General features: G+C 40.8%; 11 protein-coding genes and 2 long non-coding RNA genes across 32 annotated transcripts; 6 read left to right on the top strand and 7 right to left on the bottom strand.

Moving 5' to 3' along the window:
- Positions 1-7,937: 7,937 nt before the first annotated feature.
- syn2b (synapsin IIb) lies at positions 7,938-73,777 on the top strand. 2 transcript variants are annotated; one of them, XM_061784858.1, is made up of 13 exons: positions 7,938-9,029; positions 41,367-41,424; positions 42,165-42,256; positions 44,394-44,550; positions 45,836-45,925; positions 58,942-59,004; positions 59,229-59,371; positions 59,811-59,885; positions 60,000-60,102; positions 63,959-64,141; positions 64,235-64,301; positions 67,068-67,839; positions 69,796-73,777. In XM_061784858.1, the coding sequence occupies exons 1-13, from the start codon at positions 8,575-8,577 to the stop codon at positions 69,911-69,913; spliced, it is 2,376 nt and encodes a 791-aa protein (XP_061640842.1). In that variant the 5' UTR covers positions 7,938-8,574; the 3' UTR covers positions 69,914-73,777. The 2 variants fall into 2 exon arrangements, with proteins under 2 accessions (XP_061640842.1, XP_061640840.1); XM_061784856.1 differs by having other exon boundaries at positions 7,943-9,029; positions 69,757-73,777.
- On the bottom strand, positions 46,137-57,475 carry LOC133483516 (metalloproteinase inhibitor 4-like). The gene is made up of 6 exons (XM_061784859.1): positions 57,339-57,475; positions 56,909-57,176; positions 50,910-51,007; positions 50,192-50,306; positions 49,974-50,098; positions 46,137-49,140 (listed from the first exon to the last, which is right to left on the bottom strand). Exons 2-6 carry the CDS (start codon positions 57,039-57,041, stop codon positions 48,943-48,945), a joined length of 669 nt encoding a protein of 222 aa, XP_061640843.1. The 5' UTR covers positions 57,042-57,176; positions 57,339-57,475; the 3' UTR covers positions 46,137-48,942.
- Positions 73,778-76,400: 2,623 nt separating the features above from the next.
- On the top strand, positions 76,401-121,417 carry pparg (peroxisome proliferator-activated receptor gamma). Its single transcript, XM_061784461.1, is given in 11 exon segments — positions 76,401-76,541; positions 106,116-106,406; positions 106,761-106,927; positions 109,905-110,043; positions 112,533-112,732; positions 114,830-114,947; positions 115,389-115,573; positions 116,417-116,660; positions 117,901-118,029; positions 118,032-118,224; positions 120,582-121,417. Coding segments are annotated over 11 exon segments (1,818 nt in total). The 5' UTR covers positions 76,401-76,489; the 3' UTR covers positions 120,682-121,417.
- Positions 121,418-128,180: 6,763 nt separating this feature from the next.
- On the top strand, positions 128,181-144,190 carry terf2ip (telomeric repeat binding factor 2, interacting protein). Of its 4 annotated transcripts, none has more exons than XM_061783959.1 (11): positions 128,237-128,306; positions 128,747-128,837; positions 129,435-129,557; positions 133,613-133,842; positions 135,760-135,905; positions 136,050-136,267; positions 136,845-136,961; positions 138,953-139,691; positions 140,457-140,605; positions 141,095-141,385; positions 143,057-144,190. In XM_061783959.1, exons 4-11 carry the CDS (start codon positions 133,613-133,615, stop codon positions 143,276-143,278), a joined length of 2,112 nt encoding a protein of 703 aa, XP_061639943.1. In that variant the 5' UTR covers positions 128,237-128,306; positions 128,747-128,837; positions 129,435-129,557; the 3' UTR covers positions 143,279-144,190. The 4 variants fall into 4 exon arrangements, with proteins under 4 accessions (XP_061639942.1, XP_061639941.1, XP_061639943.1 ...); XM_061783960.1 differs by lacking the exon at positions 128,237-128,306 and adding an exon at positions 128,352-128,513; XM_061783958.1 differs by lacking the exon at positions 128,747-128,837 and having other exon boundaries at positions 128,181-128,306.
- Positions 144,056-173,969, bottom strand: iffo2b (intermediate filament family orphan 2b). 4 transcript variants are annotated; one of them, XM_061783961.1, is made up of 8 exons: positions 173,170-173,969; positions 154,869-154,929; positions 152,652-152,747; positions 150,383-150,553; positions 149,290-149,432; positions 148,154-148,370; positions 147,976-148,074; positions 144,056-147,420 (listed from the first exon to the last, which is right to left on the bottom strand). In XM_061783961.1, exons 1-8 carry the CDS (start codon positions 173,622-173,624, stop codon positions 147,187-147,189), a joined length of 1,476 nt encoding a protein of 491 aa, XP_061639945.1. In that variant the 5' UTR covers positions 173,625-173,969; the 3' UTR covers positions 144,056-147,186. The 4 variants fall into 4 exon arrangements, with proteins under 4 accessions (XP_061639945.1, XP_061639946.1, XP_061639948.1 ...); XM_061783962.1 differs by having other exon boundaries at positions 149,290-149,429; positions 173,170-173,965; XM_061783964.1 differs by having other exon boundaries at positions 148,154-148,340; positions 173,170-173,963.
- A 1,118-nt stretch (positions 173,970-175,087) lies between these two features.
- On the top strand, positions 175,088-179,092 carry mrto4 (MRT4 homolog, ribosome maturation factor). The gene is made up of 8 exons (XM_061784025.1): positions 175,088-175,236; positions 175,422-175,480; positions 175,559-175,662; positions 177,047-177,128; positions 177,222-177,289; positions 177,685-177,836; positions 177,918-177,994; positions 178,703-179,092. Exons 1-8 carry the CDS (start codon positions 175,209-175,211, stop codon positions 178,838-178,840), a joined length of 708 nt encoding a protein of 235 aa, XP_061640009.1. The 5' UTR covers positions 175,088-175,208; the 3' UTR covers positions 178,841-179,092.
- On the bottom strand, positions 177,873-178,708 carry LOC133483197 (uncharacterized). The gene is made up of 2 exons (XR_009790051.1): positions 178,164-178,708; positions 177,873-177,991 (listed from the first exon to the last, which is right to left on the bottom strand). It is a non-coding gene; the product is annotated as an uncharacterized LOC133483197 (long non-coding RNA).
- On the bottom strand, positions 178,863-182,591 carry akr7a3 (aldo-keto reductase family 7, member A3 (aflatoxin aldehyde reductase)). The gene is made up of 7 exons (XM_061784024.1): positions 182,110-182,591; positions 180,955-181,142; positions 180,762-180,866; positions 180,543-180,639; positions 180,260-180,359; positions 179,872-180,001; positions 178,863-179,803 (listed from the first exon to the last, which is right to left on the bottom strand). Exons 1-7 carry the CDS (start codon positions 182,378-182,380, stop codon positions 179,642-179,644), a joined length of 1,053 nt encoding a protein of 350 aa, XP_061640008.1. The 5' UTR covers positions 182,381-182,591; the 3' UTR covers positions 178,863-179,641.
- Positions 182,592-187,019: 4,428 nt separating this feature from the next.
- Positions 187,020-254,855, top strand: megf6b (multiple EGF-like-domains 6b). 3 transcript variants are annotated; one of them, XM_061784012.1, is made up of 38 exons: positions 187,020-187,359; positions 189,037-189,171; positions 191,237-191,346; positions 200,935-201,039; positions 223,258-223,380; positions 231,054-231,176; positions 233,425-233,550; positions 233,949-234,071; positions 234,563-234,685; positions 234,759-234,896; positions 235,561-235,683; positions 236,296-236,418; positions 236,504-236,683; positions 237,980-238,111; positions 238,264-238,392; positions 238,462-238,590; positions 239,812-239,946; positions 240,024-240,158; positions 240,891-241,016; positions 241,094-241,225; positions 242,076-242,204; positions 242,289-242,420; positions 242,848-242,976; positions 243,060-243,188; positions 243,876-244,004; positions 245,055-245,183; positions 247,098-247,226; positions 247,297-247,425; positions 248,585-248,713; positions 248,781-248,912; positions 249,665-249,793; positions 249,873-250,001; positions 251,081-251,209; positions 251,278-251,406; positions 252,187-252,315; positions 252,396-252,524; positions 253,920-254,048; positions 254,126-254,855. In XM_061784012.1, the coding sequence occupies exons 1-38, from the start codon at positions 187,265-187,267 to the stop codon at positions 254,176-254,178; spliced, it is 4,797 nt and encodes a 1,598-aa protein (XP_061639996.1). In that variant the 5' UTR covers positions 187,020-187,264; the 3' UTR covers positions 254,179-254,855. The 3 variants fall into 3 exon arrangements, with proteins under 3 accessions (XP_061639996.1, XP_061639998.1, XP_061639999.1); XM_061784014.1 differs by lacking the exon at positions 245,055-245,183; XM_061784015.1 differs by lacking the exons at positions 187,020-187,359; positions 189,037-189,171; positions 191,237-191,346; positions 200,935-201,039; positions 223,258-223,380 and adding an exon at positions 227,392-227,693 and having other exon boundaries at positions 254,126-254,853.
- A 626-nt stretch (positions 254,856-255,481) lies between these two features.
- kcnab2a (potassium voltage-gated channel subfamily A regulatory beta subunit 2a) lies at positions 255,482-352,253 on the bottom strand. 7 transcript variants are annotated; one of them, XM_061784021.1, is made up of 17 exons: positions 352,123-352,236; positions 325,943-326,148; positions 322,785-322,955; positions 320,648-320,689; positions 276,051-276,094; positions 274,196-274,233; positions 273,964-274,043; positions 270,386-270,430; positions 269,886-269,930; positions 269,720-269,763; positions 266,837-266,923; positions 265,767-265,852; positions 265,519-265,639; positions 265,333-265,427; positions 262,862-262,982; positions 260,262-260,350; positions 257,186-258,820 (listed from the first exon to the last, which is right to left on the bottom strand). In XM_061784021.1, exons 3-17 carry the CDS (start codon positions 322,859-322,861, stop codon positions 258,731-258,733), a joined length of 1,104 nt encoding a protein of 367 aa, XP_061640005.1. In that variant the 5' UTR covers positions 322,862-322,955; positions 325,943-326,148; positions 352,123-352,236; the 3' UTR covers positions 257,186-258,730. The 7 variants fall into 7 exon arrangements, with proteins under 7 accessions (XP_061640001.1, XP_061640005.1, XP_061640003.1 ...); XM_061784019.1 differs by lacking the exon at positions 325,943-326,148 and having other exon boundaries at positions 352,123-352,253; XM_061784020.1 differs by lacking the exons at positions 325,943-326,148; positions 352,123-352,236 and adding an exon at positions 342,945-343,205.
- A 1,328-nt stretch (positions 352,254-353,581) lies between these two features.
- park7 (parkinson protein 7) lies at positions 353,582-361,529 on the bottom strand. Of its 3 annotated transcripts, XR_009790220.1 has the most exons (8): positions 361,327-361,529; positions 360,763-360,864; positions 360,624-360,683; positions 359,979-360,048; positions 356,928-357,014; positions 354,951-355,151; positions 354,725-354,855; positions 353,582-353,795 (listed from the first exon to the last, which is right to left on the bottom strand). XR_009790220.1 is itself a non-coding variant. In XM_061785681.1 (7 exons), the coding sequence occupies exons 1-6, from the start codon at positions 361,414-361,416 to the stop codon at positions 354,991-354,993; spliced, it is 570 nt and encodes a 189-aa protein (XP_061641665.1). In that variant the 5' UTR covers positions 361,417-361,529; the 3' UTR covers positions 353,582-354,855; positions 354,951-354,990. The 3 variants fall into 3 exon arrangements, 2 of the variants coding, with proteins under 2 accessions (XP_061641665.1, XP_061641667.1); XM_061785681.1 differs by having other exon boundaries at positions 353,582-354,855; XM_061785683.1 differs by lacking the exon at positions 354,725-354,855.
- A 24,099-nt stretch (positions 361,530-385,628) lies between these two features.
- LOC133484020 (uncharacterized) lies at positions 385,629-396,341 on the top strand. Its single transcript, XR_009790271.1, has 3 exons — positions 385,629-385,720; positions 394,389-394,519; positions 394,649-396,341. It is a non-coding gene; the product is annotated as an uncharacterized LOC133484020 (long non-coding RNA).
- Positions 396,342-399,868: 3,527 nt separating this feature from the next.
- On the bottom strand, positions 399,869-476,034 carry pax7a (paired box 7a). Of its 3 annotated transcripts, none has more exons than XM_061785881.1 (9): positions 475,641-476,034; positions 473,945-474,180; positions 472,285-472,429; positions 471,915-472,043; positions 441,906-442,105; positions 428,381-428,546; positions 426,723-426,913; positions 406,754-407,003; positions 399,869-402,747 (listed from the first exon to the last, which is right to left on the bottom strand). In XM_061785881.1, exons 1-9 carry the CDS (start codon positions 475,723-475,725, stop codon positions 402,632-402,634), a joined length of 1,518 nt encoding a protein of 505 aa, XP_061641865.1. In that variant the 5' UTR covers positions 475,726-476,034; the 3' UTR covers positions 399,869-402,631. The 3 variants fall into 3 exon arrangements, with proteins under 3 accessions (XP_061641865.1, XP_061641866.1, XP_061641867.1); XM_061785882.1 differs by having other exon boundaries at positions 472,300-472,429; XM_061785883.1 differs by lacking the exon at positions 471,915-472,043.
- Between the last annotated feature and the right edge of the window lie 1,347 nt (positions 476,035-477,381).

The following is a 477,381-nucleotide window of genomic DNA, read 5'->3' as shown; positions in this document are numbered from 1 at the left end:
CCCATAAACACCTGTAGTCTCTTAAGTGGTGCCACTACCACATTAACTACGACCAGAAGAGAAAAGTAGTTACTTTAACGAGTTACACAATGAAACCTTGAAAAATAAGTTAAACAAACGCCTTGGTTTAGCAGAATGTCGCTGTCTAGGTTTGACCATGTTAACCGTTTACAATGTTTTTTTCCGGGTGAGGTTTGCGCTTTTGAACCTTTGTAGCCATTGTGAAAAACTGTATACTGTAGTCTCTAAAATTGTGACCAGTAATGAACAGATGTTAAAGCTGGTAATGTAAAAGCAGTTCTTACATGTTACATTTATTATACCAATGAAAAAGAAGAGGCAGCTCAGTGGTGAGCAAATGGTTAGCACAGTTTCTGAGGTTGAGGGCATGAATCCAGGTACCAGCCTTCTTATGTGACATTTGCATGGTCTCCCTGTGCTTAGTTGGAGGGGGGGTCTCCAGGTATACTCCGATTTCCTCACACATTACAAGAAAAAAAAAAAAAAAAAACCTACAGGCTTGGTTCATTCATCTAAGTAGCAATGTGTCAAGAGTTCCCAAGAATGACAGTGTGTCAAAATGTTAAGTCTGGTTGAAATTGCCACTTCAACCTAAGTAGATTGTGCGAATTTTGAAAATTGGAGAATGGATTCTGGAGAAATTGAGCTTTATATGTCAGAAGAAAAAAAACCATTTGGGAATGGCCATGTGTTTTGTCTTCTTTAGAAAATCTGCTAAAAAAATAAAAAATGCCACAGAGTAAGAGTAAATCAGCACGACTCGATTATTTCACAACATAGATCCTGAACCCTTTTGGGATATGATTTCCTAGGAATATTGTCATGATAGAATTATAGATTATTTGCAGTACTTTGCTGCCTACAAGTCCTCTAAAGCTAAACCATGTGTCTAATTTACCCACAACACTTAATGGATATGTGTTTATGATATGGAGAGAAAGAAATGATTTCTCCCTCTCTGACAGCACCCATGAGCACACTGTGCAATGTGTATGTAAAAAAACGGGAATTTTGCATGTTTTTGTAGAACGGATTAGTGAAGTAGTTGTTGTTCGAAAACTAATATTATCAAACAGTACATGTGCCCACTGCGCTGATGCCAACTCTGAAGTTGGGCCAGGATGGGCTCTGCCGAGGCCACAAACAAACAAAGCTGCCCACCTTCCACGCTTGTCCCAATTTTTTCATCTGAGAGTAAAAGATTGTAATTGTATCAGTTGAACTGAGCAGTGTAAATCCAGGCTTATATGAAAGCAATGCAGATAAAAATAACAAGGCATTTATAAATAGACCATATTAACTGGTTAAAAACATCCTACTAAGTTGTCAAATCTGTGAAGCACTCATTAATGTTCCATTGAATGTTCATATCGAATTAATGATTATTCAATGCTAACAATCATGACAGTTCAGGATGTGTCTGTTGTCCACCATTACAACAGCCAAGGATGAGACCATGAAATCTCCCAAAAGGCCAATCTTCACCGGCGAATAAATATTGATAAGGTCACTGAGCACTAATGACTAATGAGCTCCCTCACTGTAGACACGTGCTTTGGTAATCAGTGATGTACCAGTGCTGCAACAAAACGCATTTCCACCCGGCATGGTGTCACAGAAGTGTCCAATTAGTGACTTCTATATGACTCTAATGAGGACAAGCACTTTGGAATATGGATTCAGCGTCGGTGCCATGTATACAGAATGTGTAGTGTGTACTCTTTCTAAAATTAGTTTTACTCTCTTACTGTCTTCACTAACCAGCAGTTGCATGGAGAGTTTCTCTCTGAATGTTCTGAACTCCCTTTTTCCGTTCCATTGTTGCATGAAGCAGAAAAATGCTGCCTGGATGAGTCAACCCATAGCAATGATCTGCATGGACATAGCCCTGAGCTGAGGTCATGCTTGAGCTTCTTTAGACAGCAAAATAGTTGACAGTGAATCATCAGCGCCTCTGCTGGTGGTCGGCGAGATCTGCATATTTTGCATCAATTGCTTCAAGACGCGTTGAACCAACAATCAATTAATTGACTAATCAGTTATTATACCCATCCCAAAAGGAGCAATTATTATGAAACATTCTGTGAAGCAATTTTCCTGATATTAGACACCCGCCTACACGCTCATCGAATGGAATCATGCACACAATAACTACAAGAATCCTTCCAGCTATTGTGCAGCCGTTCCCATGGAGATTACCATTGCTGACTGTGCCATCATGATGGAACATCAAAAGCACCGCCATCATTAACCACACACGTAGAGAAACACACACACATACACAGACTTGTGTGGATGCACAGATGCTGTGCAACCCTTTGGGAAGATGGAAACTTCCAATTTAATCTTCACATCTAACTACTGAAGGGTTTTTGATCTCCCATATGTCTGACGGTACATTTGCAGATCACCCTCATGTCCATGTACCTCTATGTATACAAACATTACAGCAACATTAGCGTAATTCTAAAAACACATAAAACCTCAGAACTGGTAAAAATGCTCCATATATATTCACATTACATAAATGTGATATTACAGATGACATGAATTTAGTATGGTTCTATAACGACTTTATAAAAACTAAAAGGCCCCCGCTCCTCAAAGAGGCAATAATTGAGCAATGTCTTAATTATTGAAGTGTTTTGTCCCTCAAGTCAAGATAAATTATTTCCCAATCATTTTAATCTATACACCCACTTCAACATCACTGACGAAATTGGCGCACCCCCTCTCCCCCACCCCTAAAAAAAGGCATCATGTTTAATCATACAAACATGATCAAGAAGAGTTCAAAATGACATTTTTGTAGTGGAACTTTTTCTATTTAATTCAACCTTTCGATGTAGTGAAAAAAAATGCATACCCCAGTTTGGGTAATAAGGTCAGCAAAATATCAAAACTGAGCATTAATGTCTTTGTAGTCCACTAGTCTTTTTTTGTTTGTTTGTTTGTTGTTGTTTTTGTACAAATTCCAGTTGTGATGGAAATTTAGCAGAAAAGCGTGTAATATGTAATGAGATGTTTTATTTTTATTTTATTTAACCATTATTTATTCAAGTAAGGCATACACTATGTTGCCAAAAGTAATTGCTCACCTGCCTTGACTCATATATGATCTGAAGTGACATCCCTTTCTTAATCAGTAGGGTTTAATATGACATTGGTCAACCTTTTACAACTATAACAGCTTTAACTCTTCTGAAAAGGCTTTCTACAAGTTTCAGGAGTGTGTGCAGGGAATTTTTGACCATTCTTCCAGAAGTGCATTTGTGAGGTCACGTGTTGGACGAGAAAGCCTGCTCTGCACTCTAATTCATCCCAATGGTGTTCTATCAGGTTGCTGTCAGGACTCTGTGCAGGCCAGTCAGGTTCATCCACACCAAACTCTCTCGTCCATGTCAAAAACAGTCACTGAGCAGTAAAGGGTTGCTAGTTATCTGGTAATGCCAGTACATTATTTTTATTTTTTTTACGACAATTGTGCAAAAAGATGCAGAGTCCTCTAGCACTTAGAGCAGTTCGAATGACTAATATTGCAATAGTCCGGTGCAATGATCATTGTGCAAAGGGCGCCGAGACTTCAAGGAGTGTATGCGGTTTAAAGTGACGAGTAGTGCGATAATCTGGGACAATGTTGGTTGTGCAAATGTTACAGATACTCCTCAATCAGTGTGCAAATGGAGCAGATGCTACTCTGGCATGAGTGGCCAGTATATGCAAATAGTGCAGCATGGCGAGACAACTACAGTGAGTGCACGAGTAATACATAATTGGCCCCACAGAAATGTGACAACGAACTCGTCAAAAAATTGCCAGCATGTTGTAATGGAATTGTAGGTTGATTGCAAGAGGGAAGAAGCTGTTGGATTGTCTACTAGTTCTAGTTTGCATTGATCGGTAGCGCCTACCTGAGGGAAGGAGCTGGAAGAGCTGGTGACCGGGGTGCGGAGGGTCCGAGAGGTTTTTGCATGTACATTATCCCTCACTAACTTTTTAAAGGTCCTGTAATTTGGCTGTTTGACCTCCATAGAGTGACTCTGTAAAATGGGCTTAGTATAAAATTGTCAATTTCATTTAAAAAAAAAACCCACCTTGGTTTTGTCATATGTGTCTAGAAAAGGCACCTCTGACAGCTACTCCTGTTTGACACAGTTTTGTATTCGCTTTGTCCATATTTGGCCCCCTTTCCTCTGATTGGTTGCCTTCATATAGAAGACCCACTCTGGCTCAGCAATAGACAGGAAGGCGGAGATCTTTGCTGGTGATGTACATAAGCTCTAAAAATTCGAATGACCTGATTTCAGGCCTCTTGGCAGAAAAAAGTCTGGGACTCAGGAATGCGTGGATGATTTTAATTCATATTTCACATGTTTACTGAGGCACCATGGAGACAATATTACATCCCAAATACTAGAAAAAGTTGGTTTGACAAAATATGATCTTGGGATGCATAGGGTGAATTGTATTATTTGTTGCAGAGTGTTCCCGTCGTTTTGGGCAAAAATTGTAAAGATTGACCAAAAGAAGTGCAGACTTTTGGAACAAAGAGGTTAGTAAAACTTTGCGGGTGGTGGTATGCATGGTGAGCAGGGAGTGTCGGTAGGGTGGTGTTTTGGCAATGAGTGTTTTAAAAATAATAACACAGTTGTCTTTAGACTTGATGAAGCAGCATGTGGCTTATTATCCAAGGTTATTTCTCTGTTCCAAGTAACTGTAAATAATTGTATGTTTTTGGTCAGGAGGCGGCTCAATATTTTGTGTAAGTGGGACAGTGTTAGTCAGAAAACCTTGTACACCACATTCAATAAGACAATTCTTGGTGTTTCCCATTGTATTTTACAGCAGCACAGAAAATATTCATCACAACAACTAAGCAATAGCTCCAGCTTTTAGTCCCCACAGTCTGAATATAGGGCACGTTTGGCTTTGGCGGCCAACTGTCTTCTTGTTTACATTATTATATAACCCTTGTGTGGAAATGTGCTGTGTGTGCCATGAAACATGTAGGCCAGGAGGAGCTTATAAGATGTCGTTTCAGTTCACACGGCAAGCTCAGTGACTCACCGCAGCTCCCTCAAGCGTCACCGAACAGCAACAGGGGGAGCGCTCTCCCAGGCTCGGCTTGAATGTGCAAACCTGTGCATGCGTGTTTTACTGAGGAGTGCATTTGAAATTCAACTGTAAGAATAACAATACTGTCATGTATCTTGTAGATTTTTTTACATTCTCCCCATTTTGTCAGCTGACACTTTCTCTCTCCACGGTGATTTACTATTGTAAAAGCTGTCAACCCAAGTGAACTAACTGGGGCACCAGACATCATTAGCAAGGCCTGTCAAAAGCCTTGAGAAGCTGTTGTTGATCTTCTTCGGGGTGGAAGTTAAGTTTAAAACAAAAAAGCCCTGGTGTCGTCTAAAAGGTTGTGTTCTATTTGTCTTGAATTTTAAATGGGGTAATCTGTGTCTACTGACAGATCAGGTAAAGCTCGAAATAAAAGAAATTCTTTGAGGAGCAGTTTTACTCATAATTTCTCAATTTGAGGGACAACTTTCTAATTTTGAGGAGCAAGTATTTGCATGTTACTGGTAATCGAATAGGGACACGCAGCAAGGTTTTTATTCAAGAATACAAATATGACAATATAACAGGGGAGTTGAATCTAGGGCTGCAGCTATTGAATATGTCAGTACTCAAGTATCTTACTGAAAATTCTATCAAACAATGGCGTATTTGGGTAAAATATTGGCTCGGTTTAAGACAAACGAGAAAATAAGACCTTTCACTTAATAACGTACGACTAATTGGTTTCCTTTTTTATATATATAATCAACATTTTTTTTTTCTTAAATTCACGTTGTGCATAAAAGGCATTACTGGTAATAAAAAAAAAAAAAAAGTATTAACAGGCTTTGTGCATCTTCGCTTAAGCAGCTAGCATTTTAGCATTTTGTGATATTAATACATTAGGTTCATGGCTCATGGCATCTCAGTTTTGGAAGCGTTCGATTTGTTCAAACTAAAGTGAAGAAACCTCGAGAGAAAACAAATATTTCCTCCATCTGACTTTACAAAAACCCTCCTGTGTTTGGGTACATAATCAGTTTTACTCTTATTTCTGTCTGGCTACATTTGCCATGTTTTTTTTTAACTAGGCCGGTAATGATAACAAAAAAATCAAGACGATATATTTTCATAAAAAATATCTCAAACGATAATATGTTGTTGTTTTTCAATGCCTCTGAAATCATGAAATATAAAGCCTGCCCTCGAGCTGCAAGACTGCGAGCTTGGTCCACTGAAGACATGCCCTCCGGCTGTCAATCAAATATATGTTCGCTAACTTCGCTGTAGTCAACTACTGGCTGAATAACCTGTGCCTCTGAAGTTATGCTTAATAAACAGTTAACTTTCCCGTTTTTGTGTTAATTGGGGACTAACACACACAACAACTCGGAGCGAGGTGCCACTGCTGACGTCGTAAACAACGTCGCCGGGGTGGAGCAAGCTGTTTAGCTTCTAAGCTCGATAGCCCGTTAGCTCATGGGCTAGTGAACATAATAAACAGTTAACTTCCCCGTGTGTGTGTTAATTGGGGAGTACACACATAACAACTCAGAGCAAGGTGCTGACGTTTCGTACCACATCGCTGCGGTGGAGCGAGCTATTCAGCTGTAACCATGTTAGCTCACGGGCTAACTCATTAGCTTGCGGGCTAGCAAACATAATAAACAGTTAACTTTCCATTAAGTGTGTTTGTTGTGTGCTACGCGCTGCACATGGAGCAAAGCTGTGGAGTATTGGACAGAGCCAACACCGGTCCGGCGACATTCCACGAGCCCACTAGCAGCTAATGGCACAGCCATCCTACTCACCTTTGGCTCACTGTGTGAGCCGCCATTTCACCACATCAGTCTCCGCAGTAAAACTGTGATTCGCAGTTCTGCTTTTCAATGTATTTTTTTAGGCGCAAAATGCGAATTTTAACTCGCAATCTACGATGTGAGACTGCTTAATTTGAGCTTTGTGAGGTGAGGTGAGGTTTCCCACCCTTTCGGTGAGTACCACTGTGGAAGACAAAGAAGAATAATCAAATCACCAAAAGAGTGCATGCTTGGTAATGCATCGCATCGGTCCATATCAAATACTAACCAGTGCGGTTTTGATGTGAAACTCTTCAGATCTCGGTCTGCTACAACGTGCATACGGGTGTCTTCATTTTCACCATAAACATCTCTGTTGCCAGCTGTCGTTGCATTCTGTGTGTTGTGCAGTACAGCAACACCATTAGCAATAGCATCGGCGGCTAACGGGATAACTCAAGGTGTTATTGATACTGTATTCTCTCACAGTAAAATCATCACATTGAAGTAATTACTTGTAGCTTTTAAACACTTCAGACTGGCCTTAACGTACACGTCTTTAGCATTTTAGCTGTTAGCGCCCTCATACATGCTCAATACTTGCTTCCTTGTTTTGTTTACACGTGATAGCAATGATAGCCGACAGATGGGATAACATTCATAGTGCTTTGTACAGATCATCTGAAGGGTTCTTCCTTTGAAATCTCTGACCTAACCCAAATTATCTTCACCTTTTTTCATATTTCTAAGCCAAAGAGCGTGCAGCTAGATCTTTTGCCTGCAGAATTTAGTAGTTGTGTGCCTCTAGTGTTCTAACGCTAATAAAATCAGGCACACAGAGAGAGTGAGAGAGCAAGACAGAGGGAGAGATAGAGGTGTTTGTTTTCGAATGAAAAGAGAAGCCACGACAAATAGCTGCTGCGAGGCAAATATTTGGCATCCTTTTGATCGTTCATGTGCTGTGGGTGCTGCAGTGATGATGCAGGGATGATACAAAACACATCCTATAATTTTAAAAAAAACAGCAAGCTTTACTGCCATTGGTGTGTGTACGCCGCTCCTGTTTGTGCTGCAAATATGAAACAATCTGATATGTTACAGGAGGGATGGAAGATCTCTCAAAAGGTGGGTGGGGAAGGGGTTAGATTTTTTAGAGATGGATGGCACGCGAAGGAGGAAACCCCTTCCACTGGTTGCACACGGCACACAGCACTACCAGACTGCAGCACGACACACGCACACATAGACAGTTTTGGTGTATGATGCAGGAGGAGGAGGAGGGGCAAGCGATGGAGTGCGTGCGAGGGGAGGGGGCGCGGTAAGCCGAGCGAGCAGCATCCTTTCATTCGGCTCGCAGGAAGTCAGGAGGCGGCAGCCATAGTTTGTAGGCGGAAGAGCAGCAGCATCTCACCCACAGGGGGCGACGCCACACCTCTCTCACACACACGCATCACGCACATGCATTCGTGAGAAGCCCAGCAGGAGGAATAACAGTGTGGAGAGCAGTCTCCTGAAGACTGGAGCAGGACTGCATCCATCGCCTCCATACATTGCTCCATATGCTCTCTGTCATTTTTCACTTGACCTCGGATTGTCACCTCACCACTTCGCCGTGACCCTCTCTGCCCACCCTCGCGTGTTCTCGTTCGACCACTAACCCAAAGAAGGAGCAGGAATTCCCATCGCCGCCATGAACTTCCTCCGACGCCGCCTCTCCGACAGCAGCTTCATGTCCAACCTGCCCAATGGCTACATGTCGGACCTCCAGAGGCCAGAACCGCCTGCGCCCCCTCCCCCGACCGCCTCGTCCCCGTCCCAGCAAGGTCCCGCCGCTTCCCAGGCGCCTGCCCAGTCTCCCACTCAAGCCCCGGCGCCGTCCCAGGCAACCGTCAGCTCCCCGGCTCCTCAGGAGCGCCGCCCGTCCCAACAGGCTCAACAGCAGCCTCAACAGGCCCAGTCATCTGCCTCAGCCACTTCCTCCTCTGGCGGTTCCTCCGGGTTCTTCAGCTCCTTCAGCTCCATCACTAATGCGGTCAAGCAGACGGCAGCATCTGCTGCTGGCTTTGTGGAGCAGTCAGCGCCCTCTCCCTCCCTTTCCAAGAAGTTTAAGATCCTCCTGGTCATTGATGAGCTGCAACATGAGTGGTAAGTTACCTTAGGGATGGTAGGTAGGTGTTTAAGGTGTGCTCTTCAAATCTGATGCAGTATTATGCAAACTGACTATTTGTAAAGCCAACTGCAGTCTTTAAGATGAGCACCACATGCATATTTCTGTAATTATTGTTGCTGGTGCATTTTGCACTTGCCAGATCATCTGCCAAAATAAAAAAAAGCCTTATAGACAAGCTTTTCTCAAGGGGTTACATGTATAGTGCTTTCACCAGCCTGTGTATGTGTGCATGTGACACACCAGCCTGTGTATGTGTGCATGTGACAGAGGTGTGAGTTAGTGTTTCATCCCTGGACAGCACACATTGGCTAACAGGTTATTATCCTTATGCTAACAGCCCATACATCACCCACTGTCATGGAAGGGGCAAGTAAGCACTGAATAAAACATCATTCCTGACAGATGTATTGTGTTTCTAACGCCCTGGTTTCTCTCTGGCACGTCAAATCACATGTGAAGTATGTGGATTGTAAAGTACACCTTGTTGGATATTGATTGTGTGATGTTGTGTATGAGATTGTGTTATTGTTGAAAGTCTTAGGGCAAATGATATGGTGGATGTTGAGTCCTGACACGGGTATCTTGTGTTGCTCATTATCGGTTGTATGATTCGATCAATTTTCGATACCACCCACCCCGTTCAGGGTCAAGGAGTCTACCGCAGCTTGTTCAGATCGAAAGGCAGACTAAACCTATGACTGTTCATCAATCAATTGCAGAGAGAATGAAGAGATGGGGCACTGAGTTGGAATGGCTCCAATCCAAGTCATATTACCACTACTCTCGCTTTAAGGATGCTCCATGCATTCTTCTTGGTTCTATTCTCATGAAAGATGCAATGTCAAACAGGAGCACTTAGTAGAGCACAGACCACTGCCTTGACAGAACAATAAGGCCAGATTGTGATAGATTCCTCCCTCAAAGCTGAGTGGCTAGTGTTATCATGGCTCTTTTACTCAGAGATGCAGCAAAATAGTCTGGTAATAAGCTGCCTTTGGTTTGTACACAGTGAAGTGTGCTGGTGAAGGTGAGATATTGCTGCAACAGTTTGTGTTTTTTATCCTTAAATCAGACAATTAAATCTGTGACACCATCAGCCTCAACATCCGATTTAAGGTACAGAATACTTTGCGAACTGCAACAGATGGTTTCAAAACAACAGGGCAGGAGAATTGAGTGTTGAGTGTGAAACACCCTCCTCTCCCACCATTTCAACATTCACAATTTACACAGGTGTCATCGCGTCTCTGTTACGGCTATGGCACTACAGCCAAGGGTGGAGAGACTCGTTCTTTGCTTTTTTTTTTTTTTTTTTTTTGGTCCTGTTCGGCTGTTAGGTCAAGCAGAATGGAAATTCTGTATCCCTTTTATGCCGAAACAGTTTTACTGTGTCACAGTGGAGTTTTTAAGCTTCCGCTGTGGTATTATAATTGAGGTTTATTGAGAGTCAGACTTGATCAGTCAAACAGAACAAAGTTTCTAGATGGGAGAAAGAAACAAAGACAGAAGACAAAGCACTAATTGTAAACAGGATGAGAGAAGTAAATCATTACATTATCTATAACAATGAAACGTTAAATATGAGTGTTGCATGGGGCTGTAGTGTTACCCCCTGTGAGGGAAGGACAGGACAAGATAGAACAGGACAAGGACAGGAGAAGAAGCATGCAGGACCAGGGTCGTGAACCCGGCTGTACAACTGAAGTGTGGTGGCATTAATTATGTAAATTATAAAAGTGTACAGGACGAGAGTATAAGTGAGGGGATACACAAGCGATTTGCATCTTGAGTTATTTGTTGCAGTAAGTGCGTGACCCCACACCCAGTGAAAGAGTCCTAGGGGTGTGTGCCAGCAGATGCATGCAAGTGAATTGATACCGTTTTACATGCACAAAGACTGAGAGAAGTGTCCTGTAATTCCTGTGGACGCACTGCTGCGGCTGAAGACCCCACAAAATCAATCGAGGGGCGGGATCAGGCCCAGGGGTCCACCCGTGAGCAGCCCGGCGGACAGGACACGTCCTACACCGAGGGACCCAGGGCAGCCCGCCGGCCCCACCGAGGCGCCACGACAACCGGCCACTCAGCGGGGGCCGCAGGGACCCAATGTCACCCTCCCAGCCAACCACCCCACACCACCCACCGCCCCACACGCCCGCCACCACCGTTCCTTCCATTCCGCTTCAGTGCTGTTTATACATAACACTGACCGAGGTAAAAGCGGATGCGTCCTGATTTGAACACACAGGGCTCTCTAGTTTGGTGGCTGGCATAAGTCCAGTACGATGGACGGTGCAACTGTGCACCAGGGACAGGTTAGACTGGTGTTGGTAATTTCGTAGATCATCGGACCGTGGGGGATCTGCGGGTACATCACTGTGGGTGTGTCTACAGCCAATTATTTGCTGTCAATCAATGCGGCTCCTCTCATTCCTTTTTAATGTGGCACACTGACAGTCTCGCATGGATGCGAAAGAGGAGAATAAGTAATACCAGCGATCCGTGCATACTCACTGCTGTTGGCTGGTGTGGCAACACACAATCTCAGTGGCTACCAATATTAAATACCATTTAACCTGGTGATAATTGCTGGCAACTTGAATATGTCCATGGACATCCTGTATCTTTCCCCAGGCTGAAAGACACACAGCAAGAAACAGTCTACTTAAAAAAAAATCAAGTTCAATGAGTTTTGGTTGCTGCATTACAGCCGTAGCAGAAGCTCCGGCAATAAGCCACCTTTAATTTTTACCAAGAACCCAGCAAAAGGTGGGATATAGCCACAAGGGTATCCGGTTTGACAGAGTGACACGACATCCTACAATCCGTTTAGATGACACTAGTACCAGCTAATGGTGTGACACAAAATACTTGTCGGACAGAGTTTTTTGCTTTTACAAGGCGGGAAAATGTAATGTTAGATGTTAAACTTTACACCCGGTACCGGCATAAAAATATGCTTAAATGTGATGTCCCCCTGGCGGCACGGAGGACAACTGGTTAGCACATCTACCTCACAGTTCTGAGGATCTGGGTTCAAATCCATCCTCGGCTGTGTGGGTTTTCTCCGGATACTCCGGTTTCCACCCACATCCCCAAAACATGCATGGTAGGGTGATTGAAGACTGTAAATTGACTGTAGGTGTCTATGTGAGTGTGAATGTTTGTGTATGTGTGCCCTGCGATTAGCTGACGACCAGTTCAGGGTGTACCTGCCTCTCGTCAACTGATACAGGCGCCAGAACACCCAGGAGAAAGGCAGACTACACCCTGGACTGGTGGCCAGTTAGTCGCAGGGAATGTAGAGAAAGACAACCATTCACACTCAGACTTTCACTCAGTGGAAACTGAACCCACGCTGCCTGCACCGAAGTCAGTAAAATGTACCACTACACCATCAGTGACAAATTTTCACAATTTAAAAGGTACTTTGTTTTCATTCATGTACAGACTGTTTTCTCTCTGCAGTACAATTCAATTTAATTGTTTTCATGCTGGTAACTGTTTTTTTTTTTTTTTCTTCTCTCTCCCCCCACTGTCATGAAGTCAGCTATGTGGGTCTGCCACTGCAAACTGAAACGGTCACTGACAAGATGCAAAAATGTGGTTTCAAACTGTATTACAGTAATCTAGTCAGTTTTAGGAAGACACAATTGAGCTTGAAGAGGAATATTCTTTTACTGTTAATTCCTTTAAAAATTACTTCCTTTACAATCTGTAGAGTATTTTAGATGCCCGTGTGACTGCGTGTTTTATTCAAGGAGGTTAAATACACAGTGCTGGCCTGAATGTGAATGTGAATGTAAGCTCTGCAGTATGTTAATCCTGCGTCTCTTGCTGCGAGTGTTTTGGTGGCATATGATTGGATGGCGGCCACCCATGATGTGGTGACAACTGAACGTGAGAAGACGCCGCAGCCTGCAGCCATAAAAGCATCACATTTGAATGCATGGGAAAGCAGAATGCATTTCTCCTTTGATGCAATCTTAGGGGGCATATATTTGATTAGAAAAATACACAAGTACTGATTTAGATAAAGGCCACTACAGTCATGCGCGGATGTGTTTTAAATCATTTGTGCTTGATGAATGCAGTGACTGGTTGCAAATCTGTGATCATAAGGGACTGGAGGGTGATTTTAATTGGAAACATAGAATCTATTAAAATAGATACAGTAATGTCAGAAAATTACAGTTCAGATTTAGAAGGCTCCACATGATTATAAATGGGATCTCTTTCCTAACATTCCTTCTGGCATATGAGCCAGAGAGACATTCTACTAAATGTTATTGATTTTCCACTCTGCAAAGAACAACACATTAGGCTTTCATACTCTTAACTTCCAAAACAACAAACTGTGGTAGAAACCCCTCCGCTAGGCTCTTTTTTAGCATTATTAGACCATAACATTTCCTCAAATAGTGGCGCAAATTGATGCTGTATCAAAATGGATCACCAGTTTTGTCATCCATTTGTACCTCACATTGATATATCCTTTTCTGTAAAGAAAAAATAATTACACTGTTTGGGACGGTCCTGTATTTTTATTCTGACTTGATAGCACAATGTGTCGCAGTAGACATCATTAAAACCACCTGTGGTGTAAAAATAAATATGCTGCGAAATGCAGTGTGGAGCATTCCAGAAAAAAAGCAAATGCTGTCCATAAAAATAACAAGAAATCGAGCCACAGAGATCTTCAACAAAAGCTGAATGCTGTCGCTTTGTTTTAATTAGAGTCAAGTCACGAATGGTAGTTCAGTCATTCTCAAACCTGTTACACCTAGTACCACTTAAAAAAATACTGAGGGCTCCAAGTACCACCATCATGACCAACATTAGAATACAGTAGCGTAGTAGGTCAAAATGTTCATTAAAATAATGTTATTGCAAGTCATTGTAAAATAATTCACAGTTTGAACATTAAACTATGGCTAAATATAGGAAAACTGTACTAAAAAGATACAAGATAGAAAATACAATTGAACTGCAGTTGGGCAGTGATTCTTTTGCGTACCACGAGAGTGAACCTGAGTACCACTAGTGGTACTAGTGCCCCATTTTGAGAATCACTGGTGTAGTTCATTCACCTTCTATATAGGCAGCGTGCATTCCATTTCCACTCAGTGACGGTCTGAATGGTTGTCTGTTTCTATGTGCCCTGTGGTTGACTGCCGACCAGTCCAGGGTTTTGCCTCCCTTTTACCCAAACCTGGCTAACCTGGCTACATAGATACATACATGTATCTATGTATGTATACATACATACATAACCTAGGCCACAAGATGCAGGTAATCCATTCTACATGGAATACTGCATCCCACCTTATTTCCCCTTGTGTCACTCAAACCTAGTGCCATCCTTAGTTGACACCTCCCATCTATAGCGCTCGTTGATTATGCACTCACAAAAGGCATGTTTACAGGGAAATCGGGGCTTAAGTACACAGTGGGAATATATTTGAAAATGCCAGCAGAGTTTGCCAAACCCTGCTGTACTGTGCACTCATACTTACGTTAACCATTTTGTGCACGAGTGAAAGAGAAACATTTGCAACTTCCCGGAAGGTGTTTTCTCAAGTTAGAAGTGGGCTAAAATTGTTTAGTTTGGGCAGTCACAATTTGAGACTAGGCCACATGACAAAACAGTTTTTCAGTGTCTGTAAAGTAAACACTTACATGGCTGTTGTTTTTTTGAAGAGTTTCTGTGCGGTCATGTGACTGCCTTGTGCCGTCTGATTGGTAAACTGGAGTCAAATGATACTTGTGATCACATTGGATTGGCTCAACCTTGCCCTTAGCAGAAGTCTAGATGAAGTCTAAAAATATATCCCTCACGCAATAATGGATAAATAAAAGTAGCAAGCAGCATATGGATCATTGTAACGGAATAAAAGTATTGATTGTTCTTCACCTAAATACGCAAGTAAATGTAAAAAGTATGGTTCATTCAAACGACTCTCACATGTGCAATTTATCCAAAATGTTAGTTGAGTAAATGTAATGGAGTAAATGTAGTGTGTTACTTGCCACCTCTGGTAATAAATGACCTTCTATTTAATCTCTCCTACTCTTCTTTTGGGTGTTATATTTAAAATTATATGGTGTTTTATTCACCTGGCAGACACCTTTTCTTGCCCAAAGTGACTTACATTTAATCCCCTTGAAGTTTGAAAAGGTTAGTCTGGAGATTTAACAACCAGCAGCAGTTTGGGTTGGAACGACACTCTGACATTCTTGGGGGCGTTTATTTCACCACTGACAGAAAAAAAAGCTCTTAGCCGAACTGAGCAAAGTACTTTGGGCAATCTGTCAAAGCGCTTAATGACCTCAGCATAGATGTTAACATCTTATCCCTATTCGACAGATAATGACATTCAATCTGTGTTGCAAGGGGAACTTGAGACCGCAGTCAACAGACATTAAATTAGACCGATATTTTTCCCTAAATATCATCAATTAGCTATGACTCACTCTCTCTCGCAAAAATATCGACTGTGCCGTTATGGTGGCATTCAGTAAACGTGCTGCAAAAAGAGAGGAGCATGCAGGAACGAGCGTGATTGGTAGCATTGACGTAGCGGACTCACAGTTACGTGTGACACAGTGTGAGCCCCTTGGGTTGACGGGTGATGGAAAAGACAGCATCCAGGGACGTTCAAGGTGATACTGCCGTAGAGAGGGCTCGGATGATTAACAAAATAGGGTGGTAGTCTGTCACACCCACCTTTTCCCCGTCCTTTCCCTCACTGTCTCTGGTTGCCTTTCATCATGACAGTTGCTCTGTGTGCATCTCCAGAAAAAGAGACTGCTGCTACTGCTGCAGGTTCAGGAAGTGATGAAGTAATGCGTTAAGACGTGGTGATTCAGCAGTTTTCGCCCACAGGCCACATCTGTTCTCTTCCCTTTGCGCTCCCAAATAAGGACTGCACATCCCCTTTCTACCCGTCTTTGTCTGCTGGATTTATGCTGTTTCTGCATCAGCTCCAGTGATTCCGTTTGCCGCCCGCTGTGCACATTGGTTTCTTGATTTAATTGGAAGGTTTCATGGCCGTTATGACTGTGAAACCGTATAAATGTTTAATTGCCTCATTGTATTATTACCGATACACAATACATTGATGGATAACTAGTTTTGAAAGCAGAAGTCAAAGATAATAGTTTATATTATAGTTTGATCATCTATAATCTATCTATAATAGTTTATATAATAGATAATAGATATTGTTCAAGTTACTGTAAAAGGGATTGCTAACAAAAATGCTTTTGCAATATCTCAACATTTATTACATATGACAATTAGAAATGTTGGTACGGATTTTAGCTAGAATCACGGAAGTTGACGCAATTGATTTATTTTCGTGGACCGCATAAAATGATGAGGTGGGCTCGGCCTGGGCCTTGAGTTGGACACCATGTCATTTTTTTTTGTTTTCCAAAGTCGGTTAAATTTATTTCCTCTTCATCTTTTCCACGAAGCATAACGGGCAATTTATCTGCAAAGTTGCCTGTGATTTGTCTTTGAGGCTCTGTAGGTTAGACAGCAGTGATTTGAAAAGATCAGCATCACTGTGGTGCTCAGACGTGGGTTGAAATGACCTCACATTAGCCCGCAGCAATATCATGTGACCTTGTGAGATGCTCCTGGTTTTAACCTCCCAATATTTTTTATGTCCAAGCTGCTGTCAAACAAGACACAAGGCATTTTGAATGGTCACATACTGTAAGACCCTTATGCTCAACGATCCTGACAAATTCTCTCATCAGAGTTGTTTGTCATTTTGAACAGAACGCAGCAAAGGCGGCATATTGCCTCAACTTGGTGCCCTTTTCGCATGATGAAACGGCATCCTTCAATCAAATAATCAGATGTGTGATGACTTATTTAACAGCCTTTATCAGGTAGTGTAAAATTGGCTACAGAAGCAACAGTCAACCTCACATTATTACTTCATCCAGTATTTGTCCTTCAATATACAACAGTCAGTTGATAAATTAAGAGAAATAAAACCGTAATTGCAGTCATCTCTAACCTTAACATGGTGGGTTTTGAAACCAAACCACAATCAAGAACTGGCGTATTTGCATCATATTTCACCACAAGTTGAATTGGCCTTTTAAGTATGGACTTTGACAGCGTTAACAAGAGCCTCACCACATACTTACGCACTTTGTGTCACACCACACTCAACCTCTGCTAATTACCCAGACACATAATTTACAGGGTGACGTTTGAATACAGTGATGTAGCATCCTGATAAAAATGTGTATTTAATACGTGGCTGCTAAACAATAGATTCAACCATACTGCACTGCTAATTGCACGGCTTATGGATGTTTTTCTTGTGTCGCTATTTATTCTGTGCAGGGCTCTGTGCTCACTCCCATGGGCCCGGGCCATTAATGAATCCAATGGCAGTGGTTAAGTCAATACTTATTAACTAATCAGCATCAATGGAAGCTTCTGTCCTCACGGTCTGGTGCGGCTGGATTGCCCATTATTTTTTTTACTATTAGCCTTTTAACTAATTTTGAACGTGATGTGAAGTAGCTATTTTCCATTTTCACGACTTTGCTTTTTTTTTTTTTAAATACACCTTCAGTGACTTAAAACAGTGTGTGCCAACCTTTATTGGGCCAAGGAACAACATATTTTACATTTAAAAACTCTCACAGACCACCAAACACAAATGTCACAAAAAGTAATTATACAGGACGGAAATAATGACGATTTAGTCACAATTCACTCACAAATGTACTTAATCAGTGTGAAATGTGGACCTGTTAAACACAAAGCTATTATTCTGTTGTATAAATGGCAATAGGTGCATACACTGCTTAATTGTACCTTCTGCCATTTTTGGTGGTAGAGCATATCATTGTTCTGCCTGTTGCTATACGTCACTGATGAACAAAGACTATTATTTGTGGTAAAGAAATTAACATTTTTTGCTATGATCTCTCACGGTACACTAGGTGCCACAACACAGTGGTTGGTAATTACTTACTTAAAAAATAGCACACATACAATAAATAAAGTTTTGAGCACAAGTTAGCAGCCAGCCAGTCGGTGCATGGCCATGAAGTCTACATCTTCACTCAGTGATATTTCTGATGATATTTCTACTGGTGATCTTCTCCAACTATCATAACACCGAAACACTCGATCAAGTCGCACTTCCAGCAGTTAATCCGTTGACCCTGGCTGAAGTCAGGTCAAGTGCGTGACTTGTGATTGTTCAGTTTTCAGAATGTACGACAGTCAAGGTATATTTTTCTCCAAACGTTTCGTGGAAGTCATAATGTAACAAGCATTTTGTCATTGGACTTCAGAGGTCACTTTAGGCGTTCGACTTTGGAGGTTACTTCATGCAATGCTAAGACACCGTTAAGTACTGCACTTGGTAATCATTGCAAAATGAGTTGATCCAACAATGAGTAGGACCATTAGGGCAGATCAGTGGAAGCAGACATGCCAGATATTGCAGTTTTTTTGTTTTTTATCTAATATATGAGCAGCCTGGCCTTTTGCTGATTGTTGGATATTGGATGAACAGACCCCTTCATTTCCCCTCTATTGTATAGCTTCTCAAGGAGAGAGAGAGACAGAGAGGGCGGCCCTGAATAGATGGATTTGTTTGCTGCACCAAAGCTATAACTTTTTTTATTTTCAGGCCAATTGAAATGACTCGGGTGGATCTCAGGTCTTTTGTCAAGTAAGAGTAGCGATAACGACATATTGAGTTATCTACGCTGTGAATCACTGTAAAGGAGTGTTTGATCAACAGGTTGACCTTTTGTCCCATCCCCTCACAGTTTAAAAGGTGTGGGAAAGGGGAGCCTTTGGCGTGACAATATAAAGAAAGAGGTGTCATTAGGCTTTCTGTGTGGGGACTCTGTAGATAAAACAGTTACCATGCGTGAGGCGTACAGATACCGAAAAAGGCCATAAAGTATACTGATCGGCTGGTGTTACCATGGCAACAAGTGAAACAAGTAATAATTTTTTTCTTAATTTGAAACTTCTATATAGTGTTGTCAGAAGACCGAGATGTGATGAGATGTATATATATCTATGTATATATATATATATATATAATTTCAATGAATTAAAATACTGTGGAACATTTTATTTCAGGGGTTCAATTGAAAAGTGAAACTCCTACATAGATTCAATACGCACAGTGAAATATTTCATGATTTAATTTTTTCTACTTTTGATTATACTGTCTTACACTTATCAAACTCCAAATGTAAAAGAAATAAGAAGATTCCATAAAAAACAATACAAATGAACTTTCCTTAAAAAAAAGTAATTTCATTTGTATTGTATTGCATGTTTATGTATGTTTGTATATACCTGTATATATACAGGTGTGTGTATATATCTAAATATACAACCCCAATTCCAATGAAGTTGGGACGTTGTGTTAAACATACATAAAAACAGAATACGATGATTTGCAAATCATGTTCGACCTATATTTAATTGAATACACAACAAAGACATATTTAATGTTCAAACTGATAAACTTTATTGTTTTTAGCAAATAATCATTAACTTGGACTTTTATGGCTGCAACACGTTCCAAAAAAGCTGGGACAGGGTCATGTTTACCACTGTGTTACATCACCTTTTCTTTTAACAACATTCAATAAACGTTTGGGAACTGAGGACACTAATTGTTGAAGCTTCGTAGGTGGAATTCTTTCCCATTCTTGCTTGATGTACAGCTTCAGCTGTTCAACAGTCCGTGGTCTCCGTTGTCGTATTTTACGCTTCATAATGCACCACACATTTTCAATGGGAGACAGGTCTGGACTGCAGGCAGGCCAGTCTAGTACCAGGACTCTTTTACTACGAAGCCACGCTGTTGTAACACGTGCAGAATGTAGTTTGGCATTGTCTTGCTGAAATACGCAGGGGCGTCCATGAAAAAGACATTGCTTGTATGGCAGCATGGATGGCAGCATATGCTTCTCCAAAACCTGTATGTACTTTTCAGCATTAATGGTGCCTTCAGAGATGTGTAAGTTACCCATGCCATTGGCACTAACACAACCCCATACCATCACAGATGCTGGCTTTTGAACTTTGCTTCCACAACAGTCCGGATGGTTCATTTCCTCTTTGGCCCGGAGGACACGACGTCCACAATTTCCAAAAACAATTTGAAATTTGGACTCGTTGGACCATAGAACACTTTTCCACTTTGCATCAGTCCATCTTAGATGACCTCGGGCCCAGAGAAGCCGGTGGCGTTTCTGGGTGTTGTTGATAAATGGCTTTTGCTTTGCATAGTAGAGTTTCAAGTTGCACTTACGGATGTAGCGCCAAACTGTATTTACTGACATTGGTTTTCTGAAGTGTTCCTGAGCCCATGTGGTGATATCCTTTACACATTGTCGGATTTTGATGCAGTGCCGCCAGAGGGATCGAAGGTCACGGGCATTCAATGTTGGTTTTCGGCTTTGCTGCTTACATTCAGTGATTTCTCCAGATTCTCTGAACCTTTTGATGATATTATGGACCGTAGATGATGAACTCCCTAAATTCCTTGCAATTGTGCGTTGAGGAACACTGTCCTTAAAGTGTTTGACTATTTTCTCACATACTTGTTCACAAAGAGGTGAACCTCGCCCCATCTTTGCTTGTGAATGACTGAGCAATTCAGGGAAGCTCCTTTTATACCCAATCATGGCACCCACCTGTTCCCAATTAACCTGTTTACCTGTGGGATGTTCCAAACAGGTGTTTGATGAGCATTCCTCAACTTTCTCAGTCTTTTTTGCCACCTGTCGCAGCTTTTTTGGAACGTATTGTAGCCATAAAATTCTAAGTTAATAATGATTTGCTAAAAACAATAAAGTTTATCAGTTTGAACATTAAATAGTCTTTGTAGTGTATTCAAATATAGGTTGAACATGATTTTCAAATCATATTCTGTTTTTATTTATGTTTAACACAACGCCCCAACTTCATTGGAATTCGGGTTGTATATATATGTGTGTGTGTGTGTATATATATATATATATATATATATATATATATATAGTAGTTACTATGGAGTCCCACTAACAAATTTTGATAGAGTAGTTTTACGTAACCCCACTAACAAATGAACAAACAAACAAATCAAAGAAAGTGTCACAATTGGGGTGGTCGAAGGAGAGGAAGGCAAGGCAAAAGACGTGGCGGACCCAAGTGCAGGGAAGCAAGGCAGAAGTCTCAAAAATGATATTTAATTCCAAATAAAAGGCAAACAAGGATCATTGAAAAAGCAGACTAAGCAAAGTACCAAAACTGATAATCAAAGTAACAAAGAAACACTTGAATACACCTAAAACTGGAAACAAGACATGACTCCTGAAACTACAGGCGACTATGGCATGACACAGACAGTGAAAATGACAATGAACTGACAAGAACTGAAAGAAACCAGGGAACTAAATACAAACAGATTGACGAGACAACGAGGAACACCTGGATAAAACACGAGTGGCTGGAGAGAGCCGATTGGTCGACACAAGGTAGAAAGTTGACGAGAACAGGTGGACACAACAACCAAATGAGCATACGACAAACATGCAACACAGGAAAACATGGAACAAAACTAAACACAACCCAAACCAAAACACAGACCATGACAGAAAGAGAGAAAGAAAGAAAGAAAGAAAGAAAGTGAGAGAGAGAGAGAGCAAACTAATGAATGAATTTACTAAAAGACTGACAATGTAGAACAGGGTTTGAGTATATTTTCTGCATCAATTTAAAATGTGACTAGTATCGTCTTTCAAACTCTTTATGGAAATGTATCACAACTCTAACAACATCACACACGGACACCCTCTGCGGTCCTAGTTGCTATGGAGACATACTCATAAGAAATTTCAGAAGCTGGTGCTCAAGCATGTGCTGCACTGTTTAACCATTGTCTTTAGAATTCTCATTTCTGTTATGTTCTTATAGTATCTCCATTTAGTGTCCACCTGGTAAAGCCATAAAGTTATTCTCCAGCTACACTTAACTTCAGGTAATTTGATCTGCTCTGTAGTGGTGCAATGCAATTAGTAGACTGGGGCAAAAGAGACGCTCTCATGTGCAGGCACACTATATCTAATTAAACTTTATAATCTCAGTTGGTTCAGTCTCCGGGGCAACCCAATTCTAATACCAGGGATCATCCAAACTGCAAAACAATCCATTTCATGGTGCTGGTTTACTTCCAAGTCGTAACATTTTTTTTGAACACTTTTTAACACAATTAATCAACCATCCATCCATTTTCAATAGTGACGTAATTAGGGTCGGGGGATGAGCTCACATTCACACCTATGAACGATTTAAAGTCTCCAAATGAACCTAACATGCATGTTTTTAGAATGTGGTACAAGGAAACTCTGCTGCCCTCAAAATGACAAAATGACATTGTTTAACACCCTTAACTGTCATACAAGTATAAGGGGAACCACGATATCATACAGCTAAATAAAAAAATAAAAACAGTATAGCTACTCCCTCAGCAGAGTAAATCCTATGATGCTTGCTGAACTGAGGTCTTTTGAGGTTCTCGTGTGACATTGTGCATAAAGTTAGTTTGAACACCAATGTTTTGTGTGACTCGAGAGGCGTAATTTGACCCTCAGCGGCATTTGAGTTACGAGGCTCTACTGTAGCGTGATAACCATGACAACCAAATCGCCAAATTTTCCCCAATGCAAAATGTCTAAACTAGTAAGGAAATCATAGCAGATGATCGCATCACCTCCTTCCGTTGTTAAAAAAGTATCTTTGTTTTCTAAGAGTTTACTTTCATAATTGTTCTCCCTGTATTGTGTGCACCCACCTAATAGCAAACAGGTTTGCTGCCTGAGGTCCGCCTAAATGAATTCTGAGGTTCTGGCTTTGGTCCCAGGGCATAAATAAGATGAAAATTGAGCGTGTGTGTGAGCTGGGAGAAACTTCCATGCATCTTCCCTCCTGTGCTTATTTGTGTAGTGTTAAGGTACAGTCGATGCGAATCAGCACTGTTTGTTTTATTGGTTGTTAGTGCGGGAATAAGAAAAGAGTAAGTAAGGAGAGAATGAAAATGAGAAGAGTGACAAGAGGAGTCAGATGGGAAAGCTGTGATAATAGCAGAAAAGTCGTTAGAAGAGAAAGAACACAGTGAGGACAGAGAATGTTCAAATCTATCTTAACAATCTCATTTCTCGCCATCAAAAACATTATTTTCTCCCATGGTCTCTCTTCAATACAGCGAACGAGAGGCTCTTATACATCAGCGAATCAGAAAGATACATAAAGCCAGTCTGAGTTGCTCACTATTCACTATTGGTTGGGCCCACTCATCTGCCCCATGGGGCCTTGTTTTGCAACACACAGTGGGAATCAGTACAATTGCTGGATTTTAAACCTCCTTTTGGTGTTTCACACGTTACATGGACAAAATGGAAAGGCTACATTGCCTTTGTTACAATAGTCAACACAAAACTGTTAATACTGGACACAATACGGTATGTTTTTCAATTCCATGCCAAACAAGTAGACAGTTTTTTTTTTTTTAATTGTTTTATATTTATGTTTTTCCATACCTTTTTTTTTTTTTTTTTTGGGAGTAATTATGACTTTACTATTAGAGCGTCCGCCTCACAGTTCTGAGGACCGGGGTTCAATCCCCAGCCCCGCCTGTGTGGAGTTTGCATGTTCTCCCCGTGCCTGCGTGGGTTTTCTCCGGGCACTCCGGTTTCCTCTCACATCCCAAAAACATGCATTAATTGGGGACTCTAAATTGCCCGTAGGTGTGTATGTGAGTGCGAATGGTTGTTTGTTTATATGTGCCCTGCGATTAGCTGGCAACCAGCTCAGGGTGTACCCCGCCTCCTGCCCGATGATAGCTGGGATAGGCTCCAGCATGCCCGCGACCCTAGTGAGGAGAAGCGGCTCAGAAAATGGATGGATGGATGAATTTTCAAAATTTATGAGGGGCATGGCTAGAATGGCACCCAGTGAAGTACTTGGGCAACCAGCATGAGTCGCCCCTGCCACTACTTAAGAACATGAGCCCTTTCGTCTGCATCAGTGATTAGCCGGTGCAATTTCAAGTTTCAACAGAACTTTAAACCTTATGTGTCATGTCAGTTGCACACGTTCAAACAAATCAAGAAAAATAAGGCATTTCCACATACTTTGGACAGGAAGCAGCCCACAAACTGCACACCTTACACTTTAATCAGTTCCTAAAAGGTACAGTATTTCATTCAACTGAGCCCCAGTTGGAACCAGGTATCCTAGACTGATGGCAAACTGTATACTGTACAACTGTACAACTATATCTACTATCATAACTCCACTGTAAATTATCATTCATACTGCCCCCCCCCCCCCCCCCCCCCCCCCCCCCCAAAAAAAAATACATTTATAGGGCACAAAGGAATCCTGAACACAACTGTAGGGTTTCCATACTTGACCATTACAAATTAACCCTGAAATCTTCAAAGAATGACGGCCTGCCACCTGTGTTTGGCGTCCTTGGATCCATTGTAAGGTGCAATATTACTATTATTATACTGCTGTGATTCATATGGTTAGAGCATGTAGCTAATTCACCCATAGACTATCTGTCACACTCGCAAAATAAAAGCAGTATAAATCAGGGACTCAGTTACGCAGGAATCGGTCATCAATGATCTGTCATTACTATGATAACTCAGAAAATCTGTTGTTCTCATAATGTCTTTTATTAAAGTCTGGCAGTCGGAATCTGTTTAAAATAATGATCTGCTGTTCTTCACCTACACTCCTGCTCACACGCTGTCTTTTTCCGCCGTTTTTCAATTTGACATCCATTGTGTACCGCACTCATATTCATGCCGCAGGCCACATAAATCAAGGGTTAAGTAATTGAAGTCCTGCCGTGATAACTGTCCTTACACCGGATAACTTTCAATGCATAATTTCCATCACACTAAAGAGATTAAGAGGAGAGGAGGGAACAAGTCAGGGTTGCTGTTTTTCTGGCTGTATGTTTCCGTATGTGCTGCAGGAGCATGATGCCAGCGTGGGCGGCTTGGCGCTGCCTGACTGCATTGCATGCGTGTCGTCATGATGTCCGTGTTTGCATTTCACCCACCCCGGGGGGGGGGGCAGGGTGTCACGTGACGCTTCTCTCGGTAAGCCCTTTTCACGTTAAAGGCCCAGAAGACTACCGTGAGCCTACTCTTATCTTAACGTGTCCACAGTCTACAAGTCGTGACTAGAGAAAATCTCCCTCTTGAGCTTCTCCCAAACACCCCCATCTGTAATAATTTATAGCTTGCTGAGGCGCTGCAGTCTGCACAATATAAATGCTTACTGTAATTTAAAAAATTACAATAAATATGGTGGAGTATTGGGGGGAAAAAACACTGAAATGGCAAACGAGGGGGTAGCAAAGGAAAGAATAAGCAGAGTGCTGAAGTCAAGCAGTGACAACTGTTCCATCTCCACTCTGTGATGTCACAACGCATTTGCAGAACTGACAACAAGGATGATAAGAAGTGAACGGGGGAGGGAGAAAAACTGCAAGGCCGTGCTGTTGGTTGCCCTATTGAGATGTAAGGAGGAGAGGATGTCTGAGATAGCAACTGTGAGCAAGACGAAATGTGGAGTGTGGAATGCAAGGGTTTGTGGGTGACAAAAGTCAAGGGTTTTACTGTATAGTAATAGCAAAGATTAGCGACACGTGTCTCAGTGGTCCGACTGAGCGCAATAGCACATGATTGCCCCGGGGAGGCTGCTGCACTCAGCCATGTTACGGCTCAACACACACACACACACACACACGAATGACAGCGTATGAGATGATGAGTGAAGGAAAAGGGAAACTGGGGAGAGAGGAGGCCAGCATGACTGTTTTACCTTAACACCAAGGTATATATCACACAGACGCCAGCAAATGCATCAGTGAGGAGTTAGACAGATCATAGACTGCATTTGCCATTGAAAATAATGCAAAAAGGATTCAGCCCATCGTATAACCTTTATTAAAGACCCTGTAAAGTGAATTCAGAGAGCTGATTTTTTTTTTTTCTAAATATGTTATATGTATAATACATGTATGAAGATGATTGGGGGAAACGTGCAGAGACTTGTGACTATGGACTAATCAATTGTAAAAATATACTGTAGCATTAAACTGTCTTGAGTTTTCCAGATTTTTTGGGGGGGAGCGTGGGTAAAACGGTACTGCATGACGCACTTTGGAATCAGGCATGAGTCTCCCCTCCCCCACAATATAGAAGCTGGAGCCTCTGTTTGCATCAGCAGATATCCGGCACGATTGCAACGTGCAGTTAGCTACAGTAGATGGATATGACTACACCTTGAAAATTAATCTTCCCATTGGATGGCTCGCTAGTGTTGCTGCTTTCGAGCGTTGCCGTTACTGCGTGTTTGTAATGCACAGAAAGGCAGAAAAGTGAGGAGAATGGCCCAAAAAAAGTCCAACTTGACAGCCAACGTGTGGACCAGTGCTTTGAGCTGGTGTGGCCGCTTTAGATGGCCTCGTTGTCAGACGCGAGTGCACACACGTTATGGAGAGAAGGCGAAAGAGCAAGGTGGGGGGGGGGGGGGGGGGGGGGGGGAAAGTCAGACGTGACAGCCGGCGTGTGGACAGGGGCTTTGCGGGCTTCTGTGTTAAAAATTACAAATTGTCACCACAGTCGCAACACCAATAGGAAGTCAGTTAGAAACGTTGTCTGTGATATGCCTGCTTCAGAAACAAATAAAACAAAATTTGATGGTGCAACAATATAGCACAGTCAAACACAAAAACAGCATATTGTGGACGTCTGTTGTTCCGTTTGCACGACTGTCTCATCTTTGTCTTCCTCTCACACGCTCCCTGTTGGACACTTTGGAAATTAGAGTGAGCCAGTCAGGGGAAGCAGTGTCATCTGTTTGGCTAATTAGCAACTTGGAGAACATGCTATAAAACACAGAATGGCCCGGTGGTGAAAGTACCCTGTTGTGTCGTTTTAAAAAAAGAATGCTTTTCCTTAGATGAAAGCAGTTCATCAGCTGTGCATTATTTATATAGAATAAATAAGAAGGTCAATTTTTCTTCATGTAGGTATTCTTGTGTTATGAATCAGCGCAAGTCTGAGATTCTGGGGATCAGTAATTGCTCGACGGTTATACAAAGAGTGTTATTTTGTTTCATTCTAGACAGGATGATATCACCATCATGTCGTTGATCTGTAATCCATCAGTACCTTCTGTCCAAGGACATAAAGGACGCTTTGCAACTTATCCAAATTAAAATTGCGGCGTGATAGTTTGGTGATTTCCAAATCAGAGGCATGTCTATGGTACCGGTATCTGTGCACAGCAGCAATTACGACGCATAACACCAAAGCATGGCACTAACTATATAGTCAGGGGTGTATTTGTGGTCCTTATTTAAACTAAACAGTTGTCTGGGTTTCAACCTCAATACTTTGAGTGGCCGATAAACATAAGACAAATAAATGTACTGCATTGAATAAAGATACATTCACATCTTTCTTTAATTAAACTGTGGAAGACAAAAAAAAAATACATGGAGTATTTATGCCCAATTTAATCATTGAAATGTTGCCAAAACCACTCGAGCTCTATATAGACTACAGCAGCACATTTGGAATTTTAACTTTTTAATGATTATATCCTGCATATCCTTAATAACACCCCTTAATTTTTCCTTCTTCTATGGGAGAATGTGTCACCAGTGTTTTATCCAAGCACTTTATGACCCTGGAAAATTGTCACTGAGGGATAGAGTACAAAAAGCTGGCCTGATGCTAATAACCAGGCCTTGGGGGAGGATTGATAGCATTGTGTGCAATGGCGCTTGAAGAGTGACAAAAGCTTTTTGCTCTTTATTGTCTTTTTACGTTTTTGCAGTGAAGCTCACTGGGTTAATTGTAATATGTTTAATACAGTTCAAAAGCATACATTGATTTTTATTGTGAAAAGCATACATTGATTTTTATTGTGAAAAAGCACCCCACAACGACATGCTTATTCTCATCGGGCTTCCATGCCAAAGAGCCTGATTCTTTAATGGTAAGAATGCGGTTGTTGTTTTTTAAACCCATTTGACAAGGTTTCAAATCCACGTGGAGGGTAGCCTAGTACTCTTCAGACATGCCCACTTTTGGTGACAGAAGTGGGATGGGTGAACATAAGGCCATCTGTGATAAGCCCTGGAGGATCCTAGGGACAAATTACCCACATGCAACAAACTCCACCTAGATAACATACTTGACTGATTAAAATTGGGAACATTGGTGGGAAGCTCCAGATTTTTCAACCATAGTTTGAAAAATTGTGTCAGGAGTGGGATTCGGATGGGGATATGTGACATGCACATTGGTCCAACGACTCCTGATATATGTGGCCACTGTCAAGTACACCCAGCAGATGGAATAGGCACTAAGCTGTTTGCAATGGAACGCCTGCGTGACAGGGCTTGACTCCAATGCCAAAGAGTCTGGCTCTTTGGTTTCATGGTGAGTGTACAGGGTTGTTGTTTTTTAACTCTATAAACAAATTACATCAGAAGTGGGATTGGTATGGCTATTGTAGATTCTATTGAACCTAGATATGGGGACACTTGACTGATTGGAATGGGGCACCATCCCTGGAAAGGCAGGTGGTGTGAGGGAGCAGACGCCATTGACATTTGGTGTCAGAGTCATGGAGGCTGTCTGTGGCATGCCTAGTTTGGAGTGTACTGTGTCTTGGACAGTGTACAGGATTTTGGAACCCCAAAGATATGGTTTAAAATCCAGGTTGAGGGACTACCCTCCAGCTTTCCTTGACATTTGGTGTCAGAAGTGAGATGAGTAGCCATCAGGATGTCTGTGACATGCCCAGAAGCTACCGTGCTAAAGATGCTCTGCTCTTTGTTGTTGCAGTCAGTGCACAGGTTGTTCAAGCTAATAGACTTCAGTCATATAGACCCTGCAGATGTGATAGGCACTGGGCTGATTCGAATGAGGCACCAACTCTGGAAGGGACTAGTCGTGTGATGGAGCAGACTCCCTTGACATTTGGTGTCAGAAGTGGAACAAGTATCCGTAAGAGTTGTCTGTGACATACCCAGTTGGAATGACCCCTGGGACAGGTAGCCCCTGTGTGATACATCCCACAGATGGTAGTTGGGATTGGTTGAAAGTTTGGCCTGCTGCAAACTGAGCGACATGGCTGAAAGCGACTGAAGTGCACCATCGCAAAGAAACTACAGTCGGCGACTCTTCGGCACACCCCAACAATTGAGCACCGCACATCGATTAATGTGCTGCAACAAAAAATTGTTTTACTTCACTTCAATGGACATTGTGCTGCTCTTTCTGTTGTACGAGCCTTGGCCACCTGAGGGCACTGTAATACATCCATCCGTTCTCGGTACCGCTTATCCTCACTAGGGTCACGAGTGTGCTGGAGCCTATCCCAGCTGACTTTGGGCGATAGGCGGGGTACATTCCCCAGCCAATTGCTGGGCACATTAAAAAAGAACCACTCACACCTAAGGACAATTTTAAGTCTTTAAACAACCTACCATGCATGTTTTTGGAATTTGGGAGGAAACCGGAGTACCCAGAGAAACTCGACACTGGCGAGGCCAGAGCCCGGATTTGAACCCACAACCTCAGAACTGTGAGGCATATATGTGAAACAGTCGGCTATATACAGTATCGATAGACGTACGGATATACGAGGATGAATAATATATGCCTGTGAGTTTTGTTATATTCTCTTTGTTGCTTCACTGTTTGTGTTCAAATATTCATTGCTTAAAGGGTTATTACACCGTGACACCAATGCTACTCATTAGCCCATCTACTGCTCTAAGGCAAAGTTATGTGTTTGCTTTAAATACACAATGTGTATTTGTCTTTGTTTAATTTGACAGTAAATTTCTACTGGGAGTGGCAGTAAACAGTTAGAAGCTTCTCTTTTGAAGAATTGTTCACCATCTGCCGAACTGCTGCATGTTGTAAAGTGAGTTGAGCAGCGTTTACTGCTGCCATATAGCACTCATATCCCAAGTCTGGGCTCTGCAAGTCAAAGCAAAAATTCAGTCGAACGATGGCTCATAGCTCAAAAAACTCGCAAATTGGGTCACTCGTATCTCAAAGCAGCACTGTATTGGACAATGCAACACATGGACAATGTATGGTACACATGTATAGACTTGGTTGCTCGTGTAATGTTAATTCCAGCTATCTATACATTTGATCATTTATTGGAAACGTGTATTATTTTAAAGGAAACATTATGTACTATTTTATTTCGAGGCAAGGCATTTACTCATTCAAGGGGACCACATAACTTAGTATGTCTATTAGACTGCAGGCCACTACTAAATATAGTGCATTAATTGGCTTGATTTCATTAACGAAAGCATGTTTACAGAAGAGGTGCCACGGTGGACGACTGGTTAGAGCATCAGCCTCGCAGTTCTGAAGACCCGGGTTCAATCCCGCCTGTGTGGAGTTTCCATGTTCTCCCCGTGCCTGCGTGGGTTTTCTCCGGGCACTCCGGTTTCCTCCCACATCCCCAAAACATGCATTAATTGGAGACTCTCAATTGCCCGTAGGTGTGACTGTGAGTGCGAATGGTTGTTTGTTTGTATGTGCCCTGCGATTGGCTGGCAACCAGTTCGGGGTGTACCCCGCCTCCTGCCCGATGACAGCTAGGATAGGCTCCAGCACGCCCGCGACCCTAATGAGGAGAAGCAGCTCAGAAAATGGATGGATGGATGTTTACAGAAGAGTAGGGGAAACCTTTTATAATTCCAACTAATCCGAACTGATTCTAGTGAAAGCCAAGTGAGACCAATAAGAAAACATATTATTTTAAATCCTTCTACACACCTCAGTCCACATCCATTTATTGTGGAAAGTGCTTGCTGTAAATGCTTGAAAAGGGCAGATGGGTTACCTCACTAACATACTGTAAATCTCCTACTCTGGCGTTGTAAAAAGCCGGCCAGGTTCCCACAGAAATATTAATTTACGACTCATTTCTATCAGCCGCTGTCGAATCTCAGCTCTGGCCCTCCTGGGTGGAGTTTTAATATTCTTCCCGTGCTTATGTCATTTTTCTCCAGGTACTCCTGCTTCCTCCCTCATTCCAAAATACAGGTAGTTTTGCTAAGCGTTTGGAAGCTCAGAAAAACAAAACTAGAGTGGTCCTCAGTTTATGACGGGATTCCATTTCTAATACGTGACCTGTATTTGGGCGGCACGGTGGACGACTGGTTAGATTGGCTGGCAACCAGTTCGGGGTGTACCCCGCCTCCTGCCCGATGATAGCTGAGATAGGCTCCAGCACGCCCGCGACCCTAGTGAGGAGAAGCGGCTCAGAAAATGGATGGATGGATGGACCTGTATTTGTGTGTAGGTCAGAACGTGCCGTATCTGACTAACCTATGCTAACTTGGTATTTAAGTCATAATTACAGTAAATATTTGGATGAAAAACCTCTAGAGCATAAATACAACACAATTGAATGAACAAGTGAAAGTAGGCCATGGTGGTAATTGAGCCTGCCTTCTTTTTCCGCATGACAACATATTTTTACGCCGCCACGCGAACTAGTTGATTGCACGGCTTGCGGAGCCTTGTAAACCGAGGACCCCCTGTAATGTTTCTATTTGTAGACTACTCTTCTATCTCTGGCTATAGAATGAATTTCTGTTTGCCACAGCGAGTCACACGCTCACCTTAGACTCACCTTGTTGAAAGATGAATCTCTGCGCTCTTACTACCGTGATCAGAGAGAACAAGACTGCACTTTAGAGACATGTGCTCCCGGCCACTCATGAATTGTGCCTCTCATTTCCACCGTGACATATTGTCCACCTGCTACAATGCTTGTACAAATGTAATAATCATGGGAAAGCGAGAAAATAAGGCGCAAAGTGTACCCCAATGAACCGTAGAGTTGGCAGGTCGATAAACTGTCTTTTGAGACAATGGGCTTTATTATCGTAGACGGTGTATCTGCGGCGGTCCGCAATTTCTGTCGTATCTTGATTTTAATGCAAGTGCAAGATTCGCTAAGCATGTTTGCCAATTTAGCAGACCGGTCTGCGACAAGCTGGGCGTTTCGACTCAGCGAGAGTTAGTCCTTTTACATGCACCCAGCGAAGTGACAATTTAGACAGTGATACAACACCCCAACTGAAGTGTAGTCATCTGGAGACACTAGATATAACTGTGTGTCATCTGCATAGCTATGATAGTCAAAATTAAAAGTTTTGAAGAATTTGACCCAAGGGTAGCATATACAGGTTGAACAGGAGGGGTCCAAGAACTGACCCTTGAGGGACCCCATAGGTCATTGCCATTGAAAGAGATTGAACACTACCAATGGTTACAAAATAACTCCTTTCCTCCAGGTAAGACCTGAAACATTTAAGGACTGTTCCATTTAGTCCTACCCACGTTTCCAACCTCTTCAGCAGTATATTATGATCTACCGTATCAAAAGCCGCACTGAGGTCCAACAAGACCAGAATTGACACCTTTCCCGAGTCAGTATTCAACCTTATATCATTTAGCACTTTGATAAGAGCAGATTCTGCTTGGTGGCAGAAAGTTGGTCTAAACTTACCCCTGCTAGGACCACCATTAAGTCTGGTGCAATACAGTAGGTAGACCACTAGCTAAAGTGATTTTTGTGAATTTGATCAGTGCACAGGCAGGCAGATTCTGAGGTCCGTGGACATGTGTGGTGGATGCCAGATGTATTCCATTCATAAGTATGGGAACAACGGGTATCAAACCCTCTAAATCATTGTAGAAATCAATTCATTGAACTCATCATTATTATTATTATCACTATTATATTTTTTACGTAAATCATCCCACTGGCTGGCCTGACGCTATTGGGGGGGACATGAGGTATGCGGAGATCAGTCACCAGCAGTTATCACCAGCTCATTCTGTATTTAGTAAGGGTACCCGCTCATGTTGTCTCTTGCCACATCGGCCAAGGGCAGTGACAACGCTCCAGTCAAACGCTCCAGCTACGTCTTCTTCTGCAGATAGATGTATCCATGCGAGACTGTCATTGCGCTGCATTTAAAGGGAATGAGAGGAGCCGCTTTGATAGGCGGTGAATGAAGCAGGCTGCGTTCCCTCTCACAGCAGCGCAGATCGCCCTTATAAGAATTCCACTTGGAAGAGGCTATCTCAGTATGTGTTGGCAAAATATAATGCTCTGTGGAGTGAAACCAGCATGTCAACCATAGCACATGAATGCAAATTGCAGTTCTTCCGACCCACTCACACCCGTTTGAGCTCACTGTTCCTCACTGTAGAAATCAGCGACAACATGTAGATAGACAATGTAACAGTACTCACAGTCAAACACTTTATCCTCTGTGCGAAATTACTAATATTAGTGTCGTACTGATGAGCTATGAGCAAGCTGAGATGTCTCAATGAAGCGTTATGATGAATCCCACTTGAGTTCTAAACAAGACACTCCCCTCTGCAATATGATTGGCTGCTGCATCCAGGCTGCCTAGAACGCAAGTGGTTATACTATTCTGCCCCAGGTGGCCAAGGCGGGCACACCAGAAGGAGCAGCATTCATCTGCTTGCGTGTGTTGATGTGCCTCCCCCCACTCGTCTCAATAAACAATGAAAAGAGCATGATGGATAAGGTGTTAAGTGGCAGGTGCGGGAAAGGCTATGGGGGTGCAAAACAAGATGATAAGGTAGACGAGAGTTGGAAAAAATGTGACGGTGGAAACAAAGCTGTCAAATTACAAGGACAAGATAAAAAGATGAAGCGTCTCTACTAATTGCTCTCCTTGGACAACAACAACAACACACAGCAAATCTCTCATTATCCGCTTGTGGGAAGAACAATCAAGACCACTGACGGCTTCGAGATGTTCCCTCGGCATGCTTTTATTTCTTCACTAAGGCACCGTAAATGGAAGTGCTAGCACATGCACGTGTACATTAAGCGTGTGCACCGGAGGGAATTTCCTGTCCTGTCTGCAATCTTTTATTTAAATGTAGGTCCTGGACAACGCTATGCGGTTGTCGGCCTAGTGAGTTGACCCTGTCAAAAGTCAAAAGGCACACCTTTTTCTGCTCCAATCTCAGCAATGTACAAAGGTGAGTTTTATTGGTTCTATGGCCACGCTTGTGACTCAAAACCTTTGTATCTCAAATCATCTTTCCCCATTTAAATGAATGGAAATACCATTATTCCGTCCCAGCCCCCCAAATACACAATTTGTGTAATGTGTTTTTAATATGAAAAATAGCACTCTGATGTACTGTTGTTTATAAAACATAAAGTAATTACAGAATTAAATAGAATGTCAAGAAATTAAACAATTTTTGCCATATTTTTTTTCTCTTCTATTCAATGGATATTATGCTGCTCCTGCTATTTTAGCCACCTGGGGGAAGTATGATGCAGCTATAATGATATGGAGACGTTTGTCACAATTCAGTAAGCTGCAGTAATGTATAAAATTTTTCGCAAAGGATTAATATACGCCTGTGAGCATTGTTATATTGTCTGTCTACATGTGGTGCGCCACTGTTTGTGTTCAAATATCAAATGTCTTCTAAATTTGACACACCACAGAGAAGTGTTTTAACAAGCCTGACAAATTTGAATGAATAAAAAAATTGGCAAGTATATAAAATAAGGCTCCAAAATCCTCAAAAATAGAGACCGCCCTCGAGCTAGGGGACAGTGTGGGCGTCTGCTGAAGGTGCAGGAAACGAGCCTTTCACCTGTCAGACAGATATGTTCATTCGTATGCTATTTGTAGTCAGCTGCAAGCTGTAAAACGTGCGCTGCTGTGTTCAATAAACAGTTAATTTTGCCTCATGTGTCTCTGTCATGTGGGGACCCACACACAACTATACCAAGCGAGGTGCTGACGTATTGGCCAAACCAACTGCGGTTGAGCGAGCTCGTTAGCTAGCTGTGGAGCATTGGACAGCCCCAACGCGGTTTGATATTTGACAAGTGTATTTCAGTGGCTTGGTGATGAAGTGCTGCCTCCACGAGAGAAAATACAATCCATGCTTTTACTGTCTTTATGGTAACTACAGTGGCATTCAGCACTGGCCACCAGGCAGCGTGAGCAGTGGCTCATTCGGATGACAAAGCACAAGCCTCTCAAAACAGGCTGGTTATAGCGAGGCTAAAAAGAGGGTGTAAATTGTACTGTAATTCTTGATTGCTGGAATATTTCGAGAAAAGCGTGCCACAGACACCTGGAACCTAAAATAAAAGACTCCTTTAATATAATTTCCCACCACTAATAGTTGGTTATTGTCACATCTAATTAAAAAGTGCCCTCACATTGCTAAAGCATCTAACTACACAGCTGCTGTTCATTCTCAGTCGTGACACACCTCGTCTTTGAAATACTAGCATGGCTGCCGAAAATACACACAGAGGTGTTTCGAGCCTTACGGTGTTGCCGCTTGAATAATTCAAGCGATGTACTCACTCCAGGGGAGCTTGCTAAAGCCAACATGGTTGATTTGAGGTTTCCAGAGCCCCATATCTTTTCACTCACTCGTCGACAAAGGATACACGTTGCAATCCACAGTGACCCTGGGATGCTATGGTGCGATACTCATATACATATACAGGCCACATAGTGTACATGTATATGACCCCAGGGAATCATTCTGACATGCACGTGACGCTTTATAGACCAGCTTGAGCCTTATATACTGTGTGTGTATATACTGTATATATAAAAAGATAGAGCAATTATGTGACTGTGATAATCAAACAAAAATCAGTATAACTATTGTAAAAAAAAAAAAAAATTCAGTAAACAAAACTTATAGGCATATTTTCTTTATCCTCGTATATGTCTTGCTATAAATAGCCGACTGTTTAGCGCATCTGCTTCACAGTCCTGAGGTTGTTGGTTCAAATCCGGGCTCTGGCGGGAGTTTGCGTATTCTCCTCTTGCCTGCACGGGATTACTCTGGGTATTCAGGTTTCCTCCCACATTCCAAAAACAAGCCTGGTTGCTTACTTGAAGAGTCTAAATCAGGGGTGTCCAAACTTTTTGCAAAGAGGGCCAGCTTTGGTCAGATGAAAATGTATGGGGGCCGGCCATTTGGCCTGACAGTCCTCGAACCATTACCATTGTAAATTAACATGTAAATATGTAACTATATCACTTTGCTGTCTGCAGCTAGGTCGATATTGCAAATGAGAATCTGTTGTCAATTGCATTACCAGGATAGTTAAAGGTTAAAATAATAATAAATGAAATACAAATGAACTATTTTATGAAAGTTGACTGAAATTTTTCAGAAACGTATTTATTGATTTTGTTTTAACAAATCACATCCCAGTGCATTTTGACAAAGAATAGAATAGTAAATATACTATTCAGACTATAGTATAATATGACAGAAATTTGACAAAACTGTGGTTTGATCATCACAATAAATCAATTCACTGAATTCCTCAGAATAAAAAAAAAATAAAAAATACCTGCATTAATGTGAAGGGTGATACTGGTGTTTCGACTGCATTAAACAGGCCAGGTCTGGCTGAAAAGCAGTGGTTTTGATGCGCAAGATGTCACGCAGGTGAGAGTCACTTAGTCTTGTCCTCACGCGGTTCTTGTTAATGTTCATAACCGAGAACGTCTTCTCGCACAAGTAAGTCGAGTCAAACAAGGTCAGCATTTTCTTAGCAAATGTTCAAATTTCTTGGAACCTGTCTTTGTCCAGCTGGTGGTAAAGTTGACGAGAGGACGTTGTTGGTGGCGATTTTGACACTCCTCGTCACACTGCAGCTGTTGTCAACTTTTCTCTTTTTAGTTTCAGTTGCCATTTTGGAAATGGGCTATAAATATACCACAGGGGTAAAAGTTCACACAGGGGTCACGCGATGAAAGTGCGGCCACAGGTCTACTGCTACTCTGGTGAAAAATAAAATAGGTTTTTTGTACGTGTGCATTGTTTATTGTGGGAAACTGTGCTGGCGGGCCACATATTGATTTTATGACAGGATGCTGTGGGCCGGAGGAAATTTGGATACGGGCCGGATTTGGCCCAGGGGCCGGACTTTGAGCATGGCTGCTTTAAATTGTCCATAGGTGTGAATGTGAGTGTCAATGGTAGTTTGTCTCGATGTGCCCTGGTATTGGTTGGCGACCAGTTCAGGGTGTATCCGTCTCTTGCCCAAAGACAGCTGAGATACGCTCACGCACAACCGAGACCCTAGTGAGGCTAAGCGGTACAGAAAATGGATGGATTGATGTATTCTATCGCCTCCAGATGGTTGTTTGTTTGTATGTGCCCTGCGATTGGCTGGCAACCAGTTCAGGGTGTACCCCGCCTCCTGCCCGATGACAGCTGGGATAGGCTCCAGCACGCCCGCAACCCTAGTGAGGAGAAGCGGCTCAGAAAATGGATGGATGGATGGATATATTGGTGGCACGGTGGACAACTGGTTAGAGCGTGCCTGCTTGGGTTTTCTCCGGGTACTCCGGTTTCCTCCCACATCCCAAAAACATGCATGAATTGGAGACTCTAAATTTCCCGTAGGTGTGAATGTGAGTGCGAATGGTTGTTTGTTTCTATGTGTCCTGCAATTGGCTGGCAACCAGTTCAGGGTGTACCCCGCCTCCTGCCCGATGATAGCTGGAATAGGCTGCAGCATGTCCGCGACCCTAGTGAGGAGAAGCGGCTCAGAAAATGGATGGATGGATGGATGGATGGATTTAATTATATACTTAAGGTATGCTTTTACAAAGTAGAATATTAGATTACTATTTTTCATATTATAAAAACACACAACAAAGAATTTGGGGGTTGGGGGTGTGGGGTTGGGGGGGGGGGTGCAACGGGTTAGTGATCATTCCCATTAATATCAATTGGGAAAGATGGTTTGATGGTCATGGAATGAATTAAACTCGTATCTCAAGGCTGTACTACCACTGTAATACGATCATACCATGACACAGCATTTTGCAAAAATCTGGAATCGTACATTAACTCCCAATATAATATTATTGCGATATTTCATCAGCAATAATATCATGATACAGCAAATGTGTTTTTAAAAAAGATATATGCAATACATTATAATAGTCCAAAATAAATGAGTTATTTGATTTATTTTGCATTAGAAATGTTGCTCTATATTTAAAATCTTTATGCTGTACATTTTAATACTGTAAAATGTTTATGCAGACTTGTGCTTTAGAATGTGCACATACTGTATTTGAGCTGTGAGGTATTTTAAGAACAAATCTATCCAAACCTTTTTGGACATGGTCATCAACACTTGGCTATTAAAACGAAGTAATACTGATCCACATTGCTTTAAGTACATTGGACGTAAGAAATTGACAGTATTTAGTATCGGAAATTGATGCAAAACATTTTGTCCAACTAATGCCTCAAGTGTACAATCTCATATGCTGCATTTCCTTTTTCATCCGTTCTGTCTAAGATTCAAATACTGCTTCTTTAATCTAATGATATATTCTCCTCATTGATGCACATTTAAGTCAATATGTGGTTCCCATGGAGCGGCATGCTAAATTTTGGCATAGGGCACGCTCAAGTCTCTCAAAAGCTGTTACTTCTTCAATTACATCCATACACCGTTGTCATGTGTTTTTGTTCAGTTCTTCCCTTCATTACCCTACATTGATCCGTCTGGCTTAGACCACACACACTTCCATGGCTGTCTCAGACTCCTGGACTCCACCAATCAATATTGAAAGTGGGGCTGCATCAAATGATCCTGAAAATTGAGTCAACAGAGCTCATCCCATCAATTTCACCAAGCATTGAGCTATAGACTAAATTAGCATTTGCCTATTAATATAAATGCTGCTCAATAGCACACTGGCATTGAAGCGGGAACTCTGAAGACATTTAGAACATTCAGTTGGCCAATCGAAGTTCACATTAAGGGTACACCCCGGTCAAATGTAGACAAACAAGCATTCGCATTCACATCTATGGCAAATTCAGTCTTCAATTAATCTGTGCATGTTTTTGGAATGTGGGAGGTAGTGGGTGTACCCAGAGAAAAGCTCGGGAGAACATGCAAACTCCACACAGGAAGCCTGAAGCCAAGATTCAAACCCTAAATCTGAGAGTGGTGATGCAAACCTGTTAACCAATTGCCCACTGCAATTTGCAATTTCTCTTGACTGTACTGGGTAAAAGCCTAATAATGAATTGAACAGGCCCTAATGAGCACGTCAATAATGTTGCACTTGAATTCAATTGATCGCATGATTAGTTTCATGTCATGAAGTCATCTTTAATTTATGGGTGTTGTCAAGCAACTGGCCATTTTTTCTCGAAAAAGGAAAATGTATATGCCTGGAGAAAATTCTGAATGTTGTTGCATTATCTGTCTGTTTGTGATTTCAAAGAATACTGCAAAAAAGAGCTGGAAATTTTTTTGGGGTGCCATCACAATGCATCTGTTATATGTCACCTCTCCCACATTTCTTTCAAAAACAGGGGACCCGGTATACAGCCCTGTGAGACACCACATGCAATAAGCACTCTATCAATTATCACAAATATAGAAGTACTTTGGGGAAGTGTACTCCTCCAATTACAATATCAAACACTGTTTATTGATTTTTTTTGCAATCTCAGTCGTCCTTGTGTTGTTTTTCAATCACAGATGGTGTCATCCTAATGAACCAAGCATCTTGCTAACAAGCAAGATGCCTCTGGGCTAGTTCCTATGGGCTATTATCGAGATTAATGTTATGTACATTTTTAATTTAGGCAGGTGGCCATGATTGCACATTAACTTGTGTGTGTATATATATATCCATCCATCCATTGTCTGTACCGCTTTATGCTCACAAGGGTCGCAGGCGTGCTGGAGCCTATGTCAGCTATCTTCCGGCAAGAGGCGGGGTACACCCTGAACTGGTCGCCAGCCAATTGCAGGGCACATATAAACAAACAACCATTCGCGCACACATTCACACCTAGGGGAAATTTAGAGTCTTCAATCAACCTACTATGCATGTTTTTGGGATGTGGGAGGAAACTGGAGTGCCCGGAGAAAACCCACACAGGGGGGGGCCGGGATTTGAATGTCGGTCCTCAGAACTGTGAGGCAGATGTGCTAACCAGTCGCCTACCGTGTCGCTCTTTGCTAAAATCATTGAAGTTATTTTTTTAGTTCTAGAAAGTCAACCATCACTGCAGCCCTCCACCAGTCGGGACTTTATGGCAGAGTGGCCCGACGGAAGCCTCTCCTCAGTGCAAGACACATGAAAGCACATGAGTTTGCTAAAAAAACACCTGAAGGACTCCAAGATGGTGAAAAATGTTTCTCTGGTCTGAAGAGACCAAGACTTAATTCTAAGTGGTATGTGTGGAGAAAACCAGGCACTGCTCATCACCTGTCCAATACAGTCCCAAGAGTGAAGCATGGTGGTGGCAGCATCATGCTGTGGGGGTGTTTTTCAGCTGCAGGGACAGGACGACTGGTTGCAATGGAAGGAAAGATGAATGCAGCAAAGTACATGGATATCCTGGAGGAAAACCTTCTCCAGAGTGCTCAGGACCTCAGACTGGGCTGAAGGTTCACCTTCCAACAATATAATTATTTTCTTCTAGTGCAGAAGTGCACAGTGCAGTGAGTTCTTATTTATTATTATTATTATTGCAGAGAAAAGAGGTAGTAATTTGGCATCATGAATCAGCGCTGCATCAGGTGCATGGATAACAAAGAGGAAGGGGTAGAAAAAAAAACCTTTCCACAAACTTGTTGGTGGTTGCTTTATTTAGCCCCAGTTTGTTGCCTCCTGATGCACGTAATGAAAGCCAGCCGCGATCCATTTCATGGCGCTGCGTAAAACAATAAAAACGTCCTGCGTAGCTTGGCCCGCAGCCTCATCATCCTCATCAATCTGGCTGCGTCCTCACTTAAAATCTGTTCCTACATCCGTCTTCAGCAAGGTGGCAGCCAAGATACAGAAAGGCAGCATCCAAGGAGGCCATTTGACTTGACACATTCATCATTCAAGCTCTTTTGTAGCATTAAGTAATGTCAATAAAATTGTGGTGATCGCCCTGTTTGTCTGAAAAATAATTTTCCAATAAATATAATATTTGCTCATGACTGGGAAAATGTGCCCATTTAAAGCTGCAAAAGCAGGCCTCCATTTTGTCTCTGATTATTTCAATAGGAGTGTGTGATGACCACTAGAGGGGAGTGTGGACAACTGACAGTTTGCTAATGAAAACGTGTCCCCTCTTTTGTCTTTCAGGGCCAAAGTGTTTCGGGGAAAGAAGGTTTTCGGAGAGTATGATATCAAAGTGGAGCAGGTACTATGGGTCAACGTTTTTCAGGTTTTGCAAAAAAATGTAATGCCACAATGATGATATTTTACCAGTTACTTCAATAATAATCGTCACATCGTGGCTATTTTATCGAATTTTTTTTCATTTTTTATTTTAAAAGAAATGGTTTCGGGATGTATTGAACAGAATTGGTCAGAAATGTACCATATTTTATTCTAATAATTATCAATAAATAGATATACTGTAATATGAATAGTAAATGCATACATATAAATAGAATTATTTATGTGATATACAATTGTAAATTCATATAATATGTATAATCATACTCATAATTACATAGATACATCTAAAATAAACTTTTATTTTTGTAATATTTTGATAATGGAAAACTTTGGAAACAGTTTGTTGCTAAAGAAAATTAAAATAATTTTATTAATAATAATGAAGCAAGTGCAAAAAAAAAACAACAATATAAATTGTGTGTACAAAAAATACAGCCCAGTGTGCTAGTTATTATATTGAATACAGTATTACGATATAGCATATGCTATTTTGTGTCACATGGGTTCCATCACTCAGTGAGCTAACTATATTAGAACTATAACTGTGTTATTCTACTTCTACTACTTTTTTTTATTATAAACTACTTTAATTCATGCTGTATGATACATAAGGAGCAAAGTATAATGTTGCTCTGATGCCAGTCTTACCGTAATGTGTGTTAATCATTCAAGAGCACTGTGTCTGATGTCTCCTTCCAGGCCGATTTCTCGGACATCAACCTCATCTCACATTCGAATGGAACTTGCACTGTGGACATGCAAGTTGTCAGAGGCGGTGCTAAAGCGGCCAGGTGAATACCGCGCATGCATCAAATCACGATTGTCTCACATTTGCACGGATTAGATAGTTTCTCCCCCTTTTGAATATCGCTAGTGGTAAAGCATGTTTTAGGTGATCCTTCTTTAACCAACACTGGAAATGAGGACACCAGTACTCTAATCATGTTTTGTGGCTGCTTTGTATGCACACGCACACTCTGTTTATGGTGAGAAGAGCTCGAAAGGCGTCGAGGGATGGGGGCGAAGGAGCATTGATGATTGTTTACACATCAATGTCAGTCAAATCCAATGATTTTGCGAACGGATTTGAGTCTGTTGTTAAGATCCCACTTCTCTTGCCAACAAGGAATCTATCTATCTATCTATCTATCTATCTATCTATCTATCTATCTATCTATCTATCTATCTATCTATCTATCTATCTATCTATCTATCTATCTATCTATCTATCTATCTATCTATCTATCTATCTATCTATCTATCTATCTATCTATCTATCTATCTATCTATCTATCTGTCCGTCCGTCCGTCCGTCCGTCCGTCCATAACACTCTTGAACACAAGTAACAAGCTAAATAGTTCTTGATTTCTTTGGTTTAAATTTGCCGTTTTTCAGGGATTTTGGCCACTCCCAGCGGTTCTACCTGAATAGATTCTGCCTAGAGAATTCATATGATTGCCCCCAAATTTGAAATGGCTCAAATACTTGTTTTTTGACAAGCATATGGCAGCTAGCCAGTCAATAGCTAAATAGCTAGCAACTAGCGAGAGATGCTAATGTAGCAGTCTACATCTTTGCTCACCTGTTTAGCAGCACAAACTGCTGGCAGCAAATGCAGTCACACAAGATCCAAATCAAAGTTCTTTGTTCACAAACAGTTGCTCAATACGAGACAGATTGGACAGATAGCGAGAGACTAACACGAGATGCTAACGTAACAGTCTGCATCGTCATTTTCTTGTCAAACAGCACAAACGGATGCCCTAAATGCTTATCCCCAGTTACACAACATCCAAAGTACTTTGTTTGCAAAAAGTTGCTCAATACCTGCTCTAGCTCCAGGGCCAGTCGGTTGCTAAAGAGCTAGCAGCTGGAGATGCTAACATAACAATATAAATCTTTGCTCTCTTGTCAAACAGCAAAAAACAGATGGCTTCAAATTGAAGTCCTTTGTCCGCAAAAAGTGGTACAGTTAAAAAAAAGAAAGAAATATACCTAAACACACGCAGAATCAATATTTTTATGCATGCTGAATGAGGTCTAGTGAAGTCCAGTTACGTCACAACATTTAAGGTATTTTTTTTCCTCCAAAACATTCAGAATTCAACTTTTTAGGTCCCACTCTGACAACATGGTTGCCAAAACCTTTAACCACAAGCAGAAGGAAACTGGGATGACCTTGAGCTTGTTGGTCACATCTGATTAAAATGTACGTCTGCCCTTTCCTCCATGTGAGTAATGAAGAGATTAGGCTGCCCCGTTAATTGCTGTGTCCTCTCCAACGGAGCACTTGAGGTTCCTCAGAGTGTCTGATTAGTATTCTTGGTGCACAAACAGCCGGTGGTGGTCACACTGAGCGAGATGTTTGCTCTTCTTGTCTTTCTATTTTAGCCCACCACTCTTTTAAGCGCTACATTTTTAGTATTTTCTTTTCTTTTTTTTTCTTACATGACTTCATTTCGTGCACACACGTGGAGATAAATGAATAAAGAACAAGCGAGTCGTGCTCAGTCAACGTCGGCCTGCCGCTGAGCTTAGCTCCCATTATGATTGATTTAATTTGATTCTCCATGCAGAATGCAGACCACCATGTAGGAACATGATTGGACAAAGGCTTTAGAGGCTCATTGAGAAGAAAAAATTCAGAAATAGTTCTTCACGATGGGCATTTTAATACACTATTGGGCAACAACACAAAGGTAGTTTCTACATCTCACTCACTGTTTTGTGGTGGTGATGCTACTTGCAAACATTTTTAATTTTCCTTTATGGCGCATGGGCGAAGCAGGGTAGCAAAGTTTGAAGACTAACCATGAAACACAAACTCTTAATATTTTTTTTCTTTCTAATTTATCACATCTATTTCCTATTGATCTACAAAGTTTGATTTCTTCACTTGTTCATTTCCTCCTCTGTTGCCGCTCCAGGTCCTTTAGACCAGACTTCGTCTTGGTGCGCCAGCACGCATTTAGCATGGCCCAGAACGAAGACTTTCGAAACCTAATCATCGGTCTGCAGTATGCCGGCATTCCCTCCGTCAACTCGCTGGACTCCATCTACAACCTCTGCGACAAACCTTGGGCTGTAAGTCGTTTTAGCCTCAATATAGCAGAAAAAGACATCAACACACAGAAATTGGAGTTTAATGGCAAGAATAAAGAGGAAACAGAAGAATTGGGTCCTTATTTTTTTCTGTCATGTACAAGTGTTGAATGAGAGCAATCTAACTTCCATATTAATGAAAATGTGTTATTTTGCTGCATTGGCAACAACTAGCAGAGGCTCGAGACGAGTTTGCTGCCTAAACGGGCTGCTGCAGTGAATAACAGGAATTAAACAAGCAGAAATGCCATGTGATACCATTTTAAACTAAATGTTCCACTGCGCTATATTCCGATTTTTTAAACAAGGCAGTTGATGTTGGCAGTAGGGTAAGACTTTTAATTGACCGCAGATGTGGAATTACACTATAAACAAAAAGCAGAAAGACAACCATTTGAAAAGCATCCAAGGGAAATGTTCTCTTTTGAGTCTTTTTGGCTGTGATGAATGAACATAGGCAGAATTTTCCAGAGGATGTTCATTTAAAGACTCTGTGAAGTGAAATCTGAGATTTGTTGCCAAATACATACACATCCGGCGGCACGCCGGACGACTGGTTAGAGCGTCTGCCTCACAGTTCTGAGGACCGGGGTTCAATCCCCGGCCCCGCCCGTGTGGAGTTTGCATGTTCTCCCCGTGCCTGCGTGGGTTTTCTCCGGGCACTCCGGTTTCCTCCCACATCACAAAAACATGCATGCTAGGTTAATTGACGACTCTAAATTGCCCGTAGGAGTGAATGTGTGTGCGAATGGTTGTTTGTTTGTATGTGCCCTGCGATTGGCTGGCAACCAGTCCTGCCCGATGTTAGCTGGAATGGGCTCCACCCCGCCCGCGACCCTAGTGAGGAGAAGCAGCTCAGAAAATGGATGGATGGATGGATACAATCACATTCGCCTCACAGTTCAGAGGTTGTTGGTTCAAATCCGGGCTCCCGCCTCCCTGAGTGGAATTTTCATCTTCTCTCCGTGCCAGTGTGGGTTTTCTTTTAAGTCCAACTTGACAACCAGCACATGGACACATGCTTCATGCCAATGTGGCCACTTTAGAGCGAGCGCCTTGTTGTCGTGGCATGGAAAAGCCCCACTACTACCTATAGGGATATATTCCAGCCAATTGAGGCTTCAATTGTATGTAATTTCACGCCTCAAACATTAAATCACACACTTATTAAAAATACTTAACATGTATATAGTTCATCATATGTTGTTATTGAATTCTCCCTCCTTGACTTGTGCTTGTCTTCCTTTATTCTTTTCTTCATCTGTAGTTTTCCCAGCTGATCAACAATCAAAAGAGGCTGGGTGGTGACAAATTCCCTCTTATTGATCAGACATTCTACCCCAACTACAAGGACATGGTGAGCATTTCTACCTTTAAAAAAAAAATTTTTTTTGTCCCCTATTATTACACATGAAATATTATTTATGAGGTTTCTGAATGGGGGGGAAAAAAAACAGGTCTTGCAGTCAATTGCTGTATCTTGCATCTATTGAGACATTTTAGCTTTAGATAATTATTATGATTATTTTTTACCTTTTGGAAAAAATAAAAAAGTATGTTACACAAGATTCCATTCAAACATTTTATATACAATCTTTTTTGGTGCAAAGAAATACAAAAAACGAGAAAAAACAACAACAACAAAAAACAACCACACACCACTATTTTGACAAAAACAGACATAAATACAAATCCCCAACAATTTCTTCAGTATAAAACATGCATTGTTGCATAATACTTCACTAAAACCATAGAGAATCATTATGTGTTAATGATTAATACATACCAAACAAATCATGCAACAATAATATATAGTTGTAAAATGTACTGACTTACTGTAATATTTGATCGGTGGCTCAAGCATGGTGGTTATTGAGTGATTATGCATTTTTAAATTAAATGTAGTAACAAGATTAGGGAGTATATTAGCTTCTTGTGCGGAAAATAATGTTATCTTAGTCAGAATTTAAATAGCAAACAATGTGAAATTCAGCCAAGGAGCTTAAAATGGTACAATATATGCTGTAAAAGGAAATGTGGTTAGCTTCTACAATGTTAATGCTCGATGAAATTAAATATTTACAATCACAGGAATTGTTGTTATACTGTATATAATTCCCATGTTTTGATTTTCCATATTTATATAATGTCCATTTTCAGTTGCATGGTCCAGTTCCATTGTAACGGTAATATAATTCTGACTGTAATTGTGACCCACTTGTAATTTTCTCTGCATATCAGTGGAAAGCCCAATGTTTTTATATGTATCATAATTATGTTGCAAAACTGAATGTGTTAACCGTCAGCCTCATGCAAATGATGACAAAAGGTCTCACTCTGTGGTAAATTATTGGCAGGTGATTTTCAGCGGCTGTTTCCACCTAAAACTATCATAATTTTAGAGGGGGATTTTATTTTTTGTTTTAAAAGCTCCGGGAGTGTCGTAGTATTTAGTGCTAGTGTTTAAAATTCTATTCAAAATTTTCCGGGGAGTCAGCGCAATTAAGCTTGTAGAGAGCAAATGTTCACTTTTCATTCAGCACTAGAGCAGCAGCTTTCTGGACCAGCTGAAGAGTCTTCAGAGACTAAAGCAGCCTGCCAATAGAGTGTGAAAATAGCGCAGCCTAGAAGTCATAAAAGAATGCAACAGTTTTTCTGCAATGGGAATTTTCAATTTTGCGATGTTCATTAACTGTTTGGTAGTTGGCTTTTAGTAGCACTGTATTAGACTGAGCATTGCACTGTAGTTTTTTAATGTGTGAAGGCACCACAAGCACTGACCAGATTTTAGCATTTTAAATTACAGTATAAATTTGAGTTGTAAAGTTAGTACATAAGAAATTTGATCTTTATTCCTTGTTTCATTCAGTACTCGAGCAGCAGCGTTCTTAACCAGCTGATCTTCCGAGACTTGTTGAAATGGAGTGAAGTTTCAAACAGCCTAGAAGTCACAAAAGCATGCACTAGTTTTTCTGCAACGGGAAATAAAATTTTGCAATATGCAGTAGCTGTTCAGCAGCTGTTTTAGCAGAAATCATTAGCATCATTTTCAGAAAACAACTTTTAAAAGCACTAGGAGCATGTCACTTTAGTCGGTAATGGTCCGCAACTCTGACTAGCTTTTAGGTGACAAGAAGCACTTTAAATTACATTCCAAAATGATTTACTGTAGTAAGATAGAACAAGTGAAATAGGATCTCTTCTCCTTGTTCAGCACTCAAGCAGCAGCATTCGTAACCAGATGGTCTTGAGAGACTTGCAGCCAGCAAGCCATTCTCTATTGAGAATTTCTTTTTCTTTTTTTGAATTGGGGCAATTTTGCCATGTTCAGTGGCAGCATATCAGTTGTTTTAACAGGAAGCGTAGTAAAATATGCACACACACAAAAAAAATAAAAAATTAAAGGCTCTGGGAGTGTAGCGGTTTAGTAGGTTATAAGGTATCACTTTTCCTTGACCATTTAGAGCTATTAGGGAAGAAGAAACATTTTAGATTCTATTCTAAATTGGTGTCGTTAAGCTCGTACAGAAGGAATAGGATATCATCATCTTGTTCTAATTGGCACTCGAGCAGCAGCATTCTTAACCAGCTGCTCTTTCGAGATTTTGACAGACTATAGAGCATTATATAATGTAAGCCATCATATAGGCAAGGAGATTTCTGAGGCGATTTTGATTTTGCAGTGTTCAGTGGCAGCATAGAAGTTGTTTTATCAGTGAGCATTGTGTATTTTGCAGAAAATTACTTTTAAAGGCTCTGGGAGCATAGCACATTAGTACAGTATGTTCATAGAATATCACCAGCGTTGACCCTTTAGAGCTACTAGGGGAGAATAAGCATTTTAGATTCTATTCTAAATTAGTGTAGTTAAGATACGACAGGAGGAATGGGATATCTCTTTTTTTCTTTTTCGAATCAGCACTCAAGTAGCAGCATTCTTAACCAACTGGTCTTTAGAGACTGTTTTGAAGGAGTTTGACAATAGAGAATTAAAATAATCCAGCCTGCAGATAATAAAAGCATGGATTTGTTTTTCTGTGTCAGGAAATTTCAATTTTGCTAGATTAAGCAAGTGAAACAATGCTATTTTCGGAGTGAAAGTATACATCCTGGTCAAAGGTAACGCAAGGTTTCCCTAGTGCCTCTGCACTTTTTAAAAACTTTGTTTTCAAAGATATCCAATAAACGTTAATTAGCATTGCTGCAGCATCCATCTGATAGTAGTAGCTCTTTCAGATATATCAGCCCAATTGACATGAACTCTGTTGCTACGTTACGCATAAGCATCCACATTTGAGCTACACAAGCCAAAGCAGGATATCCCTTTGACTGGAGGTGTCGCAGGAGTCAGATGGAGATGGATTCTTGAGCCGGTCAAGGGTCAGTCATGTCCAGGAAGTCTTTCTCGGGGGCGTGGCCGCCCCTGTACCAGCCGCAGGTCGTGTCGGAGCGACGAATGCATGCGTACTGCCGCGCCTGCTCGCCGTTGAGGCTGTTATCCAGCAGCCAGTCCGTCCACAAGCATTCGTTTTCTCCCGTGGATGCGCACGGCACCGTGTAGCACACGTTAATCTGTCGAGAAATGGCGTTTTTAACTCAAACCCCTTCAGTATTATTATTTGACATTGTAAAAAGATTTGTCCCAGTATGCTTTCACTCATTGCTTTTTCAGTGTCTTAAAATGTATTTGTCATACAACCTATAAAGTGATCAAATAGTAATGTTTAATATTAGGGGGCAACTGGGTGAAATAGTGTTGTCAGGTGTGGTTAATTGAAGACTCTAAAATGTCCTAAGGTGTGAATGTGAGTTGTGAATGGTTATTTGTCTATACATTGTGCTCTGCAACTGGCTGGTGATCAGTTCAGGATCACCAAAAGTCAGCTGGAATAGGTTCCAGCTAATCCGCGACCCTAATGAGGATAAGCAGTATATGAAATGGATGGATGTTTATCGTCTGGTTTGTTGGGTCTTTGTTTATAAAACCAAGCAAACAATAGAAACCTCAGAGAAAATGTTATAAAAATCCAGTGCAGTGACGCTAGCCATATCTTCTTGTTCTAGTCAGCACTCAAGCAGCAGTTATCGAGATCAGATGTAGTGTATTTTGAAACTTTTTGAGACAGATCGAGAATAGAAAATCACAAAAGTATGTACTGCTGTTCTGTTTTTTGCAATGTTATCCTAGTGGTTTTAGTCCTCCAGCTTGCTTATTTATGAGACTGTGCTATTGTGCAGTACATTTAGCCTAGGACAGACACATTCTGTTGTTCAATATGGTGCTCGTAGGATTTTATGTGAAGAAAACGACTTTTCAGTTATAGTTTCTGTTTCCTGAGCCACAATTTCACGTTAAAGACAGATCTGAATAGTCATAAAAGGAAGAATGAAAAATCCTGACTCACTCTGCATTCGCAGCCCATCTGGTATCTGTAGTTGAGATTCTTCCTTTGTGAGAGCGATAAATTGTCCCAGGACTCCACTAGGTCGCACTGGCCAATTGAAAGCCTCCCGTTGCTCCACATACTTCCTGTTTAGTAGCGCAGCAAAACAGGGTCACCTGTATTTTCCTACACTGTTGCGATTGTTTCACATTAGGCACAATAATCAGCAGTGTTCATACCTGAGAGCAGATACCCCGCTTTGTTGTTAGAGTCTAACTTAACTCCACACAGCGAGGAGAATACCGGCGTGTACACATACTGGATATCCTTGGCTTTGTCGAACCCTTTGAACATCTGCACATTTGAAACAAGAAGAAGAAGAACAAGAAGAAGAACAAGAACAAGAAGAAGAACAAGAACAAAGCAGAGGCTCAGGGTGGTTGTGCAGGATTTCCATGGAATAAATATACATTTTATTTTCTAATTTAGTGTAGTTAAGCTATTACACGAGGAATGGGATGCCTTTCTTGTTCAAAGTCAGCACTAGAGCAATTAACATTTTTAACCAGCTGTTCAGAGACCAAATGGGTGGCAATAAGTTTGACGACTCGCCATAAAACACGACTCAGCTCCACATCATCTTGTGTGTGATGAGGTTCCATATTTTTGTCTAATGGGAAAACTATTGTCCATATACTCTACCAGTCAAACGTTTGCACACACCCTCATGCTACTGAATGAGAAACCATGTCCAAAATTTTGACTGGTAGTGTAGTGCACTTTCACTGCAGCACTCCATTGTGTTTTATATCCAGACATACTATATCATCTATTTTGATAGGGTACACCAAAATAGACCAATAAATCTACAAATCTGATGTGCTCTGTGTAGTTTTATGCACTCCTATAAAGCCACTCTTGTAACATAGACATTGAGTAGTTTGCGGCAGATCTCACCTTGATCATCTTTATTTCATACTGGATCATCTTCATGTAGGGGGAGGAGCTGTTGCTAGGCGACACAATCTTCTCCCCGGCGATCTTGGCCCTGATCACTGTCAGGAAGAAAGGTGAATTAAATAGGGTGTAAAATGAAATGTTATTTACATGTACAGAATATGCCCCCCACGGCTTCCCCTTGCTTTTGATTCTCCCTTGTCACATGACACTAATTTGTGGGCTACTTATACAAAGAACTTGGCGTGTACTGTGAAATTGCTTCATCCAACAGCAAAGAGATGGACTCGTGAAGAAGGTCAGATTGCACTCTAAAAAATATAGTGTACTGTACATATCCCTAGGCCAAGCAGATGGCCCATAATTACACAGTGTATGTCTATAGCGCTGCAATATAAATCTTTTACTGGCATTTAACTGAGACTGTAATAGAAAATAACTGAAGCAGCAAAGTGAAACAATTTCTATCGGCATCAGTTTTCTTTCAGTTCTTAACTAAAATCTGTGCGGTTTTAGTTGGCTGTTTGCTTACAATTTTATCAATTGTTAATCATTTAAATTCATATTCCTTCATATGGAATTAATTATGGAATTTTTGTTTTGATCCAAGTCCAGCTCATTTTTAACAAGAGCGTACGTACAAAAGCTAGCCATCATCAATCAAGTTATCAGTCATTGATCACTAAGAATTTAATTGATCATATGAAATTACATTTTTGGAAACTGAGAACACAAACATTTGAAATCCGATCTCAAAGTGGAAGTTTTAAATATGATATGGTTAGCGTTCTCTTCGAAACTCTAAAGTGATACTGACACCTACTGGCCTGGCATGCCTATCACAGCTTTTCCAATTGTTTTCTGTACATTAAGTTGAATTTGACCCCTTAGTGTGGGTCTTTCGGCCAGGTGCGAACAATGAAATAGTATTTGGTTGCAGATAAAATTAACTGCTCCAAGACCACCTAGAAGAGTTACAAAGTAACTCTGATGCGGTTTGGTTGCGGCGAGAAAATGATCGAACCGTAATCCAAACGAACAAGCGAGTGAATGATTGAGTAACATAATAGTTTATCCTTAAGTTAAATTACCGTAAACATTTGTCATCCACAAAATAATAAGGCAATGATTGAGGATCTTAACAACTAAAACAGAAATAGAAGCATCAGGACAGGATTGGTTAATAGGGAAGGTCTGTGTGTAAAGCACCTCAAAATATGCAATCAAGATCCAAACCGGATTGATTTTCTGACCGTACATACACATAGCAAATGTAATTCCTAAAATAGGACTTTTAAATATTCATCTTTTACATGTTTTGAAACCAACATCCCAAAATGCCCTGCACCCAAACCACCTGGTTACTTCCTGTTTTAATCTCTACCGCAGCCCGTTGAGGCAGCAAACTAGAAGAGTGTGACGTAACAATGCACTATACTGCATTCTGTCCCTTATGCTATCACAAAAATGGGATTCGCTGGTTGGTATCTGAACGGTCGGAAAAAATAATAATATGCAGCAATTATAATTTAATGGCACTTCTTCAACCACAGTATTATATCACTGAAAAATGACTATCACTCTGCTCTCTTATCAACTCTTCCAATAGACCCTTAAAATAGTCTTGGCAAATTAGCTGGCCCACTTAAATCTTCTCCTGTGAGCGTAATAATGGTTACATGCCACCTGTTAATGGTAAGTAACACACCCTGGTCTCGCATTGCTATGTGTATAGATCAAATGGTTGGCAGCCTGAGGTTTGTCTGCAGCCAAATGTGGAGAAGGTATAAATATTCTTCAAGCAATTAGCCAAAAAATACAAGAGTAAAGTGCTTTTCCATCAGTGAAAATGAGTGAATTCATTCCACAGAGGCCTCTCATACCTTTAACTTAAAAAGAATTGGATCTCTTTCAAGGAAGATTTGCATTTGGATATTTAATGGGCCTTTAACAAACAGTGAGGATACATTTCAGAATAAACAAATGTTTAAAAAGAAAACTTGTGCAACTATAAAAAGCATCCATCCATCCAGCAAACCATTTTTTTAACCTCTTATCCTCACTAGGGCGTCTATCCCAACTGACTTCGGGCTGGAGGCGCGGTACACCCTGAATTGGTCGCCAGCCAATCGCAGGGCACATATAAACAAACAACCATTCACACTCACATTCACACCTATGAAGGATAATGGAGTTCACTTCTTGTCAGCAACCAGCAGAGGGCACTATTAATTCAGGGTAGACTAGTTTGTTGCCTAAACAGGCTGCCCAACAGGGACTAAACAGGCAGAAGTTTGATGTGGGACAATTCTAAATTTTAAAAAGTTTGAGTTCAACATCACAATAGCATCAGACTTTTCTTTCAGGCCTGACTAATTTGCTGGCTAAACTGGCTACCACACAGATTAAAACAGCACGTAAACTGTTAGAAGTTCGGTATTGGACAAATTTAAGCAACGGAGGTTTGCACATTGGTGTTGGAATTTTTTCTGGCCTGACTAGTTTGCTGGGTTAACGTGCTAACTCACAGATAAAAACAGGATAAAAATGGACAGAAGTTTGGTTTGGGATCATTCCAAACTAAAAAAGTGAAATGCATTGTGTGAGATTTTCTTTCAGAATTGACTACTTTGCTGCTGTAATGGGCTGCCACACAGATTAAAACAAGTAAATGGGCAGAAGTTGGGTGTGGGACCATTTTAAAAGATTACATTTTGAGCGTTTGTGATGGAATTATTTTCAGGTCCGAGTAGTTTGCTGCCTAAACGGGCTGCTGCACAGCGTAAAAAGGAGCTAAATGGGTACAAATTTGGTGTGGGACCATTGTAAACAAAGTGTGAGCATTGACATCAGATTTTTTAGAATTGACTAATTTGCTGCCTAAATGGGCTGCCACAGAGATTAAACAAAGTAAACAGGCACAGGTTTTGTGTGGGACTGTTCTAAATGATTGTTTACTCACTGATGACATCATTTTTTGCGGGACTGTTTTGAACCAATAAAAAGTCCCTTATTCTTTTTTTTTTAGGGATGCATGAGCCTCACAAGAACAAAATATTGCAAACTTTAACCATGAGAACTGATGTAGTAAAAAACTACCCTCCTCCCAGATGAATCGGGACCCTTGTCATCCTCACAAAGCTGCACTGTCAGTGGTCTTTCACACTGATATTGTTAGTATGCAGACCATTGGGCCCAGCCTATAGACATGGAAATGAAGTGGAAGGAAGGGGAGAGCGTTGGAGTAAGCTGGCTTGGCCTCTGTCCAGCACACACACACACACTAACACACACATGGACATGGCTTGGGAATCTTTCAAGGTTTGTACAGATGGGATATTAGTCAGATGTTCGGCTTTATTCAAAAGTTGCACTGACTCTCACGACACTGTCAGGTCAACCGAAGGTCGCCACGAGCCAACGCTTACAAAACAACCAGCACCGTGGAACCACTAAATAAATGTGTGTCCCTAAATTGTTGTGCATCCTTCGACAAATGACTTCAGCAACTACAAAAGTTTGGAGACACATTTAAATGACATAGCTCAAATCCTGAAGACACTTGAATACAACCTGTATCCCTGTTTACAGCAAACATTTAGATTCAGAGCAGCAGATTAACTGCTGAGCGTTCATTCCAACGCAATGGAAGCATAAGGGCAATTAGACCACATGCATGTATTTTAATTGGGAACATACAGTATTAGCCTTAAGATGTGATTTGTCACGATTTTAATTGAAGAATTTTGAGATGAGTTACTTCAAATGTCATTAGAATCGATAAAAACTATTTCCTGTGAAATTTCCTAATTAACAACAAACAACTGTAAATATTTTTTTAGGTCGAGGCACTGATAAATTTGACTTAAAGTAAGATGTAGTTTGCTGCCTAAACGGGCTGCTACGCAGATTCAAACAGTAAGTAACCAGGCTGAATTTGGGACCATTTTAAACTAGTTAAGTTTTAGGTCTGGTGTTTGACATAACAGAATTCAAAGTTTAAATGAGGAGTATACCGCACATCCAGAAAATGGACATTGTCATTTGTCATTTTGTCGATCGCATGGACTAGTTTACTGGCAAAATGGGCATGGCCCAAAATGGAAGAATGAATCAGTTCAATTCTATCACATTATCATCATGTAATGGGACTGAATCACATGTGCTCTTAATATTAATATTGCGGCTCATGTGTTTACTGCTGAATACATTAGCAGCAGGGTTATTTAAATGTACAATACTGTTCATGGTGAAATTAATTACTATATGTCATGTGATCAAGCACTGCTTTAGTTCCACCAATACGCTTTGTTCTTCTTCCATCAATCAGGGAGGGCACATTTTGACCGTCCTAAAAATAAAATATAAAAACAACTCCTCATTCTGCTCTCATAACCTAGATCCAATTGAGTCTGTGTTCAAGTTTTTTAAAAGCAGCTCTCAACCTCAATTTTGCAACACTTTTTGACCCTTTGACAGATACTCCAGCTTTCTGGTGAAGCCAAGTACTCAGCAGTGTTGGTTTTGGCTTGTGCTGAGACAAAAAAAAAAAAAAAAAAAAAGAAGAACGTAAGAAGGGGATTATGAACACCAGGCAACTGCACAAGCACATAGAAAGTAGGCCAAACTATTATAGGATTTATTCTTATGTGACAAGACAACTATCCCCTCACGTGTTAGTATTTATTCCTGTTCACAAGAAACATTGTTGCCTTTTATAATCAGTCCATTATATGACATTGACATAAGCACATAATTTTCTATGTTGAATGGTGGAAAATGTATTCGGAAAGTGGCAAAAGACTGTAAGAAGTTGTTGTTTTTTTTTGGGGGGGGGGGGGGGGGGGGGGGGGTTCATTTAAGCCTCCTGTTGTTTTGGTTTCTTACCAACGTTTACCAGTTAATGTGACCCAATTTAATCATTAAAAAATACAATAACACGGTGAAAATTCTATTTAAAGAAAGAAAAAGGGCGTAAAACAAGGTAGTTGGAATAAATTTAATCCTAATTGAATATATATATATATATATACTGGTTAGAGCGTCAGGCTCACAGTTCTGAGGAGCGGGGTTCAATCCCCGGCCCCGCCTGTGTGGAGTTTGCATGTTCTCCCCGTGCCTGCGTGGGTTTTCTCCGGGCACTCCGGTTTCCTCCCACATCCCAAAAACATGCATGCATTGGAGACTCTAAATGGCCCGTAGGTGAGAATGGTTGTTTGTTTTTATGTGCCCTGCGATTGGCTGGCAAGCAGTTCAGGTTGTACCCCGCCTCCTGCCCGATGATAGCTGGGAAAGGCTACACCACGCCCGCGACCCTAGTGTGGAGAAGCGGCTCAGAAAATGGATGGATGGATATATATATAGTGATTATGGGCATAACAGGTAATGCTTATATTTAATCTTTATATTTTGTGAAAGTAGATCAAACTTTGGAGACAAAAAACTACGTAGATGTGTTGTTATTATACCAAATGACCATTAAAAGGGTCCTGAGGCCACCACAGATCCCACTGGGGGAGTCTGGGGGAGTGACAGTTTATTTTCGTGCAGCAGTTTGGCAATCCCTCATCTAGAGCACTCTAATCAGCTATAAATTTGGAATTGGGGATACAAATGTTGAAAAAGGATTTGAAAAATAGTTGAACATCTGAATATTTTATTACTATACCAGTCTTGGCACTTTCTTGTGTATTTCTAGCTAAAAGAAAAGCCATTAACCAATAATGCTGTTAATGCACTTAAACGCAACATCTGGCTTGGGTATTTTGGTTTTAACTTAAGTATACTTTAATCTGAGCAAGAAGTTGCCGCAACGTTGTTAAAATCCAAAGATTATTAACTCTCTCAGTAGCCTGACTGATGTGTGTTTTGCTTCCCTTTAATTGGTCTCAGAAGACAAATCATCAGTAAACAATCCTAAAGTGTGAGGAGTTTTTTTTTTCTTTTTTTTTTTGTATACAATTTTCTGCCTGAGCAGTAGCTAATGGTCTCCAACTCACCCGTCTCTGCGCTGCAGAAGAGCTGCTGTGGGTGAGCTGGATGGCAGCTGCATGCGTCCACAACCGTGCCTGCTGCCAGCAAGAGGAGCACCCAGACCCCCAGACGCACACTCCTCTCGTGGGACACGGCCATGATGAGACTCCCGCTGGCTCCCACGGCTTAAACAAACCCTGTGCAATCCCTTCAAGTTCCCGCAAAGGAAATTCAGACTTGTAGACAAGTGTAGGAGTAAAAAGATGAGCTCCAGTGGGCCCCGAATGGTAGTAGCTGTGGATAGAAATGATTTCAGAAGTTTAAATTGCACCTCTGAATTTTAGTTAGAGCAAAAATGGATTAGCGGAGGCTGCTTCTCATAGCCTGGCAGCCCCTCCCTCACTCTGTCTCTCTCTCGCTCGCTCTCTCGAGACCAAGACACACGGACAAACTTACAATAGTTGGATCGCCTGGCACTCTGGTCCTGAATGCTGAGAGGGTCGCGCACAGGGAGCCTCTTATGCACTCAGAAGTTAGGCACAGCCTCCTCGCACACACGCTGCAGAAAAAAAACAACCATCCTTTCCTCTCCCATTCTCCTTTTGATGTCCTCCCGCCTTGTTCCTTCTCCGTGGGCGTCCATAGGTGTTAATTGTTGCCGAAAACGGACTGAGTTGTTGCAGCTACAATGCGAATGCTGATAATTAGATAGACATGAAGAGGGAAACATGGGAGGAAAAGCAATAGCTTACAATCCAAAGCATACCACATCACATGTCAAACATGATGGAGGCAGTGTGATGACATGAGCGTGTATTAGACATAGGTGGATAAATAGATGGGACTAAGGTCAACTTCTTTCAGAATGATGACAAGAGAAGCTCTCCATGTTGCAAAGCATAACACAGAATATGTCAAACAAGAAGAAGTAAATTAATACTTTTTGAAGGCATACGAATGGAATATTCTGCAGTGGCCAAGTCAATGGTGTGATTGCAAGCCAATATAGCGTTTTTTTACGCACTGATGACAAAAGTGAACAAACAAGAAGAAATTGAAGACCTTTTGAAGGCAATCATATGAATGTTCTACACTGGGCAAGTTGGTCACCTGATCTCATTCCAATACAGATTGCCTATTCCTCACTGAAGACAGAAGTGAAGGCAGAAAAAACAGCAAACAAGAGCTGGGGACTTTTCAAAAGCAAAACATTAACTATTCTACATTGGCCAAGTTAGTCACCTGATCTCAACCCAATAGAGCATGTGTTTCACTTACATAAGACAACATTGAAGGCAGCAAGACCCGCAAACAGGCATGGGCACTATTTGAAGGCAAAACATTGAATATTTTCGAGCCGTTCATCGATGCCAAGTACGACATCAGGGTGCAGAATTATTAACACAATTAAACGTGCGTTCCACTTACATAAAACAAAAGTGAAGGCAGCAACACCCACATACAAGTAGCAGGTGAAGACTTTTTGAAGGCATACATTATTTTTAATGGAGTAAAAACGTGGCCTGATCCCAAGTCAAGTAATGTTTTCATTTAAGACAAAAGTCAACAAACAAGAAGGAAGTGAAGACGTTTTGAAGGAAAACACGGAATATTCTTCAATGACCAAGTTATTTACTGGATCTCACGCCAGTAGAGGATACTTTTCACTCACCGAAGATAGAAGAGAAGGCACTAAGACCCACAAACAAGCACTGGCGACTGAAGGCAAAGCATTAAACAATCATTGAGGGCCAAGTTAGTCACCTGATCTCAACCCAATAGAGAATGTGTTTCACTTACAGAAGACAAAAGTGGAAGTGGCAAAACCCAGATACAAGCAGCAACTTAAGGATCTCCAGGGTGGAAACACCTACTTTGGTGATGTTCATTGGCCTCATCCCTTCACAGTAACGACACTATATTGAAATATTTTGATCTCCTTAGCGTGAAGGAGGAAAGTGTGGAAAATGACTGCCCTATTTTTTTTAAACACACTTCAATCACATGTTGCTGTGCTGCTCTTATAGCTTATCTTTTGCACTGTTTTGTCATTTTTCAGATCACAACGCCAAGTTTCCCTGTCGTGGTGAAGATCGGACACGCCCACTCCGGAATGGGAAAGGCGAGTGATCCTTTAAAATGGACTGTGTTATTGTTTTGACATATGTCAACATAGTCCTGTCACATTTTGTGTATGTGTTTGTGTGTGTGTGTGTGTGTGTGTGTGTGTGGAGGGCGGTGCTAATGAAGTCACCATCAAGCTGGCGCGTCAACATTCATCCTCCTACTATCTGTCACAGTGTTAAAACGTTTCGAGCATACTGATAGACGTCACGTGTTTCTCAGGTCAAAGTGGACAACGTGAGCGACTTCCAGGATATCGCCAGCGTGGTGGCCATCACTCAGACCTACTGCACCACGGAGCCGTTCATCGATGCCAAGTACGACATCAGGGTGCAGAAGATCGGCGCCGACTATAAGACCTACATGTAAGTAGCAGCAAGCTAATCAGTTCCAATTCAGGCACTTTATGGAAGAATTCTGCCTTTATGGATCAAATAACGCTGTTTTTTTGTAGACACTGTCAGAGGTATTTATTCATTACCTCTGCTGATGGGTTTGATGCATTTGCATTTTTAGCTACCCAAAAAAAAAAAAACACTTAATAGCACCCCTGCATATTCCAACTCTGCAGTTGAGTAAATAAATGCCCATGGAGACAGACAGTTGTACAAGTACTTTCATGACATTTCATTATTATGACAGTGTCAGTCTAAATGAGTGCCATTGTCATAAAACTATTGTGTTGGATCTCATTAAAGGGCAGCAAGTGTACCTAATGTTGTGGCCTTTATGGTTATATCGATGCATGTGTGTTTGTGGTGACATCGTGCATAACAGTGTTCCAATGTCCTCCTCCTTTTCTAGGCGAACATCCATCTCTGGTAATTGGAAGAGCAACACGGGCTCGGCCATGTTGGAGCAAGTGGCCATGACTGACAAGTGAGCTCAGCGTTCGCGATGTCCCGCCGGCTGTCATGTGTGGCGTCTCGTTATGTCACACTGAGTCACACTATCGTCTCACGTTGTTCCGTCGCATGTTTGCGTCCACCGCAGGTATAAGCTGTGGGTCGATACCTGCTCCGAGATCTTTGGCGGCCTGGACATCTGCGCCGTCAAAGCCATATGCGGCAAGGACGGCAACGACTACATCACTGAGGTGAGGGAAAGGTCACTGGGAACATTTAATCGCGCCATAAACAAGTCACTTAAATGTATTTATGTATTCTGGCCGTATGAAAGTGTGCGCAGCATCAGAGGGACAAATACAGTTCTGGAGACTTAAATTTAGCACGCTTGGCCTAATTTACACCACTGGGACCAATAGATTGTCTGTCTGGGAATAAACTGATTGAATTCAACCTCAATACACAGTCTGAATTCAATATTAAGCACTAAAGGAGACATTACAAATCATTTTCACAATTAAAAACAGCTCCCATGTATCTTAATAACATTTCTGTGAAACACTTTATTAAAAACAAAATACCCCAAGGATGAACAATTATGGAACGCTTTACAAGCATTTTTGTCTTGCTGAAATAAACCTGGTTTTTGTTAGTTTTTTTCCCTCACGCAAGTGAGACGGCCCTCAAGTGCGGATTTCGTAAGAATGACGACGGAGCCTTGGCTTGGGAGAGAAGCTGGGTTGGCTCTCGTCCTCTCAGCGGCAAATGTGCGCTGCCGTTTCTATTTGCGAAAGCAGAGCCCAAAGTAGAAAAAAAAGAAGCGCCTATAAAAGACATGAAAACATTTTAACTCACGGAAGCAGCAGTTCATACACGACACTGTGTGTACGTGGCGCACGGAGACATCCATCTATCCATTTTCATAGTGCTTATCATTAGGGTCGCAGGCAGTGTGTTTAAAGGTCAGAGAGCAAAGATTTAAATATTTTTTTTATACCTCTAGAACCTATTTACAAACCATAACTGCCATTTTGAGGTGATTTTGTATGCATGTTTGAAACTAGCGTCTCCCGACTTCAGCTATCATGGGCTATTTACGGCTATTACGTAACAAATGGAACATACACACACACGTCGTTGCTTGGTTTATTGCTGCGTATTTTGCTATTTCACAATGTTTTATAGTGTGGCAGCTGGTTGTACTAATTATGCGGGCATTGATAAGAGCTTCTTTAGCTTTCCAAGCGATAAAATAGCAGTAAGCGACCAGTGGATCCTCGACATTCAATCGGTGGCGGGTGGGGTTGAAGCTGCACATCTTTGGCTGCAGGTACAGTAGGTGATTGGCACATGTACTGTACTGAGGTTCACAAGTGAAGGCACCACCGACAACAATTGCAGGCACTCACAGCATTGAGCTAAAAGTCATTAACTGGTAAACCGGCAGCAGCATTGAGGAAATCAGCAGGAAGGTAAAAGCAAATTCTCCAGATCCTGGAGGGGGTGCTTCACTGCCATCAGATGGGCGTGGTCCACCGAGACCTCAAGGTGAGAGGTCGCGGGTCAAAGGTCATGTGGATAAATGAGGTGTGGAAATTGTGGAGCTAAATTAAAAATAGCAGAAACCAGAAAAAGAAGAAGAAACTGAAATCACACTTACACGCAATGGCTTTGCATTTGCACTTTGCAGAGCACGAGTCACCTCCTCATCTCCAGCCATTACGTGGTTGCCATGGTGATATTTGAAAACAGTACATTCATCCTATATAAGTGTGTGGTATGTGTGTGGAGGGCGAGGGGGAGGGTTGACCTTTTCTTTTATTCTTTCCTCTCTCATCACCGTGTTTGTTTTTGTACCTATCGGGCATCTCCTTAAAGGGAGGGCAGTGATGGCCATGAGCCAAAAAGGTATTGGAACAATATAGATTTATTTTAAACATGTATTATTGATGATAATTGTATTACCAGAAAGTGTAAATATCCAATATATCCTTTAGACCGCTTATCCTGTTGAGGGTTGTGGGAGCAGGAGTCTATCCCAGCTGTCTTTGGGTGAAAAAGTGTTAATATAGCATTTCAAGATATGAGCATATCAATATATAGTTTAAAATTATCCTTGTTAGAATATAATAGAAAAACATCTAAAAACAAAAACTTTTATTTATTAAAAAAAAAATTAGCACAATAATGGTAAATGTTACGATTTATTAAAAAAAATAATAATACTGTCTAGCATGAGAAAAAAATATTTTTTATTTATTAAAAAGAAATGCTATCCATCAAATGCAAAGATATTTCAACTTATGGTGTCATTGTTTTTATTTGTTCTAAAAAAACAGAAAAGGGTCATTTCAACATATAATGGTAACGAAAATACATTTTTATTTAAAAAACATTTTATCTAGCAAAGCAAAGCAAAGCAAATTAATTTATATTCATACACTAGGTGCTTTACATGATTAAAAGCATTTAAAAACAAAGAAAAAAACAGCTTATAAAATTAAACTCATAACAGTTACAAAAATCCTTTTTATTCATTAAAACACTTTTAAAAAACATCTCTATGATACCTAGCTAATGCAAAAACCCTGATGTGACAATCCGAAAGTCACATTTAAAATTGTAACGGTAAGAAAAATGTATAAAAACTAAAAATAAATAAAACAGTATCTTGCAGATTTTTTTTCTCACTTAGAATTATAAAACCTTTTTTATCTATCCATCTATCCATCCATTTTCCGAGCCGCTTATCCTCACAAGGATCGCGGGAGTGCTGGAGCCTACCCCAGCTATCTTCGGGCAGGAGGTGGGGTACACCCTGAACTGGTTTCCAGCCAATCGAAGGGCACATTTAAACAAACAACCAGTTGCACTCACATTCACACCTACGGACAATTTAGAGTCTTCAATCAACCTCCCATGCATGTTTTTGGGATGTGGGAGGAAACCAGAGTGCCCGGAGAAAACCCACGCAGGCACAGGGAGAACATGCAAACTCCACACAGGCAGGGTCGGGATTCGAACCACGGTCCTCAGAACTGTGAGGCAGACGGTCTAACCAGTCTAACCGTGCCGCCATCTTTTTTATTACAAAAAAATAAAAATAAAAAAATAAAGGGAGTTGCAGATCCAAAAATCATAATTTTTTTCCTGGTCATGTCACATGTTTGCTTTGGCACCTGTTGCTGGGCAGAGTTTACAAGGCTGAAGTATTGCTGCGCTAAAATTAAATTAAAAAAACAGAGAGTCACACAATAAGGATTGTTACTCTACAATGCTAAGATTTTGAGATATTAATTTTACAATTGAATCACTACACTGTATTAAATGGAAAATACAGTGGTGCCTTGACTTAAGAGTTTAATTTGTCCCGTGACCATGCTCATAGTTTAAAACATTTGTATCTCAAATCCCCTTTAAAGTGAATGAAAATGCCAGTAATAAAAAAATCGTAACATTTTAATAAAAAACACTATACAATATAGTACTTTATGAAAAATATCAGAAATAACTAATTTTAAAAATAACGAGATTTACAAATAAGTGACTCAGTAAGCTGCAGTAATATTGGTCATTTTTCACAGAGGATAAAGAATATATGCCTGTGAGTACTGTTCTTTTGTCAGTCTGCATGTGTCGCTGCACTGTTTGTGTTCAAATATCCGTTGATTAAAGGGTTCTAACAACAGCAACATCAATGCTAGTTTTGTTAGCCCATGTGTGGCATTTTGCATCGTCTATTAGCATTAAGCTAGCTGACTTTTGTAAGTTATGATTTGGTTAAATACTGTACACGTGTTATTCTTGTTGTTTTAAGATTCAACTTCAACTGGGAAAGGCAGTTGTTCACTATGTGATGCTTGTTGTTAAGTTCACTAAGTTAGTGATGGTAACTCAAATATTAGACAAAAAATTAGCTGTTCGACAGCTCATATCTCGAAAAACTTGTATGATGGGTCTCTCGTTAAAGTTGAGGTTCCACTGCACATATAGAGGGAGTGCCATCTATTAGGTGGGGCACTACCGCACTTTACCCAAATGCAGCACATAACATCACGTGAACGCACACATTGATTTGTTTGGCGATCGATTCCATTGTGTTCTCAGGTGATGGGCTCGTCTATGCAGCTCGTCGGCGATCACCAGGCAGAGGATCGCCAGCTCATATCCGAGGTGGTGCTGGCTAAGATGACCCAGACCCTTGCTGCCAAGGTGTCAGCTGCTTCCCGTTCGCCCGCCCGGTCCCCTCAAGGCCAGCAGACGACCGCTGCTGCAGCAGCGCCCCCACAGGTAGATCATGTGGTACTGCAGATGATTCAGTCCAAGACTTTTTTTTTCCTTTCCCATTGGCTCTTACACTCCCTTCCCGTTTCTCTCTTCCAGGGTGGCGGCGTTAAAGACGGAGCACCAGATGCAAGCAGAACCACAGGCCAGCGTCCTCAACCTCAAGGTTCTGTGAACACTGCCCTGCGTGAATTAATTATTACTATTGATTTTTACATGTTTGTTTTTCATTTCGTTGCGGTGTTCATTTCAGATGGGACAAAATATCGATATTGTGTTGCTGGTTTTGTTTTCAACACGATACTGTTGATACAAATATCGATATTGAAGCCTTTCGAGTAGTTTTTACCAGGATTAAATAGCAATATTGTGGGTGTTTTAGTTTTTGTTCTTTTCATTTGACTACTCGTATATTGTCATGATATCTCTCGCAATACAGTATTCATACACACAAACATCTACTGTATATCATAGCTGTCCTATGTTCAAACAGTTAAAAAAAATTGTCAGATAACCCACAGTCCAAATACAAGTCATTAAAAAAAACAAAGCATAAACCGCTCAGCACAGTTCGGATTTTGTATTCCAGGTGACCTTGTATTTATTTTGTGTTAAAGCACTTTGTTCACTTTCTGCATCGTCATGCTATAATTGCTTTCTGTTCATCTTCATACATCATCCGAGTACAAATATCCTGCATTTCCCGGAAACAACATTTTATTTGCGGAGACATAAACATCCATGACTGGAAAAAATAAATCTAATCAAATGTCTTTTTTTTATGATGGCCACGGGTCTTCAAAATCAAAAGTGAAGCTGGTTACAGTCACTTTCTGATATGATGCTGTGCTGCCCTCTGTTGGTGTGTACTGTTTAAACGCTTTGGTTATCCATCCATCCATCCATTTTCTGAGCCGCTTCTCCTCACTAGGGTCGCGGGCGTGCTGGAGCCTATCCCAGCTGTCATCGGGCAGGAGGCGGGGTACACCCTGAACTGGTTGCCAGCCAATCGCAGGGCACATAGGAACAAACAACCATTCGCACTCACAGTCATGCCTACGGGCAATTTAGAGTCTCCAATTCATGCATGTTTTTTTTTGGGATGTGGGAGGAAACCGGAGTACCCGGAGAAAACCCACGCAGGCACGGGGAGAACATGCAAACTCCACACAGGCGGGGCCAGATTTGAACCCGGGTCCTCAGAACTGTGAGACAGACGTGCTAACCAGTCATAAACCGTGCCGGCCCACTATGATAAAAACTCCTAATTTTAGCATAAAAAATGGAATCAGATGAATAGCTGAGTTTTTTGGAGGGGTTTTTTTGGAAGTGGGAAAAAAAAGTAAAAAAAGTATTGTTAATTAATGCTGGTGTATCGATGCCGTATCTTTAGAGAAAATGATCCCATACCAGAGGATACTATTGGCATGCCGGACAAATTCTGACTGATCTGTTGGTCTATTATCGAATAAAGAGTGGTGGGTAAAGTAGACAATTATTGTACTCAAGTAATACTACTATTACTTTAGAATAATATGACTCAAGTAAAAGTAACCCTCCAAATAAATACTTAAGATTAAGTATTCAGTAAAAATAAAAAACTCCTTAGGTACTGAGTGACTATTGACTAACCTTGAATTCATCCTTTTTTAATCAGCACATGAATGTCAAAAAGGCAAAAAATATAAAATGGGAATTTGCAAAAACAGATATTGCCTAACAATGTCACTTTAATTAAAACAATAATAAATAAAATGTTAAAATAGTTATTTCCTTCATTGTTTCTGCCATGCCTCACATACAGGTAAACTCTGCGAGGTGCAGGCTACACCGTCCATCCATTCATCCATCCATTTTCTGAGCCGCTTCTCCTCACTAGGGTCGCGGGCGTGCTGGAGCCTATCCCAGCTGTCATCGGGCAGGAGGCGGGGTACACCCTCAACTGGTTGCCAGCCAATTGCAGGGCACATACAAACAAACAACCATTTGCACTCACACCTACAGGCAATTTAGAGTCTCCAATCAATGCATGTTTTTGGGATGTGGGAGGAAACCAGAGTGCCCGGAGAAAACCCACGCAGGCACGGGGAGAACATGCAAACATGCAAACTGAACCCGGGTCCTCAGAACTGTGAGGCTGACGCTCTAACCAGTCGGCCACCGTGCCGCCAAGGCTACACCGGATTTTAGTACATTTGTGGACCAGCGTACCGCCGACACATTTAAAAGTGGGATGTCTGCACTGGTGCGGACGTCACCTCAGCCGACTGCGATCCTGTCCAATCGAAGCGGCTTCTTTCATTGTCTTTAAAAGCGGCGCAATAGTCTCGCATGCAGGGGTTTCTTCACGCGGAAGAGGACGCAGCGATCCGTGTGTGACTGGAGCATTGTCGTAGCTCTTGGCCAATGTGGCTAGAGTCAACGTGATTAAATACAGTATGAGCTGGTGATTACGCCCGGCAACTTAAATATGTCCACAGACCTTATGTATCTATCCCCACCCATCATTCGCCAGCGAGCCTTAATCAAGATATACCACCATTTGCGCTCCGGCATATGTTGCGCAGCCTACAAAAATAGAACATTTTGTGTGTGGTCATATGACTGCCTGGCTCTGTTCGGTTGGTCAAATGGAGTCAAATGACGCTCATGTCTATGTTGAATTGTTGAAACAGAGTCATGTGACACAAGTCTCTCTGACAAACAAAATAGTTTGCACAAGCAATAATGGATCAAAAGTAAAGTAGTAAGTGGAATGTAGCTCAATATAATGGAGTAAAAGTAGCTTTACTTCCTAACAAAAATATTCAAAATAAAATGTATGTTGCATTAAAATTACTCTGACAAGTACAATTGGTCTAAAAAGTTACATGCATAAATGTAACATTTTACAACACACCTTGTCTAATAACTATTTCTGTCTAAATTTTAGGTGCATTAGTCAAAGCACAGAGTGTGGAGCCATCATCAGACACACTGAAGAGATCTTCCGAGCCTCCGTCAAAGCCTGGCCAGGCCCAGAAAACTTCTCTAGGTCAAGCCCAGAAACCAGCTCAGGCCCAGAAGCCAAGCCCGGTCCAGAAATCTGCTTCGGTCACAAAGCCTCCAGTGCAGAGGCCTCCCCCCATGACAAGAGCTCCGTCCGTCACAAAACCCACTCCGGATGCTGCTTCCTCCAGCGTTGCCCCGACCAAAGCTTCTCCATCTTCCCCCACTAAGTTGGCAGGTCCAGGCTCACCTGCAGCCTTGGGTGCTGCCTCTCCTCCAGTGTCAGCTCCCACCACAGAGCAGCCCAAGCCCCAGCCCCCGGGCTCCCCGGCCCAAGCTCCGGGAAAGCCAAAGGATCTGCCACCTAAACCCACCCCGCCGGCCAAGCCCATCCCTCCTGTCCGCAGGAACTCCAAGCCACAGCTGCAGCCAAAGCCCCAAACTCCGCCTCCTCCCAGAGCCTCACCCAAACCTCAGTCCGCCCCCCAAAACCCAGCGCCCACTGAGGCCTTAGATGCCGCACCCGGCACGGCGCAGGTCCAGTCGCCAGCCAAAGCCAGCCAGTCGCCGCCAAATGTGCAGTCTCCGGCCAAGGCTCAGCCTCAGGCCAAGCCCGCCTCTCCATCCCAGAACCCTGAGCCCGAAACTGCCGCTGACCCTGCTGAGCCTCAGGATGACCAGCAAGCGTCCCAGCCAAAAACACACCCTCTGCTCAAGTAAGAGCCTTGTAGACAGCACACTACTGACCGTGCTAAGACATCAATTTAATCTGACACATGAACAAAACCAGCATGGCACTCCATTGGGCGCAGACCTCCACCAAGACCATTGTTAAATCTACTAGGCAGTACTGTTCACTCCAGTAGTCTACAAAGGTGGAAGCAATGTGCATTCCAGTTGGGTGCCACACTGCCACACCCCGCAAGCTTTTGTCCACGATAGCTGCATATGCTGGATCTAGTGAATCACTGCTCCACATTTGTGCCCAATGCAAGGGGCCAACAAAATTGAATGGCTTCTTCATCAACTCTATTACGACAACCTTTTGCTTTTTAGCAAAAATTGTTTTTTAGTTTTATTACCTAATTCTCCTAATTAACCAACCAAACGACAAACAGTCATTAACATCTCACTTGTTGAGCTTGGTGGAGGTAACAAAAGCACTCAGATGACTTCCGCCTTAGACAGTCTTGTTTTATTTATTTATTTTAAATATAATCTTAAGTGAATAAAGTCATAATCTAACAAGAATCAAGTTGTAAATAAATACATGAAAAAAGGTAAAGTTTTACAAAAATAAAGATGTAGGGCTCTATTTTCCTAGACAGTGCATCTGTGGTGAGGTGCAAATGCTGGCAGATTCTGATTTTTGTGCAAGCGCAAGGCTCGCTGCACATGTTTGCCAATTTGGCAGACCGGTCTGTGCCAAACTGGGCGTTCTGGCGCAGTGAAGGTGTGTCCTTGGAGATTCCCCAGGTGGAGTGAAAATTTGGTGGCAGAAAGTTGGTCTAAATTTACGCCTGCTCAGACCACCTCTACATACTGGCACAATGTAGACTACTGGCCTAACGTGAGTTTGGGGAATTTAATTGGCGCACAGAGAGCCAGATACTGAGGCCCTGTGAACATATTTAAGTCACCATTGGTTATCACCAGCTCATTCTGTATTTAATAAGGATACCCGCTCACATTGTCTGTGGCCACACCGGCCAGGTGCAATGCCAATGCTTCACTCAGACACAGATCGCTGTGATCACGCAACGTCCTCTTCCATACAAAGATGTCTCCATCAAGACTGTCACTGCGTGACATTTAAAGGGAATGAAAGGAGCCGATTTGATTGGCGGTGAATGAAGTGTATAAACACTCCCACAGTGGCGCAGCAGGCCCACTCTCAAAAAAGGAACAGACCAGTGTTAAAATGCCTACGAAAGCAAATGGAAATCTCAAAGCGTTCCAATTTACACTTCAAAGTTATTATTCCTTTAGTCCCGCAATTTTACAACTTTTTTTATGCAATATTGTGACTTTATTCCCATAACCCAATGACTTTATTCTCTTTACATATTTTTCCTAATAGCATTAGACTTTATTCCTGTAACCTTACGACTTTTCCCACACAGGACTGTGACAGTCTGACTTTATTCACAAAATGTTAAAGCTTTTTTCTTGTAGTGTTACAACTTTATTCTTGTAGCATTACAATTATATTGTCATAACATTACATGTTATTTCTTGTAGCATTGCGTCTTTATTACTGTAACTGTGTGACTTTGTCAGACATGATTACAATTTTTGTCCATAGCATTTTGATTTTGTTCCCCGTAACTTCTCATTTAATTGTATTTTTTCCTCCATGAACTTTGCCATACCCCTCCTCAAATGCATTGGAAATTTCTTGTTACCAATCAAACAATCTAACTTGCCAATACACATAACTGATAAAGTCTTGGGCGAGGTTAATGATGTGTTCTATTGAGGTTCAATAAGTTACTATCGTCAAAGTGTCCCTGTTTAAAATGTTTCCCAATGTGTGTCATCCTTCCTCATCCCACTTTCCTATCTCCCGTCTCCCGTCCATGCATCCTATCCTCCCTGCCCTCCTCACCCTGTTCTCTCTCCTCACTTCCCAGTAAGTCCCAGTCACTGACCAATGCCTTCAACGCCTTCAGCGACTCAACCTTCTTCCGCGGTGTGTCCGGCTCCGGAGGAGGTGACGGCCAAGATGAGGCCAAGGCCGAGACCATTCGCAACATCCGGAAGTCCTTCGCCAGCCTTTTCTCTGACTAGACAACTTCTGCCAACCGCCCGCTCCCTACTCCCCTCTCCCACTCCTCATTGGCCAACGGTGACTTGATTGACATTTCAATGTGACGCAGTCTGAGACGTATATGTGTTTTCAATTTTAAGTGTACTGTACTCCCTCTGTTCGTCCATCCTGCGCGTCAACTTGTCTGTGTGAGTGAACAGTGACGCCCCCTGGCTCGGATGTTAAGTGCATGTTGCTGTGCCAGAATAGATGGAATGATGAGTTATGTCACTGATATACCCTAGAGTAGCATAGTACAGTATAGTATATGACAGAATAGAATATGTTTATTTTCCCAAAGCACATTAAAGAAACAGAACTATATGAAAGTATACTTATAAATACAGACAGAATGTACATAGAGTATGTATGCAGTACACATATATCATTCAGAGAGACACAACTATAAAGCCAGTATCTTTTATCGGTGACATAACTCGTTCATAGGTGGCTGGATTTATACGCGTTTTAACTAATAATTATATATTTGATGGTTTCCCTCGTGATTTTCGCAGTAAATCCATTTTTGGGCCCCCCCAAGTGAAACTCGTGTGTAATTTTAAAAAACTGAAGAAGAAAAAAAATACGTCAAGTATGTGCTCCTGTGTAAATCCAGCCTTGGTGTCGCATCTGCCGACTTCCTCTCGACGTGTAGAGTTAGCATTTTTTTCTGTGTGTGTGTGCGTGTGTGTCCGCGTGTGTGCGTGTGTTTGTGTGCATGTGTGTGTGTGTGGGTGTGTGTGTGTGTGTGTGTGTGTGTGTGTGTGTGTATGGCTCCTCCGAGAGGCTCCGCCATGACCTTTGGAGTTGCTCTCAGGAGCTCTATCAGTGTTGACTTTTGTCTTCCGTTGCCTACTGTCTCCCTCTTTCTCTAGATGTTGTAGCCTTATCGTGTTTTCAAGTCACAGCTTTGTTCGTTAGCTGTGCAGACCTGAGTCGACTTGAAATTCATTCATCGGTTAATCACATGAATGGGCTAGACCGGGGCTTCCAATTCACCTTTCGCCTTTAAGCCACACACTGCAACATGCAGACGGGCCAATCACAGAGTAGAACAGAATTCATAGATACTTTTTCCAAAACATTTTTACATTTTCAAATATATTTTTGCTCTTAACAGAGGTATTTGGTAAGGTTTTGTTCTGTTTTCCGAACTCCCCAAGAAAACAGATAAGTGCAGAATCTGGTTAAAGCTATGTGGCCCTTGACATACTCATCTGAATTATTCCTTCGTCTGCTTCAAGGCATACAATGTACTTGTATAATATGTTAAACGGAACACTGTGGTTAACCAAAATGCTACGTTAATAACGTAAGGTTTAATGACCATCTGTGGCACTAATGAGGCTATCTTTTCAAAAAACGCAAATTAATCCAGATTAATCTAGTTAAAGGAATGTGACCATCCTCATAGTCATTTACGGCATTCTAGGCGAAGGTGAATCGGAACTGGAAGCGTCGGCCACATCAAGTATTAACTGAATGCATTTCAAAGAGGAAAAAGACGCATGTCTGTTGCCGTGATTGGTGATTTCTTGTTTTCACCTCTTGTGTAGAGCTACCTACGGTATTGTAAATTGTTGATTATGCTTATAAGAAGACATTGAGACAGTAGTGCAATAACACCTTGACATGACTGTTGAATGGTGTCACCCTATTATCAATATGAATATGAATGTCCATGCGGCACTTGTGTATATGTTTGACATCTTCCTCTTTGACATTCCTTTAAATGGGGACCGACTCCAGTTTTGACAGTGAAAATGACAAAGAAGAAGAGGGGGGGCTTTCACATTCGCATCCTTTGGTCCCAGTTATTCTGGTTCCTTTTCCCCTATTGGTGCGGTTCATTCACACAGTCACGACCAATCAACTGGTCCGGGACAACATCTTGGTCTTCCATTCCAATGTCTCTGACTAAAGTTCTTAGTCTTTTTAGCGCTGGTCCGTATTTTTGACTTTCACATTTGAGCTGCTTAACCACACCAGAGTTTGTCAGAATCAGATTACTTTGCCAAGAATGAAATATTTCTCACCACAAGTAAACGGTGGCGAGTTAGGTTGTGGTCACACTCAGGTTTGGATAGGTTAAGACATACTGGAATATGGTTCAATTGTGTTATCGCTATCATCTGAACCATGGTGCCCACCAGATAAACCGACCAAGACCACTTCTGGCTGTCTCCACAGGTTTGGTTTTGGTTAAGATCAAATCTGGTCCGATTTCTCTTCCAGTGCAGTTTGTTTGCATGAACACTATCTTCGTAACTCTTGTGCTCACCGAACAATCTGATCAAAATGGCTTCGGAGGTGGTCTTGTTCGATAACCTTATCTTGGTTTGGTTCGGTTAAAGTGAATTCTGGTGCGATAGCTCTGTTACTGCTATTCATTTGGTCAAGTGTGAACATATATCAATGGAACCACATGAAAAGGTGGTCTTGGTCCCATTGCAAGTGAACTCTACTACGGTTCGGTTCACTTCATCTCAAGTGTAAACACGACAGTTCTCAGGAATGAATCAACGGTGGTTCGCCTGCTCTGCTAGTGTGGTGAACACCATCCTTGGAAACGCTTGCAGAGGTGGTTACGGCCTTATTGCAAAGGAACTCTAGTGCGGTTCAGGTCACTTTATCTGATGTGTGAACAAATTAACTGGTCCGATTGCTTCACTCTTGCATTTTGTTTAGTCAAGTGTGAACGCTATCATTGTAATTGCTTGAAGAGGTGGTCTTGATCCCATTGCAAGTCAACTCCGATGTCATTTGGGTCACTGAATCTCAAGGTTGAATACTAGTCACATTTAGTTTGGTTAAGATGAATTCTGATGCGACTGCTCTGTTGGCGCAATTCATTTGGTAAAGTGTGAAAAGCATCAATGGAACCGCTTGAAAAGGTAGTCTCGGTCCCATTGCAAGTGAACTCTAGTGCAGTTCAGTTCACTTTGTGTCACGTGTGAACACTTAAGTTCTCAGGAACAATTAAATCTGGTGCGATTGCTCTGCTGGTGTGGTTTGGTTGGTTAAGTGTGAACACACATTAGAACCACTTGAAGATCCATCCGGTCTCATTGCAAGTGAACTCTTGTGTGGTTCAATTCACTTTATCTCAGGTGTGAAAACCACACAGAAAAAGGAACCGACCAGCGTTAAAATGCCAACGAAAGCAAATGGAAATCTCCAAGTGTTGGTTTTGAACCGTACCTCGTTTTATCGCGGTAGAAAATGAACTTGAGTCCAATTAGAACCAACCAGACTAAAGGGTGCTAGCCCATTAAGAGCGGACTTGATTTTGAATTAAAAGGCAGCCCGGAAAGTATCCTCTTCTGTTTAGTGTGCACAGGCATGTCAATGTGTCATTTACTGTATATCCCTTGTCATATTGCCAACAAGTAACCTTATTGTATGTATGGATGGATGTACTATATGTACAGACGGGTGACACAAAAAGGAGAAAACTGCTTAAAAAGAGAGGAAAAACAGAGTCTTGTGTGTCCAGTATTTAATCATGGAAATAATAAGACATCTAAACCTAGCCGTAATGTAATTATTTGTTAATGGTTGCCTGTCAATTTATCGAGATGATTTCATGTTGGTTTTAACTTCCACTTGTCACCCATCTGTATGTGCCATCTCAGGAGTTTATTTATTTTGTAATAAATGGATTTATTTATTTATTTATTTTGTTGGAGGCCCCATATTTTTGGCAATCTAGAAACAAATTTTGTTTTTTTGTAGTGACTGTTTATATTTGTAACGCAAAATAGCGCTTTGCATGACCTGGTGACTGATGACGCTGTCATTTATGTACAGATGATTCACCTTAATAAAGATGTGGCTCCATCGTCCCTTGGATGAAATCAAATTTGATGCTGCTGTGGGCTTGTACCTGACCAATTGTGCACCAGATGGCGATCTACCCATGTGGAAATGTCTTCTGTGAGCTTTTGTCATTATTTTATCCACAGCAAATGACTATCAGCCAGTGGTTAATGGGACTCCAGATACCTATGTGATAGTGTAACACTAGTACCTTATATATATATATATATATACATATATATATATATATATATATATATATATATATACATATATATATATATATATATATATATATATATATATATATATGTATATATATATATATATATATATATATATATACATATATATATATATATATATATATATATACATATATATATATATATTATATATATGTATATATATATATATATGTATATATAAAAAAATCACTCTTAATACAGCCCACACCACAGGATGATCTTTTAGAAGCATCTGAGAATCAAGCCTCTGTTGACTTTGATCAGAAGGGATGCTCAGATTTGGCCCGAGTGACAGTATGTACAGTATGTACGCTGTCCTGTGCAAGCGGAAAATGATGGAACACTTACGCCCACGGGAAAGAAGAACTGATGGGATTTCTACGGAATTACAGATTAAACAGCAAAGGACTCTCAAGGGAAGACGTGTGCGTTCACAGCAAAAAATATCCAGTTGATGAAACTTTATGAACAGTCATACGTATCATCGGTACCAAGCATTAACATGAGGATTTTGTTGAATACTGTTGCAGATTATTCATACCCTATTGGTACAGTAAATAAACAGATTCCAACAAATACCTATGGTAGCCACATAGGTGGCATGAAGCCTGGCTAAAATGATTTAATTGAACCATGGCATCACAAACGTCTAATACCATGTGGCTGACTCAAGAAGAGGATGGGGGTATTTAATGGAATCTAACAAAGTTTTGGAGTCTCCAAATACTGTAGTACCTTTTTCCCAGGAAGTAGCTTGGAACAACTGGCTCGCCTGTGAAATTTTATGGTTGCCCAATGTACCTATATGTCCTATTAAGCACTAAATCACATAATATAGAATGAGTCTCTAAATTCCCCGTAGGTTGTTGTTTGTTTATGTGCCCTGCGATTGGCTGGCGACCAGTTCGGGGTGTACCCCGCCTCTCGCCGGAAGATAGCTGGGATAAACTCCAGCACGCCCGCGATTCTAGTGAGGAGAAGCAGTACAGAAAATGGAATGGAATGGAGTTCAATGGATAGCGTACTTATTTCGTTATTTTCAGACTTTTACAGCATCTTATATCAGTCTTCATGTATGCCAAGCCATTTGAGCATTTATTTTATATCCTTGGTATCAAACTTAAGGTCCATGTGTACAGTCACTTCCCCTGTCTGTCTGTCTTTATTTGACATGAATATTGCATAACACAGACATTAAAAAAAAAGAAAACAAGAACTTAAAAATGGCGACACATACATAGAACACAATGTTAGATATTTTCTGCTTAAATAACTGTAATTGTTCATAGTAACATTAATACATTACCACATGGATATTTTATCACTAACAGGGATAGTAGCATGTTTATAAACTGCATCTAACGTAACCCCAAAGTTAGGAAGAATACTGACTTACCATCATATCTGTGGATGTACAGTAAGAAGAGGCATACATCTTAAATACTTTCTCAAATGTGTTGCTCAGTCCTTTGGAGGAGACTTACAAAAACAATGCACTGTGATGGTTAATTTGGAGAAGTCCTGTAATTACAGCATGTAGAAATATTATTCTTTTCCCTATTTCATGGAGTGCAGTACACCAACTTTCGGCTGGTTTTTCTCAAAAATAAAAATAAAAATAAAAAAAACATTCAGGTAGTCGCCTAGGAAACTGGGACTACCGAATAAGAACCTTTCCACTCTATATGACACGAAGCACTTTTTTTTTTAACGCGCTTATTAAATGAACTATGTGGGGTACTTGGTAAGTGCTCATGTTGTTATTTTTAAACATTTGTCGCTTGTCTGCCTGCGTTTGTCTTTGCCAGTTTCGCTAATGCTAAGTTAGCTGCTAACTTGCTAGTTACGTAACATAAAAAGGTGGGGAAATAAACAGGTAGAGTATTTTTCCCGAAAGGGACTCTCATTAGTGGCTTTAAAGGCATTAACAAAGATACGTTTAATTGTGTTTTCGCTTTAAAAGCCAACCCGTTGCAAACAAGCCAAACTCGTTTAATTATATTCATATCGCCGGGAAAACAACGACTGCTTGTGCGAGTACATTTGGATTTGGCGCTTCAAAGGCGCCTCTGGGCTGGATGCGAGGAGGGGCAGCAGGAGCGGGGGCAGACGCTGACGGGAGGCCGGCAGTTGGAGCAGCGGAGGCGGCCAGCGTTTGGAGAAGCCAGCGCGGTAAAGAAGAACCGGAACGAAGAGGAAGCGAGTTTTAAAAAAGAACATCAGGTAAGCTATTTTCCACTTTGGTGTATTAAGTTTCGATTATTGTTTGTAAAAAATGCATATATTTTTTTTTTTAAGTTTATTTTTATTAGCGAACCGAGCGGTACTTTTAGGGTGGACTGACCCATTCGCCGCTTACTTGGCTAGACGAGGCGTCCACCGGGACACGGGGGTGGTGGGTGGTGGAGATGTCTGGGGGGTGCGGTTAAAGGACGCACTAGTGGCAGCCAGTCAGGTGCTCCTGATCCACACTTTGAAAGTGACTTTGACATGCAAACACCAGGCGGAGACTTTAACCATCAAGCTGGTCGTAGTTATTTAGGTAAGTTTGCTTTATTTATTTTTTTATATCTCGTTTTCTATTAGGGATGTGATTCAATGATCTGCCATGTACTATATGTGGAGATGTTGCTCAACCTTGTTTCTGACGGTGTTTTGTTGAAATATTGTAGGTAATGACTCATCACAATGTGGACATGCTTGCAATTTGCTGAGTCACTCCAGAGTGGTGAAATTGCTGATTTTGAACATATTTGTTCAAATCAGGGTCACCTGTAGAGTGATGGTGCTTCCATTTTAAGGGAACTCAAATGGTCTCCATCCTAGGATACCAGTTTTTGCATGGTATTTTATAGGAGTCCACCCAAGCAAAATAAAAAATAAAACAAATTAAAAAATCACAAAAGCCCTCTAAAAGACATTTGTAATTTTTTAAATGTGCAAAATGACATTTTAGATTACGTTATGATGGAACTGAGGAGGAAAGTCTCAATTATCAAAATTGCACACACACACACACAAAAAAAAAAAAAAAAAAATTAATCAAGAAAATATCATGGAGTTGTTAAAAAGTTGAGATGCACAAAATGTGATTGATGCGAATTGGATGGAGACTGGACCCAAGAGCAGGCGGAGGCTGAGTGGTTGTGATGAACAGTTTATTGAAAAGGGGAAGTGTAGATGCCACTTGAGGTGCGCTGGCGGGTAGTGGAGGCAGGGAATGAGTGGAGGGCAGGCGGCTGGCTTGACGGCGTGGCAGTAGGATTTCACTTGGCGGTTAACACGGAGAAAACACTGAGGACAAGGAGAGATACAGAGGTCAGAGAGGAGCCAAGGAATTGTGTAGCTTACGTGGAGACTAGGGAGCCGTTGTACCGCTGAGAAGCTATAATATTCTGGGATCTGGCAGGCTTTTATACAGGTGGTAACGAGGGCTGATTGGTGACAGGTGCACGGCCGAGGAAGGTGCTGGAAAGAGAGAGAGGGAAGAAGAGAGAGAGAGGGCAAGATGGCGCAAGGTGCCACCCAGGCTCCAACCTGCAGTACCCCCTGCGTACTGCTCATGACTAATAAATTCCTACACAGCAAATTGAGACTTAATCTGATGAGATTTGAGAGAGATGTAAACGTCTGGACATTTTGAAATCAGATTTATTTACTAAATTCCTAATCAGAACCATGTGACCCTTCAATAATATTTGAAACAGATACAGCAATGTAATTCTATAATTATTATTATTATTATTGTTGTTGTTTGAAATTCTCCTGATTTAATTGTTTTGCATCAGTCAAACCTGATATTTTAACAGGTATTGTTCACTTTCTATATCCTCTATTCTATATCTATATCTTTCTATATCCTCTATATCTATATCCACCGTATATACCGTTCATAATTAATCAACCATATACAGTGTGTATGTATGTATGTGTATATATATATATATATATATATATATATATATATATATATATATATATATATATATATATATATATATATATATATATATATATATATATATATATATATATATATATATATATATATATATATATATATGGCGGCACGGTGGCCGACTGGTTAGAGTGTCAGCCTCACAGTTCTGAGGACCCGGGTTCAATCCCCGGCCCCACCTGTGTGGAGTTTGCATGTTCTCCCCGTGCCTGCGTGGGTTTTCTCCGGGCACTCCGGTTTCCTCCCACATCCCAAAAACATGCATTAATTGGAGACTCTGAATTGCCCGTAGGTGTGACTGTGAGTGCGAATGGTTGTTTGTTTGTATGTGCCAACCAGTTCAGGGTGTGCCCCGCCTCCTGCCCGATGACAGCTGGAGATATATATATATATATATATATATACATACTACTCACAAATATCACCAGAACCAGTGATGGCAAAGAGGATGTGTGTGTGATGATAACCATTGAAGTGCGAGCGTAAATAGAGTATAGCATACTGACTCGCATGATAACGACCAGAGAAGTTTGCCAGCACATTTTTTTCTGTCATAAGTATGCCAGGTACATTCACAGGGTGGGTAGTTTTACACTATTTCAGTTTTATTAGTCCTGTAAGATAATTCTATTTTTAATAATAACATATTAATTTAAGTTCATTTGTCAAGATAATTTTATTTTTTAAATCTATTTTCTTTAGCGGATTTCAAGCGCATTGCTTACATTAACAACATGGCTGCAAACACAGGGGAGCTAGTCTACAAAAGGACAGTCGACGCTGTATTTGGTCACTATATTTAACCAATTTTCCGACCTATCTTGCGACTGTTAAAAAAAAAAAAAGACTTGCAAGTTGCAACTTTAATTCCTACTTAGAAACAGACAACATGAGTGGATTCATTTTCAAATTTTTTTGCATATAACAAGGAGCCTGGTGGAAGGCAATCACAGAGTCAATCACGGTGAACATTGCCAAAGATATGGTGTTCATTTATGCCTTGCAAAAACAGTGATTTATCGACATATTGGAACCTTTTGACCCGAGGTATGGGCGTCCAAGCTGCAAATATTTTGCAGAGTTCGCCCTGCTTCAACTGTACAAACAACTCTACATGAGAAAAGTGTGTGAGAGAGCTGGAGGTGGTGCAGTGTTACTTTATTCTTACGCTTTCGTATGGACGAGCCGAGCCACGCAGTTTCAGGGAACTTTTTTATTATGTTATTCTGTCAAACATTTAGTTGTGTTTACTTACGCATTTCAACTAAAGGGACAGAGGAAACACTTAAGTTCTCATTATTTGAATTTATTTATTTCCACCATTTCTGTAGAAGTTGATTGAAGTTAATGCTGGGAAAGAAAATTTGCTGGAGAAAAAAACAGCAACAAAGATTGTTTGGTATCAAGAGAAATAAAGCAAATCCCAGAAGGGAAAAAACAAAACTCCGTTTGAATAATGTAATTCCATCAAAATGTGTTAGATCCTATCCCAGCTGTCTTTGGGTGTGTGGCGGGATGTTTTATATATATACATATATATTCAAAAAAAGTGGCTCCAAGCTGTTGACTGCCACTCTCAGCTGAAGGTTACTGTCAAACGAAAGAAAATTAAGAGAATTACACATTGTGTATTTAAAGCAACCACATATCCTCCGCTACCTGAATGCTAACATACAATGGGCAAAGTCCATAGGCACACGGGATAACAATTAGGATCTATGTGAGTCCAAGTGGATCATGTTCTGTGCCTCCATTGCTGAGGAGGCCGACCGGAGCTGTGGCCGTAAGGTAGTTGGTGCCTGTTGTGGCGGCAATCCCCGAACCTGTTGGTGGACACCAGCTGTGAGGGATGCCCTCAAGCTGAAGAAGGGGTCCTATCGGGCCTTTTGGGCCTGTGGGACTCCTGAGGCAGCTGATGGGTACCAGCTGGCCAAGCGGATTGCAGCTTTGGTGGTTGCTGAGGCAAAAACCTGCATGTGGGAGGAGTTCGGTGAGGCCATGGAGAACGATTTCCGAACAGCTTCGAGGAAATTCAGGTCCACCATTCGGCGTCTCAGGAGGGGGAAGCAGTGCACCAGCAACACTGTGTATAGTGAGGATGGGGCACTGCTGACCTCGACTCGGGACGTTGTGAGTCAGTGGGGAGAATACTTCGAAGACCTCCTCAATTCCACCGACACACCTTCCCATGAGGAAGCAGAGTCTGGGGTCTCTGAGGCGGGCTCCTCTATCTTTGGGGTTGTGGTCACCGAGGTGGTTAAAAAGATCCTCGGTGGCAAGGCCCCATCCTCACTATACACAGTGTTGCTGGTACACTGCTTCCCCCTCCTGAGACACCGGATGGTGGACCTGAATTTCCTCGAAGCTGATCGGAAATCGTTCTCCATGGCCTCACCGAACTCCTCCCACATGCAGGTTTTTGCCTCAGCAACCACCAAAGCTGCAATCCGCTTGGCCAGCTGGTACCCATCAGCTGCCTCAGGAGTCCCACAGGCCCAAAAGGCCCGATAGGACCCCTTCTTCAGCTTGAGGGCATCCCTCACAGCTGGTGTCCACCAACAGGTTCGGGGTGGATGAGATTCGCCCGGAGTTCCAAAATGCTCTGGATGTTGTGGGGCTGTCCTGTTTGACACGCCTCTGCAACATCACGTGGACATCGGAGACAGTGCCTCTGGATTGGCAGATTGGGGGACCGGAGGGTGTGTTCCAACTACGGGGGGATCACACTCCTTAGCCTCCCTGGTAAGGTCTATTCAGGGGTGCTGGAGAGGAGGGTCCGTCGGAAAGTCAAATCTCAAATTCAGGAGGAGCAGTGTGGGTTTTGTCCTGGCCGTGGAACAGTGGACCAGCTCTATACCCTCGGCAGGGTCCTCGACGGTGCATGGGAGTTCAGTCTACCTGTGTTTTGTGGACTTGGAGAAGGCGTTCGACCGTGTCCCTCGAGGAGTTCTGTGGTGGGTGGTTCGGGAGTATGGGGTGCCGAACCCCCTGATACGGGCTGTTCGACCCCTGTACGACCAGTGTTAGAGTTTGCTCTGTATTGCGAGCAGTAAGTCGGACTCGTTTCCGGTGAGGGTTGGACTCCGCCAAGGCTGCCCTTTGTCACCGATTCTGTTCATAACTTTTATGGACAGAATTTGTAGGCGCAACCGGGGCGTAGAGGGGGTCCGGTTTGGTGGCCTCAGTATTGTATCGCTGCTTTTTGCCGATGATGTGGTTCTGTTGACTTCATCAAGCCGTGATCTCTAACTCTCACTGGAGTGGTTCGCAGCCGTGTGTGAAACAGCTGGGATGAGAATCAGCACCTCCAAATCTGAGACCATGTTCCTCAGTCACCAAAGGGGGGAGTGCCCTCTCCGAGTCGGGGATGAGATCCTGCCCCAAGTGGAGGAGTTCAAATATATCGGGGTCTTGTTCACGAGTGAGGGAAGAATGGAGTGTGAGATCGACAGGCAGATGGGTGCAGCGTCTGCAGTGATGTGGACTTTGTATCGGTCCATTGTGGCGAAGAAGGAGCTAAGCCGAAAGGCGAAGCTCTCGATTTACCGGTCGATCTACGTTCCTACCCTCACCCTCACCCACAGCTCGTGACCGAAAGAACAAGATCCCGGATACAAGCGCCCGAAATGAGTTTCCGACGCAGGGTGTCCGGGTTCTCCCTTAGAGATAGGGTGAGAAGCTCGGTCATCTGGAAGGATCTCAGAGTTTAGCCGCTGCTCCTCTGCATTGAGAGGAGCCAGATGAGGTGGCTCGGGCATCTGAGTAGGATGCCTCCCGGACGCCTCCCCGGTGAGGTGTTCCGGAGACCCCGGGGACAAACCAGGACACGCTAGAGAGAATATGTCTCTCGGCAGGCCTGGGAACACCTCGGGATCCACTCGGAAGAGCTGGAGGAAGTGGCTGGGGAGTGGGAAGTCTGGGCTTCCCTGCTGAGGCTGCTGCCCCGCGACTCGACTTCGGATAAGCGGAGGAAAATGGATGGATCTATGTGGCAGTGTTGTTACCCTTTATGTAACAGATATATCAACACAAACGGTGCTGTAACACATGTAGACATAAAATATAATGATACGCCGAGGCATATATTCTCTATCCTTTGCAAACACAAATAATATTAATGCCATACTGAGATGTCGAGAGAGGAGCTGAGCCTCCAGTCTTATACTGCCTCCAGGTGGCAAAGGCACGCACACCAGAATGAGCAGCACATTAAAGGAGAAGTGTGAGAAAAACTGTTTAATTATTTTTAATTCTATTTGATTATGTAATTACTGTACATTTAATACTATCAAGTGTGATTTTTGTCATAATAAAATAAATATTAAATATTTTTTTTTGGGAGGAGTCTGGCAAGGATTCATGGCATTTCCATTCATTTTAATGGAAAAAGATGTTTAGAGATACGTGTGCTACGGACGTGGTCAAGGAACTAATTAAACTCGTATCTCAAGGAACCACTGTATAGAGACCATTCACACTCACAGTCACACCAACAGTATGGACAATTTAGAGTTTTCAGTGAACCTATCATTAATTTATTGGGAATAGGGGATGAAGCCGAAGTACTCTGAGAAAACCTGCGCAGGCACAGGTAGTACATGCAAACTCCACACGGGAAGGCCAGAACCCGGATTCGAACCGCCGATCTCAGATTTGTATGTTGGATTTTCTAACCACTATTTCACCGTCACGTCCAATCATGTCCTTGTCATTTGTTTTTTTTTCTATAAGCAAAGAGGGAAAAACAGATTAAAAATCCCTGCCTGTACAGTTAATGGAATTTAAATAGACCAGTGTCATTTCGGCTTTTTTTTTCTTTGTGTTTTGCCAAACTCCCTTAAAGCAACATCTAAAACTGTCGGATGTAGCCCTGTTACACAATTGCTCAAATTGCCAGAATGTGTCGCAACGGCTTGCGGGTGCAGCCGGTATCATTAGAAAGGAGAAAGGAGCCGTTCAAACTTGCATACCGCACTGCCAGAAACAGACAACTGGTCCAAATGACGCAGTGGTTTCCATTGGTGATGACATCAGCAGCAACATCAAAGGAAGAAATATTAAATATTAAGTCAAACAATCATGAATCACTTTACACATTATTTTAGCTGGAAGATTAATTATTACTGTAATTTGAGTATACTGTAAAGGGAAAATCAACTAGTCACACTCCCCGGAAAGTTTAACTGGGTGTTGGTCAGAATAATTCAAAAAAATACAGAACTGAAAATTTCAGCACTGATGCAGGGCTATTTTAAATTACTGGAACTTAGAATTATACATACTGAAGAATAATCTTTATTTAGACGAGGTTATAAAAGGTCTTAGAAGGGTCATGCAGGCTCCTTGCAAAATATCGCTTTTTGTCCAAAAACATTTTGGGGGATAGAAGTGCTCCGTTACGAGCAGCATGTCTGTCAGATCTGTCGGTTCAGGCTTCACTTCTCTACTCTGACCTTTCTTTGTGGAGTTTGCATGTTCTCCACAATGCTTGCGGGGGTTTTCTCTGGGTACTTTGGGTTCCTCCCACATTCCAAAAATGTGCATCTTGCAGTAGGTTCATTAAAGACTCTAGATTGTCTATACTGTAGGTGTAAATGTGAGTGTGAATGGTTGTTTGTCTGTAGTTGCCCTTTGATTGGCTGGCAGTCTACAGTGTACACCACTTCTTTCACCAAAAGTCAGCTGGGATAGGCTCTAGCTCACCCGTGACCCGAAGGAGGATAAGGGTATATGGAACTGTATATTTTGAGTAACATTTTAAATATACTGTCATACATAAGTTCACCACTAAAATTAAAGCATTGAAGCAACACAGAGTCTAAATGAGGAATAATGATATACAGATGGACCTTTGTCCCGCCACACACCGAACGCCGCCGCCGAAAGCGACTGAAGTCGATTTTGTCTGCGTTGCTCGGTTTGCAGCTTTCTTTACGCACGCCCCCCCCCACACACAAAAAAAATAATAATAAATAAATAATTCAAAATTGGGGCAGCACGAAACAAGTGGTTCGCATGTCTACCTCACAGTTCTGAGATCCTGAATCTCAGCTCTGGCCTTCCTGTTTTCTGTGTACTCCTGCTTCCTTCCACATTCAAAAAGCATACATGTTAGGTTCATTTAAGACTCTAAATTGTCCATAGGTGTGAATGTGAGGGTGAACAGTTGTTTGTCGAGATGTGCCCTGCGATTGGCTGGCAACTAGCCCTGGGTTTACCCTGCTTCTCGTGCCAAAAGTCAGCTGGAATAGCTCCACTGAATGTCTGGTGGTTAATCTTCTTCTCACATTCATCTTCTCATGTTTAGGGTAGGTCTTTTCCTTAGGAATACTTTTCAAGCAAAATGCCAAAGAAAAAGCACTCACAGTTAGACTTTTATTTGCTCGCTGAACAGAGGTCTCGTGAGGTGTGTTGAAGTCGCATTTATGTGCTATTTTTAGAGGCAAAAAACTGTTATCCTTCAAAGTGTGAGTATTTTTGCATGATTTTATTTATTGACTCATTGAGTTGTATTATTATACATTATAGAGTAGTTTGAGCATTACTTGAAAGAAATTGCATCTACTGTTAATGATGTTTATGACGTGAGCTGACTGAGACTTTGCACTGTTGTCATAAATGAAAGGAGTGTCTCAGATAGCATACCATCGTATGTTTATGTTGCGTCCTCATATGGCTCGGCAGTGGCGTGCTTCAGTTGACATGTTTGCATTTACATTTTTTCACACTGCAGATAAGCAAGATTAATAGCATGGAAACAAACCCATACGCTTAATAGCCGACAATAAGATGTTGGCTGTGATTTAACTGTGTTATTGTGACAGTTTTTGCGGTAACCTAACCTTTGATTTAGCTTTATCAGGGAGCATTAAGATCTTGTTGATGTAGTGAAAGCTTAAGGTCATCGTTTTATTTATTTATGTATTTATTTTTTGAAATTAGATGTGATTATTAACCGCAAAGGCCAGTCATGTAGCCATTTCCTCTCTCCTTACAACATTTCACACTGAAAAGCTTTTTTTAAAATTTTATTTAAAGTGCCACAACAATAACTTAACAATTATGCCACAGCAAGATTTGGTGGTTAGCACGTCTACCTCAGAGAGCGGTTCTGCGTTGGAGTCTTGGTTCAGGCTGTCCTGTGTGGAATTTGTATATTATCATCATTCTTGTGTGGGTTTTCTCCGGGAACTGTAGCTTCCTCCCACATTCCAAAAACAGTGTTAGGTTAATTGAAGATTCAAAAAAATTTCCATGGGTTTGAACATGAGTGCGAATGGTTGTTTGTCTATATGTGCCCGACGATTGGCTGGCAACCAGTCCATGGTGTAGCCACAAATTCAGCTGGGATAGGCTCCAGCTCACCTGTGACCATAATGAGGACACTCGCAATAGGAAATGGCTATTATTCCACATCTGTTGCAGTATTTTTATTGTATAGTAAGTGTATTCACATTAGCATTTGTTTGATAACTGACGACTCTAAATTGCCCATAGGTGTGAATGTGACTGCGAATGGTTGTTTGTTTCGATGTGCCCTGCGATTGGCCTGTGACCAGTTCAGGGTGTACCCCGCCTCTCGCCCGAAGATAGCTGGGATAGGCTCCAGCACGCCCGTGACCCTAGTGAGGATAAGCGGTACAGAAAATGGATGGATGGATGGATGGATGGATGATAACATGAATTGGAGTGGATTTGACCTCTGAGGTTCCACTGTGTGCTCTTTGCTGGATGTATCTTTTGTCAATAAAAAGCAGTCCACAAAATACAAGGCTAAATCTGTTTAACAGCAATGGAGACACAGGATCAAGTATGTCTACATCTTTAGTGGTGGACAGTGGACTTGGAGTTCCCCCTCTGGGTGATCGCACACCCACCAGTCCCTTCCAAGTGGAATTCCCTACTGACTACCACTGGAAGGAGCCAGCAAGTAAAGTCAAGTCATTAGAAACAAGAGATTGAAGGAAGAGGAAACAGTTAGCTGTGGCTGACTCCCACAATGGAGAAAAGTAGATCGACCAGTGAGGTGAGAAGAATTTTGCCATAGGTAATAATCCTCCTTCTAAGATATAGTGCGAAAGTTGTATAAGTTAGAGTTGGAACTGTCATCATTTATGCATCATCTCCATTCAAAAAAGGAATCTTAGTAAACCTAATTTCAGCCAGCATCAAAGTGCGTCTTGCCTCTTTGGGTTTTTGCCACCCTTTACTGACAGAATGACGCAGTAGGAAAAGAAGAACAATATTGACCCGAATTAACCATGATGTAAGCAAACTCTCATCCAAAGCAGAAAAGACTCATAGTGCCCTGTGTTAAAGAGAGTCATCATTCTATTAGGTAATGTTTACCGCGGCTACCGGTTTTATTTTGTTTGATTGCTACTTCCTATTTTTGTGCCATTACCTTTGGCTTGACAGGACACCCAGCCAGTATTCACCAGTTATTCATGAACAAAGGATTTTTATTATGTGTGACTGATGTTGTGCATTTGAGTCCATGTGTTTGCGTTTGACGAAGAAGCAGCACAGAGTGAAGACGTACGCCGCTACGTTAGATTCTAGCTCGTGATAGCAGCTGCATGTCACCTGTGAACACAATTAGTGTTTTCTAGCGATCTGTCTCGAAAGGCTTGTTTCTACCAGGCAGTAAGGTTCAGTACGGCATGTATTGTGGGTTCCTGGATTAACGACGGTCCACACACCCCTGTTCTAATGCCAGGGTATGTGATATAGAAAATGAGATCAAGATGAATCACTTCAAAACTTTTTCTATCATTAATGTCACCTGTGCGATATGGACAAAATTTTATGTACTGATATAGGTAATTTAATATCTCAATAATGATATATATCCTGATATAGTATTTTCCCTTAAAATTGCATGAAATTAATGGCAAGTTTCTGTGATCTTTTCTTTGTTTATTTCTACACTATATATTTTAGACCATACAATTAAATGAAAAAAAGATGAATCAAAATAAAATAAAACACAAATATCCAATGGCCAACGAAATACCATTCAAAATCTCTGGTTGAACAACCACTTTTCAATGAATGCAGTCAATTGCAAAGGATTAAAATAAATACAACACAGTGCTTAAAGTAACATTCAAGTCACCCTACCATTTATCCGATTCCCTCAGTAGTGGCAAGGTACTGTATATCTAACAATACAAATGATAGGGGGCGGCACGGTAGCAACTGGTTAGAGCGTCTGCCTCACAGTTCTGAGGACCGGGGTTCAATCCCCGGCCCCGCCTGTGTGGAGTTTGCATGTTCTCCCCGTGCCTGCGTGGGTTTTCTCCGGGCACTCCGGTTTCCTCCTACATGCCAAAACAAGCAAGATAGGTTAATTGAAGTCTCTAAATTGCCCCTAGCTGTGAATGTGAGTGTGAATGGTTGTTTGTTTATGTGTGCCCTGCGATTGGCTGGCAACCAGTTCAGGGTGTACCGCGCCTCCTGCCCGATGATAGCTGGGATAGGCTCTAGCACTCCCGCGACCCTAGTGGGGATAAGCAGCTCAGAAAATGGATGGATGGATAGAAATAATAGGGGATTGTATCGTACGATAGACGTTTTATCTACAATATATATCATTTTATCGCACAGCTCTAATGTGACCTACACAGTACTGTACCTACTGTCTGCTACCGTTCAAATGCCAGGTTTTTGTGATGTAAAAAAAATATACCGAGATAAATCATACTGTTTGAGGGTTTTGTAGATGTCTGTCTTGAGCTTGGTTGGTTTCCACCAGGTGGTTCGAGTCGGTATTTGTTTTACTATGTTCCTTTTGTAAATTGTCCCACCCGAGTCGTCTTACTGGCTGTGGGGTCGCTGTGTTACTTTTTATACTAAAATTAACTTGTACCACTTGGTGGCAATGCTGTTCATGCGTTAGCCCTGTGATTGTTATCACGTGTGTCCTAAGTCCCATCCTAATTTAGCTGGGATAGGCTCTAGACACCCACTGACCAACCCTGAACGTGATAAGTGGTTTAATAATAATAATAATAATAAGACGAAAAATTATTCATTTTATTTATTGGCACCTTTCAAGGCACTCAAGGTCACCGTACAAACATAGTTTAAAGAAATCAAACAATACAATAAAAATAACAAAATATAAAACATCAATGAAAATGGTAAACGTAAATAGGCAGTCCAGAATTGGTGTGTCTTGATTTTGGATTTAAAGAGGGGTTAATGAGTCTGTTTTCAGAAAATTCATAATCAAAGTCAATGTAGCATGGCAGTCCTTTATTAATTTCAAATATTCAACAACCAACAGATTTGATTTTGGCTTCTGGGAAAGTAATCAGTTAAATGGTACAATACATGTTATAACAACATGAAAATATGTTGTAAAGTGAAGTATTTCTCTGCCAATGCACTTTAGCATATTTTCAACAGAGACCGTGATTTACAGTAGCCTTTGTTCCACTTTCCTCTTTGGAAACCTATCAGAGTACTGTAATTCACAACCACGCTTCAAGTCAAACCTCTTTTCTGGGATTTTGTGTGCCCATGGCTCATGGTACGTGTTGCTAAGGATGCATGAAATCCGTCCATTTTTTTAGCACTCATGGTTGAGCTGGAGCCTATAACATCTGACATTAGCCTAGGCATACAGGACAAGGTGCACAAATTTATCAATGAGTTGTCGGTTAAATTTGTGATAAAACATTCTGATGTGTTATATTTTGTTGCAGTTTGTCAACGGCCTCACATCAGGCAATATCTTTTTGAAAATGGGCTCATATTCCGGGCAGTAACATATTGAATTAAGATAAAGATTTCAGAATCATTGGCTGATGACAGTAGTCTATCACCCCTTCACACTGGCTTTCTGTCAAATTGGTGCACCAGACAAAATTATTCGCATATTTCCTTTCACTAAGCTCGTAACTCAGTTTACCCCATATTAAATCAGTCTTTCCCATTGAAATGAATTGAAATGCCATCAATTCATTCCAACCTCCTCCAAAAAGCACCACAATCTTTCTGTTTTGTGTTTTTAATAAAGAGAAATAGCACTGTATTGCCTAAAAACATAATTAAGGTCAAGGTATTGCTATCTTTTATATAGTATATGCCAGGGACTGGAGCTGATCATGAAATGATCTTATTTTGGGATGCTGTGTTGCTATGTTAAAGGAAACACCGTTGCAAAAATATCCCAGTGTTGCTAGGTTCTGTTTAAAAGGCAAAGGTGACCTACCTTCTGATGTGGCTATTTTGCAGGATCGTTGTGTGAACGAGGCTTATAAAATCAACACCTTGGTAATATACGGAATGTGAGCTGCTTGAGTGACGACTTGTGATGTGCTGTTGAGTCAAACAAGTTGGTATAGAATGGAGGTTTATGTCAATTCAGAACAAATTCCGCTTGGTGGACTGATTTGGAGAGATGTTTACCTTGAACTTTTGTGTGGTCCAGTTGACTGCGATTTTTTTTGTCAACGAGAATCACATCATCCGTCGTTGTGTTATTGTCTGAAGGAAGTGCCCTCACATCTTTTTTCTTAGCATTTTGAGGAATAAGGCACTACTTTTCCTGTATTCTACCTCAGGCCGTTGCCTCCTCTGCTTCCTCACATTTTTAGATATGCAGCATTTGAAGTGGAATGAGGTCTAAACTGACCTGAAGTCAACTTGTGTGGCCTCAACTCAACTATACATTTGTGTATACAGTGCCTAAGCGTGCTCATACACACTCCCAGGGCCATACCACTTACTGTGTGTGTAGCTGTGTGTGACCTTGACAATGTGCACCACTCCTTCCCCTTATCCACCGAAGGAAGCGTTTGAGACTCTAGGGACTCATCAACTATTAACTCATAACTATTTAAAGGAATTGGGGGAAAGTTCATGTCCTCAGATTATTGTGAAAATTGCCGCTTCTCTGCGAGCAGCTAATGGAGCTAACACACACGCGCGCACATGCATACACATACCTCAAGTCTGTAGCAGTGTCCAGGGGATTTTGTCAAATAATTTAGCTTTTTAACAAAAAAAAATGCATACTTTGTGATTATTTGTACACATTTTTGGCTTTTATTGCAGTAGAGTAGACATGGCACTTGTAAAGCTGAAGTTTAGCAACACAAATCATTTCAGAATTATAGCTGCTAAACATTTGACAATAAAAAAAGGTGGGAAAATGGTGGCTTTTACATGTAAAGGAGGCGTATGACTGATACCATGTGTTGTACTAGAACAGACATGGCATCTGTAAAGCTGAAGTTTACAGCAAAGTTTAAATGAGAAAGTGCTGCTCAGCAGGAAAAAGTTATGTTTTTTTTAAAGGCTGTGGGGTTATTTCTAGTCTATAATTAGTCCAAAAAATGACATGTATTGGCATATCCTGTCACTGTCAAAAATGTTTGTTTGGCCGCACCGCCACACTACATGCCCGTGCATGCAAGACTGTCCTTATACAGGTATGTCCTCATAGGTCTTTGTTTGCATTAAAGAGATTACCTCCAGTCACCCCCGCTGTCCTGAGGATATTCAGTCGTGTGTGTGAGTGTGTATTTGTGTGTGTGTCTCTGGGTGTGTGCATGGGCGTGTCTGTGTTTGAAGCTGGCAAGCTCAACATTTCTCATGACAATAGAGAGGTTTTTTTTGTTTTGTTCACGAGACAATAGATTGAAGTGATAAAAAATGACTTCAGGTTCTGTTACACACTGTAGTTCCCATGTTGTTCTGAGCTGTTAAACACCCACTTTCAACTTTGCACCTTCTGCGTCACAATAAAATAGTGTGAGTAAATGATTGACAGCGACAGAGCAGTGAGGCAGTCAGTCTGTCTTGTATCAGTCGATGCAGTTTCACGGGTCATTTTATGTAAAAAAATAATTTATTCAGAATTGTGTTTTTTCCAAGAGAAAGCTTTTATTTTCAAATTATCTGTCAAGAAAAAAAAATTATATACAGACCCTTTTAATATCATGGAAAAGTTTATTTATTTCCAGAATTCTATTCAAAAAGTTAAACTTTCATAGATTTAGGGTGCAGTTTAAACCATTTCAAGTACCGTAATTTCTCGTGTATAATGCGCACCCCCAAAGTTGACCCTTCTACCTATGTATAATGCATTTTTACAGTGCATGATTTTGCTTCTACCCATAAAAACATGAAGTATTATCTGTATTTTGTTAGTTTTTTCAAATAATTATTCTGAACACGGTGGCCGACTGGTTAGAGCGTCAGCCTCACAGTTCTGAGGTGCGGGGTTCAATCCCCGTCCCCGCCTGTGTGGAGTTTGCATGTTCTCCCCGTGCCTGCGTGGGTTTTCTCCGGGCACTCCGGTTTCCTCCCACATCCCAAAAACATGCATTAATTGGAGACTCTAAATTGCCCGTAGGCATGACTGTGAGTGCGAATGGTTGTTAGTTTCTATGTGCCCTGCGATTGGCTGGCAACCAGTTCAGGGTGTACCCCGCCTCCTGCCCGATGACAGCTGGGATAGGCTCCAGCACGCCCGCGACCCGAGTGAGGAGAAGGGGCTCAGAAAATGGATGGATGGATGGATATTCTGAACACACAATACTTTCTTTTTATGAACTTGCTCTTATTTTGAAATTCACAGCCCTACTTTTATTTAGTAAATGAGAAAACACACAGTTGTGCTCAAATGTTTGATTACCCAGGCAGGATTTGTAAGGTGTTTACAGTTCTTTTAAGAAAACATGAAGGACCAGGTGAAACACATTTAATTTTGTGTTAAAGGATTTCAAATTAAACTGTCAGGCATTTCAGAAAAGCATTATCATTAAGCAAAACATAACAATAAAGAAATTAATGATGGTGGTTGTTCAGTCATCAGTCGTATTTAAAAATAAATACATAAATAAATAAAATAAAAAAACTATTTTTTTTTAAATATTTCACAAATTCTCCCTGGTTATGTAAACTTATGAGGACAATTGTACATATATGCAGTCATATGTACCCCTGTCATATTGGAATGAAAGTGTAGTCTACACCTTTTTCATAACCTCTTGGTGGCATACTAGAATGAAAGTGTACAACTTTTTCATAACCTCTAGGGGGCGGTTACATAGTGGAATGAAAGTGTACAGCTTTTTCATAACCTCTAGATGGCGGCATAAATTGATAAAATGTGAAAGTCTTTTTCATTTTCTCCTATACCTATGTATAATGCGCACTATTGACTTTTGACAATTGTTTGAGGTAAAAAATGTGCATTATACACGAGAAATTACGTTATTTATTTGTTTATTTTTTACAGAATTCGGGCTTCCAGCTCATAAAACCAACAAAATCAGGAATTCAAAAAATTGGAATACTTTGACGATATCACCATTTACCGGTACTTCTCAATTTTTGTAGAAAAAAAAAAAGGAATTCGGGTGACGTTAAATCAATCACAATATGGTACTTTCAAAACGATATGTATGTGGAGGTTTTTGAAGCTGTGACACCCGCTTCATTCAACTCTTTCTGGAGCTCTGCTAGATTCTTGAATTGTCTCTGTTTGATCATCTCTTTTGCTGGTGCATCTTCTCCTGCCACATTTTGTCCTTCCATTAATATGCTTGGACACAGCACTCTGTGAACAGCCAGGCTTCTTAGCTATGAACTTTTGTGGCTTACCCATCCTATGGAGGGTATCAATGATGTTTCTTCTGGCCAGTTGTCAAGTTTGCAGTCTTCCCCATATTCAACCCAACTGAGACAATTGAACCAAACTGAAGCAATTTAATGACACCTGGGGAAACCTGTGCAGGTGCTTTGAGTTTAGTAGATGATTAGTGTGTGACACTCAGTTTAAAACATTTATAACCTGCAAAATTTGGGCTGATTTCGTCACAGTATTCTAATTTTTTTAATTCCTGAATGTGTGGGTTTTATGAGCTCGAAGCCCAAATTATGTAAAAACAAACAAATAAATGCTTGAAATTGCTTAAATTGTGGGCCCTGAATCTATAATCTAAGAAAGTTTAACTTTCTGAATGGAATTATGGAAATAAATAAACCTTTCCATGATATTAAAATTGTTTGGAATGTGTGTGTGTGTGTGTGTGTGTATGTATGTATATATATATATGGGGAAGTTCCAAAGCTTGTTTGGTTTAAGGAGAAATCGACCAATTGCTAGAAGTAAAAAGAATACTGAACTTATTTTGAATTATGTCATTGTCAAGTGAAAAATGAATCCGATTTTTTTTTTTAAGGCCATATGACCCAGCACTAATAGAAATATATTTTCAAGAACTAAATCGCTATTCAGTGTCATGATGTTTCATGTTGAGGTGTTGCCGCTCTTACACTGACACCGAGTGACTGCGTGCCGGGAGAGAAGTGCAACCAGAAAGGCACCATGAGGTCGCATGTCAGACCAAAGTGACAGGAAGTCATCGGCATCTCATGTCTGCCACCTCCCCAACACACACATATGCACACACTTTTAACATTTAAATTTTATGATATAAGGCCTCTTTTTTAAAAAATGTGTGAGTGTACACGCAAGTCCATATAGTGTAAGGCCATGCAGATAGCGCACACATTTTATATTATGGATTAGTAATCATACAGTCATGGCCCGAGCACATGATGCTGAGCTGTCTGAACTTCTGCTGAGTCCAGACTGTGTCAGAGAGAGAAAATGTGTGTGTGTGTGTGTGTGTGTGTAGTTCCCTTTCTATTGGTCATCACTTCCTGAGGAAAAGCATGACCGTGTGCACTGACAAACACACACACACATGCAAACCTCTTCACTGTCAGTTGTTGGCCACTGAGCTCATGGTTATGACTCTGTATTATTAAGGACAAAACAAGGTGAGTGGAACATCTTGTGTATAAGCATGTGTGTGTGTGTGCGTGTGTGTCATTTATGTCAAATTAGTGTTAAAACTACTGTTAATACCTACAGTTAATCCTTTTATCAGATGGTTTCGACTGCCTTGTTGTGATTTAATGTTTTAATTTTTCATCTTACTCTTTGGTGTGATATGCAGATTCCATGGCAAAGTTTTTCCATCTAATAAATATGCAAAATGATCGATAGTGTTTAGTTTATTGGACTACTTTTTATGTAGTTGGTAAATTTATCCATCTAGAATATTTTTTTTAATGAACAGAAATTCTTCTGTTCTTTTTTTTATTACATATCTTTTTAATTATATGGGTTTCTTGAGCGCTTACGAGTTTTTCGAGATAGAAGCCGTCATTTGGAAGTAATTTAGTTTTCACTTACGAGGTCAAAATTGAGACATTAACACTGTATGGTGGCAGTGGGCACAACTCAACTCACTATAAGAAGCACTTTGACAAATAATGAACAATTCTTAAAAAATTAGCCTTCAAGCTGTCTGATGTCACTCCCAGTTGATGTTTACTGTCAAACTAAACATGGAACTAGGAGCATTGCACAGTCTATTTAAAACAAGCACATAGCTTAGCTTTTAGTCTGCTAGCTTAATGCTAATGTTAAAATGTAATGGTAAACTCATATATAAGCCTTTAACCAACTGATATTTGAACAACAACTGTGCAGCAACAGATTGAGACATACAATATAACAGTACTCAGTCATATTCTTTATCCTCTGCAAGGAACTGAGATCTCTGTACTATACACACGTCCATGTACATTATATCTGTCCATTTGTGCTGTACTGCTCTCAGGTGGCCGAGGTGGAGAGCAGCACAATGGCCATTTAATTGATAAAAAGTCTGACAAAAACAGTTGAATTTTTTAAAATTCTATTAAATTGTCATGATTGTATGTTTTTATAAAGTACAATATAATAGAGCGCTGTTTTACCTCAGTAAAAAAACATTACATATTTTTTGTTTTTGTTTTTTCAAACGGTACGGATTAAAGGCATTTTGATTCATTTCAGTGGGGACAGATGATTTGAGATATGAGTGATTTGAGATATGAGTGCTTTGAGTTACGAGTGTGGTTACAGAACGCATTAAACTCGTGTCTCAAGATGATTGATGATTAAACATTCAGCAGGGCACATTGACCTGCAGAACTACAGGAGGGTTAAGTCAAAATGAATAATTACGCACAGTGAGTAGTGGTTAACAAGTTTGCCTCACAGTCGAGAGGTTATAGGTTTGAATCTCGGCTCCAGCCTTCCTGTGTCGAGTTTGCATGTTGTCCCTAAGCTTGTGTGGGTTTTCTCCGGGTACATCCTCCTACATTCCAAGAAACTTGCTTGTTTGTTTCGTTGAAACTGGTGGATGTTAGCGTGAATGTTTTTTTCTCTGTGCGCTGGGATCAACTGCTGACCAGCCCAGGGTGTATCCCAACCCTCACCCAGAGGTCAGCTGGGATAGCCTCCTCATCTGTGACACTAATGAGGACAAGCACTATAAAAATGGATCAATTAATTATTTTTATCGTAATGTGATAATTGTAGCAGAAAATATGAATAACAACACTCTCACTAAAATACACCAAGTTACTATTACCTTTTCATACTTTGACTCTTTTGTAAGTTAAAGAATAAAAAAAGACGTTGCAAATGTAGTTACTTCGGGTACAAGAAAAATAGCATAATAAATTATTTAAAATGATTACATGTATATATATAAATATATATATGTATATATATATATGTATATATATATATACGGAATTGTAAAAAAAATATTTTCTATATATTTTTAATGAGAAGGAAACATAACCTATTTTTTTATGTACTGGTATATCACATTATTTCAAAATAAATGTACAGTAATGATGATTTAAAACAAAAAACAACCCTGTCACTGACTAACACCATCAAAACACCCTTTCGTTCTATTTTCATATCTACCTTTATTTTTTTATGTGGGGGGAAAAAATAAACATACAAGCAACATTTTTATTCTTTCAAATATTTTATACAATATTTTTCAAGTTATGTAATGATGATAGAACCACTACAAATTCTGTATAGACAACTAAAGGGATAAGATAATAATATCAATATCAAATATCTCAAGTATGATAACGGATTAAAAAAGAGGAAACACCACTGAAATATGGTTAAAAAAAAATTAGCTCCAGATATTGTAATTACAATTCACATAATCATCAAAAACGGCGGCACGGTGGCCGACTGGTTAGAGCGTCAGCCTCACAGTTCTGAGGTGCGGGGTTCAATCCCCGTCCCCGCCTGTGTGGAGTTTGCATGTTCTCCCCGTGCCTGCGTGGGTTTTCTCCGGGCACTCCGGTTTCCTCCCACATCCCAAAAACATGCATTAATTGGAGACTCTAAATTGCCCGTAGGCATGACTGTGAGTGCGAATGGTTGTTTGTTTCGATGTGCCCTGCGATTGGCTGGCAACCAGTTCAGGGTGTACCCCGCCTCCTGCCCGATGACAGCTGGGATAGGCTCCAGCATGCCCGCGACCCTAGTGAGGAGAAGCGGCTCAGAAAATGAAAATGAAATAATCATCAAAAACAAAATCAATATTATTTTGATAGTAATGTAATGACAGGCGGCATGGTGGACGACTGGTTAACACATCTGCCTCACAGTTCTGAGGACCGGGGTTCAAATCCCGGCCCCGCCTGCATGGGTTTTCTCCAGGCACTCCGGTTTCCTCCCACATCCCAAAAACATGCATGGTAGGTTAATTGAAAATTCTAAATTCCCCATAGGTGTGAATGTGAGTGTGAATGGTTGTTTGTTTACATGTGCCCTGTGATTGGCTGGCAACCAGTTCAGGGTGTACCCCGCCTCTCGCCCGAATATAGCTGGGATAGGCTCCAGCACGCCTGCGACACTAGTGAGGATAAGCGGTGGAGAAAATGGATGGATGGATCGATGTAAAAACAATAAAGAATAACAACCCTCTTTGCATAGTGAAGTTTTTTTTGCTCTTAATGTAAAAGAATGGTTTAAAAACTGTATAATATATCTTTGATTCATAATTTTGTATTCTTTACAAGTATTTCATCCAGTATTACTTTTCTGTCATGTAATGATGCTAAAAATGAACAACTACCAACTTAAACAACTAACTGTATCATAGTCATTCATGACTGCAACTTCCAAATTAAGAACCCTGATGAATATTACAAATATCAATGTTATTAATGGTTCAATTAGGCCCTGTATTAGTCAGAGCTCTACTCTTACCACTTTGCATGTGGCTGTGGTCTGTGACAGTTCTCGAGTTGATACCATCTTTCTCTTTCATGTGATTACAATGTTACTGTCTCCTCTTTATCAAATTTTGTTCACATTTGCGCAGGAGTGTGTCTTTCCCCTCAGCCCGACCTCCAGTCGACCCTGTCGTGTTCCACTTTCCATGCTTTTCGGAACATGACGAAAATCAGAATCATATTGAAATCAGACAGTCGCGACACTGTTTCACTCAGAGGTTGTGGGTGGTTTCCAAACCACGTGTCATGCCAAGCTTTTGAGGCCTGTCGCAGTAAATTCTGTACCCACTGAGCAATTGAGTACAAGACAGGCCAGACCGCTCATTTTTTTTTTTTTTCTGTCACACTGATGTTTTATCATGCAGGAGTGGAAGGGGGGAAACCGTCTCAGGTAAAGCTGCCCCAAGTTGCCAACCGCCATTTTTAGGGCCCCCCTCAAATTGCTTCGTTGTTATTCTTAGGCCAAAGAAATCGCTTCCCCATATTAAAATTATTGTCTTATTACTATATATATATATATATATATAGAGAGAGAGAGAGAGAGAGAGAGAGAGAGAGAGAGAGAGAGAGAGAGAGAGAGAGAGAGAGAGAGAGAGAGAGAGAGAGAGAGAGAGAGAGAGAGAGAGAGAGAGAGAGAGAGAGAGAGAGATGAAATGAAATGCAATGCTGTGAAAAGGTGCCTCGATGCAGCCTTTAACCCACCTTACTCCTGACCAACCGTTACGAAAGAATGTCACCAATAATTTTTACAGGCACTATTTAAAACAATTGGCCACCAATAAAGTTTACCAAGTATACGCAAAGACGCTTGAGAGTAGAGGAGCAAAAGAAAAGAACGCACCTGTGGAGAAAAAGCAACGAATCGTGAGTAGGTTACCTTTATACTATAGAGCACAGGTGTCAAACTGGTGGCCCGGGGGCCAAATCCCTCAGAGGGCTGTTATGACTGTAAAACAATTAAGACGATTTGCAAATTTTGGATTTTAGTAAGAAACATGAAGTGGATGTACATGATAAAATGATGTGGCGGGCCGGATTTGGCTCCCGGGCCTTCAGTTTGGCACCTGTGACTTACGATGTTAAAACTAGACAACATCATGAGTTATTTCCGTAGCCCATAATATACGCAGTAAGAAAATAAAATGCCAACTTCACATTTAAGAAAGACTTTGGGCGGTGAATTTACACATCGGCAAACTGATAATTAGGTCTTTGAGGGTGTCAACGCCAGCGTCGGTTACAACTTTGAAACCACTTCATAAGTCAGAAAACTGCCAAGTTGACTTGGATTTAGCACTTGTATCTAGTGCAGGTGAACCTAACGAAGTGGATGGCGAGTGCACTTCCACATATCAGATTTTTTTTTTTCTTGTTTGAACATTGGACAGTTGTGTCATGTCGGACTGACCATGCAAAAATTAGAACGCTGAGTCGTTTCAAAGGCAATGACTGACACAGACAGTACAGGCAGAAGCGCCTTAGTCACTGTCATTGCAAACCGCGTGGTGTTAAATGACTTTTTTTTTTTGAGGAAGTGGCACATCTTGCTACACTTTCCCCTCACAAGCACACGCATTTTCATCGAGATGCAAGACCGTGAAAAAGTATTTGCCCCCTTCCTGATTTATCACACTTAAATGTTTCAGATCATCACACCAATTTTCATATTTAACAAACACAACCCAAGTAAATATAAAATGCTGTTTATAAATGATGTTTGTTTTATTATTATTATTTATTAAGGTAAAAAATCTAAATCTATCTGGAAAAAGTAATCAAATGTTTGCAATAATTGTTTTAACTCAGTATTGGAGGCTTTTCAAGCATAAACTGTTAAACCACAGTATGTCAATTGGATTTAATTCCGGACTTTGACTTGGCAACTCCAGAACTGTTTTTTTGGCCATGCAGAGGTGCACTTGCTGGTTTATTTCAGGTCTTTGTACTGGTGCATAACCCAAGAGTGCTTGAGCTTGAGGACATGAACTGACCAGACAATTGCCTGCAAGATTTGGTAGACAACAGAATTCATTGTTCCTGTTTCATTAATCACAGCAAGTCATCCGGGACTTGAAATAGCGAAGCAGCCCCAGAGTATCACGTTGCCAACAGAGCATCACGCTGCTACCACCATAATGTTCTTTTTTTATCAAATACTGTTATTTTTTTACTATTTCAGTGATCTCTTAATTGAACTCAGCTTTCCAAAAATTGTGGTTAATCAAAGTTAACTCATGATTTAACAAGGGTGGTACAATCATTTTTTCACATAGGGCCTGAAGTCATCATTTGGAAAATTTATTTTGTCTTTACTTGGGTTGTTTTAGGGAGATGTTGAAATTGTCCTAAAGCAGGGATGTCCAAACTTTTTGCTAAGAGGGCCAGATTTGGTCAGATGAAAATGTATGGGGGCCGACCATTCGGCCTGACATTCCTCGAACCATTACCATTTTAAATTAACATGTAAATATGTAACTATATCACTTTGCTGTCTGCAACTAGGTCGATATTGCAAAAGAGAATCTGCTTTCAATTGCATTATCAGGATAGTTAAAGGTTAAAATATTAATAAATTAAATACAAATGAACTATTTTATGAAAGTTGACTGAATTTTTTTAGAAACATGTATTTATTGATTTTGTTTTAACAAATCACATCCCAGTGCATTTTGACAAAGAATAGTATAGTGACTATTTGACAAAACTGTGGTTTGATCATCACAAAAAAATAAATTCACTGAGACTCGTAGCTCGCCTTTGTAGAATTTTCATTTGAGTCACAGGCTATTGTGAAAAAGCGCTGCTGTGCTATCAAAACAGCTTCCAGTGGCTTCAGTTTTTCGGCATGTTTGTTCGCCGTTAGCTTGTCGTAGTTAGCATGTTTCGTCTGGTAGTGCCTCTTAATATTAAATTCTTTGAAAACAGCCAGAGTCTCTTGGCGAATTAGGCAGACACAGTTGTTTCGTATGTCAGTGAAAAAATCCACTTGTCCTGGAGACGGCGGCCCGCGTTGTCAACTTTCCTCTTTTTAGTTTCAGTTGCCATTTTAGAAATGGGCTAAAAACATACCACAGGTCACGTGACAAGAGTGCAGCCACAGGTCTACTGCCACCCTCTGTTGAAATATAAAATGGCTTTTTTTTGGATGTGTGTATTGTTGACTGTGATAAACTGTGCTGGCGGCCACATATTATTGATTTTATGACATGATGCTTCGGGCCGGAGGAAATTTGGACACGGGCCGGATTTGGCCCGCGGGCTGGACTTTGGGCATGCCTGTCCTAAAGGTCCCATGTTTTGGCGAGTTAGACCTCCACCCTCTAACATGGACGTAGTATAGAAGTGTCAATTTCATAAAAAAAAAAACACCTTGGTTTTGTCATACGAGTGTCCAGAAATGCCCCTCTGACAGCTACTTCTGTTTGAGCCAGTTTTGTATCCGCTTTGTCCATATTTGGCTAAGACCACCCCCTTTCTTCTGATTGGTTGCCTCCATGTTGAAGACCCACCCAGAAGCACACATTTGTTATGTTGACAGCGCTGGCTTGGGATCGGAGCTGTAGATAAGCTCGAGAAATTCAAATGACCTGAGTTCAGGGCTCTCAGCAGAAAACATCAGAAACTCAGGAATACGTGGACAATTTTAATTCATATTTTACATGTTTAGTGAGGCACCATAGAGACAATATTACAGCCTATCCCAGCTGTCATCGGGCAGGAGGCGGGATACACCCTGAACTGGTTGCCAGCCAATCGCAGGGCACATACAAACAAACAACCATTCACACCTACGGGCAATTTAGAGTCTCCAATTAACGCATGTTTTTGGGATGTGGGAGGAAACCGGAGTGCCCGGGGAAAACCCACGCAGCCACGGGGAGAACATGCAAACTCCACACAGGCGGGGCCGGGGATTGAACCCGCGTCCTCAGAACTGTGAGGCTGACGCTCTAACCAGTCGCCCACCGTGCTGCCCCTTTAAAGATCAAAAAAATTTAAATGCTATAACTGTGCAAAAAAATCTGAAATCAGAAAGGGGGCAAATACTGTTTCACGCACTGTATAATCTAAGAAGTAGACCTCATTGGTTAAAGAGCTAAAATAATGGACAACGTTTACTGATAAATACTTTTGTGATGTACTGCGATTTAACACTTATAAGTAATAGGGTATAGGAAAGCAAATTGCGCAAAGGAATTCATTTGATTGTCTGTTGCGCCCTTCTCTTTCTAAGAGCCAAGCTTTTTCATTATTGAAGGTGAGGCGATAAGGGCAGCATTGAATGCTGCATGACCGGTTCGTCTTTTTTTTTTTCTCTCGCATATTACACATCTGGCTTTAACCCTCTCCCTTACATGTTTACATTGTCCCTTCGCCGTGCGTGAATGTATGTGTGGGAGGTGTTTACACCCTTTCTTAATGACTACATGTGTGTGTGTGTGTGCGTGTTTATATATATATATATATATATATATATATATATATTTATATATGTGTGTGTGTTTATATATATATATATATGTGTGTATATATATATTTATATATATATATATATATATACACACACACACATACTGATTCTTTCATATATTCAAATACAAACTATAAAGACTGCCATGTTTGCAGTTGTTGTAATAGAAATGTAGTTACTTGTAGAAAACATTACAATTGTAATTTGGACCATTTAGATAGCTAAATTGAATGTGTGTAATCCTGGCAAACGTGAAACATGACACCAGGTGTGGTCACTTTTGCACCTAGTGTCACGAGCTGTGGCTTAAAAAATTTGTTACGCTTTTAGGCTGGTAGTGACAGGTTTATTTTTTTTAAGTCGGGATTGATTTCGACCTAAAATGTGCACAAATCAGAGGAACAATAGCAGCTCGTTATGATTTCTCGATTGATTGACTGATCCACCTCTAAAAATGTAATGATCTCTTCTTTCCCACATCCTTCACAAAATTCCGTAGAAATCAGTTAATTAGTTTTTCCATCTGGATTAAAGGTAAATCATCTTAAATAACCAAGATGAGTTCAGTTGCCTCCATTCAGTTTTTGCAAATTTCGATGAACTGGATGGCTGTGATAGTAACGAGTTTATTTTTCTAAATCGGAATCGATTTGACTAAAAATGTACACAAATACAGATCCATAGCCAAAAGTATTGAGATCATCTTTGGCCTTCACAAAATTTTGTAGAAATTTAGTAGCTTTTACCTAATCCTGTCACCTACAGTAGGTACGGAAAGTATTCAGACTCCCTTAAGATTTTCACTTTTTTTTTTATATTGCAGCCATTTGCTAAAATCATTTAAGTAATTTTTTTTCCACATTACTGTACACACAATACCCCATCCATCCGTTTTCTTAACCGCTTATCCTCACTAGGGTCGCGGGCTGCCGGCGCCCATGCCAGCTATCTTCGGGCGAGAGACGGGGTACACCCTGAACTGGTCGCCAGCCAATCGCAGGGGACATTTAAACAAACAAACATTCAAACTCACATTCACACCTACGGGCAATTTAGAGTCTTCAATCAACCTACCCCGCATGTTTTTGGGATGTGGGAGGAAACTGGAATACCCGGAGAAGCCCACACAGGCACATTGGGAGAACATGGAAACTCCACACAGCGTTTTGAACCCCGGTCCTCAGAACTGTGAGGCAGATGTGCTAACCAGTCGACCACCGAGCCCCCTTAGTAGAAAAAAGTAAGAAAAAATTTGTTTTTTCAGGAGCTGGAACGGATTAATTGCTCTTCACTTCATTTCACTGGGAAAAAACGATTTGATATATGAGTAAAATGAGTTACAAACTCAGTCACAGAACGAATTAACATTGTAAGTCAAGGTATCCCTGAAGTTGTGGCAGTTGACTTGACTGTTGGCCTTTTTTGTGTATTGTAATGACTGAGACAAAGTCCTCCTACACACTGCCAGGTGCACTAGTTCTGACATGTGGCAAGCCAAGACGTGGCGCGACACACTCAAGCTCAGGAGTTACACGCGTGCGCCGACAAATACACATACACACACACACACACACAAAAACACGTTTCACCTTTTATACTTATTGACGCCGTGTTTGCTCATGCAGCTCGCAAACGCATGCACGTTTCATTCATCCGCCTCTCCGTGCTGTCACAGACACGTAAAAAAAAAGGTTGTTTTGATTGCGATGTGATTAATGACATTCTAAGGCTGCAATGCAACTCCTCTCACTTCTTCCTGAGCTCAGAGCTGTTTCTCTCCAAACATGCACCGTTTGCAAACTTCAGGCAGGTCTATTTTCAGTCCTGATCTGGCTGCCGGCCTACAAACGGAAAAATATCCAGGTTTCTCCAACTATAAATAGTCTGCATTTTGTCCTAGACGTAGCCTCCGAGGTGGTGGAAGCTACAAGTTGCACAGAAACACCAAGCTGCAACAATGTCAGAGTGATGTGAATTCTAAGTAATCCCAACCTTGTTGCTGCATTCCAAAGCGGTGAAAAGGAAACAATAAGGTAATTGCCAGAGGAGGATGTTTTTTTTTCCAGCCCACGATCCATTTTTATAGCACGACTGCCACCATCGTCTTATTTTAGTTGTTGCATAATTCAGCTCATTCATTGTTTATTGGGTCCATTCAGGCATTTGTGGCGATGTTTATCAGTTTATTTTCAGACACTCTAGGACAGGTAGTAAGCTGTTATTGATTATTTATAACCTGTCGCCACAGTTTTTCACATTCTTATAGTTGCTCAAAACACAAAAAAAATGTCATTGTGGACTATCAAATGTGTTATTCCTCGTCCACTACAATAAATTAAGTCGTGTACAGATTCTCGTCATCATTGATTTCGATGAAATGTTGAATTTTTACAATTTTCCTTTTTGTAAGAATTGTTGCTAAATTTTACACAAAATTAAAAGTGAGCAAAGTGGGCATAGTTGTCTGTAAATATCCCAATACCACACAGGATGTGCTACTAAGTCAATGCTAAATGGATTGAGGTTTTGCAAAGTTTCAAAAGTTTAGCGCATCGCAGAACCGTATGTACATTTGGAAGATGTTTTTGACATTTTTATGTTTTTCAAAATGAATCACTTGTCAGGATTTTATTTAGTTTCAGTTAAGCTTTGCATTTGAATGTGATGAACGCTGAGCCGTAGGCCGTAGCCATTCCACCGAATAAGGTGTTAGTCATTTAATTGTAATTATTAGATAAATATGTAACTGCTGTGTGAAAACACTTTCTTTCATTTTAATGCATAGATGTTTAGCTGTGTCTCAGGCTTAGCTGCCTATCTTTTCCATTTTCACGTTCCACCTAACAAAAATTGTTAAGCCTCAATTGCATGTGTATATAGAGTAAATATTGGAGAGCTACATAGTGATATATAAGATATATTGTATATACTGTCTACCCTAAATATAGTGTGGTAGAAAGTGAACGGAGTGAGGTTTCCAAAGCTGGCCAAGTTAGTGTTTCCCTACATTTGAAACACTCAACCATAAAGGTGTTAACATGTTTATAATTCTCAATGTGAATAATGTCACCTGGACTATTGTTACAGTTAGACATTTAATTGTAATTATAATTGTAATTATTAGATCAATCTTTAACTCCTGTGTGAAAACACTTTCTTTCATTTTAATGCATCGATGTTTAGCTCTGAGCCTCAGGCTAGGCTGTCTCTCTGTTTATTTGTTTACATTCCACCTGAAGATGTTTCACGTTTAATTGTAAATGTTTGGTAACTATTGGATAAATATTACACTCAGCACTTTCTTTCAATAAATTTGAATGGAGTGGGGTTTCCAAAGCTGGCCAAGTTAGCTTTTCATGACATTGGTATTTCTAAACTATAAGTACATTTGGGAGAGTTTTTGAAAAAACATTTCTCAACAGGTTCAGTTTCCTGGACTGAATTTATTTTGCTTTCATTACTGTTTGATTCTAAAGAGGGTTAGCTCTTCCATCCATCCATTTTCTGAGCCGCTTCTCCTCACTAGGGTCGCGGGCGTGCTGGAGCCTATCCCAGCTGTCATCGGGCAGGAGGCGGGGTACACCCTGAACTGGTTGCCAGCCAATCGCAGGGCACATAGAAACTAACAACCATTCGCACTCACAGTCATGCCTATGGGCAATTTAGAGTCTCCAATTAATGCATGTTTTTGGGATGTGGGAGGAAACCGGAGTGCCCGGAGAAAACCCACGCAGGCACGGGGAGAACATGCAAACTCCACACAGGCGGGGACGGGGATTGAACCCCGCACCTCAGAACTGTGAGGCTGACGCTCTAACCAGTCGGCCACCGTGCCGCTGGGTTAGCTCTTCCTCTCTGTTTAAATAGTATTCCACATTTCTTCTAAGGTAACCTCCATACCAGTATTAAAAAGTATTTTTTTTTTTTTTTAAATCGCACATTTTTCTTCTAATCCCCACTGGCTTTAAATTGAGCGCTGTTCTTTCCAGGCAGGCGTAATCACAGCGACAGATAGAAGAATAGACAGAATGAGTGACTTATTTCACAGGTCACGATCACAAACTAGACAGACACACATACATGCACGTGCTGCTGTTTGTGTGTTCTTTGCTTGGGCAATTGCTCAGTGAGCCACCCAAACATCAACAGGGTGAAGACGGACATGTCACGAGCAGAGTTCGTCTTGTTCCGAATGCGTCCTAATCTAACGCTCTATTGACCAGGAAGACCGCAGAGACGAACCCTAGGACAGAGGGGGGTTTGATCTTGTAATCAAACTGTAATTGTATATATTAGCATTCTTGTTTTCTGTGAAATAAAACATGCATCGTTAGCATGACATGCATGTGAGTGTGTCTGTATCTCCCAGTAGACGCTTCCTCCTTATTTTCTTATCTCGCCACAAGCTGCCACTTCTCCCCACATTCATTCTTTCTTCCGTGTTTTACATTCTTTTTTGCTGTTTTTCTCTGAAGCAAGGACACATGTGATAAACACGGAAATGTTGTATCAGCTAACACGTCAACAATCCCGTTTCTCTCTCTCTGCAGCAGACATGGTGGACACCCAGCAGCTCCTAGCCTGGCCCGTGGGCTTCAGTCTGAGCGCCGCTGATCTGCCCGAACTGGACGAGAGCTCCCACTCGCTGGACACGAAGCACCTGACCACATTGGACTACGCCTCCATCTCTTCCTCGTCCTCCTCCCTGTCACCCTCGCTCTTATCCTCCATGTCGTCCGTCGGCATGACCTATGACCTAAGTCCGCCGCAGGGCGAGGACCACCTCACCAACCTGGACTACACTAGTATGCACAGCTACAGGACTCACACAGACATACACAGTAAGTTATAACTGATTCCTGATTATGCTATTCCTGATTTGCGTAAACTAGGAGCGTCCAAAGTCCAGCCCGGGGCCATTTGTCTTCCGGTCCACCTTTTTTATTCTTGCAACGCATATTTTTCAAAATCAAATAATCTGTAAGCCATTTATTTTAAAGAAAAATGTTGTACGTACCCTGACGACCAGTCTAGGGGGTACCCCACTTCTCTTGACAAAGGTCTGGGGGACAGGCTCCATCTCACTTGTAACCTTGACCAGGCTAAGCAGAAGCTAAATGGATATCTAAACTATATTGAGTCGCCTGTTCGTTGAGACTAAGTTGCAGGGGAATATCAAACCCTTTCATTGATAGATTCCATCAAGCTGGAGCCAGAGTCGCCTCCGCAACACACTGACAGTGCGGTGTTCTCCAAGCTCCAGGACGACGCGTCAACAGCCGTGCTCAACATCGAGTGTCGCGTGTGTGGAGATAAAGCCTCTGGGTTTCACTATGGGGTCCACGCTTGTGAGGGATGTAAGGTAGGATGGTCTATCGGTCATCATCAAGGCAAGGCAAATTTTTATATATATAGTGCATTTCATACAGAAGGTAATTCAGTGTGCTTTACGATTAAAAGAAAAAAGTACATAAAAATACAAAACTGCTTAAAAAACATTTAAAAACAGACTAAAATTACTAAAAATGTCCAGTGCAAGAAATATCATTTAAAATGGAAATGCTCTAAAGTGCTCAGTCATAAGCAAAAGAAAAAAAGAATAGTTTTTAACCTTGACTTAAAAATATTGACACTTTGGGCTGCCTTCACTTCTGTTGGCAGCTTATTGCATTTGTTTGCAGCATAACAGCTAAATGCTGCTTTACCATGTTTCTCCATGTTACTTCAGCACAAAGGCACGCAAATGCACGACAGTCACCAAAGATTCAATGACAAATCAACTAGTTTTTTTCCCCTCTACAATTAAGGTTTTTGAATTTGAAGGTTCAATTGTTATCTCTATTTTGTCTTAGATTCATATTCGTTCAATAATTTTCAATCACAGATTAATTTTCTTTTAAATAAAATGATTTTTTTAAATTTTGGTTCTGCCCAAATAATATTGCTTTAATAACTATATATTAATAACGACTTATAATTCAGGCGGCACGGTGGACGACTGGTTAGAGCGTCAGCCTCACAGTTCTGAGGACCTGGGTTCAATCCCCGGCCCCGCCTGTGTGGAGTTTGCATGTTCTCCCTGTGCCTGCGTGGGTTTTCTCCGGGCACTCCGGTTTCCTCCCACATCCCAAAAACATGCATTAACTGAAGACTCTAAATTGCCCGTAGGTGTGACTGTGCGTGCGAATGGTTGTTTGTTTGTATGTGCCCTGCGATTGGCTGGCAACCAGTTCAGGGTGTACCCCGCCTCCTGCCCGATGATAGCTGGGATAGGCTCCAGCACGCCCGCGGCCCTAGTGAGGAGAAGCGCCTCAGAAAATGGATGGATGGATGGACTTATAATTCAAGTGATATACATTTACATATTAAAATAAATTAAAATACAACACTTTTTTTTTGTAACTGATGGAGTTTTAGTACATTCGCCTGATTTCGATGGAGGCAGCATGGGTTCAGGTCCCACTCAGTGCCGGTGTGAATGTGAGTGTAAATGGTTGTCTGTCTATATATGTGGCTTGTGAATGACTGGTGACCAATGCAGGGTGTAGTCTGCCTTTCACACGAAGTCAGCTGAGATAGGCTTCAGCTCCCTGCGACTCTCAACACGCTAAGTGCTAAAGAGGATGGATGGATATATTGTTATTGTATTTAGATTTGTTTTTTATATTATATAAAATATGCCTGCGTGGGGTTTCTCTGGGCACTCCGGTTTCCTCCCACATCCCAAAAACATGCATGGTAGGTTAATTGACAACTCTAAATTGCCCGTAGGTGTGAATGTGAGTCTGAGTGGTTGTTTATTTGTATGTGCCCTGCGATTGGCTGGCAACCAGTTCAGGGTGTACCCTGCCTCCTGCCCGATGATAGCTGGGATGGGCTCCAGCACGCCCGCGTCCCTAGTGAGGAGAAGCGGCTCAGAAAATGGATGGATGGATGGATACAATTTTAATATAAAATGATTGGATGCACGTATTGTTGGTAATTTTCTGAGTCAGAGTGTAAGGAAGAGTCATTGTTCTTAAGTCTCGGGGGAGGGAGGAAGGGACTCACCAGATGCAGAGGTCAGCCAAGGAGGCAAACACTTTAATTGTTTTAAAAGAGTAAACATTCTTTATTAAGGCGGAGTCTCGAACCCCTTTAACTTCCTCTTCCTTTAAATAATGCATTATTTTTTTTTTTAAAAAGGAAGACCTGCTGCCTGGAAGAATGAGGATGCTTAAATGCAGTGTTTCTCCAGAAAGTAATAGGATGGGTGTCTTAAACAGAAAACCATAACCGGTAATGTCATTCTTTAATGGAACTAATGTACTTCCTAAAGTAGTGGAAAGTAAAGGCCTCAGTCAAATAGACACCTCATTTTCCCATCAGGAAACAATTAGAAATTGTAATTTTCTCAGTTCATAGACATTATTGTTCACACGTGGATATTTAAGAGTCAACTACTCAGTTGCTAACCAAAACAGCAGCACCGACCGAAGTGCGTACACATTCTCTCTCAGGTGCCTGAACAAAGTCCATAAAAAACAAACGATTCTTTAAAGGGGAAGGAAACAGAAAAATCGTTTGGGCAAGAATATGATCTGCCCCCACTAGTCCAAACACGGCATTCTGATTAATATTGCGTTCATGGAATAAGAATTAAACAAATAAATCCATCAGTTTTAAGAGATCCCAGTAGGCGGCAATTTCGCCCTCTGCTGTCGACTGAAATTAACGTCACAAGCCCTCTCGCACTTGTATTGCGAACGTCACGTCACCAACCACGGAAATCAGGATACCGGGCTTCCCTGTGTATGCTGAACTACATGTTGATTACATGATGATTTGAGCAATATTCTAGAAAGTTAGGGTTCAGTATTTTAGGGTGCAGTATTTCCTCAGATCGATAGATACTTCATTCATCCCGTGAGGGACATTAGATTGTCACAGTAGCAATATGCACCACTACACAACAAAAAATAGGAGCAACCAACAAAGTAAAATGACATTACAAAAGCACCATTTAAGAAATGCCACATCTTTTCCAATCTCAAATAAACAGTTTCCAAGTGTAATTATCTCTGTTCATGGAAGCTTTTTACCTCACATACATTACAGCGTTAACTGCTTAGCCCATTTGAACTTGGTTGCTAACCAAAACAGCAGCACCTACCAAAGCACATATATTGTCTCTCAGATGACTAAACAAAGAACAGCAAATTCCCCCAATTCTTTAAAGTACAAATATGTCACGTCAATTTTGACAAATAAACGCCTCCCGCAAATAGACGTCTCTAATTTCCCGTCAGGTAAGAGACATTTTATTTCACGATCATTAAATGATTGTTTCTTTCTTGCAGGGTTTCTTTAGGCGCACCATCAGGTTAAAGCTGGTGTACGATCACTGCGACCTTCACTGTCGCATTCACAAGAAGTCCCGGAACAAATGTCAGTACTGTCGCTTTCAGAAGTGCCTGAACGTCGGCATGTCACACAATGGTAAGATGGCATAATCATGAGTTAGTAGAACATAATGATAAGCTCTCACTGTCAATGGTGTTAGTACATAAGGCATGCAATAACGACCGTGTGTATACAACTCCAGGTTGGTTCTATTCCAGTCCCCTAGGGCCTTACTTAAGGTAGATTTGATTTGAACAACTCCAGTGAGCTTCTCTTTCAGTTAGCTTTTATTCCTGACTTAGCTTTGATTTACCTCTACTAGAACACCAGTTAGTGTCCCATCACCTGGGACCTTACCAAGGGTAGATTTAAGATAAACATAACTTCAATTTGCTTTGATTCTGTTTGTTTTTTATTTTATTCCTTATTTAGATTTTAATTAGCTTTGATTTACCTCAACTATAACATCAGTTAGCTTCTATTCCAGTTAGCTAGGACCTTTGCTTTCATTTAACAACATTTTTAGTTTGCCTCTATTTCACCTAGCTACCCTTACTTAAAGTTGATTCAAGTTAAAGACAACTCCAGTTAGCTTCTCTTCATGTTAGTTAGGATCTGATTTACTGTAGATTAAAGTCGACTTTAACTCCCGTTATCTTTTATTCCAGTCAGTTAGGACCTTACATAACTTTGATTAAATTTAACTCCAACTATAGCATCTATTCCTGTGAGCTATGACCTTTACCCTAACTTTGATTAGTTATTGAGACTGTGCCAATTAGCTTATATTCACGTTAGCTAGAGGTACTTAGCATTGACTCAAGGTAAACACAACTCCCATTAGCTTCTCTTCCAGTTAGCCAGGCCCTCACCTAGATTTGGATTACAGTTAACTACAACTCTAGTTTCTACTCCCGTTAGCTAGTATTTTCTTACCTTTGATTCAAGTCCACTACAACCCCAGGTTCTACCTTAGCTTTGACTGCAGTTGACTGCAACTCCCTTTAGCTTCTATTCCAATTAGTTTCGATTCCTTGCTTGGCTTGGAATCTAGTCAACTCCAACCCCGGTGTCTATAGTGCTAGGGCCTTTCTTAGCATTGATTAAAGTTCACCACAACTCCAGTTAGCTTCTATTCCAGTTAGCTGGAACTGGGAGTCCGAATCCAAATAGCTTCAACATTGCCAGTTATCCATGAAGCTTTATTTATAGTCACAACTCCAGTTAGCCACATTTGCTCATGTTCTTGTATTTGAGTGATAAATTCTGCCATGCAACCATTACTTACTGTATAACATTGTATTTCATGTGGTACTCCGTATGCTCTGTGTGTGTTTTTTATTTATTTTTTTATTTTATGTGATCAATAATTTACACGCGGGGTGCATAACCCTCCCACTGTTTTGCTTTGTCACTGAAGTGGGCTCATTGCCCAGTTGTTTGGTACGTTAAAAAAAAAAAAAAAAAAAGTTTAATTTATTTGTTTAAGGTGAGCTTTCACCTCCCAGTAACACGCACTTACTACGACTTGAATTGAGGGATGATGAATGGCATTTCATTGTCATCCTAAATATCCATTACGAACAGATTTTTAACTTCCATCCATCCATTTTCTATTCTTCATTTGGATGTGCTGGAACATATCCGAGCTGACTTTTGGTGAGAGAAGCAGGGTACACCCTAGACTGGTTGTCAACCAATCGCAGCACACATTCACACCTGACACAATGAACCTAACATGTAACATCAACTTTAACTTCCATGTGGGAAAAGTATACCACATAAACAATCATAAAAACATGCTTCAGGCTCTTCATCAGAGCTGTACAGTATTTCCTGCAGGATGTGTGTACGCTATGTGTATGTATAAAATTAAAAACAAATAGACACTGAGATACATTTCATAACATGTAATTTATGTTTGCTGCCAAGCTGTTTTCCTCCATTCATTCAATGACAATTACAACAAGTTCTCCGGACACATTTCTGTTGCCCGCATGTGACAAATCCTATGATGGTATAAACATTGGCAACAGCAAAAGACAAAAAAGTTGGTTGTGTCATTCATTAGCCTAATTTGGGCCAGACGATGCATTATTAACCCCTTTTTGAAATCCCTTTGTTTATTTCCTTTTATGGTCAGATAAGTCGCCATTTTCAGGGATTTCCCATTCTCGAAATTTGTTGAAAATTCAGCCCCCAAAACCAGTTGCAATTAGCAACATGAAATTTGGAACGCGTGTATACCATGAGTAGACTCACAATTAAAAAAAAAAAAAAAACTCACGTACCCATGCAGTAAAACAGGCAGCAAGTCAGTCATTTTGGTTTGATGCAGCCATTTTAGAAAAGATTTGGCCATTTCCAGGTGGTCCTTTAAAAACAAACTACTAGATTTTCCATTTGCTAGCATATATGAACTTAAATTCTGAAGTTTGATGATCATTTCTAGGGCTCTTTCATCACTGTTTGCAGTTTTTCATTCAATTTATAATTCAAATTATTGTGACTTTTATCTGCCTGTCTGTCTTCTAACATGCTCCTGTGTTGTCTTTTTTTTTTTCTTTGCTTGTGTCATTTCCCAGCTATTCGTTTTGGCCGGATGCCCCAGGCGGAGAAGGAGAAACTGCTGGCGGAGTTCTCGTCCGACATGGAACACATTCACCCGGAGGCAGCCGATCTGAGGGCCTTGGCCAAACATTTGTATGAGGCCTATCTCAAGTACTTCCCCCTCACCAAGGCCAAGGCCAGGGCCATCCTCTCTGGCAAGACTGGAGACAATGCGGTAAGCAACGCGTTCAGCGTTTCATTGTTTGCTGCTTTGCTCTTACAGTGGACCCTCCAAAGTCCAAAACAATCTGAGCAGCTCTGCTATGATAGGATCTTAAAACAAAATTTTCCCACTGACATAGATTACATTTGTAATAAATTGTTCCAGAGCCCATAGAACCTTGGCCAGGCAATGTTTTGAGTAACATTTAAAAAAAAAAAACTGCTCACAAAATGTTTGGGAAATTAACCTAAGTTCTCTAAACTTTTTAATGCACATGCCCAACTGTTCAATGTTTTACAGTAGTACTTTTTGCAGAACTTGCTGTTCTCTAACAGCGAATTCGCAACAGGTGTTCGACCCATGAATGGACCAAAAAATGTCCTGGTTGATTTAGAATTGTATTTAAACAGTCCTCTTCATCGTACTGTTCATCATGAGACCAAGACGACGTCTTAAAATGAATCAACAGTACCTCGCCATTGCGAAATGTCAAACAGGATGTTCTCAAAGGAAAGTGGCCACTGAGCTTAGTGTCACATCATCATGCTGAGTGTCTTCAGCAGGTTGCAACAGTGATGCAGAGAGAGTGGAAGTGTTACAGAAAGGCATAGAAGTGAAACATTCTTGGATTTATACTGTATAAACAAACAAACAAAAACACCAGCTCCTTGGTGTTTGGTCTGTACTGGCTCTGGCTGAACACTGGCTCTGTGAACACAGTGTTTCTTCCTCTTCGGTTTTATGATGTCACGTGTGATCACGCAAGACTTCAAGATCGGCAAATCTTTGTGTGTGGTCTGCTGTTTTGAGATACGCGGAGCACACCACACACACAACGACCAAAACTGTCGAATGCCCAATTTTTTTATCTTTGTTTGGGGTCTGTAGCAGATAAAAAAAAATCTTTTAAAAGAAGAAAAATCTTTGTGTGTACCAGGCCTTAGAGAATGTAGCAGAGCATCAGTAGAGATCTCTGTGATTCTCTAACAGAAAACAAGTACTATCCCTGGTTTCCACGTCTTGGCGCTCACATTGTGGTGATCACACTGTGTAACAGGAAACATGGATCTTCAAAAGCTTCTTATTTCATCTAAATCCAAAGTTCAGAACAGATTTTTCAGCCATAACTTTTGATTTCATTGTCTATTTGGCCATGACACAATGGCATTTGAGTTTTGAGGACTGAGTTCTTGCATTATAACAAAGCAATAACTTCTTAGTACTGGTGTAGTAATGTAAGAATAACTAGGGACTGCTAATGTAATAATGTGATATAGTGTTTTGATGTATTAATGTAGTATGATTGACATCGATGGCTACCGAATACAAATTTTCTAGTTTTGTGATGGCATCTCAGAATTCATGCAATGACACAGTAAAGATGGTTGAATCTACTTGTAACCATGTTAATCCTCAAAAAGTAGCAATGTACTGAGGGGATACTGATATTCGTGTAGTAGCCCTGACTACTGTGAATTCATGTGTCGTCACTTTAGCAGTATTTATTGGGCTTGGTTGCAGAGGACCAAGAGCAGCAGTATTATCTGCATTTTGTCTCTGTCAAGGATGTAGGGTTCAAGGATCTTCAGTTAGCTTGTTATGACTGTTCATGACAGTGATAGCCGCTGAATGGCTCAGACTCATCTGTTAGGGGTTCTGGGTCTGTTGAGTCCAGGGAGTTGGGGATTTCTTCTCTCACTTCCTCTCTCTATTTCTGCAGCTTGCTGTTTTCCAACAGGTGAGTTCTTAAATCTTTGAATAAATGTGTTATGCTTCCGCAATGCATTAGTCCTTTTTACAGAGCGGCATTGTATCATTTTTGGCCTGAAAATAAGGCCACATGGTTCTCCCCTTCCTCGCTGCCATCCTTCGGGTCCGTCTTTCTGTGCTGCTTGTATGTGCGTACACTACTGGCTGGGCAATGCTGGCTGGGCATATTTGCTTGTGAACCAGGAGTCGCTGAGTCACATGACTGGCGGCACAACATCAAACAACAGAGGGGGAGGAAAGTGTGTCTGTCCGGCGTGCGAGTGCGTTGATGTCATTGGATCATCTGTAAAGCTGCTTCTCATTCATTCCTTTGTCTTGATTTTCTCATGTGTCTCTTAGCCTTTTGTCATCCATGACATGAAGTCTCTGATGGAGGGTGAACAGTTCATTAACTGCAGGCAGATGCCTGTTCAGGAGCACCAGCAGCAGATTTCCGCCCTTTCCGCCACAAATGGAAGTGAGTTGGCAACAAACCCTCCATCGCACCACCCACTTTTGAAGGTTGAATCTACCATTACAAAGTGACATAAGGAAATACAGCATAACAAATAAAGATAGAATCTAACGCATACAGATAGTTTTGAAGAACAACACTACTCCTGTAAAGCTGGCTAGTTCTCTACAATCTTAAAATCCTTCAAAAGCAAAACGCCTATACAAATTTAGCTAGGCTTGTTAGTTTAGTTGGCTAAGGTTAGCATTTTGGTGAACAAAAAACACCAGCTAAAATGTTAGGGCTTCAGAACACTGTTCGAGTTGAATAGTCTAACAACTTCCGAAAAGAAGCTGTTCCTCAGCCTGGTGGTTCTGCATCGGCTGCTCCTTAACCTCCTGCCCAAGGGAAGTAATTGGAAGAGAGGGTGTGCGGGATATATCCAAACCACATTTTCATTCGCAGGTGCTGTTCTGGGGTCGGAGTACAGCTTCGTGGGAATGACGAGCGTCACAGACCATGGAACGACAAATGCCGTTGAGCTGCGTTTCTTCCACAGCTGCCAGTCCCGCTCGGCCGAAGCTGTGAGGGAAGTGACCGAGTTTGCCAAGAGCATCCCAGGATTCGTCGACCTGGATCTCAATGATCAGGTGAGATGCAAACCTTCCTCTGGTATTTCTAGTGTGTTTAAATCTTTTTGAGCCCTTTAGCAGCAGGAATATCCAGCAGTATAGTATTTTTGCTATATAGAATTTTTGCTATATAGAATGCTGGTAACTATTCTTGCTACACAATACACTTCTGTACATTGTACATTGTTCCCGTACAGTTACCACAAACACGTCTCATTTTTGATGCTGTAAATATTTATACAGTGGATTCACCTATTTGCAGATTTTAAAAAAACTTTTTTTTTCCAAATTATTATTATTATTATTATTATTATTTCTCCTTATTTTAGGGGGAACCAACCCCGAAAACGCTTATTGGATTTTTGAGGTTTGACAAAAAAACAAAAAAACTAACAAAAATAAATAAATAAATAAACTAACAAAAATATATATATATATTTATATATATATATATATATATATACTTTTTTTCCCTTAATAAATTGAATCACCCTTTAAAAACAGCATTGTAGGTTGACTTGGGGTATATTTGTCTGATATGTACATTTGTTGATTGATCTTAAACATTAAAGTGGGGAAACTATGCAAAACTATAACAATTTGAGAGGGGAGCCAATACTTTTTCACAGCACTGTGTGTGCAATTATAATGGGCGTCAGTTATCCGTGGATTTTTGCTATTTGCGGCGGTCTGGCTTGGTCACTGTCCCCTCGCGAATAATGGGGGTCTACTATGTATTCAGTATACTTATAGTGTAGTTATTTTTCTTGTGTGCTGCTACTGTCCACTTTGCTTCTGGAATTTTTCCATTGCAGGACTAATACAGGTTTATTGGATTATACTTTATTCCATTAATCCCAGGTGACGTTGCTCAAGTACGGCGTGATCGAGGTCCTCATCATCATGATGGCGCCCCTGATGAACAAAGATGGCACCCTGATCTCGTACGGCCAGATCTTCATGACACGGGAGTTCCTCAAGAGTCTCCGGAAGCCGTTTTGCCACCTGCTGGAGCCCAAGTTCGAGTTCTCTGTCAAATTCAATACGCTGGAGCTGGACGACAGCGACATGGCATTGTTCCTGGCCGTCATTATCCTCAGCGGAGGTGAGTGTTCTCTGGCTGCGTTCGTCAAGAAAAGTCTTTATAAAGTCCTCTTCGGGCCACGTTGAATTCATGAAAAAATATGATGCAATGATCATCAGTTTAAGTTTCTTATCATATATTATGAGCATTTGTGGGTTAGATATTTTGGGGCTTTTTTCACAGGTCCTCTGAGTTTTTAGAATTGCACGGCCTGCCCGATCAAACGCTCTCATCTGTAGTCTATGGCGGTATGAAGTCTCCGTAGTCTCAAATATTTATAATAGGGAAGGGAAAGAAGAATTCTTGTAATCTGACATTGGAAATCTTTAGTCACATTTTTGATAAGTGTAAAATTTTGTTACAATAAAAGTGCGGTTAAGTGGTAAACCACTGCGTTACATTTATTATTTTAGGTGGTTTTAAAGTAATGCAATTAAGACAGCTGAGATTCAACTGACAACAAAAATCACAATTTTTGTTAATGGTTGTTTGGCTTTGACATTTGTAAGCCAAATCCAAATTATTTTGAGTAATGTCGCTGATTAGCTTTGCGTTAAAGGTCAGTCCTTGAACCCAATAAGAAGGCAAGTCCAACATTTAAGTCGCTTATTAACTTAAATGACCATGATTAGAGCTGGAGATGAAGATAAATGGATTATTTGAAGAATAATCAGATTTTTTTTTTTTTCACTTCACGCTTGGTCACGTGTATGTGTCTGACAAATGTATGTGTCTGACAATTACTACTATTTACTTTACTTACTTTACTTTCGCCAATTATTCATTATAACCACCACCTTGCATAATATAAATAATCAGTGACTCCAAATAATCCAGAGAGTCAAAAAGTCTATTGCTTGCTCAGTGACATGTACGTGGCTGACAATTAATGTGACCGCACCTAACGCCACTAACGTTTTTCCTCCTCCTCTTCTTATGTTGGATTAAGTGTCGTAAAAATCCAAAGAAAAAGAAAACACGTGGAAAGTTTATTCTGTAAATCTCTAAATGGAGGTCTCCCATGAACTACTAATTTAAGGTCAGGCCCCAAAATGATAGCATCGGGAGTAGTCATTGTTAATTTATGTAGTGTATATGTCTACGTTATGGCGATATGTGCTGATTTTATGCTTTTTTGGGGGTTCAGGGAAGGAACAACATTTCTAGCTGAGAACGTAGAAACTTAGCGGTGTTGCATTGTGTACTGATTTTTACCCCCATGTATAACGCACGCATGTACATCTGCTGTGCTGTCACCCAGACCGTCCGGGCCTCTTGAACGTCAAGCCCATCGAGCAGCTCCAGGAGACGGTGCTGCACTCCCTGGAGGTGCAGCTCAAAGTCAGCCACCCGGACTCCCTGCAGCTGTTCGCCAAGCTGCTCCAGAAAATGACCGACCTGCGGCAGATCGTCAGCGACCACGTGCACGTCATCCAGCTGCTCAAGAAGACCGAGGTGGACATGTTGCTGCACCCGCTGCTGCAGGAGATCATGAAGGACTTGTATTAGAAATGAGACCACGACGGACACATGAAGGTTGCGTCAAGGGTCCGGAATTGAGAAAGAGACCAGGAGAAACAGGAAGGTCAGGAGTGTTTTCGCCTCGTCTAGACTGTGTACAGTCATCCCTCTCATGGTTTCAGCTTGCAAAACCACAGCGTGCTGTTCTGATTCCGACCCAAGAGATTTCTGATTGGCAGGCTGAACTCGTGCCTGGAGGGCAAATGTAACTGTGAACGCCACACAACGTGTTTGTTTGTGTGCGGCTTATCATGCCTAACACACACAAAAAGCATGAGAACGTCTATGATGTGCAGTGATGTCGAGGGATTAATTACATAACTCCCCCCACCCCACCCCCACCCCCTAGGCAATCTGATGGTGCCATTTTGTCATGGTAATCTGACCAACGAGATAAACAATCAGATTGTTTCCTGTCGCATATTTTTAGTGTCAGCTGTCAAGGAACAATCAAGATCTCACTACTGGGCCTTTGAACTGTACAGTAAAATGTATTATGCATACAGTGGAACCTTCAATGTTGCTCTCATTTCACAACCACCATTTTTCCCCACTGGAAATACAGTAAAGGAATATTTCACGCCAGCCCGCCTAAAAATATTTATAATGACCTACATTAATAGTTCAAACTGTAATAAACTAAAAAAAAAACTATGATTCGAAAACACTTTTAATATAATTCCAATGTATCTTACCACATTACTGCTAAAAATTGCTAACAGATGATTTGATTTTGAAAAAATGCAGAGTAAAAAAACCTGGCACATAGATGCTCCATAATATCCTTTGAAATGAATTAATCCATTCCAGCAAATATTCTTATTGTACACTACATTATTGTAGTGTATAAAAGCATACAATAGTATGTTACAAAATCAAATAAAATGTAAAGAATTTAAGTTTTTGCATCACAATTTCATGCTTTAGTTCAGTGGACATTGTGCTGGTCCTTGTGGTATGTGTACCTTGGTTACAAGGGGGCAGTATAATACATAAAGTATACTTTTTTTTTTTGCTTTCACTTCCAAGCACAGACTTGAGATACAAGCGCTGTATGCTGGCAGTGAACTCAGCTCAACTCACTTAGCAATCAGCAGCACTTTATCAAATAGTGAAAAATGATATTTAAACAAAGAGGGTTCGAACTGTTTATTGTCCCAGCTGAATTTACTGTCAAACTAAACAGCAAACAAAAAAAATTACACATCGTATATTTAAAACAGCCGGCACGCTAGACGATTCGTTAGCACATCCACCTCACAGTTCTGGGGACCGGGGTTCAAATCCCGGCCCCACCTGTGTGGAGTTTGCATGTTCTCCCCGTGCCTGGGTGTTTTTTTTCCGGGCACTCCGGTTTCCGTCCACATCCCAAAAACATGCGTGGTAGGTTGATTGGAGACTCTAAATTGCCCGTAGGTGTGAATGGTTGTTTGTTTCGTGTGCCCTGCGATTGGCTGGCGACCGGTTCAGGGTGTACCCCGCCTCCCGCCCGAAGGTAGCTGGGATAGGCTCCAGCACGCCCGCGACCCTTGTGAGGAGAAGCGGCTCAGAAAAATGGATGGATGGATGGTGTCCAAATTTCCTCAAAGGGCCATATGAGGATAAGCGGTGAAGCAAATGGATGGATGGATGGATATTTAAAACAATCATACAGCTTAGCCTGTCTCGCTGCTAGCCTAATGCTAAATAGCATCTATGGTTCACTGCTATACACCAATGGTGCAGCAACATATGTAGACAGACAATATAAGACTATTCACAGTGATATATTCTTTCTCCTCTCCAAAGAACGACTAATATTAGCGCTGTACCGATGAGCTGAAGGACTTAGACAGCTCAATGAACTGTATATCCATCTGTCTGTCTTAATTGATGCAATATGACAAAAACTTTCAATCATTTGAATTCTGTCTAATTATGTCATTACTGTATGCGTTTATAAAGCACTAATGGTAGTAGTAATATTATGGAGTGCTATTTTTCCTCATTACAATACACATAGCACCATGTTTTTTTGGGGGGGGCGGGGGGTTTAGAATGGATTACTGGCATTTCCATTCATTTCGATGGGAAACGATGATTTGAGATGTTTTGAGTTACGAGCGTGGTCACGGAACAAATTAAACTAATATCTCACGACACCACTGTACGTAAGTAAAATGCAGTAATATTTATCGTTTTCAGCAGAGCATAAAGAATACATGCCTGTGAGTATTGTTATGTATATGCCATGTCTGGATAATGTTACTGCACCGTTCTTGTTCAGCTATCAGTTGTTTTAAGGTTTATAACTACCGCTCATGAATGCATGTTAGCCTATCTATGGTGTTTTGCATTGTGTAGCTTTTAGCTAGCTGACTTTCATAAAGTGAAGTTAATGGAGTTTTTATCATTCTCTTTGTTTTTTGTTTAATTTTACAGTAAACTTCAACTGGGAGTGGCAATAAACAACTTGAAGCAAGCAGAAGTGCTCGCTGTATGCCGAACTGCTGCCTGGTGTTGTGAATTTCGCTGCTCGTAAGACATTGCTCGTAACACAAGGCAAAAAATAATAATTAGCTGAGCAATGGCTCCTATCTTGAAAAATGTTGGTCACTTGTACGTCAAGAGAGAGCATGGTGAACTAGTGGTTAGCACATTTGCCTCAAAGTCTAGATGTTCTGGGTTCAGGTTCCTATGTTATGTTTGCGCATTCTCGCCATGCTTCCGGTTACTCCAGCTTCCTCCCACATTGCAAAAACATGCATGTTAGATTCATTGAAGTCTCTTAACTGTGAGAATGGTTGTTTGTCTATGTGTGGCCTACGATTGGCTGGCGACCAGTCCAGGGTGTACCCTGCCTCTCACCCAAAGACAGCTGGCATAGGCTCTTTGCCATCATTAGTGCAGTTCTGTGGTGACGTCACAAAAAAAGCCAAAGAAAAAGCAAACCACTTGTGGAGTTATGTTGAGCTTAAGTCTTGTGAAGTCTTTGCCCATGATGAAGTCTTAAATTTGTTTTACTTCTGAGTTGTCAACTTTGGAGGTTCCATTATACACATACAGTATGCATATCTAAAATGTATTGTTTGTACTCCCTATTTGTTATTATATTTTGCATGGATGCTGTTTTTTGTTAAAAATTATTTTGACTCACGTGTCAATGCAAAGTTCCAGCCGTGCCTTATCAATCAATCGAGATTTTTTTTCTTGAAGGAGGGAACACAGATGAACACTGATTAGTTGTTGTAATTAAATCAAGATATTTTCTAACTTTTGCACATTCGTCTCCTGTGGAACGTTGCACAAGCGTCTGAAAAACATGTCTAAAGTGCTTCTCTGAGAGCCTCAATTCTTGGAAGTGTGTTTTACGGCGGTGACATCAGCACCTCTTAGCAAACACATGTATACACGTACACACACTTTTGGTGTGATTGTAACACTCCTTTTTGTGACATTCAAAACTACATTTATATGTTCATGTAATCACCCTGTTCCGCTGGTTTTAACGTTTCTTCTGAAGAGGTGAGGCAGGAGAGTTCAGGGTGGATCACATGACAGCAGTCAAGGTCAATGTGAGGACGTTCACATTAGCTGTGAGGTCATTTCAACAAGACCACACACTCATGAGTTTACAAAGAGCCTTATCTTTTTTTTCCTTTTTTTTTTTGACCATGTTCCAATTAAATGACTACATTAAAATCCCTTCAACACACTTTGACAGTGTGTGAACAAAAGCGTTAATGATAATATGCCATTGCAGGGTCAGCAAAACTTTATGAACCATACAGATGATGTTTTAAGTCCCGTTTTAGCATTCTACAAGTGTAAAAACAAGTTAACCGCTGTTTAATAAGACACTATACAACTAAAATAAATTTAAATGATTCACCTTTATAGGACATGCGACAGACTTCTTTATGGAAAGTGATCTTTAACAGTTAGACTATAACAAGCTGTTTAGTTTTGTTTTACGTAGTCGTATTAAAGTAAAATTACTTACCATTTGATAATGTGTGAGGGACATGAATACTGTATAAGAAAGGGAAGAAGGCTTCGTGCATCCCACTTTTTAACATTGTTGTCATAGAAGTGTCACAAGAAGTTAACTGGTGTATGATGAGAGCAAATAAAACTAAAGTACAGTAAAATTAACCAGCTGCAATGGACATACAGTGCTTAAATGAGGTGAATCGATGTTGTGCATCCTGCTTTTAGACCTTCTTAACTCTCATACTGGATACAAAGAGAAGAGCCCATAAAATGTAACCCCGTGGAACCCTCTAAGACAAAGCTAAAATAAAACTACTCAAACTTCGATTACGTGTGATGGAAGAAAGGTGAGTTAACTCCGTGCATTCCACTTTTTAACGTTCTTACAACATTGTAGAAGTGTAAAAGATAATTGCCCAGTATTTAGAAAGACTATCCAGGGGACCGCCGCTATTTGCGGAGGAAAGGGACCGGTCCATACCGCTAATAGCGGAAAACTGGTGATAATTGACGCCCATTATAAAAGCATACAAAGAAGGTGACTTCATGCTACCTGCTTGTTAACCTTCTTGACTGTCATACAAGTAGAACAAGAAGTTGACCGCTGTTAATAAAAGAAAATTACTCACCGTTTGATGTCTGATGGCAGGCGAATCGACTTCTTGCATCCCATTTTTAAACATAATTGTAGTTTAATAAGACAAAAAGATTAAAATACAATAAAATAAAAAATTGTGTGATGGACATGTATATGAAGAAGTTTAGTCGGCTTCTTGCATCCTGTTTTTGAACATTATTCACAGTTATACAATTGTAAAAAGATGTTGACATTGTTAGATATTACTCATTAAAAGTAATTCAAAATAAATGTACTCACTTTGATGAAGTTAAGTCGACTTCTCATATTCCACTTTTGTGCATTCTTAACAGACATAAAAGTGTAAAAAAGATATTAACTATTGTTAAATAAGATGAATTAAAAGTAACAAAGTAAAATGACTCACTGTTTGATGGAGTGTAATGGGGGAAGGTGAGTTGACGGCTTCCTGGTGTTATGCAATACTTTCCTCTTCTGTAGTCATCATCAAACTTTCCCTCCTTTCGTTACTTTATCAAGCTGCAGTACATAAGATGGCCAAAATATACAGTAGAGGTCAAATACCTCTCTCAAGTGAACAGCATAACTGTCTTTGTAAAGGCAGAATGGTATTGGCTCTCATTGGATTGCATGTATGGGAATCAAGACTGAAGAATTCAGGCGTCCTCCTGTTTGACGCTCATGTTATTCCCAAGTGCTGAGGTTTGATGTGTGTCATTTTGTGGCAAACAGTAGTTTTTCTTAATTTTTTTCCAAGGAATTGCTTTCAAGACATCACATGGGAGAGAATATGACGGCGTGAGAAAGCAGCGCAGAGGAAAATAACCCTTTGGAATTGGCAGGAGACGGCAGGGGATTCACGCTTTGGGGGCCGGATGGTCCTCTTGGATGAAGGAGGATGATGGTGGTGGTGGTGGTCATGCTATAAATGCGTCGACTCAGCGTATCCTCACTTTGTTACAACCCGGTCTCTGCTGACCGAGCGCTGCCAAGATTCCTGAAGGGCGATGTGCCAAATCATCCCTGCGCCATCCATCTCCGTCCCACTCCAAAGATAGAGTGGGGAGATTTAGCACTGGAAGTTCCATAAGAAAGAAACAGCAGGGTTTTTTTTTCTTCTTCAATACAGCCTTTTGTTTTAGTGTCAGAGAGGAATTCCATTCCTTTGTTTCCATTCCTGAAATAATACACCTGCCACCGGGCCTCTGAACGCACTGTTTCGTTTGGCCTTTGATTGAAAAACCACAGGAATTCATCCAAGCCTCTTTATGGTTTAATAGGACCACCAAGATAACATGTTATACTTTCAAAAAACACCAGTCAAAGTGTCTCGACTTTACGTGTGAGTACTCTTGGGAAACTGGTCAAATCTTAACAGTCACAAAATAATAAACAAATAAACTAAATACTGGTGGTAAAAATACATAGTGGGAATTACATTCTGGAATCACCCGCGATAGGTGAAAATTAGTGACATAGAGAGACCATATAGAAATATATATATTATTTTCTCATTGGCCAACTTCATGTTTCTTACTTTTTAACATTTTTAACTGTCACGCAAGTATAACAAGTAGGTGATCGCTGTTTAATTAGACTAAATAAAACAAAGTTTTGATTCCCCTCAACGCAGAATCAAAACTGGTATGGTCCTATTGTCTGATTTACTCTCCATGAATTAGGAAGAAGCCTGCAAGCTATTAAACGTACGAGCAACCGAACATAAATATGGCACTCCATGATTTTGCCACTTTTGTTTGAGAAATGTACTCTCTCGTTTCGCTGATTTATTTGCCTCAGAATCAAACCTGGTATGGTCCTGTTGTCTTATTTACTCTTCATGAACCAGGAGATAGCCTGCTAGCTCAGAAACGTACAAGAAAACTAACACAAATATGGCGCTACACAAATTTTCACTTGTTTGAGCAAAGTAATTTTACATTTAGCTCTTTGAACATTTAGCTCACAGAACAAAAAATGGTACGGTGTGGCCTCTTGTCCTTCGTGAACCAGGAAGTAACCTGCTAGCTAAAGCTATTTTTCCATTTACTTTGTCGCAGAATCCTAAATGGTACGGTCCGTCATCTTACATCATCCTCTGTGAACCAGGAAGTAGCTGTTAGCTTGCTAACAAACCTATGAAGAAACACTAATGTTATTTTTAGTTTTGGGTCCATTGTACCTACTGTTAACATGTTTTAGCGGAGACAAACCTTCTCAAATGTCTAAAAATGGAAGCCTTCTGTGGAACTTGATGTTTGCTGAATAACCAGTCATTCTGGCGGCTAACCCGCTCTAAAGCCATTTATCTTATCTGATCTAATCTTTTTGGCTGCGGGACCACATACGTGACCTCCACCTCTCCAATGCACCCGTGACGCCTCTCGGAGGATTACGGCTCTCTGCGCTCCTCCCTATTTCTACTACAGTACTACAACATCGAGTGTTGTCCTCAAAATGTGGAGGTCTCCACAGTTTCCGATCTTCCATGGCTGCCTGGAGCTCTGATGCTTTGATTGCAGTGCCCTGCCCGAGTACTCTATGTCAATAAAGTTCGTGATGGGCCTACCAGTTCCACACCATCTATTAGATAAAGGATACATACAGTATTATGGAAAACTAACTTTTGAATATTTGATTACAAATAGTTGTGTCTTCAGAGGGTCTGGCTAGCCATCAACTTGGAAATGAAACAACTAAATAAATGTATCGTTAGCTGGCGAGTCCTGAAAATGTGCTTGCGAGTGAGTCAGCCATTCTCCACTTCCTCTTACGAAACAGTGGCCCTAAGGAGTATAACAACTACACCCACGCTGAGTTTCTCCACAAAAGGCTTGGCATCTAAGTTGGACGAAATTCCAAAGCGAAGCATCCAAAGCACCATCATGTCAAAGCCAAACGGTAAGCAGAGCTGCAGCCTTTGCACAGATTGACGTTAGTAGCATTAGCTTCTTATAATAATGCAGATAAAGTTGTCAATGTGGGACTCGGAGGGGAGGAGGGGGCGGGGGGTATTTGTGTTTGCCAATATCTTGAGCTGCACCGCTTCTATTAACTGTCAAGTGTACAATAATGTTCCCTTGCATATATGCGGCTCACTGTTCCTGAATATACCTATTTGTGTTCCCCCCCCCCCCATGTAACCTTTGAATAGCAACTCTCTGGGAAATGCACCTACAGTGGTGCCTTGAGATATGAGTGCCTTGACATACGAGTATTTAGAGGTACGAGCTTTTGTCTTAAGATACGGGCAAAAATTTAATATATGAGGCTGTCACCACTAAATGGCGGAAGCACACTTGACAACATGCGGCCACCATCAACTCACATTGGTTTCCATGAAGTGGAAGGACATTATGAGCTGATGGCAGTGATGCACCACTAAGATGGTTTGCCTAGTGCCAATTAAGGAGGACAATACATTAGATACAGTCGTGTTTTGTGTTTTCATACAATACGATACTGTTGAGTGCAACTTGAAAAGGAATGAAGCATGAACAATGAAAGAATGAAAAAGCATTACAAAAATATTTTGGTTATTTTTCTGTTGGTTTTTTTTGGGAGGGTGGAATGGATTAATTCCATTTCCATTTGTTTCAATGGGGAAAGACAATTTCAGATACAAGCCTGGTCCCGAAATGAATTAAACTTGTATCTCAAGGCACCACTGGATTTGTTGTTTCGTTTTTTGTTTTTTTTTGCTGTTATCAAAACGCCTTAATATGCCACAAGATAGTGCCAAAGCCCTGTCCAATAAGAAAATAGAACATCTGTGTCAAGGAAGTATGTTTAATTGATACAATTCGAATGAGAGACAAACATCTTTATACGTCAGGGAGGAGGTAGCAGAGGTGTTGAGCCGCAAAGTTGCGAGAGTCTTTGCCAACTTTTTTGAAACGCGTTTCAGGCATCAAATTCAAAATGAGTAAATATTTGCAAAAACAATAACGTTCATTAGATTGAACATTAAATATCCATCCATCCATTATCTGAGCCGCTTCTCCTCACTAGGGTCGCGGGCGTGCTGGAGCCTATCCCAGCTGTCATCGGGCAGGAGGCGGGGTACACCCTGAACTGGTTGCCAGCCAATCACAGGGAACATTGAAACAAACAACCATTCGCACTCACAGTCATGCCTACGGGCAATTTAGAGTCTCCAATTAATGCATGTTTTTGGGATGTGGGAGGAAACCGGAGTGCCCGGAGAAAACCCACGCAGGCACGGGGAGAACATGCAAACTCCACACAGGCGGGGACGGGGATTGAACCCCGCACCTCAGAACTGTGAGGCTGACGCTCTAACCAGTCGGCCACCGTGCCGCCGAACATTAAATATCTTGTCTTTAAAGTGTATTCAATTGAATTTAGGTTGATAATAATTTGCAAATCTTTGTATTCTGTTTTATACAATGTCCCAACTTCATTGGAATTGGGCTTTGTATGCTAAAGTGTTCGGGATCATAATATAGGCCTATATAAACAGTTTAGCGGGTGTCAATTACTGATGTTTTAGTCGCTATTTGTGGGAGGACTTGGTCCCTATATTTCCCGCAAATTGTTGGGGGATTACTGGAATTCGGTGACTTGGTGATGAATTGCTACATTATCTCATAATACAATTATATCCATATGGGTGTATGCTTTAAGTGCTAAGCAGGGGTAAGCAGAGCTGCAATGAGTCTTGTTGGATAACATTATAACAGCGTCAGCTTCTGATAAGCTGTATTTACATACTTGATCGTTCTGTGAAGACGTATGGGCAGGAGGCCGTTTGTGTTTGGAGACACAAACAAAACAAAAATGTCAGCGTTGGACAAAACTTTTATTGTCTTGGCGCAGGCTTGTTTTCCACACCCTGGAGTTTTTTTTTTTTTTTTTTTTAATATCTTTAAGGAGGTTTTCATGTTTGCTTTTCAGAAAATGGCGTCATATCTCCCTCTGCAGGAGTAGTTTGTTTTCTCTGCCCCAGAGCCAAACTAAACACTGATTGCAAATGGTGATGGACAGAAGAAAATAACAACATACTTTATATTTATAGTGTGGACGGAATGAAGCTGTTGTAAGTCAAGACATTCAAGACATTTCACATATCTTTTTTTTTTTTAAATAAATGATAGAAACATTCATCGATGGCGGTCGTATTGTTTCAGCTGAGGAGCAAGACAATAGAAGCCAATAACAATAATGCTGAAGGCAAGGCCATGGAGGGGAAATAGTAAACATGGTCCTTAGTCAAGGCCTTAAAAAGACCACAAAGGCTTTATTATTACCGCAGAATTCACTTACAAATGAACTTTTGTAAGACAGACATTGACCCCCCCCCAAAAAAAAAAAAATATTTTAAGTTTTAGAATGTTTTTGTTTATTTGACTATTTTGGGGAAATTATGGACTTGTGTTATGGTAAGAGCACAAGTTTTCCATTTTTTTTTAAATGTTGTTGCCGAAAAAAATACACCAGGGGGCAGAGATAACACATTTAACAGCATACAACGCGATCCCAGGAAGAAGTCACACCCGGAAGTAGGTTCTGCTATGGTCCTGTAAAGCGGGAAAAGCGGTTCGATAAACGGGATGGTAAGTTTTTTATTTATTTTTTATTACAACCTTATCAAGGTTTAAGATGTCATTTCTTCAACTCACTCCACAGGAGATATAGGAAATAACCAAGTGAAATCTGTTTCGTGGCGTGTCAACGAAATGTAGCTAATTTTAGGAACGTTTGCGTCGAAAACGTAATCTCAAATTGGCGTTATTACGTATTTTGGTGCTCGTCTTTCGTAGGTAAGTATGAAAACCATAAAGGAACATGAATTGGTTATAATATGGCGCTGTGATCTACTTATCATTATTACAAGGGCGTAAAAAAAATCTGAAAATGCATGAACGTCAGTGTTGTAAATACGGCATGACCATTTCATACCAAATAGTATCAACCTGACTAGATAAATAAATAGTGCTTAAACTTATAAATGAATGCTATTTTTCCTCTCCCTATTCCTATTGTGTTTGTGTAGAGCTGTGTTTGCAAACCATTATCGAGCCAAGTACTGTATTTTACATTGGAAACATCTCACTTCACACTACCAAACAAAAATGTCACAAAAAGTAAGTAATGATGATTTCGTCTCAAATTACTCACAAATGTACACAGTGCTAAATCTGATATGCAAAGCTGATATGCACACAGGAATTGAAGAAATAATAGTGATTAATAATATATATGAAAATTATCATTTTAGTACCCATTAAGTGAAATCGGATAATTTACCACTATGGCCTAGTGGTTGGGAATCACGGAAATTGAAGAAATAATAATGATTATATGGATGAAAATTATCATTTTAGGACCGATGAAGTGCAATTTAATTACCACTATGGCATAGTGGTTGGGAATCACTGGATTAGTTCACTTTCACTCATTGCACGATAAATAGATAGTGCTTAAATCTCTCTGTGAATGCTAAGTGTGTCTCCATTTACCACTGAATTTATTTTTTCCATGATGTCATGCATTTATGGACATGGCGGCGGCCACCATGCTGGATGAATGCGCATTGTTTTGTTCAGATGTTTATTGAATTTGACAAGATATATTTAATGGCCATGGTTAATAAAAAAAAAAAAAAAAAGTGAATTACTGTGCATTGTTTGGCTGCAACAATACAGACGTGAGGTACAAAATCTCATTTTACTGTTTACCAGCTCCAAGAAGACTGAACATCTGTCAAGGAAAAGACGTTGCTTGTGGCTTCCACGAATCAGAAGAGCTGATTTCACTCCGGCCGGATACCTAGTCCATACGTCCGTGTTTGTTCTTTGTTGAAGGTAAGCTTTAATTTACGCATAGCAACGCTGGGCATGGCAATATGACCTAAAATTCATATCATAGTATAAATTGAATCCCTTCACAATAACGGTATATATCGCGATATAAGCTTCAGTGTAAAAATTATCATGGAAGCAATTATGAATGAGTTGTCGTTTTCATTAATATAATCATTGGTGTCGTGTTGCGTTAGTGCGTTATCAGCTGTTCAAACAGATTTGATAAGATTGATCTGAAGAGCTTTTACCACAAACCAAACAAACGTAAAGCTCGTTTATATATGGTTAGAACAGTTTTGCTGAGTAATTAATTGTATGTACATGTAATACTGTTATGTAATTTAATTACAACATTTATGTAATTGCAATCCATTACATTACTGGGAGAAAATGAGTAAGTAAATGACAATACCTTTTGTAAATTTCCATGATTACAATTGTAGTTACATTTGAAAAATAACAGCAAAAGCAGATTTTTATTTTTTTCCCCCCCACATCACCTTCTAAAGCAGACGCTTGTGATTGGCTCCCTCTGGTCATTCTGCCGTACTCGCAAACGTGACACATTTCTGTGGTTTTAATCAACTTTTTCAAAGGAAAGAGCCAAGGATCCTGCAGATGCATTCGGTCAAAACTAAGAAAAGTAATCAAAATGTAACCAATTGTAATTAGTTATATTACTTTGAGAAAGTAATTGAAATAGTTACACTATTATTAGACTTTCAACAGGGGAACTTGTAATCGTAACCAACTACATTTCCAATCTTTCCAAAACTGGGTAAGATAAATAACTTCCTGATTTTGTTTTGCAGTGTATTATATATCATATTCAGTTTGATTTTTATATTAATAGTTCAGGGTGTACCCTGCCTCTCGCTCAAAGATAGCTGGGATAGGCTCCAGCACGCCCGTGACCCTAGTGAGGATAATCTGTATGGAAAATGGATGGATGGATGGACACCGAGAGGTTCAGGACTGTGTGTTAGCCACTAGCTATCTAGCTGCAGCTCGTACTTTGGTGGCTGGTACAGCACAAGCGAGCATTCCCATATTGCTTTCTGAGCAGCTGGAAAAGCAGGGAGTAATGTACATGGACACACTGTTCTTTTCACCAGCTCTGAGCTGGTTTAAAAACAAAAACGGTGCTGCCTGGAAGCTCCGTAACCAGATGTGCAATCATGCATGAGCCATTTTTATACTGAGACAGATATGATGACATAATCAAAAAGGTTTATTGCGATTGGTCGGTTAAGTTCAAATCTGTACCTTCGTCCAAATGTATACCTTCTACCGATTATACCGCGCACCCGTACGATGAACTGACAAGACAATGTAGTAGGCAGAAATTAATCCAAACACAAATTCACCTTTGTGGCTGACAGAGTAGGCGTCCTTCTGCACCGAAGCATTACGGCTATTGATTTTTAACAAAACAGGCCTACTCAAATACCATCTAACCTATTTACACTCGTTTTTGACAACAACAAAAACAACTAAGACTTTCAGTTTTGAAGCGACAGTGCCACAGGGCTACTGTTGAGTCAAGAGGAGGTGGACTTATGAAACTTCTCAAGCAGTGTCCAAGAGAGTTAATAGAGTTGCTTTCAAGGTCTTTTTAACACTTAAGATTGGTTATTAATTTGTAAAAATAACAGACTACGTGGGGACTGACCATTACTATCAATTTGTGAAAAAAAAACATGAAATTGACTATATTTGGACATGCAGGGTTTCTGCCAGACAGCGACAATATACTGTATAAATATGATAATTTTACGACCAAATAAGTTAAATTGGGTAATAATTGCAATCAGTGCAATAAGAGTTTGGAATCACTGGACTAGTTAACTTCTTATGAGATAAATATTGTTTAAACATAAAAAGTATCCAATATACACTGAAACTCAACTCAATTTACTCACAAGTGTACATACTCAGTGTAAAATCTGGGTCCTGTTCTGTTGAACACAAAGTTGATATACTCGCAGGAATTGATGAAATACACACACGGAGATTTTCTTCAGCAGCACAGAGTTTCTCTCCTTTTTTACTTTTGATGGCAGTCATGCTTGAAAAGCCCAACTCGCATAGATCGGTTGTGGAAAATGGGAGCAGGGCTGAAATTGCTCTGTTCGCCAAAATGGGGAACTGTTTGGCAGCAGTCAGCCAAAAAGTGTCCAAAGGTAGATCAGCAAAGTTCAGCTTTAAACCCCGATTTTGCCTCAGTTCAGTGATTTCCTCCTGCTCCTGCAAAGTCATGTCCTTTCTGACTACAGTCGCGCTATATGGATTTCTAACCCAGTCCAAGGTGTCGGTGTCTAGTGAGGGGCAATAAAATGCCAACTTCTGCTCAAGAGTTTGCAAATGTTTACCTATTGTCTCACACAGTGCGGCACTGTCGACAATTTGCCATTTCTGAGTGTGTGGAAACATGTCGAGGTTGCCACATTGCACATGCTGCCGCCAGAGCTGCACCTTTGCGCGAAATCCATTTATTTTATCTGTACTTGTGAGCAGATTTTCATTTCGTCCTTGCATCCGTGCGTTCAGGTCATTCAAATGTTGAAATATATCTGCCAGGTACGCCAGTTTGGCACACCATTTTTCGCTTGAAAGCAACTTGGCATCATTGTGCCTCTCATTTGTCAGAGAGGCTCTTAGTTCCTCTCTCAGGTCATACACATGAGCTAAAACTTTACCACGGGACAACCACCGGAGCTCTGTATGGAGCAACAAAACTTCATGATCCACTCCCATTTCCTCACACAATGATGCAAACATCCAACTTTTTACAGGTCTCGTCTTTGCAAAATTGATCATGCGCACAATGTCATCCAACACAGAAGCTAGGTCTGCTGGTAATGTCTTGGTGATTAGTGTCTCACGGTGCAGTAAAAAATGCGTCACAATGACTTCCGGCTGTCGCTCTTTCACTCTGTTTACAAATCCCTTGTTGCGCCCAAACGTAGAATCCGCTCCATCGGTGCTGACACTTATGCAGTTTTCCCACTTAAGTCTTCCTTGTTCAAGGTACTCCGACGCAGCTCGGAAAATGTCCTCACCTGTTCTTCTTAATGGCAAGTCCTTGCAAAATAGGAAGTTTTCTTTGATGCAGTCTCCGTCCACAAAGCGCACATTTGCAAAAAGCTGTGAACATCCACACACATCGGTAGCTTCGTCAAGTTGCAAGGCAAATTTCCCACTCATGCGCAGCTTTTCCAAAACTCTCCTTTCAATGTCCGCAGACATGTTATCGATCCGTCTGGCGATCGTACTGGCTGAGAGAGGAACTTGGGTGATTTGTTTAAGCGCTCCTGGGCCGAGTATCTCATTAACGATGATTTTACAGGCAGGTAGTATTATTGTCTCTGCTATGGTGTGTGGCTGTTTGGATTTGGCGATGAGTTCAGCAACTTGGTAGTTAGCTTTTAGAACTCGCTCATTCCCCACAGTGTTTTTTCTCAATAAAGCAGACAGCTTCCCAGTCTGTTCACGCAGTTGAGCAAAATATTCTCGGTCTTTGTTTTGAAGTGACGGGTGTTTCGTTTGGAGATGACGTTTAAGTTTGCTTGGAACCATAGCACTGTTAGACAGCTTTTCCCCACACACCAAGCATAATGGAGTCAGCTCGGTTGGGTCCCCGGTAAAGATGAAACCAAAGGAAAGATAACTTTCGTTGTATCGTCTTGAGCAAACTTTTTTTGCTTTCTTCGGACCACGACTTATACTAGGACCTTCACCTGGGTCCGAATTTGCACCAGGACCGAGTCCGGATTTCGTTCTTTTCAAATATGTATCCATCGCTATCACAGCTGTCTCACTAAAAGTGTGCTGTGACTTATTCTGCTTTTTGAATGTCAACAACTGGATACACGGGTTACTTATTACATACCTGCTGTATAGTGGACAAGCATGAATTTTTTCTGACTCACTGCGTCGCTGGCATAGAGATACAAATAATTTTTTGGAACAGCTAAGTAAACGTGGTTGGGAATCACTGGTCCATAGCATGATACCATCTGTGCTTCTTAATTTGGGTCTTTGTGTTTCCTAAGATGGCGTCCGAAGGGCAAGATGTCACCCAGTGCAGCATCTCGCCAGTTCTCTTCATGACTGTGGAAGGAGAGCCCCTTGCCTTTTATCTGCGTCCGGGCCCTATCAAGAGCAAGCTGCAGCCTCTCATCAAAGCCGGGGGAGGCATTATGTGCAATGTCCAGAAGCCTGGAGCAATTTTGCTGATCGACCCTGAAGAAAAAGGCACTGTTAGTGAGAACACAGCTCACCGGTAAGTGTACAGTGAATATAAAAAGTCTACACACCCCTATTCCAATGCCAGGTTTTTGTGATTAACAAAAATGAAACCAAGATAAATAATTAGAAAACCCTTTTTTCCAGTATTAATTTGAAACCAAAACTCATCTTTTTGAAAGGGAAGTCAAAATATTCTACTGAGATAATGTGGTTGCACAAGTGTCCACACCCTCTTATAACTAAGGATGTGACTGTGTTCATAATTAGCCAGTCACATTCAAACTCATGTTAAATGGGAGTCGACACACACCCGTTACCATTTAAAGTCCCTCTGACTTAACCTAAATAAAATTCAGATGTTCTAAGAGGCGTGTCCTAATATTTTTGACATCTTACAGCACAAGCCATGGTCCGCAAAAAGCTTCCACAGCATTGGAGGGATTTCATTGTTCAAAGGTATCAGTCAAGAGAAGGGTACAAAAGAATTTCCAAAGCATTAAATGTAGCATGGAACACAGTGAATATAGTCATCTTCAAGTGGAGAAAATATAGCACAACAGTGACATTACCAAGAACTGGGTGTCAAACCTAGTATTTGAACAGCGCTGTGTAATTTTTTTATATCACTGTATGTATTTCAAAAAAGACAGTATCACTGAGCCAAGAATAAAACAAAATGGCTAATATTAATGTTGTATTTGGTATTTTACTTGTTTCAAACTCCAGCAGACTCACGCTTCAGGTGCATTGATTAAAGAACAAATAATCTGTAAACTATTTATTTTTAAGGGTTATGTTGTAAAATGGCGGCACGGTGTGTGACTGGTTTGAGCGTCTGCCTCACAGTTCTGAGGACCAGGGTTCAATCCCCGGCCCCGCCTGTGTGGAGTTTGCATGTTCTCCCCGTGCCTGCGTGGGTTTTCTCTGGGCACTCCGGTTTCCTCGCACATCCCAGAAACATGCATGGTAAGTTAATTGACAACTCTAAATTGCCCGTAGGTGTAAATGTGAGTGCGAATGGTTGTTTGTTTGTATGTGCCCTGCGATTGGCTGGCAACCAGTTCAGGGTGTACCCCGCCTCCTGCCCGATGATAGCTGGGATGGGTTCCAGCACGCCCGCGACAATAGTGAGGAGAAGTGGCTCAGAAAATGGATGTTGGGGTGAATGTGAATGTGGCCCATGAACTAAAATGAATTTCACGCAAATCAGTTTATTTATTTATATAAAACACAACCCAGTGCTTCACACTGTACAGTACACTGTTTAAAGTAACAATTTAGCATCGCTGACTGTAATACAATAAGTTAACCATACTACAATGTGCAACATAAAGGGATCCTCAGTTTATGATGCAGTTCCGTTGCTATGGTGGCAACGTAACCCTAAATTGTAATGAAGAGCTGACAATGGCACAATATCAATGACAAAACTGAAGGTGCTGTTTTAGAAACTGCAACCACAATGTGTTGCAAAGGCCACCTGTTTGCAAGACTAGCAAGGGGCCCAGAGGGACAGCTGATATTGGTCCATATCAACGACACAACTGGAACCCTGCAGATCATGCAACATGTTGGGATTCTGGAATCACCCCATTGGAGCTCCCTCCCCTAAGTTTGTTATTATCAGCAGTCTTTGTTTATGTCGATTATTCAATAAATGATATCCGTGGTAATCTGTTGTCCTGGATTTGTTTTAGGGGGTGGGGGTCTAGAAAACGCCCCTGCCTGCAGTTGTCTACCACTAGTGACTAATGCAGTAGTAAAGTTCTAATTACAGTAAATATATGTATGGAAAAACAGTAAGTATGGCGCTGACATAGGATGCATTATTACTTAGTTGAGCAAACTAAGAGTCAGCCATTAGTCACGTCGAAACGTCGTATGTGGAGGGACTGGAAGTGAACTGGGGATATATTTCTGAGGTGCATGTATTTTTATTTTTTAAATTTAGGTACGTGTCTATCCAGTACATCCACGATTGTGTGGAGAAAGATGAACAGCTGAACCTAGAGGACTACAGAATGAAAGGTGGAACGGTCCCGATGCGTTCTCCAAAATCTGGTGATGGTGACGTGATGTCTCACGCTAATTCAGGAGGTATACTCCAAATGCTACCCACTTACTTGGAAGAGAGAAAAAAAGATAATTGAAACGCATGCTAACTAACACGCGCTAATTGTGCAAACGCCGATCGACACAACATGGCGCATCTCGCAATTGAATCCGTTTGCTTTCCATCAGGCAGGCAAGCGTACAGCCCTGACGAAGACGCCGCCATTCTGAATTACGTCAGCCGGCAAAAGTCCGAAATTAAGGGCAACCGTCTCTGGCAGCGGATGGAAAAGGAGCGCGTGACCACTCACAGTTGGCAGTCAATGAAAGCCCATTACAAAAGTCACCTGGCTCAGAAACAGTCAGAAGACGTCGAGGAGGCGGAAGCAGTCGGAGAAGACGCCAAGGTCATTGAAACACAGTCCTCTTTTCTATTAACAATAGAGGGCGACAAATGACTACATTCATCGACTTGTCTGTGTAACGCTTGACAATAGACATATACAGATATATACGGACGGTAGATATGACGCCCCTTTTGGGCTCCGTCCCGACGACGACGCTAAGCTAGGGAGGTCAAAGACGGCAGCGCGTTCCATGTGCGTGGACGGCAAGAATATCGAAAGAACAAGAATGCCTGCACATTGTGCTGCATTCGGTTGCGTCCAACGCCGTACAATTAGGACAAGGCAAATGGGAGTAACCTTTCACGTGTTTTAAAAAAAAATAAAAAAAATGGTATTTTTCAAATGCGTATTGATAGCATCTGCTTTAGTGTTGACAAAAAAGTAAACCTCATGAAAATCGGTTGCGAAATGACGAAAATACAACTTAATTGTAATCGCCATGCATTGCCTTCGATGTGAACGTCGACCTCTCCAACATGGCCACCACGTAGGCACGTCGGTTATCCGGGCTACTACAGCGCGCTTGCGTATCTAGTGTTCATATCTATGGGGATTTTTGTTATCCATCTGCTTGCAGAACAATGACAAAGCTGAAGTGTCCGACAGTCCATCCTGTGAAGATGCTTCTCTTCCTCAAGTAGACTGTGAGCCAGGAGACCCTCCGCAAACTAACTCTGCTGATGAGCTAACACAGGTATGAATGACCTCACATTCACAGCTGTAACAAGTGTTGCCACAGTTACCATGAAGAAGACGTGACTGATTATTTGAGTTTAAAGGTAACTTTATTAGCTACATTCAGCAGATGCCGACAACACTGCCTCAACATAAAAATAATAACTGGTTTTGCCAATAATGTATTGGAAGTGAATTTTTAACAGTAATGTTTAAAAATAAAGCTTTTATTAAAAATATAAAATAAAGACAATATTTTTTCTATTCCTCACTGGCATAAATGCATAAATAAACAAAGGTGATGTGCAGAGCTGTGGCAACTATAGAGGAATAAAGTTGATGAGCCACACAATGAAGTTATGGGAAAGAGTAGTGGAGGCTAGACTCAGGACAAAAGTGAGTATTTGCGAGCAACAGTTTGGTTTCATGCCTAGAAAGAGTACCACAGATGCATTTTTTGCCTTGAGGATGTTGATGGAAAAGTACAGAGAAGGTCAGAAGGAGCTACATTGTGTCTTTGTAGATCTAGAGAAAGCCTATGACAGAGTACCCAGAGAGGAACTGTGGTACTGCATGCGGAAGTCTGGAGTGGCAGAGAAGTATGTTAGAATAATACAGGACATGTACGAGGGCAGCAGAACAGCGGTTAGGTGTGCTGTCGGTGTGACAGAAGAATTTAAGGTGGACGTGGGACTGCATCAGGGATCAGCCCTGAGCCCCTTCCTTTTTGCAGTGGTGATGGATAGGCTGACAGATGAGGTTAGACTGGAATCCCCGTGGACCATGATGTTTGCAGATGACATTGTGATCTGCAGTGAAAGCAGGGAGCAGCTGGAGGAACAGTTAGAAAGATGGAGGCATGCACTGGAAAGAAGAGGAATGAAGATTAGCCGAAGTAAAACAGAATATATGTGCATGAATGAGAGGGGTGGTGGGGGAAGAATGAGGCTACAGGGAGAAGAGATGGCAAGGGTAGAGGACTTTAAATACTTGGGGTCAACCGTCCAGAGCAATGGTGAGTGTGGTCAGGAAGTGAAGAAACGGGTCCAAGCAGGTTGGAACGGGTGGAGGAAGGTGTCAGGTGTGTTATGTGACAGAAGAGTCTCTGCTAGGATGAAGGGCAAAGTTTATAAAACAGTGGTGAGGCCAGCCATGATGTATGGATTAGAGACAGTGGCACTGAAGAGAAAACAGGAAGCAGAGCTGGAGGTGGCGGAAATGAAGATGTTGAGGTTTGCTCTCGGAGTGACCAGGTTGGATAAAATTAGAAATGAGCTCATCAGAGGGACAGCCAAGGTTCGATGTTTTGGAGACAAATTTAGAGAGAGCAGACTTCAATGGTTTGGACACGTCCAGAGGAGAGAGAGTGAGTATATTGGTAGAAGGATGATGAGGATGGAGCTGCCAGGCAAGAGAGCTAGAGGAAGACCAAAGAGAAGGTTGATGGATGTCGTGAGGGAAGACATGATGGCAGTTGGTGTTCGAGAGGAGGATGCAGGAGATAGGCTTACATGGAAAAGGATGACGCGCTGTGGCGACCCCTAACGGGACAAGCCGAAAGGAAAAGAAGAAGAAGAAGTTGTTTATTTCTATTGTTCAAGGTGGCGATTATCACGAATAACTGGCGAGAGGAGCATTAATTGTATGATGGTAAATTGTGTGACCCTGTGAAATCAAGCGTGCTGTTATCTTTTTATTTTGGGAATTATTTCTAGCCATTCTGTTCATTTCTATTTCAAAAGGTGGCAGTTATCTCAACTAAAAAACATTGACAAGTTTACATTATGCAAGCGTTTCAGAAGAGGAGAGGTGTATAAGTCTTGAGCAGGCATTAAAACATTTGCTCTAGCCAAATTTGTCAGACTGTCAAGTAGACTTAAATACGGTTTAAATAGAGGAAAGCTTTAAAGGGATTCTTTATAGATAGCCTTGATGTATATTGATTTCCATACACTAGAAGTGACGAAGAGTCTTCATGAATACAGACTGTATTGTACTGTATGTCTACAGATTGACTTGCTCTTGGCATCTGAAAAAGGACCACTGGGTGATGTCCAAGCTCAAACATCTGTCCCTCCCCAGCCAGAGGAGAAGATCTTGAACCTGCCCGGGGACAAAATCCAACAAGCGACAACTGCTGAAGCAGAAATGTGCGTCTGCTCAAGGTCAGAGGAGAGCACCGAACCCGGACCAGACCAGCTGCAAGCAAAGACATCGCCTCAAAATGAACAAACACCGGAGAGCACAGATCCCACCTCGTCAGAGCCCCAAAGCGATGGTTCGACAAGTAACGATGTAGTGCAGCCCGTGCGTGTGCCTCGGCACTCATTGCGCAGCTCGGTGCATAGACGGTTCGAGGATTCTGAGGAAGAACCATACACCACAAAGCTCCGTTCATCATCATCGTCATCATCAGCAGCAGCTTCTGTCAGGCGACTGCCATCCTCCCCTCCCACCCCAAGGAGAACCAGGTCAGCCTTGTCCTTTCTTCAAGAAGAAACCAGAGAGGAGGAGCCGCCTTCTAAGAGAGCAAAAGGAGAGAGCTCATCCGCAACAGCAGATGAAGCACCAGAAGAAGCAACAGCAGCAATAGAAGAAGAAGCAGCAGTAGCAGGAGGAGAAAAAGAAGCAGCAGCAGAAGAAGAAGCAGCAGCAGCAGCAGCAGAAGAAGCAGCAGAGAGTCAACAAGAGGATGTCGAGCAGCCTCCTGCCACACCACAAGCAGGTCCATCTCATGTCAACCAGCCAAGTAAGACTTCCTAAACTACACTTCTTATTAAAAGTTAGAGATGAAATCAGGCGAAATTTCAGGATGAACCTAAAATGCACTTTAAGCTTTAAAGGTGGTTAATTTCACCTTCTTTTAACTTTTGAATGCACATGTCCAAGTGTTCAGTGTTTCAATACTTTTTGCACAACTTGCTGTTCTCTAACAAAGAGCTGAACAGCAACATTCTCAATAGGTGTTCAATCCACTAAAGGACCAAATACATTTCCTAGTTAAATTCGAATTTGGATTGAAACATCATGAGACCAAGACAACGCCGAACATTGATTGAATTGATCAACAGTTCCTTGGCATTGCTTGGCTACAAACAGGATATTTTCTGAGGAAAGTGGCCCCTGACCTCAAAATGTCAGCTGTTTGCAACAGAGATAGAGAGACTGGAAGAGTAAGAGAAATGCATAGAAGTGAAAATTTTTGAAAAATTATTGGTCCATTCATGGATAAAACCCCTGCTGTGAATTTTTCTGTTCAACTCCTTGTTAGAGAACACAAAGTTGTGCAAAAAGTTCCCAGATGTTGAACAGTTGGACATGTGCATTTAAAAGTTTGGGGAAGGTCCAATTAAGTGTATCTGCTGTAAAGGTTACAATGCATTTTAGGTTCATCCTGAAGTTACACATGAAAGCTGAATATCCCTAACTTTTTTATGAGTAGTGTACTACAAATCTTTAAACTAGATTAGATGAAAATTCCTTCCTTTTATTTTTTTCATCTTGCTGTTTTCAGGTGAGTCCAAACCAAGGCAGACACAAAGGAAGAAGAAGAGGAAGCTGGGAATTATTGAGAGAGCCACAAAAGAGTTTTTGAGCACCTCCAGTAGCAGCTCCAGTGACAGTAGCAGTGACAGTGACAGTGACAGTGACAGTGAAAGTGAGGTAGACAGATAGATGTACTTTATATACTTTTGGGGGACGTTAAACAGCACTTTCATAACGCTAACCGCCAAGTTTAGTGCAGTTGAGCCTAAGATTAACATTTTGTGTTTACATTAAACAAGAGGTTTTCAAATGTTGACTTGTTAGTTTGTCAAGTCCTTTTTAGTAGTCAGTAAATATGTCTGGTGCCATAAACATAAATCATTCACCATTTGGAGATATTAAATGGCACTTTATAATACAACCCCAACCAAGTTAAGTACAGTTTACCCCAAGATGCACTTGTCTTTGTTTACATTAGACAATTTGTTTACAAATGTTGACTTGTTAGGTTGTCAAGTCCGTGTTAATTTGCAGTAAATATGTCCAGTGCAATAAACATAGCTGTAAAAGGAACAATGTTTCGTCTTCAATGTGATCCGGGCTCAGCTGCACTGGGATGGTCCACTTGTGGCAAGAAGAATCACAAGTCCTTTCTCCGTCCCTCAGTCCCGTGTGGAAGTTTTCCGAACCCCGTCCGAAACAGCGGTGCCGGAATCACTGGCCTCCGCGGAAGTTTGTCCAGCTCAGCCCGACACGCCCTCCCCTGAAGGAGAACCCGTCGTATGGAAGACCCCGCCACAGCGCCGTCTTTCTCCGGAACCAAGCAGCACTGTGAGGGTGGCATCCAAAGCTCAAATGGACGATGAGTCTTCTAAAGAAGACTCTGTCCCACCAGAGCGAGTTCAGCTTGAGGAGGACAAGCAGCGCATCAGAGAGCTGATGAAGCAGACAAACCAGGTGCACTGTTTCAATTATTCATCACATGCTTGAAATTGTAGATTTATTTAATTGCACATAGCCAAGTGTAGACAGCTACACCAGTTTCCCAACCAGGGTGCGGTGGCACCTTCGTGTGCCATGAGATATCATCGGGGGTGCCATGGGAAATTATCCAGTTTCACCTAAAAACAATTATTTTATTTATTTTTACAAATATATCTTCATCTATCTTTGCCAGTGACATGTAGTGACTGGCAGAACGGTTATTGTAATTTCTCGTGTATAATGCGAATTTTTTCCCCTCCAAAAAAATTGTCAAACGTCAATAGTGCCCATTATACATAGGTATAAGGGAAAATTATAAAGACTTTCCCATTTTATAAATGTATGCCGCCATCTAGAGGTTATGAAAAAGCTGTACACGTTCATTACAATATGCCACCGCCCCCTAGAGGTTATGAAAAAGCTATACACTTTCATTCTAATATACCACCGCCACCTAGTGGTTATAAAACAGGTGTAGCCTACACTTTAATCCCAATATTACAGGGGTAGATATGACTTCATATATGTACAATTGTGCTCATTAAGTTTACATAGTCGGGCAGAATTTGTGAAATATTGGGTTTTTTTTGTTGTTGTTTTTTTTTTTTTTTTAAAATACGACTGATGACTAAACAACAACCATCATTAATTTATTTATGGTTATGTTTTGATTAATTTGTTTTCTGAAATGCTTGACAGTTTAATTTGAATTCCATTAAAATAAAATTAAATGTGTTTCTCCTGGTCCTTCATGTTTTCTTTAAAGAACTGTACACCTTACAAATTCTGCCTGGGTAATCAAACATCTGAGCACAACTGTGTGTCTAAAATGCTTCCTCCCACATTCCAGAAACATGCATGTTAGGTTTATTAAATACTCCCAATTATCCATAGGTTTGAATGTAAGCAGAATGCTTGTTTGTCTATATGTGCCCTGTGATTGGCTGTTCACCAGTGTACCCCCTGCCGCTCGCCCAAAGTTAACCTGAGGGAGGCTCCAACTCGCACAGGATAAGCTCTATAGAAGAAGAATAATCAAATGTTATTGTCATGAACATGCATGCATGCTCACGAAATTTGTTCTCTGCATTTGACCCATCGCAGTGAACACCTACACATGTTAGTGGGACACACTGGAGCAGGGGGCAGAAGTTATGAAAATGCATTTGAACGAATAAATGCCTTTGATTAAGAACCATCAAATGCCTCTTGGCCACTATTTGAGCAAATATCGGAGCTTACCGTTACTTCCATCCATCCATCCATCCATTTTCTGAGCCGCTTCTCCTCACTAGGGTCGCGGGCGTGCTGGAGCCTATCCCAGCTGTCATTGGACAGGAGGCGGGGTACACCCTGAACTGGTTGCTTACCGTTACTTGTTAATAACAAAGAAAATATACAGCCATAATCCATTTTGTCTTAAAAAAAAAAATCAAATCCTGTAGTTACTCCACTTCTGTTATAAAATTGAATTTGGGTTGTTTATATCTTAGCACAATCTAATGTATTAATACTAATTAATTAATGTAGTAATAGTGTAATACTTTTGTTTGTTTTTGTATGATGATCTTGAAAAACTGTTCGAAAAGTGTTTGATTTTTTTAGTTGCTGATTTATTTTTATTTTTTTAAATATACCTGCTAGGACTTGAAGTCTGTCACTAAAGCCTTGCTGAAGGCCAGCGGCGACGTCTCGGCTGCCTCGCGCCTGCTTTCGGATCCCGTGTCCTTCTGCGTACCACTTTGGAACCGCAGAGACGACAGCTTCCTATTGTCGGCCGACCCCGCTGCTTTCCGGCAGCTACAGGGGAAGTACGGTGAGGAGGGTGTTGCCAAGCGGATGGTGTTCCTCAATGTGGAGCGGTGAAAATGTGGAACATGCCCGCCTGTTTTTCTTTTATTTTTTTAAAAGGCATTCCTGATATGTAGTTAGGTGATTTTAGATCTGTTTAATACTCTATTCTATTTGGGTATTTTACCCTGAATTCACCTCTGACTGTTTTTAAAGTTGTTCGAATTAAGCCGCATAATAAATCATTAAATACCCTTTATCAAAAAATAACACTGGTTTACTCTCTCTTTCGTCTCGCTGAGGGCAGCATAGCGATTTAGTGGTTATCACCTGCCTCACAGGTGAGAGGTTCTGGGTTTGAACCTCAAAGCTAATCTCGTGAGACTCAGTGAGCATGAAGTTTTGTTTTGTTGTATGTACCTCTTCCCCACTTGCACCTAAAAAAAATTAAATAAAAAATAGGCCAGTTATTACCATGTTTTGTCATGCAAACCTGTTGAAACACCATACATAATGCATTATGGGTATTTTTAAAAAACGTTTGAAAAAAATATTTTACTCAAATCTGAGGTGTGCATACACCACAGGTTGTGAATACCTTAAAAGTGCTACGAGATGACTATCGCTGAGCAAACAGGTGAGTAGCTTTACTTATTTTACTTTTATTGTACAGCAGTTACTAGTACTATCATAGTTACTTCTCTTTACTTGTAATATATTTAGGGATATTAAAATGTTCATTAAAACAGCTGTACAGTTAAAGCATTTTAAGTAATTAATTTACTCAATATTTCCTGTGACGAAGCCATTTTGATGTCTTTCAGTATTCACACAATAAGACATGAGACAAAGAATTCTCCCCTCACTGTTTATTTCAGCTTAACACTAGATTGAGTACATTCATTATTTTTGTCCCACCCCCACATGAATATGTTATTACTTATTTTAAGAATTAAAAAACAAAATAAAAATGCAAAAAAAAAAAAAGGATGAAAACTAATTAAAGGAACACCATGATGCTCACTCTCATGGCCAAGGCACCTTTTACCACCTCCTGCATCACAGGTCATGAAAAGGAGATACTAATTAAAAACAAGCTGATGAGCACACAACATCCATTTTAAAAAAGTCTAGTATAAAACACATTTTTAGTATGAAATATTCACATACTTGCACATTGTTAAGCACACATCCCTGCTTTTGAACATTTAAACAGCAACACAGTTGCACAACTTTGTGAAACTCCATAAATCAATTGCCTTGTTACAAAGCAGGCTGGTTTTTAATTAAACATAAAAAAATTTAAATGCTCCAGATGTATTACTGTACTCTTATATGATGTACAGTAAACAGATGTACTGTGAGTGACGCTCACTCTCGTCTCAACATAATCCATGGTAGTTATCTCCATTAGTTTTACATTCTTGTCAAAGTATGACAAAAGTAAATGAATATAATTAAAAACATGTTGTAAATCTATGACTAGCATCAGTGCCATTTTGATGAAAACAGCACAAGTTTCTCAAAATATGCTTTAAAAAAAAAAAAAAAAAAAAAAACTCCTTTCTGCCCAATAAAAACATGCTGGAAAAAAAGTATGTCATTAACATTTTGCTTAATTGGAAGTTATTTCAGTTCATACATTAGAATACAAAAAGGCCATGGAAACGTCACATCTGCCCTACATGCGTCATATCATCTTTCACGCTAAACTTAGCGGCGTTAGCACTGATAAACAGATAGTGTTGTAATGTACAGCAGAAGCTTCAAAGTGGAACACCACAAAAGTTGTACAATTTGTAATTCAATTACACGCCTAAAGAGTCGAAACAAACGCTGAAAAGATTAGTAGTTTTGCTTTACTTCAGCTTTATTAAACAGTGGTTAACTTATTTTTATACTTGAATAACAGCTTGAGTTTTGAGATGAGAACAATGAGGAAGTCAACCAGTCAGGGAACACATTGTGTTCCACTTTGGAGAGTCCACTGTATTACTGGTAGCTAAAAGGCCTCTGGGGTATGCAATGTACCGAACGCACAAATCATGATGTTGCAATGCATTAAAACAAAAATATACACAAAACAACTTAAGAAGAAAGAATGTGAAGGAGATTTTGGGAGGGACCTCAAAGTATGTCCTTTGGTTTTTGCTTTAGAGGTTCAAGGGCTTCGTTTGGTTTTGATCGTATTCTGAATTTGTGACATGGAGGTTTCCATCCTTTTGGAATCATGTATCTGTGTGCTGCACAAGGCTAGAGAAGGGCTTTTTACATCAGGTTGCAAATAACGTGCTTCCTGTTTGCTTGTGGATATAAGGCAGATACTCTTGAATATGGAAAAAAATGTTAATGTTATTATTTTAATGTTTTAAATGCTACTGAAAGTCACGTGCGGAGAAAATCATATGCGCTGTAGAAAAAACACCTGCTTTGGTTAGAAGGCTAATTGTATTGGTTCTAGGAGAGAAAGAAGCAAGCTCGTCTATATGCAAGGCCAGCTCCATTGCATAGAACTTCAGTTTTGCACTGATGCTTTAAAAAAAAAAAAAAGGCTGTGCTCTTTTCCCTCTTCAACAAGAAAACATCCCTGGCAACAACCCCCTTCGACATCAAAATATACCCGCTTTCAAATCAAAAACCAGGATCGGACAATCTTAAACATGTCTGTCAGCAGTGGCATCTGCTCAATCTGTTTGGCCTCCGATGCAAGTGGACTGTAACGTCTATTATTAGTTATTAGTCTTATTTATTATCAAAGATATGTGTCTCAAGCCAAGTCCTGACTCTTTAACTCCCAAATCCAAGTGGAGTATCAAGTTTTTGTTATTGTTTGGTTAAGTCAGCAAAACATTGACTGGAGTTGATTTGAGTCTACAAATTTCAAAAATATTTTTCAGACAACAGTCCTGAAATAATGTTTCAAGGTTACAAACGGTGCCCAACTAGTTTAGCCGATTTCCGCCTTCTCGGGCAATCAGACTTGTTGCCAAAACACTTCCGTACTACAAATCTCACTCCCTGTTTTAAGATACAAAATGGTAGCGGTTGCTAAGTGCCGTTTTGACGGTAAAATCGCGGCATTAGCAATGGAAAAAACAGTTACCTAATACAAAGTCGAAGGTCCCAAAAGTCATACAATTTGGAGTGCGACATGAGGTGTCAACAAATCTAATGAGTTTAGCTCAGTGACCATCTAAAGGATTGAATCCACAAATGACGCATACTAATTCCAGTTTACCTACAAAAATGCCACTAGGTAACAGAAGACATCCTCCTGTTTCCTCTCAGTTTGTGTCAGTCTGGCCTTTTCAAAGAGTGAGTAGTTTTACTTTGACTTTTTTTTTGAATTTTTTTTTTTACTTTTGTTATCTATTCATCCATGCATGTTTCCTTATTGGGGTTGCAGATTGGGGTTGAGCTGTCGCCTATCCGAGCTGAGCTTTACGAACTCTTAACTCTACAGAGTCTACACAGGAGGTCCTGAACTGAGATTCAAACCAAGGACCTCAGGCAGACATGCTCACCACTGGTTCACCATGCTTCCCATCTAAAGGATTAACGCCACAAAAACATTACTTTCCTTTTCCCTCTCCCTTACGTCACCGTCAGGCCTCTTCAAAGGGTGCGTAGTTTTATTTCATTCTATTTATGTTTGCTTTTCTTATTCAATGCAAAACGATGCCAGTATGGTCGGTATGACATGAAATCGGTTTGGTATAATCCTGGTAAAATGACAAACTAACAAACAGTGACCTCCCAGTGGAGGTCATTTGAAAGCTATTCCATAGAGCGCAGACCTCCAAAACTATCTGTAGCCGAGTAAATATCCAGAATGGAAAAGAGCAGCCCTTTCTCTTAGTGACAAGCCTCACCATCGACTAAACAAAATAGTTATAAAAGCACCAACATTGTGATCCTCAGTGAGCATTTTTTTTCCTTTTTTAGGTTACTGTCACACACACACCAGCGTCTCCAGGCGGTCATCAACTAACAGGGACTTCGGCGTCCGCGTCCTTGTCCGAGATCTCGCCCTGGATCTCGTCGGTGTTCCCTGAGTCGCTGCTGGCAGCGGAGCTGAACGACGGCGAGCTCCTGCCGCCTTTAATCATGCGCCGGCACGTCTCCATCTGCACGTCCAGGCCTCGCTTCATGCTACACATCTCCATGTACTCGTGCAGGTGTCTGTTCATGTCGCTCTTGGCTGTGGCCAGCTCCATCTAAAACCAAGAAGGAAAGAAACATCAAGTTGATGAATATAATTTGTTGGTCTTTTTTTGTAAAAAAATTAATAGAAAAAAAGGAATGATAATACTTTATTTATCCAAACTTTCGCTAAAAGACTCACCACCAGCCCTGTCTCATTTAAAAGAGCCACCATCCGGCTTTGCCACCATCTTGTGGCATCTTGGTACAAAGGAACTATGTTGAAGTAAGCTGAGGACCTTCATGTAGCGTTTTTCAGCCATGTTGTAGCATCTATAGCTTTTTGTGGGGGCGTCGTCAATGACTTTCGGACACGACTGAAGTGGAGCATCACGGTGAAGACTGTCACTTCCACTAACCCTGGCTAAACTTAGCTCCTCCCAGACATACGAAGATGTTAGTCACTCAATCAAGATGTATCACTTCAACCTACTTCCTTGACACCGATGACTACTTTCCTAATAGCTAGGGCTTTAGAATCTTAGAGGGGTCAAGAAATGGTACAAAAACCATGAATACTGTAGCTGAATTCATGAATATCGACACGCAAATAGACAGGTTCACTGTACCTCGATCTGGCCGATGGTCTTCTGGTACTCCTTCTCTCTGTTCTTAAAGAGCGACTCTGTCTCGTCAATGAGGCTGCCGAGACTTCTGTCGTGGGAGTCCTTGGAATTAACAGCAGCGAGATTAGGCTGATCAATCATCCATGGTCGGTCTATTCACATGGTGGGTGGGGGAACTCACTGGTTCCGTGCCTTCGCCGCCCCCGTCGCCCGGGAGTGCGTTGGTGCAGGGCGGTACCGCCGCCGCGGTCGTCAAGATTCCGCACGGTACGTTGTAGTTGGCGAAGTCCTCCCACAGCAGCAGCGTCTCCTCGTTCTCTTCCCACGTCAGACTGTCGCAGTCATCGTCCAGGTCAAACGTCTCGCGCCTGGCAACAGAGGCGTTATCTGAACAGTGTCTATAGGTTGGAGAGAGAGAGAGGGAAAAAAGGAGGAAGGAGGGAGAGAAAACTAGTAACGCAATGTTAAGCAAAGATGACATGCATAGAAGAAATAGAAAAATGTTAGTGATTAGTAAAGACATTGTTAGAAAAGACAAGTCAGCACTGAGAGCTCTGGTCCATTTTTAGAATTGATTGGCCCATAACAGTCTTCAATCAAAAAAATAAAGTGGATCACATGACTAGTTGATAAAGATCGAAATGGCCCCCGCCAGGGATGCACTCACATTTTTTTACAGCTTTGGCTCATAAATTACAACGAATTCTGGTTGGGTCAAATGTTTCTAGGCAACACCTGAGTCCATCTCTGCTATTTATTCACTAATTAGGTACATTGACACAATCCTAATGACAGCTAATACATAACCATCCATCCATTTTCTATACTGCTTATCCTCATTAGGGTGAGCTGAAGCCTTTCCCAGCTGACTTTTGGTGAGAGAAGTAGGTTACACCCTGGACTTGTCGTGAGCCAAACGCGGTACACTTACATTTACAGTTAACCTTAACACGCTTATTTTAACTTGTTTTCTGGAGTACAGCCTGGGAGGAAAATAATTCTCATTTTATTTTCAATTTCCCCAAATTACTAACTAAAAATTTAACTTACCTCACCTGAATTCAAAACCCACTCAGTATGAGAGGTTGTTTGTCTATATATGTGCCCTGTAAGAACTGTGTTTTAATGTGGCTTTAATATTTAAGTCAGTTAATTTCCCCCTTAGGATCAACAATGCAATACTCCATTGGAACATCAGAGAGAGTTGAGTGACTATAATAAACAAAGCCAGCAGCTGAGTATCACAAAACCATTAGTCTTGGTGTAGACGCGATCACATAGCTGTAGTGGGTGTCGGGGTGTGAAAGTCACGCTTACAACTGGTTTAGCATGCGCTTCATCTCATCCGTGATGTTGAGCGTGTCCTCCTCCAGAGGGCTGGGCTCTGCGTCCATCTCAGAAACCTCCTCGTCGGACACCGCCTTGCGCTCTTTCCTTTTGCAGGCCGCAGAGGCACCCTGCTAAAAACACACACAAACGTGGATAAACATCCCTACATGCATCCAGTTGTGGTAACCTAAGGCTTGTCTTGCTAAAATGCTAACAGTTGGGATGCTAGCCTGAGTAGAGAACGTGCTAAGGTAGATTGATAAAGCTTTTACGTTCTTGCCTTGTGGTCAGGTATCATTTGTAATTGGTAAAATGCTAACATTCTAACTGTTGGTAAGCTAACGTGGCAAGATAGCAACCTGAATGCAAAAAAAAAAAAAAAAAAGCGCTGAGGCAGATCATTTTACATTTTGCCCTGTAGTCAGGGGCCATTTCTAATAAGAATCGATAAAATGTTAACATGTTAACAATCCGTATCTCAACAAAATGTAGCAACCTGAGTATAAAAGCGCTGAAGCAGATTGGTAAGGTTTTTTGTTTTATTTTGTTTTTTTACACATCATGGCTTACAGAAGTCAAGTGCTGTTTCTAATGAGAATTGATGAATTGCTATTTAACAGTCAGGTACAATTTTTTTACGTTTTTAAACTTTTTAAAATATAATGTGAACTTGCTCACGGTTGTATGCTAACATGTGGAGAGATAGCAATCCGACTACACAAAGCACCAAAACAGATCTATACGGATTTTATGTCACGTCGTTCAATCAGGCGCTATTCCTAATTATAATTGCTGAAATCCTAACACGCTGACGGTTGATATGCTAACATAGCGCAACCTCGTGTACAAGCGGTGTTCAGGTGGATTGATGAGGTTTTCACATCTTGTCCTGGAGCTATTTCTAATTCATAACATGGTGACAGTTAGTATGCTAACATGTTGCAAGTTGCAACCTGAGTACAATTCGGCTGTTCTTGTGTCCGGAAGACAGGTCAGTTTTGTTTAAATTATTTTGTGCGTTTGTATCACGACTTGAGATCTCGACACGGACCAAAAATGCTACTGTTTTCTGGATACCCACCCTATCTGGAAGTGACCTGGCCGTGCTGGCGTTGAACATCTTAGACATGTCCTCTGAGTTGCGCTGCTGCGCCACGTCACACAGCTTAGCCGTGATGTCGATGCGTCTACAGATGTCCATGTCCACCCGCCGGGCTTTCTCCTGAATCTTGGAGTCCAGGTCAGACATTTGCTACATGGAGAGGGAAAAAAAATGAGTGTGAACTCCATTCAGTGCGCGATGATTTAAAGGTTACTAATGTAATCACTGAAATACTGTAGCTTTGTCTGCTACGTATTTGATTGTTTCTAATACAATTTTGAGATCAAGTAGGTACATTTGCAAATGCAGATTGTGTGAGTGTTTCGGACTAGACACAAGCGTATGGTGAAAGTTGCGGTTCGCTATTCTGTGAAGCCTTTTGAGACACTTTTGTGATTAAGGGCTATACAAGTAAACTTGTCTTGAGTTGACTATTCCCATATTTGCGTCTTTTTCTGTGGAACCAAGTATGGAAAAACTGAACTGAAAAACTCACCTATTCATGGTGTTTGTACACTGTCACACTTTATGATACCACAAGATGGCTCCAAAGCCCTGTCTAATAGGAAATTAGGATTGTGTCAAGGAAGTATGTTGAACTGATACATCTTAACTGAGGAACAAAGATTTTTGTCCAGGAGGTATACTAGACAGATGTCTGATGATAAATTACGAAGATTTTTTTTGTCTATGCCATCTGACGTGGGCACAACATGGCATCAAAGTTTGACGATCATTTTGAGGATGGGTGTCCAAACGACAGCACGGGGGCCATTTATGGGCTGCTGTCAACTTTTTAGCGGCCCATAGCATATGCAAAAAACAACATACAATAAATACTGCTACTATTAATGATAATAAATTGGTTTTATATCAAGCTTATCTAGACATGCAAAGAAACTATTTACAACTAAAATAAAACATTTCTCTTCATCGCAATCAATAATAATAATAACAAAATGTTTCATTAAAAAACATGGTTTGCTCCTTGTCAAGGTCCGATTTGTGAACATAAATTAATTATCCTTAAATTAACTGGTTTAAGAATTTAAACTTATTACACTGAAAACTTGTTTTGGTTCTCAATGTGGACATGTGATTTAACTGCTGGTCAGTGTAGGGACGGCTCTATTTTAGTAGGATAATAAATTATTTGCCATATCACCTTTAACAAAAAGCTGTGCTGTAGCAGTTTTTGTATAACCAACAACAATATGTAATTGCTTGATGAATTGGTTTTACCGTGTTTAATATAGTAAAGTAAAGTAAATTAGCCCTTGCAACCTTCGATTTTTCTTCATATGGCCCTTTGAGGAAATTTGGACACCATCCATCCATCCATTTTTCTGAGCCGCTTCTCCTCACAAGGGTCGCGGGCGTGCTGGAGCCTATCCCAGCTATCATCGGGCAGGAGGCGGGGTACACCCTGAACTGGTTGCCAGCCAATCGCAGGGCACATACAAACAAACAACCATTGGCACTCACATTCACAACTACGGGCAATTTAGAGTTGTCAATTAACACACCTGATTTAAAGACTTCACCATGAAAACTGGGGTGGTGAGGACCCGATCATTGGCGCTTTCACCTTTAATTTATTTCATTCGATTTTTTTTCTTCCCCATTTTTCATTGGACATACAACACCAAACTTATTTAGTTTGAAAGAACGACATACGGTATGAGTATACTTCGTACAAAGTTAATTGGATTAGTTCTATGGACACAGTTCAAACATCTCGAACACGACCACCAATGATTGTGACCACGTCTAAGAATCAGTACATGCAAGACCTCTATACAACAATAGGACCCACTTCTTTAATACCACTTACCCTTCTCTGGATTTGGACGTGTGGGATGAGGTAAAGCACAGAAAATAAATATTTATTTATTTGTAAAATTTTTTTTTTAGAAGAATAGATGTCTCAAATTTCCAATATTCAAGATAAACAACAAAAGCTTTTAAGCGTATTTATTCCTGAGCAAGCACACACTGGGAGCGGCCCACTGCGGTACATCAACACTGTATATCACTGGGAAGCAGAGCAGGCAAGGAACAATACCAGCACTGCACAGAACAGGAAAAGCACTTAGAAGATCTACATCACGTCTTTCAATAGAACATTTCTTGGACTTCTGCCTCCACATTCTTCTGAGGACGAAAGGGTTTCTCAGTATAGCGCTATGTGGGAACAATAACTACAAAAGTACAGGTGTGACGCCTCAATCAGATGGCGGCTACTTACATCGCTCATGAGGCTCTTGAAAACCACAAGTTCCGCCTTTAGTCGCTCCACCTTGTCGTTCAGGTCATCTTGAATCTCTGATGATTCTTTGGCACGCTGAGTGGACATCAGGGAATCAAAACAAGATGAACAACTATTAGATAAACAACTAGATTATTCAATGAACTAGATTATTCAATGAACCTAACATGCATGTTTTTGGTATGGCTCGAACTGAGATTCAACCCCCAAACCTCACAAGTCAGGCAGACTTGCTAACCACAATGTCACCATGCTGCTTCCATTGATTTCCAGAGTCTATTAACTGGGCAGGGGGAAGATTTTGCCAAAACTTCATCATCTCATATTGAATTTGTAGGATGGCATGATTGATAAACGACATCAGGGAAAACCCGCGTATGGGATCTTGTGTTGGGCAGCACGGCGGAGTTGTGGTAAGCACGTCTCCCTCACAGTTTTGAGGTTCAGGGTTCAAATCTCAGATCCAGCATTGAGTGGAGGTTGCATGTCCCTCTCCTTGCATGGGTTTTCTCCAGGGACCCCAGCTTCTTCCCGCATTCCAAAATCATGCATGTTAGGTTCAGTGAAGACACTAAAATGTCCATAGGTGTGAATTTGTGTGCAAATGGTTGTTTTGTGCCCCACTTCTCTTGCCAAAGGTCAGCGGGGGTAGGCTCCATTTCAACCGCGACACATCTAGCGTATTATACCGGAGGTGGGTGACTTGGTGCCAAATTGGTATTTTTGCCATCATTTAAGTCATTGCACTGAATGTACTTTTCCAGCTCTCCTGTACAGCAATGCATCCTTCTGTGTGCTAAAGGTTAATGCTCCCGTGGGATGCCACTCCACCGCTTTTTTGCTGACCAACAATCCAAACATGCGCAATCGATGGGAGCAAACGCAGAAAGAGGTCACCATGCCGACTGTGTCATCAGGACCTGGCCTTTTGCCTCCAGGTGTGTTTAACGTGATTTTTCGATTCAAAACTTTGTGGAGGGTTGCACATGTACCATGAAAGAACATGTTAACTACTGTAAAAATGCAGATAAAGGAATTTATTGTCTATTTTTTCCACATTGAATGTTAGCATTGCATTTTTAGCCAGGAAGTAGCCTGCTAGCTCACGTAAGGACAGACTTTCTATAAATTTCAGCATTTTTATTCTAGGAATTTATTTTCAGTTTTTTGCTGCCCCAAATGTTTTTTTTAAGGGCTTTATTTTGTTAGCATTTGGTTAATGTAGTGTTATCCTCCCTGAACCAGAAAGTAGCCAGTTAGCTAACAAACAGCTCCATATTTTTTTCCACTTTAGATAAAGGAATTTATTTTCCCTTTTTGTCTCCCCCAAATGTTAGAGTTTGGTTCATCCTAGCATTGTTATGCACGGATGTTCATGGCAGACTGCGATGATGAATTTGATAAAGTTGTGCAAGATTTAGTCAACATATTGTGGCAGATGATTGATGAGAGCTAGCCAGCTACGGCTAACTACCAGCTAAGCTAACTAGCTGGCTCGTCGAAGCGGATGTTCCCAGCCAGCCAGCATGGATTTATGCATTTTATGGCACAGAGACCGGCACAAAACAGACCACGTCTACCACACGGCAAGGGATCCGAGATAAAGTAAGGAAATTTAAACTAAAAAGAAGTTCTGGCAAACGGTTTTTCCCTCCAGAAAAAGAGATTGCTAAAACGCTCCAGCCAAAATGCGTCTTTTCTGGTGGTGTGACAAAATCTGTGACCCCAAAAAACCTGCCACCAGGACATTACCAGGGGGCTATAGATAGTTTTCAAATAATCTAATTGGATTTTTAATTTGTCAGACAAGTCACTGATGGTGTAGTGGTACACTCGCCTGACTTTGGTGCAGGCAGCGTGGGTTCAGTTAACACTCAGTGACGGTGTGAATGTGAGTGCGAATGGTTGTCCGTGTCTATATGTGCCCTGCGACTGACTGACGACCAGTTCAGGGTGTAGTCCGCCTTTCGCCCGAAGTCAGCTGGGATAGGCTCCAGCGTCCCGCGACCCTAACCAGGATAAGCGGTGTTGAATGGATGGAATTTGTCAGACAATGACGTCTTTATGTCGGAAGAGCACAAGGAGTAACGATTCAATTGTGATTCGCTACTCATTCGTTACCGTCAATGCAAATAGCAAATTGGGATTTAGATGGTGAGTCTGTATGTTTGTGGAATACATTTTTTTTCCCCCAACCTGGTGCAGGGATTCCACCGCAGACTCCAGATGCTCGCGTTTGGACAGCTCCTCCTCCCATCTGTGAACACAACACAAAGGTGGGTCACTCACTACCGGGTTGGCCCCCCTGAGGGCGACGAGACAGAGGTAATGTCTGGTTAATACTTTCTCTGATTACACAATGCCACTGACACACCCCACAACCTCAGTGGAAAAGATTTAAGTCATTTCACAACAAATGTTCAAGCGTCTTTTGAATGTGTGTCTGCACGAGGATATTTGAGCTTTAAACACACCCAATTCCTTTTGTGCTAGCTCACCTACAAGAAACTGAATTAATGAATGTGTGCAAAGCTATTTAAAATGATCACATAATGGTTTCCAACAGTCAGGATCTGATAGTAAAATAACTACCATAAAAGCCGCTACACATGAAGTGTGGATTGCTAAACGAGCATGCTAATCCTAACAATGACTGAAGTGTTGACGTTTAGTCATAACACTTACTATTTAGTACAATCTTTTTGTCAATTTAATATCTTAGACCACAGAAATGCAAAACATGAGACCCCAAGTTGCAAATAATTGCCTTGCGTGTTTATTGACTCAAATGCAGATTTGGGAGGCGTCATTTAACAGTTTTGCAATTAAAAGAAAATATTGGTTTATTGCAATGTATGTCAAGTCAAAGTGTAGTTTCCTACGAAATGCAAAAGGTTGCATATCTCCCCAGTCCATCAACATGGACACACACAATATTGTGGAGTGACCACACCCTCTATCGGAACATTAATTGTTGTTAAAGATGCCCCTTCCACATGACATAAGATCACATTTAATTTTGGACAGTTTAATGTGTTGATGTGTTTTGCTTAGCAAAATAGTTCAAATGGGCTCTACAGTTAACTATTTCTTGTCCGTGTATGATTGCGTCTATGACCTGAGATAATTACAGTTATGTTTTTCTGCGAGGGACAGACATTTATTAGGCATGCCTTGCTAGGCTTTGCTGCTTTGATTAGGAACAAGCATTTATATACTGTTTCTTAAATTACACATCTATGAGAGGAAATACACTGTACGGTACTTGTAGATATACATTGAGCTCTTAGTTGAATATTATAGTGCCAAAAAAAGAAACTTGGTCTAGTTTTAAATTTTTTTTTCCTTTTTGTTCAAACTGGAGGTAAGTTTAACACAAGATGGCATTGCTACCACAAGCAGTGATGCTCTGAGGGCAGCAGGTTGCTTTCAAACTGCAGTCCATTCTTTATGATGCACTGAGACATTGACCGACAGTGAGACTGCACCTAAAAATAACGTTGCAAACCTCATGGTGGCTGCGTGCTAAAATTGGCAGCACTTGTCTCTTTTCCCTGCGTTGACACCTCCCATCACTCACCAACTGCATCACGGTGGCCATACCCTGCAGCATACTTGTGGCTTCAGGCAGTGGACTGCATCATATTACAACGCTTTGTGATGTGAGCTTGAAGGCTGAGTCACACATGGAGATGAGTAGGTTGAGAATGGACAAAGGCTTCATTGAGCAAGCAGTGTACAGTAGGTCACACGTGACCATGAGCTATAGTACACAGCTATGGGAACCCAGAAAGGGTAGTATGAATCCAATATGAATTTTATAATAATACAGATTAGTCATTGTGTATAAATACCTAACCTTGTTTTATTACCCTTCTAGTGTTGTTTTTGGAGTACTTTCCCGAGTGTACGTCTTTCTGACTTCCTGTCTATCCGTCAGTGGGGCAGGTATGAACTCTGCCCAGCATCAAGTTCCACTTCGACAATTTGTATTGTATTGCAGCTGTGTGGTTTCGAACATAACAGAAAACTGTAAACACATCTTTAAATGCTCCTTCGATAATTATCGAAGAAAGCATCGACTGTCTAGCTCCACCCTCCACAAATGTACCGAAGCGCACCACTGTGACCGACACTTTATTTACAATGGAAAGTAAGGATGAACTTAATAAAGATCCACGGATTCACTTCTGTTGATTGATTATGTGGAATTGATTCTTGATTAATCACAGCTTCAAAGAAACAGAGACAAAATGGAGTGTGTCCAGAACTTGGCTACCACCAACAGAGGTGCTGTTGATTTAGTTGTAACTAGTTTGCTGGCTAAAGAAGACCAATGAAGAGCTACATCCACACTGTGGATAAACTGCCCTAGGTAATGTTGTTTTCCTCGCATGGAAACAGGAGTTCAAAACATTCAGAAATATATTTTTTCCCATAGAAGATGAAGGAAATTTTGTGAAATGCATATCAGTAATGGAACCTCAATAAAAAAAATTATCAGAATCAAACAGTGATTGAGCTGGTGGAAATTGTAGTTTTCCCCTTTGGTTTTCCATTTAAAAACACCACTCTACGTTCTGAAGACCACCATTGAATTCTGGGACCAAGCCATTGCCTTTTCACCATGGAGAGATAACAACACGCCGGGAAGTCACTTTTGGCCACACAAGATGCGTCAGTGGGTATTCACTTTCTCAACAAACCTCCTCCTTGTTTCCATTTCAACATGCTCTGTCTCATCAAGGAGAAATCTTCCTTGGCAGCGTGTGAAACCTTCTAAAAAAATGCTGGCAGTGCTGCTTCACAAAGCACACAAAAATCCACCACCCACCCTCCCTCAAACAGTCTCAGGACTTTAGCTAAAGTCTCTGGAGTTCACAACAACATCACAGGACAACAAAGCCAACATCATCTTCTTTAATCTTATCTCTGATACCCAAGAAACGCAATTTAAATATGAACAATGGGCAGAAGAGAAGGCAACCTGTGCCAATAACACTTACCGGTAGGCTATTTAATATGTCATCTATCAATCATGGACTATGGAATCTCAGTCTGACTGCAGGAATTTCACCCCACAGTTCAGAATTTTGGAGGACTATTGCGAGATTAGACAATGGGAACTGCTTCTCAATTTGGTTCCTGGAATTCTTTTCTGGACGATTTATGTTCTACATTAGTCTTCCAGGGACCTGTGTGAACACAACACAACAGTGGCCACAGAAATATTTTACTTCCAGGAACTAATGTATCAAGAACTAAAAGTTCCCGGTAGTGTTGAGGCAAAGGGGCCTTAAATTTAATTCCACTGTAATTTATTGGGCACCTTCTTAGGGGCTAATATTCTTCAAAGTGCCTGGAACCTTGGGGCAGGATGTATTAGTACTGTAAATCATTATTCTTATACAACTGTTTTTGGTGTTATTTCCTTAGTGTCTGGATCTGTTCCTGTCAACACTAATTTGCCATTCAAAAGCCTGAGAGGCTTAACTGGTATAGGGGGAGTTATGACTGAACCAGAGGTCGGTAATAACACGCTACATTTACTTGAGTAACATTTTCCATAAACTGTACTTGTCAGAGTACTTCCAATGCACCATACTTTATACTTTTACTTGAGTAGTTATGTGAAGAAGGATCGATACTTTTACTCCGTTACAACGATCGACATGCCGTTCGCTACTTTTATTTATTCATTCTTGCGTGCGTCTATTTTTAGACTCCATCTTTGACTTCCGCATAGGGTTGCGCCAATCAAATGGGATCACCAATGTCATTTGACTCCAATTCACCAATGAGATGACACAAGGCAGTCACATGACCGCACACATAGCCTTCATGAGCCAATCAAAATAACTCATTTTGGGGGAGAAAACAGCCGCGCGACTGTTTATGTTACAGACTCCAAAAAACAGCAGCTTTATCATGCAGCTCTTAAATTGCGACTGCTCAAATATTTCAGCCCACTTCAAACTTGAGAAAACACCTTGTGGTAAGTTGCTGATGTTTCTATTGTTGTTTTGGCAGTGGATATGGCAAAATTAGCACTATCCCTATGGTGTCGCACACACAATCACTAAGTCTGGTCAGCAAACAGCTTCTTCATTATGTCATTTAAGCAAATAACGCAAATAATGTTTGTGTAGGGCCCAATGTATGTGTTGTTGGTTTTTGGGCAGCTAAAAATTTAAATGGTGGCAGGTGTTTGTCAACTCCCATATATTATTTTTTTATTTTATATTTGATGTTCATGTTCTGATTTTTTTTTTAAAATAATCAGAAGTTACTCACAAGTTACTCTTTACTTGAGGTGTGTTTTCATTGAGTACTTTCTTACTCTTACTTAAGTAAATATTTGGATGAGTACTTTTTACTTTTACTTGAGTCATATTATTCTAAAGTAATAGTACTCTCACCTGAGTACAATATTTGGCTCCTCTACCCACCTCTGGACTGAACCCAAAGTAGGAAGTATTCCCCGTGTATTTTGTTCATTTACGTTGCTGCGCCTCAAACACCATTGTGGACCATTGTGTGCTTGGGAACTATTGCCTACATTCAGTTCCAGTGTAATTTATCAGAGTTGAAAAAAGACCCTGCTTGGAAAGTTTCTAGGCCTACTCCCGAAAGGTTCATAACCCTAGACTGGTCTCGCCAATCGCAGGGCACCCCTAAGCAACTATGATCTACGTTGCTGCAGAGAAGAACCACAAAACATGTGATGATGAAAGAAAGGCTGTGTTTGCAACCTCTGGAACAGAGGGCCCAAGACCAGAAAGGACAGAGGAGCTTCGTAGAGGGGCAATGTTCTTCTGTGAACTTAAAGGCCTAAGTAAGTATGTTGCTGCACCTGCTTGATACTGTTGTGGACCATTGAGTGTCTGGACCATGGGATCTATTGTCTTAATTTCACCCATAGGAACCTTTTTTCCAGAACCAGAACTATTTTTTGTAATTTTTGATCACCAGATCTTTACTACTGAAGTAGGAGCTTCTGGAAGACCTTTGTATGTTTCAACTATGGGAGCTATTGTCTAAATTTTGACCTGAAGAACCTCATTACGGAACTAGAAACTTTTGGCGGATCACTGTGTATTTCAGTTGCGGAAACTATTCCTGACATTTAGTTCCATGGGCCAACAAAAGACCCAACTGGTGGAATACTACTCTTGAAAGGCCCTTAAACCTTTGGGTCACTCCCATTTTGCTCCAATATTTGTGGTGTAATGCTACAAAATGGATGGCAAGGAAGTCAATGCACAGGCTCCCATCACAATATCGCCCACTGGATTGGTGGGATAGTGCAGTCACTTGTGTTCCTTTCACCTGCATAATCCAATTTGCATAAATATTCCGTGGACCTGAGATTGCTATCCAAGACAACAAGGAGAACTACAAGTTCCTGGCCCTTTTTGTTGACTGAAAAGCAGCAACTTCCACTTTTTCCGTCAAAGTGACCTGCATCATCTAAACAAAGTATGTTGAGTTGTCACCATCTCAGCAGTGCTTCTGTGACTATGTGATGACTTGTCTATGTGGAGTCTCCTTACAAGGACAAAGATCAGCAGGATGCTCGGAGGCTGTATTACCGACCGCAGCTCACATTCTCTGCAACTTGCCCCCAGTAAATCAACATCTGTGTGCTACTGCTGTGCTTGGAGAAAATGAAAATATAACCACACATGCATTTGGCAGACTAATATAAACCACAAAGATGAAATACAGCTACAGGCGAGCTATGAAACTGCATCTTGAATTTTATATCCTCAAAAACAATGCCATTCATCATAATTTAATAAAAAATAATTTTAATAAAAGGCAAACTATGATTACCGTATTTTCACGACCATAAGGCGCACCGTATTAAAAGGCGCAGTCTCAGGTCTATTTCTGTATTTAACACATACATAAGGCACACCATATTATTGGGCGCAGGCATGGTAAAACATATGCTAGCTTAAAACATACGGTAGCATGCATGCACGCTAAAACAATGTTTTTTAAAAAGCAGCGGGAGCAAAACTGAGTTCGGTTGTACTTTATTGGAGTATTTAACAATGTACTCACGTTATTTTTTGATCAATCCTCATCCACAAATCCATCAAAGTCCTCATCTTCTGTATCCGAAATTAACAGCTGGGCAAGTTCTCAATCAAACACGCCAGATTCCCTCTCGTACTCGTCGGTCGTCAGTCTCGTTGCCGTGCGGCACCTCAGAAATGATGCCGGCTTTTACGAAAGCTCAAACAACAGTGCAATCAGACACGTTAGCCCAAGCATCCGCAATCCATTCACAAATTGTGGCGTAACTCGCCCGGCGCTGCCTCCTGGTCTTAGTAAAGCTGTGTTCGCTATTTGTCATCCATGGCTCCCACGCCGCTCACTTCACTTTGAACGCCCTGTTTACACGGGTGTCCAACGGTTCGTCAAGCCTCCCGGAATGATGGCAAGCTTCCTCACTTGCTACACATGGCAGAGTTATTGCACTCAGTCGAATGGTGACTTAAGACGCTTCTCCCGGCTGTTCTTTGCTCATTAATCCATTGCTCGAGTTGGTCTTCCAACTCGGGCCACCTCGCCTTGTTTCCGCGTTTTCTTTTTTTTCCTGCGGAAACTCAGCTTCGTCTTCCTGACTTTGCGAAGCTCGTTTTCCTGCTTCCTCCACTTGCGAACCATGGATTCGTTGAGCTTGAATTCTCTCGCGGCTGCTCGATTCCCATGTTCTTCTGCGTAACTGATAACTTGCAGTTTAAACTGTGCTTCGTAAGCGTGTCTCTTCTCGGTGCCATTTTCGGGGGTCCTTAGCCAAACCGATGTTGTTTTGCACAATGCACACCCCAGCGCTATATACCTACTGGAGGCGTGGCTTTAGCGTCCTCCTTCACGCACCCTTCCCCCTTTAGGTCCGCATGCTGTCCTCAGCCTCGTCCACTTTTCCTCTGTATAAGTAAGCAGCCTGTCGGCAGGAAATGCTCCCAGTCAGTCAAGTGGTCAAAAAAGTAAAAGTCAAGCGGAACGCTCATCACACAACAACATTTATAGATGTTGGAACTCGGTGCACACATAAGCCGCGCCGCATTGTAAGGCGCCCCGTCCATTTTGGAGAAAATTTAAGACTTTTAAGTGCGCCTTATGGTCGTGAAAATACAGTATATTTAATTACTTTATTTTAAAAATTTAGTCATTTTTCAAATTAATATGTACTTAAATACAAAAAAAACAATTTAAAGTGTATCTAAATGCAGTATAATAATATTTGTATTACGTTTTTACCATTTCATTCTATACTAATGCAGTGGTTTTTATATTGTTGCTAGTGGTTATTGTTGTACAATAAAAATTATTGTAACATGCATTTGTATTATTGATGTCATCCTTATGGCTTTTAGTCAAAAATAGTCAAAAAAATACTTTTTTTTTTTTTTTAATTATCCAAATAGCCTTTTAAATGTAGAGTAGCTCCATTTCTCTGAGTCACTGTGTATGAATATTGCACCATTAACCACATACAGCACAGAGTGCATCGTCAGGTTTAAAAAAAAAAAAAAAAAATGTTTCAAATGGAAAAAGCATTTTGTTCACAGACGTATTTGGCCAGCAGCAACATTCCAGCAGTGCAAAAACTCCCCCTGCCACGAGTCTTCGATGTTTGTGTGTGTGTGTGTGTCTGGGAGTAACATTTGCACCACATAGTTTTTCCCACCGGAGGATACGCACATCTTGGCAAAGCACGCACATTCAAACCTGATGTTCTTAGGCGTGCTGTTTTTTACTTGCTACTTGTCATAATGATCTGAACCCGAAAACGTCACTCATGTTTTGTCACATTCAAAATGATGAGGGTTTATGTACATACTTTACATGACATGTCATGATGTTTTCACTTGATGATATCTTTAGTGCGCCATTAGTGAACACTTATCTAACATCCTGATGTTCAAAAGACAATGGAAAACCTATTGTGAACACATGCACACACACACACATACACAGAGGTGTGGTTGTGAATCATTCTTTAAGACAACTCCGTTTAAACTAAAAATAAATGCACCAAGATAGTAGGAACTTAAAATCTACTCTATGTACATACATACTATCCATCCATCCATCCATTTTCTGAGCCGCTTCTCCTCACTAGGGTCGCGGGCGTGCTGGAGCCTATCCCAGCTGTCATCGGGCAGGAGGCGGGGTACACCCTGAACTGGTTGCCAGCCAATTGCAGGGCACATAGGAACAAACAACCATCCACACTCACAGTCATGCCTACGGGCAATTTAGAGTCTCCAATTCATGCATGTTTTTGGGATGTGGGAGGAAACCGGAGTGCCCGGAGAAAACCCACGCAGGCACGGGGAGAACATGCAAACTCCACACAGGCGGGGCCAGGGATTGAACCCGGGTCCTCAGAACTGTGAGGCTGACGCTCTAACCAGTCGGCCACCGTGCCGCCTACATACATACTATACCTTCTAATTCTATGGGAGGGTACGTTATATGTATATAATAAATGATAAAAAAAAAAATGGTAAGAACACAACAAAAATGCCTACAATAAGAAAATCCATCATCAGCGTTTTAGTCAACCCAATGACAAAAAAAACAATTTGAATGAAAAAGCTGGTGTAAAAGCTTAAATAAAAAAATATTACTTTTTTCTTAAAGATAATTAATAAAAATAGTACAAATTCTTAGCATGAGTTCTTCGCAGTCCAAACACTTTAATCAATAAACAAAACTTTAAAATACAATGAATAAAATATAAAAACAAGATTACCAGTGAAATAGCATACCATATTTTAGTCAAATAAATGAAGAGGAGAATACTTAACGTGTAAAACACTGTGGATACTATCAGGTGATTTTAATCTAATAAAAATGTATAATACAATTAAAAGGTAAAATAAATTAAAATGGGTATTGTTAAACTAGCATACAGTATTTTAGATGGAGAAATATTTTGTATGAAAAACGTAGTCCAGACACTATTAATTGATTGTAGTCAAATAAAAAAAAACTACAAATTTGAAAAGTGAACTACATTAAAATAAGAATAATAAAAATAAAATAGCATACAGTATTCAAATTAATGGATGAGAAGATTTTTGGCATGAGAAACATAGTCTGCATGCTAAAAACTGATTTTCATAATAAAAAAAAAGAATCAATAAAATACCATACAGCATTTGTCAAAAAATGAAGAGGAAAATGCTTAACATGAAAAATGTAGTCCGAACTCTATCATATATATATTTTTAAAATCAATACAAATAAAATAAATTTTCAATAAAAAGAAAACCAATAAATTAGTGCATGCAGCATCCACTCAAACAAATGGCATGAAAAACAGTCTGAACACTATCAAATTATTTTAATGGTGTCATTCCAATGTCATGATCCTCATGAGGGCATCAAGGAGCAGAGGAAGTGTTATTGATTACACACGTGGCTCAATACCACAATTTAGCTCGGCAGTATGAAGTCGGCCTTGATAAATCACACATGCGACGAGGAGTCTTGTCCTTTACAGCCTACCTGGTCCTCAGTGTGGAATGTTGCACTTCCATGACGCACCCGGGTAGCAATGCAAGGCTTTCCCTGACAAAAGTGGGTCATCGATTAAATGTCAAGACACTCCGTGATCTATAATTTCCTCGGAGAGACGTGCACTAATGGGATGGATGAGGGTGTCCAGGGACCCCTCGTCCGGCTGCTTGGGTTGGGGAGGGTCTCATTGCATTTGCTGCGCCGTCGTCAGCTTATGACATCTGGTGTCTGTGGAGACCGCTGGCCTTCATCCAATCTTTATGAAGGCCAACTCAATCACGTGCACAGGAAGCGCACATCTCGTTACTCAGCTTTGTGTCCCTTGACCAAGTCTAGACGGCACGTAGATGTGATTACACCAAGCAGAGTGCGGGGGGGGGGGGGGGGGGGGGGGGGGTTACTACAACCTCAGTTTGAACATCAAATATCTTGTCTTTGTAGTGTATTCAATTAAATATAGGTTGAACATGATTTGAAAATAATTGTATTCTGTTTTTATTTTTGTTTAACAGAACATATTCCGACTTCATTGGATTTGGGGTTGTATGTGTGTGTATATATATATATATATATATATATATATTTTTTTTTTTTTTTTTTTTTTAAATAATGCAATACTGAACTGTACTACATGATGGTGCACAGGAGCCCCAATACTTTTCTCTCTATGATGGTGTATTTTTGATACTCAGACCACTGGAACATTTCTAATTTCCGCGGGTCAATTAGGACCCATGTGATAATTGTATCGACTATAATTACTGGCAATTACGTGTCTCAACTGCACTTTGGTAAAATAGGTGTGCCATTAATTCCCCCATGCCATTTCCCAGGAATGTTGTTTGATTAAAAAAGTGAGCTCCTTGGAGGTGATGTCACACATTTAAACCACAAACTGAGCCTGGGAAAGAAGAAGTTGCCCAATGTTATAATGGTGAGGTAAAAAAAGTTCACTGTTCTTACATTCAGTGTCCATCCATCCATCCATCTTCTTTCACGCTTATCCTCACTAGGGTACATTCAGTGTCACTTAGCACAAATTGAAGCAAAAATAAATGGTCAGAGGCATTTATTCTTCCACGTCATGTCGTGGTTTGCACAAAGACCGTTCGCACGGTTGAATGCGCTGCTATTGGCCAATTTTTTTATTTTTTATTTATTTATGTATTTATTTTTAATTTAAGTGACATAATTAGTCATACCACCACTTGGAAAAAAATACAACCATTAGCTTGCCTATCAATATAGAACAACTTCGAATACTATATGAAAACAAGCCTCCTTCAATTTTTATAGTATTTTCTAATTATATTACTGTAACCACAAAGAGAAGTTAACCATTACACAATAAAACTAAAATAAAATAAAATAAAAAATTACATCATGGCGAGGGAAGGGGAAGACGTGTGCAGAACGATACTGTCACTTCGTGGCATTTTATAATTATAAGCGTACCAAAAAAAAAAAAAGTCCTACAATTGAATGCCAACCAATCCAAGATTTACACCAGCTCCATCTCCAAGCAGTATAGTAAATGAATGGATAAAAACATGGAAAAATAATAATTAATCATAGTCATTAAACATTGCATCTATCTGTAATTTGTTGTCAATGTTGCAACATTAGAAAAATCTCCCTCCTTCATTCGCACACGTTGTTGCTTAAATGTATGAGCTGGAATCCTCCAAATCAAGCAAACCCACCTCTACTCCCTTTTATTCCCATGAAAATATATATAATTTTTAGCCCTGAGGGGACGCTGTGAGTGTTAGCAAGTGAGCGGCTAAAACATGTCAAGTAAGGTGTGTGCGGGTAATTATCTCCAACACACCCATTTAAACTGTTATTGAATCATCATCGTTGTAGGGACATGAATATCACACAAACAACATGAAATATCAAGTTGTGGGGGGGACTTTCTTTTAACAGGAATTTATGCTGTTCTTATCAAAATTAAAACACAAACAGGAAAAGGCCTGTGTGGCCGGGCCGCATCCAGCTAGAGTGCGGGAAAAGAAGATCAAGATGTTCATGTCTGTCATAAATCTCATGGGTGTGTACGGGCAAATAATACAGTTACTACACAAACTTCTTTTGTGACTCTCTCACACACACAGACACACACACACACCTGAGGATGACTTAACATGGCAACAGCAGCTCCATTCAGGAGATGTTTGGTCCTCGTGACTGCAGCTATGTCAATCAATCACAAAGTACAGCATGTTCCTATGAGGAGGATATGGATGAGGGACTGGGGCGGGGGGTACCTTCAGTCTAAGACTGTTTCCCAACCTTTATTGAGGCAAGGCACATATTTTACTGCACATTAGAACAATCTCTCAGCACACCATCTAACTGAAATGTCATAAACATTGGGCATGTACAGTAGATTAAATATGTACCTTCTGCTATCTAGTGGAAACACATTCAATTGTTATGCCTGTCACTATACATTGCTGGCATAGACAGATGAGCAAATATATATAATATAATATTTGGAGTAATTAAATAATTATTTTCTGACCAATTGCTATATGTGAAATTGGTTCATTTCCATTGGCACATGGGAAAACCACTGCAAACTACAACCATAATTATCAGTGTCAATCAAAATGAGCAGCAGTATGATATTGAGTTTTTCAACTGGATTTCATTGGATTGTGCAGGCATACCAAGTTTTGTGGCCTTTGCAAAAAATACATTTGAGACATTAAAACTGCATTTAATTCATTGTTGTAGATTTGTAGGTTTCAGAGCAGTATGTTTTTTGTGTGTGTGATATTTTTCTATCCCTTGGTGAAATTATACGCAAAAGCCTTTGTAAATGTGCGGCACAGTGGGGCATACGGTTGAAATCTCAGCTCAGCCCTTCCTGTGTGGAATTTGAATGTTCTCCCCATACTGTGTGGGTTTTCTACAGGTAGTACTCCGGGTTCCTCCCACATTTCAAAAACACGCATGTTAGGCCCACCGAGCGACACAGCCGAACGAGAGTGAAATGGACCATTGGGAAAAAAATTTTTTTTTTACAGTTGGTGACTCTTCGCCACACACGAAGTGATTGAGCACCACAGATCTACCGACATCTCAATGGAAGTCAGCCTGCTATAAGGCTCCAGCTTACCCACGACCCTCATAAGGAAAAGCGCTATAAAAAAATGAATGGAGGGATAATTAGACCTTAACTATATCCCAAGTCCCATAACGTTACATTCAACTGTCACGCCATGACCTGCCGGTTATTTCATTTTAAAAGAGAGGAAAACTGTTTAAAATAATCATTATTTTAACACAGGAGGTGAATGCACTTGATGCTTCTATGCATGAAGCTTTGCAAACACTCCCTCAGAGAAGAACATCTGCTGTAGTTTGAGGCAAAACACAGTCAAGATTGCTTATAAAGCCTGGAGAGACTTTCTCTCTCTCTTTCACACACACACACAATCTTGGAATGACATTACACATCTGTCAAACAAAATCACGGCCGCGCCTTGTGCAGCAGCATCTCCCACAGAAAAACACCCTTTTATAATATAATAGTTCAGGAGACAGCATGAGGCGTCAGCACATGCAACTGTTTACGTGGGGATCAACAGCTTTTACACGCGAACACGTCTGAACACAACTTGTAAAATGAGAATTAAGTCTAACGATGCAGGACTTAGTAGCTGGATTTACCTGAATTCAACAACAAACTGAACTGCTGTGTATTTGCACCTCACAAAAATATTTTTCGCACCTCAGTAAAGTCTTTTCATAGAGCACAGATGACATTTTTTTTTTCCTTTTTCCACCACTATAATTCATCTCTGGATGTTTATACATGTCAAAGATTACGATTGGTACTGTATACAGAATATCTTAATGGTTAAAAATGTCCCAAAACACATCCGAATCCTGAAATACTTTTAACCTCAACAGTGAAAGCTGGTTGACTGATTCACTTGCAAGTTGTGCTCACTTCAAAAATAATTTTCCCCCATAAAATAATAATAAGACCTAATAAAGAGGGAGTCGATGTTGATGTTGACAATGTTGTCATGGTGTAATGTTTTATTGGTATTTACCTGCCTCCTCGGTGGTGCTGTTTTGGTTAGCAACAGACAGGAGAACTCAATGTCCTTGTGTGAACAATCGCATCTAGGAACAGAGGCAATTACAGTTTTTGAATACTGCGCAGGGAACTTGTTTGGACTCCATGCTTTATTTCATCCAAGAGACTGTTTTCGTGCCTTGGGGCGCTCCTGTTTTGTTTCTCCAAATTGGCTCAACAGCTAGCTCTATCGTGTCCAGCAACTGAGTTGATGATAGTTTTTTAGTACCGTGACGTATCAGTGACATATAATATAAAATTATATATATATATATATATATATAAAAAATATATACAGTATACACATACAGTATATATATATATATATATATATATATATAGTGCTTTTCAATAATACAGTACTGTCACTGAATGCAGTTTCTTTTTAACAAACAGAAGGTAGAAACAAAAGGAAGTCTTTCCAAGGCCAGAGCTCAGCTTTGTACCAGGCAGGAAGTGCTCCATGCCAGGATGGAGGTTGGAGCCTCCAATGCGAGGCGACGGCTTAAGAGAAAATCCCTTCCCGAGATAGAACGGCCTGGATTATTGGCAGGGCGGCAGCAACAAATCTGGAGCATTTTGCCGAGTAACCAGTTGGCTGTTTTTCCAAAGATGCTGAAGGTTGACCTCTCGAAAGAACGGGAAATTAGTTTCTTTGCTCAATTCTCCACCATTGATCTACACACATACACAGCTAAAATCAGCCATCTTCAATTATTCATACAGGCAGAAAACACCCAGCAGCCGAGCAGCAGCCAGACCCAATAGTTCACGACAATATTACTCCAACTAACACTTTTTTTTAATGCAGCTGGGCAGATGCTTTGTAAAAACTTGGCCATGTGACATTATCCACAGAAAACATGATTATTTACCCAATGATGATTGGGTATAAAGTCTGGTAATAGCTCAGAATAAATATCCATCACAATAGAGTGTGTAGCCAAAAAGCGTTACAATCAATGGCTAGCATTATAAAGGCTCTTTTTTACTGTACTATTTTTTTTGACTATTTCTGTGCATATTAGACTACAACCATGATAATAAACATACCATATTTCCTCATATAGTTGCCTGGAGTGTGTATTTACTCAACTGAAGAGGAGGGATGCTTTCAAATGGCTTAATGTCCATGTGTGAACGATAGTGTCTATGAAGTGACATGATTACAGTTATTACCCATTTTTTCCCCTTAAAAAGGAGGCCTCTATATGAGAGAGGCGTTTATTTGTTTTAAGTAGAAACGGTGTACATTTTATACATATAAATACGGTACTTCTAAGAATTAGGGAAAGATGATTTGGTTAGCAACAGAGTTCAAATAAATTCAGCAGTTAATGCTTTAATAAAAGAGAGATCTTTGAACTGTCATAATTAGTTTTTTTTAAGGGAGAAATGAGGCATCTATTTGAGGGAGGCGTTTATTCGTCTGAAGTGGATGTGGCATCTGAAGGGATGGCTACTATTTGAGGAAATAGTGTACCTCATTAAAAAATTGGTTGGTTTTGTGTTCTTTGTCCAGGCATCTCAGTCTGTTACATGCTTTGTTAGGTGCTGCTGTTTTGGTGAGCAAGAGAGTTCAAACAGGCAGTTAGCTCTTTAATGAAGGGTAACTCGAGGGAGGCGTTTATTTGTTTGCGCTTAGCCTCTAAATGGGGAAGAGTGTGGAGGAATAGCAACTATTTGCGAAAATAAAGTATTTCTAAATACCACTCTAAAAAGTCTGCATTACTAGGGCATCAGCATAAGATGGTGCAATATTTTAATGTGAAAATGCCCCAAAACGCACCAATTTTATCAAGTGTGTTAATCCAGGTCAAAATGTTCTTAATTTAGGGGTCCCAGACACGACTCCTAAAAACTCACACAGTAGTGGCCCGGTGGAAAGTTTGAAAAGTGAGCTCCCAACACCAGTTTCTGGTCGACACGAAATTGGGTGGACATGTCTATCACGACAATGCACAAAGATTTTCAGGTACCCAAGCCTGAAATTGAACAGGAAGTCATCCATTTTAGTTTGAAGCAGCCATTTTCGGCAAATTCCAGTGCTTTTACCTTGATAGACTACGACTAAGACCCGCAATCGGAAGCAGGTATCCTAGACAGAAGAGCGACGCTAAATTGGTAAGCTTTTTTTTTTTTGGCCTACGCCATCCAATGTGGATGATGAAAATCCTGCTTGCAACAGCAGACTCTTGATTATGCAGGCGTACCTTACGTTGTGTCCCGCGAGTGTGCGTCACGTTTTCAAGGCGACCGAAAGCGCCGAAAGTAAACAAGCTCATACGTCTAATCCAAGTCTGAAACTGTCCAGGCGGCCCATCCATCCATTGCCCGGTGTTCGTTGTACATAGAAAAGCTTTAATAAATCACCGGGGTGGGGATGAGGCAATGGGACCGAGGATGCCTTACAAAGCAGCCCGCATGACACGGATTTAGGGAAGGGGGTGGAGGTGTAGTGGAGGAGGAAGCAATGGATAAACACAAAGAGCTGGTAGCAGAGGGGCCATGGCGGGATGGGAGGAAGTTTGGGGGAGGGGGGGTGAAGGCTGAAACGTGACGGCAGTAAAGAAGATTTAGGCCACGGGACAAAAAAAACGACTAGTGAACTAACAAAAGCAGAGAAGACATATTGTTGGGCCCTGGAAAGGCACTCAGCTTTGCTACTCAGCTCTATAGAATGAGAAACATTTTAAACAATACTACTGGAATAAAAATTCAAATGGGTTCAGCAGTTTACTCTATCATGTTCACGAGTGATTGATAGTGTCTATGAACTTAGACCGTCACGTTAACGTGCTGTTTTTTTATGGCGACAATTTAGGAGTCTATTTGAGGTATTGGGAGGTATTTACTTTAACTACATGTGGTGTAGATTTGAAGGGCGCACACTTTTTGAGAAAATATGATACTTCCCTTCAAGAATTTGTTGGTTTTCTTTTCTGTCTTCAGGCAGCTGAGAGACTGTTTTACATGGTGCTACTATTTTGGTTAACAACAGCAGTTAAAATATCATGTCCATTTGTGAACAAAAGCAGCTGGGATATTTTTTTCCTGATGGTAAAAATGTAAGTGTCTATTTGAGGGAGGTGTTTATTTTTCTGAACTACATGCAGCATACAGTATATTAGCGAGACGGCCACTGTGTAAGGAAATATACTACTTCCATCAAAGAATTGTTTCGTTTGGTTTTCTGTTCTTCTTTTAGGCATCTGAGAGACTGTTTAGGTGCTTCGGTGTGTGCTGCTGTGTTGGTTAGCAACAGAGTTTAAATTGGCTCAGCAGTTAACTCTTTAATGTCCATGCGTGAACAATGGCATCTACAAACTGAAATGATTATGGTTACTTTTTTCCTGAAAGGAAGGTCATTTGAAGGAGGCGTTTAATTTCTTAACTAGATACTGTATATATGTACGTACGTAAATTGTACATGTGTATTAGGATAGACGGACGTTATTTGAGGAAATGTGTCACTTCCATTAAATATTTGGTTAGATTTCTGGACTTTGTTTGGTGAAAATGTAGGCAGCTACTTGACGGAGCCGTTTATTTGTCTGAAGTGGGTGACTGGCCCGGCGTCTATTAAAGGAATGACCACTGTTTAGCTCGAAACGTTTGCACCAACAGGCTCATATTTTGGACGTGACACAGTATTCAGCAGTAAGGAAATTGCGTGGAACTCAGGGAGTGGTCTGGACAGGATATTCAGTTTCCCATAAGGGGGAAAAGGAAGGAGGGGGGCTTATGCTTACATTCTGTGTCAATGAGTCAAAGCCTCACTAGGGATGTCAGCGTTGGTCATCACTGACCTCACAGGCTGTTCGAATGTCTCACTGTTTTAATCGCGGCGGCAAACATGCACAGCATGGACAGGCCACTTTGGCTCGCTTCCCGGCAGGCCTGTGCCAAATGGGCCACAGGTGACGCCGTAAGGTCAGCCCGGGACATGCCCACGGAAAGGAAATTGTTAATTAGGTGACGGGGAATTTGTCCACCTTTACGAGTCATGCTTTCTTTTGACTACCATGTATGAAGAAGACCCTCACACTTTACTGTCAATCACACCCTCATGAGCATGGACAAAAACAACCTGCTCACCTCGCTTAACATGGGACCGACAACACTAGCGAAGATAGATAGATAGATAGATAGATAGATAGATAGATAGAAATAAAATATAAACAAAGTTTGCATGTTCTCCCCGTGCCTGCGTGGGTTTTCTCCGGGCACTCCGGTTTCCTCCCACATCCCAAATACATGCATGGTAGGTTAATTGACGACTCTAAATTGCCCGTAGGTGTGAATGTGAGTGTGAATGATTGTTTGTTTGTATGTGCCCTGCGATTGGCTGGCAACCAGTTCAGGGTGTACCCCGCCTCCTGCCCGATGATAGCTGGGAGTGGCTCCAGCACGCCCCCGACCCTAGTGAGGAGAAGTGGCTCCGAAAATGGATGGATGGATGAGATAATGTGGTTGTGTAAGTGTGCACACCCTCTACAAACTGGGTTGAGAATGTGTTCAGAATTCACCGATCACATTCAAACTCATGTTAAATGGGAGTCAGCACACACCTGCCACCATTTGAGTGCCTCTGGCTAACTCTGAATATCAAGTTCCGATGTTCCAGTAGGCTTTTCGTGACATTTGGTCCTGGATGTAATCTATTTAAAGGAAGCACTTACTTTTCTTAAGTGGACAATGCACCCAGTGACTAATGTTTCCTCTCCATATAGACAGATAGCATATAACGTGGTATGTATTGGATGATGAGCTATTCCTTACCACAGATTATTAGCTAGCTCAGATAACATAATGTGATATGTTTCCGCTGTATTCATTTGGGGTCTCACTTACCTCCTCTTGTACTCGTCCCTCTCCCGCTTCACTTTGGCCAGCACGTTGTAGAGCGCCCTCAGCTCCGGCGTGATGGTGTCTATCTGCACGCCGACCCCGTCCGGGTGCGTCCACGACACGCCGGGCCCGCACAGCGTCTCCAGGCGCTCCCCTTGTCTGCGCACGTGGGTGAAGGACCAAATGGTTCCGGGCAACCTGGACTCGGCCCCCCCGCCGTCCGTCTGCACCGCCACATCGCGACCGTACGGCCCGCGGTAGTGCGGCCTCTGCACAGCTTGCTGCAGCTGGCTCTCCAGCAGCCGGTTCCGCCGCTCCAGTTCGTGGACCTTGGCCAGGAAGCAGCGGAAGCGCAGGTTGAGCGTCTTGAGGACGTGGATGTTGGAGCCCAGGTCGTTCCGCAGGGCGCTGGTGCCCGGCGGAGCGGGTGCAGCATCGGAGAAGAACAGCGAGTTCATGTCGGTTAACCAAAAAAAAAAGTCAAATAAGAGGCACCGATGGCATCATCATCATCATCATCATCATCATCAACACCATCCAGTGGAGGGTCGAGACATTTGACGCAGACAAGCTCGACTAGTCCCCGTCCTCGTCCTCCTGTTTGTACAAATCGTCGTCACACAACTGCCGGCCACATTCTCCTCCTCTAAGCCGTGTGCCGTGTGCTTAGAACCGCTCGCCACGGCGCCGCAGAGGCCGGCTTATCCTGTCCTCTGAGCGGCGTGCAAGGATCATGTTGCACCGCACGCCGCTAAAAAAATAAATAAAAATTGATCCACACACATCCAGGCCACACCCCCTCATTGCCCCCCACCCCCTCACAATATCGCTCACTTCCTGTCTGATGATCGCGAGCCTCAGTACGCATCAGCCTCATACTTTTGAATTGTTTTTATTTAATTTGAAATATAAGTCTGTCTCGTCTTTATCTCCTATTCTTTGTATTTTTTTAACTTAATAAAAAACTTCTTTATCTGTGTAAATTTTCATACACCCTGCAGATTATAGTATTATTTTAGTTTTTCACCTAAGGGAAATTTCATATTCCCTGTATATTATAGTAAAGATATTTTATGTATTTGTTTTTAAATTTCACTTCAAACATAAAATGTAAAAATAACAAATAAATAAAAACCTTTCAATGTTTATTTAGCAAGGGAGATTTTACAGTGAATATATGGACTACAGTACAGCTATTTTTATCACTACCCACTACACTATTCCTGGCAAATAGTTCTTTAATAACCTGGTTGTAACAACATCTGAGTTGTCTGAGATTATATGAGATTCATATACTATCCACACTGAAAAAAAGTACTGTACATGTACATCGGTTGCACATGATTAAAATGTGGTAAACTACCGTACTTCCCTCTCTTTTCCTCGAAAATAATGAACTATGTTAACACATTTTATTTATGTGCAACCAATGTACGTTCGACTTAAGTTAGTTCAAACGACTTTTTCTTCCTACTGCACCACTTTTTCGATGTGTAAGTTCTAATTAATATATATATAATTATAATCAGTTAAAGAAATTAAATTGTAAACATGTTTTGATAAATTAAAACGTACAGTCCACGCGTGTGTTGGTGCCCCTGGTGCTTAAGTGGGTTAGTGAATATATTTATTCTTTTCGCTCAGGCGGATGACGGCATCAACCTCATGTCGCGTTTACTTGACACGTCCATGCCAATCCACAAAATGCCTGTAAAGGCCAACAGAAGGCGGTCGGCAGCGATTACGTTATCCACACAAATAAGCGAAATAGCGTTGTTATCAACAACTTAAATCATTCCGACACGAGCTGAGTAATTTACATATTGACGTTGAATTCACGAGTCAATTGAAATGAGCTCGATCGCAACAGGCAAACAAAAACACCCAACATATAGATTAATGTATTGAACACTATACATAAATTAAAATGATTCTTGTTTTTCTTTTAATGTTTTTCGTCAGGCACCTTGTGGGCAAGCCTCATTTGAGAGAAACATTTGGGGTCCTTTTACTTCACGTGCGCGTGGTGGTGTGAAGCAAGCATGCCTAAGTCGAAGAGGGACAAGAAAAGTAAGAAAAAACAACATATTCGGCGTTTAATGTACAAAACTGCTGCACGATATTTGTTTGTAAGCGAAGCCATTGACGCCTCAATGTGATTACAAGGGAATGTAACATGCTAATGCTAGCTAGTGGTGTACATATTGTTACATTCTTCTGGTTCACTCAACAAAAGTCACTCATTTTCCCCACAGTTTCTTTAACCAAAACAGCCAAGAAGGGACTCGAGTCCAAACAGAAACTAATAGAGGAGGTAAATGTTTGCAAAATAATGTATACGTTTCTGTATGTTCGCTGCTATGTCTGAATTTGCTTTACGTTTCCCCTGTAGTTACGGAAATGTGTCGACACCTACAAATATTTGTTCATCTTCTCTGTGGCTAACATGAGGAATAACAAACTGAAAGACATCAGGACAGCCTGGAAACACAGCAGGTAACCCAATTAATATTTTAAATAACTATAAATAAAAGGTATACATGCACAAGCTGTGCATCCTCATCCAGAGTAATATTTAGAATTTAAACTGAACCCTTGGTATTTACGAAGGTGGGACCAAGACTGAAGCCTTTGAACAACCTGAAGTCCGTCAGTACAAGAAAACTTTATCATTCTCCGAAGCATCCCCATAATCGAGCTTTTATTGATGCTGAGTTCCAGTGCAACCCTCTGGATAGACTTTCCTTGTTTTTACGTGAATGCCTTCTCTAGGAGTAGCAATGTGACCAGATTTCCCAAAAATGACAGTCGGTCAAAATGTTGAATCCGGTTTGAATTGCCACTTCAATCTGTGTACAACACACCAAGAATTTTGAGAATTGGTTGACAGGTTCCAGAGAAATTAAGTTTTTTGTCTCGGAAAAAATTGCCTTTTTGAGAAACGTTTTTGTGTGTTATCACCGATAGAAAAATCTGGTCAAAAAAAGTCTTCAAAATTAGAGTAAAGCGGGAAAACTTGATCGCCTTCACCCTTTCATTTCAACTGCTACTTGGGGAACCCCTTCTCCGATTGGTTCACAAGGTTCAGTTAAAAATATCCACCAATAAGGTCGTATGGGGCGAAATTATGAGCCCTAAAACCCCGATTTAAATCGAGCAAATGGAACTATTCATGAGAAGAGCAGTGTTGGCAGTAGAATAGGTCATTTACTTTAGTAATACATTTTTAGTTGATTGTTTGATTTTGGAGGTGTTTGAAGTGCTCATTAGTTTTTTAAGAAAATTCCACAAAGCGGGGTTGGCACTAGAGGTTTGGTGTTTTCATTAGTGGTGGTAGTAGAAGGCCTTCTGATGTTTGGGATTACCACAAACTATAATCCCAAAACACTATCATTTCAGTTTTATAATTTGTATAAATTAATATCATATCTTTTAAAATGTATTGAAATAAAAAAAGAATGACCGTTTGTTTACCAGAGGGGACTTTAAAGTGAATGTATGGAATGGTACTTTACTTTTTTTTTTTAATGACAAATGCTCATCCATATTAAGGACGAACATTTGTAATGTTTTTTGTTGAATATTTTTTCAAATTAATTTTAAAGTTTCTTTGTTACTTTTCCTGTAGCTCCTTGATATTATTTTAAATTGTATATTTTTACTTTTTATCCCAGGGAATTTTGACTTAGTTATCTGTAAATTATAGTATATATTTTATTTATTTTACATTAGCAGTTAAGTAATAAAAACCAACCTTTCATATACACTTCATTTCTACTGTAATAAACACATAATCTTTGTGTTGTCATTTAAAAGCACAAGTATAATATTTTTTTCTTGATTATTGATATTGTACAGGTGACTTTTCGCTTCCCCGCAGATTCTTCTTTGGAAAAAACAAAGTAATGATGGTTGCCATCGGGAAAGGAGAAACAGACGAATACAGGGACAACTTATGTCAGGTAGGAATCGTCAGTGTAAAATAATAGTACTATTAACATTTTTGATTGACAGTTCACCATCATAATTGTGTCCTTGTATGGTCTTCTTTGCAGGTCAGCAAGCATCTTCGGGGCGAAGTGGGAGTGCTTTTTACCAATAAAACCAAGGAGGAGGTGCAAGAGTGAGTAAACACTCTGGTATTAATTCAACAATACCTCATTATCTGAAGTGTTACAGGGAATACAAAACATTGAGAAAAACCTTACCAGAAAGCAAAGTTTGGTTATTTTCTGCCATTTTGGGGCCGTTTGTGATACTACATTGAGCACGGGAACTAATGATGACAAAGGGGGGAAAAAATTGCGTGATAGCCGTAGAACAGGAACAGTAATGTTTCTAGTATATCGACAAGTAGAATTAAAAGTAATTTGTTTGTTTACTGCTAATATAATAAATAATGGGGACAAAGTATTTAAAGCGAATAAATAATACTAATACCAAAGTCTTATGGCTTGTAATACAGATGTAATTTGTGTTTTTTTTTTTTTTTTTTTTTTTTTTAAACCACCTCCACAGGTATTTCGGACATTACAGAGAGATGGATTATGCGCGGTCAGGAAATCCGGCTCAGATGGACGTGACTCTGGACGAGGGTCCTTTGGAGCAGTTCCCTCACTCCATGGAGCCTCAGCTAAGGCAGCTTGGCCTCCCCACTACGCTCAAGAAGGGTAGGAATGTGAGCATGGAACAAATAACACAGAGACTGAAGGATTACGGCATGATTTATATATATCTTTTCTTAAAAAAAGGTGTTGTGACGCTACTAAGGGACCACACGGTCTGCAAATGTGGCGATGTCCTCACCCCCGAACAGGCTCGAATTCTGGTGAGTTCATGAGAGAATAGTGGTTTTGTTAGAAACCTAAAAAAATACAAATTTATTACTAGATAACATATTTATATACTTATGTATATTGCTACTAGGTATGTATTGACTATTACTAGTAAATAAAATAATAATACGATGGTACCTCGACTTAAGTGACCCAACTTACGTGTTCTTCATAATACAAGCAGTCTCCTGGCTGATTTTAATCAAGTGGAGAGCAAACATTTTAGGTATGAGTGCTAGATGGTGGAAGCAAACTTCCCAACAAGAAGCAGATGGTGAACGATTCCTCAAAAAAAAAGGCCAAATGTTCGCTTCAAGCTGTTTGCTATTCCCTGTGGAAGTTTAAACATTAAAAAAAAGAAAACAATTACACATTTTTCACTCAAACCACACAACTGTCCAACAAAAGTCTGCTAGCACATAATAGGATTCGCCATGGACGGCCTAACAATACTAGCATTAATAGCACGGTAGGTATAAACTTCAACTTATATTTTAACACAAATGGTTGGAGCACATGCCAGGAGTGTATAACGATATTTACAGGCATTTATGCCTTTATCCAAACAAATGAATGCCTCACTAGATGTCGTCACAAATGGGTAAATTATGTTTCATTGTTTTATACATAGTTGCATTCTGCTGAGTTCATAACAGAATTTTGATTTGTTTTTCGACATAAAAAAGTGGTTTTGTTCACAGAAACTGTTGGGTGTCGAGATGGCAGAGTTCAAAGTGAAGATCAAATGCATGTGGAGCTCTGAAACGGGCGCATTTGAGATCTTGGAGGGGGAGGAAGAGCCCATGCAGGACGACAAAGAAGATGAGGAGGATGATTGACCGGAAATGATGATTGTGCAGGTTTTTTTGTTTTGTAATCTTGTTTTTATTCTTAAACGTCACATCACGATTGAGAAAACATATGCAACATCTTTTTTTTCATCATCCCAAAAACGTATTCTCCAACTTGACATTTTAGATACGGACTGAAATGTTGCTTACGAGTACTTGTTAATTTGGAGAACAGGTTAGAATTATTTTCATGTAAAATCTGATGAAATATGAAAATGAAGCGTCATCTATTTTACAAAATTGTGTGTGCTGTACAATTCATCTTCCGGTATAATTAGAGTTAAAGACGGAAGGGAGGCGAGCATGTACGTGCACATTCAAATTATGTTTGATCAAAAGAAGTTATATAGTCCTCTGAAGGCCATTTCACATTTATGAAAAAATACACTCTCATAAAGTTAGAGATATTGGGGCGAAATTTAAGGATGAAATTAAAATGCGCTGTAACCTTTACTGGAGAACTTGACTTAAACTTTTGAACGCACGTCCAACTTTTCGCATAACTTGCTGACTACCAAGGAGCTGAAGGAGACGGGAAGAGTAACAGGAAAGGCATTAGATGTGGAAGTTCATTGAAATTTTCATGAACCATTCAATAGGTGTATGTGCATTAAAAGGTTTACATAAAGTCAAATTTAGTTCACCTGTAAAGGTTATAGTGCATTTTAGGTTCATCCTGAAATTTCACCCGAAAGCCCAGTATCCCTAACTTTTTGTGATTACTCTATGATTAAGCGATCATCAACACATTTGTGCCGGACATCCCTGGAGGATCTCACTCTGCTCAGTCTATCGGAAATAGTTACGACACTCGTGAGCTCCCAGGTTCCAAGCGTCCCCAAAGGCCTTTACCACCCTCTCATCAAGAGGACCTTCCTCCGTGGCGGCTAGATTCTGTCTGAGCTGCTCCACACTGGACATCCCAATGACGACGCCGTCGCCGAGGTCACCCTTCAAACAAGCAAGAGGCGTTACAACGCAATCCTCCGTGATCACATTGATCTGTGTGTCTGTGGCACCTTGAGCTGGGAGTGGTGGTACATCCAGCGCATGGCGGCAGACAACAGGGTGGGTGGTGTCGGGCTGTACGCCACCTCCAAGGCCTTTTGGACCACTTCTATGGCTTGGAAGTGACTCTGCTTCCAGTACCTACACGCCAAATGGAGCACGATAGAAAGACAAACCATTTTTAATAAGAAACCCTGCATGTTTTTCCTCTTATTGGATTTTTTTTTGTACAAATGCAGTTTTATAATGAAAAATTACTTTTCAATGATAGGTTTAAAAAAATATATATATATCGCTGGTGTCAGGCGGAAATTTCGCATCACCAAAACGCAAGAAGAAAAAAAAACAGCATTTCTGTTGACGTTAATGAGAATTAAAATAAAATAGCTTGAAATTCACCTGTCCCTATACACTGCAGCCCAGTTGTCACCAAAGAATCGCCCTGCGGGCTGAGATGTGTCTTTGTCCTCATAGTGATACTTTCCAGTCAGAAGGCCACCTGGCAAAGAGAATCCAAACATTAGCTCCATTATGTCTTTTCAAGTCATTTGAGAGAAGATTGTGTTTAATGGGTGAAAAAGTGAGAGAACAAGACTAGCCATGAAGCTCTGTTAACTATGACTGGACCAATAAATGTGAATCAATAAGGTAACATCGCTCTCCTTTAAAACACGTAGTGTACCTGCGAGAGGGTTGTATGCGTTGAACTTCATCCCAAAGTACCTCAAACATGGCAGCAACTCTGTCTCAACCTGTCTCGTAATGGCGTTGTACATCCCCTGTGAGATGCAGTAAGCTCTTTAAAAAATGCAAATGGAGAAGTAACAAAGTATTTACCAAGTGGCGTTTTGTAGGTGTTGAAGTACTTGTGCCCATGTACAACAATTTTCACGCTCATTACCTGATACACAGTGGGTGCAATCCAGTTATTCTGTTTACACAGGCACACAATTTCAGCCACTTCCCATGATGCATAGTTGGAAAGTCCAAACTCCTTGAATTTCCCCTGAAGGAGAAATTTGAAAACTAAACATTATCATATGGCACACACAGATCTATTATGATTCTTTACCGGACAAAAGCTGTTTCTTTACCTCTTTGTGGAGCTCGTTGCAAGCCCGCAGGGTGTCCACGATTGGATTGAGGTGATCGGGGGCGTGCAGGTAGAAGAGGTCCACACAGTCAGTCTGCAGACGCTTAAGGGATGTCTCCAGTTGAGAGCGCACACTCTCCGGTTTCAACGTCTTGCCGTCCCACGGGTTTGCCTTGGTGGCAATGCGGACTGTATTAAGAAAAAGGAACAATAGAAGGCATTTATTTAATTACATTTCTCTTTGGAGTTGTGAAGCTTACCATAGTACCAAAAATGGAGCCTATTGCGGCCAAGATCTGGCTGCTCAGTCAGATCTGCAAATGCCACGTATGGTTTTTGTTACCATGACTACCGGGGGCGAGCTAGGGCATGTGACAAAGACAGCGGGTACTCAAGGGTTGGCAACTATTAAAAAAAAGTAGCTCATCAAATGAATAGTTTTGTTGCTAATTGACTACTATTTTGTTTTTACTGCATTTGTCAATCGAGAGCAGATTTTTTTCCCCAAAAGGTAGCAACAGTGTATTTTGGTTTCTACATGTCATTATAACATTACATTTGATAATAGCTAATAATGAAAACAGTATTTTTCAAAATTGCATCAGTATATTCAGTTTCAGCAAATGTATTTTTAAATGTTTCATGACGCTTTAAAAAAAAAAAATTGACAAGCAAATTTCAACCACATTAGATGTTTCCATTATAAATTTTTGCAACAGTTCATATAAAACAGCAGTGTATTCAATTTCCACCTTCTACAAATGTAAATACGTATACAAATATACATATTGCTATTAAGTGCGTTTACGACAGAAACCCAAAAGGAAATGTTGATAACAACATGAGCGTTGTCCCCATTTTGTTTGCCGTGTCAAATTTGCTAATGGCACACGATGGAAAAGTGAGCAATATGTTTCCAATGTTAGCGTCAGTGTACTCAGTTCCTGCAAATGTATACATTTTCAAATTACGTATGACACTTGCCAATTTACGCGGTGTGTTTACAACAAAAGCGAACAGAAACAATTATTTAATTTTTTTTTTTTGCTACATTTGGTCACGGCACACGAAGAAGAAGAAGAAGAACGTTGCACAACTGTATTTGAGATTACTACAATTTATAAAATAAATTGAAGCAGTTCGCCATCTACTCGACCTGTTTTGGGGAGGTTCATGTCCCCAATGATGGTCTCCGACTTCCCATCCGTGTACATGAAGGCAGTGTCCAGATCCTCGTGCCCTCGGTCCAGGAAGATCTTGGCCATCTCCAGACTCTGCTCGGCGTCCGCCCGGCCTCCGAAGGCCATGGCACCGAGCAAAGTAACCGGTCGCGTCGACATGTCTCGCCGAGACGCAAACTTCAGCGCTGTCGCTAGAAAATCCGAATTGCGTGGCGAGAGGAGTCGCGCTGATATTGCGTACTGCATGGTACTTGAAGTTCAAAGTTCGCAAGTGACAACTGCGCGGTTAGAATGACTCAGTGCTTCTCAATTGTTTTCTGTTATGACCCCCACCCAGGAAGAAGAAAATAATTTGCGACCACCCGCAGCCCCCGCGAGTACACCTCTATATTAAATTGTATAATCTAAAGGGTAATCTAATCTAATCCTTATAAACATTGAAGAAAGTACAAAAGAAAGAGATAGACTGCCATCTACTGCAGCGGATGTGCAATTATACTTTATTCTAGTACGGCAAATCATGTTCTTCAGGTTCTCACACGCCCCCCATTTGTCATTTCATTCAATGACTGGATATGGAACGCCGCCATTAGTGCAGGCAGATAGCTGTTATTACCTCAAAGTTACTCTAGATGTAGCCAAATATCTTTAAATTGAAGACGGGTTACCTGCCTTTTTCAGGATTAACGAACGAAAATACACTGTCGCATACTACCATGCTTACATTGGACCCAATAAGTTGCTTATTTTTGAAGAGAAAAACAGTTGTATTGTAGCAACAAATTCTGCATTTTTTAAGAAAAAAAGTTATGAATGGTTTTTTTTCAAGAAAAAATAATTTGTAATTTTTGCAAGAACAAAGACATTGGTGATGAAAAAATAGTCGTATTTTTTTGTGATAAAGTCGGTGTGTTATATGAAAGGCAAAGTTTAACTAGTGAAGAAACAAGTGAATTTAATTAAAAATGCAAGTTCCTTCTTGTAATCCATCCACCCATCCATTTTCTGAGCCGCTTCTCCTCACTAGGGTCGCGGGCGTGCTGGAGCCTATCCCAGCTATCATCGGGCAGGAGGCGGGGTACACCCTGAACTGGTTGCCAGCCAATCGCAGGGCACATACAAACCAACAACCATTCGCACTCACAGTCACACCTACGGGCAATTTAGAGTCACCAATTAATGCATGTTTTTGGGATGTGGGAGGAAACCGGAGTGCCCGGAGAAAACCCACGCAGGCACGGGGAGAACATGCAAACTCATAGCAGTGCTTTTAATTTGACAAAAAGCTAAGGTAGTGAGGAATAATTGGTTTAGTATGTTTGTATTTTTGGTTGCTGTTTCCCATACTTTATGTTGGCTTGCAATTTTTTTTAAATGATAAACTTAACTAATTGCAAATTACTTTTCTGACCACCAAGTTAAGGCTTGTGGATCCTAGTTTGAGAACCCATGATATGTAATGCATTGTTCTCAGTTTTCTCTTATTTGTGGCTTCACCATGCCTCAAAACTCACCATTTATTGCAAGCATGTGTATCCTGGGGAAAATTTTTTTTATTTTAGAGGTCTCAAACTTGCACCCCCCCCCCCCCCCAAAAAAAAATTCAGTTGCACCATTCAACACAGTATTTGGTGGATGTTTCGATCATGACAGGATGCAGGAAAAAGTCACAATGACCCGTGCCCGAAATCAAACAGGCAGATGGCCATTTTGGTTTGAAGCAGCCATATTGGGCACATTCCAGTTCTTTAATAAACTCTGAGAAGGTAATTTGCCCAAATCAACCCCAATCAGAAGCAAGTATCGTTGCAGTTGGGCTTATTGTTTCTTTGCATATTGTCATCTACTGGCCCAGCATGCAAGTTATAGTGTTTTTGTTCATTTCTCCAAGAGTTGTTTTCACAGTGGCGACACAGTGACGACTGGTTAGCACATCTGCCTCACATTTCTGGGTTCCCGGGTTCAAATATGGCCTCCCTGTGTAGCATTTGCATGTTCTCCTCGTGCCTGTGTGGGTTTTCTCCGGATGCTGTGGTTTCCTCCCACATTCTAAAAACATGCATAGTAAGTTAACTGAAGATGCTAAATTGTCCGTAGGTGTGAATGTGAGTGTGGTTGTTTGTTTATATAAACCGCCACATCCCACTTATAAGAGGGTGTGCGTGTGATTCACATTGTATGACTGAAGGCCGCATTTGACCAAAAAACAACAGAATGGTGACCAAAGCAAGCGGCAGCAACGTGAAGCCACTGCCTATTGTTTTGATATAAACAAAAGTAAGGTCTTTTGTCAATGTTCAGGTGTTTTATTGCTCAAAAATGTGAGGTGACAAACCACATTTGTTCACATGGGCATGAAAATCCTTAAAACTGTTAACAGTTAACTATTTCAATAGTTCCACTTCTTACTTCTGCTTATTATGAAAAAAAACAAACCTACATTTTAGCGCAGAAAGCCAAATTCAATACAGGTGGTCTTTAGTTTACAACAGAGTAAGTTTTCTACGGTGGCGACGTAAAGTGAATTTGTACTCAAGCCAGAAACTGCCGTAACCTGCCACTAATCTACGCTAATGTCGGAGCATAATAAATTCAATAAATACAGTGTTTGTATTTGCCTTCTTGTGCTGCATGACCACATAGGCCTACGGTATTTTTCAGTCATTACTTTGCAAGTCACAAAAGTAAGTTTCAAGTCTTTGCCCTCAAGTCCCGAGCCAAGTCGCAAGTCAAGACATGCAAGTTTCTAGTCAAGTCCCAAGTCGAGACAAGCAAGTCCCGAGTCAAGTCGCAAGTCCTATACTTCGAGTTTTGAGTAATTTTAACAACAATAATAATATATTTTAATATTTATATTTATATATACATATATTTACAATTTATATATATATATATATATATATATATATATATATATATATATATATGTATATATATATATATATATATATATATATATATATATAATTTACAATATATTGTATTAATATGAAAATGTATAAAATAAAATGTATATGTATAATTATATATTTAATATATTTTAAAACCATACTCATAAAAAAAAAAAAAAATCAAACAAGTCCATTGAACCTTAAAAAGAAAACTACAGGGCTGATCAAAATGTATGCACCTTCAAAGCCGTAGTTTTTGGCCCTTCAAAAATGATCAATAGTATGTTTTCAGTAGTTATTCTTTAAAAATGCTATGCTCCAATTTACTTTTTCTCACTTTATTTCTGAAGTTACATAAAGCAGACCTGTCACAAATGAGAATTTGCATCCGGTAGTGCTACAATTAACCAATCGAGTATCCTACTGACGATTTTATCGAATAAAGTAATCGGATAAAATATATTTTTGTTTGGATACACAAGAGAAAATGAGACATTCCACTTAATAATGAACGACCTATTGGTTTCCTGGGTTTAGGGAATCAACAGTATATTTCTTAAATTCACATCGTGCATGTAGCAGGAACCTGCATTTTCTTGTCTTCAAACATTTCTAGTGAGGCAATTTCAAACACAAACACAAGTACAAATAAATAAAACACAAATATGACTAGATTTCAGTTTGAACTTGTCATTTCTTGTGAGTACCAAAAACATAAGGCATTAATAAAAAAATAAAATAAAAAAAGAAGAAGAACACAAGTTTGTCATCTTGTTATAGAGGCACAATTTTACCCCACTGAGGTACCTAATGTAACTGCCACATTTATTGTTGATTTATGTTGGACTATTTATTTTCTAATAAAAACCTGACTTTAGGTAGTGTCTTAAAGTGACCTCCTGGTCCATTCTTCTCATTGTAACAGGCCGATCCCTGTTAAAAAAGAAAAGAAAAGAAAAAACCCCTCAAATTGATCTTTAGTATGATGGGACACTTCCACCTGAGTGATATCGATTGAGAATGGCATCTTTATGATTACATCATTCAGGAATTCCAATAATAAAATTAACAGCATGTTGAGCTATTGAGAGACAACTGCAGTGTTCGTTTCTCAATATTTTAGGAGGACAAGTGGCAAGTCTTTTCATCTCAATCGGCTCGAGTCAGAGTGAAGTCACAAGTCTTTGCATTTTGTCGAGTCTAAAGTCATCAAATTTCTGACTCGAGTCCAAGATGTGACTCGAGTCCACACGGCTGGCATTTTTACACTGCTGTGCAAACTACATGATTGGACAATCGTAACTGTCGTAAACAGATGAACCCCTCTAACACGGTCCCTGACAGGAAAACGTGGGAAACCTCCCTGTTTACATGGATGCACCTTTCAGTTTGTATAAATAGCCGAGCCCTTAGTTGTCTGTGTCCTAATTCGAACGTCATGTAGCCGACGCCGCGTCCTCCTGCGAGGGCCTTTCAGCAGTGACCCGCCACTCTTTGGGGGTCACGAGCACACATGTGAGCAATGAAAGCTTTGTTTACCAGAACAGCGGCGGCTGCCGACCCCTTGACCGCACGGTCAGCTGTTTGCTCACTCGCACACTGGCCATTAGAGGACTTCATGGGACCCTCGAACCCACTGCAACTGATAACATTACTTCAAGACTGTTATGAGAGGACATGTTCTTGTTCGTTGTTTTTTTTTATTTTTTTTTATTTTGTTATCATTAATACTTGTATTTGTGCCAGTATTTTATTTCTTAAAAGGTGTCCATAATAGTTTGTGTAGTGATATTAAACAAATCACGTTACAGCTCTTAACTCAAGTCAGTTTATTAAGTTGGAAGTGTTTGCTGGACATTTTGCGCACTGCAGGGTGCGCGTGTGTGCTTGCGCGGGGCTTTGAACAACACTCCTCCCTACCAACACGCACACACATTACCAAGTGAATGGAGCGAGCCTCCTCCAGGTCTTTTTTTCTTTCCCCCAGTGAAACATCTGCACGGATGAGCTTCTGTTTTCTGGTTGATTTTTGACAGTGTGTCACGCACACACACTCACACAGAACGAGAAAAAGCGATGGATGTGTCATCCTTGGAGTAATTGACTCATTTCCACGCGGAACATCACCTTACGTGCCTTTTGAGTATTTTTAAAATTATATATATATATATTTTTCCAAATCCCGTTAATAGGTGCTTTTTGAGCGAATCACGTCTTTGAAAGCAAGAAGAGGAGGGTTATGGAGAGCGTGTTTATATTGCTTTTTTTCTTCGTATTTGTTCGCGCAGCCCACGTTTACCGGTATGGCAACGCCAACAGCCTTCAGCCGTTTATGTGAGTAACCATTTGATGTCTTCTATGATTGTGTTTTGCACGCTATGCAACAGGTTCCTGTAAGAGTGCAGCGGTGAGTCCCTGGAAATGCGTCGTCTGTAATTGACACGATTGCACATTGCCTGCGTGCAGGCATTCTTTCACCTTAGAGTTTGAAGTCAAGCGTCAACAAAACCACTGAATGGTAAATGAAGAGGGGATGGAGATTTGACAAAGATGATGACGAGTCCTTGCGCTCCCATTCTGTGTTTTGTAGTGTTGATGTTTGTTGCTGCACTTCTAAAGTTAGTTTGTGGTCATATTTCTGCATGTTTTCATTCAGTCCAAATAGTTTTCCTCAAGCTTTATTAATGGAAGTCGACTTCCAAACACATGTCCCCCCCAAAAAAAACAATGGAAAAAAGTAAATTAGCTTATTCTTCTTAGCTTTCAGGGGGAATTTGCAATTTTGCCCCAAGAATCACTTTTAGTGACATTTGTTAAAACAGTCATTATGACTGACATAAATACATGATAAACATGATATGTGAAAAATATAAGCGGCCTCTGGCCCTATCTTGCGTTTCTCAATATGAAGAAACCACTGCACCTGAGGAAAACCAACCAATCAGAAAGAAGACGTGACTTATGAGGTGTCAATCGTTTCTCGCACACTCATTAACGGCACACCCCGTGCAAAAAAATAAAACTTAAAACTGATAACATTTCATTTTTGTGTAACACTCCATTATGAAGAAAGTGCTTTTCTCTGGAAACAAGGTCCCGGGTCAGGGCAAGGCTGTGGGGATATATATATATATATATATATAAGTACATTTTTTCATTCATTTTATTGTAATTTTATTGGTTATTAATTGTAATTACAATAAGTGGTCATTTTAGTTCTCGCGGCACAGTGAATGACTGGTTAGTGCGTCTACCTCACAGTTCTGAGGACCGGGGATCAATCCCCTGGCCCCGCCTGTGTGGAGTTTGCATGTTCTCCCCGTGCCTGCGTGGGTTTTCTCCGGGCACTCCGGTTTCCTCCCACATCCCCAAAACATGCATGGCAGGTTAATTGACAACTCTAAATTGCCCGTAGGTGTGAATGTGTGTGCGAATGGTTGTTTGTTTACATGTGCCCTGCGATTGGCTGGCGACCAGTTCAGCGTGTACCCCCCTCTCGCCCGAAAATAGCTGGGATAGGCTCCAGCACTCCTTTGTGAGGATAAGCGGCTCAGAAAATGGATGGATGTATTCTGTTTTTATTTAGGTTTAACACAACATCCCAACTTCATCGGAATTGGGGTTGTAGAAAGTCGTACTGTTCTCTTTTATCACTACGGCTCGTCATGTTTTGGCCTTTTGCATATGAAGTGGAGGATACCAGAATATAATGAATATGCCCCCCAACATTAGTTTTCTACAAATAATCGTACATGATGTTTTTGTTTGAAATGTTACTAAAAAGATAGACTTTTCGGATGACTTAAAATTTCTCAAGATGACTAATGTATGACCTACAAAGAAAACATCAACAGCCACAGCATAAACGCGACGACTTACTGAAGCTCGGCCGTCTCTCTTCGCTGTCGGGTTCCTCAAATCGACCCCACAGCTGTAAATCTTTTTCACCTCAACAAAACATTTTGACACCATACTTGACTGTCTTCCCCCCCCCCCCCCCTTTCCTGGAAGGCCCAATGTTTGCATGGAGCAGGAGGTGATGCTGGTCGCCCAGAGGCAGCCGTGCGTGCAGGCTTTCACACGCATGGTCAAAGTGTGGAAGCAAGGCTGCGTGGGACAGTCGTGGTGCATTGGATATGAGAGGAGGTGAGGAACTTCATGTCCACGTTCTCGTCGCATACTCCCTCACTTCATGTATTTGGACCAGGTGTGGACAAAGTATGGCCCGCAGGCCACATACAGCACACCCAGTTCTTTAATTTGCCCAACATTCTTTCCCCAAAATTTGGTTAAAATTGAAAAAAATTGCATTTATTTATTATCTATATACTTTTTGACTCTAGTCGTTAAATTATTTATTGTAAATAAAATAACTATGAGTAAAATAATGTTGGAGGTGGCACGGTGACGACTGGTTAGAACATTTGCCTCACAGTTCTGAGGACCCGGGTTCAAATCCGGCCTAGCCTGTGTGGAGTTTGCATGTACTCCCGTGCCTGGGTGGGTTTTCTCTGGGTAGTTTCTTCCCACATCCAAAAAACATGCATGTAAGGTTAATTGGAGACTCTAAATTGCCCATAGGTGTGAATGTGTGTGCGAATGGTTGTTTGTTTGTATGTGCCCTGCAATTGGCTGGCGACCAGTTCAGTAAGTACCCTGCTTCTCGCCCAGAGTCAGCTGGGATTGGCTCCCGCACGCCCGCGACCCCGGTGAGGATAAGCGGTACAGAAAATGGATGGATAAACAATGTTACATAATGAAATTTACATTTTTGTATTTAGTTTATTAAATAATTGGTTAAACAATTCTAGTTAATTAAAAACAATAATATTAAAAATTTATTATTTAAAAAAAGTATTATTTGTGTTTTTTGTAATTAATGTAACTCATTAAATAATTGGTTTACTGATTTATTTTAAATAATACAAAAAGTAGTCAAATAAAGTTTACATATGTACTGATTTATTGTATTAAATGATTGGTTAATTAATTGCAATTAATTGATGATACAAATAGATATTTTTAAATATTATTTTAATATTAAAATACATTAGTGTAGGTTAGTGATAGATTCAGGTGTTTTCTGACTTTTCCAGCCAAATTTGGGTTATGTCGTCGCTGTAGGAACAGAACTCCTTCTTAAACCGATAACCACCTGTAATGAGTTTGCAATTTTTCAGTTATCGAATCAACATGGCAAATGTAAAATGAACATAGCCTCCAGAATAAGTAGTAATAACAACAACCTCATAATTCTCAAGTCTGTGATTATTTAGACAGTACAGTGATCCAACTTGACTAATTAGATGGACTTTTAAAGTAATGTAATACTGTCATTTTAATGTATGTGCAGTATGAATTGAGGTTTGGTGAGGGGGCAAAAAGGTCTACAATTCTGGAACGCACCTAATTTTATAATTAAAATATTTTGTGTCAAACTCATTTGAACTTTTTGAAAAAAGAAATTGAGTTTTTTTTTGTTCGAAAATATAAATATATCTAATTAGATGAAATGTGATCTTTCTTTTTAATTGATAAATTGTCCATAAATTCAATAAAATAAAATAATTTATGTCATGGCATTGTATGGCCTTGCGTTAAAAAGCACAGTAGAGTATATATGAATCAATGTCTCCCATCAAAGAGGTGGTGGACAGGATGGATGATCTGGTTGACCAGAGTGTGGATAAACTTTCAACGGACGTCTTTGAATTGTCTCCACCAGTCACGTTTGGTTTTATCCTTCACTAACAGCAGGAAACCATCATTTCTACTCCCTTCATCTTCAACAAAACCCATATCTCCATTTTTCTCCTGGGCTTGTCTTCTAATGACAGCCGTCTTACAGTTAAGTGCAAGGTGTAGCCCCCCCCAACACCAACCCTACTCAACCCAACTAGCTATTAAACACACAAAGGTCTCCACAGTCAACATTCCACAGTCTTAATGGTAACGCAGAGTCATTCCACGTCAGAGGTTCTCACTCCCTCCTTTGAAGGCCGCCGAGGGCTACAATTACCCGTTGTAAACAAAGCACCTTGTCACGAGTCCTAATGTCCGTGGCGGTGCCGCAATGAAAGGGGTCACAAAAGTACAAGGGATCACCTACGCCGAATAAAACGGTTGAAAAACAAAACTTGATTATTTAATGCACCATTCTTCACTGTCATGTGTCTGATTGAGCGGTTGTCTGTGTTTGCCATGCTGACAGGACGGCGTACTACACAGCGTACAGACAAGTGTACCGGCAGGATTCTCACACTGTCTACAAGTGCTGCCATGGATGGTCTCAACTCAATGGAGAAGCAGGTTGCCTTTATCGTAAGTAAAGTGTTCCCCCACCTATCCATCTAGTGACCATTTTGGAGTTTTTATAATATGCTTACTTACCTTCACATGTGGGAAAGGAAAAGCCACAGTCACAATGCTTTTTAAGCTGTTTCTTGAACGCAGGGTGAACAGTAAAACCCATAGACACGTTCATCACATTCACGCAGGAGCTGCTGTTAGCCACAGCTCACACCCAGACACTCACACGCAGACTGGCCCCACTTCTTTAAGGCATATATCAAATATTACAATTCATACAGTATTTTCTTTTTGATGCTTACTTTTTTTTGGTGTTCAAATATATTTACATTGTGTTTTAAAAGCGTGTTTAATACATGTAAATGTGTTTCAAGCGTGCGGGAGGGGTACAACTATTGTGAAAAAACTGTACTGTATTTATGATACCCCGTCTTTTTTCTGTTTTCACTTTTCTGTATAAAAGACACCAACACGGAATGGGTCGGACAAAGTCTGCCCGTCGATTTTCTGCCATCTGACGTATTATCTGAGCCATGGCGGAGGCAATATTGTGCCCACGTGTATTGTGAATGCCAGAAAGAAGGGACAGAAGTGGGACTTCTCGTCATCGTCCTATTATGTGAATGCGAAAGTCCGTATCGATGTGTGAAAGTGGACCCTGTCGTTGCAATTGTGGAACTTTCTCAACTTCACTGGGTTGGCCTCCTACGGCTTCTTACAGCTCTGACGCTGGAATTCTAAGGGATCTCTGTGTTAAAAAATGGTCAGCTGAGCCTTTGTTGTGTGCAGAAGATGCACTAGACCTTTTTACACTGCCTGTTAAATCAAAATGGCGGGGACAAAGTTAAACCGGCAAATTTCACCCTTCTGAAAGAGACAAGATGACGCATGCTTGTAAGGGAATCCACACTGACAGGCTTGGCTGTCCAACAACTGTTGTATACGTCACACCAGACAAAGTCGCTGACGTCATCTAATTATCTAGCTGGAGACTGGCACATTGCTGTGTGAAAGTATGCATAACTATGGCAATATCCCGCTTTAGATTGGTTCTGAGTAAAAGCTGCTTTGGTCTTCTATTACGGCTCTCATGCGGCAATCTTAAGGAAGCTCTCTATTTATAAATGATCAGATTACCTTTTTTTGTGCACAAAGGAGGCACTAGCCTTTTACACTGCCTGCAAAAGCTGCCAGTTTCCTGCCTGTTTTCTGTAAATGTGTTCTGTATGAACACAAAAAAATCGAACAGGAAATTTCCTGCCTTCTGAGGTAGTGTCAGAGATTTAACAGCAGCTGGACTACTCCTGTGTGTGGGAACTCTGCATTGCAGTATGTGAAGTTTAACGCATGACACTCGCTTTCTCTCCCCGTTGTGTTGAAAGGAATCGTGTACTGTCCCAGAATTACAGGATTTTATACTTCACACCAGACATTGGCAATGGCATGTAGTGGCTCCATGATCATGCACGGTTGTGGCGCTAATAGTCCTTCTCCTCACCCTTGGCTCTGAATGAAAGTTCTTCAATCAGAGGGTCAAAATGGTCAAGAGGTGCTTTAACTTTGGACAGTGATCAGATATTGTCAGTCAGCACCATTGTGTTGTGAACCGACCCGACTCGGTCATGTACAGTAATGCACAGCCGTGTTGCCATGCTAGGTATCGGCTCTAAGACAGACCATCCCGTTCTTATGCCAGCAATTCATTGCCAAGGTGCTTAAAACCATGATTCATCAGCTGGAGTTGGGGACACCACCTGCTGGTATGCACAAATAGAACAAAGAACCCCAAATATGAAACAGCCAGGTCACAGGCCCATTTACGGAAAAAGTCCAACCGGTTCACACTGCCAGCAGCTCGCCTTTCTGGCGGATAAGCTTAGTTTCACACGTTTGACACCGAGAAACCTCCTTTGATGGGATTTTGTAGCCACTGATCCACATCGCTTAGCCTGCATACCATGTACAGTCCCTCGCTAAAGCTTTCCAGTAAACAGTTGGTCCCCGCTAACCTGACCTCCTGTTTTTCTATATAGAAATGTTTTGAGAAGCATTTCCATCTTCTCACCTCGAGACTGATTTTCCAGTCATGAAGGTGTGAGGCCTGGGTTAAAGTCCCGTTACCACCATCTAAGATTTGTTATGATAGAATAGGCTTACACAAGCAGCACGGTGAAATTGTGGTTAGCACGTCTGCTGCGCAGTTTTGAGGTTCTGGGTTCAAATCGCAGTTTAGGCCCTCCTGTATTTTTCTCCCAGTGCTTGTGTGGGTTTTCTCAGTGAAGCATACCACACTACTGCGCCCTGTTCTGAAAGTGCAACGGTACGGGTAGGATATTTCCCAAATACCTACATGTAGAAATTCCATCCATATCAATGGTGATAATCCTCATTAGGGTCATAGGATCATAGGTAAGATGGCGCCTACCCCAGCTGACACCTTACATTGGTCGCCAGTCAATCACAGGGCAAATATAGATAAAGTTTTCCCACTCATATTCACACCTAGGGACAATTGAGAGTTTTTAATTCATTGACTGCCATTGACGGGTATAGAAGTCAAATATTCATGTTAACTGGGAGGGCTGCAATGAATATTAATGAAGTTAATGAGTACCCGGTGAAAACCCATGCCAGCAAGGTGAGAATGCACAGGAAGGCCTGAGTTGGGATTTAAACCCACTGTGAGACAGACATACTAACCACTAGTTCATTGTGCTACTTGTGTGAAAATTACCACTTTAACAAACCTTATTTGGTGGAAAAGGGACTTAGGCGACTCAAAAAGTTAGGGATATTGGGCTATCGGGTGAATTTTCAGGATTAACCTAAAACCTAACCTAACACTTTTACAGGTGAACTTAATTTGACCTTCTAGAAACTTTAAAATGTGCATGTTCTACCGTACAGTGTTTCAGTACTTACTATGCAAGTACAGTCTTCTTCATCATGAGACCAAGACTACACCTAACAATTGGACTTACTTGGAAATGTACTTGTGAATTTTGCCCTTAAAGCTCCTTGCTACAGCAAATAGCGCAAAAGTACAGAAACATTGAGCAGTTGTACATGTTCATTCAAATGTTGATAGAAGGTAAAATTATGCTCACTTGTAAAGGTTGTAGTTCATTTTACAGTAGGTTCATCCTAAAATTTCACCAAGATTTCCCAAAACCTTTTGTCAGTAGCGTGGCCACAGCCCAGGCCTCAAATCTTCACGATAGGAAAATGAGTCTTGGGGAAAGTTCTCTGGAGCGTGCGCAGATGTCATCACAGTCGTATTGTAGCTTCTCCTGTCGTTGCTCTTCAAAGAGCTCTTTGTGTGTGCGGTACATCTTTTCCACATTGGTTACAAAATTGCATCTTGCTCCCTTCCCTTCAAGTGAGTCTGCTTTGTTTTAACACAGTCATCAAGAGATGATCTTAAAAAGACATTCCTTGGGAGTCGGGACTTCCCAGTGTCTCCCTTATTTCAGAAGACAGGAGGGGTTTAGCTCCTCTTTTCGCGGGACAATGGCTGCACCTCCTAACGGACTTTTATTTCCGTAACCAAATATGTTGCAGGACTTGAAGATGGGACGAACTAATTACCCTGAGCCAGGATAAACGCTCGCTTGCACTGCAATCCTCCGACTTTAGTGCACCTTGTGTTGAGAATAGATTTCTTCTTTCCGTGCGTGTGTGCGTGTTTGCCTCATAAACTGTCGGTGTGAGTTCATGAGGCAAATGACGTGCTGTTGTTGAGGTTCTAACCACATTGTAGGTCCAGCGCACATCAAGGCTGGGAAGTAGCTGAAGGTCACATAGTAACATCTATCATTAGCTAACCATTTTCCCTCTTATCTTTGACTCCATTGTAGTTGCCTAAATGTAGGTTTCCTGTCATCGGGTTCCACTTCACCCTTGTAGTGAAGTCATTTTGCATAATGACTCCTTTAAAACATTATTATTACTATTATTATTTTTACAATAATAGATATTTATGAGGTTTTTTTTCCCGGAGTAAATACTAATATGAAAACCTTGTTACGAAATTGTCTTTGTAAAATGATTTTTTGTCCTCATAATATTGCTGAGCTTATCCCATCCATACTTTTGGTGAGAAAAATTGTGGACTCGTTACCAGTCAATCAGAGGGCATATAGACAAACGAATGACTTAACAACGTTTTTTTTTCATCTAAAAAAAACTTATGATGTAGTTCTTCCAATATTACCACATTTTTCTAAAGAAGAATTGAACTGTAATCTTACAAGAAAACATTGAAATATTACTAATTTAGTCTTGGAACATTCAGACTTTTTTTTGTAACTCCAATTTCTAAGTAACTCTAATCTTACAACAAATAATCCTAATATTTCAAATGTATATTATTATATTAAATATTATTTTAGAATACTATTTATTCAGTATATATTTATATATTATTCTATTCTTGCAATATTGATATAAAAATACCTCTAAAAATACTTCAAAAACATTTAATGTTACACATCTTTTAAAAAGTGTAATACTATGACTTAAAAAAATACTTTATCTAAAAAGTGACTGTCTTGAAATATTGAAATATTCTTTCTAAAAAATGTACCGCTTCACTCTCCTTTTTTTCTAACGTTACGACTTAATTTCCCCTATGACTTTTCCGTTTTTTTTTTCCCTTTCAGTGTGGCCTAACACTTATTTATACCAACACAATTAATTATTGCTATAAAAAATAATTAAGACACCATATGTGATGCATTATTTTATATATCAGTCAGTACTAGCCTTAAGACATTAGAGACATGTTCCTTTCTTTTGGAACATTAGCCGCCCTTCGCTCTATACATCTCCAAGGTGACTCTTGTGTGCTTCCGAGACGACTCCAATTGTCTCGATGGCTCGACGTGCCCCTGACGAAGAGTTTAAGAGCACTTGACTTTGCGATGGCGACTTCCTCCATTTGAGGGTTTTAGAGCATCGTTCAAAGTCTATGAGTTGCCTCGGCACGGAGCCACAGACCCGGAAAGGGTGACGGGGTCAGTCAGGAGTGGAAGCAAGTGGTTACGTTGATTGATGGTAACAATATCGCTGTAGTGCTGGTTAGGGGGGTCTGAGGGTCAGGGACAATGTCCTCCTGGTTAACTGCCAAATGGGAACTGGCCTTCCTTTGTGGCGGGACGGAGCTGGCAGAGGTAGTACATGCAAAACAGGCCGAGTGGTCCGAACAAAGGAAATGGTCCGGTGTCTAGCATGGGTGGTCTTCATGCGGGTATCATAGCACAGTACGTTGGAGCTCATGGGGACCACATTGCGCAAAGCTGAACGCAAATAGGCGCCAACCCAGGTGCATCCAAATTTGAATGACTGGAATTCCTAAAAAAATAAAGAATAAACCAGACTGAAAAATACCTACATTAAACATGGCACAAATCTGATTACTGCGATTGGCTGATTACCAGTTCAGGGTGTATCCCGCCTCTTGCCCAGAGTCAGTTAGGATAGGCTCCTGCACGCCTGCGACCCTAGTGAGGATAAGCGCTACGGAAAATGAATGAACGATCAAATCTGATTAAATGAAGAAAAAAATGCACTGATTTTAATATTGAGAACATATCTTGTTCCTCTTCAAATCCACTTATACTCAATGCTGCTCGAGTTCCTCAGGTGTACTATAAATTATTTTTGTTTTTGGGGCCTTAACGTACCTATGTGTGTGTATCCTGGTGAAAACTTTTAGCGGTTCCAAAAAATATTTGCGGTTCTGAACATGAGCCCTGGAATGTTTTGGAAAAAAATTAGCCCTCGACAATTGTTTCACCGACCGATAGACAAAAAATTTGGTGGAAATGTCGATCATAACATAACTCACATAAAGTCTAAGGGACCCATGCCTGAAAATGAACAGGAAATTGGGCCATTTTGTTTATAAGCAACTCTTTTGGGGCAAATTCCAGGACTCATACGCAGGCGAAATCTTATTATGGAATTTGTCAAGAAAATCCCCAATCGGAAGCAGGTGTACTGAACAGATGGTTGAAGTGAAATTGCCAAGCATTTTTGCATATGTGAATGAAGCATGGTGTCAAAGTTTGTTGATCATTGTAAGGGTTTGCCATAAAAAAAAAAATTGCATATGAGGGCCCATTCATTGCTGCTAGCAACTTTTAATTTGGTCTGTATTTTCTCATTGCTGAGAAATTTATCAGTAGCAGGATGAAAATATAAACATATACAGTATTTGGGAGGTACTGCTTCTTTCCAGAAGCTATTTGTCACATGTAGCCCAAACAAAAAAACATTCTGCCTCTTTGCCCTGTGTGTCGGTTGGTGCATCACGGCTAACTCCCTGGTTCTCCGCGAATCACCGACCACTTCACTTTCTTAACCTAACAAGCACATAGTGCCTTGAGGGACACAGGTTTTGTAGCTTTAAAGTCCCAGAAACACTCCAAATTCGGCAGGTGTATCCTCGTGAAACCTTACACATTATAGGAATCTTAGACACAACCTCCCAAAACTCATTCAATAGCTCCCAATGGAGTGTTAAAATCAAATGGCTTCTGGTTTCACAAATCGGCACAAAATCCTGCAGAACAGCCAAAAAAGCCCAGGAGATCCATGTTGTAAAACAAACCGAAACTCGTTTGCAAATCTCATGCTTTGACTCCGGTCGTCATGGTAATGAAAGCTTGACCCACCATTGGCCCAATATAGAGTGAGATGAGGGCTGGCTTACTTGTATGAGACAACAAGATAAGTGTGTGCAATGATAAATTATTGACATCATTCTTGAAGTTTGGGTTATGAGTGGTGATGAGATATGTCACAGACATGTTATTAAGACACCTGGCTAATGCATACAATCTCCTTTAAAACATAAAATCCACCTGACCCAATGTAGGTCTCCATATCGACCACAAAGCGCTGAGCCTTACCAAGCAGGGTCTTGCCAACTTCCTAATTGTTACTGTGCTTATTTAGCCAAACTCACTATATATCCAGGTCTGTTTTGTAACAACACATGGTTAAAATCTTTGAAGAAGCCTGCCAGACTTCACCTGACATAACTGCTTTACAAAAACTCTTTGAAATGACACATTCCTGCACACAGCAAACACATGATTTGTTACCTCAAAGTGCAGTGTTGATCTCTGGGAACACCACTTACCTTTTTGTGTCTGTGAATTGGCCCCAAAAATGCTCCCCCCCACCCCCTGTATGGACCGCTCTCTGACTCTCTGAGGGTTAAACAGATTGACGGGGCCAAAACAAACACCGGGCTGCCTCTGTGACGATGTGGTCATCCTCTTGGCGAGCTAGAAGAGCGACACCTGCTTCAGGCTTTTCAGTTTGCTCAGCACGAGTCGTTGCCCCCGCTTTGTTTGCCTCCGCTCTCTGCGGACGCCGCTAATCCCTTCGGAGAAGGTGTCTTTGTAGTGAAGTGCAGACTTTCCCTGTGACGGATGAGAGTGAGTTTTATGCCACGCCGAATGCCACATTTAGGCTTTTAATTCAGGAGAGATTAATCAGCATGAGCTACTTAGGATGAGGGGACACCAAAAAAAAAAACAGCCACTGAGTAGTTGGAAGTGGGTTCTCCGTGGGCACTCTGGCTTTTCTCCTGTTTTATGTGACCTGGCCTTCCCTGTGACAAAATACAACCCAAGATGTTGTATATCAAGCACGGAGGTGAACGAATCTCCTCTGTGCGAACGTCGTCTGGAGGGTCCCGAGGGTTCTGTCGTTGTCTGACACACGATGAAAAGCGGATGTTTTGGCTGGAGTGCTGGCCTCTGTGGAGCCTCATGAAGTCTGCACTCAATTGTGCCTATTAGAGACCTCCACGTCGTGTCCTGTTCCTTTGTGTGGAGATGTCATTCCCCATGGCTGACATGATACCCCCGAAGCCCGGCTGCGAATATACCTCTTCCGATGTGTGTTTTTAATTCTCTAAAGCACAGTTTGCACTCGCTTTGCAGAGAAACAGATGTCTCTTTAAATCCCAGTAGAGTTATAGCGATGTCTGTGTGTAATTAACGCAGTACTAACACTTTATATTACATCGGAATTTCCTAATTTAGCTCGTGGTAGTCAGTGTTGGGAAAGTAAATTTTCTATGCGAACTAGTTCAAAGTTCAGTTCACCGTTCCAAAAATGAAGTAGTTCAGTTCATAGTTAATTATGAAAAATGTTGAAGTAAGTTGATAATTCCAAAAGTGAAACTGGTTCATTGTTCTTTTTTGTTTTTTCTCAATATGTTGCTGATGGGGTAGTCCCCTTAAAATGCTGGCATTTCATTTTCCCATTGTTTAGTCCACATTAGTAGCCAGCTGCAGCTTTCACCCTACAATCTCAAAAACTTGAGGTTAAACATGTTGCTTGGTATTTTTTTAAATGAGGAATTTAAAAAAAAACAGCACTTTTATCCTTAATGTGCTAACAAAAACACGCAACACAGTTTGACATGAACGATAGTGAAATAACATTGATAACTTTGCATTCCTTGCCGCTCTGGCTGACTATATTGAGAAAATATTTTATTTGAGCTATTCTTATGTTACAAAACAAAATAAATTCCATATCACAACCGTGTGAGTGTATGGATTTTTAGCTAAAGCGTTCTGATACAAATAATAATTTTCTTAGTAGGCGGAATAAATATTTACAATTATTTACTGTATTACAAAAGAACAACCAAAGAACCCATTCACTCCCATTTACGCAGTGTCCCTGAACGCACTTTGTGTTCTGACGCAGCTGCGACGTGTCTGCCATGAATGGCGGCTGTGGCCGCACTGAATCGGTTGCCAAATACAGCGTTTATCCGCCTACATATGAAGACTCGTCAACAGTGTATTCCGACTGGCTTTTTCGCACAAAATATGAACCAGTTCATTGAACTCGTTCAGGTACAACCCTGGTGGTGGTGATTATATCTAGGATACAGTATATCATCAATTACAAATGGCAGTTTTCAATATCTTAACCTTTTTATAAAACGTGAGAGACCCCACACATGACGAGGAGGGGGAAACAAGTGTTAAAAAGCTCTTATAGTGTGTGGTGTACTCAAGATAACCGTCAATGTGCACCACACACATAATTAGGGCTTGAACATACATTGCATAGTTCCTCTTGAAATTCCACTGATTCTTGGTTTTTATTATTCTTCAGCCAAATCAAGCCCTAATGAGGACAAACGTAATAGAAAATGGATGGATGGATCTTTCATGTAGGACTGCTTTATGAATGTACTAATGGCAAGGAACTGCTTGACATTCTGATTTGGAGGCTTAGCACACCTATAGTTCATATCCTAAAATGGTAATATTACCACTGGGTCAGTGACATTCATCTAAAAGTTCAGTTCATATCTAATCTCCTTGTGGGAAGCAGGACTCTTTCACTTGGAAGTAATCCAGTCTGTTGCTACCACACATTTTGGGTGTTGGAATGGAAACGTTCCAGTTGGAGTGTTAAGATTCCTGGAGGCGTCTAAAAGTTCTGCTTTAGTCAGGAGTCAACAGGCGAATGATAAGGCTTTGATAGCGGGAGATTTGCAGATGTTATGACATCAAGCAGGTGTTTCACTTACCTGTGTTTGGTTGTTTTGTCATGCAGCTGTGTGTAGCTACGGCGTGTGCTTCAACGGCGGCCAGTGTCGAGAGGGATCCACCCAGCTATGCGACTGTCCTGCAGGGTTCAACGGGCCCAGCTGCCAGTATGGTGAGTAATAAGCTTTTTTTTGTCTTTCTAGTCGACCTTTGTTTGGATTTATACACTAAGAGTCTTATTTTCCCGTTTTTGCGTAAGTCTGTTTTTTTTACGTACCTGACTTGCACACCTTCAACTTAAACCTGTTCTCCCGTAATGACTTCTGACATACTCACCTTGCGTCAGCGTCTCATTTGTGCCCAAAGACCCAAGAGACGTGATTCATTGAAATCTAAGGCTCACTGTAATTCCCGGTGCGTGGAGTTTTCCCCAGACGTGAATGCCATGAAAATCCATTAGGAAAATATGTCTCTCTTTAAATGGGAAATGAACTTCCGTAATGGATGTGTCGTCGCCAGTGAGACATGCAAACCACTCTGTCCAACGCTACACTTTGAAGCTGAAGAAGCGCATGTTTTTTTATTCTGTATGGAATAAAGCAAATCCAATAGAAGCAAATGTTTCAGAATGCTGATCTTATGACTGAACAGAGGTTTGGATGTCCATCAATAAACAAAAAAGAAAAGAAAAGGGGGTGTGCCTGCCGTTCTATAGATTAAGTGTTGCCCTGCAACCAATTGCGCCACTGAACGGATGAGTCACTTTAACGTACTTGATGACCAACATAGATACTCCGTGTTCTGGTCACACAGCACAAAAAGTTCCAACTATCGTGACACTGAAACATTCGGACAAAAGTAGGAGTAGGGACACCTCCATGGTACCTTACGGCTGAATTTTCTTCGTCTCTCCCCATGTTCTTCAAAACACATACAGCTAATCCTTTGATGCTGGCTGAAATGAAGTCTAGTGAGGAAGCGCTGATGCCAAAAATGTCCATCCACCACACCCATTTTCTATAGCACTGGTCCTCATTAGGGTTGATGGTGAGCTGGAGCCTATTCCAGCGGACTTCGGGTGAAAGAAGCGGGGTATACCGTGGACTGGTCGCAAGCCAATTGCAGTGCATATATAGAAAGACAGCTATTCACAATTACAGCTATGGATTAAATCTCACGCTTTAAGGCTTTCCAGAGTTGACATTCCACTGTACTGTACCACGTTGTCAAAAGCACCCAAAAGAAATTTAAACATCTACGATGTCTTCTTTTTTTTAACACAAGATGTGACCACAGATCCACCGAAGATGACAATATTCAATGTTTAGGCTTCGTTCGTGTTTACCGATATCATGTCATATCATATTTGTATAAATAAATTATATAGATGTATTTAACTTTTGTCTGAAGACACCAGCCATAAAGAAAACACAATTTTTGCAATTTTGACTCCAAACAATTATGTCACCAACCCGTTGTCATACTCGTTAGTGTCGCATATAAAACAAGTCTGCTAATCTCTTTTTCTGGTTAGGTCATGTGACATTGAGCGGATTATGTAAGCGGAAGCAGATCCCGTGAATGAAGTCGGAGGTGTTATAAGTCCATACTTTGAATTTTTTACTGTATTTCCTACCACTTACACTGGAAATTGTTAAAATGACAAAATCCCAAAGTTGCAGACCCAATGGAGGTTTACATTCTATGGCTAACTGTGCATCAAAAGTCACTCAAAACCACCATTGTGTATTATGTCACAAGAGTGTTTTAACACTGCAGTCCAGCAAAGAGGAAAATTGTAATGATAACTAACTTGTCCTTATACATATATGAAATATTTCTTAGAACCTTTAGTGTTAATTCAGGTTTTATAATAGTGACAGCCTGGAATTACTCATTTCTACATTCACTTCCGATTATGTCCAACCATCCATTTCCTATAGCGCTTGTCCTCATTAGAGTTGGGGGTGAACTGGAGCCTATTCCAGCTGACCTTTGGCGAGAGAAACGGGGTGCACCCTGGACTGGTCACTAGGAATAGGACATTCAGAATAGCTGAACCTAACCACTTATTTTTCGTAGTCTCCAACCCCCGCAAATGTATGACGGCTGTGCTGTCTTTTTGGTCAGACATTTCGCTACTCCACAGAGGGTTATAGTCCAGGGAATTATATTTTGCAAGGGACAGTAGCAAAAGGGCGAATTGAAAGTTCTCTGTCTCTGTAATTTGGCCGATTGGAAGACCAGGTGCCAAATACAAGTGATTGGTGATTAGTCGAATTCAATCTCTAAACAACAATATTGCGGGTAGTGAAATCAAAGTTGACTAGTCTGTTCAACGCCTAGTGCACATATAGACAAAGAGCTATTCACACTGACATTCACAACTACGGACAATTGAGAGTCTTCACTGAACCTAACATGCATGTTTTTGGATTAAATCTCACAAATCTCAAGATGTTCCGAAGTCAAGATTCGGCTGTATCACGTGTCTTTTCCATCCCACCAATGAGAATCTCACGGTCAAAGATCAACTCATAACTCATGTGTTGATTATGACACCTTGACAAAATGATGAAGTGATAACATTTTGTATCTAGAAGGTCATAGGTCCACAGTGGCAATATTGTCTTTTGGGAGGGGGGGAGGGGGGGGGATTACATGAGTGGGGGTATCCCGTGAATGCAGTCTGAGGTGTTAAAAGTGCATACTTAGTATTTATTACTCCATTTTCCACCAGTAACAGTGCATATGGTTGAAATGAAAGAGTCCAAAGTAGTAGTCGTAGGAGCTTCCCATTTTATGGCTTATAATTCACACAAAACCTGGAGTTCATACCATCATCATGTGTCACGTCACAAGAGTAAGCACCTTCCTCCAGCCACAGCCTGTGACGAATGACTTCACCTCACATTATTTCTTATGGGGGAACGACTGTTTTGAATTTAGACTTGCAAGTCAACCAAATCGTGTTCCACTTTGGAGGTTTAACTGTAAACTAAATAGCAATAAATCCAGATCCATACAATGGACATCATGAATATAGCATAATAGCATCCTGCTTTTCGATTGGCATGTTCTCCCTGGGTTTTTTTCCGGATACAATACTCCGGCTTCCTACCACGTTCCAAAGACAGGCATGTAGGAATTACCGCAAAGTTTGAATGTGAGTGTGAAAGAGATTGGCTGATCACCAGTCCAGGGTGTACCCCGACTCTCGTCCAAAGTCAGCTGGATTAGGCTCCAGATCACCCGTGACCCTAATGAGGACAAGCGCAATAGAAATTGAATGGGTGGCCTCTTTTTCCACATGAATGGGATTCTTGGCGCCTCAGCAATTTGGCTTCTTGACCAGCAGCGCAAACATTTTATCTGCAGAGACCCCATTGTTGAATTTGAGCTGTTGAAGTGAAACAGCGGAGGTCTCTGTTGTTTTTTTTCCTGATAGCGCACCACACGACAGGAAATTCCTGCAAGTGTCGAAACTGTCCGAGAATGACCTTCCCCCTAAACTCGGACGTGTGAGGATCACATTGAGGTGACAGACCCACCTTGCTCTATTTTCTGAGGAACTTTGCAGTGCAGCAAATGTGTCTTCATGACACCGTAGCGCAAACACTCACTCCCTCCATGCTTGTTAAGGTGCTCGTGATCAAGCCCCGGCAATCTGGCACTGACAGCACGTTTATGTGATCAGAGCTCGGCGCGGTTCATAAGCCGAGCTGAGTTGCTTCTGATTACGTCGTGCTTCATTATCCACGGGAACGCACGTCTGCGCAGACTTTTCCTTTTTAATGTGACACAGCGTGTGGTGGAGGGGGGGATATAGAATTTGGTTGCTGACTTTATTTCCAGTAAACACGCCTGCCGTCTAAGAACGCTGCGGTTGTAACTCATCTCCCTCTCTCATTTGAATGGCCCTGCAGCAGGGGGCCATACTTCCCTGACACTCGAAGGGATGGAACAAATGCTGCGCGACATTGTATGCTTTCACCTTTGGTAAAAACAGATTGCCTCGATAGTTTCATCCACCTGAGACAAATAAACGCCTCCCTTAAATAGACACCAGCCTTTCCCCTCAGGAAAAAAAATAGGTGCCGTTTTTTGGTATCCTACAACATACTCCCCTGCACTGTGTTAAAGTTGGGCTTTTACATAACGTGAAAGTAAAAGCGTTGCAGTGAGCTCTGACATGTGGTCGCTCTGCGATCTTGTGTGCTTCCTTGTTTATGTTTATACAACTTAGTGCATTTAAATAAATGTTGGTAAAGAAAACCCTACAATAATCTCCGAAACTGACAAAATATCTGTCTATCCATTTTCTATCGCGCTTGTCCTCAATGGGGTTGCCAGTGAGCTGCAGCCTACCCCAGCTGACTTTAGTGTACACCCTGGAATTGTCGCACTTTTAGTCCAACCTATGGACAATTTAAAGTCTTCAAACGACCTAATATGCATGTCTGAGGAAGTCAATGCACTGACTCTGCATTACCATCAATTGCCCAGGAGTCCAATCTTTAGGAGCACTCTGTATTATTCCCAAAAATGCATTAATTGAAGTTTCTCCCCTGGCCATCAGAAGCACTTACAAGAGACCCTCTTTCTCCTCCATTGTTGTTTGTTAGCATGTCTTGCTCTGACTGATGGTTTCAATGCTGTGTGGGTTTCATAGTTGGAGGTGGAAAACCTATCGAGGTGAGTACCGCACCGTCGGAATGTAAGCACTGAGCTGTCTTTTGCTCTCCTCAGTTCACAAGTTCCCAGCATTTGAGCGGCAGACATCAATTACCCCACTTTCAACCGCTATTGTTGTGCAGCGTGAATGACAGCCGCCTCCAACGGACACCAAGGGAGCATCCACGCCCCGTGAGCCTCCCTGTATTGGAGGCCATTAGTCTTTTGACGGTAATATTACTCTGTGACTGGCATCCTGGTGACTTTGCCAGAAAAGCGGCATCGGGAACAAACGCACGGCTCTCTTGTTTTTGACTTCAGTTGAACGGAAAGTCAGTGATTGCCATGGCACATTAGTGGGAAAATGATCCAATATCACTTATTCATTTCATTTTCTGATTTATTTACTGCAAATAATACATATTAATAACAATATATTTGTTCACCTATCTATCCCAGCGACACGTAGTGACAGCCAGAACAATTAAATGTTGTTCCACTTGATAGTAGAAGGTATAATTTACCTGTGTACCTTCCTGTCACCAATCATACAACAGAATGATTTTTTTTTTTGTTCACCATCCCAAGTAAGTAAATCAAGTACATTTATGAGTAAATTGAGACCAAGCCATGATTATTTCAGTACTCCCCAAAAGTTAGGAATATTGGGCTTTAGGGTAGAATTTCAGGATGAACCTAAAATGCACCATAACCTTTACAGGTGAACTTGCTTTGACTTTGTCCAACCGTTCAATGTTTCAGTACTTTTTGAAGAACTTGCTGTTCTCTAGGTGTTGGATCCATAAACTGACATTTTTGTTTGCGTGAGATATTTTTTTTCCACATGAAATATGTGCTTTGGCTCAGTAAAGGTTGTAAAACATCAGGGATGAGTGCAGATTTGTAGCCTTGTATTGAATGACTCTCGCTAGTTTGAGTGATGGCTATCTGCGTCCGAAACTGAGCGCACTCTCTGGTAGTCGGGCGTTGTACTCCGTCAGATTCTTGACTGAGTCATTTCTGTGGTTCCCCTCTAGCCAACTGAGGTTCCCCACGCTCCTCGCAGCTGTCATGTCACCGCCTGTCACGCAGCGGCTTGTTGACGATAAAAACGGCCGCAGTCAACACTCGGAAACCTCAAATCGTCATTCACTCGCCTTTGACAGCTTTTTTTGTTGCGGTTCTCCTTTGTTTGCATGTCATAATTTATGTCTGTGTTTATGCCATGTGTGCCCATGTGTTTTCAAAGGGGACGATTAGTCTGCTGCTCTCAATATTTGTCCGAGGCTGTCATTCTGTCAAAGTGATTTACAGTATAATGCCATAATTACCGCTTTGTGCCTAAGTCTGCGGTGAAGTTACGAGTTGATGGGCTTTGTAATACTTTTTCAAAGGCAACAAATCCTGCTTCTTTTAAAGGATTAACCGTCTCATCTTGAACCTTTCCAAATTTATGCTCTCATTCATCTGTACAGCAGATTGTCTTTCGATCATTTGACACAACAAGTTTTTCCCATCATTGGCAAGCATACATCATTACACATAGGCTACACCATTGTTTATCATGTCAGGTTAAAGTGTTTTAAAATGGTCACATCAGCATCTTTGAATTTCACTTAATGCTTCTGAGAGGTTGCGTTTTGTTTTTGTTGTTTTACAGCAGCTCTGCTAGCGACTTAGTTGAGCACCGCAACACCAACGCCACTCTCAGCAAATAGATGCATATGTTTCTGTAGTTCTGGAGTGTGACTTATCGCCGACTAAAATACATGTGTTGACACCAATAGTTTTAAGCAGTCATCTTTGAAAGTTCCTAAAACCGATTTTGCTGCCTTGCTAATTAGCTACGATGTTTTTAGCTAGTCAAGCCTAAGTGAGATATGTTGTGCTTTTTGGATTTGGATAATGAAGGTAAGAGATGTAGAAAATGGAGGGCTTAATAGATGGATGATGGATAGTAGACAAATTTAGATTATGATCATGCATTTTATAAGCGCCATCCATCTATTTTCTGCCACTTATCCTGCTCACGGTTACATATGAACTGGAGCCTGGACTGGTTGCCAGTCAATCACAGGGCACGTATAGATAAACAGCCATTCACACTCACACTTTTGGGCAACTAGAGTCTTCGGCAAACCTAAGAGGCACGTTTTGGGAGATGGTGGAACATGTAAAGATCAAACAGTCAGTTCAAAACAATCAGTTTTGGACTGGAAATCCATCCAGATCTTTATCAATTCATTCAGTCCAAAACGGACATTTGCAAACTTCTTGATTATTCCAAGTTTGTTTGACTACTAAACCCCATTCTCAAGCCAATGGTGCTTGAAGTCATTTTTTCCCCCTCAATTTAAAAGTAGTCCATTAAAAAAAACTCCTCCATAATTGTGAGTGTCATTACTAAACATCAACGTCATCATCAGTAAAGCTGTCATCACTCAACAAGTGCTATTTTTGGGGGGATCAACAGCTGCCAGCTTTCTTTTAGAGCTCCAACTCAAAGACTAAATAATGCTACCATCGCATTCCCATGGGAAAGCAAACTAAAAGTGCTTTAAAACGTGAAACAGATTTATCGTTTAGAATGTTATGGGACGTGAATATGAGGGAATGATACGAAGTTGATAGCAGACGTTTACAGTCATGACACAGACTACGTAACCTGATACTATTCTCATAGCTGCAGCTTGAACAGGTTTGTGTTTCTTGATGCAATTTATGTCTCTCTTCATCGTTATTTCGGCTAGTTAACGGGGTCACAGCAATGCCATAATACCACATTATCTTTAAAGCTTTAGTTAAAATGGGACTGAAATACCTCTTGACTATACTGTACTTTTTTTTAATGGCTCCAGATTTATATAATGCCTTTACATGGGCTACTGACTGACGTTTATTGCAGATGGGGGTATTTTTCGATTGAAACATTGCACTGCTGATGTTCAGAGAACATTCCTTTTATATCTCACAAAGGATTTATGTGTTTTTCCTGTTTGTCCTCAAATGTAATGTACTGTATCTCAGAAGGATTTCTGGTTCCATTGACTGCCTTTCACTTGGATATTGTGGGACTTAACTAGCAATGTGTGGTTGTAGACAAATACAAAGTATCCTCTAATTGTTTATGACAGTGTTGATGTGTACATAGTGTAACAGTGGCCTGTGTTCTGGACACAAACATTTGCTGCATTTTAAAAAAATGCTTACACGCATGAACAAAATTGTCGGTACCCTTCCGTTAAAGAACAAAAAAGCCACAGAGGTCACAGAAATAATAATTTGAAGTTGACAAAACTAATAATACATTTTTCAAAAAGGACTTTATATTAATTAATGAAAATCAGGCATTATCTTTCTTTAATTTGTTAGAACACTGCTTTGCTCCATTCAGCACAGGGTGTCTTGAAACTGTGCAGGGTACACTAAAATATCACAAGCATGGTATTCATGAGTAAAATGTGTATCAGTTTAATTTGTTTAAAAAAAAAACAATTCCATGGGACCACAAAAATAAAGCAAGGCCTATTTACCATCCCTCCATCCACTTTCTATACCGTTTGTCCTAATTAGGGTCACAGGTGTCTACTGGGCGGCACGGTAACCGACTGGTTAGCGCGTCAGCCTCACAGTTCTGAGGACGCGGGTTCAATCCCCGCCCCTGCCCGTGTGGAGTTTGCATGTTCTCCCCGTGCCTGCGTGGGTTTCCTCCGGGCACTCCGGTTTCCTCCCACATCCCAAAAAACATGCATTAATTGGAGACTCTAAATTGCCCGTAGGCATGACTGTGAGTGCGAATGGTTGTTTGTTTCTGTGTGCCCTGCGATTGGCTGGCAACCAGTTCAGGGTGTACCCCGCCTCCTGCCTGATGACAGCTGGGATAGGCTCCAGCATGCCCGCGACCCGAGTGAGGAGAAGCGGGTCAGAAAATGGATGGATGGATGGATGGAAGGTGTCTATTGTGAATTTTGTCCGTGTGTGCAGCTGGACGCTGCAGAAAACAAACAAACAAACAAAAAACACCTGCATAAGCATTATGCATTTTTAAGACAGAATGATTGTGTGCACATATAGCTGTCATCAGGGACTGATTTCAGATGTTTCCCTGTTCAACCTGTAATAGACATCCTAGTCTGCAATTACTTTAGGGTTCAGTAGTGGTCTCTCTTCAGTCAAATTGTTCTTCAACCTGTTGTAACCAGCCCTCCACGCCACAACACAGACGGACCGACTGGTCCTCCAATGCTTCACAACGTTCTTCCCTCAGTGAATCCTTGGTACGCTCAGGCATGTCTTTTTTTTTGGCCTCTGTGGCCGGAGGCATTGCGCTTTCATGTCGCCTAGCCGAGTCTCTTTAGGGCGGAAGCATCTCCTGAAACATCCAGTCGTACCTCGAGGATAAGCTGATTAGATTTTGAGCGGTCAAAGGTGGCGCGTCAAGGTCAACGTGACCTCACATCTGTTGCAGCCTCGTCGACAAGACAATTCAGTCGGGATCTCATCTTTTCGTGGTGTGTCGCGTCCTTTGGAGGAGATGAACCGGTTAACCGGGCAAAGGCTGATGTGATTTCAATAAACCTGTCAGGAATTCCAACGCTAATGATGACACATTTCAATTAGATGATCAATGATAAAGTGATGGCATCTTTAGATCATGACAGTTAATATGTGCCTGCAAAAAGGCACATACTGTATTTCCCGCTTCCCAAGTGCTACTTTGGATACATCCATCCATTTTGTCTGGCGCTTGTCATCATTAGAGGCACGGGTGAGCTGGAGCCTACATCACCTGACTTTGAGGTGAATGGTGGGGTTACACCGAGACTGCTCCCGAGTCTTTTGCAGGGCACATACAGTACTGTATAGACAAGCAACCATTCACATTTATACTGATGGACAATTTAGTCTTCAGTTAACGTAAGAAGCATGTTTTTGGAATGTGTGAGGAAGCTTGTGTACCCGGAGAAAAACTCACACAAGCATGGGGAGAACATGCAAACTCCGCACAGGAAGGCCTGAACGGGGTTCAAACTAGCAGGTCTCGAGTGTAAGCAAAATGTGCTAACTCCAAGAGAACTGTGCTGCCCCATTTTGGATAAGTAATAATAATTATTATTAGGATAATGATAATAAAATGGGATTTAGGAAACACCTTTCAAGGTACCCAGGGACACTTAAAATTCTTAATTTTTTACAATTTGAACAGTCTGAATTTTTATGCCAAAGAGGCTGAGCTGCATTGTGTTTGGTTACAGAGTAGCCGTGTGGCTAGGGTCAAGGGGGAGAGCACTGTAAGTGCAAAATGAAGTTTGAAGTGATGGAATTGGAAGTGTTAGTGGAAGACAAACAAGCATATTACGAAACGAAAAAATCTCCCTCGCAGATAATGTTGAGAAAGCAAGCAACCACATATCAGCCATGTTTTGTTTGATCTATCTCGCTGGGAGTGCGTGGGAGTTGGATGAATGTGCCCATCCTGCGTAACATAGCGATTGAAATTTGGGAATGGCCAGCACCAATTGTCATCGTGTTGAAATGACCCAGATGCAAGGAAACGCAGAAATCAAATGATCATGTACTCCTCCGAGAACACACAAAATGAACTGCGTGGCAATTTTGCGTGTTGAGCAATCCTGGGTGCGTCCAGTTAGTAGATCAACATCCACATCTGTTTGCGTGTACAATAAAGTTTGCGCCCATTTTTGCATGCGCAAACATTTAGTTAATCAGGTCTTTAGTGTTTATGCCCCCATTTAGGACCACTATGGAATGTAATGGGAGCCGTGTTTTCAGTATTCCTGCCTTCTGGACCTTCCCCATTGTAAAAATAAATCCCCAACCCCCCAAACCCCGCTTCGAATGGTCTTTACTTGGGATAAAAAAAATTAAAAAAACATTTGTAGGACCGCCATGCTGAGCTTAACTTGCACTTGACTGAGTATTTGGAGGAAAATTAAAGCCACATGTGCATCTTCTTCCAATTTCTGATTGTTGCCGGTTGTTTAGTGCTATCACTATGCTATTATGATGGATATCCAGTTCTTAAGTGCGTTGACCAATAGCAGCTTATTCATAGAGATGCTTCCTGTCTTACATCAAGTGTGGCTCAAGCGGGAAATACTGTAAAGTGTGTGCTTTCATTTTGCTCCCCAACCCAGGAGTCAATGAGCTTGAAAGTCTTGGTAAACTTGTGAAGATGTGCAGATTCACCACTTTGTCATATTTGATCGGCGAGTTCAGCTGCGGTTGAGAGGTGAGCAAATCAGAACAATAGGTTGTGTAATGATGGCTTTTATTTTTTTGAAGAATTTTTATGACAATCACAACAACGACAAGGGCGACAACGGGATAATCCAGAAGTATTGTGGATCATCGGAATGGTTTTACCAGGCTCCATCTGAGACATCTGCTTTTTTACTTAACTTAGCTTGAGTTACGACATTTGGGCTTTCTAATTATAAACACACAAACAGAGGGTGAGAACCGGAAAAGGTCAGGGTGAGAAATAATGTTGCTCTCTCAAAACTATTCAAGTTGGCGAGCACACTCACTTGTAAATGGCAGCGAGAATGGACCATTCAGTCACTGACCTGTTGTCTGTTTTGGCCATTAGGTCCGTTAATCTGCATATTGTTAGCGTTCAGTGCAGCGTGACTGGCTGGGCAGCTGAAACCAAGCAGGCCGCGCAGATGCACTGTAGGCGCTGAATCAGCTCCGAGGCGACGTTTTCTCACTGTCATTCTCCACCTGGTTGACCCCGCTTCTCACTCTTTACATCAAGGGGAGGGAACCTTTTTCCGATCAGGGGCCATATTAGATTTCTTTTAGGAAAAGGGAAGAAAAAATATGAGGCAACAATCATCCATCCATCCATCCATTCTCTACCGCTTATCCGGGTCGGGTCGCGGGGGCAGTAGCTTCAGCAGGGACGCCCAGACTTCCCTCTCCCCAGCCACTTCATCCAGCTCTTCCGGGGGGATCCCGAGGCGTTCCCAGGCCAGCCGAAGGATGTAGTCTCTCCAGCGTGTCCTGGGTCGTCCCCGGGGTCTCCTCCCGGTGGGACATGCCCGGAACACCTCACCAGGGAGGCGTCCGGGAGGCATCCGAATCAGATGCCCCAGCCACCTCATCTGGCTCCTCTCAATGCGGAGGCAACAATCAAACAAATGTTATTTTGTCACATGCTTTTAATCTTTCGTGCCCTCCACAGAGATGCAGTAATTTAGCCTCTGACAAATGACAAACTTTTGGCTTCAGGTTCCTCCACAGCCATTGCTACAATTGAATGGAATATTAACGAGGGTAATCCTCCCCAAACGATTGCTGTTGACAGGCAGAGGCCTCTCTTCGATGTATCTTAACAACTTCCGTTTTGTTTTGGGGAGTGCCTCTAATTTAGGGGATCAATAGTTGGGTTTCCACAACGACACTCCGGCTAGAACTGTCCTATCTAGCCTATGTGCATAAACTGATGAAGTCTGCTCCGATGAGAGGCAAAACGTCTTCTAAGAGAACCAGAACAGTTCAGTTGCAATTTATTCAATACCCTGAGAATAAAATGACCTGGATGAATGAGAATATTCACAGGCATGTTACGGTACAGTGTTCTAATTTTGTGTGCTTAGGTGAGGAGATGCGTGTGGGTTTAAAATTTTGGGTCAAAAGTTTAGTGTCCCCCAAACTGAAACCGTGTGACATGCTGTCCTGTGATGTGAGGCTCTAATGAAAGAGATCCAAATTGTGATCTGAGGGCGTGGTTTGCCTTTCGACCTCCTGCTACTTCCTGCGAGTAGACTAATCTGACTTAATTGTACGCTGGGCTCCCGCTCTGTCTCATTAGGCTCCGTCCGTGATGAAAGGCCGCTCCCGGTCATGCTGCAGGCGTTAAGGCCATCAAGTATGTGCAAATCAGATGTGACAGCAGTTTGCAAAATACCATTATATAAGTAATCATCCAGAACGTCTGTACCGTCGTCTGATGTATCGTCTTCTCCTTATTAGCTCCTCAAGCCAAACCCTTCACATTCAACGTTATCTGCTGTGTTATCTTCGCACGTTAAGGTCGCATCGGGGCAACGCTCGGCAGGCAACACCGGCGTCTTTCTGACACTTAGCTAGTTGTGAAAAACAGATGCTGACAGAAAGGTAATGAGACAGAATCACGTGTCATGGCTGCTTTTAAACACCAGTTTGACTCTCATTTCTGTCCATCTCCCATACCCATTCAAGACACATACAGTATATCAAGGAAATAGTAATGTAAGCCATAAGATGTTATAGTGATAGAAACCAGAAATCACCGGAGCTTGGACTCGCTGTCCAATCACTATTCACACTGGGCCATATTCTCCCATATGTTTAAACCAGAAAAGGCGTGCAGCGCCGCACTTTTCTGTTTGCGCCCATTCTGCCGTCCACTTCTTCGTTTTCTTGTAATACAGTACATAATTGTAAAAATTGATTAGGCCTGAGTCACTGATAGTGTCGTGGTACACTCGCCTGACTTTGGTGCGGGAAGCGTGGGTTCCGTTCCCACTCAGTGACGGTGTGAATGTGGGTGCAAATGGTTGTCTGTGTCTATATGTGCCCTGCGACTGACTGGCGACCAGTTCAGGGTGTTGTCCGCCTTTCGCCCGAAGTCTGCTGGGATAGGCTCCAGCGCCCCGTGACCCTAACCAGGATGAGCGGTGTTGAAAATGGATGGATGGATGGATGGATTAGGCCTACTAGGAAAATTATTATTTGTATCAGAATGCTTTATTTAAAACTCTGTACGATCACACAGTCATGATATGGAATCTTGATCTTGAAAACGTGCAAGCAAGGCACGTAAAATACTGACTTAGGCACCAACGGGAGAATATGGCCCATTGACAGTAATGAAAGACTAGCGGATCAGAATCGAATCGTTACTCCTTGTACTATTCTGAAATAAAGAAATCATTGTCCAACAAATGAAAAATCAAATGTGATTATTTGAAAAGTATTTATAGTCCCCTGGATAAGTCCTGGTCACAGGTTTTTTTGGGGCAGATTTTGTCACAACATGAGAAAGAATACGCTGACACATTTTGACTTACGTGTTTTAGCAGCCACTTTTCACTCCAGAAAAGAACTGTTGCCAAAACGCTTCTTTTCAGTTTTAAATGGCTTACTTTAACCAGGATCTCTCACCGCATCATGGCCGTGGCCTATTTTGCCCCGTCTTGGTGCCGAAAAATGTGTAAATCTATGGAGGCTGGCAACATCTGCTTCTACTAAGCTAGCTAGTTAGCTTAGCTGATATAGTTACCGTATTTTTGTGACCATAAGGCACACTTAAAACTCTTAAATTTTCTCCAAAATGGACAGGGCGCCTTATAATGCGCCGCGCCTTATGTGTACACCACATCTATAAATGTAGTTGTGTGATGAGCGCTGCGCGCGACTTTTGTATTATTTATTTATTCTTATTTATTTATTTTTTTTGCATTTCCTGCCGACACGCTGCTTACGCAGAGGAAAAGCGGACATGGCTGAGAATAGGGGAAGGACACTAAAGCCACGCCCTCAGTAGGGATATAGTGCCGTTCTTTTTTTTTTTTTTTTTTTTTACCGCTTTACTGACTGGGACCATTTCCGGGGTGTGCATTGCGCAAAACAACATCGGTTTGGCTAAGGACCCCCGAGCAGCCGCAAGAGAATTCAAGATCAACGAATCGATGGTTTGCAAGTGGAGGAAGCAGGAAAACGAGCTTCGCCAAGTCAAGAAGACGAAGCTGAGTTTTTGCGGAAAAAACAGAAAAACAAAACGCGGAAACAAGGCGAGGTGGCCCGAGTTGGAAGACCAACTCGAGCAATGGATTAATGGACTCCAAATGCTGGACATCGGTGTAAACAGGGCGTTCAAAGTGAAGTTGCGAACGGCATGGGAGCAATGGATGACAGATGGCGAACACAGCTTTACTAAGACTAGGAGGCAGCGCCAAGCGAGTTACGCCACAATTTGTGAATGAATTGTGGGTGTTGGGCTAACGTGTCTGCTTGCGAGACTGACTCGAACCCGGCGTGTTTGATTGAGACCTTGCCCAGCTGTTCATTTCGGATACAGAACATGAGGACTTTGTGGATGAGGATTGATAAAAAAATAACGTGTGTACATTGTTAAATACTTCAATAAAGTACAACCAAACTCAGTTTTGCTCCCGCTGCCTTTTTAAAAACATTGTTTTAGCGTGCATGCATGCTACCGTATGTTTTTAGCTAGCGTATGTTTTACCATGCATGCACCTTTTAATACGGTTCGCCTTATGGTCGTGATACGGTAGTTGCATAATTTTAAATATGGTTATGTTTTGTCTGATGATAATGCTTTTCTGAAATGGTTGACAGTTTAATTTGAATCCCATTAAAATAATACTGTTTCGCCTGGCCCTTCATGTTTTCTTTAGAGAATTGTACCCATCTTACAAATTCCACCCGGGTAATCAAACATATGAGCACAACGATGTGTTTTCTCATTTACTAAATACAAGTAGGGCTGTGAATTTCAAAAGAAGAGTAAGTAAATAAAGAAGTATTACGTGTTCAAATGAAGTGCTTAACTTCAGAATAATTCTTTGAAAAGAACTAACAAAATACAGATAATACTTCATGTTTTGATCATATGGGTAGAACCAAAATCATGCATTGTAAACGTGCATTATACATAGGTAGGAGGGTTTTCCCGAATTTTGAGGTCAACTTTGGGTGTGCGTATTATACATGGATGTGTATTATACACGAGAAATTACGGTAATTCTGATTACTGCTCTGTTTGCGTAGGTTCGTGATAGACTGTGACCTGTTCCGATTTAGGAACGCAACTCCGTTGTAAACCGAGAACCCCCTGTTCACAGGCCGTATGAACAACCCAGAAGCCAAGGCATTCCACGTCTTGACTCCGCTGACACAGTATAACCAGGAATCACCAAATGATAAGGCTGAGCTAATAATAAGACCATTAAAATATCACTTTGCGAGGCTGTAGTACGCCTCTAAAATAGGACGTTATTCGTTTCAGAGTGGAATAATTGTAAATTTGCGAAGAGGAACACGTGAACACATGAGGCGATCTCCTATCCTGTCACTTGCCGCCAAAATGGCCGTGGGCCGCTTTCCGTCTGCCAGTGTGCCCGCCGCATACCGCTGCACTATAGTGACCGGAGGACGGACGGAGACACGTTTACAGCAATTCATTTTGGGATTCCTTCTGGCTTCCACGTGTTATGTGTCCCAGGCACTCCAAAAACACCGACAGGGTCAGAATCAGGAGCCACGGGTCCCAACAGGTAGAGTGGAGAGATGCAGCACACGCAACAGGTCAAAGGGGAATTCCCCCGAGGTCCACAGGTATTTGTTGAACTGTGCACATAGTAAAATGTGATTCACACTGCCGCCCTACTTCTTCTAACTTTCACTGACCGTAAAAATGAGTGTGAGAACTCAGGAACCTTTTGAGAATCTGCTTCTTTTTTTTATTTTTTATTTTTTTTAAAGGCATACACTTGTTCTGGGATGTAGTGAAAACACACCGCATAGTTCTATCTTGTGCGTGATCAAGGATGTGATGTGAATTGGCCTGTGTGTGTGGAGGATTAAAGGCATCCAGCTGTAGCGGAATTAAAGGGGGAGACAAAACGATGACATGAGGTAATGACAGCCGCTTGTTAGGAACTGCATACCATTTTTGCATATGATATTCGTACACATGCTTGCGTGCATACAGCAGTAGTTTGATCCTGTAGGAAAATAGTATGAAAAGTTAAGAGCTACAGTATACAGTACAGTGGTGCCTTGAGATATGAGTGAATTTGTGCTTTGACTTTCAAGCGCATTCTTGAGATACGAGCCCCTTATTGTGGCAGCGAACCCAACACACTTTACAATAAACAGCAGTTTGCCAAATGGTGAAAGATTCATAAAAAAAGAGGTAAATGCCTATGGAAAGGCCCTACTAGCTTAATGCTAATTAGCACCTATCTTGCGGTGCTTTAACCCTTTACAAGCAACAGATTGAGCACAAATGGTTTCGCAACACGTAGACAGACAATACACTGTAACAGTACTCAAGTCATTTACTAGGTTAGGGTAGGGTTTAGATTAGAATTATGTTTAATTTAGGGTTATCAAAAAAAAAAAAAAAGCCAACTTGAACGCACCAGTTGAAACAAGGCAGAAACTACGATAGTGGATGAGAACGAGGATCGTTACTTGTACTGTATGTACTTCTTTGGCACAGTAAAATGGTAAATGGACTCCACTTATATAGTGCTTTATCTACAGCATCACAGTGCCCAAAGTGTATTACAAACCCTCACATTCACCCACTTACACACCAATGGGCAACTGCTGCCATGCAAAGAGGTGCCAGGCCCACTGGGAGCAAATTAGGGTTCAGTGTCTTGCCCAAGGACACTTCGACATGCAGACAATCGTACCCGGGATTCAAACCAGTGACTCTTCGGTCACTGCACGACCTGCTCTACCTACTGATCCAAAGCCGCAGTCGAAAGATGATTGTTATCCCAGAGGAGACTGAGGGCTAGGTCAGGGATAACTCGAACGAGTCAACTTAAAAAATAGGTCTATCCAAAATTTCTGCCTCATGTTTGAGCCCCCGGAATCCATGTTTCACACGAACATTTATTTATACGGACGCAGTGTTGGGCCAATGACAAGCTTTGCCAAAAACGACAAAAGAGCATCTGTAACTGATTTTTAAGACACTGTTAGATGTGTAATGTATATACAGTAAAACATGATAAGTATGAGTGAGCTGAACGGTAGTTAGCATTTTTTGACCTATAATGGTAATCACTAGCGCATCCCTACTGAGGGCATAAACAAAATGGCCTGGTGCAGCTAATTGGATACAACAGAGTATGCAGCACCCAGAGCTGAATACAAACCATGCAGCAAAATTCCTGTCCCACACCATTGAGTCACTTAGCAGCCTCTGAGTGCTTGTCACTGTAAAACAACACTACTCGTGTGTTGGGAACAAGTTGCACAAACACGACTGTTTGAATTCTCCGCTTATCCGGGTGACCTGATAGCTGAGTGCTTAGTTGGCAAACCTCGTGGGGCTCCAGTACAAATTTCCACATTTCCTATTCTCTTCACCCGCAAATCTCAAGGAAACAAAAGACGACTCACCATCTCCACTTTGCAAAACTTGAATCGTCTGTGTACAAAAACTCTTTTCATAAGGGGATTTTGAAGGAAGTACATTTAAATATTAAAAGGAATGTTTTGTCTTTATTAAAGGGAGGTTTGAACATTTCTCAAAGCCGATTAATAACAGCTCAGCCCACAATTACATGGCATCAGGAACTAAGTTGCACCCACAAGGCACTTACGGCAGAATCAGTGGGATCAGGGCTGACAATAATGCATGATAAATAGTTTGTTGTATTTAAGAACAGTGAGGGGGAAAAAGTCAGCAAGAGTTGACTTTGTCATTAGAGCTAAATACACAATGATGAAGCAACCCTCAACATGATCTTCTGGAATTTAGTAAACAGTTGTTAAAAAAAAAACTTGTCATCAAACTTCACATGGAATATATGCTGCCCTGGAGATGCTATATTTTACCATCATTTCAACAGAGTTGAATTTAAAAAAAAAAAGATTTTCCGTCCAAAAAGCTAGTAACATTTGATGAGAACAGCCTCTGCTGTGATTGTGTGTTTAAGTAGCAAGAGATTAACAGCAGGGGGCGATGTTTAATTAAAGTGTAGGTACTTCTTCCAACGGGGATGAAAGCATCAAGTTTCTTTTTAGCGTCCCCTCTGGCCACAGACAGATTGGATCCAACACCTTGAGAGCCTTCTCTGTTCTATGTCAGCATCATCTGCCTATGCGTACAGGAGTTTGACATCCATGTGCTCTTTTTGTGAACTCCATTCAATTATTATTTTTTTTGATTACTTCAGCACTTGTGGCAAAGCTGCCGGCTGGATGGAATGTAAGGAATCGTGTCCGTGGAAATAAACATTTCAAGGGTCGCTTGCACAGCAGGTCAGACGTGAAGATGTGCTTCCCGAGGGAGAGCAAATCCAATTCCCAGCTGTAGTTCATGGACGGTTTGCTTCTTAACGGGGACATATTTTGGAAAAGTGACGTTTTAATGGCTTGTATGCACATATTTGGGTCTCTGGAATGCCTACCCACCCATCAAGTGTGAAATTACACAATCAAGTACATTTTTGTAAGATGCTTATGTCGGAAGATGTGTCTTGAAGAAAGCCCTTTGGCTTTTTAGCTGGCCCTCAAACTGTGTTTCTACTCGGGTGACGAACCAACATTTTCTACGACATGGAACCACTGTAATGTCAAAGCCAAAAGATAAGATGAGCTGCAGTGTTGTTGGATGCACAGATCATCACACACCATTACACTGTCTATCGCAGCTACAGAGGACATGCACAAAGGTGTATTCATTTTTATTCGTGATGTAAACATCCATGGTAGCACAGTGTGTAGTGGTTAGCATGTCTGCCTCACACTCAGGAGATCTGGGTTTGAATTGCAGTCGGAACGTCTGCGTGTGAAGTTTGCTTTCTTGGCTTTTCTTTGGGTACTACGGTTTTCTTTCGCATCATTTATATTTTGAATGAAGATTTTGTCCATATGAATGTGAATGTGACTGACAACCAGACCAGGCTGTACTCCCCTCTGACTCAAAGTCAGCTGAGATCGGCCCCAGTTCTTAGTGGGTCTCGAAAATTGATGGATAGATCCAGTAGATGTTGTTGTCTGCTGTATATCAACCACTTCAAACATGCCACCCACTGCTGATGAATTTCCTTACATAACAGCATATGAAAAGAAGCACTAAGTGACGTGAAGTTCATAAGTAGCAATTCCTTAAATTAAATTCTTGATCCTTGACAAAAGACCGTCACAGAGATTTTATGTAGACAGCCAGGAAGTTTTAATTTATGGAAAATAGCACAATTTATCTCCTTTAAAAATCATCACCTCGTGGTCAAATTTGTACGCATTTTGCTAAACGGAAGCAGCTGCGATAACGCCAAGTAGAAATGGAACGTTCACAGCAAACCTTTAGATCAGACTGCTAAGAGGAAGCAGATTGGGGGTATCCATGGCGCCCCCCTCCACCTTTCCACACAACCTACTCCTCATCCCGCATGAATGCTGCAATTTTCCACCCCACGGCTCCAGATGATATCTGTTCCGCAGGTTTTAGAGAGCTCTTTCTTCGCCACTCGTAGTCAATCGGGACATTAGTGTGATCCTCCCGGGAAAAGTGCCGTTGGTCCTTATCGCAGGAAGTCGCACAATGCAGCGCTGGAATGTAAACCTTCTCAGCTTGCATCTGAAGGTGCAGGGAGGAAAAGTTCTGTGCAATCTTTTGCAGTCTTTTTACCCAGCTCATTTATTTTTCATTCTTTTCCAGAACACAGTGTACGATGTGGGGAAATGCACATTTTTGTAGCCGTTTCTCAGGCGTGTGTGTATTTTTGTGTTTCACTGAGAAGAAGTCACAACAGCAGTAAGCACTTAGTACTAATGATGTTTGAGATGTTATGCTAGTCACTAGAACAATGCACGGCACCTCCACGGATTTGCATGAAGTGAAATATCAAAAAAAGCCTTGAATATAAAAAATCTGCGACTAATTGACGCCCTCACAAAAAGGTTCATACTGTACCGTAATTGTCTATAACTGCATCAAGAAGGCGACAAAGCATTCATTTTGTCTAATTAGAACTCCTCAACTTACATTAACATACTTCTTTGTCACCAACATACCACTAATGGCGCCAAAATAATAACTTTATCGCTTTGGCATGAAAAAGTACTCCCACTGCAGTACTTTTGTATTACAAATAAAAACCTCTGATAAAACACAAAATAATAATAAAATAAAAAAACATCTGTGTGTTTGCAGAATTATGCTGACTACCAGGCCAAATCCTCACAAAACTCCACATGATAAAAGATGGTGTCTAATTTTGCCGCCTAACAATAACTAGTGAAATAGTTCAGAAATCCATTTTGAATTTTGTTCAGGTTTTCCAAGAGGAGACTGTGAAGGTAGACCACATGTTTAAACTGTCTTGCGCTGACCCTGAGACTTGAACTTTGCCCCCGCCCAAGGAGGCTGGAATGAGGCTGCGTTTTTTTTTTTTTTTTTAGACTTCCGATCTCCTTTGCACAGAGGTTCTCAGATATGCTCATGTGTGGCAAAGAAGTGATGGATCTGCAGGAATATCACTAAATGTACCTGACAGAAAGATGCCCCACTATTGGAGACAAGTGAACCCATTGTTGTGTGTGCTGTTGTGTTGATTACACCAATCCTCCACCATTTGCTGAAAAACTCACCAATTTGTGTTTTTAATGCTTTTTCTATAACACTCCAAGATGCCATAATTTTGTATCCCTGAGAAGCAATCGGATGTTCAAAAACTGGGACAAAATTTTGGCGATAAAAATAATTGAAAAACAAATCTGAAGAAAACTAAGGCATATAAAAACCAAAGTTCAGCTGTATTTAAGTTTGCATTTATGTATGCAATTGATATTAAATTAACTGTACACTTGTACATTACTGAACAACCAGAACCTTTGTTATGTCGCTGTAAGTTAAATTTCCTGAATCATGACATTTTCGTCTTTGTCCTTACGCTGTGGCATCTCAAAAACACAAAAATGGGCAAAAGCAAAACAAACTTGTGGAGTTCTAGATGTGTAACTGAGCTGCGTTTTACGATGACGTCAGCAAATCTCGAAGGACGACACTCTGGACCGGTCACTTGTCAATCACAGGGCAATTGTGAAGACTTGTCATGTGAGCCACAACACTACCACTGGTAGCAGTATAACGAGGTGGAATTGCTTGTCTCAATTACAAACTCTACCTTTAAATCAAGCTTCTGTATGGAATTCCCGTGATATATTTAGTTGGAATTATTGTTATTATTTTTTTAAACTTCCAGATGTTGTAAACTGAAGGAACAGCCCCACTAGCCAGTTGGCAGCGAATTTGGTCTTTTTTTTCCTTCTTTTTTTGTTTTTTTTGGGGTTTGGGAAAATGTACAAGCTAATTGGTGGCAAGTGTAAGTTGCCTCCTGATTGCCTCCATGCGCTCCAGGATTCAGTCCAAGATCCCCTTTTGATAACGCCGCCCATTGTCATCAAGTCGACTCATTCAAAAGACATTTAAAAAGAAAAAATTGCATTTTCATATCTGAATGTCTTTAGTTGTAATTTGCCATGTGCAATGGTGGCGCGTGCTTCACTCACTGTCAGCGCCTGAATCAATTATTACGGGCCGTCTGGAAGGCAAAGATATGATCTGGTGGGCTTGATGACAAGTCTGGCATGATATTTAGCTGTTGGAGAGCAAAATAGGACTTCTCGTGCTTTTTGGAAGGGCGCTTTTGCAATGAGCTTCACAGACGTGAAAGAAGCAACATTTACAAGCGTCTTATTTCCTTTCGTTGATATTAGTGTGAATATTGGAATCTGTACTCATGTTTTCCAGTAGCAGTTATAATCAAGTCTTGACATTGGAGCAGCCTTTTGAACCCTAACAATTTGGCACCTCTTCCTGTTTCTGTTTTTTTTTTTTAAAAAGAGAGAAAAAATCTAACCTCACTGTGGCTTTTCTGCTTGCAATTGAGCAACCGGGATATTAACTCTTTCTTTTCGTTCCTCCTGTCAGATGTGAACGAATGCGAGGAAACCAACGGCGGATGCGAAGCGCTTTGCTGCAACACCATTGGAAGCTTCTACTGCCGATGTCCTACAGGACTCAAACTGAGCCAAGATGGCAAAAGCTGTCAAGGTGAGAGTCCACTACGTTACCTTACGCACAACTGACAAGTAGTACACACTTGACGTTTGGTCCAGCTTTGACCTTGTGCAACTGAGTTTTTAGAGTATTGTGTTTTACGCCGAGTTGTCGCACTTGGCTGCCATTTGAACCCTACACATAAAAATGGAAAATCAAACTATTCAAAATTTACTGAAGTAGTGTATACAGTATGTGGCTCAAATTTAATAGCAATCGGACAAAATCCTCTAGGACAAGTTTGTTTTTGAAGAATGGCCAAGATGATCCTAAAAATGGCCTCTTCATACAAAAATGGCAGACTTCCTGTATCAGTTCAGACATGGGTTCTTGAGACGTTTTTGTTCGTCTACTCATCATAAATTTTACATTGATGAGTTAAACTAGCTGAATTTTGAACACCGTGAGCATGTAGAGAAGAATTATAAGAGCTTCATTGTTCATGGCAAATTATCAAACTTCGGCACCATGTTCTGTCCAAACAACATGAGGAATACTCAAAGCCTCAAAATGTAGTTTCACCCATTTCTCTTTTATACTTGATTCAAATTTGGAAGCAATTAAATGGCCAAAATGACTTTAAAATGACTGCTCCCAACCCAAATGGAAGACTTTCTGATTGTTTTACAGAATGGATTCTTGAAACTTGACTACCAAATTTCATGTTGCCATGTAAAATTGGTTTTGGGGCTGAATTTCCAAACAATTCAAAGGGCCGCTACCAGACCAATTTAGTGCCTCGAAAGACCTCTGAAACAAATAAAAAAAAAAACCTCAGCCCCAGAAGTCAGTTTGACAGAGTAACGCAAAATTTGGCTGGCATGTCCATCATACTTAGATCGAAAACAAAGTCTCAAGAACACATGCCTTAAAACCAACAGGAGTTCTGCCATGTTGGTTTGAAGCGGCCGTTTCAGGATGTTTTGGGCCAGTTCCAGTGGTTGTTCAAAAACGAACTTGTCCTTGAGATTTTTTTTTCAGATTGCTACTAATTTTGAACCATGATCACGAGATGAGAAAGATGAGTGATGTTAAATTGTGAAGAATTGTAGTTTTTGTTATTATGTGTGAGTTGAGCATGTCAGCAAATTGTGATGAGTCGCCATGACGTGTGATGTGATGAAAGCCACACCCTAAAGAGATTCTCGGCTGTAAGAAATGTATAAATTTAATTATTTCGCTCCTGATGCTGATTTCCTACAAACGATCCCTCGGCTGGCACACCTTTCAGCTTTAGTTTTTCCATCGCCGTCGGAGGACTTTATAAAAACTGAAATGGCCCAGATAGGAAAAAGGTTCATCACCCCTGTGCTTAAACAAAATATTCAAAACAATCCTGACAATGTCTTTTTGTGATGGCTTATAGACAAAATCACCACCAGGGAGTCTGAATGTCTCAGTAAGCTATGTTCTATCTCCAAATTTCTGCTCACGACAAACACAAAACGTCTTCCTGACATCATCCCTTTCATCCTCTGCCACAGTTTGATGTTTGTGACGAAGGCATGGCAGCGTGTGGTTGGTTTGATCAGACAAAATTATCAGTAATAGTCGGTTGGAAGACTATTGAGAGATCTTATCCACGCCATGGTAATTAGAATTAGGAGTGGATGGGAACAGTGTCACAGATGGAAATCATAGCCATCGGAAGAAAACAACCACAGGGTTAGTCATCTTTAAAGACTTCGGTAAAGTGAATTCAGAGATTGGTTTCTAAATACAGTACACTTTTAAAGAGAATTGCTGAAAAGGTGTAAAATATGAAAACTACTGTATGTAGTATTCATTTGTGGCGCTATAGCAAGTTTTTCACAGTTTCAGTTCTCCGCGACCCTAGTGAGGATAAGCGGAGGCTGGATGCTTTAAACAAGTATATTTTGGCGGCTGAAAAGTGTAGGGATGTGTAGGCATAAGAACAATGCCAGATGAAGTTGCATCTGTTTTTCAGCAGGGCGTGGTTTCACGCATTCAACGGACATGATAGAGCCAAGTGACAATAGCTTACTTTTTTCATGATTTCGAAGCCTCATTTTATGTACTGAGAGAGTACTGTTCTCTGTGGTGTGTCAAATTCAGAAGACATTTATTTTCATTTGCTTTTAATAGCAGGTTTCACGTACCTGTACGTAGGGATCGTTAACCTGTGGCCCAACAAATCATCTTTTGTCCAGGGAAACATCGAAGACACCAGCAAAGGTTATCCCTCCTAGTCAGTTTATATCATGTTTTTATGGATTCCAGCATGCTGCCATGAGTTTAACATTTCAGTCGTCACGCCGAATAAGCTTTACAGCTCGCACTGGCACGCGCGTGCGGTTGTGCCACTGATGCTCTGCCAGCGTTCCAACAGCTGAACTAACAGCTAGCTGCGACTGGGTGTTAGTGTAAAGATCGCGCTACCAGATTTAAAAATTCACCTTTCGCTAATCCACACCCCCAAAAGGCAGACTGGCCAATCAGAGCGCAGCACAGAACAGAAGCCTGACGCTTTCCTGTCAGGCGATGTGGTGGTTCACGTTTGCTCTGTTTACTAGTGTGTTTTTTTTTGGCCCTGCTAAAATGTCTGCGCCTTGACCTAAGAAGATACAGGCCGTCTCATTGCTCTCTCAGATGTTTGGATTGGGATTGGAAATATGGAATAAGACTTCTGGCAAATTGTAAAGCCCACATTCTTTCCCTTATATATGTCAGCATCAAAGATGTCTTGTCTTCATATGTTCTGTTCTCAACACCTGGCTGCTGGTTTCACTCCAAAAAACACGCATACTTAAAGTATAAAGTATCATTTCGTGCTCAAGTCACGCTCTCATTCTGTGGTTCTTTTCCAGGCGTTTGTGTCGCACACTGCTGTTACTCTTAGTCACAAACTCGCTCTGCACTTCTTTTCCAGTATTTTTTCTTCTGTGAAGCAAAAAGCTGTCACACTCTCAGGCTTTTGGGCACTATACTGCGGTCACGCTTTGTCACATTATCGTTCTGTGCTTCTTTTCCAGGGTTTTTAATAGCACACTGCTGTCACACTTTCAATTTGTGCTTATCTATCAGGCTTTTGTGTAGCACACTGCTGTTACACTGCAAACACTCAAAATGTCTCAAAACAAATCGGATTACTCTTAAAATAAGACTCATTACCTAAAAAAAGTACATTGTTTTTAAGCAATTTTCACTCGTTTCAAGGTCATTTTTACTTGAAGTATAGAAAGAAAATTGCCAGTGGAGTAAGTTTTATTTTTTTCTCACTCCACTGGCAATTTTTTTTCTACTTATTTCAAGTAAAAAAGGAAGTGACGAAAATTGTCAAAAAATATACTTTTTACACGATGAGTCTTAATTACATTTTTGGGGATGAGAAAAATGAGAAATATTATTGGTCAGAATTTGAGTTTTGTTTTTCACCGTACACTCAGTCACACTCTCACTCTGTGCTTCTTTTCACGCTTCTGCGTTCCCCACTGCTATCACATTTTCCAGTTGCGTGGCAAAGTGTGAGGGCTACACAAATGCTTGATCAAGAAGCACACAGTGAGAGCAGTGGACAATAGAACAACAGATTATACAGATGTTGCGCCACACTGTGACAGCAGTTAGTCAATTTACAGTACATGGAGTCTTGTGCCTTTCCTGAGTCTCGATTCTCTATTGTCATACCTCATATATGCGTAGGATAGTTTCATCCAAGAATTTGGAAGTATCATGTAATTTCGTGTATAAAATGTATACTGTAAGCATGCTTTATCTTTAAAATATGACTGATAACAAACAGTACGCTGTACACCAAATTATAGTTTGATAAAAAATATATATACAAGTGAAAATTCAATAAACGTTTGCTGGAGTTACAGCATAGCTGTGAGTAAAGTGTCAGGAGTTGAAGGTGCTTTGTGAGAGAGCTGAACATCATGGGGGCGTTTCTTTTCTGTGACGGACACACTTGCGCTTTGGGAGGGCGAGAGTGTGAGAGGAAGATGGAAGGAGAGAAAACTCCAGAGGCAGTCTAGACTGAATGAGAGATAACCTCACCGGCATTCCGCACGCTCCCATTTTTCATATTGATTTTTCCATTCATCCAACTGGAGTTTTCACTTAATTTGTAAAGTTGTTCAATTGTATATTTATGCTGCCTGAAAGGTAATACCGCAAGATGGTTTTGGCATCAGGATGGTGGATTTTCCTCCTGATGCTCCAGGAATCTTTGCCGTTTTTTGCATCCGCAACAAACCACCCATACGGTTTCTATAGAAGGCTCTGCTACAGGCCGCATTGTTTCCATGGTTACCACGGCTATAACCTGCCTCACAGAGCTGCAGGTAAGTGAGGACTTCCTGACCAAATTCCAGATTGGGCAATCGGAGCAGTCTGGGATTCTTCAGAGATTCTGACATGAGATGAATGTGCATTGAAAACATGCTTTCATCACTGAATATTTTCTAGCACTGACTGACTAGAGTGTTGTGTGTGCGGGCAGCGCGCTGACCCTCGAGGTTAGTGGACGTGATTTTCCCCAAACCAAAGCGCGGCGGGCAGCACGCACGGAAAAAGGAAAAAAAAGTGCTGTAGTGACTCCTGCCAGCAGCTGCACATGGAACGTGGCTGACGTTTGGCCGCAGAAGACAAAAAGTCACAAGTTTTAAAGACCCCTTTGTGCCCCACACACAGTATCGTATGTGGGACATGACCAGAAGTAGACGGGTTCAAGTCAGGGATTAGATCTGTGATCCAACACTGTTGCTGGAAACAGGCAAGGCGATAGCATTCCCCTTTTGCTCGTATAGCTGTGACTGATGATGTTTTTATTGTCAGTAAAATCCGCGTGTTGAGTTGTCATGATTGAAAACACAGCTTTTTAGCTCAGAAGGAAGGACAGCGAACCCCCCCCCCCCCGATGTGGTATAATTTGTCCCTTCTGAAAATATGCCTCTAAAGTGGCTTGAGTTCAAATGAAACACATTCAAATAAAAGTTTGACCTTCGAACCAATTTTTTTATTTTTTTATTTCCTGTGGCAAAACTGGCTTGAAAATACAAACAAATCACCCTCAGAGGTTCCACTGATTATTAATTACATAATTGTTCATGTTCATTCGGCATTGTAATGAGAGCCAATATTATGTTAAATATTCTACGTTTGAAATAAGAATCTTGGCACTCAATAGGGTGCAGACCTCCACCAATGCAAAACAATCCTAAAGACAGTTGTGCGGGACACTGCTGTCCCACCCCGGCCCTGTAGGAGGCAGTAATGCCAAGATACTACACACACACACACACAGCAAGCTTCTTTTTTTCTCTGCTAGACCTGGTAGATCACTTGCCCCATGATGCAAGTAGACTGTCATTACGATAAATAACATATTGTCACTGTGGGGAATGTCCAAATATGGTGAATTTCATATTTCCCACATCGATACTATTGGTCTGTACCCATGTCGTCTGTTAGTTTTTTAACTAATTTCAAGTGTTGAAAACAGCTTGAGAACAAATTTATTTACAGTTTTGATTGCTCAACTGTCTGAGAAGTATTATAAAACGCCTGTTTTTCCCTCACTTATGTTGCCTCGAGATCGTAAGACGGGATGACCATAACGAGTGTGTGCAAATGAATTTTCACCTATAAAACTGCTTAGTCAGCCCATCGTTTTATTTACTCTTATTACTCTTACTCTTATTAAAAGAGTAATATCTTATTTTTATTTCATGGCTCCAAGACCCCTTAGAAACACTTTGGGAAGATGATCTAGACACAGTCCGTTGCTTTTGTGAAATATTAAAGGCTTTTTGTCTGGTCGGGGAGTCGGCGTGGACGGCTGGCGCTGGCTGCTTGTCATACCATTTAATCGATGACAACATCCCTAATGAGGAGAAACAACAGGAAATGAATGGATGGATGCGAATGTAAGTTTGATTGGTTTTGCCTTTATGCACCCTGCCTGCAATAAAGTATGTTCCCCCGCTTCTCTCGCCAAAAGTTAGCAGGCATAGGCTCCAGCGCACCCTGGACCCTAAGGAGAACAAGCGCTATAGAAAATGGATGAATGGTTGTTTGTCTATATTTCTCCTGAAATATGTTCCCCCACTTCTCTCTCCAAAAGTCAACTGGGATAGGGTCCAGCGCACTCGCAACACTAATGAGGACAAGCGTAAGGACAGAAAATGGATGGATAGAGTTGCTAACAGTAAAGTAACTAATTTACCAATAAGTGTTGATGAAAAAAATAACCTCTTGTCATAAACATTTCATACTTAGTGGAGGCACTAATGGTCAGTTTTGACTGACACTGTCAGAAGTATTTATATAATCATGTTTATTATTGTGGTTGCAGTTTGCAGTGGTGTACAACTGCACTGTACCATACTGAGAGCTGCTTCTATTTTTTTGTTATTAATTTCAATATATACACAACTAAAATCAGTACAGTTAGCCGCCGTTCATCACGGGGTTACGTTCCAGACCCACCCGCAATAGGTGAAAAGCTGGGATACAGATGGATGTGAGCTGTGGCTGACAGCAGCTCCTGTGCTCATTGTGTTTTACTGTTCTCACTCAATAAATGGGTGAAAATGCATGTGTGACTGTGGCTCTCCTTTCCCACATGCGAGGGCATTAGTATGTATACTGTAAAAATCCATCAAAAAAAACCCAAAACAATCCTTATTAACCGCCAATTTCCGTTGTAGCGAAATCTGCAATGATAAACATTGCTAAATGAATACACCTCAGTCCAAAACGGTGCATCAGCTCCTCTGTTGGGTACATCGGTGTACCTAATGTTGTGGCCACAGCGTGTCCTCCTGTGCACTATGTGAACATAAAGACAGACACGTGCAGCGCAAAGTACTCGATGAGGTCCAGATGCTCTTGTCCACTCGCCACATTGTCCCACTCAGTGTGACAAAAACACTCTTCAAGCCAATTTTTTTCCCACCACTTTACACAGCAGTAGACATAATTGACACCAGATTACTAATAAAAATGAAAACGGTTAAGTGTAAGGTCAAATTGCTTTCCACTACTGAATTCTTAACATAGTTTGTGTCTGCAAAGAGGCACCTGGATTGAGCAATTAAAGTCATTTATGATGTGTTACCTGCATTTGCAGACATGAACCAGTCACAAGCTTCTCGCAGGTAACGTCACCCCTAACGTTGTTTCGTTACATTTCCACTGACTTTAGTTACGTTACAGCGCTGGAGGTCAGGTTGACATGACTAGCAATTCATCAGTCTTTGACCTTTAATTCAAGACATGTTTAGGAAACAAATTACGGATCTGTTTGGTTTCCCGCTACTTCCCCCACAGAAAAAAAACACCACATCTTTTTATTTTGTTTCCAATATCCTGGTCTGGCTAAGCGGAATGTGTATGTTTCCATGTGTTGGCTTCGCTCGCATGGGGAAAGAATGTAACTGTACAATAGTTTTTACCACATGGGGGAATTTGTTGTGCTTGATTTGCATCGCAGTTACTTGCTTACTTGGCCTGCTCGTTCATCAGCTCCTCGACTTTAACTCCCAAACTCCGTCGTAATCCTTCCATCCAGCCCGGCGGCTCAGCTGGAATTTAGCTGGCCATAATGACAGGCTTTAGTCACATGGCGCTGATTTGGCTCCCGTCTCTCTTCCTGCTTCCGCATCCCGTCCGAAACTCACCCTCATCCTCCTTCTCCGCAGATATTGATGAATGTCAGGTTCACAATGGCGGCTGCCAGCACAGATGCGTTAACACCAGAGGCTCCTACTACTGCGAATGCCAGACGGGATCCCGCTTGCATGTGGATGGACGCACGTGCCTTTGTGAGTACACTCATGGATGTACCGGCATGGCAACACAATTTTGGTCTCTTAATCCCTTAAATTTGGTACGAATTAAAACTGTTTAATGTTTTTTTTTCTCAAATCATCATTCAGTTCAGGCATGGTAATGAATTGTCAATGACGTTCAACCATGCCCTAAAACACTTCACCTTTTTTTCTTGTTTTTTTTTTTCTTAAAATGGGAATTACATAACATAAATCTTAAAAGTAGAGTTTAACAATAATAAATGCATATTTTTAGTAGTCGCCAGGTGCCACGTGGTTCTGGACCACCCCCGTAATAGCTGAAATCCACAAAGTATATTATATTGAAAATTATTATTATTATTATATATTTTAAAGCTTTATGAACCACCACAGACTCTTATTACTCTTCCCCACACTCCTATTAACACTTACCGTACTCTTATAAACACTTACTTACTCGTTCCTATTAAACACCTATTTTTACATTTAAACATACAGTAATTCACACTAGTACTGTACACTATGTACAATTTGGTCCTTTTAATAGGTTTTAATCATTTTAATGTTTATTTGTTATTTTTAATTAGTTAATTAATTACTGTTTTAATGTTTTAAGATAGGAAGTGTTCATTTTACCACAAAATAAATTACAGCGTACACTCCAAATCCCACAATATGGTGTATTAAGCGCAATATGAATGTGAAAACAAAAATCTGAAATTCGGTGAATCCCCAATAGGTGAACCGCGATACAGCGAGGAAAGATTACGAGTCTGAGACACCGCCTCTCCCTACTGAGACACCGCTAGGTCTTTGACCTCTACTTGACCTCTACTTTAGCCACTTTTCCACCAAGTGCTACACCTTCGTCCAAGTGGGGAGAGTTACTGGGCGTGTGTGTGTACTGACAAACACAAGCGCAAACTTCAATCTATCCGTCCATTTTCTGTAGCGCTTGTCGTACATTTCAAACTTCACACAGGAAAGCCTGAGCCGAGATTGGAACCTGCGACCTCTCGACCATGAATGCAAACGTACCAACCAATGTTCCACCGTGCTGCCCGCGAACTTGAATTGATGTATTAAATTGCATCAAATGTGCAAATGGGAACGGCTCGCGCGGACTAAACTGCATTAGTTGGCTTCTCTTGAAATGAATTCGAGCAGACGTTGGCCGTAAAATCACACAGCATGAAAGCGTCGGAATCAGTTTAGCATTCAGCGTCGGGAAGAGTTCCTGCTCACTGATGACAGCTGGACGCAGTCCATCTGCTGGAGGACATTGTTAGCTACAAAATTGGCTTGGAGAACACCTGTGATTAAGATTGAAGCCAGCCTTTTTCAGAACATACGCTTTGGTTCCTGATAGAGACAGGAGTATAAACCTGGCGCTGGCTTCTACAATCAGTAGTGGTCCTGTCTAGCATTTCTAGGGCTTCATGTGTGTGTCTTGGCTTCATGAGAGAGAAAATACCGTAGCCACCACCCCCACTGTCCCTGCAAGGCGAAATGTCTGATTGCAGCGATAATCAGCGTCCACGTGTGGCGCGACTCCCAGGTGAAGCCCTCATGTGAGACTTTGCAGCCTGCAGACGGAAGCGGGAAAGCTGTGCAGATGCCCTTCAGGAAAAAATGCAAAGTATGCTCACAAATAAATGGAGAACATTTTTGTGTCTCTGGAGTTTTTTTTTGGTTTTTTTTTCTCCCTCACAGCGTGATCACACGCAGGGCTGGTTAAAGGGCAATCAGCACAGCATCAGTATGAATTCAATCTCAGCTTTGCTTATCTTATCCAGTTCTGGATCTGACCGCAATGGTCAGACGCCTGCCACACGCGCAAAATGTTTAAACTGGAAAGTTCTCTGAGGTTCGTAGTGCTCCTTTGATGGATGGATATTGACTGCAGTCTTGCACAAGTGAAAAACATCAAACTGCCTTCTTGTTTTCACTCAAGTGATTGAGTCCAGACTGGCGAGATGATTGAGCTGGTGATCTTCGCAAACTCATCAGCGTATGATTTTTGACTTCAAGCTTTGATTGTTGGCTCATTTGTGCTGATGGCACATAACCATCATCAAAGGGAAGTCAATGCAGCTTTCGCTGGAAAAAAATATTACGTCAACCTTCAGTCCGATCAAAATTCACAGGAGAAAAAAAAAGCAAAAGAACACCTCTGATAATTTATATTATGAATATACAGCGGTACCTCGACTTACAAGGAAGCAGATTGTATTTTTGAAATAGTTTTTTTGCCTTGCAGCCGTCCACTCTTGCGCCCTCAGCAACGGTGGCTGTGAACACTTCTGCACCCAGCAGTCTGCCGCTCACTTCCAGTGCCGCTGTAAGACCAACTACGAGCTGACGGAAGATGGCAAACATTGCAAATGTAAGTGCATGGACCCGGAATGAAGGATTAGTCATGACTACGCTGCTTACGAGGAAAATGTGTCCGTTAAAGTAAATATACATCGGGCCAAAAGCTGACTGTAATTTAGTGACAACGTGTGCTGGAACAAGATGGACCCTTCACTTCGCGAGACAGCAAAATCTTTCTTAGGTTTCTTGGCATGCGGACGATAGCTGTGTCTGTTTGAAAATGACACCTTGCTGGTCACATTTTGGGCCCGTGGGGCTGTTTCCTTTCATTTGTGCTGAGCAGAAGGTTGTCATTCCTGACATACTTTGAACAGAAATGACACTTGAACGCCATGCTACGGTGTGTTTGGCCCATTATTAGAGCCACATGAGGGTTTACCAGCCAATGCTTTCTGTGTGTCCTTACAGTGCAGAATCCCTGCGGCGAAAACAACGGCGGCTGCATGCATCAGTGCCGGGCCGACGGCAGCAACGCGCACTGCGAATGCAGGGCGGGCTTCGTTCTGGCCGAAGACGGGCGGACGTGCGAAGGTCAAACCACCGCCCGCAACATGATAATAACCATTTAATGCACATATTATTACATTACAATGCTATACAAAATCCACTGGGTTGTAATTCCCTGAATCTGAGACTAAATAAAGAGTATAACTTTGGTAAGTCATCACAGCATATCATCGCAATTCTCAGATGCCCAATATTGAAAACAATCACTGGCAATTTGACAAATATCAACTGAAAAGTGCCATTGATAAGATTTTTAGCAGCACATTGCCATCCATTGCCGCATTGTTTTTAGAGCATACGTTGCTGATTGCAGAAACTGACACCATAAGTTGTGGGCAGGCAAACCAAAGTTTTTCCGATTCAATGTTACTTTTTTTTCGAGCAGTTAATAGGAACATCTTGGGAATAAATTCCTTTAAAAAAAAATGTAGATTTTTAATTCCAAAAACTTAAATAAATAGCAACAACTGTGTGCATCCGTTAACTAATAAATTCCTTGTTTCTTTTAATCTTAGATGTTGACGAGTGTCAGACAGAAGCGGGCAACTGCGCTCACGGCTGCCACAACACGCCGGGCTCCTTCGCCTGCATTTGTAACGCCGCCTACGAGCTTGGATCGGACGGCAAACAGTGTTACAGTGAGTTGTGACTCAAAGTACTTTTTTCTAACTTTTTTAGAAGTCACATCACGATGTCTGTCTGTGTTGCAAGGAATCGAGATGGAGATCGTGAACAGCTGCGAGAGCAACAACGGCGGATGCTCGCACCACTGCCGCCGTTCCAACAGCGGCCCGGTTTGCACCTGTAACCAAGGTTACCGCCTCCATGACGACCTTAAAACCTGCGTTGGTAAGACATCATCATCATCATCAAGACGTGTGTCGTTAAAGGAGCAAAGTTAGCGAAATCAACTTTGAGTCACAACCATGCAACATAATAATAGAACTTCTCTTCATTTAAATTGTGTACCTTTTCACAGAATTTTAGACTTTTTATGGCTTTATATATTTAAAAAAAGTTATTAATGTCCGGTCACCACAAGGTTAAAATGTATTGTCACGTGCATTAATGACTGAGATTGTAATGGGTGTTATACTGCCTTATTACTGCATTACAGTAAAAAGGTATTTTAATTGCATTACTTTTGAAAGCGTCACTGAAGAAAAGTTCGAATTTTATCTGACCTCAGCTACCTCGACCACCCTGGGTTGGATGTCATTCAAAAGCAATACGGTTCCTGCTTTGACAAAGAAAAATAATTCTGTATAGCTAGAAGAGCAACAATTTAGAATTGATACTGGAGCTCTGACAAGAAACCTAAGGCAAGGTCGGATATCTAGTATGATAATAAATGCATCTCTGTGTTTTTATGTCATCAACATTTAGTCACTTCCCCTTGCTCGCTTGACCCACGTTCGCCTTCTCAAACTGCACAATTTGCATTATTTCATCATGTTAAAAAAAGGAAGCAGATCGTAAAGTTTGGTCTTGGTGCTTGTGTTGCGTTTGGCAGACGTGAACGAGTGTGGCCAGCGGACCTCCTGCTGCCAGCAGAACTGCGCCAACTATCCCGGAGGTTACGAGTGCTACTGCTCAGCGGGCTACCGCCTCAGCTCAGATGGATGCAGCTGTGACGGTATGTTTAAAATTCCGCACATTTACGAAAAAGAAGAAATATTCCATTTGTCTTTCTCACTTTTGCATTCATACAATGATCATTTCGACACTAGACACAATATTTATTCTATAAGAACTTGGAAGATGATCTGATTGAACTTAAGCCCTTGCAAAGCTGGAACAGTTAAAGATACTGTAGCGAGGTAGGTAGGTAGGTAGGTAGGTAGGTAGGTAGATAGGTCGGTAGTATGTTGATAATGAATATTATTTTCAATACAATACAGTGTAGTTCAAGAGATTGTAGTTCTAGTACATTCACGTTGTTATTATTATTATTTGTTTTATTCACAACGCATAATACTTACTATTTCAGTGCAATTTTCGACTTGTGTGAAAAAGTTTGATTTGTCTGTTTTAGAACAAAATTATTTTCTTGGACTTTTTGCAATTAAGTAACATCATAGACTTCTGTGAAAGAGCTTTTCTATAAAAGTTCAAATCTTTCAAAATCAGCCTCTTAATTTCTGAATTCACATTAAATTAAAATACCCAAAATGAAAATCATTAGCTTTAACCTGAAACTTTGAACTCTTCAACTTTATAAGATATTGTTTTCCCTCTCCTTGTTTAGACATCAACGAGTGTCTGTCAGCTAACGGCGGTTGTGATCACGCGTGTCAAAACAACGACGGCTCCTACCAGTGCTTTTGCCGACGAGGCTTCCGTCTGGACGAGGACCGCATCTCCTGCATCCGTGAGTACTTTCTACCAAAGCGCGGGCGAGTGCCAATCCCCCCGGCGGGACGCCAAACACGACCTAAACTCTTCCTCCCCCGCAGCTCTGGACAATGCAATTGAGGCCCTGTACAGCGGAGGTGCCGCCGAGTTGCCTCTGATTCGCCCCCAGCTCACATTAATGCACGACTCCAGCCAACCTCTGGAGCGCTACGACGACTACGAGGATGACGAGGGCAACGAGGGCGAGTTGAGGGCCGAGAGCAATCTAGCCGAGAAGTTTGGTGCGTACTTATCGAGCTTTTGCTACTCCGTTGTAGAGCAGTCACTTATACAAACCTTTTAAACCACGCACCCCACTTTCAAGATTTTGACCGCCATGGCTCACCCTCTCTCCCGCACACACCGTTAGAGCTCGGAGTCCCCATGTAAATCCCCAATCGCTATTCGCATTGACACTAACAAATGAATGGCGAATCGCAGTTGAATCGTTACTCCTTGTATTATTCCGAAATAAAGACGTCATTGTCCAACGAATGAAAAATCTAATTAGATGATTTGAAAACTATCTATAGTCCCCTGGTTAAGTCCTGTTCGCAGTTTATTTAGGGTTGTACATTTTGTCACAATACAAAGAGAGTGCAGATGCATTTTGGTGTTTTAGCAACTGCTATTTCCAGAGCCCAAACACTTCTTTTTAGTTTAAAGTGGCTTACTTTAACCAGGATCCCTCTCCACATTGTGGCCGTAGTCTGTTTTAAGCCGGTCTCGGTGCGGTAGAATGCTATATCCACCTTGGCTGGCTGGGAACATCTGCTTCTACTGAGACAGCTAGTTAGCCTAGCTGCTAATTAGCGGTAGCTGTCTCTCATCAATCATCTGCCACAATGTCTTGAATGACTGTTGTATAACTTTATCCGATTCATCTGCCGCGCTCGTAGTCTGCCATGAACATTAATGCAGCTCCTTCTCATCGGACGCTTCGTTCCAATGGAAGTTATCGTCTCAGGGGAGATGGTTCCGTGAGCCATTTGATCGGCTACACTGGCTACTGTACAGCTGCGCATGCGCAAAATGGCGGTGGGAGAAAACCTAGGAGGTTGTTGCATGGCTTCGTTGCATTTGCAGCTCTTGTCAGAATAAAATACGTGCTTTGATTCGTTTTCGTTAAATTGCAAAAATTATGATTTGGGATTTGTTTGTTTTTTTCAAACGAACTCGCTAATTAATCCAAATTGGCACTCGTAGCAATACACACCATAGATCAGCTGTAGAGGAGGCACTTTGGAGAAGCTTTATTTAAATTGTTTTTATTAATTAAGCCACTCATGCCCCTTTAACGATGATATGACTCCAAGAAGTTTCAGCAGGGTTCAATTAGCGCACCTCTTGCTCCTGTCTATCGCAACATCGTGTAGCCATCTCGCACACAGGAATGCAGAGGCTTATACACCCTGACAGCAGCAGCAGCAGCAGGAACTCAAAGTCTCTATTCTGTGTTACCATTTAACATTTCCCAAGTATCATTGGAAGTCCAAATGTCGGGACTTTACTTAAGTCTGTTAATTGGTGACTTGCAGTGTGTTTGGACGACACTTTTGGGAACGACTGCAGTCTGACGTGTGACGACTGTTCCAACGGAGGCAAGTGTAACGCCTGGAAGAACAGCTGCGATTGTCCAGATGGGTGGACGGGAATAATCTGCAACCAGAGTGAGGACACACGCGCGCGCACGCACGCACACACATACATGAAAACAGTACAATTATGCTTTTTGTTATGATTGCAACAAAAATTGCGCAGATAAATGTCCTTTCTCTGAAAAGTTCCTGTGAGAGCCTTTGTTGTGTTTTCACTGCCACAGCATGCCCAAAAGACTATTTTGGCCACAACTGCTCCTTCCCCTGTAAGTGTAAGAACGATGCCAGCTGCGATCCCGTTACCGGGAGCTGTCGCTGCCCGCCGGGCGTGAGCGGGGAGCTGTGCCAAGATGGTGAGTTGTACCTTCTTTAATCCGCCCCTCAGGCAAAACACAATTAAATTATTTTGTTTGTGGGTGTAGGCTGTCCGAAGGGCTTCTACGGGAAGCAGTGCAACAAAAAGTGTAACTGCGCCAATAACGGACGCTGCCATCGCACCTATGGAGGCTGCTTGTGTGACCCCGGACTCTATGGACGCTTCTGCCACCTCCGTAAGACCAGCTAAACCTGACAACACCAGCTGAACTCTGGCATACAACTAAACAGCTATTTGTAATACAAGCGCAGACCCAGCTGGAAGGGGTGCACCATGTCTGTCGGATATTCAAGGTGGCCGCGTGGCTTCAAAAGTTTGTTTTGCGTGAGCTTCTATAACTGAGATATTGTGCATGTTAGGGGGCGAACGACCACATTTTTTTTTTTTTGTAGTCGACGCCCATGTGATGATAGTTGAGTCGACGTCAAATCGATGACCTCATCAATATTTCTTCAGTTACGAACTAACTCGCTGTGCGTGCAACTGTTTGCCTTCAGCCTCCTCCGCCTCCGCGCTCTCCCCACAATCGACTCCCTGCTCATCCCTGGGTGCAGTTTCCCCACCCGCGATTCGCTGATTCAATCACATTCAGACACCTGCATGGCCTCGCAGACAGTCGTTAATTGTAGCAGTCGAACGCCAATTCATGAAATACAACTGCAAGGTCTATACTTACTACATTAATATATATTTTTTTAAATCGGAGGAGCTGGGAATGCTTTTGCAATAATGTGTTGTACTGAACTACCGTTGTGTCACATGGATTGTAGCTAGAGTTCTCTTAAGTTCAGACTGTCTGTGAGGCAGTGAAGGTGTGATTTGTGATTGGATGATTAAGTCAAGGGGGTTCAATGTGTTGTGTGTCTGCGGGTGCGGGATGAGAGGTCCAGTTAGTTAGTTTGAAGATTTTTGGGGGGAGCGTTGTTACGGTCGAGTCGGGGCAAGGTGAACATTTTTTATTTTTTTTTTGCAATAAGGAGGTTGAACGACCATTGCGGATTTCATTGTCAAAGTAGACGGTACAGTATATTCTCTGTTTTTTTTCTGTTACAAGTGAATTCGCTAATTGACGGCTAACGTGAGGATTTAGTCTGTTCATCATCGAGCCTCAGCAGGTGCCTTTTCAGATGTGCGTGCATAGAATTTGTACTTTCACTAAATGTGACTATAGACTTGCTTGTGTTGCAAGTGACCGTGCTACCGTTCTCATTTATAATCAAAAATTTCCACACGCTTCAGGAACCGCTGCTAGTTTGCTGCGTAGACCCACCGCCCTCCTCACCTGTTGCTTTCACCGAGCCGTCCGTGCTGTCAATGCCAAAATGTGAATGCCATTTTACTTCAGCTTAAACTTCTGCATGGTGTCCTGTGTAACAGTATGATTTTCCTCCTCCAGCTTGTCCAAAGTGGACTTTCGGTGCTGGCTGCTCTGAGGAGTGTCGCTGCATCCAACACAACACTGTGGAGTGTCACCGTCGTTACGGCACGTGTGTGTGCAAACCCGGTTACCAAGGCGACGCCTGCAAGGATGGTGGGCACTTTTTGGAAGGAAAATGCGTCACATTGTACTTGCTTCCTCATCTTAGCAACTGTGTTTCCCTGGTGCAGAGTGCAGCCCGGGCACATACGGCAGCGGCTGTGAAAAGAAGTGTGCGTGCCCGACCGGGGTGTCATGTGACCATGTGAGTGGGGAGTGCCAGCGAAAGTGCCCGGCGGGTCGTCACGGCGACGGTTGTGAACAAGGTGGGTGGGCCCACACTATTAACTTTCAGTTGGGTGGAAAAAGTACTCACACTCTACTTCACTATAAGTACAGAAAAAAATAACAGGTAAAAGTATAGGTTATTATAAGAATAAAAAAATCCCAACAGGCTCAATTCCGACAGGATAATCATTTAGTAAGTAAAACAAAACAACATAACGAAAAATTATTAATTAGCAATAGCTAAGGATCACAACTGAAAAAATAAACCATTCCTGTACGTGTTTGTTTCAGATTACACAGAGTAGCTGGTATTCTTTAAGCTGGCGCTAAGACACAACGCTTTCATCATGAATCATTTTTGTAGCCAACAACATGACAGAAATTCTCTTCTATAAGACCATGGAAGGTGAATAACTTGTGTCTTTGATTCGGTTGCCGTCGTCATTCATGCTCGCTGGTTCACGTTTATCCAAGTTTCTGCTGTCTGTTTTTTCTGCCTTATAAGTCCACATCTAAACCCAGGTTGACTTATCTCTCTCTATTTGTCTTTTTTACATCATGTTGTCATCCACAGAGGAGCCTATTTTGGCAAAGTAAGGAGTGGAAAATACTTAAGTAAAAGAGTAAAAGTCAAATGTTGTCAGAGAACTTCTCAAGAAAAGTAAAACAATCTAGAAAAATCAATTTAAGATGAGTGATGAAGTATCTGTACTTGGTTTCTTCCCACCACTGAGTTTTGAGAACAACCCCTGCCACGTGTCTTCCTTTAGACTGCCCCGAAGGAAATTTTGGAGCCGGCTGTGTGCATCCTTGTAACTGCACCGGCGCCCCCTGTGACAAAGTGACAGGAAACTGCAGGTGTCCCTCTGGCACTACTGGGGAGTGTTGTGAGAACGGTACGCCGATCAAACTGAACACCACTATGTCAAGTTATAAACAACATTTATACATTTTATAATGTTTTTTTCAACAGTGTGTCCGGAGGGTTTTTGGGGCGTGGGCTGCTCAGAACGCTGCCCCGTTTGCGAGAATGGCGGCGTGTGCGATAAACACAACGGCTCATGTAACTGTGCCCCCGGCTTCATGGGAACCCTCTGTCACAACTGTAAGTACCGTGCCCTTTTTAACACAACACTCATGAAAAGAAAACACATCTCACTTCTGTGTTTTGGAAGACAAGTTTACACGCCAAACTTCTTCAAAATCATCATGATTCTTGTGTCCATCCTGGACCATAGCTACCCGATTTGCCCATGTTTGGTGAAATAGAGTTTAGCAGTCAACAGCAATAGTAATAAAAACAAATCCCAGAACATGTTTGTTTTTACTTTTGCGGTTTTTCAATATTTATTATAAATTGTATGGCATTTTTGTGCATAATTTTATTAATTATTCATATTTATATTAGATGCAAAAACATGACATACAATAAATGAATACAATTTAATATTATACAAAGTATTTACATTTTTTTATTTTATTTCTAAGCATTCACCAACCTTTCTATGCACGTAGCATATGTCAATATAGAAATATATGTATATAAAATAATAGATACAATTTAAAAATGTACAAAAGCAAACATTTTAAATCACAATTATTATTTTGTGTAAGTTTTTGCATGTTGTTTTATTAAAGTGTTTTCTTATTTATTAAATTGTTGTTATTTATCTTAACTCTAAAACAAACAACAAAGAAACAAACATTAACAAATGATTTAGTTAACTTTATATTTTAGTATGGTAGTCAGACAATGTGTCCACTTGTCACTCACATTGTAACAGAATGCCTTTCACCATTGTTCTTATTGGTCCTTTTCCTACAAATGCTTTTCCTCGGCTGAAATTGCACACGAGTACAACAAAAAAAAAGTATTAGATTTTGTAATAATCTGACAGCAAACTTGACCTCCGAACCAAGAAGCTGACATGACATTTTTGCTGTGATGTGATCAGCATGTCCCAGCGACCGTTTCGGTCGAGGTTGCCAGATGAAATGCGTGTGCGAGAACAATGCTCGTTGCGATGCAGTGAGTGGGCGGTGCACCTGCGCACCCGGCTGGACCGGCCACGACTGCAGGAAAGGTACCACCCCCTCCCCTCCCAAAAAAATAAAAAATAAAAAATCGAACTCAAGAGGTACCTGACATGGATTTTCTTTTGTGCCAGCATGCGACACGGGCCACTGGGGGGCGGACTGCACGGAGAACTGCGACTGTCAAAATGGAGACGGCAGCTGTGACGCGTTGACGGGCCAGTGCAACTGTGAGGCTGGTTACACTGGGACTCAGTGCCATGAGAGTAAGTGCTGCCAACAACATTGGTTGTCTTGAAGCACATTCAATAATCGTGGAGATGCTGTCTTTAAATCCGTCTACTAAATCCAATTGTCCGTTGAATTAAACCACTTTTTTTCATGGCCTAAAAAGACCCAGTAGAGTGCAAAATGATTGTGAATAAATATAAAAAAAGCTTTAAAAAGTTGGAAAACTTTGAAAGTTCATCCAAACTTACTTCGCTGATGCATGGGAGGGGTGATTTGGAGTTCCAACTGGACACTATTTTCTGTCTGTTAAATCCAAAGTCCGTTAAGTTGTGGTCTGCTAAATCGAGGTTCCGCTGTACTGTGTATTATTTGAACCACACAGCTTGTCTTATTGGTGGAAAAATGCAACAAATATACATATAATTGTTAAATATGAATCAATTTGTGTTTTTTATCTGTCAGAGTGTCCAGGGGGAATGTTCGGTCTCGGTTGTTGTCATCGGTGTCAGTGTGACAATCAGGCATTGTGCGACCACGTGAGCGGCGCGTGCACCTGCCAGGTGGGATGGACCGGAACCTTCTGCGAAAAGCGTAAGAGACTCGCATCTCGCACTTTTACTCCTCAAAGTGTGCAGAGTGTATTTAAGTGACGTGTCAATCATTGTGTGTCTCAGCGTGTCCTCAGGGCTTCTTTGGACTGGACTGTCAGAAGAAGTGTGCGTGTCATAATGGCGGCCGCTGTGATGCGGTCAGCGGCCTTTGTTCGTGTCCCAGTGGCTGGATCGGACCGTTCTGCAACCGAAGTGAGTGACGCCACACAATATGTACACTCCGCCAAGAAAAAGTATTCACAGCCCTCCATTTTGTATACATTTGCAACTGTATTTTCAAATGGATTCAATAAATGTTTTATATTTTTAAGAACTTCGCAAGCATTTCCAAGCACTTTTTCACTTGGTCATTATTTGGTACTATGTGTATAGTTTTGAGGGAAAATATTAATTGAATCTGTTTTGGTGTATGGCACATAATCACATAACACAGCATTACACATGGTCAGCCACCTTACAAAAACTGAAAAATGTTTGTATGGTATGTAGTAGGGCCCTGCGATTGGCTGGCAACCAGTTCAGGGTGTACCCCGCCTCCTGCCCGTTGATAGCTGGGATAGGTTCCAGCGCTCCCGTAACCCTTGTGAGGATAAGCGGTTCTTAAAATGGATGGATGGATATATATATATATATATAATGGATGGATAGTATGTAGTAGGAGTATCCATCCATCCATTTTAAGAACCGCTAATCCTCACCAGGGTCGCGGATGCGCTGGACGATAGACGGGGTTCACCCTGAATTGGTCGCCAGCCAATCGCAAATCATCCAATATTTCCTTGCTCTACCATCTTTATCACTTACCAAAGTGGACTTCCCCCTTTTGATGAGCAGAGTTCATGAGGAGTTAACCATCTTCCGTCTCCTTCTCATTGGCAGCGTGTCCGAGCGGTTTCTACGGCGACGGCTGTAACCTGACCTGCGGTTGCCGTAACGATGGTGTCTGCCACGCAGCCAGCGGGCTGTGCGTGTGCACGCCGGGCTGGATCGGCCCCGACTGTGCACAAGGTGAGCGCACGTACGCACCCAAAGTGACGACCGGAGTGACTACGTCGTTGTGGCAACTCCAGAAGGGACAAGCCCAAAGTCACAACAACTGCCAACTACATAGTACATTACTCTTGTTGATACCTTGGTACAAAAAAAAAATCTTTTTTTTTTGCACAAATAATATCTCTCTTTTATTAACTTTCATAGTGCTTGTAATGAAAAGTTTAAAAAAGAAAAGCAAGTTAGCATTGTCTTGGGCTTTTATTCCACCAAAACAACGTATTCCTGTAAATTTGCTAATGTTGTGGACTGACTAACAAAAAAAATGCTAAATGATAACAGCTGAAAAAATGCACCATAGCTATGTTTGCTGGTGGTTGTTAGGCTGGCACAAGACACAACGCTTTCTCCACGAATCATTCTTGTAGGCGAGAACATCAAACAATTCTGTAAAATAAGGCTATGGATGGGGAATATTTTGCTTCTCTGAATTTGTTGCATCATCATTGCTAATGTTTCCTGGTTCACATTCCTCCATGTTGTCCCTGTTTTGTCTGCCGAATAAGTCCCCAGGATCTCAATCAATCAAAATCTCAACTTCTCTCTATTTGTGTCTATTTATTTATTTATTTATTTTATTTATTTTTTTAATTTTGGAGATAGATAATAGTAACAAGCTAATTTTCACCAAGTGAGCAGTAGAAAGTACACATACGCTATCTTTTCAAATGTCATTGAACATTTAGCTTTAATGTTTAGCTGAAGCAAGCAGCCACCCATAGCTTTAACGTTAGCGAGAGGATGCGGACATGTTGGCTCGTCTTCACTATAATAATGTGTTACATGCCCGCGTCTTTCATTTCTGCATGCGCTTTAGCTTTAACGTTAACTTTAACGTTAGCTAAATAAGTGACCTTATTGGCTATTGTTCTCCATCGGAGCGTGTTAGCTGGCCGACGTCTTAAGCTTTATCGTTAGTTTTAACGTTAGCTAGAAGAAGCACCTAAGAACGATTTACTGTACTTCCCACCACTGCGGTTGAGTACCAGCTGGGCATTTCTTTCCCAGAATGCCCGGCGGGGTTCTACGGCGCCGACTGTCAGCACCGCTGCTTTTGTCACAACGGGGCCACGTGCGATAAAAGCAGCGGAAAGTGTTCCTGTTCTAGCGGCTGGACAGGAACCGCCTGTGAACTGGGTAAGAGGCCGTCTCCAAATAGATGTCAGATTTAGTTCTATTTTATTTTTGGATGTTTGGCCTTCATCTAGTCGGCTTTATGAACTTTATACGTCCAATATGTGTGGTTGGGCTCCACAACAACAGCCAGAACCTCCTCCGGTTCAGCTCATGACTTCAATCTGGGTCTGTTCCTGCGCAGTTCAAATTTATGAGCAGTTGTTACTTACGACACTTTTTAATATGAGTTGCTATTTATTTAAGTTGAATGCGTGCAAACAAAAAGAGTGAGGACAGTGGAAACTCTAAAGCAGACTCATATTTCCCATAGGAAATAATATAAGGCAAATTCATCTTGTTCAGGGCCAAATTTTGGTCGTCGTTAAATCTTATTAACTGTACAGCTGATGTTTTAAGTTTGCCATATATTTCAAAAAAATAAATGAACCCTAGCAAGTTTTGTGTTCTATATAATTAAAAAAATTAGTAGGGTTCTTAAATATTTTTAAAGCCAGCTTAACAAACCAAAATACAAAAAAAAGAATAAAATAAATAAAAAGATATTTAAAACTATAACATAATAATAATATATAAAAATAAAATTGATAATGAAATAAAACTAATACAAACAAATGAATAAAAAAAGCTAAATTAAAAGTAAATAATCAAAATAAATAAATACAAGAGTATTAAGATATTGAACATTAAAATTAAATCTATGCATCCATCCCTCCTCAATACCGCGTATCCTGTTCAGGGTCACGGAGTGCTGGAGCCTATCCCAGGTGACTTCGGGTGAAAGGCGGACTACATCCTGAACTGGTCGCCAGTCAGTCGCAGGGCACATTAACGTCAATGTTTGAAAACACAAAAACATGAACACGGACAGCCATTCGCACTCACGTTCACATCGTCACTGAGTGGGAACTGAAGCCACGCTGCATGTACCCGTCAGGCGAATCCACCACTACATCATCAGTGACAAAAATTAAAGCTGAAAAATAACAGGGCGGCACGGTGAGCGACTGGTTAGATCGTCTGCATCACAGTTCTGAGGACCGGGGTTCAATCCCCGGCCCCGCCTGTGTGGAGTTTGCATGTTCTTCCTGTCCTTGCGTGGGTTTTCTCCGGGCACTCCGGTTTCCTCCCACATCCCAAAAACATGCATGGTATGTTGATTGACAACTCTAAATTGCCCATAGGTGTGAATGTGATTGCGAATGGTTGTTTGTTTCTACTGGCAACCAGTTCAGGGAGTACCTCGCCTCCTGCCCGATGATAGCTGGGATAGGCACCAGCACGCCCGCGACCCTAGTGAGGAGAAGCGGCTCAGAAAATGGATAGATAATAATACAAATAAATGAATACAAATAACAATGAAAATAAAATAATGAATACAAATAAATAAATATAAAAACAATAAGAAATAGAAAAACTAAAAACATAAAACTGAAAGAATACAACAAAATAATTGAATAGCAATACATTTTTAAAGTGTATACAGTTTAAGCTAAAATAAAAAAAACTAAAGCAAAATGATAAAACAAAAATAAAATAAATACAATACTTTGGAAAACAAAGTAAAAAATGCAGAAATAAATATAAATTAAAATAAACGAAAATATTTAAAAGAATGACCTCAGACAACCTTGTGGACTACAGTCTATGTTACTGAAGTCTTCTATTCTATAAGACTGCATTGTATTGAACCATTTGGCTTGTCTTGTTTTATCTTAACTTACCTTACAATCCTGAGCTTGTATGTGGTGGTATTCCAGAATGCTCTCCTGGCGATCTCCAGATGCTCAGTCCAAGTGAAAATTCCTATCTGGGAACATTTTGCAGTCCTCTGCAGGAACCTGATGAACGCCATGTGACTCCAGCCATCTTCGTTTTGTCATCAGCGACTTGTGCGTTCTGTGTTTTTCCACATAGAGTGCGTGGCGGGGCACTTCGGGGCCGACTGCCGACGTGAGTGCGAGTGTGAGAATGGCGGCCGCTGTGACAGACAGACAGGACGCTGCAGCTGCGCCGGCGGATGGACGGGAGAACGCTGTCACAAAGGTGAGCGTCGGACCGACGCTTTATTGTGTTTCTGTTGCGTGACTTTTTTAACTGTCACTTGCGCTCCCAGCGTGTGACCTGGGCACGTTTGGACGCGAGTGCAAGGAGACGTGTCAGTGTTTGCACGGGGCGTCGTGCCACCACGTCACAGGCGACTGTCAATGCCCGCCCGGCTGGAGAGGAAAACACTGTGACAAAGGTACTGCAAATAAACGAGTCTCATAGAAACAATGCGATGCAGATGAAACGATGCGACACGACAGATGTTCTGGGGACATTTTCAAAATAACAACTGCCAAGTGCGAGGACTTCAACCAAATAAAGTTCAGATGTTCGACAAGGCTTTTCCAGACATTTTTTGTTTTACTTTCTAGCAGCAGCCTAAAGGTTTTGTGCTAACACTTACTTTTATATCTGTTGTTTTCCCCTGTTTAAAGAAAGAAAGAAAAAAAAAAAACATTAATTTGATTAATTAATTAATTAAAATTAATTAAAATAGATGTATTTGAATTTATGATAAAAAGAAATGGGACATAGTACTGTATTTTTTAAGTTTTAACGTTTTATTAAGAAAGTAAATGTAATCAAAATAAAATAAGAAAAGAACATACAGTATTTTTAATCATATGTTTTTAAGTATGATGTGAATGCAATTCTTTTTAAAAAATAAAAGAATGGAAAAGTTGTATGTATGAATTTTCATTTTTATTACGTTGCAAACATACTACAAGTAGTTTAAAATACTGCATTACTACTACACCACTACAATAACTAGCACTACTATTACTTCTACTCCTACTATGAATGAAAATGATATATTTTAATATTATGTTTTTTATTTTATGTTTTGAAGTGAAGGAGGCACGGTGACCGACTGGTTAGAGCGTCAGCCTCACAGTTCTGAGGACCCCGGTTCAATTCCCGGCCCCGCCTGTGTGAAGTTTGCATGTTCTCCCCGTGCCTACGTGGGTTTTCTCCGGGCACTCCGGTTTCCTCCCACATCCCAAAAACATGCATGAATTGGAGACTCTAAATTACCCGTAGCCATGACTGTGAGTGCGAATGGTTGTTGTTTTCTATGTGCCCTGCGATTGGCTGGCAACCAGTTGAGGGTGTACCCCGCCTCCTGCCCGATGACAGCTGGGATAGGCTCCAGCACGCCCGCGACCCTAGTGAGGAGAAGCAGCTCAGAAAATGGATGAAATGAGTAAACTAAAATAAATCCAATAAATAAAATATATAAAAATAAGGAACCTCATATTTTGTCATTTTTCTATTTTCTATTTTAAAATAAATATTTTTTTAAGCAAATAAAAGTCAGGAAAATGACATAATGTGAATAATTTGTCTGTTTGCAGCCTGTCTGCCAGGTTCTTTCGGGCCAGGCTGCATGCGGCGCTGCAGCTGTTCTTTGGGCACTTCCTGCCACCACGTGTCAGGCGAGTGCGGCTGTCCGGCAGGACTCACTGGCAGCGGCTGCGAGAAAAGTGAGTTTTAATTAGCTTCCCCCACCGAAGTAATACGTGACAACCCGTCTCTCCCTCTCAATGTCAGCTTGCTTCCCTGGAACCTTCGGTCCAAACTGCAATGAGGTTTGCCAGTGCTCTCAAACCAACCAACTGTGCCATCCGGTGTCAGGATCTTGCTACTGTGCGCCGGGCTTCCACGGGCCCAAATGTGACCAAAGTAGGTCTCCCAGAAAAGCAATACACCACACGGACATCAAAACATAATACGGTGCTACCCCAATTCTCAGGTGACCTGACTTGCGTTTTTTTTTTTTTTTATCTTGACTTGCAAGTATGAGTTGCAAGTTTCAAAAAAGAAGCTTCAAGATGCTTATTGTTTATGCTCCATTGTGAAGCTTACTGTCAAACTAAACACAAAACAAAGATAATTACCCATTTTGTATTCAACCAAGCCACATAACTTTGCAGATTTAGGAAAGCACGCTAGCTTAATGCTAGAACACAATGCCAAGCACCATAGAAGGGCTAGCAAAAGTAGCATCGATGGTGCAATAGTAATAGAAGAAATGGATATTTGAACACAAGTGGTGCAGCAACATATGTAGGCAGACACAGCAATAATCACAGGCATATATCCTTTAGCCTGTAAAAACGCAATTCATGTTACTACAGCTTACTGAGGTTGGAAGTGACAGTCTTCAAGGTGTATTTATTGTTAATATTATACTGCCCCCTGGTGGCTAGGGTACACACACCAGAAGAAGACACATAAGTAACTATTGAATAAAAACAAAATCATGATGCACAAACTCTTTAATTCTTTAGATTCTATTTAATTGTTATTTTCCTGTATGTTTTTAATGTATGTGCTATTTTCCTTCTTAAAAAAAACATTGCAAACGTTATTTGGGGCAGATTGGAACGGGTTAACGGCATTTCCATTCATGTTTTCTGTTTCCTTGTGTTCAGCATGTGCAGCGGGTCGTTACGGCCCAAACTGCGAGCGGGCGTGCGAGTGCGAAAACGGCGGCGTGTGTGCGCCGTCCAGCGGCGCCTGTGAATGTCCCGCAGGATTTATCGGCGCTCGCTGCAACACCAGTGCGTCCAAAAAGAACTAAACAACAGGTGATTCATAATTAAGAGGGTGACGTTTACCTTTTGGTCTCCGTGACGACAGCGTGTCCCGACGGCCGCTACGGAGCGGACTGCGCTCAGGTGGCCCCCTGTGAGGACGGAGCCCGAAACCACCCGGTGACCGGTCGCTGCGCGTGCCCGCCCGGGCGAATGGGAGAGCACTGCGCACACGGTGAGTGAGCGGCCAGGAAAGGGATGAGCGACACCTACATACACAAGAGTCTCCAATTCATGCATGTTTTTGGGATGTGGGAGGAAAACCCACGCAGGCACGGGGAGAACATGCAAATTCGACACAGGCGGGACCGGGGATGGAACCCCGCTCCTGAGAACTGTGAGGCTGACGCTCTAACCAGTCCCTCACCGTGCCGCCCCAACTATCATATATATATATGGATATATATATATATATATAGTTTTTTTTAAATGTTTTAAGCTATTTTTGAAATATATATAATATATATATATATAAGATTTTAAAACATTAAATAACACAAAGTAAAAATATATTTTTTATATTTTTATATTTAGTATTCTAAAACTTAAAAGGAGTTTAAGAAGTACATGTTCAAGCAGTTAAATATATTGGGAAAAAAAGTCAAAATGGCAGCTTTGTAAAACATGATCCAAGAATATTTTATAAATATAAATTAACATTCAATAAATTATTATACAATTGGATTAATAGCAAAATAAAAAGAATTTATATACAAAGTTACCAAAACTAATTACCATTAATATCATATAAGAAATTCATGAAAACCCCCCCAAAAAATCCTAAAATGTAAAATACATTTGATAAATAAAATAAATTTATCATAATTACAATTAAATACAATATCTAATTATTTTATGAAGACCCCCAAAATCTAATTCATGATTTGATTTGCTTTTAAAAATTTACAAAACATTTATTAAAATTGTTTTAGAGATGACACAATAAATTGTATTCCTTTTGGTTTTAAAAATAATTAAATATATATATTAAATGAAAATATTGTTTTACAGAGATGAAAAAAATCTATATATGTACAACTGTTCTTTTCCAAAGATAAACAATAATTAAAATGATCTAAAATGTAAATTGTGTTTTACATCAATAATTAAAACAAGTAAGTAACAATTAAAACAATGAGTCAAAAAAAAATTTCAATTCAGTTGATTTTGGAACTTTATAAATTTCGAGGTTCTGCTGCTGTTAATAAGTTCACTGACTATGTGTGTGTGTGCATGTGCGTGCTATGTCATCAGGTTGTCCTCCAGGCTGGTTCGGCTCGGGCTGCGTTCGGCGTTGTAACTGCAGTAACGGCGCCACGTGCCACCCGGCAACGGGCAACTGCACGTGCGGCCTGGGATGGACGGGACAACACTGCGACACGGGTAACACGCCGTGCACTCAAAAGCAGTCAGGAGGGAGCCGTCATGTGATTCTTCTTCTTGCGTCCCAGAATGCCCGGCGGGCACATTTGGCGCCGACTGCCGGCTGACGTGCGAGTGCGAAAATAACGGCACGTGTGACCGAGTGAGCGGCGCCTGTCGCTGTGCGCCGGGATACTACGGCCACGTGTGTGAACACGGTGAGAAAAAACCACACAATAACATACCACTCGAATTAAATTTTAATTTATTTAGAAGTAAGACATACATAATACTTTAAAATAAACATTAAGAATAAAGGCAATGTTTTAAGACCATATCCACAATGAGTTACTCATGGATTCACTTTTTACCTATTCCTCTGTTATTCACAAAAAAAGTAGTTCTTTACATTCTAATTATGTTATTACTGCATTTTTGTGTAAGTTACAATATTATAGCGTGCTATTTTCATATTATCTAATTAATTATATATTACACATTTTTTGTTGGATTTTTTTTGCATGGGCGGAATGGAATAATGGCATTTCCATTCATTACAATGGGGAAAGATGATTTGAGATACGAGTGTACTGTGTTGGCACTACTGTTGTTGAAATGAGTAGCTGTTGTCTCCTGTGTATTGTGTTTGGTAAAAAATATTTTAGTATTTAAGTAATTGATGCTTTGGTGTGTTGTTCCATTGTCATCATGGCACTTTTCCACATTTACTTAGACAACACACACACAAAAAACACCACAAAAAAAGCCATAGAAAAAGCGCAGAGTTCATCTTTTCGATTTTTGCCGATGATGCGTTTAAGGAATATTTTTCCAGAAAATTTCCAAATGGTTCCACTTTTGAGAGGGTTTGATTGTATATCGCACTTTTGTCGTTAAACTCCATCCAAAACGACATGTCACATGTAATGTCGTCATTACACCAAGTGGTAAGAACGAGGCATGCTAGCGTCTATTGATGACAATGTTGCGGTCCTCAGCGTGTCCGGCGGGTTTGTACGGAGCGCGGTGCCAGCTGCAGTGCGACTGCGCGGCCGGAGCTTTCTGCCAGCCGGCGTCCGGCCGCTGCGTTTGTCCGGTCGGGCGTCACGGCGCTCGCTGCCAGAAAGGTGAGTCTTGTCGCAAAGCGCGACGTGAGCGCTGCCCCCTTGTGGATAAGTGATGGTACTGCTCTTGTGTTTGTTGTCAGTGTGTGAAAAAGGGACGTCCGGTCGCGGCTGCGCTAACGTGTGCGACTGCGAGCGCGGCGCTCCGTGCGACCCAGTCACGGGAAGATGTCTCTGTGCGCCGGGAAGGACCGGAGACAGATGTGAGCTCGGTGAGACGACCGTTTTTTGATTCCCTTAATTTACGGCACAGAGCGCGTCTCTTCAGCCTGTGTTTCAATTTCCTTTTATTTGCTTCCACTCAACTTTCTGAATTATTTTTGTTTTACAAATATATATTTTAACAAGGATATATATATATATATATATATATATATATAAAGCCACCCTAAAAAGTGTTCAAATATTTACAAACATTTTCAATTGTTCATTTTTGTTACTTTTGACATTGTTTTTAAGATAATTTCACGTTCAGCATTCTTTTTTTTAAAAGTAGTGCTGTCTTTACAAAGACAAAAAAATAATAAAGTAAAATTTAAAAAAGTCAATTTTTTTAAATAATCATTTTCAGTTCTTATTTTAAAAGATATTGTGTTTAAAATAATTGGGACAGCAAAAAAAGAAAAAAATGTCTTTCATTTTAAATAGTATTTCTGGGTGCGTTAGTTTTGTTATGAATATAAAATGTTTCATATTATTTTGAACATTTTCAGTCAGATATTTTCAAACATTTTTTAATATTTTCTATTTGAAAAGATAACGTATGTGCAGAATTTTTATTACCAGTTCTATCACAAATATTAAAAATGTATTTTTAAGACCTTTTTTTTAGAAAGATAAAAATAATAAGAAAATTCAAAAATAAATTTTCTTTACGCAGCACGGTGGACGACTGGTTAGAGCGTCTGCCTCACAGTTCTGAGGACTGGGGTTCAATCCCCGGCCCCACCTGTGTGGAGTTTGCATGTTCTCCCCGTACCTGCGTTGGTTTTCTCCGGGCACTTCGGTTTCCTCCCACATCCCAAAAACATGCAAGGTAGGTTGATTGAAGACTCTAAATTGCCCGTAGGTGTGTACGTGAGTGCGGATGGTTGTTTGTTTGTATGTGCCCTGCGATTGGCTGGCAACCAGTTCAGGGTGTACCCCGCCTCCTGCCCAATGATAGCTGGGATAGGCTCCAGCACCCCCGCGACCCTTGTGAGGAGAAGCGGCTCAGAAGATGGAACATTTTCTTTACCTTAAAGATGAACAAAATAAAAATGGAAAAAAATGAAATTAAATACATTTCCTTGTTTTTATTTTCAGACATTTTCTTTTTAGCTATCTTGTAATTTAAAAAAATATATATATATTTGTTTTGGCCTTTGGGATGCTTTTTTAAAAAAACATTTTAAATAAAAATAATTTTGTAATTAAAAAGGTTTTTAAAATTTTGAGTAAAAAAACATTCACTTCAATTCAAGTAACTATACATGTTTTTGTGTGTCTATAAGGTGTTTGTGTTACAGCATCGGTTCGTATCCAGAAAAAAAACAAAAGTTGACTTGTTAGTGTCTTCCATGACTACCACATTGAAGTGAGTTATTAACTTGTGTGTTGTGTGACAGAGTGCCGAGAGGATCGCTTCGGACCCGACTGCACACAGAGCTGCGAATGCCAGCACGACGCTCGCTGCAACCCGCGCAACGGCCGCTGCAGCTGCATGCACATGTGGATCGGAGTCTTCTGTCAGGAAGGTGAGCTTGCGTCTTCAAAGTTTATTTTCTTCCAATACACACATCCTCACACTTCCCTTATGTATGTGCCTCCTCAGGGGGACCTTCACTCTTTGACCCAGGAAGCTCTACACATGAAAACTCCTTATAGCGCCCCCTCGTGTGGACTGCAGGAGATGTTTGTTTGGAAGCTGGATGCCAGAGATCCACATGGAAAGAGACTCTGATGAGATTCCACTCCAGGAAACGAGCTTTAACAAGTGGAACAAAAAAAAACCAAAGCAAAAAAAAAAAAAAAAATGTTTTTTTTTTTTTTACTGCACATTGGTATTTTGTTTACTATTTTGCCCTTGAAATACCTTTTGCAACTACTGTAAAAAGAATATTTTTTTTGTACTGAAACTTGCTGCCATGTGTTGTCCTTATTTGCAATTACTATGCAACTTTTCACTGCCATCAATGTAAACTGTCCTTGTTTTCAAACACTAAAATGTTTTTCTCAGTAGTTCCTATTTTAAAAATTTTGTTATATTACTAAAAACAAAAAAATAGAACAAAAAAAAACAAACTTAAAATTGAATGTCACAAGAATATTTTTTGGGAAAAAAAGTAATTTAACAGCTGAAAAAAAAACTGCAACATAAATGTCACACGTTTTCAATAGATTTTTTTTTTTTTTTTTTTTAAAGTCAACTTTTGTAAAAAGAATGTTACAACAATAAACTATTTTCTGTGGGGAAGTTTCTTTTTCTACAAGATATTGAGATGAGAAGAATAAAGTATCTTTTTTGAAAGTTTTGCATAATTTAGCCATTTTTTAGTTATGAAGAATGCATGTTTTTCAGAAACTCACTACAAAGTATTTTTTATAAGATAAATGCATGAGTGAAAAAAAATGAGAATAAATATAATTTGAAAGTCTAAGACAACTGTGAATATGAGAAATTATTTTTAAAATAAAGTGATATGAAAAGTGTATTTATTTTGAAAAAGTAATTATGAGAAAAAACAGTAAAAAACAAATTGCAAGAAGTCCTATTTTATGGGGAAAGTAAAATATTTTTGTGAAAAACATCACAATGAAGTATTTTTTTTCATGGAAAAATGTAACGAGGAATTTGAAGTTGATTTAAAAAAAAAGTGAGAAAATGAGAAAAAGAAAAACAAATTGGGGAAAAATAGGTCTTTTTTTTTTAGTCATAATGACAAAAGTTGTATTCGTCACATAAGGCACTGATATGAGAATGTATCATTAAAAAAAGAAGTAATCAGAATACAGTTATAATTTTTTTTAAACAGTCCAGAGGTCATAAAATTATGAAAATAAAAATGTTTCCTGAAAAAAGTAATTATGAAAAACGTTTACAAAAGGTCTCTTTTTAATGTTATATTTGCCATTGTCTTACTATGAGAATGGAAAAAAATGAGAATGGATAAAAAAAAAGTGTATTCTGTAATGTAGTCTGCCTTAAAGTCAAAAAGTTCTTGGTTTGAATCTCAGCTTTAGCTCTTAACTGAAAAGGAATAGTTATCTTTTGTGACAAGTTACTACCGTAAACGAGAAGTTTTGATGTAAAAAAAACAAAAGTAACATTACATTTTTTCTTTTCACATACACTGTGGTCCAAATTGTAATGACACAGGTGAAAACATTTCACTATGAATTTGTGTGTCCACCTGATGTTGATTGTTGCTGTACAAAGACTCACACAAATTTTTTTTCATTTGCCGTTGTTGTTTTTTTTTTTAATGATGATGAAGCTGTACATCCTTGTTTAGAATTCAGATTCAAGCACAGTGCAGTTAGCAACGCCTGCAAAAGAACATAAAAAAAATATAATAATAATAAAGAAAAGGCAAAGGCGATCACTACTGGAATATAATGTATATATAATATATACACGGGTGTCATTATGTACATGAGATGTTTGTCTCTTTCGGCCGTTTTTCTCCATAATCACAACACAACTGGTAAGTCTTATTGAGAGGGGAGGAAAACGCAGCCAAGATGATGAAGAATTTTTACAGGCGAAAACAAAAACAGAATCTCTTCTTTTCCGCTTCCATTGCTGATGTATGTAACCACCACGATGCGGATGACAGAGTGATAGATCTTGTGCGGTGAGGCTCTTTGATGAGTCTCTTCCTCCTAAAGCAACTGATTAAGAACACAGCAAACTAAGGGCTACACACACAAAATTATCACACAAGTCTTCCACTTTTCTGCTCAAAATCAATAGATGCCTTGACTGAGGATCCACTTGTGCTGAACTGAACTGGGGGTTCCCACATGCTTCGGGGGTCCATTATTAGTTTTGTTTTTTGGGGGTGGGGCTTGAGGGGTCAGAGCAAGAGTCAGAATCTTTTGTAAATGTTCATCTTGTGGTAATGCATGATGATTTTTTTTATTTTTTTTTAAATTAAGTTTGGGTCTTGGATAAAATTGTATTTTTGGTCACAGCACTTCAGTGTAATGTCATTACCAGATGTGCTGGATTTTCTCAACTGAAAAGAAGATAGTCGCTGAGAAGTTGCTAGATTGCACCCGGCTCGGTAACATTAATTTGCAATATGCAATTGGGTTTTTTGTTTTTATTAAAATGTAGTGCTGATAAAGAACTTGGCAGCCAGGATCAGCGACACATGTACCCTTTTTGAATTCCATTTCCTGTTTTTCCCCAACACTGGCATTGTTAGAGGTATCTTAGGCTTGCCCCCCCCCCCCCCCCCGGAAAAAAATATTTAAATCCTCCTCACACACTCATACTTCAGCACACGACCCCCCACCAGCAAAATAAAAAAATAAACACCTGCTGGCTTCCCTGAGCTGCTGCCACAAAAATAAAATAAATAAAATAAAATCCCTGCCTCATAAAGACTGTTGCCGTAGCAACTTGTTTATGCCAATGTCACACACGTAACTAAAAACTAGATATGCATGGTAGATCTTAAATGGCCCCAGTGTACCCTACTGGGCATCCTCCTGTTCTTCACGATACTGCATATGAATGCATAGCGAACACGTTGTACAATGGTTTTCGTAAATTTTTCAAATTGGGAAAAATGTTAAAACTTGGTCAAAATAGACGTGAGATAACATTTTTGGCCCATTTTGAGATCTGAAGTACAGTATTGGAAAAAAATCATTGCAATCTGAATAAATTTTATGATCTGTATTGTACACGTGCAAACAACATCTTGTCAGTGGACTTAAGCCGTTGTATCCCGCTGGTGGGACACAATAAGGCAAAACACTCAAACAAAATCTCAGGACAAGAAAACAAAAGCAAAGACGGTCACTTTCTATAGGTAATACTAACACTGAAGACACGTGTGCAAACATCCTTTGACGGTCAGCCAACGTGGTTGCAAGGTTAAAGTGAAAAACACAAGCACGCCACCACCCTTTGATGCCAAACAGGAGCCAACGTTAACATTAAAGCTAAGACACAGGCACGTTTACCACCCTCTGATGCCAAACAAGGCCCAACATGGCCGCTTCCTCTAGCTAACTTCAAGCTAGAGAAACGGATGCGTCAACACCCTCTGACGGTGCGTCAAGATACCGGTTTCCTTTAACTAACATTCAAGCTTACGTTAAAGCTAAAGAAACAGGTGTGCCAACACCCTCTGATGCAGCTCTCTCCAGCTAATGCTAATGCTAAACACACAGGCATGTTAACCTCTGATGCCAAACAAGAGCCAAGATGGCAGCTTCTCTAGCTAACGTTAAAGCTAAAGCCGGCTGCTTCCTTGATCTAAATGTTATCGCTAAAGCTAACATCAAAGCTAAAGACGTAGGCATGTTAACATCCTGTGATGCAAACAAGAGCCAACATGGCTACTTCCTCTAGCTAATATTAAAGCTAACATTAATGCTAGAGCTAAAGCTAAAGTTCATGTTAAAGCTAACAATACTAAAGATGGGGGCATGTTAACAACCTCTGACGGCAAACATGGCCAGTTCCTCTCGCTAATGTTTATGGTGATGGCTGCTTAAAAAAAAGAGCTAAAAAAGTTAAAGCTAAAGTTAACATTAAAAACTAAAGACACAAGCATATTACCCCCTTCTGATAGCAAACAAGCGCCAACAAGTCTGCTTCCTCGAGCTAACCTTAAATCTAAAGACGAAGGCATGTAAACTGGTGCTAACGATGCATATGAGAATGATGGAGGAGCCTCAGGGGGGTTAAAAAAAGGCAGCAGGAGTGTGGTGCATTAGATTAAAACAAAAACAAAAAAATGATAATGATGGAGGACGTCAGGATGAGAGACCGACCAGGAGGCAACTACTTCTTCTTGTCTAGTGCAATGTGTGTGGGCTAAGAATGTGGTAAGGTAGCGACACCGACCATACTAAAGTGCAGATTTTTGTCGGACAACGACAGAAACAAAGACGACGTGGAGGATAACACACACGTATGACCGTCCACTTGCTCCGCGTGGCCAAGTAACATCTAACAACCCAAGCCAGCGTGTGCTTATTATTATGTTTTTCACTCGTTTTCCTATTGAACGTCTGATTTGCAAACCTCTCAAGACGCTTGAGCGAGGGAGCCCCCCGGTGGCCATTTGGTGTGACCACACTCATGCACCAGGAGGGTTGAGGGAGGGTTAGGAGGGGCTGGGGGGTCTCGCTCAGTAGAAGCTCAAGCAAACGGAGGATCAGGCAAAAAGGCGGGACGTGCTGCGGCTACCGGGCGTTAAGAGCGGTAGTCTTTTTTACTGTACGGCTTGTTTCCCAGGATGCTGTCCACCTCGTGTGTGATGGACGACGACAGCTTTGGGAGAACCTGAGGAGGAACATGAGGAAGAACAGTTACTCCACCACCGTTTGGACCACCAGAGATCACTGGTCAAAATCCTCTGCTCATTTTTATGCATAAATCTGAGCGATAAAATCTCTATTTGCCTCATCCCCAACAAAAATGACACATTTTAATTGATATTTACCCTCTTCGCTTATAGAAAAAGCAATTAACAATGACATTATTCCAAACATGTCTTTACTTTTTATGGACATGTTTTTTTCACTGAGCATTAACTTAGGTGATGGTGCATGTCTTTTTTTTCTCCTGAAAGAAAGTAGTTTTTGTCAATAAAGATAATGTGAAATACAGTAGAATTGTGAATGTGGTTAAAAAAAAAAAAAAACTAAAAAGTTTTGTGTGTTGTCATGGAAAAACTTTCTGACTTGAAAAACCTTTGAACTGTAGTGTATGTAAACACGTTTCTCAATAAGCATCATTTTAAAAGTTCATGTTGCAGAGTTTTAGTGGTGATGCAAGATGACCTTGGCGACATTGTTTTGTGGCTTGGAAGCAAATACCTCGAGTCAAAAGTTATCAAAAACATGTCGGGAAATTACTTCTTTCACAATGTATAAAGGGCACGAAAGCCAAAGTAAAAGCAAATTACACTTGTGTGGTAAACTACCACTCACTTATTATTTTAGTCCAATATGCATGGAAATATGTTGGGATTTATAGCATTTCATTATACCATTATATGTGTCAAAAGACATTAAACATGGAATCTGAATTAAATTTAAATATAACACTATGAAAAAAGTATATACAATGGACACCTGCATTGTCACCTGTGGATTCACCTATTTGCGTTTTTTTCACAAATATTTTTCAATTCAGTCCTATTTATTTTTTGTCTTTTTGGGGGGGGGGTGAACCAACCCCAAAAACATTTATTGGCGGGGTTTTCTCCCCAATGGACGTCAATCATCCGCGGATTTTGGCTATTTGCACTCTAACACCCCCCCCCCAACAACGAAAATAAAAAAAAGTGTGTGTCTTTTTCAAGGAAAACTGCAGAGCCCTCTGGAAATGCGAGCGTAACATTTAATAATGGAAAACTCTAATGCAATATGTCATCGAGGAAGAGGATGCACCACCCATTGGAAACATCCATATCAGCAGGAGGGGTAGCGGCCTTAAGCCCCCCCCCCCCCCCCCCCCCCGTGGCAAGTGGTGTGATCCTGTGTTGACCTTATTAGGAGGCTGCAGTGGCGCAGAAAGGGGACCGAGAGGCTCATGTGTTCCCAGGAGAGAAGCAGCACGAGCCTCCTGGACACTCGGCTCTAACGCATGCGCACAACACCCACACACACTTTTCATGGAACATATATGGACACACACATGCACCCATATAAACGCTTATACTAAAAACACACACACACACCCCTATATTTCTACCGAGACACACACAGATAAAGCTCACCTGAATGGCTCCGATGTTCTCCATGAGCTGGTCGGTGTTGGACGCCCCTAAAAGGACAGAGCTCACCCCCTCGTTACGAAGACACCACGCTGTAGGAGACCAGTGGACAGTGATGACACCACTGACACGCACTCAAACACCAGCACGCACACGCACACACACACACACACACACACACCATCGTAGCGCTTGTCACTGAACCCTAGTGGTGGAGGGGAGTGTCGAAAAGTTTAATAATGGCGACCTTTAAAAGTAAAAATTCCTCTTCTCTGATCATTTTCATACAAGTCATTGGCCATTTCGGCTACATGACATACATTCTACTTGGAAAATATGTTTGTTGTGCTGCCCATATTGTACTAAGCAGCCAGGACAATGAAGATTGTTTCCATGCCTTTCCGACCGACATTATCATAACTTCCATGCCTTCTTCTATGGTCTTCATGTTTCCTCTTTTTCATCTTCCAATATACAAACAAACACACACACACAGACAAAGCAAAACTTGTGTGGAGTTATGCTACTCATGCTATGTACATTCTACTCGTGAAATTCGTTTGATGCACTGCTCCTAATGTCGCTGTTGGGCAGCCACTACTTTTCAGGAAAAAATAAAATAAAATAAAACAACATCTTGCTTGAATTATCAAACACCTCACAGTTAAAGTTGGTGCGATACCCTATATTGTTATCATATATATAATACAGAAATGAAACGTCGTGGCTGACCAGTTCCTTCTGCATCGACTCATTACAGCAGTCCATTTTTAACAAAACCGGCTTACTCAAATGTATCGAACATATTTCACTCGTTTTCGTCTGAAAAACATCCAGAGTGTCAATCTTGAGACGACATAATGTTCTTGTGGAGTCAAGAAGAGGTAAAGTTATACGACACTTCTCAGATAGTTGAAGTCTCCAAAAGAGCTAATAGATTTGTTCTAAAGCTACAGTGTATTCAACATTTAATATTGGTTAATCATTTGTAAAAATAACAGGCCACATGGGGACTAACTATTAGTATAGATTTGTGAAAAAATATGAAATTGACCATAGTTGGACATTTCTGTCCAACAGCAATAATATTGTGTCGATATGTTTGTACCACTTGCATCAGCCACACCAAATTTGTTGTATGATTTCTAATGTTTTCCTCTTTTCCATGACTGGCAGATTTCATAGAAATCTTGGGATTGAGGAGCTGATGCGGGAGCACTCCAGACTGCAGCCCAAAGAAGCGGGGTGTGCAGGAAGTCACTGTTGTAGAGTTTATATTTAATAGTGGAGTGTCACAGTGATATAGATGATCACCTGGAGGACATAAATCACCGCAGGCTTCCCCACTAGGAGTGCCAAGAGGATTTATGGTAATTGGGATAGACGAGTGTGTGTGTTAATGGGCCGTGAAAGCTAATCCATAAACGCCGTCTTCCCGCCAGCATGAAAAATCTGCGTCACGATAAGAGTGTGAAGTCCAATGTTGACTAGTCGTGAGGCTTTAACAGCCCGCGTCGGAGCGCCGCCTGTTTTGGCTTTTTGTTCTTTTTTTTTTTTTTTTTTTTTTGCAGTGTGTCACTTTTCCTGGGGAATCAATAAGGATCCAGTGGTGGGATTTATGTGCAGCATGCCACCCCGCTGAGGACTCCAGAAACTGTTAATGCATGTTGACACCAAGCAATACCGCGTGACTTTGGATCTATATGAACACGTCACGGAGGCGCTTACATGCCATACGTTGATAGTTACAGCACTTCTAATGTATTGAGAGGAAGGTTTAAGATCTTTCAAGTGGCTATTCCTGCTGATACAGAGAGATGTCTGTAGATACTGTTAACATCGCTGACAAAAAGAATATATACAGGATGTCCACAAAGAGCATTAACAAATTTTAACATTAAACAGTGCTTGTTAAAAAACGTCTGTATAGATTTGCCAGTCATCCGGGTCAGGTAATCCGCAAAGGCTGAATCGAGGCAAATGGACTCTGCTTGTTTGGTGTTTTTACTTGTTTTCAAAAAAAATTTACGAAATGACTGAAGCTATTACAGTATTTTATTTGGCTAAGAATATGTGTATTTGAGGTACCCAGCTGCTAAAAAGGGCTACTCCTCAAGAAAAGGCAGCGGTGGTAAATTGAAACAAAATTGGATATGCAGACTCAGTGAGACTGTAGAATAAGTAGAAAAGACATCCACTGTCACGTCCGTCAATTTGTGCCTGCCTCAAGAGATTATCATTTATAAAATAATACATCAAATAAATATGTGAACATTTTTAATGAAATGAGATTCGGTTTTGTAATCGATTTATTAAATCATAAAGAGACATCATGCACACCCTGACTATATTATTTATACGCGGTCGTAGGTTTACGATATAGTTTACTAAACTAACACAGGAATAAAGTGAAGGCTAGACCAACTATTGATTTTTGGTCTATTAATGATTAACCCGACCTTAGCCTTAAAATATAAAAATAATAGAAAAAAACATCACACAGAGGGGACAACACTGACAAAATGACGACCTCGGCCCGTCCGAGCCAGAGGGGACGGACAGACAGACAGAAAGAGAGAGAGCAGCAGAATGCATCTGCGTACCGATGGCGAGTTGGGGCAGAGTGCAGCCCAGCCGCTCCGCGATCGCCTGCAGCTCTTTCAACTTCGCCTGCTGACGCCGACCCTCCTCGCTCAAGATCTTGTCCTTCAACCACTGGTAACCCTGTCGAAAACACAGCACACCTGCTCAAAAACACCGCCCTGCTCACACCGTGGCCGCCTCGCCTCCTGTGTAACCAGGGCCTGTTTTTAAACACGTGACTCTGTCTCCTCCTGCCTACACCTCACTTGGTAAAATACTTTTTTTTTTCGATTCCAAACCCTAAACTTAGCTTTGAAACCAATCCCCCTTAACCACGAACCGATCATAAAATAGTTAAGTTCCTGACTTAAACCTTACCCTATCTTCAAACTGTAATCTTGGTTTTAGAGCACTACTTGAACCTAACACTAGTTTCCCTCTGAACCTGACTCCCAAACCTAATATTAAACACTTACCCTGGCTATCCCGAACTAACTTGAAGCCCTGAACCTAACTTCCAACTCTAAATTCAAATCCAAGGCTTTATATGAAACCCTAAAGCCACCTTGACTGCTGAACCTGACTTCCAATCTTCATCGCAGCTTCATACCCCAACCCAAACTCTTTACCACTAAACCTAGCATCAAACCCGAACTGGAAACCCTAACCTGGATTTGAAACCACATTCCTGAATTGAAAATAACTCTATATTCTCCCTGAACCTGATTCACAACCCTAACCATAACTTCAAACCCCAAACCTGTCTCTTTAACCGAACCCTAACTTGAACCTAACTCTATATTCACTCTGAACCTAACATGACCTCTCTTGAAATCTTAACCCCAATTTTCATCACTAACTTAAAACCCTGAACCTGACTCGCAAAGGCAACCCTATCCTCAAACACGATACATGACTTGAAAACTGAAGCCGATTCACAATCTTCAAACCCTAACTCTAGCGTCAAAACCTAACACTGGTGCCAAACCATAACATAAAATCCTTCAGCTCAACCCTCACTTGAAACCCTGAACCTGACTCCTCAAAGGTTGAATCGAGGGAACTGAATTTGTTCTTGTTAAAGACGTTTCACCTTTAATCTGAAAGGCTTCTTCAGTCCTACATTTTTAGGTGTGGATTTAGAACTAAAGAAGCCTTTTGGATTAAAGGTGAAATGTCTTAAACAAGAACTATTCCATTTTCCTCAAATCAACCTTGGTGGAATACCATGACCTGGATGACTGAGAAAGACATTGTCTGAACCTGATTACTAAACTCTAACTTCAGATTCTAACCCTGGCTCGACATCCTGAAGCTGATTCCTAAACCTCAACTTCAAACCGTGGCATGAAACCCTGAACCTGACTTTCAATCCTAACCCTTGCAGAGAGCATAATTCTAACGTCAAAACCTAACCCAGATGTCAAACTATAAAATGAAAGGCTGAAGCTCAGCCTTGAACTGAACCCTGTCAATCGTAACCGTTGCTTGAATCCCTGAATCTGATGAATGATGACTAAACCCTTTAATTTTGAATTCTAACCATCTTGCAACCCTGAACCTGACTGAAACCTTGACTCAAAAGACTAGACTCCAATGTTGGCGTGAAAACCTGCACCTGCCTTCCAATTCCAACTTCAACCCAAGCCCTAACTTGAAATTCTAGTTGTCAAACCCTAACGTGAATCCCTAACTTGTAGCACACCCTAACTCCCAACCCAAACACTCTCAAACGTTGAAACTGACTCCCAACCCTAACCCTGTCTTGAAACCCTACCTCTAAATTTAAAGACTAAAGTGGACCCCCACTATTTGCAAGGGATAGGGACCAGGTCCGAATGCAAATAGCGAAAATCCGTGAATAGTTGACGCCCATTATAACTGTATTGAAAAAATATTTTTCTTTACCCCCTAAAATTCTTGAATAAGCAGCCATATACCACCAATAAGCGTTTTCGGGGTTGGTTACACCCCCATCCCCAAAAATAAAAAATAGAAAAAAAAAACAACAACAACAACAACAAAAATCCGCAAACAAATGAATCCGTGGGTGCTGAACCGCAAATTTGCGGGGTCCACTGTAATTCTGACTTCCAAACCTATTCCTTAAAACCTTGAAGGAAAAAGATCAATAACCAATGCAAAATCCTACAAAATACCATGGCCACTGGGATCTTACAAGAAAGACAAATAAAACCATTCAGATTAATATGAATAACACTACTACAAATATTCACTGAGCCAAGCATGAAGACGCACATTCCACACAGGAAATGAAACTGCACAACATAGAAATGCAGAGTGAGGGACAGCCACTGAGGGAACATGCCACACAGGGAACACCGCTGCACTGTACTAATGTGAAGTCACAATGAACAAACAAACTGCAAGGACCGACAAGCGGAGACGGAACCACGCCACGAGGTGGACACCAGCACAGCACAGGGGAGCACACCAGAGCACTAAGAGACCACGAGTGAGACGTGGCTACCTTCAGAGAGGCCCGAGAGTACGGGGGCACCCTTCCGTCGTATTTCCCTGAGATGATCCCACAGGCCAGCGGTGACCAAGTCATGGCCCCCACACCTGCATGACAAGAGAACGTCATCATCATAACAAGACATCCAGTCCAGGTAGGACTCTTTTCTTACAGGGGGGAAAAAAACAAATGTCTCACCTATTTTATGGAAAAGTTCGGGTAGCTGCACCTCCACTTTTTCTCTCTGAAACATGTGATACTCGGCCTGCTCGCAAATGGGAGGGATCTGATTGAATTGTCGTGCCACAGAATATGCTTCCTTCAGGGGGAAAAACAACCCGAAAGTAAACAAGATGAAGTCGAGTGTAAAAGCATTGAACTGGCAGACGTGTCACAATGCTGACACATTTCCACAAACATTCAGTATACAGCGCTGTGAATCCCACCATTATCTCCATGGGGCTCCAGCGGGATGTCCCCCAGTACATGGCCATCCCTTGATTTATCACATGGGTCATTGCGCGAACCGTTTCTGCAAAGAAGAGACACACGCAAAAAAAATATCAACGCCTTCTGCCAACCGTTTGTTGTTGAAGGTACAGTGTTTCATAATTTGATTCAATTCATTTAAATAAAACCTTTATTATTACTACTTATTACTATTACCACTTTATTATTACTATTTGGAAGAATACATGTTATTTTTTCTAACATTTGCATGAGTGTTTACAGCTAGCAATATGCCTAACACTGTTGCTGTGATGATAAATATTGAAATATTCTGCGTTGTTTTTCGTGCCAATTTGTTTCCCAAATATATGTGTGTAAATATCGCTTTATGAAGTTCAGTCCGTTTACTTGAATTAGTTTATTAAATTAAAAATTTTTTTTTAGCAGTTCTTTTTTAGTGCTATTACTACTACTATTATTTTCGTCATCATCATCGTCATCATTGTTATATCATCATCATCATTGTTATATTGATGGCAGCTTATTATTTTGTATTTCTTTTGTATAATATTTTCCACTCCCACAGATTTTTTTTCCCTTTTGTAATTGACTAAGACAAAGTCATGTGATTTTATGAAGTTCCATTTCTTTTATTCAATTGAACTTCACCAGCGATTTCTGACTCAAATCTTTACCGAAGCACTGAAGTAGAGCCAGACGGATGACCCCTGACTGAACTCATTCCCGAAGAGAAACTCTTGACAGGAGCAGATGGAGAGCGAGCGACCAGCTGAGCCCCCAACCCCCTCCCACCACCAAACACACACACACACACACACAAACAAGCATTTTGCACTCTGCCATTTCAAAAAGGTCTCCAGCCACTACAGCCTCATTCCCACTGCAGAGAGGAAGGCACCAAGATAACATGCCCGTAATAAAAATGTATATTTTGATTTTGTGCATGTTGGAGACTTACTACTTCAGTGTAGTCATAGAAACAGCAAGTGGTTTATAAGGCTCACTGAGAGAATTACAAAAACATGTTTAAGAGTAAAGGTGTTACCTTCCATAGGTGTGTTGGGGTCCGGTCTGTTCGCAAATACTACGTCAACGTAGTCTAACTGCAGTCGCTCCAGAGAAGCTTTTAAACCTGCAAATCAGAAGTAGAACAGAAGTAATATAGCTTGACATACAAACAACTTGGTTTTGGCCAGAGGTTTCAAGGACTATAACGGTATTTGGTGCGTCTCTTGAGGCAAACCTGTTGTCTAACTCAATCTGATCGATCTCATGTTGTTTGGATCGCCATACAATTTTGAACCATGGGAAAGTCAAGAAAAGGAAAACAAAAACTTCATTAACCGTTCTGTTTTGAAAAGTAACATCAACAATCTCAACTGTTGAAATATAAGTTAACCGCCACATTTATGACCTCTCAAATGTGATCAAAATTAAAGCTTTATGCAATATTTTTGTTTACAATATAAAATAAGTATGAAACATTTTTATAGTGAAATTTATCTTACTTTTATAATTTAAAACATTACATTTTGCCTACAATAATGCATTTTTAAGGCTGTGAATTAAGAATTATATGTCATTTAGGTCTCCGGGCACTCCGGTTTCCTCCCACATCCCAAAATAGGCATGGTGACGACTCTAAAAATTGCCCGTAGGTGTGAATGTGAGTGCGAATGGTTGTTTGTTTGTATGTGCCCTGCGATTGGCTGGCAACCAGTTCAGGGTGTACCCCGCCTCCTGCCCGATGACAGCTGGGATAGGCTCCAGCACTCCCGCGACCCTAGTGAGGAGAAGCGGCTCAGAAAGTGGATGGATGGATGTCATTTAGGATAATGAAGACAATAATATTGGAAAAACCCATTCAATACTTACAGGAAAAAAGAAAGCTGGAGAAACAGTTTACTGCCAACGACTAAGTGATTCTGGCGAGGATAAAAATCGCTAACCAACTACAAGCGACCATCCCCCAAGGGGAGAACAAAAGAGGACCAGCCGATGACTTGAACACCTTCTACTACAGATCTGAAAAGGACACTTTCACACCCCAGACCCACCTAGCCGTACCATCGCACCTCTGACTTCTACGTTGACCATGTATGAACAGGATGTGAGACGCATCATCAAACTACAAAAGATCAACAAAGCGACGGGCCCAGACCTTGTGTCCCCATCCTGCCTCAAAGTCAGCGCGGACCAGCTCGTTCCAGGCTTGACACAGATATTCAATAGATCTCTGGAACTGTGTGAAGTACCATCCTGTTTCAAACTCTCCACCATCATCCCAAGAAACCTGCAATCTCGGGTCTGACTGACTAGAGGCCTGCCGCCCTGACATCTGTGCTCATGAAGTCCTTTGAACGCATCATGCTGGACCACCTCAAGAGCGTCACAGCTGCTGGACACCCTGCGGTTTGCCTACCCAGCAAACAGGTCAGTGGATGACGTAGTCAACATGGGACTGCACTTCATCGGAGAACATCTCGACGGCACGGGGACCCACGCAAGGATCCTGTTTGTGGACTTCAGCTCTGCGTTCAACAGCATCATCCCCGAAGTCCTCTCCTCCAAGCTTCTCCAGCTCAGCGTCTCGCCTGTCATCTGCCAGTGAATTTACAGCTTCCTGATGGGCAGGACACAGCAGGTGAGGCTAGGGGACACCACCTCATCCACACGCACCATCAGCACCGGGACACCCCAAGGATGTGTCCTCTCTCCACTGCTCTTCTCTCTCTCTCAAACGACTGCACCTCAACGCACGCGGCTGTCAAACTCCTGAAGTTTGCAGACAACACCACAGTCATCGGCCTCATCAAAGATGGTGACGAGTCTAAGTATCGACAGGAAGTGGAGCGGCTGGAGCTTTGGTGCGGCCAACACAACCTGGATCTGAACACGCTCAAGACTGTAGAGATGATCGTAGACTTCACGAAGCATCCTTCACCACAGCTCCCCCTCACGCTGTCCAACTGCCTTGTGTCAATCGTCGAAACCTTCAAGTTCCTGGGAATTATGGTCTCTGAGAACCTTAAGTTGGAGACCAACATTAACTCCATCCTCAAAAAAGGCCTAGCAGAGGATGTACATCCTGCGGCTTCTGAGGAAGCACGGCCTGCCACAGGAGCTGTTGAGGCAGTTCTACACAGCAGTCATTGAATCATCCTGTGTTCATCCATCACAGTCTGGTTTGGTGCTGTCACACAAAACGACAAACTGACTGCAATGGACAATCAGGACTGCAGGAAAAATCGTCAGCACCCTTGAGGACTTGCACGCTGCCAGAACTAAGACAAAAGCATGCAAAATCCTTTTGGACCTTCCACATCCTGGACACTCTTCCAGCTCCTTCCCTCAAGTAGGAGCTATCGAACAATGCAAACTAAAACTAGCAGACATTCCAACAGCTTCGTCCTTCTTGCCATTAAATTGACTCTCCATAGTGGGTTTTTATGTCTCAAAAGTATTTTTTGGCAAAATGGCTGTCTATTGTCATACTAGAGCGGCTCCAACTACCGGAGACAAATTCCTTGTGTGCTTTTTTACATACTTGGCAAATAAAGAGGTTTCTGATTCTGATTCAAATATTCTATGCAACTATGGAGAAATGTATTCCAAATCTGAACCAATGTAGCATCAGATTTAGTTCAACTTCACGGAACAGGGGATCCTCAGTTTATGACAGTACCCTTCATACGGCGGCGACGTAACCGGAATGTGTATCTAAATTGGAACACACTGCACGCTACATAAATCAAACAATAAATTTGGCGGTAACTGAGCGTGCCTTCTCATCACCATGTATGTATTCTTACGCTGCTGCGCAAACTACAGTAGTTAATTGTGTGCCTTTTGTAACATTAAAACCTTTTATGTTTTGGACCGTAATAAACAGAGGACCCCCTGTATATTCTGTTAAGTCAGCACTCACCTTCTATAATATGTTTTCGAGATAAACCTCTTTCAGTCTCGGCTCTGCACAGGACACATGAAATATCATGAAACGCGATCCATCAGTGAAAGACAACAATGTGGATGACACATTCTCCCACTATCAGGAGCATCGGTGACAAATTAAAGATGCTTTCTCGACTTACTTTCCTCCCCAAAAGATCTTTGTTGTTATCACCAGACTGGAGCGTCTGCAAAGTGTAGAATGAAAGCGCATGTGTTACAGCACGAAAAGGTTAGAGCCTGCTCCAAGCGAGTGGGTGATCGTTGAAGACGGACACAAAGTCTTCCTCTTTTCTAGCTCATTCTTTTGAGTGTCACACACACCCACAGTGTCAGAACTCAGCCAGCACACATGAATGAGAGGTGGAGGCGTGTCTAAATTGACAAAGCCGTATAGGTGCCAGGTCCGGGCGGACAGAGTAGAAGACAAGGTCTCTCCAAGTAGGTTTATTATTCATTGTGTTTAAGGGAGGCACGCGGCCGTGTGGGCATGTCACATTCATCTTTCATCATCCTACCTTATGGTTCCAGTTCACACAACACACAGCCTCCCCAATATGTGTGAGAATAGATGACAAGATTATAGGTGGGCTGGTCAGACGGGAAAAATAAAAAAATACCAGAATTAAAGCGCGTCTCTTACCTCCATCCTTTCTTTTTTATGATGTTCCCCAGCACCACCTCAGCCCTGCCAAGCACACAAAGACATGGCGTGATTTAACCCTTAAGTTCCTTAAGCAAACAAACATAAATACAATAATAAGAATAATTTCCATAAAATAAAAGCAAGGAGTATTTGCTTATAATCATTAGGACCTGGGATGGGTCAATGATTCCAAGCATTGAGTTTCATTTACACCATTAGCTGACATCAATAGAAAAACACGTATTTCAGTAGCAAGGCACCTCTGCAAAAACAGTAAAACGTGTGAAATTTTGCTGCATTCTTTGAATGGGAAAAAGTAGTGCCACCCGGTGGACAAAAGCCACTAGTCCAAACTGAAATCTTAATTAATTAATCTTAGTTGATGTTAAGATTAAAATGGATTCTCAATTTATTTCGGTGGGAAATTTTCAATCATTAGGAATAAATGTGCCATTTCTTGTCACACAAAATGACAAACCTTTTTTCTTTTATAAATGAATATCCTGTGGCAAATTCACCTATATTCCTTCAACATGTTGACAAAATGGCTTGAACACAAAAAACTGAGTCAGAAAATAATGACAGTCTCAATGTTGGCATAAGTGTGTGAAAAATGTGTGCACCCATGAGCCCCCACATGGGGACTTAAAGGTCCTGTATTTTGCCAGACCAACATTTTGTATTATTTGGGATGTAATATTGTCTCTATGGTTCCTCAGTAAACGTTAAATATGAATTAAAATCATTCACGCATTCCAGAGTTGCAGACGTTTTTCTGCCGAGAGGCCTGAAATCAGGTCATTTGAATTTATCGAGCTTATCTAAGTCTCTATAGCGAAGATCCTCGCCTTCCCTTTCCACTCAGGAGCCAGCGCTGTCAACATAACAAACGTGTGGTTTCACAAGTGGGTCTTCTACATGGAGGCAACCAATCAGAGGAAAGGGGGCTTAGCCAAATATGGACAAAGCCGATACAAAACTGGGTCAAACAGAAGTAGCTGTCAGAGCGGGCTTTTCTGGACACTCCGACAATTCTGACAAAACCAAGGTGCCTTTTTAAATGAAATTGACACTTCTATACTAAGGCCATGTTAGAGCGTCACTCTATGGAGGTCTAAATAGCCAAAATATGGAACCTTTAAGGGACTTAAGGAGTGACATGTTCAACATGGTGCTCATTAGGATGGCACTCCCATAAGTCAGGTGTGTGTACTTTCATTTCAAATCTTTTCCCACACAAAACCCATTTGCTGATGAATTTATTGCCATTTACAGTGGATATAAAAAGTCAACACACTCCTGTTTAAATGCCAGGATTTTGTAGTATCCAAAAATGAGACCAAGTTCGATCATTGCAAAACCTTTTCCATCATTTATGTGACCTATAGCCTGAAAAACTCTGAAAAACAAACAACTATGTACTGTGAGTGTGTTGGGGCCCGCGAAGCGACATAATCAAGTAACATTGCAATCTACAGCTACGCACTTGTTCGACTGTCGTTATTTGCAAGTACAAATACATAATGTATTTAACAGCATGAAGCAAAAATAAAAAGCTGATCTTTTTCAGCCGATACGAGTAGGCTCAAAATTGCGTGATCGGATCAGGACAACTAACAAAAATAATATTTTGCAAAAATACTCACATTCAAAGTATAACGTCAGTTCATAGCAGTTTTACAGGGGTGAACTATTTTAAACTAGACAAGCACAAACAAATTATTCCATTTACATTATACCATTGTCATTCATCATTAGTACACTTTAGTCTATTTCATAGTATTTTTGCGTTTTACTGTTAACAGCAGTTAACTTCTTTTACACTTTTATGGCCATTATAACAGTTACTTCAAAAATGCATGTACTGTTAATAGAGCTTTGTATGATGGCAGATTATTTCTATTTCCATGATTTCCCATGGGAAAAATTTGATCAAAATCCAAACAAAACAGATGAGCTGCATCCTCACAGCAGATTGTGTTGCATTTCTACTGTAGTTAGACAGTAATTGGATGTACAAGTATAATAACATATACAGTACATAAACTCAGTACTTATTTCTTTGTGTCTATCGGCAGTAGCACAGTCTTTGTGTCTTTACTGTATATTGTCATAGTCCAGGCTGTGAGCAAAGACAATGCGATAGATGCTTCACTGTCAGTCAGATCCTGCAAGCTCAAGCACAAACTGTGTGTGTGAATGTGTATGTGTGCGCGTGTGTGCATATGCTGGAACCCACGCAATGCAATCCTGTGCTCCTTCCCTAAAATGAGTTCTTGTGGGGCCAGAACACAAGCTATACAGTCTTTTTCTTCCCTGCAAAAATTTGGTCTTTATTCACATTATATCTTATGACTTACCACAGAAAAACATTTATTATTTATAAATTTATATAATCTTACTGCTTTCACACTTCTCTGGAATTGCGCTTCTAATTTATTGCTGGCTCCTCACACAATATCATACAATTATGGCACATCTGAAGCTAATAAAAAAAAAAAAAAGCGCCACATGTGTTTGCTGATAACAGCAGCCCCGGTGAGCAGAGCAGAGTGTTTATTATTCATGTGATTATGCATATTAATTTACATTTCAGAGAAACAAAACTCTCGCTATTTTTGGTGAACGTTTTGTGTCACGGGAAAAAATGTGGAAAAACATCCAAACCAGCCCTTACAATTACAACGTGACAAACTAATGTCGCAACTCAAAGCACCCCGCCCCCCATGCTGAGTGTGTGATGTGTGGAACATAATCTCCTCCATGCTGCTTTTGCGAGTGGAAGCTGTCAGGATTAACACCTGTGAAACACCACATACTCAGCTGTGGCGAACCTTTGGCTGTGCCTCGCGGATCGCGTGTCGTGTCTTTTGTTGGTGTAAAAACGAGGGCTTGTTTTATGGAGGTTAACAATGACATGGCAGATGAAAACAGATTAAAATACACCATGTCAATGTTAGTTTCTTTACTCAAACTAGATGATTCTGGAGGGAATCTAAAAAAAACAAAACAAAAAAAAATACTTTTTTTTTTTTTTTAAATCCTTCAGATTACATCAAGCAGCCATGTTATGACCAGATTAATCCACATACAAGGGAAAAAACGCATTACGATATTATTAAGTCTATGCCATCAGTGGCTCTTGAGTAAATATTTCAGCCTTAATAATAGCACTGCAACAACCAAGATGCTAAAATTGAGGTAATTTCCAAGTCTTTGCTCATTTCTGAACTGTGTTGTGTCCCAGGAAAAACAATTGACAATGACAGTGGGAATTTATTTCTAGTCTTGCAGTGCAGGACAAACAAATCCACTTGCATTCATGTCAATTGACTTTTTGTTCAAAGTCTCTGCAACGTGTGAAAGCCCAATATCACCTTTGTATTGACACAGGGAGTACTTTTTCAGGAGGAGTTAAAATAAAAAAAAAAAAACAACTGCAGCGCATACCACGAGATGGTGACAATGTCCTACTAGGGTGAGTCACAGAGATCAAGGTCACTCGTGCTGTAATCTTGCCGATTTAATCAGTCATGTGGCGGCGGCTTTTGAAAGGATGCAAAGGCAACACTCACTTCCCAGCAGCATAGACCTCGGCTGTGTCAAACAGATTGATGCCATTTTCATACGCCAGAGTCATCAGCTGCTCTGCCATCTGTTGAGAAAGCAAAAGGGGGCAAGGAAAAAGAGAGAGGAAGCAAAGCGATGAAAGTTCACTGATGGTGGGATGTTTAACAAGCATATTTCCTTTGTCGCATAAATGAAGGCTGCAACTAAATATGATGTCTTCATAGCTAATCAACTCACCTCATCTGTTATCTGCCCGCCAAATGTCACCCATGTCCCTGCTCACGTACAGAGAATGAAGGAGAAAGGAAGCAGAGTATTATGCAGGGTACGCAAACCAATACTCAAAGTGGGCAAAGGCCCAATTGTCAGATCATCCTGAGGGATTATTACGTGGTGTGGGGTCTGTTAAAGTTTTTTTATGTGGTTTTATGTGCTCTTCATTGCAGATTTTCACTTACCGCAGGTGGGTCTGTAACGTAACTCCCGTTATGAACGGGCTCACTAAGGAGGAGCAACTGGTTGTGTTGAGTGTTTCAATAGCAGGTTACAAAGTCATTCACTAAAATAAAAATACCACACAGAAGAGTTTGCAACTGCGATGTAGTTACCAGATATGATAACAGTTACCCTAGCTTCTTCTTCTACTACTTTTTATTCTCCTTTGTATTTTCGCAGTCTAGATGCCTTCTGGCACCTTGCGGACTCTCTTACGTCAGTCTTTTGGGTACTACGACTACGTTTGTTGGTGGAGATATCCTGTGGTATGCTGTGTTGGTTATCTTGAGCACACCACACACTAGAAGAGCGATAACCTTACACATTTTTTTCCCTTGTCGTGTGGGGATCTCTCACATTTTAAAAAATTGGTTAAGATCAGTGTGCATGTACTGCGCTTCAGAAACGGATGGGTTTGATTTTGTGGTTATGACCCAATTAATTTTGTGGTAAGTGATTGGAAATTGTGGGAATTGATAAAGCTGGGTTATGTTGCGACTGAAGCAATGAAAGCGTAATACTATAAAGCCACGATTCAGGCCCGACTAGTTTGCTGCCTCAACAGACTGATGTACAGTAAAAACCAGGAGTCGACAACTTTTGTGGCTATTATGAGGCACTATACAACCATACTTTTTTGTTTTTTTTTGTTTGTTTGTTTTTTTTAAAATCCAGTGCGGTGGAGGCAGTCCCAACTTACTTTGGGTGAGAGGCGGGCTACGCCCTAGACTGGTCGCCAGGGCACATATGTATAGACAAACAACCTTTCACACTTACATTCGCACCTATGGAAAATTTTGTCTTCGACGAACCTAAGGCCTTGTACAAACAAGGATTTTTTTTAAATTATTATTATTATTTTTTTAAATCTCAAGAGGTTGTTTATCTGTTACAGAACCCACACATCAAGATAAACAAATCTGGCATTTAACAGTTTTGATCATACTGTGTGTGGTGTGCCTCTGAGAATATCAACACAGCACACCTCCTACATAAAGATTCGTTTCTACCATCAATTGGACCCACTCAGACCACAGGATAATTTTATAGAATAGTCTTAAAAGACATAAGGTGCATATTTTTCAAATGTGTGAGGGAGTTGTAGAACCCGAAGAAGTATGGGAAGAACATGCAAGCACAACACAGAAAGGTCGAAACTTGATCCCAGAACCTAATAACTGAAGCAGACATGCTGACAATTATTGAAATCTATAATTTCTCTGCGGGATAACATTGCATGAACTCACACTTTCATACTGGACCAATGGGATGTAACAATGAAATTTCATGAATACGTACAAAGAGTACACACGTGATCTGGACATTTGGGTCATTAAACGATTACTTTCGATGTACAAAAGTGATGCGTTACACTATAGAAATACACAGCAGAACGACCTATAGACATGAAAACACTGTATTACTTTAGCCAATTTAAATCCCCTTCAGACGTTTTCAAACTTGGCACTGGAGTCTACAAAATAATAACCGTCTTTTGTCTCCACTTGAGAGGAAAGGACTCTGAGTTCCCGCCATGCCTCGGTTACACAATGCATCCAGGTCACCACAACCCCTCTTTTCTCAGTGTGGCTCTTACCTAATCCAAGGCAGGACACGCGCAGTCCCGACTTCCCAAGGTTTCTGTCAAGACACAACACAGTGCGTTGATGTTAATGCTGCACTAAATTGACATTGATAGATTATTTTTGCACTCCAGTTTGTCTTAGTTCAAACCCTTGATTATGATCTACATGAACAGCAGTTTAACCACTGTGAGAAGAGTGCCTTAAAATACAGTCACGACTGTCAAGGCATGGATTTAAAGGCAGAATTGATAGGAAGGCATGAACAGAGTGCAGAATACTAAGGGACACATTTGAGGAAAGGGTCTCCCCTAAAGCTTCCAATGGAATTTCTCGAGATACACCAGGAAGGCTCGGCCAAACAGTAATGTGGGAGCTTGACGAGCTCCCTAAAGCTAACGCCTATATCTCTGTCCATGCAGACTACTCCCCTGACAACTACAGCTTTGTGTCTCCTAACAAGCGTATGGTTTACTACAGTACGTTTGCTATTCAGTGGAATAACAATGTATCGCCATCAAAGCGTGATTTGAAGTGTCATTTAGCTCAATAAAAGACTTGAGACATGATCAAACAATAAAGTGTTGTGCTTCTGGTCAGCTTTTTCATAAAAGATAAGCAGGCAAACGATGAAAAAAAAAAACTTTGATGATGTAACGTGTGCGAGAGTCAAAATTATTGTGGGGGAGGAAATCTATTACTGTATATCTTTTGTAATACCGCATGTATGGAAATACAGTGGATGTGGAAAAGTAGTAGAGAGGCAGACAGACAAAAGCGCTAATGTATGCGAGTTCTCTGAAGACATGATAAGATGCAGAAGGAAAATTAAAGCTCAGAGTTGCGATGAACGGTCCTTTGCATCCTCATAACTATAGGGGCCGGGCTTGAAAAATCCAGTCTGAGGAGCAGTCGTCATTTCTGCCAGTCAGGGGCACATCACAAACAAGATGTTTGGTCAAGTTCCTACGTTGTGAAGCTGAGTTATTGTTGTGTTGTATGGTGAGTCATCAGACTTTGCTGACATGTTCAAACGCACACACAAAGAGGGAAACTCAAATGATTTGCAATTAGCGTAGGTTCACATTTTCTAGCAATGGTACCCTTGGAATGTCCAAAAGGACCCTTAAATGGCTGCTTCAAGTCAAAATGGCAGACTTCCTGTGTCTTCTCAGGCATGAGTTCTTGAGACTATTCATGCTGGACATGCCTACCAATTTCACGTTAAGAAGGAAATTGACTCATATGATCACAAATGAGACATTTGCTCAAGCTCTGACCTGTGGGCCCGAATTCAAGTTAATGATGATTTTAAATTTTAGGCAGCCGCGCTTCCGCTCGCAATGCCTCGGCTTGCTCTTCTGTCAGTTTGTGCTGTTAAGTGAGTCTGTGGCTCCATAGGCCTTGCAGTTAGCACTCAGAAGCTAGTAAATGCTTGAGTAAGTCAATGATAAATACTTAACAATAAAGAAATTTTAAGTACTAGCAATCATATGCTGATTTGCCGTGGATATAATTTTTTCTATTTTTGACGTTGTAGGAAAATAATTTTCGTGAAAATATCAGTAACTGTCGCTAGCTAATCCAGCCAACTAGCTGCGCTTCCGCCTCCGCTCGGTCCTTTGTCGGCTTGTGCTGCTAAGCGAGTCCGATGCTCCATAGGCCTCACTGGTTGTTAGCGCCTAAGCTAATAAACACTGCCGATTTGTCTTAGCGACTAAGCCAAAGTCACTGGATGATCGTACTTTAATTCGAGCAAGGGCTGGTGATTGTATGCTGATTTGCTGTGGATGCTATTTTTTCTATTTTTGACAGTGTAGGCAAAGAATTTCAGTTATATCCCTAACTCTCGCTAGCTAAGTCAGTCATCTTGGTCTAGTCCAGAGATAGTCTATACACTGATTTCATGACAGTCCAATGCAAATATAATCCAAGCAACAAAATTCCTTAAACTTCAATTGGAAAAGTCATAAATGATGATAACTTTTATTTCTGAAGAACAACTTTATTTAACAATAAAGCAAAACCAGCAGTGAACTCACAGGCTAAATTTTCATCTTTGGGTGTTAAAACTTAATGGTATTATACTTTGAACAACTGACAAAGTAATTGTGTAACGTTGCTATGCAAACTACAAATACATTAATTCAAAAACACCGATCCTTTAGAAAGGATGAACTTGTGCATCAATCTTATCGTGACTTAAATCCTGCCACAGCTTTGTTGATAGAACTAATTGATAGAGCAAATTGTGGGCGCCCAATGAAGTACACTTCTTGCATAACAGTAGAGACTAACAGCTTCACCGCGCCTATGAATAACAACAAAAACGTAAGCAATTTTAAGAGGGTCTATGCGCCGTACTTGGTATACAAATTTGCTGAGTGGCTTTCCACTGAGTTTTTCCACAAAAAAAAGTATCAAAATCCTACTTGGTTATCTTGTCCAACAATGTCACATTTAGTATCTGACAGGAGTTAATCCAGAGAAGAGAGATAAATGCATCCAGAGGGACCCCGTACCTTTGTGTTGCGTGCGGTGACAAGGTTAACGGGAAGCCTCTGGCAAAGTGTAGCTAATCTTTAATTAATTAATTTATTTGAAAAACAGAAAACACCCCCTGAGGATGCTGCTACTCACCATCACAATCAGGGGAACATGAAGCAGATTATAGGGGCCATAATTGTTTTTGTAGCATATTTGAGATGATGGACTGAGATGTTTATTGTTAGCGCTAACTATCTGCTCCATTAAACTTCAGTGTGTTCTATATCAAATATACAGCGAAAGCTGTACTGTTTGTATTCTGGATTACTTCAAAATATACAGTATTTTGCAGTCACTATAAAATAAATTTCACATTGTATTTGGAAATCCTGTGTGATTAAAGAGATAGTTGTTAAATGTGGCACAAAGGCAGAAAATGAAAACGTAACTGAATCGGCCTGAGATTGCTCGCAGAAAATGAACTGTACTTTTCTTTGGGTTTATTTGTGACAATGTATGAACTAATACAATAAATAAAAGTCTGGAACAGTAGACCTGCTGAAATGATGACCAAAGCTACCATTGAAAATGTCGTGCAGTATGTGTTTCATGGCCTATGATACAACTTCAATTAACAGTAAATGTTTAATAGATGCTAAATTGAATTTGTTATTAACCAAAAAGGCTACCAAGTCTCATATCGATAAGGATCTCACCGCATGTTGTGAACGAGTTCCCTGGGCAGTATTAAAGATTAACTTGTGGAGATAAAATTATAAATGATTACTTAAAAAATGCACATACTGATATCTTCAGATCAGAATCCAAATGTGGATTAAAAAACAAACAAACAAAAGAAACAGTACGGATCGCATATGTACCAATGTGAGCACACACGCAGATGGGATATACCTGCAATGTGAGCTTGAAATCGTCGATATACACTGACTTGTGATGTATATTTATATGCATCTGCCCAAACAACACAAATAAATGCATTAAAAACGAAAAGCATAGACAATTAAATAGGGTCTAAACATGCTACATTAGAGGCGTGTTGATTATTAAATAAGCAAAATAATTGCTGATTGCGGCCAATGGAGTAATATAGGAGACCCTTATTTCATTAAAAGTAATCTATGCTATGTGAATATTATGTACTGTATGCATTGTTGTTACGTCTGTGTTGATGCTTTTGGAGTTATTTACATGCAATTTTTGCCAGTGTAAACACAGCCAAATGAGATAAGTACTGCTTGAAATGTACATGGAAATCAACATCAATTGGCATTAAACTGGAAATTGGGCACTTGGACCTGCAGTGTAAATCCAGCCTCAATGATCTTGCTAGTTGCAATTTCAAGCCGTTTTCACACCTTGAAAAAGCAACATTAAAACGCAAGCATTTTTGAGCACCCCATATAAGAATATAATGCTTTTCAAACAAAGCCAAGGTTGTCCCCCTTTGTCAGCAAATCGTTGCGTTCGATACTTGTGCTCAGGTGACCTTGAACAGACCCTCCGGCAGGGCCGCCTGTGAGCAGACGGGGGCTCAGGTTCCTGCTGAGCCTCAGCAGAAGTGAATCACAATTGTAAAGTCATTGCTGCCGCAGCCACCTCCATAATGGCTGACCAGCCCGGTAAAAAGGAGAGCTGTACCGTAAGCATACCTACTTGCTGACGAATAAAAATAGTAGAAAACTAGAAAACAAGGGTCTCTTGTAATTACTGTCGCCACACTTAGGTGAGCAGAGAACAATCTGCATCATTTTTGCAGTGGTGGAGGTTAACAGCTGATCAATTGGTAAGTAATGTAAGGTACAGTAAGTGTCCAACTAAAGATAGTCATTTGCATTACAATATCCCATAGGAACCAAGCCCTGCCGCCATGTATATATATATAAAAAACACCAGCAATTGATCCCACCCAAAATGTTCATAATTGCCTATATTAATAGTTTAAACTGTAAATATACCACAAACTATGCTCCCCAGTTTAAAATAATTTCTAACTCATCTTACAACATTTGCCTTAAAAATAAATAGCAATAAATAATAATAATAAAAAGATTATTGATTAAAAAAAATGTGTACAAGCGGTAAAGACTCTCCCTAATATCAACCAACAACCCAGGCTAAACTTAGCTCCTCCCCGACTTACAAAGCTTGCCTCTCAGTTGAGATGCATCACTATAAACACTGCAATACTTTCCTATTTAGACGGGGCTTCGGTGGCATCTTAGGCCATTTCAGAAAGACCACACACCAAAAAATGAATAAACCAAGAACTTTCCTCAAATAGCGTGGGATAGGTTCCACAGGAGAATAAAACGGCAACAGGTGAATTTGTGAATAGTGGACTGCGAATATGCGGCAATTACTGTTTAGGTATTTTTTAAAAAGAAGAGTACCTCTGTATCACTAAATAATTTTTTTAATAAAATGGCTAATAGGAAAGTAATAATTGTTTTTTTGTTTTTTTTACCAGCTGCGAAGCGGCGACATACATGACTTCTGGTGCATTTTCAAAAAAATAAAATAATCTACATGGAAATCATATTAAAGTGGTTTGGAATCTTAGTTTGGAGTATACTTAGGGATTAAACTATAGGCAAATAAAAAACTTCAGGTGGGTCGTCCATGACTTGCATATTTTATGCTATTCTCAACGGGGCTTGGTCCCTAAACCCCCGCAAAGAGCGAGGGTTCACTGCACCTGTTTATTTTTGTCATTTCTATGTAAGTCTAGTCAAAAATTACAAGCGTCTGAAGTCATTAGTGATGACAGGACAGCCTGATGAATGAGCAAAACAAAGCCATAAAGAGTTACGTGTTGAGAGATTCTCGCCGAGCACAACTATTAATACAGCCCCAGACATGACTTCAACAAAGAGCAGAATGCCAGCAGTTCTCGTCCTGGTTGCGGGCGCGTCCTCCTCCATTCAAGTTTATATAACAGCCACTTAAATAGACTGATGGAATGGAGCAACAGTTGGTATAAAGACAAAGGAACACATAGAGTTAACTTTAGAAGTAATGCTGTGAGAAACCATTATTGGAAGTGTGTGTGTGGGTGTGTGTGTGGGGGGGTCAGGGAAAAGGATCTGACCTGAATGTCTTGATTTCGATTCCGTATAGCACCACAAGCGTCTACATAATGACAACTACAGTATGTTAGCTGTTAGCAGTCAATGCAAGAGCTAGCTACATTCTAGTTACTAGCATATTCAAATTTTTGTCAAAGTATCGCTCAAAACTTGGTATAACTACATTCTAGCCAGTAGCTCTATCCTTTCTCTCACGCCCTGTCAATATTTCTGCTAACTAGATTTTAGTCCAGCCTTTGTCTAGACCCTGGTTAATACTAGTGTCAACTACACTTTGTCTAGACCCCTGTCAAATAGATTGTAGCTACTGGCTAAGTGGAGTTTAGCTTTTGTCCAGGCTCTGGTTATAACAATTTGTTAACAACCATCCGCTAACAAAGCTAGAAACGCAGGCAGCAGCATTGCGGGCCTTCTTATCAATGGCACTTATGTGCTAGCGCTAACTACACTCTCGCTACGAGCCATGTAGAGGGTAGCAATTGTCTAGGCAACTTTCATTATTCGTGCAACTATATTACACCTAGTAGCTCTATACTTTGTCTAGGTTCCTATTAACAACATTCTATCTCCTTGCCAAGCTGACCCGTGGCTGTTCCCTGGGTTCCACCCGTATCGGTTCCCTTGTCCGGTGCCCCTATCCGCCCTCCTTTCCAACAAACAAGGGACACGCTCCCACCCTCGGGATGGGCGGGGACTGGCTGCATCGTGAGCCCTGCAGGTTGGGGGCGTCTGGCTCTCCTGGGGGTGGAGGTAGGGCGTGTGGGGCAGTGGCATTGGGTCCCTGCAGGCTCCTCCTGGTGGCCAATTGTTGGGGCGCCTCGGTGGGGCCGTCGGGGCGCCCTGGGTCCCTCGGTGTGGGATGTGTCCCGTCCGCCGGGCTGCTCTCGGGTGGACCCCTGGGCCCAATACCGCCCTTCGATTGATTGGGTGGGGTCCTCAGCCTCCATGGGGCAGGCACGGCAATTACAGGACACTTCTGTCAGTCTTTGTGCATGCGAAACGGTATCAATTCACTTGGATGTGTCCACAGGCACACACACCTGGGACTCATCGCTGAGGGTGGGGCCACTCACTGATTGCAAAAAATAACTCATGAATATGTGAAATGCTTGTGTATCCCCTCACTCACACTCTCGTCCTATACTTTTATAATTTCCATAGTTAATCCCACCACACTTCAGTTGTACAGCCAGGTTCACAACCCTTGTCCTGCATGCTTCTTCTCCTGTCCTTGTCCTGTTCTATCTTTTCCTGTACTTCCCACATAGGGTGTAGCACTACAGCCCCATACAACACTCATATCTAATGTTTCATTGTTGTAGATATGTATTGATTTACTTTTCTCATCCTGTTTACAACTAGTGCTTTGTCTTTGTCTTCGTTTCTCTCTCCCCTCTAGAAACTTTGTTCTGTTTGACTGATCGATTCTGATTCTCAATAAACATAAATTATAATACTAAGAAACCACAGTGGCAGCTTAAAAACTCCACTGTGACACAGTAAAACTGTTCCGGCATAAAAGGGATACAGATCCTCCATTCTGCTTGACCTAACAGCCGAACAGGACAAAAAAAAAAAAAAAAAAAGAAGTTTTAATGTAACAAGAAAAAAGGCATACGGACTTACTGGTATATCTTACCTGTATTTCCATGAATATAAAGTATATTCATATTTAAACTGATACATCCATAGTTTCAATTTATTGCATATTTGTGTTACTTCTGTAGTTCTGACACTGTGTAATATGACTGTGTGTGATTGCTATATGAGCTATGTAGCCTGTGTAAATGTCAGGTATGATTTCATTTTCTAACTTCATACACTACAAAGCAAAAAACAGAGGCAGCAGCCCTGAAACCCTTCTTATCAATGGCACTTATGTACTTGAACATGTACAATGTGTTCGTTTTAAGGTTGTCTCAGGTGCCTTTTACTTGACAACAAATTGAACATCATCTAATATATTCCATGAAGAGGATTCTTTCTGGCATGGGACTGGAAAGATTCCAATATGCTGCTGGTGTTAGTTTATTATACATACTAGAACTATTATGTCAAGGTACTAGCATGTAACTGTATATAATGGAAGACAGTGCAGTGTCAATGGCTCCAAACCACAGGACAAACTGTTGGGAATACAAAAAGCAACACTAAGCGGATAAACAGCTTGCCCCTTCTTGGCTTCGTACAGTAGCGTTAATAAATGGAGGCTATTTGTAGTGCATTCAAGACAACATTGAACACACACACACACAAATTAAACATTGAGGCAAAGAATGACCAGCTGTCTTGGTTTTCCATTTCACTATAACACTCTAGTCACATGGAAGCATCCTCATATCATTACTCATCTGCAGAAGTGGGGAGACGTTCTAATGAACACATTTTTAGAAATAATAAACAATACATGCTAAGTGATTTTTCTTGATAACTCTAGGACCCCTCTACAAACCAAATCTGCCATTTCGAAGTGATTATATCGCAGATATACAGCAGTTAAATAAAGAAATATGATTCAGAATGGGCGGCACGGTGTACGACTGGTTAGAGCGTCAGCCTCACAGTTCTGAGGACCCGGGTTCAATCCCCGTCCCCGCCTGTGTGGAGTTTGCATGTTCTCCCCGTGCCTGCGTGGGTTTTCTCCGGGCACTCCGGTTTCCTCCCACATCCCAAAAACATGCATTAATTGGAGACTCTAAATTGCCCGTAGGCATGACTGTGAGTGCGAATGTTTGTTTGTTTCTATGTGCCCTGCGATTGGCTGGCAACCAGTTCAACCCCGCCTCCTGCCCGATGACAGCTTGGATAGGCTCCAGCACGCCCGCGACCCTAATGAGGAGTAGCGGCTCAGAAAATGGATGGATGGAAGGATGATTCAGAATGCACCTTCCGGTCTTTGGCTCTATCCGGCACTGTGCCGTAACACTAGCCAAACAGCCTGTTAATTCGACGGTGTGTGCCATTGTTCCATGCTGTTGTTCCTGTCCTTGTATATTTGCTGTCGTATGATTTAGCGAGGCGGGAACGCTGTACGACTGGTTACCACATCTGCCTCACAGTTCTAAAGACCGGGCTTCAAATCCCGGCCCCGCCTGTGTGGAGTTTGCATGTTCTCCCTGTGCTTGCGTGGGTTTTCTGCGGTTATTCCGGTTTCCTCCCACATCTCAAAAACATGCGTGGTAGGTTGATTGAAAACTCTAAATAGCCCTTAGGTGTGAATGTGAATGGTTGTTTGTTTATATGTGCCCTGCGATTGGCTGGCGACCGGGTCAGGGTGTGTGTCCCCCCCCCACGCAGACCCACGCAGTACTTTTCAGTACTGTCGTCTGTACATTTGCCTAAATGACAAGCCAACAGACACGGCCAAGACTTTCTCTGCGGCGTGTTACTGTATTAAGCTACTTGAGCAAGGGGCACACAATATATAGGAATACTGCATACTATGTAAAAGCTTGGGCCATGTCCCTGAAACATATGAATATATAATACGTATAGTCATGCTAAAAAATATTGGCACCCCTCGGGTGCCATTATTTCTAGCCATGACTGTATAAAAGAAATGCTTTTGACATGCCGTCACATCGACCCACTGGCCACTCTCTTTCTGTTGTACAGTTGCTACTTGGCTACTCGGCGTCGTCACTGTCAGGTTCCGACCTCCTGGTCAAACGTACGGTTTGACGATGCCAAGTTCAGTTGGGTGATCCTGTACGTCGAAATCCTCCTTCTCCATATATTCCAACACGTTGCTCGCCATTGTGTATAGGGCACTGTGTTTGGCAATTAGAACGTCACTTCTGGTAGGCCTTGCGGTGGATAGAGTAACCACACCCCGGTGTCTGGAGCTTTGGGTAAAGTTCGCGCTCAATACGCGTAATAGAAACCACATTTTTAGCAAAACTATAGTTGACAACTTGCTGGAAGTCACGTGCATGTATTACATAACATAAACAATGCAAACCTGAATTTTCACTGAACCCATAACATAATTTTTTTCAAATATCTGAAAGACAGCAGTAGGGGCCACTATTGGAGGAAAACAAAGTGAAAAATATTCCACAATAATCATACTCTTACAGGAACAAAAACCCAGTCTGTACAACTAGTGTACACATATCACTACACATCACTACACATGCCCAAAGCAAACAGATGGTGAATGTGGTGAGCGCATGTTAAGATGGTACCTAAATGGGGCCTTGAAATGAGCACATGGACGGAAGAGTCACAGCGTATTTACATCAGCGTGGCCTGCGCAAACACCAGTGGGAGTGCAGGTGGAAAGCTTTGATGATGAGGAAAATGTCCCGGCATGCACCCACACTCACCATGCCCAAAATCTCACACCCACGAGCTTTTCGTCGCTGCCTTTTTGTAAGCAGTCACACTTTAATAATAGATAGGGGGTGCCTCCCCCCCCCCGTAAATTTATTAAGACGTGAGTTTCTGTTGTTTTTTTTGGTAATATGACACTGGCATATGGCACATGACACTGTCAGTCCTATAGTTAACTGTAGACCTAGTCAACTTGGTCCAGTTTGCTGGGTTAATAAATATTTGCTGAAATCATCGGAACAGTGGTTAGCACATCTGCCTCACAGTTCTGAGTACCCAGGTTCAAATCCGGCCTTGCCTGTGTGGAGTTTGCATGTTCTCCCCGTGCCTGCGTGGGTTTTCCAGGTACTCCGGTTTCCTCCCACATCCCAAAAACATCCATGATAGGTTGATTGAAGACTCTAAATTGTCCATAGGTGTGAATGTGAGTGCGAATGGTTGTTTGTTTATATGCACCCTGCGATTGACAGGCGACCGGTTCAGGGTGTTCCCCGCCTCCCGTTCAAAGATAGCGGGGAGAGGCTCCAGCACACCTGCGACCCTAGTGAGAATAAGCGGTATGGAAAATGGATGGATGAATGGATGAAATTATACTCAAGCACTTTCAAGATCAGCTCACACAACAATTTATACTGTAGATATACAAAACGATCAATTTACTTATCCCACTACACCCACAAATTTAATATACAAGTTTATTTTCATGCCCTTTACAGTAGCGCTTCATCCAAGTTAACTAGTCGTGTAGTCGCAAAATGCTTTCAGGGACTGTGAATATTGGCACTTTTATTTATTATTTTTTTAAGTCAAACAATTTGAAGACATTTAAGGGGATATTTATACTGTAATGTTTTTAACTAGCTCTTTACATGACTTCAATGAGGGGCTGTGTAAACTTTTACACCAAATGTTGTATCCACACTTTCATGACTCATTACTATATACAGTAACAGCTAGTAGCTCTATCCTTTGTCTAGGCCCCTATTAGCAACATTCTATCTCCTAGCCAAGCTGAGCGTATCCGAGCCGACATTGGGCGAGAGGCAGGGTACACCCTGAACAGATCACCAGCCAATCGCAGGGCAAATATAGACAACCATTCACACTCACATTCAAATGCAGCCCTATGGCGGGCACAAACCAGTACAAACTCTAGGCCGTTCCCAAGTTGCAGAGGGTTACGTCAGGAAGGGCATCAGGCTTAAAACTTTGCCAAACAAATACGGCCGTTCATCCAAAGAATTCCATACCAGATCAGTCGGGTTAACAATGTCCGCCACCGGCACCGTTAACCTGCAGGGCGCTGGTGGAAATTCAGCAACCGTGGGTCGAAGATGAAGGAGAGGTGCAAAACGGGTTCTTAAGCAGACAGAGAAGAGGAAAGCACAGAGCCTAGAACTGAATGTGGGGACTTTGAATGTTGGGACTATGACAGGAAAAGCTCGGGAGTTGGTTGACATGATGATTAGAAGGGATGATATATTGATATATGTCCAGGAAACCAGGTATGCCCGTAAATACATACAAGACCAGGTGGAAAGGCAGTAAGGCTAGAAGTTTAGGGGCAGGGTTCAAATTATTTTACCATTGTGTAGATGGGAAGAGAAATGGAGTAGGGCTTATTTTAAACGAAGAGTTAGCTAAGAATGTTCTGGAGGTGAACAGAGTATCTGATTGAGTGATATGCCGAAATTTGAAATTGAGGGTGTTATGTATAATGTGATTAGTGGCTATGCCCCACAGGTAGGATGTGACCTAGAAATTCTGGAAGGAGCTAGACAAAGTAGTTCTGAGCATCCCAGACAGAGAGAGAGTTGTGATTGGTGCAGATTGCAATTGACATGTTGGTGAAGGAAACAGGAGTGATGAAGAAGTGATGGGTAAGTTTGGCATCCGGGAAAGGAACTTGGATGGACAGATGGCAGCAGACGTTGGAAAAAGGATGGCAATGGCTGTAGTGAACACTTTCTTCTAGAAGAGGCAGGAACATGGGGTGACCGACAAGAGCGGAAGTAGAAGCATGCAGGTGGATTCCATCTTGTGGCGACGATGTAATCTGAATGAGGTGACTGACTGTGAGGTAGAGGTAGGGGAGAGTGTGGCTAGACAGCATAGGACGGTGGTGTGTAAGATGACTCTGGTGGTGGGGAGGAAGATTAGGAAGACAAAGCAGAGAACCATGTGGTGGAAGCTGAGAAAAGAAGAATGTTGTGCGGCTTTTCGAGAAAGAGGTGAGACAGGCTCTCGTTGGACAGGACGAGCTTCCAGAAGATTGGACCACTACACCAAAGGTGATCAGAGAAACAGGCATGAGAGTATTTGGTGGATCCTCTGTTAGGAAAGGGGAGAAGGAGACTTGGGGGTGGAACCTCAAAGTACAGGAAATCATACAAGGAAAGAGGTTAGCCAAGAAGTAGTGGGACCCTGAGAGGACCGAGGAGAGGAGAAAGGAATACATGGAGATGCGACGTAGGGCGAAGGTTGTGGTGGCAAAGGTCAAACAAGAGGCATATGATGACATGTATGCCAGGTTGGATACTAAAGAAGGAGAAAATGATCTATACAGGTTGGTTAGACAGAGGAATACAGATGGGAAGGATGTGCAGCAGGTTAGGGTGATTAAGGATAGAGAGTACAGTGCTGGATATCTATCCAGCACTGTACTCTCAATACTTTGAGAAACACTTTGAGGAGTTGATGAATGAGGAAAATAAGAGAGAAGGAAGAGTAGAAGAGGCAAGTGTGGTGGACCAGGAAATGGCAATGATTAGTAAGGGGGAAGTTAGAAAGGCATTAAAGAGGATGAAAAATGGAAAAGCAGTTGGTTCTGATTACATACCTGTGGAGCTATGGAAGCATCTAGGAGAGGTGGCTATGGAGTTTTTTATCAGCTTGTTCAACAGAATTCTAGCGGGTGAGAAGATGCCTGAGGAATGGAGGAAAAAGTGTGCTGTCCCCATTTTTGAGAACAAGGGTAATGTGCAGTGCTGTGGGAACTATAGAGGAATAAAGTTGATGAGCCACATAATGAAGTTATGGAAAAGAGTTGTGGAGGCTACACTCAGGACAGAAGTGTGTATTTGCGAGCAACAGTATGGTTTTATGCTTAGAAAGAGTGGTCAGAAGGAGCTACATTGTCTCTTTGTAGATCTAGAGAAAGCCTATGACAGAGTACCCAGAGAGGAACTGTGGTACTGCATGCGGAAGTCTGGAGTGGCATAGAAGTATGTTAGAATAATACAGGACATGTATGAGGGCAGCAGAACAGTGGTGAGATGTGCTGTAGGTGTGACAGAGGAATTTAAGGTGGAGGTGGGATTGCATCAGGGATCAGCCCTAAGCCCCTTCCTGTTTGCAGTGATGATGGATAGGCTGACAGATGAGGTTAGAAGCAGACTTCGATGGTTTGGACATGTCCAGATGAGAGATAGCGAGTATATTGGTTGAAGGGTGATGAGGATGGAGCTGCCAGGCAAGAGAGCTAGAGGAAGACCAAAGAAGGTTGATAGAAGTCGTGAGAGAAGACAGGAGGGCAGTTGGTGTTAGAGAGGAGGATGCAGGAGATAGGCTTACAGGGAAGAGGATGACACGCTGTGGCGACCCCTAACGGGACAAGCCGAAAGGAACAGAAGATGATACACACTAACATTCACACATATGGACAATTCGTGAACCTAACATGCATGTTTTTGGAATGTGGGACGAAGCCCGAGTACCTGGAGAAAACCCACACAAGCATGGGGAGAACATGCAAAATCCACACACAAGGCTGGAGAAGAAATTTGAACCCGGAAGCTCACAACTGTGAGGCAGACTTCCCAACCACGAGTACACCGCACTGCACCCAGTATTACATTTCATTCAAAATTCACTGCACTAAAAACCTAAAAAATAAAATGTTTATAAAAGCCATGTTACGCATTCAAAAAAAATGTCACATTCACAACAACAATGGCTGAACACAGGGCATTTGCCACGTACGCCGCTCAAGGTAATGAGCCTCATAACACATCTCCAGTGAAGTGTTTACTATTACCAGTGGGGACGCTTTCTCTCAAAACTATAAATGTCATTAACACTGGGTATAAAAATAGGCTTTTTGATTAACACACAAATGTGTTTTCAAATACATTTACATTGTTTGATGGGGGCAGGATGAAATAACACTGTATTGTAGTGGTTAGCATGTCTGCTTTGCAGTCAAGAGATTCTGGGTTGGAATCTCAGCTTAAAGCCTACTTGTGTGGTATTTGCATGTTCTCCCCACTATTGCGTGGGCTTCCTCCAGGTACTCCGGCTTCCTGACACATTTCAAAACCATACATATTGGGTTCTTTATTGAAGACTCTAAACTGTCCCACTTTGTCCTATGTGAAAGTGAACGTGAATGGTTGTTTTCCTTTACCGGTATGTGCCCTGCGATTGGCGAATGAACAGTCCAGGGACCCCGCTTCTCTCACCCACTCAAGTCAGATGTCTTAAGCTCCAGTTCACTCATGATCCTAATGACATGTTGTATAGAAAATGGGTGAATTAATGGATTGATTGATTGATTTGTATGTTGCAATTTACTGTAATGCCCATTGGAAAAATGTGGGTCCCAGGTTGAGAGCCGTTGCGTGTTTTCTGGCATTTTGGCAGATGTGTCAACAGAGATCATGTTGACGAAATGCAAAGAAACCTACTAAAAATCCTGCTCTTACGACATCATTCTTGTCTAAACATATCCTTAAGCACTACACTAAATGAGTAATGTGTATATATTTACATACCCCGCAAGTGAGGCAGATGTCTAATTCATATGCCTGTAGCCAACAAAGATGTGTTTTGACAGAAACTATTCAGATCTGCCCCAGGTTTTATTCAAAACATTTTGCACTTATGCAGTGGTGGGAAGTACAAATACTTCATTACCGTACTTAAATAGGTTTTTCAAGCGTGTGTAATTTACTCGGGTATTTATTTTTCTGATGCTTATTTACTTTTACTCCCTACATTTGAAAACAGATATTTGTACTTTCTACTCCCTACTTTGTCTAAATAGGCTTTTTATTTTTCAACCGCGGCCAATGACGGCACAATGTAAAAAAGATGTAACTACAGAGTAATTAAGTCCACTGCTGTTGGGCTAAATACCTTGTACTGTGCCAGCCTAAAAAACACCAGCTTCTGACATTCAAAGGTTCTCAGTCTAATCTGAAACTCATACAAGTAATGCACAGTATACGCATTTGTTCTGTTTTTCAGCAAAGCCACGGGAATACCTTGTTTTGACAGCAGAGAAGTCGAGCCACCGCTAGCTAGCTCTAAAACAATATAGCGGCATGTAACGTGATTTTTCTCGTCTTGGTATGAGCACAATAGAAGTGAGGAGGGAAATCATTTTGTGTGAAGGTTTGTTTTTTGTTGTGCCAATTAATAAAAACAGGTATTGTACTGTGTATAATTTTGAATTTTACTTAAGTACAGGAGTTGAATCAGTTCTATTTTTATGGGTAGTTATTTTCCCACAAATATCTGCATATCTACTTACCAGCATTGTGCAAATACCTTTGTCACCTCTTTTGTATTGAGAGGTGCTCTTTTGCAAGTGTGTCATGTTTTCTAGCTGGGACAGGAGTTGAGTGCATCGCGACAAACCACATGGACATCAGTGGAACGAGTCCCCCACCTAATTCCCCAATCTCACAGAGATCCTCCCATTGCCCGAGCAGGACCACTTCAAATAATCATAAGCCCGAGCAGGAAAATATATTTTCTAGGCAATTATATTTTCACATATAGAAAACTGTGTAAAATAAATAGAAATGACAAATGAATTAGATAAATGAACATTTAACATCACTTTTACCTTTCTTGATGGCGTATAGGAAATGTCAAGGAACAGGAGGAGCCAAGTACGACAAGAGCTTGTCGTACTTTACGACAAGCTCTTTCTTGAATTCCATCATGTTTCTCGCCTTCTTTATCAAATGGTTAACGCTTGGAACTTTCTGTCGTATTGTGGAAAAAGTGTTCAACAGACAACAGGGCATATTCCACAATGCAAGCTTTTATTAAACAGCCCTCCCGGTCTGCTCGGCAACACTTGGGCATAATGGGGCAACATCGGTGTAACACATTCTGTCAAAAGTCCTCCAAACTAAAAGCATCCCAGTATAAGAACAATTTTCACCATGCTTTCTTTGACCCCATGGTGGCTTATTCAGCAGTGAGATTCAAACAATTTTGTTCATGGTTATTGAATGCTACTACTACATAAGCCACCATGGGGCCAAAGAAAGTGTGGTGAAAATGTTTTAGTCTGTTTTTATCCTGACTTTTGACAGGATGTGTAAAGCCACTGTTGCCCGAGTATTTACGGGCATACCGGGAGGCTTGTTATTGCCTTAAATTGTTGATAAAAGCTTGCATTGTGGAATACGCCTTGCCATCGGTTGAAAACTTTTTACACAACATACGAAATGCTTTAAATGAATGCGCAGGACGATGCGCACTCAACCAGAAACAAAGGCAGACTGAGTCAGGAGCACATGGCATGGTGCATCGATTCCAGGAAACAAATGGCCGAGTCACACGTTTTTTTTTTGTAGAAAAACTAGGATAAAATGTTGATGAAACAAGCCACTGAAAACCAAATCGTACAAAAACTAGGATATACAAAAACTGATGTTCCTTTGTAGTTCCAGGAATGGAGGGTCAAGTTAAAAGGCAAATCCTGGGACATGAATTGGCTAATAAAGACCACAGATGACTCTTAAGCATCGTGCCTACGCTAGCCTCTCTCTCCATCCTTTCTCTTTCATTTTTATGAGCGCTGCGCCCACAGCACACACGCAACCTTGAGCTGCCTACACAAGGCTGCATTGCATTCATTCTGAGCCCGGCGCGCAAACACGGAGCGCGCTGTGTACTTTGGACAAAAGCGCGGAAGCAAAAGAGCACAAAATGCGGACAACACCCTCGAGGCCCGACGTGGTTCTACTCATTCAATATCATGAGCTTGAATAATTAGACTGTGCCAACATGGCATTGGTGCCTCGAGCACATCAGATGCAAAGGAGTGTGATGCGTCTTCAGCAGGGCTAGTGAGGATGACTAATGTGGATCCTCTAGACAACAACCAATTAAATAATATTTTGTTCCAGTTAAAATGCACTGCATACTGTATGCACAATAACAGGAATCCTCTATATACAATATTATACAACAGTTCAATCGGACCATTAACAGAGATTTATGATGAGATAGACTCACCAGCAACATCATTAGGTACACTTGTACAGTATAATCTAGTCCAGTGTTTCTCAACCTTTATTGAGCGAAGGCACGCATTTTACATTATGAAAATCTCACAGCACCCCACCAAACAAAAAAAGTCATATGCGACACACTGTATACTGGAACAATGACGATCGCCTCAATTTATTTGCGAAATCAGGGTCCGTTTAGTTGAACACAAAGTTGATATACTCACAGGAAGCCCTGACTTATGTTGTGTGAATGGCAACAGGTTTATAGACAGGTTAATTGTACCTTTTGCCGTCTGGTGGAAGAGCAATTTATTGTTCTGCCAAACACTATACGATGGCATAGATCGATGAACAAAGATGCATTATTTGAAGTTTATAAATCAATTTCTGACCAATTAAGTGAAATTGGATATTTCCTGTGGCAAACAATGATTCAAGACTCCACTTACAAATGCCTTTGCTCACAAACACTTAAATTTGCCACCTGGGAACCAACTAAAAGTACTGGAACTCTCGTTCTACTATAATGTGATAAGGGTTTAAAAATCTATGTACATGTGGGCATGGCCTATTACAGAATAGGCCATGCCCACATATCCATGGATTAAAAAAAAAATAATAATTCTACACGATTAGACCTTTCGTCCACATGCAAACGTTGGTTTTTGGTCTTAAAAACTGAGCTTTTGGAAAACTCTCCAGGGGTGAAATATTTCCGAAACTGTCAGCGTTGGTGTGTTGATGGGGAAAACTATTAACTGTCAAAATGTGTGATCTCGCTCAATTTAAACTGTATTCAACAACAGAAGATGTTAAATAATGAATTGATTCATTCAGGTTGTCACCCGGGCTCCAAATATTAGCATGTGCATCAGGAAATAGAGGCGTCAGCTAATGCTGATTTTTCAAGCCTCTGATTGGCCAAAACGTGCTTGAGAATTGACAAAAGTGTTTCTTGTTGTTTTTAATCTTGTCACATGTGAACTGTATTTTTTAATCCATATATTAGAAAACACATAGGGGGTTAGTAATAGTCTTATCACTAGCCTAAGCTAATGCAGTAGATCAGTCATAATTACGGTACATATTTGTATGAAAAACACAAACTACAAAATCAAATAAAAAACTAAGAAACTGAGCATAGCTTTTTGTGACGAAATATTTTTATGCTGTGCATTGCTCATAAAACAAAATGTCATATCTATATGCGTGGATCATCATAAACCGAGAATCCTATGTACATTTTAAAAAATGCAGTGTATCTGTGTACAGCATTTTAAATGTTTACTAACAAATTGAAGCATTTTATCAGGACTGTTTGTCTGCAAATTATTAGCATTAAAGGGTAGAGTGAATAGAACAAGCCCTTTCTCACACAGATGAAAAGACAGTTCTGGACTCCCGACAAAGGAATTTCTTATGAAGCACGCCCTACCTATACTTCATGCCGGTCCTCATGCTTTGTTCGCTGGAAGACGGCACACTCTGAACCGAAAGCTGCCCAAGACTGCGAGCCACCATGGCCACGGCTCGGAACTTGCTTCGCGTCCCTGTGCCGGGGCTGTTGGCGTTTTGCCGGTTGAGCCGGTCCTCCGTGGTGCGACTCACCCCGCCGCGGTGGTCGGTGCACACCAGTGAGACCTGCATCCTGGATTTGTCACTGTCCAACAATCCAAAGAATTCTTTCAAGTTGGGTGGAAGAACTATGAAGTGTGAGGCTCCTCTGGTCCGTGAGGGTGTTTGGTTGTAAAAGGTGGCCTCGTCCCTGGGGCAAGTGAAATTACTTCCCACTTGATAAATGGACTGACAAGCTCACAACATTCCTGAGGCACAAGGATAGGACTGCAGATAAAAACTATTAAAAGTATGACTAAAGTAAAAACATGAATATTTTCCTGTTGAGGATCTTCCTTGATTCCTCTGTGCGTCCCCTTCTGGCTTTTAATCAGATGCTCATGAGAGGCTGACGGGCAGATTTAGAGTCCGGCAGTTTCCTTTCAAGGCTGAGCTTCAAGCTGGACTTTTACACCTCACTGCTGCCTGCTCTTTAAAAATGTTGGTAATGTAAAGATCCAAACCATGAGACGGAGGCAAGTCCGGAAGATCTTCACATCTGCCGAGTCCACCGTGACAGTCTGGTCGGCTGCTGGAAATATATTCTCCCGCTCGACCTCATTGTCACCTCTCTCACCGTCGACTCAGTTTAACTTACATCTGCCCGCCTTGTGCTGAGCGTGAAGCGGCACGGTGCACACAGGCAAGAGATGGGAGAGGAAAGAGACAGGGGGGAGGGAGGCAATGCGGTGGGAGGGATATGAAGAGCACTACGAAGGGGAACAGTCAAGGCAGCGTGAGAGTGCAAGGCAATGAAATTTGTTGCGTTGACAAGAGCTCCTCTAAGAAAGGGTGCTGCATTAGTTTTGTGTACTCTTTTTGTGTTCCAGCGTTGCCCTGCAGTGAGCTTGAACACAAACCGTGCCCCAGCCAAAGAAAAGGCTCCCCCTGGTCTGCCCCATCAGGTCCGTCACGAGGGACTGTTCAACTGCCCATAAAATATTCATTATGTAACTTTATCTGTAACAATATACGCCAAAAGCAGGAGGGTGACAGACCGAAATGAGTCACTGTTTGACCAAAGTCATTGCGTGACGATATAATATCAAATTGGATACACTTTTCTCAGAAATATAACTAGATAAGGGAAAAAACTCAAACAATAAAGTTTAAATTGACTGAATTAATTAATTAATTTGGAACTGAACTGCATTCTCACAACTCAAATTGGTTAAATTATGGTCCAAAAATAAAATCAGAACCAAAAGAAAAACAGAGATATACTAACTGCATTAATTGATCTACTTTGTCTCCCAAACCATATTTTTTCTTTTTCTTTGGCTTTAAATTTGTGGAACCTTTACCTACAGAACCCGTGACAACAAACCAAATACAAAACAAGTCATTGAAAAGCAGTATTCTTTAAAAGAGGATCGTTACACGTTTTAATCATTCGGTAGTTTGTATTCATAACTTACAATACTGAAGTACAAGGGCATCCGAAATTGTCTAACAACAATTTCCGCCTCAAATATTAATGAGACGAAAAAAAACTAAATAAAACTTAAGTGTAATGCCAAACTTTGTTTTACTTTTTCTTTTTTTACAAGCTGAAGCATGACATTGCATGAAAAGGCATTTTGTCCGCTAGAATATTCTCAAACGCAGTCAAACAATACTGTATGTACAGCATGTATTTTTTAGGAAAGTACAAAAAAAAAACAAAAAAACAAATCAGATTTGAGCATGGCATAATACAAATCAAAGTGGAGGGCTGCCTGCTCATGGCAAAGTGATCTGGACGACCACCAGTATCGGAAGATATCGTCAGTCAGGCTCGGGCAACATTTGTGCGAAGCCCCAGGAAGTCTAAGAAGAGCATCTATGGAAACCCAGCCCATAGTAAGGAAACACCTGCGAATGACACTCTATAAGCTACAGCTCGTTCAAGCCTTAAACACATATGGGATACAAGGATAAGCAGAGAATGTTAAGCAAGACTTGTCACAGGTAGTGTACAAATTGAATATTGGTGAAGATTTTTCTTAAAAAAGTGTGGGAATTTTCAACATGAAGACTATTTTAATTTTGTTTGCCTAGGACGTAGTTACTCAGATATTCACATTTCAAATACTCTCAAATTTGGTTGTCTGAAGTCATCTGTACAGCACCGTCACAGTGAACCCCCATCAATTTGCAGTTCGCTATTCAAATTCACATACATTCTTTCAGTTATCGAAAGTTTATTTGCAAAGTTTATTTGCAACGCAAACAAAGAGAAAGCAGCCTCCTCAATATGATTGTGAGGGTAGTGTATATAAAATGTTGGAAAATGAAGCTCAACTAATCCATACCATTGCTATTAACGGCAGGTACAAATTGATCGGAGAAACAATAGGAGCGTTCTTGGTGGCCCCCTGAAATGGTAAGAATACAACAATGACTGGATTTTGAAAGTAAACACCGCCGTAATTGGGCTAGCTGCAACAGAGACTACAGATTGACGTGACGAGTGGATGAGCCGCCCGCTCCCTGTAATCTAATACCCAAGCTTATCTGAGTGGAGCAGCTAGTGTGGCAAGCAGATAATTAAACGAGATGCCATCAGGAGTAGATGTGGCGAGTGAAGCATTCATAGAGGCCACTCCATCAATGGAATCTGGCAGACAGACTGTTGCTAACTGACAGCTCTATTTTTGAAATTATGACCTTTTTATGTGTCGCATGGCCTTAAACAGAACCGGCTACGAAGGCTTTAAATTCGACTGAAATTGTATTTAGAAATCAAACAGTACGCAGAGCACAGAAAACCCAAACACTCCAGAGAGGCTCGTTGGCGTTACACTTCAAGTAATAAGAGGGCTTCCATAGATCATAATGAATGAAGGGTTGTATCAACAGGTAACATCACATTAAGGTGAACAAATCCATTCACGCTCAAGGCTGTTAAGCATCATAATTTTGTGTGCAGTGTCGCCACAACGGTAGCGGAAACGTGATGCCACGGTCCATTCCGCTTAGCTCCAGGGCCCCAGGAGTCGCCGCATGGAGGGGATTTAATGAGTGTTGTAGGGGGGAAAAGGCCACGGACAAGAGCAAAGGGCTGCACAGATACAGAAGTGGCATACACTTACATATTATCATACAGACCCATTTAATATGCTTGTTTTGGGTTGGACTTACACTTCAGGTGCCACTGCCAAATTCCAATTTAATGCTCATATGCTATGGCTGCACGATTATGGCCAAAATAATAATCACGATTATTTTGATCAACATTGTAATCACAACGATTAACCATGATGATTCCTCATGTTAGGGCTAAATCTTTATTTTTATTGCACTACTTTCTTTTACAGTGTTCAGCTCAAAATGAATCTTTAAATAAGAATGAATGCTAGATAATTTAAAAAATAAATGTACCACAAAAAAAAATCTTCTTTAGCAAGGGCTAACTGAATAAATGTGCTATTACAAAGTGCAATCACGAATTGTAACTTAATGGAAGCAAACAAATACAGTTAATGCATAGGTGGCAATAACATTAGGGCGCAAGCACCCACTTTTCATTTGAAAATCCCCGTCATCAATATAGTGAACTGTCAATGACGGTACGTCTCCGTTGCTCTGCTTGACCATTGATCAGTCGTGCATGGTCACAAACTGCAAAGAACTCGACAGTTGGGATTTCCCTCTCTATTTACTCCCAGGATTTTTTCATTGCAGTCAGGCCAGCCGAAAGGTTGAAGTGAAGGCAGCCACTACAACGACTGAAAATAGACACACCGCCTCTCTGCCAATTTGCTGAGGGGTGTAACTTCAAAATAAATGCTTAATATATTACTACATTGGACATCAATCCCATTTTAGGGTTTTATTTTGAAGCTGGCACCGGAGCGTAATGCTTGAGCTTAACAATGTGTTCGCCCCCTGCTGGCTGGCTGGCAAGGTTGCAGGCACTACTGCAAATGAAGCACTTTTCACATGCAGGAATTTTTAAATGTTAAAAAAACATTTTTACACACATTTTAAATATTTAAAAAAAATAAATGATCAGGCTCATTTAATCGTGGCAGCCCTAATCGCGATGACGATTTAAATTCAATTAATTGTGCAGCCTTACTAGGTGCAATATTTTTCGTTTGGTATATTTCCATGTGTATTTCAAGTATCACATATCCAAAATGGCTGTGCTTACACTGACGGAACGAATGAAACAACCTGCCTACGCAGATGCCCAAACTGCATGGAAATAACTCCACAAGAATCAACACCAAGCAGTGACAGCATGGTCGTAAAAAATAATACACAATACAGATAATAATAAGGGCAATTTTGCAATCAACCCCCCCACCCCCCTAAAAACTAATTGTCATACAAAACTGTCACTATGACCTGACAGTAGTACATAAGTAAAATTATCTGTGGGTAAACAAATAAAAAATAAAATAAACAAATTTGCCCGCCCTGCCTCCATCATTAGATTTTTAAGAGGCCACCACCCCCGGAGGAATATTCACCTCTGGAAAATAAAAAACAGTTGCCTTTCAGAGGTGGAGGGAACTTAGGCAGTTGAGCGGTATCCGAAGCGACACGGAATCGGTGTTTATTTATTTAGTTTACGCCATGGCGAAAACGGGACATTTAAGTCCTCCATGTGTTGGGCCAAAGAAACAGCAGGGAGTGAGACAAAGCTTATGTAGTGCCATCGTGCAGAGAACGGTACGTCACCCACATGATGCATGCTATCCTTAATGTTGTAGGCTGTCACATATATAAAACCACAATTCAGATACTTTTACTATATTCTGTCATGTGCAAAAACACAAAACCTTCATAAGATCAACTCTTGGATTCATGTGGAGAGCAAAAAAAATCTACTTCAGCAAGACATTGCCAAACCACATTCTGCACGTGTTACAACAGCGTGGCTTCGTAGTAAAAGAGTGCGGGTACTAGACTGGGGTCTCCCATTGAAAATGTGTGGCGCATTATGAAGCGTAAAATACTGACTGTTGAACAGCTGAAGCTGTACATCAAGCAAGAATGGGAACGAATTCCACCTGGAAAGCTTCAATAATTAGTGTCCTCAGTTCCCAAATGTTTATTGAATGTTGTTAAAAGAAAAGGTACTGTAACACAGTGGTAAACATGACCCTGTCCCAGCTTTTTTGGAACGTGTTGCAGCCATAAAATTCTAAGTTCATGATTATTTGCTAAAAACAATAAAGTTTATAAGTTTGAACATTGAATATCTTGTCTTTGTAGTATATTCAATTAAATATAGGTTGAACATGATTTGCAAATCTGTTGCCTATCCCAGGGGACTTTGGGAGAAAAGCAGACTATATTGGCCTGGACTGGTCACCAGTCAATTGCAGGGCAGATATAGAGACAGACCAATTCCATTCCCATTCACATAGACACAGCCTCAGGAGGGACCTGTACCCATGCCACCTGCACAGAAGTCAGGTGGTGAACCACTGGAATGCCAGTGACACACTAATAACAATAACATCTTGTCTAAACTCCTTCCCAAATAAAATGAATCAACGTACAACTTCTATAATTCAGACAGTGTTACACACGTTTAATAAAAGATATTTCCACAATGCCACTATTGGGAAATTATTTCAAACACAGTAATAAGCTGGAGTCTTTGGAGTGCTGCAGGAAATATGGAATTAATTCATTGTTTCACACGAGAATATGCTAAACATGCTATTCTTTACATAATCACTTAGAGTGCATGTGTTAAACTGCTAATTAGCCACACGTGCTTCAGGTGACTCAGAATTCCCACAAGGCCACTGCACAACTCATTTCATATCCTTGCAGGCGAGCAACAATTGAACAAAAACTGCAAATGCAATCTAGCCTGCATTATTTTATTCTATGTATTATTATTTTTCTGAGGATTAGAACATGACACTAAACAAATCTCAGTTTGAATCACGAAATCAGTCTCCACCCACGTGTACGTTGTTTTGAATTACTCTAATTGCCTGTTTGGTGGTTATCTGAAAATCTACTGAGCTGCTAAAAATCCTTCAGACAATCATGTGAGCAAATGCAGAGCACCGATAGGCCCCCTGTTTTATTCACAGTGCGGAGGAGGAAGAGGAGGGAAACGGCTCTATATGTAAACATACTTCTTTGATCACCACGACAGCTACATAAAATTATACCCACTGTACCAACTGCTATCCTTCTGGAGAAAAATAGAGCTTGAAGGCAATAATACGCTGCAAAAACTAAAATCTATGCAAGATTAATTACAGTGGTGCCTTGTAAAATGAGTTTAATTCATTCCGTGACCATGCTCATAATCCAAAACGCTTGCATCTTGTAAATTATCTTTCATCATTGAATGAATGGAAATTCCATTAATCTGTTCCAGCCTCTCAAATATATATATTTTTTTTTTAACAAGAAAAATAACAGTAATATTATACTACATAAAAACAAAGTAATGACAATTAAATAGTCGTTAACCCGTCTATCTTTTTTTGCCTTTTTTGTTAGTACTAAGCAAAGGAGACTTGATTAAAGCAAAACTACTTAATGTGGTTGTTTTGAATACACAATATGTAATTGTTTTACGTTTAGTCTGACAGTAAATTTCAGCTGGGAGTGGCGATAAACAGCTTGAAGCCTCTTTTTTGAAGAATTGCTCACTGTGTGCCAAACTGCTGCTAGTTGTGACGTGAGTTGAGTTCAGTAACACCATACATCGCTCGTATCTCAAATTTTTGTTCGCAAGGCAAAGTAAAAAAAAAAAATTCACCCGAACGACGGCTCGTAGCTAGAAAAACTCAAGACGGATCACTCGTGTCTCCAGCCACCACTCTATCTCAAATCAAGGCAAAATATGCTTGTTTTGTCTGCTAAGATATTTCTTCTTACCTGGCAGTAAAAGCATTTCACGTCAAGCATTTTTCTCCGTAACAATCAAAACCTTTATTACTGGTTAATAGTAAATTGAGGTAAAAATAATAAATACCATAATTCTATAAGTTGAGGTAGTATAAGTACACTAGTTTTAAGACATTTGTGGGAGGGTAGCTATGTTTACTTGTTTAAAGGAATCTTGCCAAGTCAAATTTCCTGTTCTAATGGCAGATAACATTGCTTAAATTATTATTATTTTTTTGTGTGTGTGAAAGCCCAGTTTATGTAGTGTACAACAAACCTCGTTATCAAAATAAGAAAAGCACATTCACATATACGGACAACGCGCACTATGACAGTGAAGGCTATTGGTTTTCTTCTGTTGGACTGTGCATCAAGAATCCATTCGGGGTGGCAACATTTTGCCAAATCAATGATACCGTACCATAATGAGGCCGGGACGCAGGAGGAGCTACAGCTCTGGCAAGCGACCCCCCCGTTTCCGTCCAAGTGGCAAGCAAAGAGAGGACGGCTCTTTAATGGACAGGGTGTTTGGAAGGCACTCTGACCACAGAGGGAGCACTGTCACGAGTAGTCATCCTTCAGCACAACAGCAGCATTATCGCTAAAAATAGGCACTGGCGCTTTGAATCAGTTTTACAACAGCGAGCGTGGGCCCAATGCAAAGAGCACCCACGGCGTCATAGTGGAAGATGGGTGGTAAAAAAAATACAAAAACATTTTAGATTGTTGCTCATGTCACGCGTCACTGTGCCGTGAGAGACCATAAGGAGTGCCGTGGGAAATTATCCACTTTCACCTAATTAGTCAAAAATTATTTCTTCACTACAAATAATGTATCTTTGTTTGCCTATCCATCCCAGCCATGTATAGGCAGAACCATTGAAGAAGAAGAAGAATCTTTTATTGTCATGGACATGCAGGTAACTTGTCCACCCACTTGTCAATCATACATCAGAAAGATTTTACACTAAGTAAATTTGTTTAGTGAAATGAGACAAGATCGGCTTACGACACTAATGGACTGCACTCAACTCTGCATCTACCAGTAGATAAGCTATACAATACTGAACTACTGCACTGTGTGCAAAGCTAATTTCTTCTATATACTTTTAAATTTTGGTGCATTTGTCCATTTATTTGTCTACTAGAGAGAAAAACATAATTTCGATTCATCTGTACATCCTGAATATATAGTGGTGACACGACTTTTCAGAGATTTTCAGAGATACGAGCCGTTGTTCGGGCAATTTTTTTTTGTATTGAGTTGCGAGCAAAAATGTTATTTACGAGCGCTAAATAGTGGCAGGGAAATTCAGAGCAAGCAGCAAAAAGTAAATAATTCTAAAAGAAAGTGACCAATTGCTTGCTTCAATGTGTTTATTGCCACTCCCACACTTTGAAGTTTAAACAAAAATAAGTAATTACACCCTTTGTCTATTTAATCAAACCACATAACTTATGAAAGTCTATTAGCTTAATGCTAATCCGCAATGCAAAACATCCATAGATGGGCTAACAGAACTAGCATCAATGTTGCGCTTGTTATCCGTTTAAGCAACAAATATTTGAACAAGATCTGTGCAACAACATATGGAGACAAACAACATAACAGTACTCACAAGCATAGTTTCTTTGTACTCAGCAAAAAATTACTAATATATCTGAATTACTGAAACTCTTCTTTGGCCAAGGTGCACACACCAGAAAAAAAACAATGTCAATGGGCGTTGAAGCATGAAATTATGATGCAAGCTATTTAATTATTTACATTCTATTACTTAAATTATTAATGTCTTTATAAAGTACAATATTCCAGAGTGCCATTCTTATTAATAAAACATTTTGCCAAATAATTGTTCATAGTTAATAAACGTCACCAAACAAAAATCCTTAATTCTTACAGAGCCACTTTGAAGAGTACTCTGTCATCATAGCCGCTGCCAGTAGTCATGACGATGGCTGAGCAGAACTGATGCTTTTGTTAAGTGGGGTACACACATACGGTGGAGCACTTTTCCATCGTTCTGATCAAAGTCAGCAAAGGCCCAATAGTTGGATGTCTCTGAAAGACTATCCCGAGCGATTATACTGTGGTGGGAGTGATGTTTTTCTCGGAAAACAGCCGGGGCAAGCAATGGTAAATGTTCAACATTTATTAACTGGTGACCGGTCCACGGTTTACCCCGCCTCTCTCCCAAACTCAGCTCGGATAGGCTCCAGCTCGCCCGAACGAGGACAAGAGCAATAGAAAATTAATGGATGGATACCTCGCCATTTCCTTTTCTCATCCTTATGGTGTACTTCACCTGCTACAGTTAATAATACTCTCTGAGTCTATCCTGTACCATTGGTAAGAAAGCTTCGGCAGAGGTATTGGGCCAGGATATCAAGTGTGGCAGAAGGCGATTACTAGTGCAGCACATACCCTGGATTAAAGCCCGATCATGTCAGCGTCCGCCAGCTGTCCAACTGAAGGTTTAACTTATACTTTCTCACAGTATAATTGAAGGGCAGTAGTCAGGATTTGAGGAAACCCGGCAAGATAGAATCTCTGAGGTGAGGGATGGGACAACAGCAGAGTGTGTCCGTGCGTGTGTTTGTGTCTAATGACAAGGAGAGCGGGTTTAAGGAGTTAAAGGAAAGTGACGTGATGACAGCGTTGACTGACAGATGTTCAAATGCATACTGAAGTGCTGGCTAAGCGTTCCTAATATCTGCCTGGACAATCACTTCAGCAAAAAAAATATGGACAATTTCATCATCATTCTTATTTTATTCTTTAAACCTTAATGATTATTTATAAATATCCTCACACAAAATGGTTCCCAAAAGCTGCTGTTATAATAATTCTATTTCCACTGATAAACGAGTCCGCATTTAAAAAATGATTTCGTCCTTAATATACACAAAATAATTGTCATTTTTCTTTTTGAAATACGTGTAAGTCATGCTTTCAATGGGAAAAATTAGCTGGCGCACAAATAATAAAAAATAAACTACAAATAAAAATAAGAAAGCCATGGAGACTCTAAATTGCCCTTAGGTGTGAATGTGTGTTCTCCCCGTGCCTGCGTGGGTTTTCTCCAGGCACTCCGGTTTCCTCCCACATCCCAAAAACATGCATTAATTGGAGACTCTAAATTGCCCGTAGGTGTGAATGTGTGTGCGAATGGTTGTTTGTTTATATGTGCCCTGCGATTGGCTGGCGACCGGTTCAGGGTGTACTACGCCTCTCGCCTGAAGATAGCTGGGATAGGCTCCAGCACGCCCGCGACCCTTGTGAGGATAAAGCGGTACAGAAAATGGATGGATGGATGGATAAGAAAGCCAGTCATCCATTGAAACCTTAACAAAGTCAAAACATAACATATATGTGACCTCTAAATTGACATTTTCAATGGTGTAGTAGGACAAGGAAACTAAATAATGGCCAGAAATTATTATTATTTTTTATTATTATTATTATTATTATTATGTCTCTGAGATGGGTCAATGAGTAGCAGGACCACTGATTTTTAGACACTCCATTATCCAACATCAATAGCGACAAGCTGCATGTTTTGAATGTGAAAAAGTAATGGTGAATTAAAAATAAAAACACTAGTAAAAGTGGGATGAAAAAAGGGATTTTCAATCATTTTGAACAGGAATCTGTTGTTGCTAGGAACAAATGTGTTGGTTTTTGTGTAGTTTTGCCATTTTAGGCTACCGGTAAGCTCTGTCAAAATAAATATCCTCAGACATATTGAAGTTCATTCAACATAGCCAAAGCGGCTTGCAAATAAAAAAATATGAATGGCACAAAATGATGAATGTACCTAATTGCCAATATGAAAGCCTCATAGACTATTTAAAAAGACAGAATAACATACTTCTCTGTTCAAGTAAATCTGGGAACTCCTGAAACGATGCGAGAGAGACACGCTGCTCACAGCCATCGCCTTGATTCTTAACTCTCCGGAGAGCACGTGAAATCTCCCTGCAGATGCGTGCAGCAGAGCTCAAGAGGACTCATCTTTGCCGCTGTCCCCGATGACACATCTAACAGAGCAGGAGAGCTGAGATGTGCAAAAAGAGGACAGGGAAGCCCTCTGTACTTATGTAATGTAATTATGTAACATAAGTCATGCCTTTTGGCACCCCATTTGAACATACTGCATTTTCACAAAAATGGATGAAGTAGAAGGACCTCAACAAAGCACCAAGATAAATCCCTAAATGAAGCTTTACTCACTTTAAAATAGTATCTTGGCACCAAGATGCCACAAGATGGTGCAAAAGCAATACTACTGTATTCGATAGGTCTTTGGCCTGAGCACAAAACTAACAAATGGGAATTTTTCAGTGAATAACGAAAAATAGGTTTAAAACAATTTGAATAATTGTGAACTCGCAAGCAGCAAATTGAGCGTATGCATGGTATTCTGATTTTTCCACAGATGGATAGATGGATTTAGGTCATCCGAGGGTCTAACTGTCACAATCTTATAATCTTTGCATGAGACGCGTGTACCACTTTGCTCCGTTTGTTTACAGGTCTATTTTTTATTTTTTTTTGCCATCACAGGTGTCATCTGTTATAGCTAAACCAGAGAAAAAGCAAAACATGCTTTTAAAGTTCATCCACTAGATGCTCACTGTGCTGAAGTCTCACAAGATAATTTCCGTGCAATTTCGGAGGCATATGTTTCCAGAAAAAGACCAACACGGGGGGCTTTCCAGTGGGCAGTAGTAGCCAAAATATAATCAGTCATTTAGTCATCAGGAGTGGAATCACAACGTCACCAAGGGGTTGCATAACATGGTGTCCTTAAAGCAAACATAGTACCCACACTGTACATACAGGGAGCATGCACACTTTATGCACACTTTTTTAAATGCGTCTTTATACTCTCGCGGGCGGCGACCGCGCTGACGTCACTGCGGCTATCCCGCGCGCAGTTTGCCTTTATACTCGTGCGCAACCCACACGTGCTGTTTTGGAAAGTGTGCTGCAGTTCTCCTCCAAGTTGGGGGTGTCGCTACGGGTGCTATCAGCTAGGACACCACAGGGTGGAGTTTCCTCTGCATTTTATGGCCATTTCCGGTAGCCGTTTTTACTTTCCTTTCTGGAACAAGGAACAAAGCAGCAACAACAATGGCGACCGTGGAACAGTGTCTGCTAGAACAAATGGACCTAGATGCCCAGATGATACATTTAATTATACTGCAAAATCGATCAAGAAGGCGGCGGCATATGTACTATGTGGAGGGAAAAGCTGAGTATGTCATCATAGCATGTGACCAATCACGAGAGATGATCTCCACGGCCTTCTGCGCGCGGCCCAATGCGTCGGACAAGTGATGCAATGCGGGCGCTGTCGGCCGCATGAGCGCGGGAGTATAAAGAGGCCTTAATGTGAAGAATCGCAGCAGCTGAATAAGCCGTCATGTTCAGCGTACAATCCTACAGCCTGTCCCCGTGTACCATTTCGAGCAGAGGAAAACATCACATGATTAGGTGTTGTTAGGCAGAAAGGCTTCCCACAGCAAAAATGCTATAATAACCACGCATATGTCATGACACCTTGTTAAAACATCTAAAATATGATACGGTAACAGTGTGATTAGCATTAGCTTCAGATAGCCAGCACATACAATCAGTTGTTGACGTGGGGGTGGGGCCTTGTGATGTGTCTACTGCATGCGCCACATGCGTGGATCAACACAGTAATTAACAAAGTGTAATTTGGACACCTGGTGAAGTTGTGGCTCCACGAGGGTAAATACAAGACTGGGCTTGAAGTAGCTCTTAATCATGCAGTGGCTATTTTGTATGAAACAGAGTCGCCTCGCAAAACCAAGTTATTTCAACCGCAGTATGACAAAGGTTTGTTTAGTGTGCTGTAATTCTTTGTCCTTTATCTGTATTTTGACCAAAGAATGTTAGAGATGCTTTATTAAGTCACTTACGAACCTTTTTAAATATATGATCACATTTATTTGAGCACAATTATGTAACACTTTAGCAGTTTGCATCGAGAGACAAGTAACAAGTCAATTGCAGAGCACATATGGACAAACAACCATTCACTGTAACGGACAATGAACACTCTTCAAGGAGCATAACATGCATGTTATTGGAATGTGGGAGGAAGCAGTGGTACTTGGAAAATAGCCACGCAAGCATGGGGAGAACATGCAAACTCCAAATCAGAAACATTCCAACAGAGTTGAATCTGTAATTCCAGTTTAAATGTCATATACAGTAAGTATTTAATTTATTTTCTATTGTATATATTTCTGACTAAATTCACAAAGAAAAATAATGATGATGAAAATTGTGCACTTGTCACATTGTGGCAGATTGAGCCTCAAATTGGCAACCAAATCAGAGACTTAAGCATTACAGAAGGATGTAAATGACAGCTGTTGGAATTGTCACGCTTGAACAATTACAAGAAAAACAATTCCAAAAAGTAATTTGCAGCAATTCCCACTTCTTGGGCCAACAAAGCCTTCTCAGACTTGAAGATTTTGACAAACTGTCAGATTAATCCAAACAGAATACCTCAAAGGCGAAGCCAAGCCAACTCACAAACATCACTTCACACTTGTGTGGCGAAGACGTCATTGTCGGGAGGACTGCAAGAAGGCATGGGGGTGTTTGGTAAAAACACAAATGAACAGGTGAAGATGAAGCAGCAGCAGCAACAACAGCAGCAGCAGCAGTGCTCCACTGTATGCAGCTGTGGCTAAAAATAGTCCTCAAGAGAGGGATTGCCTGCAGATAAACAATCACAGTTCCCCAGGCTGAAACACGGGCTACACTTATGCTGTGTGACCCCAAAAAAAAAATTAAAAATAAATAAATAAAAAAAGGCAATTCTCTGGAATGCGTCACTGCAAAAGTATACTATTCGGGGATAAGGACACGAGCCCCCCTGAAAAATAAATCTGCAAATAGTCGCATCTTGATAATGCATGATAGTCAAAAGCACCTTTCACACTGCCGCCAAAAGATGTTTAGAATTTTTTTTTCAGTTTTGTCCACCCCATGTTGTTGTTACTTAAACGGCACCTACATGGAATGAGGGGATGAAGTTGACCCAGGAATTTTTGAGGCCTTCTGAGGAAACATTATAGCCAAATCTGTCAATCAAATAGTTTCCTCAGAGCCTCTTTTTGAGTTGAGCAAGTAGGTGTGCGTGAGGCAGTTAAGCCATTAGGAGAGAAGTCTAAGGACTAAAGGTTGGAGAAATAGATAAGAACAGATAATGCAGAAATGGCAAAAGAAAAATAACAAAACAGGACTTTTTGTGGGGTTGATTTTTGGCCATTGCTTCAGACCTGTTTGTGGCAATCTGAAAATCAGTATTTTTTTTTTAAATTGCAAAAACAACAGTTTTGGGTTTCGTAGTGCCGGGGGAAAAAACATGCACACATTCACACACAAGGGGACCTGGCCGGAGCAAGAAATGTCAAAAAACAAAAACAACAACAAAAACTTTCACTGTTGTAAATGCTCTGCCTTTTCATCAGCTCTGTGGCTGTCGCAAAATATTTAAGTTGCTACGCTCTTGTGGGTGCATTAAACAAGAAAACTGAAAAAATGTGTTAAAAGCTCTTCTGTCAATATTAGCAGTAGTAATTTGTTCTGGATTTTTTTTTGTCCTATTCAAAAAATGTTATTATCAAATGCAAACTTTATTTCGTATAGTTATATTCTTAGCAGTTAATTATACTCTTTTCAGTCAGTTGTTGATGCCAAAGTATTTGGGACTGAATTATAGGCACAGTCGCATGTCTGCCTCAGAGTCAGGAGGTTCAGGGTTTGAAACTCTGCTCAGTCGTCCATGGAGTGGGCTTGCATGGGTTTTCTCTGGGTACTCCGGCTTCCTCCAAAATTCCAAAAACAAGAATGTTAGTTTTTAGACTCAATTGTCCATATGTGTGAATATGAGCGTGAAAGGCTGCCGATAGGCTATGTGTCCTGTGATTGACTGGCGACCAGTCCAGGGTGTACCCCACGACCCTTGGCAAAAGTCAGCTGGGATAGCCTCCAGCTTACCCTTGACCCTAATAGATACATACTTTACACTTGTGATACGGACATTTTGCTGACTAGACCTCTATCTGGTCAAAGCAAAGTCAAAGTGCTTGAATGGAACATGACCGCCCTCTAGTGGCCTCGAGCTGCTAATGAAAGGACACTGTCAAAGATGGACCGCAAATGATCCATTCAATCATTCAAGCATTATCCAAAGTGTTGCCGTCATTATGGTCGCGAGTGAGCTGGAAGCTATCCCATCTGACTTTTGATCTAGAGAAGCCCCTGCAACCCCCCGGACAGGTCGCCAGCCTATTGCAGGCCACATATAAACAAACAATAATAAACAATCACACCTTTAGAGTCTTCAATGAACCTATCACGCATGTTTTTTGGTATGTGATAGGAAGGACCCAGATTAAAGCTCAGACAGAAAAAAAAATAATAATAATAAAAATAAACAAAAAGTCCGAAATCCAGGCAGAAAGGGCGCATGCTATTCTGCCCCCTGGTGTCAAAATATAATAAATACATCCAGCAACAAATAACTGAGAAACTGTCAAACCACTGTCACAGTTAAGTAAAACAGCTTCATAATGGGTCCATAAAAACAGTTTACTGAACATGGAGGAACGGTTATGGTAAAACACAGCTATAGTATGCTCGCATGGGCGACAAAATGGGGGTCATTACCATGTCCATTAGTGGAGGTAGCAACAAAGATCCGTACTTCAACGTCCATATCGCTCAAATTGGAGACACATTGCTTCCCGTCTGGCCCCACACAAGTCAAACTGTCTGGTTTTGCTTAGCCATAATGAAGAATGTGACGTCTTACAACGGTGCTGTAGACATTGCGATATTTATGATAGCGTGGTGTAGAACTGCACTGCATCGCCATTTATGTTAGCATCTGCTTGATTAAACTTGTGTGTGTAACTGATATTCATTTAAATTATATTGCTGATAGTGTACGGATCAGCCAGAGACCGTCTCACTTCATAATAAACTCAAGATCCTGTTCTAAGGTCATTGTTACATCTTCCGTCTTTGGTACCAAATCTGTTAAAAGAAGAAAAAAAAAAAACAACAACAACAACAAAGAAAAAGCCATAGCATTTCGCTTCCGTTTTTAACACCACCATTAATGGTGAACAGATATAGTATGACTCGAGCGCGCGCACACACAGACACAGAAATAGTTACGCCCGTGAGGTTGCATTGTATATGCTGACTCAATTGCACAGCACTAACTAACTGTGTGCGATCACAATACTGTGAGAGAGTGACTGACACAATGAGGGGAAGTGAATACGCCAGCTGCCTGCCAGTTCCTAAATAAAGGTACTTATTGGCCACTTCATTAGGTACACCTGCACAATGAGACCCAATACAATTTTCCATCAAGCCATACATTTTCTGTAACGCCAATACAAATGTAGTACAATACATCCAATTCTATTTTGCTTTCACAAATTATGTATCAATGTGTTTATTGTTGTTGCAAGTTGGCAGTAGTGAAGAATTGCACTACATCACATTTCGCGCCTCTCATGTAGCCGAGCATTATCACGGTTTCTTAAAATGTGGTCCCCAAGAAACCACGACTGGTATGTGAGTAATTTAGTGGCTGTATTTTGCGAAAGGTCTCAAACTTTGAAGAACTGTGGCAACCTTGACTTAGAAGCACCCCCAATTTACGTTGCTCGTCGCTTGTTGTTTTTTTGCTCAAGAGAGAGTTTCAAATACTTCGTTGCTCAAGTTAATTGAGTTACGAGCTTGGTCACAGAACGAATTAATTCGTAAGTCAAGGTATGACCATACTGTATAGTCCTTGGTTTACGATTGACCTTTCGGGGTTAAGCATGACGTGCAATGAACTAGTTTGCAAAGGCATGCTCAGTTACTGGTGTAATAGTGGTCTCGGTTCCTGGCCTTCCCCTGTGGAGTTTACATGTTCTCCACAGGCTTGCGTGGATTACGGGGTTGGTACCCCTGCCTCAGTCGAGAGATTCTGGGTTCGAATATCAGCTCAGACTCTTCTGTGTGCAACTGGCACGTACTTCTCTGGATACTCTGACTTCCTCCCAAAATTATGCATGCGAGCTTCATTGAATGGATTTACTGCCAGTGCATTGAGTCTAACCGGCGATTAGTCAGATGGGATAGGCTCCACCTCAAAGACGAGACTTGGATGGATTTATGGATGCTTTAGCATCGATACCCTTGTAAAGGGGAGACAATATGGGGGGAAAAAAGCCAAAGAAAATGTAATGAACATTAAAAAATACAGAATGGGACAATGATTTAACTGCATGTTGTTTTTTTGCTGGTGGGCCACAGGTTTTTAATCCGAAAAATGTTCAGAAACACTTGAGACTGTGATGTACCTAATATTGTGGCCAGTGAGTGTACAGTTTGTCTTGATAAATAAATGATTACATTAAGTAAATGAGAGTAGAGTAGTAGTAGAGTAAATGATTTATAATGCCACTAACATACTTATACAGTATATTCGCCATCTTAAAAATGTGAAAGATAAACCATCTTCTGTGACATACAAGCCTCGAGGACAACTCAAGACTCCTCATGCAGCCTAGCACATATACACACTCTGGTCACTGATCTCTGTCAACAACAACAACAACAGCAGCAACAGCAGCAGTCATGTCTAAAATGATTTGCAATAGGCATGTGACTGTAAAGCAACCAGGTAAATGCAACACATCAGCCTAGCCTGCGCCTTTGGCTTGACTGCGTTTTCTCTTAATATTGTTTCTGGATGAAAAAAGAAAATGTAATTTCGTGCCTTGATGGTAACTCTACAAATTCAAATAATCAATTTTCTCTTTTTGATGATCCATGTTGTTTTTGTGACAGCATTTTCCGCACTGTCCAGCAGGAGTGGACTTTGTGCCACTTTGTGTGGCGCTGGATCTAATTCTCTAAATAGGAAGTCACAGCCAGAGTGGAAGTTTGATGTTAGAGCATTCACTGATGGTCACAATACATGAAAGTAGAAAGCCACTGAATATGTAAACAGTCACAGTGATGGACCGGATTAAAGGCCTTTTCACACTGTGATTAGGACAGTGCAGTGCGCCATCGAACAACCCATTCATTGTATATGTGCTGCTGCAGCGCAACGGCGTGCAGCTGAACATTTTTCAATTCGGGTGACAGCGCACTGTGATGACATCTCGTTGCATCTAATAGGAGAAATGGTGGCGGAGTGATTTCAGCGCAAACAGCAAGAGATTTTGGCAGTACTTTCAAAATAGCATGAAGAAAATGGAGGAAAAGGTCATTAATGCAGTGTCCCAGTGTCCCAAGCTCTGGGACACAAGACAAGTGTCGTATAGTAACGTGGTAAAGAAGGCCTGAAGAAGACCTAAAAGCAGCCTTCATGGAGCTGTACCACACGGACGAGCCTAAACTCCCCCAGATCCTGCCGTGCCATTAGAATCGGATGGACTCCCGCTCTCTCTCTTTTTTTTTTTTGCTGTTGGCTTCTCTCCTCCTCCTACTTGATTATAAGTAATGACCGGGCTTTCCGTTGTAACAATGACAAATAGATATTGCTGAGCTGTGGCCTACTTTAAGGTACAAACAAGCAGGAAAAGGCACCAAGCTACTTCCTGTTTGGTCCCCTAGCAGCTAGCATCAAATAGGGGCAAGCTTGCGCTGGTGGTAGAACCGCTGAGAGACTCTAACCCTGATAAAATAGATTTGAACAGAACATGCCACCACTCTTGTGGCCTGGATAAGTCCTCCAACATGTTCGTAGTTCGGCAAATATGCAACTGACCAATGAGGAAATGAAACCGTACACAATAAGCCATACCAGATGACAAAAAAAGAAACAAAATGTAAGTTGCTTTTTAATCTAAACACTAGTATCTACTCACACACAAATGTTTCGCCAATCCTCAAACATATGGCCTCCTCCAATCTCACACTTTGCAGGTCCTGAATACTGTTTTCTTACCTGTACTTCATGCCTGTCTGATAGGAGACACACTCTTCCAGGGCCAGGCCATTCATCTTCAAGAAGTCCTCCATGTTCTTTATTTGAGCGGCGACCCTCTGTTCCCGCAGACGCTGGAGCTCGGCCTGGTCGGTGGGCCTGCTCGGGGGCTGGTTGAGCCCCTGGTCCGAGTGGTAGCGGTTGATCCCGCTCCGGATGCTCTCGCTGTATGTCATGGACAGCATCTTTCCACTGCCGCTGCTGTTGCTCTTACGGACGCCACTGCTCGGCGCTGACGGTTTAGGGATCTGCAGGTTTTCAGCAGGACAGTGACCGGACTTGAGCGTGCTGGGAATCCCCTGGGGGCTACTGGCATAGCCTCCCGTAAACATGCCAACCCCTCCCTCAGTATTTCGCCTTCTTGACAAATTATGAAGAAGCCACACAGATGGAGCTAAGGGTGCACCTCCCTTAAATAGCACCTGCTCCCATTAAAAAAGAGCTCTTGTGCTCTGGGCTGTACAATGGCCATGCATCCTGTAATCAACACGGCCCAGAACAACCGCAATCGCTTCCCCCTCCCCCGACAGGTGCGCCACAGGCAGGGTGACACTGATAGGCAGCATTCAGGTGCTCAAGAAACAGGACACATGCCATTTAATCCATCCAGACAAGCAACAAGCGAAAACGTGAACACAATCCCACTCTGAGTGGACAACAAAAGGGAAAACCACAATTTGATTTAAAAAAAAAATATATATATATATATATATATATATATATATATATATATATATATATATATATATAAATACCAGGTCCAGCTGGATCCAAAATAATTGTCACACTTGTTCTTTACTGCCACCAAACACAACTTTTGACAGGAGAAAATCTTCCAATCTGACTCCTGACCACCATGTTTTAACATCCCTTAATGACATAAATCAACAGAGGGCAGCACTGTGTTGCTTACGCCAATAATGGAAGGGAACAACATGTACATGCTTCCATTGGAATTTTAATGAACATCTACTTTGCAATTGTGAAAACAAAAAACAAAAACAAAAATCAGCAAATCATTTACTTTAAAAACAGTGGACATAATATTTTACAACTTAATAGTGCATACCGGATTAACTCACATACCACATTAAAGTTAATAATTTGGAAGAACATTATCACACTTAATTGAATATTACAAAATGGACAAAGAAGTAGCCTAATAAAAAAATGTATATTTACTAATTGACATTTAAAAAGAGTGCTACTAAACTTTGAGTGACCGTGTACCCATAGATTAAAACAATTTACAGTAAAGATGGAAATGGAGTGGTTTTTTTTAATGTTACAACAATAATGTGTAACATTTAACATGGAATGTCCTACGAAATCCTAATCATCACATTACAAGTGTCTAAGTGCTGGATATTTTAATTCTGTGATAAGGAACTATAACGTGACTACAGCATAAAGACGGCTCTTACAAATGATGGAATAATTGAAGTTTTCTCCATGTGGACAAACTTAAGGGGACTTGAAAACTAGGCAACATGCACGCTCCACACTGAAAAGTTCATCCGTCGCACATGCTAACAAGCGTTGGCCACTGGCGGAAAGATCTTTCCACAAACTCACCCGGTTTCTTTGGGGTCGGCTCATGAGCAAGGTCGAATGGTGCGAGTCAGCGCTTATAAAGCCACACTGCACTGCAGACGGACCAAGTGGGTCCACCCAAACTGGGAGTGTCTTACTTGGAAACGTCTAAACCAATTAGTGAGTAAGGGAGCGCATCCCTTTCCTCTCTTCACCACTGGGACCGCCATCTAGCACCGCAAGCAACACCTCGCCTCATCCCCTCCCGGGGAGATCTCGTGAAAGAAATCCATTTACAGCGTTTAGAGGCTTTGTCCCGTTTCTGCTAGCCTCAGCAAATAATATCAGCTCTGAATTATTCACCAACGCTTTTTGCACTAAAAGCCTCTGATTGTTGTTACACAGGAAATACTACTACTTAGAGCAGCACAATAATGAGCTACGCAGGCTTGAGCTCATGCCGAAAACACACACAAACACAAATGCTGCGTAACCGCCACTGAGCGCTTGTATGAGGACAAGTACTGTAGCTCGAGACTGACAACCCACAAATCACAGCCCAACCGCGTGAAAGCCACAGTCGTAAATATAGCTGTATATGTTCAGGTAAAGGACTAATCCAATTTGTTTAGTTTTACATTGATGGTCTAATTCCCAATTAAACAACTAATTACAGTACTGCCTTGAGATACGAGTGCCTTGACTTGCAAGTTTTTTTTTTTTTAGATAAGAGCCATCACTTGACCAATTTTGTCTTGAGATATGAGCAGAATGTGAGATACACAACCACCGCTAAATGGCGGCAGCACGCTTCACCACATCCAGCCACCATCCTTTCACATTGGTTTCCTTGCATTGGAAGGACAAGATCAGTTGATGGCAGCAATGTGCCATTAAGATGGTTTGCCAATTGCCAATGGACCACACAGAAGAACAACAAGGAATGAAAAGACAGCTTCAGTCGTGTTTTTTGCTCACATTTCCCATGTTTGTGGGTTATGTGGAGAGCAAATGTTGTAACTGAGTGTTTTTCTGTGGAAGGTTTTAATAAGCCAATCTCCAGACTTAAACCCTATTAAGCCTGTTAAAGAGGGAAGTGAGGGGGAGAAATCACAACAAATCAAACAGCATTGCTGTTCCAATACTTTTGGCCACGCAAAAAAACGCATTTCATTCCAAATATCACAATCCTCTGTGTATACCATCCAGCTGTAAATACCTGAAAATAAAAGAGCGATAGCAATAATATAGGAACTGGCCTCATTGTCATACTGTATATGTGACTCTCGAGGACCTGCTGCAGGACTGATTTGCGCTTAATGCCCCATTACAATTGCCCTGTGATTGACTGGTGACCAAATCATAGACTCCACCTCCCCCAACCACCCTGAACAGGATTAAAGAAACTAGATGGATGGATTGTAATATTTTATATCATCTTGGCAGCATGCACTTATAAATGTTGTCTCGCTGTTGTGAATAATCTCAAAGTTTGAATCAGTATTTTTCTAAACATTACCAAAGACACATTACATGGAAAAAGTCAGCCTCCTATTTTACGTCGGACAGCACTCAGTCCATGTAAAACTGTTGCTTGACAAAGACCAAACACTTCACCGAATCCATTGAAAGGACACCTCTAAACCACTACATTAAACTTGCTACCGATGTGGCGTATTGAGAGTAAAACACAACTGGATGAAAGACATACCACAGCATCAGCAAATCATAAGTCCAGTATTCGTGCGATTTTTCTCTTGAGCAATGACCCCTCATCCCCCCCACCCAAACCACTCCTCACACCCACCCACCCCACAATCGACCCCCCGCCCCCATACCGACTGATTGGTGTGTCATCCTTGTCCTGAATAACAGTAAGGTTAATGTAAGGCACGGGATGTTAATGTTAATTATGATGCCGTAAGCACAACAGAAACACTGCATTATCAGATTAAGCAAACATTAGCCCGCCAGGCTCGTCGGAGCGACAGGGAGAACGAGGCTCTATCGATCGACCTCATGCAGAGGAAGACGGAGCATTTAGTCAGACAATTTTGCACTTAAAAATATATATTAAAAAAAGGACAGAAAAGTGCACGTCGCCAGGTTAGAAATCATGAGATAATTGCAGGCAAATCGACATCGTGTGCGCTTTTTATTACTCAGATCAGCAGAATGAGCTTTGATGTAAAAGAGATGTAGTAGCAAAAAGACTGAGCAGCTAAAGCGAGGTAGACACAATCTGATAATCGGCCCAAATTTGAGTATTTTTCCCCCTCTTTCGATTATAGTCAGCAAAGGCCAGATTATCAGATGTTTGTAAAATATTGTCTTGTTGTGTGTGGTCTGCTAAGAGCGATTTTTCGTCCCCGATCTACTATGTAAAAAAAAAAATGCCTCGAACAAGCTTTATATGTGACAATACAGTACGTTGACGTTTCCTGTGTTTTGCTTTTTTTGCAACACGTATTACAAAAGATGACCGATGTCTTGAATGACATCACGCAGTAAAATCACATGAGAGTTTAGACTCTGATATTGCACTTGTTAACAAAGTTACAGAGAATGTTTTGCTTACATTTTATAGTGGTAAACTTGTTTTTACACTTGTTGAGTAAGAAGATTCAGATTAAGAATTGAGTGCTGTTGTTCTTTTACCTCTAAATAAAAATCTAACTTTACAAATTGTATGACAGGTAATGTCAAAGTGACAATTTGTCATGTTTTGCTTTTTCTGTCTTTTTTTTTATTTTTACAAAAGACTGCCCGATCCGATTAATTGTGCAATGTTTTGCTTTTTATGTGGCTTTTTTTGCAAGATGCAACAGCTTCCAAAATGAAATGGAAGAATATACAGTCAGTAAATCTTCACTATTTGTGGGGGACCAATAGCAACTCCTGCCTACGACAGCAAAATCCATAAATAATTGCCGCACCCCCAAAAGGGAGTTTGTAATTACATATAGATGCCATAACGTGGGTGTGTGGGTGATATGAAGCAGCACTTTAAACAAACAGTATTAAGTCATTAAACTCAACTTTTGTCATTTTAACACACTAATAAATGTTATGCAATACAAGCAAATTGTAACACCAAAGCATACTATTACACCAGTTATTAACAGTATATGCGCTGGGAGAGAAGCAGAAACATACCTTCACTTTCACTATTGACCGTGGAGCATTCAAGGACCAGGAACAATATACGATATCTCAAACACAGATGAAAACACTACCCAATGACTTAAACCTAACAAATAAAAATAAATTCCACCAAATGGCGCCAAAGTAATAATTTCATTGCTCTGGCCTGGGCGAGTAATGGAGGACAGGTAAGATTAGCGAATATTGGCTACACCACGAAGTCCAATTTGTTTACAAAGTTAAGACAGTGTTTTGCTGATTTTACATGGGTTAAATTGTTTTTACACTTTTCAAGTAAGATTATTACAAAAAGTCACATTTGCGAAACGTCAAGACATACAGTACTTCGAAGTAAAATTCATGAACATTCACTCACTCACTCATAACCATGACGCAATTACTGCTACTTAAAGGTTCAGAACTTCAAACTGATTCCAAGGTCAGTCCAATCAAATCTATGCATTGAGAACCCAAAAAAAGAGTACATAAGCGACAGGGACTTTGCTTAATGATTGTACGTACAGACCCTTTCCAAAAAAATGTAATATCATGGAAAAGTTTATTTATTTGTAGAATTACTTTCAAAATGTTAAACTTTCATAAATTATAGATTCAGGGTCCACAATTTAAACAATTTGAAGTATTTATTTGTTGATCTTTACATAATTTGGGCTTCCAGCTCATAAACCCCACGAAACCAGGAGTTTAAAAAATTTGAATACTGCGAAGAAATCATTTACTTTTCAGTTTTGTTAGAAAAAAAATAAATTAGGGTCACATTAAAATCAATCAAAAGATGGTACTTTCAAAACGATACGTTAATCTTCAATACTTGGTTGAAGATTTTCTTTCCTTTAATCACTGACTCGATGTGCCGTGGCATTGAAGCAATCAGCCTGTGGCATTGCCTGGGAGTTATGGAAGCTCAGATTTCCTTGATGCTTGCTGTCGGTTCTTCCTTGCTTTTGGGTCTGGTGGCTCTCATTTTCCTCTTGACAAAACCCCATTGATTCTCAAAGGGGTTTAGATCTGACGAGTTCGCTGGCCAGTCAAGCACTGCGATGGCATGGGCATCAAACCAGGTTTTGGTGCTTCTGGCGGTATGGGCAGGGGCCAGGTCCTGCTGGAAGATGAAATCTGCATCTCCATACAGATCCTCAGCGGAAGGAATCATGAAGTCCTCTAAAACATTCTAGTAGACTGTTGCGGTGATTTTGGATTTAAGAAAGCAGAGTTTACCAACACATGCACTGGACATTGCACCCCAAATCATGACTGACTGTGGATATTTCACACTGGACTTCAAGCAGCTTGGGTTCTGTTCTTCACCAGTCTTCCCCCAAACCCTTGGACATTCCTGAATGAAAGGCACACTTTACTTTCATTGGAAAAGAGGACCTTGGACCACTGACCAACAGTCCAGTCCTTCGTCTCCTTGGCCCAGTTGAGACACTTCCTACGTTGGCTCAGGCTCAGAAGTGGCTTGACCCGAGGAACTCGACAGTTGTAGCCCATCTGCCGGATGCGTCTGAATGTGGTGGTTTTTGAAGCTGTGACTCCTGCCTCATTCCACTCTTTCTGGATCTCTGCTAGAGTCTTGAATCTTTTCTGTTTGATAATCCGCTGAAGCCCACGGTCATCTCTTTTGCTGGTGCATCTTCTCCTGCCACATTTCCCCCTTCCACTGGACTTTCCACTGATATGCATGGTCACAGCATTCTGTGAACAGCCAGCCCCCCTTAGCTATGAACTTTTGTGGCTTACCCATCCTATGGAGAGTATCAATGATGGTCTTCTGGCCAGTTGTCAATTCTGCAGTCTTCCCCATATTGAACCAAACTGAGACAATTGAACCAAACTGAAGCAATTTAATGACACTTAGGGAAACCTGTGCAGGTGCTTTGAGTTTAGTAGATGATTAGTGTGTGACACTTAGTTTAAAACATTTATGGCCTGCAAAATTTGGGCTGATTTCTTCACAGTATTACAATTTTTTGAATTCCTGATTTTGCGGGTTTTATGAGCTAGAAGTCCAGATTATGTAAAAATAAACAAATAAATACTTGAAATTATTTAAATTGCGCGCCCTGAATCTATAATCTATAAAACGTTTTGAATACAATTATGGAAATAAATACACTTTTCCATGATATTCTAATTTTTTTGGAACGGGTCTGTACATGTGAAACAGTAGGGATGAAGAATAGATACAGAGAAAGACAAATACCTGTAGAACTGCAGCTGCCGTTTTGGACTTCCATAGCGAGCACTGAAGGCATCAGCAGAAAAAAGGAGAAAGACAGGGTGCTGGTTAATGTAAGTGCAGTAGGAAAGAGGTTAGTAATGGTGGCAACATGAGTCTGTGGGGGAATAGTGCAGGCATAGTGGATGCATAGGTGCTACAAATAATACAACACAACAGGTCAAATAATGAACAGAACTCACAAACATCAAAACTGTTCGTCATGATAAAATGACAAATTATTGATAACAGTATCTGATAATAGTAATAGTGGATACTTCAACTATCGACACACTCCAGCCCACAATCAAAGGCGCCGCTTGCTGGTCAAATAAGAGAGTGCAGGTTAATCTTGACAAACAAGTCCACAGTGCTGTATAAACACAAACAGTGTTAGTGGACTTTTATGTTGATAAAGTACAATTATGTGACAGTATCCCAAAATCAATGACAAGAAAATGTGCAATGCAATGTGCATCATAATGCAAAAGCACTTCTGATATTTGAATCCCATTCCCTTATGGAACGTATTAACGTTCAACATAAGTAACAGCAACTGCACCAAATATGTCAGATTTGAATTATTATATCATCATGTCGAGAGAGAACGAAGCAAGCAAAGTCACCATGCTACACTGCAAACTTCATTGCTGTCTGTTAAGCAGGGTACACACATAATAACACTGTATACTGATAAACATGCCTCATTTGAGCATTTTTTTTTCACACTTATGGTCAAAGTCAGAAAAGGCCCGATTGCTGGATGTCTGTCATAGATTATCCTGAGCAATTAACATGTGGTGTTGTGTGTTAAGAGTGACTTTTTCATCGCTATCTGCTTGGAAACAGAGAACAGAGAGGAGCTTGTTTACAAGAGCAGTGTTGTCAACTGAGAGACAACCAGGGTTCCGTGGTAGACTAGTGTGCTATGAGAGACCATCAGGGGTGACGCAGGTAATTATTCATATTCACGTAATTTGCCTCAAAATTATTTATTATCCACAAATAATGCATCTTTGTTCATCTAGCTATGCCGGCCGGCCATGTACAGTATACATGCACGGCAGAACAATTAAATATTCTTCCCTTAAATGGCATGCGGTGTAATAATCCTGTTGTATCCATCTGTTGCCGTCCATACAAAGGAATAAATTATGAATTCCTGCGATTTGTGTTCAATTAAACAGGCCCAGATTTGACACTACGTCAATTTGTGGGTAAATTGAGATGAGATAATCATTCATAATCCAGTATTCATACTTTTTGTGACATTTCTGTTTGGTGGTGTGCCACAAGATTTTTCCAAAGTAAAATGGGTGCCTGATGCCTTAATAAAAGTCGGGAAACTCTGTTCTAGCAACTATTTTTCAAAGAAGCAACTAGCAAGTTTAAATCTCCCTAATAAACAAAGCGTAAACATCTTTACATCGTTTTCTGTATGTATGTCAAGAAAGGAACCTAGCAAGCAATCACCGAGGCAACTTCACTGAACGTTTCCAGAGATATGGTGCCCATTTAGGAGCTTCAAAAGCAGTTACTTATTGGCACGTTGGACACTTCTGGCCGGAGGTATGCGCTTCCAAGCTGCAAATATTTTGCAGAGGTCACCTTTCTGTCCAACACTACTCTTCGACAGACATACAGACGAGCTGATCCATGCAGTTTGAAGGCTTATTTTATATTAAATTATTGAACACTAAAAACGTTAATTTAGTAAGACGCATACTGTATGTGCGTGCATGTTTACATAAAAGGAAATTATTTTCCAAAGAGAAAAGGAGGATTTTCACATTAACAAGGTGCATGCAAGGCAAGTCAATTCTTGGGCAAGAAAACAAATACACATTTCAAAGTTTGATTGGTATCAAGAGAAATAAAGCCCTAAAAAAGAAAAATGTCATTGTCATTTGCTTTTTCGATAGGCAAAGGGAGGGAGAGAAAATGATAAAAATTTGATTTTCATAAAAAAAAGTGGAGATTTTATTTTGGTCTTATCACCCAGCCCTACTCTCTACATTAGTGGACCACGGCCCTTACAAAGGGCAAAGCAAAAACAAAGCAAAAAAACTTAACACTCATTGCAGTGCACAATCATCCATAATGTGTGTCTTTCTGGACTCACCTGTAGATCATTCCGGGCGAACCGGTCTGTCGAAGGGAGAGGCGAGCGGGGGAGTCTGTGGTCGATTCAGGATACATGGTGGCAGGAGGAGGGGAGCGTCGCGGCCAGCCTGCCAGGGGTGGTGTTCTTTCACCGCAACCAGGAGGGACAGTTTAGCGCCAACGTGGGCCTCTGCCAAAGAAAGAGAGCAAGACAACAGTTCAGGTCTTCCATCTTCAATTCAGTGGAATCAGGCCTAAAATCCAATTCAGATTTTTGTTTTTTGGACACACACGTTACAATACATGGGTGATGTGTCAGTGCAATTACATGATAGAGGCCACTTGGCTAAAGTGGTTAAAGTCAGTTAGGTGAAGGAAGTGCAGAATGTGATGGTAATTCTACACCATCCAGCATAGAAACTATTTAAATCCTCCATTTTAATTCATGAAATAGAAATGTACCTAAACGACTCAAAACCAAGCCTCAATTTTCTTAAAAATATAAATCAGAAACATTACTGCCACTAGGTGGAGATCTCTCCTCATTTTGCAGATCTAAGTGGACTTGCAATAACATCAGCTTTGGCTGTGCATCAATAGTATGAGTCAAAGTACCTGTATTATAAAAGGCATTCATGCGAACCATGAATTTCTTTGCATGTTGAAAAACACGCCAACTACAACAGCTTCTATTAATTCTAATTCAAAAAACCTCATGAAACGACAACAAGGAATCACTTAAATGTATGTTGATCTGCTTATATTATGCTTGTAGTGTGTGCGTTTGTGTGTGAGAACAACAGCTAAACCGCCACTTTTGGGTGACACAATTCTATAAATAATTCAAAGTGTCGGCCCTAGAAGCAGGTCAGTGCTGCTGAGAGGGCAGCTTCACTGAGGGTGAGTGTCTGGCTCCTTAGGTAGATTTTGGTTAGATAATGCTTGCACTGAAACCTCAACTGTCCAAGACTTAAAAGTTCGTAAACTATGCGGAAAATACTCCTTGAATGTGGTCAATATTTTGGACATGGAACTGTCTAAAGACATGATGTCACCAGTCTTCATTTTAGCCAGTATCACAGAATTAAAGTCTGTATTTTTGCGTCCAGTTTCATATGAAGACATATTTCGACAAACAAAATAAAAACGAATGAAACAACTCACCATTAAGCGTATTTTTGTTGTTTTATTTAGTGGCAGTACTGCGTATGTTTCTCTTCTACAAAGTGGACGGTCTTATCGTGTGTTCTATAGCATAGTGTGTTATATAAGGGACATCGTAGGCAAAACAATGAAGCGTTTCTCTGTTTCAGTGTTTTTATTTCACTTGTTCGTTAATTGTATTAGAGGACAGACTTGGTATCTGTTGTGTGTGTCCATATACAATGAATAAAGTTCTCGTTAGCACGCATTATTACATATATTAGACATATTGGAGACAAAGGTTTTACTTCACTTCGTTCCTCGCCGCCAGTCAGAAGTAGTGGTGTCACGGTACCAAAATTCTGACTTTGATACTATAACTGCATAAAGTACAACGATACCGGACTGAAACGATACCACGGCAAAAATCGAAAACATCAGTAAACGCAGTAGAATGAAAACTGACAAAACAACTTCAAATACTGTTGTATTTATTTTTACGAATACAAAACATTACAAAAAAATACGCAATAATGGAATTAGCCCATTCTTAACATTAGTCATTTTTAAAAATAATTAGATCAATGCCTGCATTATTATATACAGGCATATTATATAACAAATGTGTGTGTGTGTGTGTTTTGTATGTATATAAAATTGTTCATCTATATACAGTATATGTATGATATATAAAAAAATAGTAGACCATCACTGTTTCATCAATTTCTTGTTCATTATAATACCTGGTAGCACAAAAGGCATTTTACCTGACACACACAAAAGCTAGATTGCATTATTACATATAATTTTGGAAATTATCAAGAAAACCATGGGCAAAGGCTAGGGCAAGATATCAGCTTAAAAAACAAACAAACAAAAAAATAATAAAATGAAAAAAGTTCCAAACTGAACTCTGTCACTAGCATCGCGAGAACTGCCACCTGCAGTAACCTGGTGGCAGTTCTCGCGAGGTTAGTGGCAACACCGGGAACAAACTCCAAAAACAAATAAGATCGATGGATGGACGTGACGAAGAAGGCATTCCTGCCAAAAGAACAGAGGTCCTGTAAATATTGAGAAAAAAGGGACAGCAAATTTAATTTTCTCAAGAAGAGCAAAATGGGGCATTCACGCATTTTGTACAATTTGTAACTGGGATTTAAATGTCTCACACGGGGGAATGAACAACGTCAGTCAGCATGAAAAATCCACCAAGCACCTGCGCTGGCTCGAAGCACAGAAACATGCCCAGGCGTTGTCAGCATTTGTGATTATAAATACGTACGAGGCAGACCAGGTCATAAATGTGGAGGTTAAAATGGGATGTGTGCAGCTATCATCGGGCAAGAGGCGGGGTACACCCCTGTACTGGTTGCCAGCCAATCGCAGGGCACAAACAAACAACCATTCGCACTCACATTTACACCTACGGGAAATTTAGAGTTGTCAATTAACCTACCATGCATGTCCACCGTGCCGCCAGGAAAAACCAAGGAAACACAAAGCATCAAAGGTAAGCCGAGTCATGCACTTCCATAACCATCTTATTTTTGTACTCTCGGACCGGTGCTCACATATGAAGACTGTGTCACCCTGTTGGTCGGACATTTCACTGCTGTTTCAGTCGAGCCGTAGTGACATGCTAGTAAAAAAATGGTAATTTTTGGCACTGGAATGGTAACTTTTATAGAAATCGAATCATCTGTTAGCCATTTATCTTTAGTGGTAATATTTATTGACAGTAAACTATACAGTAAAGGCAATTGAACATTTTTATTGTTACCCATGGTTTTCTGGTTACTGTATTGTTGGTCTCAATGGGATATTTAGATTTTCAAAGACTACCATTTCTGAGGTCACAAGGATTGTTTTGGACTGGAAGTTCCACTGTCACACACACAAATTCAAATCAGTGACAAATCAGCTTCCTTTCTTTTAACAGCAGAGGACAAAGCAGAGTGGCATCTGTCACACCGACAAAGCAGCGGGATGAGCATCTCATGCCAACCTTATTTCACCGGTGACTGAGCTCACCCGAGTCTTGGCTCATAACCCTAACGACAACATGAAAGGTGACTTTCCACTCCCATCACTTTCTCCCCTGAGCGGTGAATACGTCGTCCCGAGTTCCCAAGGACTCGTTTAACGTTCCCTCCTCGTTCATTTCAATCACGGCACAAAAGGGACGACGGCCAGCCCGGCCATCAGGTGATGAAGGCGGCGATGATGATGGCGTGACCCTGATGGATAAAAGACCCGTGAGCAGATTTACTACAAAGTCATCTGTCAGTGTCAAGGCATCAGGAGTTGGAGTGGGTTGTGTTGGCAGATATCAAAGCAGTCTCTCTGGCAGAAGGGGCCTATTACTTTGTTGTTGAAGTTTTTTTCTCCACAATTTTGGCAGAAAAGACCCAAAACAGAACACTATACAGTAACTTTGTGGAGATGCTTGTGCTTGTTTGTTGTCACACATATGACCGAGAAAATATTTAATGTCTATGATGAGTTCAATATTATAATTTTTTTTTAATAGCGCTTGTGACAGTAACAAAAAAACAAAGTCGATCCGCAATTCAATCCTTTTTAATTAATATATTTTGGCAATAAACAATAAATATACTTCCTATTTACTTTATTATTGTGTATTATATTCATTTAACAATATTATACTTATATATAATATATATTCTTAATAGAATAAATACATTTGTCAGAGTAGATGGTGCCAATGTTTTTTTCTGCACACCACTTTCAATTAATTCCAAGATGGTGTCTGCGAAGATGCATTAACATATTGGACATGACTTGGCGAAGTTTTTTTGAAGCACTTACTGCAAATATTCTGGGTCTTGTCGACTACACGATTTCCATCTGTTCTCAACTGGGTAGCCAAAATGCTCCCATACTGCTGGCCTAAATGAGTTTTGGAGGGTCCGCAATTTCAGGTTTATTAATCATACTAGCCATGTTTCCTCTGCTCCGCTCCGTGCAGTCGAAACAGCATTAGCTACATTTGTGCTCACTCTGGTCAGGTGACCGTAATCAGAAAAAGTAGGAGTTGGAGGAGGCTTGCTGAAGAAATTTATCTTTGGTCATCAATAATGACATCACCCACCATATTTTGCTGACCTTCACATTGCCATACCCTCCCACTCTCTCAGGTCTTCATCTTCCCTCCACCCCACCATCCCTTCAGTCCACCGTGGGGGACAGCCTTCAGTCAGCCTTCAGTCGCTCTGCCTCCCGTCTTTGGAACTCATTACCACCTCACCTCTGAAATACAGACTCATTAACCCTCTTCAAATCCGAGCTCAAGACACACCGATTCTGGACTCTCTATTCACTTTAACATTTCCCTATCATTTGTCATTTTAATTGATGTCTTCTGTTCTTTTTTTTTGTTGAAATTGTACTGCTTGAGCTATTTTAACTATGTTTGTCCAGTGACTGGGTTATTCAATGTAGGCTTTTAATTACCTTAAAATAATAACAACAATAATCATTTTTATCAAATTTAGTAGCACTTTATGCTCATGTGGCTGTATAGTATCTGGATCACTCCACAAACTCTGGGAGTTGGTGTGTTCCAGTTCTGTCATTTCAAAGGTGACTAAAGGCTTCTATATACTCGCGCAGATGGCGACCGCGCTGACGTCACTGCGGCTGTCCCTTGCGCAGTTTGGCTTTATACTCGAGCACAACCCACGCGCGCTGTTTTGAAAGTGTGCTGCAGTTCTCTTCCAAGTCGGGGGTGTCGCTACGGTTGGTATTGGATAGGACACCACAGGGTGGAGTTTCCTCTGCATTTTTTTTGCCATTTCCGGTAGCCGTTTCTACTTTCCTTTCAGTAACAAGGAACAAAGCAACAACAATGGGGACAGACCAAATGGACCTAGATGACCAGATGATGCGTTTATTTATGCTGCAAAATTAATCGAGAAGGCGGCGACGTAGATGGTACGTAGAACCAAGGGGCACGCTGGTACGTCATCACGGCATGTGACTAAAACGGACCAACGGAGATAATCGCCGTTGCGTTCAACGTGCAGCAACTATTTTTGTCGGGTGCGCGGCAAGCTGCGCAGAGGTGCTGCGTGGGGCAATTCTTCGGTCACGTGATGCAATGCGGGCGTTGTCGGCCGTGCGACGGCGGGAGTATAAAGAGGCCTTAAGGCTTTAGCAGGGGTGTCAAACTCTTTTTTTGTCTCGGGCCGCATTGTAGTTACGATTTCTCTCAGAGGGCCGTTAGAACAGTGAAACCATACAAATGTTTAATCATCACCAAAACATATTACCATTAAACAACAAATTGAGGGATAACTAGTTTTTAAATCAGAAGACAAGGATAATAGTTTGTTCAAGTATTGTTTAAGTTACTGTAGAAGGGTTTGGTAACAGAAAAATGCAATATCTAAACATTATTGTTTAAAATGATGTGGTGGGCCGCATCTGGCCCCGGGCCTTGAGTTTGACACATATGCTTTAGAGTATCGTGCTTTTTGGTTGCGATACTATGTTGTTACAGGATTAAGCGCGAAACAAACATTCACACGCACATTCCCGCCTTTGGACAATTTACAGTAGAGCGCTGAATGAACTGAACATGTATGTTTTTGAAATGTGGGAGGAATACTGTAAGAACATGCCAACTCCACACAGGAATTCTAGAGCTGAAATTCCAACCTCAGAACTGCGAGGCAGATGTGCTAACCATCATATGCTAATAGTGTCTACATGGGTCCATTATTAACCACAAAGATGTATGAAAACTTGGCAAAATAGCAGTAGATGGTGCATATCTTCATAAAGTAGGGAAATGTACCAAGGCCTGTGACTGTGGCGTGTAGTCTAGCATTGCAGCACAGATGCCTGAAGTGAACTGCAGAGCTGGACAGCACTGCAGCACTGCGGTACACTACACACTCATGCTGGCTCAAGTTAGAGGGCTCAGATTTACCATACTAATGGGCCAGGGTGCAATCTCTTAAATTGAAAGCTGCAGACTCACAAAGACACCAAGTACAAAGACAAATGTGAAGACAGGAGATGATATTGGAGTACAACTGTAGGATTGCATTAATGCATTTCTCAAGCCATTATGATCAATACTTAATGTTAAAAAAACATATATATTGAAATGCCCTGAAATAGCGTATAACAGTATCTATAATATTCACATGGTAAGCCTTTGTGAAGAAATATGTAAGGGCTTAAAAACCTTGTTTGAAATCCTAACCCAGGCGTAAAACCACAGTTCAAACTCCTATCTTGGCTTGAAATTAGGCTTTACACGATCAGGATTTTTGGGGCCGATCACCGATCAGCAAGATAAAAAAAAACGATAACCGATCACCGATCCAACCATGAGATGGAGCAATGTGTCTATTTACATGACTTGTTCCTTTATTGTATATACTTGTTTATTGTATACTGAGTACATGTCTTCAAAATTATTCTCTCCCATTTTAGACTTAAAAACATCTTTAAAACATCAATGACCTCAAGAGGCATTCAAGGATTGGCCACTGACATAAATTTAGGTCTTACAAGATTGAAAAAAAAAATATATATATATTGGCCATCAGATAGTTACAGTACTACGCCACAAGACACGTGACAAGGCTAAAAATAAACTAGCTTTTGGATTCATACGCGACAGTGACGCGGAGTAAATGTCTTTTGCGGAGTCGATCGATGACGTCATTGATCGGTCCGGCGAATTATGAAATGAAAGCCGATCGGCCGATCAGCATAAAATGCTAATTATCGGCCGATACCGATCAGATCGGTGTAAAGTCTACAGACGCTACATTGAACCCCAAACACTGGCTTTAAACCCCAATTCGAAACTCGAACCCTTGTTTGAAAACTTAACCAGGCTTGAAGTTCTCATGAAACCTTAAACCTGAATTGAACCCCTGATTTGAAACCCCAATCCTGTCTTAAAAAACTATTTACAAGCCTAAACCTTGTTTGAAACCCTTACCAAGGCTTGAAACCTTAATTTGAATACCTACCCTGGTTTGAAGCCCTCTTTTAAATCCTAACCCTTCGGCCTGCAACCTTAATTGGAAAGCTGACCCTGTCTTGAAATCCTAAACCTTGTTTGAAATCCTAACTTGAAACGCTAACTCTGTCTTAAACCCCTAATATTAAACCCTAACTCTGGCTTTCATTTGAAACTGTATCTCTTATTTGAAAGCCTAACCTAGACTTAAAACCGTAACCTTGGCTTGAAACAGTCTTCCTTTTTGAAATCTTAACCCAGGCTTGAAATGCTAACTCTGTCTTGAAACCCTAATCTTGAAAAAAAAAAACAATTATTTGAAACCAAAACTTTATCTTAAAACCCTAATCCTGGCTTTAAACCTAAATCTGAAACAATAACTCTTGTTTGAAACCCTAACCTAGGCTTTAAACCCCAATTTGAAATCCTAACCTAGGTTTGAAACCCTCGATTGAAGTTGACCCGACCATTTTCAACCATTGGCTGTAGCATCAAAGCCATGACTGATTTTATGAATCTTCTTCCAGCTACTAGCAGAGGAAGTATCAACACACCCACACCAGCACAGCACTTTTGTGCGTGTCTTTGTGTGTATGCTTGCATGTTTAACACAGTGGTGCTGTTGATTTGAAAAGAAGGCCTGAAATACAGAGATTAGTCTCAACCCATTAATGCAGATTTTTGGAATGAATGACTATTTTAGTAAGAAAGAAGAGAGAGCCATCATGTGTGAACACCTGATCATATATTTCACCACAAAATATTAGCAACATCCCTCAGTATGGTGCAGTGCAGTCTTACACCACTGCAAAAGACAACCACAATAATAAATAATGAGTGAGTGAGTGAGTGCAACAATGCCTGGTTGCCAAGCAGAAAACGAGAGGAAGTCAGGAACAAAACGTTTAAGTCACCGCACAGCTCATCTCATACACCTTTGTCTATTCAAAACAAAATGCAGAAGTGAGTCACAAAAGGCTGCTCTTCACATGCTTCCCATCCCTAAATCCACCCACACCTAGCCTGAGTGAGTTCCCTCTTGAGACGGGGCTTACGTGAGCGAGGCAGTCAGGCAGGCAGGCAGTGCTGGCCTGGAAAGCACCATACGGAGTTGTGTAGTATGTTGGCAGCAGCGGTAAACACACAGCGATCCAAGCAGATGGCCACAGAAGAAGGGAAATGGGCAAACAGACGAACATTTGCAAGGGATATCCTACACGGGAGTTCAGTCGGGCAATGGCAGCGGGCTTGTTTCGTCGTCAAAATCCGGGATATTCATTTTAGGATCAAAATCAAACATGGCAGCGCCTCTGTAATCCTCATTTTGCTGTTTTGTTCCGCTCTTTTAAGTTGTAGAGCGATTGCTTTCAGAATTAGTGCTTCTTGCAACAGAAAGGGGGGGGACCATTTGTATAGCAAGGTACTAAACCTGCGCTCCTACTTTAGAGCACACCTTACAGCAGGGTCCTCTGTTTACAACAGTCCCGACATAGGAGGTGTCGAGGTTACAAAATGCCACGCAAATAACTACAGTCAAACCGTGGTTCACGAACTTGAAACGTTTCGAGACTCTGTTCATGATGTGAAATGTTTGAAGGAGATGTGAGACAGGGTGACTGAGTCTCAACTTCAGAACAAAGTCCCGGAATTGCACACAGGTGTTGTTTGGCCTGCTACAACTCCTGTACTACCTCCAAAGAGATACAGAAAACAGCGACACCAAGGCCAAATGGGGTTTTCCTTGGTCCTTGTTTTGGTGTGATCCAGCTAACAAATGAGCGGCTATGAAAACAGATCATAACTTCATCTATAAAAGTCTCCTAATAGATATATTGACTATTTCTTTGCTAGATATGAAATCACTGCATGTTCATTTAATATAGATCCATTCCTATGGCGGCGGTGTAACCCAAATTTGTACGTAGGTCACAAAACTATATTAAGGCAGTAGTTGAGTCATAATTATAGTAAATATCAGGGGGGAAAATACTTCTTGGGCAATGGTGTCCAATATGGCCCAGGGGCCATTTACAGCCCACCGTCCATTTTTTCACGGCCTATTCTAAAAATTACATTGGACAAGGACTGCAACAGGAAAAGTCGGGGTGTCCAAAAAGTGGGGGTGTTGCAACAATCACATGCCCCATAGGTGTGACGCCCCTGACCACCACTACTCCTACCACTTCTAATAAATTTATTTTGCAGGTATGCAAAGACGCATAGAAACTACAGCTAAATTAGTAAAGAAATGTCTCTTCATAATGCCGTGCATTATAATTACATTATAATGCAGTGACTAAAGATTTACAGATGACTTAGAATTTAGGACACCCCTGTTCTAGGCCATAAACATAAAACAATCTAATGATAAACTGTAAGTAGGGTGGTAACTGAGTGTGCCTTTTTGTGTTGATGTATTCTTAAACCACTGCACAAACTAGTTCATTGCGTACTGTTTGCAACCTTGAAACCTCATATGTCGGGAACATCATAGAACGAGGACCCCTGTCGTGACCCCCGCTATTCAATCACAGACAATAACGTAAACCACAACTATACAATATAACCTGGTCCGGTAAAAAAAAAAATTACAATTTCATAAGCCCCTTTCATGCTGCCTGGAAAGGCCAGCAAGTAATGAAAAAATGTCAGAAAAGAAAACTATTTATCTGTCATTTAGCAAATAGAAATAAATTGGCAATCCTAATTAACCAAATATAGTAAAAGTTTAGTCTGATTTCATGTCAGACCGTGAGGGAAAAGTCTGTGCGCGCGCCTCTTTAAATAATGTATGTAAATTTATGGTTTCAACAGTAGATGAACAAAGATACATTTGTAATTAATAATAATCTTAAAAATTGTGAGGTTGGATAATTTCCTGCGGCACCACTGACGATTTCTCACGGGACACTAGTGTGTCACAGCAATTCCAAACATTATCGTGGGGTGGGGGGTGGGTGAATTGCTGTATTCTGCCATGCAATGCAATGCCACGAGATCAGGGTGGAAGTTTAACACTTGTCTCTGTGTCAATGTCCGCACCTGTTGTAGACACCACGTGGGTGTGTTCTGTATAAAAGACCCGATGTACTATTATGGCTCTGATGCAGCAATAAAAGTGTTAAAATACCCAAAGAAGTGTCTGGGGGTTGTACATAAGCAATGCATGCAGGTGCTGCAGTGTCTTCTTGAAAATGTGACCTTGCAGGAGTCTGCATAGGACAAGTTATGTTTTGGTGTTGATGTCACCAAGAATTTGGATTTTATCTTTTCAATGTGTTAATAATGAAAAATGACAACAGTGTGCTTCCTTTGAACACCATGCACATTGAGAAACGGTCAAAGCCAACTTGTGTGCATAATTATCCAATGAAATACCGCAAATTTGAGCGCACAATTTCCTGGTTATGATACAATACGAGATGAACGACCCCAAGATGATCGTATCGCTGACAGCAGGAAGATGAATCAGCACTCGTTGCGTCCGGTTTCTTTTGCCCTTGTGCAGAGTTATAGCCCATCCCAGCATAACAAACTGGTGCTTCAACAGAAACACCATCCAGTACGTGCATAAATCACACTGACACAGAACACATGGACATCCAAAGAGACTGAAGCGGAATTTAATAGGACAGAATTTAAGCCTTTCAGGGCCCGTGTAGGTTATTGCTAGCACTGCAGAGGGGAAAATGCTGCAGGACACCAAGAGAACACATTAGCACACTGCAGGAGAATAATAAGACAATCATTGCAAAGACAAAAAAATAGACTAAATAGAGACACCTATGACATGGTTGTTTCAAAATCCCAACATAAAACAATTATTAACTAGCTAGAAAGGTAATGTTTTCAGTACTTTCTGACATTTGTAACTGTTATGCACATAAGTTAACAAGTCTCTACTAATATGCTAAAACACCCTGTAAACACTCAACTTTAATGATAAATGAGAAAGGGTAAGAAAGGTGATAAGTATAAAATGAAATCAACCACTATAAGTTACAAAAAACACACACACACATGACACTCTACCCTTTGATAACAACCAATCCCATCCATCCATTCTTTGTACTGTGACAAACATAGGGCTTGCTAACTCTAAAGAAAAAGTACTGGACACAGCATGGGTCCTCTATGGTCCCGACACACATACACGACCATTGAAACGTTTTGGGTCACTTACAAATGTCCTTGCTTTTGAACCAAAAGCAGAGTTGTTGTTGCTTTTTTTCAATGATGTGAACATTAATCAGAAATAAAGTACACATACTTAATGCAGTTAAAAAAATATACATATATATTTTCTTCTCAAACAAGGACTTTTCTAAGTGATGTCCGAACTTCTAAACGAGAGTGTACATACAGTATACCCAATTACAGGTTTTCATGAAAAAGATGAAATTATAGGGGCGACCTCTAAATTTTGAATAGTGGTGTACATTTAGAGATTACGAACGGTGAACGGCGTAAACCTGCACTGCACAGTGTGATACGCCCTTACGGGACCGTGTTTCTTTTTTTTTTTTTTTTTCTTCTTCTTGGTTTTGCACTCAGGGCAAGTTAAGTAACACGAAAAATGGCTTTTATGCAGTTGCTGGCTTCCCCCAAATTATCGGCACGATCATTTTTTTTTTTTCTGTACCTCAGTAACATGTCTTTTTGCCTCTTTCAGTAATCAGGCACAAAAAGCCTATTTCAAATGCGGGATACGAGCCTTTGGGATGTTTCGTATGCGAAACCACTGACACAACAAGCCCGGCTGCAGTCCTCCTTTGCTACTTCTAATCAAGTGGCCATCTCTTACACATACAAATGGCTCACTTCAAGTCACTGCAAAATGAGAAAAAAAGACCAAGAATGTTGTGCTTCTGTTGTATGCACAGATTCAAGGGACAGTGCTTTAAGAGCCATTTTTTCTTTTTATAATTTGTAAGGCTCAGAATCGCCTGCTAAATCCCAGAGCTGCCAAATGATAGAAATTCACTTCCAGAACAATTTGTCTGAATTTCCATACTATTAAAGTTATGGCTAGAACATTTTTACAGTATATTATGTAATAGGATTCAATTGTGAACCGAGGACTCACTGTATAAAGAAACTGAAACACTCGCTGGACTAAAGAAAGTACTTAGAGCACTTCGAGAAAATGTGCGAAAACACAAAAGACCCAAGACTTAATCCCTTGATTCTGGTTGAAATGAGGTCTAGAAAGAGAAGGGTTAGCCAGATTCTACGACGTCACACATTTCAACAGTTTGATGTCCAAAATGTTTAAAACATTTGAGACTTGCAAGCTCCTATGTATGCAAAATACTGCAGACAACCAGCTTCTGTGTACTGGACTACTGCATCCTGGCTCAGCCCTGGCAGAGTACCACAGTATGAAACTGATGTGATTAAGAGATTAACAAGCAAATTACAATATTGTACATCAGCCCACCCACAGCACTCCTCACTCACACAGTCCACGCTACTTTGCCCACTCAAAGTGGTCACTTTTGTCAAGGACGGCCGACGCACACACAAGCACACACACATTCCCGCACACACACAGCACATGCTGTGTATTACACAAAGTAGATGGACATTCAATACATGGGATTGCATCCAGAGTGTAGCACTCACCAATCCGCCATTAATAATCAGACGAGTTTCACTTAGAAACTCACATTTTGTCTTTGTTTTACTTTGATGTTTCAAAAGTGCATGGCAAAGTTTGCACTTAAAGTATATTGAAACCAGACATTTACTCAATGGTACAAGAATATGAATCCAGTGGAACCTCTGAATGTGAATGGCCCCAACGTCAAACATTTTGAAATTAAATTTAGAACTTGAAACACAGTCATGCAAAAACTTCAAAACATTTTGTGAGACCTCTACAGAGCTCATTCAAACTCTCCAAATCTCAGTATCTATAGGATTAACACCATTAATATATATATATATATATTTTTTTTTTCCCAGGGAGGCTACTGAAATAAGAAGTTTAAAACAACACACAAAACTCAAGCATATGGCAACTAACGAGCAGCTACCACAGGAAGCTAACATAAAAGTCTATAGTATACCTTGACTAAATGATGCTTTTTGTCAAACAACACACGCAAAGTCATGCAAAGTGGAACTATCACATGATCATGCGGATTAACTCCTCTCCATTAAGACAGACTTTGCTTTATCTGTGGCTTTTTTGTAATACCCTACAGAAGAGTACCAGTTATAACAACAACAAAAAATGACGATTACGATGACCATTAAAGTAGAAATGGAAATTATTGTGAGGTATTGTACGGACAAGGCAAACTTGTGACATAGTGCAACATGGGCTAGCATTGCACACCCCTGTAGCACAGCAACATTGCTGAACGAAAGAAAGTTTAGTGCAACACATTACATAGGGACCCTGGCAGCTACGTTAGATAAGAGACTTAATTGAGTATAGTGTTCTTCTGCCATATTGTGGTTCAACGTTCGCGCTTGTCTTCAAAACAAAAACACAAAGAGCACACTCATGCAGGAGTTGCTGTCAGCTTCAGGTCTTGCCCAGGCCACGCAGACTTGGATGTGTATACACCACACCACCAAGCCCCACCTCTTCCTTGTAAATGCACGCACACACACACACACACACACACACACACACACACACACACACACACACACACACACACTATAATATGCACAGTATTTTCTATACATTTTATGCTTGCAATTTTTGTGTTCAAATGTGTACAATGTGTTTGAAATGTGTGTCTGAACAAATTTAAGTGTTTAAAGCGTGTGGGAGGAATAAAACAGAAAATTCATGCTTTTATATGGTCTCTCTAAACTGCAGATTTTTACCTTTTGCAGGTGAGTCTGGAATGTATCCCCCACGATGAACAGGGGTTCACTGTACACCATTTAGTGTTTGTTTATATTTCAACTTCATTTTACACTTACATGACAATGTTAAACTGTTCCTTAAATCCTTTTTTATCGTGGAAACACTACAACCCTGAAATGAATTAATTTAAATTTCCTAATGGACATTGTGTTCTAGATATGGCCAAAACATCGTCCAGCTTCCCAGAATGATTGTGATTGAATTTGAATTTCCGACTACACAGCGTTTATATATAAATTGACACATTCTCCCAAAGAGTTTTAGCTTTTCCCCAGAAGTAGGCAAACAGTGATTATGTCCTATTGTCCACTTGCATTCATGTTGCTCATATCATAACGCTCCAACCTCTGGATCGGTTGCAGACGTCAAAAGAAATCCTCCAGTTCAAAAGCAGCAATTGCACACGCTTCCTTCCGTTCGTCTGAACACATCCAGCATACGCGTGTATGCGGCGGTTTGACTCGCTCACGCTCGACTTAGCAGGGTTGCTAGTCTCTCACACTTACACGAGACTCGTGCAGCTGTTTTTTTCGAACACGTTTCTCCTTAATCAGATACCACGTATTGATTGGCATTTGAAGAGATGCCCTTTATACGGAACAGAGCGATAGAAACTTTCATGCTGTATTACTGGACGGGCCTTAGTTAACAGAGAGCTCATTTCTCTAGTAGCTGGTAACTACCATGTATTTCTTGTGTACTATACTGTAGAAGTGGGAAAACTAGCCTTAAACGGTGCCAACAGGGCAGCTGTAGTGCAGCGGATGAAGACACTAAACCTTCTGTCAAAAGTAGGACAAACTTAATAGCCACATGCGCCGCACAATGACTGAGTAGTAGAATATGAATCAACGCATGCCGGCTCCATTCTTACTTTCTATAGGATGTAAATAAAACACGGGTCTGTACACACAGACCCGTTACATCAGGGTACCTACAGAAATCTCTTAGTGTCTGTGCGGTCAAGCATGAGAATGGCGCCAGGTTTCCTGAGGCATGAAGGGTTAACACCGTGCTGTTTATTCATGTCTACATACATGCCATGGGCCTGCCCACAGTATGTGTCAAAGCCAATCATTGTTGAAGATAAACGAGATTGTTGACTGATTTACGGTACCCTGGGGTAACAGTGGCTACACCACTTACTTTGATCCACCATGTCTGGGCAACGTGTCCAAGTTATCTCGTGGACTGCCAATGCCATCTGCGTTGTTACATTAACCTTGATAAAATGTAACAGGACAACAGGAGTGTGAGAATGTGAAACACTGCCAGCAGCACTGCTGTAACCGTGAACCATTGCCCTGGTTATATACAGCTTATGCAGTGATTGCAGAGGATACATTCCAGGCCCACCTAAAATAGGTACAAATTCTGCGATAGAGAAAGACCATATAAAAAACTTTTATAGTGCTACTCCTCGCACACGCTTTCAACTAGACCTGTCACGATAATTATTATATCGACTTATTGTTCGATAAATAAAATGAATAAGATAGTGTTTTCCGACTACATAAATTGTCATTGCTGTGGTGGTGGAGTTGGACCGCTCCAATGAGAAGTGGTCTGCTACTATAGCGGTTTGGCTAGTATGTATTAGCCGCTAGGAGGCTCGTGAACCACCGGCGGACCGGCGTCGGCTCTGTCCAATACTCTACATCCTTGCTCCATGTACCATGCGTAGATCTACACAACAGAGACACTTAGGCCAGGTACGGAAAATCTGCCTTTTTTTGTGCCGGTTTTGCCTCTTCCCGACCAAGCACGTCGAATGCCAGACAATCTTAAATCTTATAAGATTATCCTATAAGACTGTCCTTAGGTCTGACGTGTGTTAAGAGTGGATTTGTCCTGATTTTAGGGTCCAAAACAGGTCGGGGTCGACAATCTTAAATTCTGAACGTGTTCAATATTTATACATACATATATACATAGAACATGGGCCAAGGAAGAATGTATTACATTCTACTAGTATCAAACAAACGATTATTTTGATAGTCGACTAGTCATGGATTATTTTTGCGATTAGTCGGCTAATTGGATCATATCGCTCGCATCGGGCTGAAATTCCATATTTTTCAAGCTGAAAAAAAGCTTGCTCTCTTTGATGATGCATTGTTAATGGCCCAACAATCTTTTGTGGGTTTCCTGAAAGTGGTAGTTTGGGAGGATTCCCCCCGACACCAGTGATATGTAAATTGCATTGCATGACCTTTTTCTGTGAATAATATTAAAATCTTACAAGTCAGAATTTAGTCATACGCAGGAGGCGGGCCTCTGCAGGAGGAGTATTTCCAATCATTGCAGCCAGGGTCTATGCTTTATTGAGGGTCTTTTTACACTAATAACAGACAGTGGTGTTTTGGCCATTTGCTGTTTCACGCCAATGGTGTTTTGGAGCCTGAAAGCAGATTTCAAAACAGACGTATTTGGTTACGCAAACCTGAACTCATGTGTCTATCAATAAACGCTGATTCGGTATCCATAAAACAGTGTGGTAGTGTTTCTTTAGTCTGTGCAAAACTTTTAAAAAAAAGGCAAAAACAAATCCTGTTTTTACTAAGTTGTTGACTACCATTTAAATGAACCAGTCTCCTTTCTAACACCGTAAAAACAAACGGTCATCTCATAAGGGGCTCAGCTTGCATCAAGGATGGTTTAAAATATAACCTCTTCTTCCTACAGAAACTCTGTTAAATAAGCCTACAATATTAGAGTCACACTTTCACTTTTAAGTAAAAAAAAAAAAAAGTGGTACAACAGAACACCTATAGAAAGCTTTCGCATCACAACATTACAACTAATTTAAGAATGTGCTCACTATTGGGAAAGGACACGTGTTACCTAGGTGAGGGTAGAAAACCCACAGGTAAAATCAAAGTGTGACAAAATATGTGTGCATGTGCATGAGACAGTGATGCCTCATGGGAACTCAAAACCAGGCTAATGAAGCTAAACAGGCCACGAAATCTCAACAGCAGAATGATTACTGAGCTCGGTTTAGGAAACACCCCCAATCGAGCATCCAACAGACCAAAGCCATAAAGAGTGTCAGGGGCTACATTAGCGAAGTGTCGCGATGAGTGAAAATGTCAAAAGATGCCAGTGGCTAGTCAGTGTCAGCCTTTCACCCCAGTGATTCCGTCGCTCAAGCATTAAGCCTCGGCGGATGCATTTCAGTTAAGCTCGTCACTCGCCTATCTGAGGGAAACTTCGGCTAACGTTGCTAACAGCTTGTACTTGATTCTGGCCATATTTTTAGACCTTCCACATAAGAGCCTTGACTTTCAATGCATGAGCACTAGCAGAACTGAGCTACGGTTGAATGGATTCAATGTTTATACAAGGGCTGATGATACAACAAAAACTGACATTTATGCAAACAATACCATATCGAATCATAAAGCCAAGAGATTGATTTATGATGTTCCTGTTTTTTTTTAACGTTGAGGATTAGATGTCTCTAATATAAAGGTTATACACTGAAGAGATAGGGAAAGTAATACCATACGTTTGCTGACTGTAGGTATTTTTTCTGCTCACCAGACATTTGACTGGCCAACTTCGGATGATGTAGCGGTCAAAGTGTCCCGTGAGGAGAGTGAGGACACTGCAGTGAGCAAGGTTGTAACTTGGCATTGAAAATTGTTCCGAGAAGAACAAGGAAATGCATTCAAGGGGGACAATGTGAAATTGCAGACTTCACTGACAGAGGATGCATACCCAAACACAAGTGGAGGCTACTCTATGACTAGTTACAAAAAAAAAACATATATGTTTTTATGAATTGTGTGAGGCACAGGTAGAGGAAGAAATGGCAAAACAGAAATCCCTTCGCCATCATGGGGTTTAGGTTCCAGAACACCCCCGCTGTAAGTACAAGCCGCGAAATAGAAATACACTATTTACAACACTTACATTTTTTAAGCCTTTAACAAACTTTTAAAATGATACAAAGACATTTAAACACACAATATATTGAAAGAGAAAAGATCAATGCCTAACAGAAAAAAAATACTGTAATAACAGCATAAAAAAAAAAAAATAATAATAAATCAGCGATATAGCGGGACGGCAAAGTATGAACCATAATATAGTGGGGATTATTACTGTTAGTGAAAGAGTAAGCCTAAACAAACCCCACTGAAAAAGACACCTGAGAATTGCTAAAAACAACACCACCCTGTGTCCTGAAAGTTTCATTTAGTGTCAATCCCAAACCCTTTTGCTGGCAAAGGAGAGCTGTTATATCACACATGTAGTATACATCCACAACTATTTTTTTGCTTGCATCTGACATCTCATTTTCTGGTCTTGTTTCTGCACTAAAAGAAACCTCTTGTACACTGAGGTGGTCACTCAAAATGACTAACTGACTGGAGAGTTGCTCTTCATTGTGTTGAATAGTCATAGCAGGGAATAAACAGTAACTAAAGGGTGTGTTTATACTTGAGGTTTGATTCTCTCTGGTCACTAGTGCGTTTGGTTTGCTGGATCAAGTGTTATCATCAGAACTCTGATGCACACTTACATCCGTTGCTTGCAAACAAACTGTGGTGCAGTTCAGCTCAGTTGCAAAATTAGGATACAGTAATCCCTCCCCCGTTACATCGCAGTTCACTTAGAACAGTCCTGCTATAGCGCTGATTTTTTTTTTCTATTTACAGTTGTTACTCTATTATTTATACTGTTTGCACAATATTTTTGCGTTATCCATTGCTCTTGCTCTTGTCGCTCTCAAAATATTATAAATATATATTATATATTTAAATGTGTTTATATTGTTTTGAAAGTGTGTTTAAAAACCTTAAAAAATGGAAATGCTATAAAAACACGCCTAGGGCTAAAGCACTAAAGACTTCAAATTTGTTTACCCTATGATTTAGGCTGTGTGATTTCTCCTACCCCTCAAATTACATTTTGTTTTAACTTTCAGCCCAATGCCATGAAACCTAATATTTAACCCTATCTCATACACCTATGCCTAACCCTAACACCTAAGGCAAACACTAAGACCCTCACACCAAGACACACACGAAGAACATTAACCGCTCAACTCCCTAAAATCAACAGTTTGGTGGTGGTATTTTTTTTTTTTTTTTTTACAAAATGTTTTTAACCCTAACACTTTAGCCCAGAAACCTAATACAAATACATCATTTCCTCCAACTCTAACACCTGAGCCTAACACTAACCCTAACATGAACCCCGGCCTCAAACTCTATTTTCACCTTACGTTATTTTGAAGTGACGTAACATCATAATCCTCGTGTACTTACAGTAGCTTCCAACAGCTCACTGCACCAAACAGAACCCCTGCAGCCTGCCTCTCCTTTGCGTTCTGCTTGGACCAGAGCCCATCAAGTGCAGGCAGCAGGCATAGTATATATGAGTGAAGATGCACATACAGGGACGGATGGACACACACACACACACACACACACCACACACACCACACACACCACACACACACACTTTCCTGCAACAATCAGCCTCGGTGATGTTTCCAAAACAAACACAGTGAACCATTCGTCCCAGCAAAAATGATGATCATTCTCACAAGGAACAGTTTGGGCTTTTCTTCTGGGTGTTGCTGGCAACGGCAACAGATAAAAATGCAGCAGCAGTATCAGCAGGGCAGCTGAGGTGAAAAGGATCCACTGACCCTTACTGCTTAAATGCAGAAGTTTGAACATGTGGACTTTCATATTGTCTATTTTGGAGGTTTAATCAGGCCTTCAAGCCAAGTCTCTGGAAAGGATTCAAACGCTAGAGCATGCATAAAACATGACAAACATTCAGACAACAGAGCGTAAAGGAGAGAGCTAAGTACATACCAGCATAATAAGGTATGCAAAGACAGTTTTCAATGCAGCAGCCCTAACAAGCATGAAGACATCCACAGAGACACTCAGATAGCTCTAGAGCAACTCAGATTGGCGAATGTGCACCACCGTTAAATGCTGTAGCATGCGTACAGATGTAGCATGGGCAAGCGGGAGCATCCTGACTCTCATTGACAGACTTAAGAGAGGAAGCAAGAGAGGGACGAAAGAGGAGAATGAGTAGACAGAGCGAGAGAGCGAGACACCGGCTGCATGCAGCCTCAGACACAGAAATTATGCTTTAAAAAAACCTACCTCAGTCTGCAGCGGATTCCTGACGCAGTGAGTGGAAGCAGCGAATAAATGTAAAATACAGTAGCCAGCAATGGAGGAGCACCAGCTGTGAATTCCCAAACACTTAGTGGGGAGACGGCAAGAAGATCGGGAGGTGGAATGACACAACTCTAGTGGATGCGGCGTATGATGCAGTGTGACTGGAATTGTGTGCCCGAGTGTGACAAGCATGTGAGCATTTGACATGAGCAAGACGGAAACAAGTGACAAGACAAGGACGCGGAAGAATGAGTAAGAAAGAAAGAGGTGAAAGGGGAAACCCGAATAAATGTGTGAGCTGAGCGTATATGCATTAGAGGAAATGCCCCTCCCTCCTCACACACACACAACACACATATATAGACACACCTCCCTATGCACAGTCAGCAATGGAGTAAGTATGCTTTCGGTGAAAAGGACTGAACAAGAAGTGTGCAGGAGAGCAAAAAGAAAATTAAGCTTGTGGTGCTAAATTCACTTTTACCAAAAGTGGCTCAAAGTTGAATAGAGTGAACAAGGCACAGAGGAAAAACACCCACGTACAGTACAACATTGATTTAACAGACTGCAACATTTGCACAATCAACATTGTCCCAGATTATCGCACTACTCGTCACTTTAAACCGCATACACTCCTTGAAGTCTCGGCGCCCTTTGCGCCGGACTATTGCGAGATTAGTCATTCGAACTGCTCTAAGTGCTAGAGGACTCTGCATCTTTTTGCACAATTGTCAAACAAAAAATAAAAAATAAAAAATAAAAAATAAAAAAAAAATATATATATATATATATATAGTACCGGCATTACCAGATAACTAGCAACTCTTTATTGCTCAGTGACTGTTTTTCTCAATGTCTTTATGTCTCAAAAGTGTTCTCTGTCAGTTGACTGTCTGTTGTCGTACTAGAGCGGCTCCAACTACCGGAGACAAATTCCTTGTGTCTTTTTTGGACATACTTGGCAAATAAAGATGATTCTGATAAGAGTGGGGAGGGGGTCATCCATTAAAGCCATTTGTCCCTACATTTGAAAGATCTTTTTCACGGCCTAAAAACGCTCAGTACAGTACAAAATGATTGTAAATAAATGTAAAAATGTTGAAAAGTTTGAAAGTCTACCTAAACTTTAAACATTGATGTGCCATGATCGCCGGTGCTTGGGAGGGGTGCTCGTGGCGTCGCTTTCATGAGCAGCGAGGTTAGCGCGCTTCCTTTTCCCCACCTATGTTACGATTGGACGCCATAGAGAGGGGTCTGACAAAGAACAACTGTAAACACGTGAATTTCCCTACTCCCGAAGTAGTATGAGAGGCTCGTTGTCTATGTGAAAGAGAATAGAGAAAGTACAGGTCTGGGGTCAGGCTTACCCAAGACTCACTTCGTCTCTGTCCCCAGGAAATATAGGAGTGATGGACAACACCATGACATCAGTGCACAAACACAGTGTCACCCGCCAGTGAATTCAAGCAAAATGACTCACGTGACACAGTACACTAAGAGCAACAATGGAGGACATCCAGCAGTTTTCTTCCTGACATGTGGCTGTGTTCTCTGTTGATTAATTACCAAACTGCAACGTCTCTATTCCTAGTCTTTAGGTACCACATAACCACGCATTGAGATTGGAATCCCTATGAAACAAGGAAAAAAAGTGGTACTGTATGGATCCGGTTATTTTTGATGCTGGAAACATAACCAGACTTTCTTTTATTAATTTAAAACAATATTAAGTTTGGTAGCACTGTTAGCACATATGGATCTATCTGATTGGAGGTACAGAGACATTTCAAAGATTGGTTTGTATCTCAGAGTACCACAATTTTTGGTTTTGATACAGTATTGTTAAAACTCTAATTGTTTGTTATAGCACCGCAGTTTTTATTTTTTGGCAACCTCAAACAACACTTTCCTTGTATTATGCAACACATCAAAGTCACATACCAAGAATTTCAAAGATGCTTCACTGGGAAAGTGTACAAAAACCTAAGCACTACATTAGCCAGAAGTTTTTTTTTAGTCTCCAGCAACATCAGGATCACGGCACCTTCAATTCTTCTATATTGTTAATTTGTATGGGGGGGGGGGGGGGGGGGGGGACCTTCTGTGATAACAGGCTTGACACCTTTGCCCTCAACACTCATGTTTCTGTCCTTGCATGCAAAAAACTTCAGGAAACATGACGTGTCAGCATCGACTCAAGCAAGATATAACCAAACATTTGAGCATTAGTTCTCTTCGCCATTATCATTAAGAGCAGTGTATTTGTGCGTAAAATGAGAGGCACTTATAAAAGCTAGAAACTAATTAGCAAAAAATGTATCCCACTATTATTGCAATTAAAAACATTGGTTGCTGCTTCAAGGGGTACAAGATAAGCCTAAACTGATATTCATTTGAATAGTAGACATGATTTAGAGCCACTTCCCAGAAGGTTATCCAAATTAAAGGCAGCCCACAGTGTGTTGCCGCATCATTCCCAGTACAGACAATGAATGAACACAGTAATAATACATCCAAGGCATTTCTTGTTCCACAAAATCATTCATTGTAATAATGTGATGTTGTTATATATGGAATTGCTTTCTATTATGGTAAGCAATTTATTTCATGATAACCACTGTTCGTTTTGAAACAGGTTTTCTAAAATACTCCCCTGCAACTATACGTTCAAAGGAAATAGTGGGACGGTTAGCTGTATGACAATGTCTCCATGACTCAACTCAAAGGAAAGGTGATCAACCCTGGAGATCCAGTCATCCTCCTCCTGACTACTAAACTGACAGCACTATTATTTGAACTATAACCATGTTTTTCAAGAAGCCCTTTCATGATTCTGTCCCCCAAATTTGTTCAAGGTCATGAGGTGGATAACAATATGCACACGATTGGGTACGCTCTGATCTGCAGGATCAGTATCAGGGCAGATTCGGTTACGTGGAAAACGGGCACGTTCCAGGGTCAAACTTGCGCCACCATAAAACCTTCATTAACTGTACTGCCAACGTTTCAAGTAACAGTTAATACATGTTGACATTGTTGGGCATAAAAAATAAACACAAAACGTAAAAGAAAAATTGAAACAACTACTGGCTGATTCGCTAACACCCAATTAATTTCAGGTTGTGTTGTCCACTTGAATAAATACATAAAAACTCCTCAAATACATACATTATTTCCTTAAGAACGACTGATACTACCATGTGTGACGGTAGACGCCATTACCACAACACAGGCACACGCACAGCAGATCAGACATGACAACTGGACGGTTCAAAGAGAAAGTGTTGCAGTCTGCAGTGCAGAAATTTCCAAAAGAAAACGGGTCGACCTCTGACGTTTGCACAACTAAACGTGGGGGGTTCACAAAGATGGTTGAATTTACTTTAAGTCCTCAGCAAAAGTAATAGTTCAAGGAGCTCAAGGTTTAAGGTATCGTTCTCATGCAAGTCGAAACCTGCCATAGTCTATCACTAATCTGATAGAAATGCAGTAATTGTATGAAAACACTTCTAGGCCATATGTGCTAACTGACCGTGCCTTGTGCTGTATTTCATATTTCTGCTAAATCTTTGCACGCTTTTTGTAACCTCAAAATGTTACATGTCGGTACCGTTGTAAACCGAGGAACCCCTGTAATGGGATGGTTGAAGGAATATTAAACGATTTTCCGATAACAAGCCATAAATAAAACCAACCAAAGTCTCAAGTTTCAAATCATTCGTTCTCAAAAGATGCGCATGTTGTTCATAAATATAACCCAAAATCTTCTGGAATTAGTGCATGGTATCGAGAGAATGTGACAGGTATTACGCAAACAAAACAGAAGCCGCTGGTGTGTGCGTCTAACTTCTTGAACAACCCAGAAGCCCATCAAATTATCGCCAACACCACAACCGTGCAGACCTGCTAGTAGATTCGCCGCATTGACTGATCCCTCACACTGACAACGCAGCAGGATGATGATGATGATCCCGTGCAGCTGAAGTTAAAATCTAATAAAATTATTAAACATAGTTGCTGCTGGCAGACAGTTTTGGGTTGTTAGGAGAAAAAAAAAAACTCCTTGGGCAGAGCTAACATGGAGTTAGTCCAGTTCAGTGTGTATTTTCACATCTCAAACTGCCAAAACAATTTGCATTAGCCTGTATATATGGGTGCTTGTGGTTTTGCCTAAATATAGCCACAAGGCCCCATTTTGTTAGGAATAGGTCACTGGAAACACGTCAAATCTGAGGACTTTTGTGTACTTGGGATGGGCAGATGCAGTATAGTGCGGGGGATAAGTTTTAGATCCACTCGTAATAGGTGAAAATCTGTGCTCCAGAAACAATATAATCCATTTTATGCGGAACGTCAGGTGACCAAACCCTGAAAACAGGTTAGTGGACTTCCTGTGTATGCTGCGATAGCGAGCATAACTACCGGTCGATGACATGATGGTTTGAACCCGAACTTGCTAAAATTTTGTTTACTTCATGGCTGATGTCTTCAGACAAAAGTTAAATACATGTAAAGTATAGCAATTATTTATACAAATATGATGTTATATGTAAACATGAACAAAGCCTAAACGACAGATGTCATCTTTGGTATAGTGGTTGAAGACAAAAGATAATGCTCTACAGAGGTTTAATATTTCTACAGTTGCTTTGTCGAATCCAGAAGTTGGTTGCGCATGTATACGTGTGTGTGTGTGTATATATATACATATATATATATACATATATATATATACATATATATATGTATATATATATATATATATATATATATATATATATATATACACATATATATATGTATATATATATATATATATATATACACATATATATATGTATATATATATATATATATATACACATATATATATGTATATATATATATATATATATACACATATATATATGTATATATATATATATATATATATACACATATATATATGTATATATATATATATATATATATATATATATATATATACACATATATATATGTATATATATATATATATATATATACACACATATACATATATATATACACACATATACATATATATATACACACATATACATATATATATATATATATATATATATATATATATACACACACAAACACCCATCCCACATGCTTTAGACACATTTAAACGCTTTTTAAACACATTTGTAAACATATTTAAATGTAAAAATATCAACCACAAAATGTATAGAAAATACTGTACATTGATAAGTACAATGGTCGATTGAAATTGGTCTAATTCGTTCCTTGACCAGGTTTGTAACTCAAAACATCATCATCTTCATCATCTTTTTTTCGCATTGAAATGAATGGAGATGCCATTAATCCATTAAGCCTTCCCCAAACAAACAACAAAAATTGCAGTAATGTGTACTTTAATGAGGAAAAATAGCACTCAATATTTTACGCTATAAAAACATACAGTAATGATTTATGCTCTGACTCGCCCCCCAAAACTCAATTCGCTGTTAGTATTGACAGTAACGAATGACTAACGAATCACAATCTTATCATTAGTCGTTGTATTATTCCGAAATAATCATCCAACAAATGAAGAATCCAATTAGATTATTTGAAAACTATCGATTGAACCAGTAAGAGAGGACCTTGGCAATGTTTTGGCTTACCCATTTTAGCTGCCGTGACTCTGTACAGAATAATTTTTCTTTTTGGTTTAAAATGCCTTACTTGAACCAATAAAGATAGAATGCCAGGTCTGTTCTGTCCTCATCTGTGCCATAAATCCCCGTGGGCCAAGCTGCCACCTTTCCAGCTAGCCTGCTGACTACTCAGCCTGTGTTGGATTAACTTTCTCCCATTCAATCTGCCGCAGTCACCCCTTCCAGCGATGGCTCCTTTTCAGCTTCCGTTGTGGCGTTTGCATGTATTTATTTCTGTGCAGCTAATCGGAGCTAGGCTAATAGAAGCCTCCTTCAGGATAGAGCTTGGTTTTTGTTTGGTTAATTGTTTTTTAACTAAGTTTATCCAGAGATTCCGGAGATCTCTGTCGAGCTCCAATGTGTACATGCGCAGAAACAATGTGCAGTAAGTCAAGAGGGCTTTGGCCGTAAACAAAAGCTAAACATCGTGGAATATTTTGTATTCTTTTAAGTAAATGCGGCGTGGCAGCATTACAGCTCTTATCAGAATAAAGTAAGTAGTATGTAATTCTTTGATTCGTGGCAATTCGAATGAGGACATTTTGATTTAGCTTTAGTTTTTTTTCGGCGCACTCAATGCAGCACCGAGTCACCACTCACCACTGGAATCAGTGAGTAACCCACATTACAACATAATTAAGTAAAATTACAGAATTAAACAGTTTTTGTTAAATAATGTGGTTTGTTGAATAATCAAATACTGATAATGGACCAAATTCTTAATGTCTTGACGCAATTGAGGTAAAAATGGAGAGCACTACTTGGTTGTAACCAGATTTTCAACTAGTATGTTTTCTAAATAAGTGTAACTTGACGTCAGCTACTAACGAGCCACAAATAAAAGCAGCTCTGAAATGTCTTCAAAACAGCCAATGAGTGACATCCCACGTGGGTTGAGATGATGCTTTAGCGTTGTGATGAGTACATGACCCTTCTGCGAGAACGCCAAGGTGCTGAAATGTCAGTAACCAATTTGTGGCGGATGACAATAAAAATGTTGACATTTGATGAAATCTCATTCGCTTCTAAATTGCCAATTACCTTTTGAAACGCATCCGCTGAATGGAGCGAGCCCGCGCTTCCTCGGGTGCGGGCCTACGAAAGTAGGTGATCTAATCAGGAAACGCCAAGTGCTGCTCTAATTGCATCATTAGCTAAAGACATGACTCAGTCACAGTGACTTTTACACTGTCACCCTCCCAGCCCCATCCAGAAATAGGGAGTCAATCCTCCAGCTCTTCCGTTGTACGGATGCTCAAGCGGAATCATTTTAACATGTTGTGTGCAACAGTGCCAAATGTTAACATTCCAGAAATATCCAACTGAAAACACTCAGTGAAAGCACTCACAAAGTACTCTTTGTTTGTCAAAATGGGGCACAGGTCTATCATAGGGCACAAAGCTGGGCCTCGAGCTGCTGTTATAACTCATGAGCATGAGGATTTTGATTTGACACAATTGTTTCTATGCTATGTTTATAAAGTAGAACCCGCTGCCTGTAAAAGTCAGCAAGTTTTCAGATTTTTTTCCAATAAGGCGACGAGATGACAGCTACGTGTAAAAGGGAATACTGCGGAGCTACGACATGGGTGTGAAGCTTAACACCCAAAACATAAACCTCCCACCCTGTTGTGTTGAAAGCGATTTTCGCGTTTCACTGACAAACATTTTGAAGATAATAGTGGTGATTCACTTCACCTAATTATCTGATTGAGGCCATATCCCGCTTCACCGAGTTGTGCGTAAAAGGCAAATGTGCAAAAATGAAATCAATCTTCCATTGCGGCAATCAGTGTTAAAGAGGCTGCTGAATGACAATGTCAACTCTGCATTTGGGGGCAGGAGGAGAACTTCCCCGCAAATGGCAAACTGTTTATTTCATTTCATTCTCTTATACAGGTGGTTTCCTCCCACATCCCAAAAACATGCATGGTAGGTTGATTGAAGACTAACTTGCCCGTAGGTGTGAATGTGAGTGTGAACGGTTGTTTGTTTGTGTGTGTGCACTCCGATTGGCTGGCGACCAGTTCAGGGTGTACCCCACCTCTCGCCCCAAGATAGCTGGGATTGACTCCAGCACGCCCACGACCCAAGTGAGGATAAACCGTACAGAAAATGGATGGCTGGATATCTTGGTCTCTTCAATGTGACCTCATCTCTCTGCAGCCATTGAATTTTTATCACACATGCTTTTATACGTATAGGCGGCACCGTGGACGACTGGTTAGCACATCTGCCTCACAGTTCTGAGGACCCGGGTTCAAATCCGTGGGTTTTCTCCGGGTACTCCGGTTTCCTCCCCCATCCCAAAAACATGCATGGTAGGTTGATTGAAGACACTAACTTGCCTGTAGGTGTGAATGTGAGTGCGAATGGTTGTTTGTTTATGTGTGTGTATCTTGAAGTAGAGTTACAGATATCTACTATTCCATTGCGGATATTGGCAGTGAATAGTAGATATCTATATTGAAAAACCCAACACAAATGAATGGCAAAAGTGACATCATTTGTCCAAGGTGAAATGACGGTGCAGATCTCTATCTTGAGCTCCATCTCGCATTTCGATTAGTCACAATTCCATTACAGATGTCATGAATGCTAATTCAAAGTACAGTATTCAGAATGTAATTAAAACGAGTCATTAAGACGTTGTTGATATCTACAACGTTAATTCTGGAGACTCAAATGTACCTTTCAAATGTTAAGAAGGCTTACAATAGAGGGACGACATCAAGATGGCCGTGACGACGGAGCAGCGGAGGATCTCGGAAGAAGACTTCCAGGGGAAGGCGGTTGGAAAAGTGCATTATTAGACTTAATACTTCGAAGGGGGATTCGGAACATATTTTGGTGACATCAGTCCTAGAACTTTCCTGACACACCTTGTACCTTATTCATCCATTAGCAGTCATCCCCAGTTTTAGTGAACCCTGGGGATTTTCTGCAGCGATGCCTTCAGGAGCAACGTGGACGGCACGATGTCCCGTTGTCAAGGTGACGTTTGAACTGGTCACCTGGCCTCGCTTCAGTCCGGAGGACGGACACCTCCCGGAGCTGACGTCTGCGCGTCGGCTCGCATCTACACGACAACTCTCCCCGGCGGGTAACACACGGCGGACGGGGTATGGGAGGGGGCATCACGGACGGGGACGCCACCTCGGGCTTCCCGTTTACGCTCCGTCTGCCCACATCTGATCTGAGCAGAGGATGTCAAACCGTCCACACGGGAAGCTAATCACGGAATGGTGCAACGAAAATGCTCCCTTGATCAACAGTCGTCGTTTTAATGGCTTTAACACGCGTTTACTTGTTTACAGTACAGCAGCCGAACAGTGGCATGACTCTTTCGGCTACCGTCATTAACGCGGTGTAAATTCAAGCGTATGACCCACAGTGTTACAGCAGACATACATAGCGCGAATACACTCAGCACATAAAGTGAATGTTGTTGTTGTTTTTTAAAAAATGCTTACCTTTGGATAAATGGTTCCCTTTATGGCTCGAGTCCCCCGTGAAGACGAGCGTCTGGTTTGTGTTGCTCTCTTGACACAACTACCACGCGTGGAGAAGAGCCCCGCCCCGTTCAGGCTGCGGGAGAGCAGTCATTGGCCAGTGGCAGCCCGACTGCAACATTAACGAGGCTCGCGATTGGTCGGGCTCACACGTCAGTCTATTCGGATTCCGCTTCCCGCGTTCGTCAGTGGTGCCCCACAATACGTTGCGTTCTGCAGCCTATATTTAGGCGTCAACAGCCAGTGGGCCAATAATGCAGTCAACACAGAACTCAAGGCGCACTGACCTCCAGCGTGCACAGGGCAATTGTTTAAATGTTGCTTAACAAAAAGTCAAGTCAGAAGTGACTCATTCTAGAATTGTAGGACATATTAGGCACCAATATTTTTGACATTTAATTTCATATTTATGTTTCCAACTCAAAGAGGTAATGATATAATTGGATTCATCCAGTTCAACCATCAACGATACACGTTTTATGAGTAAAATAGAGAGATCCTTGGATCTACTCATGAGCAATTAGCTTGATGATGTCATTTCTGCTCAGTCATTTGTTGTAGCGGGATCGTCTAAAACACTTAATGTAAAAAAGGTTAATTGTCACTTTATGTCCAAAATTGTCCCGAGAACGGGTTCGTCTAAAATGTCCGAAAACCGGTCAATCGTCACCAAAATTTATGTGGACATCTCGTCATATGCCCACTTCAACCTCTGAAAATATCAAAACAATTGCCCCAATATTTAAGATTTTATGGACGTTACGACCATGGGATGTTATCGAATGAAAAACGCTGTAAGCTTGTGATACTTAATTAAAAGTTAAATGGCTGTTTTGCGGCACGGTGACCGACTAGTTAGCATATCTGCCTCACAGTTCTGAGGACTGGGGTTAAAATCCGGCCCCGCCTGTGTGGAGTTTGTATGTTCTCCCCGTGCCTGCATGGGTTTTTAGACTCCAGCACGCCCACAACCCTAGTGAGGATAAGCGGAACGGAAGATGAATCAATGAATGAATATGGCTGTTTTGTTGGATTATATTATTTATATATATATATGCATTATACATAATTTATTGAACGTGTTGTAGTTTTTTTTTTTTTTAGATTTTTGTATTAGTTACTGCGAAGCATTTTGAGACTTGTCAATGACAGTGAAAGCGTTAACTCATTCATTGCCATTGACAGCTATAGAAGTCAAATATTGGTTTTAAATGGGAGAGCTGGCAGTGAAATTAAGGGCTATAAAAACAAAATTAAATTCAATTTTACATCAGGTACACTTACATTGTTTTGACTCATGACAACTATAAATTTACTTGTTTCTGTATTTTCTGCATGGTTTATTTGAAATTTCATGGAGGGCCCCCAAAAAAAATTTCCTCAAATTCTGTATTGACTCGAATAAGTAATGTGTAACAAATTATTGTAACATTGAGTTTATTGTGGGTTATTAAAAAATGCTGTGCAGTGATTAGTTACATTGAAGTTCATGCTGAAAGGACAATCGAGGCTGGTTTCAAGTGCAAATGAAGGAGGAGGACTCTTCACTCACTGACCACATCATTGGGTACATCTGGACATTGTTTTCCCTTTAGCGGCCATTTCAGTTTTTGGGAAGTCCTCCAACAGATGTACTAAATTAATAAAAAAAAAAAAATGAAATGATTATGAGCAACTCCAAGCTTCTTATACACGTCCCCTAAAGTTGTACAGTAATCCCCGCTAGTCTCAAGTATTTGACAACCTCCTTAAAATCTTTATTATTGTCAATTTTAATAGTTTAAACTGTATATATGTCAAAAACTATGATCACAAAATATTTTAAACTGATTTTACAACTTTACTCTTAAAAATAAATGGCTTGTATATTGATTTCCCAAAAATGCAACAAAATTGAACACGTACATGGACATAAGGCGAAGAATCTCTGTATCTCCCACTAACAATCCAGGCTAAAACTTAGCTCATCCCCCAATAATACAAGGCTTGTCTTTCAGTGAAGATGTATTACTTCAATATACTGCATTTCCATGAGACCAATTCCTATTCAGACAGGGCGTTGACAGCATCTTGTGGCATTGTAGGGTGTTTCAGAAAGCACACAAAAAGCAAATACAGTAGCTGGGAATATGCTCCGGAAAAACATGAATAGGTGAATTTGCAAATAGTAAACCTTGAATGTGAGGGATTATTGTACTGTTTTAAGAATTGGATTGCCAAAAGTTTCCCCGGATCTAATGGGGCAAATGCAAGAAATTCTGACTTTACAAATACATCTCTTTATTTCTGTGGTTGTATTTTGCAGTAGTGTACAATTGCATCTAACTAAGAGTGGTTTCGCATCTCTCTGTTACCTAAATTAGCTGCATGGGAGGGATAAATTCTAACAGATACCTCTCAGTGAGATGCAGAACAGCTCTACATCACTGCTAACTACAACCACAATACAATTGTCAAATGAATAAGCGATTTAAATTGGGCATTCTTGCATCTTTTAGCTGATGGTGTTGTGGTTCATTTGCCTGACTTCCCTGCAGGGAGCGTGGGTTCAGTTACAACTCACTGATGGTGTGAATTTGAGCGTGAATGGTTGTCTGTCTCGATATGTGCCCTGTGATTGACTGTTGAGCAGTCTATGTTGTAGTCAGCCTTTCGTCTGATGTCAGCTAGGACAGACTCCAACTCCCAGTGACCCTGAACAGGTAAAGTGATATCGACAATTGATGGATGGCTGTATTTGCAAAGACAGAATTTTGTGCTAGCGCTTGTATTGTATTGCGTGGGCGTACCTAAAGTTGCGGCCCGTGAGCAGCTGTGAAGCGGCTACAGTTACTCTTTCATAACGAGGGGAGCCTTGACTTGAGCGGCAACCTCAGCCCCCAGAAGCTCCTCTACGATAGTCAGGGCGAATTCGAAACTGGTTCCGGGCCCACGGCTGGTGATGTAATGGCCATCCTTCTGCACTCGAGCCTCAGAATATTTATAGTGATCTAAAAACAGAAAAAAGAGCAATACTTGATGAGGATGAAGGGAGAGCCTTGTGCAACATGCTGCGAAGGCCTGGAGACCACCACAGTGCAAGGGTGGGCACACGCCAATGCAACTGACCTAGTTTCTTACGAGTGTGTTCTGTCAAAATCATGCAGGAGTTCACCTCTGAGTGGTCCATCGCGTTTACCTGCATGAAAGCACCACCTGCTGTTCTTTAAAAATCATTATTATTATCATTATACTGCATTCAGGATCAGGTTGCAAAATTCCAGGGAATTATCGAAGTTGGAAATTTTGTCATGGGAATTAAAAAATTACAGGAATTAAATAATTGGAAATAACATGAATAAACCAGGAATTTACAAAACGGAAGGTTGGATGTTAATAAGGAACTTAAAGTTGGGTAAAAAAAAAATTTCCCCCACATAATCGGATTAAAACAACCAGATGTTCATGCAATTGACTATTGCCTGAAAGGGTCTGGCAAAATGGAACGGCTAGGCATGAGAAGCTTGAGGGACAATGCTTTTTTTTTATTTGCTTAGTTTAACATTTTGAATGAGACTTTGCTGGTATTTTTGGATTGGGGGTGCATTTGTGTTCATTTTTGAATGGGTTCTGCCAGGTGGATGAGTAAAATTTAACTCAACATCCATGTGTTTGTTCTTCAATGAAAGAAATGATTGTTCAATAAAAAGATTAAAACTTGATGAAGTTCTACTTACAAATACATCTGTTGAAATGTCATGCTTTTTAATTGTGTTAGGTTGTATGAATGTCTTCTTATGACAAAAAATAAAGTTTATATCTATGCTTGTTATTTCGCATCTTATCTTGGCATAGTATTATTAAATTTCTTGGACACGTTCCAGAAATTTACCAGAATTTTTCACCCCTAATTGGCTATCGTTCCATTCCTCGTCACAATCATGGAGTCCAGGGCCCTGCTCAACTTGTAGTTGATGACACACACGCAAGAATTTGTGATCCTAATTATTGAACAGGTTTAATATTTATGACTGTCAGCCGCTTTTTCAGAGCAGATTGGGAGAAAAAATTACTCTTAAGACTGACTGCCAGCCCTCCCAGTTAACATGGATATTTGACTTGTAAATCCATCGCCCCATACCACAGGATAATCGCTCAGGATAATATTTCAAAGAAATCCAATAATCGGGCCTTTCCATGTGTGCCAAGCTTATATCGTAAGGGTGATGTAAAACACTGCACACCATTGAGCAGGTTGGCCAATGCCACCTCATTGTAACATTTAGCTAAGAATGAGGAAAAACGCCTTTGCTCTGGACCCTGCCGTGGTATACTCCAGTCTCCATTTTGCTGCAGCTATGTTTCCTTCCTGCCTATCCTATTCGATAAAATTAGTGTTTTTACCAACAGACCGATGGCGAGAAGTGAATACATGAAAAAGTGGTTCTCCTCCATTGTTGTCGCTAATGTGTCCTGTTCTGACTGATGCATTCAATGTGGTGTGTTGGAAAGCCGACCACCCCAAATGCACAAGAGTCAAGTACTGTGCAGTGGAAAAGTGGTATTAGTGCATTTTTGTGTGTGCCACCACTGTTGTGCCACATCAGACTATGGCACCTTGCTGATACTAATCTATTTTCCCCTTCGAAGGTATTACAGCACTTTTCCAATTTCCCAGTTTTCCCAGTTTTGTTGAGCACAGCATTAGATCCTGCAGCAAAAGATGAACATCACTAGCTGCCCTTTTTTTAACCACTTGGAATTATGTTTGTTGATTTTTATCTCACCTCCAGCCATCATCTTGTCCTTCATAGCTGGATGTGTGGTCACAGTGCTACCGTAGCCGATGCCATGCGCCAGAAGAGCAGTCGGACCTGCGGCAGGAGGGGAAGCAAAGCTGTTTAGGGTTCATTAGTGCTGTCCTGTCGTAAAATGACTCATCGGCCATTTGTGTTATGTGCGTCAGTCCAGTGCTTCATCCTAATGCCATTTGGATAAAGCTTGGAGGCTAGGCGAACCATATAAAATCAGAAAGTACTGATTAAAAAAAATACAAATACAGTCAAAACTCCAAAGTTAAACACAATCCAATCCGTGACACTGATTGAATTCCAACATTGTTAAAATTTCAAAACAATGTTACCCATTAGAAAAACAGTGAAGTAAATTAATCTGTTCTAGGCTCATCAAACCATTAACTGTACAGCCGGTTACCTTCTTTTCAGGAACGTGGAATTGATAGTTTGTCTTCTTTTTAGGAAATGAAGGCTGCAGACCAAAGCAACTGTAACAGTTTTAAAAGTCTGAATTATGCTATCAATGTTTTTACTACATGTTCGTGATCCACCAAACATGGTTCCGTGACCCACTTTTGGGTCCCCACCCACCAGCTGAGAATCACTGCTCAAGAATATCACTGTTTGGAATACACAGAAACATTATTTACAGTTTCTGCCCTGAGACAATGCACAATAATGAGACATCTATCCATCAATTTTCCACACCGCTTATCCTCACTAGGGTATGCTGGAGGGAAAGGGAGTGGTCAAAGACACCGAATGCTGCTGCATTAACTTTGGCAAAGGCCAAGCACTGCAGTGAGCTCATCGAAAACTGTTAATAAATAGAAAGTTATTGATTATGCCCCTTGGCGGCCTCCCCGTGCAGTCTAATTATTACACTTTCCTCTCGCAGGACTGCAGACTGCAACCAGCTCGTATTACAGCAGTCTGACCGAAAGGCAGACATTAGAGATGAGTGTTAATCATCACACTGATCGCACACGTTTTATGCAATTTTATGCATGCACAGAACATCAGTCACGCGCAAAAAATAAAAAGTTAAAAGTGAGGACCACATGCCAGCAAGGGACCCTCTTACTGGCAGCTTCATTAAACTGCCAATTCCTGTGTGTGTCTCGACCATTTTCTAGGACACCCTTCAATCCACTTTGCCATCTTAGTGACTGTGGTCCTTTGTCATAACGTCCTTTCAGTGTGCTCTTTCTCTCAGCACAAGTCAAGTAATAGGTCTTTACATTAAAGGACAGCCATTTAACAAAATATCATAGCATCTTAGATACCAAAAGGTTTCATATAGTTCCAAAACTCCACTAGTTGGCTGAGGAGCATTTAAGGCTGGATTTACACTGCTGGTCCAAAGCCCAATTCTGATTTAATGCCTACATCCATTTTTTGGACTGTCTATCTCCATGTACATTTCAAGTGACACATACCATATCTAATATGGATTTGTTTACACAGATGGACAAACCCGCATGCGCATATGCCCAAATTGCACATATGTCTTCACAAGCATTCACACCAGGCAGTGACAACATGGAGGTAAACAATAATAGATAACGCAAATATTACACGTTACATAGTAGGCCTGGGCTGACGCTTACTACCTCTTTTGATTTTAACAAGGCTCCCATCTGTACTTATTTTGTTTATATAATAATCGACAGTCACACCTCTAATGTACTTTTATTCAGACCATATTTAATTCTCTGTAACTTTGCTGTAGTTTACATTTAGAGTGGGTGCTCTTTTAATGTGTATTGGTGTTGTTTGGGCCGATGCAACATAACCAATCGGTGTATTTTGATGATATCAAGCTTGTGTTGACATCGTACAGTGAATCCCCGCAATTCGTGGGTGATAGGGACCGAGCCCAGCTTCGAAGAGCGAAAAACTGTGAATTATGTCTGCCCCCCCCCCCCAAAAGGGTTTTTAATTGCCTATAGATGCTAAGATGGCGGCAAATGACTAAGTGCTGAAAACGTGCTGTGGACGATTTAGTCCTGAATTGTTGCGCTATAGCGTTAAACAGTTTTTCTTAGTTGTCTGGAATGTTTGGGTGGGGTGAGGTGCACAGAGGAGGGGGAGGAGGAAAATAAAATCATGCAGTGTGACCGGTGCGTCGCTCTGCTGTGGCCGCTTCAGAGTGCGCCACGGGCAGCCACAATTTCGCCAACAACCCGCTCAATTTCAACCAAAGCGAAAGGAGGGGAAAAATATCTCTGAGCCCCCAGCGCAATGACCGGCAATTGCGCCGGGTCGCAGGCTGACCCTCTGCAGCCTGTGACAGCGTGTGCATCGCATCGGGAAGGCAGGCATGTATTTGATTAACAGGTGAAAGTTTCATGGGACTTGTTTTTGCGGACACGCAAACAACGTCTGAAAGCTGAGACATTGTGTCATTTTTTCACCATTTTGAAGCCTCATTGATATACTTGCTGATTTCTTTTTTTCATTATAATTTGACAGACTTATTAACAAAACTGATCGGAGGTTAATCATCGACGGGGTAGGGTGTGGTGTGCCCCGTCTCCCGCTCCGCCCAAAAATCAATAAATATTACCACCACTGGTTTAAGCAGACTGTTTATTCTTGTGATATAGATGAAAATCAGACTTTTATGACCGAACACCATTTCCTCCCATTGTATATTGTCACAGAACACAACATTGAAGGATCAGTTACAATGGTCTAAAATGGCTGGCAGTATGCATAACTCGGTTGGCAGTGAATTAGTTAAGTATCCAGACATCCTGTTTAAATCCTGTCATCCAGTTCACGATGCACAACCTAAATTGCGTTATATTGAAATTAATATAGCCAACAAAGGTAGATGGCTTGAATTGATTTGATCCATAAGGTAGTCAACTAATTTGATAATCAAAGAGGATTTTGTAAGGATTTTAAATACTGCGACAAACTGTTGAGGCAGATACAAAAAGCAGCATGCTGCTTTTATTTGAGTCGCATCTAGAATGTGTGAGTATGAGAGAAACTTCTGTCACTTTTTTTGTGGGGTTTTTTTGTTCACTGCACCTGCACAGATGGCCGCAATAAGGCCTTTCCTGCCATCTTGGTCCTTCAGCACTTCACTCACAGCAGGAGACTGCAAGAGAGAGAGAGACAGAGAGAGACAGAGAGAACACGAGAGAGGGGAGGAAGCAGATGCACAGTGAGTCAGAGGCAGAACATGTTGTACAGTGAATTCAGTATTCACAAATTTGCTTATTTGTGTATTTTTTTGGAATCTATCCTCTGCTATTTGCGGTTTTTGTGCTCAGGCGAGAGCAATAAAATAATTACTTGGGTGCCATCTGGTGAACTATTGGTGTTGTTGTTAGGTATAATTCTTAAATAGTTTATCATCTGCATTTGGGGTACAATTGCTCCCTCCCTTGGATGTTTGTCATCGGCTGGCTTTAGCCGTCGATCCACAACAAGCATGAAGTGAGGTTTAGTTTGCCTAAGTGGTGGGTTTAAGAACAAGTGTAATGGTACGAATGGTACGACATCAGAGGTTCCATCATCGACAAGGAGCACAAGATGGATATATATATTTTTTGTTATCATGTACATCAGTTCTGTTCTTTTAGGCTTAGATTTCAAAAGCCAATCTGTAAAAACGGCAATCAAAATTTTGCCCAAGTAAATTAAAATGAATATGCTCTGTAGATTTCGCACCTCCGCCAAGTTCTGCGCCCCTGGCATTCCTCCTGGAAGAAGAACCACATCATAGGGGCCCTGAGATAGAAATCACAAAGGTTCACTAGGTCTCAAGGTCACCACATTGTTTACCTTGAAGCAAAACGCTCAGTCCAACCTGTTTTCTGGCCTCCTCCAAGCTTGCATCGGGACAGATCAGGACATTTCTGCTGCACTGCACCGGCTCTTTACCAGTCAGCCCCGCCACTGTCACTGCAATCTGCAATGATATTGTGCAGACGTCATCAAATGGTACCACACTGGCTGTCATGGCATTTGTGTTGCAGTATTTGGCATACAGCAACTTCATGGCATTATTGCAGTACATGCCCATGTTACAGTACGTGGCATACACTGACTCTGCGGCATTATTACGACAAGTGACATTATCATAGTGCATGGATAGTATCTGAAGTTTTTATTTTGACAGTCCTAAAATGGCTCCAGCACGTCGTTCACCTTTGACATTTTAGCTTGACCGTCGTAGCGGACGATTATAAAAAAGCGCTCGACACTGTAAACTGTGGCATTTACGCATAAAAACTATGTGTACAGGCGACAAAACTTTCAAATCGGTGCATTAGTTGCTCAGTTGTGGCGACAACTTAAGCTAACGCATAATTGGGGAAACATCCACAATAAGAGTGTTAGCTTGCTAGCTTGTCAGGACAAAGTCACAAACCCCGGCTCTTCGCATGATGTCCACCGGGATAACGGTCTCCATCTCCTCTGCACCCTTCGACAGGATGACCAAGGCTCTCTTAGCGGCCATGACTGAGTGAGCAGCTCGTCAGGTGGAAAGAGAAGCAAGGGAAGGAATTTAACCTCCGTGCGCAGTTAGCTCCAGCCTGACTTGCTCGTCTCTGACACTCTATCGCCCCCCAGCGACTGCAACGTGATCGTTTTTTTTCCTTCTCTCTCTTCCCCTTGTAATAAAGTCAATTTATAACCAAGTGGATCTAGTTTTAGTTGTACACAAAATTATCGTAACATGCTGTCTAGGAGTAATTTTAAGATACTCTCTATGACTGTCTAGCTTCGTTGGGACACGGAAGTAGCGTTAATTTTGTATTAAAATAGCATTTAATTAGTAAAATCTGGCTGTAAAAGTCACGGTTAATGAATAAAAATAAAAAGTCATGAATGTGCAAGCAGACGCAACCGTGAGGTGATTATTTTGGGTCAGACTTGCATGCGGTACACAACCTTTCCAATAGGTGGCGGCATTTCCCAATGATTCACGAGGAGGCGCTATGCGAAGCTTAGAAGTCTTCAGTGCATTTATGTTAATAGTGACCACTACGAAAGTGTTTGAATGTAAAATGCAAATATTTTCTTGTACAAATAATTAAAGAAAAATATTTATTCTGCCTGCTCCTTTCCATTTGTGTTTTTGGTTTTCATCAGATTCAGAATCAGAATGTTCTTGATTTGCCAAGTCCGTCAAAAACACACAAGGAATTTATCTCCGGTAGTTGGAGCCGCTCGAGTATGACAATAGACAGCCATTTTGACAGTTAATCCTTTTGAGACCTAAAAACATAAAAACACACCACGGAGAGTCACTTAGAATCCAGCAATTTAATGGCAAGAGGGAATAAGCAGTTGGAATGTCTGCTGGTTTTAGTTTGCATTGATCGATAACACCTACCTGAGGGAAGGAGCTGGAAGAGGTGGTGACCAGGATGTGGAGGGTCCAAGAGGATTTTGCATGCTCTTCTCTTAGCTCTGGCAGCGTGCAAGTCTTCAAGGGTGGGTCGGTATGAACTGCAAATTTTTCCGGCAGTCCTGATTGCCCGTTTCGGTCGGAGTTTGTCCTTTTTTTGTGGCAGCACTTCCTGTCGATACGCAGACTCGTGACCGTCTTTGATGAGACCGATGACTGTGGTGTCGTCTGCAAACTTCAGGAGTTTGACAGCCGGGTGCGTTGAGGTGCAGTCGTTCGTGTAGAGAGAGAAGAGCAGCGGAGAGAGGACACATCCTTGGGGCGCCCCGGTGTTGATGGTGCGTGTGGATGAGGTAGTGTCGCCCAGCCTCACCTGCCGTATCATGCCCGTCAGGAAACTGTAAACATATGTCTGCTTTTTGTCTTTTATGTAAGGAAATAGAATAGGTTTGGGGGGTCCAATCTCTGCTCTTGACTTCCTGCATGGAATTTTCAAGTTCTACCAACGTTTGCGTGGGTTTTCTCCAGGTGCTTTCTCCGATATTCCAAAACCATGCATGTTAGGTTCATTGACGACTAAGTTGTCTATAGGTGTGAATGATTGTGAATTCTTTACACGTGCCCTGTGATTGACCGGCGACAAGTCCAGGGTGTACTCCGCCTCTCTTGTCCAACCACTGCTTGGATTTCCAGTGAGGACAAGCTTTATCAAAAAAGGATGGCTGGCTGGCTGACTGGCTGACGGGATGATTGTTTGTCTGCATGTGCCCAGCTTTTGACTGACGACCAGTCCAGGGTGTACCCCAGCTGGAATAGACTCGAGCTCACCTTTGACCCGAATGTGGGCAAACACAATAGAAAATTAATGTATATTTTGAAAATTGGGCCAACAGGTGAGCAGAAACTTCTGCAGCACAAACTTCAAAAAGTCACAAACTATATTAAAGTGTAAATCCTAATCTCCTATCCCAGTTAATGTGTATTCTGCAATGAGACCTCAGTTTATATTTGTGGCACAAAAATGAGAGCCCAATGAGAGAGCTAATTAGACAAAAGGCAGGGTGTTGGCAGCAGGTTATTTGTTGCGTGCCTGTGAGTGAATCCAAGAAGCAGCGGTGATTAGCAACATATGCATCTTGGGATCAACACAACACAGTACCCACCGTGTCACTCCAACTCATTTCCATATATTAATTCGCTTGTGTGCATTTGCTAATTCCGTCCAGCATGTAGCGATAAAGTGCAGGATTACACTGAGGAAATGTTTCAAAGTGACCTGTGACACTGAAATAAACACTATCATTTAAATCTCAGGATCTCACTATTTTCTCATAGTTTTGTCCTCTCATTTCAGGCTTGTTCGGATGCTAATGCTAAAACACACCCTAAAAGCATAGATTGGCCAATCCCAGTGCATCACAGAACGGAGGTCCGACACTTTCGGGTCTGCGCACCTTTTAATTGAGTTGACAAAGTTGTCCGCATATTTTTTGCTCTCATTAAAGGAAATTATGCTGAAATGATGTGACGTGCAAATGCAGACTTTTATAAAGCTATTGGTCCATCTGCATAGTCTTTTCAATCAGGTAAAGAGGCACAGATTTGTCTGCTCTGATTGATTAACGTACTTGCACAGCGCAAGCTGGCATCCGTTACTAATGCTTCAGCTACTAGCTCTTTGTTTAGCATTATTTACTTGTGTCACAAATAAATTGGATGTAACTTTCAAAAGTATACTTGATTTTAAAAAAAACTGGTTATTATTTCTCCAGGTATGTAGACAGTGGAAGCGTCATGTTGAAAGCTTGTTGGATTTATGCACGTACTGACTTTTAACATCCGAACCAATTTTTCAGATGTGAGAGACCGCACATTTGACGAGAAAAAAAAAATCGCCATGTGTAGGTTTACGGCTCTTATAGTGTGTGGTGCACCCGAGATGACCAACACAGCACACCACACACAAAACGATACCTTCACAGACAATTATGAGCATCTTCCCGAAACCAGATGTCTGCCGTAGTACCAAGACTGACCTGTGAGAGGCAGCATGGTGCCACAGATAGTAGTAGAGGAAGAAATAGAAAAAGATAGGTTAACTGTTAGCTTATCTGGTAAATTCATGGTTGTTATTTCTATTGTGGTGAATGACTTGTGAGGTATGTTATCCAAACACTCAACACAACCAGTTGCTCCTCTATTTTACGAGATTTGGATCGCTTCTAAATTGGCTAACGTTTCGTTGCATGTGACAGTCATGGAGTCCATGGCTTGGCCGAACTGGATGTTGACCACACTTTGTGGTTAACACAAATAAGGATTTGTCATCGTAAATATTGAATAGGTCTAACATTTATAGACCCAGACCCAGACTAGCAAGTGGAAACATCACTCTGAACGCACCCCACCCATGAGGATAGTCACTCAGGATAATCTTTCAGACATCCGACAATCAGGCCTTTGCTGGCTTTGATTGGAAGAGAGGAAAAATGCTCAAATTATGTGTGCACCTTGCTTTAGCAACAGTACCTAAGGGGGGTAAGACTTATCAAAATAACACAGCCTATACTGTGTAGGGTCTTGGAAGCTATCCCAGCTGACACTGGAAGAGAGGCGGGACACATCCTTGGACAAACAGCCTGTCAATCACAAAGCTGATGATACTGTTATTCTTTATATCTCATTATCATTATCACACCCAAAAGGAGGCAAATACTATTAAAAGTGAGTGCTGTAGATGTATGTGTTTATTCCTGGATGCTCATTATCGATCCATTGCTATGGTCTTCGTTCTCCCTCATTCCATTCTTGCTCTATCTGGTTGTGCTGGGAAAAACCTGAAGGCTTTCCAGAATAGAACCTAGTTTGGAGGGTCCCAGAATGCAAAACCACTTTTTAACAAGACAGGCACGAAGGAAGGAAGAAGATCCTCCTGCTGAAATGAGGGAATTCCACAAATTGCCATTTTGTTGCAAAGTAATCCTGTTACTATTGCGAGGAATTTGAGACGGTGTAAACATGGAAATAAACTGCTCATGTGGATGTAGCTTACAAGCACACACTCTGCTCACTCAAGATATATAATAGACTGCTGCAATACAGGAAGAGATTACAACTTATATTATTTTTCTCAATGTGCTATTTCCGTGAGCCTGTTCTCCGAGAATTTTGCAACATTGTATGCAAGAAAATAGAACAAAATGAGCATATTTCTGGATTATATTAAAATATAAAAATATACACATTTTGTTTTATTAAAATGACTCATTTTAGACTCTTCCGGTGACTTCTGTGCATGGAATGTAGGGGGAATATAAAAAGTATGCACACCCCTATTTAAATGCCAGGTTTTTGTGATATAAAATATTTAAGATAAATGATGTAAAAACTTACTCTACCATTAATGTGAGTTATATAACCTGTGCAATTTAATAGAAAAAATATATATTTTCAAGAGGGGAAGTTAAGAATAAACAACTGAGATAATGTGGTTGTTCAAGTGTTAACACTGTTTTATAACTGAGGATGTGTCTGTGTTCAGAATTTCCCAATCACAATGAAACACAAGTTAAATGGTAGTCAGCACACACCTACCACAATGATTAACACTCAATAAAGTTCAGATGTTCTAGTTTTTTTTTTATATCTTTTGTGGGGCTTTCTAGCAGAAGCCTGAAGGTTTTTGAGTGGTACAGTTCAGTATTTGGAACTATTCATAATTCCCACCTTGCCTAAGGACCTAGTTCTAGTTGAAGAAAAACAGGCCCAAAGCATGATGCTGCTATCGCCATGCTTCACTGTGGCTATATGGAAGCAATGCACCCACATGATTTCAGTTGTTTTTTTATATATTTATTATTTTTTTGTTTTCAATTGAGGTATACGTGTTATAGGTCACATTAATGGTGTAAAATAGTTTTTAAAGAGATTTTATCTTGGCCTCATTGTTTTATAGCACAAAAAGCTGGCATTTGAACAGGTGTGTGAAGACATTTTACATTCACTGTAGGTTCAGTTCTCACTCAAAGTGACAGTGTGTACGCCAGTGTGAATGGTTGTCTGTCTCTATTTGCGCCCTGTGATTGATGGGCAACCAGTTCAGGTTGTCGTTTGCTTTTGGCCCGAAGTCAGCTGGGGTAGGTTCCATCTCCCACCAATCCTCAACAATAAGTGATACAGAAAATGGATGAATGGACTCACTGTATACATCTGTATATCACGGGTGTGAATGTAGTACCCGACACTAACTTCTGCCCCCTGTTGTATTGAAAGCAATTGTGACAGGCATGTACAGATGCGGCAATATTTGAATGGATTGACTGCTATTACTGCTATTAGTCTGCCTTTCCAGCAGCACGGTGGACCTATTGGTTAGCACGTCAGCCTCACGGGCGATGAGGTTCGGATTTCGAATTTCTGTCCCGGTTTGCAGGTTCTTTCTGTGCTTTTTCTCCTGGTACTCCAGTTTCCTCCCACATTCCAAAAACATGCATGTTAGGTTAATTGAAGACAGAAATTTCCATAGGTGTGAATGCCTATTTGTCTATATGTGCCCTGCGAATAGCTGGCAGGATGTACCCATTCTCTCACCCATAGTCAGCTGGGATTGGCTCCAGCTCACTTGCAAGTGAGGACAAGCGCTATGCACTAGGCTACACTTGTAAACATCCATCCATTTTCTGAGCCGCTTCTCCTCACTAGGGTCGCGGGAGTGCTGGAGCCTATCCCAGCTATCATCGGGCAGGAGGCGGGGCACACCCTGAACTGGTTGCCAGCCAATCGCAGGGCACATACAAACAAACAACCATTCGCTCCCACAGTCACACTTACAGGCAATTTAGAGTCGTCAATTAACCTACCATGCATGTTTTTGGGATGTGGGAGGAAACCGGAGTGCCCGGAGAAAACATGCAAACTCCACACAGGTGGGGCCGGGGATTGAGTCCTCAGAACTGTGAGGCAGACGCTCTAACCAGTCGCCCACCGTGCCGCCTACTTGTAAACAGTTGTATGAAATGGACAATTATAGAATTGTTGTTGGAGAATTTCAGTAACATTTTCATGCTGTTACTTTTTTTTGGGTATCATTTCATACTAATTTTGACTCCACTCAGTCCATTTTGTTACATTGTTACATTTGGGAGCATTTCCTCATCTGTGCACGGGCTAGGTCTTCTTGTCAGTTTCCCACGTAGTAAACCACGCAATGAGTGACAAGCATGTCATCAAGGCTGCATCTTGACGCTAATACCTTCTGTTGCCAAGCGCCCAGGTGACAGCTGGGTTGACTGCCTGGTGAAGGGGTGCGGGCAGAAGCAGGTGGTGTTGGGTGATTTTGAAAAGGTGACATTGACACTGGTGCACCTGGGTTCCCAGCCGGCCAGACACATGATGGCGCCAGTTGATTGTGTTTGAATAGAGTCTGTTTGGACCCAAATCTTCCTGGAAATGTATTCCCCAAAGTCAGAACTGCCATCCTCACCACCTCTTGAACATTTTGTCCAGAGTGTTTCACTGCTATGATCGCCACTAGTCATGTGGATGACTGATTATGTGTTGGTTCTCTTAGGCCATGTCCAGCCACTGTTACTGGTTTTGCTTAGCTCGATTTCTACCTCCCGTTTTTATCTCGAGATAGGACTCTTGACTGACTGGATTTTTGTGAGCAATGGTCTATGAGTTGAGTATTCTCTCACTGCTGTCATGAGTTTGTACTGTTTGACAATAAGGGCCCTGGGTGAAGGTGCAGACTGCTGGCCTTGCTTCCCACGCGAGCCGGCCAACTTCTGTATCATTGTCACTTGTGATCAAAAAGGAGAATCAAAGTGTATTGAGTGTTATGTTGTTTTAATACGACAGTGAACCCCCACCTATTCGTGGTTCGCTAGTCGCCACTTGTATTTTTCCTGTGAAACCTTTCCTCAGCTGTTTGCTCTAAAATAGCACAAAGATGGTCTCGAATCCCTGGCCAATAGGAAAGTAGAAGTTGGTGTCAAGGAATTATGGTGAAGGGAAACATCTCGAATGAGAGATTAACATCTTTGTAGTATGTAGGGAAGGTGCGAAGCTTGTACACGTGTACATGTGCACTTTCGGTGCAATCTTTCAAAATCAAATCCTCTGTAGGTCATTTATTTTTCTGCATAATGTTGAAAGATGGGTTTTGAAAATATTACATTCGGTTTACTGCATCGTACATTGTGGACCCCCTGTAAGGACAAACAGCCATTCACACTCATATTACATCTTTAGTGTCTTCAAACTACACAACATACAGTACATAGATTTGGAATGTGGGAGGAAGTCGGAGCACCCAGAGAAAACTCATGTTAACCACTTACTTACTTAAAATGGCAGCACAGTGAACTGAATTGAATCTCAGTTTCAGCCTTCCTGTGTGGCGTTCTCATATTCTCTCTGTGCTAGAGTGGGTTTTCTCCTGGTACTATGGCATCGTCCCACATTCCAAAAACATGCAGGTTAGGTTCAGAGAAGACTCTAAATTGTCCATAGATGTGAATATGAGTGTGAATGATGTTCATATGTGCACTGCAATTCACTGGCGACCAGTTCAGGGTGTACCCCGCCTCTTGCCCAAGGTCAGCTAGGATAAGATAAGGCTAAGTAAGATGGGCTTTTAACACAGCGACCATTTGAACAAATGATTCTAAGCGCAATGAATCTCAATAGGAACTTTCCAATGGGAAATCCGAGTTGGAGGCACCACTGCAATGCGAATGGACAATAAGTTTTCATTTGAGTGGTCGTATACAAGCTAAACTAACGAAAGGCACATTAACATTCATAATCTTCAGTCCATTCCGCCGCATGACAAATGACTGCCAGCCGCAGCGGGTGTATTACAAATGAAGGCAGCACATGAATGCGTTGTATAAATGATGGCGTGTATGTGTAGCAACACGAAGCCCAAATGCCTCACAGTCATTTCTTGATGCAATAATCTACCCCCGCCATACTATTTTACTCCAATGAGTGCTTGTCTCTATTAGGAGCCTTAATGCTTTGTGATGTGGCCTATCTTCAAACAGGAATGCTGATGGTATGACCCTCAAGCGGTGTGATCGGGCCCAGGCCCAGCCCACTCTACTGCATAGAGGGCAATAAAGACATAAGGAGGATTAGTGTTGTGTTCCTAACAAAGTGGATGCCAGAGAGCGAGAGGGCCATGCCCATGGGCTCCACCGCTCAGCCCATGCACTCTTTGACACCCCCTCCCCGAACGCCCCTACTTGGGTTTCCCCGAGGTCCGCTCTCTCTCGGGGTGTTCTGTGGATGTGCGATAGACTCTCGAGTGGGTGAACTCGTGTCGTCGCTAAAAGAGGCAGCGAGGACGCAGACAGATAATCCACGGCTTAAGCAGCCAGCTCTGCAGCAACTTTCCCCCCTAAAACAAGGGAACATGTGTAAAACAGTTCAAACTTAATTCAATCACGGAACCGCGCGGCGCATATCTCCTGCCAAACACTTCCCCACAAGACGGCAAAGGGAGCTCACACACTCAACTAGGAGGTGGAAAAATAACATCGACAAACATCATCACATGTGATTTGGCCTCCAATTCATGTCCCACTCATACTTAATAGTCCACTGGAGCAAATGTACAATATGTTAAATTGATCATGTAAACAGCCAACATTGACATCTTGATGATGTGTCTACAGGATTTGCGGTTGATTTTCACCTTTTATGTTTCATTTGTATGAATGTGAAATTGCATGGCAGGTTACCATATACTGTACGTGTTTTGTTGTTTTTGTTTTTGTTTTACGACATGACATTTCAAACTTAAGAGCTGCGTGGTTGTCACGTGACACAAGAAGTCACTCTCAGTTAAGGCCGTACTTACTCTTTTTCATTGGATTGTATTATATTTATAAAGTAGAGGTGTTTTAATACAAATATTTACTGTAATCATGACTTAACTTTTCAAGGTTACGAATGGTGTGCAATAAACCAATTTGAGCAGTGGTACAATGATACCGTATGTCTTTTCACGGCGCAAGCAGGCATGTCCAATTACCTCCGTAATTATTAGTACATAATTATTATTATTAGTATAACAAAAATATTCAGTAAGATTAAGACTTTTTGTGTCGATCTAAACAGGAAATGTTATTTTAAAGGTTTCTTCACCCACATATTCTACCATATATGCAGTATTTCTGGGTGTGAAATTAGCTTTACATAGTGGGCCTCAGTTTAGAACTGACATACGAGGTTTCAAGGTTACGAACTAGCATAGCTGCGTAAGAATATGTGGTCACACGCCACTAGAAGACACGCTCGCTTATCACCGTACTTACTGGTTTTTCGTTCCCTTACTTTAGTGTTTTTATTGCAAATAGATAGTGTACTTATGACTTTACTAATGTGTTTGCATATCGTGATAGACGACTGCGCGTTCCAATTTATATAAAAATTAAGGTTATGGCATTGGCATAGGAACAGAACTCCGTTGTAAACAGAGGACCCGTTGTATTGTCCAAAGCATGTATTTCAAACTTTTTATCCCAATATAAAGTAATCAAAATCAATAATTGGAGTTGTATTCCTATATAATCCCTCATCACTAATACCAATATGTAAGTAACACAATAAATTGTAAAATACTTCAATCCATTATAAAACAGCGCTGAATCACTGTTCTGTATTAACAGAAATAGATTATCGAGAGAAACGAAAAATAGTGTCGGGTGAAGTAAACAGCTGCTACCCACATTTTGCCTCGGAAAAGCTCAGCATGACAGATCGCTGTCTCAGGCTAAACGCCTTTTAAATGCTCCGCTTTGTACAGTAGGTAATGACATTTACACAGCATATGTGCACATATGGAGGTTATTAATGCTCAGCTGTAAGGCCCCATCCCGACTTGTTTGTTTTGGGTCGTCTTCACTCCTCAAGTTGCATGCGGCGGCGGAAGCAACGCTTTTGGAGAACAAAGGCCTCGCTCCGCTAATACTTGGCTAAGTTTACATGTTCATTCACACTTGATTACGGAGGGAGGTACTGACATATTCAATTGTTACAGTATGTCAAGTGGTGCTCCACGGGTTAACTGTTAAAATCAAAACATCATGGAGAGTCATGATTATGTTGTTTTGTTTTGTTTTGCACTATGACAAGAATGAGGCAGTAGACTGTTAATTCCTTGTGCAACAGATAAACAACAGGTATAGATCCATAACAACTGATTTTAATATGTATTAAATCCAGGATGACGTAAGGTGATCAGACACTACAATTTTTTTATTCTATGGAAGGGGGAGCGCTTCCGTCGGGACTCAAACATAAAAAGGGAAAAATAAGTGTCTGCGACTAGCAAAAGTGAAAAAGTCATGGAGCGTAATTTTGTTTGTTTGTCAGCTACTTCCTGGTTATGTTATTCTATCAATTGTCGGATGGGACCGTACCATTTTTCACATTTTTTGGCAAGTGACACAGTTCTATCGTGATGCATAAAGATAAAATGTTAAAGTTGTTACTTTAACGTTTTGTTTTGTTTTTTAATGAATGTGAAATTTCGTATTTTACTGAATTGTTTAGTCCGTTTAGTTAGCATTCTACTTCTTGGTTCATGGAAACCCAAGAAGTTTAGATAGATTAGATATGGACGGGACTCTTCTATTATATTATTCTGGGGAAGGGGGAACAGTTCCATTGGTACTTTAACAGCATAATTTTTGTTGTCGTGTGTTGGTAAATTAGTATGATTTGGGAAGTTACAAATAGTTTTTTTTGGTGTTTTTTTTCATCCATCCATCCATCCATCCATTTTCTGAGCCGCTTCTCCTCACTAGGGTCGCGGGCGTGCTGGAGCCTATCCCAGCTATCATCGGGCAGGAGGGGGGGGGGGGGGGGGGGGGGGGGGGTAGCCAGCCAATTGGAGGGCACATACAAACAAACAACCATTCGCACTCACGTTCACACCTACGGGCAATTTAGAGTTGTCAATTAACCTACCATGCATGTTTTCGGGATGTGGGAGGAAACCGGAGTGCCCGGAGAAAACCCACGCAGGCACAGGGAGAACAAGCAAACTCCACACAGGCGGGGCCGGGCATTGAACCCTGGTCCTCAGAACTGTGAGGCGGACGTTCTAACCAGTCGTCCACCGTGCCGCCTATTGTGAGTCAAAAGGAAAAAAAATAAAAATAAATCTAAAGTTTTAGTTTTTTTAAATATGGAGTCCTTTTTTAAGTTAGCAGGCTACTTCCTGGTTCATGGAGGATGACATAAAAGAGAATTGACCGTTTGCATTCTGGAGCAGGTAAACGCTTTTCCGTACTGCTTATCCTCACGAGGTTCGCGGGCGTGCTGGTGCCTATCGCAGCTGACTCTGGGCGAGAGGTGGGGTATACCCTGAACTGGTCGCCAGCCAATCGCAGCGCACATATAGTTAAACAATCATTCACACTTACATTTACACCCACGGAAAAATTTCAGTCTGCAATTAACCTACCATGCATGTTTTTCGGATGTGGGAGGAAACCGCAGTACCCGGAGAAAACCCACGCAGACATGGGGAGAACATGCAAAGTCCACACAGGCGAGGCTGGATTTGAAATACGTCTTCCAGCCACCGCACGTTTGCACAAACCTCAGAATCCATGCCTGTGCCCTGATCAAATTTACCGAAATCGCATTAGAGTCAAAATAGCTCCGTCAAAAGTTAGACATTGTCTGAGCAGGCATAAGTTTAGACCGACTTTCAGCCCAGCGAGTCTTAATTGCGCTTACCCAAAAATTAAGATTACACCACCATTTGCGCTCCAGCGCATGTTGCGCAAGTTACAAAAACAGAGCCCTATATCTAAACAGCCAACTAAGAGATTTATTTAATACTTAACACTGCAGTTATTACAGTAGAGTGTGTTTATTTCAATTTATTTTTACTTTCTGGCAACTCAGCAACATTTGGGGTGCTGCAAATTATGGAGATGAAGTCTCAAAGCTTTTCCACCGTGGATGTAAAAGGCATGCAGGTGTCGTCTATATTTACCTGAGTAAGCCTTTATAGATTAGTACCGTTTAGCAGCCCCTGCGCTCTGCTTTTGCTGTAGCTCAGCTCCCAAATTAAGTGCAATGCACTCGCTTAATCCAGTCCTCTTTATAAATATATGTATATATACAGACATGCTGAATGTCTACTATATTTTCTAACAATTGTGCTTAAAAATTTGAATGAAAACGGATGTTTTTCCTTGATGATTGTCATGGGCTACATTGGCAGTGGAGGTGTAATTCAAAAAAATCCAATACAATCTCAATTGGGTCCGTTTTATTTATTTATTTATTTATTACTATTATTATTCCAAGCTATTGGCACACGTTTGATTTCTACTTAAAAAGAGTAGCGTGATGTGTCTCTATGATTGGAAGTGTTCATAGCGCTCCTAGAAGTGGCAGTACTGTCCTGTGCAGATAAGGGTTGCGGGTGCAATTTGCTCACAGTGCGGCCCTTTTTGAGAGAAGCCTTTTTTTTTTTTTTTAAATATCAGTGCGGCTGTAACATCTAGTGAGGTGACATTCTTGGCCGCCGCCATCAAGATCCAACGGTGGCCATGCTTCTCCCACAATCAATTATCCATGCATAACACCCCCCGCCAGTGTCTGCGACATGAATCGGTCTCCTCTGCCTTGATTCTCAAGAAAAAGACAGACCCTTTCATTTGACCCTTTAGAGGAGTTGATAAGATAGGCAAACATGCAGATATTTACTGAAATCATTCCAGCACACAATTAAAGAAGGATGCATTCTTTATAAAACAGGCTGGACCACATGGGGAAAAGCTTGTGTGTGTGTGTGTGTGTGTGTATGTGTAGAAGGAGGAGGAGGAGGAGGAGGAGGAAATAGATTTCACAGCACATATTGCTCCTATCAGACTTTGAGACCACTTGAGTTGTTTTATGATTGTTATCATCCTGCAGCACACATCCAGGCTCCATACTCGTGTCCCTCGAGGCCTTCCCCAAATCGGGACCAAACGAGCCTAATTTGGATCAGCACCGCATTGTACAACTAAACCAATGAGACATGATTCCCTAAAAAGGCACCCTTTACCAAACCTTTCAGTCCATGGACCCCCCCACCCCCTTCCAACATCTCGACATAGCCGCACCCCACGCTTCCCCTGCACACACCCTCAAAAAAGACAAAACAAAGCTGGTTTAGAGCCAATTCATTCATTCATCTTCCGTTCCGCTTATCCTCACTAGGGTCACGGGCGGGCTGGAGCCTATCCCAGCAATCTTCGGGCGAGAGGCGGGGTACACCCTGAACTGGTCGCCAGCCAATCGCAGGGCACATAGAAACAACTATTCACGCACACATAAACACCTACGGGGAATTTAGAGTCCTCAATCAACCTACCATGCATGTTTTTGGGATGTGGGAGGAAACCAGAGTGCCCGGAGAAAATGAAGGCAACATGTTAAAAAAACAAAACAAATCCAATAATGCACTTCATTGAAACAACACAGCATAGATTGGTCGGTAGGTAGGTTGGTTGCATAGTAGGTAGCTCTGTCATAGTTTTGTGCATAATCATAGTTCTGTCATTCTGTCATGTACATCTGTCATATTCTTATAAGAATAATTTTCGGAATATTCTAGTCTTCTTGTCCATGGTCCATACTGAGTTTTGTGGCTATAATAATGTGGTGGTAGTCGAGAGACATGCTAGAATTCCATCATTTCCTCCTTTTTTGACGGGCAGAAAGCTGAGCCAAGTGAAGGGGTGGGGGTAAAAAAAAAAAAAGGGAGCATGCCATTTGGAGCGGCATGTTTTGATATGGACCTATGCGGAGTGAGCAGAGAAGTGGGCCCCTGTCTGGGAGAAAGGGCTGCGACTCTGCCATGGAGCTTAAGTCTCCATCTCTCCTAATAAAAAACACTTAAGCCAAACAGCCCCCCTCTGCCTACGTCTGATCCCACCAGCTACCTGCAGGCCCTCCACACAGCACATTTAATAAGAATAATAATATAATAACAACGTTGTCCTCCGCTAGCAGTGGTCGCAGCGCCGTATTCCGGGAAGGCTTCTTCTGATTTTTTTTCTTTTTTTTTTTGGGGCATTCCAACAAACTTCAAGCAACACATTTTGTTTATTTAGTGCTTCACTCTTTGTCACCCAGCCTTCTCAAGCAGCCTTTTGCCTGTGTAATCCTCGTCTCTGCTTCCACAAAGCCCAAGCGAGGACGTAATGAAAGACTTTTTTCTTTTTCCACAGGAATATAAAGTGGCATTTCCATTTTTTTTTGCCTCGTGTTTGATTCCCGGTAATGCAGACAATCATCAGGCATAGGGGGGGAGTTAAGTGCATTATAAATCAGCCAGAGAGAGGGAGAAAGAGAGAGAGAGAGAGAGAGCCACCTCGCTTCTTCTTCTTCTTCTTCTTGGAGCTCATCCTGATGCCTCCACCGCTGCCACTTTAGGTTATGTGAGGAGTAAAGTACTTTAGTGGAGACCGTGGAGCTGCTCCACGGCGGCACTCCTTTGCATATCAAATAAACGGCGAGGCTCGATGGCGCTGCCAACCAGGACGGCTATATGTGCACTGAAAGGTGCCCTCAAAGAGTGAGAAGAATAGCGATGGTGGCGACGTGAAAGCGCATGAGAGTCACTTGTGATTGGAAACATCACAGGCGAATATGCTAATTAAAACCATTATACACTGGCACTGTCATTTACGAGTTTTCACGTTTTGATGAATGAATATATTTGAATTGCTTCTCCTTTATTTGGAAAAAAAGAAGCCAGATCTGGATTTTCCAGCGTTTACACTCCCCCCACCACTTCTTCTGTGCCCTCAATCCACGAGCTAAAAAATCCACACACCACAAAGCGTCCCAGGGTCCGGCAAACAAACAGTTGTACGGATGTACCATTGATTTCACATTCACACGTCTGGACTTAAAAGGACTATGGGATTGCCCGTAGTGAATCCCCCAATCTTTGTGCGACTCACACTCTGTCAAGTTGACATCCTCTCCCTTCTGTAAACTCGCAAGATTATTCACTCAACAGGATCTCCCTCTGCCTTTCATCCCGCCAACGACAGGCCAATGCGGCCGCTGACAGCCCGGCGATAGCATACACATGGAAATGAGCTGGTGTGTGTGTGTTGGGGGGGGGGCGGGGATGTTGGGCGCTGTTTGTCAAGAACGATGGAGGAAGCTACAGGGTTCAAGGAGGAGACGGAGGCCCCAAATGCCCCTTTTCCACTGCTCAGTACCGACTCGGTTCAGAATCGTCATCACTGCCTCATTTGAAGATACTAAAAGTTAGAAAAACAAATGCGAGATTGGCTTAGCTGTGGTATTACACTCCCCAGTCTCCTCTTTGTTACAGTGGCTAATTTTGTAGCTGCCCTCGGTATCCTCTTGGATAAAATATGTTTCCTTACCACGGCCAAGACGTAAATACAGTAGAGAGGCAACCACCGCTGGATGCTTATTGGTCGAGCAGATTTGTCCTCAATGTATATGAGGATACACATCTCAAAATGACAAAAATGAACACACATGCTAACATTAGCTCAGCCACAGTATTATCCTCCACAGCCTTTGCTTTGCTGCAGCAGCCCGTTTTCTTCCTGCCCTCGGTGTCCTGAATACAATTTGGACAAATGCCCCTTACAGTGGGCATTTGGTTGGTTTGACCTTAAGTTGGCAAAAATACCTGTATATACGCAATATTTCTAAGCCTGCCGAACAGATTTGCTGCAGTGGCCCGTTTTCTTGCTGCACGTATGTTGGACGTATAAAATTGTTTCCTTACCATGGCAAAGACCTAAGTCGTTTTGCCTTTCTATTGGTAAAAATAGATACAACCAAGTGATATGTGGTATTATTTCTAATACCTTGTCAGCCAGGGTTCCAAGCATGCTGAGTAGATACCATATGAGTGATGTAAACCAAAGCTAGTTATTAATTTTTGTTTGGACTGGATAAGTCATCATTATAACATTTGACGACTTGATGGCAAAAAGCAAATCACATTAATGTTTGCTTAACAGCCGTATACAGTCTCCACTTTGCTGCAGCGTGCCCACAGTCTTTTCTTTGATGAAATAAATTTTGTAACACAAGGATAATCTCGTTCTGGTCCATTGTTGTCATCAGAATCAGAATCATCTTTATTTGCCAAGTATATCAAAAACACACAAGGAATTTGTCAATGGTAGTTGGAGCCACTCTACTATGATAACAGACAGCTATTTGACAGAGAATACTTTTGAAACATAAAAACATAAAATCACAGTACGGAGAGTCACTGAGCAATAAAAGGTTACCAGTCATGGTAATGCCGATACATTTTTTTTGTTCTGTAGCAATTTAGAGCAGTTTGAAATGACTTATAAAGCAATAGTCTGGTACAGTGACAATTGTGCAAATAGCACAATAGACTTCAAGAAAGTTAAGCAGTTTAAAGTGACTAGTAGTGCGATTTGTTCGTATGTGTCATTACAACTGGTGCACTCAATGCCATGTCGCCTTAACAGTGTCCCGCTGTAATATTATATTTTGACGTGGAAATGCAGCAGGCCCAAACCAAGTGGACTGCAAAGGAAAAATATCAAAAATGATTTTCTATGTACACTAACTTGTCTTGACCCTGCTCTTGTCAGTCGTGGACTAGAAAGGAAAAATGGAGAAAAAAAAACTCTTCCCATCTGACTGGCCATCACTCGTGTGTGTGTGTGGGAACGAGCATCATCTGGCTGGAGGAACACTGAGATGGAAGGCTGGATTCAGTTGAACCGTCCAGCTGTTAGGCCATCCGAACCCTGGGAAAAGTCTGGCGCTGCTTTTTTTTTTCATTTTTTTTTTAATGTACGACCAATCACCTCGCGTGAACATGAGGCCGACTTATAAAAGCATCCTAACAAGTCGGAACAGGTGGAAGTGGGGGCCAGTGGTGGATGAGGGGGGCCTTCTTGGCAAGGGCTGCAAATGTCTCAATGCCAGGGGACTTCTTACTGCCAACATTATGTGTCTGCTTTGAACCCCCACCCGACCCACACACCCCTTTTTAAACCTCATGTAATGCACTAAAACACTTCGCCGTAATAAAAACTTTATTAACTTGAAGTAACACTCTTAACTGTCATACAAGTGTAAAAAGAAGCTAAGTAACTATAAAATGTTGACATCATAATACCCTTATCTTCACAGGGATTTTTCAAAATTACATTTCAACATTCCTTACTGTCGTGTAAGTTAAAAAAAAAAAGCTACAGAACATCGCTTTCAAAACTCCATCTTAACTTTGAAAGCAAGTGACTAAACTAAACTAAAGTGAGCATAGGTGGGACACCATAAGGAGCAAAAGTAGTGGGACCCATAAGAGCAAAAGCATTAGGATACCACAGGGACAAAAGTATCGGGACACCAAGTGGATAAAAGCATTGGGACTCCATAAGGACAAAAGTACTCGGGGACCATACTGACAAAAGAATTGGGACACACTACAGAAATATGTATGGGGAGAGATTTTTACTGTTTGCTTTGAATATGAATCTGCTCATTTCATTTTTTTCAAATATCAATATTAAATTAATTTAATATTAAAATATTAAATATTTCTTTTTTGTTTTTTTATTGCTTAATTCTGGTTTATTTTCTTTACTGCTATCGTTCTTGCTGACATCGCTGCGACATATGTTTCGTTGGTGGAAATCCGAATAGTACAACTAAGGTTCATTTGACCTGAGAGGTTCTCCTGTATATTACATTTGTCACCACATTCATAAGTTACTTGTGGAAGAAGAGGCGCACTGAGGTGTAATAAAAATCAAGATACAATGCAGCAAAATGTAACTGATGTGGTGCAATGCAGTCCAAGTCATGTACATCAGTGTATATATTGACTTTTTCTTTTCTGTAATGTTTCACTGAATACAACAAACATTCCAGTTCTATCCATGACCTCTGAAATTAGACTTTTTGTTTCATACAAACGGCATCTTGGTTACATCAATAATCCTGCAAATGAAATCGATTTCCCCTCCTGCTCTTGCAATTCTGATCACAGCTGGGCTCCCCATATGGAGTTTTAATGGGGTGGAGCACCCTGAGCCTGATCTAAAGCCAGAGAATTCTGGGCACACCACAACATCAAATCCCGCTGTAATTACCTTCATGCAAACACGGGGGCCCTCTCCCAGCACAATATGGGCTGAAGAAATGGGATTTGCGCTCATTGTTTTTGATGCAGGAATTGATCTTGAACATTGTTTGGTGCAATTCAGCCCGACGCTGAGGAAAATAGCGTGTGTTGTGCGTGACACACAAGTGGCACACAATGGCACTCCCTTCTGGGTGGCTCATCTCCATTTTTGACAGCAGTGACTCTGAGGCTAATCGGCGCCTTTTCCATACGTCGGTGAGATCATAGATCTTGACATGCGTGCGTTGTCGTCACCTCATCGTCATTCATCTTTTTCAAACACATTTTTACACACAGCTCATGTTGAATAAAATTATGTTTTTGTTGCTGTTTTTGAGTAGATTATGCTATCTGACACCAGGCTATTGTTTTAATTCCCTCAAGGGGCTGCGCTGGAGCTATATGCAGGGAGGCCAGGCGCCATCCCGTCTTCCAGATATCCCTATCCCATCATGCACACCCTGGCCTTGCTTCTTCTCCAGCAGGTGGGGGTGGTCATGCACCATGCAACGCGGTTATGGGCTTAAGTCTCAAATCTACATACTGAAATGACTTGGGCTTTGGAGCACAAAGCCAAACTTGCTGGAAGTGTGATGAGTTTATTTCATCCATTCCAAGAGCGATGGTGGGGAAGCGAGGGAGTGGAATAGACGGTGTTGCGTGCGTTCCCGGGGAGGTTCGACGTGCATCCCCAGCCCGGTGCACCTCGGTGACTTGCTGTCCATCTGCTGCAGGGTGTCAGGTGTGTTATCTCCCGACGCGCCCCTGGGAACTCCCGGCAGATGAGTGTGTCTATGCCATCCGCTGGCTCTTGTAAATGACTCACTAAACAGCCCTGGCCTGGATTCCGCATATGGGAAAAAATCAATTACTTGCCCGCTTCCTCCCCAACTCCCCGCCACCCTCCCCCTTTTACATTTTACAGTCCATTTTCAGCACGCTGGGGCCAATTACAGCCAGCAGAAAGACTACTCTTTATGTCAGTCCCGCGATGACCTCCATCTTAATGCGGCAACAGCTAGTGTCAATGCGCCGCTTTCCCCGCGCCTTTAGCTACACACCGAGTGGCAGCGGCGGGTCCGGGGCCCCGCCGCCCCTCGGACGCCGCCCGACGCTTTGACAGGCCCCCTAATGAAAGATGATTACCAGGAGGCATCTATTAATTTGTCCCTAATCACGACAAAGAAAGTGTGTGGCTAACAGCTGTGAAATGGCAGCCACCGCGCGGAAATGAGGCTCGGGGACGAGGGGTTAGGGCTCCTGCGCTGTCATTAAGCGGTCCCCATTGTGCACGCCAGCTCAGAGCTTAGCCACAGGTAACTCAATAAGATAACACCGGCCCGCTCCTTTTGTGCAAAGAGCCACAGCTGTGAATCCCGGCTCGGCCCCGGCCATGAAAAGAAGGATATTGCTTTGCGTGCTTCGAGCGGGAGGCTGCGGCTCCTGTGATGCAGGTGAGAAGCTGACAGTAACGCTTTTAAGCTGGTGTGCTGCGGGCGTGTTAAGAGGGAAAGTCAATCAGCCGCACCAAATGCACCCACACCGCCATTATGTACAACCATACATGTCTATTGACATGCAAAACGAGAACCACGTTAGAAATTCTGCCGTCTTTTTCAGATTGACACTGTCACCGAGGTGTTCATTTAACAATGTTTGTTATTGTGTTCGTATGTCTCGCTCCGACCCAAGTATTACAATGACCGTAACTGCACACATTTTCATTTTTTATTATAGATATCATTTCACTTTCCTGACTTTTTCAATCAAAATCAATTGTCTGCCCAGTACATTTTATATATCTTGCATTTACAACTCTACTTGGACTGGTATTCCTCCTTTCTGCTTTAGAGGTGGTGGTGATACCATTAACTTGTTTGTATTTATACAGTATTAGTCTATCCCAGTATCTTTTACAATTGAACCAGTAAATCCACAGGACCCTGTGATTTCTCCCATCCAATCAACAATAAAAAGTTGCAGTAAAGTAAATAAAATATCATTATTTTATACTCGTATATCCATCAGTGCATTTTCTATGGGTCTTATCCCTATTAGAATTTTTTTTTCTTTTTTTTTTAAATGTACTACAATAATTTAGGGTGGCTCAAGAATGTAAAATTCAATACAGTGTGTATTTTTGTTAATTTTTAAAATGTATTTTCGTATGTCAAAATATTGTTTTTCTTAATGTCACCAGAATGTAAAAATATTTATTTCATTGACTCGTGTTTAGTTATTGTTTTTAAAATCATTTATGTGAAACCAGATTGTTAGAAAATATTTATATATTCATTTTTTGATTTTTTTCAATGTATTTGTGTGTAATATATCTTACAGCATTTACCCTAAATCATAACTTTTACAATGGTAGCTAAGAATACGAGGCTACTTGTGCAGGCCACGCCTCTGTCTGCCTGCACTTGGGATATTGGTCGTTTTTTTTACTAACTATTAGTGCATTGGTGTACGATCCAAGATGCATGTGATGGAGTGTCGGAATTGAGCGTTAATGTCACAGTGGTATTTTATTGGGGTTTGCTGAGTCCAAGAGTGTGCCTGCCCCGACAAGTTTGTAAAGTCCAATTTGCAGCTAATGTGGAGGTCGCAGCAGCAGGCGCAGAGGGCGTAGTACGACATAATGGCTGTGCTAGTGTAAATATTGCTTTTAGGCAGAGACACAATTGGGGGGCGAGCGGAGAGAAATTTCCATAGAGTAGATCTATATATGCCGGCGCCACTGGAGGCCTTTCGCTGGGGCAGAATAGATTTTCCATTCCGGTGTGTCACATTAGATTTTCAGAGGTGCTCAGTGGCAGGTACATGTCATTAGTAACACTTTAGTGCCGTAATGAACCTTTTTATTTATCCGCCGCTCTTCTCATGAATGAATAAGGAGCTGCTCCCCGACTGTGCCCAGCCGGGAGGAGCGGGCAGAGGCGACGTGGAGCCCCAGGGAACGCAGGGGAGGGTTAAACCGCCATTACTGTGACACACACACACTCACACACACCCTCCCCACCTCCGCTCCCTGGGGTCCTGATCTGACACTCTATTTACACACACATTTACACAGTCTACTCCCTCCCTTTATAAAGCTGACAGCCACTTAAGCGCTACATTACTCGCAGGCAGCTACTGGCCATTGGCGGCCTGCCTTGTCCTCGGTAACGCTGCTGCAGAAGCAACAAGGAGCAGCTGTTAATGGCGTAACTCCCACGCAAAACACCAGACTTTTATCAGAAACACACACAAACACACACAGACACACAAAAATCATATAAACAGGAAAGACCAGTAAAGAGGGTTCAGTTCAAATCATATGTGACATAGGGAGTGACCAGAGGAGCCGTCGATCAGACTTTTTTTTGCTTTGACTTGCAAGCACAAACTTGAGATAAGAACACTGTATGTTGACAACAAGCCACAGTTTGACAGATAGAATTAGTAAATATTCTTTAAAAAGGCTTCAAGCTGTTTATTGCCCCTCTCAGCTGAGGTTACTGTCAAACTAAACATAAAACAAAGAGAATTACACAAAGTGTTTTTAAAACATAGCCTCTCCTACCTGAATGGTAACATACAATAGGAAACTCCATAGGCACATGGGCTAACGATTAGCATCTATGTGGCAGTGTTGTTACCCTTTAAGCAACGGATAACTGAACACAAACGGTTCCGCAACACCTAGGCAGCCCATACAACAATACTAACAGGCATATATCATTTAATCTCTACAAAGAAGGACTAATATTACTGCCGTACTGAGAAGCTGAGAGAGGAGCTGAGCCTTCATTACAGCATATCCGTGTATTTGTCCCCAGGTGGCCAAGGTGTGAACACCGGAATGAGCAGTGTAATTGAAGTAGAAAGTGTGGCAAATTTAATTCTTTTTCATTGTATTTAATTATGTCATTACTATATGTTTTTATAAAGTATAATATTATAGAGTGGGCGGCACGGTGGACGACTGGTTAGAGAGTCTGCCTTACAGTTCTGAGGACCGGGATTCAAATCCCGGCCCCGCCTGTGTGGAGTTTGCATGTTCTCCCCGTGCCTGCCTGGGTTTTCTCCGGGCACTCCGGCTTCCTCCCACATCCCAAAAACATGCATGGTAGGTTAATTGAAGTCTCTAAATTCCCCCTAGGTGTGAATGTGAGTGCGAATGGTTGTTTCATGGTTGATGTGTGCCCTGCGATTGGTTGGCAACCAGTTCAGGGTCAACCCCGCCTCCGCCCGAAGATAGCTGGGATAGGCTCCAGCACACCCGCGACCCTTGTGAGGAAAAGCGGCTCAGAAAATGGATGGATGGATGGATTATAGAGTGCTATCTTTCTCATTAAAAACATTACAAATTTTATTTTTACGCAGGCTGGAACGGATCAATGGCATTTCCATCAATTTCAGTGGGGAAAGATAATTTGAGATATAAATGTTTTGAGTTACAAGCATGGTCAAGGAACAAATTAAACTCTTACCTCAAGACATCACTGTATAATTTTTCAATAGCAAATGTACTTTTACTACTTAAAAAATCCATCGATTTAAGTTTACATTTAAGCTACACACAACACAACGTAGTCCACAATATACATTGCCAGAACGTCACCTGTTTGAGTCCTTAAGGCCACCGTACCTTGCAGAGCCATCACGTTTAAAAGCAGAAGACAGCTGTGCAGTCGTAGTCACATTTTTACCGACTGACTATGCGCAACATCGCATTTGCTCGTGACGCCAAACATCTGGGCAACACGGTGGACTAGTGGTTAGTATGTCTGCCTCACAGCTCCGAGGACCTGGATTCGACTCTCCTTCCTGCAAGGAGTTGCAAGTTCTCCCTGTGCTTGCATGGGTACTTGCTGTGTACCCTGGCTTCTTCCCACATTCCAGAGACATACACATAAGGTTAATTGAAGGCTAAATTGTCCATAGGTGTGAGTGTGTCTATAACAGTACGTACGGTGTGTCCCGTGCGCAGGGGCGTAGCACCAGATTATGGGCCCCCATACAGCATCTTCAAAGAGAGCCCCCTTCAAAAATATTTTTTGGTTGGGTGTTCACTAACAGGCAATGTGAACATCTGTTTGTGCATTCACAGATGAACAGACAAAGTCGGTGTGAGAGGGCTCCCCTCATCCTGTTGCGGCCTCCATCCATGCTGACCACTGGATGTGAGGAGACTTTCGACTGTGTCCTCGCATGCTTCGAGTCAGCCCTTTCCTTCAGCCAATCACAGTGTATCTGTCTTGGCTCACTGACTGAGGCCATTGTCACACAGGTGGCAAAAGCTCCGTCTCAGCACCTCCTCCTCCTCGTGGTAGACTCATCTGAGCGCGGTGCAGCGAGGCGGTTAGAGTGGCAACGGCTGGTCAGGGCCCCCGTGTCACCCCCTAGCATCCACAGTGTTCATTTCCCTTTCATCTTCAGTGTGAAATCGCTGCCGGTGCAGCGCTGACCTGAGCATTAAGAGGTCAACTATTGAAATCTGATGTGCGCCTCTCTGGCTGAGACACTCCGACACACAGAGGGCAAAGAGAGGGAAGGGAGGGAGCGGGAGGTGGGCACAAAGAATCATCCCAACTTGTTACAAGTTGTCTTTCACCCACAACTTTTGGGGAAAAAAAACACAAAAAGTTGCACAGAATAAATTTTGTTTCGAGTCACTTTCCTGACACTGTAGATGATTATTACCTCCACCATGGAGCTTTTCATAGCCATCTGTTTGTTTGATTGGATTGGTGAGACACAGGCTATGGAAAAAGAGGACCCGTTAACCAGAGGTGGGTAGGAGCACATTACATTTACTCCGTTACATTTAATCAAGTAACATTTTAGATTAATTGTAATTGTCAGAGTAGTTTTAATGAAGCATACCTTTTACAAGAGTATTTATGTTAAGAAGAAACTATACTTTTACTCCATTACAATAATTAATAAATTTCGTTTTTCGACTTCCGCACGGGGCGCCGTTGCTCCAATCTACCGTGATTACCACAGGGATGTTTTGACTCAAGTTCACCAATCAAACGACACAAGAAAGTCACATGTCCGCACCCTAAATCTCCTATTGGGCCTCGCGGGCCAATCAAGTGAGTTGTGACAGCCACGCTGTTTATATTACAGATGACAAAAACCAACAGCTTTCACATGCAGCGTAATTTTGTCATTGCCCAAAGTTGGATATTTCAGCCCACTTCGAACTTGAGAAAACACCTTGGGGTAAGTTGCAGATGTTTTTGCTGTTGTTTTGGCTGTGCATATGCATACAGCTTCTTCATTCAGTCATTTTAGTGGATAAAGCAAATCATGTTTCTGTACGGCCCAATACAGAAAAAAAATTTCCCACAAAATTGAAATGGTGGCAGGTGTGTGTGGAGTCCCATTGAACATGAGTTTGAATGTAATCCGTTACTTATGAACACAGCCACATGCCAGTTAGAAGAGGAAGTCCCTCCTTGTGCAAGCAGATTTTTTTGTATTTATTTTGTTTAAACTTTATTTAACCAGGTGAAAGACCAGTTAAAACATCTTTTTGCAATGGTAACCTGGCCGAGAAGGCATCAAGTTAAATGTCAAGTCCAAGTCAATCACATTCAAGTTTATTTCAGTTGTTTATTTTCACCACCCCTCTCAAAAAGAAACAAAAATAAATCAGTTGAGTTGTACAAATTCAAGGTCACATTAATAGTGGAGGTTTTAAAGTGATTAATCTTGGTCAAAATTCCATTTACAACACAAAAACCTGACATTTGAACAGTGGTGCATATACTTTTTATATCCACTGCAGCCTCGTTCCTGTTTTTTTATTTTCTACATGGTGAGCCTACAGTATTGTGCTGTTTAAAAAGTAGAAACAATATAGTAATACGACCATTTCTTGGAGCTGAATTTGCCTTAATTTGTTATTTTACAAAGATTGTATTTATAATTTTTTAAATTAAGTGACATTGTTAAGCAATATCTGAATTTGCACATTCATATTTTATTTAGCCACGGTGGCCGACTGGTTAGCACATCTGCCTCACAGTTCTGAGGGTTCCAATCCCGGCCCCGCCTGTGTGGAGTTTGCATGTTCTCCCCGTGCCTGCGTGGGTTTTCTCCGTTTTGCTCCTACATCCTAAAAACATGCAGGGTAAATTAATTGAAAACTCGAAATTGCCCGTCGCTGTGAATGTGAAAAGGTTGTTTGTTTATATGTGCCCTGCGATTGGCTGGCGACCAGTTCAGGGTGTACCCCGCCTCTCATCCGGCGATAGGTGGGATAGGCTCCAGCACGCCCGCGACCCCAGTGAGGATAAGCGGAACGGAAGATGAATATTTTATTTTTCATTTTATTTGACATTCATACTATGATTTTAAATAGGAAGTTACTCACTAGTTACTCAGTACTTGAGTAGTTTTTTCACTGTGTCAAGTAATTATTTGGAGGACTACTTTTTGCCTTTACTTGAGTCATATTATTCTAAAGTAATAGTACTCTTACTTGAGTACAAATTTTGGCTACTCTACCCACCTCGGCCATTTACCCTAAATAGAATAAATTACTGAACATGAATGAATGATTGAAAATGTAGACTGGCAACCAATCCAGATTGGATCCCAACCAAAGTCAGCTGCGATAGATTTGAGCTCACCGCTGATGCTGAAAAGTGTTAATGGTAGAAAATGATTGGTGAGCAGTCCAGGGTGTGGTCCACCTCTTGCCTCAAGTCAACTGGGATTGGCTCCAATTTACACATGACCCTGAAAAGGATAAATGGTATGAATGAATGATTGGACATATTGACTGCTAATCCAGGATGCACCCGGCTCACGATCCCAAATTCAGTTTGAATTGACTTTATTTTACCCGTTACCCTGAATAGGAAACGAGCAAATAAATAAATAAATAAATCAAGCATGACTGATTGGACATAATGACTGGCAACCAATCCAGACTGTATCATGCTCCTTTTTCAAAGTCAATTGGGATTGGCTCAAGGTCAGCCGTGCCCCTCAACTGGAAACATATTTGAAGATGAATTCATGGGGCACGCGTCTTCTCGCCCAAAATCAGCTGCTATTGACTTCAGTTCACCCATGACCCTGAACAGAAAAATATTGTAAAACAAGTCAATGAAAGACTATCCATCCATCCATTTTCTGAGCCGCTTCTCTTCACTAGGGTCGCGGGCGTGCTGGAGCCTATCCCAGCTGTCATCGGGCAGGAGGCGGGGTACACCCTGAACTGGTTGCGAGCCTAAATGAACAAATTGGCCAGCAACTAGTTTGGGGTGTAGTCTGCCTCTCAGCCAAAACCATTTGCGATAGAATGCAGCTCACCCTTGACCCTGAACAGAATGAGCTGTCGAAGCTGAATGACTGCGTGACTGAATGATCAAATGAACAAATCGATAAATGAATGTACATATTGACTTGCAACCAATCCAGAGTGGACATTCCGTCAACTATTTGTAGTATTGGGAAAAAGAGAAAGACATCTATGAAGACAGTATACTAGGAATGCAGAAGTGTCACGTGACAAAGTACAAATACTTTGTTACGTTACTTAAATGTAGAAATTTGGGGTATCTAAACTTAACTGGAGTTTATTTTTCAGCCTACATTTTTACTTCAACGCCTTACATTTTTATGCAAATATCTGTACTTTCTACTCCTTACAATTTAAAAAACACCTCATTCTATTTCATTATGGAATGTGTTCATTCATTCATTCATTCCGATTGACCCCAGTGACGCAGCCCAAGTTTTTGTTCTTAATGGATTTTTTTCCCCCTTGCATTACTTTGATTAGTTGTAGTTTTGAAATCTTTACTTTTACACTTTTACTTGAGTAAAAAGCTTGATACTTCAGCCTCTACAGAAGTTTTCTCAAACCCTAAAAGCTATACTTCTACTTGAACATGAATATTTTTGACACCTCTGTATGAATGTTAATGTTTGATATCATTTAGCACGCAGACACAAGCGTCTTTTTTGGATGCCATGACCAGGATGCAAAGTTCGGCCTGTAGAAACATTGCGTCTGTCTTGCAAATGTCCCTCACCCACAGCCAGGATATTTGCATGTTCGCGCAAAAACTTTTTGGCTGCCTTCCACCCGCTCCCCACCAGAACCGCCTGTCTCCGACGCGAGGTTCTGCATTTTAAAGTCAATTCGACACCTCTGCTCAAGCGCGAAGGCATGCGCGATACGACAGGACTTTTTTTTCACCCCTCTGCTCTTGTCTCATCTCTCCCATGGGCTACACTTTCATCCGTCTTTCTGCAGCGGACCACCCTAAGCCCAAATAAGGTGTTTGTGCCTTCAGTTCTGCCTTCTCGTCTCTGAAGAGTTCAGAATGTGCCAAAACTTTGCACCAACCCCCCACCCACACCCCCACTTACACACGTATACACACACACACTTTGACTCAAAGGGTAATCACAAATAAATAGCATTTCTGGCGAGGAGCACAAGGAGCCTATCTCAGGAGCAGATAACTAGTAGATGTGATTCCTTAGATAAGAAGCAGTAATTTGGGTTTTAGAGATCGCCGCGGGGGCCGGCGCTGATTTACTGTGTATACGGGAGCTTGTTTTTTTTTTCTCACATTTTTTATCTCTCCTGTTGAAGAGCTTTTCATCTCTGCCTCTTTTTTTTTCATATGTATTTTCCCCCCAGAAGGAGGTGAGATCACAAGGCAACACAAGGCGAGAGAGTGGTGCCTTTTAAAAAGCACGCTGGACAAAATACAAATATTTGAAAATGTATTTCATGGCAATTATGTCAGGTTTCATGGCCTTGGCACAGCACTGAGGCACAGCCTGGATGCCTTAATTTGTATAGAAATTGTAATCATTTGTTCATTTCAAGGTGAAAATTGCATTTTTTAATTTAAATTGTATCCTGCGTGATAGGCTATTATCTAGAAAAATTGTCTCCGTGTATGGCGCTCTGTGCCCCGCCGTCACGGCTGTTTGGAGCCCACTTCTCCTGAGAAAGGGCTTATACATGCGAATCTCCTGACTGAATGCGCCCAACTCACTCACTGGCGCGCTCATTTCCATTTGGGTTATTAATATTAATTAGTTTGACAGCACAGAGGCTGCGATTTTTAATGTAAATGCGGTCGCCCGGGCTTCACAAAGCGATTTTTATCATTGCGCTGATTTCCTAGATTTACAACTTTACTTGGATTTTTCATCGCCGACCTTTCTTTCCTTTCCACTTTCGTGTGTGCTTATATGGAACACAACTACAGGCCATCAAATTAAGTACACCTGCACAGTCTAACGCATGTTTACTTATGAGCTTTTACAAGGGCCAGAGCATGGAGGTGCCTCTTTAAATCATTTTTGTTTTTTATGATTCATAGTCAAAACTTTTCCAATACACATCCGTCCATCCATTTTCTATACCTCTTATCCTCACTAGGGTCACGGGCGTGCTGGAGCCTATCCCAGCTATCTTCGGGCGAGAGGAGGGATACACCCTGAACTGGTCACCAGCCAATAGCAGGGCACATATAAACAAACGATCATTCGCACTCACATTACACCTACGGGAAATTTAGAGTCTTCAATCAACCTATCACGCATATTTTCAGGATGTGGGAGGAAACCGGAGTACTCGGAGAAAACCCACACAGGCACGGGGAAACCAGCAAACTCCACATAGGCAGGGCAGGGATTTGAACCCCAGTCCTTAGAACTGTGAAGCAGATGTGCTAACCAGTCCGCCACCAATCCACTTAAGTCTGTACTTTAGCACCTTCAAGCCAGAGACACGATCTGGATGGAGCGACCCTAAAAGGTGGGCATTGCCTGTCAAATCTGCTCTTCGGTGTACCAGTATTCTCTCATCGACTTAAGCACTTTTCCTCTTTATATGCGCTTCAGAGGCTTTAGTTAAGTCTAGCTCCCCTGGAAGCTGAATGATGAAACATCATATTGCACTTTAAGTTTGAATGCAGTTACAATATTCGCCACACATACTAATAACATTGTAAATGAGACTTCCAGAAAGCTATCCAATATATGTAGAGACTGAACAAAGTTGATCAAAGAGGTGCTGTGAGTCGGCTATTACAACGTTTTAGCTGTGATATTTTTTTGTCGGAGAAGATCGGCGCTAGCTGACTTTTTTCATTGTTTGTTTACGATGCTGACCTACAACTTCGAAGAGCGATTTCCACTTCAAACATGATGCCGGATGCCATTAAAAGAGAAGCCTTTTTAGTTTTCTGAAAGAGAAAAAGATTACACTGAGATGGGACCGGCTTGTTCAAGAGCGCAGGTCTGGCACTAATTACAACAACTAAATTTATTGTAATGGCATACCGTAATGAAGAGTCATTATATGATCATTTGGTTTTATGATGTTTCTATGCCTTTCAAAATATGCCTATGAGAAACATGTCCGTGGCGCTAAAAAGGTTGGGGAGTGCTGATCTAGAGCAGGGGAGGAATGACCCTTTTTTAATTGATGGACCTCCAAACATGCATTTTATTGCTCTCTTTCAAGTGTAGCCAGAGTGGACAGCACGTCACGACTGGCCGACTGTACACTGCATCCGCTATATAAGGCATTTTCAAATTTAAACTGTGGTTTATTATTTTTTTCACAAATTTAACTGAAATTGACAAGTCTCAAAAAAGTACACATTCCAGGATTTAATCTTTGATGTCAGACTACGAAAGTATGAATATCTGATATTGATGTACTGATACTGTGTCACAATATTGATAATATGTTACTTTTATACGCTATCAATTTAAAAAAAAAAATTTAGGGTGGAGGGGAAAAAACTAATTTTGCAGTATTTTATGTAAAAAGAGCAACATAAAACAACAGGTATCCGATAGTTGCACATTTACTTTGACGTCACACAACCACTGTATTGACATCCGGTGTTGATATATAGATACTGAATTGCAATATGACTATTTTGACAATTATAATTCTTGGCAATTTTTAGCATAGAGAAAAACATGTATTGTGCAGTATTTGATCCAAACACAATAGACAGATTTACCATTAAAAATGTAAATCCATATTTACATTGCTGTCAGACAGCCACCATATCAGCATCAGATGTTGGGGTATAGTGAATTGTGATAGCTATTTTCATACATATACAGTTGTTATCAATTTGTCAGTTATTTTTAGCACAGAAAAAAACTTTATTTGCAGTATTTTATAAAAAAGCAAAAGATTTACCATCCAAAATGTAAATTCATCATTACTTTGACATTGTAGCAAGATGGTATCAATATCTGATGTGGTTGTATTGACACTATTGCGATTTGCTGTTGTTTTTAGCCAGAAAAAAAAAAGATTCCACAGAATTTAATTAAAAGGTGACAATTTTACCATGAAAAAAGTAAATTCATATTTATTTTGAGGTTGGACAGCAACATCAATATCTGATGTTTCTGTATCGGTGCTGTATCGCGATATCGATATTTTAACACATCTTACCCATTTTGTCCTTTTTTATAGTAGAGACATTAGTTTTTAACAAAATGCAACAGCTATAAATATTGCTGATATAAATATACCATCAAAAATGTAAATCCATATGATATCAGTCAGCAACAGTATTAATAGCTGATATTGATGTATTGACACTTATTGCAATGTCGTTATTTTGACCAATTTTTTTTTAAAGATTTGTCTCTTTGTTTTTAGCACAGAGAAAAACACAAATTCCAAAGTCGAAACAAAACAGACAGATTTGGCATCAAAATGGTAGATCCGTATGATGTCAGTCATGATATTGGTGTATCGATACTGTATTGCAATATTTAAACTTTGTCCCACTGCCAATTTGCATTATAATAACAGCTGTTTCTTAATCTACTCTAATATTTAAAACCTAATAGTGTCCATTGAGTCTTTTTTTCATATAAAATCTACCAAATTCTATACAAGTTAAGCATCATAACGACAAAAGTCTATATGTGAAATGAAATGGCATTAATCTGCGACAATGCCTCACTCTAAAGCTCTATCTTTTTTTTTTTTTTTTTTTTTTAACATGACAGATTATCTATATGTAATACTCGAGAGGGTTAACCTTGAAATTCAAAACAGCCCGAACGTTTCCCGAAATAAGATTTGCTTGGCCGTATGCAAACGAGAAGCAAGCAGATATATATATGCGCGTCTGCACGGGATCCTCGGAGGTGACGAGCACAAAGCTGAGGCTCAGGTACATGGCATATGCTGGCATAATTACAGGATTTGTGGGGGATTATTATACTGTAAGTGCTTTCATGGCGACAGCTGGGAGCTTTTTTTTTTTTTTTTTGCTCCCCGCGACACATAATCTCGGAGAATAAAACCAAGACCCCCGGAGCATCTCTTAATCATTTCTTAGCATACCTGCACACGGCTCCAGACTCTCTTTCTGAGGACACACACTCTGGAAATAAGAAGAGAATCATCAAATATGATAGGTCCGTCTGGGCCAAATCAGAAACACTTTTCTTTGAAATAAAAATATATCTATGTGTCACTGAGCTAAAGTTTTAGATTTGTTAGTTAGCAGGGTATTTCCTAGTTTCTACTATTATAAATCCATTAAGTTCCATTAAAGCCATATTTTAATGTGCATTTTGAGATATGGCAACTTTACTCTGGAATGAGGAACTTTAGGACGATCATTGTGTGTTTGGCCCTATTGTCTAAATTGAGTTCCGGTGTCAAATATCAGGACCAAAAGACGACCCTGCTAGTGAGGTAGTACTTTTGAGAGGTCTAGGAACCTGCAGAACTAATTTAAAATTCCTGGGATTACAAGTGCTAAGAACTAAAAGTCCCCAGAAAGACTATTATTAACATATTTTTTGGAATACGAGCCGTCATGCTTTGACTTGCGAACGCAAACTTGAGATACGAGCGCTGTATGGTGGCAGGTGTCTTAACTCCCTTCACAACAAGAGGCAGTTTGGCAGATAACATTAGTAAATATTCTTCAAAAAGAGGCTTCAAGCTGTTTTTTTTGCCTCTCAGCTGAAGGTTACTACCAAACTAAACAAAATAAAGAGAATTTCACATTCTGTATTTAAAGCAACCGTATAGCCTCCACTACCTGAATGCTAAAATAAAATGGGAAACTCCATAGGCACATGGGCTAACAATTAGCATCTATGTGGCGGTGTTGTTAACCTCTAAGCAACAGATATCTGAGCACAAACAGTGCTGCAACACATGTATACAAACCGTATTACAATACTCACAGTCATATATTATTTATCCTCTGCAAAGAACAACTAATATTACTGCCTTACTGAGAAGGCGAGAGAGGAGCTGAGCCTCCAATGCAGTATATCCGTATGTTTCTCTTATACTGGCTCCAGGTGGCCAGGGTGCTCACACCAGAATGAGCAGCACAAATGAAGGAGAAAGTCTAACAAAAAAAAAACATTTAATTATTTTTAATTCTGTTTAATTATGTAATTATTGTGCCCTGCGATTGGCTGGCAACCAGTTCAGGGTGTACCCCGCCTCCTGCCCGATGATAGCTGGGAAAGACTCGAGCACTCCCGCGACCCTTGTGAGGATAAGCGGCTCAGAAAATGGATGTATGTATGTATGTAATTATTGTATGCTTTTATAAAGTATAACATTATAGAGTGCTATTTTTCCTCTAACAACAGCACAGTACACAAATTTAGATTATTATTTTTTTTTGGGGGGGGGAGGGCTGGAACGGGTTAATGGCATTTCCATTTATTTCAAATGGGAAAGATTAGTTGAGATACGTGTTTTGAGTTACTAGCATGTGCAAAGGACAAATGAAACATGTATCTCAAGGCGCCACTGCAAAACAACAGCAGTAGTAGTGAGCTAATACTTTTTTACAGTGCTATTTTTTTTCCTTCATATTTCTCCATCCAGACGTGGTCCCGCTTCCTCCCTGGGTGATTTGTGGCTGTTCAGCAGACGGCAGGTTACTTATCAAGCGGGGCCAGGTTCAGGGGCCCCAAAATGAGATGAGAATCACACCTCACGCTGCACGGATCATTTCAGTGAGTGACTATGACCGGCCTGAGTCTTTGAGCGATAGAGCCCTCCTGGCCTCTTCTTCCGAGGCTCAGGACTTCTTTTTTTTTTTTACATTTCCATCCCTGTGATGTAAACAAACCCATTACCGTCAGGGGCAGCGCACGGGGCCCCCGGACCTGAGGACGCAGCCCGCGGCTAAGCTACCGTGGCACTGAACCCCCCCCCCCCTCTATACCACATCCCCTCCCTTCTTCAATGGCCGCATGTCCGCGTCAAAGCAGTAGAGGAGGAGTCAGGATGCCTGGGCACTTTTATCTAAAACCTCCCTAGAAGAGAGGCGAGGGGAAAAGGGCTCTTGTTGATCCTTGGCTCCTGTAGTCAATCAATTATTGGATCAAAGCGGGCGGCGGGCCAAAGCTCTCCAGCACGGTGACGCCTGAGCCGCCACCTCGTCCACTCAGAGTGACAGGCGGTGGTGGGGGGGACGAAACTCCAGGGACGCCTCGTCTAATCTGCTCAGGGACGACACTAACTTTGAGGGGAAGAGATGAAGGCTGACACAGTCGACAAACAATGCACGTCACATACTCAAGGCCAAATTTCAACATCTGCTTTGGACTTCTATTTTTTTTTTTTATAGCGTTTGTCCTCATGGGGGTCACGGGTGAGCTGGAGCCTATCTCAGATGACTTTGCAGCTACACCCTGGACTGGTTGCCAGTCAATCACTGGCCACAACCATTGACATTCACATTCACACCTGTATAAAGTACAGTTGTGCCTTACCAGTTGAATTAGTTGAATTCATAGAACGTAAAGTTTCAAACAGTTTCTGCATTAATTCTTTCCAGTAATTTATTGTGCTGCTCCTTCTGGTGTGTGTGCCCTGGCCACCAGGGGTTTGTATAATACAGACATACTAAATACACAAAGAAGACAGTCACACTAAAGTCAGTAAGTTGCAGTAATATTAATTTTATTTTGCAAAGTATTAAGAAAACATCCCTATGAGTACTATAATATTATCTGTCTGCATGTGTTGCTGCACCATTTGTGTTCAAATAGCCGTTGCTTAAAGCTTTAACTTCAGCGAGATAGATGGTAGTTTTGTTAGCTTGTCTACTGCATTTGTATTCTGTGTTTGCATTAAACTGGTGGACTTTCATAAGGCCAAGTTATGTTTGGTTAAATACACAACATAATTGTCTTTGATTTATGTTTAGTTTGACAGTTGAGCTTGACAGGCGCACACAGAGAATAGACAAACAACCATTCACACTCACAGGAAACCAGAGTACCTGGAGAAAATCATGCAGACCATGTGCTTGACTTGAGATTCAAACTCTTAACTACAAAACTGTGGGGGAGACATGCTAACCTTTTGCCCACCATACTGCTAAATTTTAAAAAATAATAATAATTGTGCTATTTAAATTTAGTTTTATATTTTTTTTATCATGACTTCATTCTATTAAAAATATTTATTGTTCTTAAACTTTTTGGGGAAACATTATGATTGCATTTTCATAAAATTAAAACTTAATTCAAGATGATTTATTTCAAGTTGAAGTGACCAAATAAAGGTCCTTAAATAATGAAGAGAACACATTTCACCTTTTGTCGTGGTAGGAAGCATATTTGTGGCTGTTCAGAATTCAAAGTTTTCACCTGGCCAATCAGTGAGAAAAAAATAATGAAATACATTTTGGAAACACTAAGACAATATAACTGAATGGAGTAAATTCATTTCATTTGATGAGTAAAATAATGTAAGTTTATTTTGATACATATTTCCTGTATTAGATTTCTCATCCTACATAAAGTGTTGTTCATTCTTGTGATTGCCTTTGCTCACTTTCATTAAATTGCAAATGAACAATAATACACTTTGAATTATTTCTTGCTATATAAGTATCTCTCATCCGGCAATCGTAACCTGATTTGTCGTTTTGAGGAATGAACACACGATTCTAATCATGATAATTAGATAACATATAGCTAAGAGCTCTTAAAGGATAATATGTGAGACAGGCGACAAGCAGCGGTGGCGATGAAATAAACACTAAGTGAGCTCAGATGTTCGACATGCAACATAAGATGTGTCGCATTGACAGCATAGCGGGCAGATTTGTAGACAACATTCTTGTGGTTACATGCTGACTAACTTCCTACAGCTGCAAGTCACCGCGGACGATGTTCTTGAGTGCACACCAAAACGCAGTGTGTGGCGCAGTGCACTTATTTCCAAGTCCTCACTAATTTACAGGAGTCACTTGCGTTGTCAGGAAATAATGAACAATGACTGTTAAACAAACAGAATCTAAAACTTAAATTGTCTTTTCCCCATAGTATACGGTTGATAAGTTATGAATTCATTCTCACAAATTCATGTGCATAACAACTTCTGCAATTTTATTTGGGTAAAATTATCACTTTCAATTCTCTCGGACTTCATTCATGCAATATAACAAATTTCAATAACCTGTTTTTCCTTGTGAAAAAAAATAATTCACTTAAATGTACAATTTGTGATCTTTTGTCTTGCAGTATTACAAAATTGTTTTCCCTCGCAAAACTACAATTCAGATAAGGATAATTTAATTTATTTCCGCTGAAGACAAGACTTCACCTGTCAATCAAATACATGTTGCTGTTCGCTGTAGTCAACGGGGGTTACGCCACGCACTTCCGGTTTTAAGGACTGATCCCACCCCGCCTCTTCCGGTCTGTTGATGTCTGCGGAAAATGACTGCATTATTTACAATTCACTCAAGGCACACCTAAAATTTCGGCGAACGAGTTGAATCGTATCATTAAAGCATATTCATCTGTGTCAATACCCGAGTTCAATATGGACCGATCGTCTAATGCGTAGCGAGCATAGCTATTAATGTTAGCTCACTAGAGCCCCCTCATTCTTTGGTCAAAACTACAGGAGACGACACACTCATTGACATTTTACTAACTTCTTCAAGCAAAGCAAACTACAGGAAGTCCTCGATTTACGAACGAGTTCCATTCCTACGCTGGCGACGTAACACGAATTTCCGCGTAAGTCGGATATCACCGTTAAAGTCGAAATTTACTGCGAAATACTTTTGTTACGGGTATTGTCCCACGTGATTGTGACAGCAAGCTCAGTGTGGGTGGGCGTGTGCGTCGATGTGCGAGTGAGACGGGACTGCGCAGGCGTCGTCCGGTGGGACTGCGAAGGAGGAAGGAGTGCGCGCAGGTGTGAGCGTGTACAGTGCCAAGTGTAGTGACGGTGACCAGGGAAGAGTAGCGATTAACGGAGGACCTGTTGACGTTGAATGTGCAGAGGAGCTAATAAAGCCAATAAGCAGCAAATCGGTGCTCCGTGCCTTTATTGTTGCCGCCACCCAGCTCAGCTGTGCAACGAGAGAAGGGAGTTAGCCCCTGCGTCTCCCGACCACGGTCAGGTGACCATAGCAGGAAAGGTTAACACTTTGTATAAAAAAACTAAAATACATTAAAATAACAAAATAAGATGCTGTACTTACCATTACTGCTGAGAGTGTGAAAAAAGGAGGGTGAAAAAGGCAAAGATACTCCCGGCGCACAAACACAGACAAGCACTATGCACTAGCTAAGCAGAAACACTATGATGCTGGGACAAAATGGCGGACGAGGCACGGGCGTCGTAAAGTCGAAACGTCGTAGGTCGATTAAGTCGTAACTCGAGGACTTCCTGTACATCAACACAACATTATCTGGTTATTTCCACCTTTTGTGGTGATTTCAAGTAGCAAGCCGTTTTTCATCTGTGAGGCCGGCCACTTGATTAGGGACAGCGAGCAAGACGGCAGCCGGCCGGGCTTAGCGTCGCTGTGCTTTTGCACACTAAACATTCTGAACTCGTATCCCGTATTTAAGAGGTTTTGCACTTTGTTTTGGGAAGGCTAACAAATATAATACTGAGGAATGTGAAATAAAACGGACAATGATCATTTGGGGGAAGCCAGCAACCGCTTACGTCATACTTTGTGACTGACTGGCTCCAAGTCAGCCTTGGCTCATCCACAAGCTCCAAAATAGAATACGCAATGTGTCGCAATATTTTCCCTTGGGATAAAGTTTACACGATCTGAAAAGTTCTCCTCCTCGCTCTTCATTTTGCCCAGCCTGTGCTTCGCTCAGCGGTGCTATGTGCTGCGCGGCTGCCGTTCACACGTGCTAATGCTATAGAAGCCTCACACAATTCACATTCATCCATGTTGAACAATCATCCATCATCGAAAACTACAGAGGGAACGCTGCTGCTCCACACCAGATACAGGTTAGTGCTGGCTAGCTATCGCGGCTAAATGCTATCCCACCACGGCTCCTCCTAAGTCATGAATCCTCCCTCCATTGTGGCGAACAAGTTACACTTCTGACAAGTATTGTGATGACTAAAGTTGAGTCATCTCGATACACAAAAAGAAAAAAAAAAATCCTTTTTTCAAGTAGAGCGGGAGACGATTACCTTTCACCTGGCGGAAAAAGGAGACCACATGACTAAAGAACGACAAAGAGTAGCTAATCAGGCAACACACCGGGCAAGAAGAGAGAACAGGAGAAGACGGAGAAGCCATGCTAACCGCTAAGCTAACGTGAAACTAGCGAAACACCAGAAAAAGTGCTCGGGTGGTGCAGTTCACTTTCAGCAGAATTCTGGTTGAATTACAGCAGAGAATAATAAATTACAGTATGAACATAAAATTACCAGGTAAATTAGGTAAAGTTTCTACAGCGAAAATAATGCAACAGCGGCACAGTAAGCGCACACGAACAAAAAACAGAAATGAATCAGTATGCTACCGCATACGGCCTCAAAACTATGTCAGTATATTAAATATTAATATTAGTGTTGGTTTGTGCTGTTTTGCACCACAGTGCTGAGTTTAAATTGAGAGTTTTGATATCTGCACAATAAATCACACATTACATTACAGTATATCTTTGTTTTTGTTTTACTGTTCCTGTCAGTTTAGCTATGCCATGGGACTGTAAAACAGATTCAGAAATACTTCCATTATAGTTTTACACTTAGATTTATATCATGATACTGTATATACCGGTCCGTTACTGTAAGGGATTCACTTTATATACCATATGAATTTTAGGCCATATCGCCTGGCCCAAGTGTCACGTGTCACTCATTATAATAGCAGCAGTGTCTATTATGATGTTATTTCCTCCAGCCAAGTCTGTCAAACAGGTGCCTCTTTAAATGTGACCATAAATGTAGCAATTACACAAGATAAATATATAACTACTGTATGAGAGACAAAATTATTAAGTGCATTTACTTTTTAAAAAAATTATCATTTTATTCTTTTAACTCAAACAAAAATCAAACATTTTGCAACATTTGATTTGAATTGGGATCTTTATTTGATAACAGTTACGCCAGTGTTACAGTAAACACACCCACAGGCTGAAGGTAGTAAATACCAATACAAGTTTTCCCACTAGTCTAATATTCATAGAGTAGAATAAATTATACCATGATAATATATACACACACACACACACACATGCCGAACAGAAAGAGGAGGAACTCAAAAAGCAACTAAATAGGTTAATTCAGCTCATCGGGTGGGGGGGTAAGACGCTTTCAATATCCAAATGTTTATTGAGAGTTACAAATGAGTTTGATACACTAAAGATGACGCTAATTCATTTTTTTCTTGTCATTTTTCTTTTTCTTCAAAGTATTCACAAGTTCACAGGAGAAGCAGGTGATTCAGTGTGCACGAATCCAACGCCACACAGGGTTTGTGTTGTTGTTGTTGTTTTAGTTGTTGAGTGGAAGCGCGTGTAAACATGAAAATGGTCCAGTCCTGTCTGGACCGCACGTTAAAAGATCCGTCCGATCCGAGCGTTCCCGTCGGGGTCCATACAGAACACTTTTTGGTCCTGTCATTTGGACCTCATCTCCACGGGAAGTCATTCCAAAGTGTTTGCACATTCTCCATCCCTAAGCGGGATTCAAACGCAATTAAATACAAAGTCCAACAAAACCAACAGAAAGCCAACAGACGGTCATGGTGGAAGGTAAAGTTTTGTTTTAGTATAAAACATACTCTTTAGAAACAAACAGAGACTGTACACATTTGAAAGGTTGAACCCCAAAAAAAGAAAGAAAATGACATGAGGGGAAACAGGTGGTCCTGATCATGTCAGATGAATACTTTTCTTGATTATTTGTACATCTTTAAGTATGAACATTCAACGATAAAATGGGCAGAGTTTTCATTCTAAGAGCTTGTACTATGGATTTTTTTCCCCAAAAAATGTTGACTTTTTCTTTTGTGAAAGGACATAATTTTTTTTGTAATATTCCAATTCTTTCTAAAAATGTTGCAATTTTACGTTTGTAAAATTATATCTTTTTTCTTGTAATATTCCAACTTTTTTCTCATTAAATGTTTATTTTCATATTTCTTCCTTTATTCAAACTTTATTCTTGTGCACTAAAAATAAAAAAAAAATCATAAATCAAGAGCTCATTTTTCAAAATTTTGTTTACTTTTGTAATATGATATTTTTTCTAATAACTTCATTCTTGTAAAGTTGTTTTCTTTAATGAGGATCAAGTTGTATGGAATAAGTTCTGAAGTTTACAGACAAAAAAGTCATAATTCAAGAAAATAAAATATTTTTCTCCTAAATGTATTTTTTCGATTCTTGTAAATTTATATATTTTTTACCCATGTTGAAATTTCATTTTTACATAATTATGACTATTCTCATAAGTATTAGACATTTTTCTTGTAATATTCTAACAATTCTTGTAAATTATAAATTTTCTGGTAACAATTTTACTTGAGTCAACTGTAATTTTGTGAGAACAAACAAATAGCAATAATAAAAATATAATAATATATGGAGAATTAATTCTGAGTTTTACAAGAAAAAAATTGCAGTGATTAAATCAGAATGTTTTCTTAAATTATAACTTGTAAATTGTGATTTTATTTGTCTGTAAATGTAGGTTTCTTAATTCATGTTATATTTTTTAATGCAATTACAACTTAATTTTTGCAAAAACGTTGTCTTTTTTCAAAGTACCACAACTTTATTCTCATCAATCGCAGTGTTTTCTCATAAAATTACAATTTTATTTTTTTAAAACTTAATTCTCATAAAATTATAAGTGAAATTTTGTGAGATTAAATCTATTTTCCCCGTAATAATCCACCTGACTTATTCTAAAATGTAACTTTTTTCTGTCATAACTTTTGTAAAACTATGACTTCTGTCTTTTATTCTCGGAAATCAAATCTTTTGACTTGTAAAATGACGACTATTTTTGTAAATTGTTGTCCTAATATGATATCGTTTCCCTTGTGTACTTTTTCATAGTAAAGTGGTGGAATGCTTTTTAATAGAGTGTTTTTTTTGTTTTTTTGGGGGGGGAATGTTTTGGAAGGAATGCTTGTTTTGTGTGGGGCCAAGTGAAGGTGCGAAATTTTTAAATATTTGTGTGATTTAATCTGCTTTGCACAGTGGCAGACGGGATTTAGCCTAATGTAGTCTGGCTTCCATATTTCCAAACAAAATACATTAATTTCCCCAATCCGTTTTTCCCCAAACAAAGCCCCCCTTCCCAATGGACTGCGGCTAAGGATGGGATGGAGGTTAGGGGGGGGCGTGGGTTTTGGGGGGTTCTATTGGCCGCCAAAACACTGCTTAAAATTCCCTCCAGATTCCCTCCAGCCAGACTTCCCACAGAGTGGCCAAGTGCTTTTGGAATGTCAAGATGGATTGAAAGCGGGAAGGTCAAATTGCTTCTCCGCACCCCCACACACACAAAAATAAAAAAATTGAGCTCTGGGAGAAGAGCAGCTTGGGAGGAAAAAAAAAAAAATATAATAAAAAAAAAAAAAAGAAAAGAAAAAAAAAAACAATCCTCCTCCTCATGGAATCAAACAACAACATATTAACAACAATCATACAGCAACAATAATATTAACAATATGAAAAAAAGAGAGAAAGTAGTTGAAATGATATTGTTAACTACTATCAACATCAAAGTCAAAGTGGCTCCAAAGTGTTTGGTCCACCAGCGCGTGGTGCTCGGGGTCCGCGGCAGACGGAACACGGAGGTGTGGCCGCCCGCGTGCAGCTTCAGTAGGCCTGACCCGTCTCTACCTGCAGCAGTCCCAGCACGGCCGAGTGGTCGCCCAACTTCATCCTCCTCTGGGTGGACAAACTCACGTTCTTAGCGAGGTAGTCCACGGCAGCTACGAACAAACAAAACAAACAATGGTCAATACGGTGCCGGAATGGACCATAGTGGAGTAGAAACGGGCTTCAATGTTTAGGAAAACATGAATGGTAGGTTTGGGGCTCTTGGTGGTGTAGTGGTTCATAGAGCTGACGAAGAATTCTTGCAACATTTTGTAAAATGTTAAATTATGGATACATTTTGTAAAAAAAAATTTTAAACAATATTGTAACATTATTTAATTCTAGTCGATATACATCATTTTTCTTCGACAATCCTGATTTTATTTTTTGTAATATTATGACTAAACTATTTATTTTTCATTTACATTCATTTGATTTTGTAAAATGTTATTTTTTACAATTTTGTAAAAACTATTTATGAGTGACCTAATTCTTGTAAATGTACAACCTTTTTCCTCAAAACATTACATCGTTCTTGATAAATTACAAATATTTTCATATTCTAAATTATTTTTTGGGAAAAACTGTAATGTGTAAAAAAATAAAAAATGTAGCATTTAAAAAAATGTTGTGTAAATGTAATTTTTTGGCAATTTTGTAACGTTACATTTTCCTCATACCATTACAACTTTTTTCTTGGAAATAATTTTTTTGGGGGGGGTTGGGTGGGGTAAGATCTTGGCAAAATTATTGGTTTGTACAAATTTTGTAAAATGTGGCTTTTTAACAAATTTAGCAACTACTTTTTTTTTTTACAATTTTGCTTTTTTTCTCACATGACAATTTTTTCTCAGAAATTCTGATTTTATTTTCACAAAATTATGGCAAAATGATTTCCTGAAATTTTGTAAAATGTTGCATTTTTTTTATAAACATTGCAATGTTATTTTTTTCTTGCAGTTTTGCTAAATCACAACTTTTTTTTCATAATTATAACTTTCTTGTAAATTATGATTCACAACAATAGTTTTCTCATAACATAACAATTTTTTTCTTGCAAATTAAAATTTTATTTTCATAAATTCATGGGAAAAGTAATGTTTTCGCAAAATCTTGTAAAATGTAGTATTTATTTACAAATTTTGCAAAATGTATTTTTTTTTAAATTTTGTAACATGACAACTTTTTCCACATACCATTCCAACTCTTTCTTACGGTTTATTTTTGTAAAATTATGGTTAAATTAATGGGTTTTTTTTTGCAAAATTTGTACAATTTTACAACAATATAACTTTTGTAAAACTTAATTTCTTTTACAAATTTCTAACATTATACCTCAATACTTATAAATGTACAACTTTTATCTCATAATAGTTCAACTTTTTTCATGAAAATTTAATTATTTTAATAAAATTATGACAAAATGAAAAATATTTGTTGTAACATTTAGTAAACAATTTGTAAAATCTGATTAAATATATTTTTGGGTAACATTATGACCTAATTTTCATGATGGTCAACTTTTTTTCTTCATAATATTAAAAAACATTTTCTTGTAAATTAGGATTTTATTTTTGTAAAATTATGACTACATTAATGTAAAATTCCCTATCTTTTCCTTACTTAATATTAAAACCTTTATTTTAGATTGTAGATTGTAACTCTTAGTCTCATGATATTACAGTTTGTTTTTTGTTCATTTCTGTCTTAATATTCTTTAAAATGACTAATCTCTTTTCTCCTAATAATACAACTTTATTCTTTGAAATACCTTGTTTGTCCGATATGTATCCTGGTCATCTGAGTCATGTGACATACACTATTTCCTATTCACTCTCAGCGATTCATGTGAAAAAGTGTTAGATGCAGAATTTATATATACTGTATGTAAAAATAAATGAATAAATAAAAATAAAATGTTGGCACACTGCTGGCATGTGCAGCCTGGTAGAGCCTCCATGCTGTCACTCAGCAAACCCCCCCATCCCACCCCCCAGTCTACTAACCCCCCGAGTATGCGTGCCAGTCTTCATTACACTTGGCATCTGCAATTTCATGCCCTCCACACGCCACACGACCGATCATTTTCATCATCCGACGGCGGCTCCCCTTCCATTCATTACCCGTCCCCTGCGCTCAATCAGCGTCTTAATTAAACTCGCATCCGCCTGACGCCGCGTCACGCAACGTGCGTGCGGACGCGGGGGAAGCGGGAGAGGCCTGCGAGGTCTGAGGAAATACAAACAAATGGTGCTCGGGGAGGCGTGCTCGGTTTTACTTTGTTGAATGGCCGCAACAGCATCGGTCAATTATGCTGATCTAATAAAGTTAACTCTTTCCTGCCCCCGGGCTGTACGAATGTGTTTGTGCGTTTGTGTGTGTGATGGAGGCGAGAGGAAGAGGTGGGCAAAAGGACACGGCGGCCCCTGAGGGCGTGCCACTCTTTGAAGTGGCCCTCTTGCTCCTTCCCATCCAAGTGGTGAGGGATGTGATGGTGGTGGCTGTGGCGGGAGGGAGGGGACGCGAGGGGGTCTTTATCAAGAGCACGTGTCTCGGCTTCCGCCGGCTAAGGTGCAAAGGTCAAGAAGGGCTCTGCTTTTTTGTGTTTTACTATAAGATTTTGGATGTTTTTTTAAAGTATTCTTGTACTATAGTTTATATTTCAGTACGATATTTACATTTTTTTCGCATTTTCAGTATTTACTAATTTCATTTTAGTATAAAATTAAGTTTTTCAAAATGTTTAACATTTTTCCTTTCGTAATTTACACAAAGGTTTTGGTATTTACATACTTTTGTATTTTTAGTTTTTTGTATTGTATTCAGTAAATTTTATATTTTTATTCTATTTATTCTTTTAACTTTTACTATTATATTTAGTACATTTAGTATGTATTTTAGCATGGCATTTACTATTTTCGTATGGTATTTATTTTTGTAACTTTATTATTTATATTATTTTGGTTACAGTATTTTTACAAGTCAGTATTATATTCCATATATTTTGATTTTATTGTATAATTATTTTTACATTTTATCATATGTATAGAGTCCTGTTAGTGCTGTATGTTAGTATGACTTTTTGTATTTTTTGTATTATATGTATATTTATTTTATCCACTTTATTATTGTATTTGTTTGTAGTTTTGGTAGATTATTATAAAATTCAGTCTATTTTTTGTTATATTTATTTTTTGTCATATATTTAGTATTTTCAGTACTGTATTTTACAATTGTACAATATGCCATTTAGTATTTATTTGTATCTTCTATTCATTATTTGCAACTTTATTATTTCATTTTGTATGTTGGCAAAACACATTAGTCTTCAATTATTAAATGCAACCTTTTTTTTGGTTTTATTAAGTTTTTTTTGTAATTTTAATATTTTAGGATTAGTTAGTATTTTGAGCATTATATATTGCATTTAGCATTTTTTAACTGCATTTTAATAATTCTTGTATTATATTTAGGATTTTGTAGTATTATATTTACTGTTTCTGTAGTTGTGGCATTTTGTTGTTTTATACAAGCAATAAATATTTTTAATTATCATGTTTATATTATTTGTACTTTCAGTATTACATTTAGAATTATTTAGTATTATTGTAATTTTTGTATTTTAAGTATTTTTTATCATAAATTTAATATTTAGGATTAATTAATTATTCTTTAGTAATTAATTATTGTACAGTATTATATTAACTATATGTGTAATTTCAATATTTTATTTAGTATTTTTAATATATTTATGATTTTGTAATTTTAATATTTTAGTATGTACTGTTTTATGTTATTATTGTGTATTATATTATTATTGTATATTATATTTACTCATTATATTAAGCATTATTATCATTTTTCATATTTTGGGGAATTTTAGTGTATTTTTTTATTTTTTGCAGATTTTTCAGATTATTTTTTTGGTAATTTAGTGTTTTAGCAGTATGCATGTACAGTATTCTATTTACATTAGTTGTAATTTCAGTATTTTAGTTAATATTTAGTATTACATTCAGCATTTTACCATATATATTTAAAAAATAATAATTTTCGGTATTTTGCGTATTTGGGATATTTGATGGGCCAGCGTGGCAGAAGTCCGACTGGAGCGCTTACTCTGGCCGTACTGGCTGTACTGGTAGCCGGCGGCGACGGGGTCCACGCTGTAGCTTGTGGCGCTGTAGGTGGGTGGGCAGTAGGACTGCGAGGACGCCAGGCTGTCCACGCCCTTGATGGAGTCCGAGCGCAGGCTGCAGCTGGCCGAGATGGGGTTGGAGGCGTCCAGGCCGCCGTGCAGCGGCGAGATGGAGAAGTCGTGCTGCGGCTGCGAGGCCACCGCGCTGCCATTGCTCAGGATGCTCATCACCTGAGGACGCGGCAAGGTCCGGTTACCATCAAAACCTCCTTTCCCAAACTTCATGCAAGTTCCGAAAAGTTATTATGGAAGACTTAATTCGTGAACTAACTTTTGAGTCATTTTTCAAAAGAAATTACAAAGAAATACGTTGGGTTTGTGGCAAAAGTTGCCAGAGAAATGTTTCATGCTTGCTGAAGGAAGCGCCTTTTTTCATTTTGATTTTTTATAAGAGATGACATTTTCATTGTGAGAATATTTTGATTCCAAACAATCTCTCTAAAACTTGAACTTAAAGCATCACCACTTCAGTAACATTATAAGACTTACTGTACATTTTGTTAGCCTAAGCTTGGTAAGATTTGTGTTTCTCTGTGTAGATTCTCAGTCATGCACGTAATCTGGAAAGGTTGACTCAAGGCAATTCCACTCTTCTTATTTCTTGTTTTTCTTGCTTTCCCAAAAAGTTCAAAATGACTGAGACAACTACGCTATTATACCATCGATTTGTAATGTATCCTAGTATAAATCACATAAAGGTTTTACACGAATCTATATAAAATGCCGGTAATTAGAACTGAACCAGAATTTTTTACAAGTTTCAAGTTATTTTTGCTATTTGTCCCCAACAAATGGTTAATGCATTTACATTTTTTCAAACTTTTTGCTCATTCCATTTTTTCATGTAATATTATGATAATATTCTAAGAAAATGAAAACATTATACTAAATAAATTGCAACAATTTTCTCATAATATAGCAACTTTATTTTATTTATATAACAATCTCATAATAATCTCTGCATTTTTTCTTCTTTCTCCCGATATTACAAATGTATTGTCTATTGTCCATTTATTCTTTCATGATCCTGTGTTTTTTCTTTCTTGTTTTACTTTTGTTTGGTAAAGTACACTTTTTTTTGCATACCATCACAGCAATTGTCATAAAATTACAAACTTTTTTTGCCATCATATTCAGATGTCAGAAAAATTACAGCTGCAAATCACAGCAGCAGGTCCAACATTTCTGGGCGTGTATGTCATATTTTTATTTTATATATATATATATATATATATATATATATATATATATATATATATATATACACGTTGTAAATACGTTGATTCTAAAATCATCCATCCATTTTCTATAGCACTTGTTAGTTTTGTGCTCGACTACACAAGCTCAGACCAAGACTTGCCGAGACCAGAACTCACCGAGACCAAGACAAGACCAAGACTTGTGAGTCGAGACCGAAACAAGACTAAGACCATGATAAAAATCAATTTTAAAAACCATGACAAGATTGAACACTTAAAAAGCATTCTCTTTAATTTAAATTCTCTTTTAAATACATTTGACAACCAAAAACACGGTGTCTGCAATTCTTTCAAAGCACAATATGCAAAAATGTCAAATCTGAAGTTTTTTCTTCAACTAAATTCTTGAAAAAAGAACAACCTTATATGCATTTCAAAATGAAGCTTTAAAGAAGACCTTGGTTGCATTTAAGAAACATAAGAGACTGCTGCAGCATTGTGTGACCTTAACGTGCTCGTTGAGGTCTCATAATAATGCTCCCTCTCCTAAAACCCTGTCAACCGGCGCAGAGGAGGTGGGAACTCGAGCACTTTCGGTGCCAACTTGTGGAGTTGTGGGAATCTGTCACGATTTTTGGCGCGAAAGAAAAGTGCATTGTCGGTGTCAGAATCCTGAATGGCATCAAAGTATTTGCTTATCTGAGTTCAAATGACGTCAGTTTCGTACTTAGGTCTCACACCTTGGGGGAGTGGAGTGTGTGTGTGGTGGGGAGGGGGGGGGGGGGGGGGGTGCGTCCCCTAAGTCACGACACCGTGAAGGTTGGTGGTGGGGGGTTAATAACACATGAATTGAAGGTATTTCTTGTTTTATCAAGCGCTTCTCCTTATCTTCTCGAGTTGAAGAATCGCAGATCAGTGCTGGTCTCGGCCAGTCTTGACGGAAAATCACGAGTCCGGACAGTCCGGGAGCAAGACAAGACCGGGTTTTACGTGTTACAACACTAGCACTTGTACTCATTAGAGGCACGGATGAGCTGCGGTCTGTCCCGGCTGACTTTAAGCAAGAGGCGGTCGCCAGCCAATGGCTGGGCAGGCCCATCACTTGATACTGTACGGACCAATGGAAAGGCACCATTTCCACTGGGGTAGGCGAAAAAGAGGACGAAGCGGCCCGTGTTTTTCTTCACGATGAGTCGGGAGGCGACGAAGGGGCTGATGGGGGTTGAAGGGAACAAGAGCGACTGTTTCCATGAGCTGGCGCTGTCACTAAGTGTTCAGCTGAGGGACATCGGGGTCCCGGGGCGATAATAGACCCGCCGCCCGTGCCAGACGGCCCGAGGCCCGAGCCGGAGCCCGCGGCACAACAAGCGCCGAGGGAGTCCCTAATCCCTCGCCCCGAGCCCGCCGCCTCATGAATAGTAATGGACTTGGAACTGGTAAATGATCCCCTCAGATCCCCGTGCCGAGCCGGAGAGGCCCGCTGATACTGCAGGTTAGGGCTCGGCCCCGCAATATGACAGCGGGCGCATTATTCCCGCTGCATAAAGCTTCCAATTCAATATTCTAGATTATTGTAATAGCATGTGACATTCGCCAGAGGAAGCGCTCCGAATGTGTTCAAATGGAAGAGATTACCTCGAGTTGTGCTCCACTCTCAAGTATGTTTTTGAAGAGGCAAAAGGAAAGAGGCTGGACTTAAAAAATATATATATAAAAAAATAAAAAGTATTGTAGTCTGTATACATCATAAAATACAAAATTCATACAAAAAACACCAAATAAATACCACCAATACAAATCAATGCTACAATACTGAAAATAAATCCTGAATAGTATTAAAATGTGGAAAAAATCTGCTGTATATACAAAAAATAAAAATAAAATACAAAAAAAATATTTAAAACAACAAAAATACAAAAATACTAGATAATAAAAAATAAATATAATATAAATAAATAAACACTACATGCAAAACTAACTTACTAAAAAATAACACTAAATTAAGTGGCAAACCAAAAAAAGAGTGGTTTAAAATATATTAAACACAATACTGCATATAAAAAAATACAAGAAATACACTAAGATTAATGCATAGCAGACAGCATTGCATGAGAGGAATAAGAAAGATGTTTAAAATAAACATACCATAAATACTTAAAAATACTAAGCACACTTAAGTCCAAAAAAAAGGTAAAGGTAGCAAATTACTAAAAATATTAAAAAGCAAGCAATACTACCCCCCCTGGAAAAAGCGCTAGTAAAATACCAGAAAAATCCTGAAAACCAATGCACATCAGACACCTTTTATAATAGCAGGGAAAGGAAAGGTGCTGGTTTAAAAAATAAAAAAAGGGGGGGGGGGGGGGGGGGGGAGGAATTGTGCCCCACACATGATCCCCTCCTCTAGTGAGCAGACCTTCCTCTCAACATCAGGTTCAGGTTGAGTTTGGCTACGCTACGCTGACCTGTGACCCCTCGGCTGCTAAACCAATTAGGCCCTCATGGAGCCCATCGCCCGCCGCACACACATACATATATGCGTGTGAGCGAGCGCGGGAGGAATCGAGCACTTCCTACATTCATCACATCCTTAGGAATTCCAAAACGTTGTTACAAATTGTGCTGTGTTGTGACGTGTCGTATCCGTGTGAGGGAGAGTCCATGAGACGCTTCTACAAATTATCCTGCAGGGAGAGTCCATTTTAGCTTTTAATTGCAGCTCGATTGCATCGCAATGGGCAACAATCGCTGCAATTAATATGTCACGCTCATAAAAGTTCTTCAAAAGAAAATGGATGCCTTATCTCCAGAAATGCCTGCCGTCGCACTTTTTTTTTTTGCTATTTTAGTGAATCAGGATGGGTCAGAAACTGCTGTCAGTACTTCTCAAAAAGTAAAATTTTGGCTTTAATCGTTTCATTTTTGCTGAAGCAGCTAAGATAGGCACTTTTTTCTTTAAGAGCTCTCGATGTAACTTTTTGGTAAAAAGTACTAATAAAGGAGAATTGTTTATTATTATGCTCTAACGAGAAGTTTGTGGGATTTCCAACAAAAAGTAAGCAGAATGATTCTTTTTTTTTGTTCCTTGAAAAAGCTAATTTTATCATAGTGGTAGTGGTGTCCACATTGTTGATTTTGGAGCACATTTTCGACTAAAAACAACTATTCTACCAAAGTTGGAACTTAACTCAACTCAACATTATCTATAAAGCACTTAAAAATAAACAACAGTGAAGCAAAGTGCGGTACATACAAATAAAAATCAATTAAAAATGATAAAACGAAACTAAAAACAAAAAACAAAAAACTAAAATAAGGGCAGAGGCTCATGCTGAGTAATGAAAATGGAAACAATAATATTTTCTACTAAAACTTCCAATTGTAACTTAAAAGTAGCTTTTCTAAGTACTTTGGTCACATGTACAATGATGGCGTTGCTCGAGTTACAAAATGGCAATCATGACATGAAAAGGCTTTCCCTCAAATATTCAACAAGAGTAACGACGGGTATGAACAATATACAGCAATACAATTTGCTTTTGGGGCGGACATTTTGGGAAGTTAACCGTTACAAAATATGCTTAATGTTTCACATGCTGCATTTTTAGCATAAAAGTTAGACAAAAGAATGACGGCTTTTTTGCTAAACACACCCTCTCTTCACACCCGCAATCGCTTTCCTCTTCCTCACTTTCACTCCTCAACCACTCGTTTGTTGTCGGTGGTAGTGCGAGTGCTGCTTGGGGAGATAATGCGAGCCAGGACTTTAGTTTAAAGGACAATGCTCCGGGCTGTTCCCTACACCTCCCCCTCCCTCCGTCCCTCCCTCCCTCTCTCCAGATAGATTACTTTCAAAATAATAACAAAAAAAAAGTAATTAATTCTCTCAAGTTGTGAGCCCTGCAGCCTGCGGAGAATTGTAAATTGATACAATGTGCATCCTTTCAGATAAATAAATAGCGTACTTGAGGCACATAAAGAGCTCCTTTCATAGCTCCTTTCTCATGTCTGCAACAGACACATTGCTTTTTTAATTTTTACATTTTCATTTTTTTGTCTTTGTGGATGTTTTACAAGCTTTTCTTTATGCATTGTTGTTGTGTCGCGTGTAAATTAACGCAAAAATAAAGATGTGCATTAATTCTGGAGTGGAATCGGTAGTTTTTGGAGCACCTGCAGCAGTGAGCGTTAAAAAAAGGAAAAGTGAGTATACTGTATGTAATACCGAAATGAAAGACATGCAAGGATACCATTTAAAATACAAATGGGGAGGAGACACTTGTAGTATTTTCTCATATTCAAACATCTGCAGCAGTGTGTGTGAAAATAGAGAAAGTGGAAATGCAAGGACCTCTAGAAGGAAGGCATGGGTACTCAAAATGTGAATAGAAAGTGATATTGAAATGAAAAACCTGAAAGCTGCAAAGTATCCACCCATTCGAACGCCTGCAGCAGTGTGCGGAAAAATATGGGTGAGTGCAAATGCGAAGACCTACGAGAAGGAGGCCAGTGGTGCTTGAGATGCAAATAGAAAGTGATATTGAAAAGAGAGACATGCAATAACATGATTTCAAATACAATTCTGGAGTGAAATCTGCAGCTTTTCCTCCCGATCAAACACCTGCAGGAGTGCTTGTATAAAAAGGAGAGTGGAAACGGGTAGGGAAGAGGAGCCCGAGATTCGAATAAAGTTATATTGAAAAGAAAGACATGCATTAATGTAAGTTAAAACTGATTAATAGAGTGAAATATGTAGAGCAAAGCATCTAAAAGAAGGGAGAGTGGAAAAATGAAACCCTGGAGAACAAGGGCAGGGGTGCTCAAGATCCGAATAAAAAGTGATTAATAGTGTTAAAAATAGAATTCTGGAGTGAAGGCTGCAGCATTTTCTCATATTCAAGCACCTGCAGCAGTGAGTGTTTAAACGAAGGGAGAATGGAAATGCAAAGGCCTATAGAAGGAGGGCATATGTACTCGAGATGCGAAGAGAAAGTGATAATGAAATGGAAAACTTGAATTAATACTGTTTAAAATCTAATTCTGGAGTGAAATCTGCAACTTATCCACCCATTTGAACACCTGCAGCAGTGTGTGTAAAAAAAATTGGGAAGCCGAAGGCCTGTAGTGGGTGGGGAGGGGTGCTCGACATGCGAATAGAAAATTATATTGAAAAGAACGAGGTGCATTAATACTATTAAAAAATACAATTGTGGATTGAAATCTATAGCTTTTGGAGCACCTGCAGCAGGGTATGTAAAAAAAAATAAAAACATTAAAAAAGAGGGAGAGTAGAAATGTGACAGCCTGTAGAAGAAGGCCAGGGGTGCTCAAGACGTGGAGTGAAAATGAAATTGAAAAGAACGATGTGCACTAACGGTGTTTGAGATGCGAATAGAAAATGATATGGAAAAGCAAGACATGCATCAATAGTGTTCAAAAGTACAATTCGGAAGTGAAATCTGCAGCATTTTTGCGCACCTGCAGCAGCGTGTGTAGAAAAAGGGAGAGTGGAAATGCGAAGGCCTAAAGTAGGAAAGCTGGGGTGATGCCAATAGATGCAAATAGAAAATGATATTGAAAAGAAAGACGTGCATTAATACTGTTAAAAATACAATTCTGGAGTGAAATCTGAGCACCTGCAGCAGTGTGTGTTAAAAAAATAAAAAAATAAATAAATGTAAAAAAAAAAAAAAAAAAAAAAGTGAGAGTGGAAATGTGATGGCCTATTGAAGAAGGGCAGGGGTGCTCGAGCCGCGAATAGAAAGTGATATTGAGTGCGAGGGAAGCGGAGGCTTTTGGGGGAGTACAAAGACTCCTGTAGGACTGCGCTGGCCTGAGGGCTCGCCTGCCTGGAGAGCTGATAGCGAGAGCCCCTCTGTTCCATCCAACACAGCCGCGGCTCCACAAATACTCTTAATCTGCCCAAGACTGGATTAGTTCCTCTGTCACCGATAGCTGCGGCGCTCTGCCCAAATGAAATGCCCCCGAGATGTACCTTTAAGTTAGGCAGAGGTCAAAGGGGCCAGACAGGAGGTGGGGGAATAAAATAAGCACTGCCAAAACGTGCGCAAGTTATCTGAACGCTGCAGAATGTAGCATCTTAGCACCTTAGCAGATCTGCGGGCCCGATAGCCCGACAGAGAGCGATTACCAAAGATCCGCGCAGATGACACTTGAATTGCAGATCGATATTTGGAAGGGCCCGTCCTCAGGGTGCGATTACAGACGCTGATCATCCTGGAAGTGTCTGACTTTGACAAGGGACAACTAACTATTCCTGAAGGCACATATACAATCGAGGAAAAGGGACATTTTGGGTTACAATGGCCTGTCACACTCAAAACGTTCTACTTTTGTCGCAGTTTTTCTAATTTGGAGCTTTTTCTTGGATGTAGCTTTTTTGGCCTTGGAAAGGGCACAAAAAGCTATCTTGAGTGTCCTCTGTGGTAAATTGCTGTCATACAGGCATATTCAGTACGAGACCTTAAATATCTCTACCGATAAGAATTTGGCAAAAAGTAGGATGGACGATAATGTATTGATGAATGTTACCCTAAACCAAAAATATCAAAAATACATCGAACTAAATTTTGAAATATATACTGTATATTTACTGAAGAAAATTGATTAATTTGGTAACTTTTTCTGAACTTTTTAGTCATTAGTCAATATATTTTGGTGAAGATCTGGAATTTTGTAAACCTCAGCATTGCAAGAAGGTTATGAATGTGCACATTTTCCTTGTTGGTTGGTAGATTACTGGATTAAAATATTTTTAAAAAAAATTAATTATAAAATAAATTTATTCAAACAAAAATAAGATAAATTAGGGCTTCTCCTTAAAATCCATTACAATATTGTAACATTTAAAAAACAACAAACAAACAGGAAATAAGGAAAATAATGAAAAACAAAAAAGTATGTATATTTGCTGTATTATTTATTGTGGTACATTACCTGACTTCATTTTTCATTTCGTAATGTTTTGGACATTTTCAATCAGCATCTCTATATTTATAAAAAGTATTATATATATATATATATGTATATACATATACATCGTAACGATCAAATTCAGGTACAAGCAAGGGTGAGCCAGTGCTGTCAACATAAACGTGTTCTCACAAGTGGGTCTTCTTCACGGAGGCAACCAATCAGAGGAAAGGGAGCGGTTGTAGCCAAATATGGATAAAGCGGATACAAAACTGGGTCAAACAGAAGTAGCTGTCAGAAGGGCCTATTCTGGATTCTTGTATGACAAAACCAAGGTGTTTTTTTTAAAATGTAATTGATACCTTTATACTAAGTCCATGTTAGAGAGTCACTCTATGGAGGTCTAAATAGCCAACATACGTGACCTTTAAATACGAGGCACAATCGACATTATCCAATAAATGAAACTATCCAGGAGTCAACTCCTGCTCCCTCAACAGTCTGCCCCCATTTCCCTCCCCTCACATGAGATGAGGGGGCCAGCCAGCCCAGCGGGCAGTCAGGCCCCTCATCTGAGCAGACAAAATGACTATTTAAAAATAACAGCGATTGCATAAATTGAATTAAAGCGTTTTGGTCATGGTGGAGGTGGCGCGGTGCACGGGGGGGTGGTGGTGGTGGTTGGGGAGGTGGAGTTGAGGGGGGGGGAGCGGCAGTGGCAGGCAGCAGATGATGGGCTTTGGCCCGCATGCCACCGCCTTAATTGGCTGCGGCACATTAATAACAAGTGAAAAGTGTCTTCCACCAGGAATGAGAGGTAGTGGCACGGGGGGGATGGAGGGGTCTTTGAAGAATGTGGTGTTGGGGTGGGGTGCTAATTGTGTTCAATTAAGTGGCTGATTGGCACTGACAGAAAGTGGGCATTGACACGAGAGGCGCAGATGAGGATGATTAGCAGCCGCTGGAACAAGCTGTCACTCTTCACAACGCCTTTCCTGTGCACGTCAACGCCTCTCCCTTCCCTTTCCCCCACACACCCAAAAAAAATACATAAAAAAAACCCCCCAAAAAACGGGCTAATATTAAAAAAACTAATTCATATTCGTCTTACTTCCACAGTTACCTTGGAGTCCAATTTGGTTTATTCTGTTTATATTTCTTACATACAAGGCTGCTGACTATTCTTGCTGCTGTTCACATTAACACCAAAATATACTGTATAATAATGATAGTGTAATATAGCATTATGTTTCAATATCATCATGCATGTATCGCTATCCCCCTCTGCAGTTTTTTCAGCTACAATACTGCTGAGTATTTTTGCTGCTGCTGACATTCACTTCTGAAAAGCCCACATTCTAGTATTGTGATTCAGCAGTATATAATCATGCATGTATAATTATTATCCCACTGCTGTTTTTGCTAAATACAATGCTGCTGACTTTTCTTGCAACTCTTTACATTAACATCAAAATATATAATATGCATACTAGAAAATACAGGTAGTATTTGGTTTATATATTTGTATTCATGTATTTTATCGCCCGACTGGAGTTTTTAGCTACATACAGTGCTGCTGACTATTCTTGCTGCTCACAAGATGCTAAAAACACAAAAAATGAATAAACATTCATTTGATATTAAAAAATGATATTAAAAAATTTTGGAACTTTAAGAAAAAAAAAATAAAATCACCATCATTATACATAAACGAATGATGTAGCCAAATAGTATCTTTTTCTTTCATTATATTTAATCATAACTAACAAATAAGTGTAAAAACAGGAAGAAATGCAGTTGCATTTGACAGAAAAATAATTAGATTAATTTTTTTTAAATGCTTTTTTTTTTTTGCCATTTTCCAGAAAATAATTAAATACAATAAATAAATAAAAATATTTTTTCTATGCACATGGTTATACATAATTGCACCGACCAGATACCTGACCCGAAACCATTCAACCTAATACACATCCAGGTTTTTTTTTTTATGAACTTTTCGACTAATGCCATAACATCTGAGCACGCACAGCTGTCCACTAACCTCTTAAACACACCACACTTCGAGCTCTAAAGTCCCCGGCCCCGCACTAACCAGAGGTTAATATGGCGTCTATTGGACTGCAATTGGAGAACGTGTGGGGAGCAGTCGTCTATTCTTTGCTAGTGATATGCTTGAGTAACTATGGGATGGATTCAGCCACTGGGAACAAGCGAGGCCCCCTTTCAAAAGCACACACACACACACACACACACACAGACACACACACACTTCTAAATTAAACGGCAGATTTTCTGATTCCAGGAGAGTGGTTTTGGTGTGTGTGTGTGTGTGTGTGTGTGTGTGTGTGTGTGTGTGTGTGTGCAGCAGGAGGAGCAAAGCGAGAAAAGGTTGGAGGTAGGGAGGAGGAGGAGGGGTGGTGATGGTTTGTTTGCTAAAACCAGCAGGGGCCAGGGTTGGTGAAAAATGTCAGGTCAAATTGTTCTTGACAGTGTTAATATTTGCACCTCATAGCCATAATTACATGTAAATAAATAGTGAAATAGCTCTCAGCTGGAGGCCAAGTGGGGAGCTACCGAGGAGCCGCAGCGCCCAGCTGAGCTCCGGCCGAGCGGGATCGTTTTATTGGCCGGGCCGACGCTAACGTGAATAAACTTTGGCGCAAAGGGGGGTCGCCGCCATGAAAGTGTAGGTGAGAGAGGAAGGGGTAAAAAGTCAAGGCGCGGTATCAATCACATCAATGCACCTGTCAGAGTGGCATCTGGAACTAACAAGAAGCACATGCGGCGTGCGCGCGCACACACACACATCATCGATCATCACACTGCGATCATCCCATAATATCATTTCACTCACCTGACTTTTGAACCCCCAGAGGAAGACAAAATGGTCACCGCAGACGCTTCACCTGCCCGCCAACGGGCCAAAGACAAGTGGAAGTTATTGGCTCTCAGAGCAAAACTGCTTGATATGTTCATTGTGTGACATCTTCCTTGCCAAATAGTGAGCTCTCATTTATCGCTCTACATGGCATTGCTGAAAATTTCAGTAACAAAGCGTGGACGTATATCTTGAACTTGCCTAATAGCGACATCATTTTTGCTTTTAAGCTCATTTCAAGTAGTTTAATGGCTAGATAAAGCAAGGTTGTAGACGACCACATAAAATCTCAGGTGTTTCTCTATGTAACAATTGGCATCCAATAACGTGGTGAGCTCAAAGTAGTCATGAAATCAACGGTTGCAGACGACTATAACAACCTCCAAACATTTACGATGCTGTATGTGCCTCATAAAAGGTGAACAATAATAAAGTAATCAATTCATGAACGGGCCGGCACAGTATCCTAGTGGATAGCACGTCTGCTTCACAGTTCTGAGGTTTGACGTTCGAATCTCGCCTCTGGCCTTACTGTGTGGGGGTGGGTGTGCAATTTTCTCTGGGTAGTCAACTTTATGTATTATATACTGTATTTTATATATTACAACCCTAGTGAGGATAAGCGGTAAAGAAAATGGATGGATGGGTGGATGGTAAAATGGGGTGAACCTGACAGCATGTCAATTGGGCATATCAAAAATTGGAGTCGGTCCGTAGGGGTTCAGGGAGCATATTTATTCACCGGCATCTCACATTCGCCACCTACAACGGTTCTAAAGCTGAGCCATTTGTTTAATTGACCTACAATACCTGTTGCAGAATACACGTTTATAATGCTTAATTTTGAATGTGTTTGTGTGGGAGCTCAAAAGAAAGTGTGTGCAGTGCGTATGGGAATAATGGGCTATTTTAATTTTTGTTTTGGTACTAGAAGTGAATCAGTAAATTATAAAACTAATGCTATCAAACATTTATTGAGCAGCAACATGTGAACCACCCCCACCAAACAATGACCGTGACTCTGGAGCGCAGCCCGGCAGGAGAGCTTCATTCGACTCTGCCGGAGCCACAAATTTCTTCCAAATCGGCCTGCCGTTCATGTCTCATCTGTTAAAAGCCTTGACGGAACATGAGGGACCCCGTTAAGAACGGGACGCGACAAGAGGGAATGTACTGGCATTCGTGGTAAACTATCACCCTAAAAGTAGTGCGCATTTGAGCCTCCAGGACACAGCAGCCCCGTTCACGGATACTGTGATCGACCATCTGAGAACATATCAAGACTTGAATGCGGAAAAGTGTCAAAATCCCAAGCAAATTCCCACGGGGAAATGGGAGCATAGGGTGAATGTAGCCTTATGACGCGTGACGTAACATCACCGAAATGGAAGAAAAAGATAAAATTTTTGACTCATGTAGGGATCTCGAGGAGTGTTACGCATACAATTTGACCACAGTTGCTATAGAAAATGGATGGAGCACAAAAAGCATTGGGCTTATATAATGTAATACGTAGCCTGTATAAACTCTGCGTAATACAATAAGGGTACTGTTAGGATAAAGTTGTGCCAGCAAAAGTCACCTTCACTGGCGGACGAGCCAGTCGAGAGCGCAATATCACCGCCGGTGTCTATTTTCGATAGCATCCGAGTGTGTGCCGACAGTGTAATAAAGGCAGCAGTAGCAGTCCTGTGCACCTTATAGGCATCGTCGATGCGTGGGACACACAGCATGCGAATCAGTCGCAGTCATTTTGCTCCTTAAATCCCCATCTTCTAGGATTTACCCAAATTCATATTGGCTGCCTCGGCGAGATAAATGTAAATCACATTCGCCTTATATTTATTATTTATCGGGTTGCGGCAGCTCACTTTCAACGGGAAGTATCTCGCACCCGCACACAAACACCCTTGCATTTAAATAGCATTTTTATTGTCCGCTCTAGCCTTTCATCTGGGCGCTGCCTCTCCAGGGGAGAGACGTTTTGGAGCTCAGGAGGAAGGTGGCGGTGGCGGGGGTGTGGATAGCGCTAGTGAGCGCGCCATGACATGCAGCCAAATGAAGAGGAAAGAAAGGTTGCTAGGTGAGAAATAAGAGCATGAATGCATCACGCCAACACTGGAATATTTGGGAGAAACGGCTTCACTCGGTTGCCCTGGAGTCATGTGGAGAGCTAAACCTCTTATTATCATATTATTATTAATACCTCCACCAAGCACAGAGCACCACACCCAATTTTTGGGCAGGAGTGTTGCTTACGTCAAGAAAAAAAGGATTACAATTGGATGAGGATCTTGATAAAGGTGCAGATTTATCTATCTATAGTAAATACTGTATTGTATTATTATCAATATGATATTCATTTATGTAATTATTTCAAATTATTAATTTGTTGTTTCAATCTAAAAATATATAAACATTGAATACAACAACCCCCCTTCCATCCGAGGGGGTTACGGTCCAGACCACTGCCAGCAATAAGTGAAAATACAATTTAAAAACAATAAAAACACATTGAAACACACAATATATTAAGAGAGACCAAGACCAATGATCAACAACAATCTTACAATATTTTTGATATTGTAAAAAAAAAAAAAAAAAAAAAAGTAACAACTGTAATAACACACCAAAAAAAAACCTGCGATATAGTGGGACCGCGGCGGGTGAGCCACGATATAGCGGGGGTTTACTGTAATGCATGAATGTTAATGAGAAAATTTAAAAGATCTGGATAAAGGCGCATATCCAGGATTTTTTTTTTTAACATACGACTTGTGTCATTAATTTCTAACAATTTCTGAATGCTAATAACAAAATGTACTGTAAGCATAAGCAATTTGGTATTAATCCAAATGAGCAAGGTTTGGCTTTGGGCTATGAGCTCGACTACTAGGTACCATTTTAAGTCTTTTTTTCAAATGATTTTCAATGGATTTTGTATGTGTTATGTAGAATGATTACACACAAATTGGCTAGTTTTCACAAAACTTTAAGGGTAGCGCAGAGGCAAAAAAGTTAAATGCGCTGCTATTGATGGTAGCAGATGTCCTGCACATGCTGTTACATCTCTGCAAATGGGAGCATTTAGTAGAGTACACACACACACACACACACACGCAGCTTGTGTAGTGCATGCTAGTGATGTCACAGTCAGCGCAGGTTTCCTCAGAGTTCAGAAGTATTGCAAACACAACAGGCAGCAGTAATAATCTGTGCACAAACAGTATAGCCACTGGATATGATTTACAGTCCCAGGATTTTCTTGGCAGCTTGGAATTTTTTTAAATTCATTCTTTTTTTTTTTTTTTTTTAAACAGAAAGCCTCTTATGTCTTCTTTAAAAAAATACTTGCCAAATTGAAACAGCATTTGTTTTAATGGGACTTCTAATTAACCACTATGTGCCCCCCCCCCCCCTTCACGCACCCCCCTCTTGCTGAGCGAGTGGCAGTGCTGTGAATGCAGGCGTGCGATGTGCTCATCCCCTTTGATTTGTTGTCAGCGGCGGTTGCCAGCTGACACAGTGCCCGGTGAGAGGCTTAATGCCCAAGTTTTAATAGTGTGGGGGACGACACCAATTCCCCCCCTACCATGTCTCTCATTGGTATTCAGGTGCAGGGTGTCTTGTTAGAAGTCAGGCAGAATGAAGTCAGATTGTTCCGTATACTTCACCCCCCTCTTCTTCTCTCCTCTCTCCATTTTTTGGCAGCGACAAGAGCTCTTAAAAATAATTCATCCAGTTTTTTTTTTTTTTTTTTTTTTAAAGAAGCGTCTTCGTAGGCTAATGGAGGAGAGGCAGCTCCGTTTGGAGTCTCCCCTGGCTTATCTCGCTCAGACAGTTGTGGGGTGTCGCTGGTGAGGACGGTGTCAGCGTGCGTTGGTGCAGTGCAGGCGGGCAGGCCCCGGGACACGGATCAAAGGGAGGCAGGGGTGAGAGCCGCACAGTGCCTCTGATCCTGTGTACGTGTGTGTATGTATGTATGTGTGTGTGTGTGTGTGTGTGTGTGTGTGTGTGTGTGTGTGTGTGTGTGAAGGCCCTGCCCACTCACACAGCCCAAAGGCCCTCTCCATACACACACATCCCTGTCATTCCAAAACACTTTTGTAAAACTGGGAGAGGAAAAAAAAAAAAAGTTCATTTTCGTCAAACTTTGTTAACTTCCTTCATCAAGACTGCAATGAAATCTCGCATCGCTACGTTCACAAGGCGGTGGGACACATGGAAATAGTAGTCACTGATGGTGAAGTGCACGGGGTGGCAAACTTGTTTGCATCGTGGGCCACATTGTGGTTGCACTTGGCTTCATGGGGCCGATTATATCGGTGAAATCACATGAACGCATAATCGCCAGGGATGTAATTGTATGCCAAAATTCACAGTTCAGTATGTACAGTGGTGCCTTGATATATCAGTTTGTTACGTGACTATGGTCGTAACCAAAATCACTCAAATCATCTTTTCCCCATTGAAATGAATGGAAACACCATTCATCAATTACAGCCTCCCCCCAAAAAAAATCTGACTGAAATTTTGGCAATGCGTTTATTAATAAGGAAAACTGCATTGTGCTGTATCGTACTTTAAACAAACAAATAGAATGTCAATAATTTAAGTTTCGCAACTACTGGAAGTGACTGAGTCAGCTGCAGTAATATTACTCGTTTTTCGCTGAGGATAAAGAATATAGGCTCTAAGTATTTTGTCAACAGGAACAAACATTTTTAGGAAAGTGCAAGCTCAACAGTTTGTCTTCTTTTTAGGAAAAGAACGATGAAGACAAGTGCAACAGTAGGAACAATGACGAATTGAGAGCCAAGGCTTTGCATTGGTACCATGCTGATATACAGTACATACAATAGTACATACAGCCAGAGGCTGAGCTGCATTGTGTTTGTTCATGGACCGCATGCATGTGGCTAGACTGCAAGACAGTTACTGTAGACTTTTTGTCCCTCACCCTAACAATCGCCACATCAAACCATATACCCACAGTCCTAGCATTTGATTGTTATAATTTTTGTGGCTAATTTTGAAAAACTAGAAGATTTGAAAATAAATGCATACATTGAAAAAATATATATAGAACAATTCAAAACAAACAGTATATTTACAAAATATATCTGTGAAGGCCCTGCCGCAATGGATATTTGAACACAAAAGGTGGAGCAACACATGTCAGACAGACACTACAATAATACATACAGCAGAAATTGTAAGTTCAGGTATCAAATTTGAGAATGGTTGTTGGAAACTGTTCGTCTCATGCTAAAATGCCCTTAAGTAGGGCACCAAACCAAAGGTGTGTTGGTGCCTATCCCAGCTGACTTTAGACAAGAGGCAGGGTACACCCTAAACTTGTCGCCAGCCAATCGTGGAGCACATATAGACAAACAACCATTCACACTCACATTCACACCTACGGGCAATTTACAGTTTTCAATTAACCTACCTTGCACGTTTTTGGAATTTGGGAGGAAACCGGAGTACCCGGAGAAAACCAACGGAGGAAAACAGCCAAACTCCACACAGGAAGGCGGAGACCATATTTGAGCCCACGACCTGTGAACTGTGAGGCAGATGTGCTAGCCAATCATCCATCCATCATGCCAGAATAAAAAACGTCTTTTAATAATAAAAAAATAAAAAATAAAAAAAAAACTAGGACTGCAACAATACCGCAAACGAGCCGTTCTTTTTCCCTTTTTTTTATAGCTGCTGAATTTCAAATGTGCAGCACTAGTTTACTGCCGTCTCCCTGCAGGTGTCCATACCATGCAAAAATAAAGAATTTTACTTCCAGGAAGGCCGCCCTTTAAAACATAAGAAGTAGCCTCTAATGCCAACTCCACAACTGTTTGTTGAAACTATGCTCCTTCTGAATGATGACTAGACAAAGATCTAGAAAGGCAAGAATGAACTTGGGTTGTGTGTGTGTGTGTCGCATGCTGTGCCTCCAAATGACCAACAAGAGCAACAAGGAAAATACTTCTGGAGTCATTGCTGCTGCCCAGCCATGCACAGCTAACCCAGGACCACCCCTCAAGCGGCCAAACACATCTCTACAATGAAAACAGCAAGCGCTTTCACTTTTTTGGGGAGATGGCTTTCCCGCCAGCCATAATGAGAAAAAAAAAAAAAAAAAAAACGTGTACTCTCGGCATAGGTTACAGGACTGGGATGGATGCGGGGCTCCTGACGGGCCTTGCTGAACGCTGCAGGATTCCATTACAGACTTGGCGACGCGCCACTGCAGCCCATTTGCTGGAAAGCAGAGGATCTTTTTTTTTGCAGCAGCAGCAGCAAAGGACCATATAGTTCACACTTCGCAATGCACAAGCGTATCTCTGGCAAACAGATGCAACGACACTCAATGCTCATTTCCATTCTAATGGATTGCTCTTCATGTGCGTTTTCCCCATGAAGAGCTGTAAATAATGACAAATGAACTCAATTTGCAATGTATGAGAATATGTTTAATTGCAATCCAGCTGCATTAACTCGTGGTTTGTTAGCAAGTTTGTTTGCGCGCTTGGCAGGACGTCGCAACCACGGGTGTGAACTTTGATTCCACTGCCAGTGGGAACGTTTCATTCCCATGCTGAGAGACTGATGGGAATGGCGCGCGGCCTTGCACACAAGCATGGCATGACGCATCAAAAAAATCCACCAAAAAAAAAAAAAAAAAAAATGGAAAAAAAAAAAAACATCCCCAAATAATTCGCATTGGAACAGAGAAACGAAACAAGAATGAAACTTGGTAGAGCACAGACCTCGGCCACGGTCCAGCAAACCCAATTTTAATCAATTTACCAGCACAGCCTGCATATGCATGGGTTGGTAGTCAGTTTATTAAAACAAAGGTACATCAATTATCGATCATGAGCTCAAAAAAAACACTGTGTCCAAAGTTGTCAGTTACTTGGTTAATTAAAGCAACGCAATGACTACGACTATTGCTAATCATCAACTCAAACCTTTTTGTTCCTTTTCTCAAAGCTGTCGGTGCTTGCCTTGCGGCCTTGCCAACCACAAACCCAACATTATGTTTGTTTTTAAAAGGTTGTCACTACTTGGTTAAGTCAAACAAAGTAATGACTTCGCTCATAGCCAATCATCAACTAAGTACTATGTTCATTTCCCCAAAAATATCAGTAATTGGTTTACTAATATAAAGCAATGGCGACACCTATTGACAACCATAAAACTCAAAATTTCACATTTGTTTTTAAAAGGTTAGCTAGTCCAGTAAACAAAGTAATGATTACGCCTATTGCCAATCATCAACAAAACACTTTTCGTTTAATGTCAAAAAGCTGTCATAACGTGGTTGAATAAAACCATGTCATGGCTACACTTATTGTCATTGAAAAACAATACAGTCATTTTATGAAAGTGGTGGTACTTGGTTTCGTAAAATAAAGTCATGGAGACACCTATTCTAAATTATCAGCTCGATACTTCACATTTATCTTCAAAGTTGTCACCGCTTGGTTCGATGAAACTACTGTAAGAGCTACACCTATTGTCAATCATCAAATCTATCTAGCGAACTAACATTTCTGTATTTGTGTTCTTAACACACTTGACTGTGGAAGACAAAGTTAACAATGTCCTATACATTTTTTTTTTTTTTTACCAACTAGATATATAAACAACACAATGCATCATAGAAGACTTGAATCAGTAATTGAATAAATCCATACTGTTTGCCCAAGGACTGCTGTTCTATAATCCACACTTCATGACAGGATATGTTTGATATCCTAACATCCCTGTAGAAGGCCAGTATTACAGAGAGACATTAATTGAATATATTGATCTCTCTCTATTTATATATTTATTTATTATTACTTTTTTTTTTTCAAATGACTTTGGTGTTCCTGGTGTTTTTCTGCAGGTTTTGCAGTGGGAGCATTAGCAGCTAAAGCCCCCTGCACCACGATTAACAATCAAACACGCTGTGAGCCAGAGTGTTATCCTCCTCCGTCGTTCCAGCAGGAGAGAAAATCTCTTTTTTGTCACAAAATCCTTAATTCTTTCTTCTTAAAAAAACAGTAATACCAAAAATATGCTTTGAGAAATATTTTAAAAGGGGGTCGAGGGGCTCAAATAAAACACACGTGAACGGCGGGGGTAATTGTGGACAAATGCAGCATTGAAATTCATTTTCAACTCTTTACGCACCATTTCAATCTTATTTTCTGCTTGTTAACCGCATCTTGTCGGTGAGGGTGGGCAAGGCTGGCCAGTCTTGATGGGTAATTGTGTATAATTCACTGCGTACACACGATTTGCATCATTTACAAATCGTTTCTTTTCCACTCTGGCGCTTGAAATTCAACCTAAAACACGGCGCCCGAAGAGGTTAACTGCTGGGCTTCTTTTTTATACAGGAAAAAAGAGGGCCCAAAATGAATTTAAACAGTAAAAATAGTGACTAAATTCTTTGCAAGTGCTTAAAAATAAAACAGAAAGGAAATAGGGGGTAAGAAAAAAATGTGGAGTCTTGCGGCAGCAGACAATTACACCAAGAAGATTACGGGTCTACATTTTTAAGCTTGAGCTAATTATTTCATCTCCATGTATTCTGGCTGCGACGTGCAGGATTTAGACGTCCCAGGAAAGTGGCTGTTTGGAGCGCTCGCCGCCTACTATCAAGATGAATTTTAATTTGTTGATGTTAATCCAATTGTTTTACCAATGTAACAATTTGGAGTCACTGAAATAAATCCAAGGGCTTTGGAAGGCACATAAAAGCCCATATTGGTAGTTATACCACCGAACATTTTAATTGCACTCAAATACAATGACATAATAATTCTTACGAGTGAGGAAAGCCGTAGAAGGAGGGGTAGACGATGGAGTTGGACTGACCTGCGGGGAGAGCCCGTTGCCGACTGCGTTCATATGGTTGCCGGAAGCCGACGGGCTCATGAAGGAGTCGGAGTAGCTGGAGAAGCTGTGGCGGTTGGACGACAGGCCGTACGCAGAGCTGCTGTCACTCAGGCCGCCCTGGTGCATGGAGGACGGGGGCAAGGGCTGAGGTCTGTGCAAGGTACTGCCCTCTAATACGGAAAAAAAATACACACAGGTAAGCGAGGATTTGAAGTTGTCTGTACTTGGTCTATTAAAACCAAGTAACGACCCACATAGTCATCAGATCGCAATGTACTGTTGCTTTTCCAAAGTTTTTGCTACCTAGTGTAATAAAACAAATGAATGGCTACACTTACTGTCAACTATCACATCAAAACAATGTTGGGTTTCTAAAGTTGTCAGTACTCGGTTTAATAAAACAAAGTCATGGCTATACCTATTGTCACGCATCAGCTCAAAACTATGTTATAACGTTGTCAGTACTTGCTTTATGTAAAACAAAGTAGTGCTTATACTTATTGTCACTCGTCAGCTCAAAATTATACATTCATCTGTTGGTTATCAGTGTATTAAAACAAAGTAACGATTACTACTATTGTCAACCATCAGAAAAAAAATAATGTCGGCTTTTCAAAGTTGTTGGTAGTTGGTTGAATAAAATACATTAATGGCTATCAGTTATAAAAACAACATAATGCTACACTTATCATTGACCATCTGATCAAAACTACGTTACAAAATTCTTGGTAGTTGGTTCATGTAAAACAACGTACAGTGCTGGCTACACCTATTGTCGACCATCAGATCAAAACGTTACGTTCATTTGTTGATACTTGGTTTTTTTAAAAAAAAACAACAATGGCTATATCTGTTGCTCAAAACTTTCAAACTTTACAAACATTTCCAAAATTGTCAGTAGTTGGTTTAATACAAAAAAGTAATCGCCACACCTATTGTAAATCATTAGCTACAAATTTTTGTTATTTGTTTTCAAAAGTTTGATTAAGCAATGTAAAGGTTACGCCTATTATCAACCATCACTTTAAAACTGAAAAGTGTATTTGTTGTTACTTGGTTTATTAAGGCAAATTAATGGCTTCAGTGTCAATCATCATCTTAAAACATTATGTTCTGCTTCAAAAGTTGTTGTTACTTGGTTTATTAACAAATTAATGGCTTCAGTGTCAATCATCAGCTTAAAACGTTATGTTCTGTTGCAAAAGTTGTTGTTACTTGGTTTATTAAAACAAAGTAATGACCTACACCAATTGTCAATTGTGAGCACCAAATTTACAGCTGTTTTGCAAAAATTTCGTGTTAATAAAACAAAGCGATGACTACACCTATTGGTTCCCTTCCCAAGGTGGTCTGTCCTTACTTAGTTCATTAAAACAAATGTCTAGACTGTCTGCCCAAAATTGCATGTTCCTCTTCCAAAGCTGTCCATACTTGGGTTTATGAAAATTAAGTAATGCCTATCAATCCTCATCTTAACTGTCTTGTTAGTCACTTCGTTCTTCCGCAAACAATGTTGGTAATGTGCGCCATTGTGGCAAAACGCGCTTAAAGGACACTTGTGGAGCCCTTTGGCAATAATGGTTAGTTGCAGAACTACGGACTTTGAAAGCTACAATACGGCAGCACAGTGCACTCACCCTGCGATAGTGTGGTGCCAGGGTAGCTTGACTCCGGGAGTTGGTACGTGGGTAAAGTGGGCATGCCAGTGGGTGGGAATCCGCCGGGAAGCAGGTGGTTGAAGGCGGCGAGCTGATTGGCTCCAGCCTGTTTACGCCATCTGGCCCGTCTGTTGCTGAACCACACCTGGAGGAGATATCAGGGAAAAACTATAACATTTGAACCTGTCTAATAAGAGGGTTAGTATTCCCCCATGGTTAAAAGTTGAAAGTGAGTTGACAAGTGGAGCGTGTGGATCATGTATTTTGGTACCCTTCACAACTTTTGAACACCAAAACACCAAAAGGTTGTGTATCGATTCATACTAAACTGTACATCTCATGACAAAGTTATTTCACAGAGAGCCTGGAGGCCACCGAGGAGTAAAAATAAATCCAAAAGCTTTCCATACTTCAATAAAACTAAGCTGTGGCTGTACCTATTGTCAATAAGCAGCTCAAAACCTTAAGTTCATTTCCAGTTGTTCATACTTTTTTTTTTTTTAAATGAAAACGAAGTAAGATATTGTCAATCCTCATCTCCAAAACCTTCATTTCAAAAGTTGTACTTGGGCTAGTCAAAGTAAAACTATGATTCTCAGCCGACCAATCAACAGACTGCAGTGTTTGGAGCCAATTAGCGCCGACCTGCAGTTGGTGCCCTAACAGAAGGGTGGCAAAAAGTTGTATCAGTAATAGTAATAGTTGTACTATTTGAAACGTGACTGCTATTTACAAAGCCAAGAAAGAAGCATTTCCAACTCTCGTCTAGACAGACAGCGGTCCTGAAATGAGCAGCACACAATATCAACTCCCTGAATGAAAAGGCAAAAAAAAAAAAAAAAAAGAAGTAGGAGTTCTTTAGAAAGATTTACACATTTTAAAAAGGCTTCTGCTTCAACAAAACATGAATATAATCAGGCTTGTGAAAGGAGCCAGCAACCTGTTCCATTTAGCCGAGACAAGGCCCAACCTTCGCTGCGTGCTCGGGGGGTTGAAGGACATTGATCTATGCCTCGCACAGGCAATTCATCAGAGTTTAATACACTGTCAGCGCAGTTCATCTACTGTTGTGTTTCAAACGGCCTGGCCCATTGTGAGCGCACATGAAAGAGGGGGACAAAAGCCCCTCCATACGCCAACCAGAACAGTGGGCACAAAGAGGGGGGCGTCCCTTTTTAAACAGTCCTTCAAGAGGGACACTTTCAAGGGGATTTACACTTGCAGCTTTTTTTTTTTTTTTTTAAGAAGAGGAGGTGCCTCTTTTTGTACACACAAACATACACATAAATTCGTAAAAAGGGCCTACAAGGGATCTTAGCCACATTTGAATGTGTAAAAAAAAAAAGAGACTTTTAGGGAGAGGAGAAGAAGGGAATTCAGTGAAATCTTCATCTGCTGCAGCCTCAATCAGTGCCAGCAAAACAAATGCGATGTGTGGCTCCAGTCAAGTGGCTACTATTGGGATGTAGTGGAGCGTGCTCGCAGGTCTGAACCCTCCGAGCTCCTACCGGGCCAGACAAACAGCTGCCTCACTCACCCCTCACTTCCACGCACACACAATCTCCCCCCACTTCTTCATCCCGCAGTGCCACTTCACCCCTGACCTCATCCTCTCACCCCGGCCCTCTTTTATGTTCACTTTAACTTCCTTCCCCCCCTTTTGTCATCCAAGCTGAGCGAGGAGGTGTTTCATCATGGCAGCCACAAAAACGCTTAAACGTTTCACTTTTGTTCTTCTCGTCATCACAAATGCCTTGTGAAGATGATGATGATGATGATGATGATGATGACGATGACGCTCCGATTCATTTTTGGTTATTTGGTTATTTTAGTTGCATTTAGTCATCTTATACAGTCGTTGACATGCATGACAGGTAAAATGTTACATAAATTTCCCCTTGACGGATTTAAATTAGGAGAATAAATTACAAAATAAAATAAAAACATATTTTTATTTATTTTCATATGTTTTATGTTTGATTATTATCATGGTTGTGTTTAGTCTTATTTTATAACACAAGGTAACTTGTATGGCAGGTAAAATGTTACTTCAATTTCCTCTTGAAGGATTAAAAGTACTTCATTAAATTTTAAAAATTAAATAAATTCAAACATTATTATTATTATTATTATTTTTTTTTTTTTGGTTAATGTACTTTTATGCTTGGATGACATAAAATGTTACTTAAATTTCCCCGAGATTGAAATTAGAATAAATGTAAAAAAAAAAATTTTAAAAAGTACAGTATAATAATAATTGTAATCATCTTTATATTATACTTGAATTTAATCTTATTATATGGTGGCTAATTTGCTTTCTTTTAGTAAAATGCTACTTAAAATTTCCCTTGAGGGCTAAAAATGAGTAGAATAAAAGTAAAACTAATTTTTAAAAAAAATTATTATAGCATATGTTTACATTGTTATTATTGCAGTTGGAGAATATAAATATGAATTATTCTTTTAAATTTAAATAATTTTGCAATTTTGAACAGTGTTTGGCAGTGTAAATTTGTTGAGTTCCCAATTATAACACCATTGGAGTGATCAAATATGCTTGCTTTTCTGCGCTAAAAAGTTCAACGTACAAAATAAAGAGGCCGAAAGAGGAGCGTATGTCACAGTCTGAGGCTCTTTGAGACTACAAAACCCACACATACACACACAGCCCGAAGCCGTGGATTTGAGGCCGCACTCTGGAACCTGATCACAAAGTCACCTTGGACCACAATTTTTTTGCTTGGCTCTCCCCAATCCGGTTTAATTCCCTGCAGCGGCGCATGGGGAGCTCCTTCGCCACTTGCGTATCTACCTGCACGACGGGCCTCCTTCTCAAAGCGCTAAGAGGTTTCCTGGCATCGTTGCGCTCTGGACAAGGGAAAGACGGAGGAGAGCTTCCGAGCTTAGCTCTGCTGCAAGAAGCGCAGAGATGGAAGTGGATCAATGGTGAAGGTTGTTGTATATCGTATGCGAACCTCGCTCACACTCTTCGGATACACTGCGGGTATCCCTCACTCTTGAATGCAGTGCAAAAGTGCAGGAATGATTGGACACAGAAGACTGTGGTTTCTGGTTTTGTCTGTGGATCTACATACACTTTCATTATACCGAGTGCTAACTGCTCCCTCACCAATAAAGGGGTTGCACCCCCCCGTGACACTGGAATTAGGGCACTGAGAAGTTCCGTGTCAGAAATGAAAAAAATTGGATCAAATGCATTTTTTAAAAAAAAAGAATAATAATTCATTATTAATTCAAAAATCAATGCGGGCAGCACGGTGAAATTGAGGTTAGCTCGCCTGCCTCTCAGTTCTGAGATTCTGCGTTCGGCTCTGGTCTTCCTGTGTCGAGTTTGCATGATCCCACCGTGCTTGCACGGATTCTTCAAGAAAACCCTGCTTCCTCCCACATTCCAAACACATGCATGTTAGGTTCATTGAAAACTCGAAAAGTGACCAAAAGTCAGTTGGGATAGGCTCCCACTCACCCGCAACCCTGATGAGTAAAAGCGCTAAAGAAAATGGATGAATGTGATACCACAGAGGAAGGGCACACAGCAGTGGCAAAAAGAGTGTCATGATTACTATAAAGCGAGAAATAGAATTTAAGGAAGCCATAGAGCATTCTACTGCTTTATCACAGTTAATCGTTCGTGTCCCTGCTACATCACGTTTTTATAAAACCATATTTTTTCCCCCGCATTTTTAAAGTATACTTACTTTTCTGCCCTCACATGTGGGAAAACAGTAAAACACAGCGGGCACAGTCACTCAGAAGCTGCTGTTGGCCACAGCGCTCACCCAGACACTCAAACATAGACCCGCAAATGTTACATGCCACCCCACCAGGCCCCGCCTCCCTAAGGCACATCCATGTACACAGGCACAACAATACCTACAGCACTTTCTATACTTTGTGTGTTTACATTTTTTGTGTTTAAACATATTTACAGTGTATTTAAAAAGTGTTTTAATAATTGTGTTTAATGTTTGTGGAAGGGTTATAACTATATAATATTTTTTTACATATAGTCTCTATATTGCAGATATTACATTTTGCAGGTTGGTCTGGAACTGTACAGACATTCTGGTTGCTGTGTACGATATGGAGAATCTAGAATGAACAGAATGAGCGCCACAAAGCCAACTGTGTTAATGTGAAGAGACTCGCCTCCCTGGCACATGCAGTAATGTTACTTCTGCATGTCCCCACGTAAACTAGATTATCAAATTGGTAACTTATTTTTTACACATGTATGGGTAATATTGTTGAAACGTTGCTTTACGTCCCTGTAAAGTGAAAATAAATAAAACAAGTATTGTTAATAACCCTGCCAAATTTTTATAATAAACAAACAGTATATAAAATGAGGTTTTAAAATTATTGAAAAATGGTGCTATTGTCTCTGCTCTCAAATGCTGTGGGCGTGTCCGCTGGATGCGTGAAACCAGGAGCTCCTCCCCCGAAAAATGTTTCAGGTACGCTGCGACAAGAGGCGCCAGCCACGAGCTAGCTTGCGAGCTAACAGGAAATAATAACTTGCTCTTGTTCCAGATAACCGCTGATGCAAATGAAGGTGCTCTGTCCTTATATAGTTGTAAGGGACGACTCACCCTGGACACAAGTGCGTCACTGGGCGCCATTTCAGGAAATCAGGAAAACCAAAATGGTAAAAAAAAGAGTTTAATGCTATATCGCCACCATTCAGTACTACATAGTTCTCGGTCTTTACAAGTTTTTAGCAATTATCTTCAAACAAGTCACATGTATTTAGAAAGAAATCTCTAAAAAAACATTGCCTGTGCAGTTGCTAAAGGTTTTATGATGGCAACAATGGGCATGGCCTTAGCCTCCAATTCAAATCAAGACATCTGCCTTTCAATGGTCCATTCACCCTTAGCCAACAGGATCGATTGATGGCAAGCTGCCTCCGTGTTTCCTTTGATATCGTTACTGATCTGAGCTCGTCCACGCACTGCGCTAGCGAGTTGTTCATCTTCAATAGACGGATCACGCGTAACCCCCCCGCCCCCCGCCAAATTCCCCGTTCAGCCGATCCTCCATGAAGGATGCTGTCAAAAGAAGGCAAGTACACGCCGGATGTGTGATGCCTCTCAGGAGCCAATTTGCGACATGTTGCTACAGATGAATAGCAAGAGGCGAGATAATGACAAAACAAAATACCCAGCCCGAACACACGGGGGGGTGACGCAACCAGCCTCAACACACAAACGCTCCTTCAGTCTCCTACCACGCAATATCACTCTTCCTCACCCGCTTTTCCTCATCCCGCCAGCCCCCTCCCCATATTCTCTCTCTTCCTCTCGCTGCCTTCCAGACTGCTGGCACTATGCTAATTAAAGTAGCTAGGAGTGAGAATTTGAGAGGAGAGTGGGATTAACTTGATAAGTATCAGGAGTACAGAAGCACTGTACCAAAGTCATTTAAATTCTAATAATAAGAAAAGTGTTAGAACATTCACTCTGACGCACGGCAACAATTTCTCCCAACCACAATCTCCATAAATCCTATTTGTGCCTTTATGAAACATAAACCCCACACTGGCGGGAATACAGTTTGCCTGTTGGGTTCGGCTGCCGCCACTCGGCTCCATTGTGATTGTCTCTTTTTTGCCGCTGGTGGGCGATTGATAGTGAAACAATCGCTACTTTGTTATACGTCCCTCTTGGTTTATGTTGCATATGAATTGGCAGCATGAGTCTGAGCTGCAAAGCTCCATTTTAGGAACAAAAAGACGTACTTGAGACGTACTTCTTAAATTAATCAATCAGCAGTTGGACTAGACTTCTTACAAAGCATTCCCAGAAGAGTGGAAGCTGTTATAGCTACCAAAGAGACAAATAACTCACTTTCCTCAATTTTCACACCCTATAGGTGTGATGGCCAGGTATCCCCAAGCATTTGTCCATATATCGTGCAGTGCAAGTGCACAGAGACTACTTAAGTGCGTAATAACTTTACTCAAATGGTCTCACAAAACTTTTTTTCCATATAGTGTATGTGTGCTGAGCTGCATCATGGGTGGAACAACCACATGTCCCAATGCTTTTGTTCATAAATATGCATGCGCACCACATTCTTAATGAACATGTGTCCCAATACTTCAGTTCAGTTTTTGCACCGAGGTTCCTGAAATGTGCTGGGGGTAAAATGGCCATGTAACCCAACACCTTTGTAAATATATTGTATTTATGACCTGGTGTCCCAATACTTTTGTCCATATAGTGCATGGGTTGGAAACTTGTGTGCTCAAGGGCCACATTGGATTTTTAAAATGGACGAATGGGTCGGGTCATTTTTAGAAAAAGTAAAAAAAAAGTTTTTGTTTTTTTTTAAAGAAAAGGGTAAAATGTGTGTATAAAATAGTAACTTTTTAAATAAAATGATAACTGATGAATCATTATAATAATAATTAAGACATATAAGAGAACGACCATGTGTCCAAATGATTTTGTCCTTAAAGAGTATGTGCATGGAGGTGTTGTAACCAGGGGTCCCAATACTTTTGTCCATATACAGTTGTGCATGTGTGAGGAAGGTCGTCGTCATAAATCCCCCCCGCGCACACACACACAGACGCAGACACCAAGTGGCAAGTACAAGCCGCAGATAAAGCGAGAAACTTTCCCCCCTCCCCTCTTCAAAAATTGATTTTCATGCTTCGTAAAAGCCGAAGCTTATACCTTATTAGATTGCACTAAGTATAATAGCGACACGCAGAATGTTTATTGGTAATGAAAGAGGATCTCAAGTGACACAGTCGGTGGCGTGCTGAGTTTGAGTTGCATGAGTCCGAACTGGCTCAGTCTAAATAGAAAAAACAAAAAAAATAAGTGATTTGCTTCATCGGTGAGAGTTAATTCAGTACCACCTATTGGTCTTCATCGAGACTTCCTCGTTGTGTGGGACACAAATGACTCACAAATGAATAAAATAAACAGTGAAATGGCACTGATGAATTTGCCCATTCAAAAAGGTTTTCACGAAGCAAGACCCATTTTCAGCTACCTAAAGTTTCATTTTGGGGGTGGCAAAAAATGGTAACCCCCCCCCCCCAAAAAAAATAAATATTTTTCTTGTGCATGGATGTCTTAAACTCACCCCAAATGTTTTCCCACATAGTTGAAATCTGCTGTAAACTGAGTTACAGAAAGTCCTTATTTTTTTTTACCAGTATTAGCAAACCTAAAATCCAGTTTGCATGTCCAAAATGTATCCAAAAAAGCCAATTAAAGTAAAAAAAATGAATCTAATTAATTTTTATCCTGGAAAGGCTTTTCAAAAACATTTTCACCATTTTCAGATGAAGTTGCAGGTGGGTCACATTAAAAAAAAATAATAATAAAAGAAATCAGCCTTGTGGGACAAAGTTTGAATGGAAATCCTTATCGTGGATGATGCACGGATATCTAAAATGATTTTTATTTTTGTAATGCTTAAAGCCAGAAAAATTTGTTTTCCAAAGTCCTGATGTCGGACAGAATTTTACGAAATATTTCCAGCACACTAACACTAAGTTTGTTCAACGACAAGAAAACAGTTTGATAACGTGTGAATCTACAGGAGCCAAAGATGAGCTAAAATGAAGTTTGCAAGCGGGTGGCCACCAAAAAACATAAAAGATACAAATAATCTTGTTTTCCAGACTGCACAAAAACTCATAAAAAGTGATATAAAGTCCATATTCTCGACATGATTCTGATAAGATTTTCACCATTTTCAGCCACCGAAAATTTAATTTTGGATGGGTCCTGAAATGTAAAATGCATAAAAATCTTTTGAAATTGAGTTTGCGTGAGAAAGGATGTTCCAGATCGCATCAATAATGCTAGAAAATACTTGTTTTTCCTGACTACGAGTACACTACTGCCGAAAAACTTGTACCGGTAATAGGAAGGTGTCATCCTCGACTTTTATTAAAAATGTTTCTCATTTCAACACCACAATTTTTAGTGAACTAAAATTTAGTGGTGCATGTGGAAAAACATCCAAAAAGGATTCAAAAGTTATTATTTAAAAAAACAATCCCTCGTTTCCCAACTGAATGGAATCGGCTGAAAAGTAAGTTTGAGAACATTTTCATTTTTCACTGACTGAAATTTTTGTTTGTGCGCAGCCAAAAGCCCCCCCAAAATATCTGAGTTTTTGATTATATCCGTGCTCATGTCGTCATGGAAGTTGATATCTAAAGGAGAAGATACTGCAGGAGGAAGAATTCCCTCCCACTGTGGCGGCCCTTCAACAGCTCATCATATCCCGCAATTTGTCAGTCAGGGTCATAAAATGCGCTGGCAAAGGAGCGCTGGTAGCTGTGCTGAAAGCGACAGCGGGGGCTGATAAAGATAGATGGGAGCGGAGAAGGGGGGCTCTTAAAATGGCAGGCTGGGGCGGACACAAGGGAGCGTGCTCCCGTTTATGAGGTGGTGAGTTTGTGTTGCGAGTCAAAGCCCAACGCCGGAATCCCAGCGTATATTGACAGCTCGGGCCTCCCGAGTCGCGCTTACTTCCTGTGCTGGAGGACCTCCACGATCATCAGTATGTCGTGGTCCGCTGTCAGGGACGGCAAGGCCTTTGCAGTGACACTGACGTACATTTTAATCTGAAATTACTTGTTAATACTTGTTCTCTGAAATTGCATTAATTTAGTCTTAGTCTAATTAAATCTATTGTTTTCATCTTGATTGTACTACTTGCAGATGTTCAACATTTTGCCATGTCAATGTAATCTGTCCAGGGCCTTCAGGATCAGTAGTGCTTGCCGATGTAACTAAAAGACTCTGCAAAGTGAATTCAGAGATTTGTTTATAAACACATTATAAATGTTTGAAGACGTACAAAGACTTACAGTAATGTAATACTGATTTGTGGAGATATAGCGTTAAACTGGTTTTTACCATTAAAGTTTTCCTGATTTATTTGGGCATTGGTAAAACACACTTTGGAGTCCGACATAAGTCGGCCCTGCCCCACTGTACATGAACTTGAGCACTTTCATTCACATCAGTGACTATCCGGCGGATTTGTGAGTTAGTTATAATTACTTGGCCCAACGACAGTCTGCAGGTCATCTGGCAATGCCTACAGTCCATAAATTCCTCTACCCTTCGGATAATCCACTAGCATGGGCGCTTTAGAGCGCCTCGTTGTTGGTCGTGAGTGGATGCAAATCAAGAAAGGAAGAACAGCAAGGAGGGTGGAATTTTTTTTTTTTTTTAAGTCCGACTTGACACCCAGCGTATGGACAAGGGCTTCAGCCTTGGGTGGCTGCTTTGGAGTGCCCCGTTGTCACGGTTTGGAAAAAACAGTGGGATATAATCCAGGGATTTTAAACTATATTAGCAATGGGGAGGTTTTTTTGAACCAATCAGATTACAAGCGAGCTGGCCCTCGGTGACGATAGTAATTTTTTCGTTTTGTAATTTGTCAATCAGAGGAAATCTTGTTACAGCCAAGTTTGACTAGCAAAACACATCTGTAGCGACCTGCACACATGAATACATTTAACAATCAGCATATGTGAGGAGTATGTATTTTATTGATACTTTGGTCATTTTTTATTACATAAATATTTAGTCTGAACTGCTCCAGACGATGTATGAGGCACAGTTGACTTTTTTCAATAATTGCAATGTGATAGTGCTGGTATTAGGAGGTGGACTAAGGCGCCAAATGCACGACTCGCAACTGTCAGCATGTTTGATGACTAGTAGACAACACGTCGGGTTCAAATATGACTTTGCCCGCCCATTGTTTTTGCTCTCAACCTAACCCGAACAACTTTGGCGCCCAACGACATCTGGAGGATGCGTCATTGCAGCTGTGCAGGAGAAGATTGGCTTTTCGGGCCAAAGGGTCTCCTCTCTTCTCCCATCGTTTGGGCACCTTTGCTAAGGCCCAGCTGGTGCCTTGCTTCACAATGAAACACACATGTGCTTTCCATCAAAATTCTCATGTAAACATCCAGAAGCGTAGCCCTGGCAAAACTCAAGCCAGGGCTCAGACACCTCAGCTCCCTTGAGATGATTAGACATGAAATTTCTTGTATTCTGTTGAATTTAAGCTTTGAACTGAAAATGTAGTTTTCAGGATAGAAAGCCAAAACTAATTATGAAAAACTGTACTTCTGTTCCTTGCATATACAGGGTGTCTTCCATTTACGATAATATTTACTAAAATTAATCAAGCATTTTATTGGTTAATTTAAATGTAAGTATTCATTTTTTCATTTATTTTGTATTCATTTATTTCATTAAATGATTTGGTTAATGTACTTGTTGTGAATTACTAAATTTAAAAATGTGTAAAATAAGCTACTTTACATATAGATTTAAGGTATTTATTTATTAAATAATTGGCTAATTAACTATAAATAAAAGAAATGAGAATTATTTTTACTTTAATTAAAACACTATTATTTTAATATATAAAATAAATGAAAAAAATATATAAAAATACTAACAAATGACATGGCCCAGCTGTAAATGCGAATATGAACAAGCAAATTAACTATACTGTATGTCACTTAAAACAAAACCTGTGCAGTTTTATAAAGGACAAAGCTTAAAGTTCAATTCCATTATTAGGGAAAGTGTATTGGACATTTTTGGAGTAAAACCCCCATTTACAGACTAACAGAAATTTTTGAAAGTTTATTCCTTAAAGCCCATTTCACTAAGCAACATGAATATTGGCTGGCATGTTTATCTTAAGCAGCCCCAAGAAAACATCTCAAGAAACCATGCCTGAGACGACACGGGAAGGCTGTCATTTTGGGTTGAAGCTCCTATTTTTAGATCATTTGTGATATTTCTCGGGGTCCTAAAAAAACCAACTTGTCCTTAAGATTTTCTCTGATTGCTACCACATTTGAACAGTGTGTGCTTCGCTAAACTGCGAATCATTGGAGTTTTTGTTTTAGCATGTGGTTGTTGCATGGCGGCGAAGTTTGAAGACTCTCCATAAAACGCTAAAGTCTAATAAGTCAACTCCACGAGGCCAGACCAAACCTCTTGTGTGTGATGAAGGTCCACGCCCTGATGAAATTATGAAATGTATAATGTACAGATGCAGTTAAACTCACATTGTGTCCGCCATTGAATCATTTTTTTCTTTATTGTTTTACCGATTTTTGCTTTCCAGTGGAGCAGCTGCGTCTGGCACATGAGTATGTCACTCTCATGGCTAAAACATGAAAACCAACAAATGCTGTCTCATGAAATACAAAGAGATGGACAAAGACATGTGTGCAAGCACTTATTACAATGGATGAACACTTAGCCTGCGCTAACACACTTGGAGGGGTTCAGACAGAGTGTGAATGACTGTAGTAAAAGGAGAGGCCTGCCCCAGAAAGCCCCCCCAACTCCTAGCCTCCCCTCCTTTTCCCCACCCTCCATCCCAACCAGTGGCTGATTGATTAATGTTGTCAGGGCACAGGGGTCCCTGGAGAGGATGAGGAACCCCGTGTGATATGTGGAAGGTTTTACAAGCAGCGGCGAGCTTGAAAGTGATGGGATGAGATCCCTGCCAAACGGCCGGAATGAGAAATCCATCAGGAATGCGTTGACTTTCTCTCCTCTTCCCCCCCAAACTTTGGGAGAACAGCTGCCGCAATAACTCTACTGTAAATATTTTCCGCCGCTGACACACAGCTGCGTGGCACCCAAGCAGGCAGGCAGGCAGCTCGCAGGCTTTTTATCCAATTGCACTACAACACTGGAGGCTGGTGATAAGCATGGGAACTTCTTTAAAAGCACAGTGCACAACACAGTCTATACTACCCTAACAACAATACATTTGTAGGGATTAACGAGCCATCAAACTACATCCACATCCTTAAAGAGAGAATTACGATTTCAGTGTGGAAAAGCAAACATTATACTCTATTCAAAGCTCATTTTACCATAAAATTACAACTGGTACAATAGTCTGTAGAATCGTTGCCATGGCGACCACTGCTCAACTAGTCGAGAACCGGTACCCGGCCCTGTGTTCATTGTTATTTTCCACAGATGCTAATTCTGAATTACATGTTTACAGTTGCAATGCTTTTGCAGGAATGAGATGAATTAAGGGATAGAGTTGTGCCTTGAGATACTACTTTAATTTGTTCCTTGACCAGGCTCATAACTCAAAACACTTGTATATCAAATCATCTTTCCCCAGACAAATGAATAGAAAAGCCATGAATCCGTGCCAGCCTCCTTCCCCCAAAAATTTGCTTGCAATGTGTTTTTTAAAGAGGACATATTTTGCAAAACCAACATTTTCTAGTATTTGGGATGTAATATTGTCTCTATGGTGCCTCAGTAAATGTGCAATATGAAATAAAATCGTCCACGCACTCCTGGGTTCCAAACGTTTTTCTGCCGAGAGGCCTGAAATCAGGTCATTCGAATTTCTTGACCTTATCTACATCACTAGCGAAGCTCTCTGCTTACCTCTCCCCTGCCGGGCCAGTGCTGTCAACATAAACGCGTGTGCTTTCACAAGTGGGTCTTCTTCACAGAGGAAACCAATCAGAGGAAAGGGAGCGGTCTTAGCCAATTATGGATGAAACGGATACAAAACTGGATCAAACAAAAGTAGCTGTCAGAGGGGCCTTTTCTGGACACGTATGACAAAAGCAAGGTTTATTTTTTTTATTGAAATTGAGACTTTTACACTAAGTTAAGTCCATGTTAGAGAGTCACTCTATGGAGGTCGAAATACAGAACCTTTCATAAGAAAAATAGCACTCTATAATATTGTATATAAATAAATAAAAATATAACATACTCAAACAGAATTTAAAGAATTTAATCATTTGTTCATCATGATTGATTTATTGCAACTCCTGGTGTGCCGGAGTAGAGCAATAGTAGTAATTTTTCACAGAGGATAAAGAATGTCGGTCTGTGAGTACTGTTATATTGTTTAGATTGTGTTGCTGCACCTTTTGTGTTCAAATAACCAGCTCACCAGCAAACATGAACATGATAAGCTCTATAGAAAATAGATTGATGGATGTTTATTACATTTCCTGTGCTTAGTTCAACAAAGAGTTACAAAGCCATTGCAAGTAACCAATATGAATATCAGTCCTTGTACAAAATGATACTATCTTCTTATGAGATAATGTTACCCATACAGTATAACAACCACACAAAACCAATTCCAGAACTTGAATGACAACACTCAGTGGAGCGCAGACCTCCGCCAGGGCCAAATTTTGTGTGTTGTGTGATCAGGCTTTGTTCTGGTTCATGGAAGATAATGATCAGTCAGAGACATTATGATTGTAGGGGTTGGACAGGTCCACTCAAATGGTGAGATGGATTGGCACCTTTATCGAGAGCCTCAAAAAAAAAAATCCATCTGCAGTACAAAATGTTGTACACACAAGTGTATTTTGTGTAGTCCTGTTAACTGTATGTCCTACTATTTACTGTGAAACAACATAAAAAGAAGAAAGCCAAATAGTAGTAGGCGGATTGGACTCTACCTGCACCCTGGCCTCTGTCAGTTTGGTCCTCTGGGCCAGCTCCTCCCGGGTGTAGATGTCCGGGTAATGCGTCCTCTCGAAGGCTTTCTCCAGCTCCTCCAGCTGCTCGGCGGTGAAAGTGGTGCGACTGCGCCTCTGCTTGCGCTTCAGCGGCAAGTCGGGCTCGGAATCCACGTCGGAGCCGTCGTCTGTGCGGCTACCTGGCGGGGGTGAAAAGGATAATTCATGGGTGTCATCAAGGTATGTGGGGGAAAAAACAAGAATGCGAAGGTGTTTTAGGCGAGGTTTGTAGTGAACGTGATCTGCATTCCCAGCATGTAAGACATCCTATCGAAATATAATGCAGATTTTTAAGCAATCGCTTTTGAAAGTTTTTTTACAGTATACTTACTGTAGTGCCCTCGCATGTGGGAAAGGTGAGCCACAGTGGCTGATGCACAGTGAAACACAACGAGCAAACTCAACGCAGGAGCTGCTGTCAGCCACAGCTCACACCCAAACCCTCACACGTAGACTTGCCACTGCCACACCACCAGGCCCCGCCTCTTAAAGGCACATGTATCAAATGTGTGTAGTGAGCATTATCCTCGATGTAGTGCCCTGAGTGTAACCCACAATGCATCTTGAAAAGCTGTGAACAAATGATGATCACTGGAAAAGCAATGCTTCTTTAAACAATATGTTACAATTCATTCCTTTGGATGGATGGTCCACTAGCTGATGTCGATCAGGTGCGTTGTAATCATGTGACAACGTTCACTTAATTAACGGAGTGCGCCGAGTAGTGTTTGAAAACTATCATTCATTTCACTGATGAGAGAACTGCATGGTCCACTACACAAAAACTGCTATATAGTGATTAAGGTGAAGGGAATGAGTGAATGATTCCAGACGGAATCATTCACTCATTCCCTTCTCCCTAATCACTGAATAAGGATTTTAGTGTACTTTTTAGTGAACTACAAAGTCCACTATTTAAAAATCCATACATGGTGATTAGGGAGTAAGGAACGAGTGAACAAGTCTGAACGCAGACACAGACACTACCAACAAATAGGTTTCATCCAGAGCTTTTCCAGATATGAAAGAATGCAAAGAAAGTATTTACTACTAAAACAAAGTAACAAAATTTCTCTTTATAACAGTGAACAAAGTAAAAAATAGTTTTCATCCACTTCCAGGTCTAATTTGGGAACATATGACATTAATTATCTTCAAGTAACTACTTTCAAAATGTGTCAGTTTACAACAGATTGCTCTTATTTTTGGTTCTAAATGTGAGTGTGCAGGGGCAGATCTATTGTAATGGGATACAGGGCCATGGCCCACCCCAAAAAGCCTAAGATATTTGCCTTATGTGATATAGCATTTTTCAAACCAATTAGAATATATAAGCAACATGGAATTGCTTTATACAAAGATTTGAGCATGTTTAAGCATAAATTAAAGTTGAAGAATATGAAATTAGCCTCTGGTCCTTCTCTGTATAATGGATTTTCACCTATTGTGGGTGCATCTGGAATGTGTCCCCCCGCAATAAATGGGAGTTCACCGTATACAGCTGTGAGAATATTATCTTAATCTGTGAATATTTATTTGATATAGCAGACGCCGTGATACACAATCCTGCCTCAGAGAGGGGCCGTGAGGGAGAGGGGGGCAGAGGAAGTTAAAGTGGAGTGCTGAAGCGGGAGAGGGGGCGTAGCTGGGTAGTGGGGTTAATCTGCACGGGCCACCTTGCTGCTCCTCGCCTCTGCTTGGCCCAGGGCACACTGCTTATACACAGCAGCAGCAGTGTGTGTGCGTGTGTGTGTGTGTGTGTGTGTGTGTTAACACGTAGCACAATATCGCGGCAAAGCCATTCAGCCCGACGCTTGTGTTTGCGTCTGCTGTCATTAAGTGAATTAGAACACATTTTACACGACTTTTGAGGCATTCAGCTAAGCCGAGTTTTTGCTCGAGGAACGGAGATACGGCACAAAGCAGCACAATCCGGGCCCGACAGGGACATTTTTTGACAGCAAAACGCGCATTACCATCGCACATTACCATTATAACTGAATTTAGAAAATTGCATCATTTTCACCTCCTCTGCACGTCTATTCAGACTACATGGCCCCTTTCATTTCATGTCACAAAATTCTTATTTTCATAATTTCCTCATTGAGACAGTGACAAGGCGGCGCTGACGTGCCAGTGTTGCTGCAGGCCTTGTTGGATTGCATCACGCACCGTCCAGAAAAGTGTGGGAGAGAGAAAAGGGAAGACGTGCAAGAGGAGCCACCAGATTCCCGCTTGTGACACCATTCAGCTCAAATCAAAGCCGGAATGGTCACCTAGCCTCTTCCTAACTCATTGTTTTCCTTTACAGTGCTCTTCAGCGGCATCTTTCAGCATAAGTGGCCAAAAGAATACTCAGACGTAGCGTACGAATAACAACTGTGAGAACAAAAGAGCAACAGAGCTGGCAGTGTCTCAAGGCCGGCTCCAGAGTTTAATTAAACAAGGAATTAGGGGATTATATGGAGACTATCATCACAGGCCACTCCACCAACATTTTTTTTGTCCCCCCTGAGCTCGCGCTCGACGATTCTTTGCGGATTACAACGTGGCCGCCGGACATGAGGCCGCATTCATTAAATCAATTCTTCAGTCTTATCCGTTTTAATAAAGATTGATTCTTGGAACGCACGCCGTCCTTGAACATACAAAAGTTGAATATGTACATACACCACATATCCTTTTGTTGGTTTTCATGAGGATGCGTACATCCATCGGGCTGCTAAATTGCCGTGACGACACTTGAGACCAGGCCCGGATCACTTTCCAAAGTCACCCCCAGCGTCCTACCGGGGGGAGACGCCGTCGACGCGGACTCGAGGGGGCTCCCAGAAAGACGGCAAAGTCTCCTTATACATGATCGTCTTTTCCTTCGTCCTTTCCTAGACTTTACTTTGCGGTGAACCTGCTGCGGCCCTCGGTGTCACATTCAGCTTGCCACCGGGCTAATGACTGATAACCCTCAACAGCTGATAGCATGTACCGCGGCTCTCCATTAAGCCCTTCAGAGCCGACACATCTGCTCTTAAACATAAAGCACAAGCACAAGGTCAACAGGCCTGCCTGTAATGAGGACGGGAGAACGGGAACATGCTCCACACCCACACACACACGATGCATGCAGGGCCCAGCTGGGACTGCATGAGAAAGGAAGAATGGTATTCGGGGCAAAGACTTGCACCGAGGCCGAACAGTTTTGCGCTACAGTGGGAAAAACACAAGGCTGTCACCATCAAATCTTTTTAGAATCGATTATCTGTAGATATTTTGTCGAGTACTTGAGTAATTGCCGCCCCCCCCCCAAAAAAAATATTTTTTTAATTATCTTTTTTTTTATATATACTAACATGTATTTTATTCTCATTTGTGACGGCTACTGAGTGTATGCTATGAACGCTGTACAGAATTTGAGACTACAAAGGGTCGGTTCGGAAATTCAATTCTCTACATTCCGGAACGTTGGGGAACCCAGAGCGTTGTTGGCGTGTGCCGTTTGGTTATTCAGAGGACCACACTCTGAGGGTGCCGGAGCGCACTCCAGCCCCTCTGACTGAGGACCGAGAGCGCGGCCAGAGCGCGGCCAGAACGCCAGCCGGGACGAGATGTTTATTGGCAGAACTGACACATTCAATATGGCGGACGCACTGACGTATCCCTGCCAATGGCCAACACGATCGTTCGTAAAGTTATAGAAAATGGAGCGCGCTCGGCCTCTCTGAACACTGCACACTCAGAGCGCAGTGAGACCGTCACATTGAATTTACCCAAAATCAGCAATTGCTAAACGGTTAGCATTCCCGATTAGCATTACCGCGCTAGTGATTATGGTAATCACTGATGAATTTAAAAACGCTAACAACCATTCAGCTCACTCATACATCATGTTATATGTATATTACACATCTAATAGTCTCTTTAAAATCACTTCCAGACGCTCCTTTGTCGTTTTTGCCAATGCTTTTCCACTGGCCCAACAGTGCATCCATCTGCAACAAATGTCCGTGCTGTAAACGTGGACATTGGCCAAATGTTTCCGGTGGCGCAAATTGGTTCCTGGCGGCGCAAACATGCTTTTATTAATACTTTTTATTGGCCACGAGGCAGGATTTTTTTTTTTTGCGTCGACCAGTTTTTGTGTTCGATGTAGCCGAGTTAGGCAATTTGTTGTTTTTACAGCCCTAAAAAAAAAAATCACATTACCTCAAAATTTAAAAGTTCTTCATTTGATAATCGGTTGAGCAGTTTTGACCAGTGAAAAGCATGTTGTTGCTAGTTTGGTGTTATAGTTTTCTTTTAGTTCTGCAACTGTCTGGCCTTGACTGAGGATTGGCGAAGTACTATACATGCTCCCTGAGTGCTTTTGTTTTGTGTTTTGAGTAACAGTACGTCGCATGTACAGTGGACCCCCGCATACTCACGGTTCAGCACCCGCAGATTCACCTATTCACAGATTTTTGTTCAAATTTTTATCTTTCGGTTATTGGTGGTTTACCCGCGCTTAGTCAATAATTTTGGGGTTTAAAAAAAAAAATTCCAATTTGAGCAGAACATCACTGTCTAATGAAAACCGTGTATCTCCAAATTTAACTTGTTTTAGTTTTTTATCTGAAAAATAAAAAACAGTTTTCTTTGAGTTTTGTAACTGTCAAGCCTTGGCTGAGTTCTTGGATCAATGGAACTCACGTATCTCCAGGCTGTTTAGTTTTGATCCAAAATGCAAAGAAAATTTTGGGATGGTGTATCTGATAAAAACGCAAACTCACAATTTGAAGGTACATAGTTTCATCAGACAGTGATGTCCTGCTCCCTCAAAAAAAAAAAACACTCAGGCAGCTCATACTTCATGTAATCAAAAGAGAAGACATCAGTTTTAGTTGCTTTTCTTCTGATGGCAAATTCCTACTCACTGCAAAACAAAACAACAAAGCAACTCCAAATCTCAAATGCTTTCCACCCACAAATGAGCGATTAGGTATGACTCTGAGCACACTTCAAAAGTCAACAAGTCATATATTGTAGTCAGGACTGTTTCATTCCAGTCCTATAGGAAACAGTAATGTGCATTACAGTATATTTGTATTCTTGCTTGAGCCGCACTAACAATTTTAATAATCCTTCAACTATAGTTCATGTCTCACAAAATTTCATGGAAATACATTTTTATGCAGTCAAGCACATAGCAAACAGGAAAAAGAACAATTTCCTTTGTGGAGGTAACTGCTACTGATTGATAATATATAGTAAAACATGGCTGCTGTTACTGCAGGAAGTCTGCAGGCACAAATCATCCCTTTCAGTGTGTTTAGCTGCTAATGACAACATTTAAAAATCATGTCTTCTGTTTGGTTTTATAGCCTCCCTCACGCGCCAGTGGTAATAATCACATAAGACAACGAGCAAACAACACTCCCACGAGGGTGTCGAGACCCATCCGTTAATGGTCCGCTCCTCAACAAAAAGGTACATACTGATTAGACCTTCGCATAATACTACCGCTCTAAGGGTTCATGAGATATTGATAAAGCTCTCGCGTCTCTCGTTACTTACATACAGTCCAATTAGAATCAAATTATGCGCTATCCAGTGGGCACGATTACTGCAGCAACGCATTCTTCTCCGGGTGGGCCCTCAAGGTTTACCCCCCCCCCCCCCCCCCCCCCCCCCCCCCCCCCCCCCCATCCTCTGGCAAACATTGATTTCAAATCCTGGTCAGCGCTCTGTTTCGCTAAGGGCTTGATTAAGAAGGAGAATGAGCTGAAGCTTCAATGAATTAAGAATATCAGGATAGGGGAAGTAGATAGTGTGTTGCTACCAATCACATGTTGTGTGATAGAGGTTTAATAGCTAGTGTAGGAGATTATTCATTGACAAACAGATGAAAATGCATGGCAATTGAATCAACTGCTAACAAAGCATTGACTTTAAATTGTACCAAATTCATTATTCCTTTACAAACAGCTGGAAAAGTCAGTGTCTGCATTTATCTTAGTTGTGAAAGCACTGATTCTGAGTGCTTCACTGGTGTGTTGCATGTAGTCACCCAACTTCCATGAGCAATCGTGAACTGCGATTCCAACCCAGGACTCTGGACTACGTTCTACGATTACAGATACAGTCATTAAAACTGTTTACTGAGGGAATCTTCCTACATTGTATTGTGAAAGAACACAGACATTTTTGTGTCTTATTTCCCGTTTCCAGCGAGAACCGTTCATCAAAGCTTGTTTAAAAGGATCATTTCCAGAACTTCAGGTGAAATAAAATGAGGTCGTCGACATGCAGGATTAAATTTTTCTGAGCTTAATTAGGATCCCTGCAGACAGAACAATGAACAGAAACAACCTCGGACGTGTGGACTGCCGTGTTTACTTTAAATGTGGCTTTAGAGTGCAGTTGGAGCCTTTTTGAAAGACTGGGCTTGCTCGTTCATAGTTTGAAGGTGAGCTTGAGGTTTAAAAGAGGCCCCATAGAACCCCCCCCCCTCCTCCCCACCCATTCTCCTAACACTCCAGATGGGATCCTCATCACCCATAATTCCTCAAACTCTAACACACCCTCAGACTCCTCCAACACAATATTAGAAACAGCTATCAGTATGATGTAGTACAGTTCGCGAACAGTGTCAATCAAAACTGAATATTATTATGGATGTAAAGTCTCATTTTTATTTTATTTTTTAATACTCTTGCATTGCCAATCATTGGATTGTGCTGGTGTCGAAACCATGTGTATTTCATTCGCAGGAACTTTCCCCAGGAACTATGAAATGTCAGAAGATCATCTATCACGGGAACCAGGGACTAAAGGTAGTTCCAGGGTCATTTATCTACAGCCCAAAACCAACCTTATTTTATGGTATGACGTGAAGAAGGTATCTGATTGGATGATTACTTGGACTTTTTTTTTTTAAGAAGGGAACTGAAAACTATACAAAGAGATATGCTTAGATTTTCTGATCTCCATTTACCACCACCGACTGGATTGGAGGTGTAGTGCAGCTCCTTGAACATCAGTACAATACCAGAAACTTGGGGTTAATTACACACCCCTGGTTTCAATCGGGCTTGTAAAAGTTGGTCCGTTTCCCCCACTGGTTTGGTTTCTTTTCACTCCAAGCATACCAAAACACATTGCAAAGAAACGTGACATTGCGTTTTTCCACTTATTGGTCAACTGCGAGTGCGAGACACACGACTAAGGACACTAACAACACTTGGATTTGATTGGAATAGATATGTGCTAGCGTGTAAGTATGAGTAGTATGCAGCTTCTCTTTTAGCAATTCTAAAATTACCATTTCTAATCATTTTGCAGTTGCTGAATTAGACCAAGGAGGGGGGGGGGGGGGGGGGGGGGGGCAAAGAAGAGTTAGATTCAGTGCTTAGTGCTTTTATTCTTTAGCAATTGTACTGTATATTAACTGTTATAATAATTTAGCAATTGCTCAATTGGACCAAACAAACCCAACCAAAGGGGCAAACATAAAACAATTTTATTCAAAGAGTGCGACGTTAAAAGTGTCTCAAAAGTTTAAGGTACACTTTTGATAAAAATTCGGCTTTTGTTGTTTAGGATTTATAATAATTTAGGAGTTGCTTAATTAGATCTAAAAAAAAAAATAAACTCACCAGGGGGAAAGCGAACTAGACTTTGATTAAAATGGACCAAAATTCCAGGTATATCTGATCATATTCACCTTTTGTTTTATCAATTCTACAATAACCTGATATGATCACTTCTCAGTTGGTTTTTAAGACCAACAGAACCTCACTAAGGAGGAGATATACTACACTTTGATGAAACCAGACAGTAGGCCGCTAGGGTGAACGTAGCCTAAATGTTCCGGCTACTTTTGCACAAAATGCACCTTTTGGTATTTTTATAACAATAATGAAAGTCTATATTTTCCAAGGAGACAAATTAGACAAGAAAACAAACTAGACTTTGATTCAAATGGACCAAAATTGTCTTTTCTTTTTTTTTTTTTTTTACAATTCTTATAATGATCATCTTTATGATCACTTCTTAGTCGTTATTACAGAACAAAATCAGTATTATCTTTATGAAGCCGTTTTTTTTTGTTTTGTTTTTTTTACAAAGCCCTTGTTATATTTTGCTGGCGCACCTACAATTATGACCTACATCTGGTCATGTCGAGATGAGAGAACAAAAACAGGAGAAACATGTTTAAATACATGGAAAACAACAATCTTTTGCCACGTGCTTCATCTCTAATACACATCTCTAAAAAGCTCCACGCTCACTGAGCCGCCATGTCCTCAGTATATCAGCCGCACCTTTAGCGTACTATCCGAGACGCAGGGACAAAAACAGACAGGGCTTTGGCAGTGCGGCATTAGCTCATAATGGCTCATTTTGAAAAGCATATTAGTTCCAGCATAATTACGACGAGGCCGTGCACTCTCTGTGTGCGTGTGTGTGTGTGTGTGTGTGTGTGTGTTGTAGGCATTCACAGGACCAGCCTGTGAGCTCCGAGTCACACCAGTTGACTGTGACTGACAGCAGATTTAGCTCAAAATACTGTTTTTTCCTCCCTTGTATCCCACAGGACAAAAATAACACGGCGTCTTTTCTCCCCTTTTTATGTTGACTTGTTTATTTTTGTGCCTACCTTTTGTCGTGCCTGATACCACAATTATACTTTTTGTCAGTCATGGAGGGGTGAATATCAAAAGGCCTAATTATGCAAACCGGCCCCAGATAAGCGATGGGATCTGCTATCTGTGACATGCATCTGTCTCTGTGCTGTCTCTGCTGCTCCAGGCCTGCATATAAACAGGCCTGCCTGTCCTCAGGACTGCGTGCGATTCAAGTACACAACACTGTGGGATGTTTCGGGGGCGAGGAGCTGGGGAGACGGCGGTGGATGGTGGTGGGGGTGCAGCAACATCAAATAACTAACAACTTCCACAATTTGCATTTTTGGGACAGCGGCATCGCCGGCAAACGCGCGTCATCCCAAAGGGGGTGCCGAGCGAAGGGGACGGCACGATGCGTCTCAGATAGGGACTTTGTGCGACGGCGACGAGATCGGCGATAAACGAGACACTGTGAAAGACAATTTTCGCCATGAAAAACCTCCCGCGGTTATCTTTCAGCGGGAGGGGAAACAACAACAAAAACTCTCTCTTCTCTGTATTATATTAAAAGTGCTCAAGTATTTGGAGTTTTGTTAAAGCAACTTTTTCCTCATACTGTGAACCCACACGCAATAAGTAAAAAACCACGATATAAAAAAAAAAAGACATTACAAAAACATTGAATCGTTCTACCCCTCCCACACGCTTTCAACACATTTGAATTTATAAATATTTATGCATCTGTGTTTTAGATATGTGCCTTTAAGAGGCGTGGCCTGGTGGGGTGGAGTGTGATGACCAAGAGTCCGCGTGTGAGTGTCTGGGTGTGAGCTGTGTTTCTGCAAGAGTATGCTCATTTGGTTTGTGTTTTACTCTTGTCAGGGCGTTCGCAGTAAGTAGGTGACTGTGGCTTTTCTTTCCAACAAGCGAGGGTATAACAGATTTCTACAATATAGAGGGGATTTCCGCGATAGACACGTTGCACACAAAAACTGGAGTGTCGGGAGGACAGTTACATTTCTAGAGGTATGGTAATCAATGAAGCGCTTCAGAGCAGGACCTTCATCACACAAATATATTCAATATCTGACCCAGTCGGTTTATTTTGTTTTATGGGAAGTTATCAATCTTCAGTGATAGGGCTTTGAAAGGACCCCTGGAAGGGAAGCGAGGGAGTGTCTTTGGAGATGCACCTGGCGTAGTGACAATTTGATGGCAGAAAGTCGATCTAAACTCACGTCTGCAAAGACCACATTGAAATCCTGGCACGAGTTAGACCGCTGGTCTAACGCAAGTTTGGTGAATTTGATCGGGCTACAGGCAGACAAATAAATAAATAAGGGTACCCACACACATTATCTGTTGCGGTGACGATGCCACACTCACGTGTTAACCACTGCGATTTGGCAACGTCTGTCGTCTTCCGCACAGAAAAGTCTCTGTCGAGACTGTCAGTTGCGCCACATTTAAAGGGAATGAGAGCAGCTGCTTTGATTGGCAGCAAATGAAGTCGGCTGTAAACACTCCCGCAGTGGCGCAGCCCGCCCACCCTTAGATCCGCCGGGCTGCGCTTGTCTGCGAAATGACCAACACCAATGTAACCCACGTCTGGCGCACCGTTGCATGGCCTGCCTGCCACGCAGGATTTACGCCATTCACGAATATAGGACCCTTCGAATCACTGTTTGTTTGTTCACTGGCGGGTTTGAAAGTCCTCTAAAGCAGTGTTTCCCAACCTTTATTGAGCCAAAGCATGTTTTCTACACTTGAAAAATAAAATATATCTTGGCACACCACTAAACAAAAATTTATACTGTATATACTGAAATAATAATGGTCTTGTATGGAATGGCAACAGGTAAATTGTACTTTCTTCCATCTAGTGTAAGAGCATTTAATTCTTCTGCCAGTCACTATATGTCAGTGGCATAGATGGATGAACAGAGACACATTATTTGTAGAAAAGGAATAATTTTCAGACGAATTAAAGGAAACTGGATAATTTCCTGTGGCACACCTGATGATTTATCATGGCACACTAATGTGCCACTGCTCTAACTAAACAATAAAGCATAGGAAGGGTGGAAACAACTACAATTTAAAAAATGACCACAAATGTGTCTGTTTACAGCAAAAATGTAAAAACAAAAAATATTCTGTGGCGTATTCTTTTGGCTGTCTTAAAGAAGAGGAGGAAGAACGATGAGAGTCTCTCTAATTTTCTCACAACAAACAATTAGCCAGCCCCCCTTTTTTGGGTTTGCTGTGGGGGGGTTTGGTTTTGAGAGCGAGGAGCAGCCGGAGCGATGCGCTTTTATGGCCCTTGTCACTGGAAAGAAGGCGCGGCGCGTCCGTGAGAGCGTACGCTAGCCTTCCCCCCACCCTTCTCCCCCTCACCCCAGGTCCGCTGGGCCTCCCTGCCTTTTTAGCCCACAGAGACAAGCTCCTCAGGGGGCCATTAGAGGATGAATAGGTGCCTGACAGGCCTGTGCAGCACCGCAGGGCATCCATAAACGCTGACATATTGACTCCCCATGCCTGGGCGCTGCCCAAGTGTGAAAACGTGACGGCCTCGAAGGGTGGTGGGATTCTCTCTCTCTTTAACTTACTACCCAACTAAAACTATTTGAGCACCACTGTGGAGGAAAATGCTGCTTGTACACATACAGAAAGGCTATTGTAAGCAAGTAAGTCCTTTGCTATTGTTACATACTCCACTCACACGCCATTGCTGCTTCTTACTCATTTCCCATTGTGTTCCACCGACAGCGTTACAGTATGCATTTATTCATGTTTGTCTCAAATTTTATGATGTTGTAAATATGTAACCCTAATTCCCACATTGTGGGATGGATAAATGTTTATTCTATTCTATGAAGAAAGCTTTTTATTCTATTAGAGTTTACAAACAATGAAACATTCCATAAAGTCAAATCTAAATGTTTGTATTTATGAGCATGAATGTAACAAATAAAAAAATTAAAAAAGTATTATTTGCAATCATCAGATTACAAGAGGGTGTCACACTCAGCCTAAATAGAATAGAATAGATGTGCACACATCCCTATAAAATATTTAAGAAACTACAAAGCTCACTTAAAGACATCACATTTAATCATGCAAACATGAAAAAAATAATGACAAAAATTGCTGCCACAATGCTAGGCTAAGCACATAGCCAGATTATTTAGTTATATAAAAAGACTGGCAATAGCTGGTTTTAGGATAGCAACAGGTATGTGTACAGACATTATGGGGGGCAGGTGCTCAAGCCATAAAAGGGCACCCATCACCAAAATTGTTCATACAATTAACCAAAAAAAGTACTATATAGATTATTGAACACTTGGAATTGTTGACACAGAAGGTAATTACAATTCTTATTTTATTTTTTTTAAATATTGATGAATGAAAAAAATAAATGGACTGCAGCAAAAAGTGCACATTTTCCATCCTGGGCAAAAGAGCAGGTGCTTGAGCATTAATTACAAATATTTATTTAAAAATAAAAAAATACTTTTTTTTTATGAAATAGTTGATTTTGAAGGGGGGAAAAACAATGTTATTTTGTGAAATTAATGAATGAATCGCTCTTCACAGCCATGGCTGTGGTGCGGAATGCCTTGAATACAAAGTGCCCAGCCCAATTGTTCTTATACATGTATTTATTTCATAAAATGTCTTTGAAAAAACGTTTTATTTACATTTTGCTACTAACATTTGCCCAGAAATAAAGTAGTTTTCTGGAGGAAAAAATATTTTAATTAACAATATATTGTTCTGATTTTAGTGAAATTACACCAAAAATAATGCAGTTTTCCTAAAAGATCATTTAAAAATAATTTATTTAAATAAAATTATGCCCCCCAAAATAATGCACATTTTCTGAAAGAATACTTCTTTAATCAAATAATTGTAATATTAAAAAACGTAGAACAAAATTATGTGATTTTTTACCGAAAGATTATTTTAAAACTGTATGCATTACGTTTTAATAATATTAGGTCAAAAATAATATGCACTTCCCCCAAATGATGACTATATTGTCAAATAACTTTCAAACAAAATGTTCCCAAAATAATGCACTTTTCTTCAAACATGAATGAAAAGGTTTTTTGTAAACATTTAATTAAAAAGTACAGGTGGTTCGTTCCAGCGAATTACTCACTCAGCATCCACTGTATGTATCTGTCCACTTTATGTTTTTGCAGTTGAGCCTTTTAGTTAGGTTTTAGTCCTTTTAGTATTGGTCAGTCTATCCGTCCATCTGTCCCTCTGTCTATCTATCAATCTATCCATAAAAAAGACTAAACTTTCTTTTTCCATCTCAAAGAATGTCACCGTCCAGGCTCAAAGTCTTTGTTAATTCAGGTCAGAGTGAAAACAATGGAATTAACAGAGGAGAGAGTTCAAAAGTGGGTGCCTTGTGGGGATCTCAGAGTTGCGGTCCCCTGGAAAAAAGCTCTTCTGAGATAAAAAAAGAAAAAAAATAAAGAAAAAAAAATCAAACACTAACTTCTCAAGGCTGTGCCAAAGTCAGATTAAGCCCGTGCAGTATAGAGGAATCCACACTGGACCACTTATATTTTGTGTGTGTGCGTGTCCCTGAAGAAGGTATTCTCATTTTTCTGGAAGATTTGTAGGAAAAAAAGTTTGTCTGTGAGGAATTCAACACAGCATTACATGACCATAAAAGTAGGAGACTAACGGTAAAAGAATGGCTTCAAGACCGATCGGTCAGGCAACGAGTAGGACTAGTCCCAACAAAGAGATTATTTGCTTGCTGCAAATAGATGTGGCACAGCAAGCACTGTGTATTCCCCTAGGACACAATGAGTGATGATGCAGAAATAAGCCCATTAGTTTGGGAAAATAAGGGGGACAAAACACTGCAAAGTTGTTGGACAATTTGAGCACATTTGTGATTTTCAACACTCATGGGGGTGGTGAAATATGTATGCAGTCTTTTTGTAGCGCACGCCCAATTAAAACAAATGAATATGGCGGCCCATCAGGAGCATAAAATGGGAAATGTTCTGGCGCTAAGTAGCATAGGCTAATGGGCATTTTTAAAGACTAGCGGAGCATGGTGGCGGCGGTGTGTGCTAAACCCAATTATTGTTGCACATTATGCGGCCCTCTTCTTGTATTGTAATAAAATTAGCCCCAAAACGCCTTTTGTCTCGTTTGGAATGCAGCTCGGCGGTGAGCAGTCAAGTCTTTGACAAGCCTCGCTGGCGAGGTGAATCGCTTGCAAAGTGCGCCGTCTTTTCAATAAATTACGTGCCTTCTGACCGGCTCATCTGATTTAACATGGACATCATAAAAGCCCGCGTGGCGTCGACTAATTTCGCCAAACCTAACGTTTTGCCGGAATAACGACAGCTTAATCAGCACGACAAACATGCATTTGTGCCAGAGGTCCTGCTTATTATTTTGTTATTATTACTACTACAGAAGATTCCCTCAGACAGGCGGGGAAATCCGATGTAAGCGTATTTTCATGTGCCTCTTGTTGCACTGAAACAGCCATTTCCCTTATAGCAAATGTTGTACAAATTAAATACACCTCTCTGTTTGTCAAGCAATGCTGAAAAAAGTCAAACATGATCCTTACTGCTTCCTATTTTTTGGAGTCAAAAAGTTTACAGTCATCTTCCCAGTAGGGAAGATCATGTCCGCACCTCAAAGGAGAGAGAGAAAAAAACAAAACAAAAAAAAAACACCCATAAAGGCTTTTGTTGTCAGTTGACGTCAGCTGTCAGCCGCCATCCACGTCTGATAAATAACTCGTTGGTCGGGATGACTGTGATTTACGGAATTACACGGTGAATTAAATCATGTTTACGACGGAAATTGCTCAGTTGGCTGCAACGGAAGCACAGACAAAAGATGGAACGCTTTGTGCCTCCTAGCGGGAACACAAGATAATATTGTACGTTTGTTTATCTTATCTTTTTTTTATATGTTGTTTGAAGCTGTGAAGGCTCTCTGTGTTTTTTAACAATAGTCACTATTGTCTGTAATGGTCATGAGGTCAATCAGTTATGCTTTTTTTTTTTATTGCAGTCTAATTACATGCTGTTTACATCAGCTGCTGTTTTACTGTTTTTACCTCTATTTAAAGTAACAGTCATGATTTTTATAAAAAATTTTTTGCTCGAGGATCATGTCTTCCAACGCACCATGATTGCGCACAACTCCAGCTATCATTAAGACAACATTACAATAAGACAAAGATGTTAGCTCGATGCTAGTTGGTCAGGATGCTAAAGGTGGGTTAAACGTTGTATTGAGGCACCTTTCCTAATCATTTTTAGAATTCAAACAACCTTTCCTCCAAGACCATCAGGGTCATCTCGCTCAGATGCAAAAACCACAATCCGAAGAGGCCCCTAGTGTATAAAATTTGCATAGATGCTAGTGTTAACAACACAAAAGGTATCCTGGCTGGGCTTCCTGTACCATAGCGATTTCTTTTAAACGGCGTCACACAAGCGGATGAATGACATTTTCCCTGAAGGAGAGTTAAAAACAGTGTCATATAAAACTGATGTTTAACGTTTTCTGTTAAAACATCTCACAAAGCAGACAACGTTTTCAGTTGAAAACAATACCGTGTAAAAGAGCATTCCCTCTCCAGTTTTCTCCCATTAAAAGCTCATCTTCCCTCAACATGTCTCTTCTGGTGAATCATCTGTGAGAGGTAAATAAATGGCCTTTGGGGAGCCGCCGGCCTTTCTTGTCAAGACACATAGCCACTCGAGAGCCAATGTCAACTCATTCCTCTGGGCCATTTCCTCCGCTCTCTCCAGTCTAATGGAGCCGAGCCTCCGCGATGGCAGTCGAGGTAATACGTCCCCAATCGAGATTCATTACAAGGACAAATGTGCAAGTGTGATGCCCGCCGCAAGTGACACAAGACTGAAGAAATAAACCCGCTCTCTTGCTGCAAATTGGATTGCCAATACGGCCCACAGATGTTGGGAGAAAGTGGAGAGAAAGACAATGGGGCAGAAAATAAGCCACCATAATGACTCCGCTTGGTAATCTAACACAGTATTGATCGCCTTCTCCTTCTTGTTTGTTTAGAAAAGCCTCATCCCCACTAATAGCTGTCTGAGAGTGTAATCTCTCCCTTGTCCTCCGTCTTGCCATCCCCCCCACATTATGTGGCTCTTTTCAAAGAGTGGCGGTCCAGTGTGGCGCTGGGCTACGCGACACTGGGAGCGCCCGGCGATTGTTTGCTAATGTTGACACCTGCCAGAGCCGGCTCGCTCTATTCGGGGGCCCGCCAAGGCCTCGAACGGGATGTTCCCCACCACCACCCCTCGCCTCCCAACACCCCTTTTTAGCCAGATTAAGCGCAGGGTTGCCAGGGTCACAAATCAGCGGACTCCCTCTGAAGTTGGGAGGCACCGAGCCAGGGAGCGAGAGGTCTCAAAGGGAACGCTGCAGAGGGGAGGGACAGGAGGAGGGAAGAGGGATCAAGACTGACAGTCTATTGTCCACTCAAAAGGACGGGAAGAATGTATCTTCTTGGCTGCTGGCCTCCTTCAAAAGTATATCAACACAGGAGTCTGCTTAAGCACAATGCACGTTTCGTAAGGAGGTACTTTTAGGCTTCTGTGTTTGTTTTAATCGATATAAAAAAAATACATAACAGGTGAATTGTAGCCACTGATGGATTTAAAAAAAAAACACTTCAACCACTGTGTTTTAGTGCAATAAAAAAAATTATGTTTTATATGTGGGAAAAAAAGGAAAAAAAGACAAAAATATTTTGGAAAAACTAATTTTCCAAGAGAAATTTTACGTTGTTATGTAAAGCAAACAAACAGTATTTCTTGTTAAAAAAGGTGTCACGCATCATTTTCGCTTAAAATAATGTTACGTAAAGTGGAGAAAAAATAGTGCAGCATAAAGCAGAGCACAAAAATTGTGTTTAAAAACTTTTTTTTGCAAAATAGATAAACAATATTTTCTGCAAAAAAACGTGTTCCATAAAGCGGTCAAACAGCGTATGCAGACAAGCTTTGTTTTCATTTTAAAAAGACGGTTAAAGTAAAAAAAACAAAATAAAATAGTGTAGCATATTCGGTTAAAAACTGTGTAGCATATAGCCCAAACAGTTTTTTTGTTAAAAACCACATTGGGCAAAGTGGACAACAATATTTTTGGTGAAAAAACTGCTTAGTGTACAGCAGACATGACATTTTCAGTGACATACAAAGCTGACAAGCGACATTATCGATTAAAACAGTAGCATGTAAAGCAGACAAAAAGCATGTTCAATTTAAAATTGTGTCTTGTAAAGTGGGCAGGAGTTAAATCTTGGGTGGGCATAAGCCAAGAAAGAATTTGTTATATTTTAAGGTGGATTTGGATGAAGTTGCAGTTGCAGGTTTTTTTGTTTTGTTTTGTTTTGGTAAGCAAGGAAGTAGCTAGTTTGTTTTTTTGTTTGTTTGTTATTCGGCGAAAAATCTTTGTGCAATTTTGTGAACTGATTTTGAATCATCCACAGGATAATATATTCAACTCTGGATGAGAAGGATATGTCTTTTGTTTGCAATTACGCACAAACGTTTTTGTTGAGTAACTATTCGCCACACCCTTTAATGGGGCTCCAGGATTTATTTTTCAATATTAGATAACAATGTCACTGTTTTTGCTGTTTTTGTTTTTACCAGTTAAAAACAATTTTGTGAAGTTTGCCCCCACATTATTTATTGTCTCACATCACAACTTTTTACAATAATTTCCACACCTGTATTGTGTGTGTTTAGCAATAAGTGTACACATGATGCACTATCTGCCTGGTTGCTTGACAGTACTTTCTTTTTTTTGTGATTGTACAGAATATTTAAGCACACAAAGCAAAAAAATAAAAAATAAATAAATCAGCGTGGCCATGAAAGACAATGGTCTTCTCCCTCCGGCTCCTCCTCTGCAGATGTACATTAATGCAAATTTTAAAAAAAAGAGAGAGCGGGAGAGAGAAAGAGAGGGAGAGTGGGATCTGAGCTGAAGCAGAAGCGGCCTGTGTCCTTTCTTAAAAGTGCTGCTGTCCAGCCTTATCGTGTCAGTTTGAAGGGCCCTATTCAAAAGTATTCATGCATCTGCCTTTCAGGCACAATGGCCGTTAGTTTATAAACTGTCTGCCCAGGCAGCCAAAGGCTTTGGTTCCTATTGTTTTGGTCTCCTTAATAAACTTTTCGGAGGAGTTCATCAACTCGCCTGAATAGCAAGTTTCAAGACAGAAAATAACAGAAAGGCCTTTTCTCTCCTCCCCTCCTCTTTCTCTCTTCCCTCCGCGGAACAATGGCGAGAGGAGGCTGTCAGACATCACACTAACTTTCTCTCTCTCTCTCGCTCTCTCTCTCTCTCTCTCTCTCTCTCTCTCTCTTTCCACGCCGCAATACAAGAAAAAAGTATTCACCCACAAAAAGAAAGAGAATGAAACCTCTTGAAATGGAACAGGAAGACAATGCTATCACTGTTTTTTTTTTCACACAAACTGCTCAAGAAAGTAAATAAAATTGGGGGGAAACATGAAATTTGAGAGGTGTGCGAGACAGAGGACTTCAGAATTGCTGCATGGGCATGTTTCGGTAAAAAGAAGGTGCCTAGGATTTTTTTTTTAGGGTGTGGCGTTCATCATTTTTAGTCGAGCGCTGACCTTGTGGGGGTGAGATATTAGACTTTGTAGTTTTCAGGCCAATCATCAAACTACTGCGATGCTACGCCCACACGTTATTGACAAATGCTCAAATTCTTCACTATTTAGCGACATCAATCAGTTGAGTATACATACGTGTTTTAAATTTAGCAACAAAAGGACAAAATCTCATTTTTTGAAGGACGCCTAAAACTTAGCTAAAAAATGTTTGCTTCAAACCGAAATGGCAGACATCCCGTGTCTTCTCAGGCTTCTCAAACCTGAGACTTTTTTGTGAGTCCACTCGTGATGTACATGCCAACCAAATTTCATGTCGTGAAGTGAAACTGGCTTCTGGGGCTGAATTTTCAAAACAGTCTGGGGGTTGCACTACTGAGTATACATTACGCCGATAATTCTCTAAGTGTGGTAAGAGTACTCCCTCTAGTGGTACGTGAAAGAATCACTGAATTAAACTTTCGAACTGTGCATAATATTACAGTAGCTTTAACTTTTTTTTTAAATCCAGCAGAATAAAATTTGTTGAGTACAGTACAGTTCTATTTAAGTTTTAGGTGCAGTACATTTGCATTCAATCATTGAGAATTTTTTTTTTTTAAAACGACGCTACTGTATTTTCATATTGGTCATAATGGTGTTATTTCGAGAGCCATGTATTTTTGAGGTGGTACTTGATGTAAAATGTTTGAGAACCACTGTATTAGGCCTTAGCTTTATAACTACAATTTAGAAAAAGAGTAAAAAGTAACCTAAAATGACAGTTGTTGTCAGCTCCAATGATAGGATGCAATAAAGTGTAATTTTGGCTGTAAGCCATTAATCCTCTGTTACACCTTTAAACTATGTGGCCAAATTTAAAAGTCCTTAATAGGCATCTGCTTTAATTAATTTCATAGTCAATTAAAACAAGGCTCCACTCCCTGCATGCTGCCCTGTTTGCCTGCTGGCTGCCGGACAGCCGTAATTGATGTAATAGCCGGTAAAGCGCGCGAGAAAAGCTTCGAAATAAAAGCCCACTGTGGTCCAATTCAGCAACATCCCCCCGCCCCTCCTCCTCCTCCCTGCATTCCCCTCCACCATCTGACCCAAAAATGCCTTATTGGCTGCCCCCGGACCATGCCGCCTACTGTTTCCCACCAATGCTCCCAGCGCGCTTTAACACCCTAATTAGATGTGACAAGTTCAACGAGCCGGTTTCGCGGGAGGAAAAGCCGCTCAGGTTATGATTTCCGAGTCGGAGCCACAAGGGAACGTGTGGACAGCTGATTCCTGTCAGCCTCATTCATCTTCTCACAGCCAATTAAACATCAACGCTAACAAAGCGGGCGACGATTAAACGCCTCCGAGGAGGCGAGATGGAAGGCTTGGCGGCGGGGAAGCTGACTGAATCATACTGAGAGCTGTTTCTAATATTATGTCCTTCTCATGGGGCCTCAATACACTACCAAAAATGTTAGAAACACATCTCAGTGTGATGCAATCTGTGCAAACTAGTACCAAAATAACAAACATGCTGATAAATTAATAACTCTCTGACAGAGTCAATCAAAACTGCACATTATTATCTTTATAAAAGCAGAATGTTTGATTCAACTCTTTGCAGTGCATCACATTATATAATGCAAGTGCATGTTTATTATTGCATCAGCGGCCAATGCATCCATATCGATGCAGTATAAGGAGCATGTTACGACTGAGTCTACGGTCGATTAGTCAATTGATCGATTAAGAATTCATGTGGAATTGATAGGTGACGAATAAAAATGGCATGCACTTCTTGGCTGTGGCCAGAAGAGGCACTGTTTAATCAGTCTCAACGAGTCACCCACGCTAATTGTTACACCATTTAACGTTTATGTTTTAATACTTTTCAACTGTATGCGGGAAAAAAACACTAACATTAAAGTTATTATTTGTAATCCTTCTGTTATATTTAGGATCACATTGGCCAATTTTAAATTTTAAAACTCTTGAAAATTTGTTTCAAATATACAAAATAATTATACAACTTTTTGCTGGCTTCGTTATCTTTTTTTATTCTATATTTTTTCAATTTTATTTTTAATTTACATGCTATATTAAAATGACACGGGGGGGCTAAATGTCTCATTTACACACGCATTAGATTATATTTCATCTAGATTGTCCAATATTCACACACACACAAAAAATAATGGCGTTACGGTGCATTTTTATTTTATTTTTTGCAGTGGATCACCTTTTGGTGTGACAAACAAACGAATTGATTGTTGCGATTTCTGACAATTAATATTAAAGAGATTGAGGCAAAATAGAGTGCATGACTTGGCTGCAACTAGCAAAGGTGCTGTTATTCTCCAAATTTGCTGTCCAATGAAGAACATTCCATAAGGTTTCTTACATAGCATTCCTACAATGTCCTACAATCCTTAAAAAAAACATATATACATATACAACCCCAATTCCAATGAAGTTGGGACGTTGTGTTAAACATAAATAAAAACAGAATACAATGATTTGCAAATCATGTTCAACCTATATTTAATTGAATACACTACAAAGACAAGATATTTAATGTTCAAACTGATAAACTTTATTGTTTTTAGCAAATAATCATTAACTTAAAATTTTATCGCTGCAACACGTTCCAAAAAAGTTGGGACAGGGTCATGTTTACCACTGTATTACATCACCTTTTCTTTTAACAACATTCAATAAACGATTGGGAACTGAGGACACTAATTGTTGAAGCTTTGTAGGTGGAATTCTTTCCCATTCTTGCTTGATGTACAGCTTCAGCTGTTCAACAGTCCGTGGTCTCCGTTGTCGTATTTTACGCTTCATAATGCACCACACATTTTCAATGGGAGACAGGTCTGGACTGCAGGCAGGCCAGCCTAGTACCCGCACTCTTTTACTACAAAGCCACGCTGTTGTAACACGTGCAGAATGTGGTTTGGCAATGTCTTGCTGAAATAAGCAGGGGCGTCCATGAAAAAGATGTTGCTTGGATGGCAGCATATGTTTCTCCAAAACCTGTATGTACCTTTCAGCATTAATGGTGCCTTCACAGATGTGTAAGTTACCCATGCCATTGGCACTAACACAGCCCCATAGCATCACAGATGCTGGCTTTTGAACTTTGCGTCCATAACAGTCCGGATGGTTCTTTTCCTCTTTGGCCCGGAGGACACGACGTCAACAATTTCCAAAAACAATGTGAAATGTGGGCTCATCGAACCAAAGAACACTTTTCCACTTTGCATCAGTCCATCTTAGATGAGCTCAGGCCCAGAGAAGCCGGCGGCGCTTCTGGGTGATGTTGATAAATGGCTTTTGCTTTGCATAGTAGAGTTTCAAGTTGCACTTACGGATGTAGCGCCGAACTGTATTTACTGACATTGGTTTTCTGAAGTGTTCCTGAGCCCATGCGGTGATATCCTTTACACATTGATGTTGGTTTTTGATGCAGTGCCGCCTGAGAAATCGAAGGTCAAGGGCATTCAATGTTGGTTTTCGGCCTTGCAGCTTACATGTAGGGATTTCTCCAGATTCTCTGAACCTTTTGATGATATTATGGACCGTAGATGATGAAAAATCCCTAAATTCCTTGCAATTGTACATTGAGGAACATTGTCCTTAAACTGTTCAATTATTTTCTCAAGCACTTGTTCACAAAGAGGTGAACCTCACTGCATCTTAGCTTGTGAATGACTGAGCAATTCAGGGAAGCTCCTTTATACCCAATCATGGCACCCACCTGTTCCCAATTAGCCTGTTCACCTGTGGGATGTTCCAAACAGGTGTTTGATGAGCATTCCTCAACTTTCTCAGTATTTTTTGCCACCTGTCCCAGCTTTTTTGGAACGTGTTGCAGCCATAAAATTCTAAGTTAATGATAATATGCTAAAAACAATAAAGTTTAGCAGGTTGAATATTAAATATCTTGTCTTTGTAGTGTATTCAATTAAATATAGGTTGAACATGATTTGCAAATCATTGTATTCTGTTTTTATTTGTTTAAGACAACGTCCTAACTTCATTGGAATTGGGGTTGTATATATTATTAAAGATGTGCAGAAACCATTTCTACTATCAGAAATATTAAAATAGGTGCTATTGATTAAAGTAGTTTGCTGCCTCAAGAACGACAACACACTATATTTATATACGTTGCATTTAATGTTTGACAGTGAATAAACTGAATTTTTTGGCTTTGAAAACGTATTTTGAAAAACAATTGATTTTCCACATTTGGTGCCCAAATGATACACTCAAAAGTGTCACCAGAGGGAATAATTACAATTTGCAATATACTTTTAACATGTTTATCAACATGTAGGAACGCAGGGCAGCATGGCGACCTGGTGATTAGCACGTCTCCCCGACAGTTCTGAGGTTGTTGGTTTGAAGCTCGCCGGAGGCCTTCTTACATGTTTTGCATTTGCATGTTTTTCTGGGTATGCCAGATTCCGCCCACATTCCAAAACATGCTTCTTGCTTTCAATGAAGATTCTAAATTGTTCACAGGTGTAAACATGACTTGTTGTTTGCCTATATTTGCCCAGCGATTGGCTGGCGACCAGTCCAGGGTGTCCCCTGCATCTCAATCAAAGTCAGCTGGAATAGGCTCCAGCTCACCTGTGACCCTAATGAGGACAAATGTTACTGAAGATGTTTGGAGTAAAGCGGGAAGTTCGTCTTGTATATTGGGAAAATGGGAAAGGAAATCAAACCCAGACCCTAATGAAAGACGGCCTATGTTGTTTTGGTGACAGGAAACCTGGAGGGGGTGTCACTTCCTGTTTAATTTGTCTCACATTGCGTGAAGACCCCAAGCCGGGCCGGAGTGTGCGTATTGAATTCCCGATGGTAAATAAAATGACGTTCAACATCACAGCCTGGCGACGTCCTGCACAAACGTGTTACGTCGTGCTCTTCTGGAGCAGGAAGTATTAACCTTCAAGCGCTTCCCGACAATGTACGATCACGAGCCACCTCCCCTCCCCGTCGACAAGGGGAGAAATTGAATCCCTTTAAGTTATTAAGCAGGAAAGGATTATAAAAGGCTCTTTATAGAAATGAGCTAGAAATCCCCATGTCTTCCTCTGTGTACACTTTTTAAATTTCCCACAAGAAGCCAGGGAGGGAAGATTGGCCCTTTTCAAGAGGAGAAACCACAAGAGATGGGGGGGAGACCTTTTTTCTTCTTCTTCTAGTCGTCGTCCCACATGCTAAGCGCGCCACTTTAATTAATAGACAGCCTTGAGAGGTATCACTGTCAGCCGGGATAATGGCGACAGAGTGTTTGTGCCCCCATGAATATTTGTGATGTGATCAAAGTCAAATGGCAGCGCAGAAGGAATCTAAGCCTGCTCCCCCCCCCCCCCCCCCCCCTTTTTATTTATTTTTTAGATATATTTCTGTCGACGCTTAAGCCGCTGACACTGAAATGTCACTCCGGGTTCGGTGTGCCCGTGCCCCCACCCCCATCTCGCTGCAGCTCTTTTCGTTTTTATGTGTTATGGACCCAACGTGCTGTCACTTTTTCCAAAACAATGTTGTTGAAGCTGTCATTACACATATGTTGCTGTCGACACAAAATAAAATTAACATCAACTCAATCATATACTCAGTTTTCTGACAAAAATATGATGCAATCGTATAATAAATGTTGATTATCATTATATGTGATGAGCATTTGTCGGCTTTTTGCCCAAACACTGAGGCTTTATTTGGTTTAAGAATCACACAGTGGCCCGAATTAAATGCATTCGTGGACCCTTTATTGGGCGACGTGCCCTATATTTTTTTAGTTCACTTATTGAGACAATACATGTATTGAACCTTTTTCCACATCAATCATATTTGAACTGCCTGTAAGAGTTAAACAATGAGCAGAAATGTAGCTATGAAGGATGCCTTGTTTAATATATATTGTGTGCATTTTTTTTTTACGTAGTGCACATTCTACATGTGAATTTCAAGCTGAAATGAGAGACACACTGGCCAGACTATCGTCTTTTTTTTTACTTTAGTTTGTACAAACATAAACTCAACATATGCATAATAACTGGACACTTGATTAGGTTTACCTAAGGAAAATTGTGAAAATGACTATCATAGTGCTCAATTCTGATTGATATTGTCATCGTGGAATTAATAATAATTAACATCATGATTAGGATATGCTATTATTATTACTTAAGCAGTATGTTTATTGCGGTGGGTGCAGTTTTATGTGAGAAAAATAAATCAATCAATCAATAAATAAAATCATTGCCCTTCTGTGTGGTTGGATACCTTATTTACTTACATGAGAGGGACAAAAAATATACAGGTGCATCTGAATAAATTCAAATATAGTTGAAAACTTCATTTCAGAGGTTGACTTCAAAAAGTGAAACTATACATTCACTATATACATTCACTATACTCATGGAATAACATATTTGATGATTCAATTCTTTATGATGGTAGTTTACAGCTAACGAAACCCCAAAAATCACCAATTTAAGAAATGTGAATATTACCTAAAACAATAAAAATTATGAACTACTGGAATAAATGCATTTTTTTCCTCCCATAGAATTTGAGATGCACCTACGGTAGATTCAGTATGTCAAGTAAATAAAATGAATAACAAAAAGAATGTAGAAAAATTTAATTAACATGAAACAAAGTCTAAAAAAAAATAAAGATGCATCAGAGGTTGTTTGGGGTTCTTTAGAAAGGTGATAGTTCTATCGAGCACCCATAATTCTGTATAGCCCCATGGAGTGCTTTACAAAATGCATTAGGATTAATATTGGTTCTCATTTGGTGCTCCATAAACCACTGGATAATGGTTGGTTCATAGAATCACTAAGAATGGGTGCCAGAACCACATTTGGGTACTATGTAGAACATTTTTTTATAGAGTGAATTCAATACATTTAACATATCACTTAAAAATGTATATAATATACCAGAAATAACCATTTTAAATTTTTTAAAATGGAAACTTTGAATAAACAGCTTCCTGACAGTGTCAAATCTTAAATACTGGACGGTGCAGGTAAACCTTTTATTCTTAATTATGATGATGATGATGATGATGATGATGATGATGAATGGGTGGAGTGTGCGGTGCACGGCGCGATGTAAATTCCAGTGCGAAGTGTCTCGAGTGTCTGCGGGGACGGGGGAGGTTAATCCGAGTTTAATGCAGTGAAGCGCGGCGCGGGGTCTGCGCTCTGATGGGTATGTTATCTCTGCCCACCATTTGGGTGCTCTCCCCTTCTCCGTTCCCAGCCAAGCCAAATAGCTCGCGCGGATGGAGTTGTGCACTCTCTCTTTCTTTCTCTCTCTCTCCTCCGCGCCCGAGGAAAGAAAACGTTATTAATAGCTAAATAACTCGCCCATACTTTCACTGAATCTCTCTCACACACTGTTCCAGATGGATTTGTTTGAAGTGTGATCCAGCACCCCCACCCCACCCCCCAAAACCTCTGCATGTGCCCCCCCCCCCCCCCCCTCCCATCACCCATTCAATCAGCGAAGCTTGACAGCCGAAATATAGCCACCATACATTTATTAAGGAGAAGTTCGTAACGGCCTTTTTTTTTTTTTTTTGCACACTTTTCAGACAAATGCTCATTTGTACGTAAAAGGACGACCAGCGATCCAAAAATATTTTGTGTGTGCACCCGAGTTACATTGAAACCAAGCTCGTGTGCCGCCCCCCACCCCTCCCCTCGCACCTTTCTGTCACTTCTCCTCCCTCAAACTGGGAAATAATCCCACCTGGCATCTGTTTAATTAGACTGAGGACCTCTGCTAATCCCGCGATTTGCTCAAGTGTCCATCGCCTGTCGCCGCGTGCGTCACTCGAATGTGTGGCAGATGTGCATCATGCAAAAGAAAAGAAAGACAAAGAAAAAAATCAAAAAAGAAAAAGTGGCGCCTCAATGATAAATGGCTGCACGGCAATATAATATCATACAATACAGTACAAAAATACATTATTTATCATATTTATTCTCATTTAATTTTGTTATTTCATTTTTTATTCATCTTGATTTTATTTTTCAACCTACATTTTATAAACATTGTAGGGTACACTTTTTTAACCAATATCTTTATATAAAAAAAAAAGAGGGGGGTAAAGTATAATAATCTGCACGGAGTTAAATTTGTTTTTTTTTAATAATTTATAATATATAATATATATATATATATATATACATACACACAACTACTGTAGTTGTTAGTGCTATGAATCAGACAGATACAGGATATTTGGGTGAATGTTTTTGTTACCATATTGTGCATGGCAAAGTAATAAAGTTAAATACAAATTGTTAGATATTTTAATATAAAATATGATCGAACCAAGCCAATAAATGAACACGTTCTAATAATAAAAATAATAATAATAATACGTTGTTTTTTTTTTTTTTTACATTCATTGAAATGTTATTTGTTCTTATTTCTTATTTTATTCATTTTATTGAATTTTTCAGTGTACAGCGAGAGTAATTATTTTTGCCCCCCCCCCCAAAAAAAAAAATAAGGTAAAAATTAATAATTTTCAAACACTTACATTTGTTTTATTAAAATTTCACATCCCAAATTTTGTGATCTAAATTTATTTATCATTACCATGCATAAGACTTTTTGGTTTCATTCTTTTCTTATCATGATAAAAACAATGAAAAAATAGAAACAGTACCATTAACCCATTTTCAAGTAGTGACATTCTTAAAATCTACATTTCACCTTTTGTTATCAATACTGTACTATGGTGCTAAAAATAAGACTGAAATAATAATTTTATTACATATATTTGGGTGCATTTTTTTACCATGATGAAAACATTGGGGGGAAATAAAATAGGATATTATTTTAAAAATATTTAAACTAAAAAAAAAAAAAAAACAGGCCAACACCTCTGCTTTGTGTTTCTCAACATTATGACTTGTTCGCTGGATAAAATATCCATTGTTTCTATTCATGCTTAATGTTATTATTATTTCTTTAAATTACATTTTACAAAATGCCTCAAGCCTATAATAATAATAATAATAATAAAACAAGCTTTGGGCCCCCCAGCCACATTTTGGACACCAATGCTTGACACCTTCTGATCTCTCTTTTTTTTTTTAAAAAAGAAAGAAAAAGACATGACTGTAATATGGCTTGAACACACATTTTTTAATGAACTACAGATTAGAGCTGGTTTAAATCCGTGATGTAACCTCGAAAATACGCACAATAAACAAGTAGATAAATAAATAAGAAGGATTTAAAATTAGGATACGCCAGAAAAAAAATAAAAAGGAGAGAGAGAGAGTGTGATGAGGAAAAAAAAAAAAAACTCATGAATTTTTCCGCCCTGCAGGGCGAGCCACGATGTGAGCTCGGCTCTGAGATGAAAGTGAAAAGAAATAAAAGGCTCCGTTTAATCTGCTTTAAAAGCCCTCTTCTCTCTGCAGCACGGAGAAGGAAGCGACGAAGGACGCAAGGAAGGAGGGAAGGGGGCTGCATGCATGCGCCGCGCACTGCGCCGAGACTGAGCCGCTGATTGGGGATAAATACGTTCGGGAGCGTGCCTGCGAGCTATTACACCCGGTGTGAACACGTTGTCACCTATTCAGGCGATCCTAGTCTCCGCTGCTCCCCGCTAATAAGTATTAACGTGATTAGTATTAGTCAAAGCCATCCGGATGGCGCTCGTCTTCGAAAAAAAGAAAAAAGAAAGAAAGAAAAAAAAGCCATTACGCACACTCTTGCCTGCTTTTTATAGCGACGTAATTCTCTCCCCCGGTTTAAAAACACAAGCACCATGCATGGGGACAAACGTCGCAGCAAGCAAAGGGAATTGTGGGATGTTTGTTGAAATCACTGTAGGAAAATGATACAAGCAGAAAGCGTGGACACTCTGGAGCAGAATGGTGACATTTTCCTTGTAAAGCGTGGCGTGGCAAAGCAAGAAAAACAATTCAAAACATTTTTTTTTAAATCGATAGAGCGTTTTTTCACGCTATCAACTGATTCCACTCCAAAGGGCCATTATATGAAATTACAAAACTATCTAACAGCGGGGCGTACTGAATAATTCATCTCCTTTTTGTATGTGTCCCTCTTGCCCTTTTGTCCAAAATGTTCTCTCTTTTCTCGCATTTGTTTGAATGAGAATGGACGACGTGCTCGTGCAAGCTCTGCTTTCCACGAGTTTGTTTTTCTGGCTCCATGGTAGTATTTATTTTTATTTGTATATATATTTAAAAAAAAAAAAAAAGGGTGTTTATTGGGATTCATCTTCAAGTTTAAAAGGGGAGTGTCGCTGCCTTTGTTATTATTTGATTTGATCCAAATCCAATCTCCAAACGCAAAGGATCCAAGGTGCACATCGTAGGTCATGTTTGGTGGACGTAATTACGCAGGAGTGACTAGGGAAATTGTCTTTTAAAAAAATACAAAATACAAAGATTTTGACGCCAGAAAATAATTTTATTGCATTGAAAGATTTTAGTAGCAATTTCAAATATGTATTATACCTTTGTCTAATTTGTATTTATTATTCTATTTATTATTATCGCTTCCATTTGATCAACGTTTGTTATGACATGTAATTGTATTGCTTATTTTCATTTACATTACCAATACAGTACTTTTCCCTAATGAAGTGCAATTTTGTAAATTGAATCCCTATGCGCATATGGTCCAAGTTCAAATGGGGTTGCGTATTGACGCACAACTTGACCAAGACACCCGGTATAAATAATTTTAAAAAAGTAAAAAAAAATGATATTCATTGTCATTTTCCATACAATACCTTTTTTTTACTAATAGGTATTTTAAATAGGTTAATTTAATTATAATTCCCGTGTGCATATTGTCCAGGTCCAAATTTTGGGTGTTTTCTTAATTACGCACGAGTGACCTAGAAAATCGGTCTAAATAATTGAAAATGTTTTAAAAAAAAATAAGAATAAATGTAAAAAAAAGTCACCATACATTTATTTTACTGTTCTTGTCAGTGGTGTTTTAATACTTATATTTGCAATTAATATAATAATGTATATAAGTAATACAATGTTTTTTTTTAAATAATACAAAATTACTATAATGCAGTGCAGTACTTCTCTCCACCGATTTGCTGTGATAACTCTCCCCTCCGTCCCACCTTAAATTCCCCCCTCCAAAATAAATACGTGCCTCGAAAGTGCATCTGAAAGCAAACTAGAGAAAAATCCACACACTGATTTCCACTCCGACGTAACAAGTGGTGAAAATGTGACCGTGAGTGAGGTGGGTCAGCATTCGTTTTAGGTGTGTGTGTGTGTGTGTGTCTGTGTGTGCGTGCGTGTGTGTGGTGGTTGGGGGGGGGGGCTTTTATTTATTTATTTATTTATTTATTTATTTATTTTTAATTTCCAAAGCAGCCCACCGCGAATGAATGGCTGAACGTGTGAATGAATGAGACGCAATTGGCCAACACAAATTAATTCTCTGCCGCTAAATACCTTCCTGCCAAGGCTCTGGTAAATCATGGAAGGAATCGTGTCCCAAGAGGACGCCTCGGAGGAAGTGCATTTGGAAATATTTGGGGGAAATCTTTACATCCTGCTTACAGAAAGCCACGGAGGAGGCTGACAAGACATGCAAGTGAGAAGCCATTAAGGGCCCATAAGGTTGCTAACTTACATTTATCACCGAGGATGCCATCGATGCTATGCTTTGTTTTCTTTTCTCCGTCTTCATCCTTCTTATCACAGTCATCCTCGTCATCTTTTTTGCCAAATCGGGCCCTCAAAACGCGGCTGATGGAGCTCACTAATGGCAACAAGAAGGTAAATGGGTGATTAGCCCTTAAAACCCATAACACAACCATATAATCTCATTTGAAGAAGGACACTGCATAAAAGTAAAGCATATTTTGCACTCCTCTTTGTGTGTGTGTGTGTGTGTGTGTGTGTGTGTGTGTGTAAAAGTCAAATAATGACGACATGTGATGGTGCACTTGTCGGCTCCTACTGTATATGATAAGGTTATTAAAAGAAGAATTGCAGCTTACCAGATGAAGCCTCACCTGAAGGAACTGTGCTTCTGTCGCACACCCCGTCCTTCAGCAGCTTATCCCGGATCTCCCAGCTGAACATGCCCGGGTTCTCTCGCTTGTACTCCTCGATCCTCTTCTCCACGTCGGGAGTGGCCACCTGCTGCAAGTTGCACGGAAACATAGCGGTGGGGGGGTGAGGAAGGTGGGTGGGGGGCGACGGGGGGGGGGGGGGGGGGGGGTCAGCATTTTAATTGGAGGAACTTTTTGGGTGGGGGATATTGAATTGATTTCATTGGTGTAGGGTCAAAAAAATAAATATTAATAACTTTAAAAAGGAGTTGCAATGCAACTTTCACTCATCTTTTCTCGTGCGAATAAAGAATTGTAATTTATTACAATATAAGAAAATATGCATACATGCTTACTAGAAATGTCTTAAAGTCGACTGATACAGCCTTTATTGGCTAATGGCTGTTATAATTCAATTGTGCTTGTGTCCCCAATGTCATTTTATTTATTTTCATTATGACCGTTATGACAGCGATATTTAATCAAATGCATTTTTATTTTGAAAATACAAAAAAAAAGATAGAGGTACTCATAACGTCAATTAAAGAGGAAGTCAAACTAATACAATAATGAAAAACACTATAATCAGCATGATGCACTATTTGCTTATGCAGGTGTACCTCATTTTATTACCAGTGAATACATATGCCCATTAATATATATATATATATATTTTTTAATTATTATTATTATTAGAAAAATGCACATTCGGGACGAATAATTCACTAGCATGCTCCAAAGAAACTAAAACAATGATTAACTATCATGACACACGTTGCAGTAAATAAAACTCTTGCATTAGATCTGTTGTGCAAGTGTACCTAATGTTATGGACAGTGACTATATAAATGCTCGTTATTATGTTTGGATTGATATCAATTGATATTTAGGACGAATAAAAAAAAAACGAGCCTGCATGATGGAAAGGATGCAATAATAGTCATAATGTCAGGGATTCCAGTATGCTATTGGAGTGTGCAGGTGTACCTAATGTTATGTCCAGTGAATATATGTTTCTACTTATGAATATTTGTTTATGATAAAACTCCATATTCAGGACGAATAAAATGGCACGAAGGAACGAATGTAATGTTAGTTATTGGATACCAATGGACTGTACAGGTGTACCTAATGGTATGACCTGTCTCGATTTAAATGTAACACGTTAAGAAAATGAAAAGTCAAATCTGTGGAAATTATTACAAAATGAGTCGACGACATGTCATTTTTTTGGGGGTGGGGGGGGGGGGGCATTCAATACCCACATAGGCACCAGTAGTTGCACGAATAATACATCAATAAAAATAGAGACCCCGCGACCCTAGTGAGGATAAGCTGTCCAGAAAATGGATGGATGGATAAAAGGAAAGACTTAGCGGACACATGACAATTCATATTTTCATGATTAATTATATAAATGCATATCCGTGACGAATAAATAACTATATGATCATGTATGTAATGTGAATTCTAGTCATAATGTTGATTGTATTGTATTATTGAAGTGTGCAGGTGTGCCTAATATTGTGACCGCAGATTGCATGCATTCCTGGCTGTATGACATCGGATCGTCGTCGCCCACCCTCCCCCCACCTCGGGCACTTACCCTGGGCTTGCTGCCTCCGATGGCCCCCGGGCGAATGGAGCCGGTCTCCTGGTAGCGGCAGAGGATCTTGGACACGCAGCCGTGCGAGACGCGCAGTTGTCGCGAGATGACGCACGGCCGGATGCCGTGGTGGGCCATCTCCACGATCTTGTGGCGGATGTGGTTGGGCAGGGGCCTCCCGTTGATGAACACGCCGCCCAGCTGGTTGACCCGGCCCTGGCCCAGCGGGGTGGACACTGCGTGCACGGCAACACGTACAAGTCAACACCACACAAACAAAACAACTCCCTGCGCTTCTTTTTTTTTAATGATTATTCTTATTATTTGGTGCACAGATTCAGCGTGTCACGCAACATGCATGCACCCAGCCCACTCCACGCGCGCCAATTCCACGACTGGAGAGCCGCTGAAGAGGCTGACACTTTGCCACCTTGATTATTCCTAGTCATGCTGTCCAAATATTGATGTGATCCTCCAACGTCTCTGGCGTGGCTTATTTACCATTTGCTGCAGCGGCCCTCTCGAGCAAATCCACGGACAACTTGCAAAGCCAGGCGCGCGCGCGCGCGAGTGTGTGGATGTACGTGCGTGCGTGCGTGCGTGCGTGTGTGTTTTCCTTCCCCACTTGAGCACGAACGGGGCCCTAATGGGAAAACGGTTGCCATAAATGCATGCAAATACAAAAAGTGGTCTTCAAACTCATCCTCCTCATCATCCCACAGCAGGCGTGCACGTGCTCCAGACAGCTCGAGTGTGCGTGGGGACTTGTCGCCAAATTAACAATTAGATTGCCTCTTTTGGCGGCTCGGAGCAGTAAATGTGTGTCTTTTATTTCAACAGACACTTGTGCTTTCGTTAATAATCGTTAAAAGATATATAATAGGTCCACAACTGGGGGAAAAAAAAACAAACAAACAAAAAACAAGCAAAAAACCAAACACAAAAAAAATGCCCATTTGTGCTCAGTTAAAATGTCTATTTTTGGACCAAATTGGTGAGCATTAAAGGAAATAATGCAAAACATAGTTGTTTTTTTTAAATATTAAAAAGACCGATGCAATATAAAGAATACTTTCATTAAATAATAGTTAAAAACTCGTGACCTTCATGGAAAAAAACACAAACAACTTTGATATGTACAGAAAACGCTCATATGTGATCCCCTACGCCAAATCAATATGAACATTACAGGAAATAATACATGTAACCGATCTATATTACGAGTAAGCTGGATTTTACTTTTTAAAATATGAACAAAAAATAACTAAATACATATAGCATTCCTTTGCAAAACGTACTAATATTTTAAAAGCTTCAGGCTCATGCAAAACAACAATAGCAACTCATAGGTAGAGTACAGATCAGGCCCATTTTATGGTCACCTAAAATTTATTACAAATATTTTAAAAATGATATCAGCATTAAGGCAAATAACCCATTCAATTGATTTGGTTTTGAAATGCTTTGGTTAAATAAACAAATATGTATTGTAATGTGCTTGGTTTTTATTTTAATCACTATAAATAAAAAAATGTGTAGCCTTCATTTATGTGGCCAACATAGTTTAAATATAAATACATATATGTATATTTATAGTAGTTTGTTTCCTTTTTTAAATTTTACTATTATTAACTACAAACAAATGACCTTTATAAACATACAAAAAAAAAAAAAAAAAGTATCCTTGTCCACTCACCTTCCAGGGGGAAGCCGGTTCGTGGGTAGTTCTGTCCGTGCGTGGGGCGCACCATCCGAGGCACTGTTCCGGGTAAAGTAGCCATCCTGCAGCTACTTGGTCAGCACCGCCACCACCACAGAAAACAAAACAAGATGAAGAGGAATCGAAGCTGCTCTCACAAGGTCCAAAATGCAGGGAATGTCTTAGTGGGGGGGTTAAAAAAATAGTGAAAAATATGCAGCGAAATTCCAATTCCAGATGGATAAATTGGACGAGGTTCACATAAGAGAAGGGAGGGGAGTAATAATTAAAAATGACAGCAAGGGTATATTTCAACAAGAATAATGAGTCAAGTAGGCAATTGGGAGTTGGCAAAAAAAAAAAAAACAGGCACTGTTGTCCCCTTGGTACATTTGGCGTGAGTGTAATGTGTGCTGGCTGCGTGGAAGTAGTTGAAGGGGGCAACTTTGGTGCACACGTCGTGGGAGGAGACAGCCGCGCGCTCCCATAGGCTCTCGTGGCCTTCTCCTTTCGCACTCAAAGCGAGTGGGCTCAGCCTGCAGCCCCGGCAACCAATCAACGGGCCGAGTTGGACTTTTTGAGACACTGCCGCTGCCACCACCACCACCATCATCATCACCATCATCATCATCATCATCATCATCATCTTCATCATCGCGAGCAGCCTCCTCATCCTCCATCACAAAAGCCTGCACACAAGAAGCAACTCTTAGCAAATTAAGGCTTTATTTCTAAATGTCTGCTGCCATGACACTTAAACATATGAATGCATATGGGAAAAAAAATCAATTATTGTCCTAAAATCTATTAAATTGAAAAAAAAAAAAAAAACAGCAAAAAACCAGCAACAACCAAATGTATTTTATGTGGAATTTAATTGGGCAAATGTAATTGAACCGGAAAATGGCAAAAATATTTACCACCATGTGCAAGATCCAGGAAATTAAATGACGACTGCCACCAACTAAATGTAAGAATACAAAAGTTGAAAAATGAAAAGCTTTATTTAAAAAATAAATAAAGCACAGAATGAAATAAGTAATTGTGCTATTTTATCTGTTACAAAGCAATGAATCCATAAAGGGCATACAATGTTGGGGGGGGGGGGGGGGTGTCAAGAGTAGGGTCTGCATTTTAGGCAAGGTCGAATTCAGCTTTTTAACCTATCAATTATTGAGTACAATTCGAAATGGAATTTTTTATTATATAAGGACACGCATAATTGCAACATTTTGGGAGCAGCTACTGAGGACAACGGGTTGACTTTCCCTGGAGAGTAATTGCTTAATAGTTCAGTGAAAAAAGGAAAAAAAATGTTGTACGTCACTATTTAGAGACACCGTGGCGTGTATGTGTGTGTGTGTGTGTGAGCGTGCGTCAATTGCCGTGCACTGGCACTGCTGGTGGTGGGCAAATTCCCACAAAACATTTTTAGCCGGCGACAATTAGAGGAGTGTGCTGGGGGTGAAATGGCGATTTCACATATGCAGATGCAGCGTGAGCCCCCTCCTGACCCGCCAAACTGTTGCCTTGTGGGGAGGGGCGGGGGCTTAAGCCAAGCATCAATCATGTGACAACCATACAACAGTGCTGTCATGGCCCGTTAATGTTGCTTTTACAAGGAGTCAACAGGCACATATTTTGAAACCAATAAAACGTATACTTCCAAAAAAAAAAAAAAGTTAAAAAAATACCGGCACATGCAAAAAAATACAACTATCAGGTTGATTTGCATACT

Source organism: Phyllopteryx taeniolatus, chromosome 9 (genome assembly GCF_024500385.1).
Source record: "Phyllopteryx taeniolatus isolate TA_2022b chromosome 9, UOR_Ptae_1.2, whole genome shotgun sequence".
Classification (NCBI taxonomy): Eukaryota; Metazoa; Chordata; class Actinopteri; order Syngnathiformes; family Syngnathidae; genus Phyllopteryx; species Phyllopteryx taeniolatus.
Note: the sequence above shows the minus strand (reverse complement) of the source record. Positions and strands in the feature narration are given on the sequence as shown.

Bases quoted from the DNA above. Each gene is read 5' to 3' on its own strand.
- syn2b (XM_061784856.1), top strand. From the start codon at position 8,575: ATGAACTTCCTCCGACGCCGCCTCTCCGACAGCAGCTTCATGTCCAAC. The intron at 45,926-58,941 runs GTGAGCATTTCT...GTCATTTTTCAG, and splicing joins ACCCCAACTACAAGGACATG to ATCACAACGCCAAGTTTCCC. The intron at 59,886-59,999 runs GTGAGCTCAGCG...CGTCCACCGCAG, and splicing joins CAAGTGGCCATGACTGACAA to GTATAAGCTGTGGGTCGATA.
- LOC133483516 (XM_061784859.1), bottom strand. From the start codon at position 57,041: ATGGCCGTGTCCCACGAGAGGAGTGTGCGTCTGGGGGTCTGGGTGCTC. The intron at 50,307-50,909 runs GTGAGATCTGCC...TCAAATGTGCAG, and splicing joins ATGAAATAAAGATGATCAAG to ATGTTCAAAGGGTTCGACAA. The intron at 49,141-49,973 runs GTGAGTCAGGAT...ATTTCTCGACAG, and splicing joins AGATGGGCTGCGAATGCAGA to ATTAACGTGTGCTACACGGT.
- terf2ip (XM_061783957.1), top strand. The intron at 136,268-136,844 runs GTCATTGAAACA...ATCTGCTTGCAG, and splicing joins CAGTCGGAGAAGACGCCAAG to AACAATGACAAAGCTGAAGT. The intron at 136,962-138,952 runs GTATGAATGACC...GTATGTCTACAG, and splicing joins CTGCTGATGAGCTAACACAG to ATTGACTTGCTCTTGGCATC.
- iffo2b (XM_061783961.1), bottom strand. From the start codon at position 173,624: ATGAACTCGCTGTTCTTCTCCGATGCTGCACCCGCTCCGCCGGGCACC. The intron at 152,748-154,868 runs GTTGGGGGAAAA...ATGTCCACTCAG, and splicing joins CGGTGGAATCCCTGCACCAG to CGTGCCAAAGAATCATCAGA. The intron at 149,433-150,382 runs GTGGGTATCCAG...GTGTGTTTTTAG, and splicing joins CCAGGTCACTTCCAGATAGG to CAGGGTGCCTCTGCGGCCTG.
- mrto4 (XM_061784025.1), top strand. From the start codon at position 175,209: ATGCCTAAGTCGAAGAGGGACAAGAAAA. The intron at 175,481-175,558 runs GTAAATGTTTGC...TTTCCCCTGTAG, and splicing joins AACAGAAACTAATAGAGGAG to TTACGGAAATGTGTCGACAC. The intron at 177,995-178,702 runs GTGAGTTCATGA...TTTTGTTCACAG, and splicing joins CCGAACAGGCTCGAATTCTG to AAACTGTTGGGTGTCGAGAT.
- akr7a3 (XM_061784024.1), bottom strand. From the start codon at position 182,380: ATGCAGTACGCAATATCAGCGCGACTCCTCTCGCCACGCAATTCGGAT. The intron at 180,360-180,542 runs GTACACTACGTG...TCTCTTTGCCAG, and splicing joins CGCATACAACCCTCTCGCAG to GTGGCCTTCTGACTGGAAAG. The intron at 180,002-180,259 runs GTGAATTTCAAG...TTTGGCGTGTAG, and splicing joins GCTGCAGTGTATAGGGACAG to GTACTGGAAGCAGAGTCACT.
- megf6b (XM_061784012.1), top strand. From the start codon at position 187,265: ATGGAGAGCGTGTTTATATTGCTTTTTTTCTTCGTATTTGTTCGCGCA. The intron at 234,897-235,560 runs GTAAGACATCAT...TGCGTTTGGCAG, and splicing joins CGACCTTAAAACCTGCGTTG to ACGTGAACGAGTGTGGCCAG. The intron at 248,714-248,780 runs GTGAGTTTTAAT...TCTCAATGTCAG, and splicing joins TGGCAGCGGCTGCGAGAAAA to CTTGCTTCCCTGGAACCTTC.
- kcnab2a (XM_061784017.1), bottom strand. From the start codon at position 314,075: ATGTTTACGGGAGGCTATGCCAGTAGCCCCCAGGGGATTCCCAGCACG. The intron at 269,764-269,885 runs GTAAGTCGAGAA...TGTCCTGTGCAG, and splicing joins AAGATCTTTTGGGGAGGAAA to AGCCGAGACTGAAAGAGGTT. The intron at 258,821-260,261 runs GTGAGCTTTATC...GTTCCTCCTCAG, and splicing joins AGAACATCGGAGCCATTCAG to GTTCTCCCAAAGCTGTCGTC.
- park7 (XM_061785681.1), bottom strand. From the start codon at position 361,416: ATGGCCGCTAAGAGAGCCTTGGTCATCCTGTCGAAGGGTGCAGAGGAG. The intron at 360,865-361,326 runs GTTTGTGACTTT...ATATCATTGCAG, and splicing joins ACATCATGCGAAGAGCCGGG to ATTGCAGTGACAGTGGCGGG. The intron at 355,152-356,927 runs GTGAGATAAAAA...TTCTGTTTTTAG, and splicing joins GGACAAGATGATGGCTGGAG to ATCACTATAAATATTCTGAG.
- pax7a (XM_061785881.1), bottom strand. From the start codon at position 475,725: ATGGCTACTTTACCCGGAACAGTGCCTCGGATGGTGCGCCCCACGCAC. The intron at 428,547-441,905 runs GTAGAGTCCAAT...TATCTCCTCCAG, and splicing joins TGACAGAGGCCAGGGTGCAG to GTGTGGTTCAGCAACAGACG. The intron at 426,914-428,380 runs GTGAGTGCACTG...TTTCCGTATTAG, and splicing joins TGGCACCACACTATCGCAGG to AGGGCAGTACCTTGCACAGA.